The following is a 493,041-nucleotide window of genomic DNA, read 5'->3' as shown; positions in this document are numbered from 1 at the left end:
GAAGCTCTGCCTTCAGTTCACCTCCAACTCACAAAATGTCTTCCAAACTCAAATATCAGCACAGTTTTATCCACAGGAAAGAGGTTTTAAGCATTCAAAGTAGAATGAAATTATGCGAAATCCCAAATCATAAACATTTGTATTTTTAAATTACTTTCATTTTGAAAAGTTGTGTGACAGTCTCCGTCAATCTGTCAGGCAGTTCGTTCTTTGTTCATCTGTTATCACTAGTTTATGAAAGAGACACCCATATAGACAGTCAGGTTCAGCCCTCTCGGGTGTGTTTTACATGTTTGTGTGTGTGTTCTGTTGATCATAGTTACTGAAAGCTATGCAGACCAGGAAGTGTGTGTGTGTGGGTTTTACCGATATTGAAAAGTAATCATGAGATACTGTAATCATCGTGGGTTGCAACTGGGTTTTTCACTGTTTTTTCTGTTCATTCATTTGTAGTGTGTGACAGTGTATTTGTTTGTATTGTTTGCGTTTGTTGTTGTAACAATGTTTATGCTCTTGGCCAGGTAACTCTTGAAAAGAGATTTTAATCTCAATGAGACTTTTACCTGGTTAAATAAAGGATATGTAAATATTATAACATCAGTAAGGTACGTGATTTGTGTGTGTGTGTGTGTGACTAATCAAAGTTTGTCAGTGACTGGTTAAATTATCCAGTTTTTATGGGGGCAATAAAAAGGTACAAGGATCATTTACACTGAGACACACCTGGACCCTATTTCCAGTACTTTACACAACTGCTTTTACGTCACTGTGTACGTACACACTCTCTCTCTCTCTCTCTCTCTCTCTCTCTTAATTAACTAAGGCCAACACTTAGCATAGTGTTCAGTACTAAAGACAACTTTGGGCAATGAAAATGCTTAATGGAAGGTGCACTGCTGATTTCAGGGATCTCACATCAATGCTGCCTCCTTTTTATTCTTTTATTTTTATACAACTATAACATTTTGATGTATATGTTGATATATTGTTGTTGTGTATGACAAGATGTCCAGTATAGTGTTTTGTATCGAGCTTCGTATACTTGAGTATGTATGAAATTGTTTTTGTAAAGGTTGATGAGCAATGGCCCAGCAGAAGCATGAAATGTCAAGTTTTATCTCCTCTTTATCTCACTTTCTGCTTGTAAAGTTTAAGTCCCATCTAAAGCTCATCCAGCTATGGGAACCAGTACTCTGTTGTTATATTATAACCTAAACTAAATCCACCTTTTACAGTCTCACACTTACACACATAAACGTGCTTGTTTGCCATAGCACATAACATTTATGTTACTTTTTGTAAACATGTCTTTTTTTGTGGGATGTACATTCAATATGCAGTACATCATTTTGGCTGTATGTCAAAAGGATTAACAATTGGTCCGACACAAAAACAACACAAAGCATTGATGAGTTTGTGTTGAGTGCTGACCTTGTTGGCAAGTACAGATTTAGTGTGTGACTGTAACCACTGGGTGTCAGTACAGGGCTTTGATTTTAGCCTATGTCTATGCTTGAATGATTTTTCACAGTTTTCAATAGTGTGCATAGTCCGTTTCCTTCTTTTACACACACACAAGAGTTTTTGTTTGTGTCCACACCTGATGTGTGTCTTAAGTGGTGTGTGTACATTTGCACTAGTTTTTGTATGTGTGCGTGTTTGCATCTATGAAGCCATGTGCCTGTATGTTAATGTGTGTGCGTGCATTTGTGTATGTGTGCTTGTGTGCTCAAAAGAATATCTCTGTCAGGTTGTGGACTCTCATTAAGATGCTCTGCCAGTGCATAATAAGCTGGCCATATGGTCAACATGGCGGTGGTATCTTCCCCCACCTTCAGGTGGTTGAGTCCCACAATAATAACACACAGCAACCAGAGAGCAAGGCAGGAGAGAGAGCAGATTTTATGGGTTCAATTTGGAGAAGCAAGATAATTTGCAAGCGAAAACATTCCCAAAAAGATCTGTTATTGCTCGTAAAAGGAGGTGGGCATGGCTAACAGACCACAAGAAGTTGAGTCAAGAGTTTGGCGTCCGTCGTTCCTCAGTAGCAGTGATCCCAGCTCGACAGTCCTGCTCCATGATCTGTGAAATGTTGTTCACATCACAATGGTAATGTCACAGAGGGCATTGTTACTGCTATTCACAGCTGATGCCTCTCAGATCTACAGAAAGGTCAGTCGCAAGCTACCCATTCCTGGCTCTGATTTGGACACGCTGACACGTTCAATGCCAAACTATAATTAGTAGCCATATGGACTGTGTGTTGAGAATAGCTTCCTGCTGTAGAGAGAGAGGCTGACTCTCACTATTTATTGGCTGTTCAGAGTCTGTAAAATGGCGAGGGAGGGGGAGGGTCATGAATGAAATGTTGAAATGAAACTAAATTCCCTATATTGGCCCTGGAAAACCTGGTGGGAACCACCATCATCTTCGTTCCCTTAAAGATATAATAATATAATAATTTGATTAATTTTGAATTTTAATTTTAACTGTGAATCAAGTGGTTTCCTGCAATGTGACAGGGTTTCTGCTCCTGCCCATTCTGCAGCTGTATGAAGCTATAAGCCACTTTCAGCTCATTGTTTCTGGTGTGTTTGGTGGAAACCCCCTTACATAAGACTGTGGGCAGCTCACACTAGTATTGTACAATACCTGTCCAGAGTGAAATGGTGGAGAGCTGTTGTAAATGAGGTGCTGGTGAAAAAGTTACACGTCCAACAGGCCTGGGGGACCTAGGTATTTCTCTCAGCAGTCAGTAGACCAAACAAGGCTAAAATGCTACTTAATTTAAGACTTGTAGTACATTTGAAAGGTAGCCAGACAGAGGACCCCAGTGGGATGTCCGTGTTGCTCTGTTTGTGTTTGATGTGAAAATAATATCAGGAAATAATTTGGTACGTTATCCATAAGAACTTGATAAATGGACATACCAGGGCTCATTGCTGCGGGTTTGTTTTGGACTACTTTCTTCCCTCTAGGAGTCGAAAATTATGGCTTTGAAACTACCATTGATGTGTACTCGAGAAAAACATTTAGCTTCCAACTGTTTCAGCAAATACATTCAGAAGCCAAAGAAGATTGTAATGCCACTGAGCAGGATGAATGTGAAGGGAATGTTGCTGATCAGTACATAAAGGAGAAATATATAAATAAATAAATAAATAAATAGAAAGAGTTTTTGAACATTATGCACAGCAAGAGCGCTATACAGCCCTGAGGGCAGTGATCTGCTCTGATTGTGCTGAAAGAATATATTTAGGTCAGAATCAATTGAGGTAAGGCCCCCTCCCACACACTCTCACACACATCGATTGGCCACCCCTTTGACTAACTTAAAAGGAAGTCACGTAGAACTACTCTTATAAACTGTACTACTGATTGCAAGGTCATATTTTGTGTTCATCTACATGTGGTTTAAAGAAAAATGGTTGAAACCGCTAAAATCCAGTTTCTTCTGAACTTTAAGTTGATGTACATAGGTGTCACATTTAACTACCACCTCCCCCTAAAACAATATGCAGTTTGGTGTCGGAAGTCTGCTGAAACAATTGCAGAGCAACTATATATAGACATATTGCTATATGACACAAAGAAGTTGTTCTCAGCAGAAACTGAAAAAAGAAAGAGTGCTATTAGGGTAAATGTTCAGACACAAAAAAAATCATCGAAGTGTTTTAGAACTGCATTCTGCAAATGTGGCTGTATGTTGTCTGAAACAAAATGAGGATCAGGACAGTCTGCTCTTAAAAAAAGACATGCCTTTCATGTGGCATGGCATTAAAATGACACTTGTTTGACTCAAATGCATAAAAATACCAAATATAGGAGAGACATTGGTTGACAGATTGATCAAGTACAATTTCCACAATCCTAACAATTGAATAGCAATGAAAAGGTGCTGTGAAATCTTGATTACAGAATGCTATTTTCTGTGCAAGTTAGTTGATATAGGTTGTGCAATTAGATTACAGTAAATGAAGAAAGATTTTTATACAAAGCACAAGGAGCACCTCTCAACCTGGTCCACAAGAGGAGTCTGGTGGGAGAAATCTCTGGTGTGCACATGATTTTATCACAAAAGACGTCCTGTTACATAGTGGTAGGAAGTAGTAGGAAGTTCCAAGTAGGATTCATGCATGTTACATGAAACCCTATACAATATAATGCAATATATTTTACAAAAAGCTCTGCCATAAGGCTGTAGTTTGCGATTGTTTTGCATGAGATTGATTTGTTTTAAAAGGCTATTCTAACATTTGGTTTATCCTTGTGTGTAACTTGTTGGGAAAACTATAAGATACAATTTTAAATATAATGCAACCCAATAAAACACCACTACAAATTATTTTAGCAATCAATCAACACCTCTCTGAAACAATCTCAGCAAAAACAGGATATGATAAAGTTGATAAATGTAGAATTTATTGCAGGTCTGCTATAAGTCAGCAGTACATTGCACAGGGATTTCTATTCCTGGTATATATTTTCTATGTGCTTTTAAATTGCCAGTATGCTGAAAAAGCCAGCGCTGTGGCTTTCTAATTCACCTTGACCAAAGCCCAAAATACACATGATTGAATTTCTCCTCTCAATGGCACACCAGACAGTGTTTTCCCCCCCTTCTATGATATGATTTCACAGTCAGGAGAGAAGAGGGGAGTCTAATTCTCTGAGAGACCATAAATTAGCTGTTAATCACAAAATAGGCTCTTAACCAGAACAGGAAACCGACCTTTATTCCCACAGTGGCTGATTGCTCACAAATACTAGACTCTATTAATATTCTACCAGTCAGACTGAATTCAGTATGACTGACTGATTAACATCTGACTGTTTAGTAGAGATAAACAGAGACAGGTTTTACAGACTGTCTTAAATTGCTCATGTATAATAATTTAAACAAATCCATAAAGATTTTAAACATGTATTAAATCCACCTGTATCTCGGGGAAACATCGGTTGACCATACTGTGTTACTGATAAATCTTAATTGGATTTATGGGATTGTTCCCGTCCTTGTTGACAATGCCAATTGGTCTCACTTCCTCACTTCACACTAAATTATACAGGTGACAAGGTCAGGTGGTACAATGGGTCATTCAGTATTTGCAGGTTTGGTGGTTCAATCTCCGACTCCGGACTACATGTCGGTGTGTCCTTGAGCAAGACACTGTACCCAGTCTGCTCCGAATGAGCAGGTCAATGGTATTACCGTCTTTGTAAGGGAGAAACGCACTTGTTAGGTGGTGATTGGCACAAAAGTCAGACACAGACTTCAGCTTTAATGTGCAACTTGTCATTATTGACGTCAGACTTTCCTCGGACATTGCTCAGACGGAGTAAATCAATGAAGATCTAAGTCACCTTCGGCAACACAGACGCTTGTTTTCACAGGCCATAAATGTATGACAGCAATTTAACAGAGCGATGCTAAGCTGTGTTAGCTGCAGCATGGCTACAGGAATCCTTCTGCAGGGTTTGTAACATGCACTGTACCCTTTTCTCTTTATCCCGTATTATTGTGTAGAAAACATGATGATAAAACTATTAAAGACACCAACTGACTACATGGAAATGTGTAGGGTTCCTGAAAAGAGGACACATCAGTATTTTTATCAGCCTTGAGTCAATGCCTTAGTTATGCTTTTTTTGTATTGTTAGACGTGTTAGCTGGGCTTATTAACCTAATTCAAACTGTGCCTTAATGTACGTAAATATGTATGTTCAACGCAGTTTCTTTCTGTAAATTGACAGGATAGTATTTTACCTGCAAAACATATAATGTTGCTACCACACAACTTTTTTTCCACTGATACTGATGATATTAGTGGTTAAACCAACAGTATTGTAAGTATACAAGACATATTTGAACAAGTTCAAGGCCTTTTTTTCCACTAAAAATGTAACAATAAAATTAATGGTTTAGATTAAGGGCAGACTTGCTGCAGGTAAATTGCAGCATTGCCTTCATATAATACATGTAGTTCTGGACAGTGGACATTTTTTCTTGCTGTTCAAACAAAGGGGAAATGCAGGAGAGCTTGGACATAAAGACAGTGATAAAGACAGAATTTTATTTATCTCACCTTTATTGAAGAGTGCGGCAGGACACTTAATTTCAGAGGGAAAGATAAAGCAAACATTTCACATTAAATGAAAGACCTTCTCAGAAGGAAAAGAAGGTTGGAGATATATTGAAATAAGAATAAATTGATAGACAGAAAGACTAAATTGACTGTAAACCGGCTCATTGCTACATTGCTATACCATTAGAAACAGCCTTTTATAACAATGGCCCTGCAAATGCCATATGTGTGTGTGTGTGTGTGTGTGTGTGTGTGTGTGTGTGCGTGCACGCGCAGTCGGTGGACTCTACTGATCAAGTCATGAACAGGCTCTGAGCACGGCCCTGGTCTTTTTCTGTCTACACTGACTGTCATTTGCAATTCTATCAAATCCCAAAGTGACATATTTCACTTTCTGTTCACCTCAGGACAGAATCGCATTAAAATATTGTTGGTGTCCTGCAGAGAGAGATGCTGGAGGTGGGGGTGTGCTCAGAGGGTGTGTGTGTGTGTGTGTGTGTGTGTGTGTGTATATATATATGTGTGTTCCAGCTGTAAGGAAGTACAACAAGCCAGATGGCATCACCTTCTTTGTTCTGCTTTGTTTTCTTGTTCACTCACCTCTCTGTGTCTGTTTGTCTTTCCTTCTCTCTTCTTGTCTTTGAGTTTGGCATCAGGTATTTGTTTCCAGCATACATTGAAATTCATTTTTTCTTTTTTGAAGAATTTTGTTGAATGACATCATAGGACTTGTGATACACACAAATAGGATATTCATGTTGCACATCCTGATCGAGTCAATCTTTTGCTTGGTATTTACCGTATTGCCTTTTCTGTTTATCTCCTTCTCTCCTTTGTGACACAAATAAACACAACAAGGGTTTCAGAAAATTAATTTTCATTTCAACAAATTCAGGAGGTGGGCACATTTTGTTCAAAGAATAAAAAAAAGATTTCATTACTTTGATGTCAAGTCAGTCACAGCTGGAGTCAGAACATTTATTTTGCCAGTGAAGAATTTAATTCCATCGAATAATAAAACACTTTCATCAATTATGTCCGTGTCAGATTAATAGGAAAAAGTGTGCACTGTTGTGGAAAAATTACAGTTATTTCACCTTGGTGGTGAATTTTCACATCACTGCCACAAAACTTCAACTCATGAAAAATTATCACCATCACAAATGTATTGTGAGACTACAGCACTACTTGTTATAGAGGTCAGTAGATCTTGATTTAAGTGACATTATGTAGAATGATTAGCAGAAAAAATAAATGTCACGTGTTTTTATTGAACTGTAAGTGAGTTGGCTCAGCCCTGATGTATTGTATAGATACTCTCACCCACAGTCTGACTGTTGCCCACTAGCTCACATATTCTGTCTTTCTCTGTCACTCCACAAACTTTCCAAATTGTCTTTGAGGTGATAGAAAAACACCAAGTACACTGATTTACATGTCCTTCTTCATCTCTTTTTAATTTTCATAAGCAAACAGTCAAACTCTGACTTTTGTCGCTGCACCAGTTACTTGCTGCAGTTGTGTAAAAAAACCTTGTAAGTAATGACTCTAGGTTGTAATTTCCTTGACGCCCTTCAGTACCTCTTTTGGACTTAAGTTTTGGATTTAACTTTTGTTGATGCAGCTGCTCATATGAGAAACGGTAAACAAAGATGTCTTATTCTTTAAGAACAAGAAATACATTTTATTCTTTGCATTAGTTATTTTCAGCTTTGCTCATGATTTTATTTTTGACTGAATGACAATGTGGTGTAAATCGTCAGATCAAAGCCGTAATTCTAACCTATAAAGTCAGCTACAGTAGTATTATTTGAGCTAAGTGCAGACTACAACACAAAATCTCAAAATGGCTGTAAAATTATGTTTTTGTGTAGAATATGGCTTGGCTGTATTTATTAAAAATTCAGTTGAAATACATTTTATTCATTTGAATGAATGCAATAAATCACTGACTCTTTACTTGATGAATTATTGATGGAAGCAATATCCATCCATCCATTTTCTATTACCCACTTGTACTGTGCAGGGTCAAAGAGGGCAGAAACCAACCCAAAAATGCAAAGTGGCAGGGGACAGTTCACTAGTCTTGTAACATATATGTTCAGACGATAACCACATTCACACAATGTAGAGTGTACAGTTCATTCACAGTAACCTGCATGTTTTTAGACTCAGGAAAGAAACTAGAGCACCTGCAGGAAACCCACACAGACACACAGAGAACATGGAAACAAGAAAGGTCCCAGGACCCTCTTGTTGTGAGGTGACAGTGATAACCATTGAGCCACTGTGCTGCCCGACAGCAATATTGGATTAAAAAAAAAAAAAAGTTTTCTCTGTTTTTTTTTTTTTTATTCCACTTGGACTTTCTTTGTTTTAGAAAACCCCAAACTTACTCAGCAGAGAATTAACAAAAGAAGGATTGAAGAAATGGATGGTTGGATCACAGAGCAATGGTGTGCGCATAGTAAATCACGACGGGGGTGGACAGAAGCAGAGAGGAATGAAAAACAGAGTGAGGAAAGGACAGAGATAGACAGACAGATGAGAAGGAGGGAAGGATAATGAGGCAAAGGGAGAGAGAGGAGTTGTGCCAGCAAACACGGGAAATCAAATGGGGAAAATTAAAAAGGAAGCAGGAATTGAAAGGATGAAGGGAGAGAAGGAGGAATTAAGGGCAGGTGATAAGAAATGGACAAGAGGACTAATTGAAAGCAAGTGAGGGAGAAAACTATGGTCTTGGGTTAGTGGAAAAGGTGTTTGAGAGACAAAGAGAGACTGTGTGAGAGGGAGATAGGGTAGCAAAACAAATTAAGAGTGGAGGGCAAAAAGGAATGGGAGGCTGAAAGAGTGACAGAATGAAAGAGTGAAATCAGATGGAAAGGCCTCTCTTGTTCATCCAGGCTGAAAGTTGAATCACAGTTTACAAGCTTCTGGCTTCAGACAACCATGTTTTTGTATGTGAGTGTGTGTTTTTTTCATTAGGCAGTGATACAGGAACAGAGGCATCGTATCACATGTTTATATTGCTCTATCTTGTACTTCCCCTGAGTGCACCCGAATCCGCACATTTCCTGACCTAAATTTCAAGTATATGTTTATATATATTCTTGAAAAACCTGGCTGTTTGCACAGAATATTTGAAAAGAAATCAAGTCAATACAAAATGTCCTTAATGTACTGTAGAACACACCATCCACATGTACGTAGGGGAGGTTTCTGTTGCAGTTTTAATTATTCGAGGACCTCTTTGTATCACATAATTCATATCTGACCACTTGCAGTCACCTGATATGGCGCTTGCATTTGCAAATGTTCTCATCTGTCATAATGATTCTCACAGAAAAGCACAATGAGGTGTCAGGGGATGATATATAGGCTAGGGCACAGGTCCACTATACGAAGGCTGGCGCCCCTGCCAGACACAGCAACCACACAATAGGGGTTTGGAGTTGATGCTGAGCCAGGAGACCATGCACTGTGCAAAGGCCCAGATGTTCACTCCTAAGTACTGTTTCTTGAGCACAGCAAAACATCTGTAAGGTGAGATGTATGACGACAGGTTTCAGAGTTACGATCCAATTTATTCAGGCGATGAGAGCTCATAAAGAAAAAAGACGGAAGCAATGGGAACCGGATTTAGATCTATTAGTATTATTCAAGTTTGTTTATTCAGTTGACCTATAAGCTTAGCATACACACACTCACTGGATTTTACAACTTGGGACCTGCAACTTTATCAGTACAACAAATTCATAATGATGGCGTCTCACCGGCCTCTCTCTCTTCCACAGTTGGCGGCTGATATTATTTTTCTTTGCTGCACAAATGAGGGAGCAGGCAACAACAAAATCGGCAAGCTGCAATTCCATGTCAAAGACCGAAAAATATAGAAAATACTGTATATTTAAAACACTATTTTTTGTAAAAATCTGTCCCTGTTTATGTTGAAGTCCTGCATAACCAAAATCAAAGTGAAGAGTCTTGTTAGTGAGTGATGTGTGTTCCACTATGTGGGCAAAAAGAAAGATGAACAAATGAAAGATGTTATTCAATGAGACCAATAGTGTACCTCACCGCTAACAGCGAGCAGTCGCTCTACAACAGACTTCAACCTCATCTTTCTTTCATTCTTGCTCTCTCCAAGATAAAAGTCAATATGAAGATGAATGATGCGATGAAGACACGGTGAACGATGAAGATGACTGGATGATGATAAAGATGACAGAAGGATGAAACATTGCTTGAGGGAAAGTTCGGTCAAGGTCTTTTGGGATATTTTTGGGAAGCAATGGCACAGGTGCAAAGTGCAGTCTACTGCAGAGATCACACCGGGCACGGTGTCTCTGTCTGGTGTTTCTGAGGCCAGAGGCATGTGGTTCACCTGTGATGCAGTTAGAAACGAAGTTGGATTTCGAGGAATAACATTGTCAGTAGGTGTGTGACTGTAGGGACTGGCAGTAATCCATCTCCTCTCACCTCTTTTAAAAGCAGTACACCCCCAGCTACTAAAGAGGAAGAGTGCCTTTTTTTAGTAGAAACGTTTCCTGAAGAATTTATGATCAAACTGAACAGGCAAGTGTAATATACATAAATCATACATAAAAGGGGTTTATGTGCTTTTTGTGAGGTGATAGTGGGTGCTTTTCCTGCAACTAGAAGCCTGTTCCATAGAAACAGCAGAGACCACAGCTGTGCTTTGGGGGTTGTGATTTTGCCTGTAGCACAATCTCAAGTCCTGGTCATCCTTGGACCAAAATTACATCATGCACCTTTCTTTCAGGCACGCACACACTGCTGTGCCTCTCCTCCTTCTTTGACAATGTAAATTCTAGCAAGACAAAGAAAAGTTTGTGTGCCTCCACCATTCCTTATGCTGACCATGTAATTAAAAATCCAGCTGGGAACTTTTGTTGCATGTCTTCTCCCTCTTATTTTCTGTCACCTCGTTGCTATCCGCTATCAAAAATAATGGTTAAAAAAACTGTTTTTGAAATCCACTTTCATTTGTTTTTTGTCAAATATATTTTTGGCATTTTTCCTGTAAAATGCTGCTGTGTTTTGCCCCTGCATACTTTTTTTTTTTTTCTTTCAAATGCTGCTATGAGGCTATGTAATGATCTGATTTAGATCAGTGGTAAAAAGTCTCAGTCCCCAGCTTACACACACTCACACACACTGAGCCCTGTAGTCGACAACCCTGACATCTTCATCCTGGCTGTTCCTCTGAATCATCAAGCTAGCCTTCATTTTTATAGCATGCCCCATTACACTAGTCTGTGTGTGTCAGTGTGTTTGGTGTGTGTGTGTGTGTGAGAGAGAAAATAGAGCAGATGATTTCGTGAAATGTCTAACATTATATATTTCATATTCTGTATATTTGCTTGTGTACATGTGAGAGGACAGAAAAAGGATGAGTGTGTGTGTGACAGTTTTATCTTTTAAATAAATATCAGAGTCATTCCCTCTCATGCTGCAGCTCTGTGACTTCATGATTGGAGGCAACAAAATGTTCAGGATTGTGTAGACTTGTGCGTGAAATTGTTACGCCATGATATTTTCTCCAACTTTCTTGTCTTTTTAACTGGTGAAGTTATGAGTGATTGTAGCCTCGACCTTCTAGTCACCTGAACAAGCCTGAAAAAGAGAGTTAAGCCAGATATGTTCCCTCAACTTGTGGATGTACCTCTAAACAAGGCGGTTGAACCTTACCAAAACCAGTGCTGCTCATGTCATATGTAATCTTATATTGCAATATCAACATAAATTGCGAAATAGAACAAAATGAACACAAACTTTATGGCTGGAATTATGCATTTGCTGGGAAAAACATTTATTAGCCTTGAGTAACACGTTATCTTCACTTCACCGTTGCTGACAGGCCTACATATTCCTAAATAAAGTGTTAATACTGGGCTGAACTGCAAATGTTTGCCCAAGGTTATCTGAAGGAATTCTCCTGACAGTTACTTTCATTATCGATTACTCTGCCCGTGATTTTCTCAATTAATTGTTTGGTCTAAAAAATATCATGTCAAATGTCTTGTCCAAGTCAGTTTACAATCATAAAACAGAGAAAAGCAGCAAATCCTCACATTGGAGAGACTGGAACCAGAGAACGTTATAAATTACTTAAACAATGAATTGATCATCAAAATAATTGCCAGTTAATTTTCTGTCGATCAACTAATCGATCAATAGATTAATTGTTGCAGCTGTAGATGGTTGACAAATGTATATAGTCTCACTGTATACATCGTTATATTGCCCAACCCGAGAAAAGAGCACTTTTCCACCTCTTCACTTGTTGTCTCCCTCTCTCTGACTCTCTCTCTGTTTCTCTGGGATAAACATAAAGTAATTGAGCTGCGGTCTGCTAACTGTTTTTCACAGTGTAATTCAATCTGTGTGCTGTCCAATTACAATAATGTGTAATTTAATTTCAGTTACAATAAGACATGATCTGATTACACTCTGGGCGTATAAACATATTATTACAGTAATGCAACACCTGGAAAGCCTCTGTGTGTGTGTGTGTGTGTGTGTGTGTGTGTGTTTGTGTGTGTGAGAGAGAGAGAACGAGACAGGCAGAGGACAACAGGCTCAGAAACAGAGAGATGAGAGAGAGAGGTGTGTACAGAAAGGCATGCAGACAGTGAGAGAGAGAGCGAGAGAGTTTTTGTACTTGTGGAAGAGAACTTGATTAATTTCATTGGACCTGACCCCCCCAAACAAATCCAATATAACTGTCTGCTAGCTACTTATACAGCAATACAGCAATCCCAAAGGTGTGTGTGTTTGCGTGTGTGCGCCGGTATGCTTGTCTTTGTTTGTGTGTGTGGGTGTGGGTGTGTGTGTTTTTTTGTCTGCCTGACAGTGTGTGTCTATTCAGTTAGTAGCCAATAGGTCAAAGCTTGGGTCAAGGTGACTTAGTGAATCAAAACAAGCTAATTAGTTGCTAACCTAATTAGCTTGTCTAACAACGTAGGTAAAAATAAAAAAAGAGACAACATTCACCCCTCCCTCTGCCTCCCTCCTTCCATTCCTTAATGGAATATGTGTCTCCTCTCTCTCCTTTCTCCTCCTTATCATAATCAGTCTCTTTTGGGCATAGACTTCGAGTTTAACCTCCTCAAAGTCAATTTACCTTTCTACCTCTCTCTCCTCTCTGTTTTCTCTCTCTATTCCTGTCCTCAACTTACCCCCCATTTTTCTCTGTCTCACTTTTTCTTTCCTGTCTCTTTGTCTCCCCTGCAACTTCCACTGCCCTCTGTCTCACTCAGCGGGGGAGCTGCTCTCCTCCCGGGGGCCCCGAGTGGAGGTGATGCGATGCTAAATCTCTGCTGCGTTCCCCCTGTAGTCCTGCTTGTGGGGAATTTTATTAATAAAACAAAATACTGCGAGTACATCAAACAAATGCAGTAGTCGTTTAGTAGTAGTAAACTGTTGCTTTTTCACCCTTGAAACATTTCACAATTCTGTAGTAGCTTGTTCTCAAAACTCCATCTGCTGATGAAAATTGCACGGTACGATTGAAAGCTCCAGGGCTGCTACTTAATGGACCTCGAGGTGAGATAGTTTTGTCAATTTCTCTTTCCAAGGTCAAGTCAAGTTTTAAACTCAACTCTAAATAACTTGTGCAAACCTTGTGCAACCTTGACTTACATACTGATTAGTGCATAAATTAGTTTTATTTAGCGCTACAACGATTAGTCGATTGATTGGTTAGTTGATCGACAAATAAAAATGCCAAACAACGGCAAACGCCAGTTTTATGTTCTCTCCATAGTTATGTCATTAACAGACCTAAGTGCTGGTGTGGACGGAAAGTCACAATGCTGATTCTTTCAGACTATTGGTGGTAGAGTTTCTTACCTAACTTCAGTGTAGTTTAGTCAATCAACTAATAGATCAATCGGCAACATATTTGGTAATCGAAATTGAAATGGAAGTAATTGAATGAAAAGAAAAGAAAAGATCTGGTTCCAGCTTCTTAATTGTAAATATTTGCTGTTTTTTTAGACTTAAACTGACCTTTGTTTTTTTCAACAAAACAAATTGTTTTTATACGTCTGAAATTGCAGTCATCTGTTTCAACAGTAACACTTGGTAGTTATTAAATCTAACTCTGGCATTTAAAAATTTGACTTTTCATTCATCTTTGCACCTTGAATGTAAAACACTAACCAACTGGATATACAGTGCATCCGGAAAGTATTCACGGCGCTTCACTTTTTCCACATTTTGTTATGTTACACCCTTATTCCAAAATGGATTAAATTAATTTTTTTCCTCAAAATTCTACACACAACACCCCATAATGACAATGTGAAAAAAGTTTTTTTGAAATTTTTGCAAATTTATTGAAAATAAAAAACTAAGAAATCACATGTACATAAGTATTCACAGCCTTTGCCATGAAGCTCAAAATTGAGCTCAGGTGCATCCTGTTTCCACTGATCATCCTTGAGATGTTTCTGCAGCTTAATTGGAGTCCACCTGTGGTAAATTCAGTTGATTGGACATGATTTGGAAAGGCACACACCTGTCTATATAAGGTCCCACAGTTGACAGTGCATGTCAGAGCACAAACCAAGCATGAAGTCAAAGGAATTGTCTGTAGACCTCCGAGACAGGATTGTCTCGAGGCACAAATCTGGGGAAGGTTACAGAAAAATTTCTGCTGCTTTGAAGGTCCCAATGAGCACAGTGGCCTCCATCATCCGTAAGTGGAAGAAGTTCGGAACCACCAGGACTCTTCCTAGAGCTGGCCGGCCATCTAAACTGAGTAATCGGGGGAGAAGGGCCTTAGTCAGGGAGGTGACCAAGAACCCGATGGTCACTCTGTCAGAGCTCCAGAGTTCCTCTGTGGAGAGAGGAGAACCTTCCAGAAGGACAACCATCTCTGCAGCAATCCACCAATCAGGCCTGTATGGTAGAGTGGCCAGACGGAAGCCACTCCTTAGTAAAAGGCACATAGCAGCCCGCCTGGAGTTTGCCAAAAGGCACCTGAAGGACTCTCAGACCATGAGAAACAAAATTCTCTGGTCTGATGAGACAAAGATTGAACTCTTTGGTGTGAATGCCAGGCGTCACGTTTGGAGGAAACCAGGCACCGCTCATCACCAGGCCAATACCATCCCTACAGTGAAGCATGGTGGTGGCAGCATCATGCTGTGGGGATGTTTTTCAGCGGCAGGAACTGGGAGACTAGTCAGGATAGAGGGAAAGATGAATGCAGCAAAGTACAGAGACATCCTGGATGAAAACCTGCTCCAGAGCGCTCTTGACCTCAGACTGGGGCGACGGTTTATCTTTCAGCAGGACAACGACCCTAAGCACACAGCCAAGATATCAAAGGAGTGGCTTCAGGACAACTCTGTGAATGTCCTTGAGTGGCCCAGCCAGAGCCCAGACTTGAATCCGATTGAACATCTCTGGAGAGATCTGAAAATGGCTGTGCACCGACGCTTCCCATCCAACCTGATGGAGCTTGAGAGGTGCTGCAAAGAGGAATGGGTGAAACTGCCCAAAGATAGGTGTGCCAAGCTTGTGGCATCATATTCAAAAAGACTTGAGGCTGTAATTGCTGCCAAAGGTGCATCAACAAAGTATTGAGCAAAGGCTGTGAATACTTATGTACATGTGATTTCTCAGGTTTTTTATTTTTAATAAATTTGCAAAAACCTCAAATAAACTTTTTTCACGTTGTCATTATGGGGTGTTGTGTGTAGAATTTTGAGGAAAAAAATGAATTTAATCCATTTTGGTATAAGGCTGCAACATAACAAAATGTGGAAAAAGTGAAGCGCTGTGAATACTTTCCGGATGCACTGTATTGTTTATCCTTTTCAGTATACAAACAACAACTTTAAATGGAATAATGAGGGTCATATTTTATAGTACAACATACTTTGATAAAGGTAACTTACATAAATATGAGTTGTACAAACCTCCCCATCATAATACATACATAAAACAACTTTCACCATCTCTCAACACATATGCCTTAACCAGTGGGAGGGAGAGAGAGGGAGGGAGAGGTGGAAGGGGAGAAAGTGAGGGAGGCAGAGTGTTTGCAAAGACTAATTTACAACATTTGATTTCGGTGTTTGAGCTTCATCTAAGTCATGGAGCTGCAGCATCCAATCAAGACTCAGTCAACATTTAAAGGGTGGCTTTTTATTATCTTAGATTATATGTATTATTTTACTTATTTATTTTTTAAATATAAAGGGGATATAGAGGAAGAGGGGAGGGTGAAAGACAAATATGCAGAAAAAAGTAGTGAGACAGACTGTGGAACAAAGAGGGAGAGAGTGAGACAGCGCTGAAATGAATTCCAGTCAGACGTAGCGACTTGAGAATGGTTCACTGTGTTTTCCACTTAGCATTAAAAGATATTGGAGATCCTGTAAATATCTGTGCTGTGCTACTTTTCATTGACTTTGTTAACAACTGGACTTTTTTTGTAATTTTGGAGAGGCACAGATAAAGGTATAGAAAGTAGCCGCCTGAAATAGCCAATATGGCTGACTGCACAGGAATCTACATCCGGGTCAACTTTGATGGCCGGCTCACACTGCTTGACCCAATACACGTTGTTTCGAGTGCAAGTTAGCATGACCCATAGAGTCACGATGGCCACATCCATGGGAAATTCGCCAGGTTGAAATAAACTGGAATTTTCTTTTAATTGCAGGTCTGTAACAGAATATGAATTCCCAAGTCCCAGCCACTTCCCTGACCAACACACCTGTACTTCCCATCTTGTTACACCTATGACAGCATATCACTGCTAAAATCATGAGCGCAAATTAGATCCATGCATGCAACCCAAACAGCCATGTACACATTACTTTTGTGAGAGCTTTCACAGCTCTCAGACGCAGAATATCTCTATAGCCCTTACATGCAAAAACATGTCTATTGCCATTTTAACAAGACTTTTTTAAATGTTTGAAATGTATGTACTTGTATGTTTTGAAATACTTTCCAGGAAATAGGGATTGCTATTGATTACCTCAACAAAACATACATGAAAAGAAGATTCAGTGAGAATTTCACTTTTTGTTTTTCAGCTGTGTTTGGGCCTGTAGAGGCTTCATCGTGCCTTCAAGTGAATGTCAACTCACTGCATGTCAGCTTGCTCGCTTCACATGCTTCCAACTTACTGTCAACTGTAACCCCACCACCATCACACACACAAACACACACTCCCACACCTCTCCTGATAATTTCTTTCCATTCAGCTCAATTCTAACCTCTAAAAAGGTCAATATACTATTACAAACCTTCTCACAAATTATTTGGTACACTGCTCTTTTCCATATTATGAAAACATACCTTTTATCTCCCCACTGAAAGCCACTTTGTATGACCTTCTGCATCATTACACTAGTGACTTCTTGCCCATTGACTATCCGTTTCATATGAGAGTGTAAATTGCTTTCTAATAAATAGAAAAAGATCAGATAGAAACATGATTGCGGTGGGCTCCAAAGGAGGTTAAGGAGGTTAGTTAGCCGTGTCTCATATTGATCACTATGATGGTGTATCGACCCATGTTAGATTATACTTTTTAATCTGTTAAAGACTGTTTTCAGCCCCTTTGTAACCCAGGTCTCCCATTTTAGCTAGAGGTGGCAGGAATAATGAGCATCAGAGATAATCATCGCTTTGTAAAAACAATCAAGCTGAATACATTGTGTTTAAGAGCCAGCATGACACTGCTAGAACAATGAAAAACCTGCAAAGCAATTTGAATTATTTTTTATTGAATCATACTTGTGTTGAATTAAGTTGATTTGGAGACACAGTGGCATTTATTGCAAATTAGATTATCCTAATGCAGCGAGGCTCAGTGCAGTGTCTAATAGGAAACATCAAATTGTTGGATCAGACAGTGTTCTTAATGCAGGTTTTGTCATTTGAAAAGGTTTTATGTGTCAGCGCGATGAGTATTTTTCTAAGTTTTCATATATTGCACATATTGCTGAAACAGTTAGTTGATTAACTGATAAGCTGATCAACTGAAAATGTATATAATAATAATAAAATAATTAAGTAATTTATCAAGCAAGAATGTCAAGCCTTTAATAGTCCAAGCTTCACAAATGAGGGAATTTGGTGCTTTTCTCTTTTTTTTATTTAATCATAAAATAAACATAATTTGGACAGTTCAGACAAAACACGCTATTTGAAGACATCATCTTGATATTGAAAAATTATTACTTGCAGGCGTAATTGCAAAAATCAGTTAAGTGATACAAGTGATACATGAGCAAACTAACGAATAAACAAAGGTGAGAACAGTTCAATATCATGTGCGGAGGTCGCCATGATTACTTTCCATCATCCCACTTGACAATTGTGCATTCACATGGAATAAGATAACATGGAAAACACTGCTAAACTGGTTAATAGCTGTTGTGCTTTAACTGCACAAACAGATTCTAGCATTTGTTTTTATCGACTGCCGACGGTGGTATAGGAAGAATGTGAAGCAATACTTTCCAAGGGAGTATGTGAAGTTAACTAACCAAACACACAGTTTAATAAATAATAAAATGATAAAATCATATTTTTTACAAACTTGTACACAGACAACTGTACTTTGAAATCCCTGTGATGGTTTAAAACAGGACCAGGTGAATCTGTGCCTTTTAAAGCTCTGTTACTTTCCTGTGGAGCTATATGTGTCGGGATACTCCTCAGTGTTCTGTTTATCGTACAGATCATTGACAGTCCCAATGGCCTTTACTTTTAGAAGGCATTTATTTGTTTATCTTTCAGAATTGCAGCTTTAACCATTCATGACTGCTAAGTGTTGGTTTGTTTGGTCCCTCATTGATGGTGATAAGGTGACATGACCATCTAAACACAGACAACATACAATATAGTGTATATACTATAGTGTTCTTTACGTTGTGTAGGAGGAGTATGAAGAGATGTACTGTATGCCAGTAAATACAAGGATTAAATGCAGTTAATGACGCAAACACAGTCACCCTTGTTGTTGCACTGTGTCACAGTATTTGGCTGATGTTAGTGTGGCTCAGATTAATAGCGTGTGGGCATATCCAGACTCTTAATTACTCCAGCAACCCTTGATAGTGATATTATCTAGGTTGAAAGTGTCACCATGGACAAACCAGAATTTAATTTTGTTTTGCGTTTTAGTGTCTCATCAACTTGTCTTTCAAAGGGTCAGCAGCACATTACCATAACTCTCTTTCCATCAGTGTCTTTTTCTTTGTTATTCTCGTTTCTTGTCACTTCGCTCCTTTTTTCTCTCTGTGTCACTCTGTCAGTTGCACACACATGCATTCTCACGCACTTCCACAAATGCACACACACTCTTGGCTGCATTTCCTTATCTTCAAAAAACAAAGCCTGGGCATGCAGAGTTGTTGTTAATTTTTGAAGAATGACTCTAAGCAACTGATGTGTCTTCACTGTTAACATTTCATTCCACATTCAGATGTTGTGTCACTTTTATATGAAGTTCATTTATGGATTCTGTGTTCATTAAAGGAGGCCTATCCCTATCGCTCAGAGTCTGTGACAGTCTCTTCCTCCTAAACATTAGATTCTCGTTTGAAGGTTTTGTTTATGACATCCACAGAAAAAGAAGGAGAGGAGTAGCTTGCATGAGCCACCGCAAAATTTAAACAGGATCAACAGAAAATACATGGAAAAAGACATTACTGTACACTACCCATGCTGACTAATGGGTGATCTAAAGGATTTGCAGAGGATAAACATCACAGCAGTGACAGCGTATCACCAGAAATTATGCCAAAAGAGAAAAACACTAAGGGATTACCACGCTGAGGTAAATAAATTCCACTTCTATCATCAGGAATAAACTCACTCGTAATGTATACACAAGTCAGGCAGACATGCTGCAGGACAGGTAGACAGATGATCAAAGAGACAGTCAGACAGGCATACAGATATACCCTGTTCAATACAACTTGACAATGTGTGCAACCTCTGTAGAGGGTCAATAGCTTTTCATGGATTGGAACTTCATTTAATGAGATGTGTGTGTCTGTGTGTGTGTCTCTCTGTATGTGTGTGTGTGTGTCTCTCTCTGTATGTATGTGTGTTGGGGTTGGGGGTGGGTGGGTATTAGAGGCCGTGAGAACACAGAGGGGTCAAAGGGGAGGCACCCAGGGAGAAAACAGACAGAAAAGGAGGGGTAGAGGGAGAGACAGAGAGAGACCTCAACAGATACAAGTTGAGGCGATGAAGAGAGAGAATAAGAGAGGGACAGAAAAGACACGAAAGAGGAATATCGAAAGAGGGTGGAGAAGAAGAGAGAGGAAGAAGGAAACCAAGACAACAAGAGATTGACAGAGATCAATAGAGAGAAGTGGGCAGTGTAGGGGAAGAGTAAGAGAGGCTGAAGAGATGAAAGGCTGTCTGCTGATTTGTTCCCTAACTGGAGAATTGAAATTGATCTCAGAGACAAGTATGTGTGTGTGTATGCGTGCGTGTGTGTGTGTCTCAATGGCTGTCATGTCAGGAAGTGTGTATGCAAGCATACAGATGCACGATTGTGCATACCTGTATGAACTTTGTGTGGTGTGTCTGTGTTCATGCAGGCATATTAGAGACAGGGAGAGACGGGTCATCAGGCTGATGGACTGAAACAGGCAGAGACAGAACAGCACACACATCTGAACTATTTAATAAGGGTCAAATATTTTCAAATGGCTATTGCTGCTGGGTCACATACTATTTGATTGAGTTTCATATACTTAAACTGCAAGGTCAAACATTTTAAACCCTGGCTGAAGTTAATTTCCTCTAAAGTAGCTTCAAAGGGAAGAAAAAGAACTTGATCTGTGTCGCTATCTGCATGTTGAAATCTAACCCTTTCTTTGAGCTGTTGAGGAGACACAGTTTTGTGAAATCTATGTGTGTTGATTGTGCGTGTGAGAGTGTCTGATTATGAGTCATAATCTTTCATCACCTGCAGGGTTTAAAGTATTCTAATACAATGATGGTACACATACCTCCAGTATAAAAGAAATCAGTAGGTAAGGCATTGAAAACATAGTGGAGGTAAATTGCTTTCCACAACACAGAGCACCTGGTGTTTGTAAAGCTAGATTATTTTTGGAGGCAGATGTTTATTTCACAAAGCGGATGTTTGTTTGAGTAATTATACTATAGCTCTACTCTGAAACACCTGTGTTCACTTCTTCTCCTGAATCTTGTTGTATATTTTTAAAAAACATGTAGTGAGAAACACTTCTTGTCATCTGTCAATAATCCATGAAGCAGATGGGGCAATATTTTCTCTGCTGTTATGTAGGGAAACAAAATTATTTTGTGATTTTGCATGAAAACATGAGAAAACTGTTTAGTGTTCACGACAGCCATTGCAGCCAAGAAACCATTGCAGTACAGTGGCTCATATCCGTGGGGGGTGTAGTATGGGTGCTGAGAGTGTTGCAGCCCCCCCCCCCCACCCCAAGGGGCTGAAGTGCGCTATATTTGGGTTGTTACAAGATTTATTTCATGTTTTACAGATCGTTTCCTATATTTTGTCGCCCATAGTGTTTTGTCTGTATTGTGTGTATTATTACAGTTTTTAGCTGTTGTAAAAGTTCAGAAAATTGCTTATGCTCAGCTGTGCCTCTTTGCCAGAGACGACACACATTACACAGGACAAGACACTTAATTACACAGGACATAAACCAGCATATGACAATACATAAAATTACCCTGTCCCTACCGTTAAGCTGTGTGTATTTCTTTTAATTAAAAAAACAAACTGGAATTGGACTGCGGTCTGTAGAACTACTCTATGCTACGTGCCCACCAATCTAATGGCTCTCTCACCTTATAAGCATGCAAGTCTACTTGATGTACGTGAAGAGCAGGATATTAATCTCCCCTGACAGCGTGCTACGACTGATGACTTGTAAGTTATCATTTCCCTAGGGATGCCAGGATCCTTTCAGACCTGTACAAAAGAGGTGTTGATCGCAAGTGGTATCGCCAGTATTCTGTGCATGCAGTTTAATCACAGTATTATTTGTTTCTCTTATCATAGGGAACACAGGGACAATTTTAATCTGTCCAGTCCTTCCTTGTCTGCTCCCTGTCTTCAGGCACAGAACTCAACAATAAACACAGAATCAATTGTGGCAAACAGCGGACATGAATATAGTTTCTCTAATTAATATGTTAGACAGAGTCTACCTACCAAAATGATATAAACTGTGCAGAGGTAAAACAAGCTCCTCACACTCCCTACAGTTAAACAATGCAACACAATGTGTACCCCACAACTTATCCTTTCAACACCATGTCATATCTTGTTTTATTCAAATCCAACAAACCTTAAAGGGCTGGAATCACAAAGTCTTCTATCTGTCTGTTTCTGAAATGTATTTTTAATGCAGATGTTTTAAGTCAGCTGGGCATCTTTGTAGGGCATGTAAACAATTATTTTCTTTGCATATGTTAGAGAGCAGAGTTGGTTTGCTGTGATATTTTCTACTTTACTTTAGTTATTATTTAAGATATTTATTAAAAAAGTAAATAAGGGTGGTGCAGTGAGTAGGGTTTGGTATCAAGAACCGGTTCCAAGTTGGAACCGATTCCAAATTTCGATGCTGCATTTCAGTTCCTAACTTTTACATATTTTAGTCACGCTCCCGAGTGAACGGCATTCACAGCAATATCCATTGACTTTAGCCTTCTGAAAAATATTGAAATCGGAACCAAGATTCGATAAGAATCAGATTCGATAAGCAGAATCGGAATCGGAATCGATGAAATTGAAACGATACCCAACCCTAATAGTGAGTCTAAGTATAAAATACAGATTCAACATTGGCTCCACCACTTTTTGTCCTGACTGAAATGTCTCAACAACTGTTTGATGGACCGCCATGAAATTGTGCACATTTTGACATTCATGATGCCCACATGAGTATCCCAATAACTTTGATGATCCCCTGATCATTCCTCTAGCGTCACTAGCCAGTGAAGTTTTTCACTTTTCCTTTGAAATATCTCATCTGCTGGATGGATTAGCATAACAGGCATTTGTGGTGCCCAGATGATGTATTTGAAAGACTTTGACGATCCCCTAACACTGTCAGAGTGTAATCTCTAGCCCTGTCTCCTAATTAAATTACATTCATACAACCAATTTGCAGTAGTAAATACATTTTGTAGGATACGTAACGCCCTCAGATTACGTTTCTTTTTTTTATGCATAACAGTCAAATGTGTAAATACCTGCAATCTGTTCACTGCTGACCTAAAATGTTCACACTGAGAGTATCTGTAAAACATTTACCGTCAACCTTTTCAGTTGGTTTTCAATATTGTGGCAACTAAAGCATGATTCAAATGTATGTGGTTATATTTCGGCAACTCAAAGCACAACAGAAGATGGTGGCTTTGGTTAAATATTGAAAAAGTCATTGGATTCCACCTTGTACAACCCTGTGTTGACTTGTTCATTATTTAACCAGGACCACAGTCTTTCCCCTACCTTAACTTAAGTCTTTTAGAAGCCTAACTCTAACAAACTGTGAAACACTGCAAACAATGCAAACTGCGGCCACAGACCTCCTGCATGCTACTTCTCTGCAGTAAAGCAACGTCTCTCCTCCTAAAACGTTGCCAATGAGTGTAACCTGGGCAGCAGTTACGTTTCCTCAAAAATGGATTTGACAAAACTAATACCACTATATAAACAGTTTTTTAGGGGAGAGGGTTGTTGTTTTTGTACCCAAGACTTGAACGATGAATGTGTCTTTGTCTTTCTTTCACAATACCACATAGTCATCTCCCTTGCTAAAACATAGTTTTTTTTAGAACTTTTAACTTCTTTTAACTTTTCCTTTCCCTTTCTGTCTCACTTACACCTTTTTCTATCTCTGTCTCTCTCTATCTGAATGAAGACGAGTGGGAGAAAGTAATTCTCATTCAGCACAGCAATTCACAGTGCAATCATAGGGAATATGCAATTAACGGGAAAGCCTTCAGTCAATAGCAAGTTGTGTGTACTCATGCATCTCGTCAACCCACTCCTCTTCCCTTGCTCGCTCCTCCACCTCCAACTCCTTCCCTCCATTCCTCCAGCGTCCTCTTCTCTTTTGTTGAGTACCTTCTCTACTCTCTACTCCACGTTTAAGCCTAGATCTTCATGGAAAGCGCTTGATGCTCCCTCTCCTTCCCTCCTCGTCTTGCAAATCATTTCTCATTGAACCACCATCTCATCATCCCTTGCCATCATCACAACCAACCCCCCACTCCCCTGCATCCCTTTCCTCTTTACAGTACCTCTCTCCCTCACACCAGCCCTCACGCTCACACAGCTTTCATCATTATCATCACCACCTCCTCCCAATCTGTTTACTCTCTCCTCCCCCCTATTCCCTTTCCACCTCACTCCCTCCCTCAGTAACTCAGTGGCATCCTAATTCGCAAGTTCTTCTCTCCTGTTTTTCTACACCTATTTTCCATTTTCACCACAGTGTTGGTGTAAATGGCTCAGCACCAGAAAATGTGCCAATGTCCCCACAAACAACTCTCTGTCTGCTTCATGGTGTATATAAAGTCAGTCTCCCATTCATTATCAATAGATCCAGTGTGCCGCTTACTAACATCATCGAGAGAGCGTTGGATCTTTGGTTTCGAGCTTTGGGAGGAACTTGTTACGGTGGCCGACAAGGGCAAACGGCCCAATACCTTTCCATTAGGAGAAACTTCAGAAACGATGCAAATTCAAAAACACATACGAAAACCCAAAACAAAGACAACAATGGAAACGTGCTCCAAATGAAAAAAACGTGCTGCAGAAAGCCAAAACAAATACATTAACAGAAAACGTGCTGCATTACAGAAACAATGCAAAGTCAAACACACAAACCCCCAGAAACAAATGCAACAGAAAAACGCTGCAAAATCAAGCTGTTCCACTCAGCACTTTCATTTGCTGCACGTTCCGTATTTGTTTTAGGTTTTCGTATGTGCTTTTGAATTTGCATCCTTTCTGAAGCAGCAGCATGTTTCTACTAATGGAAAAGTTTTGGGCCGTTGTAGCTTGTTTGCCCTTGTCAGCCACCGTAGCTTGTACATCTTCACAAATTAAAAGTTTGTTCCTCTCCTCCTCTCCCTTTTAATATGCTCAGTTCTACACCTCCTTGTTTCCCACTCCTCCTTCTCTGACCTATTTCATAATCACCGCCTCATCTGAGCCATTATACTTCACCTTTTCCATCCTCTTCTCTGTCCTTTCCACCATACTGTAATCTCTCAAAGCTAACTTCATCATTATTTTTCTTTTCCTTTCACTTATTTCTTTTTCTTGTAACTCATTATGCCTTATGAATGTCATATCAATCAGATTGTAATTACAAGCAGCCAAGTCGGAAAAAACATTCACGTCAGCCTCCTAGTTATAATTCCAAGTCTTAGATATTGGGACTTTCCTGTTGTGCAAGTTGTCCACTCATAATGCAAGTATGTGATTTTACATTGATTGACATTACAATTTTTATCTCTTTAGCTGGTCAAAATACATTCAAATATCATGCCAAGCCATCATTTTCAGTCAATTAAAGCGAAGACATTAAATATTACAGCCCTTCAAACCAATAAACCCTGATAGTGACTAAACCTGGAGGGCAACAATAATTCAACAGGGAGAGCCAAATATGCACAAGGAGTTCAAACCTGGTAAAGTAATTCCTTCCTTCAGCTAATAAAGGAGTTTATGTTCATCAGCAGGTGTCTCCAAGGTTGACAAGTCACTATGGGCTCATTGCTGGAGAGAAGAAGGGGAAATAAAAGAGACGCAGGGCTGAAGTTTTAATCAGGAAGCCAGATGTTTTTGTTGAGAACTTTCTGGAATCACCAAGGACTTCTTTTCTATTCTCCTCATCTTCTTCACGTCTTCTACACTGCTTTTATCCTCTCTCTTGTCCTTTCTTTCCTCTTTGATTTCTTCCTCAATCCCTCTGCCACCTTTTCTTCTTCCTCTACTCTCACTTCCCTTGTCTCGCTCGTCTCTGTCCTGCCCTACCTCAGCTTCCCTTAGTTTCTTCTCACGTCGTAGTGTAACATCGTAGTTCATCTTTGTCTAAATTTCTGTCTGTCTTTTTATTTTCCTGACCCGTTCTGTCTGTGTTTTTGTCTCGTTGCCTCCCTGTCTTCTACATTCTCTCCCCTCTTCTGTCATTTTCTCTAAAAGGCGTCATGTTTGACTTTGAACTCTCTTAGGAGAACAGGTGTGTTCTCTATTAGCTCACAATGAGACAAACACACACACATATAGACTTGCACACACACACACACACTCACACGCCACAAAACACACAATTCACCTCCAGACAGAGGGCCTTGTGTTTGTATGGGAAGACACTGGTGGACAACTTGGGTATGGTCCAGCACAGCAAAGTAGTTCAACATTCTGTTCTCATATGAATGAGACGTCTTAAAACTTTTCTTGTCAAGTTGAATAAATATAGTGGCTCACCTTGAGACCTGTGCTCATTAAAATGTGCTGCTTTTCTTGACCTGTGAGGACTCAAGTTGAGTCAATTAAGGCTGTCCTCCTTTGACCCTGGCTCAGTACGATATACTGTAGTCTGCTACTTCTCTTGGGGATTCAAACACAATGAGAAATGTTTTTTGAACCTGGTACTCAGGCAACATACTGTAATAGTGCTTTTGTCATTTAGGTACCCATTGTGAACAGGTCTCACAGCACAGCCTGCAGCTGAACCATATACAATATAATTGGGTGTAGATGATACTGGTTTAACCGTAACGGCACGACATGTAAAGATGTTACCTTGGACTGTGGGAGATCATGGTAGGTAGAGCGTATCGATTATTCGATCGGAAGTAAATTAGTTGCCAACTATATTTATAATGGATAAATCGTGGGTCATTTTTTGAGCAAAAATGTAAAATGTTTGCTGTTCCAGCTTCTTAAATGTAAGGATTTGCTGCTTTTCTTTGTCGTTTATGTTAGTAAATGAAGAGTCTTTGGATTTTGGACTGTTGGTTGCACAAAAGAAGCAATTTGAAGGCGTCACTTTGGACTGGACAAATTGTGATAAGCATTTTTCACAATTTTTTGACATTTCATACATTAAACAATCGAACAATAATCGGCAGATTAATCAATTGGTCTGTAAGTCTAAATTAACTTCATTTTAACTAACAATTTGTATTTAATTTTATAGTGAGGATGATGTGAAGTGGTGATACATCATGTTTAACTGCGATACTGAATTTGAAATGAAACTGTGCTTTTTTTCAACGGGGAAAACATCTGAATTGTTAAAACATCATGCTTTGCAGATGTTATTGTTATTCTGGTATAATGCGGAGGACACTTTACACACGAAAGCAAAACATTTAGGAATCCGCAATCATTGACTCATCCTCAGTTACTTCGAGAATCTTCCAGTTGCTCTAAACAGATGTTGGGCATTGATGATTGTGGCTCCTGCTGAGACTATTGAACACCCATTTGAGCAGAGCGCTTTTTTACTAAATATATATATATATATTTTAACTTCTAGCCCATTGTGGTCTAAGCTGGAAAAACATGCTAAACTTTAAAGCTGTTGGAGACACACAACAGGACTTACTTTCCACTGAAGAAGAGAGGAGAGGAAAACAGAGGTCTCCAGTGGAAATCCAGTCTCAGTGCCTCAAGGAACTTTGAAGGAAATGATTGTTGGAAAAAACATTGCTTGTGTCTTTGACTGATTATTGCTAACCTCTTAAATTACAGGCTGTAACAAACCACTCATGTTACGATTACTAGACTGGGCAGTCTCCCTGTTGTTGCTTCATAGTGTTAGCAACTATTGATCACAAGACAGTTGTGGGTGACATGTCCTCTGTGTGTGTGCACTTTACTTAGCAATTACCACATATAGTAGTAATTTAGTCACCTGTCATTTGAATGCTATAACTTGTCTTTTACTGTAGTTTGCTTACATTCCTGTGCAATTATCAGTCTTTTAAATAATTGAGGGTGTGGGCCTGTAATATTTTAGTACTAATAATAATATAATGCCTATTTATATTTACTTCTGTCAAGGATTGAAGAAAGGTGCTACTTTTAAGATTTAATGTATGTCTTGATTTACGTAATCCTCAGGTGCAAGAATGTTTTCTGTTTAAACGGATGAATACACATTGCAAACGGGCACACCTCATATGAAAAAGTTGCAAACACCATTATCAAAGCAACCAATCTTGTTTTTTTTTCTCATAAGAATCATTAAAGACAAATACGGTTTAGGCCTGGATGTACTTCAGTTTTTGCATAATGAGGTCAAACACAAAACAAAACAAACAAATGTATCTGCAGTGGTAGGTAATATTTTCTTTAAAACTGTCGTCTTTTTTCCATTAATGTCAGTGCAGCCACTGGTTTGCAATTAACCCCCCCCCCCCCCCCCCCCCCACCACCACTCTCTCTGCTGTAAAATTAGTAATTTCTTGCAATAGAGGGCGAATGAGAGCTCGTCCTTCTCTTCTGTTTTGTCTCTTCACAATAAAGTACAAAGTACAAGACCCTGGATGATTTCATTAGTTCTTAGTTCATATATATATGTAGAGGAACTGTTTATGGTTTCCTTGGTTACTGACTTTATATAATTTAGCCCTACCTCTACAGCAGTACAGGTCTTAAGTTAGGTCTCCAACTTGTGCTTGTTCCAGCTGATATTAGAGCTCAACTGTTCTTGGATGCACCTCATGCCTAACCGCATTAATGTTGTAATCATATAATTACAGCAAACACAATCCTTTGGGTATTATAGCTTTTAGTCAATGAAACTGCTCCTTTACACTTCTTCTTCAGAGTAGTACATACATGAGAGTCCAGCCCCAAGCTACAGAACAAACGCTTCTGAACAACTGCATGATCTGTGTTTGCTGTGCTTGTAATTTCTGCCCTGGATGAGAACGGGTACAAGTCGCTATTGCTGAGCTGCTCCTGGCCCAGTAAAACCTCAGAGGTCACTGTTGTTAGCGCCACAGATGATCCACTCTGCCAAATCTTGCTCAGTTTAGCTTCAAGCTCATATGGGAGAATTTCTCAACAAAAATCAGAAGACTGCCACATTCAGATTTACTCACGCAGACTCCACAGAGAAATAATGGTGAGTTATATTTTACTGTGATTCATTGTGTACTGATTCATGATGAGCAGTGTACGTAAACTTCATCTTATACTATTACACTCCTACTCTCTGTCCTTCTTTTCCCCCCTTCTCTCTTTAAAGTCGTCACTCTCCTGCAGTCTATCTGTGACCAGTAGATGGCAGCCTGACTACACCGAGCTACAGAAGCTGTCCATGGTGTTGAATGGATGCTATCTCTTTTAGTATGTAGCTGGCTTACAGACTGTGTTTGGATGACTAATGTTTTTAGAATCTATCAGTCTATCAATCTATCCATCTATCCATCTCTCTCTCTGTCTACCTACACTATGTGTCCCTCCATGCATTTATGTGTCTGTCTCCCTATCTGCCCGTTTGTTGAAGAGCAGTAGCAGATGTGTGTTGTGTCAAACGACCCTCTTGTCTAGGTTGAAAACGACAGTCTTTTTAGGAGCGTATGCTGTTATGAAGACTCCCACCAGTAGATGTAAAAAATGTTTTTATAAATATATATAAAATGACTAAACTAGCCCAATGCACAGAGAGCTACCAGCTTGATGGATGACTCACAGTAATGCTGTGAAATGGCTCAACCCACACACACACACACACACACACACACACACACACACACACACACACACACACACACACAGCCACTCACTGAAACACACACTCATGCACTAACACATGCAGCACAACACCTGAGCACACACATACTGTATAAACCCATGTGGCATACACACACACACACACAGGCTATGATATTAAAGTTGAGATGGTTAACTATCTGTACAAGGAGGAAGGAGGTTGCCAAGTGGATCAAAATCAGTGTGGATTAACATGGTGGGAGATTAGCAACAAATCTATTATGAAAACTATTTAAAGCAAAAACAAGCTGCTGTAGCCTATAAATCCTGTAACATGTGGTCGAGGGACCCAAGGGGCCTGTTTAGGGGTCTGAAGTGAAATGAGGATTAGCTCATTCAGTATTTTTTCACGCTTTAGCAGCATGAGTGTGTTCTGATTATTCCAAAAATGCACCAAATGCAGATCTATCTTTTACAGTTTTAGTAGATTCATTTATGGGTTAACAGATTGACTTGTATCCACTTGAACCAAGCGATCTGGACTGAGAATTGCCTCAAGAGCAATTCAATTCAATAAATCTTTATTGTCCCTGGAGGACAATTCTGGGGCAGCATGAACAACAACAACAACACGCTATCCAAAGTAAATGAGTAAGATGCAGTACCACTATAGACCAGTAGATGCTACCTTTGGGGGAAAAAAAACGTGGTGCCATTAAAAAACTCCATTACAGCAGCGATAAAATATAAAATCTTGTTCTGTACAGGATATTTCTTCTGTGTTGTTCTGTGATGTTGATTTGAAAAAAGTAGTTTTACATTAAAAATATATTAAGACTAAAGAAAAGGTACATTAGCAGGGGGTTTGGTTGAGTGGCTCCAGTAACTGCCAAGATGGCAACAAGTGTTAAATCCTCATCTAAACACTGAAAAACCTCTCAATAAACTACGGATGGAGTCACAACGTCAGTCCTTTGGGCACCCACTCACTAGTGTTTCTTTTCATTGTGTGAAAGTGTTGGGTGACACCTACTGTGAAATACTGTAATGGGCCAGATTTGGAGTGACACGTATAATTTGCATTTGCCTCTAAATGTTGCTGCTGTTGGTCCTCTCGGTGGCTCAGTGGGCTAAGTCTCCACGTCGTGTTTGTAGCGTTGTAATCTTGTTAGCGTGATCCTCTGCACATGCCACCCGGGACCGGGGATCAATAACTGGCTCGTGGCTCCGTTTGGGGTGCATACTGAGAGAATCAGAGTGGTGTTTATATGGCCCTGAGATTGATTGGCAAGAGAGATGGAGTGTGATGATTTTTTTTTTGTGTGTGTGTAACATCATGTGACCTTCTCAAATCACATAGTCTGGAAGTGTGTACGTGTGTGTGTTTGGCAGACTTGGACCAACAGAATCGCCTCCCTTACTCCCCCATGCAGCTCTTTCCCTCCACTTTCTTCTTTTTTCTTTCAAGTCTTTTTTGTTTTCCCTTTTAGTTGTACCTCACCTTCTCACTTTTGTTGGTCCTTCTCTCTCTCCTCTTCCTCTCTGTAGCCATCACTCCCTCTCTCTATGTCTGTCCCTCGTCTACTCCTTCTTTTCTTTCTTCAACCTTTTACTTTTTCATTTCATTTTCCCTCCCACTTCTTGTTTTCTCCCTTTATCCCCATGTCTCCACTTCCCCTCTATCTCTTATGACTCTTATCCCTTCCTTCCTTTCTTTCCTCCTCTCTTCTTTCCCACCTGCTTCTCTCTGTCTTTCCTGACATTGATCTTTTCTTCTCTCTTGCTCATTTCATCCTTTTTCACCCCCCTCTCCTCCCTGGAATCCATCTTTGCTCCTCATCTGTCATTCCATCACTCTTTTCACCCTCTCTTCCTCTCCTTTTTTCTCTTTCTCCCTGAATCGACCCTCCTTCCCTTCAGCCCTGTGTTCCTTCTCTTCTCTCCCTCTCTCCCTCCCTCCCTCGCTGTCTTTCTTGAAATACTCTTTCCTCCTTCTTTACTCTCATCCCTCTGTCCTTCCTCTCTCCTTCAGCCGTCCCCCTTTCCTTTCATCCTTCTTTTACCCTTTCTTCCCATTTTTTCTTTCTTGATATCTCTCCCCCTTCTGTCCATCCCATTCCTCCTTCCCTAACTTAGTCTTTACTTAATCCCTCCTTTATCTCGTCTCCACTTTCTTTCTCCTGAAATCATTCTCTCTTTCCTCTCCCCGCTCTTTTCTCCTGCCTCCTTTTCCTCTTTCCATCGCTGAGTCTTTTCCGACTCCCTCCTGCCACCCTTCCTCCCTTAAAATCATTCCCTCTTTCCTTCTCTTCTCTCTTCTTTCACCCTTCTTTCTACATTTAATGAAATCTCTTTCTTCCTGGTTCTTTCCTTTCATCCATCACTTCTTGCTCTGCCTCTCCCTCTGTCTTTCCCTAAGTCTTTCTTTTCTCATCTCCTCTTGTTGCCTTCCTCCCTTCCCCTCTCTTAAACCTGTCTGTCTTTCTTCCCTCCTCTCTTTCCTTCCTTCCTTTCTCTTTCCCTCTCATTCCTTCCCTGTCTTTCCTCTCTCGCCCTCTCCTGAAATCCCCCTTTTCTCATCTTCTCCCTCCCTCCCTCTTCAGTCACTCTTTCCTTCCTTCTCCCTCTCCTCCTCCACTATCTTCCACTTTTCCTCCCTCTCTCTTACTTCCCCGACTAACCTCTCTCTCTCTTTGCGTCTGCCTCCCTCTCCCATGCTCTCCCTCTCTCTCTCCCTCTCTCTCTCTCTCTCCCCCTCTCTCTCAGTCGTCGCTCGCTCGCCGTGCTGTGCGGACCTACCGACCGTCTCTCTCCTCTCCTTCACTGAATCTCTTCATCTCTCTGTCTCTCTGTCTCTCTCTCCTCCGGTCCTCCGGTCTCTGCTATGACAGCTCACACCAGCAGCGTGTTGCCCGATCTCAGACCGTCAACCCGTCACCGGTTATCCTGTCCAAACGTTAACATGGACATGTGTGTGTGGGATATTCGTGATTGATCTTTGGGTGTGTTTATTTTTTTTGTTTTTTGTATAAAAACGAAAGAAAAAGGAGGAGGGGGGGCGGCCGTCCTCTTTTACCCCCCTCCGCTTCCTCCAGCCAAGCAGAGCGGCAAGGTGGGGAGAAGGCTTTAAAATTAAGCCAGCTTGGATTTATTTAACAGCAAAATGACGGATTTGGGAGCGCCGGAGATGCTGCTGATGAGGAGGAGGCTGAATGTGAAGAACACGGGCAGGCTGAGACGCGACCTCCCGCTTCTCCTCCTGCTGGGGCTTCTCTTCGGGGATTTCTCCTCGTCCAAGGGTGAGTTTTGGAGGTTTTCGATCTTGTCTTGAATGTTTGCGTGCGTGCCCGCGCGCTTGCATGCGTAGGCTGTGTATCTGTGTGTGCGCGCGCGCGTGTCGGAGGGGATTAGAATATTCGCATGTTGGTGTGTGAGCGCGCACGCCAGAGTGAGAGGAAAAGAAAGGTGGTCAATTGCGGACAGCGTTGGTGTATGTTTCAAGTGTCTGTGTGTGAGAGTTACGTGCATGTGCGTGTCTGCGCGCGCTTGCCGCTCTCAGGATAGCGTGCGTGTGTCCTTTTGTGCGTGCGTGTTTGAGATAGCGAGAGGGAGAGAGTGTGAAAGACCTAGCCTATATACAGGCACAGTGTGTTATTGTGTGTGTGTGTGTGTGTGTGTGTGAGAAAAAGAGAGTGCAGTGCCCAACTTGGACACAGTATTGCATCTGGGGAACAGTGTAGGCATGCTCATTGTTTGGGCCTCCAAGCTGTGCAGATATTGTCATCAAAATAAAATAAAAGTTCAGAATGAATCACAGATCACTTCAACCAGATTCCACACAGTTTCTCTGAGTAGGCTGTAGACAGCAATGGGGGGGGGGGGGGGGTTCACATCTGACACAGAAAATCATTTGTCTAAAATCTTGTTTGGTATAAGGCAAATCTTGGCTAACTAACTCAACCTGTGTTAATGTCTACAAAAGAGACTCAGACGGAGAGAGATGGGGTGAAATTTCATCTGGAGGGCAAATCCCATGCTCATAGTATAACATGATTTTGTGGAGTCACACACAACCAGAGGAGCAGTTGTCTCAGTGGCTGTGGAGAGTCAGATGGTATGACAGGGGGTTGATGCTGTGTGTCAGCAGCCCAGCAGGTCTGTGTTGGTGGGGACTTTGTGACCAAGGAGGTTCCTCGTGTTATAGATGGATAGATGGATAGAGAGGAAAGTGTTAATATTCTCCTCGTTTGGTGGGAGCGTTACTGTTACTCTGTTTATCAATAGCTTCTCTGTGTGCTCTTCTCCTCCCTCTCTCTCTCAATGCTCATCCCTCTGTGTTTCTCTCTCAATCTCTCCCTCTCACATGCACACATCTGTCAGATTCTGCCATGAAGAAGAAAATGGTTTGTAGCAGTGTTAAAACTCCTGATAATTGTATGTGTGTAACAGTGTTTTGTTCTTGTGTAATGCCCATGCTTTTCCCCTTACCACTGATCTATCTCTGGGCGTTTATAGTGTGTGCGTGTGTGTGTTTGGTGGTGTTATCTTTATCTGTCTTCCCCTGCCATACATGCAGGCTGTCAACCTGGAAATAAAGGGATTTGAGTGAAAGTGCGAGTGTGGGAGAATTGTGTATGTTGATGAATATGATGATGCGTGCGTTTAAGCTGTTTATGATTAAAGCAACTGCTTCTTATCACCTGCGATTTATCTTCCACTCAATCTGTTGTGCATGTGTTTGTGTGTGTGTTTCCTATGATGTTTATCAGCTTTAAAATATTTTTTTAGACTGATTTTTTTCCCCCCACAATGAGTTTGCAGTGAGCAGTATGTACGACGCAGATTCTAAATTAAATTATTCTTCTCAAAATAAACCAAGAAAATGTAGAGCCCTGAACATGGCCACAAATTAAGCTTTTTCATGTCACGTTATTACAGCGTGATGTGCGGCAAACCAGCAGCTATTTTAGTTATTGGAGAGTTAAACACATGAAAGACAGAGTAAGAGAAAATTAAAGGGCAGGAAGACATCTGGAAAGGCAGACTGAGGATGGCAATAATTTATTTCGTCAAACGTCAAACCCCAGATGGTCGCCAGGCTTTTAAATGTGATGTCGCACTTTAAATTCCAACAAACAACTAATTATTGATTGCCTGGAAATGCCACTTAAAAATGTCATAAGAAGTCAGGTATCTTCAGACATGAACTGAATTGCAAATAAACAACCCAGAGGGAAGAATCAGAATCAGAATCAGAATCAGAAATACTGTATTGATCCCCGGGGGGAAATTGTACAGTACCGGTGCTCCCATTCAAGATTAGAAAGTAGTATACATTTAGAGCTAAAGTATGTACAAAATATAAAAGTAAGAAATAGAAAATGAAAAATAAAAATAAAAATATATATACAATAACAATGTATATGTATGTGTGTGTATATATATATATATATATATGTATGTATTGCACTGTTGTGTATGACATATATGTATTGCACTGGCACATTTAAAGAATAAATAATGAGGTAGTATATGAACAGGTGAAGTAGGTCCAGGTTTCCAGTCTCTTTCTTCTGAGTGAGTTCTGAGAGCTTGGACAGCATCCTCCTCTCTGACACCACCGTCAGAGAGTCCAGCTCCACCCCCACAACGTCACTGGCCTTGCTGATCAGTTTGTTGAGTCTGTTGGAGTCCGCCACCCTCAGCCTGTTGCCCCAGCATGCAACAGCATAGAGTATAGCACTGGCCACCACAGACTCATAAAACATCCTCAGCATAGTCCGGCAGATGTTGAAGGACCGCAGCCGCCTCAGAAAATAGAGACGGCTCGGAAGACGGAGAAAAAACAGAATTTTTATGACGCTGGTGACTATTTTTCATTATTTAACAATAATTTAGCAAACTGCTAAAATCTCAATCCATTCCTCAATGAGCTCCTGTGTTAGGATTTTTCTGCTCTTGTTTTGACAAAGATATTAAGAAATCCTGTTGATAATGACCACATGTATTATTTCAATAATTATCACTAGCACATGATAATAATGGATTGAGCAACATTAGTCGCTTGATAAAAATAATACATTAAAATGATTATAATTATTATAACATTACAATTATCATTATTATGCTTAATGGATGCCCATGTAACAATAGAAAGTCAGATTTTTGTGGCCTGTTCTGCTCTTGTATTTACAATCTTTACATACATTTAACTGCCAAATTGTGCTTCTTTATCAAAGGCTGAGACAGAGAGAAAAAATACATTCAGCCCATTCATCAACAGGTTGTTTCTGCCAAGAAACGTCCAAATGTCCAACTGTGGTGATAATTCCCATAAAACCCAGCTAGTGCTTAAAATTGATATATTGTTAACTGCACTCAACAGGGGACTGTACAAAAGACATTTTTGGCACACACACACACACACACGCGCACACACACACACACACACACGATTGAGAATAACATGTCTGAGAACTTCATTTTAGACTCCCACTGGGACTATGAAGCACTTGTTTAATCACTCTCACACACACACTCGCTTATTCTCTTAGAGAAATAAACACACACATAAAGGACATTGCAGTGACTTATTGTCATCCCCTTTTCAAAGTGAGGACTGATTAAATGTCTCTGTTTCTGAAGCTTTTTAATGTTTTTATCCTTATGAGGACATTAAGACCCGAACGCACGCACACTTACACACATACTCATGTACACACACTCACACACACACACACACACTCACACACACACACGTACAGGCACACGGTGACAATTAGCTGACATTGAATCAATGCCAAACAACAAGATATTGGAACTAGCTGTCTGTCCCCCTGCCTGGCATACTAATATCACACACATGGGAAATGGACACACACACACACACACACACACACACACACACACTCTCTCTCTCTCTCTCTGTTCCTGTGGATGAGAAGATAGCTAATTAAAACAGAGCTATCACCCCAATTCAAATTCACTGTAGGTACATGCAACTGAGGGATTTGGACATATAGAAGTGTGAAACGTGCCAGTGAAACATAATAGAATGTGAAACTTATTGAGACTTATTCTTGACCTTGGGGACACAGACTGTATAGTATACTGTTTGAGGTAGATATTCCAAAAGCAAGGACCACTTGACTATTGCAACAACATTCGTCCATATCCCATTACCTTCTTCAGTGAATGAAACGTGTTATGATCTCCTCCCCATATACGGTCAGCTGTTATCACGTGACGAGGTCTTGTACTTAGGTCGCATGCTGACACGTACAGGAAGCAAGTTCTATTCACTGAAGAAGGCTTTGGGATATGGTGTAAAGCTGGATGAATAGCTTAGCATGTTGACCTTGTGTTTATGATATTAAAACATATATTTTAGCAGAATTTAGTAGAATTTAGTCCCCCTATTAAGCATTTTTCTTATATATAGTATAATATAATATATAATAAAACCCAGTTGTAATCATATAACATATGTCTTTATGGGAGAAATGACAATTTGTTAAAAAATACTGTACAGTAATAAACACTTAAAAATATCCTTATATCTGCTTACAACTACATTATAGTGTGTTATAAACCATTTATTAAACCTTTGTATACTGCTTAGAAATATAGAGGTGACTTAAAATACAGTGTTACTGAATGAATTGAACTGTACCTTAACTGGGATTCAATATAGGTGAAGTTTTCCATTTTGAACGAAACCTCAGAAAATTGAAGGATATATTTTGAAAATCAATAGTTGACATGCTCTGATTGGTATTGATATTTTAACTCACAGGATGCTCTGATGTGTGTGCATGTGCATAGTTGTGGGTGTCTCTGTGCTTGCGTCTTTGTAGGTTACTTAAAATTATGTGTGTTAATGTGTGTCTATGTGCACATCTGTGTGGGATTCCCTGTGTGTGTGTGTGTGTGTGTGTGTGTGTGTTTTAATCATTTTCTGCTTCCTGTGTATGAGAAGCATGGGAGCACTTCTAACTTTCACCTCTACGTGGGAGAGACAGACTAGAAGGCACACACACACACACACACACACACACACACACACAGACACACGCACAGGAAGAGTGAAATTTTGTTCATTGTTTTCAGGTGCTTGTATAATAATTGAATCCCCTCAGTCACACCAAAGACCACACACAGTTCATAGAATCCAAGCTTGGAAAAAAAAAGCAAGGGAGACTGTCTATGTATGTGCGTGTGTGTGTGTCTGTCTGCGTGCACCTGCACCTGAAAGAGCGAGACTTCTCATTGAGTACTGATGATTTTCAGGTACTTGAGGGTCCTTCTAGTTGTCCAGTGAGACCAGAGCATACACACACACTTCAATACAGTTAACTACCGCAGAGTACACAGTTCAATGGAGAGCAAAGAGGTAGTGTGTGAATGTGTGTAGAGCTACAGAGAGATCTAATGAATACTGGAAGCAATGAACCATTGGTTTTACGTATCCTAGTTCTGAAATATATATTAATGTACGTGCAGAACATATGAAGTGAGACGGTGCTTCAGTTAGTGTCACAGAGTAGAGTTAACTATCGGAGAACACACAAAGTACATGTTAAGTATACATGGGTCATTATGCTTGTGATGCTGGAAAGAAGGCTTTTTTAGCCGTCCATGCTGGCTTGAAAATGAGCGAGTAATCTATCTTTATGGTGTTCAAATGACAGAACTTTTAAAAAGAGCCATGGCCTACATACAGTAGACTAATGCAGGCGGAGAGAGAGAGAAGAGAGAGAGAGGCAGAGATCAGAGCAAGTGTGTTAAAGAGACGTTTGGACAGAGAGGACAGAGAGGCACTGCTAGACAAAGTGTAAGAGAAAATGAAAATGTATTCCCCAGCAGACGCTATTAATCAGGAATGACTTTTCCATCTTGTGCTGCTCGGCTAGTAATGTCTGGCATTAAGTAATGACATCATAACCCTGTCCGCCCTGAATTTATACCTCAGATATGGAGGGAAATCCAGCGAGCTGACCTAAAGGCACGGGCAAACGGGGCTCTAAAATCTGTTGATATTAATGACTGGACTCGAATATTTCATGCCGGCAGTAAATACTGCATCACACACACAGCAGAATCTTACATCTATCTGTCATTTAAAATCAGAGAGGACAGCATGAAAAAAGGAAATAAAAGAGCATGTGTATATCATATGAAATAGCATGACAGAGCTTGAAATTATGAACATCATAAAAGTGCTGTTGCATTGCTGGTCCAATTGTGTTTTGGGTAGCATTAGTATGCATGAGTAAATGCCATGTCTAGTTTATTTGTCAGGCTCTTTTTCTGAACCATCACGTTAATGTTTTTTCTGAAATGTTTAAACCAAACTAATAAGAGTCCACTACATTCATCGTTTTAACTGTTAGCGTTGTCTGCGTACATCCAGCATCTAAATAAAGATCTGCTGTATGCTATTAAAACTCCAAATATATTCCTGATGAGCGATGTGCAGTAACAGGCTATAAAGAACTGTAATTTATATGTTGGGTTAAAACTTTGCATTTGGCTGGTATAGAACTTTCGATGCAGCCACTTTGGCACAGCAGTTTGTTGCTGTTTTTCTGTACCTTGTGGTGCAGACGCCTCGCTGTGGTGGGAGCTGAGGGTTATTTCATAACACAGGATTACTCAGCCAGCCAGCTCTAAAAATAAGCATGAAATGAACCTCTCAACTGGAGTTCATAATGAAAGATCAGTCGGTGTGGCTACAAGACATCCATGAAAACCAATATCCAAATTTAATTTGACAAATTATTCAGAACATCAACAGCTATGGTATATTTTTTTTTAACCAATTCCAATGAAGGACATCATTTCCACCATTTTCCCTTCGTTTGGATTATCGCAGTGGGTTGAAAAAGCGGTGCTGCACATTGGCCGTACCATGTTTGCATAAAATTGAGGTGCAGTCTATTTTATTCAAATTTCAGGTGCCAAACATCACCTGCTATACCTATCAGAACTTCCCAAATCTTGAGAACAAACTAAACCTCTATTACCTCTGTACAAACATTGATTGGCAAAGCGTGACTCTCTTGGAACTCAATTTCCAAAGGACTACATTGACTGTTGCCATCACCTATATACATTTGTGCCTCCATTTAAATCTCGATCTGTAGCATTTGTTAGGCCTTATTAAGACAGACTATGCCACTGCATAAAATCATTTTTCTTGCTAAATGTGAGCCAAAATGTGAAGGCTTGTCAGAAATAGACACTGCACAGTGTTTTATACTTCTTTTGAGAAAGGGTTTTACAATTGAGGTGGAAATAATGAATCACCTAACTGATTCAAATTGTTTTGTCTAATGAAGTTAGATTAATTTGTAGTTTGTTTACTTTTTTAATTAATTACTAAACTAAGCAATTGCATGACGTTCAAATGTACTTTAGTATGTACATTAGCAAGCGATTCTGTCACCACGTACATAGTGACGTCATTCTGCGCTGATTTTTTTTAACTGTTAAGTTCAGTAAAAAAAACGATGCTTATAAAATCACTGTTTAAGAGGTTAATAGCTCAACAGGCACCTATTCAACTTTGTTTCTGGACTGCCCTACTTTTTTTGGGGTTTCTTTTTTTTTGTTTTCGCTGGGGCCCTCTGCAGTTGTTGGCTTTGCTGCGTCAGCACATTGGTCTCATTGAAATGAATGAGGATGCTACTTTTTTTATTTGATGTAGTGCCATTGTCGGTCTAAATGTAAAACTGTGCCTTACTACGGTGTATCCCTGGGCTCGCAAGCTAAAATAACACAGATAAAAGTAATATGGTAATTACTGATCCAGGTACTGAAAATCACTTTTTGATGAGAGTGCAGGGTCAGCTGGTAGGAGCTGGTAGGGTGTCAGTGTTTTGCTCGAGGGTACTTTAGCAGGGTGTAGATTTAAAAAAAAAAAAATCTTGAATAAAGATCCTGTATGCAGCTGAATGATAGCGTCCATCTGTTGTACCACCCTGCAGCTTTAAACCTTAGTAGTAAACCTGAGTCTGTTAATGTAGCACTTTTGCTATTTTATTATTTCTGCTTTGCCTCTCTGTTAGCATGACATTTTCTATAAGCTGTAGGCTAATGGCTGGCTAGCGGGCTAGCATTAAGCAGGCTAATGTGTCTGTTAATGTTACATTAGTGTTATTTCAGTTTTTCTCTCACTTAGTTCCATGGTTTAAGGGCATAGTGTGTGTGTGTGTGTGTGTGTGTGTGTGTGTGTGACACTGTTACAGCACACCTACGCTGTGTGTAGGTGCGTGTGTGTATCCTGTACTGTATGAGTGTGTGTGTATGTGCACTCTACATATGGAGCCAATGAGTTACATTTCCATTTCAAAGCGACGAGTCAGCAGCAGCAGAAGCTACTTTCATCCATTAATGTGATTTTAGGGAGAGAGCGAGACAGTGAGACACACAGAAAGAAATACATAGAGGCACAGTAATAATTACTCTCCTGGCTGGCAAAGGGTTCAGATTGTTTATTAGTGTCTCTGTCTCTATGTTCCTCTCTCACTGACAACCACCTCCCATCTCCCTCTGTCTTTCCCTGTGTTTTTAGTCAAATTATGTGCACGCCACTTATCAGCTGAACAGTCCAGTGTTTTAATGCAGCTGTCACTCACATTAACGGGTTCACTGCTCTGCAAAGTGCGAGGGTTGTTGTACCACTGTATCTGTAAAAAGTTGAAAAGTCTGCAGAGGATGAATCATTTTAAAGAATAAACAGTCTGCGAGTGTAAGTGTTTGTCTCGGCCTTCAAGAGAAAAATGCTTAGGGTTAGGTGTGTGTGTGTGTGTGTGTGTGTGTTAGGAGTGGAGTAGTGAGGGGATTATTTTGTGCTTGAGTGCCCTTTTGTGTGTAAATGTCCATGCGTAAGCTAAAAGAGTGTGTGCCACTGTATCCACGCATCATGTGTGTGTACACAGCTTTTCTGAGTGCAACCATGCGAAAGCTGTACAAGCTTTGTGTCATATTAATGTAGGGCTGCAAGTTGGAAGTGAATGTGTTAGTTTTGAATTTGTTTATGTATGTGTATTAGTGTTTGCTTGTTTACACAAGTCTGCATGAGTGGGTGTATTTGCTTGTATGAGTGTGTCCATGTGAAGGAATTTAAACTGTGTATTTCCATAAAGTCTTGAAGTTTGTATGTCCAAATGAGCAAAGGCATAGCACTGTGTGCAAACATATAAAACATGTGGCTGTCAGTGGGGGGGTGTTTATTGTTGGAGCACTGTGTGTGTGTGTTTCTGCACTTGCATGCATGGCATTTGTAAGATTTTTATGCGTGTCCACATTAACAGCCGGCGTGTTTGTGTGTAAGTTTGTGTTTATGCATTTTGAACTGAGCGTGTGTGTGTGTGTGTGTGTGTGTGTGTGTGTGTGTGTATGTGTATGTCTGACTATAAATGCATTAGCCACAGGCTATCGTTGCTCCAGTAGCATCGTTCTTATTCTATCTATTTTTAATGATCGGTAATGGTCGCTAGCAGTGTTGAACCTACATCGTAAGGACACAGCAAATAAATGGTCCCGTGGTGCGCAAAGCGAGGAAGACAGAGGAGACAGAGGAGACAGAGCAGACAGAGGAATCGAGGCTGGAAAAGAGATTGAGAAAGAGGGAGAGAGGAGAAACCGGGAGGGTGTTAATAGATGTTAGCTTGTGGAAACCAACATCATAGGAGCGCTGCTGATAAGGTCCTGTGGTACACTGTGCCACTGCAGCACAGCCCTACAGGGAAGACGGTGGGAGAAGAAGAGGGAGGGAGGAGGTGAGAAACTGGCCAGCAGGCTGGCTGGCTGACTGACTGACTGTCACTTTGATTTACTGACTAAATGATGGACTGGTTGTTAAGTTGATTGACTGACTTGCTGGCTGATTGGTTATGTTACAGGCTGGCTAAGTGACTGACTGAGGCAATTGCTGATTTGTTGAAGGTTTTTTACAAGGTGGCTTCGTAATGGCAGAGCAAGAGAGGAAAGGAGGAGAGGAGAGAGAGCAGATGGAGAGATGGATGAAAGGCAAGACCTCTTAACTGTGTTTAAACTCTACAAAAAGGTTTGGAATTAGTTTCCAGGGTCCAAAGGCCAAGAAACGTACTAAGCACATAATGGCTGTTAAATTGTTTCTTGTTAAATTTAGGTTTTATTTGTTTCCATTAAAGACCACAATGTGCTTTATTACCAATGCTTCCTTGTGCCATCCTTGGGGGGAATAGCAGGATTTTATCCACCGAAATCCAGAGAAATCAAATCAAAGTAAATCAAATCAAATTGAATTGTATTAAACTAAATTAAATAACATGGGGCAATGGAAACATTTGTAACAATTCATCAGATCTAGTAAGAAAAAAAGAGTTTAATATGTTACGTAAGGGTTTTCATGCCATGCTGACATCTCAAAGTGTAAACTGAGCAATATCGCCCTGTCAGCTTGAGAGGAGAGGCAGAGAGATGGATGGAGAGGCTGAGAAAAATTGTGAGGAGTGGGAAAGGAGGAGTGAGTGAGGGAAGCAGGGAGGGGGTTAAGGGGGAGGAGGAGGAAGAGAAGGAAAGAAGGGGAGGGAGGGAAGGCCTTAAGCAGTGTGATAAGGAAATAATAAAGGAAAGGTTGTAAAAGGCTCCAAGACTCCAGCCATAGCAATATCAGCTACACACACACACACACACACACACACACACACACACACACACGTTCTCCGTCTTTTTTTTCTCAGTCACACATAAACACACACACAGCTGTATGAAAATTGATGTTGCAGTGTCCTTTACAGGCCATTAAATCTGAACAACGGCAATTGCTTACTTCTGTCTGACAAATGATGGCTAAATAACACAGCTTTTCTGTCTGTCTTCTCGTCTGTCTGCCCACCTGTCTTAAGTCCTGCTCTGAGCTGTAAGTCCTGCTCTGAGATGTAAGCATGTGTGACTTTGTTTTTCAGTCTAGTTATGTTTTTTTTTTAACAATGTTCTCGACTCAAATTTGCTCTAATTCTGCCACATTTTGCCGGTGAAGACGGTATCGGGTCCCTTTAGCACTTCTTCAGCACATTAGACAATAAGCTGCTTCTATGAGGAGTTTCAAGTAGTGCTTCTTGAATGTCAAAAAGCAAGCTCTCACCCCATTTTCTTTCCTACGCTCTCCACTCAACCCTTTTTTCATCTCCTCTTCATCCCTCTGCCCTTTTTTCTCTCGCCTCATGTCTTTTTCCCTTTTTTCATCCCTGACTCTGATTCTTCTCTCTACATTTTGTTATGCATCATTCCCCTGCTCCTTCTCTTCCTACTTCCCTCTCTCCTCTCTCCCCCCATTTTAACGTCTCCTCCTTTTCTCCATCTGTTCCTCTGTCCTCCCTCTCTTCCTTCTCGTTTCTCCATCTTTCGCTCCCTCTGTCCCCTTCTGTCCTTCCCCTCTCATCAGCGTCCTCCACCTCACTCCTTCTCATTCTCCTCCCCACTTTCGTTCAGCGTCTCTTTCTCCTTCTCTCTCTCTGCCCTTTCGAGTCCTTTGATTAGGTTGTTGGCATTTTCATTGAGATGTCTATATGACCACTGAAATAACTCTCCTGTCAGAGTCTCATCTGCCCTCTATCTACTTCTTCTCCTCTGTCTCTTCATTCTCCACCTCTACTCCCTTCCTCCTCCTCCTCTCTTCACCAGCCTTTTATTTTCTCCCTCCATTTTATCCTCTTCCTGTGCTGCTTCTCTGCCAATATTCCTCTCAGTTTCTCCTCTCTCAGTATCTCTGACTGTCTCCTCCTCCTTCCTTTTCACAATTCTGCACCTCAGCTTTGCTATCTTTGCACCCTCTCTCTTGTTTTTGTCTGCTGTTTCACTCTTTATGCCTTTCTACTCTCATTTTCCCCTCTCTATTTCCTCGGCCGCTTCCGTAGATCGTTTGTCTAAATGTCAGATGGCCACATCAGCCACTGTTGGTATTATAAACAGCTTTCTGGTCGGTACCACAGAAAGAGAGAAAGAGTGAGGTGGGGTGAGTGTGTGGTGGTGGAGGTGGGGGGGTCTGGGCTGACGCTGCAGTTTTCTTGTGTTTCTGGCAGTGAAGAGAAAGAAGATGATGTCTGAAAATAGAGAGAACATGTTTAAAAATGATATGGGGTGTGGGGTGGGTGTGAGAGGAGGGAGAGAGTGAGTCGGCTTATAGAGAAGAAAGACGAGATAAGATGAGTGGAGGGAGCGGCGAGGGAGAGAGGCGAGAAGAAAAAAAACGGGAGGAGAACGAGAGAAATAAAGAGAAAGGGAGAGGGAGAGCCTGCGTGTCTACATGCCTCTAATCTGTTGATGGTTGAGGGGAAGCAGACAATAAGCCATTATCTCAAAAGACTTAGCTTTTGCTGCAGCAGTATGGCACTGCACACTGCTAGTGCCAAAGCAGCTTACAGCACAGTTATGTACCCAGGATGCACTGACACCCATAAAGGAACAGGATGGCATATCAAGGCAGACTTTAAATAAGGAAGATGATAAGATATCAATACACGCAGCTTAATGATAATAATAGCAATTAAATCTGATCTGAAGATCCAACATATGATGGCTCAAAGCCAAGCATAGCTTTCACCTCTAATGAAGAAGAGAAGGTTGGTTTCTGCTGTAAACACGTCGCTTTTGACTGTTTTTCATTCATCAGGAATTTATTTTATATATATTTTCCTCCGTGACAGCAAAACATGTTCCATGAGCTGTCAAACACTCTCACTGGTACAACTGGGATAAGTAAAGACTTTCAGTGCTGACTAACTCTAAAAACTTCGAAGTAACTTGAAGTAACTCACTAGCCTAGCAACATTAAGGCTACTAACAACCTGTGAACAACCCATAAAGCAACAGTCTCTGTAGGAGCCATCGGTATTCTCTCCATTCAAAAATAGATTTGATTTTGTAAACACGTAATTGTCTAGTCCTCAAATAAAATACCCCTGGCGCCTTTTCAAAAAAAAATTGTCTTTATATATTTTGACCAATATGTTGTTGCAAATTAAATTTCCTATCAATATAATGAGGAAACTTTGTTAATTAATGTATCTTCAAATGCTATGTATTTATGCAGATAAATTCTTTATGAACATTTTGCACAACATAACATATTTCCTTTTTGTCCCTATCTGCTTTTATCAACTAAAGCATGTTTTATGGTTATTTAGGCACTCACTTGAAGCACGAGCACAGGATGTGTTTACTTTATTAACATTTAACTGAAACCATACTCTTTCTCCTAACTTTAACCAGACTGCTTTTGTTGCCTAAGCATAACCACTTGATGCAAAGCCCGGCCTCTGATATCAATGATATCTTTGTACATCCACCATGCACCCAGACCACCTTCCCATGACTCACATGCAGTACAAAAACATAGCACTTCCTACACTCCTTAAACATTGCCACTGATTATAATCTAGCCAGCAACTGCATTTCCCTTTAAGTGCATTTGGCAAAACAAATTAATATAATATATAGAGGCCAGGTTGAACAATTACAATGTGTAAATTTGCAGGAAAAGTAAGAACTCTTTCTCAACAGAATGAGCAGGTGAACTACAGCAGAGAGGTCTGATTCTGTGAATATACTTTTAGTTAGATGAGTTTTTGGTTTTATTTATTTATTGCTTAAAATTCTGTTGAAAGATCTGGTGGTAGAGAGGAGTATTGTACGGAGCAAGGCTGGCAGAAGTGCCAGGGATGTGACGTACACAAAATTTGACTGGGCACAAACAAGCTCAGACTGGAAATAGATGCTGTATATGGTTCCTGTGTGCCAGTCAAGAAGAAGAGTTACGATAAAAAATGTAATCTAGATGGAAAACTAATGATGTTTTCCATTTCTCTTGCACATTAGGCTTTAATGTACTTAGTGTTGTGCATCAAGAGCTGTAAAGCTTACAGTTTTCCCTGTATTCTAATGAATATTTGATTATGAACCTGATGCACCTCCGTATGCAGTAAGACTGAATGATTAAAAAGTTAATGTACTTCCTTTGGTGGTTATGTTTGTGTTGTTTTTTGATAAAATGGCGCTGTGTGGAGACAAATACCTCTTTAGATTTTTGTAGAGCCCTTTAAGATTTTTTAGTAACATCTCAAAAATCTGGCATTAGTTTGATTCTTTTCATTTATGACATTTGACCTGGTGGATTCAGGTAGTATAATAGATCTTACCTTCATATCCACACTGCTCCTTCCCATTTTTCACTTTCCTGCACAAATGAGTGAGGAAGACTGAGGAAATGCCATCGTGCAAGTGCTGTTGCCAGGCTCTCAGTCACATTGAGTTACATCAGTTGCCTACACAGTTGAGTTTTGACCCTTAAGTCCTTCACGTATTCACTAGAAGTTGCTGTTTAAAAAGCAATACAATCATTTCCAGTTTGTTGCCATTTTCTTGTGTAAGTGGGATTGCAAAGTGGCAAGCATGTAGGATGCAAAATGGTGTTTGGAGGAGGAACGGAACATTTTAAGCTTCATAACGTTGTCATTAAATTGCACAGGTGTTCTTGATATTGTGTCCACCCTCTGCAGGATGCACTACACAGTCTGCAGTGATCTAAAGGGATAAGTATCTCATGAATATACATGCAAAATCCACATTTACTGTCTAATAATCTCTTTCAGGCTGTCTTCCTGGCACTAGAAACAGGAGGGAGGCCAGATTTGACACCAATGCTGTTAAAAAGCTGACGTCACTGCACTGACTAAGACAGAGAACAGAGAGAGGTGTCACATAGCAAGCCTTCTCCTCTCCTCTCCTCTCCTCTCCTCCTCTTTTCTTCTCTCCCCTCCTCTCCTAACTCTGATTTTAGCAGGCATTTTGTTGCATCCAGTAGCCTGCTGGTGTGGAGCTGTTTAGGGGGCATGAAGAGCTTTCTAAATGATGGCTAAATTTAACTAAATTACTTCCTCCACTCAGATCTGATATAATGTTCTCCCCCTGCTCCTCTCCTCTCTCTGGATCTTTCTCTCACTGCCTCATCCTTTTTAGCTGTTGTCCTTTTTCCTCCTCCTTCCTCTCGCTCTCTCTCTCTGTCCTGAAGTGTGATTTCTATTTCTCAATCTCCCTCCCTCTCCTGCCTATTTACCCTTTTCATTTCATTATGTCTCCTGCTCCCAACACTCCCCTCTCATCCTCTCACTTCTTTTCAGCTAATCGTTTTGTTTTGTCTACTTTCTACTTGCCTGAAACGGTCAGACTGTTCTCTGTCTGAATCTTTTCTCCGCCTGAAGACTTAATAAGGTGGCTTTGGAGGAATTTTCTTTTAACATATTAGATAAGTCAGCTGGCAGTTGTCTGTCTGTCTGTCTGTTTGATCGATCCACTTTGTCCTTGTTTCTGTCTGTTATAATGTGCCTTTGACTGGAAGCGGCGGCTAATTAGAGGATAGATCTTTTACCTGAGAATTATGGACAGAAATTTGGAAAAAGATAATTGCTTCTAGATCAGCAGTCAATAGTGACTCAGCCAGCCAACCAGCCTGCCTTTGTGGTACTCCATTCATTCATTCATTCAACAACCTCTCTGCAGTATCGCCTCCTGTAATTACCTAATTTATATGTATAAAGTATGTCACTCATTACATTACCATGTATATTATGTTACCATATAATTATGTCATAATGTAATGTAATATAATGTTATGTCGAAGCTGTAATTTATATTTCCTAATCTGTGGTATCCGATTACCATATTTATAAGTTTGTGATATATATATATATATATATATATATATATATATATATATATATATATATATATATATATTGATACTGTTACACATATTATAATGGCTCAAGGTAATACAATTACAGATCAAACCTCTAATTTAGTTAAATGTATTATTATTTTATGGACCCTGTGAGCCACAGAAATAAAGTATAAATTATTCTGTTCAACACAGCTTCAGCATTATAATATGATATAATATTAAAGCTCTCCTCTGAGCCAATGTGTTGCCCATCCAAACCTCGGTGGAATACCTCACACACATTAAAAATACATGTTTATTACTGAAGCTTATCAAGTGGGAGCCCACCAGGAGCTGCTGGCTAACAACATAACACCACTGCCCACTGCATCAGCCTCGCTCAACAACTTTATATTGTGTTGATGCTGCACCATATAGCCTGTCATACTGCCATTATGTAGCAGCCGTGGCAGTGTTCAGCTTCGCTGTTTGCAACATTGATGTAAACATATTCTTAAACAAAGGAAACTGTAATCATGTCCACCATGTTTACATTTTGTCATGTAATGAATAATAATAATAACCTTTGCCAGGGGACAATTAGCTTAGCTTAGCACTCAACACTGGCTGTCTCTAAAGTTCAAAGATTTGCCTACCATCACCTCTAAAGCTCACTAATTAACATGTTGTATCTTGTTTGTATAACCCATACATAAACAGAAATGTATTAATGACAGGGAGTTACGTTCTGCAGTTATTACTTGTCATACCTGGCCTATGCCTGGCATATAGTGACTTCCTGGAGTCACCGCTGGTTGCCTGGCGACCTTACAGTGATGACAAAACACCTTTAGTGCTCCTTTGAAACTTACCACCTGTGTCTGTGAAACTGAAGACAAACTGATACCACTTTGCAATAACTGCCATCATTTGTGCTAAGACAGGGTTCTCTTTAATCAGACCTATTTTCATGTTGAACATCACCAAACCAGCAAGTATTTTTAAAATTTTAAATTCTCTCTACATATTGAATTGCCACCATTCTTCAGATACCAAGGAAAATTCAGGTACATTTTGTGCTCGGGAAAAAGTGTTTCTGGTCCTGATGTTGAAAACTTACAGATATCTCACTGTCAACTCTGTTCTGCTTTTCCATATTTGAAAAAGATGAGCGAAAGTAATAATTCTAGGAAATAAATGGAAACTGCAAAGATACTGTATATCTTACTTGCGTACAACGCAGATTGATTTGTGCATTAGTTACATACAGTAAGCCCTACTGCTCACAAGGGAATCAATCTGCAAACCCCGGCTCAGCAGGCTGTTTTCTATTTTCGCAGTCTGCTCTGTCAACCTGACTGATATGTTAATCAGAGTATTATTTATGGTTGAATGTGGAAATCATTGATTAATGCATCATATCTAGAATGTCATGCAAAATGTGTCATCTGCAGTCTTGATTTAATGAAACACTGCATAAAAAGTTATGTTGCACCGTATTGGATACTATTAGTAATCACTGTTTACGATGACTGTGATTAGTCATCCTGCTTGCCAATTAAGAATTATACATTTTTAATTTGTTAATTACATGGTACAGTAAAATATTGTCTTCATGGTACAATCCTGTAATTTCCTTCAAGGAAGGTGAGTCAGAGGAAAAATCATTGTAATAATAATTTGTTTTATGAATAATATCTGGAACACTCTTAAGATTGAATTCCTCCTGCGAAGGTGAGAACATTTATTTGTTATCCTCTTCAAGAAGCAGCTGTAACTTCTTTTCCGACAATCAAAACATTAATTTGCCTGTGTGAGCTAATTTATCCTTGCCATGGGCCTCCAATGTATTTGAAAAAAAGTGCGTTTGTTGCATGCCATTTCTTCTCTTCTCTCACCTCTAATGTTCCCAATTATAAGCCTAAACTTATCAACTTATGAAATAAAAAAATGACCCAAAATTAGTAGCACCATATAAAACCAAGTATTACTAGAGATTGTATGGCCTTTTCTCAGTACAATTATTACATAGAATTTGGCATTTTATATATGTGGTGATAAATTTAACCATAAAATAAAAGATGAATACAGTTGTTAACACACTCTCCTTCTTAAATGTCACATCTCAGAAGTCCATCTCTGTGTTTCCTCTTCAAATTCGCATCCTTACTGTCCATACTTAATATGCACTTAATTTGAACTAAACCTCAATTTATTCATTTTTTCATTGTAATTTTTGTATACATTTCCATGTGGAGACCCACCAAATCGAGGCAATATAATAATGATAACAGTAACAACAATCAGCATCATTTTACATGAAAACAACACTGCTCTTGTGTTTTTGCTGAGTCTATAAATCAACAACACCATGTGTTGAAACCTGTCATGTCTGGGTCAAGGTAAAACACCGCCACTGGAAGACATGACAGTTCTCTCCACATAGCACACATGTCTGCCAGTGCCACCCTGTCAATAGTTTATGATGCATGTAAAGCAAGGCATAGCAGCGGTGACAGAGTCTGCTTACTGCAAGGCCCGCAGAACAAAACTGTTGACTCTGGTCTTGTCGTTCACATCTTTTTTTCCTTTTCTTTCTTCCACTTCACCAAGATATTGCAACATGACAGGAGTCAAAGACCTCTGGCTAGCTGCACTATTACTCAGAATACAACTATCAAAGTTCATATCCAGTTTTCTCTCTTCCTCTCTTTCCTTTCTCTTTAATCTCATCTGAGCAGCAATGATATAATTGAGACTGACCTCTGTTACTAAGACGCACGCGCCACTAGATATGATATCACCGGGAACATAGCTGTGAGCTGTAAAAACACTGTATCCATAACAACAATGACATAATCAAGAAATGACCACTGGTGCATGAATGAAAACAATTACATACCCACCAGATTCATACAGTGTTTGGTACCTGGACCGCCATCGATCTTGATCGCATCTGCTAAGCATATTGGGAAGTGAGAGCTGGTGAATATTTCAACATATCAGTTTCCTTTGTGATATTTCCTCAGTGATGACGGATAGTTGATTTCCTGTTTTGGTTTTGTTGCAGGTTGTAACAATAAGCCTTTGCCTTTCTAATACACAGTAGTGTCCAGGTAGAGAAGATTGATTGTGCATGCAGACTCAATCGTCTGCCTTACATTTATATAGTTATGCACAAAGAGGAGCAAACCAGTCAAGTGCCTTGCTCAACAGCATTTCAGATGCACTGTAGTTAGTTCATGTAAGGTTTTTGTAAAGTTACCTAAACATTTTTAGTCTATCTCTGTGAGTACTGGCAATGTTTTGCTGTCAAGACTCACCGATACTGGAAGAATATAGAGGAATACAGAACAAGAAGCATATACACAATTTAACACTCTCACTTTCACTTTCTACAAAAAATGACCTGAAGGAGTGATTGACACTCCGTGTGCACTTACCATCCACCTGTCAATCCTAGAACTGTTATATCCAGTCAATACCAGCCAATCAGCACTAAAGCTATAGTGGTAACTCTTTGCTGATGTGAGCCTTTTCATGTTTAGTGCCTTTGGCTTACAGGAAAGCTTCACCATTATCCAACCTGGGCCTTATGGACATGTTGCTCAACATCAGCTATGTGCATAGGACAAACCTTCTGATAGCTTTAGTTTTGATAAACTAAGAGGGTCAGTATGCTGGTAACTTACCATGCCGTACAACATGTCTCCAAACTTGTCTAAGTGCAAAAGTGTTTATACCTGTTCCAAGTGGCCACACCTTGAAGGCAGAGCAGAAAGCCTGCCATCATAGTCTCCTCTTGGCTGAATCATACTACCTCTCTTTTACATGTTTTTGTAGTATCGGTGCAATGAATTGTAAAAGAGATGGGGATAAGGACAGATACTTTTGGACAGTCTCTCCTCTGAGGCATTCATGGTGTTGCACTCGGTTGTATACCCACAAGTGACAGAAGACAACTCACTAACACCTGGCCAATCGCTATTTAAAGTGATGAGTCGGGTTGTCAGATTCTCTGTTTTGGAAAGTTGAAAATATTTGTATATATTTTCCAATGCTGCCCCCTAATTTCAATGGCAGAAATGGGGTTTCAGATGCTGTTAGACGAACATTGCGTTTAAAGGCCTTAACCATTGTGCTGCAGCTCCTCCCTGGGCTTAAACAGTCACAGTGAAGTGAAACTTTTCATTTTCTCCTCTTCTCATAAGGTGGAACTACAGGGCTTAAGTTCAACAGGAGTCTATTGTATCCATAGTACTGAGGACAGAACAATTGTGACCTCTGTCTCTCTTTGCACTGCATGACCAAGAACTCACCTTTAATTCAGTTTAAACAGTTTCACCTGCTGTGGCGTGACGGCACTTCTAAGGACCTTGCTCTTAAAGGAAGCACATAGCAGTTGCCATCCAGGATACTATATGTGGACGTGTTGTGATAGTTATGCAGCTGACATGTTCTGTCATGGTTATCTTGCCAGCCTACGTCTCCTGGGCCCACGCATGACAGCATCAGTAATGGTTTCACAAATGTACTGCTCCATATCTCTAGAGTTAAGGGTACATCTCCTGGTTTGTAATTGATAGTATTACCATAGTAATACCAGATACCTTGGCTGTTAAACAGTGGGCATTCAATAGGGAGATACTATCCGTCTTGTGTTGTCCCCAAGTGACAAGGTCATATATTTTCATCTTCTCTTCTCTTCCACAGCCAACTTGTCATGCCTGTCAGTGATTTACTGACTCTACACACATTCGCTCAGTGACATTAATTCTGAAAAGAGACGAGCAACAAATCAAGCTACTTTTCTGGTGTATCTAAGACGATCTCATTGAATGTGCGCTGACTTGATTAATATGCATACTAACATATGATGGCCTCAAAGCAACTCTTTGAGAAACCAAGTAAAGCTTTGAAAAGTAAAACATCAACATTGCCTCTCCTCTCTGTTTGTAAATGAAATGTAACCGTGGCAGTATGCATTTCATTCATATTTTAAACCTGGGAGGCAGAGCTCTGCCACTTTGGACGATGATGATAATTCACATTTAAGTTAGTTAAAATTTTGGCTTCTAATATACTGGAGTAAATTGATTATGGGGATAATTCAATCTGACAGATTGCATTATTGTGCTTGATTGAGTGGATTACTTTACTGATTACAATTTCAAACAGGAAAATGGATTACATTTTACCTACTCCTTTTTTTTCTCTACAAGAGGACATTTATCCCATCATGAAAGGTGACCGTGACAGTGCCCAAGATGTCTTTACGCAACATGGCCACTGCAGCACCATGATAAAAAGCTCACTTGGATGTAAAGTGATGCTTATACAGTTGGCAAGAGTGCGATGTTGCTAGCCTACTTCTGGTGAATCCTCACATCATAAGATTAGTGATCTGATTTCATGCTTTTCTCCTCTTCTCACCTCTCTCTCCTCTCCTCTCCTCTCCCGGCCTTTCCTTTTTCTCTAGTGAATGCTAAATTATGTATTGTGGTATTGCTTGTTCAGGCAGAGCTGAGCGCTTGGGCAGACGATAGGACTAATACAGTTATGACATAGATTTACATTCATTGCTCTATAGTGACAGCTGAAGGGATATCTTCTGTTTGTTGTGTGCATGTGCATTGTTCTTCGCTGCCTGATTCTGTTACAACTTTCTGACAGCTATCACAAATATATAGTCAGTTAAAGAGAGGATGCTCAGTTGTGCCAGGGGCTCTGACCTGGAAGAGCGTAGCATTTGACATGTACAGTATGTGGAGTGTCTCGCCTCATGACTGTACCAATGACTGTTGTAATCACAGTGGTGTTTTGATGCCCTGCTCCATAATTCACCTAGTCACTTACGTTCTATATATACAGATTGATGCAAGATTTTGATTTGTACTGAACACTGAAATCCTTTTTGCAGCCGTCATAATGCATCATAACTCAAAATAGAGATCAGTCAATGTTGGCAAACATTACAATTAAACAAACATTTTACATCTTGATCTTACATAACCACCACATTTAGCTGCCATGTTTAGCTTTGTAACAGGTACCATTTTGGGAATGAACATCTCTTTAATTCGAACCAAGCAGTGTAGTGATAGTGTAATAAGATGCTACTACCAGAGTTCTTTGGTAGTTTTATTCTTTTTGTGTAGCATGGCCTTTGAGAGGCCTCTCAGAGCCACTGGAGAAAAATGTGTGGCATAGTTGTCTTTGGTCTAATGCACAGTTGAGCAATAGAAATAGAGACATGCATGCATTGTTGAGTTGTAAACCTCACCATGACTAACACAACTCCTGAAGAGGTGGTGTTTCTTTTTGCTATGAACCTAAGCTCACATCATCATACCTCTGACTCACTTAAACAGGTCTGGAATAGTTCAGCTTAATGCTGCAGGAACAAAGGATGTTGGCACAGTTAGCAAACAGTTTGGAGAAGACATTAAAAACAATGTATGATATAGTATAACAACAAATGACTTACACATTTTGTTACACATGAAGATTTGTTTTGGAATCCTGAAAACAAACCAGTCACCACTTTACTCGGACCATTTTCTTATCATAACTTGTATGTCTTCTATTTATCTGCCAATAGATTTTCAAAGTGGTAGAATGTAATTTTTTGTTGATTGACTGTGTTTGGAATAGAAAGGAAACACATTTAGAAAATCAGAAATAACTCTTCATTACAGGCGTGGTTGGGTTGCATAAAGAAATACACAAGCAGCCGTCTTGCTTGAAGATCCTGTATGCATAAGGCATTGTACAAATGCAGAGCCAGTCCTTTTGTGAATGTGCAGCTTCAATCACAAATCATTTGCATTTTGCCAGCAGCTCAGGGGGTCATGAGTGTCAAGTTAAACTCATCCATCCAGGGCTTTTATGAGTAGGACATTAGGCAGGCCAGAAAATAGTCTGTGAAACAACACACTCAGTCTCCACTCTGACTACCAGCTCTTTCCCTGCTGTGGAAGATTGAGGCACCCGAGAGGAGACTGAACAGATATAAAAACTAATTTGTTCCTGTACCCAGTACGATTTTTAATGCCAGGAAGTAATACTCTGCGGTGCTGGCCGTATGCAGTTAGTCGCCACTGTACTCTTTAAATGCAAAAGCTTCTACAGACGTACTGTACACTTGGCTGCAGTTGTGTGGTGTCCTGATTCAGCAACTGTGTTGTCTGTTGTTTTCGAGTCCTTTGTTCTGATGATTTTCGCTACATCAGTGTGTTTTTCTCCCTTAAAAATATCTGAAATGTATTTTATTATACCTGGGTTTGCTTGTATCTTTCACTGTCGCATCACCATGTGATGAGCTACTAATTGTTAGCTATTAAGCCACAAACATGGAGCAGGACCGAGGATCAACAAGACTATTAAAGAGGAGTGGAGGTCTGTTTTGAGATTGTACTTGTGTGTGCATGGTGGGCGGGGATGTGTAAAAAAGACAGAGGAGAAACAAATTTAGCAGTCTTTCAGTGTTGTGGTGACTTGGTCAGAATCATAACAACCCTCAAACCAATGACCCCCAAAAAACAAACATATAACACAAATAGCAAGACACAAACAGACAACCCGAGAAAGAAAAGAGAACTCAAGAGACTGAGAGTATATTAGTAACTTTGTCAGAAACAGCACTAACAGCAGAATCAAGAACCTAGGAAACAACATGGAATAATAAAGCATGAAAAACTAAAATAAAAAAACAACTCAACCTCTGCTTTCATTCACTGAGGACATTTCCCTTCGACCCAGCACCAGCAGGCAGCGGCTGAATAGACATACTAGAAATATTACACTGAAATCAGACAGTTCTTAAACAAACTCATGAACATACTGTTTGGGCAGAAATACTCATCCCTATAGTTTGGGAGAGATTACTGAAATAGGCTACATTATACATGGCTGCTATATCTGCATGTGGCAAGGGAAAACCTGTGAGACCAATCCTATGTTCAACATTGTGCTACTGCTTTCTGTTAGCTTGAATGTGTCTGTAGGGTTGTATAGACATCAATGGATCACAAACACAAGGCTTTGTTGTGTTCGTGTGTCTACATTACGTGTGTGTTTGTCCACTTCTGCAGGTAATCGCTCATTTTCCCTAATGTCTTTTTTTCAACATGGGGGAAATGGTGGCCATTTAACCAGCACTTTACTACGTGTCTCAACCCATTAACTAGCAGCTTAGATATAACACAGCGCACCTCAATTACTAGGTGCCTCAACTCATTACCTGGTAACATAACATATTAGACAGCTTATATGCATCTGAATTTATTAACCTGTCTCTTACTATATAGAAGATCATTTGGTATCTGCCTGTCTTGTTAGGAGTTTGCTTCAAGAGGTAGCATTTAGCTAATGAAGGAAGAAAAAGTCTGATTTAGAAGACGAGAGGGATTCATTCTTTCTTTAACTTACTGTCTTTAGGCTAATTACTGATTGATGTACTATAAATACAATTGCTTGTAATGAAAGTATAGCAACACAATCTGTCTGTGTGACTCACCACATATGTCACTATTTAGCTATTGTATACAATATCGTGATGATTCTGTTATAAATGATCAGATTTGTTCAAACCAAACAGAAGCATTGTAGTAACCTTCGCTCATACAAGTAAGTTTAATATTGGGTATCTCTATTTACATAGCAATGGAAGATTAACATCAGTATGATTAAAAATTTACCTGGCTCTTAATAACTTGTCACAACTGGGCAAGACAAAAAATGAACCCACACGCATGACTCAAACAAACAAAGTACAAATTAAGAGTATTTATTTATAACAAAATATAATGCTTGACAAGGCAAGAGATATCTACAAAGTAACAAATCAAAATCACTCCTAAGGGACGGAGGAAAAACACTAACATGAAAATGCAAGGAAACAAAGGAGCTCAACTAACAAAGTTAACAGAAAATCACTCCTGAAAAGTGGAGGAACAAAACTGGGAAAACCAAGACAGCAAAGTGAACAAAATAACAAGAACACTGAAACAACTCACACAGGGACTAACAGGCAATCTTGACATGGAATCACAGCTGGTTATCATGACACTGAGGACAAGATGAACTGGCACAAGACAAAGGGAGACGCAGACTATTTAAACATGAGGTGAGTGAACACAGGTGGAAACAGTCAGGGCGGGGCTGACAATCACAAAGACGGGAAACACGAGGGCAGGAAGTAAAGTGATCTGAAACGAGAGGGAACACAGTTACTACAAAATAAAACAGGAAATGACAAGACAACATGACTAAACGAGACAAAAACGGTAACTTAACGTAAATGACTTTGACACACCTTATTTTTCACAAACTATTAAGTTGATCAGCGTAAATTATTATTATGATAAGAATGATGGTTTAACTGGAAGAATGCGGCTCCTGAAATTGACATGAAACAATCAGCTAGAAAGAAGACGTTTCACTCTTTTGGATTTTTGCAACACAAAAACACTCAGTCTACCCGCAGTTGTACAGTGGGGTTACAAAGTGGAGGTTCTTCCCTCACAAAGGATCTTTGGCTGAGGGCAGACACCGGCTGCAGAGAGCCAGACAACAGACAAGTTTCATTTTGGCCTGCCATCAAGTTATTCACGCAATTAACGCTAATTAGTAACAGCTGTTGTGATCTGCTGCCGGCGACGTTTGTCATTTTAACCGGCGAAAATGACGGTCAGTGCCGTCACAATGACAAACTGCTACCTGAATGTACTGTAACCTGCTACTTCACCTGTCTACTTCACACTCAGAGGCTGGACCTTTCAGGATAACGCAATACAATTCAACACAGCAACACAAGACCCAAAGCTATAGCCTCCAAAATGGCATGATAATGTTTAATCTTCCTTATACGGAACATTATCATCTTCATAAAGGTTAAGCCTGGTGTTGTATTAGACTGCATCAGTTTTATTTTACCAAATAAACAGGCAAATGATTGTATTATATATTATATATCTGGCCAAAATGATTAAATAAGCGATTTAAAGACAAATTGCAGCTGCTTTTAATATACAAATAATGACAATGCTCTCTAATGCAACCACTTATACAGGTACAGCACTGCCCCAATGCAGTTATTACGAACATTCACAGAGCTGACCAAGAAAACACAGTTTAGTCAACAGAACAGCCGCGTGATCCTGTCGTCAAACAAGTAAACTATATAATAAGCATTTATTAACATAAGATATGCTAATTGCAAAGTCTTGACACTGTAATGTGTGTGCTTAATCTTTAACAATAACCAGTCCAGTGATATGATTTAATGATAAGTAAATTTAAAAGACAGTGACACGTTTGCATCCTGACACACACATACACACACACACACACACACACACACACACACACAGTGTTGCCTTAAACAAATGAGAACGAGAGAGAAAGAGAAAATGGGGGTTGGAGGAAGTCAAAGGCAATGAGGGGGGTTAGGCAAAGAGAGAGAGATGGAGAGGAAGAGTGAGTGTGAAGAGCAAACGGAGAGGGTTGAATAAAGCTTCCGGGCCCCAGAAGGCCGAGCTCTCAGACATTTTAATCAATAACCGCAGCTCTATCAAAGGACGGCTGATAGGCCAGAGACAGAGGGATTGTTCTGCACTCACTGCCTCACCCCTAAGGAGTGACTCAACACTCTGGGACAGGGTGAGGAGGAAGAGGGTGGCAGAGACAGATGGATGAGGAGAATGACAAGGAATAAGGGAAGGAGAGATAGCGAGGCAGAGGGAGGTAGAAAAGAACAGACAATAGAGACAGAGGGAGGCAGAAGAGGGTGAAGCAAAGTTTTGTTTGATAGATTTTCTGCTTGTGTTGGTGATTTTCTGCCATTATGTCACAGACATTGTGCGTGTGTGTGCGCGCGTGCACAATATCCAAATCTCTTTATGTGACTTGACAGACTGCTGCAGCTCAAATATAAAGACTCTTTTCTGTGAAACTATATATTTATTTCTGTGTGTGTATGTGTGTGTGTGTGTGTGTGTGTGTGTGTAGGAGAGAGAGAGAGTGGATGCTGTTGTAGCTCAGTGTAGTGTCTGATACATAGAAGGAGAGAGTGGAAGAAGAGAGTATTTGGGCTAATATAGTAATGTTGAAATAAAACTTCTAAGAAATGATTCATAACGTTACACTTTTCTAAATAAATGTATTCTGAAAATTTAACTAATGTTCCTCTATAAGTTGGCTGGATCCCTTGGTTATACACTCTGAGCTAGTGTTGAAAAATGAATGTGGAAATGAGCTGAAAACAAAGAATTAAAAGTGTGAAGTGTGGACCTGGACTTTCTGTGGCCATTAGTCTTGTTTTTAGCCATTAATCTCAATATTTGTCACGGTTATTGTTTTCCCTTGATAGTGTGCATCCACTGTTTATCAGATATCAGCTGAAATGTTTGTAAAAGAGCTGCCAACACTTTTATATTTTACCCATAATTTGTTATACGTATATAAATATTTGGACTGTAGAAGTGCATAATATGTGTTTTTTTCCTTTTTTAGTGAGTTGAGTTAACTAAAAGATGCTATTGTCTTTTACTTTGAAAATGTTTTGTATTATAAGTTTTCAACATGTTTGGCTGAATGATATGTATATAGATTTTGTGATCAAAAGTTTTTCATCAACAAAAAGAAAACATAAGGGAAACAGACGATACAAACAACCCTAAAGAGATCTGTTAGTGTGAGGAGGTATCCAGGGGTATAGGTGAACAAAATAAAACAGTACATCCTTGACAACAGTGTACTTGTAATATTGATATATATTGTAATATTCAAAACTTTCTAGAAATGTAGTTGAGAAGTTGTTTATGTACAGGTGATAACATTAACCAGACAAATTTATCTTGACAAATCAAGGACATTCATCGCAAAATAAATTGCAAAAATCTTTTAAAGGACAGGCTCATTGTGTCAGGGTTGTCTTATAACAGTAGTCACATGCCCATAAGTACATTGAAACTGTTTTTATTCACTATAATTCCTCCTGTGAAGAAATTCCTTCCTAAAGTGATTTCAGTGTAAGTAATGGGGACAAAATCCAGGGTCAATATGAGGCTTAAGTAGTCTGAGTTAGACAAACCGAATGTGGTATCATATAGTACCAAACAACTACTCTCCCGCTGCCGTGGCTCAGCAAGGAAACACTGTCTTTGTGACCACAAAGAGTAAATTTCCTTTAAAAAATTTAACTGAACTAGATTTTCTCTTGACTTTGTCCCCCATTACTTACATTGAAATTGCTTTAGGAAGGTATTTCTTTGCAGCAAACATGGACAGGAGGAAAAAGTACAGCGACCAGTAACCCTTTCAATGTACATTTAGACATGTGAGTATAGTTTTTTTTTTTTATATATAAACGGTATTGAAAAATTTGTTCTTCTCATGGTTTGTATTGTCATATCACCCTGTGCTATCCGACTAGTTGTGTATCGTGAAACTCCCTGATGATGCCTGAAAGTGGAGGCCGAAATCCAGCTGGGAAGAATGTGTTGCGGAGGAGGGAAGGAAGAGGATTAACATCATTGATGCTTTAGAGATGTGACTCATGACCTTAACTACCTTTCCTCTCCTATTCCTCCCGTGTTTGTTACCTGTCACTCTTCTTTGCAAAAACACTGGCTGAAAAGAAATGATGTAACCTCGGCAGCAGAGAATTCAGCTAAAACCGGAGTCACAGTTTGGTTTCTGGAGGGAGACATGCATGCTCTGTAACTCTCCAAGGATTCTGATGTTGGCGTGTTGTTCAAGAACCATGTGCGAAACATTGTGTAACACTCTGAGCACTTAAAATGCTTTCTACTTAAACTCTGCAACCCACTATGGGTGTTTCTCAGAATCTGTGAGACTGAAACCATCTCTGTGAGTAACAATCAAGTAGTTAAAATACACACAGCTCCTCGGGAGGTGCATGTGGATATGTGTGTGTTCACATGTGTATGAGAAGTGATTAATTGCACAATTCTGCATCCTGCTGTTACAGTGTCAGCAAACACTGCTGTGTGTGTGTACACACGCTTGCGCTTTTACAGTTGGTGTTTGTGCGTTTCATTTCAGATGTGTGTCTGTGCTTGTGTATGTAAATTCATGACTTACATTGTCGTGGTTCTTTGATCCATCGATACTAGAGAAATCCCTGCTCCACTCATATTACCAGTAATGAATGCACAAATATCTCATTTATCAGCGGTGTCATATCTGCTTTTTTATTATTAGAGCTGTAATGTGCAATTAACACATACCAAACCCTGCATGCCAGCTATAAATTCAAAAGGATGTTCTGAAAAGTCTTGGTAGAGCTGCATTTGAATTTGAAATGATTGTGATTGCATTTAAATACCCCTCATTTGAATTTTGTAACCCTTTTAAAAAGAATCCAATCAGGGAGTGATTGTAAATGCCAAACCTCAAGCCTTTTCTGACTTAAATAATACACCTTGGCAAATATTTGACCATCAAACTCCCATTTGCTTATATTCTTGACACCATTGAGTTACAAATAAAAGCTTTGTAGAGCTTACTGAAATAAAATATGTGAAAGCCGACTCAAAATACAGGTCTGCTTCATTCCTGTCATATCCTATCACGAGTAGATGCCGCTCAGTTTAGCACTTCCCTCCGCTACCACCATGCAATTGTCAAGGTGTTTGTTCCACATGTCAGAATCTCACTGAAAGCTAATTATTTCCTCCATGCTCCATTACCAGCGAGCTCCACATCAGGAGATGCACACATTCATCAGAGTGTTTGAAATTCAAGCATCTTTTCAAACATTTTGGCTGGTTCTCGCACCACCATGGGGCCAATCAGCGCTGCATTTGTACAGTGGCCCTGAGAGCTGACCTTGTACCACCGGCAGGGGCTATTATAAAGAGACCTCTGTAGTCACCCGTGTGTTTAATTTAGTGCCAGCAATCTTGTTTTTTTACTGCATAGTGTCAGTGTTTTCAAAAGTTAGATAACTCATTTTGTAACCAAACTAAACATACAAAGCTGCTGGTGAAAAGAGTGACTATGGCTTGATTTAATTAGGTTTTAATGAAGACTTTAATATTTTGGTCTGACAGTGATTTCCTTAACATTTGAGTTAAACCTCAAGGCATATTTTAGCTCACTAAACGGCATAACACTCAAAATTCAAAGCAACAGCTCATAATTTAAAAGGTAGAAGTCCTCAGTGGATTTTAACAGTACACTGTAGCTCTGCAGGGCCTTTCTGGATATTTCCAATCACAGGTAAACATGGCCTCCTATCCAATAGCACTACAAAGTTAGCTTGTATTATGCCAAGAACTGACAGTATAAACCACCTCATCATTAAAAAATGGCAAATATGGCAAGCATGAGAACGGACAAGTACAATTAAATAAAATTCACATTTCCACATTCAGGTTTGCTTTTTATCTCACTAGTGTATGTTTTTGAAAGTGCCTTACAGCCTCAAAGGGCTGGTAGCGTTTCTATCCTCTCAGTCGTGTTTCTTTTAACTTTGACCTTGCAATACGATGCAATCAGTTCAATTCATGAGGCTTAATTTGTCAAGAAAACTCATCCTATGCAAATGCAAAAATGACAAGTCAAATCCATGTAAAATAGATTTTTGCATATGTGAGTGTGTGTTGTCCAGCGCTTAGTTTCCTCATCCGGCGTGTGAGGATAGATGGTGTTGTATGTTGTACAGACTGTAAAGCCCTGTGGGACAATTTCTTAGGCTATATAAATCATCTTGACTTGACCACACTGCCAACACTTTTAACACGGACTACTTCTTCACTACAAGACAGTCCTGCTGAACACTGTTGACAGTGAGGCCTGTGGATTATCCAAAATAACCAGCACATTGTTCTTTGGACACACTGTTGCTGAGTTTGTCATTTTTCAATATTTTGAGCACCATAAACAAAATTCCATTCACCTCTGCTGTATTGGGGTGGCGACAGCAGATATATCAAATCCTCTGCAAATAAAACCAAAACTATTTACATGGCTAGATGTCACTGAGGGGTAAGCGGGAAATATTTTTTTTGTGATTTGGGTAAACTGATCCATTCACTTCTGGCTTTTCTTTTACCGGAGTGAAATTCACGTAAACGTGTGTTCTTGTGTCAGTCTTCCAAATGCCAGTGCATATATTCACCTGTAAATGTTATCAAAATTAAAGAAAGTGTGTTATTATAGATTTGAAGACAAACCCGCCAGTTTCTCAACTAAAAAGGCCAAACAGTCCTGAAACACCCTTGATTACTGACAGCAAGAATTATGATACAAATTGTAAATATTGATTTGAAGATACTGCAAGACTCTTTTATGTTGGCCTTGCTCTTTTAAACCTGCCCTTCGTTAGCTTTACCTTTCAAATGGCTTCTATGCTGTAGCATAGTCGGGCAATGTGGTGGGAGTGTTGATAGATAAAGAGAGAGAATACTCTCATGGCAAGGGAGAGAGGGAAAGAGAGAGAAAAAAGGCATTAGAAAGAGAGGATGGTATAAGAGACACAGAAAGAGAGGGGGAGTGGTGAAGAGCAGGGAAGGCAGATAAAAACAGAGACTTATAGATGCACAAACTGACAGCCTCTTGACATGAAAGAAGAGGAGAGAGAATAAAAGAGAATATTAAAGGAACTATAAGCATGCACTTATATCTACACACACATACAGTGCAGTCAGCGTGTGTGTGTGTGTGTGTGTGTAGTGCCTGCTCTGTGCGAGAGTGTGTGCCTGTGTTTATTAGATGTGATTCTCAAGCTGGAATAAAAAGGGGGGAAAAGCGTGAGAAAAAATGCGCAAGAGCCTCCAAGATCAAGGAGCGAAATCTGGCACAGTGTCATGTGTGTTTTAAATAGAGAGGCAGAGAGATGGGGGGAGACACGGAGGGAGGAAGAGAGAAAGATGGACAGATTGCAGGATAGACAGAGACAGGGAGGGAAAAGAATAGGGAGAAGAAGAGGGGAAAAGGTAAGTGGAGGTGAAAGAGAGACTTTTCTTGTTGTGCTCTTGATTTTTTTTATACACTCATTTCGTGTGAAGCCTTGATAACATCTGCTCACGTGCACATGCGCACGCACACACACACACACACGCACTGCAGAGTAGCTGCATGTATTAGAGGAGAGTATGTATTGCTGTAATATGTGACAGGAGGCCCGGCTTTTCAGCTCTCTAACAAATAGCCCTAGGCAATACACACAAAAGCACAAGGTTACACTGAATTCACATGCATATAAATGCAAACATGTTCACAGGTAGAGCTGAACGGAATAGTTACAGATACTGTGCAGTCTGTATGTTGCTTTTCAAAGGACAACTTTGATTTCCTCAGAAATAAGCTCCTTCATGAACTTGTGGGGTGTTCAGAGTGAAAATGGGTAGAAGATTCAAATCTGTGGGAGAACATCGAACTGTAGAGCAGAGTGGAGACGGAGAGGGATAGATGGAGAGATGAGCAGACAAGTAGATACTATTCTTAGCCTGCTGCTGTTAACTGTCTTGGCATCCTCACACGATCTCATGCACACACTGAGGGAAGAACATACTGTGCACCCGTCATCCATATAGACCTGCAAAAGAAAGCGATATGTGTGTGTGTGTGTGTGTGTGTGTGTGTGTGTGTTAGAGATGTGGGGGCTTCTAAAGTGGAAGACCAGAGAGACTAAGAACGGAGGAAAGAATGAGAATAAAGGATGCGACACGAGAATAAAGGAAAAGATAGAGGACAAGAGGAGCGGAGAGAAAAGGAGAGATAACCGATGTTCTTGTCCTTGTATTAGCTCTAATTCCCCCTAATGTACCTGGTATTAAAGGGAGAGTTCACCCATTTTCTCTGACCTTGACTATAGCACTCTGAGAAGCTATAGAGATACAGAGCTGGCAGAGATTGTCTGGCTCCGTGCCAGCAGTTCATCTCCACGTCATTCCAAGAAAAAAAAAAGAAACACTCCTCGTTTTATTGCTTCATATTTTACCTTTTCTGTCATCCTTACATCCATTCTTCTGTTGCTCTCTCTCCTCCCCTCCAACACAGAGATACAGTATATCACATTAATGGTGTTGAAAAAAAAATACATGTGATGCATCAGATGCATTTCAAACAGTGCTTAATTGCCACACATAAGGAGAAACTTTAACTTTAATGGAACCTTAGAGGACATTAGTTTGGCTGTTGAAAGAGTAGAAGTACAATACAGCAAAGAATAACAGAACCAAACCCTAAAAATAGAGTAAAAGCCAACTGGGGCTCTCCAAACATTATGCAGCTGACAGTTCCAACACATGCTGAGGGGAATCTGTGAATGCACAGTAAAGGAAAGACTGTTACTTACATGTGGAGGGTACAGTAAACATTGACTGATTCTGCACACATATTTAATGCAGCCTGATTTCAAATTGTTCCAGGGATATTGACAGTTTGTCATATTTCTGAATATTTAATTGATTTTAATTCAATGAGATGAACAATTGTTGTAGTGTTATTGAGGGTTATGTGCCGGTCTGTCTCTTGGCTGGGCGCGGTGACTTTCTGTGTTTTTGCTAAGCTGAGCTAACCGTCTCCTGGCTACATATTTAACAGACAGGCATGAGAGTGATATTGATCTTCTCATCTAGCTCCTGCAAAGAGATGAATAAGCCTTTTCCCACAATGTGGAACTATCCCTTTTGTATTAATAGGAAATATTCTTAAATGATTTAGTAAAAATGTATTTAGCACACTTTGTTAGTGTAACTAAATCTGAGCAAAGCAGTGGAATAAAAATATAAAATATTTCAGTGTCTCCCAAGCCTACTGGTTACCAACCAACAGAGGAGAATACAGACATACTCTACACACATACACACACACACACACACACACACACACACACACACACACACACAGACACACACAGATGTATGTACTTATAAGATTATTGACTTAAACAGGTTAAATTGACACACTAAAGATGGCGATACTTTGTGGCTGCCTGTGTCTGCACACTTTCTCTCTGTTCTCTAAATTCCTCCCCTCTTCCTCCTTCACACCTTCTCTCACGATCTGCCAGTTTTCACTCTGTTTCTATCTCTAACCTCAGCTCCAGTCATTAGAATAATGACTGTAAGTTGTGTCATTCATAAGCAGAACCAGTTCAACATGGAAATGTGATTTGCATCTTGTACCTTGAACCTGTATGTGTGTGTGTGTGTGTGTGTGTGTGTGTGTGTATGCATATACATGATTAAGCAGTGCTTGTGGAAAACAGAATTTGTGTGTGCATCTGTGTGTGGGTGTTTAGTGTGACCAAATCAGAAACAATTTTTCCAAATTAAAGCATGAAACTAATCATCAGTACCATTGTTTTTACCGGCTGCAGTTGTCTGAATCTGACTCACGACCTCTTGCATGTCATGCACGCACACACAAACACACACACACACACACACACACACACACACACACACACACATACGCACACCCCACTATAACCCCGTTGAGGAGAACAGTATGTGTATAACAAGTCTTGTTTCATCCTTTACACAAAAATGTCATTGACATGTAAACAACATTTTTAGACACTAAATAATATCCTGTTCAATTGCAACTTAACTTAAAAAACAATGTGTTATCTCTTTAAAATGTATTGAAAGAGATTTCTTTTGAAATGTAACACAACACAACACTAACTTAGCAACTGTATTGAGCAAGTTGTTTAGATTTTCAATTTTCTCATTTCCCATCATCATGATAGATCAGCAATAACATTTTTTACACAATGTTTATGAGTTTATCTGCATTTGCCTAAACAGTCTCCATCTACGTTGCAAACAAAAAAAAAGAAAGAACAGTGTATATATGACGATCGTAATGCAAGGCATGTAATGACCATGTTAGAGTGCCAGCTTGTTTAGATATGAAGGACCAAAAAAATGTGTTTGTCACAGTGAAGCATTTGGAGTACGCATCAATAGCAAGACATTTCAAGGTTGTCATTGTTTTTGTTGGCAAACGTAATCGCTGCCTGGATTATGTTTGGAGGAAATGTTAAAAGCCCCACATTTATGTACTTCGCAGGACTGGTGTAGGAAGTGGTCGGTGCCCATTGTGTCACACTGTAATTAGTTAATGGGTCTCTGTATGGAACCCAAGCTACAGTATGGGACACACTTGTACTATGACTATCTAAACATGATAGGTCATCCCTGCTTCTTCATGTGTATCACAGATGGTGTTTCATCATGGACATTATTGAAGAACAATTCATATGGCATCTGTTTTTTACAACAACGTCAGCTCCAAATGGATGTGTGCTGCACTAACTGTGTTTTTAACTGATATTTGCTTGTTGCAACCCAATTTTGTTCATTGCAACCCAACCTTATGTGTGTGTGTATGTACAGTGCATCCGGAAAGTATTCACGGCGCTTCACTTTTTCCACATTTTGTTATGTTACACCCTTATTCCAAAATGGATTAAATTAATTTTTTTCCTCAAAATTCTACACACAACACCCCATAATGACAATGTGAAAAAAGTTTTTTTGAAATTTATTAAAAATAAAAAACTAAGAAATCACATGTACATAAGTATTCACAGCCTTTGCCATGAAGCTCAAAATTGAGCTCAGGTGCATCCTGTTTCCACTGATCATCCTTGAGATGTTTCTGCAGCTTAATTGGAGTCCACCTGTGGTAAATTCAGTTGATTGGACATGATTTGGAAAGGCACACACCTGTCTATATAAGGTCCCACAGTTGACAGTGCATGTCAGAGCACAAACCAAGCATGAAGTCAAAGGAATTGTCTGTAGACCTCCGAGACAGGATTGTCTCGAGGCACAAATCTGGGGAAGGTTACAGAAAAATTTCTGCTGCTTTGAAGGTCCCAATGAGCACAGTGGCCTCCATCATCCGTAAGTGGAAGAAGTTCGGAACCACCAGGACTCTTCCTAGAGCTGGCCGGCCATCTAAACTGAGTAATCGGGGGAGAAGGGCCTTAGTCAGGGAGGTGACCAAGAACCCGATGGTCACTCTGTCAGAGCTCCAGAGTTCCTCTGTGGAGAGAGGAGAACCTTCCAGAAGGACAACCGTCTCTGCAGCAATCCACCAATCAGGCCTGTATGGTAGAGTGGCCAGACGGAAGCCACTCCTTAGTAAAAGGCACATAGCAGCCCGCCTGGAGTTTGCCAAAAGGCACCTGAAGGACTCTCAGACCATGAGAAACAAAATTCTCTGGTCTGATGAGACAAAGATTGAACTCTTTGGTGTGAATGCCAGGCGTCACGTTTGGAGGAAACCAGGCACCGCTCATCACCAGGCCAATACCATCCCTACAGTGAAGCATGGTGGTGGCAGCATCATGCTGTGGGGATGTTTTTCAGCGGCAGGAACTGGGAGACTAGTCAGGATAGAGGGAAAGATGAATGCAGCAAAGTACAGAGACATCCTGGATGAAAACCTGCTCCAGAGCGCTCTTGACCTCAGACTGGGGCGACGGTTTATCTTTCAGCAGGACAACGACCCTAAGCACACAGCCAAGATATCAAAGGAGTGGCTTCAGGACAACTCTGTGAATGTCCTTGAGTGGCCCAGCCAGAGCCCAGACTTGAATCCGATTGAACATCTCTGGAGAGATCTGAAAATGGCTGTGCACCGACGCTTCCCATCCAACCTGATGGAGCTTGAGAGGTGCTGCAAAGAGGAATGGGTGAAACTGCCCAAAGATAGGTGTGCCAAGCTTGTGGCATCATATTCAAAAAGACTTGAGGCTGTAATTGCTGCCAAAGGTGCATCAACAAAGTATTGAGCAAAGGCTGTGAATACTTATGTACATGTGATTTCTCAGGTTTTTTATTTTTAATAAATTTGCAAAAATCTCAAAAACTTTTTTCACGTTGTCATTATGGGGTGTTGTGTGTAGAATTTTGAGGAAAAAAATGAATTTAATCCATTTTGGTATAAGGCTGCAACATAACAAAATGTGGAAAAAGTGAAGCGCTGTGAATACTTTCCGGATGCACTGTATGTGCATGAGTGTTCATCACAGTCAGTCCTGCCAGCTGCTATCTGCCATCCTGAATGAATTTGATGGAGCACACAATACATACAATACACACACACATGCGCACTCACTAATCACCTAATCACTCACATTGCATCGTCCAAGTACTTAGTTTTGTCTCAATGAGTGAAAACCGCTTAAACTTAGCGTTCATTGTATCCTGGAGAACTGGAGCGGTAGAGGATGAGGAGGCAGAGGGACAGTGAAAGGAGAAGATTTGATGAGACAAGGTGTTCAGCTTTGCAATATGGTCAAGGCCTCCAACATTCAAGACGTAATAAATGAAAATCTTGTGAGCATTCAAATATTAAAGCAAAAGGAGCAAATCGTAGATCCACAAGGCCCCTCCTGGCACTTGAAGGGCAAAGCCAGCTGCTCATTGCAACTAGAAATCTTCCTTTATGTCCCTCACTGCGAGAGTTATCAGTTCTTAACGTTTTACAGTCTGCCTCGGCGCAGAGATCCAAACAGGTAAATAATCCATCCATCAACTTTCTATGCTTGCTGTTCAGCGTCAAGATGGCATGGTGTCAATCCCAACATGCACGCGGACACACTAGACTACATACTATGTACATTGACGCTCACATTAACAGCGACAGGAAATAAGTGCCAAAAATAGACCACATGTACAATGTAACATAATAGAATACAACAAAACCACTAACTAGATTCTCTGATTTTACTGTAGACTTTAATCATGTGGAACAAGATGAATATCTGGAAAGTATTTGCATTAAAAAAATGACTTTTTTGTAATGCAAAACAAAGCTGATGAAGAGCAGTGGAAATGCATTCTGCATGTCATTCTTTTGTTTGTCTTCTCCTCTTTATGCAAATCTAAAGCATCAATGAAATGTTTCACTTTTTTATTATCATTCTAGCTTTTGCGAAACAAAACAAGTATGTACAGTATGGCACGCAGTATGACATGTGTCTGTGCACACACACGATTACGCACACACACACACACACACACACACACACACACACACACACACACACACAGAGTAACACTTCCTACATCTCTGCCCAGTATGTGGTCTATTTATTTATAGTACACAGAGCATATTGTAAAGGTTATGTTAGTTTATGTTAAATGATATGGTAATTCATTACAGTGTGGACCACCTAGTGTGTGTGGGACCATGTATAACATTATGAAAATCAGGTACATTCCTTGATACAAGTGTGACCAATTTAAGACACAGCCAGTCACATAAAAAAGGTGGCTGTCCTACTTAAGCGCTCACATGCTGAACATCTCCTTTGATTAAATACTATCATTCTGAATTTTAAAAGTGATGAAATGTATAAATGTAGTTTGTGAGATACGGCTTTGTCAGTAAACAAGAGGCAATGTTTTCTCTTCTCACAGAAGATACAATGATGTGCTCTAAAACTGTCACCTGTAATGAATCTAAGCGCATTGTGATAAACAGCGTCGAGGGGCCTGAGAGTATGGGGCTGCTGCATCCATGTAAATCACATCAGAGCAGTCGAACACTAATAAAGAATGTTTTCTATACAGTCGGCAGCTCACTGTTATAAGTAAGACGTTATTTATTTCTGTAAAAGTACACTAATTTAAACCTCAGCTTCCTGTTGATTTCCACTTTCATCATCTGACAGATTCCAATGTACTGGTAATATTTTTAGCACAGATATTAAAATTAAGATTATTTATTTTGGTGTTATAGAGAGAGAGTGTGTAAATATACATGTACAGTATGTTTGTAAGTAAGAAAACGTGTTGTTATATACCATATTAATCTCTGTGCCTGAAAACAATCTGCCTGTCTTCTTTTAACCATGACCACAAACTTTTCCTAACCTTAACCAAGTTTTAGTTGCCTAAACTTTAGTGTTAGAAGTGATAGATCAGAAAACTCTCATGTGACTCATTGTTGTAAAGGTCATTTGGGAAGGCAATGACAAATGGCCCATTTTGTTGGTTATAGGTACGAGTATATGTTGCTCTGTACGTGTGTGGTTATGATGATGGCTTGTTCAGTATCAGTAAGGGAACACATGAAAAGTCTTGAAAGATATCTACATTCACATGAAGCGCTGCTTCTCTCCTCTGCTGTCTGTCGGAATTTGACACACACACAGTTTTTACACACATCTAAACATTACCGCTAATCTGAGCGTCTCGAGCACTCCTAGTTTCCCAGCACTGTTACTGTATGGGACATGAGCTACTAAACTCACTTGCTGCTGTTCTGCTGCTAGCTACCAAGGAGGGTGTTGATGAAATGTGTGAATTCACATCTTACATGAGCAGGAATACAGATCAGACTTATATGGCCTGTTTTCTTCTGCAGCGAAACTGTTGAGAACAACCTGAGGAGTGGAGTGGAGGGAAAGAATGAAAGCGATAGTGGTGAGGAGAGACGAACTGGAGGAGGGGCAACAAGATAAGGAGTTGAGCGGTAGAGCGAGCAGAGAAGTGGCTTGTCAAACTCAGAGGAGAAAAAAAGAGAGTGAAGAGGAGAAGACAAAGGAGAGGGAGGAGTGGAAAACAGGAAGAGGCTGGAAGGGGTAAGAAGAACAGACGTCAAGTGTGAGGGCAGAGTGGGAGAGTGAAGCAGATGAGTGTAGGACCGGAGCGAGGAGGATGAAAGGTTTTGAGACAAGAGGAGAGAAAGAAGGCAGGCAACAAGATTGATGGACATACCGTGCAGAATGAAAGAATGAGATGGATGTATGCAGCAGGGTCAAAAAAGAAGGAAGGAGAGATGGACGGGAAAAGTAAGGTGAGAGAGCAGAGTCGGGAGAGGAGGATGGAGCAAAGAGCACAGGGAAGGAATAGAGAAGGAGATAGATGGCAGTGATGGAGAGAATAAAAGAGACAAAGTTGCAGCAGAGGAGGGTGAAGGAGAGCTGAACAGAGGGCTGCAGTGAAACATGAATTCAGCAAAACTCAATTTACCCTCCTTTTGTGTTTGCAGCAAAACATTGTATCTTCCTGGTTATAACTAGTACCCTATTTACTTTACAGATTGAGATTTTACACCCAAAATAAACAAAACAATGACTTGCTAACTCAGTATACAAGTAATTAGACCAACTGGTCCACCTATAATATTAACATACACGTTTTAGCTCATTAACTACAATTATGTGTATTTTGCATTACACTACTCCATTTTCCTAAACACGCCATAACTTTTTTAATTGATTTCTAAACTTTCTTGCAGCCACTGGTTTCATTTAATCTCAGGATGCAATTAAAACCAACTTGCAAAGACTTGAAAGTTGTTTAATATACACAATCCATCATGGTGAACAGCTCTTTTTGTTTATTTAGTAAAAAAAAAATGTTGTTGAAGTTACATTTTTATATTATGGTAATAGAGTTGCAAGCAGGAACTGTTTTAAAACTCTCCTTTAAAGTGCATTCAGCAACGCTTCAGTGGCCAGTTAGTTGTCTGCCACAAAGCGTCGAGAAGACAACAGTAAACAAGCATTGATGTTGTGAAAAGGATAATGTGAATTTTTTTTTGCTTTGAAATTGTTGCTGCTCAGCAACTGACTGCAATTTCAGAGGTCAGAGTGTCCTTAAATGCACCAGCAGGGAGAGTTAAAGAACAGTCCCTGCTCCAGCTGCATCACTATAAAACCAGAACATTACACTGACAGAAAAACAAAGCTACTGTATTGTTCAATGTGATGGATTGCCTATCTCAAGCAAGTTTGAAGTCTCTGTAAATTGATTTTCAAACCACACTGAGATTAAATGAAAGCAGAAAACTGTCTGAAAACCACTCTAAAACACATGTTACATTTTTGGAAAACAGTCGGCAGCAAAAAGTAAACACAGTAAGGTTCAACATGCAAAACCACGATCTTTCAAGATACAGTTACTGCTTAGTGTTTCGTCAGTTCTTTCTTCAGTACAATGTTAATAATTGAGTGCATTTTACAGTTTACACAATGATATTACTTTTGAAGTGAAGGATTTCAATAACTGGTGCATCAATGATTGATCTGCCCCAATGATTCACAGCAATCAAAATGAAGTAAATTTAAATCTCATTTCATCCCTGTGACTGATATATTAATATATATACATCGTTAATACTGATGCATCAATATGTAAGCAGCAATTTAGTGTCAGACATCTGAAATGTGACAAGGGGCCCAACTAGACACTGGACCTACAAGGTTAGAAACTACTGGTTTGATCGTTAATAATATATTGTATTTTATAAGCTTAGCATATATTTAGTTACAAGTAGTAACTGTAACTATCAAATGAAACTAGTAGAGTAAATAGTACTACTAATATTTCTCTTCGAAATGTATAATGTAGCATAAAATGGAAATATTCAAGTACTAGAAACTCAAAATTCTACTGAAGTACAGTACTTGAGTTAATGTACTAAGTTACTTTCCACTGTATATAAGATATATGAAAATGGTAACAAATAATGCCTTCCCAAAAAAACGAAATTCTTTTTATCTGAGGTTTAAATTGGTGTCTTTTTTTGGAGGCCATAGAGTTCCACTTTGTTAAACGGTGCTACATCCCTGTTGCACCGCAGACTGTTCGGATAGTTTGTCCAGACAGAGGATGGGTTGGTTGTGTGAATGTGTGTCTGATCTTGCCGAGTGAGAGTGTGTGTGCATGTGTGTGTGTGTGAGAGAGAGGATGGATGGAGGGAGTGGTGCAGATAATAGGCGACTCTATCTGGAGGTGAGAGACGTAGAGGTGGAGAGGGAAGTGAAAGAGGATAGATGGATGGACTGGAGCAGCGGGATGAGTGTAGATAATGGCTAGACATAATATCCGGCAGAGAGAGGAGGGAAGAGGGACGAAGAGGGAAGAAGAGCGGGGAGACAACAGGTAAAGTGAGGCAAAGTGAACATGGAGGGAGGGAGGGAGGGATAGAAAGGATGGAAGGACATGGGTAGAGGAATGAGTGCAGATAATGGGCTCAGATCTAATGTCTGGAAGGAGGAGAGACAGACAGGGAGGTACGGGTGGGTATGCGTGCAGGAGTGAAGCAATGAGTATAGATAATGGGCTCCATCTAATGTCTGGAGGGAGGAGAGGTTTCAGAGATAAGAAAGAGGGATGGAGAGATGAATGGACAGGAGTAGAGGGACAGCACTATCTCCATACCTGTGTGCTTGAACACATTGATAGTGGATGTGTTTTTGTTAAGTGATCTGTGGATAGTCTGTCTTTTGTGTGTCTTGTAGTGACCCATTGAATGTGAATTCTGTAAGACGTTGTGAGCCGAATGTCTCTCCATCAGTGTCATGGAGACAGCACATGTCCTGTCCGTGACAAATAAACTGATTCCTGTGAGTGTACTGTATGTAGTGCAGGTAATGGGCTTGATCTAATGTCTGCAGAGGAGGAGAGGAGAGGAGACAGAAAGAGATGGATGTGTTGATAGAGAGGACTGGAGGGATGAGTTTAAAATATGGTTAGATGTGACGTCTGGAGACAGAGAGGAGGAGAGTGCTGGAGAGAGACAGGAGTGAGCATAAATGATGAGATGGGTCTAATGTGTGGAGGAGTGGCGAGAGGACACCGGGGGAGGAAAAGGTGGAGAATGGATGGATGGTGGGACAGGGTACAAGGATGAATGTGGTGGAAGGGGGAGAGTGAGAGGGAGAAGGAGAGATGGATAGATGGACAGTGGAGAGATGAGTCTAGATAATGGCTAAACCTAATGTCTGGAGGGCAGACATCCATCTGACTGACCGAATTATAGTCCAGCTCACTTTCTACAGACTAATTACTGGAACACAGGATTCGCTCTCTGTCTTTCCCCCTCTGTGGCTTTGTCTTTCCCTCTATTTCTGTACTCAGGGTGATTTTGAGGGCTTATGAGAGGGGAGGATGCCCATGCTGAAAGCACACATCTCTGCTCAGCTCATAGATCAGCTCACCTGCCCTCCTTTCCCCTTGTTAGCACAGATCCTCACATACCCTCCCTCCTGTAACAGATGGTTTTCTAAAGAAAATTCAGTTTGTTACCTGCCCACCACCGCGCTCATTTGCCTTATTTTTCTCTTCCCTGCTCCCTTGTCAACTATCTCTTTTCAGGCCTAATCTAAAGAGGAGAAACAGCAATCTACATGTCTACTTCTCTGCTTGTTAGTGCCATTGTTAACACTTGCACCTGTTGTTTAAGTATATATTTCGGGGAGTGAATAAGTGGGGAAACAACAAACTACACGCTTGTGCAGTATTTATCATGGCCCTGTTGCATGCACTTTAAGTAAACTTTGATCAGATTTGGCAGACGTGATAATGATGGAGGTTGTGGGACAAAAAGTGTGTAGAAAACAACAAACCTGCAAACCATTTCTCCTGTTAGCTCTTGTGTTTAATAAAAGTAAGTACTGAAATAAAGGAAATGCCAGCATAAAGTGCTTTTATAGGGTGTAGTGCCACCAGAGCACCTTCATTGAGCCTTGGCATAAATTCTAGTGCCTAGATTTTATGGGGGGCCATGCATACAGCACGACTCTTTTGTAAGAAGTTCCATTATTCAGTGTTTTGATGGTGGCAAAATCATGTCTTTGGCACCGCCGAATCTCCCGTTGTGTTCCGTTAGATTGAGATTTAGTCTCTGGGATTCGGTTTACATCCTTTAAAGGCTTATCAAACCAATTTCCTTTCGTTCCCTGTGGATGCAGCTATTATCCTCCTGGAAGATTGAACACATTCACTCACTTTGACAACATTTAATGTGCCGTCAAAGACGTCCACTGTAGCTCAACCATGCCAGGAAGACGCGTCCCACATGAGAGAGTTGCTGCGGTAAACACTTGTCTGCTTGTTGCGAATGATGACACATCTGACCATATGATTTTCTTTGCACAGTAGACCACCTGCACTATTTTGCATCACTTGCGTAAGTACATTTTAGGCATAATACGGTGATTGTGGACTTTAACCTGAACATTTCCTTCTGTGAAATACTTCATGGAGCTGCCTGTGAATGCTTTGGATTGTCACTTGCAGTTAGCTGATCCAGACGTGTGTGATTGTTTTAGCCTCTCAAATAATACAAATATACAGATTAAACAGAATATGCATCCGTCCATGCGATCCCTAAATTGACTTTATGTTTGTGCAAGCATCCCAGAGGTTGATATCTCCTTCCTGCACCATTAGAGCCAGCATTTAAACTGTACTCTTACTTTGCAAACATCACAGCACCTGACTCCAGTAATCATGCTAGTGACAGAATTGTAAATGATGAACGACACAGTGGTTTCAAACTTGTTTTTGCTGTACCTTTGCATCAGCAAACTTAAAATTATCGGTCTTGATGTTTGTTGCCCCACATCAAACTAGTTCATGTTGGAAGTTTCAGAATTTATTCTTCTGTTGTCGTGTTTTAAGGTCATACTTAAAACTCTGTATTGAACTGGAACAAAAGGTCACAGTCACTAATAATCATCAGAGACGAAACCACTTTATTAACTCACAGATCAATTTCAGCTAATCATTTTACCAATCAATCATACTCCTTTGGGATTTCCAACTGTCTCTGTGTCTGGGTATTTGTGTTTGTCTCCTGCTGGTTTTAAATTATCCATTGTATAACAAGACAAATGATTACATTTGGACTCTAGGACACTGTGTCCTACGGCCAGCCAGCACCTGTGTGTGTGCTGTTTATAGGATGCTTTAGAATGGATGTTATAATGTTAAAAGAAAATGGCAAAAGGGCAGAACAGTGGGTGTGTGTCAGCGTGGATCTGTGCACACTATGTGTTTGCTTGTGTTTATGTGCATACGTGTTCCAGATATTTCTATACGGACAGAATACACACAGAATAACGCATATTATTTGTGTTTGCATCAGAGATTAATGCTTTTGTCAGGAATCAATATGCTTCAGGTGTCTTGTGTTGGCCCGAACTGACATCAGGATTAAGGGTTCAGTAAGACTTTAAGCCATTACTTAAATACAACATACAATACACTACAAACATGTCTGTGTGTTTGAGTGTGTGTATGTGTGTGTTTTTGTGTACATAGATCAGAGATCTTCCTCATAAGGTTTGGGTCGCTGTTTTGCTTCCAGTTCAGCGTCATGTTGCTACAATTAAGGTCTACCACACCCTTGCTGTGTGTGTGTGTGTGTGTGTGTGTGTGTGTGTGTGTGAGAGAGAGAGATAATTAAGTCTAGCTCCATGTTTCTACCTGTGGCTGTGTGTGTGTGTGGTAATTAAATCTCTCTCTCAGTATATCTGAAGGAATGGAGATATGAGGCTTAGTGACAGATTGATTTACTGTGACATAATGGCACTCATATTAATTGTGTGTGTGTGTGTGTGTGTGTGTGTGTGTGAGTGAAGAGAGACCTTGTGTTGGAAACTGGATCGTAACTTACTGTATCTTCATACTCATCAGTATGTAGTGCATACTGTACGCTTGATGATGATTTATCATAGTTGGGGCTCACTCATTTTGTTTTTTAATTTAAAAAGTTATCTGCGTTTATTTCAAAGGTTAAAATTGGACTATAAAAGTACCCTTTGGAGCCCAAACAGTCTGCAGTTTTCTGTTTACTTTTTATTACTTTGGGGGATTCTGGTGCATCAGCATAGTATTTTATGCATTTGGTAAGATTACCCCTTTTTGTGTCCTGAGCGGAGGTGGACAAATGCTGTTGCTCGCCTGCTGTCTGACTGTCTGTGGTTCATTTCTGTTGGGCAGATGCTGGATAAGTGCTCAGACTTTTGCTCTCACCTCTAAAGTCTTCTGTCTGTAAATAGTCCGCCATGATGTGCAGACAGGGTCAGTCAGAGGGGGGCGTGGGCTAGTCTGCTCACTTTACGGCAGTTTTCGTGGACGACGTCCCTTCATTCAGGGATGTGGAAAATAGTTTGAAGCTTTCCCATAAACCTTTGACATAAATTCACGGCCTGTTATGTTTTTTTGGCCTGTTTTAGGTTTTTGAAGGCCAGCCTTCTGCCTGTATTATTATTTTTTTTTTCAGGTCTTTTCTAATAATATTAAAACATACCCTTTTTGAATACTATTTTATTGGGAAAAGCAACTAATGTGTTGTATGCTGACACATGCATACTGATGGAGCAAAATAACTGCACTATATGAATGATCTATATAATTCTAATGTGTGTACGTTATTGGAAAAAAAATAGACAACTTGTGTTTATTTTTCTGTGTTGTCAAAACCCATCTTCAGTACGAAACACTGTGTAGGCCAAAAATGTTAGGCACGGTAGACCTTACATATTGACTTGTTCAAAATACGTACATTTTTTAAAAGAAGCAGATCGGTTTAAACAGATTTTCCCAGATTTGTCAAAAACAAAATTATTTAAAATGTCCTCAATAGAATTTGGTGTCTCCCACCTCCAAAAGTTGTTGTGTTTTCTGCTCCAAGACGACAGTGTTCATGCCGTTTACAGTAAACAAGGTCTACTTGTGGTGAACACAGCTCAGGATTTGCTTCCACTTAGTGCTCAAATTAAATCTAAACCAGCAGCCAGCACAGCATGTACATGCAGCTTTTATGGGGCAGCTTTGTTTTGTCTGGTTTTATAAGACAAATAACCAACTACTGCCTTGTGTTTATAGAAGCAGATCATTTTCAGTACACTTTCAAATAAAAAGGAACATTTAATGTCAAAGCCTCACTTTTTAATTTATAGCTGCATTTTTTGTGGAAAAGTTGCTTTATGAATTTTTGTTACGTTAATCTAAGTTATTATGTTTATGTATTGTTTCAGAGCCTTCTCCCTGATTCTACGAATAAAATTCTATTGAGGACATTTTAAATAATTTTGTTTTTGACAAATCTGGGAAAATCTGTTTAAACCGATCTGCTTCTTTTAAAAAATGTACGTATTTTGAACAAGCCAATATGTAAGGTCTACCGTGCCTAACATTTGTGGCCTACACAGTGTTTCGTAGTGGAGACGGGTTTGGACACAAGTTGTCTACTTTATATAGTGCGGTTATTTTGCTGCATCAGTATGCATGTATCAGCATACAACACATTAGTTGCTTTTCCCAATAAAATAGTATTCAAAAAGTATATGTTTTAATATTATTAGAAAAGACCTGAAAAAATAATAATAATACATATTGTCTGTAAACCTGCACTTGCATTTGTGGTCTTTTGAAATTAAACTAACACTAAAGAGACACTAAACTGAGTCTGTGTGTCAGTGAGAGTTAGAGAGGAAATATGGAGCAAAAACAAAGAAAACTTTATCTCAACCCTGTCAGATTGTAATCTGTATTGGCTGCACTAGCAGAGCTTGGCAGCCTTAGCATTGCAGTAAAGGCCAACTCTTTCAGGTTAGCTATCCCCTTTATTATTGTAGCCCTGAGCAATGGACACACAAATGCACGCACACACACAAGTAAATCCTGCAACCTTGTACCTACCTAACTAAAGGTACACTCTCACCCACCGCCACACACACACATACAGGTGAGTTATCATTGCTTTGCCCTCAAGAGCACTATCAGTCAAAATGTAATTCAGTCACAACTTGATATACTAGTGTGTGCGTGTTTGTTTGTGTGTGTATACTGTACGTATCAGTGTATGTGTGTGTGTGTATTGCATTTGTGTGTGTATGTGTGTATGTGTGTATGCGTGTGTGGGTGGGTGTGTGATATAATGGCAGGCCAAAGGGGGCAGAGAGAAATAGAGGGAGTTGAAACTCAAAGGTATTCTTTAGCTTTTATTATCACGATATTGCCAAGGGCACAGAGAGCGCGAGAGAGAGAGAGAGAGAGAGCGCGCGAGAGAGAGAGAGAGAGAGACAGAGAGAGAGAGAGAGAGAGAGAGAGAGAGAGAGACAGAGAGAGAGAGAGAGAGGCAAAGATAGATGGAAAGAAGAGACAGATAACCGGTGAACAACAGAGAAAGAACAGGGAGACAGTAATCTCTTTTTTTCCTTTGGGCTTGAGAAGTACTGCTCTTTGGCCAACACTTCAGTGTGTGTGTGTGTGTGTGTGTGTGTGTGTGTGTGTGTGTGTGTGTGTGTGTGTGCATATAGAGCTTAATATGCTTGTGTTTTTCTTGTGTACATTTTGTGTACACTGGAAGTAACCTCTTCAACTGAAACAGCTTTCTGTGCATTGGTGATTTTTATTATTTTGAACTAGCAGTGGAAAAATGTCTCAAAAAAATCAAATCTAGAAATCTGATGGATTGCTTTATGGCACAAAAGGAATATAACCTTGGTGAGAGAGGGCACCATTGTTCCAGCAGACATGGACCTAGAGATTTCAGTCTTGCTTGCAGTGACAGATTGTGGAGCAATGGAAATGCTGATGGCTCCATCAGCCAAGCCCTACTCTGATGCCCAAATACAGATTGAGTGATGGAGGACCACAGCCAGTATTGCATGTGGCATGATGATGACCACATCATCCACCAAAATGTCAAGGCCTGCTGCAGATTTTCTGATGCAGACGGGGGTCTGGATGAATTCCTCTTTGTGAAGGTTTTGCCTCTCCTTCACTGTCAGTCCATGCTGTTTACCAAATTGTAATAAGCCTGATGGAACTGAAATAAAACTTTGTCATGGCAAATTTAACAAGGCACTTTTTGACCGAGGATGCCAAAGATATTGTTCCTTTGCTCAAGGTCATTTTTTGTGACATAATTTGACTGTGTTGAGGCTATCTGAAAGAAACCCCAAACATGGACTCATCATGTGACCTCTGTAGGCACTGTGCTCTGCACTCTTGAATCCAGCAGCAATTGCTCCCTCTTGAGTCGCTATGTTCATTTTAGGTGGTTACAGCAGTAAATGTAGTGATAAAGACATAAACGAGAAAACAGGGTTTCTAAGATACTTGTGTGTTGTGTTGTATGTTGGGTGAAGGGGCCTTCAATTTGGCGTACACAGTGAATACAATACTGAAGATTGGTTTTGGTTTTATGAATCTGAAAAATAAGATTCACAAATACTGATATTGTCAGTACCTATATGGTTTGTTACTTGTCAGGCAAGACAGTAAACTGCTTCCAAAAACCTGTTGTCACTAGTGTGGCTGACTCATAAGATCAGTTAGCGGAGTGGAGATCCTCTGAGGACACTTAGCCTCCAGAAGCTGCAATCAAGGATGCACCAGCAGGACATTTCTCCCCACAACATACCATCATAGCCTGAATAGCTTTGTCCTGATTCTCGTGGCTGTTGTGGCAGCATTGCCCTAAAAAAATGGCTTCAGTGTTGATTGCGAAACTTTCCTGGGTTGGCAGAGATCCTTTTGGGGACTTTTTTCGCCGTCAGTTGCAAACTTCCTTGCAGCATGCTCCAGCACTGATACACTTTGAATTTGGATCTCTTCCTCTCAACTTGGTTAGGGGTTAATTTAACACAGGCCTCGTACAAACCACAGCACTTCTGACAGGTCAGCGCAGTGCCTTGTGCAGCGTGGGGCATCTGCGGATCAAAAGGTAGGTCACATTGTCTCTGTGACTGCCGCTGCTCTGGACATCTGCTCCATAACAGAGCTGAAGGAGACCATCTGTCTGCAGCTGAAAATGCAGAACAACACAGAAGAATCAACAGAGCTTCCAAGTACTGCTTAACATCTGAGAAGTTCAGTCAGAGACGCATTAAGGAATTGACCATATGCAGCATATAGTGATAAAATTATATTTGTTGGAAAAGGATCAGCTCTTTGGGGGCAGCAACAAGGATTCTTCAGGGAAAACTAATCTCCTCAATAAACATACATGAACAGTAAATCTTACCATATCAAAAATATTGCCTATAAAGCAAAGGTCGTGACAGTGGAGGGAGCTGCGGCAGCAAACCTATCTGGCACAAGCGCATCAGCAGAGTAATAGTGAGAGATGCCAGGCATGAATATGATTGGAGGTTACTCGTAACCACAAAGCTGGTGAACGAACCAGTGATTGTCAAGCATGAATTAAGCGGCTAATGACAATCAGCCGGTGTGCTCTCAAGTTGTTAAGTCCATTTTAGGTTGAACAAAAATAAATTAATGCATTCTGAACCCTGACACCCACATATTATAGTAATCATCCAGTAGTTATATCCTCACTGTACTGATTTACACCAATATCTCACTCAGTTACTGTACAAGTGCACCAGGACTATTCAGCTGTCTGCATCCTCTGATTTGGTTACAAAATTAAAGCTTAGAGATGGAGCTGCATCAGGTTCTGTCATGACTCTTTTAAGTTGGCAAAGTTATGGTTTATGCATATTAGAGCACACACCCGATTTTATTATATGCAAGTACTGATAAGCTTCACAACTTCCAAATTGTTCATACTTGAGTTTCAATGCCTCTTCCAAAAGAATCAATAATTCTTTTGCATGTTTTTCACATTATCATCCTTTGATATAAGAGGGGAGAGGATTGATCACTCAAAGGTGTTTCAAATTGTGTTCCCGCACTGTTTTATTCGTGTTATTCTGCCTTCTAGGGATGCTAGTAGTGTAAGCTTGCGATAAGAATGGATGGCAGCCAAACACGTCCGTCACATAATGAATGTATCACAAGGGTTAGGAAAATTGATGATAGCTTCTCAGCCTGTTGACAAGTGTGAGAGCCTACAGATTGCAACGGACCAACAAAAACACAAACTAGATCTCACAAATTACCACATAGTCAATCTTAAAAACACATGGAAGGGAATAGACACAGACAGAGTGTCTGTTCCCTGCTGGTGTGATTTTCCCAATTAGGCTCATCTGTCGTGGTGGATCCGTGGTTAATAACTAAGTTATCTACACTGCTCATTAAGACTTCTCCGAGCATTGTGTGCCATCAACATCAAACACAGTCTGTCTCGTAGCTTTTTTTTTCAAAATCTTCTGGATATGGAAGAGGGTGTGTCTCCTGTCTCTGTGTTTAACAGACTAGTAATTAACTAGTGGTCTCTTATCTCCTCGTGTTGACAGAGTTGTCAAAAAAAGCTATGAGTCATATAGACTGTGAGGGAAAGTTGGAGGGAGACGCAGGCAGATACGGTTACATGCAGGGACATGAGAAGAAACTCTGTGTGTTCTTATTAATACTTTAAAGGGGCCTCTGTTAGTCTCTTGTCACTTCATGTTGACAGAGACATGAAAATGTGTCTGAACACATGAGTCATACAGTGAAGTAATGGAGGAAGAGGGAGGGAGAGATTAGTGGTTGCTAAGAGATTGAATTTATACATTATTTACTGCATTGTTATGTGTTGTCCGTGCTTGTTTAGCGCTGCTCTTGCCTCCTTATTACTTCAGATTTCATTGTAATTTCATTGCTTTTTTACCAATGCAACGCTAATTTCAAAAGTGTAATTTTCATGTGACGAGAACGACAGGAAAGAAGAGAGAAAACACGGAGAGAAAGACAGAAAAAGGCAAAGAGTGGATGAGGAGAGACAGAGGGCAGACGTGAGTGACGGCAGGAAGAATGGAAACACAGAGATGAGTGGGATTTCAGATGAGAGAGAGACTGGAAAGGAAGAAAGAAAGAGAGAGAGAGAGAGAGAGAGAGAGAGAGAGAGAGGGGGAGAAATTGAATGGTATATCAGATGAGTGGGCCATTAGTCACTGCCTTCTTGCTTCCTGCTGTGACTGTGTTTCCATGGTGATAATTAGCATATCAGACATTAACCCCGCCTCCACAGCCCTCATTGCCTTGTTAACCAATTAACTTCTGAGTCAGTGAGGACTAAACCAGAGAGAACAGAAACTGAATATGAAAGTCAATCAACAGTAACTGAATCGGGTCCAAAACCTACCTTTGCTTCACCACATGAAGACTTAAGTTTTAAATGAAACAATTTACAAACAACAAACAATTTTAAAAATGTCACACTGAAATGCTACCTTGAAATGATGAAGTATTACTGAAGTTGTGACTTATCTGAAGGTCTTAACTTTCTAACAAATTATGTAATATACTTTCTCTAACCTGAATAGAAACAATTTCAGCGTGGATGATGGATGAGCATTGAGCACAGATCTGATGAAATTAGCATCAATGTACACATTAAAGATAAGGAAACATTCTCACCACAAAGTCCATTTAGTAGATGTTCTGCAGCTTTCAATCATATGGCATAATCTTCGTCTGCACATGGAGATAATACAGTAAAGTCTTAAAAACAATATGTTTGTAATAGCAAAGAATAATATGAGGTACAAAATCTATAACACTCAAACGACTCAAAACCCTTAAATGTCTGTGAAGAAACTGTCTTTTTATTCTGCTATGAAATTAGGAAAATCACTTGCACCCCTTTTTATTTTAATCCCTTGATATTTTTAACACTACCATTTCGTCAGCTTTCTCAAGATATTGGACGCTCTGTGACCTGAATAACTTCACTCCTGTGGCCTTGTGCTTTAATACAGGATTACACACTTAAAAGATACAAAGAGAAACCCTCAAGATACAGCAGTTGAGTAAGAACTGGAGGGGTGCTAGTTCAATCTCCAGCCCTAACAAGTCTCTGGTCTCTGTGTGATAGAACCAGTTGGCGGTGCCCTTGAACAAGGCACTGAATCACAAACTAGTCTGGTGACACTGCACTCACTGCCAACCCTCTGCTCCATCCTTCTGAAGAAAAGTTTGTGAGAGGACGATGTATTCTGCAATGAAAGGTGGCTGCTCACAAAACAATTCTAAAGTGCCCTTGAACAAGGCACTGAATTCCAAATTCCTCCAGGGGTGTTGCATCGCTGCCAACCGCGAAGAAATGCCTGTGTGCATATATATAGGAGGTGTATGCAGAATAAGGCATTCAAAGTACTTAACCATAAAGAGGAGAGCCCTGATTCAGAGGTTTACCTGAAACACTGCAGAAATCAAAACAGACATTTTAATGGACTCTTTTAAAAGATGTCCGAATTCCATTTAAGCATTTATGGTGATTCTGTGTTTAAACAAAAAGAAATGTGATGGATTTAAAGAGAAGAGTAAAATAAAATCGAAGATAAGAATAAGCTAAAATAGAATAAAACAAGATAAAACTGGAGAATAAAAATTACAGTGCAGTTACAGTTCAGTGCAAGATGGTAAGTTGTTCCAAGTTTAACTTAATAAAAGGCAGTGGTAACAAAAAAGTCTTAAGCCTTGATTTAAAAGAACTGAGAGTTGGAGCAGTTTTCTGGGAGTTTGTTCCAGATAGATATGTGGTGCATAAAAATGCTTCTCCTCCGTGTTTAGTTTTGACAGGGAGCAGTAAGCAGACTTCATAACGGAGCAGCAGATCAGAAGTGTTTTTTGGCCCTCAACCATTCAGTGCTTTATAAACCACCAGTCGTATTTTAAAATCAATTCCTTGACAAACAGGAAGCCAGTGCAAAGATCTGAGAACTGAACCGATCTGATCCACTTTCCTAGTCTTGAGTGAAGACTCCAGCAACAGCGTTCTGAGTCAGCTGCAGCTGTTTGATTGAATCTTTAGAGAGACAGCAAGTTTTTCTAAAGACATAAGTCCTAAAATTTTTGATATATCCTTAAGGTGATAGGTTGTAGGCTGATTTTCTAATTGTCCTAATGTGGCTATTGAAATTTAGGTCTGAGTCCATAACTACACAACTACGCCAAGGTTTCTGGCTTGGTTTGTGGTCTTTAACGTTCATGACTGAAGCTGGGCACTGACTGACACCAAAAAACAATAACTTCAGTTTAATCTTTGTTTAATTCCAATCACTGATTTGTTCATTGCACCTACTCAGTGCGTATGCTCAGATGTGTAATTACCAATCGACACAAAATAGTCCCCATCATTTAAATAGGATTTAAACCAGTTTAGCGCTGTGCCAAAAAATCCCACCCAGTTTTCCAGTCTGTCTAGTAATATGCTGAATGCAGCACTGAGATCCAATAATACCAAGACTGAAATGTTGCTACTGTCTGTCTTCAAGTGGATGTCATTCAAGACCTTAACAAGAGCCATCTCTCCTCTGGTGTGGTCGAAATCCTGACTGGAAAACAATTGTTTAAGACCAAGAAGGTGTTCAGTTGGTTAAAAACAGCATTTTCAATGATTTTACTTAAGAATGGGAGGTTTGATATGGGCCTATAATTGTTCATTAGTGAGTTATCTAGTTATCTTTTTAAGAGTGGCTTGATAACTGCAGTTTTCCGCGCCTGTGGGAAATAGCCTAAGAGTAGAGAAGTGTTGGCTATTTGTAGAAGATCTGATGCCGTGCAGTTAAAAACATTTTTGAAAAAGCCTGTAGGGAGAATATCAATGCAGCAGGAGGAGGATTTCAGATGTTGCGCAGTTTTTTTTCAAGGTTTCATAGTCGATGGGATCAAATTGTGTCATGCTAATTAAATTGGATTTCAGGTGGACGCAATACAGACCCTATACCCTGATATGAAGGAACTGACAGCTTGTCTAATTTTCTAAATTTCAGTTCAAAGTCAGTGAAGAAGGAGGCAAATTCATTGCATGACATAGTGGATAGAAGTTCAGGGGCTTCTGACTGGAGGGTTTGTCAACCTGTCAACAGTAGCATATAAGGTCAAAGAAGGACTCCTTGGCATTTCTCCATGGTGCTTTTTTCTTACCAGAGACTACCTTTACCTTAGTGGGGGCAGTAGCATCTATGACATTTGTAATTTTAGAAAAGAAAGAGAAAGACTGAATGATATACTGTTTTGTGATACCTCTGATCAAACATTTGTGTGCACAGAGATAGTCATCTCAAAGAAAACACAGGGATGGTCAGAAAGAGCAACATCAATCTTCAAAAGGAGCACATTTTCATCTGCTTGCATTGGAAAGAATTATTGAACAAAATGGCAACTCCACCTCCTTTCTTATGCACTCTGGCTTTGCTCATAAAACTAAAGTTGGGATGGGTTGACTCAACAAGAACTATTGTAGTTATCTTGGTTTCAGAAAAAGAAAATCTAAATAATTGAGATTGTGCTTGATAATTAAATCATTCATTAAATACGATTTGCCTTCCAAAGAACTGTCTTATGTCTCCTTGTTGTTTTGATTCCTCTTATCTCTTGTCCTTGGCAGAGGGGGCAGATGGGTGATGCAGGAAGTAAAATAGGTTGGTGGTGAACAGTTCCACCTCTGACTTGTTAAGGGAAAGTCCATCTGCCTTGCAAATGATGTCTGCAGTCTCAGGAAAAAGTTCTCAAGAAAGTGCACTGAGCAGCCAGTTGACAGCCAGGTGCTCAGAGCCAACAATCTGCTGAATCTTTCAACTCCTCTTCTGACTGGTGGTAGAGGGCTCCAGAGAAACACTGCTGTATTCAAGGAGCTGAGTATATTTTGGTCTTTCTTAATGCTCGTGCCTTTTACATTTTTTTTACTGCAAAATCACCCACAATCAGAGTTTAAGGCCCAGGCATTAGCTTTCCCTGTAGCCTTTTGCTTTGAGAATTACTCTCAGGTCTTACCCTCCTGTGTGAGGATGAGAGGTTATCCAGGTCATCTGAAGGAGATCCAGGGTCCTGCAGCAGCAGTAAAAATCTGTTTTAGATCTGTATGCTTGTTTGTTAGGGGGGTTTGTTGCTTGTTCTCACTTTCACTGCTGTGTCCTACTACACGCACGGGTTGGTGAGGCATTCTAACTGGTTGGTAGTGCAGGCCAGCAAGTAGCATTGCAAATCTCAGGGCGCTGGGCTCTGGCTATCACTCATCCTCCCGTTTTCCAGGGAAATTATTTATTCTTAGGCTTTGCCCCAAGAGCGTTCCAGAGAGGACTACGACATGCAGAATCACTGCCTGACAGACAGCCCCCCTGTTTCTTAGTAGTCTTATTGGTGCTCATTAGCTATGTGTTATCCACTGTTTTTAGTGGTGTGGTGTCATTCCTACAGAGTTCATTCACTTCTAACCAGTGGATTTTGGTTTCTGGAAGTCGTCCGTGCAGAAGGGGCATCTGTCTGCTAACTAGCTTCAGCTAAGTCTCCAGTCACTGTGATTCAGTGAAAAGGCTTGTGAAAAAGTGTTGAAAAATATGGTTATAGCCTGCTGTGTCTTTCATAAATTAAAATCTCAGTGATGTATACGTATCCAGGAGCCACTATTCATAATTTCTAGTTGAAAAAACAAGCATATCAGCAAAAGGCAGTAAGCAGAGCAGAGAGCAAGCAGCAAAGTGAACTGTAAGAAAGCAGGAAGCATTATGTGCAAGCACAAACTTGTGTGTCTAAAGCTGCACTAAACAATATTTTTATCATAACAATGGTTTAAATGAGTGTGAGTAATGTGAGAGTGGTCACTCGTTGAGACAAGCCCATAGAAAGTTAACAGCCAACTCACCCTCAGCTGTACGGTGTATTTTGGTGTCTTTCAGCTCATTGCAAATTAACTGTATTGTGTCAGTCCCACCGCTCTCATCAACCTCATTTCTAGCTGTATAGCATGAAAAGCGTTGATAAAGAAACTGTATACTACCTGCCCAGCGCCAAGCGGCAGACAGACAAAGTTAGCAACTAGCTGCTGAACAAAGTGGACTATTTAAGCAAAAGAGCCAGATATTTCCTTTAGTAGAGCTAAAATGAGAGTAAATATTGGACTTCATCAGGTCACCAGAATCATGGCTCTGATTGAATGCTAATGTTGCTCTGTGACTGCTGGGTGTGTAAACAGCTTGTTTGCTAACAAGCTAACTATAACAATTGAATAAGGTGATAATATGTCAACATTGTTTCATTAAATCCTACTCTAACTTTCCAATGGTGCTGCAGCGTAATTAAGGGAAAAGTGGGATGTAAGTTTTGAGGAGTCTCCATCATCAATCCTCTCCGCCAGGTTGACGAACTGAAGTTAATTTTATCCGTCTCTCTGTCCATCTGTCCGTCCCTCTTTCTGTCTATCATAAAAAAATATTTTCCAGCCAGCTATAACAAATGTGTGCGACTTGTGTTGGTATCTGGTATCAGTTTCAGCCTCACATAGAATCAGATTACATGTGTGAATTGCTGAAATTGTGAATGATGTACTTATGTATAAGTTTAGATGCTGTGTTTGAAAGCCTCATCTTACAGTATCAAACTTCACACACACACACACACACACACACACACACACATACATTCATACACATACATACACACACATTCATACACATACATACACATACATTAATGACAAGACACAAAGATCAGAGAGCAGGATTCCAACTGTAGGTCAGTTACCATAGCAACAGCACAGAACGCACCGGAGACCTGTCACCATAGGAACCAATAGCCGGAGAGGGAGAGAGAGAGATACAGAGAGACAGAGACAGAAGGAGAAGGAGAGATGTAAACAGAAGACAGAGAGATACTGTAGGGAGATGGAAACAGAAAAAAGTGAGCAAGAGAGAAAAAGCGAGATGTAATCAAAGTCACGAAGACAGAGAGAGGAGGAGGAGGAGGAGGAGGAGGGAGATGCGACAGCTCAGAGAGGTATGACTGTATCCACGGTACCCCCATACAACATGTGCAAAGCAACATGTTGGCAACATATGCTGTGGTCACATCAAGTATGTGTCGTGTACAGCTCACACGTCAGCACAATAAACAACATGCCAGGCTGAAAATGATAAACTTTGTTCGCCATTACAAGAACTGCGCAACTGTTGTGTTGGTGGTTGTGTTCTTCAGTGAGATTATGCAAAAATATGTTTCACCCTTTCTCAAGGGCAGCACAATGGGAGCATTACTCACAGAACATTCCTGCTTGGTCAGTGTTTTCAAAACAGGGACATTTGACTCTCAACATTGAGGCTAGCTTCCCGAGTAAAGCTACAGTAAAAAATAATTCAGGGACTCCAGCTGTTCCTGTTGGTTTATATAGAAGGATCAACTCAGAGTTTTCACTTGTCAGTATCGTTAAAAGACACGCTGCAGGCTGTGTCCAGCTTTGCTTGTCACTTGTGTACTACCCATGGTACAATATTTATGGCTATTAGTCCATGAATTAAAAAAAATTAAAAACTTCTTAAACAACTTTAATGCATGAGTGAAACTAACTTTTTAATGGATGAAAGAAAAGAAAGGAGCAGTGCTTCTGTGCAGCTTTCAGTAGGATGCTTACTGGCAGCTGTTCATAGTCATTTGCAGCCTTTTTAAAAATTCATAGTGTATTGTAGCCTGTTGCCTGATGTTCATAATGTATAGTTGGATACTCAAGCCTACTTAGCATTAAGCTGGGCCTCCAAATTCTGCCAGCTGCATCCACTCGTACGAACAACATCCTAATGTGGTTTGCATGAGCATTTTTGTCTGAGCTCTGAGAGGAAGTTATAGTAACTTAACAGAAGTGTTCTCCAACACAGTACTGATCATGAAACTATGGTCATACCTCGTCCTCTACTGCTACTGTGTGGCACTCTGGATAAAATAGTGCACCTCATACTATGTTTAATATCTCAATGTAGCCTTTTGTCCACTTTTATGATATGTATTATAGATATTGTATTAGCCATAGTGGTGGTATTTAAATGGTGGTAAAGGAATAAAGAGACAGCAAGACATAGAGAGAGACTGAGAAAAAGTCAGAGGCACACAGAAGTGAGACAGAGAGAAACAATTGATAGGGAAGAGAGCAAAAAGCAGACAACAAGATGGAACAAAATAAGAGTAGGCAGCAGAAAGACTGAGAAAGGGCAAGCGGAGACAAAGGGAGACAAAGAAAAGATTGGTGTGTATGTGTGTGTCTGTGTGTCACAGTCTAGAGATTTGTGCTAGCTTAGTTCGTATTCCAATCACACACACGGCCTAATGAGCTAATGGGCCTGACAACCAGACAGACACACACAGAGTGAGGGACAGGCAGAGAGAGGCGGGTGGATAGATGGAAAGTCACTATGCAGTCAGTCAGTCAGCCAGTTACCCATTCATCCATTCAGACGGTCAGTCAGCTAGTCAACCTATTAGCCCCTCGTTCCACGCTGAGGTTTGTGTGACTGCTGCAGATAAGAGACGCACAATATTCCTGTGGCATTTTGTGAAAACCCACTCTTCTCCTCTCTTGACCCCCCTCATCTCGTCTTGTCTTTCAGTCCTTCCTCTCTCTCTCTTTTCTCCACACACAAGCAGGTACGCACATCAGCTGAAAATGTCTCTGGGAATGTTATGAATCACAAAGAAACAGAAACTCTGATTAAGCTCTTCCCTGGATTTAAAGCCCTTGCATGCTGTAGCACCCCCTGTGGTGTCAAGATCACAATTATAGGGTATTTGATAAGTCATTTTACAGATTTGTCAAATAAATGACTAGTCGACAGTGTCCTGTGACTAGCTGAGTAAGACCTACAGCAATCAGTGACAGCTTCATGATTAGCACCTCCTGTGGTGCCAAGTTCTGGCTCTCCTGGCAATTATGTATATGTGTTACAGATAGCTGAATCACTAAAATAATTATGAATTTGGCCTCGGATGGGAAATATTGAAATAAAGTCACTAAAAAGCAAAAAGAAAAGATAAAGTTAGCTTCTCTCTGTTAATGCAGCCAATTGCTGATTGCTTTGGCCTCAAACAAAATGGTATCATTATTGTTATCATTATCATTATTCTCTAATTATCCTTCCAATTATAATCAAAGCTTTTCCCACATGGCTACTCCTTTCTCTTTTACTTTCTTTTTCACTCTCACTTCTTCCTTCCCGCTGTGCTTCGGTCTTTTTGCTGCTGGAGTCGGTTTGTGTTTGGAATACGTTGTCGTGAATTTTTCAGGCCGCTCTCTTTGCTCCATTAAATAATTTTCCAGGTTTTAGCCATCTCCAGAGGACATCAGTATTACTAGAGCAGGTCAGCAAATTTGATTGTGCCTGTGCACACTGGTAATGTCAGTCACTCCTTGAAATGCTAAAATGATTTGCTGTGGCCCCTGTGGTAACCACAGTAACACATTAAACGTCACCCAGAGTGCAGAAAGAACATGTAAAACCCATTTCTAGTGGCTCCATGTCTTTTCTAAAGCCTCACCACTGGTTACATGGTTCTTATAATCTTCATGTGACGTTCACAAGTTGGCAAATGCATGAACCATCAGATGCCTACCTGGACACAATTAAAATTATCCACAGATTTAGCTTGGAAATCAGTAGGTGTTTTAAACATCAGTCATACATCCACTTCTGATGTTCACACTGCTGAGGTCCTGAGTTAGTAATTATTAATCTTCAGACCTCCCCTGGTAATAATGTCGCCTACAGAGGGCTCTAAGATTTATGCATCTATTCAGACACTAACCATTTATCCTGTTTGGAACTTGAAGCACGATGAGGCTTTGAAAAACATGACAATTGTCAGACCTCTCCAAACAGATGAATGCTGCTAATTAGCATTCAGTCTGCTGTGCAGATGCCTTTGTAATTGTGACTTGACAGGTCGAGTTCTCTTGGTCATACTTAATTTAGGTAAACAGTTTTTAAAAAATGTTTTCAAAAGAATTCAAGGAATTCATCTGTGTTTGTTTTGATCATGAAAATTAGATTTTGAATAAATCAATAATACAAAAACCGGGGTCAAAGAGAATAATATGATTTTTATAATACCTTTTCTTCATTTTCTATAACCACAAGCACCTTCTGAGCTGTTGTCACAAGAGGAAACTAAGCTGCGGTGATTATTGTCTTCTTGTTGCAGAAGTCACAACAAAGTTCGGATGTGTAGGGACATAAAATCCTGGTGAAGCTTTTTTTAAACCGATTCACGAGATTCCCTAGATTTTTGAAAATGCTGAGCTTTACAAGTAGCCCAGTCTCACTTTTTTGAACATCTGCTTTCTGTCACCTAACAGCTATTTTAACTATTCAGAGGTGATTTGTAGTCTTCCATGTGATGTTTCCATTATTTTGATTATTTCATGTGTACTGTTGGCGTATTCCTGTGTGTGCATGTGTGTGCTTGCGCTCATGGATTGACAGGCCAACTGCTGTGAAATTTTCTGGGCATCTGGACCAGTGTTCATTATTGCTGATGGTTCTGTTTAGGAAGCTGCAACACAGACAGAGATAGAGACAGAGAGAGTCAGAAGATGACAACAGCAGCATCAATCACTTTGTCAACGAGCATCCACTTCAGTACTGGAGGACAGATGTTTGGCTGTGTGTGTGTGTGTGTGTGTGTGTGTGTGTGTGTGTGTGTATGGCTGCATTTAGCTGTTAGACATCTGTGTGATCAACTACTCCTCTGTCGTACACATGGAGTAAATTTTAAAAGTTTTGTTCTTGCAATAGAACTTTATCAGACACTTGCTGATGTATTAAACTCCCGGCGGAGCGGTTGTAGTGACTGTAGCAGCGTTTTAGTTTGAACTCTGAAACCTTCAGTAGTTGCTGCACCACCATGCCTAGAAAACAGTAAGTTATTGCAGCTCGATGGACTGTATGGTATAATGTCAGTGGGTGATATGTACAGTGGTTAAATTGGGCCGACGCTGTCCGGGGCTCAGCCGGGGCTCTATGTCATCCGGGGACGCTTAACTTCGCACGTCTTCAACAATCTACATAATTTTACACTTTTCTCAGTCTTAATAATTCAACAACGACAAAACCCCGTTTCCTTCATAGCTGTAGAGAGCATAGGCCTAAATGAGGTGAACTTGCGAACATCTGAACCTCTGTCCTGAGTGTTTTGTCAGAGTGATATCAGCTGATTGGTTTATGGGCTCTCTCTCCTGCCTGTTGACGCATGGAGAACTTTTCCCCTCTTCCTCACAGCAGTGGGCTTTATTTTGTTCCCAGCCTTCATCCCCTCACGGAGAATGTCAGATATTCTACTGTGCAGTGCCACCGGGGCGCATATGGAGTTCTATGCGCTATTATGCACAGCTCAGTGGCTGCATGGAGCCCTTATTGTTTCATCTCGTGAAGTTGGTGTGTGTTTGTGGTACCGGACGGACCAAGGGGGGTTTATGTAGACTATTTCCTGCTTCGCCCCTCCCCACCCCCACGTAAGAAATCCCAATTTAACCCCTGGATATGTACTTTCACAACTAATGATGGAGGGCTAACGTTTGAAACAGAAGGCTGTTTTATTCATTTTTGTGACAAACATCAGTGTAGGTAGGGGGCCTTCACAAATCACAGTCCACATTTTTCTCTGTTGGATATGTCTCTCTGGATTCTCAAACCCCCTGAGGTTCCTCAGTGTCTGTCTTACAGTTTGTGTTTGTGGTTTCTAAGGCTGAGCTAGCAGCAACCCGAATGCCTGCAAAAGAACATTCTCGAAAAAACATTAAAGAGTCTGACTTCTGAAAGGGGTACACGAGGACAGTGGTGCATCCATATATGTGTAGTGTGTTTACTTATTAGTAACAGCTGAAACTAAATTCATTTCCAAATGGAATCAGAGACTGTCTCCATGTACGTAGAACTGGGTATCGTTTGACATTCATTGTGCCGATGTGATACATGAGTTTTGGTAAGGAAACCAAAACAATACTATCTTGATACCTTACTTTGAGAAATACAAACATTTTTTTCTTACAAACCCTTTTTTGTCCATTTAACAAAAGAAGCCAAAAGTTATCAAATATTAGGCTAAGTGTTTTCTAAACCCAAGAAATATAAGGAGTTTTTACCCAAATAAAATCTTAAACAAGCAAAATCATGATTTCAATCAGAAACTATCAGATCAAAGAATAAGCGAACGATTACAAGTCTGACCCGTTGGTAACATTTCACAACATTTCAGTCAGTACCAAAAAAGGACTGAGGTTATTTTGAACACAGGAGAAAACATTCAAATATGATATAATGATACAAACATTCAAAAATCACTGTTGGCTCATCTATATTTCTAGCTTAAACAAATTAAGAAAATCTTGAGTGCTGTGAGTGTTTTTAAAAAGGATTTAGATAGTATGTATGATGTTTTAAGTTAGACTCTGTCCTACTTTTGCGGGGGTCTTCTTTTGTTCTGTTTTCCATCTTAAAGCCCACTCAAACGTTTGTGAGGAAAAAGCTTTTTGAATATGCAAACAAACACACACTCTCATACCCCCCATTGCCTCCTATTTTCTTCTGCTCTTTTTTTCTTCTTCTCTTGTCTGATTTTTCATTTTAACTCTCTTTCTTTTCACACTGAAAAAAAGTTTATAAGTCTCTTTAAGATGTTTGGAAAGCAAAGTGCGGTTTATGTAACATTTCAACATCAAAATCAGACATGCTTTTGAAGAGGTAACGATTTAAATGTAAACAACCAAAACACATTTCCGTTGCAAATCCAGCATACACGGGATGTTTTTGCAAACCTCAAGAAAAGCCTGCATGGCATTTTATACGCTTTGACCTGGTATTACCGGCAGGGAACACAAACGCGATTGTTGGGAAAAAAAGCACAGTAAATACATGAAGCAAGGTTTCATTTACGTTTCCTCTGTTACTTCCTCTGTCTTTCTCCTCCCCCACAATGTATTTATCCTCCTCTGCCTCTCTTTCTTCCTTTCCCTTTTTTTTTCTCGCTTTCTGTAAGTTACACTACAGCAAATGATTCAGTCATTTGGAAAGCGTGTATGGTGTTTTACAGTGAATATTGGCTCAGTCATTTAGTGAGTCTAGTCAATGCTCCGAGCATATGGAAGATATTGATAAATAACATACTATTTTCCAACCCCTCCTACACCCAGCGCTTTGCTATGCTCTCTGAAACAATGACTGGAAAATCTATACGCATGCGCAGACATATACATACACACACACACACACACACACACACACACACACACACACACTGGCACATCTACAGACATTTCTCAAGGTCCCTTTGTGTGTTTTCTTATCTTCAATGGCTCCATGAAATTATACAAATCAAATCGAAAACCAGCACATACACCCGCACACACACGCACATGCACACACAAATACAGACGCTCACAGGCGTTTCACTAAATCTCTTTCTATCTAAATACGAACTTTCCTCCTCTTCGCTATCTCTCTCACACACCTCTCCCTCTTCATCTTTTTTACTTGCTGTATGTCTCTCTCTCTCTTACGCTCTCTCTCTTTGTCACACACACACACACACACACACACGCACAGTCTCACTCTCTACAGTGTATTGACAAGGCCCACTAGCTAATCCAGTGAGTGGGGAGTGTTGCTGGAGACAGAATTAGGTGGATAACACTGGATCGCCCCCACACGCACTCCGCATTCCCTCCACATCTCCCACCAGCTTGCATGTCTGTGTTTCTGTGTGTCCTCCTCGTGTGTTGTTATGTGTGTGCACATGTAACATATACATATTTGTGTGTGTGTGTGTGAGAGAGAGAGAGATTAGATTCCCCACAGTGCACTGTACTCCTACTGTAGATTAACTGTTCATAATGTGGCTCCTCACTCCAAATGTACAGAACTTAAAAAGTCCCGTCTTGTACAGAAAACCACAGGAGGCTCCCCTGTGACTCCCAACTGTAGACTTATCCAGATTAAGTATTCCTAAAGCCATTTCTTTTTGGTTTGACAGTTTGACTTTTCTGCATCTACACCTCCATACACCTTTTCTCACTATGATAAATTCCTATATACTTAAAGTGCCAGGCAAAGAGAGTCTCGAATTTGTATTTCTGATCATAGGAGTTCAAGGGCAATCAACTTCCAATATTGCTGTAGCTGCCCCGGGGATCCACTATCGCAACTTCCACTCTGACTAAAATAACTAGAAGAAACGATAATCCCCAAGGCTAGTGGAGTAATATAACCTGGATCAACATCTCTTTTGTGTCAAACAGTTTTAGGAACAATTATTAAACAATGCTTGAAAATTAGATTTTTAAAGTTTGACTGTATGTCCCCAGAGGAGGCTTTTGGACTCTGACCGTTTCTAAACTCTTATGAAACTATGTGCACCAGCAAATTGAAATATACATTCAAACCCATCCATCATCTGTGTTGCAGTACATCTCTTAAATTCAATCACTGAAACTCACTTTGTGGGACTTGACAGCACATTGATAGCTGGGCTTTGTTTTAAGTGACTGAGAGTGTAAAAGCAAGTGGCTGACATGGGTGTGTGTTTATTGTCAGGCTATAAATAAATGTTATAATTTCTGCAGCCATCACTACTCAAAATACATTTTTCACTTGAGTGTTTAAAGGCTTTATTATAGCCAGAGGGTGGCTTACATGTGCAGCTCACATAAGAGCGAAGTAGAGGTGAATTCAGTGTGTCAGTAACTAGAAGGCAAGAGAGACAGAGAGAGAAAACAAGCAGAGAAGAATAATCAGAGAGGGTGAGAGAAGGGTAAGTTTTACGGTTATTTCTACGGTATTTTACAGTCATGTCTCATGGGATTATATTAGTTTTCAGCAAAGTTGCACAAACTCTGTTTAAACTAAGTATGATGAAAAGCTGGAATGTAGGGTGCACATTAACTACACACAGTATATTTTTATTGTGCTATGTGTGTGTGTATCTGCCAGGTGAGAGTGAATACAGGAGTGAGTGTATGATTGAGTGCATGGTGAGTAGAACATCTTCAAAGGCCAGGTTCAGTTACTTCAATGAAAACACTTATATATTTGGGTCACAAGCAGGACTTATGGTCATGACGCTCATTACAGAAACATATACACCCCATAATAAGGACAGACCATCTGGACAACACAGTATTAAGCTGCTGTACTGAATTGCCCTTTGGACTGATGCCCTGTTCTCTCTCTCTCTCTCGTTCCCTCGCTCTCTACTTCTCATATGTCTTGCCAGGTTTGTTGTCTGAGCATGTTTTGCCCTAAAATCAGTCACTTCTGTGGGGATTAGAAAGTTGGAGTGAACTGAATGCATTCAGCTGCTTGTTTACTGTAAGATTTTTACTGTTTACTTTTACAATGTTATCCTGTTAGCATACTGCTAAAAATCATGCCAACTTTCCTTTCAGTGTCCTTGTGGCTTAACCTTTTTCAGAGCGCTATCAATCACTCGGCCTGGTCGACAGTGATGAAACAGAGGCCCCTGTCATATGGCTAGACACTGATGATAAACATCTTACGTGTCAGTTATATTTGTCCCAGAGCGAAGCTTATCGTGCCTTGAGTCACCTAAAAATACACCGAAAAAAGTTTGAGTTAAGTTGATAGAGAGCCGCAGTCCTGACGTCACCTCCAGTCTAGCCTCTGTTCTACAAGCTTCTGTGACTCAATACAATCTCTCATTGAGCATTTCTTTCATCTGTCTTTCTGGGAAAAAAAAATGAAATGTGTTCCTGGGATTTACTCTCCATACTCTGAAACAGACTGGCATACAGAACTTGCTGCAAATCTTTGTGATTTTAAAGATTTGTTAGCATGCAAAAAACCTACAGCTCCCACAGAAAGGTACCAGCACAACAGCACAGGTACCTGCATCATCTTTGATTTTGTCCATATCTGTGGTATCCACCTCTCTTAATTTTTAGCAGACACTAAAGTAATAATAATGTTACAACTGTTTTAGTGGAATTAATAGAAACCATTTCTCTCAGCGTGAGGTGAATCATACTGGAAACAAAGTGCCTCGTGTCATGTGTAATCACTTCGCTTGCATCAAGGTTTATTGTAGTCTCACCAGACTAGAAATCATTTGTCAGGTCATACTAACAACAAAAGTCCACTGGTTAACATGGGATTCTAATAGCTTTCAGGTTTCTTTTTTTTGTACTTGCTGCTTTGCAAATAATACAAGAAGAAACAACTTGCTACTCCCTTCACTTCCACTCTGTCACTTCACACTAGCAACAAAAGTTCCAGGAGTCAATTTGGGATTTTAATGGGTCATACTTTTGACAGCCTGCATAGTAAATGTGCTCTTCGAGGCCAGTGAGAACAGTTGAGGCCATCTATGATTTAACGTGTCCTCAGCACCCACCACCGCAGGCAGATGTAGCGCACACCCTCACACCTCCCATAGCTGTGAGCTTAAACTGAAACAAACTCCTATCTCGCATACCCATACAGCTTCAACAGTCTTTGTGGTGCTGAAACAATTCTGTCCAATGTGTATAATTTAATAGGCCTGGTGGTCCAAACTGCATTCAGCTCTAAATGAATCATCGGCTGACAGCATCAAAAACAAGCCAGCGCTGTCAACAAGCTGTCAAACTAAATAAAACAAACACTGATGCAGACACTCCTTCTTTCTCTCTCTCTCTTTCTCTCTTTCCTTTATGTTGTTATTGGTAGTGACTCCTGCTCTGCATTGCTGCCTGTTTCGAATCCCTGGAAAACACACACACACACACAAATGATGACTATGATCACTGGCATGTAAATGTTTTCTTTTATGTTTCGTCTCTGAAATACCAACTAAACAACATTTATTTCCAATAAGGTGAACAAGCAGGATGGTGGGCTAATGATCTATTTATTATCACAAACGCAGGATATGTGGAGGTTGAGATAATGTGGATTCTCTCATGTAGAGATCAATTTGTAAGGTTTTACCATGCTTATGACCGGATGGAGGTTTTGCTAATTGGCTGCCCTCCTGTCAGACTGACTGACTGGTTCACTGGCTGATTGTCTCCCAGGGTCGGTAGACTAACTGACCAGATAACTGGCTGACAGACTTAGTGATGGTTGACTGATTGGCCCGGCTGGTTGATGGAATAGCTTGCTGGATGACTGACTGACTGACAGGCTGAGTGGCCGAGCATAATGAAGGCTCTCAACTCGAAGCCAATAGAGCAGCAATGGTAGGATCCGGGGTTGAGATTATCAATACACACAGACGCACTCTGATGCGTTTTTTAAAGTTAGGCTAGAGAGCTGTAAGCCTCCATGAGGTGAGAAGAAGAGGTAAAATAAGTTTGGATCTTTTTCCTAACAAATATGTGGATATTTGGCTGTACTGTTTTTATGCCCTGCAGTGCAGTAGATTAAAAAGTGTAGTTTGGCACCAAAATGGGGATTAACGTGTTTGTTAAACTTGGAGAATAGGCCATCAAAAGACTTTTGCACTATTATTCTTAATAAATGAATAATTACTTATAAGTATTTTAAAATGTTTTGTCCCTTACCAGTATAGCAAGGATGTGCTGTTACATGCTGTTGTTTGATAATTAATGAATTTCTTTGATGTGTCATTAATATCAGATGATTAGACCTGCTGTCATGTACATTATATAAAACTTTATTTAAATATTTTGTGTGTTAATTAACTATTCAATTGTGTCAAAGCGTCAATATTTTTAGGCGGCACATGAAACAGTAGAAGCAGATAACAGTGCTTAGTGAATGGTGAAACCCAGGAGAAAGACTTTTTTTGGTCTTTGGGATAATCACGTCAAAACAGCATGTTTACCTGAGTACAGCGCCCACAACAATAAGTACACCACCATAAATTACCTGAACCGGTAAAACAGTTACAGGCTGTTCTGAAATCCTGACTAAGCAAACAAAACACAGCCTGAGGCTACTTTTCACTTCCTATTTACTGAGTCCAAAGACATGTTAAGATGTACTCAGCTGACCCTGTGAAGAAGCTCGCGTAGATACTCTTCGTTTTGATGTTTTCTAAAACCAACTCTGTGACACATTCCTCTGCAATATAAACTTTAGTATGACAGGATAACAGTGATTATTTAATGAAATAACACTTTATGCTCCAGCTTTCTAGCTTATGTATTGAATTGTAATTATTTGGTCATGAGGAACTTAAAAAAAAAAAGTCTATTGATTCCTTTAAGTCAGACAACAGAAAGAAGCCAAACTGGAGTCTTATTAGGAGAGAAGTTGTTTCTGAAGCAACATCTATTGGAGATCCAAATAAACAGTAAACAACAAGGAAGCACTGAGAAACTGAAATTTCGGCGTTAACCACAGAGGTCCACAGTGTTAGTATAACTCATGGCCCACAGTACAGCAGTATTACAATTATAAGTCCATTGCAATATGATTGGATGAGATATGCTTTCTTTCATTTGACCACAGTTAAAAAAAAAAAAGAATTAATTTCCCTAAGGAAAATTAAATATTGGAATCAATTATACATAGAAGTTAAATCCCCTGAATCAATTACGAGATAAAATTCAAGGCTTCTAAAACTTTAAAAGGACCATTTCTTTCCATTTTCATGGAGGCGGGAGTGCAGAGAGAATTTAAATGTCAAGATGTAGGATTTTTTCATTAAGCCAGATGAAATGTTGTACCATGAAATGTTGAAATGTTGCTTATAATTAGCAACCATTAAGGTATGACTGACTGACATTGTTTGACCTATTTTTCAACTTCTCAGTCGGACTGGTTTCCCTTTATTTTGCATATATCGGATGTATATCGCTGTTGTTGTCGTTTTAATCACCACATGTCTATTTTTTCTAGGGCATTAAAAATTAATTATCAGTACAGGATTGAGAGGATTTTTTGTTGGTCACTCTCACAATAAGCTTTAAATTCAGGTTTAGTATTTCAAGTTCTTTTGGGTGCTAAGGTCATGGGAATAATCTGAATTAAGTAGCCCCGTCAGAGCAGAGTCTTCCTAAGCATCCTCAGTCCTTTCACTCATTAATGAGAATTCAATCAGTTTATTACTCGTCTATGATCAGTTTTTCATTTCTTTAAGTACCAATCTTTCTTCGATGGATGTAGTCCACCTCTCTCCTTTTACCCCCCTGCCTTGGCTCTTCTCTCCCCCTCGCTCTCACTATACAATGGCTTTATATCCCTATAACTATAATCATTTATATGGATGTATAGTCTTCTTTGTAATTCAGTTCATCTCACTCTGCTTCTCCTGCTGTGTTTATCTCACCTTACACATAAAACAATATATATCATCTCAGGCTTGTTTCATTCACAAACAGTACGTAAACACGAACTTGCTCTCCCTGGCAAGAACACACATGTTCATGTATGTCACTGCATATTCACACACTAACACAACAGGTTATATGTGGTTATGTTGATGCATCATCAACAAGCACACACATCCACTCAAATGAAACACCAGTCTGATTTACTGAAAACTTACAGACAGGACAGGGAGACCTGGTGTGTGACTGGCTGGTTCCTCTACCCAGATTGAACAAGGGTCACCAGTGTGCCCGGGGGCACGGCTTTGATATGCAACTGCGACAATTGTTAGCTTCAATGCTTAAGCTAACTGCTCCTAAAACCACAATGTTTCATGTTCTATTTCTGCTTTCTATTGATAGATAAGCAGCATGACACATTTGAAGTTGTTGGATGGTATTTATTTATTTATTTATTTATTTATTTTTTACTATTGATGGATCAATGCTTGCAGGTTTCAGCTGCCAACAGTCTTTGAGTTAAGCTAAGCAAAATTGGTGAAATATTGGTCTGGGTAAGATGATAAAGAAAGTGAGTTTCACTTGCATATCACTTTGCTAACAATGTTTGCAGTCACCTATAGCTTATAAATTATTATTATTATTATTATTATTATCATGCTCCAATAAATTAAAGTCATGCTCAAGGTCAAATCTAATCTCTCCCTTCGCTGTTTGTTTCTGTTTCTAGGAGAGCATACAGGTTGTGTTTAAATTCACATTACTGTGATCTTTTGACTTTAAAGAGAAAATCCATGGATTCTGTAATTATACATCATCCGATTACGGTCATAGTGTATAAACCTGACAGCACAGTATGTGATTAGTTTAGTTGAAGACCCACAACTAGTAACACTGCAAAAGCTGACAAGAGCTTTACATTAGAAGACAACAGTTTAAGCATTGCTTTGCATGCTGTTTGGTTTATATTTGTGTTTGGTTTAGGTTTTGGTTTGGTTTGGCTCTACTGCTGTTTTAGCGATCAGATAAAGTCATTCTCCCTGGAAAACTCATCTCAGGGAAATAACATCCACCCATGCCAGCAGAGAGTTTCTGTGTGTGTATTTAAATGAAAGCGGGAAAGAGAGAGATTCATGCATAATGCTGAGGGTGGCGATGGTGACAGGATGTCATGCTCTTCAGGAGTCAGACCCCTCTGAGACCAAAATCACAGGACGGCTGAAGCAGGCTGCCTTGAGTTTACTTGACTCTGTTTTTTTTGAAGTTGTCATTGTTTGAGCATGGATGTGGCTGTTTCACAGTTTCAGTTTCACAGTTTCAGTTTAAAACATAATGTCAAAGCCAGTGTGTGTGTGCCTCAATGCCTTGAACCTTGTATCAGCTCTTAAGTATATTCTGTTTAATCTCAATAGGAACCCATTCATGGTAATATGATTACTGTGCCTATAATAGGCTAATTACAACAGCCTGTCATGTAGAACGATTTATGCTGAGTAGGCGTGATGCATTTGACCTGTGTGTGTGTGTGTGTGTGTGTGTCTTCTCTCCCTCCCTCCCTCCTCTCATATACTGTATTTATTTATTTATTTGCTTATTTATTTTCCTTTATCACTGCCTCACCCCATCACTCTCTCTGTCTTCTCCCTGCTCGCCTTTTTCTTGTCTTTCTAACAGATTGTTAATCGGTGATTACTGCAGCAACAAAAGGTTAGGTGAGAGTGTTGATGGGATTCTGTTGTCATGGGAAGTGCTGAAGGCAAAAGGCGGCATCCGCTGAGTTTAATGATCCTGTGCGCGTGTGTGTATGTTTGAAATCCCCCGCTAAATCATGCATGAATATGACGTAGTTTGTTAAAGCTGTGGACTTTTGCACACACACACACACACACACACACACACACACACACACACACACACACACACACACACACACACACGTACGCACACAGACTGTAGAAGATGGATGTTCTAGGTTCTTTGTAATGCCTCTCTGTCTCAATCTATCTTCCTGAAAATGACAACGTGCCACGATCATACAGGATATATAGCTACACGCACACACACACACACGCACACAAATACACACACACACACACATACACACGAAGACACAGATACAGATTAGACACACGGAGACACAAAGAGCCAGGGATGGAAAGTGACAAACTAAGATGTGAACAATGAGCTACAAATGTGCACAAATAAAACTCCCAATGCAATTTTTCTGAATATCAAATCTTTTGGGCTACCTGTTTTTCCTTTTTGAGGAAGCCTGTAGAGGAAACATATCATGTCATCATAAACTTGTCCCGTGCACCAGTGTGTGTAGGTGTGTGTGTTTGCCTGTTTCTGTAGGAGTGTGTGTGTGTCAGCCTGTACTGCCTGTATCTATGCAGTATGATGAGTGAAACAATGATGTCTGTCTCTGCCTGATTACTAATAATCACATTGTTTCTGGCATTTGTGTGTTTTTTTTTTCACACATTGCATAATAATAACTCTGCAGGTTGGTAAAATGGGCACATAGAAACTGTTGCTATAGAAACACCAGAATAAAAGCACCCTCCCTGGTAACGACACAAGTTTTCATTTCTTCCTGTGAGATGGGAAAGGGGGTTTCACTCTCTGTGTTCTCCCTCTTTTCCCCTTTTTCTCCCCTCTCCCTTTGAAACGAGACAACAGTTACTCCCTCTTCTCTCTCCATGTTCCACTTTCATTCCATTTCTCACTCCCTCTCCTCCTCCTTTCAAGCTCCTCTTCTACTTCCTTAGAGGGCCCTATTTCTGTGAGTCAAATTCACTGCACTAGTGCACTTGGCCGTGACTGACAGATTTTTGGTAATTTCATAACCAGAGGCTATAGCGTTCTGGCGGTGCACCTGCAGCGCTACTGTAAAAGAGGTTGGATTAGGAGGAATAAATTATCATTATCAATCATGAACAATCAGATCAGCTCCTCTCATCCCATTTAACAGCAGTGTGCTCCCACCGCACACTGACATTTTGTAATGGAGAAAAGATCCCAGAACTCTCCCATGAGGAAACTGATGCGCTTTATCAGGAGGTGCAGAGTCTCGAAGCACAAATACACACAATTTCAAATATTCAACAAGTGTGTATCTGTTTGGGCGCCAGTTCAGCAAGATTTCTCCAAGGGTGAGGAGTGTGAGCTGCTTTGAAATACGCACTATCCTTCAAATAACAGGCTGGAGTGCACATACCTGTTCTGCTGCCTTCAGATAACTTCAGAATTTCATCAGCTGAAAAGGAAATCCCTCCATGTATAATACAAGCCGTTGTAGATGACAAATAATGGTAAGAATCACCCCTCTTTGTGAATTGTTATGGTAATCACATGTCTGATGTGCTTGTCGTCTGTGTTTGCTGTTGACAACTCACTCAAATACTCAAAAACAATACATTTTCTGAAATAAGCTGTGGTCTGAGCAGGCAGAGGCATAATTTCAATTATTGATACCAGACAACACTGACCCACCTAATTTGTGTTGACATCCTCCTCTGGTGTGCCCTCTCCTCTCACCTCTAATGTTGGTCTGGTAATGTCTATGCAAGCTACAACATTATTGAACTCTCGCAGGCAGGAAATTATCCACTTGCAGCAAGCAAATTCACCACAGTACCAGTGCAAGATTGCCGTTAGTAATCTGCTCCGCCTTGACATTATGTCTGCGAATATCTTATACATTTGGCTATGATAAGGAATTTTCCACAGTTTTGAAACTTGAAAGTAGCATATGTTCATTACTGCAAGCAAGTACACCATTTAAAGCACCTGAAAATGCAGTTTCAAATCTCAAGTATTTCTCTACGACATTAAATATTCAAACAAAATATGCAACAATCAAAATTAGGGAAAAAAACATTAGGTATTATTCATCAAGAGTCAAAAACACAAGCTAATCTGCTTCATCAGAACTGTGTGGGTGTTTAAAATGTCCCCAAGGCTGCTTTGATATAAAACGCTGTATTCATGTCGGAGCCCATTGCAAGAAGCTTTCATAAAAGTTATTGTTTTGAATATCTCAGAGTACAGCTGGAACATTTTTTATCTCCTAGAACCATAAAACTAATAGACACTTACCTGAGTGATCCATGTACAGTATGACATATAACTTAAACAACACAATTCTGTTTTTTAGGATTATTCTGCATATTTCTAATATCTCCTCTTACTTGACTTTATATTCACCGGCTCTGATACCTACTTACTGATATTCATGATAGTTCACAGTATGGTCGGATACTGATCGGTACTGTATAGATCACCCAACTCTTAATTATTTGGACCAAAAAAGAAGTCCCATGGGTCCCATAACAGTAATATACTTTGCTTTAACTTTGTAATGCAGCATGTTTAAAGGGTGTTCATATGAAACAAAACCTTATGTTAGGACGAAAAACTTTTATTCTGCTTCCCTCTTTCCTTTCCTTTTTCTTTTCTCTGTCAGCTTTTCTTGGGTGCATCAGCTCTTTCTCTCCTTGTCATCCTTCATTTTGTCTGTTTCTGTTGTTACATCTACAGTATTTTACCAATCTTAACTCTCCCTGTCCCTCCTGCTGACCTCCTGCCCCCCCCACCTATGTTTCTCTCATGTGTCTCAATGACAAGATGCTTGGTACCTTCATTCCTCTCTGTCGATTGTTTTTCCACTTTCTTCTATCTGTCTGTCTGTCTGTATGTATGTGTGTGTGTGTGTGTGTGTGTTTGTGTGTGTGTGTGTGTGTGTGTGTGTGTGTGTGTGTGTCTCTCTCTCTCTCTCTCTCTCTCTCTCACACACATAACCTGCTAGCTCATGTGAAACATCAATGTCCCTACAGATGAATAACAAAGCATACTGCAGCATATAGAGTATTAGGGCCCCAAGGGCAAATATATGGATGCAAAGAGCTGCATCTCTCCCTCTCTTGCACTCTTTACCTCTCTCTCTGCTCATTGTGTGTATTCATTTCTTCCTCTCTCCTTATTTCATTTTAAATATCTTTCTTTTGATTTTTTTTTTGCTGCCTTTTGAGCCTTTATGCGTCAGCTTTATACAAACAGTATATACACATCTATATACACAAACACACTTGTAAGTTTTCCAGTGTTGTTTCTCCAGAGAGCCGTGCTGCGTGTCCATCACTGTGGTGGCCAGTTGGCCAGCTAATACACCTTGTTGGAATCACAACCATTGGACAGCAGCTGCCTTATGTGTTTGTGTGTGTGTGTGTGTGCGTGCGTGTGTGTGTGTGTGGTGCCTGCATGCATTCTAACTGTGCGCTGTGACACACATACAGTGATTACACAAATCGCCCAGCAGAGCATCTCTGTCTGTCTCTCTCCATCTCCCTCACCTCTTGTCTCTCCCTCTCTCATATACACAGGAGACACAAAAATCCACAGGGACCAATAAACTCAAGAGACAGGCACACAGAAAAAACAGGAAGGAAGACCCATACAGAGCCCTGACAAAGTGAATTTACAGGGATATACTTTCTCTTCCTTCTAACTCCTCCTTACCCCCAGTGAGAGTCTGGTTAGAACTGTAAAATACTGAGCGGTTGCAGGTGTAACTAATTAGGTAAATAGTAGAATTGACAGAACCCAATTAATTTCACCGGAGAAAGGAAGCTGAATTATTCACAACTGAATTACTTCAACCCGTTTCTGGCCATCAGTTTAAAACTACATGCTGCGGTTTAGGATGGTAACAGCCCAGGCTTAAAGGCATAATTTCTACCAAATGATTTCTTTCATAAAACATCCAGTGTATAACTCATCAATTTAAAGCAAAATGTTCTCGTCCTGAAGGCTTCTATCAGCAATGGCCCAAATTTAATTGTTCATGTTGTAAGAGCCCAGCCCAATTTTGTATGAATTATAGAGGTTTTTGCTCTCCATATCAGCTGGACACCGACAAGACTTATAACGCATCTTCATACAGTGACATCTTATGATGCAGTTACAGTATAGTTACAATGTGTTCATAATACACATGCAGTGATCTTGAGCATGTTTTCAGTAAACTAATGAAAAGCGAATAAACATAGGAAACATATGTCACATTTGTACCAATACAACAAACATGAGGCTTTTAAGAGGTTAGTCAATCTGTCACATAATTATGCAAATAAGCAAATAACCTGAATAAAGTTTTTCTTAATTTTATTTGCATGTCTAATTTCTCCAGGGGAAAGGTTGACACAGCGTTTCATGTTTGTCGAGTCCCTTGTCAACTGGACCATGACTCAGTGGCAATAGATGTGTTCATTTCTCTCTGAATCAGAATCTCAGACTGCAGACCACCTACCTGCAATCCTTTTGTTTGCGTCAAAATTCAGGGAATTTCGAGTCATTCCTCGATAGCTCTTCGATGAAAAGAGATGTTAAAGAAAAGATCAAATAAAAGGTATAAAAACATAACTGTGGCCAATAAGCCTGATTAAATTAACTTTTTCTAAAGTAATGATTAATGTTGAATAAATGTGTGAACACTCACATTAAATCCAATTGAATATCCCAAGTTAACAAAAGAAATAATGAGTGAAAGAAAGAAGAAAAAAATGTGGACGGGAGAACGGAAAAACGAAAGGCTGCTACCAGATCTTAATTTGAATTGAAAGAAAGAATTTTATGGTTTAGATGAGGTTTAAAATATCTTCCAGCTACAGGAGGTTAACAAGCAGACAGAGCTCATGTTACCGCAATCTCACCATGACGTGCGAAACTCATCACTGTCATAAACAAATTCATAAGTAATAATGATGCATACCTAAATATATAAAATGTAAATCACACACTGAAAAATGCATGATTTCAAGAAAGAAATACCATAAGTGGCAGCAGGGAGAGATTCTAATACTGATGTTTAACCACTAATGTTTTACAATCTACATTTTGTCAACATAATTGTATATACTATGATTTTCTGTTGTCAATCTATTCTGTACACACCGTGTCTCTGTTGCTCTTCCTGAGGTTTCTTCCATTTATACCCTGTTAAATGGGTTTTCTAATAGAAGCGATCATAAAATTATAAGAGACACACCTCAACTAGTGAGTCTTTGATTCCTTGTGACGATATAATTTGGGTTTCCATTTCTTCCTCTGCAGGTGTGTGTGTTGTTAGACACACCTGCACATAAATATTCAAGAACACACGCTGGCACAAACAAAACCTCATGCAGCAATGCTTAACGTGTAAAAGGAAAACATCTGTGTCATTCTTGAGTAAATATAGGTTATGTTTTTCTCATTTTGCACATTTTATGATTTCTTAGTATATACATGGTTTGGACCCAGTTTTAAAGTCCCTGCTGTTTCTGATAACTCCTGATATTCTAAATAAGAAAACAAGGATGTGACATTTAAGTTTCAGGTTCACATTCCTTCTTTATTATCCTCTATAGGGGAAAAGAGTTTAGTGAAAATAACATAAAAATAGCACAAGGTATAACCAACAAGAACATCACAACAACACAAGTCTATTCCAGTGTTTTTTTTTTGCTCATTCAGTTTGTGATGCGACATGTATCTGGAGACTTATACTTCTCCCTCTTGGTGCCAGATCATTAACAGTAAGCAAAGCATAACAGAATGCGTGTTGATATGAAACTTGCTCACAATAAAAACACAAAACAAACAAAAACAAAAACTTTGACGAAACCGATTAAAGTGTCTTTAAAGAATAAAGCTTTTAACTGGGATGGATTATAGAGTAAAAAAAGCGCAGCAGCTTCTAACTATCATATGAATTAGGCTACAGGACTGCTTTCATTTGTTTTTTTGTTTGCAGTAAAAACAGTGTTATTGTCAGATGAAACAGGCAATTGATTTCTGCTGTCAGGGGAAGATATCTCTATTGAGGAGGGAAGATAATTAGAGAAGGTGAGAGGGAGAGAAAGTCAGAAAAAAGTAAATGGAAGAAAATTATTCAGAGAAGAATGTGTGACTCTCAGGTGCTGTGAAAGTGTGTTTTTGTGTTTTGTCAGCAATGAAAGAGTGACCCAGTCCTGACCGCTAGCTACAGTTTATATTACAACATCTCAGCATAATAGTACAGTTTACCACATACAGGTACACACCAAATACACCCAAGGCCATGCACACACACTCACAAACATATATACAGAGGATTGCTTACCATTGCTTGCTCTCAGCACCCATTTTGCTTTGCTGCGCTCTAACACACATTCAGCACATTGCTGAGTTCATGGATTTGATATTCCTACCTAGCTTTGGCCGCAGAAGATCCTAATATGTGTTTCTGCTGGAATAAGTATGTGTGTGTATATGTGAGCCGACCCTTTGCGCTCCGTATCACATTCACAGGTCGACTTTTGCAAGAATGCAAAGGAATTCATAGGCTTTTTTCCCCCTTTTTTAGCTTATCCCAAGGGTAAGTTAAATATTGAGCACACTGCCTTTTTCAGCAATAACACTGCAAGCTAGTGGGGCATCAGTGATTTTCATTGTCACATCTTTTCTAGTTAGATGGCTCTGTGTATATCTGTGTTTCCCCTTCATTGACTCACTACACAGAGAACTCAGGCCTGGTGAGTTTGACAGTTAAACTGCAGTAAACTCCAACTCTGAAGGGAATACACAGGACTTTGCTCTGGTGAAAAGCCACACCTGTGTTGATATAAGTGACCTCTTAGGATAGTAATGCTTCAAACAGCTGTAATCAGTATTTTTATAATAACAAACGATCTCACCGTGATCGCAGCCCACAGACAATTACAGACTGACTCTGCAGTTCCCCTCAACTCTATGAAGCTTTATAGCATCTTTCAGCTCATTGTATTGGTTTTGAGGCCAGCAACTTAACTGTTTTTGACTCACTCTCATTGTGTTGCTTTCGGCTGCAACAGGCAGCTGTTTTTAGCGGAAACCTTTTAAAAACCCACTTTATGCTACCTGCTCAGCACCAAACAGCAAACAGACAAAGATAGCAGCTAGCTTGTGAACAAAGTGGAGCATTTATCAGCTAAAGAGACAGATATTTCCCTCAGGAGTTGGTGGGGACCAAAAACAGAGCTAATGGAGAGTGAATGTTAGGCTTACCTGACTCCAAATGAATGCTAATGTTGCTTCATATCTGTTTATGTAAATAGGCAACTGTTTGCCATATGCCAGTGTTGTCAGTGTCTTTGCAGCCCCAAAGTGGCCAAAACATCAAGGATTACAGTTTTAAAGACCCCATTCAGTGGTGACCTGCGAAACAGTGTATCTTCAGTGGTGACCATACGCTGTGATAGTTATGATACAAGTTGAGGTACAAAAACAAGAAATCATAGATATGGACTGCTTTATATCTAAATTGACAGGTCTGTGGTAAAATCACATGGCACATATATGATAAACAATTTAACAAGAGGCACTAAAGATCTTCTAAGAGAAAGATGAGGGGGTTAAAGCTAATATGAGACCTTAAGAGGAAGTTGTAATTCTTAGTACTGTATGTTAGTCATCACGGTCTAGTATCACTGTTTCTGTCCTTCCTGAACTTCTAAATTCACAACAGCTATTATTGATTGTGAACTTTATCACAACAATTTAGGCCTCTCAGATTTAGGCAAGCTCAAGTATTTCCAAGACGGGCTGTACTTTAAATATACCTGTATTGTGTGTTGTATTGTCTTTTATCCAAAATAGGTGCACTAAGGACTCGACATTCAATCTTGTTCATCATTGTTTTACTACACGTCAAACTCTGTTTTTACTGCTGGTCTCAGTGTAGAAAACTAATCACCACACTTCTCACTCACCTTCCTGTCTTAAAGATGGCAGCCATGTCATGTCATTTAAAACATTTGACCCCAAAATGTCCAATCTGTAAAATTCTTGTATGTCTCGACTGTGGCGACACATTTGATAATGAGCTGTCGTTGTGGCTGTGTCATGCACATTTGCTATCACTTCATAAAACTGCCCCCAGTGCTTTGGCATCACCCGACTGACAACAGCTCCCAAACCCCCAAACAAACAAGCACGGGCTGCTCTGCTGAGACTGTTGAAGCAAATACAAATTAAAATTTTTTAGAAATGACAAAATTTCAGCCTGTGCCTATGTGCGAACACATCTGCAGAGACAGTGATATTGGCATTGAAAAATACATCAATCATGATTTGTAAAACATTTTGAAAGATTTATTATGTGTAGCTTTGCAGGGAGAAGCAAGGGCAGAGGTTTCAAAGTTCAAATTATTGTTTTTCACAAGTTTGTAGTTAGTTTTGAGTATTTGGTTTCTGCTCTTTGTTTTGATTTGAGTCCCTTGAATCATCTCCATTCATTCTATTCAGAGCTTAAAACGATGGAGTTGTAGGTTGAAGGATGATTGATTGCTGATGCATAGTGGTGGCTTCCCTCAGAAAGTAAATTGGTTTGTTTTTCAAAGCGAGAATGATGAAAAATGACGCTAATGTTTTACAATATGCACAAAGATTCATGCACATGAAAATACAAATACAAGTACACATGCAATCACATGCAATTCTCTCCTGTGCACCTCCCTGCCTCCCTCATTTCATACACAGTCTCTTTCTATCTTTTATCTAGTCTCTCTCTCTCACACCTCCACACACACACACACACACACACACACACACACCATCCATCCTACCTATCGCTACTATCTTCAGACAGCAAACCCTATTCCTTGCTGACAATGTTTGGGATTTACTTTGGACGTGGCCTTGATTCTCCCTGTGTGTCTCTCTGTGTTTGTCCATTTGTGTGTGTGTGTGTGTGTGTGTCACATGGGCATGATACATGTCTCTGCTTCATCCCATGGTTGTTATGGTGACAACCGGGGACTGGGCGTGTCCTGTCCCTTACCTCACCATATGTTCAGCTCATCACCTTCACTATATGTTTAATTTACTGTTCTTACTCATTTTGATGCATATCTAAGTGACAAATATATTAATCTTGTATTTGCCAAATAAGCTATTTGATCAACTTATTGAAGTGCAATGAGAATTTTCTGTTCAGTGTTTATTGGTTTGCAAGTTTGCACTTTAATGATTTTCACACTGTTTACTAGGCAACACAGGCAAACTTTCTCAGCCCAAAAGAAGTAAACACACAGAGGTGAAATTGCGGGCAATTTCTTAATTTAAGGAGGATTTCCCTTCAAAATCAGCAATAGAAACTCTTGAAACAAGTTGCATTGACCAAAGTGCTTTTTCCACTCTTTCAGTAACAATTCAGAACATCATGATGGATGTAAAAAGTTCAAACTGGTGATTAAGTATTTGGAGTAATTGCTTTCACAGGAGATCACAAAGTCTTTTTAAAAACAGTTTTCAGCATAGGTAACTGCATAGATGGACTTTCATATTATTTTCCAGAGACCTGCTTTTATCCCCATTGAGCTCCATCTAAATGATCTAAACGCCTGATTCTAACTGCAGCCCCATTTACTTAAACTGTTTGACAGTGGGCTGACAGAGAGTGCTAGAAATGGCGATAGAGAGAAAGACAGGCAGAGAGAGGTTGTGGTATTTGTTCTTTGTGTGATAAATATAGGAGGTGAGTGGGTGGAATAAAAACAACCTAACACTCTAGCAGGATAAGAGATGAAACACAGAGAGATAGATATAATGACACCAGGAGAGAGAGAGAGAGAGAGAGAGAATATGACATAGCGATAATAATAGCCATAAAGTGAGGAAGCGATGTAATGACACTTAGGGAGAGATGCGATGATACTAATACAGAGATAATTGTGGCGAAAGAGGGATGGCGCGAGAGGGATGGCGGGATGAGAGAGCAGGACAGGAGGGTAGAGGTAGGGAAGGGAGGTGATGACGTGGAGGGAAAGAGATGAAGCCGCAGGGAGGAAGAGATGCATGGAGAGAGGTACAGCAATGGAGATAATAGCGGTGTTATAAAGAGAGAGAAAGGATGGACAGGAGGTGGGAGAGAGGAAGAGATAGAGGGGGACGATTAAGAGAGATGGAAGGTTGCAGAGAGACAAACATAATGTGGGAGAGACACAATGATTCTGACAATGAAGTAATGAAAAAGAGGGAGGGGGTGGTACATGAGAAGAGGTGGGGAAGAGGCAAAGAGGAAAAGAAAACAAGGATACCAGAAAAACAGACAACAGATTTCTCTCCTCTTTCCTCTCTCCTCTCCTCTCCTCTCTTTCATAGCCAGTATTGAATCACTGCAGTCAATAGTTCTACACAGCGTAACTTAGAAAGATGCATTTGATTTGTGGCCCAGCACGGCGTGGAAAGAGGAGGCCAGCATTTGATTTATGAGCTAGGGACCTTGTGGTCAGGTTGTACTAGAGCGCTCCACCTCTCTGCTGCTTCTCAGCACATAACATTTAACAATCTGTCTGACTGTTATGTAGATCTGTGCGCTGACCCAATCCATTACTGAACAATGCAGACTTTGTTTGGGTTGTTGGGCAAAAGTGATTGAGAAATAATATTTTTTTCTGCGTTAGAAATATATCTAACATCGCTCTACTGTCTGAGTGGAGATGGCAGAGAATAAAGTGGCTAACGTGGCATGCAGCTCTTGCGAATGCCTGTTAGATATGGAAAATTCATCAAGTAGTCATTCATATTTTAACCTGGGACATATATCTCAACAGTATCAGTCTTCAGCCCTGCTGACTTGCATGTTTTAAAGTGAGAGTACTGTAAATTACAGGGTAAAGGCCTCAAAGCCTGTGGGATATAAATCAAACAAAACATACCTGTAGGATTTAGACCTGTGTTTTAATGAAGACTGTCGCAGTGTGTGCATGTGTGTGTGTGTGTTAGCATCCGTGTTCGTGTCTGCATCTGAGTGCACAGCACACATGTGCATATGGCAGCATGTTTTATATCTGCATGTGTCGGGAACTGCTATTTCACATACAAACAGTCGGCACATTTCACCCCATCAAGCGAAGAAACATAAAACAGCTAATATAAGTAAATATATTTGTTAGATCTTCAAACACATGAGAAGTTAGAAGATGGACATACTGGGGCAGGAGGAAGGAAACAATGAATAATTACTCCTGCTGTGTTCTTGTGAAGATCTGCAATATCTCTAATGTGTCTCATGTTACCACACGAGACAGACAAGCACACAATTACACAGATTTATATGTGTCTACATAACGCTTTCCCATGAAATTAATTGTCAAGTTCTGATAAAACAAAAGACAGAACCTGTATTGAGCCAGGCAGGTGAAAACAGTGCTTTGTGTTTCAAGGGCCATTATTTTGCCATGATGGAGGTCACCACTCATCAGCTGACTGGTGGCCTCCATCAACAGGTGTTGGATGTCTGCGCCTGCAAAATAGTTTCCAGAAGACATTTCTATTACAGGAACCAAAAGTTAAACTAATGGATTGATTGCCAACACTTTTTGCAATGACATTCATGTTCCCCAGAGGATGAAGCCTACTGACTTTGGGGATCCTATGACTTTTCCTCTTGCACCACCATGAGGTTGACATTTATGGTGTTGAGTAAAATGTCTCGACAACTATTGGACGGATTGCTATAAAATGTGACACAGGATGAATTGTGTTTGTGCCATCAACAAAATATTGATTTGTTCAATACTTTGGTTCATACCATCAACCTCAGCTGTACGTTGTGTTTATTACTAATTAGCAAATGTTAGCATGCTAATACACTAAATTTAGAGCATGACAAACATTATACCTGCTAAACATCAGCATTTTAGCATTTTCGTTTCATTTAGCCCACACACCACTGTGCCAAAGAACAGCCTCACAGAGCGGCTAGTGTAGCTCTAGACTCTTTATCTATTCTGTCATCTCTTACAATGAGTAAGTGTTTGTAGTCTGGACAGCTGTTGGAAGGACTGACCATATGGTTGTCAGTTACTGGACAGCCTCTCTAGCAGAAAAGCTACACTAAACTAACTAAATCTAAGCATGAAGAAGCAGTGGGGGAAGAATCAATGCAACATCAACAAAGAGGCAAAGCAAAGTACTTTTTACTGAAATGCCCCAAGTATGGTGCTACAATATGGCATCCATGCTTGATGCAAGTATTCGCTGAATTCTACTTATCCCATCTGCTCAAAGCGGGGGGGGGGGGGGGGGGGGGGGGTCTGGCAGTGGAAGAAACCAAGGACAGAAAGAGGGACGACTGGAGAGAGAATGAGAGACGGACACAAAGACGGCTGAGGGGGAGAGGTGAATTGGGTTGGAAAGACGGTGAAGAACAATCTGAAATTAATCTGGACAGTCCAGATGGTTTTAAGTTGTGTGTGTGTGTGTTTGAGAACATGTATGTGTGCGTCTCTGCTGCTGCCAGCTTGTCCATTTGGACCTGTGTACAGGTATTTACGTGTGTTTGTGTGTTTTGTGTTACTTCAGACAAACAAGAACATCTGGTATGTGCACAATGCAGAAGTTCTGATCTCAGTTTGATGGGAAAAGACAAAAACACACAGAAACAGACGCACACATATTTTGTTAGCATTTGGTTGACTAGATTGTGACCTAGTAGATAGTTGTCTCTGGAGTGAACAACACGTTTCTGTATGTGTGTGTGAAGGAGAGTGTGTTTTCAGTGATATAAGGTTAATATATGAATAGCCATTGCTATCTAACCACACACACACACACACACACACACACACACACACACACACACACAATGTGCTACGTGCCCTGTATATCGGAGTAGCTTTAGGAGTAAACTGTATAGTGCTGTGAGTGTTTCTCGAGGAGAGAGTAGCAGAAGATGAAAGATGGAGGCGAGAGGGGAGAAGTGCAGGGAGAGTTTGTAAATGAGGAAAGATGACGGGAGGAGTGGAGGAGTGGAGGGTTGAGAAACAGTGTGTCATAGTGGAGGATCCTTAGTCTTTGATTGTTTCTTATTCTTTTGCTTGGTGTTTCGGATTTTACATGTGGAGCTCTACTGTTATGCCTTTGGTGCAGCTGAACAAACTGTGGAAACTAAAAGTTTTATACTGTTTTCCCCCCCAAAATCCTTCTGTTTGTCCTTTCAATTTTTGTCAATTAAAAGTACTTTAGTTAGCTCTTAAAGGATTCCTTCAAAGCTTTGTTTTGCTTCAGCTAGAGTTGGCCTTCTTCACTCAGTTTATTTTACCTGTTATAAGTTTTGGTCTGCTTTTGTATAGTTCTGCCGGATTTGTTGCACATTCACTTAGCTTTTGGCAGCTTTAAGAGCTGCTTTATTATTCATTTACTGTCTTTTTTTCTCTCACTGACCTTTACACGTAAAAGCTGTTCATGAATTCTTCAAAACTTAGCCAGCTATATAGAGTCTGTTCTTCTGTGTATATGTGTGTGCAACTGCGAATGTCTCCTGTGATATATGTTCATACATGGATATGCGAGTATTCCACAGTGACTGACCCTCAGTGGGAATGTCGCACTGCTCAAATAGCACAGATAAAGATGGTGGAAGAGTACAAGCACTCACACTCTGTCACACCTCATACTAATTGACCATTTTCTGAGTGGTTTTAGTTGCATAATGATCATCATACTTTAGCAGGTATCTGCAAAATTTGAAGGAATACTTAATGGTAACATTGTTTGTGATACACTGAAGACTTTCATTTGTATGTCGTGATGTGCAGCATTTCCAGAAATAAGGCTAACCCTAACATTCTGACAGATATGTTTATGAAACACATGGTTTTTCAACAATGTGTTTCGCTAACTAAAAAATAGAGCAGGTTAGTGGTTTTGATGCGTGTATTTGTGCAGGTCCATGTAGTTAATGTAAAAGATATAAGCTCTGTGTTCTCTGTTCGGTTGTAAGAGGTCTCTGCATGATTTAATGTTTGAGAGTGGGATTTTCATGAGTGGGCAATGTGATCACATGGCACATGCTGTTAAAACAACACCATACAGTACCCTGTGCATGGTTGAGTGTACAGCTGTACTGTATGTGTCATGGGAGGTTATTTTTGGTCCGAGATCAGTAGATCGCAGAACGAGCATCGTCAGGATTAAAGGTTTAGAGCCATAAAATCTAAATATACACAGTATGTTTTCATATTCAGGCTATTTGCATGAAAGCTTTCCACAGCATATGCAATGGTGTCATGGGAGGCTGTGAGGCATGTGTTGCATTATGTTGGAGTTGCATGTGAGGACAGGGACTTGTTTCTCTAGTAACACTTGGCTTGACAAATAGCACATATTTAAGGTGTGCTCAGTCTTTTATTATCAAGTACACATTCCATTCCATTATTTCAAAAGGTTTTGGAGAACAGAAATTTAAAAATGTATGTATTAACTTTAATCACAGTGGTATGAATCTACATTCACTCTATTATATATATTATTTTCTTGTCCTGAGCTATGTATAGAACTTGACAAACGTTTCAAGGCTACAGGCTTAAAATGACAAAGTCTGTAGTTTTTGAAATCTGAAGTGTGCCAGAAAGGAATAAGGCATGTGTAAATTATATAATTGAATGTAGGATGCAAGTTTGAGATCCTGATATTCTAACATGATTTTGTCCCATCTTTCTCTTCCAGCTGAATCTTGTGGTGGTGTAGTCCAAGGCCTGAATGGTACCATAGAGTCGCCTGGTTTCCCCCACGGCTATCCCAACTATGCCAACTGTACATGGCTGATAATAACAGGGGAGAGGAACCGAATCCAGCTAACCTTCGTCACGCTGGCACTGGAGGAAGACTTTGATATTGTATCAGTTTATGATGGACAACCGTCGCCTGGCAACTTAAAACTGAGGTTAGAAATGATCCTTACGTTTACAGTCTGTAAACCTCTTTCCTGCTCCTCTGTTGCTGTATCTTCTTCAAACCTCAATGACTCTCACAGTTTGAAAGTAGCCTACCCTCTTCCTCAGCTCTGCTCCTCTACCTCCTCTGAACAAAATCTTCACATTTGGACAACAGCATATTTCTTTGAGTACTTATTTCTCCCTGATGGGAAATGACACAGTGACTATGAAGTCAAAGAACAGTGAGTGTCAGCTTTAATTTTCTGTCATATCGGATAAATAGTTTAACAAAGGACACCCACTTTTATGCATGGTCCACTCTTCTTCATGGTGACAAGAGTAGTTGGACAAAATAAATTGAGATTTAACAAAGCAGACACTTTGACATTGCAGTGGCTGGGAAGGCTGTTTCATTGTCTTCTAAAAACATGATCAGTAACACAGTCCACTAGAATAGGATTAGAAGTTTTGTCAAAATTTAGAAAGTTCTGGTGAAAAGGCACCACTTTTGTACAGTATATATTACATTTCTACATTTGAAAGCATTGGCATTGCTACTTACAAAGGTATCCTTTACATTTTCCCTACATGTATACATTGGCAAAGAGACAAAGATATACTGTATAAAAAGAACTCTCTCATGCATGCTAGTATCTAAGGAGCCAGGCTACCAATAACCATTTTTACAATGCAATATGTTTATAGTGTGTATTTGTGGAGAGTGTGTGTTTTATCAGAGGTCAGTCAAAGTCCCCTTAAAATTAGGGCACAACACTTATACAATATTACAGTATCTTGTAGGACTTGGACTTCTGTATGGCAAATGTAACAATACTATACTACCATGGGAGGAGGGGTTGAGTAATGATCAGTTACTACTACATTTTAGTAAATTTTAAAACACTAGCTGTGTCTCTACAGAAATCTATTTTAAATAAGGGATCCTAAGATCAGCACTGGCGTCGATCTGGGCATATTTTAATGGATCGTCTCGGCTAAAAGCCGACCAAGATCCGATCCTGTCTTTGCTGAACTCTTCTGTGTTTTGTAATCTCAGGCTGCTATTGTTGCAGCGCACTGCTCTCCTTAATAACAGCTGGGCTCTCCACTACGAGCATTTTGCTCCATATGAGAGTGACAATTAGAGTCTGTGAATGTGAAAAAGGATTTGGTGTTCTAACACCCAGGTTGGCCAAATATACAGATTTGCCAAGCTCTAACGGTAACAAATCTCTCTGCTCATTAGCACAAACATTCAGCTAGCAGCTTTTCACTTCTAGTCGGTGCTGAGCGCTGCTTTCGGATGACGTTGCTACAGATCATATCAGCTGTTGCTAGTAAACGTTAATTCCACGAGTAAGTTGATGGCGCACCAAAATTAAACTTGGTTGTTGTCGGGTATGTGTGCTCTCTGCAAGTCAGTGTCGGTACTTAGCCAAAGATTGTTCATGAGGAAAAAGTAGCGTCAGTGTTTTGTTTTTGTAGTCCCAACACAGTGAGACATGTTCTCCACAGTCAGCGGCTTCACATCAATATCAGGAGTCGCATTCTCGCAGTTAAACTTTTATTCATATCATATCAATAATTTAAGCCTATCAACTTTATAGTTTCTAATCAGGACCATCAGTATTTGGATCAAGAATAAGGTGTGCCGCATTTAGGAGGTTACACATGTTATTTCAATCTGTCAGATATATATTTGATCAACATTTAGGTAAATATAAATAGCGGACTGGACTCAAGGCCAAAAAAAAACTAGATCAGAACATCCCCTTTTCTAATTTTTAGTCATCTTAACCACTCTCCTTTTCTTGTACCTTGTTTTTATTTGGTTTTTGATTGAGTCTTAATCAAAGACTGTAGCCGTTTCTGTGAATAGAATCTGTGCAGTCACTGCTCTGTTTTATGCTGTGACTTATTGTTGGCTTATTAAATGACGTAAATAAAGTCTTCAGATAGGACAGCAGGCTTGCACGAAAGTGATGTTGCGTGATGTTGTTTATTCATTCTTTAATTGTAGCCATGCAAAGTGTCAACTGGATTCCTCATATTAGCCTGTTTACATCAGAACTATGGCTTTAACCACTACTGGAGTATGAACGATGTTGGAGGATGTATTATTTTAAGTATCTTCAACAGAAATTAAGTAAATGTCTTTGCTACATGGCCTTGAGCTTATCAAGTTCAACACTGTATTTTAGGCTATGGGCTTTTGATAAACAATGTGGGCCATGAACCAGCATGCCAGGAACATGGACAGTAACACTGGGAGGAAATGTAGGCCTCCAAAAGGCCTACAGCAAATAAACTTTAAAAGACTAGAGAACACTTGGCTGCAAATGGTAAAGACTTAACTGCTTCGTAAAACATTAAGGTGCCGATGGAGCAATGGCAGAACAGAACTTATTTTCTATGTTACATGTGGTATAAGCTTTTCATTTCAAATTGAGTTGTCTTTCTCAGGTAGTGTTAAGGCTGTTAAATTGTTGGTCCCTAGAAAATCGAAGAGTAAATGTAAAGTAAATGACAGAAGAACAAAGAGGAAAAACAGAAAGGAAAGCACATATAGGCCTATACATAGGATACAGATTTATATGGGTGGGAGGAAAAAAAAATCTTTTACAATTCAGGATTCACAAATTCTAAAAATGGATTCTTGCACATTAATAATGATGCAGTCAGCATAGCTGCTAACTATGATGCTACGGAGGCAAGGATTTAGGTGATTGAACACTTTCCTTTTTTTGACTGACTTTATAATTTCCTCGAAAAGGAGCATGACATTACTTATACAGTATACAGCTTTTACCATTGTTTTCAGATTCATACTACAGTATGCTGCACATTAAAAGGAGTAACTTTTACACTCCAGTGCAACTGGGATTTAAGATAAACTTGCATCTGAAACTCAAAAACAAATAAAGCAGAGACTACAGAAGCATTTAGTTTTTATATCTGTAAATGTTAAGCTGCCCCCTGAAATACTATAAACATTGCAAAAATAGGACAAATAGTAACATTTCATTTACAGTACAAAGTACAAATGAAACTTGTAGTAGGTTTAAGGAACTGACCATTTATTTGGAATCATGAATCAATCAATTACCAAAGAGTCTGTGAGTAATAACCCGTAATAACAAATCAAAGATATAGGGTTGCAACTATTGATTGTTTTCTGCTCACAGTTTCCAAAGCCCAGTGACATCTTCAAAAGTCTTGTCCAAATATATATTCGTTTTACAATTGTTGTAGACCATGGAAACCACAAAACATTTACATTTGAGAGGCTGGAACCAGAGACAGTTAGTTATTTGTCATTTCAACATACCAACAAGGAACTCATGAGCACACAGGGCAAACGGAGCAACAGTGGCCTGAGTGTAACATCCACATTCATCCGACATGGAGAAAAAAACCTTGCAGTCATTTTGAATGTGCCCTTTAACAGCAATATCTAGTGGGCAATTTAAATCTTTTTTTCCCCATTGATCAACAAAAACGTGCAGGAAAACATAACTCATTGATGAATTGGCAGCATCATTATTTGGTGAGTTGTAGGACTCTATTATTATCTAATATTGTTGCAGAAAAGGCAGATAGAACAGCATCTATAGAGCTGGCAAACTGTAGGGGGCTTATTCATAGTGCTCTGCTTGTGTGTAGGAGGGATGAGCTGGGGATGCACCAAGTTTGAGGTTAGTGGAAACATTATATAGTTGTATTATGTGTCAATGTTGTCAGTGTTTGAGTACTTTTTTATTTTACTGCCTGAGGAGAATAGTGTAGCCTGCAGACTATACTGTGTGGTGGGTTTGTGTGGAGGCTTACAGCAAGTACGACTTCTTTTTGTGCACAAAGTTTCACCCTTGGGTTTCTGTCTCTGGTTGTTTACTTCATTGCAAAGCCAATGCTGCAGTAAACACAATTATTTATAGAGATATTTATGTCAAATAATGAGCTAAATTATTATAGAGGAAAGAAGTCCAGTTCTCAAGACTGAAGCACTCAATTGAAGTGTACTCTGTGTTGATAAATGGGCCATGTGCTTTTCAGTAGTTGTAAGAACATCACTTCATTATAAAAGTCATTGTTATGTGAGTGTTTCAGTCGGTTATTTGTAACAGAGTAAAGTTGATTGTGGCACATGAGCTGCCTTTGTGCTCTTGATATTTAAAGATTAGTTTAAAGTCTGAACACAGCAAATAAATCCCAAAACTCAACTCTGAATTACCACCATAATCTGTTCAGCAGGATGCTTCTCATATGACAGATGCTGGTTGTATTAACCCATATTCAATGTAGGTGTAATTATAACAGCTGATTGGGAGAGCTGCAACACTTCTGTTTGTGGCCGTGCAGACATTATACTACCTGTTAAAGAACCTATAGAACTAAGAGAGGTTTGGCTTTAGTTATTCTTGTTCTCACTGAGCTGTGGTGTGATGATATCATAAGATAGGCTGGCTCAAGAGACTACTTCAATTTCCAAAATGTCTTTTAAAAAGTCAAGACCTAATATGTCTGTGAAATGAGCTTGAACAGTGATTAAGCATACTGAAGAAATTCAAAAGAAAGTGATGAAATACAGTGGGGTCCAAAAGTCTGACACCACGAGTCCAGATACTTCCATTTTGCATTTGTTTCGAATGTAATACTATTTTTTTCATTACAAATGATAATATCAGCTTAACAATTAGAGTGTTGAATCTTTGAAAATGTACAGGAATTTCAGAAAATCTTAGTATTTGGTATGTCCCCCTTTTGCTTTAATGGCCGCGTGCACTCCAGCTGGCGTGGACTCCACAGGTTTGTGCAAAACCTGATGACCCATGTTATCCCAGCAGGATTTGGGGTCATTATCCTGCTGCAGTATGAATCCCTCTCCACAAAGATGCAAACCAGAGGGTATAGCATGTCTCTGAAGAATGGAGTGGTGCTTCTCCTCGGTCAGGGTGTAGTCAATTCAGTGCAGGTGTCCAACTCCAGAGAAGGCAAAACACCCCCAGACTTGAATATTCCCATCACCATGTTTCACTGTTGGTTTGATACCCAGCGGTATCATTCTCTCTCCTGTTCGTCTCCTTACATACACCCTTCTGCTACTGCCATGAATCTCAAACTTGTATTCATCAGTAAATAGGACTTTTCATCCACAGTAAAATGCTGGTATTCCTTAGCCCACCCCAAGCGTTTGGCCTTGTTTCCCCTTCTGAGAAGTGGTTTAGAAACTGCTACTCGTCCTCTGAGACCACTACAAGACAGCCTTCTTTTGACAGGACTTTTGCTGATTCTGAGTCTTGCATTCTTTATTTAGCTAATTCTGTAACTGTGATGAAGTTGTTTTTTTTATCTATCAGGGAGCTAAGCTTCATGTATTGATCTTTGGATGGTGTGGTCACTTTTGGTCTGCCTGATCGTGCTTTGGATACAACTGATCCTGTTTCTGCAAAGTGTTTTAGAGTTCTGTGCACTGCCCCCTTAGAAACCTTTAGTCTAGCCATGATTTGACACTGAGAAAGCCCCTCTTTGCTCAGAATAACAATTTGACTCCTGACACTTTCACTCAGTTTGGATGCCATGTTTCCCACTATCACAATGCTACTTAGTAAGCAATGATCTGCTGGAAATTTGAGGCCATATTTATAACAGGTGAACACTGACTGCAAGCTGAGTTACTTGAACGAACCTCCGGTGAGTAGATCAAATCTACCTGAGTGTCATCTGAACGCATGCTTGGATGGAAGGGATACAACTCAAAGAAATCTGACCTTTTGTACGAAGGAGTTAAGATGGTCAATGTCACAAATTTGCTTAAAATTGATTGCTGACCAAAAAATTGTGCAGAATCAAAATATTTCTTCTTCATTTTACATATCATAACTTCTTGTGTTTTTAAATGTTTTTGAATCCAGGTTTATGTGACAATATTTGAGATTTTCAATGTGGTCTCAGACTTTTGGACCCCACTGTACATGAAATTTGAAAAAAAATCCCAAATAAATTAAAAACCACAACTGATGGTTTTAAGACTTCTTTTTAACTTCTCATTTTTTAAAATCCTCTTTGTGTTTGCTTTTTCTCTTTACTTCTCTTCTACCATTTTTCAAAATTCATCCTTATCCAGCTTGCTGCCTCTGCTGTGGTCACTTTAAAATCAGACATGCAGTTAAGTTGAACTCATGTCTTCACAAAATACACAATGATTCCCTTACAAATAGGCTTGGCTTCAAACCAGGATTTATTCTTCATTAGCTTATCACCGTCTTGTGTTTGCCCAGTGCATTTGCATGTATATGCTCAGAAATTCAAAATGAGTCAACCCGATTGCATGGGCCTTCTTCCAGCCTCTGCTTGTGAAGTGCTGCAACTCGGACCCCCTCCAGACTGTATGTGTTCGAAGCTGTTGGCCCGGAGCATGTTTCTGCTGGGTTAGTGGAACCATGAGAGTGTGTTGTCTGCAGGCCCAACACAAGGTGAAGTGACAGCTGCACTCTCCAGAACTACAGCTGTGGCATAACAACAGGGAAGTGAAGTGTACCAGCAACTCACCTGTGCCTGGCCCCTCTGGGCCATTCTCAGATCACCTGCTGCTTATTGTTCCTACCATGTCGAAGAAGGACAGTGTGCTCTTATATTTCCTCCTGCCAAATCAGTGCCATTGTTTGATACTTTTTTGTGGTTTTATTTTTTACTAACACATGCAGCATCACCTAATGGCATGTAAAAGCAAATACACTGAGTATCTCGCCCTGTGTTCATGTGAGAGGTCTGTTTGAAATGTTGGATGCAGAGTGAGGTGATGCAGAACTCATAATTTCTTTGTTGGGATGGGGGAAATGCTGCTTATTATAGGACTACCAATTAATTAATTGATTTAAAAAAAGGTTGATGCAGATAACTGCAGTGGCAAGAGGTGGCAGCTGCAACCCTTTCTGTCACTGGTGTTAATTAGCCCTGGAGTTATTTAGCGCCCACATTACGGACATCCAAACATACCAGATGTATTTCAACCGTTCTGCCTGCTGCAAGCCCTCAAATGTAAAAGATCAGTAGAGGAGTAGTGCATTAGATGTGTCTAGAGCTTCTGGCCTTAAGTGCAGTGAGCTCTCACAGTGAACCCATTCCCAATGTCATTTAGATCGAGTGACTAAGCTGGGAGGTGCGGGCTCATTCTCTTAGCTCAACTCCTCTGTTGATGTTAGCACTTCTCTGAATGGTGTGGACATTACTGAGGTCAGGCAGCATAGTGCTGAAATGAGACCACTGGCCAGCCTTCTTGTGTGCCCTCAGGGTCTCCCTGGTGTGTGTCACTGCAGGCAAAGCTTCAGCTCAGCTTGTAAGGCTCCAACTCCAGCTGAGTGTCAGTAGCTATTGAATCACACCCACCATCCCCTCGCTTGCTTGTTAGAGTGTAACTTATGTTTTTACATAAATGTAAGAGCTGATTGCATTATGCCGCCTGTTCTCTGTCTGAGCTCCACGAGGGCAGTGGTCAGCTGGTTGACCTTAAACCCTCTCCTCCCCTCAGCTTCTGGCTGAATGGTGAAAGACTTGCTGATATGAACCCATCAGGCTGCCCACATGTGCAGTGGGATGAAGCCAAGAGGAGCTGACTGCCTTCTCTTTGTTCACAAAGAGGAGCACAGAAGAGGCAGGATATATCTTTTAGACCTTGTGTGTGGGGAATGCTGCAATCTCATATATAGAAGAAGGGCTGACCCGACATCTGTGGCCTCTTCTTACCAGCCCCAGCTGTGCGTCAGCATCAGTAACTTTACTCCATCCCACTCACTCTAATGACTGATGTCAACAGTGTGAAAACATTTATTTCTGAAACTGAAAAGCTTCTCTCATACAGTAACCACTGCCTGCTCTCTGCCTGTGTCTTATACTGTATGAGAGTGGCTTTCCAGACAGTTTTCTCAAAGTCCCCATTGCCTTAAAGTCAGAGTTTCGACAAATTTCCCAACCAGCCACCATCAGCCCAACAACCAGTGATTGCCAATATATTCACGCAGGTATGTGTGTGCAGTGTGCACAGGGGGCAGGGAAGTCCCCGCTTATTCTGTTTGAATAAATTTGCCTTCACCTTATCCTCTGTCGTTAATGTGAAAATGTAAGTTTACTGAAACATTACAGCCCATAGGCTACTCTTCTTCAATTAAACAAAATAAATCACCTTAAGATCTTTGCTAAGCAACAAGATGTAAAGACAACAACAAAAGAAGTCAGATGAAGGACACCTTTGCTTGCGGCCTCCAAATGAACAAACACGTGGAGAAAACATATCTATGCTATTAAATGATCAGGGTGCACAACTGCACATACAGTTTTTGGTCTAGTTCTTAAATATGATTTAGGAATTGATGTTGCTTTTCAGCACCAATTCCTCTGACAGCAACCACTAGGACTAAGACGGCGTAATTGTCTATAGTAACAGCCCTGTTTTGTGAAAGACTTGTCGGAAATCAGTGCAACAAGAGCGTGCATTATATGGCTCTGTGTGGTCCTATTCACGCATGTTTTGAATTGCACTTTACAGGTGAATTATTTACTAAGTTGAATTCTTGAGGAGGACTCAGCCAATATACAACTGATGTATCCGTCCAATCATCCTTCTCTAATTGAGGTACGGTGTTTTGAACAAACCTGGCCTGTTTTGAACACAGTGCACATATAGATGGACAGTGGAGAGAGGGAAATGCTGAAGGAATAGTTTGAAAAGTTTCTGTGTATCTTTTGATACTTTTTTGTTTTGTGAATCCCATTGGAATCTATTGCAGCTGCCTGAATTCAAGCTGACCACCAACGCTGTTTCATCAGTAAGAAAAGTTAAACAAGCCTACAGGCTGTTAGTGAGTGATACTACACTACAAGATAGACGTATCACTTTAAGGTTCTTCTGTGTGTGTCACTTTTAAGATAGTCAAGATGTCTTGCTTGTGTAAAGTGTCCTGGAATCACATTCTGATCAGTGTCCTTTCTTACACAATCTTAAGGGTAGAAGATTTGATTCTGCTATTCGTGATTTTCAGGGTCTTAAAGCATCCATTTTGTAAATCCTCTTCCAGTTAAGACTTTCTGAGCATTTGTCACATCCAGGTGCCACTGGGCAAGATGTGATCAGGTGTTCAGGGATGTGGTGAGCGAAAGGAGTGTTGGCACAAAACTCTTGTAAGTTGAGAAGTTTTATTGTTTGGTGTCACAGTGTTTTCTGAATGTGTTTTCTTGCTGGGATTTTGGTTGATACTCTGGTGGGAGTCGTCTGCAGCGGTTGATCTTGTTCAATGTGTGAAAAATTCTGCTCCTTCATTTTGCTCTCTTTCTAGAGTCCCCAGATTAGTCGGGTGGAGGTAAGCTACAAAGATATAGCTGTAGAGAGCAATTCTGCTAATGCTGCTGGTCATTAGGTGGGCATGTTAGGAGACAGGCAGTTGAATATGGAAATGGAATATGGAAAACACTATCAGCACTGTTACTGTGAGTGGCATACAGTTATAAAAGTTTGTTCATTATTTTGAAAACCCTCTTGATTCTGGCCCCACGCGGACCAGTCTTCCTACTATTACAAATAAAGAACAGATGTTCTATTTTAAGGTGCCACTGGACTTTGTCAGACTTGAAGTTAGTTTCTCAGAACCAGACAGAGAGCCATTATGGAGTCCGGTCAGAGGGTACAGCGAGGGAAACCATTGACATTCTTACTGTCATGTAGCCTGTGGGTCTTGTGTCAGCAGCTCACCGTGTGTCCACTGCGGCTGCTGCATACGAGGCGTTTGCAGAAGTGGTTTGTCAGGCTGCACTTGGATTGGCAATTTCACAAGTTAAGTCATATCTTTTTGATCCCTATAGGGACAATTTTTTTACTCTGTATGTGATCCACGCTCCAGCAAATTAATGAGTTCCTCAGAAGATCACAAACTTCATGCCATCATATTTATTTAGAACAGGGTATAAACATTTCTGGCCTCCGCAGGCCTTTATCAGTGCAGATACTATACACACCAAAAGCCCACTTCTGTGCATTTCATCCATCCTAACTAGGAGCATGGGATATCCATTCTTCCCAAGTCCACTTCTGGACTATCTTCTGTTGGAAGGACACTGCTTTTATGTCTTAGCTTATCTTTATGAACATCTGCCAATATGCTCATAGCAACGTGCTACACATTGAAAAGTTTATCTGAAGCTAATATGAGGCTTCAGCCACCTGAGTTAGACGAATCAAGTGGATATCTCAAAGTTACATTTTTCTTTTTGTTACTATCCTTCCACTGCAGCTCGACGAGAAAACACTGTCCAGGGAAACGCAGAGAGGGAATTTTCTGAAGACATGCTCCTGTGTGTTTACTGTGTGCAAACAGGTGTGAGTGTGTTAGGTGCATCTCTGAAAATGAAGCGGTGTCTTCACTCAAAAGTATGCTACACACACTTGTGTATGTGTGTATGCATGTGTGCAACCATGCACCTGCATTAGATGACACAGTTAATTATGGAGTACCGCCATTATGGCACTAAGTGTCACTCTATTTAATCAAGGCAATTAAGAAAAAGTTATATAGCTATTAAAACATACACATGGATGCACCCTTACACACGGTGAATCTGCTAATATCTGCAACACCCACACGCACACACACTTGTCTTAATACCACAGCTGATTGTCAAGAGGCATGGCATTCGAGGGAGATGTCTGAGTGTTGCATTGTCTCCGCTGTGGCTCAGCAAAGCAACATTGTTTGGGGAAACACAAAAAGAAAACATCATCCTAAAAAGACTAACTTTGGAAGATCCCCAACTTGAGTAACTCAGACTGCTGAAGGAAACACATGAAACAAGCACTCTCTTACACTAATGTTAGGCTAGGTACGGGTCACTGTACAGCCAATGTGGAAATGACGAATGATTACAGGGACCAATAACTCTCTCAATACCATATGGGCATGTGGCTAAGATAGCCAGGAACCTATCCTTTCATACTTCACTACTTCTACTATCCTCTTCTAAAACTCTGCTATTAGAAAAACCCAACCTGCACTGAAGTGGTACTCATCATGTCTAGAGTTTTCATCGCTTCATTGTGTTTGTTTTTGCAGTTGATCTTTGCTCCTTACAGCTTATTCCAAGAAACGCTGTTTACTTTCTAGTATTATATTGCTACACTTGGTCTTAAGGGAACCTGCGATTACAGAATTCACAAATATGATGGGATTATTGGATTATAGGATTTATAGATATAGATAGACAATTTCTGCACTTCACCCTCATGGTAATCTGAGTAAGAGCACAGGATATAGTTGTAGACATTTGAGTTTTAGTTAAGGAATTACTAATTATTGTGTCTACGATCTGTCTTGGGTATGAATATATGTTTTGCCAAAGAAAGTTAAGTATTATATACTAACTAACATATTTGACACTTCTTTTATATGGTAGAAGTGTTGTTTCCACTGTGGTACTCCACTCCAAATGCACTGAAATGGCATTTAGACCATGAGATGAGACCAAAATTCTACTAAAATGCATACTAATGTAATTATTTTTGGAGGGTTACCAGCTACAGAACACGTCTGTCCTCATCTGCAGCCTCTGCTTCTACCTGTGCCAGCTGTAATATTTGTCATAATTCAGTTGGATGGAGTATGAAAGGTTTTCGTCAATGTGACCAACAATTGCTATTTTAATGGTGTAGTAGCAAACATTAGCCAACACTTCTCACTCATCAAAGCACCTGCCACAAGACCTCCTCAAACCACACCCAAATGCACTGATTCCTGGATCCATCTTTATCGTTGTTGTACATGACCTCTTATGAGATGTAGGTGACCCAATAAATATGTTATCATTTTCTCACACATTTCATTTGGATAGCTTAAATTTGATCAGTCAACCAAAAAAAGTGATAATGGTAATAATAATAATAGCTAATAAATAAGTGATCACAGAAAAAGTACATCCAACATGAAGGCATCCAACAGCACTGTGGGAAGTTAGAGGACTTTATTGGATGTATGAGAAGGCGGTAGAACATAGAGCTGCATTGTGTCTTTGCATAATCATGACAGAGGGAGGACGAGGGGACAGAGAAAGGTTATCGGTGAGTTGTTGGGTCTTTGTTGTAGAGAGATGCAGACAGAGCAAAATCAAGAGAGCAACACGGAGAGAAAATGGAGATAAAAAGAGAGAGAGAATGGAGAGGCAAAAGGGTAAGGTTCATGCTGTAGTGTGTGTGTGTGTGTGTGTGTGTGATAGAGAGAAAGAGGTCAGCTGCCTTCTTTATTCAGCGCACTTGAACAATGCATAGACACACCAATACACACACACACACACACACACACACACACACACACACACACACACACACACACACACTACTACGACCAGTTTTCAGCAATTTATGCTTCGTTGGTCACTAACTTGAACTTCCTGGTTCATTTATTCTGCTGTCAAACCTTTCCTTCTTGTTACTCTCCTCTCTGCACTTCACCTTCTTCTCTTCTCTTCTCAGCTCAGTCTCGCTTGCTCATTTTTTGGATTTGTGAAGCTGGTAATGTTGTATGTATTTATTAATGTCAAGCTGGTGTAAGAATGAATGACTAATGTTTTGATTAACAAACAGGATACGATACTTTATCAAGATAGATGTAGCTGAGTTTGTCCAATGACTGTCTTAATTCTTAATTTAATTCATTGTAAAGGTTCCTGGCTGTTGCTAGAGATACAGCTGCTAGTTGAGATTTATTTATATATCTTTATCTAAAGTTTACAGTAGTGCAGTAAAAAACATAAAGAAGTGTCCAAATAACAATGAAGCCCAGTGGAGTTTGGATACCGACCTCAGTTGAAACAAATGAGAAATATCTGATGGATTACACTTTGAAAGTAACCTTTACAACCCTTGTCACAAAACACATTTCCAGGCAAGATATTGTGATCACACACTTACACCCACACAAACTTAGACTACCCCCAGTAACCGCAGAGTGAAAAAAACACACTTTTCTGAGAAAAATAGGCCAACACTAGATAACCAGGCAATGGAACTAATCCAGGAGTACCGCTAGGGAAGGAAGGAGAGAGAGAGAGAGTGGAGAGAGAAGGTAGGGCTGCTTGGGGACGAAGAGGAGAGAGAGACAGAAACATACAGAGAAAGAGACATAGGACCAGAGAAGCACTCACAGTCACACACACACACACACACACACACACACACACAGCATGCTAAAGCTAGTAGAACTAAGTCCCTCTGCGGTTGGTAGTTCTGTCCGTCTGTCTGTGTCTTATTGTATTCTTGATAATTCTCTAAGCTGCTTCGACTTGTCACCAGCACATCAGAAAGTTGAGTGCAGTTTTAACATTACGATAAGAGTTGAACAGAGACGGAAACTAAAAGAATATACATGATTTCTGCCAAATAAGCATTTGGATTTTTTTTTCTTCCCCTCATCGTGTTGTTAATGCATTTTTTCCAACTGAGCGCTGAAACAAAGTTACAACTCCAGTTGTATTTGTCCATGTAGGCTTAAAGGAACACTCAGCTGAAGACTTCTTTTTTTTGATAATACAAGTGATACAAACACTCCCCCTCCTGTAGGTGTGAAAGGTGGCTTTAAAAAGTCTGTAGCTTGCTCCTCTTTGGAGGATGCCAGCTGCAATCAGCATGGAGTCACAGAAGCTTCCCAAAGTACTCTTGTAGCATAATCCACTTCTCTACTGTTTGTCTGAATGCTCTGTGTGATCCAGACATTCACATGTTTGCCAAAATCTGTCTAAATATGGCTGAATATGCAGCTTCCATTTTTCACTAAGGCGGTGAGCTGTTTGTGTTTGTCACAAGCCTTGAAGTTTTTTATAGCGCCACAACTAACCATTATTGTTATTAGTTAATAAACGGTCCATTATTTTTATGATCAATTAATCAATTATACAGTCCATGAATAAGTCAGTCAGATGACAGTTGAAAATGCTCATCACAACTCAGGGCACAAGGTGACGTCTTCAAATTGCTGATTTTGTTTGAAATCCAACTATGTAAAATTTATGAGAAATAGAGAAAAGCAGCAAACGCCGAAGTTGGATCCTTTAATTGTATGGCATTTTAAATGACCTAAATGATTATTTGATTATCAAAATTGTTGTTGATTGATTGTCGTTGATAGACTTTTCGATTCATTGATTGTTTCAATACTTCTTACTTCACTGTGACTGGCATTCTTATTACATATTTGCAGCCCGATCAAGGTCTTTATATGATTCACAAACTCTGGTTTATATCCCAGATTCCAAGGTAGCTGGGAGTATTTTGTCAGCAGAAAGATTTATGTGTATTGTTGTCAAGAATAAAAGTGACCAGGAGGGAGTTACAGTCGCTGGAGCAGCCTGTGGACTGATGCTGAGTCCAGCTGTTGGACTGGACTTGTAGGACTGATGAGAACATTTAGATCCGCAGGCCTCCTGCCTCACCAAACACCTGTTACTGCTGAGACACAGCGGGGGTGAAGGGATACAGAAGGAGAGATGAAGCAATAGAAAGAGAAAGTTACCGGTGGTATAAGATAGAAACAGAGATGGAGTACAGCAGAGTGACAACATATGAGGAAGAGAGAGACACATACACACAAACACAATTCTTCTTCGGTAATATTGCTGCCAACCTGATTTCCAGTCATGGTTATTCAGACATCTGCAGTAAAAGTTGAATTCACCATGAATCCAGATTGGGTCGTGTCACAGCACAAGTTTCACTGCAGTGAATTATCTGACTCACTAGTTTAGTTTGTTTACACAGTGATAGAACATTGAAGCAAGGTGCTGAAAAAAACAGGGTTAAAAGATACAATGACAACAAGAAAAGAAGAAAGTAAAGAATAAAAAGGAATAAGACTCCAGGGGTTCCTGAAACAGATCTCACCCTAAACAAAAGGCACAAAACAAGAAAAACATCAACAAAAATCAACATGATAAAACATTCAAAACACAGCACTACTGGATAAGGCAATGTAAAAGACATACGCACTCATGAATAGTTCACCGTGACCATTGGCCACCCTCAGTGATGCCATTTACTTTCTTTTAGAAAAATACAATGTAGCCTTCCATGTGTAGTCTTCTTCTATCCATATGATATTCTGCTGCTATTTATTGATACTATGCACAGGAGGTGGCAAACTTCCAGACAAACAAGAATGAACACCAACAATAAGCCTCCCCTCCTCTTGCCATTCATAGCTATTAAAGTGTATGGTACAGCTGTAAAATGCAATACTTTGTATATATATGTGCCATTAAATCCTCAGACAACTTACTTCCTCTGTGCTACAGTGTTATTAACGTTAAGGAAAATTAGCACAAAACTAGAAATTCAAAAATAGAGAAAGAGTTCAGAAAGAAACTAAAATCTAAATCAGTCAGTTCCAGCAAGTATACACATCTGTCTTGCCTAAAACTTTGACTTTGACCAGATGGGAGCACACCAGACTGTCCAACCTGTAGTACATTCATGAAGCTCATTGTTTTTGTTTTTTTCCTGATTTCCACAGAAAGATACTCAGACTTTTAGTATGTGTTAATACCAGGTTGAGAAGCAATGTTCCACTTGTCTTAAAGTCAGTTGCACGTGTAAACACACTCAAAATCATGGCTGTTGTTGCACCTGTAACCACACCCAACACCTGTACATCAGTGCAGCAGGGCAAGAAGTTAAACCACTGGAGGTCAGCAAAAACAAGATTTTCAGCTTCTGTTAAGTTGCTCTTAAACCTGGATGTTATGTCTCCACGCACCCAAAAGTTGTTGCAGTGTTTTCTGCTGCAAGAAGACACTGAAATAAGGTAAACAAGATCCTGCAATGAAGAGTAGTTGTTGTTGCTGACCACCCAGAGTAAAGCATTTGATCTCACAGAGAGAAATGAACATAACATAAACAAAAACACATCAGGCTTCGTGGAGAAATATTAGTGGGCCCTGGAGTTTCAGGTAGGTTCTTTGTTATTTGTTTGTCTGTTACTGTTTAATATTTAATGAATTTAGCTGCTGTTGATAGTTACAGGTGTAGCTTGCTGGCACATGCCTTTGACAGCAACAATGCCTCAGTGTGACTGGGATCAGAGCTGCAGGGGACATTTGTGTTTGTGCTGTAATTATTTTCTTTCTTTCTTTCTTTGCTTTTACCAAGGTTTTTGAATTATTGACCCCCCCCCCCCCCCCATTTCCAATCAAAATGAAAAGTTTAATAATTTCTTAAAAATGAAACCAAAAATAATGTGCCTTATTCCTTCATTACAATCATAAACTGCTCTTCAGTTTGTCAGATGTAACTTTTTTGAGAGAACTACTTTTAATGGGCAGTCATCATCACATTCATCACAGCTGTTGTTAAACTGTTGTATAGATCTTCACACACTGACCTTGCATTTATGTTTTTTTTCATGATCAGTGCTTTGTGCAAGACATTGAGAAATAAAAATATAATTTCCAACAAATGACAATTAAAAGTAGAACTGTACATGTAAGTAGAAAATAAACAATAATGTTAAATAGAAATGTACATTATGATCCAAAACAAAATCATCACAATCATCGTCGTCATCCTAATTATAATACTCATGTGCTATTGTTTTGTAGCAGGCCGCAGTCTGATTTACGTGTACTGAAGTGAACCAACAAGATGGCTTTCCTACAGGGATAAATAAACATTACACATAAGTATTTCCATTAGGAGACGGTGCTAAAACATCACCTCAGATACGTGTAAATTGTGACACAAGGCAACAGTCAGATCTGTAGTAACAGCCATTTCTAACTTTCTTATTTAGCTCTGTCCCTTAGGCATAGCAGTTGATTTATATTTTGCATCTCAAAACATCATACATCATAAGATGTAGTATGCACAGGCATTTAGACACGAGGCCCCTGGCACTCCTTTGCACACTGGTTGACTGACTGACTAACCGGCTGGCTGAATGGCTGGCTGTCATTTGTTGAACATCTGAGCTGGCATTTATCCAGAAAATCTACTGTTGTTTTTGCTCCCTTTGGGTGTTTGCTGAGCAGTAATATGGGATCTAGACTTCCTGAAAACACAGATAAAAAAAAATTGTTTGTTTCAGATACATCAAGGTGGAAAGGCTGGCTGGTAAAAGCCAGAGTTTGAAATGCCTCCAAAAGAATCTTTTTTTTTTTCCTACAGATACATCAAAGTACAGAGAGGAAAGCGCTTTGATATGTGAGGCAAAAACCAAATGATGCTCTCCACTTTTCTAGCTTTCCGTTTTATTCATACATCAGGAAATAACAGATCTTTTCACGCTTCACACTTAAAAAACTTTTAGCTAATGGCCGACCACAAGTACCACTTCATCTAAAAATGAAGAACTATTTTTTTTGCTCCCTTCAAATATGAAAATGCAGGCTAAGGAAACTTCTTTTCACCAAGGTCAAAAGTGTTTTTTAGTCTTTTATTCATTAAAAACTTTACAGCAGGGTGTTTGTGATTTTCTTCCCGCTGTGTCTCAAATGAGCATGTATGATAAGATGGAACAGTGTTTGTTTCCTTCAATCCATCTCTCCAAGACTCTCCTGTTAACCTGTCCTCTGACTTTCTGTATCTTATCCTGCCTCCCCACTCTGTCTATGCCGGAGAAAAGAATATTTATTTTTAGTTTTACTCATGCAGTATTTCAACCACTTGGTGATGCCTCCTCATCTCTTTTTTAACTTTATCTCTCTTTCATTTGTTCAGTTTCTGTCTCCATAATTTTTTCTCTCTTTCTGATTCTTTACTATCAGATCTTTTCCTGATTGGAAACTTTTTCTTGTTGCATTTCATACGGTAGTATGAGCGCACACACATAAACATGCTGACAAACATCTGCTGTCACACAGTGCAGTCAGGCTATTGGGATGGAAGAGAGAGGTTTTCAAACTGAGAGGGATAACTCAGAAAATAACAAAAACAACTGGGAAGGTTCAGCAACTGAAGATAATGAAGAGCATAAAGTCCCATGAACCCATGGTGGAAGAAAAAAGTGAGAGATTTTTTGCCATCTCTATGTTTTAAAACCTTCCCACAAATGGTCTCAAACAAACTTTTCAACAAACCCACAGAAGACACATTACAGTGAGTACAGAGTAGTGAGGTAAACTGGATTCAGTATAATATTTGTTATTCTGAGAAAAGAGACATTATTCAGTAATGTGTTTTTTAGCAAAGAGTAGTGTATGAGATTAGCTCTGTTACTCGGAGTCGGCTTTTTTGCTGCCCTGCTGAGATTTGGATGCGAGGATATGTACATTTAGTGGAGAGTCTGATCCGGGACATGTTCGCTTGGCACAGGAGCTGGAAGTGGTTTGGCTCTGCCAAAAGATGAGTAATATTGTTTCCAGTAACTTCAAAGTTGTCTTATTTACATGTTCTGTCAGTATAGCCATACATCGTTTGTTTAGAGTTGGGAGGGTGTGTGAAAATGAAAGTGGCTTCACTGTGAGTATGAGTCTGTGTGGCTATCTGTTGATGGTCAGTGAATAGGTCCAATGTGCCGACTGGCTGCTGGTTAAACCATCTCTTGTTTTCTATTTGTGCTCATGTTAAATCTGGAAGACGTGACGTGTGGTGGATTTGATACTTAAGGCACTTTGAACAGTGAGTCAGTTAGTCAGTATGCACAGCAGCTAAATGGAATTCAGCCATCATTGATTTTATTATTTACATTTCCAGTTTTCTCACTGTGTCTTCCATGAAATCGGCCTCTGTGATTATTTTTTGTTGAGTAATATCTAATGAAAATTGATGGCATTTCTAAAGTCATTTGCATAGCACTGGTAACAGGTGTGTAACTCTAACGTCAGGTACAAATGTTGGGCTCACTGAAGCAGAGGTAACTGTGCAGCGCAATGTTGTCTAATCTCAGAATAGGCTACCTATGTAATATTATTAGTAACTTCAACATTTGCTTTTTATCATGTTGCTCCTCAGGGCTTTTAATTCAAAGTAGCTCAGAGGAGGTCTTTTTTCACATGATGCTCACATCTTTAACTGCCTCGACACAGTGTACAAACAAGCAGAAGTGTTTGTGAACAAACAAAGTTTGATTTTCTGCTGCTTTCTGACTTTCAAGTTTTGTTTTCAATAAAGGTTTAATTCTTAGATATCAACATATTTATGAATGTTTGCAGACCGTGGAATACAGTATGGTGGGAGTATTTGAATGTCACATTTGCTTATGTGGGCTGCCAGTATTGTGGATAATTGGAACATTCAATTCTGTGGTTGCTACTGGTGTGTGTGTAACGTTATGTGTCCACACATGCGTGTCTGAGTAGGTGTTTAAGTAGGTGTTTTTCTCTGTTAATTTGTGTGGTTTTCAGTCATTACTATCCTGATTGTATGTGTGCAAAATTTAACCAGGCACATCCATATAGAGCACATAGATAACTGCACATGTATATAAAATACTGTAGCTCATCCATCTGTTTACCACACAGCCACAAAAACAGAAGTACCCGGCAAATACCAATCTAGCTGTTAGGATTTGGCCTGCAGTTGTGAAAAGCCTCAGTCTCGGAGAACGTGTATTTACCTTGAGACAGACTTTATCTTGACTTCCATGAATTGAGCTAACTAATCTCACTAGTGGACATACCTTCAAACTGCTCACAGAGACATGAAAAGGCATCTATGAGTTTCTCTCTCTTTGGGTAAGTAGACAAAATAGTACAGTTCCCCCAAAACTAGAACTGAGTCTCATATCAGCCAATGAGTCAGCATGCTTTGCATATTTTTAGCCCTGTGGCCAATTGCAGCACAGCACCTGACCTGACTTTGAATTTAAAATGAGGGCCACATGGTTGCTATAGCAACTGAAGATGAGTTGTGATGGGTGATTGACAGCTGACAGATTAGCGTCAGAATTATTTATCACACAAAGACACACTTAGAATCACAGTTTCCCCTCATGCTTTTCGTCTTTTTCTAATTCAGAAGATTCAAAAGAATCTCTCTGTTTTCTCTCTCTGCCTCTTTTACTCTCTGTTAGCACACAATTCATATCATGAAACTGACTTTGGAGTTTATAGAGCGAATGTTTATGTTTCAATCCGATTTAAATTTCAAAGAAATTTGGGCCAGTCTCCTTGGAAAAGGGAGGGGGAGGGGACATGGGGAAAATAGCAGGAGCATGAAAATAAAAAGAGATGACAGAAGAGAAGAGATGAAATGGTGAGAAGAGAGAGTAACATTGTGGTGTGTTTAACACTGACTAACACTGTGTTTAAAAAAGGAAAGATGTCACATGCATGCACACACACACACACACACACACACACACACACACACACACACACACACACACACACACACACAATCAAAAACTATAAATAAAATGTCTTATGGGAATACTGATTTCTAGTTTATGAATATGGAAAAGCTGTTTATAATGTTGTGTATACCCCCACCTGTTCCTGCATGACACTACTGCAGGTGTGTGTGTGTGTGTGAGCACAGACTGAAATGGAGAGGGCAGTGGAGGGATGACAATTGACAGACGGCTGATGGAAGGAAGGTAAAATGAGGACAGAAAATACAAGAAGAGGTTGGGACAAGCTCACTGTGTTGAAAGAAAAAAACTCCAAAACTTTTTCAGGGCCGTGAAAAAGTGTTTTGAGTGCATAACAAATCTTTCAGTGTTTCTCCCTCTTTTAGTCTCTGTCTCACACTATAATACCGTGACTTGTTAACTACTGAGTTAGCCAGCCTTCCAATGTCTATTTTACTAAACAATATCCTTTTACTAAAATGTGCCTTAACCTCTACAAGTTAACTGACATGATTGATCTTCTTTTGCAGCATATCTTAACTTATCATAACTAAATATGTACATACAGTCTATGTAAACTAGTTGGGTTTAGGTGTGGATTAGGATCTAGATTAAGATCAGGGTGAAGTAAGAGTCAAAATGTAGAAAACTAAACATTTTTAATTTGCATTTATACGGGCAAAACTTGTGTTGGTATCCTTGACATCCAGTCGTACAAATGTCATCAGCAACTCCTGGGCGCATTTCTGCTGTTTGTGTACCTTGATTTTTATATGCATATTTTTTCCCTTATGCCAACAGAGTTTCCTAATATGGATGACTTCTCCTCCCTAGGGTTTGCCTTTGATGTGTAATTAACTAGTTTATTAATTCACTAGATAGACTTAAAAGAATGGCAGCTTCCTGAACAAGAGGAATATTTTGTTTCTCTGGATGCCAGATGAACCAGGAGGCGCTTCAAGCTGCAAGGCGAGAGTCACGTGATTGATAGAGACAGCCTAAGGCGTCAGTAGCAGCGTTACTTTTTGCTAGCTTGTCTACATGTATAAGAAGGTAATCAGAAGAGAAGAACGGTATTTGAAACATGATTTTTTGTTTTGATAAAGTTAGTTTGAAACCTGTGATTTTAATGTAATCAGTGCAAAAATTCTCAAATGTAAAAAACGATGATTATGAGAGATGACAATGAATATAGACATGCTGCAAGCTAACCTCCCTCCACAATGTGACCCTTCATGAATATTCATGCAACTTAACCTCTAGGTGTTCACGTTTTGAAAACCACACTTAATGATCCCTTCAATATAAGTGACTAAGTACCGTTTCTGGATTACAAGTGTGTTATCACAGAAATGTCTGGGCCCGACAAACAACTCTCACCAGCTCTGTTTAGATTTTCTGTCTGGAGAAATATCAGATGATGAAGAGGAAACGGCTCAATGTCACTGTAGTAAAAACACAACAAACATTTTCAATAGTTCCTACTGAATTCTTAGTGAAATGTGCAGCAGTAAATGTCGCACCCTCGCCTTGCAAGTTGGATAGCGGTCCGTCGAGAGTCTCTCCATGAACCAAATATCCACAAGGACAGCGATTGAAATGATAAACCAAGCTAATTTAAAGCTTCAAAGCTAATTTCTTGTGGCATCATATTAAATCATATTAAAGGATAGTTCAGGGTCAGACTTTGAAGTAAAGCCGGATTTATGTAGGTTTTGATTTATTGTTCAGCATTTCACCTGTTGATAGCACCACAAAAACGCTAAACGGTTGTATCATACATGATCGGGCCATATCGTGCTTCAGTTGTATTCCACACAGTAACTGTGTTTACATTGTTTCATTCACTGTGTGATACGAGCGATGGTGGGAAGGTCCGCCTCGTTTCATTACTGGTATGGGTGTTTATAGAAAGCACGTGTTGCAGTGGGAAAGGAGAATATATCTCTCAACTATCTGTACCAGCATCAGGAACTTGTAGGAGAAAACACAAGCAGAAAATCTCACGTCTTAATTCAACTTTAGGTTCAGTGTTGAGACTTGTGGTTAGAGTTAAAGTTAGAGTTCAGGATGAGGAAATGCAATGCAGTGCAGTCAGTGTGTGTGTGTGTGTGTGTGTGTGTGTGTGTGTGTGTGTGTGTGTGTGTGTGTGTGTGTGTGTTAGAGTCCGGTCACATCTGCTGGATAAGAATTGTTCAATGCATAGACACAAACTATCACTTACCTCCTCTTACTCAACTCAAGAAATGTGTGTGTGAATATTTCATTTCCTGTCCATTGTTTTGGCCAATTAATTTGTCACTTTCTCAGCCCCACCGTTTCTCTATCTCTTTATCTCTCTGCCCCAACCTGTCCCAGTACTCATGTATACAGAAAAAAACGGATGTACCGAATGTCAGAGAAGACTGAGAGGGAAAATGGCAGGGTAGTGTGGATGACAGGAGCGAGAGAGATGATTGAGAGAGAGCAAAGACGAGGAGGAGAGGGCAGGAGAGCCGATACAAGGGGCGAGACAAACTAAGGAGGAACGAGTGAAGTTGAATGAAGGAGAAGCAAGTGCTGATGATTTGAGATGCAAGAGGTGCAGAGAAAACTCTAGAAGACAATTTGATCCAATGAATCCCAACAGTTTTTATGATGAAATATGTTAAAATCTGAACAGAATCAGTTGACTTCTGCTGCTAAAAATTCAGATTCACACAAAATGTAAAGAAGAGAAAAAAGGGTGACAGAAAAAGTGATAGATAGATAGATAGATAGATAGATAGATAGATAGTGGTTTAATTGCGTGTGATTCTGTGCCAGGGCTTTTTCCTTGGTTCTGCTATCTATCAGTGTTACATGTTGGACCCTCTGTGCGTAGGATCTGACTGTCTGAGTCATTTTTAAGGTCTGAATGCCTGAATCACAGTAACACTGACTAATGTTGAATCGTTGTTATACTCCAGCAGAGTTAATTTCACATTGCAGCCATTGTCACAGCCTGAGAAACACAGTCATTTTCTTTTGTGTTCAGCCTTTTGTCATTTTTAGCACTGGTTTACTTTGAATACTTTAAAAGGGCAATAAGTAAGTCTTTTACAGCCCAATAACATAAAAATGACTATTGTTTACTTTGCCAGGTGTTGAGATTGCTGCCTTTCCTAACTCTTTTCAGCCCTGCTCCTTCTTTGTTTTAGCACAAAAACTCCTGGCAGAGTTTCAAGACACCATCTGTGCCCCCAGCCACTTCCACCCATTACTCACATTAACTCTTACCTTGTATTAACTTGTGTTGTCGTAGTTAATGATCCTATCCAGACTCCACAGCGTAAGGTATACAGTATAAAAATACTCTACTTGGAGTAATAATTTCCATATGTTTTTTCCACAAACAGAAATGCACAATCTCTAAATATGCAAATGTTATTCTTTCCAAAAGTTTAACCACTAGACACGAGATGTCACAAGATGAAAGCCCACTATTTTCAAGAGTTTTCCAGTTTCCATGTCACACTTTCATACTGAACCATGATTGGCTCCCAAACTAGTTGGGAATGTCACAAAATCCTGCTCATATGTAACCTCACATTTAAGGTGAGCACACCAACTCAGCAGATGGATGTGAAAATCGCCTTCTCGTGTCAAACTCTGTGAAGGTCAAACATCCAAGTGAAGTAACGAAAAGCAAAACACACATTTTTGATTGGAGGGGGGCCTTTAAGTAGCCTGTGTCTGCTGCTTAACACTACTGCAAAGTCAAAGGATGCTAGAGAAAACAAAATAATACAATACACAGTGTTGACTTTATATCCTAAAATGGTAATGATGTTAGGACTCCAATAATGGGGAAGTAAAGCCCCACAAGACACAGGAATCTTGTCAGTCCAGCTTCTCTCTCTTGTTTGGAAAGCATAGTGACGGATTACGGCTACAACAGAAGGCTGGCAATCAATCAAACGAGGATGAGTAAGGGTGTGAAGGAGGGTGAATTCTCTCATGTCAGTCATGGTTTATACACCAGTTCAGCAAGAAACTGCATGTTTTATTACACTGTTAATTTAACTTTTTTTTTTTTTTTTTATCGCTACTGTCGTTATTTACATGCAGCCTTCAAATTCTGGTCTGCAGCACAATAAACAAAACCACAGCCAACTGCACACGCAGGGAGGATATGCAAGGATGTATGACTGGCAATTAAATCAATAATGGTAGTCTGCAGGATTGTATGCAGACATATTAACTGAGATTTCTTCTGCAATTGCTATAAATGGCTGCATAGCCCCCCCACCAATGAGCATAGAAGCAACAATTACATAACGGTGTAAACAGTGCTCTAATTAAGGATTAAGAGCTCTGTTCTGAATGCTGAGTTATCATTGGAGCCAAATTTCTGAACCTTTGTTAGGCTATTATCAGTTGTGGCTATTTTTTGTCTCTTTGTTACTAATAACTAATTAAATGATTTCTGTTTAATTTCCTGAAGCTGTAGATGAGATGTTGAGACAAGGTCAGGCATAGAGACAGAGAAACTGTGGCAAGTGTACCATAGATACAGTAGAAAGAAATAGAAGAAATCACAGTCACTTGAGCTGTCACACCACTGTGGAAAAGACCAGGGAAAGACTAGGATGAGGTGTATTATTGTTGTTGTTGTTATTATGTAACAGAAATAGTCAACTGGATAGGGAGCCTGATAGAAAACGACAGACCTCTGTCATAGAATAGAAAAAAACATAACAGAGACTTGGTCTCATACCTAAAGGTCCTTTTGAATATATCTGTTTTAGTTACAGTTACAGGATAAGGCTGTCAATATTATAATTCCATAAACAACCATACCCTGTCTGTGGCACTCAGTCACAAGCCCATTTGTTCCTTCAAAAAATGCGTAAAAACATTTTTCATTTTAAAAAGCATAAAATAGCAAGCATATTTGGTGCGATATTGAGTATTTATGGCAGCAGGATGACATATGTTTAAATCAAAACAATCTACAGTGCCCATGTTCATCACAATGAATGAACCAGTGCAGTGGTGTTGCTCACTGATTTGTTTTTAATAGTTTTTGGACAACAATTGAGGTCTATGGTGCAGAGGGCTTCGCTACAGAGGCCTGTTCGTAGGATCAGTTCATTGTCGGTTTGGGCCTTTTCATGGGATTTGTTAACAATAGAAAAAATATCAGAATCAGAATCAGAAACTGCTTATTGCCAAGTAACATACATTACAAGGAATTTGCCGTGGTCTGAAGGTGCTATTGTTTTGACAACAAATATGTAGAAAATAAAAGGTAAAATAAGAATAAGAATAAAAATAAAAATAAGATAGGATAAATAACCAACAGTGCAGTGACCAGAATACAGTAAAGTGCCCAGTAGGGGGTAACGTGATGTACGTTAATATACGTATAATAATATAATATAAACGTATAACTTGTGTTTGTGTTCGGGGGGGGGGGGGGGTCAGTGTAAGAATATCACCGGACTTATCCTGGAAAGTACAAGTTGACACTTCTACTGTTGCTATGTGATAAGAAGTGCACTCCTTGAGCACTGAAAAATGTACATCTGTGTGTGTGTGTGTGTGTGTGTGAGGGAGTGTATCTGAGTGTCAATGCATGTATGTGTATGTAAAGTAAGTATATGCGTGAAGGTGCCCTCTCCTCAGGCCTCTGGGTGTATGTGACAGTAGAAGCTTTTAATGTTCACACCTTGTCAGAAATCTTTCAGTTACAGCACCGACACACACACACAGGCATGCAGAGGACACATGTCATGGGCCTCTAAACGAAACCTGACAGAGAGAGGAGGGGGGAGTATGAGATGGGGTTGTGTGTAGAAGAGGAAATGGGGGGGGTCTCCTAATTCTCACTTCCTCGCTCTAATCCCCCCCCCCCCCCCCCTCACTGTCTCTCAGAAGCATAGAGAATCAGTTTTAATGGTTTGTCAAATAATGCTTTTCTCCCACACAGTGGATTGGTGATGTGGTGTTTGTGTTAGCTGTGTGTGTGTGTGTGTGTGTGTTTTAAAGGGAAGCTTGCCCTACTTTAGCCCAGTGGTTTTCTCTGTTGATATTGCCCATAGCACCGGATTATACGCTTTTCAAAGTGGTCAAACACACACACACACACACACACACACACACTCAGAAAACAATGCAAGCACACACAGAACACTGGGGAGAACAAATGTATGTACATAGGTAGTGTACAAGTACACACTCATACAGACATAGACCATATAAATACATGCAGACACACACAAACATGTATGTCCACTTAGTGAGTCATGGTTTACTTTATATCACATATATGTAATGTCTTATCTATCTAGTGTCTTCTCACTGTGTTGGGTTATTGTGTGTGTGTGTGTGTACATATATGTGTACGTGTGTGTCTCGGTTAGTGTGACGAGGTAACACGGCTTCTTACCAGATTTTATAACCTGTACATTATGTGTCACAGTATTTCTGGATTAACAATTCCTTATGTCAATACCTGTGTTTACACGCTCAGTGAGCCATGTTCTCAGTCCGTCTGTCTGTTTGGCTTGGCTAGTTTTGTGTGATTGTGTGTGTGTGTGCTTGTGACTTCATATATTTGCATATGCATATTTATGTGTATGTTTTATCTTTTTGGCTCTCAAGGCTAGTTATGACCAACGTCTGCGTGAGACTAAGAATGTGAAATTGATGTAGTAATGTGTGTGTAGAGTCAAGTTTGAAGTACCTTGCAGTCTGTGTGTGTGTGTGTGTGTGTGTGTGTGTGTGTAATAGGTATAGCAATATATCGCAAGTACAACAGCTATATGTGTGTTTTATCGCATTTGTGTGTGTGTGTGTATAACAGTAATGGTTGTCCACTTGTAAGCACTTTGATGGATGGTTACTTAGTAGTAGTGTAACTGTTGTGTACTTCAAAATGAGAGAGGGGTAGAAGGAAAGAGACACTGAATCAGACAAAGGGGAGAGAAGAGAGAATAAAAAATGAAAGGTCAGTTTATTGATGCTTTCGTCCAGCTGTCCTGTATTTGCCTGAATGTGGTCAAAAAATGCCCAAATGTTGAAGAATCCTGTGTTTCACTTTAGTTAATCAAATCATGTACGAGGGCCGTTCATTTTTAGATCTACGAAAAAAATGCAAGGGGGTCTGTGGGTGTCGGGACGTGCTGCTACAGGCACCAGTGAGACAATGCAATGAAATACAAAAGGAGATGTGAAAAAAGGGGATTGAGTAACAGATTCATGTGTTTGAAGGCTTATCAGACACTAAAACACTGCACAGCGGTTTATAGTACTATGAGAAAGGACAGGTTATCACAGCAAGAGTCATTTCATCCGCCGTCTTAATGATGGTGAGATAAAATTACACTGTTCACGTTACAAAGTAAATTTAACATTTTAATTTGTCTTAGTTAAATTTTTTGTTTTGCAGTCCCTCCCCAGCTTTCACTGCCACAGTATAAACTAAGAAGTGATGTATTTGGCAGTTTCTGGCAATTTTTTCTGTGAACCATCATGCGAGATACATCTCTATAATCCTGATTATTTAATCACAATCTTTCTATATTTGTTTGTTGTTGTTTTTTTATGGATAAATAGATTTGCCAAGAGCCCCTGTGTTTGGCACATATCCACAACTCACATTCACAACTTTTAGCTTTTTTTGTTTTTGTTCCAAGTGTCCCACATTACTGATGGAAAAGAGCCAATGTCAGGCTTTGGGCCAGTTTCCATTTTAGTTTTCCACCACTGCCATGTGCAGCAACTTAAATCCCAAGGTCTCCAGGACACACTAATACAATACTGTATGTTTTGAGCAAATATTTTAACTCGAACTTTTTTTTATACATGCGCCATTTTGGTATTTTTGTTTCTTGCCTTTTCTCTTTATGGGCCATCATATGAAATGGTTATGTGAAGGATACACAAATATCAACACATGCTGGTGAATTCAAATCTTTACTTTCCATGGTGAACCTCTCAAAGTTGTCAAGTTGTTTTTCTTAATTATAATTTTTAGGTGGTTTTACTTTTACCATTACATAAACGTTTGTGTGCTGTGATGTAGAAATCAGACACTGTTGACTGACAGATGCATGTTATGTAATCTCGTTGTTTGCAACACTACAGAATATGAGGTTCAGGAGGTGGTAAGTGTGTGATGTGCATTACACCTGTATAGACTTGAAAACAAAAACGAGTTTGTTTGTGTGTTTTAGTGACAGAGACAGAGAGTACTTTAGTCTGAAGGACCCAGAGCCTTGGCTAACAGCCAGCAGACTGGATACCAACAAACCCTTGGCAGAACTGGCTTTTATAAAATGCAGTTAAACCTCTGTTGCCACATTTGAACTTTGTATGCCTCTAGCTCATGATTAGTTGAAATTCCACAGATTTTAATGGTTTTTGAGTGTTTGACGTGGACCTAAGCACCTAGATGAAGGACAAAAACCAGCTTTCAGCCCAAGTGAAATGTTTTTGTGTGTATTGACTGAACAAAATGTCTTTGAAAACAGCAATGCTTCAAATAAGACAAATCCTCACTAGAACCAGAGCTACTTTGTTTATGGTCCAGTGACTAAATGTGCTCCTGTATCTTACCATCTAGGAGCAAATCAGTGCTTTTATCACTTGGGACCACCTTTCACAACCTCATTGTTTCAACCTGAGATCCCCATTCAATAAAACATCATCTTGTGAGGGCCCACTTGAAGTACCAGTGACCCATGTTAGGGCCAGATTCACAGTTAGAAAAACACTGGTCTAAGACCCACTGAGATGTGGCTCGATGCCAGCTGCCTACTCACAATATCCTGCCGCCATGCTCTTGTTCCTTACCACAGCTCAGACAAATTGGTCCCTCTGGGATTTTGTGGAGCTTTTTTGTACCTATTGTGACCTAAAATTATGTTGACTTTTCTCAAAAATTGCAAAGCAATTTGCATTTTATGCAGGCTATTTTTACAATATAATCGTAATAATTTGTGCAAATTGCAAGTCATGGGGAAAAAAAGATACTGAGGCGGCATTTATTTCATTAAACGGGAATGTGATTTATACTCAAACTATAACTATGTGTCATTGAGAAAGAGACATAGATAATAATTTCATGTTACAATTAGCATACTGAAAATCACAGAAGGCTATTGGAAATATGAAGGAGTTTGTCTGTTGAATTTTTTGACAAGAAAGTTCAAAGCAAAGGAAATACTGCTCCCGTCTTGATAAATATACCTTCAACTCAATGTCAGCACAACAAACACCAAATAAAATGCTAATTTAAGAACCTTTTTCAAGATCTTCAAGCATATAGTTTGATGTAAAATATAAACATATACTTTTTACCTTGGCTTTGTGTTCTTCCAAATACCATTTAAAGCTTATGATAAATGGAAGTGTAATAATGCAGGTTAAATGAAATACAAAGGGCCTTAATTTCCTTTTATGTGTTGCGCTGAATAAAACTCACATAAAAAAACTCATTATCCTTCATTTTTCTTCTTAAAAACTTTGCTTAGGAATTGGTGATTGTTGTAAAAGAAGATTTAAGTGAACATACTGTAGATTGTTTATGTATTATTTTTTTTAGGTAAACAAGAATAAAAAGACTTTCTGTGTTTATTTTTGGCGGAAAAGTTGCACAAATGTCGGGATTGATTATTGTAATTGCCTCTGTGTCACACTTGTATACACAAACTAACGCGCACAGGCCTCCATAGACAATCTCGCTCTGGGAGACAGACAGCTTGACAGACACTGTTGGGGTGGGTGGGGTTCCTGGTTTAAATGTAAGGGGATTGCGCAGCAGGGTGTCGCTTGAGGACACCAGAGAGTCAGCTGGGTTCTTACCCTTTTATCTCATAAATCAAATGCCACCCACTGCCAAAGTGCCCTTGAGCAAGGCACTCAACTCCTCACAACACTGTAGCAGTGCTGCCATGTAGATCTGTGTGATCCTGTGTGTACCTTTCACTTCCTGTGTTTTTCCGTTTGTGTGTTTGTGCATGTGTGAATGAGTTGTATGTATCTCAGTGGGTAACGTACACTCCCAGAGGCAAAACAACTGTAATTCCTCTTCAGAATATGATCCGTTTGTCTGTCTGTCTCTCCGTTTGTGTGCATGAAATGTGCTCAAACCTCTGAAAACAAGTCTCTCCGAAAATCTCCATCTTCTCCTCTCCTCCTCTCCTCTTCTCTCGTAAACTATTCTCTCCTTTCCTTGTCTCTCATCTCTAAAAAAAAGAAACAGCATTAAACATCTCAATAATACTGTTAAAGACAGTCTTTAAAAGTGTTGTTAAAACGTTAGCTTAAGGCTACAGTAGCTAGCCTTGGGAAGACTGTGAAATTGTTCCATAGCCAGGGGTCTACAATTAAGCCAGACAACTAATTATCCATAAATACAACTTAATATCTTCTTAAAGTGCTGCACATAATGAGTGGTTGGAAAATAAAGACATTTATCAGAATCAGAATCAGAATCACAAATACTTTATTGATCCCCGGGGGGAAATTGTACAGTACTGGTGCTCCCATTCACGAGTAAAAAGTAGCATAATTTAGAGCTAAAAGTATGTACAAAATATAAAAATAAGAAATAGAAAATAAAAAATATACACATTTACAGTATTTAAGTGAACAATGAAGTAAAAAATATATACAATAACAATGTATATGTATGTGTATATATATATATATACATATATATATATATATGTATATATATGTATGTATGTATGTATGTATGTATGTATTGCACTGAAGTGTATGACTATATATATATATACTATACTTAAACATTTAAGAATAAATAGTGAGGTAGTATATGAACAGGTGAAGTAGATACAGATTTCCAGTCTCTTCCTGAGTGTCGACACTCAGAGGGAGGAGTTAAACAGTTTGAAGGCCGCAGGCAGGAATGATTTCCTGTGTCGCTCTGTTGTACATTTGGGAGGAATGAGTCTCCCACTGAAGGTGCTCGTGTCCGACCAGTATGTCATGGAGATGATGTGAAACATTGTCCAAGATGCCCCGCAGGTTAGACAGCATCCTCCTCTCTGACACCACCGTCAGAGAGTCCAGCTCCACCCCCACAACGTCACTGGCCTTGCGGATCAGTTTGTTTTGTCTGTTGGAGTCCGCCACCCTCAGCCTGCTGCCCCAGCATGCAACAGCATAGAGGATAACACTGGCCACCACAGACTCATAAAACATCCTCAGCATAGTCCGGCAGATGTTGAAGGACCTCAGCCGCCTCAGAAAATAGAGATGGCTCTGGCCCTTCTTGTAGAGGGCATTCGTGTTCTTTACCCAGTCCAGTTTATTGTCAATGTGAATTCCCAGGTACTTGTAATCCTCTACAGTGTCCACACTGACCCCCTGGATGGAAACAGGGGTCATCGGCGTCTTGGTCCTCCTCAGATCAACAGTCAGTTCCTTTGTCTTTGTCACGTTGAGCTGCAGGTGGTTCTGCTCGCACCATGCGACAAAGTTGTCCACAGCAGCCCTGTACTCCTCCTCATCACCCTTGCTGATACATCCAACTATTGCTGAGTTTTCAGAAAACTTCTGAAGATGGCAGGTCTCAGTGCAGTAGCTGAAGTCCGTGGTGTAGACGGTGAAGAGGAAAGGAGAGAGGACAGTCCCCTGCGGGGCCCCGGTGTTGCTGACCACTCTGTCTGACACACAGTGTTGTAAGCACACATACTGTGGTCTGCCAGTCAGGTAGTTGACAATCCAGGACACGAGGGGGGCATCCACCTGCATCTCCGCCAGCTTCTCACCCAGTAGAGCCGGACGGATGGTGTTGAACGCACTGGAGAAGTCAAAAAACATGACTCTCACAGTGCTCGCCGGCTTATCCAGGTGGGCGTAGACGCGGTTGAGCAGGTAGATGATGGCATCCTCCACTCCAAGTCGGGGCTGGTAGGCGAACTGAAGGGGGTCCAAGTGTGGCTTGACCAAGGGCCGGAGCTGCTCCAGGACGAGTCTCTCCAGGGTCTTCATGATGTGGGAGGTCAGTGCCATGGGTCTGTAGTCCTTGGAGCCACTGGGAAGCGGCGTCTTCGGCACAGGAACGAGGCAGGACGTCTTCCACAGCACGGGGACCCTCTGAAGGCTCATGTTGAAGACATGGTGAAGTACTCCACATAGCTGGGGGGCACAGGCTTTAAGCACCCTGGGGCTGACACCATCAGGGCCTGCAGCCTTGCTGGAGTGGAGTCTAATCAGCTGTCTCCTAACATGGTCAGCAGTGAAGAACACTGTAGAGATGACCGGTGGGGGAGGGGTGGTGTCATCAGGTTGAAGAGTACCGTCAGCCTGGGGACTGGGGAACGAGGTGTGAGGAAAGCTTTCACAGGGGGGTGGGGGGCTGTGAGGAGGGGGAGGGGGGAGTGGAATAGGTGAAGGTTGGAGGCAGACAGCAGAAGAGTCACGGGGGGGGGGGGGGGGTTGAGCAGGGCCCACAGAGTCTGTTGAAAAACAGATTCAGTTCGTTGGCCCGGTCCACACTGCCTTCAGCTCCTCTGTTGTTGGTCGGCCTGTAACCCGTGATGGTCTTCATTCCACTCCAGACCTCTCTGGTGTTGTTCTGCTGGAGTTTCCACTCCAGCTTCCTCCTGTACTTCTCCTTGGCCTCCCTGATCTTCACCTTCAGTTCCCCCTGGATCGTTCTCACCTCGTCTCTGTTGCCAGCTCTGAAGGCCCTCTTCTTTACTACATTATTTTGTTTTCATGTTGTCGTTTTTGGGTTTAAACTTCATATCTCCAAAACGCCAACTTCCTTGTGTTTAGTTTGGGCCCATGCATTTTTTGAAAAACCATCCAATGGGGTTTACAGTTGGAGTTACAAGGATTTCAAATGACTATAGTAATATGTATTAAGTGTTAACACAGAGAGAAACTAAAAAAGGAAAAATGCCCATCTTGCCTAAGGCCATTCTCTTTTTTTTTTTTTACTTCAGCAGCACAGAGAGAAAAGAACCTCTGGGTGTCTTGTGTCTCTATCTGGCTTCACAAATTTCCAAAAATTCATAGCTCTGTTGCCAGAGATTTATACCACACTGTTTACCCCAACATGCTGTCTACGGTTTGTACAAGAAGCACTGCCAACTGAGCCCATAATTTAAAACAAATCTCCTACTTTACTTAACAACATTGTCCGTGTCCTCATCCTGTTTTCTGCCATTTCTCTTTTGCTGTTTTTATGTTAGCGGAAATCTTCCCCACTGAAGAATTAGGTTGGTTATTGTTTTTCGATATGTACACTTCTTTTCAAGATTTCTTCCATCATCTGCTCACTGTCTTTTTCTTTCTCCCTTTGTCTCTCTCAGTCTCACAACAAGCGCTTGTTGTCTATCCATTTACTCCATGTCACTGATAGACTAGTGTTCCACCAGACACACTGAAAAAATGGATTACACTCCCAGAATGACAGGTTGAAACAAATAGTCTCAGCCAGGGGCATACATCTACTGTACAAGTGTGAGGTGTATTTAGTGTTGGCAAGAAGAAGCCTAATGCTCTACAAGATGGAAAATAGTAATATTTGTTTTATGAGTTTACATTGGTCTTGTCTCTGGTTGGTGAGACAGATTGTTTTTCTAGATGTCAGAGCCAGTAGATATATGAGGAACCAAATATATAAATGGCTGCTATCTCTCAAACAAGTCAGCTTTTCTGAGAAGAACAAAGCATTTCTTATTTTTCGGTGGACGGCCATTTTGTTTTACATTTGCTGAATAGACTCTCTATGGCTTTCATAGCTTCAATGGTCATGGATGTTATGTACAATTTTTGTTCAAGTTTTGCAATGCATGCCTTGTCAAGAAGGTCTTTTAGCGGGCAGAGTAATCAAATGTAATGATTTTTAGTACAGTAATGGATACCTACCTAGAAAACCCAGGTCATTTTCACCATAGGTTTGACTCATTTTCTGTTTAAAGAAAGGAATTTTCAGTTATATTTTTTTCAGTTACAACTTACGTGGAAGGTGGACAGTTCACAACAACAACAAAAAAATAACATCAACATACCAGAAAAGAATATAATTTTTAGGTTTTGGGAGCTATTAGTTATGATGAGTCATTGGAAAGTTATACTTTGGCATGACAGTGGAAATCTGGTCTATTTTTTCCATTTCATTCAGCCCTCATATTCTACACCTCTTCCCATCACAGCCATCTATTGCTCCAGCTTCACCAGAGCATTTGGAGGTGAAGTGCCTCGGTCAAACACATTAAAATGGTCGTTGAATAAGTCTCTACTTGTCCCCTGCTGGCCGGTGGATTTCAACCGACAACTACCTGTTCACAAGCATTCATTCTACCTTTGAGGTGTTAAAATCCTCAGGCTGCCAACATCACTCTTAATTTGGCCTTGTTTAGGTGTGATTGATATAGTTTGTCACAGCCATCGCTAGAAAACGGTGCATGAGGCACGCAGAAAAAGTGTTTTGAAATGTACTCAGTCAGTACTGGTCAATATCAACATACACCCTTAAAAAGAAGAGACAAGAAGAGGGATCAGCATTTAAACATCAATAGTTCTATACCACATTATTTTAGAGAGGGTAGTATACTTACCATAAACAATGGAGACCACCAACATGAAGACCAGCAGCCTCTTAAGGCTCTTTAATGCTGCATTTTTCATGTATGTTAGCTGGTTTGATTTAGGCCACATGGGATTCTTTATGGCACAAACAAACCTGATATAGAGGACTGTAAGAAAAAAGGTTTCTGCACCTGAAATTAATCAGGTATATCAGTAGCAGCAGCTACTGATATTCATGCTATATTCATATAGCATTTCAAAAGCCCCAGCTCCACCCCAGCATCCATCTGTAGGCTTTGAGTCTACCTAGAGGGGAAATTAGTAGCGTTGTTCACCACTCAGAGCCTAGACGACCAACTTCAATGTTGTACATATTCTACATTCACATATCATCTATTCCACATGGGTTGATTGACTGAAATACAGTGAGCTGGAGAGAGCTGTCTGAACCAACTCTAAAAGCTGAGTTATTTAAATTTTCTGCTTGGTGGACCACTTGTAAGCCAAATTTACCAGAAGACTGCAAGGATATGCTAAAGGTCATCAGACTTTGATCTAGATGTGTAGACATGTATAGAAACAGTCAGATAAGAATGTCTTAGAATTATTAGATGGGGAGTTTGATATAAAGCAAATAATCGGTATATTTAACAATAAATTCGACAAATGATAACTTACAACAATCCCTTTGTAACAAGACAGTAAACTGGATAACTGGGCTCTTTTTTGATGGCACATTTGCATCAACACAGTACAACGTTTATAAGTGCACCTGCTATTTTTGTTATCATAATAAATGCGCATTGGCACTGTGTTTTCAGCCCGTCACTTCACTGATAGTAGAGTGGTGTTGAGATTGAAACAGACCTTGTTTTTAGATGTCTATTCTTAGCAAAATAACACATTTTCCACCAAAATACTAACAAATATTTTTTAAATGACTGATTTGGAAAGCTCTCATCAGTTTTCTTCCTCTTTTTCCATCTTTGTTCCGTCACGGGTTCTTTCTTTCAAGTGTACCAGCTTTAAATCACTGGCTGATTTTAATACGTGGTTTAAAATATGGTTGTGGTGGGACTGAAGGGAGAATATTACAGCTAAAGGAGCTTACAGTATGCATCACTGCATTATCATACAATATCATGCCGTCGACTACACGTCACTGAGCCTTTTCACAAAGGCAACTCATTAAATTAGAGGAGAATTATATTCTTGTAACAACTTCAAACGCACTAGTAAATGTTACATGTTTGGTACAATACCTTTCTACCTGTCTTCATCAGCTTTTCCTCCTCACATTGTGCCTTTTGTATTTTACAGTTTTCCTGAATACACTCAGTATTGATCACTGTGTAGACAAGTCAGGGCTTGTCGGTGGTCATGTTTGGACCTCAGCTGCATATGGATCTGTTGAGCTTGATGACACACAACAGTTAGAGGATCATTTATTCCAAGAAGAGAATGCCAATTTTGAGGTATTCCCATATCTGGCTGTCACTTTATTCATGGAATCTTACATACACTTTTAAGGAGATTTGCTGGGTCTCACTTATCATTTGGTACAAATCTGAAATGCTGCCAAAACACTAATGCCAAGCTTTTTTCCCTGTCTAATCTGTGGAAGAATGTGATTGTGATGAAAATAACACTGATGCTATTTTCCAATACCATGGTATGTCCTGTACTGCCATCCAATCCAAACAGTAATCCCAGCATTATAATAGTCTGTCAACATCAGACATGCCAACAGTCTGATAGACTGGCAGGCAGAGCGAGAGATAGACTGTTAAACAGGCAGATACAGATGGGCAGTCAGACAGATGGACCAAGCAACAGAAAGGCACACAGGCCGGTCGGTTGACTGTAAAGACCGGATGGCTGGAATCACTGAGTGGCTGTCTGATTACATAACCTGGTTGACTGGTTGGCCAGTTGACCGACTGGAAAAAAACGGTCACATAGTCTTAACCCAGATCACTTATGTTTGTATAAATGTCAAACAGCCGTAGGATCAGTGTGCTGGCCTGATTGGGAGGGAGAGCAAGATGGAAAGAGAGAAGAGAGAGAGGGAGGAGCGACAAACAGAGAGAGAGAGAGACGCAAAGAGAGAGAAACAGAGCTAGACAGGGATATAGAATCATGTCGGTCCATCACTACAGTGACAGCTAGACGATTACTGCTCATTACCTGACTGACTGACTGAATGACAATCTTGTGTGTGTGTGTGTGTGTGTGTGTGTGTGTGTGTGTGCATATCTGAATTAATTCTCATCTGTCTCCTGGTCAATTCTCCATTTGAGACACAAATCACAGCACCATTTTATTCCCAGAGACAGACAGAGAAATGGGATGATAACGCTTGTGTGTATGCTACATGTTTAGCTTAAGGTGTGCATTTGGCACTTCTTATGATGATTTATAATCTTTAATATGTGTATGTATGGAATATTGTAATGTGACATGTTTTTCCAAATCAATACATATACATACATATATAATACTTTTTGGAGCTGAATATTCATCTAGGTCAGAACCAGAACTTGTTAAAATCCCTTCACAAACAGTTCCTCTGCAGTTTTCAGTAGCAGCCATGGCAGCTCCTTAATGCAGCCAGTACCTCTTCGGTCAACGGCAGTCGCATGTGCCAGCCAACCTCTCTCTAAATCTCTGACCAGTTTCAAAAATGAACCTTGGCCCAAAGCAAAAATGCCCTTTAAAGTTCATATGCCCATGAAATTGAAAATGAAGGAGCAGAGCATGCTCCCAATAATTAGTTATACCCATTTCACTTTGTTTACATTTTATTTGTTGAGTGGTGAAATATTCATGTGAGAATGCAACTGCTGTCCCCTGTGGGCCACCAAGGTGATTTATTATATCCTGTGAACAGGCAATTCTCTTTCTGGTTGAGAAAAATGAAAAGTGCGCTGAAAATGCAGCATGCAGCCTGAAATTGTGGCCAATGTCATACTACCAATGGAATAAATGACATGCAATCCACAGAATCATAAGATATATATATATATATATATATATATATATATATATATATATGATAACATATGACAAAAAGCTCACAAATTAATGAGATAGGGAGGATGAGGTTTTAGGCAAATGTGAAATAAGCTGTCATGTAACAGAAATAGAAAACCACCTAATAGCAGCAGAACATACATTTCCTCTTATCCTTCCCACAGATAGCTCACAGTAACTTAGCGAGCATTACCTGTATTGGTAGTCAAGATCAGTCAAGAACTCTTTATTTTCTGACCATCCTCATATAACCAATATAACCTGTATAACCAATGGGGCATTAGGAATAAACAGAGGATTTGTGGTGCTATGACATCCATGAACACAATATATTTAGTTATGTAGTTGCCAGTTTATTAGGTGCACCTAGTCCTGCAGTAAGTCCTACTAACATAAATTATAATAGTTATAACGCTCAGTTTTTGTTGAAACTGTTTTAGAGAGGTGTTGATTGTACACAAGTACAAGCAGTTGTAATCACAACAGCTTGACTAATCACCTACTAAAATACTTAGAATAACAGAATAATGAATGATAATAATCAGGTTTCAGGGGATACTTCTTTAGTTTACTCATAGAAATTGCAAAACTATTAGCATGCCTCACCCTCTACTGGTATAACCAACGTGCAACATTTAATTAGCCTAGCCACGGGGCCCTGAAAGCTGAGACTCAAAAAACATCTAAAAACCCAAATAACCCAAAAGTTTGATTACTGGCTCAGTGCAGACAATTGAACAAAGAAATAGAGGTGCCAGACACTACTGTGGCTAAGTAGAGTAAAAATCTAATTTACACGTTTAAGAAGCAAAACCTTTCTCCTCCTTCCCACTTCTCTTTTCTCCTCTTGTCTCGTCTCACCACACACCTCACGCCCGTCTCCGTTCTGTCCTTCCTCCGTATCCTCTGTCTCGTCTCTTCCCTCCATCTCTATTTCTGTTTGTCGATATTTGTGAGCTCCGTTCTCGTCTGTCCTTTGTGTCCTTGCTTTGAGGCCAGAGAATTAAAATTATTCATTTTTCATCGTTCTCTGTTTTCACTGTCCTCTGCATTGCTCGCTAGTTAAATGGCCTCCTCTTTTACTGTCTTTTTTGTCCTTCCACCTTTCTCTTTCTCCAAACCTTTTTTCATGTCTGCCTCTTTTCCACTTTCTCTCTCCTTTTTTGTCACCCCAGCCCCCCTCTCTGTTGACCTGACCTTTCAAGTGATGAAAAATGAATTGCATAAAATTACTGCTAATAATACAGAAACCAGACTCATTGTAGCATTTGAATCGTGTTTTAATGTCTGTCTTTCTTTTCCCTTTATTTGTCCCTCTACTCATTCCCTTTGTTTTTGTCTCTCCTCCCCTTTCATTGTTGCATATGATTGTGGGTAGTGAACCAAGGAAAATTGATTCTGTCCAAATTTGTCCTCCAATCCATGTTCTGATTTGGATATATCAAGAGCTCCTTAACTCTGCACTTCAGTTTGCTCACTTTCATGGACACTCAAAAGTAAAATTGTGTCACTAATTGCTTAATTTCCTGGTTTGCTTGAACAGTGGTAAGATTAAATGTAAATATGAAATTATACTTTGCATAAATCAAAACAATAACTGAAAAAAAAGTAATTTAAGAATGCAAAAAATACATAAAAGTTAGAACAGCTAAATGAAGCACTTACATTTAAACATTACTATTATATTAAATGTTTTTATGTGTTCATTCGTACTTCTGCTGCTTGTCCAGGTCCGGTTCACGGTGACAGCAGGAAGAGCAAGGTAGCCCAGCCTCAGCCATGTTCTGCAGCGCTTCCTGGGGGATACCCAGGTGTTCCCAGGCCAGATTGAATATATGCTCCCTCCAGTGTGTTTTTGGTCTGCCCCAAGGCCTTCTCCCAGTCAGACATGTCCAGAATCCCTGTACAGGGAGGCATCCACAGGCATTCCAATCAGATTCTCATCACCTTAACTGGCTCTTTTCAATACAAAGAAGCCGTAGTTCTACTCATATCTGAGATCCTCATCCTATCCCTGAGAGTGAGCTCAGAGCTTCAGGGTGAGGAACATGATAACTTTAACTTCAAGATCTCAAGATACTTTTGGGGCACCAACTTGCTCCCAACCCAGAGGGGGCAATCCACCATATCAAGGAGACCACCATGGCCTCAGACTTGGCCGTGCTAATCCTTATAGTCCTAACCATTCACCCTCAGCTGCAGACCAGCCCAGTGTGTACTGGAGGTCACGGTTTGATAAAGCCAACAGAGCTACATCATCTGTAAAAGATTATCAAAACTGACACTTTCCACTTTTTGGCTGTGCCTACAAATGCAGCCCATGAAAATCCCAAACAAGCACAGAAAACACACATTACAACATTGTTGTTGTTGTTTACTGTTAAAAGTTATATTAAATTTTCCCTAAGCATGTTTAGCTTTTGATATATGATATTGAGCTTTTGTGGAACTAAAGATGATTATTGTACAAACGTTAGCTGTAAGCAGGCTGGCAACAGATGCACCAACCATGTGTATAAGAGTGTGTCTGTCTCCAGTAAGGATTGGGATGTACTTCGACCTGTAAATTTAGAGCTATACTGTGCAGACCCCCAGATACTTGAAGTGCATCATCTGGGGCAGCAACAGGCGTGGAGGTGTTTTATCCTCATCTTAACCATTTATCCTTCGCTGCAAACCAACCCAGTGTGTTCTGAAGGTCATGGTTTGATACAACAAACAGAACTGCATCATCTGTAAATGGCACACATGCACTCCTGAGGTTACCAAGACCTAAAGATGCTGTCCATGAAAATCAAAAAACAGAGCAGGAAACAGGGCACAGCCTTAGTGGAGCTCAACACCTGAAGTGTGTTGTTCCGTCGACTCGTTGTTCATAGTGAGTCTTTGTGGAGCTAACTTAAGCTGTATCTCTGTCTGTTCTATCAAACATGCAGCAAGTTCAGTTATATAGCTCAACTTGGATTAACCAACTTCCATGCCAGAACTTCCAGTTACAACAGTATGAATGTCAGATAATAGTTTCTCCATCGTATAAATGTTTCTTCATTATATAAAGGTTTTTCATCAACGTTATTTAGGCAAGTCAATACACTATTCATCTCTGTCAATTGCAGCTCTTTCAGTTTTGTGTCATTTGTTCCTCCAGAATCCTCCCATTCTCCTCCTCAAATCGTTTAACCATCACCTCCCAATTAAGTCTCAAAGGGTTGTTTCAGCACAACCTCTAGTGTAATGAAGAGCTCACCTCGCTGCATCAGCGACAAACCACACCTGACTTTTCCTGTCACGTAACGACTGTTGTCGTGTAAATTTTTTAAATTACAATATGTTTTTCTGTCAGTGTCTGGGCTCATTACATGGTTGGTTATTGTGAATAGTAGATCTTGTATCAAATTCATATAATTTATTTTTAGAGAGTGGGAAAATCACTCCCTTCACTCTCCTTTTCTTCAATGACGAAGACAGCAGGACACCTGAAAGTAACACGGAGTCGGGAAAACACAAAAGAGAAGATCTTGGAGGGTCCTGATCTCAAGCCAGCAGGGATCTTTATGGCTTCAGGGCTGGGGGTCTTAACCACAACATCAACTGTATCAACACTGAACACAATTGTTTTTTACTGTCACATACATATTTATTTTTCTGTATTTCAGGTTTTCAGATTTGATGTTGCCTTATTGTTTGCTTTCAGAAGTCAACAGTAAACTGTCTTGCTGTGTTTCAGAGATGTATTTTTTTAAACATTTCTTTCTGTTTTTCAGGTTGTCAGGATTCATGCTGCCCTCCCCTATTGTCAGCAGTGGATCTATATTGGCCTTGTGGTTTACCACAGACTTTGCCGTCAGTGCACAGGGCTTCAAAGCTGTATACGAAGGTAAGACAATGTGTGAATGTGCATAGTGATGTTTGAATGCTGGTCATGATACACAGAAAGTTTCTGAGACAATTTGATGACAAATTTCACCTGCAAAACGACTGAACCTTGTTGGAACATTTTGTTTGAGTAACAGTGAGCTTCAAGGAACAAGTAGCACAGTACGCAACACAAAATGAAAGTAATGCTGGACATTGCTGATTGATTATTACTGACCAGCACATAAAGTATTCACAACAAGCACTGTATTTAGAAAGTGAGAGAGCTAATGTCTTGGTCATCCCTTCATCGGTTGGGACTGCTGTAGCGTGTACACTATAAATGTACACATATTCTATAGTCATGTATTTATGTGTCCTGTGGTCTCATTTCTACATTGAGAGGTCCATCTTCATGTCAGCGCTTGTTATGCTGACTTCCTACCTGCGTGATGTTTTGCTTTGTGTCTTACGTGCGTTATGAACGTGGTATACAAGACTTTTCCATGTCTGCGTGCCTGTTGGGATGCAACTCAAATGCTTAGTCTGACCTTTTGAAGATGTGCACACACACATATACACAAACACACAAACACACACAGAGTTCCATTACGCTTGCATAACAGTTCATCTATGAATCATGAACTCTAAATATCAAAGTCAAACTCAAGAGACCAGATATACACACTTACTCCCCTGTGTCTGTGTGTGTTTCACCTGTATCCTACTCTGTCAGTGTATGCTGTATGTTGTGTGTGTGTGTGTATCCCTGGATGTGTATCATTTGCGTGTTTGTGTATGTTGAAAGCAAAAAGTACCGGGAAGTACTTTGTCTTTATTTTTTCTTTTCATTGTTCCTTCTCATATCTGTGGGGAACCTTAAGTGTGTTTGTTGCCTCGGGAGTGATTGTGATTGTGTGATGGTGTGTGTGTGTGTGTGTATAACTGACTGGTCTTTTTGCTAATGTCTTTTTTTCTGTTTGTTTTCTTTGTTTTGCATTGATGTCCTAGACTTCAAAATATGATTCATGTCTTTGTGTGTGTGTGCAATTACAATGTGTGTGTATTTGTGGGTGTGAATGCTTGTGTGTATGTTTAAATAAAATGGCATTCATGTATCAAAACAAGGCATGACATTTATTAAATGTTTTGTTTTTTTGTGTATATGACATCAGTTATCAGTCATGTGATCAGTCCTGGTGTGTGCGAGTTCCGGCTAACTGGTTAGTTGTTTGCTTTATCTTTATGCCTGTGACCATTACTGGAGTTTATTGAAAGATAAGAGATCAAAAAAAGGAACATTCTGAGGCAAAGTTAATTGAGTTACATTGTTCAAAGGATTGCATCAAATGAGAAACAAACAATGATCACAAACCATATCCTTTGGCACATGTAATGCAATTTACCGAGTCGTTATGCATTTTAAAGGTAATTGCATGTGTGATATAACACATTTAGAGATTAGGTATTAATCGGTTGCGCATCTCAAATTGCCAGACGATTTCAGAGAGATTTTAGGGAGCGCTACAGACACTGCCACTTTCACTACATTGTAAAGATAACACTCATTCCTGTCAACTCAACTCAAGACCACTAATACCAACCTCGGCATGACTTTTTAACTTGTGAAACAAAAACACGTCTCAGCTGTCTTCTCGACTTGTTAAATCCAAAGCCTGACTGAATGTGACTTTAAGCAATGTGAGAAGCACCTCTGTGACTGTAATCAGTTAGGTTGAATCCAAAGCAGATCCACCATTCAACTCTAATTTGAAATGCTTGTTATAATCTGCAGAGTTAGACAGGCAAAAGTTTGTTTTCATCCCACCAAGAAAAATAGTGGGACCACCTACGACGTGAGGATCCTGAGTTGAATATTTGATGTGGATATCGGCAGTGTCCATGCTCAGTAAAGGCAAAGTTTTACTGTGCATATGACCCTTTCTGTTCTTTTATTTTCCCTTTAACCTCTATCTCTGTTATGCTATATAAAGCAGGAGACCTTGCACGTATCCCATATAATACTGTTAAGATCTGATCACACAAATACTTGGGTACTGATAGGTTACAGGGTCAGGAACTTGAATTCATAACCATTGGAGATCCGAAGTCCCACCTCATAGTACATTTTCATCCTCTTGCGGCCCAATGCCCTCGCAGACTTGACCAGATGACGGTGAACACATTGCTGTATATGACTGAAGTCCACGAGGGCTCAGTCCACAGGTCCTGGAAGTGGACATTTTGACTCAGTCATACATTGTTGTAGTCTAGTAATCACTAAACTGACACCTCAGTATCTGTAAACTTTGAAGTTGCCTTCAAAGAAATCTGTTGTTCATAGTTTTGTTCTCCATGCACATTTCTGAGCTTTTAGTGTATTTTTATTGATGATGATTTTTCCTCGAAGGCACATTCTCTGATTTTGTTATAGCGTTTAAAACCGCTATCCCGTATCCCACAACCTCTTAGCTTACTGTTGATGTTTTGCTTCAATGATTGTGTCTTGCATTTTGGTCCTTGTCCCTGTTGTCCCTTTGGCTTCATGCTGCAGTCAAATTTCCCTATGGAACGAGCTGATTTAGCCAAATAACAGCACTGAAGGAAATTTTATTATTCCGAAGAATTCGACAATCCCAGCATCTTCTTTCCCTCTTCTACTACCTTCTGTGTTTCTCTCCCACACCTTTTTTCTCTTCCTCCTTGTCATCCTTTCCCCACTCGTTCTCTGCTTCTGTTCATTTAAACTAATTTACACTAACAAAGAATCTATTCGGCCCTGTCTTTTTATTGTCCTTAACAACCTGTCTCCCCTGTCTGTCTGTCTGTCAGTCCCTCCCTGTTACATATCCAGTTTTGTTAATCTTTTTATTAAAGGAAACCCGAATTGAACTAAAAGTCTGAAGACATAGCTAACTGATAAGACCCCAGTCGCCTGAGAGAGGGATGGATGGAGAGAGAGAAAGAGAGAGGGAGGGTGGGTCAAATGAAGCTATAAGTGGTGGAAAGCAAGGCCTTGCTGATAAAAAAAGCAAGTTTGCAAACCAGCTCTGCGAGACAAGATAATCATCAATTAATTTCCCCTGAAGCAAAAAGAGAGAGAGAGAGACAGACAGACAGAGAGAAAGAGAAGGGGGGGATCCTAAAGAGAGAGAGGTGAGGAGAGAGATGGCTAGGAAGAAGAGTTTGTTGTCTTCACATTATTCAAGAGGACAATCATCCTACATATCATCATCAAATTAATTTTGAAGTGCTTCGGTCATCTTTTATTAACAGTGATGGTGTTTTGATGGTATTTTGTATTCAGATGCAACGGGGTCCTGGATGGAGGATTTTCTTGTCACATGTAATTCTCCCATCTCCCTCACCATCGTCCCCGTCTGTTTCCCCCCCGCAAAAAAAAAAAAAAAACAGAAACTCAGAATAATTTAAAATATTTATATTTGTTGCCTCTGTTTTCAGGAATCAGTCAGTGAGCATGAACTCTTACAGCTGCTTCATCAGAAGACTCACCTGCAGCCACAGTTATGGATTTGTTGGAAACAATATGGGTTAAGCCCCAGGTAGTGTGTCCACTAGGACCCTCTCTCCACAATCAGATGCCTTGGTGCACATTCCTGCTGGACCTGGGAACTTAACATGTGTTAGCAGTCATGGTGCCAAATGCTAAAAGTTATAAATATTTAAACTTTTAGCAAAAGATTGCCTCGCCTCAAATGAGTTTGCAATTGTCGCTTAGCAACAAGAAGCACTACCAGCACTTCCCCTGAGCATTCGTTAAGTGCTGCTACCTGTTAAAAGAAACCCAGTGGATGCAGGGCCTTACTTTCTTGTTCACATTAGTGACTGTCCTGCCAGGAAACAAAGGGAAATTGTATGAAGCAGATATGCGTCATGCTCTCCTTGCTGGTTCCTCTTCAACAAAAAAATGGGTCAAACTTCTTTCAGATGTGTTAGGTGTGAATCAATTAACATGGCAAGTTGGGAAACGTTACATGGTATGAAATATATATGTTTACTGGGTTCAAGGGTTCAAACCTAAGGACAAATCTCTTTTAGTTCAAAATGGTTATGGATGTATAATGTAGTATAAATACATAATTATGATGAATATTAAATGTGTTCCAAACACATGGTACATCTTGTAATAACAAATGTATTTTTAATGGTTAAATTCTATTTAAGGCCAGTATACAAATGGCCTTGAAACTAATTATTGTAGGGAGAAAAGAGGTTTTAACAATTCTCATTTAACATCTTGACTAAGAATACAAGAGAACTGCTCTAGGCCTATTAATTATAAACTGTTGATAATCACGTACAATATGCACTAAAACCGTTGAACTGTGTGCATGAGAGAGAGAGAGAGAGAGAGAGATCGATCATTGACTCCCAGCTCCACCTTTAACTTTAAGACAAAGTAGAAACATCATCTTCAAAGTCTCAACAGCCCCCCCCACTCTCTCCATACACACACACACGCCCACGTACACACACACACTTTGAGAGAAAGAGGCCGAGTGTACGTTTTTCGGTCCCTAGGCTAGCTGCAGAGTTTCCTCTCCTGTTGAGGGACTTCTGTGAAAAAACCCGACTTGGAAACCCTTTAAAGGGACTTTGCACATTAAACACAAGCGCGCGCACACACACACACACACACACACACACACACACACACACACATACACAGGCTCGTACACAAACAAGCACAAACATATGCACACACGCATAGAAGGCTCTTGGAGATTACGTAGGGCTCACTCTGGAAAAGCAATAGAGGGAGAATAAAGAAGAGGGGAGAAAGAGAGGGGCAGGCCTGTGTGTGTGTGTGTGTGTGTGTGTGTGTGTGTGTGTGTGTGTGTGTGTGTGTGTGTAAATGTTCCAGAGCATGTGTTACAGGTCACGGGTATTTTTGTTTTTTCTCATTTTTTGTTGTTATGGCAATGCTCAGCGTGTCACCATGTATAGGTTATTATGGGGTACATGTAATGTGTGAGAGCCCGTGCCTGAATGTGTGTATATCTGTAAAATTGCAGGAAGTTCATCCCCTTTGGTGTTGGCATTTCCACCGTCTCTCCTTCTCTCTCTCTCTCTCTCTCTCTCTCTCTCTCTCTCTCTCTCTCTCTCTCTCTCTCCCTCTCTCTCTCTTTCTGTCTCTCTCTCCCTCTCTCTCTCCCTCTCTCTGCTGTGTAGACTGGTGTAGAATCCATTAGGAACACTTCTAGGAGCTTCCAAATCTTGCTGACTTGATGCGAGGCTTTGCACAGACTGTGGCAAGAGCCCTATAGCCACCAACCATTGGACGAGATGCAAAAAGATCGCAGCCTCCTGCTCGGGGATTTTGGGTCCTTAGACATGATGTTACACATAAGAAAGATTTATTCATCTACAGTTTTTTCCGATGCCTCTAGCCAGATAGTTTTCTTAGTGGTCCTTTTATTTCACAGAGTTTCGCCTTACTAAATCTCAGAGGGCTGCAAATGGCCGTTGCAGAAAATTGCACTACTGTAGAATGGAGTTGTGACATAATATGCATATGAACTATGTGATGTTGGCAGACAGACAAAAAAAGTATTTGGAGGAGTGATTTTCAAATATAAGTTTTCAGGATTTGTTGATAATAAAGTCATGATGAACAAGAAATGTTATAATTGCGTTTATTCCTTATTTATTACTAACTAATTCACTCAATAAATAAATAATTTAGTTTTGTTCATTAGTTTGTTATCTGGTTGGTTGGTTAAATTTACATATTTTCTCAGCGCCCAAGACTCTTCCTGTAAATTCACATCAGAAGCAAGGCGTGGTGTGTAAGCGTCCATCTGTTCAATCAACACAGATTCTGGTCTTCAGTCGTCCGTCACCGTCCTCAGAAGCAGCTGTCCTGTCAGCAGCGGCTCCTGAAGAGCTGAAAGGGCAGCTACTGGACAAACTGTCTTCAAGTAGAAGTTGTGAGGAGTATACAGCTTAATCAGTCATAACAGATACCATTAATATAAGTTCAAAACGTATTGAAAGCAGGAGATTTTTGTAATTGAATGGACTTCCTGTGGATATTTCCCTTCACTAAATGTGCCAGCAAAAATACAATAGTCTCAATAGCATAAAAACCCACAGGGGGTCCCCCGTTGCGTGTTTGTTAGGAATCTGTGTGGATTATTACATTTGAAATTGATGGGTATCTGTTCATTGAGATGGATGAGTGACAACCGTCAAAAATACTTTCTGTGTGGATTGCCCTGTTATGATTAAATTGTCTTAAATCACAACCTGAATTTGTTTCTAACTGCGTGCTCCATCTGGCGTTGCACGTTGCAGTTCTAAATCCAATTTTCACCACATGCTGTATTTTCCCTGTTTGAATGACAGTCGACCATCCTGTTAAGTAACATCCAGTTGGCCAGCTTGCTAAATAAAGAACGATCAACGCAAAGCTTCAGTAGGTTCAGGTGTCAAGGTTCAGAGATCATCAACCAATGTGCTCGAGCTGTTTTTTGTGTATCCATATAGAGAAATGTATTTTTAACACCTAAAACATGCTTTCACCATCTGCTCACAAGCACCAGTGGCTAAAAGCAGCGTAGACGTGCATAAGAAATGTTTTCCACTCATTGTTTCCTGAACTTGTTATCACACATCACACTTCGTTATACTTTTGAATCCATGTGGATAATTTTAATCAACAGTAATGATCAGCTACATTTCTGTCAGCATACGTTTCTTCTGAACTCACTGTTGTACACCGCCTGTGTTGTATGTTTAGCATTTATAGATTCACAATAATAACTGCTTTCATTAGGTCGGAGAATTATTGAGCTTGTAGATTTGGCAGCAGCAACATGGACTCCATTTATCTGAGTGAAAGTTAGAGGGTAAACAAGTCTCAGTCATTCCAAAGAAAAATAAATTCATTTGGATTTCCTTTTGATTAGCTTGTTGAGGAAATGGGTTGCGTGTTTACTGATGAAATGGGTTATATATACATGTAAAATATTAGCTGTTTGAAGTGGAAATGGTTGAGATGACTTACATTAATGGGCTTGGTGTAAACATAATATGATGTTTATTAAAATTCCTTTGATGTATATAATAGGATGTATTAAAGTGGAGCACACTTGCACACATACATGTAAATGAAAACAAGTGCAAACACACACATATATAGACAAGATTTATATACCTTACAATCTCATTTCAGGTTTTTATTGTATGCGGGTTAGGTTTGTAAAAATATAAACATATAATATCCCTTCATATCTTAAGTGGAAATGATGCTGCAACCAACTGAGACAAATGATACGTAAAACATAGAAAATGTCATTTCCTACCTTTCTGAGGAGGAGTTTGTTGTTTTTTATTTTTGCAGCGGGATATCAATGATTATGATTATGACTGACATTTACTGCATTTCTCTGTTACCAGTGCATAGCCTATTTTAGCTCGCTATCGACCTGTTATCCCCTGCTCCTATCAGTATCTGTGTGACCCTCATTGAGAATAATAGGTTGCCGAGTTTAGTCAAAGCCAATGGATTCAGCAGGGAAGCTTCTTAGAGCAAACACAGCAAATCATTAAAGGAAGGAAGTGGATTTGTCAACATGGATAGTCAGGTGCTGCTACATATTTGTGTATTTGTGTGTGTGTGTGTGTGTGTGTGTGTGTACTGAAGAGATAAAGACGGCAAAAGAGTGAGAGCGAGAGACGTTTAGAGAGGAAAGGGAGAAGCAGTCCGTTACACCATTAACCCATATTGACTGGAACGCCATAGGAAGCTCTTCACTGTGGGAGTGTGTCATATAACGCTGTTGTTACTGACGCCAGCAGTAGTCAGCTACATCGATCGAAGCAGCAATGTCAACTATCCTGCTGTGTGTGTGCCCGTGGTGGGGTAACAGAGGAGTGTTCAAGGGTGATACCACCGTCATCAAAGCATGTTGCCGGAGCCAAGACACACACAGACACAATCACTTTCTGAAACACACACATACATACTTGTAGTGAGAGTGGGGTGAGTGTGTAATCAACTTCCCACCATGTAGTAAAGTCAATATGACATCTAAGTGGTTTGAACTTTGAGCACCCTTTATGTGCTATTCTGAGTCTCTTTGGGGCTATCTGGACGTGCACAAGTGTGGACAGAAGGTGGAATATATGCTCACAATCACACCTGTTCTGCACATCCACAGTGTTGTTTTGTTGGCTAACGTGCAGCTCTTCTTGAGCAGCTGAAGATATCGGACCATATTCAGAGTTGAGTCAGGCGTGCATAATGACCAGTTTCTGCCAAAACTGTGTACATCAGCATTCACACCTTCAATTTATCTGTGGACTCAGATAGCTATTCAGACTTGGAACCTATGTGGTTTTTCTCTGCACAAAATCCACTCCAAGAAAAGACTGTATTAAGTTCAGCACCACTGTCCAACAATTGTCAAAGCTGCATTTTTTCTCCCTGAAATGCATGTCTGTAGACAACATAACATATGTTCACATGCGAAAACACTGTCTGTTTTTACATGTGATGTGTTGCAGGAAAGCTTTCCTTTCAATTGTGTTTTTTGAATGTATTCATTTTAATTAACATTATTAATGGTGCAGAAGAAAATGACACTCACTACATTTGCGACATCACAACGGGCATTTTCACTAAGCAAGTGGAAATTGGCCGTATATACAACCCAGATGACTATATCACCATATTCAAGTTATTTGTTGCACATTTTAGTAATTTATTATTGCATTAAAGCAGGCAGTGTTTACATGCAGGAGACTCGCTCTCCCTCTCCCACACAGTCACAGATTCCCCAAACTAATTAACCGTCGTTGTCCTAACTGAGTGAACTTCCAGACAAAGTTAACAGCAGGTCGATCATATGGAGGTGGTTCAGTTTCTGGAGGGCAGATACTATGAAACTACTCTTCTCTGCAAAATATACCACAAAATGATTGCTACTGAATGCAACAGTACCACAAATCCACCCCCTCATCTAAGACAGTGCCCAGTGCAGAATGAAGAATGCATAAAACTATATAAAAGATAATAATGTAGAAGTGTCACAAGATGACAGCAGCTGTATTTGAAGTTTATGGGATTAAAGTCTGTCATTGCTACGACGGATTTCCGTTTATCGGAGGCTGTGGATGAGCGTAGATCTGAAGGGAAAAAAATTTAAACTTAGACATGTAATGTCCTGTGATGTAGGATACCACACGATCAAATGAAGCACATCATTGTTGATGATTTTACCACGTTGGTTTTGCATGCCGCGGATTTAGCGCCTTTTTTAGCCACTCATATGCTGGAAGCAGCTGCAAGTGAAGTCATCACTGTCTCCGAAGCCTGTGTGTGTGTGTGTGTGTGTGTGTGTGAGAGAGAGAGAGAGAGAGAGAGAGAGAGAGAGAGAGAGAGAGACAGAGAGAATGGTTGTGCGTCTGACAGTAGTAAACTCACGGTGTCCTGGACACCAATATTTTAATGCATCACAAAAGATGATTCACTGTCAGGTCAACAACGATTTGTATATGTAGGCAAAACTTAATATCGAGTCTTTTATTATTTATTATTTTATTACTACAATAATGTTGTAGTTGAAATGATGAAATGGTTCATGCTCAAAAACGACTAGTCTCTCTGAATGAATTTTGGAGAAAATGGAAAAATATCAAGATATATTTAGTATATCGCAGCCTAAAAATAGTGAAATATAAATATTGTGTTATCTATAAGCCATATCGCCCAGCCCTACCTACAACCCTCTAACTCATATCTGTTGTGTGTTCATTGAAAATGTAGTCATCCAGTGATGTTCCTTTTCATCCATTGTCCAACCACAGAATAGGTTTGCAAGAAACACTTTTTACACCTCTGATGGATGTCCCCTTGCAATTATTAGTCCATTTATTTTTGACAAGAAGGCCTTGATCTCTACCTTTACTGTAATTTCCTTTTCCTTGTTGGCGGAGTGGGAGTGCATGTAACTGCTTCATAATTTAACTTTTAAATTATCACTTCTTCTGCAAAGGAAATTAAATTCATTAAATCAACCACTTAAAAATACAAAAAACACAAAATCTTGAAAATAAAGAAATATATATTTTCCCAAAGTTGGTGTTATTTGAGTTCCCAAAGAATGGTGTTATTTGATTTATTTTTGGCTTTGGTAAAGATGACCAAAAGCTTATACTGTAGAGTATTAAGAAGGTTATTAACCGCTATTATCATCTACATTTTAAGAGTTTATTATGTTTGCCTTATGTGACATTTAGAGGACTGCAATGACAGTAAAACTATAGAAGTACTAAAAGATTATCTTTTTAGTTATGTGGCATTGTTACAGCTGTGTGTACGAGGCAATATGTTGACGATCCAAATGCAGACACTGACGCAGAACAGGTCGAAGAAAAAGGACTTTTACTCTTCTATTCTATGACTACCTCAAATAACAGGCTTACAGGCAGGCACAAGAAGGCACTCCAAACAACAGCAAACAAATCCAGAACAGGTGGATGTGGGAGTCAGGTAACCAGGATTGGTGGGAAAGTCCGAGGGCATCTGGTAGACAGGTGGAAAAAGGCAGGTCTGGGAAGTTCCTCAGAAATGCATGACGGGCCTCGAGGAAGTGAGAAGTGGCTGGAGGTGGGGACATGGGGCAGACTGAGCGCAAAATAAAGACAACTGAGGCTGTCATGATGCTTCATAACATAAAAGGATTCTGTAAATGTTTTTCAGAAAAAAACTTTGATGGAAATGTTCAGGCAATACCTCTCACCTTATAAAGTCCAGAGATATCAGATGATCATGTGGTATTGTCCAGATGTAAGCATTCAGGTGGTCATCTATCCTGGGCAAATATAATATAATGATAGAAGCCCAGCTTAAATTCCATATTTATTCTCCTACATAGCCATGATATCTTGTTAACCACGGGGGGCTGCATGGAATTTGATGTTATATAAGTGGATATTATTAACCCGGTACACTATTTGCCAGTCCACCATCATATTTACATGAAATTTCGGAATCAGGTATCATGGAACTTTTCCTAACCTTTCATGGGTAGTTATAATGTACCAGACAAGGGTGACGTCGTGGTCAGTTTGATACTTTTGAATTTACAATTTGATAAGTGACAACCAAATGCACCATTGGTTTTGGTCTCTGGGAGGCTGGACACTCTTGTCTATGGTGGTGGAACTGCTTCATTCTGGCTCTCAGGTCCTCTAAGGAACTCATCGTCATGGGCTGAGATCCAGTCGTTGAATTAGGACACACTTATTAGACACAGCGTATTTCATTTAGTGGCTTGCTATTCAGGTTTGAGGCAGGTTCAGTGATTCACCACGGCAAGCTTCTTCAACCATCGGTCTGTTGCTACCACTGGTGCCACTCATGAATTGAGTCCTCATCCTGGGGTGCGTCCCACTCAGTCGGATGGCATGCCGTTCATTACACACTTAAGTTGATGGTTCATGAAGGAGATTATGTGAGGCTACAGATACTGTAGTGGTATTGGATTCCCTGCTGAATATTCTACCAGAAACAGTGTTTTCAAAGTCACACACATACAGTTAGGCCCAGAAATATTTGGACAGTGACACAAGTTTTGTTATTTTAGCTGTTTGTGTAAACATATTCAGGATACAATTATATAATCAATATGGGCTTAAAGTGCAGACTCTCAGCTGTAATTTGAGAGTATTCACATCCAAATTGGAGGAAGGGTTTGGGAATTACAGCTCTTTAATATGTAGCCGCCTCTTTTTCAAGGGACCAAAAGTAATTGGACAATTGACTCAGAAGGCTGCATGGGCTCGTCCCTCGTTAACCTGTCATCAATTAAGCAGTTAAAAGGTCTGGAGTTGATTCCAGGTGTGGCATTTGCATTTGGAAGCTGTTGCTGTGAACCCACGACATGAGGTCAAAGGAGCTCTCAATGGAAGTGAAACAGACCATCCTTAGGCTGTTAGGAGTGGCCAAATCAACAGTTTGGTACATTCTGAGAAAAAAAGAGCGCACTGGTGAGTTTGAGAACTCAAAAAGGCCTGGATGTCCACAGAAGACAACGGTGGTGGATGATCGCAGGATCCTTTCCATGGTGAAGAAAAACCCCTTCACAACATCCACCCAAGTGAAGAACACTCTCTAGGAAGTAGTGTATCAGTATCAGTAAGTCTACCATAAAGAGAAGACTTAATGAGAGTAAATACAGAGGGTTCACCACAAGGTGCAAACCATTAATCAGCCTCAAAAATAGAAAGGCCAGGTTAGACTTTGCCAAAAAATATCTGAAGAAGCCAGCCCAGTTCTGGAACAGCATTCTTTGGACAGATGAGACTAAGATCAACCTGTACCAGAATGATGGGAAGAAGAAAGTATGGAGAAGAATTGGAACAGCTCATGATCCAAAGCACACCACATCTTCTGTAAAACATGGTGGAGGCAGTGTGATGGCATGGGCATGCATGGCTTCCAATGGCACTGGGTCACTAGTGTTTATTGATGATGTGACAGAAGACAGAAGCAGCCGGATGAATTCTGAAGTGTATAGGGATATACTTTCTGCTCAGATTCAGCCAAATGCAGCAAAGTTGATTGGACGGTGCTTCACAGTACAGATGGACAATGACCCAAAACATACTGCGAAAGCAACCCAGGAGTTTTTTATTGCAAAGAAGTGGAATATTCTGCAATGGCCGAGTCAATCACCAGATCTCAACCCGATCGAGCATGCATTTCACTTGCTCAAGACAAAACTTAAGGCAGAAAGACCACAAACAAGCAACGATTGAAGACAGCTGCAGTAAAGGCCTGGCAAAGCATCACAAAGGAGGAAACCCAGCGTTTGGTGATGTCCATGGGTTCCAGACTTCAGGCAGTCATTGCCTGCAAAGGATTCTCAACAAAGTATTAAAAATGGACATTTTACTTATGGTGATGTTAATTTGTCCAATTACTTTTGAGCCCCTGAAATGAGGAGACTTTGTATAAAAATGGTTACAATTCCTAAATGTTTCATAGGATATTTTTGTTCAACCCCTTGAATTAAACCTGAAAGTCTGCACTTCAATTGCATCTTAGTTGTTTCATTTCAAATCCAATGTGGTGGCTTGCAGAGTCCAAATCATGAATATTGTGTCACTGTCCAAATATTTCTGGGCCTAACTGTTTATGTGCTGTACCAGCTAGACATAGAAAATGTGAATCACACACGTAAATCAAGAGTAAACTTTCTCATTGACCATCATAGACGTCTGTCACACCACGCATTGTGCATTTGTGTATCACATTGCTGACCTCAGAGGTTAATGCTACATTCAGTGAACTTCAGAAATGTAAACATTTGGACATTTATGAAGTATGGATTTTTTTCTGACAATGTGACTTGGGACCCCCCAAGTTTACATTTTCTCATGGGGGTCCCTTATCTCTTATGTCCTACAGTTACAATTCAAAGCAGTTCAATTGCACTGTAATAACCTAATGGGAATTGAGGGGCAGAGATAAAAGATTTCTGTAGCATTTTCATATCTGTGTCCCCATTTTATTCTCTGTTTCTCTCTCCGATGATAAGCAGAGCTTAAAAAATCTGTGTGACAATCTTTGAGACAGAAAGTGCTCGCTTTACTGTCACTTAAGCTATGCTCTCTCTAACTCTCAGTCATGCTTTCAGTTTCTTCCTGGCTTTCACTGTCTGAGTTTCTAACTCTGGTTCTGTCTCACACCTTAAATCTTTAACACATCAGTGCCATCCAAGGGAAAGAGGCAGATTATTAGAATCAAATTCCGGTTGTGGCTTGTTACATGGTTCCAGTGAATATCTATATACATTTTTTATAACTTTTACATCCCTGTCTTGACGAATTGACTCTTTTCCTGTCTTGTGTTTATCAAAGTCTAGTCAAGACCTAATAGGGGGATCACTAGAGATGATCTTTTCACTCCAGTAAGTATGATACTGACACTTAGGTATAATATAATATGTAATAGCATTTTTATGTGCATTAAAAAGGAGAAGTCTTTGTATCATTTTCTAAAAATCAGTTAAGGACTTAAAAAAAGGTATAATCACAAGCTTAATCAGACTTCCAACTCCCAGACATCAGACTGCTACGATCACAAAATATTTTTCTTTTGTTTTTCGACATACTGTATATATAAAAAAAACATTATAACCTTAATGAAGGGAGAATGTCTTTGTATTATGCTGCATTAGTTTTAGCTAGGTGTGCCTAATAATAAACCTAATAAACTTGTGAGTATATTACAATAGAGAGTATGATTATACATCACATCACCATTGTTCCAATCTTTAAGGAAGGCCTTGCCTTGTTTGGGGAGTACAGTTCCTCACAGAGGTTAGAGAACACACAAACACAGCATTTCACTAAGAGGCTGTGTTGTCCTCAAGAAGAAAAGAAGACATTTTTTATTTGTGTGAAGTTTATTCACAGTTGCCTCAATACCAGCTTTTGTAAAAAAAAAAAAAAAAATGAAAAAAAAATGGTGATACTGGTGAAACTGCGGTGGTCATTTTCAGCCTGTGATAACTACTCTTGTAATAATTACAAAGTCATGCCGGCCTTACAGGAAACTGCAAAAGTATGAACACTAAAATGAAATTCCAAATTGCACATTCACCTGAATGCAGAATGAAATTCTGAGTGGTGTTCAGAGAGGTTTCTGGATCCTGCATTTCAAAGTCTACATATTTTATTAAAATTAAATGCAGCTCTCACCTGAAGCTGAACTGGACATCTGTCCAAACTTTTTTTGCTTTTTGTTGGACTCTGAGGTTAAGAGTTTTTGTGCTTTTTGCTCTCTCTATATATGTAGTTATATGGCAGTTTTCCTCCATACCCCATATGAATACAATTGTACTTCTACAGTAGTAACCATCTTCCATACATCCTGCAGATATTGTAACAAAATCAAAGAATAAAACTCGATTTCCTCATGCCAGACATATAATTGCCCAAGAATGTTAGTTCTGTTGGTTTGTTAAAAACGTTTTTGCGTTGTACAATAACTATAAATTAAATGACTACAGTTTTTTTCTCCACAACATCACTAGTGGTCATTAGAGGTAACTTTATTGCCATTACATCAAACGTGTTTGTGAGCTGAACACAAACACACACAGGCACAGTCAGTGTGTCCGTTCCTAGCTAGCTTACAGCTAATGTCTGTACAGTTGGTACGTTGGCCTTTTTGGGGTGAATAGCGATCACATTTGCGCCAATGACGCAATGCAAAAATTCAGGTTCAATCATCAATAATGTCTGCTTTATCTGTGATATCTTGTGTGTGTTTTCTTCTAATATTTTTGTCCCATTTACCATTGGTCACATTTGTAGTTTCATGTGATGTGCATGTGTGGCCTGCATCATAGAATAACAACCAGAGACCAACGCTTAGTCACTGACATAAACAGTAGGAAAACTGAAAACATTTTTAAAGAGGAATGAGGATAGGAGAAGAGGTAAATACCTGGAAGAGGGAAGCAGAAGTGAGAAACAAAGAAGGTGCATCAAGAAGCAAGAGAAGAGAGGGGACGAGAGGGTAGAGAGAAGAGAGGAGTGAGAAAGAGCAGGAGAGTAGACTGGAGAGGAAAGAAGAGCAGACAATCCCTAGAATACCAAGCACTTCTCTGGCCGAGAGAGAAAGAAGAGAGGAGGGGTTGCAGTGAAAGATGGAGAGCATCCACAGAATACCAAAGAGAGAATAAATGCTAGGAGGCTTTTCAAGTCGTTTTCACATTTATTCCAAAGTCTTTTCTAGTAGTTAAAAATAGACACCTATACTTGAATTAGTTAGTGGGACTTCTAGTAGCTTTTCTTTGATTCGTAGTTTTGATGACATTACTACAAAGTACTTAAAAAAATGCATATTTGCTTTACAAACAATTTATCCGTAGATGGAAGTATTCAGAAATGTTACAGTTGTGGAACAGCAGAAGAAGAGAGTGAGGAAGAAGAAGAAGACAATGACGAAGAGGCGATGAGAAGATGAATGAGAATGGAAAATAAGAAATGAAAAGGGAGATGATAGTAAAGGAGAGGAAAGGAAGAAGAAAAAGAGAGAGAACTGACTCTAAGAATCATGCTCGCTTGGCTGAACTCGTACCTTTTCCCATGATGCATTCTGTTTGAGATGTGCCTAAAAATAGAACACACATAGACGCACACACACACACACACACACACACACACACACACACACACACACACACACACACACACACATTCAGAGACACATACCTCTCCCTGGGGTGAACTCTCTGTCATGCACACTGAGACGTATACACTGTAGACAAGCTGCAGACACACATGCAGACTCAAGACATAATGTTGTTTCACCTTAACTACCCGCCACAAGTTGTTAACGTTTTTATAGAGAGAGAAAGAGCAAGGAGCAGGAAAAAGGAGGAGTGGAAGCAAAGAAAGGTAAAGAAAGAGACAGACAGGGGCCATACTGACACAAAATAATGAGATATGCAGTGTAATGATTGCTAACATACCAGCAAGGCTGCACCCATGAACACAGACGAGTAGGCGTGGACTACATGAACTATACAAGTGCATCATTTCATGTAATTGCCTGGCTGGTCTCTAGCAATGCATGCATAGTACTTCACATATCGTTGCAGTGGGATTAAAATCTTGTAACTTGAGTTTTAGTGATTACATTCTCCTCCATAAGTTGAGACAAAGTTTTAAGCCCTCAGGTGTATAAACCCCTCAAAAAAACTTTTGCAATTTATTAAAACTGCACTGTCATCCAGTTTAAAACAAGGATGTTTTTCTTTGACATTTGAGAGATACATGGGTTTCACTTGACAGCAGTGATATCTTACCATGATTATGTTTACTCCAAAGAAGAGCATAATTGCGCAGCTTAATCACTGCATGGCATTTACACGGGTCCAGCTTTACTTTCACTTTTTGTCTTAATCACAGTACAATCACAGTGGTTTGTGCATGTAATTTTTTAATCAAGGCTGTCACTGACACTTGTTAACACCTTCTTGTTTTCACAGGTGTTTTTTAATAGTTTGGTCACAGCAAATCCACATCTCCTCCAAACCATGTACTTCACATTGTAGACATAGAATATTTAATGGTGCTGTAGTGAACATCTTGGTTGCTTGCTAGGCTTATCGTACGCTATATTATTGGGGAAAAATGCCTTGAAATGGACACCATCATGACATAGCTCTTGAACAACCTGGCAAAATCCTCTGTGCTCTTTTGTTTCTGTTTTTTTCCCCACCGTATTATCCACTTTGTTATTTCAGGTTAGCTGGCCTGTACTGCTGTAGCTGCAAGGCAACCTTGTGCCCTTTGAGCTCCTGCTGTGTCTGTTAGTAGTGTAAAAAGTACAAATACAAAAGAAGAAAGTATCGCATGTGATCACAGCCAAACAGACACCAATCAGGACACTTATGTTCTGTAATCACAGCTCAAAGACTAATCATAATCATGATCAAATTGTCCATGTGTTATCTGCACTTGTCTGTGTGGCTCGTGTGGCTGTGTCAGGGACGAGTGTATTTCTTTGTCATTCCTGCAGTAAACAGATGTCACATATAGTTTGGGTTGTAGCAGGAGGTTTTACTTTATAGAGCCATGAAATTGGCTTGATTGTACTCATCATCTGATTTATAATAGTCACGTGATTGTGCATGAGAGGTAATGAGAGTGAGAAGAACAATATAGAGGAAAAAAAGACCACTTCTGTCTGCCTGCAGCCTTTTAACTCTTTCTTTTACCTTTCTCATATCTTTCAAAAGCAGCTTGTGATCCTTCTCTATCTCTTTCTCCATCCCACTCTCTCCTTCAATCTCCTCCATCTTTTTATTTTTTTCACATGGGGCTCTTATGGTGTGAAGATAACTGGCTTGCTTTATTACCAGTCTGTCTTCATGCTGTCAGTCCATGGGCTATTTACTTTCAAATCATGACTCAGCTCATGAAGTGCATGTACAGTACAAAGGTAGGAGGGAAGGGAAATTGGTGAGTAGGTAGGTATAGAGTAAGAACAGATGTGGCACATGTCCTGTTCTGTCAAGCCAGAATGGGTTTGATTTAATTGTGAAGTATTTTGTGTGCTCATTTTCTGGTTTCACTAATTACAGAATATTTACATTTTAACGTGATCTCGTCTTGGTGTCACTGTTAGACAGTGTGAGTGGTTCAGGGCCAAAACACCAGAGACATGTGAAAAGAAGAACCCAAGCCAACCTGGAATATATATATATTGTCGTTAAAGCACACAGCTAGTAAGATATATACAACACACACACACTCCTTAGACTTCAAATCCTTTTCTACTACTTTGATGTGTTGCACAAGCATAATGCAATCACTCCCTTCCTCTCCTCTCCTCTCCCAGAATACAATTCTGTGTCTATAACTTAGTGGGGATAGGAGTGTGTACAGGTGGAAAATACATCAATATTTTCCTTTGTTTGAATTGGATGTCAAAGACAAGTTTTGTCAGTTGTCCCACCACACGTGCAGTTTAATTGGCCATGATAGTTTCTATACTGTCACACACACACACACACACACACACACACACACACTCACACATCAAAACAACACTAAGTTGACAGCCATGCTAGGGGCTCTGTGAGACTGTACTTAGGCACAGCGATGCTTTGAGCTAAATGCTAATGCTAACGTGCTCACATGGTGATGTTTAGTTTAGTGTGTTAACGTGTTAACATTTGATCACTCTAGATGGAAGGTTAAGGGATCAACGAAGTGGTTAGAATTTATCCTGAGCTGAACATGAATATATGTACAACATTTCATGGCAATCCACTTGATTGTTGTTTAGGTATTTTAGTTTGGACCTAAGTGATGAACCGATCAGCATTGCCATCCCTAGAGTCACGCTGCTGCCATGGCTAAAACATATGCATAAAATACATTGTGGGAAAAAGTGAGTAGCCTCAGGCAGCTGTTACTGCCCCGCACTACCAAAAATACAAACTGTTATAAGACATGTTGGCTTTTGAAGTGAGACAATGTATGTTTGAAATTAGTTGAGTTAAATAAAAGATGGATCATTTTTGCATTTCTGAGAAGTTGCCCTAACCCTGTCAGTGCAGGTAGTCCTCATGTGGAAGATAACTGAAGCTCTGCTGTCAAATCTCTATCATCTAAGTGTGCTGTTGTCAACATCCTCACCATTACACTTGATTTTTTGTACCGCTGGGAGGTTGCCCTTTCAATGTCAGCAAGTTCTGCTGTTTAACAGTTAAATCTATTTTATCTCTGTCACTGCCAGTGGGGTGTTCTCTACAATGCAGCTGATGTTAAGGACAGATGATTTTTTGAGAAGTTGCCTTGACCTTGTCAATGTAATTTTAAAACCTGGCATTCCTGTTACATTATGACAACCTGACATATTGTAACAGAAGTTGGCTTTGATATTCTGACAGTGGCTCTGATGGTGGCATTTAATGAATCTAGGATGTTCCATATTAAACTTTTCTTTCACTGATGTGTCATTTTCACCACCTCGTTGAGTTCAACACTCATTTTGTGCTATTTTTCATTGTAACAGGTGTTATGGACCTCAGAGAAAGACATGGGGATGGGTTTCACTGGTAGAGGATTACATCAATCAATCAATCAATCAATCAAGTCACATGTAATCATATAAGGTACAATCACAGTGAAATGTAATTCCACCAGTTCCTTCAATTTGTGCATTAAAAGAGTTTGAATAGAAAGGAATAGGAATAAATATAAAATCACCCCTTTATGTTTCGAGACATACATATTTATTCACAGTAGAACTAGCTCTTTGAAATTATCTTCTCGGCTGTATCAAGAACAAAACAATCGGACGTGTTAGTGGTGCTGAATCATTACATTTAAAAAAGTTGTAATATTTACATAAGCTTTTCTGTTAAATTACCAAATAAATCCTGGATCATGGCATTAACACAGATTATAGACAGTATGCTTCTCTTCTCAGAAAAAGGAGAAAAAAAAGAGCAAAACAATGCTTCCCCAGCCATCATCCCCTTGTTACATTTGAACAATCCCTTTTAGAGCAGCTTTGGACACCCAGCCAACCAGTCAGCCAGGAGTCACATCCAGCTCTACTGTGTCCTGTCATTTACCAATCAGAGCTGGAGCCATAACACAGATGGATTTGGCAAACACAGCAAGCTCCAGACAGGGTTGGACATTGAGCAATTTCTGGCTCAAGAACCTATATAAGTAGCATTAGCATTTCCAGTGCCAAATAACTGTTCACGTACTTATAAAACCATAAGCATTATCATCATTTAACCTTTTGAAACTCAAAATTCTCCTGAATAGTTTAAGGTTAGACCTTTTTCAAGACAACAACCTGCAACAACTTACACATGCCAAGAAATAGTCCTGCACATAACACCCAGTAAAACCACAACTCGTTTTTGCATTTCCGTCTTTATGGGCAGAGCCAGGCTAGCTGTTTCCCTGTTTCCAGTCTTTATGCTATGCTAAGCTAAGTTCAGCTGGCTTTAGCATCATATTTATGATATAGACATGAGAGTGTTATTAATCTTCTCATCTACTCTCTGCAAGAAAGCAAATAATTTCCCAAAATGTTTATCACAGTTTTTGTGATTTACTGTTTAGTTCGGGTTTTTGGGGGGTGTTTCACCAGGGGCAATGACTAAAGGTTTAGTTAGCATGTGACATAAACAAGATTAAAAGTGTTAATCAGTTACATGTTTAAAGTTGACATTCCCTCCCACTGCTGTGTGCGCTGCGGTGAGGCGTAGTGTTTCTCCCGTTACAGAGCGGCAGCTCTCCTGCCAGCAAGTTTATCTGATTACTGTAATAGAATTCACTACGGTGAAATTTGAACTCTGTGCTGCGTCTTCTCCTTGGCCAGAACGCTCAAAGAAGGCACTCGGGGTGAGACGCTCTGAATAAATGAACAGGATCTCTGATGGCACTCACTGTCAGAGTGTACTCAGTGTTTGAAAACACATTTTAGAAGTTAAAACTGGAACGCTGCAGGCCGGAAATAGTTCCAGACCTCTCTATCATCCTTCTGTTTAGTAGAAAGCTGAATGTGACTGTTTGATTTAAGACTCGATAATGTATTATTGTCCAGTCACATCAAGAGTTGGTGTTTGATCAGTAGTCTTAATTGTCTGTAAAGTTGGTGAATTAGAGTGTTTGACAAGATGAAAATGGCTGTTTAGTGCCGGGTACAGACGGTACAGGCCAGTTGGCACAGCTGTTTCAGTTTAAAGTCTAAGAAAAGCTCCTCTGGAAGGATGAGGCCACCCTGAAGAAAAAAACTCTCTCTCTCTCTCTCTCTCTCTCTCTCTCTCTCTCTCTCTCTCTCTCTCTCTCTCTCTCTCTCTTTCTCTCTATATCTATACTCTCTCTCTCTCTCTCTCTATGTCTCCCTAATGCATCTGTCCTTCCTCACGCCTTAAGGGTCATTCCCAGTCAGACACATTAACAAGGCTGACTGCATGGACGCCTTGCTCATTGATAAACACACACACACACACACACACACACACACACACAAGGTAGCATTAGGCAAAGACACGCATAAGTATTTCTCCTTCACTCTCTTTCCTGGTATCTCTCTCGCTCTGTCTCCTTCATTTCAATCCAAAGCTGTTTCATAAAGCAGACAGTCCAGAAGACGGTACTGACAGCACCAATGAGATCCATCAAAACCACCTAAAGGTGACACACGGCTCCACGAGGACGTGGATGATTTCTTTTGACCTACTCGTTCTTGTTCACATTTACGACGTGTCTACGCAGAAAGCGTTTCAGCCTTGTTTTTCAGTTGTATGTCTCACAAGCGTCTGACAGAACAGAAGCGCTTCTATTTTAATCAATCCCAGTGCGTCTACACAGGTCGTGTAACGGCTCTCATTTTTCTCGGGCGCAAACGCACCTAAACCATATTTCTACGCTTCAAGTCTATTTTCGGCCATGTTACGCACATAGCTTCACTGATTGTATCTACAGTATTATAACAGTATATAAAGTAGTGAAACATCTACAGCACTGAAATACAACATACCGATTAATGCACCAGTAATGATAATAATCCAAAAAATATCATATATAATTGTAAAACACAGACCAGGGACCATGTTTCTGCTGAATGAGTACTTTTACTTTAACCAATGAAAAAATTAAGAAATGTTAACGGTGACTATATTTGATCCATATATTAAGATCTATTAAGAAGTAAATACTGTATGTAAGTACAAACCGCTTTTTCCAAACAGTACCTGATGTACCTTTTTCATGGACGTGTGCCTGCGGCCAAACAAAGGCCAAGCTGGTCTGCGAACATCCTTTTAAAGCGTAAAATTATATTTACGCCTCCTCTTAGTCTGTCTCTTTCTGCCATGTTTTCTGACATTCAGCTGTGGTTCATCCGACCATGGACTCACTATGAAACTAGTTGTGAGACAAGAACCCAGTGTAGAGTCTGTTAGTGTGTGTGTGTGTGTGTGTGTGTGTGGTCACCAGTTGTGTCGCTTCCCGTCTGAGCTACAGGTCACTTCCTGCCTACCCAAATGTCGCTTTCTCTCACCACCAATGACTCACGCATACAAACACATACACACACAGACGCACACACACACCCGGACACACACATTCACTTGTCTTGCCCTGGGCTGCAATGAGCATATCAGCAGTCAAATTCCCTCCACAACTGGAGTGCAACAAAATCACTGACCACAACAGACAAACAAACACAACCACATACATATACACGCGCACACACACACACACACACACACACACACACACACACACACACACACACACACAAACAATTCACTAACACTCTCCCGCTGGTTAGGTTGTAGAGTTGTGGCCTGTGTTGACAGCTTTCACTGTGAGAACTGAAATCAGTCAAGGATTATTCTGCCCCCTGTGTGTGTGTGTGTGTGTGCGTGCGTGCGTGCGTGCGTGTGTGTGTCTGTATCTGGGCCTGTGGTAACCAAACCAGCAGATTGCCAGCAGTCGCTTGGTTGTTTTCTGCCTGCTCATGCAACAAATCCAATTCCAGGCAGTCAGCAAACCAGAGATGTCTATCTAAAAGAGTTCTGCCACCGGAGCCACTGAGGCCAAAATACAATTTTAGCCAGTAAGCAAAGCTTTAGCTATTATTGCTTTACAACTGAGTTTAAACTTGAAGAAGTAAAATAAATTCAAACCCCTCTGAGTGGCAGCTTCAAGAGGTGAAATCAGGGCCAGAGAAGTGAGTTTGGTTAGATGTTTGGTTCTCAAACTTTTAGGCACATAGCCCGCAGAATGAAGCTATGGCCCTGCAACACAGGAGTGTGTGTGCCCTAAGTGGAAATCTTTTTCGGGGTATTTTGTTGAGAAAAGAAATGAGAAGAATCTGATATTAGAAGATCCCAACTCTTTAGGTTGACAACTGCTTGTGTATTTCTTAGAGGTGTTGGCTATATTTATCATTGTTTCTTTCATAACCAACATCCTGACATATATACACAGTCAAACGTGATTTCAGTCACCGTAATGAAAAGTCTCTGCATATAGTATGAGTTTGTAGTCTTTTTTTTTCTTCCCCTTAGCTCTTCATGTGTACATTTTTACATAAAAGTAGCTATGAAGCATGCATATGTGTGAGTGCGTGTAGTGTGAGTGGTTAAATGTCCAGACAGACCAGCCAGCAGAGGCCAAGTAGAGCTCTGCTCTTCGCTGCTTTCCACTCCACTGCCATTGTTGGCTCTTGTCTGTACACTTGATTTTAACAGTGCTTCACTTGTTCAACTGCATTTCTCTTCAGTGTATGAGAGAGACTGGTTGGGAGAGAGACAGGGAGAGAGAAAGATGGAAAAGAAATTAGACTGTGAGAGTAAGGGTAGAGTTGTAAAATGAGCTTGCAAAAAATGTTGAAATATTACCTCCAATGTGACAAATGCCCAGTAAGAAAAAGGAACAAATCCAATGTGCCATTGTCTCCCACACAAATGAGTACCAGGCAACCTGCTATGACATAAATGGCTGGTAGCAATATTAATGACTCTGTGGTAGCGTCAGCGTAGCGGAGCAGTGCTGAGGATTTATCCAGTCTTGAATCTGGAAGGTTGAAGAGGTCAGCTATCAAGTGCTCCACTGCAAACGTCGGCTCTATTTTAACCGAGACTCAACGCGCCCGCCACTTCAATTATTTAACTACATGACTGTGAAAAGCAGGGCAGGTGGAGCGCGAGACCGAGGGACGGAGAATAGGACAGAGACAAAAGTAAAGAGTTTGGATGCAGTTAATTATGACCATCGTCTCACTGATGCTGCTAATGAAGGTATCAGTGTAGAAACCTTTGCTTCACAATATGGCAACTACCTGGCGAGTGAAAAATAATTTCACTGTTCATCAAGTCACGATATCCCTTCAGAGGAAGTGCTGAATCCATGATGACTAAATGTTATTATATATGCATGGAGAGTGTTAATATTAATGGCCACATTGCTGTCAGCTTTTTAATATTCAGAGAGAGAAAGACAGAGTGGAGGGCGAGAGAGGTCAAGTACTGTGTATAACAAAGATCAGTGCAAAGTGAAGCTGCACTCTACATAACACTTCATGCTAAACGTGTTATATGCAGTATTTTCCATTGATTAATCATTAGAACACTGATTTTGGGACAATTATACACACTTCTTTGTTAATAAACACAACCACCTGCTGGCCTGCACAAACCTTGACCTCGATGGAAAACATCATGAGGTCAAGAAAAGATGTGAATGAGAATTCATAAGAACAACCGGGTGCTAAGAGAATCTGACTGCACTCACACTAGGCTACGTGATTATGTAGGATGTTATGGACGTGGGTCTGCCGTGGCCGCTTTAAATGTTGCTGCTGAAAGGAATTGTGGGACGGCATTATCTCCTTTCCTTTGGTAAGGGATGATCTAGTGTACCCAATGCTAAAGAAGGCAAGGAAGGAAGCACTGAAGCACCTTTCCTTAGCATTTAGAGCATTCGACCAGCTCTTATCATGGCTGCCACTTGGATATTTCTGGGTCATTTCACTCAGTTAGGAACCTTCCTAAGCTAAAAAGACTATTCGACCGCAACCAGGGGCTTGTTTTTGGAAATTATTTGATTTACTGTTTACACAAAGCCATGAATTTAACTGTGTTAATGTAAACAGTGTCCACTCCACTGTGTACAAAGTGTAATATTAAAGTCCAAAATTAAGGCCAATAGCCAACCTTGATCTTTGCACTCCAAGTTTTCAATTATTTAACTGCATAAGAAAGAATCACCAGGTTTCTTCTGCCGCTGCTCACATCCTGCAGAGCTGGTTGTATTTTTACATCAGCTGAAGCTCAGAAAAGCAGGGGGAAAGGACCAGTATTAATTTGATAAATAGCATTACTGCATAACTTAACTTCAAAAGCCACTCAAAAGTTGCTCATGACTCACTGCCATTTACATGCATGTATTCCTGTCTGAGTAGAATTAGCTCAGGTATGTTACATAATTATAGTAATTGTGGTCCCAGTTACGTTTCTTTTTTCTAAAATTACTACTTTCTACTCTCCGATTTTCACTCTCTGAACTCTCCCAGCTGTTTAACCCCCCCATCCCCCTGCTCTCTCTTTCTCTATGCCATCCACTCATGTCTGATGTGTCAGTCAGTCAGGGTCTTAGCAAATCAAAGTGTGTGTGCCTTTGAGAACGTGCATGTGTGTGTGTTTGATGTGAATGTGTGTGTCTGTGTGTGTGCTCTATCTAGTGCAGCCAGCCTAGTGTTAATCTGACGTGCTTGGTTGACGTTCTTCAGTTGAAACTTTGCATGACTCCATGACAATCTCTGCTTAAGCTGAAAGACAGGGCAAACCTTTGTGTGTGTGTGTGTGTGTGTGTGTGTGTGTGTGTGTGAGAGAGCGAGAAAGAGAGCGAGAGAGAGAGAGAGAGAGAGAGAGAGAGTGTAAAAGAGACAGAAAGACAGACAGACAGAAGGAGAGGGTGAAAGGCAGAAGGCAAGAAAGTGAGAGAGAGAGGGCAACAAGAATATTAAGTATGTGTTCACAAAAAAGAGGGAGAGACAGTAAGCCTTTGAATTTGTATTGGAGTTTCTGTATGACGGTTTAAACTAGGCCATTGTGGGATCAAATCTGTGTGTGTGGTTGTGTGTGTCTGTGTGTATTGCAGTGCAGGTGTGCTTTTCTTAGAAAAAAAAAAATCTTTCTCTTGTCTTTATGTTACATTGTCCACTTAAGAGAAAAAAAAATTCTAAAATGAAATGCAAACGCCTAATTGTGTGTTCACAACAAACATACATGACATACAAAGTCAATGCAACGATGCAAATTCACACCGAGCGACATGAATGAGGCAGATTATGTGATGCAAATACGCAGAATGTGCGTATTGAATGAATTATTAATTACTGAATTGATTAAATTGTGTCGCAAAAGCCTATCAGTGTTGAAATTCTCCTGACGCCCTGACATTGAAGGAGTGATTTACATTTCACTTAACAAACTGTGTCTTACTTATTTGTGAAATGTCTTTACATTATTTTACATTAACCCTGAGCTGAAACTAACCCTAATCCTACCCCTAATGACTGTTTTGGTTGTTGGTGATGGGGTTTCAACCTTAACAAAAATGGGCTCTGTAATCAAAGCAGTCTTGCTTACCTGTCAATAGCATGCATATGTGTAAGTATTTGACGTGGGGTTTCACATTTGAAGACTGACTACCCCAGTTCTCACCCAAAAATCAAAATATCTCAGAGGAACATGATGCAACGAAATAAAAGCAGTCAAAACGAATCATTAGGAGGCTGCAAAGAATGTGGGATTGTGTGCTTGGCAGCAAAGCGTATCTTTACACCTGTAACGAGGGCTGAGTTTTCAGGATCGGCACGTCGGCACGGTAATTATGGGGCCTCATCGCACTCCTGCCGTGAGCGAGTCAGCATGCCTCCGTTTAATTGCCCTCCAATGCTCCTGACCTCAAGCGGGACGTCCCAGTTGTTATCAAACATGCTTGATAATTATCTTTGGTGGTCTTCTGGTATGAGCAGTCAAATGAGCAGAACTGTCACTCTGGTCAGCATCAGGACAGAAACTACATTGGGCAAGGCCAGCAGAACACTTTATGAACAAAGGACAAATTAGTCGTCCTGTCTTCCATTTTGTTACATTATATATGTTTTGTTGTGTATTTTGGTTGTTGTCCACCCTTGAACCTTAATGTGGAGAAAGCGTTATCCATTATTTTTGGTTCTGGAGGCAGCTTTTGTCTGACAGAAAGGTGCTGTCGCTCTTATTAAGAACAGAGCAACGGGATTTCTCCAAATCCTCCATCATACACAAAACCACAAAAACACTGTCACGGCTCAGTGCTTCCCTCTGTTTCAACTAAGCTTGATCAAATCGAGCCCAGTGCATGACACACATGTACACACACACACACGAACACGAACACGCAGGCATGTGGTGCTGGAACGGTTAGCGGCTTTATACATTTTTCATGAATACAGAAGGTGTTCTTTCACTCCGTTGTGTTGCATGTGTGACTGTGTGTGTGTGTGTGTGTGTGTGTGCATGTGTGTGTGTTTGTGTGTCTCGCTCTGGGCTTGATCAAATCAGAAATTGAAAAACATCGGTGGATGTTTTTTGCTGGTGGCTTTCACCAGAGTGTGTATGTGTCATACATGAGTCCGCCGGTCACACTAGCTGGGGAAATTCAAATTAAACATCTTTATTGTGTTGTACCTTTCACAGGAGCTGGACAAGATAAGATAAGATGAAACTTTAATAAAGTGTGTGAAGAAATTAGGTCATCACAGCCACAAAAGCAGGGAGACCGACACATGCGAGTGCACCCACACTAGCAATAAAACTGTACAAAATTAAACCTTGAAAAAGATAGAAAATAATATATATGAGTAGCTGTCAATTCAAGAACGTGTTACGTGGATTGTGCTGGTTGGAAATGTGATGGGGAATATGGATTACTGAATACTGAGGTATGGATAAAGTTGATACTGTGTTTCAATTTTAAAAAGTAAGTGCACCCAGGCAAATAATCCGGCTTGTGCTGCCAACTAGTGGTGACAACATGCTCTCTTCCCACACTGTGCAGCTGTGATGTCATTATGCACTTCAGAACAGTGGTCACAATAGACCACACCCGACCACTCCATACAAGATCTTGTGTGCAGTTACTCTTTAAGGGGTGCTACAGTGATTTAGTGTAACACTACCAAAATCGAATCAGTATGAGCTGGGATATCCTGACTATTTGTCGGTCGTATGGCAAGCTCCACAAACACTGGATCCTGCATTTCCCATAATGATGGGTAAAAGTACATGTCTTTCTTTCAAACTCCACACCCACGTTTGTTACGCAGGCTTCCTGTTGAAAATCTGAAGTCACTAAACCCAGTCTAACAACGCTGGTGACACCATCGTCAGAGTTATTTTATCAGATTTTAGAAAGCTTAGTAGTACGTCTCATAGCGAGGAAACTGAACTTCACATGTAAAGTCGGTAGCCCCTTCAGATACACTTGTGAAATGCAGTCATCATTAAAATTTGCAATACATCTTTATGCATATACGTACCAGGGTTGCACATACTAAAGGCAATATTTTGTTTTAACAATAATCTTAACATTGTGGCTAAGAGGCAGAACTCATGAATTCCATGTCATTCAGTGACTGAGGCCGCTGTTTTTGAGGATTCAAATGGTCATTTTTGAATTTCCAAAATTTCGACAGATGCCACAAGCACCACTTACCCATCAGGTCCTGGATTCACATTTAATGCCTGATCCTGTATTCTTCTCCCTCATCTTTCTGGTGTCTCTAGCCCTAAGCCTTTCAAATAAAGCATTTACCAAGAAAAATAATCTGGAAAACAAGATGGCATGTCATGCTCTCTTGCTGTATTTTGCTGTCTTGCTTCTTTTCTTTCAAACAAAGCATGAAATGTTCCAGCAGTGAAAAGCACTTTAGTCATTTTAAAGTGGACACCAGCCATGTTTCAGAAAGATTTGTAATAATGGTTTTGTGACTGCTTGCATGTGCATCCATTTTAATGTTTATGTGTCACAGATTGCAATAGAAGAGTCATGTCCTATGTGTGACTACAGTGTATGTGTCTGTTCATTTGTAATGGGTTAGATATTTGTGTGTCCACATCAACCAGTTAAAGAGTAGAGCTTTATGCTAGTTCACGCAGGGTTAAATAGACTTGCTGAGGCCCGGAGGCTCAGCTCATTGGGAATTGAACTGGCAACCTTCAGGGTCACACAGACTGAATCTCTTCCTGGCCGTTCTAAACGATCTAGATAACGAGCCCGTTGAGAGTCGATGAGTGTGTAGATTAGCATAAATTAACATAAATTAGGAAGGCAATTAATATTCTGTTCAATCTGTTCAGAAGTCATCTGACTATCTAGAGGGAAAGACGGAGAGAAAGAAAAACAGGAAGATACAGGAGAGAGGCACAAGAAAGAAATGAGGCCATACCTAATAATGTTCTGTCAAAATATGTGATGAAAGGATTTGATTGGTCGTTTTTGTCATCAAATGCAAGTGAATAAATACTTGAGTAGGAACAAATATTACGATATTAATTCAGCTGAAGATGTGACTATTGATCTGATACTTAAAAGACGACAGAGTGGTGATGACAGTGATGATAGATCTTCAAAGGGTGTTTCTCAGATATTTCACCAAACCACTATTTTGAGTGTATCATGCTCTATATGCTTGGTTAATACAATACATAATGAGCTCATATCCTTTGTTTGAATTTAAATACCTCTTTCACACTGAACGACATGGAAGGTGAAGCATGAAAGCTCTTTTTTGACCTTAGAGATTGTAGTCTGACAAAACAATCACAACTCAAGGTTCCCTCACTAGCTTCTTCCGGAGCTTTAAAGCATATTATACAGTCTCTATCAGCAGTTGAACAAGAACAGGGACACAGATGAAAAATTGTGAGACACCATTAAGATTTAGCATTTCCTCAAAGTGCTGCGGATGACATCATAACAGCTACTGAGCTGTCAAGCTCCCGAAAAAGCTAGCAAGTGGACCTTGAGGTGGGTTTGTTTTGTCAAACTAGGTGGAAGGTGTGTCCTTCCATCACTATCATTTATTGGTGCTTTGGGCTACACATATTTTTTATCTGCATCATTTCAATTAACCTCATTGCTTCAGTGTCCTTTGGTGGTTATCAGTCACTGGATTTATTTCACACTTCTTACTGAAAATCTCAGTAAATGTTAAACAAGGTTGTACAAAACGGCTTCTGCTTTGAAGATATGTATTGATAATGGTCTGACTTTATTGAAATGTGTCTTTATGTTAATGTGTCTGTGTAATCCTATCTTTGTGGGGTGTTTGATTGTGTACAACACACACACTTTTCACTGCAACATCAACATTTCCCCAAGGGGAATAACGCTTATTAATCAATACAACATGCTACTGAACACCAACAAGAAGCCACAAGATGGCTATACAGTTTCATCCAAATGAGTTTACACACACACACACACACACACACACACACACACACACACACACACACACAGTAATTGAAACAACACACATGCAGCATGCTACAGTAGGAAGACAGTGCAACATCATTTAAAGGACCACTAGAGAACATTCATCATAACCAAAGTCTCAGTTTACCCTGTCCTGTTAAAATTAAGCTTTAAGTAATGAGGGGGTAATTTCTGCTTTATTGGACAAAGCCCTGTTAAGAGAAAGGAAAAAATAAATAAATAGGACGGCATAGCAAGGATAGGAAGGTTGTTACTTATTTTTCATTTCTTATGTGCCAGACTGTGGGGCTGTATAGGAAAAGAGGATGGATGAGAGAGAAAGACAGAGAGAGAGAGAGGAGTAATGAGACAACACTCAGAGGGATACTGACTTGCAGCATGGATATCCAAAGACTCATAAAATCCAGGCATTTCTTGTGCACTGTATTGTGAGAAAATAGAGAACACACACACAGGGTTCTTACCTATTCATGCCTCCATGCTTCCCTCACTTGCATCTATTCCTCGCTCCTCAGCTCTTCCCACTACAAACCCAAGGGAGAGATGCCAGGGATGGGATGCATGAACAGAGGAATCAACACATAACACATTTGCCCGTTGGGACATCCTTGCCCAGCCAAGCATCATATGAAAACAATGTAATTTACCTATGCTGCTCAGCTGTATCAGCTGACACAGAGCTTTTAACAGATTGTACTGTTTCGTTATGTCACCTTAGAGCTCGATTTTGCTCAGATAATGTGATGTTCTACTCTTCTGAATGCTGTTTATCTCTGTGCAACACTTTTCTTGTCACTGTTGCAAAGGTTCATGTGTTTCTGCACACAAGACATGAGACACATACTTTCTCTCACTTCTTCTCCCGTTATTCCTATTCATTTTCTTTTACCGAATATGAAATGAAGCACATTATTCCTTAAAATGTCACCTTTTGAAGTGCAGTGTCCCATAGGCCATGCACATGCACACCAAACCTATGGTTTATATAAAGTGATTTTTATTTACTGTACATTTTGAGCAGGTGCTTAAATCTGCTTCTGGGCAGCACATGAAGATTATAAATAGGCAATTGAGCAGTCCAGTCCACACCTCTGAGATATCCCAGCTTTTTTATGTTGAGTTTCCTCTGCATGAGGTTTTCCAGTGTCTCTAGCTCTACCCTGTAAGACAAGCACCAAAAAAGTCCAGTAAATAAAGAGAAATGCAAAACAAAAATTTGATAGCGTAAAATGTATGGTGGTCAGTTGTTATCAATAGTCAATCTTGTTGATAATCACAATATCATTTCTTCTTGCATAGAAACATTTGATAGTCACAGAGCAGACTACTAAAGCCTTTATATAATGCTTTTGGTGTCATTAGTCCTTCCCACCAGTACAATGATTCATAGTATTACTACTACTACTAGAAAAGTACCTGAACCACTTGATATGAATTATTTTGTTTAATTACCCTCTGTGTCATTAAATTCAATACACTATAAAAATAAGCAGTCTTGAACCTGCATCACAGCGAATGCATATGATCGTGCAGCCTGCAGACTGATCAACACAGAGCCTGCAGCCCCTGTACACCACCTCAGGGGAATCACATCTTTTTAAAGAAACCCACATTTCTCCTACACTACAACTTCAAATTGCCTCATTCGCACTATTACATTTTCAAAGTGGTTTATTCAATGGATTTAATTTCCTTTTGCATTCCAAATGATAATTAAATGTGAAATTCATTATAGATTGTGTGCAACCACAACTATTTTCACAGAAACACTGTCTTCAAAAAGGTGTATTGCACAATTTGCACTTGACTGCATTTTGCAACCTTTAAGAAAGCACACATATATACATGCTGGCCTAAAGGTATCTTAAGTATAGGTAGGTAAGTATCTTAGCAAAGAACACGGCAAGGCACTAAAACAAGCAAAAATATTTTAAGAAAAATTGAATCCTGAAAAAGAAAGAAGTATTCTGGTGTATAAAAAGAAGAAATCAGATGCATGTGTAAGGCTTTACCTCTGAACTTTAGTTACTAAGAGACCATTTAAAAGCCAAGCTTTTGAAACAGGAATTGAAAGCAGAAAAGATCCTAAGTCTATTTAAAAGGTGAGGACTAGAGAAAAAAAATATCAAAAGAGAGAGGAAACAAAATCACAAAGCATGGTTAGTGAGGACAGAAAATGTGATGCACAGGGGCCATGGAAATATTATGGAAATTATACTGGGATATGATTCCAAAGGATGAATCTGGAAACACTTAATGATGAAGATAAAAAAGAGAAGATGAAATGGTAGATGAGAGTATCAGGTCGGATGTATGGGGTCCATGGAGACGACACTCAGAGTATTGTTATTTAGGTAAGAATTGGATGTGAAGTGATGTGAATGCAAAAATGCTAAGTGCTAGCTAATACATAGAGACAATTTACAAAGGGAAGATGGGAAACACCAAAGAATAGGTAGATAAAATAAAGCTTTCAAAGGTTAATGTGGTTTCAAAAAGGAAAGGGGGATAGGAGACAATGACACAGGAAGAGTGGGTCTTGAGGGAGGGCAAGAAAGGGGGGGGGGGGGGGGGGGGGGTTGTTGAAAATAGAGGAGAGAACAAGAGAAGGGACAAAAGAAAGAACGAAAGTAGTTGCCTTCAGTGCTGCCCCCCCCCCCCCCCCTTACCTTTTTTTTCCATTTCATTTTTCAGCAATCAGTGAATGATGTGTATTTGCCTCTGTCTAAGTGAAAGGCTGTGTATTTGTGTGTGTTTGTAGGTGTGCGTGTGTGTCTTATCTGTGTGGGTGTACGTGTGCAGCTATCTGTGTGCATGTTAGATGAAAGTGTGGTGTGCTGTTTACGCTAGCCGGAGTCATGCCGTGAACAATAAGAATCCTTGATCATACATCAAAGACTTCACTTTGACACACACACACACGTATGCTGCCTCTGAAGAAGAGGTGAGAAAGTTTAAACATCCTTTCACAGTGTTGTGTACTTCAGCATAGGTGGCACCTCAGCCAATCATAAATACAACGTATATGCCGTCTAGAGACATTAATTCAATTCATGGCGGCACACGAACCTAACAGTCAATCACACATGCAGTGATTTACCTGCAAACACCAACACAAAATCTCAAGGAACATTAGTTTTATTTTCACTGTAGATTTTAAGGACTTTATTTACTGTGAAATCCTGCAGTTTTAAACATACACTGCACGCTTGCATTCGCCAATCTGCTCTGATTATCTTTTCATACAAAAGGAGGCTCGAGGGATGATAAAGGCAAAACAAAGTTGCCCAGAGAAGAAGAAATAACTTCCTTTGAATTATCTACAGACCTAGGTTTAGGGAAGTTACTAGAAAAAGTAGTCCATCACTGAGTTTTTAATGCTTCCCTAAAATTGTTTATTTTACTCTTTAATCAGCGACGAAAGTAATCACATTTCTTTCTTATCACTTCACTTTAAAGTTACATTATTTATTTTTTGGCCACTAGGAGGCAGCATAAGAGGCTGTAAACACAACACTGACATTTCACCTCATTAAGTTTTATGGCGCAAGTGTTTTCCAGTTGCCAGTTTACACATCCAGCAGACACAGAACAGCATCAGCATTCATTTAGAGCTACCTGCTTAATGTCCAACATTCACTCTCCTTCTAGGTCTGTTTTGGTCTCCACCAATTCCTCAGGGAAATATCTGGCTCCATTGAGTTTTTAGAGCTTTTCCGCTGAAAAGAGCTGCTGCTGGAAACAAAGTTGATGAGTTGTGGGTCAGAAAACCAAAACAATGGACTAAACGGCTTTGTAGAGCTGAGGAACTGCAGTTGGGTGATAATTCTATGCGAGTCCATCATTACAAACGACCACTTTCACTTTCACATTACATTACATTTCCTCCATTTCCCCTGTGCATCCTGACCACGGCTCTTCTTTTCTCCCTGTGTTACTGCTGCCCGGCTGGCCCAAAAGTGATCTCAGTTTGTTTATCAGTGGTTGATGCATTCTCACTTTTCTCCATTCTCACCTTTTGCCACTAGTCTGATATAAGTTATTTTTCTGATCAAGTGCTTTAACACATCGTTTTTGGAGTTACTATTTAGGCTGATATTCTTTTCATTATGTGATACAAATGAAAAACATATAGAGTACCACCACTTTTCAAAGCTCTGCCATTTTGTATGTTGTTTATGTTCTTTGTTCCCACAAACAGTGCAGAGGCTGTTGCATGCACATGCGAGGAAGAATTACTGGAAACTAAGGAAAAATAATTTTCATTCACAGATAGTGACAAAAGTTTTAAACTTTTCACCAGGCTACCAACTACACTTTCATAACTGACAACTGAAGTGTGTGTTACATCACTGTGTGTTACATTAATGCAATACCTTGTGACCCTGTAACACCATTCACACCTTGCATTTTGTCCATCAAAATTTTTTATCGAACAACCAAGATCTATCCTGTAGAAATACGACACAGAAATATTCTCTGCAACAGAGCATGAAATACCCTCGACAGTCACTGAATGTGCACAGCCTTGAACCTCCAATGGCTGAAGGTTAAAACGAAGGTTAAATTCACAGAATTACTGTTACATAATCGGATATAGTTTTGTTTAACAGCATTAGATTCAAAAGCCACCTGCCAAAGGGTAGAAAGAGTTTTATTGTAGCTGATAAGTCATGTAATCATAAGTATTGCTTCAGTCTTGTTTCTGTACTTCTACTGTGGCAACTTCCCTGCTATGAATTACACTGCCTGGTGAAATCTTCTGGCTGCTGTGACCTGGTGACAAATGAATTAGTTACATTCCCTTGACAGAAATGAGACACATTTCAGTCACTCTAACAAGGTCTGGCCACTGTCGACATTGCCCACTGAGTTACTGACCCTTGGCTATGAAATTTAATTAACAGAAAATGGGATGTGGATTTTTCGACCTGTGCACTGTGTTTGGTGGCAATGTCACAGGGCTGCTCTGGCAGTGCTGAAGTGCTTCTGGACTAACTCAACAACAGACAGATATGATTAAAAACAGCACTGTCAGTGCCACCAGGCTTTGGATTCACCTCAACTACTTACCTTAGGTACACAATGAATTGTATGTGATTTGCAATCCAGTGAGCCATTGTTGCACCCAGGCTGCTGGTTAGTCTGGCTGAAATATAACCAGCAGTGGGAAAACAAAGCTACAAATCAAATGAAATACACATTCCCTGGCTCAGACTACGTTTTATTGGAGTAACCTTCAAAAAGGCCACAAAAACAGCTATGGATCACAGGAGAAGTGAAAATGTGCCTCTTGAGGAGAACCAGTGAAAAAGATTAGTGTTAAACATGTAGGTGAATGGAAATGGTTCAGGTTTTTCATTTCATACAGGAAAGTCCTTAAACAAGACTGCAGGATTACTGGCCTTAAATGTTCACAGGCAGACTCATTCAATCAAATCACATATATAGTGGTGGTGTTCTTACTATAAACTATCAGGTATAAACTGACATTGGAACCACAAAAACACCCTCCTGACCTTCAAATTGCAGTTATGCCCAGAGACTCACGATGACGCACACTAACATGCCCAATTTGTGAAACTGAGCTCCTTCTGTATCCAGGGAGTAAAGAGACAAACCAGAAACTTGTCACTGATGACTGGCTCATATGACAAGGGCTGGAGTGTGTGTGTGTGTGTGTGTGTGTGTGTGTGTGTGTGTTGTCTAATCCTGGTGATTCACTTGTCAACAGCACATGCCAACAGAAGATGCTTGGGGGTAAAAAATCTCCTTTCCACCTACATATTTGGGTCCGGTGGCCACCAAACATCAGAAAGTATGAAAACTGGCAAATTTTGAGTAATGCAAATGTTGTGTTGCTTTTACACACACACACACACATACACATACACACACACACACACACACACACATCCAGTTTTTTGACTAAATGTATTTACTGCTACATTCTGCCTCAGTTTGTTTTAAAACAACATAGATTCCAATCAAACCTGTCATTGCAGTGGAAACAGAATAGAAAACAATAAATATTCAGTACAGCCAAGTACACAGTTTGTAGCAAAGAATTGTAATGCAGTTCAAAAAGGCTCCTCTCAATCTGCATGCACCACAGTATGTGAGGAGCGCGATGAAACAGCCAAAACAAAAATCTTCGCCCTCAACGAGAAGTGAATTTTCAGGTAGCCCATTTTAAACCCCCCCAAAAAACTGAGCCAGCAGGTCCACCATCGTAATGGTTCATGTAGTTTTGGTGGCGCCAAAGCCCTTAAACCTGAAGCTTGAGACATGATGAATTCATGTCTCACTTGACAGCCAGCAGTCTTTTCAGGATCGTCGTACATTTGCCAACAAATACGTTAGGGATAACCCACATAAAGCTTTTTTTTTTTTTTTTTTTTAATAACCCACTGTAATGGAGGCTAATTATCCACTGATGTGAAGCAGAGGGAGGTTTTCCTCTGTGGAGTCTTTTCATAGCTGCTTGGGTCAAAATAGATTATCTCACACTTGAGTACCAGCAATCAAATTTTTTGTGTATAATTTGGAACAATACACTTAAAAGTAAAGTTTTTGTCAGCACTAGGAATACATTTTACCTTTTGAGAAGAGCTATACAAAAAAGTTAAACAAAGACTCTTCCTGGTATGAGTACTGATTTCAAACTAATGTGGCTGGTATGTCAAAGCCATGAGATCCCTGAAAATAATGTAACAATATGTATTCTGATTGTAAGTTAGGACAGATTGCTCTTCTCTTGGGTGACTGATGGGTTCACTGATGACTGAATGACTCCACATTTTGCCAGTTAGTGGCTGTCCAAGTTTTGATTCAGTGCTTATGGGAAGCTTACAAAGGTGCTTTCTGAAAATGAATCCGATTTTTAAATAGGAGGCAAAGTTCAATACTTATGTCAAAACATTCACATTCAAAACAATCAGAACCTACGGCAACTAATTTACAATATTGACTAACTGCATTAATTTGCTTCCACTCCAGACACATACCTGCTCACATTCACACAATAGAAAAATTATTATAAGTTGTGATGTTATAGTGGCACTTAATGGCACCTTAGGGTGTAGAAAGTGTAGTTACATTTGAGGTGCTTACATAGAAATAGACACAAAAACACAGTTTAAGAATAATTTTAGTAAAATCAAGGATTCAGTGCAGTTAATAGAAATTCTATTGGAGTGCACAATTTATTAACCTGTACAAAGAATTACAAAGATTTTCCTCCTCTGCAACTTTTTGTAGTGTTCTTCTTAAACATATTGCACATTAGTCTGATTTTACGGGTCTCCTTTACAAAGAAGAGCCAATGAAAATAAAACAATCAACAACAGTTGACAGTCAATATTTAATAAATTCTAGCTATTCCTTTACTCCAAACTCTCTCTGAATTTATTATTTTCTATTACTTTTTTCCTTTTTATAGCCAGTGGAAAGTTTATTGCAAAACAACTACTGTATATTCTGCAGAGACATGGTTATTGTTATAAGATCGTAGCAAAAGGACATTAGCAGGCTAGCGTTCCCAGTAATACCTACCTTTGTATGTCAGTTTTTTTTCCTGCCACTGTTATTATCAGTATTATTATTAGGATGGGAGGAACTCCTCTCATCAGTGTTCTCTCTTCTCATTTTCTGTCTCTGTCATGATTTTGTCAGAAATGTAATCTGCAGAAGAAGATAAAGGACAGGCTGTTCTTGTGTGGGCTACAGGCACAGTTGATTTTTATGTATTCAGTTTGGTTGTTTTTTATTCACATGTGGGTGCATGTGTATTGTTTGGATGAGCGTGAACGCTGGTGGTTTTCTGAGATGCTTGTAATTATTCTCCCCCTGTTCTTTTTTTTTTTACGTGACATGTTTCACACGAGAACATCAAAAGTTTCTCCCCATTGCACTCACCTCTCACATTCCCTCAACGTACCACCACCCTGCACTACCACTCTTCCTTCCTTAAAGGTTTCTTCCATTGCTCTTTCATTTTCTATTTCACATTGTGTTACTGTCGTTCTCATTCTCAGCTTCTTGCTTTCATTTTTTAAAATATTTTTATGCACTGTTTTCTTGGTGTGTATATAATAGTGTCACTTTCTTGGTGTGTATTATAGCAGCATAACTTTCCCTCTGTCATTTTCTGCTTCATGTTCATGCAGTTCTTCTATCTGTCCTTTTCTTCCCTTCCTGCAGCCGTCCTTCACCCTCTGCTGAAAGATGGATGGACGGAACAAAGTGGTTAATGAATCAATGAATGACTTTATGTGTGTGTGTGTGTGTGTGTGTGTGTGTGTGTGTGTGTGTGAGACAGAGAGCGAGAGATTGAAAGATTGAAACTGTGTGTGTGTATTCTGTATATGTGTGTCTGTCTCTTTGCATGTATGTCTATGTGTTGGGGTGTTATAGAGTGAATGATTGTGTCTGTCATTTAGCCCAGTATGGCTTGTCACACTGTCAAACTTATTCCATTTAACAACTGTGTGTGTGTGTATGTGTGTGTCTGCGCACACGCACAGGTATGCATGTGCAAAACAGGATATGAGTTTCTCCAAGCGTAGAAATGGTTTTCTCTGGACTGAACACTATTTAAATGGAAACACTGTAAAATGTTAGAAAAAGCTGTAAAATACTGTAAAACCAAGGTGCATTCAACGTCGAGTAGTTGCACGGTTCAGGCTCACGCCATCAATCTGAGATGATCTGCTGCAAGAGACACACATCTATGCACACACACACACACACACACACACACACACACACACACACGCACACGTGTGTGTATGGACATACAATTGCACAAATACTCTAATGTGATGTTTTCTCGTTTTAAACTATTTGCACATGCAGTGTGCGCACACACACACACACACACACACACACACACACACACACACACACACACTGCTGATATACTGATACACACTGATCTTTTGTTTTATGATGTGAAATGTGCACACACCGCCATGCCTGTGTAGAGATGATTAATCGTTGCTGCTCTGTTGGATAATGAACTATAATATATATTACCATTTAACTATGTCTTATATCTGTGTGTGTGTGTGTGTGTGTGTGTGTGTGTGTGTGTGTGCACGCGCGCATGTTTGTGTGTGTGTGTTCTTTTACTAAAAGGCCCTGAAGCCATTTTCAGGTATAAAAAAGTAATTCATTGAAATGTTGATAGTAAGTCCCTTGTTGAAAGCATAGGTGTTGAACTTTGTGTGATTGGCACACCTTTGAGATGTTTGCAGTATTTCTATTTTCACTCTTGCACCAAAATCGTAAAGGATACTAGTTTTTTCAAGTCTATCATACAACAGTACTCACATGCCCATGTGAAAGTTATTGGTTGCTTTCATAACTTGTTTTTTTCTTGAGCATGCGTCATTGCATATTGTACAGAGCAGTTCAATGAAATAATGACGTATCTGCATTTATCTGCTTGGTTGATGGTCGTTTGGTCAATCAGTCAGTTTACGACACTGTAGTGTGGTTGGGTGTAAGGAGGAGCAGTGTGGTCTCTGAAGGCTGCTCCATGTTTCCTGCACCGCTTAGGTTAGCGCGCCCCATCACACACCCGTTCATGCATTGACAGCGATGCATATCTAGTTCGTATGCAGTTGTTGTTAGTAGTTGGTGATTGGTTCTCAGTGTGTGCTATGAAGTTCTGGCACCTTCCAAAACCAAAAATATATTTCATTTTTATAGTTATGACACACCTATGGAGTGCAATTACTATAGCATCTCCACGCTGTTGTTGGTTTTTAATGGAGAGCCACCCATTGACTTTATTGCTATATTTCTACTGTAATCATACAGTGCTGCCAGTGTTCTTATCTGTGGATTTGCATACACTGTAATTAACTATATGATCCATGACCATTGTACCTATTAAGTATATTCTCTGTTAAGGCTTTTATCTCCCACTACAAGGCCTGTGGAACATGCATTAATGAATCTGATACACTAAAAGCTACATTTAAGTCTACAAGTCTTCGATGCTGCTATCTTCAACTATTTCAATTAATAAAACTGATCACCAGGAGAAAGACAATTTGTTTTTCATGAACAATAATTGCTTTGTATTCAAAATTGTGAGGCTAAAAGAAGATCTTTAGAGCCATATGTTGTTTTTAGAGCACTGTGACAACTCTTATCATGAAAACAGAAGTGTGCACACTTGTTGCTGTGGATGATGCACATGCATCTAGAGAGATGAAGTGCACAGTGTCTGTTCACAAGACAGTTGTCATGACGAAGTGAAATGTGAGTAAAATGATCTTGAATGTTTTCAATATTGAATAGAAGACTCACAGCTTTTTAGTTCATCTTTCTGCCATCTTTCTGTTGTTTTTGTGTTTCATTGCAGCAACCAGAGTCCATTTGAAAATCTGAGACACAGGGTCGTTCTTTATTGGCCATGAAACATCAGTGTGTTTCACTGCCAATGTGTTATACTGTAGGTAGTCATATGTATTTAAAACACACACACACACACAAAGACTGTGAGACCATCTCAGACACACATATGCACATGCACAAAGCTTTACAGAGAACTACACACTTTTCACCAGAGTCACCCATTTATCTTATAAATATGTTGAAGATATGTACATTAGTGTGTGTGTGTGTGTGTGTGTGTGTGTGTGTGTGTATATATGTGTGTGTGTGTGTGTGTCTGTGTGTGTTTGCATGTGTGTTCAGCTATACCACAGAAAGCCCTAAAGGGGCTGTTTATTTCCCCAAACACATGTATTGATCCAGAATACATGAAACGCCCACAAACCCACACTGATACCAACACACACACACACACACACACACACTCACACACACACAATGGTGTACACAGGTCTACATGAAATTTCTATCTCTTACTTTATCTCTCTCCCACACACAATTGAAACACACAAATTGAGCTGAGATGAGAGTGTTAGAGTTGAAATATGGGGAGGTTTAACAGGGCTTACATTGTTTTTATGGTTAACACCCACAGAGGAACACACATACACACACAGACAGGTGGGCAGAAGGAACAGGAAAGCTGGGGATAAGCTATGTGATCTCACACACATACACACACATACACACGGTTACAGTCAAGCAGCTGGTCTGCCAGTGACATCAAAGTAACTTCCTAGCATTTGTGGAGCAGAATAGAACAAAGCCAAAGTCAAAGATCAAGTTTGGCCTTTTTTGCTAGCCAGAAAACAATATATTTAATTTTATATCTCATGTCTTAGATAGTGTTCTGCTTGTCACTGGGAGTGTTGCCCATCTATATCATCAGAAAAACGACTGTATTACCTCTCAAAGAAGTGTTGGACAGGAACCATAGCTAATGTCGGGCCAGGTTGTGTCATTGGCCCCTGGTTTGTCATTTTATGTGAGACAAAAATGCGAGTTTCTGTTTCCCTGCCAAGTCATTTGGTTTGAAAGCAAAATATTATGGTTCATTTTGGAAGCAGGTCCTCACAGGGGTCCCAGAGGGTCCACAGCAACATCGGCAATAGTTCCATTTCACTCTAATTTAACAGTTAAACCCAAAGGCTGATTCTTACCACTGGTTGTTCAAATTTAAACTTTAATTTCCTTCAAACTTGTAAATGTAACATGGTCTCAGATTTTCATAACATGTCCTAAATATTTAGGATTTAAAAAAAGATGCACTTTGAGAGTAAGTTTCTGCAGTGTGAGCCAATCAAAACACACTTCACTTAACAGCAGAGTAACTCTACATGTAATATGTTGATGTCAGTCAGGTACACATCTATATCTGTTTGAATAGATTATTTGAGCCCTTAAGTATTAAGTCTTTCATTCAGATTGTTTATGTGAACATGATGACATCTTGATTTTTTTTGCTGCATTAACTCTTGAGCACAAAAATCAGTCCCTGATTGAAGCATGAAAACATGCAGGTCTCTGTATTCTCCAGGCCGGGTTAAAGACTGAAACTGCAAAATTGAAAGTAATATGATAAAATATGAAACAAGAACTTTGTGCACTAGATTATTTATAATGTTTGCTTTTCTTTGTTTATGTTGTTTTTGCTACTCAACGTTTACCTGCTGTTTTATGTTTTGCTTACTGAAAGAGTCAAACTGCAGTGCTGGTGTCCTTCAGGTATTTGTTCCTCCTAGATAGTTAATGAGCCACATTTAGTCTCCGATACAAAGTGCGGCTCATTAACTTTCAGGGAACAAAAACCTGCAAGACATCTGCCCTTGACAAACAGGGCTTGACACCTCTTAACCAGATTATTGGGCTTTACACCAGTATTTACATCATATTTTCTCATCTAAGGAGCAGTTTCAATCAGAGGCTAGGTCATCAGTCAAGATTATCTGGTCGTGTGGGCTTACAGATTTAGCTTTTATCACAGCTGCCCTAATATTAACATGATTGTTATTTATTAACTAATATCTGGAGGTTTACTTCTAGATTTTTTTAAACTCTCGAAACAACAGGCTTCTAAAGTAATTATTATTATTATTAGAGCTAATCATGTAGGTTTGCTGGTATTATGGAGGGATACAAACCTTGCAAACAGTGCTGAGCTACTGTGAGCAGCCATTATCAGAGCCCATGCCGATTGTGACATGTTTATCACATCTTGGAGGTTTGGCCCAACTGTAAAAAAAAAAAAAAAAGCTTCTGCACCTCCGAATCTAACCACTTAAACTGTATGTGAGGCCGTTTGTCTTTTTGTTTGCAGAAATAAACCAAACTGCTCTGTTGCATAGCCCCTGTGGAATATGTTTTTTTATGCAGCTAACCCCTAACCTCAATGGCATTGTAAACACTTTCTGAAGAGGTTCACGAGGCCTACCGCTGCTTTCACATTTATTGTGTAGCACAGGCAGGAAGTGTTGAGTTAGTATCAGCGGCAGCTTTCAACCGAGCGGAACAGAAAACAATGGGGCTCCCGCTGTGACAGTGTTGCTTGAGTGACAGAACAACTGTTGGAAAATAGTGATAAATAAGGCAATATTATACACAGGAGATAGCACTGGAGCTGAAAATTCAGGGACAGCATGTGAATGAATGTAGCAGAAACACTGGTTTGGGTCCTAAACAAGTTATTTGGTGTGGGGGATCAGACATTTATCCCAAGTGCACAGATGCCAGATGTCCAAAGACAGCAACGTTTTGGAGTGGTGAGGTAGAGTCAGCAAAATGTGGCTGTCCACTTCCATTGTCAGTTTGATTGATGTCACACTGGATCATGGGAGTCACTATGAATTTGGAGGTCCTGACTCCAGGGTTTATCAAGAAGAAGGTAGTGTTATCTCATTTATGTCACTCCATTTATGCTTTATTGCCTTGTGTAAGTGCATCTACGGCTGACAGACAAAAGTTACTTTTCATTTGAGTGACATGTCATTGACAGTATTTATAGCATCATACAACATTTCTTTTGGGAATTAATTTTGGTGGTGTACTGAGCAAACTTTCTAGTAACTGCCTCCTCTGTGGTGAACTTAATAGCCTTTGTTGTCAGTGAGTGGCCATTTCACACATTTAATTTCACATGAGTGCAAGTCTGTCCATTCATTTGTGATGGAACAAGGGTAATTTCTTTTTTTCTTCTGCTATCCTCACTTCCAAATGAGCAGGCAAATGTAGGTGAAGGCATGTCACGCATCTTAAGTGGGAAGATTTAACATTGATAAACCCCAAATAAGAGAACACTGACATCCATCTGAAAAACAAAGTTGGCTGTGTTTAGTATTGGATTACACCTTGCAAAAATGTACACACAGCGGAAGGGAAGATAATAATAACAAACATAGTTAAACCTATGATTAGTATCACCATTCTTCATTTTTTATTGGGGCAATTTCTGAAGAATCAATGATGCAGATGTTACACCCTTACAAACTCAAATTACCTGAACAAAGTCTCTGTTTTCCCCTGACATTTTACTGGTGAAGTTCTGTGATAATGACAGAAAGCAAGGAAGGCACAAGGAATAATGACCCAGCATTTTTAACCATTATCCCAATTTATCTGTTCCTCCATTACAACACACTTCATCTGGCAGACAGTAGAAATAATAGACTTCTCCAAAACAGAGTTCTCTTTATGTAAACTACCGTGTACTGAGAGAAAGCTATCCTCTTTTATAGTACATATTCTGTATGATAACTGAAAGTGTGGAAAAGATGCAGCCATTCAAAGATACATAATGTCTAATTTATACATCTACACTGCCTATTGCTGATGATGCAATGTCGTACACTTGGCAATAAAGCATTAGATTGCGTGTTTGTGTAGGTGTGTGTGTATGTGTATGTGTTTGTGTCAGTCTGATGATATATGGGAATAGTTGTGACATCGAGTTTACCCACAATTCTGTGCTGCCCAGGGGACCATGAACTGTCACCTACCAAGGAAATTGACTGTTTTGCACACATGCACGGGCACACACACACACACACACACCTACACACACATAAATGTTAGAGTATGTACACAAAGACAGAGACGGAAGCAAATATGCATCTGCTCACATGTACATACCAGAAGACATCGAGACAGACTTGTCCTTAAATATATACAAAGATAAATACACAACTCATACACACATGAACACACAGGAAGACAAATGGATTCACTCATACATGCCGCATGAAGAAAGTCACACACACACACACACACACACACACACACAAGCCCATCCATCCATTTTGTATAGTGAGTTGACAGATGTAAATGTGCCCAGAGGACAGCAGGACTAAATGAAGATGCATTAGACCTGTGTGTGTGTGTGTGTGTGTGTGTGTGTGTGTGTGTGTGAGAGAGAGAGAGAGAGAGAGAGAACAAGCAACAGAGACAGCAATGATTAATGTCCATTTAAACATTTGAGCAATAAACACTTGTCTTCTGATTGCATTCTCTTCTATTCCTTCCTATTTTTAGCATTCATAAATATTTGTTATTTACAGCATGTCAGATATTAGTGTTGTAAACCTTCTCCTGATCTGCTTAATTCTGTTTTCTGTCATGTCTGATCTGTGACCTACTAACTCAATTAAAAACTAAAACTTTTAAATTAAAACTAAAGATTTGCACATATGCGCATGTGAGTATTGATTAGGCAAGTGATGTTATTTCCAAATATTTTTGTCCACTCTAACACACCACAGCCTCAGGGCAGGCCACTCTTACTATGGAAAGTCACGGCCATGTCAGGGTTGTCATAGCAATGATGACAGGAAGGAAAAAGATAGAACAGGATGTGTTGGCAGTGCTCTTTGGAGAGGAAGGAAGAGAAGGAGGAGGGGGAGAGATGAGGGAGAGTGGGAATGGATGTGGTTTTAGAGGTTTTGAGGTTTTCTGGCTGAATGAGATGCTATTTTATCTGCCGTCCCTTTCTCCTCAGGACTGTCTGTCATAGTAAGATGTGGGTACCTTCAGCGGTTATTGTGGAGGGCTCGTGGAGCCCGAAGCAAAGTTTATTGAATAGTAAAAAAAAAAGTGAGCAGAAAGAAAGAATTGACTGACATTTTGTTTGCTGACTTTGTATTTTCTTTTTATTCAAGTCATCTCTGTGATGCACTTAGTACTAATTCATTTCAGTAATGCGTTTCTCAGAGAGAAGCACAATTAAACTGCTGCTTCAGTTGCTTTCATATGAACTAGATAGTTCAGGCCTCATGTACAGTCAGGAGTTCAAATATGAAGCCATTTTTTGGCCGTATGAACTTTATTTATTAAAATGAAAGTTTAATTTGAAATTTTACTCAGAAAGTGAACATTTCACAACTTTGTAAGTATAATATAGGGTTGGGCGGATATGACGGTATATACTGCCCAGTGATAGAAACGTGTCCACCGGAAGAGATTTTACCGTTTCCACCGCAGGAGCTATATATCCGGGGCAGGTTATGTAGCAAATCAGGGCTGGATTCAAATCCAAATCAAATCCAGCTGCCTTGCAAGGTAACATGATTTGGGCAGCAGGACTGCAATTACATATATATCACATATAAAATTACATATACCGTGATAGAAGATCTTGGCCATATCGCCCACCCCTAGTAGAATATATAGTTATTTTACCTTGACTACAAATATTAACAAGTTAACAATTAATTAAGTATGCAAGCCTTTTGCAACTAAACAATAAAGCTGTGGGGTGCCACACTATGAGCCTGTTATGAATAGTTTGGTCATTAAGTATAAACATGTTGTTAATGTGATTCAAAGAAAAAAGAAAACCAAAACAGTAAAACCATTAGTAAACATAAACTAAAAGTAAAGCCATTAGCCATTACTGATGTTGCAGTGCTTTAAAAACAGTGCTATATTTAAATTATGTTTTGGATCTTCAGAATACAGACTGTGTCTCTGATTAAAGTCTTGGGACTCCTGATTATCATATTGGAAGCTAGTTGCACTTATTTACAAATCTAGGCTGAACTGTCCCAGATCAAAAAATGTACGTATGTGAATAGTACTTCAGTGCAGATGTTCCTTTTAAGAGCAAATAACTGTGGATGTGTTCTGTGTTGTGTTATACAGAAGTTGACTGATGTTTCCTCTATTAGTCCCCTGCAGCACTCTGTGGCCTCAGGCTAGGTCACTGTGTCCATAGCAACCACTGCCAGGAGTAGATTTCCCAAAAGTGTCATTGTGTTGTTATTGTTGCACATGCCATTGAAAGAACTTAGCAAATATACTACTTCTCAAAACTTTTTGGAGAGACATAATCAGCTGCTATCCTCAGGTTGGGTTAGTTGCAGCAACAGCTCTGAGGCTTTAGTAAGAAACGTGTAGCAGTTCCTGCTTAGCTGTTAATATCCTTCCAATCGACCATAGTACTCACAACTGGTTCAACTAAAAATGATTAAAAAGAAAATCTGTGTGTAACAACGGCGAGATTTTAAAGTACTGTGATTTTCTTTTAGGTAATCTTATTAAATATGTTGATGATACAGTTTTATATTAGTAGGTGTTGTATTTATAATCTTAATAATTCCCATTAATTGCACCTCCTTAAAGAGTTACTTAATACCAAGCTGATAAGAAACCCTCCATTGCCCTCTCTGGTTAAGTCTTTTCCACCCCTAACCACAATTAGCAACTCTGATGGTTGTGGTCAGAAGTGAGCTCTATTGCACCTGTAACAACACCCAACAGTGATGTCATGGTGTACTGACACACCCTGGAGTACACTTCTACATCACTGTAGCAAGGTGAGAAGTTAAACCACCAGAAGTCAGCAAAAACAAGATTCCAGCTGCTGTTCTCTTTAGGTGTGTTCATGCTGAGTGTGCTAACAGGCTTTTTTAACAGTCATTTTTGACATGAAAAGGCACAGGTGTAAATAATAGAATTAATGAATCCCCTTTAGCTGCTTTGGTTTCAGGTTCCTAGTATTACGCATGCTTGCTCATTACCATGGCTTACTGGGACACTTGAATAGAACGAGCCATGGATAATGTTATTTGTAACACCTGTGCTTTTCCTACTTCCTACTAAGTCAAAATATCTGCTGCAAAAAGGCCATTATCTTTTGTTCATTTTTATTGTAATTAAGTTGTAAAAACAAAACAAAGGGGGTTAACAAGTCTGATATTGGGTGCATGAAGTATAGCCGAAGTTATGTACTGATACAAAGTAGTAAATAACCTACTGTAAAAATATAGTTAAATACAAATTTATTGATGCAAGCCTTTAGACTTGTATCAGCATTATCCATTATCAGTGTTACGTTTATCACAGTCAGTTCCATGGATCCACTCTCATCCTTGGGGAAGTTGTTTTAAATAATTTATTTGAAGTTTTGACCCATAAAAATACTCTTCAGTTCTATTTTTGTCTCTTAAAAAATAAAACTCAGATGTCATGTCCCTCAGCAACTTCCTTAGTTCATCCGAGGGATTCTCCTGCCCTCCTAGTCTAGCTGGGAAATGTCATCTATCCAGCATGAACCAGGAATGCCCGGAGGTCTCCTCCAAGTCAGTCTTGCACAGAACAACTCAAGGAGGCAGGCATCTCAGCTACATGTATCCACAAGTTAATTTATTTCCCTCACTATCCAAAGTGCATGGCCACAGATGAGGGTTTGAACAGAGGGGAGTTGTGTGCTGTGGTTTGTACACTACCACACTCTGATACAGAGTACATACTGGCATTCCATCTTACCCCTACCCTTTGACTTGTAAGTGGTAAGCTTGAAATGGCCCTCTGTCACATTTTTGCATTGTGCCCAGCTGAGGCACTGGGGTCACCCACCCCGCCGCCAGGCACATCTGACTATTCCTGGGCCTGGCTCCAGTGTCTCTCCTAGCAGATGAGGTTTTCTAGGATATTTTAATATCAATCATGGTGGTCCATAATGATATGTTATCAGTGGTGATATCTTACCTTAACTAAGCTGTCCTGTTTGCACGGTTGTATAACAATTGTTAATAATTGAATGTCAGTCAGTTTTTTTTTTACAGCCTAATTGCAACAACACTAAAGTGGTAATTATAGGCCCTAAATGTGCTTATTGCCAACTTCTGCCAGCTCTTGGCACCCTACCGCTAACCTACTGCTGAGAACCTTAAACTATTATTGATCTGAATTTTTATCCTGAGTCCCACATCTAAAGGCTTGCTCACTTATTTTTTTCATCTCAAGAATATCTAAAGAATAAGATCATTCCATACCTTAAGTGGCCCTCACTCTTATCTCATCTAGACTATCTTACTCTGCCCTGTACCTTTTACTGAGCCAGAAAATGCTTAGCACAGCATAGCTCTCCCAAATGCAACTGCTAGACTGAATTTTAAAACCTGGAAACATGAACATATTTCCACTATTTTTAATTTACATTGGTGGTGCTAATCTATGTCAAAACAGACTTTAGTCAACAGAGTTTGGCTTAGTTTGTGTTCAATCTTCAATCTTGCTAACCTCATCTGAGCCTGGGGATTGTGGACTAATAACAACATTCTTGCCATGTCATTCTTTTAACAATTCAAAAGACCCTGAAAAGACTGTTTTTTTGCTCCATAAGGAAAACAGACACATTAACTATTCTCAAGGCTATGACAGAGCAGGTGAACTGCCTGCCCAACCCTCAATTCACCTGAACGGAGGTGTTTATCAGAGGCCACAATAATTAAAATGGAGCACTCAAAGCTGTGTCAGTCCTGAAATTTAATAGGTAGAAACTCCCATTGTTACTGAATAGGGGGGATGCACCTATCTATATGTGTATATATATATATATATATATATATATGTAGAGAGAGAGAGAGAGAGAGAGAGAGGGAGGTGGGATTGAGGGAGGTGGCAGTGCCCTTCTCGAGAGAGGGGAGGAGGATTGAAGTGAGAGAGCAAGTTTTAAAAGCCTCAAGCACAAATCCCTAAAGCTTCAATTTAACAGGTTCTGTCTTGAAGGAATGATTCTCTTTGCTGCAAAATTGTTAGTGCCGGCAGATAAACCTCTATGCTTGGGGTCTGAAAAGGTTGAGAATCATTATTTGGTAACTAACTGCTCTCAGTATCCCAGATGAATGGCACACAGACACTAGAGCTCTGGGTTGACTATTCTGTACTGTAGCAAAATGATATAACACAGTAATGGAGGAATAAAATAAAAGTATTTTTTCAACTATAGAAGCATGTTGCAACTAAAAAGCCAGGTGTTAGTGGAGATCAAGAAAGAGCTAAAAATAGAGTGAATATCAAAACTCTTCGTGTGTCCAGTGAAAGAACTCCAAATAAATGGATGTGCAAATAGGCAATGTCTTAACCATATTAACTTTATATGTCAATTTACAGCTTGTTCTATTGCCAACAAGTGGTCAAAAAAATCCATTCATGCTGCTCTGAAAGGGCAGTTTGACTAAATCAGCATGGTTTTATATTATTCAAAATAATGGTTAAAAACAGAGCTACATACATTCTAAGTTTAAACATTTGTTTTAAGCGGCTGCTTTGTTACAGTAGGCCTGGGCTTCTACTCCACGTCTGTTGGTAAATACCTGGTGTTTCTGTGGCTGCTGGGCTTTTTAGTGTTGGCCATCACAGCATGGGGATGTTGTATATTAGCAACCAATATTTCTTGCTTCCATAGTAAAGTTGGAAAGGCTGGGGCGAGCTGGTGTTTAACAGAGTGTAGCTGCTACAGTGATTACTCTGTTTTGCAGGTGATTGATTAGAAGCGCTGCTGGAAATGTCACTTGCCCTGCTAATATATTTTCACCAAGGGAACATAGGGAAGGCGGTGTTAATACATTTTAATACGTTTACTCTGAGGGAGCAGAACAGAAATGTAACTTTTAAGGGCTAGAGTTTTTTCCAGTTAAATGTGGTTTAGGTCTCAGTTTAGACTGCATACTGCTGAGCACTATGTAGATAGAATGTTTTTGCTATTACAGTGTTTGGCATTATCCGTACACACCCGAGTTCTAATCTATTGGTGTTGTTTACTACGTAACTTGTGATTCTACAAGCCCTGGTTCATTAGGCTGTGGTTTATTCTATGGTATTCTCTGTGCTGTAGAACAAAGTGAAGTCGGTACTCTGATTGCCCTCCTTCACTGGTGATCGTTGGGAATTAATGCTGGAAACATCACTGGCTGGCACACTTAAAAGGAAAATCCAACATCCAGAATTGTCAAGCAGAATTCAGATATGTTATTCTCATTATCTTGGACAGTGCAGTCACTATTTGAGATAATAAACAGCTCTCTGTCCCAAAGCAATAAAAGCAGGAATGAAAGCTCTGATCTGTAATACAGTATCATTGGGACATAAAGTGCAGCATGCTGCTTTAAATATGAACCGAATGAACTGTAACAGTGTTTGTTTGAGCTTCGTCATATTAAGTGCTGTTGTGTATGCCAGAAAGCTTGGTGATTGCCAGAGCAAAAGTAGTACTGCTTTTTCCTGACCAAGATCAGACTGATGAGGTAAGTACTATTGGAAACATCACTGGAGGTACAATGCATACCGTGAACACATACTGGTATACCATGAGTTACTAATGTTCAGTATACTAGCATAGGTCGTATTTTATGTCACAAAGTGAAATCATACTGTTGTTTTTAGGGTAAAGTTTGCAGTAAAAATGTCACAGTACACATTTATAGCCTATTTAACTTATAGAAATTGAGTTCTTTAAAAATGAATTATATACAGGGAAAATTGTCATTGGCAGCCATGTAACCTTCATATCCCTGCTGAAAAGCTATTCTTGAGTAATTCGTCTCCATGTTAAAGCTAACTGCTTCAGCTGGCAGCCAACCTTTTTGGTAACTCTCCTTAAAGGGGCATTTCCCTGAAAATCAATGCTCATCTTACACTTATCCCAAAATGAAATAGTGAAAATCAATTTAGCGGGCTCAATTGGTTGGAGCAAAGGTGTGCTCAGAAGGTGAAATACCCATTTAATGTCTTTGATTAATGAGTTACTCCTGCTGAAAATGTTGCGTTAGCTGTTGACACATTAAAACAAGGGGAGCACAGCAGGTGGTGAGGGGCCTCCGTTCAGATTTGGCCCTCGGCCACAGTTGGCCAGGAGCCCCTAGTGTTTGGTTGGTTAGAGTTATTATGTGCTATGTGTCAGTGAAGCTGTTAATACATTTACACCATGGGAGCACTAACGGTGCTGGGGAGTCCATTTAGCTCAGGGGCTTTGGCATCTTTCCAACCGCAACAACTCTACATCAAGAATCACAGATTAAAGGAGTATGGCGATTGCTATTTGTTAATACATGTACACCATGGGAGCTGAGTAGAGGTGTTAATGGATTATGGATTGCACCCATTGAGAGATGCTTTCAATGTGAACTCAGAGTCCCAGCAGAGATGTGGATGGGGAGTGAGTTGTTTAGACTCAAAATGGTGGATGGTGGGCAGGTAAAATTATGTTTTCTGCACCGTTTCTCAGAATTTATGCTAGGGTGTTGAGTGTGAGAACTCTGCTGTAAAGGAGTTGCAACTGCAGTATGGCAAGTAGAAATTGACTTGCTGATCTGATTGAGTTTTCTGACCAAGGCTTTTGCAAGGTGCAAGAAAAAGTGACACAAATTTTAAATATATTTAGAAGATGCAGAACATTTTGAGTTAAGTTGAAATCAGTCAAAAAAAATCTTCTCATTTGAAAAAGTTAACTGGTCTGCCAAAGTTTTAATCACTCTGAAAGATGGATTTTCCCAGACAAATTTCAAATGCTAACATCTGTCCAAATCCCTGTTTGGCAATATGTGCACACGGTCTGACATTTGTTCTGGTTCCGCTTGGTTTTAACTTTACAGCCCCCTGGAAACCAAACAAGAAATTAGTAATTTTTGCCAGGTATGAGGAGCTAGATTTGACAAAACATCTGTTCCAACTTTGGCTTGTGGCAAGTTACATGCTGTGGATACAGATACAGTTCACTCCAGTTGTTTTGTTACTGTCAGGTAACTAGAGGTCATTTTCCTCTCTCATTCAGTGTGTTTTCAAGGAGTGACAGCTCACAAACTGCATCGGCTACATTAAATTTTGGCAGTCGCAATCAATACATGATGTACAAATATCATCTAATTTTTACATTTATTTTCAATTCATTACTTTATTTTAGTCTTTTAGCTTACGGATAGTTTCTGTTTTCTTTGGTATGTTTTTTAACTATGTTGTACTGTATTTTTGTACTGTTTTTGTTATAAAAAAAAACTATGCGAATGCAAGAGACCCTCTCCGTAATCGTTACTATGAATCCAGTAATTGATGATGATTCTTATTTGAATATCATATAATTTTGTTGATATGTCTATGTGGAATTGAATTATGGTGTGTCTGCCGCTTGGCTTTTATCCAGTAGCAACTGCTTTAGTGCATCCATAACAACAGATCCAAGGAGCTGTTTGCTTTGCTATTTTTAGGGGATGGCTAGCTAATATGCATCACCATATATTTATACTGTGGGAGAGAGCATTGCAGAGGTAGTGCAGAGGACCTTTCTTAGGATGTTTAGCGCCTTTTCAGCAATAGCTGTTTTAAGCCTGACCATTGATATCCCCCATAAGATAGATGGAGACATTACGTTTTCAGCGAAGATACGGAAAAATCTGAAAACCATGTCATAGAGTTAAACCATGTCTTCAAGGGCTGGCATTGTTAGATGTGGAGTGTAGGATTATCATTTAAGTAGTGTCCTGATATATAGAATTATCTTGTTGTGGTTGTGTGGCAATAATAAAGGGACAGACACTAATGGTGCATGACTCAATGAGAATACAATTGTCTATGTACAAGGTTTCTGCAAGGCACTCATAATAATTTATTAATCACTTAACAAAAGCCTTCTCTCATCCACCTCTTCCTGTCTCCCCCACTTCCTCATTCCTTCTGGCTCTGGTCTATTACTTCCGTCATCCTTCATTTGTTCTTTCCCTCATAACATAACTTGTTCTTCCCCTCCTTGACTCTTTCTCTGCCCCTTCCACTTTCCATTATTCTCTCCCTTCATCCCATTTTGCATGTTACTCAGTGTTTTAGCCTCACTCTCGTTACCTTTCTGACATATTAAAATGTTGTCCTTGCCTAGAGTTGCCATAGCAACACACTGACCTGCTGTAAGGCTGTGAAGGGCCGGAAGGGACAAACACAACAGAGGAGCATCATCAGTCACTTGCACACACACACACACACACACACACACACATACATATACACATATACATATACATGAATGCCCGTACAAACACAGAGACATACACATGGTTTAAGACACAAACAAACACCCAAACAACATCCCAATTGGGTAAAAGAAAAATTATAATTAATATAATTTTTACACAATACATAATTATAAATTCACTTTCAAGACAGGCAGTGCCTGTGTAGGATACCACCCTAGCAACACACACAAAGATACAATGTTATCTAAGAGTGTGCCCTTTTTCACTGATATGAGAATTTTGTATGTTGTACGTCAGTGTTTGGAACATTTCATTCCCACAAAATCAGCTTTAATGAGATAATGAGAAGCCCGCATTGTCCTCAGGCTGTGCTCATGAAGAGCACTAACAGTTCCTAACACACATCTGACCATGTTTTATTGTATTGTGATTGGTCCACAATTATAATGCACCATTTTTCATGAAATAACCCCAAATGACCTCAACTTGCAAATGGTTATAATAAATAAAATTAAAAACAAAGGAGTCATTCAGTATTAAGTAATCACAATCATTATGCTACAGAATACAACTGCAAGCGGCTAATTTGAACTTTCCTAGGCACGAGGTTACAGCTAAAAAAGGTTGTATGGTACTGATTAAAAACAAATCAAAGCACTGTGCACACAGCTAGTATTATTAACTGCATCTACATTGTAAATATGGTGCAGTAACCCAAAATAATACTGATCATTGATGGTAACTTAACACAGGGGTTTTGTTATTTGTAATCTGTAGTGAAAATAACTCTAAAATAAGTCTTATGGATATTATAAGGGGTCAGCAATTAGTTTCAGCCAAGAGACCAGCATTACTTACTGAAAGCCAATGCAGTTTGGAGTCAAGGCAAAAGCCTGTATGTTTGGAATTAATATGTCAAAAAATATTAATCTTTAAATGTTTGGAAATAACAGCTTGATTTATTAAGGCAGATGTTTGAAAACTTCTTGCCATAGCATGAGGGCAAGTCCTGGCCTGCGTATTAACCCCTGCTTCAACTTACAGCCCCTGCACTCTTCCTAGAGGAATCTGACATTATCTGTCTAATCAGTTCATTATGTACACAGAAGGTAGACAAAGAAGTATTATGTTACCTTTATTTGGCAGTGCCTTTCAGCAGTATGTCTTCTTTGGATTGAAATTGAAATTTTTATTTTTGTATTCCTTATTCATTTAGTAACTTTAATATACATAATGTCAGCACCAGGAGCTGTCCATATTATGACCTATTAAACAGCCCCATCAAGGCACTGTATCTGCTTACCACATGGTATATTGATTTTTAGAGATTAAATTTGTGTAATTTTCAGTGGAATTTACTTTTTGTAGCAACAGTAGATTCCTGAAACAGTTGATAAGTTGATCAAAAAGGGAACATTTGGGGGTCATTTGGTGACTCTATTGTGATTCTTTGGGTATATTTAAGGGAGTAGTTTGACATTTTAGGAAATAAACTCATTTGCTTCTTGGCAGAGAGTTAGATGAGAAGATCGATAGCACTTTCATGTGTGTAAAGTAAATATGAAGCTGCAGCCAGCAGCTCTTGGCAAGAAAGAGAATAAGCGATTTTCCCGAAATGTTGAACCATTCCTTTAATATCAAAGCACAATAACTTACATGCTTAAAATAACCATTAGGATGGTGTCATCTGATGCGCGGTAAAACTGATTACAATTTCACGTAATAATCATTGTAATATTACAAAGGTGAACAAAATGTCTTATTCCTTTTAAATACAGTTATAAAATCACCTACAGTAAACGTGTATATCAATATAAAATCCTCTACGAGATGTCAGCTGTCAGATCACTTCATACACACCGTATCTCACATCCATCCTCACATTAACACTGCAGGTAATCCACTGTTTTGCAAACCAGACTGTACTGTTTAACATTAGATGACTGAAAAGAGAACAAAATGAACAGAATGAGAATGAGATTAGCTGGATACTGACAATACTTGTGAAAACTTTATCTTTCCATAATACCCACTGATTCTTTCAGACATCAGTCTAAATGAGGGAATGCCTTTGTGCACCAAGCTGGTTCATTAAAACATGCCAGCCTGGCAGACACAGGACTGTACAGTCACATAAGTGTGACAAATGACGCATGATTCCTTGCATTCTCTTTTCTTTTCATTGCTTTTTTCCCACCTTCTGCCCATCCGTCAGTCGGCGCTTTAGTTTGGGTTTTGCATTTAGTTGTGTGTCTCACCTTGTTAAAACAAAGCAGGCAGCATGTTTGCACAGAGGACGGCATGGTCAGCTGAGTGTGAGTAACTTGCCTCTGATGCATGACTTCATACAATCCAAATAATGAGTCAATTAGAGTAAATTATACATGTTTAGGGCCCACTGCAATTAGTTCACCTCTCTCTTTTCCTGTCTTACTGGAGTTTCCGTCTCCCCCCTTTCGTGTCTCCTCCTCATCCCCTCCTCTCCCCCTCTCCCTTCCTCCATCATTCTGTCTCTAGTCTTTCTCCCTCTTCTTCCTCCTCTCTCCTGTCTGTCTGTTCATCTTCCTTCCTTATTTTCTCCAACCCCACCCCTCCCTCTTTTTCTCTGTCCTAGTTCTCAGGGTCTCTTGGTGAAGCTTTGTCTAATTACCATGCTAGCGTTTAATTGGAACAGCGTACACAAACACACGGATTGACTGACTGAAAACCCCTTTTACATGTAGACACACTGCACTGTGCATGCACACGCACACTCACACATAAAAACTAGCCACTTGGATAAACATTACATGCACACATTACACACCCAGCAAGTTAATATGCTCCAGTTATACAAATACACATAAAACACAACATACACCAGGGTTAGATACCGTGGAGTTCATCCAGGTTGCACTACAGCCACTGTGCTGATGCCCCTTCTGTAGAGCTAAGGCGTGTTGGCTACAGTCATGCATTGATTTTGGCCAAGTTATACTATGAGCTGCGTGTAGCTGATCCCAGTGTAGAGCTGTGTCATCTAAAAACTGGCAACAACAGATGCACATTGGAGGGAAAATGCTAGCCAGACATCTAAATACCACACAGTCACTTTGAAATATATTTACATTTCTCGCAGAACAAACACATCTTTGGAATTTTGTGTTGTTGATGCTGCCGTATTTGGTCAGTTTCCACTGTACTGACTGTAAAATAGGAACAATTCACATCTAGACCAGTATATAGACATATGTGTGACCAGTGACGGGTCACAAATAGACTTGATTCGTTGTAAGGGGTCACAAGCCAAAACGGTTGCTAAATCATAAAAATGTGATGCATTTTCTGTTGTTGAGCTGTTGCTGGCTGCTTGGTTCCTCTTTATTGGTTGATTGATTTTGGTTTTATTTTTTGTAGTGCTCAAATTGTTATTATTTTTTTATTTTATTTTACATATGATATAATCAAAAACATGTTTTTTCTGTTTTCTCCTCTGTGTTTCAGTCCTGCCCAGCCATACATGTGGCACCCCCGGCCTCATTCCAAATGGAGTCATTCATGGCTCGCGGTACAACATGGGGGACAAGATCCGATACAGCTGTGAGTCAGGTTTTGTATTGGAAGGACACAGTATCCTCACGTGTATTGTATCACCCGGCAGTGGAGCACAGTGGGACTTCCCATCACCATTTTGTAGAGGTAAGATGTTCTTTCTTTTGTCCTTTCTGTGGTTCTTTCTTTCTTTCGTTTTACCATTTATTGATGTTTCTGTAATATGTTTTTTTTATCAAATGACTTACAGTAATTTGGTTTAAATCTATTACTTCTATGTCAGCCATTTGGAGCTTAAAGTAGATCATAAAAGTACATAAAAGTAAATGTATGTCATATCTTAACTCATACAAACTTGTCCTAAAACAGTTAGCTACCACTCTGTTCACTCAAAAGTGAAATGAATTTCTAGAAATGCCTGTAACAATAAAAGTAAAACAAAACCTAAGAAAATAATAAACACTCCAGTTGCTGGGGTCGTGAGAACTGAAGGACTACCTCATGTTAAGACATGAGGTCGCAGGCCGGAGGAAGACAAGAAGCCCTGGTGTATTGATTACTTTTACAGCACAGCGAGGTCTGACTCAAATTACGTAACAGACCATTGTATGAACCAGATGGAGCCCAAAATCCTCAAGCAAAGCCCTTCTAATGGTTCATTAGTCCACGGACAAGAACAGATCTGTCCAGGTTTTCACAGTCAGGGCCAGTAGACGGCTGAACAGCTCAGCTCAGGGATTCAGTTTCTTGTGATAACTCACTTTAAAATGTTTGTGCTTTTCAGGGGCTTCAATTAAATGATTAGATTTTTTGCTTCCTTGTATCTAGTCAATATGCTATTTCCTTTGTTTTCACAATAATTACTATGTTTAAATTGAATGATGATAGAAATGATGATGAGGATGTGAAAATAATATTATTAATGTTATTTTAGTTGTAAAATTCCATGTGTACACGTGTATTTTGTTAATTTATTTCTCATATTAAATGAATCTATCCATCTTATCTAGTTATATGTTAATTCATGAACAGAAATGAGACATTAAGCTGTTTGAAATACTATGAAAACAAAGGAAATCCAAAATGTTTGTGTGTTTATAAAAGTGTGTTTATCAATCAGTCAATCAATACTTTATTTGAATAGCACCTTTCATACAGAATAGTGCAATTTAAAGTGTTTTACAAATGACTGACAACCTGACAATAAGACAGTACAAATATTAACAGTAACACAATTTGAGACTAATGCACATGAAAAATAAAAATAATGAAATTACATAATAAAAATAATTACACTCATAAAACAAATTAACTATTAAAAATACAAACAAACTAGAAAATAATGCTATTTGTTCCCATTCTCCGTCTTTCTACCTCTTCGTCTCTCTCCAGCGGAGGGAGCATGTGGCGGTACGTTAAGAGGCACTGCAGGTTCAATAACCAGCCCCGGATACCCTGCAGAGTATGACAACAACCTGGACTGCACATGGTCAATCCTCTCTGAACCCGGGGACACTATCGCTCTCGTCTTTAATGACTTCTTATTAGAGGACAAATATGACTTCCTGGAAATCAGCGGGACAGAAGCGCCAAGCATATGGTGAGATACATTTCATACACAGACCACATTAATGAGTTGATATGTTGGATGGCACTCAAGTCTTTGTGAAAATCAGCAGAAGTGACGCGCCACGTGATGAGTGGGACGATAATGAAAGCAGACACGCACACAATCACCACTGACATTTGAGAGGTTGCGTAGACATATCTTTTGTGTTTTAGATGCAGAGGATATCAAACGCACTCACAAACACACACAAATAAAGTGGACACCATAGCCTTGTTCTGTAAATTAGGTGGGGACACAATATACTACTTTCCAAGAATAAGTAGCCTAGAGGCTTTATTGTTCTGTTAGCTGACTTGTTCACATTCAAGAGGACAGTTGTTGTTTTCACTGCAATTTTCTCTAACTTGTATACTTTCAAGGGGGGCTGTTAATATTAAAAGAAGACTAATGATGTTGTTGGGGAGGACAGATACAAGTACTGATTGATTAGCTGCACAGGAGTCCTGTTGATTTTCCTGATTTATTCAAATCCCACAGGGAAGGTGATAAATAGTTGTTTTCACTCCCATTTTATGTGGTCGCGTTTGAAAATTGGCACTCTGTTGTACCAGAAGACACTTTGTTTTTTTAAATTGGTTTGTTCAGAATAACATCTCCATTGAAGGCTTAGATGTGTTTTAGCATGGGTGGAGGCAGCTTAATGGTTAATCATGCAGGGTTGTTGCTGGTTCAAGTTGCTAGAACTGCTGGGAAAATCTAGAGAGGGGAAAGTGAAATAAGAGTTTGGCCTCCCTCAGTGATAACAACAGAGATGCCTGTGAACCAGGTCTGCTCAGAAATCGACAGATTGAGATGAGACAGAGTTTCTGAACGGCTTCTGGGTTTCAGTGAGTGTTATATATATGTGAAGCAGCAGCGTATGGCTGAAAAAGGACATACATGTTGACAAACCGTCACTTGATAAATTGCATTACATTTAGAAAATAAAAAAGTGCAGTAATTTCCTCCCATCTATATTAGCCTTTGTTACACCACCTTTTATATCTTTTTTCTCTAAAATGGAGAATCATATGCAACATGTCTCTGTAATCCTTTGTTTAAAAAAAATGATACATTCACGTTTGCCTGTTTGTCACTGCTGAAGTGGTAAATATGATTCGTAAAAATGTATTTATGGATCACCATGCCCTGCAGAAACCATCTGTCTCCCATTTTCACATTCTCCTGACTTAAACTGATAGATGACATTGTCTTCCATGTATAGAAAATGTTAAATGACTGTGGCACAACCTGCAGAAGAAAAGAATGGATAGGTCGACAGGCAAATAAGAGGAGTGAAGGAGGCAGAGAGGATAGCACTAGATGGAAACAAAAGGAATAGAGAATAATTGCACGTTTACTCCTGTCACCAGCAGAGCGGTACACATCAACCATGTCATTCTCATGATACCGTTTGTGTGTGTGTGTGTGTGTGTGTGTGTGCGTCCGTGTCCGTGTCAGGTCTTAAGTGGCCCTCTGACTGTGAGCTGTTGATCGTTTCTCTAGGCTCTGACAGATTACACACACTCAAGTGCGCACACGCATACACACATAGCTTGTCTCTGACAGTATAACATTCAAGGACCACTGTCAACCCATCCTCTGCAATGCAGGGGGAAGACAGGGAGTGTACTGGAGAACACACCCCACATTTTGTCACATGGAAAATAGTGGCTGCAACAACTGAAGCGTTTTGACGTGACCATTCTGAATTCAAATGATTGATCCCATCATCCCCAAGCATTCCCATTATTAGGGCGGCTAAATAAAAACCCTACTACAAGGTTAGCAGTCCTGCACTCCAGAGGGAGGTGATTTATTTTGCCACAATAGCCTGTTAAATTATGCATCGCTACAAACATGGTTTTGATTACAAATAATACCAGTTGCGTCAATGTATTTCACATATATATCACAGATGCATGTATTTTTTTATGTTGGGGGTTTCACTAAAATATACTTTCAAGGTAAAATGTATTTAAGTTGGCAGAAAGACACTAATATGAATTGATATGAGCTTTCTCAAATTATATTTGTGTGATAATCTACTCTAAAATGTTGTGTAAACGTGTAAAGTTATTTTATTACTGGTATTTTATATATCATAGTAGGTTTAAAAATAAAGTGAACCAACTTTGATATCCACTATAAACATGTATGACATGACAATAACAGTAGTGTGTTATTATTATATGTGTGATAAATTGTTGTTTTCGTTTTTTCCTTTTTTTATATATGTTACAGTGGTAAAACATAGACAGCGAGTGGGAATATATAACAAAGGTCCCAAGTTGGAATCGATATATATGTGTATTTAATGAAAGTTCAGGCCAGGCCTAAAACAATACAATTATATAAAAACAAACCTAAATGGGCTTCTGCCATGCACAATCTAATGCAATCCTAAATACTTTTCTCCAGAGGTGGGATTAAGAGATGATTGGCATTTTCACTGAGGCATGTGGGCAGGTCATTGTGAAAAAGACTGACACCTGACAGGACCACTGTGACGGGTTCTTCCTGTTTATCGAGAGCTTTTTTGATTGGCTGTCCCAAAAGCAATTTCCTGTTTCATGTTCCTGTCTGCTAGCTGGCAGGTTGAATGTCAGGTTGACTAGCTCTAACATATACACACATACCCACAAATGCCGCTCCACACTCACACACGCACATATAAGTTATTGTGCCTGGACGATTTAACTTTTTTATTTAACTGGACAAAGTGAATGATTTGTTTCCAGTCATTCCTTTTCTTGAGACGGAAATGTTATTTCTGCAGACAATTACAAGTAAATGTGTATCCTGTTTTTGGACCACTAAACTGTCATAACATGTCTTACAACCTGAGTCTAATTTGAAAGATTATGTCCTGGATAATCAGTTGTTCCCAGTCTTCAGGCATCTAACCTGCTTGGCTGTAATGCCTTGAAACCTGTCAGCTGAGTGAGGTCAGACTGGAAAAAGAATGCAGCTACTGGTTAATGTGAACTATATTTCACTGGGATTATTTGTGAAACATAAAGAAGACTGCACAGAGGATGGGGTAGACAATGAAGGCAGGCAACTGTGAGACAAAATGAGTGACAGAGATGGGGTCATAAGGACAGAAAGAGAGACCCCCAGGCATTTGTGTTGCTGTTGCCTACTATAGTCCAATGGCTTCATCACACTGTATAGTTTATAGAATGTATTTTTTTAATATTTCTTTTTTAAGCAAGTGAAATGTCAACAGACCACAGAGCTGCTTCTGTGTGCAGTTGTGGAGGTCATCAGTCCCTCTCTGTGCATGTATTTGCTCATGTTTTCCATGAATCAAGATAACGATCCTGATTCGTCTGAGATGCAAGTAATTTGACCAGTAAACTAAAATCGGGAAGAAGACTCAGATTATGATCCAAAGTAAAACTGCCTGTTTCTCCAAGCAGCAGCAGTAGTGGCTGTCTGTGTGAAGGAGACACCTTTGATTTTTTCTTTGTCTATTTAATTTCTATTTATTTTTTCATAAACAAGCCTATCCACTATTGGCTAACTATGACCACTGGATTGCAGCATATCAAATGTGTACAGAGCTTTTTGTCCAAGAAACAATCAACCAGTATTTGTAATTAATGATGGACATGTTTGAAGATAACGGACATGTTGATTACTCTGGACTGATCACCTCACAAATATTCAGAATGTTTCCCCTTGTTCATGTAAATGTCATCGTCCTATTTAGAAGAGCATGGATAAGCTGTTATTCTGAGAACATAGACAGGAATACACCAATATCTGCAGACAGACTGAGGCAATTTTTCACTGTTTTTTGCAGAGTCCTCGGTCAGTTCATTATACATGTTTATTTGTGTATACTGTGATTTTGGTGACCTGAATATGAATAACACATAAACAGCTTATCCTGAATAATAGACTGTTATCTGGAATGTTGTTACATCTGTTATCTTCAAATCTGAACAGATTGTCTTTCTGATTACTCAAAATGAGCTCTGTTTATCAGTTTCATTAATGTCTAGAGCTTCCCTGCTCCTAAACTCCTCTCCTTCTTTCTCCACCCTAACCTCTACCCTTCCACCCTTTCCTCCTTCCTTAATTTTTGTACCTCTTCTTTTCCTCTTTTCTCTGCACTCCCTCTGGCTATCCCTTTTTCTTCTTCTCTCTCTTTCCCTGCCCCCTTTATGTTCTCCTCTCCTTTATCTCAGTCTTTCAAAGCACAAGACAAACTGAAATGCTTAAAGCCCAACAGTGTTAGGTCTGTCATTTTCTTTAACTCAATGAATTCTTACTGTGCTAAAGGCCATTATATCCAAGGAGCACGACCAACAGCGATTAATCATATTTTGTTCCTTATTGCTCACTACATTATTCACATTGATTTTAACCCATTTGCCAGCACTGAAAACTCAAGAATTTGCTGTAATGTATCATCACCATGATAGTCAAGGATTTTTAATAAGCAGTGGTTTGTTATGCTGATTTAAAGTGGCTGATGGAATCTCTGAATTGCACATTAAATGAATCCCTTCCCATCCTATCTTTCCCAGACTTCTAACTAAATGAAAGGCTCTAATTGCCAATTATTCCATTAATTGAGTAACAGGGTCACTACACATAATGTGATGAAACTATTACCAGAAAATCAGTTCCCTTTCCTTAATCCATAACACCTGCAAGAAGCCATGTGTCTGTTTCGGTGGAACATAAACGTATGATAATATATGATAAACTAATTTAAAGTCCCAGCATACAAGATTTAAATGTAATGCCACACTTAATGTGAAAAACGTGGTGTGATCATGAATTTGAATGCAAAGCACCTCTGCAGTTCAAAAACTGACTTACACAAATACAGTTAGTCATCCATTCACTCACTCTCCTGTTTAACCCATTTCTTCCCAAGTGGTTTGTAGTGTTTGTTTTTAGCCATGCTTGCAGCTGGTGTCGGTCAGTCAGCCCAGGCTGATATATCTCAACAATAATTGGATGCATTGCCATGAAATTTGGTACAGATATCCATAATCCACAGAGAATTAATCTCAATGACTTTGGTGATCCCCTGACTTTTCCTTTTTTGACATTGGTAATTGTCTGTTAAATGTCTTGACAATTTTGGATGGATTGCCGTGAAATTCGGTACACACATTCATGTCTCCCTCTGGAAGAATTGTAGTAATTTTTGATCACTTAACTTTCCATGTAGCACTATCATCAGGTCAAAACTTTAAATTGTTCGAAACTTTGGCATATGACCAAATATCTGTAAAGCTAATAACAATCCCATCAGCCTGAGCTGTACTTTCTGTTTAGTTTTAATTGGCAAATATTAGCATACTAATATACTAAACAAAGGTGGTGAACATGGTAAACATTACCTGCTCGACATCAGCATGCTGATGTTAATATTTAGCTCTGTGACAAAAGCCTCACAGAGCTGCTAGCATGGCTGTGGACCCTTAGTCTCTCTGTTTGAACTACTGATTCACAGCAATGACAAAGTTCATCTTGTTAATCCATCCACTTTAAACAGACTTTAAGAAAGTAAGAAGGAAAGCATTTTAATATAAACACACAAAATTACTGGTAGTCACACAGACTACAGGCTAATAAGTAAACTGTATTGTATTGGGTTGTATTCTGTTGTATTTTATTCTCCTTTATTTCCTCCTCTCTTTTCAATTACCTCTGTCTTCTCTCCTTTTCGCTACTACTTCTCTCTCTCTGACTCTGCTCTCTCTCTCTCTCTCCCTCACACACACACACACACACACACACACACAGTTTCATTTTTAATTACTTTATTGGCTGTGATAGAAACAGTAGTAGCAAAGTAATTTCCATTTAGTCATCCATTTTCCAGTTGCTTATCCAGGTCATTTTCTAGTCATTTAACCAGGACAAAATCCATTCATTCAGTGGCCACAGAGTAAGAGCAGCAGCCCAGATGTAATTTTTGTGCAAACCTCTTCCACCTTCTTCTGGGGGATCCAGAGTCTCAGTCAAGGCCAGGTGGGAGATGTAGCTCCTCTACCTTTTCCTGGCTCTCCCACAGAGCCCCCTCTCAGGAGGCTGGCAAAGGCATCCTTACCATTTGCCAGAACTGCCTCAACAGCTTCTTTCAATCAACATCAAGTTCCTGCTGCTTGCCAAACTTCTTTCATTCTTACACTCATCATGCGGGAGACCAGCCACCCGCATTGCACTCGGTTGTATGATCTCATTTTTGTGTGCTTTATTGTCACTGATGCACACATCTGGCTGTCAGTCTTATGGATTATATCTGTGGGTGAAACTCCAAGATTCCTGAACTTCTCTCCATGAAGTAGTCGCTCATCTTCATGGACCATGCAAACAATTATGGTCTCAGTCACCCAGCTGTTGATTCTTATCCTAAGCAAATCACACTTTGTAATCTGATGAACCCAGAAGGACAACAACATCTGCAAACAGCAGAAATGCCAAGCTAATGTCACTGCCGACCATCTCTCTGTTTAATACAAACAGAAGAAAAGGCAAGGCACGCCCTTATCAGAGTCCACTGCCTCGCTTGAACAAACTTGATGGCTCTGACACCCCATGCTTCTGCAGCGTCTCCTGCAGTAAACTCTGGGGAACACTCGTAGGCATTTTACAAATCCCCAAATCAACAAGGTTAGCAATTCTCCATCACTGAAATAACTTGAAGTGGATAATATTAGGGAACATTTCATGACTGTTGCCCCTCATAAATGTGACCTTGGTAGGCTTTCCCAGGAAGGTTTAGCCGTGTAATTCCTTGATCATTTGAACACACCTTCCGGCTTGCTTTACTGAAACTTGGGAATGGCTGGCCTTGTCTGCCAAAATCAAAGGGCACCACATCAGGCCTGCAGCATCTGTGGATGAACCTTGTCCATCCTCAGTGCCTTGCCCAAATGGATTCAGTGATATCTGCCAAAGAAATAGGCTCAGGCTTTTCCACCCTCTTTCTAACCTGAACCTGTTCTTTCTTCCTATTTGCTCTCCCCTCATGTCCCTCAGTTACATCTCGTTTCACTCCTCCCTTGAAGTCCCTTTTTTTCTGATCCTCTTCTGCTTTTCCTCCTCCTCTTTGCCTCTCCCCCGACTCCCCTTTTTGTAACCACCAGCCCTCTCTTAGTCTCTTTTCTCCACTTCGAAACACTTCTCTTGTTCTGTTATTACATTTACATTTTAAATTATGTTTACTGGCTACACGATTGTGTGTGTGTGTTTCTGTGTGAGTGCGTGGGTGTGTTATGAGATTAAAAGTACCGGTGTACCAGGGTTTTGCACTAAGCACTTGGAATAAACAGCTATCTGTTGTGGATAATGTGCTTTCCAACTTTTCTGACTTGTATCCAATAATTTATTTTTACAGTGCCTTTTTGTCATTTTGCAGATGCTCACATCGGGATCGCACAGCAGTGGAACAAACTTAAAAATAATATATTGCCAGCAACACAAACAGCCAAAAGAGAGGGCAAAGGCTAAAACAGCAGTGCCTGGACAGTTGAAAGTTGTGCCTTTGTGATGTTCATGTATCACCAAAAGACTAGTGGTCTAATAATAGGGAAGTGCTACAGTGAGCACAGAAATACCTCTCTTCTGCTTTTGGTGTCTTTGTCACCCTCTCTGTTTTGTGACTTGGCCTCTCTTCTCCTATTGTCTTCTCCTCTCAGGTGTGTCAAACCTCTCCTCTCCTTTTCTCTTATCTTCTCTCTCTTTTTTAGTTCTGCTACCTCTCCTTTCTGTCACCCATTCTACACCTTCCCATATGAGTTCTTTCATTTCTCTTTTTTTTTTCTCCATCTCTTTTCTCCTGTCACTGCTCTCCTTCCAGCTTAACTTCCTTTCTCATTTATCTCTATTCTTTGCAACCTGGTGTTTGTAATGTCCAACCTCATTTGCCTCCTTGCCTCCTTTTTCTTTTTAAACTTTTGACCTCTCGGCTTGTGTCACCTCTCTCCTGTTCATTTAAGTGCCGCTCTCACCTCCTGTCAACTGTTCTTCATCCATCAGCCCCTGTTTTTCTCTTCTTGGAGGTTTTTCTCTGTCCTCTTTTTTTCTTTCATTGACCTTGTAAGTTCTCCTTCTCTCACATTTCTGCTTGTGGTCCTATAATCTGCTTTACTGGTTTCTGTCCAACCTGTCCTTCATTATCTGCTTCTCCTCTCCTCTCTTTCCCCTCATGTCTGTTATTTTCACCAACTTAGCCTGTCGTCTTTCAAACTTTTGTCAGTCTCTCTTCTCATCTCTTCTCATTTGCTTCTTCTCCTTCTTTCTTCCCCTTCCTTTCAGTTCAGTCTCATGTCTCTTCCCACTCTCCTCCTCCTCTCTGACCTCTTGTCTCTCCTTCATTCCTATGTCAGGCAGTTGGCCAGTCCCCATGAATAATGGAAGAGATGCAGCATATCTCTCACTTTTTATCTGTTTCTCTCTCTACTTTTCATATTTCCCTATCTTTGTCCTTCCCAACACACAATGACCATATTTCTCTGATTTTGTTAAAGTTATTCGTACATCATCATGCGTCCTTTTAGCTCTATCCTCAACCCTAAACCTAAATCCTGATCCTAAAAAAAAGCCATTTGAAGAGGGTTTTTTCAGCAAGCTCTTTGCACATTTGTTAAAGCTGCAATAATTGATTTCTTACCACTTGGGAGAGCAGAAAGGACACACCAAATCACTAAAATGTGCTAAGAAACACACATTTATTAATTATAAGTACAGAGGCCAAACAAGAACAAATCTACCAAAGCACTATGCATAAAGACCTCCTCTGGGAACGACTTATCACTCTTAATCTTTTTGAAATGCAGAGAGGTTTGAACCCAGATGGCTCAAGTGAGAGAGCCACCATTGCTAGTCACTAGTGTCTGGCAACTTGACATACTCAAATGGGTAATAGTAATTTCAGCACCCACTGGGTCACATAGCAGGGCAGACTTATCCCCCAAACCCTTTCAGCCAATCAGGTCAACCTAAAGGGGAACTGGTTTTCCATGGCAATTGAGACACAAAGAGCTTTATTTCTGTAACAAAATAGCATTAGCATCACAAGATATGAAATACTGTTTACTGGCCAAAAATACTGCCCAAAATGCCATTCATGCATATTCTTCTCTAAATGTTTATAAATTGTCCATATGAATACAGTGTTTAAGACCTTTGCGCAGAAAGTGTCTGTTGTAACAGCAATTGAACAATTTGTGTAGCCTTGTTTTGGAAATCTTAAGGGGGAAAGAAGCCAGTATTGTCAGATACTGTCAGTGGGTAGCTGAGTTTTTCAGTTCATCCAAGTTGTTTATTTGTTTAAAATGAGCACATGAAAAACTGTAGCGAGTAGCTCCCAGATGACTTTTGTTGAGTCACTCTCTCTCCCAGAAGTATTTCTGCAAGACATTGCTGGAAAAACAAATGTATTGCTAATCATTTTGTAAAAGGGTTTAAATTTGGATTTACAAAAACTGAATTGTGCGCCTTGATGGAATTATGAGGTGCACAGATGGATCTTTAAGATTTGGTGACATTGAGGTACCAATATGTTGATCAGCTGAGCCCATTGTTGAGATTATAGACGTATTCTTTTGTGATTAATCTGAGCTGATATATAATCACAATAGATCGGTAGCCAAATTGAGTAAATTTACAACAATATCATATCATCATTGTCACATATGAGTAGTGTTTTCAGTTACATAACCACCATTTTGCAAATGTAGAGGACCTGAGGCTGCAACAGTACAATACCAGCAGTGATTTCCCAATGTAATACTGAACATTGTATAAGCATTACTGTTTTTCTTCAGGACAGAAATGTGTTGGTAAGGCCTTACCATCAGTATTAGACATCTTGTTTCTACTAAATCCAACCATATCAAATAACTAAATAAATATTTGAATAAATACATAATAGCTCTTTATATTTTCTAAGAAGTATAACAAGTATAGGAAGAACATATTATAATAGAGTTCGATTAGTTATTTCTTTAGAGAGGACCAGTTTCCCCCATTCTGAAAGCATGAATCTTTGATCATCACCACATGATGGTTAAGTGCACGTCGTCAACTTACAGTTTATTAGTAATGATAGTGGAGTGTTGTCCATCTAACAAGCATTTAAATAGTCTTACATATGTTTCCAACAAGTCAAATCTTTTTCCAGTACAGCTGCTTATAATACCCAACTTGAATTAACTGCCATTTATACATTAGATATGATTCTGGTACTGTATATTAGCTGATATTGACTCTCTCTGACTTGTCAGTTCATTTTATGTGACTTCAACATGGAAAATCAATAACTCTTTGAATTGTTGTTTCATTGACTTTCACTTCTTCGTTGAAATGTACCCAACTTTGATTCAAATTTAGACTGACTTCAGTCTGACACAAAACAGCAAAGTCCAAGATTTTATTGTTATATAACAGTAAGCTGTTTCATGAATCTTTTTTATACCAGACAGGCTGTCTAAGAACATTTTCTTTTGCCAGGCTGATTTAACAAATATAGCTGAGATCAAATCAGACACAGGAATGTAAGCAGGTCAAAAGTACACGGACATTTGAAAAAAAGCCCAATAATATAATACTTTATTGGTGCCTGTAGGGAAGTCAATCAATTTTGCGCACCTGCCCCTGGAGGCCATAAGTCAAGATCAGGTGCAGACCATTGGTTGTGTCTGAAATTGCTGCCTACCGTATTTACCACAGTTTGCAGTGCACTATATTCGTGACTTTTATGCTCCATATAGTGCCCTCAGAAAGTTCCATAATCATCCCTCTGGTCTCACATATGTCATTACCCTACCATGCATGTCTATTTAATCACAATAACTGATAAAGACCACTAGTTGACTCAGTGGGAGATGACACATTGCCCTACTGTAGTCTATTCACTGTGTATACTATAGTTAGATTGCCCTCCGGCTGACACATTGCCAGTGCTTGTGTCTCATCTGACATTCTTCGTATTCTCTTTCTCAGATTTTCTTGAGCTGTCTCTTTCACAGATACAGAACTTTGTGTCTCCGATAATAAGCACTCAATAAGGTCCTCTAACAAGCGCTCTTAATATTTTTTTTTTACCACTCCTCATATTTTGTTTCTGCCCTTTTCCTTATCTGTGTTCCTTCCTCCCTCACTGTCTCTCTCTATCTACTCAGTACACCTGCGGCATTATTAAAGGGCAGTTACAGTGGCTCTTGTTGCTCTAGGGAGGATGGTAGAACATTAGCTTCCAGGCAGTCTCTTACATCATTTCCTTTTTTTTGTCTCAGTGCACCGTTTTCCCCACATTTTAATATTTTAATTTTTTTGTAATACTGCCTTGGTTGCCGTTGGTAACGAAATGCGAGAGCAGCTAAAGCTGATGTAAGACTTACCATAGGCAACCAACTCATCGTCTCAGTGGTGATGCTTCAGAAACAGTTTTTGAAGATGTGAACTTTGCTGACTTTCTACAACTTTCTCCATTCACCTCTTCTACTTTTCTCTTCTCTTCTCTTCCTGTATTACTCTTACTTTCAGTAATTCTACTGTATTCTGAGCCCAGAATCACAAATCAATGTACATCTTATTTTCAAAATCTCAAACTATTATATCATAATTTAGACCACCTCACAATATGGCTTTCTTTTTCTTAACAATTAATCAGAACAGTTTTTTTTCATTGGTGGATATTTTCAAACAGTGAAAAGGCATTTTAGTACATTTAAACATGTGTTATACTGTACCCAGTACCACAGTGCTCTGCTTCTGGTCAGTGGTGATCATTATGGGAAAGGATAATATCACTCATTCAATTCCCACATCCGCAATTTCCAAGCCAGTGGAACAAATTGCCTTTGAGCTAAAACCTCCTTAAATTACAGCCAGCCTTTGCACCTCGAAGGACAATACAAAGTGACATCAAATCATACTTTCAGCTCTCTGGAAAGTTCTGCTTCATGTAGTGATGCTCTTTTTTATGTATAGGCCCTGAGATGAAGTCATTTAGATTCTGCAGTTATTCACACTTCTATGTTCTGTGTTGTATGATACACTGCATTTACGATTGTTTGTGACAAGTAATTTAACAACATTTTTCACAACAGTGGTTGGTCGTGCTCCAGTCTATAATGCAGCAATCCGTAATTACATGGCAGCAATTTTGAAGCACTTTCCTCCAACAACTGCGTTATTGTTTGAGATTATGTTTTTCTACCTCAAATTGAAATATGTGGAGCTCATCTTCCATGAGCAAATCAGACCCATGAGTGCAAGTTCTGTAACAGAAAGCTAAGACAAACATCGTCCATCTCTGGAAAAGTCTATCTCTTTGTCAGCATGATATTCTCCAACAATGTGGAAACGCAGAAATGTAGAAATACCCACACATTACACAACAATGATGCAATGCAACATACAGTTTATTTACTGGAGAGGTGCTCTCTGTCTCTGTGCACAAAGGTGGATACTGTGGATTTGCAATAACAACAGCTTGTGTTTTGTTACATCATACCTTGTCTTTTCCATCTGCCTTCTTCGTCTCTGCTGTATTCTCTATAGTATAGTATTAATACACCAAGGAGAAAAAAGTAAGTGCAAGTAAACTCAAATTTAGAACCGCTCACTCATTCCAGATAGTTATCAAATATCAGTAGGTCTGCCTCCATTCTTCTACTGTTTCTGCTTGGTTTATGTTGTGATTCATATGATGAAATGTCTTATTTGTTTACTTCCAGGCTGACTGGCACAACCCTGCCCTCACCAGTGATATCAAATAAGAACTGGCTTCGGATACATTTCACCTCAGATAGCAGCCATCGAAGAAAAGGATTCAGTGCTCAATACCAAGGTATATCACACTCTTTCTGTCTTATTACTTATCTGTTCAATGCCTCCCTTTTACGCAAATATTTGTATAAAGTACTAATGTGCATCAGACCTGAGGGTCTCTTTTACAGAGTCAGGTTTCTTTTAGACACACTTACAGCAACTAATCCACGCATATAAAAACAACAAACAAGATAGGACTGAGAGTACATGGTCGTTTTCTTGCATTATATACTCATATACTGTTATTGAGAATAGCAATTATAGGGGACAGAAGTCCTGAACCACCTGACTGGACTTGCTGGACCTTTCCTGTCATCTAATTGACTGGTTGTATTACTTAATTAGCATATTAAGGTGCATATTAGTTTCCACGTGGTGGCTCAGATTTAATTGGCAGCTTCCAACAGAAAACATGGTGACCTGTCTCTCTTGCTGTATGTCTCACTTCCTGTCTGTCTCCATCTCTTTTTCTATTCACTTTATGCTGTCTCTTTCTTCCTCAGTTATTGGCATCTTGCTCTTGCCAGTGGTACTTCTGTCGTTTCCTTTCTCTCTGTCTCTGCATTATGTGATGTGTGTGTGTGTGTGTGTGTGTGTGTGTGTGTGTGTGTGTGTGTGTGTGTGTGTGTATGTGTGTGTGTGTGTGTGTGTGTGTGTGTGTGAGAGAGAGAGAGGGATCTGTGCTTTTCATGCCAAGTCTGTTTCTCAGTGGAATGTAGTTTGGTTGTAGCACAGATTTTTCTGTTATCCTCTGCAATGCTGCTACTTAGGATAAAATAGATGGAATACATTTTAATGCTGCTCCACTGCCTTCTCTCTTCTTCCCCCTTTTTCTCCTCTCTTGTCTCTACTTCTCTGTGGCTTTTAATATTTTCTCCTTTTTCCCTGTTCTAATTTTCAGTTTCTGCCACTATTGCATTTGTTGTTTGTTATCGGAGGGGGAGTGTGAAGCACTTTCTGGATTGCACGTGTACTTGATGTGTACTGAATGGCAACCCTGAAAATAATAAGCACTTAAGATAAGATGTGACCTAAATTAAGTTTAAGAAAATATTATTTATAATCAAACTAATAACCACCATCTCCTCTCCTCTCCTCTCCGCAGTGAAAAAAGCAATAGAGCTGAAGTCCAGAGGAGTGAAGATGATGCCCAGTAAAGACTCCAGTCACAAAAATGCTGTCTGTAAGTAAACTACTGTCTGCTGTTTGTTGGTTGTGTGACTGTACGTCATTGAGAGAGCCCTTTTAAACCAAAGTTGAAACACATTTGGTCTCACACAAACACACACACACACACACACACACACACACACACACACACACACACCCACACATATAGTACATCCTGTATGTACACAAGGACACACAGCCTGCATCCATCTTTGATGTGGCAGGTGCAGTGATTTCATCCATTTTTCACTGGGGTTGCCCTTCCAGGAGACAAGAATTAGTACCACAATCTCCTTTTCTGTTTTTTCAGACGTTTTCTTCTTTCTTTCAAAGGGTCAGAGGTCCACATGAAACCAGTTCTATAAATAGAGGTTATTTGTGTTTGCAGACGCAAAATTGGTTATTTATAGAAGCAAATATATATTTAAAACACATCCAATATTTGCAAAGAAATGATATTTTTATGCTACAGTAACATTCAAGTTTTGACTTGTTTAAACTGTTCTTACAATTCAGTTGGTTACAAACCAACCAATGATGCAAATCATTCTTCTTCAAATCGGTCTTCTTTTTACAATTACACCTTGGCAAGTAAAACAAGCTGAAAGAGGTGAACAACACAGATTCAGGATGTCCTGTTTCTATTTCACAATGTGAATGTTTGTTAATTCTTCACAAAAAATTGAATGCATATAAAAAGCATATAAGATATATTTGTTGTTGATACTGGAAGAAGTATTGATTAAAGGGTCAATCTGGAGGCCATGTTTTGTGCTCTTTCTGTATTTTTTGATACCCTAAGCAAAATTAGTTTTGCTGCTTGGTATTAATGTCATTGTGTCAGCCCCCCTGTACAAACATCATGTTTGGATACTTAGTGTCAGACTCGTGGGCCTCTATTCTGTTTCCGTTCTAGTGGTTTCTGTGATTTTAACTTTGAAGTAAATTTCCTTTCTGTTTCACACATAGTGAAACCTCCTGTGCCAGTGTCAGGATGATAATCTGACTACAGTCCATAATAAACTAAATGCAGCATAGCGAATCACTTTCTACTGGCTGTAGATATTGCTTCCCAATGGATAAGTCCTTGTATTATCCATTTCATCTTTTATTATTTTCTAACTTTCAAAATTTCCGAAAACTAAGTGGAGTCTGGAGGTTTGGATTCTTCATGGCCAAAGCTGGAAATGCGCCCACTGCATCTTATTCATTCCCTCTGGAGGTGCAGCCAAGAATCCAGAAAGAGACAGTGTAGTCTCCATCAGGTGAAGTCATTACTGGGTAAATTTTGGAAAGCCCACCTCAGATACATATTAAGTCAGAAGAGAAATCATGCAATCCTATAGTGAACATTAATGAGGGCCAATATATGGAGTACAAGTTACAAAATGCAGTGTCCCTTTAGTTTCTGTCTTGCTACAGTATTTTTTTCTCTCCTGTCCTCTTTTCATGTGCTCAGCCCCTTACTTGACTCATGTTAATATATCACACAGAGCACATACTGTACTTGCATAATATCCTGCATGCAATTTCAATTGCACTTTTCAAATTATAAAGAGGGAAGAGTTTTGAATACAAAGCTTGACTATATGTCAAAGCTAATCATGAGATAAATTTTCATTTTGAGGCTGTGAATGTAACGTAACTTTCTGCTCATCCATGTACAGTAAACAAGAACTGAGTAGCTAGTGTCCCATTGTTGTTGGTACAGTTAAAATATCATTAGCCAACCAGCTAAATTACGTAAAGTTGAATATATTATTTTCTGAAGTGATGAATAGGATTGAGATTGTCACCCAGGAAAACTTCCCTCCCAAGAAAAACAACAGCATCATTAGTTTCAGCACATGCCCAAAAACATGTTTATGTTGTGACAAAGCCATCAGTGTTTTCTGTTGGAGGCAAAGGAGGAATGGTGTGAAATGGTTATAGAGCCACAAAGTCCATGAAGGGAGGAAGTCAGGGTGGTTGGACGGGTCAAAAAATATCTGATGTTGACACGGGAGTCAACTGTTCGCTTCCTGTTTCCTATCAGCAGTCAATATTGGTTTCTTACCATGATAAGTGTTTTAACCCAAACCATGATGTTTCCCTAACCTTAACTTCATTTTTATTTATTGTTGTTGTTTTATTTTCTTGGCATTTTTGCCTTTATTTGATAGCAGACAGTATAGAGGCGGACAGGAAATGAGAGGAGAGAGAGAGAGAGAGAGAGAGAGAGAGACATATAACAAAGGTCCTGGAATCACACCGGTGATGTTGCAGTTATGTGGATGCGTCTTAATCATTCTGCTGTCAGGACACCTCACCAAGTGGTTATTTTAACCCAAACAATGATCTTTCCCTAACCATTAGATACAACAGTGTAAAGGTAACAAACAAATCAGACCCTGATGTCCTGCTGATGAAGTGTAGCTGCAAATTATGCATTTTGTTGTTTATTTTGAAGGCCTTGTTTCATCAGGTGTGAAAAATGTGTATTTTAAAATATAGAGTAATTAAAATAATCAGACAATGCTAATTTAAAAGACTGGAGATTTGTAACTAGTGATGGTAGTTTTATAGTGGTTGATTTAAACAACCTCAGGTGTTGTTTATTAGTCCGATGTGCAGTGTGTTGCAGATTTTAGCTTACATAAAACTGAACTATGTTTTTAGTTATGGGGAGATTTGAAGAATGAAAAAACAAAAAAATACAAATCAATTCAAAAGTAGAAAAGGTGGCACACCATCAAAGCAATCAACGCCTGTGTATCATTGTTGATGCGTTTCGGCAAACACAAGATAAAATGATCTGTGTGGATTTTATCTGAAGAAAAATGTCTGAAGTTTCATGGTTATCTTAAAAACTGCACAATGAAAAATAAAAATAAAAGCAAAGCTTTGTCTGAAAAGGTCTCAAGATGATTCATAACTAATTTGCCACTAGTTTCTTTTAATGCTGGCAACTAATGTGCACAGTAGGTGTCAATGTTTCTGGTTAACTTGGGAATTTGGGCCATTAAATGAACCCTCTCAAGTGGCTGTGTTAAAGCATTTAAGTATTTACTCAGTTTCAGCTTTGTGATATCTTCACACCTGATAAACCATCTGTGATAGCTACTGTTTGTACAGGGATTAGAATACATAAGTTGTGGGGAGCGCGTACCATTAAGACTGAGGCCTGGGTTCGATTCCAGCCCAGCCACTATCCCAGGCAAAATGCCCCCTCCAAAAAAAATCTTTAAAAAGTCGCATTTTAAAGGCAAATATAGCTCCTCCTCCATTTATATTGTGCGCAGCTGAAGCTCCTCTGTGTGTATAGTGTGTAATGAGCTGATCAATGTTTTATGTGGACCCCAGGAAAAAAATGTTTTCCCCTCAGTGGCAGCTAATGGGAATCCAAATAAACTTAAACATCATATTGACCACAAGGCAGTTAAACAATTAATTTAATGACAAATGTGATAAACATCTCTACAGTCTGGGGTGGCAGACATATATCTTGGCAGCTCGGAGACGCCTCTGAAACAGCATTCAGATCACGTGACAGAGGCTTTTAATTATCACGGAAGCCCAAGTTCATACCTCATCCATTCCTTAGCATTTAGCTTCATAATAAAACCCTCATCAATAATTCTGCTGATTTACACGCTCAGCCGAGCATGTGCCGGTGCAATTAACATTAGTATTGGTGTTTTGTGTGTGTGTATATATGAAAAAGAAATCTTATGTGCTTGTGTGCTTCTTCATGTGTTGCGGCAATTAAAATTAGAACTGGTATGCTTTGTGTGTATTTGAGTGTGTGCATGCGTATGTGAGGAGTTCCCGGGGCAAATCAGTTTATTGTATTTATCAATGATGTGGAGCTTAGTGAAGAGTTCAGATTGCATGCGCACACTTTCTTTTTTACTCTTGCTTACACAAACTAAGCATGCAGACACAGATACACACATATGTGCAAACTCACTCATATACAAAGTTGCTTCCACGTGAGAGAATTGCCTGAAGTCAGTCTACTGAGTCCAAAGCTATTGCATTTGCTTGTTACGAGGAGGGCCAGCTAACAATAGCATCTTGTTGTGAAGTAACTCTCTTACCAGGGGGTCTATGGAGGTTTCTCTTTGGATCACATTTAAATGTATTAAAATAAATGACAATATAGCCTGAGAAATGTGCTGTTCTGAATGCCTCCTTAATAAATAGTAACTCTGCAAGCAGTAAATCGCAGCTGCAGAAAGTCAGTTAACCTTATAACTTGTGGTACACTTCTGCACCAGTGGGTCTAGATCTCGTTGTGGATTTTATCATTATGTGTAAGTAAAATCACAGTGATCACCAGTGGTTCTTGTGTATGAGCTTAAAGACTCTCAAAAGTAGCTATCCCACTTGTAAAATGATTGCCGCGCTGTAGAGAACGAGCTTTGTTATCTGTTATCACAATGTGGAGCCAAAGAATGATGATAATGACTGTTAAATGTGTAGTCCAGGGATCCCTTAAGCTTTTGCAGCCCTGGACCTAAATGAGAAATGTAGTCTCTCACCATGGGACCCACGCTCATTAAGAGACACTAGCATTTTTATCATGGGCCCAAAACGGGGTTTTCACATTGGGCCGAAGGCTCAGTGAGGTTACCCCAACGCAGTACAGTTAGGCTATCAGGCAGGGAACCAGGATCATTAAAACATTAAAAAAGGAAAGCCAAGGTCCACCTTTGGTCCCGAACCAGTCTTTGAACAACACTTCTTTACACTGTATTACTCCCAGTGGTAATATTATAGCTGTATGGTAGAGAATGTGCAGTCTTTATGCAATATATAATCATTACAAAGAACCAGAGACTGATGATAATGAGTTTTACCTATCTAGAGAATGGACTGCTTATGAATCATAATCTAAAAGACCGTCTGTAACAGCCTCTAGCCTATATTAAAACACAGCCTAATAGACAGACACACGAGAATAAGTTGAAATCATTTTGAGAACAGTCTGTTTATGAATAAGTCTCAGACTATTGATTAGAATCATACTATAGATAGATAGATAGATAGATAGATAGATAGATAGATATTTAAGAAATAAGCCAATTAAAAGACAGAGTAAAAGTGGTAACTAGAACAATGTAAATGGTTCAAATGAAAGCAGCCCATCTTACAGTTAGCCTCTCTCAGCGGTAACATTAGCTTACTGCTGAGGATGTGTCATAATTATAGACAGGCTGAAAGATTGTGATTAAGGAGTTTTACTCCCTAGACAATGACCTAGAACTGTAATGAATCATCACTGTGAGAGTGTGATTTATAATCAGTGTTTTCTTCAGGATTGTCAGGCAAGGTGATGCTGGGCCTCGGTCTACTCAAATGAAAGTGACGCGACCACTTGAAACTTGGAAATCCCACGATGGCACGGCACTACAGCTAAATAGTTTTGGGAAAACCTCACAGTAATGCAGTCTGTAACCATCAGAAAATATTTTTTTATGCTGTGTTTCAACACACATGACCCTGACTCAGCATCATAACACAAGTATATTCATGTGGAGAATCTTGTGGGCTCAACAAAATGATGATGGGAAGATGGCTGATTGACCTGTGAGCTTGAGAGGGTGAGGGAGACAGAGAGGCCGGAGTGGATAAGAGGCAACGATAAGAGCAGAGGAGAGCAGCGGAAGAGAGCATATCAACAAACTGCACTTCACACATTTCTCTCCTCACCCAGCAGGAGTCTGAAGAGCACCTCAAAAGCTCTCACCTGATACACATGTCAGCTGATTACACACACACGCAAACAATCATACTCTCCCACGCTCTCCCTTTCTCCTTGCACCCTCTCTCATTCACTCTTTGACCTCAGTTTCTTTTTTAATGGTTCATCTGTCATCTGTTGTAATAACTAAACCTTTGTGCTACACGGCTTTGCATTCTCAATGCAAATGTATTTTGTGTTTATGCGTCTTTACATTGCCCTCTAAGCCAGTGGTTTAGCATTTTTCTCCAATTCCCCGAGCCAGTGGTTTGTAACACTTTCTCTTGGGAACTTCAACAACAGTTTCTTGCAACAAAGAAAACAAAACTAACAGCGGGAAAGACATAAAACTTAATGGCACAGCCTCAATGTACATAATGCATACATATTCGGGATGGCTTTACTCTGTTTTTAAGACTCTGTTTTCAAATTAAATAACTTCCTGTACTGCTATGTAAAAGTGTTGCTAGTACCACCTAACCTGCTACTGTACGTGTCAACACCAAGCGTTACAGCACTATGCTGCAAGCTAATTAAACAATGGAGACAAGTGGTAATTAATCATGCTTCCAAACATTTAACGTGAGACATTTTTGTGGGAGTTTCAGTTTGTAAATTAATTTCCCCTTACCACCAGAATGCCTCAGAAGAGATTTCTAACATTATTTCACCACAATTTGAAAATACCAGTATGTGGTCTTTTGAAATCACAACAGAAATAAACTTAAAATTGTGTCTTAAAGATACTTTAAGAATTTAAATTGGATGGTTTTCCAGTTTGCAAATTAATTTTGTATCATACCCTCTTGAGTATTTATGATTGCCAGATCTAATAATTCATGATACACTCTACACAGGTGTCACGTCTAATCTGGCTGCGTTGAGGGTTAATGGTGATGGCAGCAGCCACATAATCTCGTGATGTTTGTTGGCATATTGAATACTGTTGCAATACCGGCTGGTCAGTGGACTCTTTCTTTTATTTACTTGTAATTTTCATGGAAAAAATATCACTTACCATTTATTAAGGTATCAGTTACAATAACAAACAAACACAAGGATGAATATATCAACAAATAAACAAACAAAAAGAGTTTTAAAAAAATGACAGAAATAGTAATAGTAACTTTTTCCACATTTTGTTATGTTACAGCCTTATTCCAAAATGGATTAAATTATTTTTTCCCCCTAAAAAATTCTACACACAATACCCCATAATGACAAAGTGAAAAATGTTTTTTAGACAATTTTGCAAATTTATTAAAAATAAAACACTCAAATATTGCATGTACATAAGTATTCACACCCTTTACTCAATACTTTGTTGAAGCACCTTTGGCAGCAATTACAGCCTCCAGTCTTCTTGGCCCAGTCTGAGGTCCAGAGCGCTCTGGAGCAGGTTTTCGTAAAGGATCTCTCTGTACTTTGCTGCATTCATCTTTCCCTCGATCCTGACTAGTCTCCCAGTTCCTGCCGCTGAAAAACATCCCCACAGCATGATGCTGCCACCACCATGCTTCACTGTAGGGATGGTATTGGCCAGGTGATGAGCGGTGCCTGGTTTCCCCCAGACATGACGCTTGGCATTCAGGCCAAAGAGTTCGATCTTGGTTTCATCAGACCAGAGAATTTTGTTTCTCATGGTCTGAGAGTCCTTTAGGTGCCTATTGGTAAACTCCAAGCGGGCTGTCATGTGCTTTGTACTGAGGAGTGGCTTCCGTCTGGCCACTCTACCATAAAGGCCTGATTGGTGGAGTGCTGCAGAGATGGTTGTCCTTCTGGAAGGTTCTCCCATCTCCACAGAAAAACACTGGTGGAGTCCTGGTGGTTCCAAACTTCTTCCATTTCCGAATGATGGAGACCACTGTGCTCATTGGGACCTTCAAAGCTGCAGAATTTTTTCTGTGCCCTTTCCCAGATCTGTGCCTCGATACAATCCTGTCTCGGAGGTCTACAGACAATTCCTTTGACTTCATGGCTTGGACGGGGCATGCAGCAGTAAATTGCACAGTTCATAGGGATTTTACTTACTCTTAGTTGTGATTGTATAGTGAACAGTTTAGTACAAACGGCAGGAAGAACTGAGTCATTTAGTGAGTTTAAAAATGATCTATTAAGAGCAGGCGGCTGACCGGAAGTGTACGTCTATTACAGGCGTCAGAAATGGCAAACATACAGTGCATCCGGAAAGTATTCACAGCGCTTCACTTTTTCCACATTTTGTTATGTTGCAGCCTTATACCAAAATGGATTAAATTCATTTTTTTCCTCAAAATTCTACACACAACACCCCATAATGACAACGTGAAAAAAGTTTTTTTGAGATTTTTGCAAATTTATTAAAAATAAAAAACCTGAGAAATCACATGTACATAAGTATTCACAGCCTTTGCTCAATACTTTGTTGATGCACCTTTGGCAGCAATTACAGCCTCAAGTCTTTTTGAATATGATGCCACAAGCTTGGCACACCTATCTTTGGGCAGTTTCACCCATTCCTCTTTGCAGCACCTCTCAAGCTCCATCAGGTTGGATGGGAAGCGTCGGTGCACAGCCATTTTCAGATCTCTCCAGAGATGTTCAATCGGATTCAAGTCTGGGCTCTGGCTGGGCCACTCAAGGACATTCACAGAGTTGTCCTGAAGCCACTCCTTTGATATCTTGGCTGTGTGCTTAGGGTCGTTGTCCTGCTGAAAGATAAACCGTCGCCCCAGTCTGAGGTCAAGAGCGCTCTGGAGCAGGTTTTCATCCAGGATGTCTCTGTACTTTGCTGCATTCATCTTTCCCTCTATCCTGACTAGTCTCCCAGTTCCTGCCGCTGAAAAACATCCCCACAGCATGATGCTGCCACCACCATGCTTCACTGTAGGGATGGTATTGGCCTGGTGATGAGCGGTGCCTGGTTTCCTCCAAACGTGACGCCTGGCATTCACACCAAAGAGTTCAATCTTTGTCTCATCAGACCAGAGAATTTTGTTTCTCATGGTCTGAGAGTCCTTCAGGTGCCTTTTGGCAAACTCCAGGCGGGCTGTTATGTGCCTTTTACTAAGGAGTGGCTTCCGTCTGGCCACTCTACCATACAGGCCTGATTGGTGGATTGCTGCAGAGATGGTTGTCCTTCTGGAAGGTTCTCCTCTCTCCACAGAGGAACTCTGGAGCTCTGACAGAGTGACCATCGGGTTCTTGGTCACCTCCCTGACTAAGGCCCTTCTCCCCCGATTACTCAGTTTAGATGGCCGGCCAGCTCTAGGAAGAGTCCTGGTGGTTCCGAACTTCTTCCACTTACGGATGATGGAGGCCACTGTGCTCATTGGGACCTTCAAAGCAGCAGAAATTTTTCTGTAACCTTCCCCAGATTTGTGCCTCGAGACAATCCTGTCTCGGAGGTCTACAGACAATTCCTTTGACTTCATGCTTGGTTTGTGCTCTGACATGCACTGTCAACTGTGGGACCTTATATAGACAGGTGTGTGCCTTTCCAAATCATGTCCAATCAACTGAATTTACCACAGGTGGACTCCAATTAAGCTGCAGAAACATCTCAAGGATGATCAGTGGAAACAGGATGCACCTGAGCTCAATTTTGAGCTTCATGGCAAAGGCTGTGAATACTTATGTACATGTGATTTCTTAGTTTTTTATTTTTAATAAATTTGCAAAAATTTCAAAAAAACTTTTTTCACATTGTCATTATGGGGTGTTGTGTGTAGAATTTTGAGGAAAAAAATTAATTTAATCCATTTTGGAATAAGGGTGTAACATAACAAAATGTGGAAAAAGTGAAGCGCCGTGAATACTTTCCGGATGCACTGTACATGGGCACCAACGAGAAAATTCATAACTATTCACGAATTCCTAAAAAGTTAACTTGTGGAGATGAAAGGTTTGCAGAAGACACTTTGATGATATGGAAATGACATTATGCATCATAAGCTTGTGTTTAAATGTTGAATGGTCTTTTAAGTGCAAATATGGGATTAAGTTTGAGGATTTTTGACATCAGCCCAGCTGTGATATTTGGCAGCTTTTTTTCCCTACAACAATCTCATGTTGTTTGCATGAGCTGGATTTGTTTCGGCAATATGAACCTTTGTATCTGATGCCAATGAAATGCCATTTGAACATGAGTGAGAGAAAAGGGGATGAGAGAGCGCGACATAGAAAGTGTGTTTTAGAGTGTGTTTGTGTGGTGATTTTTGGACAGAACATCAAAAACACAGCAGAGCAACAAGACAGCTTGTTCTGTTTGCATCATATCTCACACAAGCACTCACACACAGCGTCTATACACTCACAACCCCTCAGCACACACATAACACAATCACACAAACGCAGCAAATCATTCATCCATCTTTTATGCTTGGATGCACAAAACTCCGGCATCCCTTTGTAAATTGCAGCTAATGTGTGTGAGAGAGAAAACGCTGGGTGAGCTAGCTGAGAATACAAAAGTAGAGAGAAGGAGTGAGTGGGAGCAGAGGCAGATGACGATGACAGGAAGAGGGAAACAAGTGAGAAAGATAGAAGATGGGCAGAAAGAGAGATGGTGTCAGATATTGGTCTTCCTCCAGGTCATATTTTATAACCCTCCAGGATGTTCTCCCTTTTTTTTTTCTTTATGGTATTGTAGTCTATTTCAGCATTCTCCTCATTTTCATTTTATTTATTCTCACCTTACTTCCCTTTATTATTTATTTCTGCTAACCACCATTATTCATCCACAGAGTTCCATTAAGACAGAGCTGGTCTGAACTGGTTTCTGTCATGTTGTCTGGTCTCATTTACATTCACATTATGTTTTAGGCATGCAGCAGATGCTCCCAGCCAGAGCAAAGTCTGAAACCAATGCAAGATCCCAAATATGAGCTGGACCAAAAATTGTCATGTGTTTTGCTTTTGTGCTTTTTTCAGGAACAGAACAGATCACGCTGCTAGATAAAAACAGGAGGGAATGAGATGCTGAAATGTCTCTTCATTCAGTCTCTGCATGTGTTTTTAATTTCCACCACAACAGTTGTTCCGCCATTTTAATTTTCTGCAAAACCTATTTCTTTACTATTTCTCCCTAAAGGCTTTATTAAATCCTCATGTAATTTTGCACAATCCTCTGTGGATTTGCTTATGAGTATTAAACAACATTTTGAACATTTGAAATGTATGACTGATAGTATGTATGTATGCCTGAAGTATGACTGAAGTTTATTATGAAAGCAGGATAATAGGGAAGTGAGGCATAATTCTTGAAACAATTGATGCAAAAACAACCGGTTTCCACACATACTAGAAAACCTGGAAGTTTTCCTGGATAATACTGTGTATTGTTGAAAAATATGTACACCTTTCCATTTTCTTAACATAAGTAGAACTAGCAATACCATAATGTAAAAATACCCAGTTTAAAGTGAAAGTCCTGCATTCAATATTTTAATTAAAAGTAAAAGTTTAAAGCATTATTGAAAAATAATAGAATATATTCTAAAAATTAAAGTAACAAGTAACTACAGCTTTCAAAATAAAAAAAGAAAAGTAGCATTTTTCTGTGTCAACTGTAGTGGAGTTTAAGTGTAAGGCATAAAATGGAAATGCTAAAAAGAAAAGAAGGAAAATCTTGGAAATTGTACTAAGCACAGTGCATGAGTAAAGGTACTTAGTTACTTTTCACCACTGCAAATGCTCACTTTGAAGTCTTAATCCTTTTACTTTTGAATTTACTTAAGACTTCATACATTAAAAACAACTGCCTGCCATTTAGCTCAGCTTGTTCCAGGGTCCTGGTGTTGTGCATGCTGGCTCACTGTCATGGCTCACTGGGACACTTAATGGAACTGAGCCATCACTGGTGAGATTTGTTTCAGCTGTGTTTTACCTGCTATGTCAACTCAAAATGCCTGCCGTGAAAATGGGGTTATTTGAAAAGAACGCAGCCATTGTTAAAGATATCACTAATACCTCTGCTTTTCCTGCTATGACAAGTCAAAATGTCTTCTGTGTAAAAGGCCTATTCACATACAGTGCTTAACACATTTATTAGACCACCTGTCATAAAAATGAAAAAACACAAATATTTTAGAAATCTGTCAAAAACTTGTTTCAAACTAAAAATTGTATTGTTATTTATTAGGCAAATAACAAACTGGAACAACTAAATAGTCCTTATTCACATATATTAACCAAAAAATCTTAATATTTTGTATGACCTCCTTTGGCCCTGATAACAGCTTGCATTCTTGCAACCACAAAACTAATTTTTCTGTTCAGGAATGCAAGTAAATAACAATAATAATAATAATTTGGCATCTCAATCAAAAAATAATAATGTGCTTACTTTACTATTTTTTTCAGCTTTTTTGTAAAACAGTAAATTTGAGAATTCATGGATAACAACAATAATTACATTTTAGCATTAAAGATATCATTTTGATTAAAGAGCTTGGCTTGCACATACTGGTGGATTAACCATTACAGAAACATAAAATATTTTGGTAATCAGCAATAATGTTAATTTAGGGCGGTGGTCTAATAAATTTGTTAAGCACTGTATATTATGGTAGGATTCTTTAGTTTCCAAATTTTTGTCCATGTGCTGTCAAATCAAATCATCGTTACTCCGGTTTTCCCTTTTAAGGAAGGTAACAAAACACTGGTCTCCATGGACGGATAAATTACAGAAGACTGATCATGACAAGGGAGTCTATTGCTTGTTTTTGATGAAAAACGTTTTATCTTAAAATCTTTTGTATTATTATTATATCTGTCAGGTAGAAAAATAAACACTAAAGGAAAATGCCTTGTTTTCATATTTAGGCCTGTGTATTTTTCAAACATGTTCCTTAGTCAGCCAAGAATAGATCTATTTTAAAATTCAAAGGGTGAGAGCATGCCTCATTTTCATTTTCTCAATTTTCAGCAACAGTTGGGGATATTTCTCACGATTGGAGTTATCCGAGTTGTGCTTAACCACTTGACTGTCAACACATAATGACAAATACTCAGAAGCTTGTGGCCCACTATAACAAGAGTGGTTTTATGCCCGTGTCACTTTCATTATACTGTAAAAAGTGGTATGAGAACAGGTTTAATGATTTACCTGTCAGCATGATATGATGTGTGTATGCCTCCAACTATTACAAGATGTCCTTAAAGTGTGTGAAAATATCCTGATCAATTGTACATCCATAACATCAAAAAAGACAGACAGTGCTTACCGTATATCTTTTCCGTTTTTGCAGTGAGTCAAAGTGGTCTTGCTGGTGATGTTTGTCCGGATCCTGGAGTTCCAGAAAATGGCAAGAGGATGGGCTCTGCCTTCCAGTAAGTTCATTCTGTTCAAGACTCAACTGCTCCCAGTCACAGCTCGTCAAATCAAGTATATTAAAAACATCAATTGACAACAAGTGCCTTGGATATGATTTTTTCTTTTGACCAGCCATATCATTATTGTATGTGCGTGTACATGTAGACAACAGACTGTAGACATTTTGTCTCTCAAAGGTCTTTTCCTGCACTAGATTACATTTGCAAACCTGGTACAAGTCATCAAATAATTTGGATGACATGTGAGATGGGGGATGTTTGTTCAATTTATGTGCATTTTGTGCTTGGTTTATGTTGTGCTCTTTTAATTCTAAAGTTAGAACAGGTTGGTTTATGCTAGCACAATCCATGTGGTAATCAGAAGGGTGGAGTCTAGACTCTGGTGGTGGTGAAAGGATGCTGAAGATCAGGATGAGATGAGGAGTGGACTTCTGATGAGCTCAACCCGGACACTGAATGTGATGACTGGAGGGGAGTGGGGTGGAGGAGGGTCTCAATGATTCCGCACTGAAAAGACAGCTGACAGCAAGCGAGAGGAGAACAGATTTAACTTTTGGCAGCACCAATTTGATTGGCTGATGGAGATCGTGTTAAAATCTGTTTGGATAGGAAGAGAGTAAACGCCCACGATAAGCTGATTAGAGAAACAGGAAGTGAGAGAGGGATGTGATGAACGAGCAAAAAATAGTCTTCCTGATTGAACTCACTGAGCTTCATTGAGCCTTGCTGCGGGCTGAACCGAGATAACACACTGCACAGTACAACCAAGTTTACTAGGTGAGTTGCCCCCCCCCGCGCTTTGGCTTTCTAAAATATTTGTCGGTGCAACATGCAAGATTGACGATGGGTGCAGTAGGGGACTAAAACTTGGTAAGCTTAGATAGGATCTGATGACTCCTCATGTTTGAAATAAGACTCTTTCTGTTTGTCCAGATTATCCTGAGATTACACACATTGTGACTTCAGGGCCCAGGTCAGAGTTATTCTGCAGAAGCCACGGTGTGTTTTAGTTGTCCCTTATCTCTTCCTTTAACTCCCAGGCTGAGTGTGAATGCCACTCTGCCCCTGTTCCAGTCCCAGGATTGGTCCAATGAGCATGAAACTTTCTCATCAAACTTCTCCATCGTTTTTGTGGAGACTGAAGTGTTTTGTGGTTTATATATCATCATAAATAATTTATGTCTGTTGGGGTCCTGTTGTCACAGCTCTGGGTTTTTAGATGTGAAGCACCTTATGTAACTGGCTTGTAACAAACCTACTTTTAACAAAACAAACTCACATATTCACATTTGCAGAATTTTACATCCTCCAAGGGGGTGGGGGGGGCTTGTCAGACCAGCTGCACACCAGCCAACCTGCGTCACCTATAGGAAAGCAACTTATTTGCGGGCAAAATTTTAACCTGCAGATATAGACTGTTGCCATCTCTCTCTCACACACACACACACACACACACACACACACACACACACACACACAAGACAAAGAAGGTAATTGCTCCGAGAGTTTAGCTGTTTGCCACCTGCAGGTAATGAGTGTTAAAGCTGCAATTTGCTTCTTTCATAGCTGCTGTTTTCTTTTGAGAAGACTTCCACCACTATTTAGTTAATTAATGAACACAAAAGAACATTGTGCCACACACCTCAAGCAAATAAGTTTGCAACTGAAAGACTAAATGTTAGGTGCTAGATTTTACAAATTATTTTATTGTTTATATCCCTTTCTAAACATCTGTGGCTTAGTTTAAAGGCGCTGCACACTCGTGGTACATCCTCACCGGTGATTACATTTACTTTGGCTAATAAGAGTTCTTCTCAGGACTATGTGGGTTGTGCACAGACTTTATTTGATTGACATCTTACTCACTCACCTGTTTCACCTCACCTGGGACAATATATACCTCTACTTTATATGTTTAATCATTCTTAGCACTACAGGGAGTCTGGTGATCACATCATTCTAGCATAGCTTTCCCCCCCTTCAGCCTCAGCAGAGGTCTAATCAGGCAGAATAACTGAAAACACCTGTGTGAGTGTGCAGGGCCTTTGACATTAAGCTTGACCTTCTGACAAGTGGGTGTAATTGTCAGTAGAAATAGCCCCTATCCGAAACTAACTATTCTACTAAAAACAAAATATACAGTATGCAAATTATTTTAATAATACTCAAAGTTACAGACAGACTGTATTTACAGACAGAGCTCAGTCAACCTACATTGTTAACTTCCCTTGTATTTTTGTTTCTGTCTCTTAATCTCATCTTCTGTAGATTTTTTTTCTTTTTTTCATTAACAGGTTTAAACTGTAAAATATACAATGTCAAACAAACAAATCAAAAAGAAATTTCAGCAGCTATTGCTTTCTTTGCCTGTAGATTAGAGCTGCAACAATCTTCTGTCCAGAGACACACTGTTAACCGTCAGTATTCACCAGTTTACATCACTAATCACCCTTCAGGTTGTTATAAGGGTCCTTACTCATATCGGGGTCATACACAGAGAATTTGAGGGAATGTTTCGGAAATAGGATCTTGGTTAATAAACAAGGACTTGGTGGACACCGGGATCTTTAAATGATTCACTCCATGGTGTCTGTCATTTTATTTGTAGAAAGGGAGACATCATTTCATGTAATCAGGAGTGAGCCATTATGAAATAATAACCTCTCCCTACGACTCATCCACTTAACATCAGTGGCATCTAAATTGATCCTGTGATTCTCTCTGATTATGAGAGAATCAGGAAAGGTAGTCAATTTTTACTATTTTCAGGCCAAAAAACTTTTAAACGATAATCATCTTTTAATATCCAGCTCCTGGTGCTCTTCTTTACCATTAGCAAGAAAGACTGCACAGACTCTGTGGGACTATTAGTGGAGTTGCCTGAGTTAGTGAAAGGTCATTACCTCCATGTGTGTACGTGTTGGTGAGCGTTTATGTGTAAGCGTGCATGCATGTTGGCATGGATGTGTTTGGTGTGTGTTACAGGTTTGTATCTAATCATCATTAAGCATAGCAGTGCAGGAGCTGGAGCAGAGTTGTGGTGTGATGAAGTAAAACAGAAAAATAGCTGCAGAGAAAACAAAAGAGTTTTCACTGTTAGGCAGTGCAGATGAGCTGTAACTTAGTGTTTCACAGACAACCACATACACAATTGCGACGGAAAGCTTTTGGTTTTTTTCAATTTTCACGTTCATTTCAACAGAAATTAGTTGGTTCTTTTCAAGGAAATATCAATAACAACAAAGTTTTCTTTTCTGTAATTGTAAAGTAATTGTAAATGTCACAGTGAGTGACTTGATGTAAGGTATTTTCAGTGTCATTGGCATTGCTAAAGTAGCAGAAGCTGTTAAGTGAATGACCCAACTCTCCGTGACAAAGGCACTAACGGAGAGATTTGGCCAGGCTGTACGACTCTGCAGTGTTTAACAACAGGGTGGAGCCACTGAAAATCCAGAACCCTACGTAGCAAATGTTTGGCCAGGTGGTAGACTGCGGTGTGTATCAGCAGGGAGGAGACATTAAGCTTTATAGACAAGACACCATGCAGACTTCCACTTAGATTGAATGTCCCTCTCACGTGTTAGACAGCAGGGTGTTGGAGAGAATGGGACAACAAGAATGATCAGAAAAAATGAATACAGAGAGGGCAAGAGCAAAGGAAAACATACAATAATAAAAAAGGGAGGAATTACAGATCCTAATTGGATGATCTGTGGTTACGGTTGTCTTCCAGCCACAGCATCATTAATATCAAGGCCATCATTCAAACATTATTACTACAGTTATCTCCCGGAAGGGCCCAGTTCTCCTACGATATAAGCAGTGATGTAAGAGGTTTCTACAAGTATCAGTCAGATGGACGGTGACATTGTGAAGCAGTCAGAATCGACTGTGACCATGACGTTACTGTTTTTGACAAGTGTTGTTACTGTTGTGTCTCCTTAACCAGAGTTGGCTCCAGCGTCCAGTTCAGCTGTGATGACAGCTATGTACTACAAGGATCTAAAAGTATCACCTGTCAACGAGTCACTGACACACTGGCTGCCTGGAGTGACCACAGACCAATCTGCAGAAGTAAGTTTCAGCGGTCATTCCCTCAGAAACCTGTGACTTGTTAGGTGTGCATGCATCAGAGCTAGAATGGAGGTAGAGCTATTTTTATACAATGTTTTCATACTCCTGACATCACGAGGACCCGTCTTACAAAGCATCTGCTGCCTGTTATAAATGTGGATTTTTATTTTAAATATATTATACTGATTTGGCTGCATTAAGGAACTTTACACAAGGCAAGAAAGAGATACAGCATCTCTTGATCTTTTGAAATGTAATGAAATGTATTTTAGTTTTCTATGGACATCTATAAACTGCATTTATACGGTACATTTATCCTGAGAATGGTACAAAGAGCTTTACAATGTGTCACTATCATACACATTCATACAGTGATGGTGGCGGAGCTGTCGGGCAAGGTGTTGACCTGCTTATCTGGGATTCAGTGTCATGCTCAAGGACACTTTAGCAAGCTGTCACGAGAAGCCTAGAGTTAAACCATCAAACCTGAAGAGTCACTTTACCAATTATTATCAGGCCAGAGGTCCCCGGGTTAAAAAAAGTATGCCCTATCTGTCATCAGACATCCCATAGCTGTAGACCACGTAGCACTGAAACTAGATTTGCATGTTCATCATAAAGCAGGAATATGTCACCCAAATGCGACGTTATGACTCTTTAATGTGTTTTAATACAGTGCTTAACAAATTTATTAGACCACCACCCAGTGTAAGGTGTTTGCCACTGCTGCCCTAAATTAACAGTATTGCTGATTACCAAAATATTTTATGTTTCTGTAATGGTTAATCCACCAGTATGTGCAAGCCAAGCTCTTTAATCAAAATGATATATTTAATGCTAAAATATAATTGTTATCCATGAATTCTCAAATTTACTGTTTTACAAAAAAGCAGAAAGAAATAGTAAAGCACATTATTAATTTTTGATTGAGATGCCAAATTACAGTTATTTACTTGCATTCCTGAACAGATAAATAGTTTTGTGGTTGCAAGAATGCAAGCTGTTATCAGGGCCAAAGGAGGTCATACAAAATATTTTTGATTAATATATGTGAAAAAGGACTATTTAGTTGTTCCAGTTTGTTATTTGCCTAATAAATAACAATACAATTTTTAGTTTGAAACAAGTTTTTGACAGATTTCTAAAATATTTGTGTTTTCTCATTTTTATGACAGGTGGTCTAATAAATTTGTTAAGCACTGTAGTTCTCGGACATAAATGTGTAAGCTTTATTAAAATTTCGCCACAGAGACAATACGCGTTGGTAAGATAAATTCATTGTTAGTTTTTGTTTCTTCAGGGAATTTGTTGATGATAATAAATGTATAAAATAACAGCAACCTTATCCTATAGAATATTTTACTTACTGCTGAGATCCCCAGGCTCTTGTTCCAAAGCCACAGGGCCTGATGGCATAAGGCATTACACACGTGCGTTGACTTTAATTATTCTAAGTGCTTCTGATTGTTTTCACAGTTCAGTGCTGAGATTTGACATATCATTTTTTAATGCTTAAATACTTTATTCTGGCTCCAGACCTCTGAATCACTGCCCAAATCTCTGTTTTTTTTTCAACAAAGAAATTGTTCTAGTGTTGTGCTTACTGATGGCAGTTCTGCTGGTTGGAAAAACAACTCAGCCAATATGAGCTTTGTAGGCAGGATTAAGAATGGGAACGCCATCTTCTTGCGCCCGAGCCAGAAAAATGGTCACAAAAGTTGCAAGTTGAGCTACAAAAATAACAACACTTAAATCGGTATCTTTCTTTGAAGTTAACTGCTCCTGGCAACCGCTACCACAGCTTGCATGTCAACTGAAAATGACAAAAATGTACGCCTGAACAATCTAATGCAATCCCAATTCCCATTTGTAAAGTATTGAATGTGCAATTTTTGGGCAGACAAACAATATCAGACAAATCAGATATTGACTAAAATGTTTGAAACTGAAGATGGTTATGTTATTGTGCTGGTATTTGCTAATGCAGTGGCTCTAAAAGTATAGTTTCACAGCAAAGTAATAAATAATATCACTGTGATTTACATTTTGTTGTTTGTTGATGTGTTAAAATTATGATTCAATGTCTGACTGACGGGTTTAGTGACTAAATAAATAACTGTGTGAGTGGCAGAGCAATGATGCAGGGGCTCTCACTGCCCACATGTTCACTGACAGTACCCTGTTGGGTTTATTGCTCCACAATGAAAAGGCAGACAGCTAGCATACACACCCGAGTGTGCATGCACACCACACACACTTACATTGACAGCAAGTGTCCAAAGGACAATGTCACATACCTCATAGCTGCAGCCGTATTTGCCTTGAGCTGTGTGTGTGTGTGTGTGTGTGTGTGTGTGTGTGTGTGTTTGACGGACAGGCAGTCCCTGTGCTCAGACACAGACTATAGGGTCCCTGTCACATCGTATTATAGTGTACGTGTGTGTGTGGTTGTGTGTGTGTGTTCCTGTTTTGTGTCTTCATGTCTGTCTGTGACTGCAGGGACCTGACTGACTTCATGATACTGGCCACTCTTGTCAGTAAGAGACAGTAGAGATTTAGGAAGAGTGAGATGGTGAGAGAGATGGAAGGACATGTGGATACTGTTTCCACAATTAGCTCGGAAATGTTCTTTTTTACTGTTCACATTTTCATAGAGTAATTATGCCTTTTGTTTTATTTCTATAATATCTGGTGACCTTGAACAATGATTGTTAAAGAGTTTTGGTCCAGTAAATATTTCATAAATCAAAGAAGAATAACTTTCCCTCTTTAAAATTAATTAAAAGGTATTCCACATGCATTTCTTTTCTGTCTGTAATATAACAAATATTAACATATAATAGAAAATAATAGAATATAACTTTATTATCCACAAGAGCAGAAAATTAGTCCATCTGGCACAGCGTGAATATTCCAAGTAATACAATAAAATTCACAAAATTCAAGAAAAACACCTTTAGACAAAGGTTTTTTAGCAAGCCAATTGCCTGTGGGATAAATGGCTTCTTTTATACATTGTGTCGCCCTTGAATCAAATTAATCTACAGTATCTAATTTAAAAGGATTGGTGTTAGTGGCAAATAACAAAATAAAATCATCCAACTTTTCCGTTCTCTGGAGCTTTCTAGCCTCTTTTTGACCCAATCGCACAGTCGAATCGCTGCCATCGGCTCCTGTAGGCAGCTATAAAACTATACACTACCTGTCCAGCTTCAAACAGCAAATAGACTCAAACTTGCTGAGTATTGAGTATTTAGCAAAATCCAGTAACCCCCCCCAATTCATTCTGTAGGTCTATAATGATATGTAGTACTTAATAGTGATTGCCTGTGTCATTTGCAAGCATCCTTGAGTTGGAAAAGGTTTTTTTTCAGTGTCCCTAACTTATGTTATTTAAATTGGTTCAAATGAAACACAATATAAATGTCTTTAAGCTCTTCAACACGAGAAAAAGTGTATAAAAAATGATTGTTTAACTTATTAAGTTATTATTTTTCACATAAATATCTGTAATTGGAGAGAGAGGGGTAAATACAGAGGGAGAAAGAGAGAGAAGAAAAGAGAATCAATAGGCTGTTGCACACAAACAAGTAGGCAGGCAGAGGTTAAAAATTCCTTTACTGTAGCTCGGGTGTATTGTGTTATCTGGAGTGATCACTCCTGGGATTCAAACCCATGAGCCTCTCTCATTCTCTACTGAGACTTTAATGTTAATTAGAAGCTGGTCTCTGGGATGAATCGCCATGAATGTGTTCCTGTGTGTCCGTGTATATGTGTGTGTGTGTACCTGTGTGTATCACAGTGTGTTTCAGCTCTCTTTTCTAATTAACAGTCAGATCAGTCATCTGAGGTCCTCCTCTCTCCTTTTCCCTCCTGGTATTTTCTCTCTCTGTCTCTTTCTTGCCTCTTGCCCTTCCTCCACTTTCTTTTCTCTTCCTTTCTCACGTTATTAGCTTTCACCCTCTCTACTCTCTCTTTCCGTCTCTTTCTAACCTTTCTCCCTCATGTCTCTCCACATTGTCACTCAACCTGTCTGTATTTGCAAATGTCTTTACTTCATTATTTCCTCCCATCTTTCTCTAACTCCTCAGCCCCACTATTATTCTGTATTATTCTTATGTTCTTCTTTTTTGTCTCGAATACTTTTGCCCCTGTGTCATTGGCCTTCCCTCCCTCTAATGGCAATGATCGCCTCCAGCTAACTCATTATGATAGATAAAGGGCAAATATATGATCAGATAAAACTTTCTGTGCAGTGATGTTGACTGAAAATGTCAAGTAAGCCCTTTAATATTACTGTGCTCGAGAGAGGGGTTTTTAAGGGGACTTTCGACACCACACTTTTTTTTTTTGCCAAATATCCCTTTAAGGCAAAAACACTTGGGTGACTTTATGAGGTACTGAAGGCAAGAATTATTACTTTGAGTATCACGCGGGACAAAATCAATATTGATGAAATGGAGCACTAGGAAGAATATTATGAAAAATGCTGTTGATAACAGGGAGCAAAGGTACTGAAACTTTTAGGAGCAGAGGAGGAGAGTTTGTGGGTAAATGTTATAAAAAAAAAAATCCCCATCTTTATTTGGAACATACCTATTTCTAAAAATAGGACATATTGTTTTTAGCCATGCCAGCAGCATGTCAGCTGGTCAGGCTGTTGATAGTGAAAAATACTAACAACTATTAGACGGGTTGCTATTAATACTGAGCATGGACCCCCAAATATGACTGATCAAAACACCCTTGTCCAACACTTGTTCATGAAGGGATGCCTCTAAAACTAATGATCCAATTGTCATCAGTCTAAACTGTTGTCTTTAAGAATAGTACATACATAAAATGCTATTATGCTAACAAGCTATATGTTAGCATAATAATAGCATGCACATTACAACACTAGGCTTTCTGTCTTTAGTACAAACTTTTGCTCTGTTCCAGCTATAGATATCAGGTTTGTCTTGTCTTCTGTCATGTATTTGCTTGATATCATTAACAAACAAGTAAAGTGAGTGGGCAAAATAACAGAAACAGTCCCCAATAAGTAGTTTCATCAGTCTCTGCAATCAAAACAGCCTTAGGATCCCCTGGATTGTAATTCTACAAATACTGAGCAATGTGCTGTGTATTATTGGAACATTCTTCTGGAGAGAAGTTTTTTGAATGACAAATTATTAGTATTACATTTGACTCCTAGTTTGTATTTCTGATCTGTAGAAAGGTTTGTAAAGTTGAAGAATCACTCAGTGAGTTTGAATAAAAGTTGGAACTGTGGTAATCAGTCAGTAAGTAATTAGCCAGGTGGCTAAGTAGAGGTATATTGGAAATACCTGTTAAATTGATTACAGGAAATTTCAAAACAGGAAAAAATTACTAAGGGTTGCATTCAGCATTTTAAATATGTTCCCCCCAAAAATGACACTATACTATATGCAGGTCCACCAAAAAACCCACCTTCAGTGTCCACAAACCACAGTTTCTGTTTTGGTTACATTGAACCCTATGGTCTACAATAATTTGCCTTTTCCTCTAACGCTGCCACACCCTCTCTCTGTCTTTTCTCTTTTTAAGGTAAGAAGCAATTTGCAATCTGCAAGCGTAATTTTGATTACCCCATGAATCTTTTTTAAACCTCTGTGTTGCTCTGTCTCTCTCATTTTCTGTCTTCCTCTGTAGCTCGTACCTGTGGCAGCAACCTAAGGGGGCCCAGAGGGGTCATAACTTCTCCTAACTACCCTGTTCAATATGAGAACAATGCACACTGTGTGTGGGTCATCACTGCAATGGACTCTGGGAAGGTGAGCTCATTTTCATCATTTTATTCGTTAAAAAAAAAAGAAAATCATGATAATCTGACGTGGGGGAAAATAGACCCTCCTTACCTTGAATTTACTTACATTACATTGTATTGTCTAATGCAGTGATCTTAACACGCCAATTCATGACCTTTGAGACAATTATTTTAGTGTAATTATACATAGCATTGTTCTTCCAATTATGTTTTTGACCATGTCAAATTTTGACCAGTGTGTGTTCTCCACTTTGTAATTTTTCATTGGTTAATAATGGTCAATATTGACAACTTAAAGTTAAAAATATTGGCCTTAGCACTGGCCTTCAAAAGCATATACATACACATATATAGCTAAGATGTTAACATAGTGATGAGGATATTATGAGGTGAATTTGCCACTGCAAGAGAATGGACACTTTTACACACAATTATCTACTCCACATCTATTGAAGCTCTTTGCCAAGAGAGGCAAATTGTCCACAAGATGGATATTACGAATGTGTCATTTATTTTGAATTTATTTAATCCCAAGTGTGAGAGTGTATAACTGCTTGACTGTGAGGCAGGACATTGTTGGAAAATGACAATATTGCATACAGAACCTTCCTGTGGTAAATACAGATAAAAGAAACGCAGAGTGACAGGAGAGGTAAAAAAAAAAAAAAAGAGAGCATGACTTGCAGTAAAACCAGTTGTAAACCAGACTAGAAACTATGACACAAATATTATCTTATGTGGTCCAGTGTTGAATTGCAGGGCTGTTGTTTTAGGCTTCCTTTTTGTTTTCCTACTTGCTGACTGAATTCTGTTTCCATTGCTGAGTTCATGGTCACCAAACCTCCCCAATTTTGTGAGAGCAACTTTGTTGTTGAGTCATTGTTGTGTAGACATGCATAATTCATATTACTGTGGTACAACATCTCAAGTTTCTCCATCTACTTTCTTTTTTGTACTTTCGTTTCTTTTGTGGTATTATCTTTTCTTCATGTCTCATCACATATCTTGCCTTCACTCTTGCACTCTCGGTTCTACATTATTTCCCATCCCTCTCCCCCTTACCCTCTGCTTGCCTCTCATTTTTTCCTAACATCCCTGTTCTTTATTCTCTACTCACCTCTCTACCTCATCTACTGTGCTCTGCACTGCTCTCTTCCCATCTACTTGCTTCTTCTATCATCTTCTTTCCTCCTTTCACTTTGATTTGTCTAAAATGTTAAGTTTGAAGAGGGTGAGAGTAGAGAGAGGGAAGAGAAAAAAGAGAGCAAGATAGCACTGAGCTCATTGAAAACTACAGAGAAAAGGAGAGAGGCGAAGTATATAGCAGAAAAATGGGGCTGAATATTCAGCTAGCTATTTCACGATTAAAAAGCAAGTGCCAGAAAGAGAGAAAAGGAGAAAAGACTGGATGTCCAAGCAGGTACTTGACATGTGACATTGACGTTTTTCTCTAAAGATGGATGAAAATGGAGTCAAGTCATTGCTGAGCCTCTGAGGGAGTAGGATGAAAAAATAGTGTGAAATAATTGAGGAGAGAGAACAAAAATTAAAAGGGAGAGACAAAAGAAGAGAAAAATTGGCTTTTTGTTCTCATCTGTGTGTCTCTCTGACCTTGATAGAGTGAAATGGCAACAAGATGGCCAACAGCTTGTGTCATGCCATGACAGTGTTTGTCTGTGTGGATTTGTTTCATTCACCTAGCTATGAGACTCTAATGACTTTGTATTTTGAGAGAGGTTTTCACTTTTTTCAGATTTTTTTTTTTTTTCAAATCAGCATCTGGCAGTCGTGACATCAGCTTTACAGCCAATGTCATCTGTTCTTATTTTAAGTTTCTTCCAAGAAATCACAGCTATAGGTAAAATTAATTAATTGACACACACAAACTGCATTTGTAAGAGTTTTATCATGATAAATGTACTGCATATATTAGTGATTTTGCCTGGTGTCAGCTGACAGATGGAAAGTCATCGTGTGTGTGTGTTGCTTGGGGTTTAAAATAGAATTGAATACAATAGAGTATAATAGATTCACATAGCCTCAGCTTATGACAGATGGATTGTCTTTTTATCTGTTTTGTGTACTGCCTGTGTGTGTGAGTGAGTGTGTGTGTGTTTAAAATGCTTGAGGTTTGAGAGCACTTTAAGAATGTGCTATAATGACAGATTATCAGCTACTACAGCTGCTGGCATTTGCAGAATGTCACTATCTACATACACAGAGGGAGAGACGAGGACAGAGACAAACAGGATGATAAAGACAGTTATAGACTAGAGTGGAGTAGAATAGAATAGAATCTAAATGAATGACAGTGAATAAAAATAAGTCAGATCCATCCACAATACTCAAGACAACAGTGATCTGTATACAATATAAGTTTATATGTTTTGCTTTTCTAATTTCCCCTTTTAAAAAGTTTTAGACATAATATATAATTGTGCATTTCATGAGATTGATTTCATTGTAATATCTTTGTGTTGAGAATTTACTTGTGGTGGTTAGTAGGTTCAGTAATAAACTAGTCCAACAAAAGTTTATAAATAACTCAGAGAGACCTATTGTTAATTAGCTGTTGTGTTAGCTAGCTAGCTAACTTATCAATACATCACTTCCAGTGTTCAGTTCCATGTTGAGGCTAACATTACTAGCTACCCTTGTAAGTTGAAATAAGGTAACATTAAATATGACAAGACATTATTTTTTAGGGATCCAATCTTGGGGTGTAACGGTACACAAAAATCTTGGTTGAACAGGCACCTTGGTTTTAAGGTCAAGGTTTGGTACTTGTTTGGTACAGTGAGGACAACCAAGAAAATGCAGTAAATGTAAACATTCAACAGCGGTTTTGCACTTTGGACAGTTTAATCCTGCACCTCAATATTACTCCATATGAAAAGATGTTATGATGTCATTCAGGCAGTTGCAGATAGATTCAAAATTATCCTTAAAAAGTAAACATTTGAATAAAATAACAATAACAATAAAGTTAATCTGAGATGATAGCTCCATCTACTGTCTAAGAATAATCCCAGTGTCTTGGAATACTTGGAATATTCAAACTACTTCATTAGTATTTGTATCTCAATGACCTCAACTGAGTCTGATTATAGCCTGATCATCTTTTTCTTTGTTTTTTTTTATCAGCAATCGACACCTTGCTTAAACGTCCTGAACTTGTTTTCTGTTAACCTCCTTTACGAGCACATCTTCCTTAAGTAGAAGACATATGTATTCCCGCTTGAACATTGATCTTTAATCATGATTTAATTTGTGTATACAGGGAATGAGACAGATGATTAAACACACCACTTAGAATCCTAAGTGTAATTCCCCAGAAAAAAAATGTTTATATGTGCTTTTTGTGGTTGGTTAGAGAGAAAGTGCAGAGAGAATTAGGGAGAGAGCAAGATATTTAAAGAGAGCAAATAAGCATATATTAAGATGAAAAGCAGCTATCTTTCTGTAGACCTTTCTTTCCTCTCTTTACATTTCTCTGATTCAATCTCATATTTCCCTCTTTACCTCGCTCGGCTTCAGACTGACTATTATTTCAGATTAATTCTTTCATCAATAACATGTTGTACAAAATTGAGATGGAGACGAATGTTTTTATTGAAGTGTGTGTGCCTTTTTGTTCCTTCTTTGTGAGGTTTAAGTGCACATGTTTAAACAGCCAATAAGTAATTCTGGCTGGTTGCTTGTCTGTTGTCATTCTGTTAAGTTCTAAATAACAGCAGGCGATCAATATAGTTTGAAATAGTCTGACAGCCTGTCTGCAAAATGCCGTGGTTGCGCATCTTTTTTGTGTGGGTCTGTGTTATTATTTGTGTAAGTGTGTGTGAACAGGCATCTGGTTGTGTGTGATTTTATGAATATTGACTGTGTGTTTTCTGCCTGCCAACTTAATTGCTAACTGCCAGAGGTTGTGAAAAATATGTTGTAGGGTAAACTGTCAACTTTCAGGTAGTAGTGAGGAAAGAAATCAGCTGCGCAGCAGAAAAAAAAGGACTTAGCAGTGTGTGCGTATGTGTGTGTCAGTTGTTTAATTCATCAGTATCAAGCAGATAATTATTTTGTTCAAGTCTGAACCATGCCTGACTGCTCACACACATACACCCTGAAACGCTTCGTCACACATGCCCATTAGGCCTCTAATCATTGCTGTCTTTTTCCTGATGAATACATATTAGTGTGTGTGTGTGTGTGTGTGTGTGTGTGTGTGTCTGTGTCTGTGTCTGTGTGGTATTATGGTATTGGTTGTTGGGTCATTTTCATGCATGGATCATCATCATCATCATTTTAGTATTGGCAGGACGCATTCTGTGACATTCTATCAGATTCTGTTCAGATGTTTTACTTGATACAGAAATCGAGGCCAATAAAGACCAATAAAGGCCTCAGCCAGAATATGTTGAAGTCCATTCTGATTCTATAACATTGCATGGTTTTGCGACATGAATGCACAATTGTGCACAAGCTGTTACACGATGAAGACACAATGCCCAATATTCAGTGCATCGTGGCACGGTGGTTAGCACTGTCGTACGGGAGTTAGATCAGGGTATAGCGTGTTGGGGGTTCGATCCCCAGCTCCCCCGTCACGTCTAAGTGTCCTTGAGCAAGCCATCGGTGAGTGATTGGGTGAATGTGACTTAACTGTAAAGCTCTTTGGGAACCGTGAAGGGTGAAAAGTGCTATCTAAGTGACACCATTTACCATTTGTATATCTTATTGTGGTGGTAGGACTGCTGCTACAGTGAGATACTGTGTAATATCTGAATTTCACTAAGAATTATATGACATACAGGCCATAGCTCAGTCAGGACATTGATCACATAGTCTGAGCAAAATGCATCAGTAAATTGCAGAGTAAATAACCATCAGTGTCCGTGGTAATGGAAAGACATTCACCAATAGCTGCCTAATTAGCACATTATCTCAATTCAAGGCTTTTTGCTATTCTGGCTTTTGACTGTAATTTGGCAGTCTGACTGACCATTTTTCACTGTATTAGCTCTGTTGTTGGCTCTTATTTCTGCACCTTATACCTCTCTACCAAAGGAGGCTGTCCATGGTGATGCATGAATGTCCCATGGTCACACTTTTTAGATTTGTGCACTGGCCTCTTCTGATGGTGGTCCTACATGAATTCAATTTCATTTTAGAGCTGTAATGTAAAATATTCTGAAATAAAACATCTGCCAAAATCCACAATCGTCAAAAGAAATTTCTCAATCCCCCCAGTCTCGCTGTTGTCAGGTAGTTTTCTGCAGTATCATAGAACAGTTTATAATGCACAGAGCTGTCACGCAGCTGTTGCTCAAACATAGTATGCAGTTTATTTTCCTAAACTGTCCAGCCAACAGGTCAACAGCACTCAAAGGTGCTGTAACACCTAGACAAGGGAGTTATTTTACCAGACAGCAGACGTTTGCTTTCTTACCACTTAAAGCATAGGTCACCTCGGGGCAGGACTGCATCACATAAACATGGCACATCTGGGTACTTTAAGGGTACAGCCTGGCTGGCATCCTCGCCAGTCTATTTTTAAATTGACTGGTACTTTATTTGTCCCACATGGAAAATCACTTGTCAGAGCATATAAAAAAACATTGAGACACAATAATTAAGCCAAAAAACATAGACATATAAACCCACGATGCAGTAATCACCACAAACGCTGCACCCATACTGTATTGTGTAATGAAACCATTTTATTATAATGCAGATATAATGACCTTTTCAGTCATACTGTCTTTTATCTTTTATCTCTATCACCACTATTTTCCTGTTTCCACTGAGCTGAGATCAAGTGGCTGCACTGGTTGCCAGTCTTGGGTGTCACTCATTATGGTTAGATTTCTACAACATACATCACATGCTTGATATGAATTGAACAACCTCTTTTTTTTTTCTCCTTTCACTTTTGTCTGAAGCAGAAGATGTTTGCTAGGTTCTTCAGTTGCACAGAAAGGTGTTTAGATCTGAGGAGGTACGGTGGCTCAGAGCAAGACAGACCTGGGTTCAGTTAGCAGCCCCAGCCCCATATGTGGTTTTCTGTGTTGTTCTGCGTTTCCCCTTGGTGATCCTGTTTCCTCACACAGTCCAAAGACATGCAGGTCAGACAGACTCTTAATGAGTGATTGTATATCTATGGTAGCCCTGTGATTGACCAGCCATCTGTTTAGGTTACACTCTGCCCTCTGGTCAGTGCATACTGGGACAGCTTCTGGCCCCCGAGACCCTGAAAAACAATTAACATGTAAAGACTTATACCAGCAGCCTACATCCAGTGAGTCAGACTAGGCCTTTACAAAGAGAGAGCTGCAAAGTCAATTTATATTAATGAGAACCTGGCAATAGATATAACAATTAGTATAACTTCTAAAACATTTTATAACTTAGGAAATAACAGTCTACAACTACAGATAAACTACTAGCTCATACTCTCATCTAGTGGACTGCATTGGGCTGTGGCATTGGAGTAAGACCTCTACATTCAACTGCAGCAATTACTTATTGGAGCTTGTAGAGGCTCTTCACTGCTGATCTAAATGAAGGATGAGAATCTACAAGCAGTGGCTTGATATGCATCTTGCTGCTGTGTTTGTCCCTCATTGCCCAGCTGCACACTGTGTATCCATCATAAAATTCAGTGTAGCTGCAAGATGCAGCGTACTGTAAAGATGATTTGTAACGCTCTCTTGAGCTGCAATGAGCTGCAAAACTGCATCTAAAAATTCTGATTAGATTGTCAATGAAATGTTCCTAAGACATTAAGTCTAGGATTAAAAGAAGAAATGTGAGTAATATTATAAATTATTGATTACAGGTTTGTTTTCTGTAACTGATTACATTGTGAAAATAACTTTCTCAGGCATGAAGGGTATGCTGTGCGTGGTGTCCTAAAGCAGGGTTTCAGGTTATTCTATACTTGTTTTTTCGGCTGAAAGGCTTAAAGCAATCTATTGGAAAAAAAGGTCAAACTGCCATTGTGGCAGTTCACCAATGACTCAACATACTGTAGCTGCACAATCTCGACAAGGGAATTCTCGTACACTCTGCTTTCAGGACAGCTGTTCCCTCTCTCTACTACTTCTGACAAGGGGTCACCTCAGTACATAGTTTTAAACTTTTTCATGACAGTTTATTTTTGACTCAGGGTAGTAGAAATGCATTAAAGCTCCAGTGAACACAAAAATACACCTCTCTAAGCCAAAGTCCTATTGGTCCAGCAGCAGAACAGAGTTTGTCAACCCTGACCCCACCCCTGTGAAGTTTTGGTATATCACTTAAATTGTGGTATTAGGTATGGTCATAAGTATGACACTATCAATGTGGACAGAAAGTGACAAAATAACTGAAACAAGTGCTCTATCAAGAGGAAGTAAGACAACATGATTTTGCCTCTCTTCGGTCAGTCTAGCATCCTCAGTCTGAGACTGTCCATGTTTGTCATCATCAGTGGTGGGCAGTTTACTTTAGTGTTTAAATTGCGTTTCCTCTCATGTCAGCTGGGGGTGCCAACTTGTAAAAGATGTGTAATCAGGCTTCACAATATTTGATTTTCCATTTTGATTTCACTTCTATTATGCTCAGAAGATCTGGTGAATGAATTGCATTCCCCTTGCACACACACATACTTACTTTACACCATCACGGCCAGCTTCCGATTCAAGTGAGTCAATTTGTAAATGCTGTGCTATTTTGTTGGAAAATAATGTACAAACACGACATTCTGTCATGTCTTCAAAAGTACTAGGAAAATGCCTCAAATTTAGTAAAGATACATTTTGTTTTGCAATAATTGCCAGATTTACAGTGGGTCAGTTGAGAGGTCAGTCAAATCCAGAGTGAAAATATTGACTGTTTGGTGTTCTGTTAGAAACCGCTGTGTGATGTGAGGAAAATAGCTGTTTGTTGTAGTGTTGTTGGGTGTAATAGTAATAAGGAGATTGGCTTTACTGCCACCAAGATTGAAATGAAACCCATACCCATGTGTACTGCTCTTGGCAGGGGTCACCTCAGCTTATTCTCTAGTTAAAATGGCTGACTGAACGTAATTCATTAGACGTGCACAGAGTGTTGACATTTTAACAGGGCCCAAATCCAATTTTATTTTTTTAGGGGAACATAGGGCTGCACAACAGCATAGTACATATGGTAGGGAGGATGCCCAAGTGTTAATTATCCATAGAGAGAAACATCTGACCATTTATTTAAACTTGATTGATTTTGCGATAGAACGATAGATAGATAGATAGATAGAATATAGATTTATATTTATATTCCTGTGATAATTTCTTCCTGCTGTTGCTGCTCAGCAGTGACTCAGCACTGCTGCAGCCTCAGCTCAACGAGGGAATTCAGGAACTAGTCCACCCAATTATGGCTGTGTGTTCTCTTGCACTATGACGTAAGGTCACAACAGTGAGGGCAAGATCAGCAGGCATAATATAGTTTTTCAGATTCAAGTTTCTGGACTAATAGAGGGGGCATCTCGGGGTTGGCATGCAACCCATTATTGTTCTGCTGTAGATGAACTGAATTGATATAGTGTGCACTGCGTGATGTTTATAAGGCTCTCCTGACTGACGCTGACCAACAAAAGTATATCTTAGATTGTTTGACTTAAGTGGCAAACACATATCCACTATGAATTTAAGATCAGAGTAGGATAGAGTTTACTATGTGTTTGTCCCCGGCTATGATCGTGGCCTGAGGAGACCCTAAAATTGACAGCACTACACCTTTAATGGGTGACTGACTGAAGGATTTTCTTTGTATGTTTGGATTGCACAGTGTTCTTAACAATGTTTCAATGGCCTATTGAGCTGCTCTTACCTGCTCTGCTGCTTGCTAATGACCTCAAAGTGATAACGCTTCACTTATCCCTTCAAAGAGCATCCACCCTTAAGCAAAAACACTGTTCGGTCCAATTTTGAACACGAAGAACACTCTCCTGAAAAAACTCAATAATGTGATGAAATGAAAAGAAAATATACAGAACTGTAGTCATCAAACTGAAGGCAACTTTTATGTTTACTGTCAACACAGTTTCAGTTCCTAGATTACACTACCTGTCCTTTTTTTCTTTCTGCTGCTTTTTGCGTCCTTCCTTCCTTCCTTCCTTCCTTCCTTCCTTCCTTTGTTTCTTTGTTTCTTTCTTTGCTTTGAAAATAAAGAAGGTAATCTAATATACTTTGGGGTTGGAGGCTGCTCTTAATGTCTTTCTAAATGGGTCTATTTGGATCTATTGAACAGCACTGAGCTTCTTGCTAATGACCTTAGTGTGATAACGCTTCAGTTCCTTCCTTTAAGTCCGCTTCTTCTCTGCAATCTGCCTTGACTGCCTAGACAACACACATACACATATAAATAAAGACAGAAAGCCAAACTGCGCTCACACATTCATTGAAACAGGCATGCCTAAACATGATTCTGCTTCACTTGCTCAGACAGATATACCTGAGAACCCTCCCACACACACACACACTCAAAAACACGCATGGATGCACAGAAAACTATAGTCTGTTTCTGATTCTGTTCTGCTTCACTCCCTTTCTTTATAACCACAAGCTGCTGCTTCTTAACAACCACTTTAACTTCTCCGACACAAACGCACATACAGGCTGAAACAACACCTCCTCTTTGCTGTTTTTGGTTTGATTGTTATGTTTCGCGTGTGTAGATTGAAATTTTTGCTTTTGTTTTGTGTTAGCCGTGGTATTAACTAGCCTATAAACAGACAGATTAGCAGTGCACCTTTAACCCTGTGGATGATTGTTTGGTCGCTCGCTCAGCAATCCCAGGTACAACACAAGACAAGAAGATGTGTAAGAAGAAGTTGCAAATCTGTGTTTTTCGCAGCAGTTATGTGGCTGTTAGTCACTGTCACCCTATGAAAGAGCAGTGATAATTAATGCTTTAAGCAAATAAGTTTTAAATAAAATAATTTGGTTATATACAAAAAAAAAACAAGACAGAGAAGAAATATGAAAATATATAATATAAAATATATATTTCTCCCTTTTGAGTACTGATCCTTTCAGGAAAAGAAAGCACATGATATGCAATTTACAAACAAGATGTGTGTGCTGTAGCAGAAAGAAACATACAATTTAATTTCAGCTTGACTTTAAATACCTACATGCCTGTGAACGTGTATTTCTTTGTGCATATGTGGCAACCAATTGGCACTGTCTGTTAAACTAGTATGTATCCCCCATAATACCTGGGTAGCTGATGTGATCAACACTGCTATTGATGGATAAGATATTGTGTCCTTAAAAGTTATTAAGAAACATCTGAAGATCTTAACAGTGCCGATGATCTACAAAAGAACCCATGTGTTCTTGTGAATCTTCAGATAGAAAGCATGATACAAAAACACATCAACAAATAATAAGTATAATGGTTTATTAATGCTCCCTGTGATTTGTTGTTAGCCAGGAGTTAATACTTCACAGTGTTTTTCTGCATCTCTTTCCCATTATTTGTAGCGATTTTGGAAAGACTAAACATTGCCAGAGGCTGCAACATTCAGTGTATAATAAGATAGTAAAATGCTTTCTTCAAGTATGAGTCGCATATTTATTGAGCTGCATCTTGAATGTAAGTTGCTGATGTCAAAAATAAACATGTTTTTTTCTTTTAAATATTAGCCTGTTTGCATATCAGTTTGCACTGTTATAGAAATTGTGTTTGTGTGCATATATGTATTCAAACATGTATTAATTATTTCTTCTTTGCTATTCCTGTGATGGCAGTTAATCCCTCAGATGGTTCCATATCCTTTTACATTATTTGGACATTTGCTAACTAATTTTATTGTGACAAAGCATGACCAAAGGCTATGCATAGCTGATTCTGGCTTGTTGAAATGGTTTTTACACCCTCATCACCTGCGATAAGTTTATTCCTCACTGTAGTGTTGCCAGATGATGGATTCTCATCCACAGTATCTCATGTTCGTGGTTCATCTTGGTCCTCTGATACACGAGAAACTCACTGATTGAGAGCAGCTCTTTTCTCTTTGAGATTTTCTGAACACAGCAGAAGTCAGCCATCTCCCATTCTGGCAGGGATATGATATACAGCTAATAAATAATGGACAAGCAGCAAATAATAGAATACCAGTGTTACAGCATTTCAGAGCACACTATAGATTGATGATCCAGCGTTGTATGCATGCACCTACAGCCACAAACGTGCCCGCGAGTAAGACATTTAACACTCAATTTCTCAGTGTTCAACAGCAGAAGGGTGTGTTTGCAGGGTGCAGGGTGCGTAGCTCCCAGAAGGAATTTGTGTAACTCTGAATGTAAAGGAGGATGCTGCCAAATGAAATGGTGCCTTCAGTATTAGAGTTTTGTTCTTTCTCTGTGCTCCCTTTCATTAAAGATGGATTGTGTTGAAATACAAATATGTCACTGTCAAATTAATAGTTATACCTTTGGCATAGCAGCTTCAATTAAATAAGATGATGGTCACGGCCAGGAACACTGTCTCTCTCTCTCTCTCTCTCTCTCTCTCTCTCTCTCTCTCTCTCTCTCTCTCTCTCTCTCTCTCTCTCTCTGTCTCTCTCTCTCATGCTGGTTTTATCATCAGTACTCACATGTTTTAGAATATGCCTCCTGCTACCTCCTCCTCCATGTTGGAGGACATGGCTTCATCCTTCTTCATCACCTTTTTCCGCTCTTTCAACTAATCATTTTCTTTCATTGAATAAACAGGATCACTTGTGTGATTCCCCTCATTGTATGATTCATTTCACATTATGGCATATCAGGAGTCCCCCCAGAATTCCTGGGTTTGATGGTTCTATTAGTTTCATCAGTTTTCAATATGTTTTGTATGTTGTTTTCTAAGACAGCTTGTGAATGCATGTTTAACAACCTATTCAAGTACTGTAGAATATAGTGCTACAGAGAGTATGTTAGGGAAATACCATTGTTCCACTCATGAAGGTAAGCCATGCATTGTGAAGACATTTAAAACTTGAGGACTGTTTGGACTGTAATAATAGAAGCCTTCATCCTATTTTCTGCTCTAAAATGAGTTTCCTCTCTGCTGTAATTAAATATGACTTCATGGCATGAAGTCAGACTTAATTACGGGAGGTCATGAGGTTGGCAGAGGCTGCCAATCTTTTCAAAAATTATCTTTTTTGTTTACAAATTGCTACTTTATAATGGGTGTTATTCATTTATTGTTATTATCATGCAACCCCTAACATCATATAGCACTTTCATTGCTCAAGAGGCAGTTGTTTGTGAAACAGAACTCCCATTTCAATACTAGGTTTTTTGGATTTCCCCAGCGATATAATCATTCGTTTGTATTGCTGGAGATTGTATGAGACCTTCCCTGCAGGTTTTGTTAATAAAACTCTCAGTGGTTTTCTGTGTTTTTTGCCAGTATTCTTACCTTTCCATATGTCTGTGTTTATAACTATTTAAATGTTTGCTTTTGTTTTGTTTTTGTAGGTGATAAAGCTCTCATTTGAAGAGTTTGACCTGGAAAGAGGATACGACACACTAACTGTGGGAGATGGAGGGAAGATCGGAGACACTCGGAGGGTACTCTATGTGTAAGCACCACTTGTGGTATATGTTTTGGCCTATAATGTATTAATATTGAACACTATGGAACAAGATAATGGTGGTAATCAGAGGAACAATTGGAGACAGGCTGTTGTGCAGGTACACATTATATATACTGGATTGCGTTATGAACTTGTGATTTTTTGATGGAATTGTTGAAGTTCTCACAAACAATGCTGGACACCAATCATAGATTAGTATGAGATATTGGGTTTGTAAGTAATTAAAGTATCGTTTGAGTCAAAAGTAAACAGTGATAAACCATTAATGCTTATTAATAGTTTGTGTTAATGTATAGATATTTGTGTGCATGTGTGTTTGTGTAGACTTACAGGCTCCAGTGTCCCTGACCTCATTGTTAGCCTGTCCAATCAGATGTGGCTACACCTGCAGTCAGACGATACAATCGGCTCAGCGGGGTTCAAGGCAGTCTATGAAGGTATGGCCTTTCAATGGATACACCAACTTTAAATATAACTTTTCAGCTACGCTTTTCTTTCTCTCCTTCTCTGTAACACACACACCCACACAGACACAGACACACACACACACGCACACACAAAAAAGATATACACGCTCACATAATGGAGTGTGAAAGTCATGGCGTTGCTGACGTGGTGATTCAGTAGTAAACACAACTGTTGTTGTCTGTCCTTGTGTATACATGTGAGTGTGTGTGCGACTGTGCAATAAAAGGAGGTAATAAATGAATTATGAGTCAATCAGCTGATCGTTTTGCTTGGTTATTTTTAATATTAAGCCAAAGCTGACACTGATAAAAATGGTGACAGTCACAGTGAGTGAAGGTGAGAGGGAGGGATGTAGATGTTCCTCTAAATACTTATTATTTAGAACAATCCATTTATTATATTTATTTATTTGATTACATACTGCATCTAACCATGCCAATGCAGCTCTTTAAATTGAATTGAACAAAATGGAACTCAACTAAATTGAATTCACTCGAGACAGACAGTGAGACAGGTCGAGAGAGAGAGAGGTAATTTGATAAACATAGAGACAGAGGAAGGAGGGACAACAAGAAATTGACAGAGTGGGACAGAAGGAGACAAAATGACAAATTGAGTGAGAAGAAATAAAGTGTCTTAGAGAGACTGAGGGAGTGTGAGAGAGGAAGAGAGCGTTAGAGGGATGAAGGTTGTGCTCTTCGCTCAGCTTAGCCATGTTTGATTCAATGATATTGCTGCTAGTGTTGTCCAGGGTCAGTTATTGTTCAAGGGAATCAGCACAGTGAAGCTACAGAAACTCGTGTGCATGTGTGTAACTATAACTGTGAGCAGGTGATGTTTAATATCATGTTAAAACATTTCCTTGGCTCAACTGGAGGCTTAGATGGTGCTGACCTTGATTTTGTCTCTTTAACATTTGCTCTAACAGCAGTAAGGGAATATATCCTCTTTATGACACTTTAAAACACTAGGAGGCCCACCATAGTTATCTGATATTGTAAATTCCAAGGCAACAACACATATGACAATATAAAACTAAGAACGGAAGAAAAAACAAACAAACAGTACTTAATGACCTCTAGATGATCTTGTAGTTTCAGTTTTCCCCAGGATAACTGAACAACCGCCTGTGGTGTGCTTTGTGTGCGTCCTTGCATGTATATATGTGATGCTGTCACATTGTATAATGTCACCATGTTATACACTTTGATCAGTGTTACCCCCTGAGAGCTCTTAGGTTCTCGGCCCTGCAGGGAAACCCAACACGGGTGTGTGTGTGTAGCTGTCTTGTTTTTGAATGCCGTTGTGTTACACTTGCTAATCGCTGCAGCTCTGTGTTTTTGTTCGTGTGCGTGTTTGAGAGAGAAAGAGAGTGAGTTAAGATCATAGACACGCACAGCCTATTATGATAATTGAAGCTTTCACTGAAATGCTGCTGCTAGGTTTTCAGGCTGATGGCAATGTAAATAGTGTATTTATTTTTTAACTCATCAAAGGACTGAAAATTAGCATTGAATGTCTTTAAGATTCTTCTGTAGAATCAATTATCAGTGTGATTGTTACTTAATGAAAAGCTACTGCAGATCTGCAAACAACACGCATACATTAATATTGTGAAAATAATAGTTTAATAGTTGTTTGCAGTACGGTGCTGTTTGACACAAGCAGTTGGATAACCAAACAAAAAAAGAGTCTTAACACTTCCTGCATGCAGCTGCTGAGGTTTTCAGACTGTAAAGTTTTCACTGTGATTGATTACCTACATCAAGCAGTTTCTGTTCTCTGCAAGTTGATTTTTGTACCGCACTGGCATGAACTGAAACCAAATGTGGCTTTAATGTATTGAAATACATCTAAACCTTTGTGCTATGCCTGGGAAAATGGTTGGCAGGAATGCAAAGTTTATAGGATTTGTAGTTAATGGGCTAAAACACACAAAACTACCAGAAAGGTCCCTAAAGTGTCCATCAGTGTATTTCTTTTATAATATCTGAATACATTACATGTTTTTTTGTTTTATTTTCTATTCTCAATTATGCCGCTCGCTTTCTATAATATGTGACTGTTGGCAAGGAAAAGAAAAAGAAGCATAAAATGTTGTGTTGAGTTGTAAATCTACATTTTGCACTTCAGTAAAACTCCTTTAACTTAGAAAGAAAATAAAGGAAAAAATGACAAAAGAAGAAAGAGAAAGAACAAACTAAAAAAAAGACAGAATGAGTGAGAGAGGCAGTTACAACCATAATGACAGACTTACCAGGGGCTCACGATCGCTGATATCCATCCTGACACTCGTCAACTGTGTGACAGCTAGCTGTGGGCCATACACACACACACACGCACGCACGCACGCACGCACGCACGCACGCACGCACGCACGCACGCACACACACACACACACACACATGCCTGCCACTTCTTTGAGTGTTCTTGTGGGTGTACTTACGTCCCAACTGATAGTAAAAGTGTAGAACACGTGCACGCGCGCACGCACACAAACACACACACATTGCTCACCTTGAGATGTATTTGCCCAAAGCGAATCCAGGAGCATGGTGGAGCATGTGTTACAAGATGACAGACGTCTGGTAGAATGTCAAATTTTAAAGGAGGGGAGCGAGGGAAGTGGATAAAAACACACTGCCATTAAGGGAAGAAGGCATAAAAAAGAGTGACAAAATGAATGGAATATGATTGCAGGCCAGTTTGGGAGTACTGCTAATGTGACACCCATGCCAATAAAGCACAGTGTATTGAATCAGATTGAGAGAGCGGTAGCGATAAGGAGAAATATAGAGCATAGCGGGAGAAAAGGACAGGGACAATTTGAAAGGACAGACAAAAACAAAATGATAAAGGAACCAGGAGGGAAACAACGTGTGTTCAAAAATGTGTGTATGGGAAGCAGTCGTATTATTATACAGTGTCACAAACATCAGTGTTGCTTTCTTTGATTTTTACCTCCTGCTGGTTACTTGACAAGGGGTACGCATAGATCAGTGTGTGTGTGTTTGCATCTATCTGTGTGACTCCACTTACTGTTTTGCCTTTCACAATTAAAGCTGAATTACACTGCAATTACTCTGATGACAATTAGCTGTGAGAAGGGAAACAATAAAATGAATTTCTTAAAGGTTGTATTTAATTTCTTAACACAGCGATGTAATGTGAATAATAGACGCTAGACATGTTCACATTCTTTTGCTGCTCCACACAGCCATATTAACGTTGCTGCTAGACCTCCTTTTAAGACTTGACAGTGCCATGTGACGTATGTCAACCTGTTGACAGCCCAATCAGGACGGCTGCCAGCTCTCCACCCAAGAAAGTAGTGTGAATTATACGTATGGCTCTTCTCCTCTCCTATTGGGTCGCCCTTGGAGTGGACAGTCGAGTGAGACTGAAGCCTTTCTCTTCAGACAGCATGAGGAGGGTCTGTTTGCAGGCTGCAGACTCATTCAAAGACACGCAGTCAAAGACACACCCACATTAATCTCAACCTAAACCATAACTGTTTCTTCATAGGGTATGTTTTTGAGCAGGCATGTTTTGTAGAGTCCACAATTTGTAGATAGATCTTCTCGGGCCCCTTTGAATGGGCTACCTGTGAGTAGCGCTAATGTACAGCGCATCAACATGAGCTGGGTGAAAATCAGTTGCCAAGTGCTTTTATTGAACATTTTCCCTTATGGTCCAAAGAAGTGGCTTTTGAGAAAGTCTGAAAAGGGTTACAAAAAGTCATAGTTTAGTGTATGATATAAGTGTGAGAATGGGCATAGCTATGATTACTACAAACACCACATGCAGAATGTTCAGATTTTACTCACTGACTATCTAAAAATCAATGTATGCAGATTATTGCCATTTAACCCCATCTCACAAGCAAAAACAGACAACCCCTTATCTGAATGTCACATGTTGACATTAATTATCAGCGTAATAACATGGCTGTTTGTGTCGCGTGTTACAGAGATCGAACGAGGGGGCTGTGGTGATCCCGGGGTGCCGGCATTTGGGCGCCGTAGCGGTGATCGCTTTCAGCACGGTGATGTGTTGACCTTCTTTTGCCAGTCGGCCTTTGAACTGGTGGGAGAGAGGACTATCACATGCCAGCACAATAACCAGTGGTCTGGCAATAAACCTAGTTGTGTCTGTAAGTATGCGTCTTTTTTTTATTTCTGTGTTGATTGTTTTTCTGTTTGTTTCTTTAATTAAATTTTCTATTGTCCTTTTTTTCATATCTTTCTGTCTTTGCCTCTCTGCTTGCATTCTTGTCCAATTACTTATCAACTTAACATCTTTCCTTCTTACCTTTATTCCTTGTCCCTTTCTGTTTGTAGTCTCATGTTTCTTCAACTTCACGGCTCCATCAGGGACTATATTGTCCCCGAACTACCCAGAGGAGTACGGGAACAACCTGAACTGTGTGTGGTTGATCATCTCTGAACCGGGGAGCCGCATTCATCTCCTATTCTCTGACTTTGACCTGGAGCCACAGTTTGACTGGTTGGTGGTCAAAGACGAAGGTAGTTATATCTTAATATTTCACCATGTTTATGAAAACGTAGTTTCTAAATTAAGACCTCAGCATATGGATATGCAAAATCTGTTTTGCTTAAATATGGATGGGCATGTGTATACAACTGAAATGGTAAAATAATTTCGGGGGCCACTCTGTATCATACTTGTCATCTTAGTCAATATCCAGGAGGTAAAGAGAATTTCAGATTGGATTTGGTTGATGAATGGCTGGCTGGCAAACTGGATGGGTGGATGCATAGTTGTAAAGTTTTTTTTTTATTGTTTTGTAGTGTTTTTTTCCACTACACAGAGAACACAGGGCAATTCTGTTCCCCATTGTAATAAATGTTATTGATTTAAACAAGTAAAGCCCTGGTTTGACTGGCTGGTCATTAAAGATGAAGTTGTATTTAATTGACTGGCTATAAACCTGTCCCTCTGCAGGTTTCTTTTTTCTATTTTTTTGTGGCAGCGTTTTTAAAATTGCAGGGCAGTTAGTGCCGTAGCACTTTGCAAACTGAAATTAAAGTTGTTGCTTCAAAGTCTTACAGTTTGTTCCACTTCAGATCAACCATGAACAGAATGAACAGATGTTGGTTTGAAAATAGCTTGTAAAGAATTAGTATTCACTAATATGGCACACATTAAAGGGTCACTAATTGGTCTTTAGAAGGTAAACTACTGTATGAAAGTCTAATTTAATACTCTGCTTCTCAGATGAGAAAATTTGTTTAAAAGTAACACAACTCTGCAACTTTAATGTAAATCATTAGTGAAAAAAATATTTGGGGAGTTATTTGAAGAGGCAGTGATAACCACTTAGATTACCGGATCGCTCCTCAAGTGTTGCTTATTTATCACTGATAATAAACGTCAATGATTGATTGCCATTGTCTAATATTCTGTACTTATGTCACACATGTAAAACATTCGGATCCTTATTATCCGCAATTTTACAGTTTTGCAGCCAATGTGGTGACCCACTGTCTGCTATTATGCCTTAAATTCATGCATAAAAAACAAACAAAAAAATACAAATGAAAGCTTTAGTCCTGGAAGAAAATAAATCTGCAAATCTACAATAAGATAAAAGTCTCTCAGAGAAACCCAAGGGCCTTTCCGTTCACCAAGGAGCTTATGTGACCTTGACACTCATGACATTATCTTCTTTTTTTATCCCTTTTATAATAGAACATACAAACAAAAGGCAAGCAAAAGTGAGGAGAGCAACCACAGTTATAACCCATAAATCTCCTGAGCTGGGAAACACTAGCATGAAATCCAGCCTAAAAAATCTAATAAAGCTTCAAGGTACGCTTTCGAACAGTATGTAAATGGTTTACATAATCAGACAGCCATTGTTGTCATCTAATATAAGAGAACATAGTGATAGACTGTTACAAAAGCCTTCTCTCTAAATCTCCCCTCTTAGATAAGACAACGTAGGACCTTGTCACTCTTTCAGCTATTGTCGCGTTGATTCTCTTCCCACTCCTGGTCTCTTGCCTATCAACGCAATAATGAATAAGTGAAAGAGCTTTTGGGTTGCTGAAGAACAAAGAGACTGGCACTTTGCAACTCAGTCGCTGTGTAGCTTAATTGAGTCTAAGTGCATGGGATCTAAAACTCCAAGTGAAGGAGAAAATAAAAAGAAAACTTTCTGTGGGAGAGTTGGTGAATAATCCCCATTTCAGATACAGCGCCTTTTATTACTGAAGTGTTCTCGTTGGTCCTTTTCTGTCCCGTACAGGGTTATCAACACACTGCTTTTCATTGCACCTTTTGTAGCTGGATTCAGAAGAGGATTTTGAATATTACTTTCAATAGAGTGTGTGTTCTTAACAGTGTAATCTAAAACACACTGCAGTGGATCACACTGATTAGGCTCTGTTGTGGATTTTTTTTATGCTCAGGAATGATGTATAACTGTTTCTGGTATATCTGATCTGATATTGCAAATGCCTTTAAAATAGCTAATAAACAACTAATACAGTCTGATTACCTCAAAAACATTAATGGCTCAATATAATATCACACTTCATGCCTCTGCAGAAAAACTAGGCTTCACTTTGGGATTGCATACGTTGCCCCACATGAGAAAATGAATGCAACAGCAACTCTATATACACATTTGAAAAAAAGCATGATTGTAGATACTAGAGGGTTAATTTTAGCATCACTAAGACCACAGAGTTGCTTTCTCAAATGTAATAAATGAATGGACCAGAGCACAAAGACACCACATCAAACTCTTTGCTATGTGGGTAGATGGCCTTGTGGGTGAACGCAGGAAATGCTGGGTGGCAAAAGGCCATAATGAATAATCACCAGCGCTGCTTCTCCTACCAATGCAAAACTGCAGGTGTTTTCTGATGAATCACAGTTCCTGCTGCAACACCAATCTGCTAGACTCCTGGTGGGCCATCAACAACAACAAGCATTGTGTTAGTTCTGGCAGTGAACTGAAGTCGTGCATGCCAATAGCTTATCAGCACCAGTTGACATTTATAATCACCAATCACACTCAAAATACATTTCCAATCACATTCAATCAAAACAATAAGGTGGTCTTTTATAATCTCACAATGTCTCTCACTTACTCTTGATCATTATGCCGCCGCCGCTGGTGGTTAATCTGTTTATTTCTACCTGCTACAAACTGCTGTTACTGGCTGTGGCGATTTATTTCTGCAACAACCACCTCAGCCTCCTCCTGTTCAAGTGTCTCACTACCATATTTGGGGATGGTATTTCTTTCCTTGTGCATTATGTATATTCCATATCTCACCGATATGGGCCTGCTGGGTTCTGTTCTGTGCAGCCCTGTAGAGTTTTATTGCGCTCCCCTCTGAATCTGCTGCTGCCGGTTGGATGATTAGGGGGCACCCTCAAGAGCAGAGTGTATTCCGTCAAACAAAAGTATATAACCATTTGTTGCAGTAAATGGTTCTATGCTGTGACACAAATGTCTCAGACAGAAATGAGGTGATGCATGGCTACAGCTGTACAGGCCAGTGGGGGAGGTGTAATGGTTTTGGGTCCGTTCAGTTGGTATACAGTGGGTCTTTTAATGCCCATAGAGCGATGCCTTAATGCCAGAGCACACCTTAACATAGCAGCCAGGCTCAGACATTCATCGCAATCATGTACCCCCAAGGGGTTGATGGGTACTTTGAGCAAGATAATGCTTCCTGCCATGGTGACAGAATTGTCCAGCAATGTGCAAGACACATTCAGGTGAAATAACGTTAATGATCTGGACACCACAATCCCCTGTTATCAGTCTCTTTGGGATTCACTCACATGCAGCATCTGTAGAAAAGAGCATCTACCCATCAACCTATGGCAATTGTGTGACGCACTGATGTCTGTGTGGTGTGCTTCAACACAGAGAACCCTGCAGGTCCCATGCTGAGTCAATGCCATGACATATGGAAGCTTTTATCAGGGCTAAAGGTGGTCCAATGTGGTACTGAACAGCGATCTGTACTTTCCGGTCACTGAATGTAAATTTGTTTTCAGTTGAAAGAGTCGTGATTCAATGTTTCATCCGGCGTTAATGAGCTGGTTCATGAAACAAGCCTGTATTTATGTACAGCTACACTTATAAGGAAGAAGTCAAACTGGGCCCCACCAGGATCAGCTACAACATTTTAATACAACATACAGTGTCAATAGTTTGTCTCTTTTCTTCACCTGGAATACTTTTCATATTTGGGCACATTTTGCTGCTAATACTTGTTTATGTTTCTTGAATATTTTGAATTCAGAACTTGTAATGGATTATTTCTCCATTGTCGTACTGACAGTATTAGAGAACTGAATGAAGTGAATTGAATGGGTTCTTTTCACTCCATTAAATTCTTTAATCCTAAATGACTGACAGACAGCAGGCGGTGGGCTAATAGTGTTAGCCATTGTGCTACCAACAACCCTTTTCTCTGGTGACTCCAAGAGAAGTGGAGTATTTGATGCAGTAGAAAATGTACATTGGTTGCATTTAACTGCAAAATAACATCAAAACAACATATGAGGACATCTCTTGAGGTCTCTTTGGGTGTTTATTTTTTTTTTTTGGTTTACAGAGTCCTCCGCTTTCCAAGTGTGTCCTTGGTCTAATGTTATACAAGCACCATAGATAAGCACCATTAAAATGTGTCTAAAAGGTTGTTTCAACTCTGTTCTATTTTAGGCCTGTCTGAGCCAACAACATTTGGGACGTTTTCGGGAAAAGATGTTCCATCACAGATCGCCTCGAATGGACACATCATCAGACTGGAATTTCAGTCTGATCATTCTAATACTGGAAAAGGTTTCAATATCAGCTACACCAGTATGTGCCACCTACCTACCTATCTCTTTCTCTGTCTGTCCGTCTGTCTGTCTATCTATGTGACTATATGTATGCCTCTCTGTCAATTAAATGCACTGACATGTAAAACTCATAAAACTTGAGCATTGGCCCTGATTAAGTCAAAATATAATATTTGCAAAAGATAACTTTTTCGTCAATTTTCATCACAGGGCATTAGAAGTGATGTTGTTGCAGGTTTTACACGTTAGTCCTGCAAAATGGTTTGTTTTTGACTTTAGGTCTCTAGGCTTTTAACATCTTTGAATAGACCTGTTAGTGTAGAATCACATGCGCTAAAAATGCATTCTAAAATGGTTTAAAAAACATTTATTTGTGACGTGGCATTAATTTGTGTGCCAGTTTTGTTGTGTATTGGTGTATTTTCCTTATTCCTGCAGTTATCCAGTCAACCGTCAGCATGACATCGCGTTTGAAATATTTCCAGAGCAGCTACAATGTAGTTTTGATAGCAGAAAATTGTTCAACAATTTAAAACTGACAGCAGTAAACATGAGCAGCAGATTTTTGAGGTCAGCTCCTTAGAATGGAAGAGAAATGGCTTGTTGCAAGACACAGCAGTTTGTACTTGTCTATGATCATACAGAGAAATTAACAGGCAGTTGTCTATAATCCAATACAGCTGCAACATACAGTATACATACAGTTACCTTTTCTTGGCCAGAGAAGCAGGTACCATCTCACCCTTGCTGTGTTACCACTATTTTTTCACTATTTCACTACCACTATTTGTCCACCTGTGCCTGTAACCCACCATTCAAAGCAGTACGTGAATGTCCCTTCCTTGCCTTGAGGCATTTTGACAAATGAAGGAGGTAGTGAGGTAGAAGTACACAAGATCCACTTTGTTAAAAAAAAATATGTGATGAACTGATCATCAAAAATGGATATCTAGCACAACAAGAGTATTCAGGGGTGAGTTTTTTGTTTGAATGCTACGTGAGAGCCCCGTTGTACATTCAGTCAGATTCAGAGTATAGCTGTTTAGCTGTATGTACAATAAATATAAAAACTACTTTTTTTGAATTTATATGTGCCTAGTGAAGCTTATTAGGCTACTAAATTTCCAAATATAAGGGTTTGCTTTGAAGGTTTCAGGCTATGGCTTTAAGTATCTGCATAGATACTATCTCTGTATATAATACCCATTCAAAGCCATTCAAACACACACATTAAATACAGAAATACAGTAATTGGCTCAGGTGAAAATGTCTTTTCCTCACACACTAACCAGAACTCAATAATACTTACATGACTAATACAACACCCATGCAGACTGCTAACGTTCCCTTAGTCTGTTGTGAGTTGTGCTTGACTGATCATCTGTCCTACTCGTGCTTTACCTTGTTAAGTCTGTCCCTTTGTCAGCTTTGAACCTGACTACTGCAGCCTGTATATTCATCTGCTCTAAGCTGAACTAGTTCTGCATCACTGATTCTGATTAATTCTCTGTGATTTCTATGCGGTTTTGCACCATTTCACACACTGCCTCCCAAATGACCTTGCCTGTGACTCTTCCTTGAGAGGTGACTTTTGACAAATGAAAATACTAAATGATTTTTTTCCCTCTTCAGCACCACAGCGTATTCAATAAAAAGTCCTATCTATATTACTAATGCAAACATTTTTTTTTCACCCTAATCCTAACACAAATGAAAGGTTTAATGCACCATTGGAAGCAAAAATATGCCTTCTGTCCTTTTTCACTTACAAACATTTCTAAAGGTAATGCACAAATATAGAAATCCTCTTTACATTCCCCATTCCCTGGATGTATCATGCAATGTTTTTATTGTCAACAGCCTTAAAAACACAATGTACTGTAGATAAATACCCATATTCTTAAAGAAAGACAAATGTTTAACTACATTCATATAGTTTTTGATGGTGAAACACTTTTAGAATGTAATTTGAATGTCTGATCACATAAATTCTACATTGGGACTGAAGAAAGATCAGGCATCTTTGTGCTGTTCCAGTAATTGGGTCTATTAACATTTTAATGCATATATGAATATCAATGGGTGTTGTTTTGGGTATATCAGTATTTATTTATATGAATAAGGTTAGAAACTTGGGAGCCAAAGACTAATTTTCTTTCGCACCTCTATGAAATTTAACCAGTACAGCTCCAAATGTCACGTTCATGATGGACTGTGATAGCCTCAGCCCTGCCTCAGCACAGTGCGTTGCTGACCTGGTCTGAGCATGTAACAATTGGTGCAAAATGACTCATTTGGTCCATAGGGAGAAACCAAGATACAAGAGAAAAAAAACGCACTTCACCCACTTAAAAAGTCACGCTGCCAGTACAAAACTACACCTGGTACACTGCTCTCACTTGAAGATAGAGCCCTTTAAACACAACATTTTCAACATATTGTTGTCGAAGTTAGACGTCATGTCTTTATTTCTCTTTCTCTCTTTCCTGACCCTATTGTCCCATAGTTTTTTCCTTATTTTTTCGAATCCATCATGTTGATCCCCATCTTTCACTCTGGCTCTCACAGCAGACTCTCTTTTCCCTCTTCTGAGTTTACAGATATCATTTTATTTTTATTTTGTATATTGGCATTTTGTGTGTTTTCTCAAATATATACACACACACACGTCTCTCTTCTTTTCATACCTCCCAATGTTTTCCACCACTTCTCATTATATCAAGTGTGTGAATGTGTGCATGGTTATTTTTTATGAATGCCTTTGGCCTTTGTCTGCAGTATCTGTGTGCTCTACATGTATATTTGAACACATGCACGTTATGCAATTGCGTTTGTATCTGTCTGCCGGTATATATAATACATGTACGTATTCGCTGTGTTTGTGTACCTGCCCTTTCCTCTCTTGCTCTCATTTTTTCTCGATCCTTCTCTTTCTCTCTCTGCTCTCATTTCCTCTCCATCAGTAGCTAATCAACATGAGACATGTCCAATCACTGGGTATATGCTCTGGGTGGGATCAGGTTAATCTCTAGAATGGGGATAATATAAGCTAAACATGACAGGGTTGAATCCACGTGAAGATAATTCCATTCCCATATTTCCATATCAGTGGAGATGTCACATTCACTGACAGTGATGCAGCAATGGTTTTCAAACTTCTTTTTTTCTCTGATGGAACCAATTTTTCAAATTTCAGGTATTGAAATAAATTGAAAAACCAGGGAAAATTGTTCAAATTGGGAAATGTTTTCTGTTCATTCAGTTCCAAAGTAATTTGCCTTTGTTTCATGCAGTTTATTTGGTTCTGTGTCTATTGGCTCCTATTTTGACTTTACTCTCATTGTTGTCTCTCTGTAGCATTTGGTCAGAATGAGTGTCATGACCCGGGAGTTCCTGTCAATGGTCAAAGGTATGGTGACCAGTTTCAGCTGGGCAGCTCTGTGGCTTTTCGCTGTGATCAAGGATTCATTAGGACACAGGTACATATCTGTCTAAATTTTCTATAATAGAGTATTATTCATACAAGTTGAATACAGATATGTTTTAGGAGTTTTAGCATTATTAGCATGCATGTCTGTATTAGTACTAGTAGTAGCAGGAGTAGGTGTACAGCATTATTTACATATAGCTTTAATTTAATTTGCTTGTATGTAGTTATTCTAATTTCTTATTTATTTTGCTCTGTATTAATCTCATCTTATCTTAAAATAAGTAACATACCATGTCATTTTCCCCTTGTTTTATGCTTGTTTATATTCCTTTGTCTTTCTAAAATTCAGTAAAATGTCAATCACAAAAAAAATAAGTAACATTACTAATATCGTACGTTGATGTCATATTCCCAGGGGTCCGATCAGGTCACTTGCATCATCCAGGATGGAAATGTTGTTTGGTCTGCAGCTGTACCTCGCTGTGAAGGTAAACACATGTACAAATCGTTTACTGAATGTATGAGGAATGGGAAATGTTCCCTCGCCAGAATATAAGGTGACAAAGCACTACTAAACTATTTGGCTCTCTCCATGTGGCTTAAGTGTGCTTATACACCTTAGAAACTGTATAAACTCCCTCTTCTAATTGCTTTAGCCTCCAGCCTCCCCGCACTTATTCAGCCTGTTTGCAAGCGCGTGTCTCTCTCAACAATAATCTTAAATGAGATTGGCACAAGTTCTGCTGAAACTCATTCAGGGAGACGTATTCATTATATGCAAACTCTTATATACAGAGATGTAACCATAGAAGGCAGATAAAGTAATGTGGGGAGGTAATAATAAAAGGACAGCGAATGTGCCGTTATTTCAACACTTTTTGAAGGCGAATGACAACCACTGGCCTGTGAGTAGGTTTTTGCATCCCCTCCATCTTGATTGCGTTGTCTAAATTACATTATCAGATGTTGCCTGTTGTTAATAAATGAGATGGAGGAGACAATGAAATTGAATAGCGTTGTTGCCTTATTAAATATGGAGTATGGGAAAATATTATCCCTCCAGTTGGACAGGGAAGGATAATTATGTTTTATTTCGAGAATGACTTCTCTTGTGCATCCCGTGTGTGAGTTCCACTGCTTCAGTATGCACATAATGGGTAAAAGAAAAGTGAGAGAAAGAAAAGTGATTTTCTTCAGCTCTGAGAGTTATGAGAGCAACCAAAAGGGCAAAGGTATCAGCTACTTAAGAACAGAAGAAATAGTTAAGAGTGTGAAAGATAAGCCATTGCAAATTACATATTAAAGAAAGAGCAACGGATAATACACAGATCATGAACTCTCATGTCTAAAGTTTTTTCAAGTCTGTTACTCTACATGCTAACTTAATTCAAGTGCTTGACAGCCTAAAAAAGAGAAGAAACTCAGCTAATACAAAGTTATAGAGCATTTTATATTCTTTGATATGGAATCTGAGCTCAACTAAAGCTAATTCATTGATTTTAATGTGCCATAATTGAGATTTTGGGACTCTAAGCGTTAGCTATAAATTAGTGTCAAGATTTGCCAGCTTTGCTGCCTGCAGCCTTCTGAGTTGCAGGGAAATGAGGAGCCTTTTTTTAGCATCATTTGACACATAAATATACTTCATTTCCCCTATAAATGATCATGCTATAATTATTTTAGCCATTTTCAAACATGAGCAACTCAAAATTGTTTACTGTAGCACAAGATTGGCACGGCATATTTTCAGAAGGTAAATGTTTATGTATGAAATTACGAAAGGATTAGAGAGCTGAAATAAATTGAGCAGATGATGGTGAATCTGCTAACTGTAATATGTAATATGAGCATTGTGCACATGCCATAACACAGCTACAAGAAAACGTGATTAATTCCTGTGTGTGTGTGTCTGTCTTTATTTCCCTGTAGCTCCATGTGGAGGCCATCTCACAGCTCCTACTGGTGTTCTGCTGTCTCCTGGTTGGCCCTCCTTTTATAAAGACTCTCTGAACTGCCAGTGGGTGATTGAAGCACAGCCAGACCATGCTGTGAAAATACACTTCGACAGGTAAGTGATTCAGTTGTGGAGGTATAGGGTTAGGTCTGTTTAAGTTTGCTCATCAGTTAACTCACAAAGTTAGTCAGATTGTTATGAGTTGGATAACATACTCATGAATAGTAATTTTTTCCCACTTCTGGTTTGTCAGCTAGTACATTATTTAGTTAGTCAGTCTCTTAGTTGGTCAGTCTTTCAGAAGCATTATAAGTCAGATATAAATGAAGTTGGTGAGTTACTGCTGCAGTAAATAATTAATGTTCGCTTTGTGCACATTTTTTTTTCTGGAAACAAGCCACGAGCAGATGCAGCGTAGCCTGAAATTGCTATCGCTGAAATTTGTCTTTTTGGGAAGCGATGTAAAGGCCAAGTTATCTTCATCACCTGTGAAGCATTTCATTTCTGTAGGATTCATCATTTGCATCGCATGCAAATGTCTGGTTCAGAGGGTAGTTAATTGGTCAGGTAGCTGGTTAGATATTCAGATGTGATTGTACTGTGGTTGTCAGTGGTTCCCAGCTCTACCCACCAGGTAGTTCTTTGCAGTTATGTTATGTCTGTTATATAGGTGCTCAGATATTTAAATAGGCAGGTAGAATGTGAGTTACTCTGTTATTTCAATTAGCATAACATAGTGCTAGACAGGTTATCAGTCTGTTATTGTTCATGTGCCTACAATGGGTGCCTTTGATCAAATACACATTGCTGCTGAGTCCTCCTCCAGCGCAAATACCCTGTTTATTATTTAACATAATTTGCTGCTGATTACAACAAACATTTGCTCTTAGTTACATTACATTAGCTGGTATTTGAGGTAGCCTGCACACAGATTATGTATGCCAGTAGATTAAAATGCTATTTTTGTGTATGTCAGGTTATTGTGCATGTTTTTTTTTTTTCCCTGTGTCTCTGTCTAGGTTCCAGACTGAGGTCAACTATGACACACTGGAAATCAGGGATGGCCCCTCAGCCTCCTCTCCCCTGATCGGTGAATACCACGGCACCCAAGCACCTCATTTCCTGATTTCCACGTCCAACGTCCTGTTCCTGTTGTTCACTACAGACAACAGCCGCTCTGCAGCGGGCTTCAGCATCAGATATGAAAGTAAGGCTGATTGACTGACTGATGGAAATGTTTGGTAGACACATGCTGAATAGGTCACAGGCTCACACACATATACACTCCCCCTCTTGACACTGTGTTATTTGTGCATGTGTGATGTGATTCTCAGGTGTGAAAATGGAGTCAGACTCTTGTCTCGATCCTGGTATCCCAGTCAATGGTCGTCGCTATGGCAGCAGCTTTTCCATTGGCTCCCGTGTCTCATTTACATGTGACCCAGGATACACACTGAGTGATCAGGAGCCCATTGTTTGCGAGCAGAATCATCAGTGGAGTCACGCTCTTCCCAGTTGTGATGGTGAGAATCTTTCTTCCTTGCGTTTTTTTCCTCTTGATGGAGACCTATAGTGGGCTGAAACCTTTTGTATCCTGTTCCAAAAACGGATTTAAGATCAAGAATCGTGTGATAATGTGAGGAACCCATTCGCTTGCTGGAATAATGTCACATGTAGTTTCCTAAACACAGTAAACAGTGAACATTTGGTCATCAAGGAAAAGTTAAAGTCAGTAACACTGCAACCCACCCAAGAAAACAAAAAAAACAAAAAAAAATTGAAATTTCCTATATAAACTGGCACAGCAGGTCAGTGTGGTAAAAAGAGCTGAAAAGTGGTTTGTAATCCTGTGCTTAGCAAATGAAGTAATCTTTATCTGAATTTAACCTTGGACAAAAAAACAAGGGGTCTGATTGATTATGTAAGCTCTAGAGAAGATGTTTTGAATTTTTCCAACTAAACACTGCAGCAAGAAAGAGTAGCCTTTGAGATTCTTATTAAATTATTTTATTTATATGACTGTGTTATTAGTGAAATTAATCTAGCACTGCATCATCCATTGGAAAACAGTGGAACATAGATAAAAACTGCAGTTTGTTAGACCACGACTGCATTCGTTTAACACTTTTCGTCAGATCAATCCATCCCTCCATTATTTATAGCTGCTTATCCATGCAGGGCCCCAGGTATGTGGAGTCTATGCAAGCTGTCTCTAGGACGGTTCGCTCTGGACAGCTCTCCAGTCTTAGTAGTCTTAATAGTCACAGGGCTACCACATATAGACAGACGACCATTCACACTGATACCTACGGGCAAATTAGAAACACCAGTTAACCTGGAAAATAGAAAATTGGATCAAACTGTGAAGAAACTACTGAATATAAATGCTACAGTATTAGCAAATTGATCATTTTTTAATAACACTTGAAAATTATTTAAAGTAAAATACCTCCTGACTTGTTTTAAGCTGAGTTGCTGATGGTGACTAAGATATTAAAAGGCCAGATAGCTGTCACTTTGAACTCTGAGTCACCCGTGACACTGAACCCAAACACAAAGTCAAGACACAAGGCTGATGCAGTTAGAAGCCACTTCATATGGTAGCCAGGCAGGCTTACATTTGGCAATAAGCAGGCAGAATCTGTCAAAGAGTGACCAGCACTGCAGCAGCGTCATGCTCATGAACAACTGTGCCTCGGCTTCACCACAGTTGCATTGTCCACTGGAAATGATTGTTTCGCAGTTGTGTGTGAAATATGTTTGGGGATAGTGAAGTGTCATGCAGTAGTTAGTTTGTTTATTTACTTAATATCACAATACAGACACATCAAATAACTTAACATGATCAAATAAAACACAAGGTCCAAGCAATATTCCATATACAATACAATTCAGCATATGAATAAAATTACTAACATGATCTTATCATTTCCAGGTAAGCGATATGTCTGCACCAAGGCACACTTTCTGCTTGAGGGTTTTATAGTTCACTTCATTTTCCCACTAACTGGTTTGGGATGGCCCTGAACATGATGCCCCCCCCTCTTCATGAACATAAAAACAGAAGTGGAGTGAATAGGACAAAGTGGCTGGAAGAAGGTTAAGCCAGAGAGGCAGAGGAAGAGGAGGGGAAAGAGGGAGTTGGTGCAGGGGTTCCCATCAGTAAATTCTTTCATCAACAATATATAAATGCTATTCCCATTCTTCTGCGTTTTCCCATTTCACTAGGTGTAACTGGCAGCCATAGTGTTAATTGCAGTCCACACTCCAGAGTACACACAACCACAATGGCCCAAGTTGGACATCCAGCCTCAGTGAAATTATGCAGGTCAACAGGTGCCACTAAAACAGATGCTCACTGGCCACTCACAGGCCTTCTCATTCAGTGTTTTACACCACAGCTATCATGCTATCATGGGAGATGAATACACGATGTCTGATTCGATATGCCGATTGAAAATAATCCAATTTGAAAGCCAAAGTCAGGATGTCTCAACTTGGGAGTGAGTTCATACCGAGGCAATCTATCTTGCAGTACCAGCCATATAACATAAGCAGTTTTAAACGGCCACTGTGACATTTTCAATTTTCAGCCAAGCATGCCATCTCACCAGACAGCTGTTACTTTACAAGACACATGATTTCAGAATGGCACTTTTATAAAACGGTGTGCAAGCCTTGAGTAGAGCATAATATGTCATACTTTGCTTTCAGAGAAGGTCATAGGACTAGAACAATGTGTCAAATATGTTTTAGCATGACTGGCTTATTGATTAATCAGATAATTATTGTCTTTACCTGCTCTTTGCATGTTTTGGAGCTGTGGGAGGAAGCCAGACCAAACGCACAGAGAAAAACTTGTTAAGTCCACTCAAAAAGGTTTTGGACATCTCATATCAATTTATAGCAGAAAGAAAATCATGTTTAAAAACTCCCACAGCCATACTCATACACACACATTCAAAACAATAATCTTATTTACAGTATAGTCTCAGAGGCACAGTTAACATTTTAACAGGAAAAGCCTAACCTTTTTCTACCACCATTCGCACCGCATTACACAGCCACCAAAATTCATTATTTTGACAATATTTGTCGAAAAGAAAAAAAAAAGATGTAGTCATGTAGTCACCTCGCAGGCGTACAGAGACCGTTCCCTTTCAGTAATGCCACAGTGCCGGACCCAAACCGCTCATCTTATTCCTGCAGGTCAGCTTTTCTTTCAGCATGCAGTCTCATGCCTCTGCTCTCAACATTGAAGGCCACCACACTTTTGATTTGCCACTCAAATTTTTTGTGAGACTCTTTCTGTCTGTATTCTTTTCTTTTTCTCACATCTTTATACAACTCACACTTTCTCACTCACGCACACATACATTAACAATCTGTCTCTATCTTCTCACACGCAGTGAGTATGCGCTCGCATTCACAATGGATACAGTATGTGCACACAGACACGCACGCATGCCTCCCTCAACAAGGGTCATTTAGTCAGACAGTGTCCTAGTTTTAGCTGAATCCTGATGGGAGTGTGAAAAAACTGGTGCTGGTTAGCACAACACACAAAAGACAGCTAGTCAGAGAGAGAGGGGGAGAGCGGCTCTCATCACAGCTACTCAACTCTGGCTCTGTTGAAATATGATATGGAATGAGATGGAAGGAAAGACACTGATAGACAGAGAGATATGGGGTGGAGAGGCGGAGACACAGCTACAAACACTCACTGGAATAGCAGAACGAAGAAATGAGAGAAGCTTCGACGTCTGTCTTCATGAAGTCAAAATAATGAATTGTAATTTTAAGAACCTTTCACCAAATGAATCATCACACTGTTTATTTTAGGAGCTTAAAGGGACTTTTGTGCACCGGAATATATATAAACTGTCAACAGTCAGACAGGAGGGACATTAACAGTGAAGAAAAAAAATGTTATTGTCTCTGATTCAGTTTATAGTCCGGGATGTGTTTGTTTCATAGGTGAGAAAAAAACATTCTTTTTTTATTTGCATGCCAGTCAAGCACCTTGAAGCACTTTAATTGAATTACATTTAACTGAATTGAGCTGAATAGAACTGAAAGGGATGGAGGCACAGTGAGAGAGAAACAAAGAGTCAGTGTATTATCTTAGTTCAACAGTCTCTAATGCACCACAAGTCCTCTTTTACTCCCCATTACATTCCTATAGTATTTTCCATTCTGCTCTATCCCAAATGAGTTTGTCCTGTTCCATATCAGTGGTCTGACTCTGTGTGGAGGCTAGGTAACACACACACACACACACACACACACACCAATCTCTCACTCTTTTTCAACAAACCACTCTCTGTCTGTCACATTCTCTTTGCTCTGCGTTTCTTTTTGTTTCTACATTAAGTGCATTTCTGTCCTTTGCCCTTTGTTTATCTCTGTAGATGTATGTAGAAGCTGCATCTTTTATCTTCTAGTGCTTTAAAAGTTTTGGTGCACATAGTGGAGCATTTAAAAGCTAAAGAGCCAAAGAGCTATTAGACTATTTTTTTTTTTACATAGAGCACAACATGCTCAGCTCACAAAATTCTGGCAATTTGCAGGTCTGCAGATTTAAAAAAAGCCAACTGTGGTTTAATTCCAGTCCGTTTACTTAGAGTGGACAATTAGAGCAAAGAGATATGTCACCATGTGGTGACCTCTTAACAGTACTTAAGCTTTGTCTTCATAGTCTATCTTTATCTTTGTAGTAATTTTTTCAGAATTTCTTTGGCTTTCTTTTGCTCAGATTGTACAATAGTGAAACAGAAATGTCTTCTTCCTTCTCTGTCTGCCACTTTCTCTCTGTAGCCCTTTGTGGAGGCTATGTCTATGGTAAGACGGGAACAATTCTGTCTCCTGGCTTTCCTGACTTCTACCCCAATTCTCTAAACTGCACCTGGACTATAGAGGTGTCTCATGGGAAAGGTAAGATTTTACATTTACACTCTATATGTTGCCTGATATGTGTGTTTGTGTTTCTGGTTTGGCTTCTGTGTTCATCTGCTGCCATGTATGTATCTGTGACTAACTCTGTCACGTACTGTGTATCTATCCATTCATCCATCCATCCATCCATCCATTGGTTCTTCCATCCATCCATTCGTCCATGGATTTCCAGGAGTCCATCTGGTTTTCCACACTTTCCATCTGGAGGAGAACCACGACTACCTTTCCATCACTGAGGACAGCAATTTCCAGGTTCCAGTATCTCGACTCACTGGCTCAGTGCTGCCCCCTAGTGTCAAAGCAGGACTCTTTGGGAACTTCAGCGCTCAGCTACGCTTCATATCGGACTTTTCCATGAGTTATGAAGGCTTTAATATTACTTTCTCAGGTAAGAACACTAGCACAGACACTTATTTTTGTTAACGTGGATGTCAGTAACCAGTAAATGTAAACCTCAAAGTTTTAAATGTAATTTATTTCTTTCTGTTCACCTTATATATATATATATACAACATTCACACATTCCTGAACATTTCGCACCACTTGAGTCTTTTTATAATGGCGACTCAACAAGGTTATTTCTCTCTCCCTGATGTATAGAATATGACTTAGAGCCATGCGAGGATCCCGGCGTACCGGCGTTCAGCAGGAGGATGGGATTCAGATTTCGAGTTGGCGACTCGCTGGCCTTCTCTTGTTTCCATGGCTACCGACTTGAGGGAGACGGCAAGATCACTTGTCTTGGAGGAGGCAGGCGAGTTTGGAGCAACACACTACCGCGATGTATTGGTAAGACAGTCAAGTAGACCGGCAGACCGACTCACTGACTAGTATCTCAGTGAAGATGTAAAATGACTGACACTGCATACACCATTATATATAGCAATATTGTAACAAGCCTTTCAAAAGTATTTCTGCCTTCAACATTTAATGCTTTGGAGTAGTTTATCCTCTGTGAAAATAACTTGTAAAGTAGAACTTTTAAATTTACTTCTTCACCATATGAATTAGCGCCGAGGAAAAGTATCAGCATTTTCCTGCTTGTAATTCACCAGTATTTTATTGCTTGCACAATGGTAATTTACTATTATTTGACTGGTTGACAGTTGGTTTTATTTGCCAGGATTCGGCTGTTAGCAGGTTGTAATTTGCTGGTATTTGATGAGTATCAGTGTTTCCTTGGATGCTGCTGGTAATTTATGAGAATCTGACTGGTGACTGCTGGTAATTTTCAAGCCCCAAAAAGAGCAGACTGAAAATGCTATAATAGCATTATCTGTCAAGAGATCAGGCCTGACTAAGAGGAAACTGAGCAGCAGCAGCTGGCATCGTTCACTGGGTTCGTTTCTCTCGCTCTCTCTCTTTCTTTCCAAACGCCCCTCTCTTTAGCTCTCTGTCTCTCTCTTTCTAACTTTCTAACTGTTTCTCCTCCTCTCCCTCTGTATTTAGACAGTCCTTGGGTAGATAATTAGGGCATTAGCTGCAATATGAAAAGTGTTAATACTGTGTCTTTTGTTACTCCCCTTTTCCCTTTTCTAATTTCTCTCTGCATATTTTCAAAAGGCCCTTGTCTGTCTTGGTTCATCTGCTATCTTCTATTCTTCCTCTTTCAGGTCTCTCCTTCTCCCCCTTCACTATCCTCTATTCTCTCACTCCCACTCCATAGTGCTTCTTCTTCACTTTCAAAAGATGAAGAATTGCTGGTAGCATCCTTGAATTTATGCTCCTTATCTCCTACCATAATCTGCTAATCAAAACATTGTTTTGAATTTCAGATTTGTTCAGATTCGATAAACACTGCGTCTTTTATTTTTTCCGTGTTCTTGTTCCATATTGTTCCACACGGGCTTATCTCTTGTCTATCTCATTACATTTCCTTCTCCCTTCCAAGTAGTGGTGGTCCTCCTCAGGGGGAGTTAAAAGCCTGCTCGTCCCCCCGCTTTTCTCCTCCTCATTTACATATGACAAAACCCTATTTGCACAAAGTACCACTTATTTGAATTCCTAAACTTTGATAGGTACTGCACCTGCTAGATAATTCTGTATAATTTCTATGAAACACTTTTCTTAAAAACTAATCCAGACCAGCTTTTATGCAATGTTTTTTCATTTTGCCCTCTTTTTAATCTTCTGCGGTTTATGTTTAATTACTTTGCTTTTCCTGTTTTGCTGTTCCTCATCGTTTTTTTGTGGTTATATTGGATATGCACTTTTCTCTAATCTCTCTTTTTCATGTAGAAGTCCTTTTCCCCGCTTTTTTTACACAACAAGCCAACCCAGAGGTGTTGACTGCTCAAATATAATTAGGTAGAAATGCTGTGATTTTGATCCATGCTGTCCCTGTCCCCTTGACTCTCTTGCTGTAGCGGAGTGTGGAGCCTCCTCACTAGGACCAGAGGGCGTTCTCCTCTCTCCTAACTTCCCCTCCAACTACGATAACAACCACGAGTGCATCTACCGCATCACTACCGAAAAGGGCAAAGGAATCAGGCTGAAAGCTGAGAGCTTCTCATTGCAAGATGGAGACTATCTCAAGGTATGGGCACAAACACATGCAAACATGACAAGTCTTTTCCAATCAGGTGGTACAAAACCTATACATGCTTGATTTACTTACAGATTCAGAGAGACACACACACACATACAAGAATATAGTCACAACCAAAAACTGTCTATTTACACAGTTTATTTAAATTTTAATATAAAGTAATTGTAAAGATTTAGAGGAAGAGCCAAGTGAAAACAGACAGTGTACATCTCCACCTAGCTATTGACTTGGTATTTGTAAAGCAGGCAATAATATATGGCAGCATTTGTCAGCTTTTACTGAAATATGTGGGATTTTTTTATTCAGAGGTATCATTTTTATGTTGCATTGCGGAGCCCAAACTTTCTCAATGCAGTCCTCAAAGCCCTCCCGTTCTACAAGCTTTTGTTCCAGCCATACACACCTGGTCCAATTAAGGTGCCAGGGAATGTGAGGCCCTTGATTATATGAGGTGTGCAAGAAAAAGGCTGGAGAAAAAAAGGTGAACCACAGGAGGGGCTTTGAATCCTTACTTTAGCCGGTGTGTAGTTAAATTGTATTAGCAAGGTTTGCCCAAGCTGTTAGATGTGTTAAACATTGTTGTAAGAAGCAGTAACATCCCTGCAGGGGTTTATTACCCATGTTCTCTATTAGTGCTGATGGTGCTCCTGCCGCAGTGGCCATCCACGGCTGAATGAATACATCGGAAACGGAGGCACAAAACGATCAATTCAGCTTCTGTTAACCCTCTAACAAACCCACTACAGCTACACTGTATTGTTGTATTTGAAGATTAACCTTGGTTGTAATATGTGATAAGACGAAGCAAAACGAATATCTGTAGAAAATAATACCTCTTTGCCAGCTAGTATCGCATGACTGCAGCATGTGTACAATGTCAACTGGGCAAGAATTGTTGCACTGGGAGGCGATACAAGCTTGATCTGCAATATGTTTTTATGGTTCTTCTCAGTCTCCTGATTTAAGGATTGTCACAGGGTATATATAAGGAAATCATTGAAATGTTTACATATCATAAACTTGGATGTGCATATTTGTGTACATCTGAACCACAAAGAGAATTACAGATGTTCCCAGGGCTCCTCCTCAGATCTATGTGCCCACTTCAGTGTCAGTTAGGAGCAGCCATGTGAGCTGTTTTACAGTCTTGTAAGTGTGAGCTGTCCTACAGACATCGCTTAAGACTTCCTCTATTCACAATGTCTCTTAGCGGTATTAGGCCTGAGGGCATGGTTAAGCCAGTATGTGGTTAGAGTGTATTATCAGTATTAGGCCTAGAGCATTGGCTGAGCCTGTCTGTGGTTAGATTGTATTAGCAGGGTTCTCCCGACTTTTAGAGAGGAATAACATCATTGTAAAAGGTGGAAATGTCCCCAGTGGGATAGGTATTAGAAAAAGAAAAAGAAATCCCCTTAAAGGAAAGGAAAGTGACACCAAGTGGGTTAACAGACATAAATATGCTTAAATATTGCTTGTATATTCCATCACAGCCTGAATTCTCAATGCTTTACACCACAGCCCCCCTCCCATTAGACCAGTGTGTCTGTAATTCAACTAAAGGATTCAGCCATCAAGAAGAAAGCAGACGAAGGCATTTGCTCTTTTTCAAATTATGATTGTGTTCTTCACGAGGCATTTGACATAGTATTTACTGTAATAAATTGATTCCTTATCAGAAAATAACAGGAACAGAGGAACAGAATACAGAGAATGACTAGAGATCACAAAAGTTAATGAGGATGCACTGGATGCTAACATAGCAATCAAAAAGTAATGGGAGGCCCCAAGACTGATTGCAAGAATAACGCATCACGTTCAACATAGGGCATATAACAATATTAGATTTTTGGCTTCAATTTTGGGGATCCGAAATTACTGATAAGAAATTAGTTTTTAAATTAAATGAAAAGTAAGTGTTTGTTTGCAGTCGCTCCCCCTCCCATTACAACACCAACTGTTGCAATATACTGATGTATGGTGATGTACGCACAGTACAAATACATTGATGGTAACACGTTAGTTTGACATGATAATTGATATTTCTTGGACAAGCATCACGTTTTTCAAATTGCCTCATGGAGTTACCACAGTGTGACAAAAAATTCATGCTTTTACAAAAGAAAACTTTGAAGTTATCCATTCTAACCATTTTTTAATTTTAATTTGCTGCATTTCCATTGTGCAGTCAACATCTTATGACCTTTGCTCTAGCAACACCCTCTGACCAGAAAATAAGCAGGCCTGTCACGCAATCTGAACACTAATGTTCACCAGAGTATAAATACTTTTGAGTTAGATAATGTGTCCTTTGCTAAAGTCTCAGGCCACACTTTTACATCTTTGCCACACCAATGGTAAGGACCTATAGCTAAACTGTCTGTCTATTTTCATAAATCCAACATTTTTTCTTTCTTATATGTAATGGGCACAACAGCTAAATGAGGCTGCTAGCATGGCTATTGACCTTTAGTCATTTTAGGCACTTACACATTTTCCACTGATTATCCATCATTTTAGAAATATAGGGTACAGTCAAAAATTTGTCACGTAAAAGGTGGTAATTATGCAACAGAAAGCAGGTGCTTGTGTGATGAAATGATCTGTATTATAGTCATCTTGTGTGACGGTATAGAAATGAACATTTATAACGGCAATGACTAGTTATGTACCACGTTTTTTAATTATAACTTTTGCAAAGAATTAGCAGAAAGCACAGTGCAAACCCAAGTGCCACTTAGGCTAGCAATTAGCATGCCTCTCCCCAGGCTAACCGTAATGAAGCTAATGCCTGTTACTGCAGCTAAACACAAACCATTTGTTTGACATTTCCAGCAAGCTTTAGGCTCAAATCCCCTGTAACATATGAACCAGCTCATTATAATTCCCTTTACTATTGGCTAAGTTTTCATCCTGGCACTGTTAAAGAAATTCACCTAAAAATACCCTCTAATACAGTGCTTGACCAAATTTACTCGGATGTACTCCAACCCTGAAGGAAAAAGAGAGGGTGAGAAAGAAACAAAGTGGGGGTGTGTGCAGGAATTGTTCTATGAAAATAGAGGTGGTAGGAAAGCAAGCAAGAAAGAGAGAGAGTCAGACAGACAGAGAGAAAAGGGGTGGCAGATGGTGACATGTTGATTTATGAGCCGCAGGGCTTTTCATTAACCATACTGAGTTTTACTGAAACGGAGAGAGGAGGAGAGAAAGATAGAGAGAAACCGAAAGCAAGAGAGAGAGATGAAAAATTGGGGAATACTGACAGATACAACAGGAGGGACGCGGGGAGAGAAAATGAAGTTTAGGGGAGTAATGCTACAGATACTGTGATACCACACTTCTTTTTTAAGCTTCTCGATCTTCATATTTATGCTTTCAATCACAGCCACACACTCCAACATACTGTAGCTCCTAATTTGGTTTCACGTAGAGGTGTCTCCTCTGACTGGCAATACTCGTAGAGATAGAACAGTACATCGCCTTAGCCCTTTTTCTTTGGCATTCCTGCCACCTGCAGACCTGTCACCACCAATCTGTGGAAATGTCCCTGGCAGCCAAATTTAAGCATGAGCAGTTCACATTTATATCCCAGCTGTGAGATGGTATTATGAGGTACTTCAGAGTCCTAATTCTCCCCTTCAGACTGCAGTCAAAAGTAGGCCGCACTCCCCAAACTACTACTTCTCTACTGTTCACATTAAACCTGCATTCAGAGCTTTTTGACCACTAGAAGGCAGAAAGTAGACTCCAAAAAGTGGCTCAGCATCAATTACTTACCACCTGTAAACTTGAAAAGTTGCTCTTAAAACAATCATCCCTATACATTTCTCTAACCTCTTTTGCTGTATAATCCCCTATTCTGCTCACCATCTGTGTGCTCAGTATGGTGCAAACTCCAAAGGAAACTCCATTTGTTGCTAGCACAGTTTGTTAGTTTAAATCTGTTAGCTGTGCTAGTGACAAGACTGTGCATTGAGCCATGTTTTGGAGGAAACAAAAGAACAAAGTGAGCACACATTTGGTAAGTAACTGCAGTAGTGATTTGTGCTGCAGTAGTGATTTGTGCACATCAGCCCTTCAATTGGACACTGTTACACTTTAATGAAGTATGATGTTAAACTCTGCTCAACTTTCTTGTGTTACCAAGTAGCAAAGATTTTTCTGGCAGCCATTACTCCACCCCTCCATATCTACTTGTCTCACTGTGCTCATATGAAATAAATGACTTCCAGCTGTTTTGTCTCTTGTTTGTGCTGCCAGCGCAAGCGTACAGTTACAGGTTGATGATCATAGTGCAAATGATGAGAAGCTAAATTGTTAAGAGACAAAAAAGAGAGTTTGAGTCTGTCAAGAAGGCAAAAATGTTAACATCTTAATCAATTTCATAATTATTACAAATGGAAAGAAGTAAAAGCTGATCAACAAAGGGAATACAAGCTACATCCTGCAATATTAATCCAGTCCAATTGTGTTTTTATGTTGTAAATCTAACCTATCCTGTCTTTCTACTTTTCACTCCCCTGCTACTTTCACCTCTTCTAATATGCATGACAGCATCTCAACCCAAGTCACAAACACACAGACATTTACTTGCTGTTTTTAACTCACGCATACTGAGACTTCTTGCTTATAGTTGTGATTTCTAGGAAACACACTGTATTACTCGATAATGGTTCCCTCTGTTAAAATGAATCCACTTTAGCACCATCATTTTTGAAAATATAAACAAAATTTGGATCAATTATCACAGCTGGAGACATGCTCAACTGTGAATAAGCTACTTTTTATTTTTCATTGAGGGCTGCAATATCCCCTCTGCCAATGCACAAGTTAAAGTGATACTTGAATCTACTGCTTCCCACAGGTGCGAGACAAAGATTAAACTGCAAAATTCAAATAGGTAACAGTCTCACTCCACCACTTGTAATTAACAACATTATAAGTTAGGTAACAAATTTATTTACCCTCCATGCAACGTTTTTTTTTTACTCTTTGTATTGTTGCTTAAAAAGTCTTGGTAGTTTAACATAATAAAAAGGAGACTTCTTCAGTTCTGTGGATTGTTGTAGAGCCCCTTAGCAACTCACTTGTGACCTCAGCAACTTTCATGTGATATTTTAGGCTCTGTCTTTGTGGTGCTCCACATGGTCCACGCTGATGTAAAGCTAAGCAAAGTGGCTTTTTCCTGAAGCACACTGATGTTTTTTGCCTCCGTTTCGTTGTTTGGTATTTTGGTGACTCACTGTGTGTTGCAGAGGAGAGGCACAGGCAATACAGCAGTGCTCTGCAATTTTGGTTTCAAAACCGACCACATTCTGTGCTGTCCTTTTTTTCCTGACCATGTCAGCAGTGCACTGTGCACCCATGTTCTGTGATATTCTCATTACTTAATTTGGTAGACGTGCACCCACATAGACCTCTACAAAACCACACAAACCCTTTTAGCTCATGTATTTATTCATGTTCTACGGCCCTATCCCTGTGCTTTGATTGACAGGCGTATGATGGAGAGAATACTTCATCCCGTCTCCTTGGCAACTTTACACACGATGGCATGATGGGTCATGTCATCAATAGTACGTCCAATCGCTTGTGGCTGGAGTTCAACAGCAACGCCTCTGGAACCAATCAGGGCTTCCGCCTCACATACACAAGTGAGTTGTTTTTAACTTAAGATCAACTGATTAGAAACTGGACAGCAATACCGATTGTTTTTCTTCTATATTTACTGTTACAGCCATGGTTTCTTCAAGTATGGCCCAAGAAAGAAAGCACCCCTCTCTTTAGCTCTCTCACACACACACACACACACACAGTCTTTGTCATGCACACAAACACACACAAACAGTAATTTGCTAAATTTTGAGTAGCTCATCATGACGGTCCTTGTAAGGAGATGTTTCTAATTGAAAATTAGAGTGGTAGTGATTGTGTTAGATTGCCCTCATGAATATATCCTGCATCTGTCCTGTGCCTCAGTCAAGTGATTCTTGAGTGCTACCAGCAGAACAAAATAGGTGTCATGTACTACAAAACTCTTGAGACTAGACTTTCTCCGTCAGCAAATTACCAAGCTATTTCTTTCACTTCTGACAGCTGAAAAGGAGATCAACAATGAGTTTTCCAAGCAATTTCTGTTGAAGGTGGAGTCCAAAGTGCAACAGTAGTTTACAAAGCATACAGAAAAAAGGAAATGAGCATATGAATGCTTGTCACACATACATGCACCCTTTTTCTCTGTCTCTCACGCACATGCACACATCTTAAAGGCTTTAAAGAGAGTCTGTTAAGACGGCAAGACCAGCTGCTGTGTAAGTCAAAGAGGCTATTAGAGGAGCATTTATCTGCAAGTCATTAAAAGAAGGTGAGAAAGTGACACATCTGGAGTGGAGGAGCTGCTGGACTTAAGGTAGATGGCATATGGATACTAGATGGATGCTCTGTATGTCAGTTAAACCATTACACAGCCGTTAGTCTGCAAGTCATTAAACTGGAGAAGGTGACACCTTCTGCAAAGTTCTGCTACAATGGATGAGCTGATGGATAGATAAGAGAGATTGATAGAAGGTTTAAACAGAGAGAGAGAAGCATCTGATCAAGAGAGGCAGTGATGGCTTCTTAAGTAGGGTCAGGGACTGAGTAAAACAGCTATAATACTAAACAGTGTTAGAGGCTATATTAATAGAGTAATAAGAATTCAAACACCTGTTCAAGACATTACCGAGAAAGGTTGACAGAAGTGAGATGCATCTGTTTTACTGAAATAGATGCAGGAGGATAGACAGTTGTAGACACACCTCAGAAAACTGTGGAGACAGCTCACTTAAAAAGTTGCTGGCTGTGTAAAATATGTTATTACAAGGCTTTATGGAAGAGTAAACTGTGATTTCACAATGAGTGCATTCTGAGTTTGAGTCCTGCTTTTTCCAGAAATAACAGATAAACGGGCATTGTTTTACATATAATTGCATCACTCAACAGTCGAGAGGATTGGTGGAGATTGCTGTTGTCTAATCAAGTAATTTAGCGACACCCTCTGCCAAAAAGACATTACACAGTCTTTACTGACAAAAGCTCAGTTTATCATGGAAGATTTTTGGTTATAGTCCATGGGTGTTACTGTACACTCAGTATATGTGGTTGCAGTGTGGTTTGTAAATGACAGTAAGCTTGTTGTAAAGTTATTTTGAATCTATAGTTTGATCAGATGATGTTTTCAGTTTGTTGTCATGTCATAAGTGGGCTAATATACCATTTACAGAGCCAGACGTTATAGAAAAAACAGTTTATGATAGTGACAATTCAATGTTCATTGCCCATTACATAGCAACTTGGATGTCTCTGATCTGAGGGAGGATATTCTGCTCATAAGAGGCCGACCTTAGGGAAAGAAAATATGTTGGTGACATTTTTTATCCATCTGTCTTAGAGGCAGGAAACTTTCTTGTTCTTTGTTATCTTCAAAACACACAGACACCCCCTTGCAGTGTGCTCATTCGAAAGTACCATTTATTTGTGTTTGTGTGGGATGTGAAATTATCATTTGATGTTTTTTTTCCACAGCTTCATATAGGAACCACATTTTCAATCCATAAATGTAATCATTATATCTTACAGGAGAGGGAGAAGCCCATACATTTTTAAAATATTAGAAACAAGTGTATGAGTAGAAATATCCAGTAGCTTTCACTGCAGCTGTCACATAGGATTTCAGCATTAACAGTGAGTGTTCAAACTTGAAATTTCTGCAGGAAGCAGTGGGATTCAGGAGAAGAATAGTATGACCTTATGTCCTCTTGTTCAAAACTACTCTGAATCACCGTGTTCATTTATGCAATGTTATCTCACTGCATGGACAGTAAGACCTAATCTGTATATGGGCGTACCTGTGTGTGTGTGTTTCTCTCTATGTGTGTCTGTGTGTCTCTTTCTAGGTTTTGACCTAGTGCGCTGCGAGGAACCAGGTGTCCCTAGTTATGGCTATAAGATCCAGGACGACGGTCATTATGCCAACACTTTTGTCCTGTACTCGTGCAACCCTGGATACAGTCTCCATGGCAGCAGTACACTGACCTGTCTTAGCGGGGACAGACGTGTCTGGGACAAACCACTTCCTTCCTGTATCGGTTAGTATGCCAACACATGTGTCGGATCTATGTATATTAATAATTCAGAATTACAAGATCTGATTTATTAACCCGCGGGTGATTTTTTTCTGATACAATTGAATGAGAAAAAATAGCAGTGCGAAGCTACTCATGTCTGTTTCTAAGCTCCAGCAAGAGCATGATGATTCAAAAGAGAGAGAGAGAGAGAGAGAGAGAGAGAGAGAGAGAGAGAGAGAGCAAGTGACTGAGTCAATACAGGTGAATCCTTTGAAAAGAGGGCATGGGGTCTGATTCAACACTCTGTGGGAAATATTCATAGTGGCACTAATACACCTATGTGCGTAAAAACAGCCCTTGCTGATCCATCAAGCTGCGCACACAAGACTATATGCGCTTGGACAGCAGGATGTCACCAGGTATGAGATTTTAGTGCACCAGGCTTCAGTGTATTTTAAGGACGGCATGGTTAAGTTGCAAAAATAGGGGATGACTGTCGGAATTGAACTTTGATAAATTTATAATGTAAGCCAGACTACTTTCTTGTACCCTGAAGGTGCGCACAGTATTTTATGCCAAGGACTTTGACAGAAGCCTTAGCTTATTGTTCTATTCTCAGCATGCACAATAAATAGAATATTCTATCAGGAGAGACTTTTTTTCAGATGCCACATAGTGATGTGATGTAAAAACAATATTGATTCATCTGAAATTGTTGAGTGAGAATATCTTTTCTTTTTTATAGAACTTTATTTTTCACTTTTTTGATTTAACAACATGTACAAGAGACATGACAATCACACATATGGCACACAAATCTATCACAATAAAACAAACAACAGTATCATCTCTAGCAGTAATAATAATGGTTAGTTGGAGTAATTAATTGTAACAATAATAACACTAAGAATGAATAATAACAATAATAATAATAGGTAAAAATAACAATAAAAAGAGCAAGGAATTAATTTGATTAAAATAAAAGAGAAGGAAATACAAATCAGTAAATCAGTAAATAAAATACAAAAGGGTGGTGGTCTCCAGAATGTCGATAAAAAAGTTAAGAGGCCAATAGCAGAATGGGAATGATCCCAGCAGCACTGAGAGAGGAGAAGTGGGAAATAAATGGTTTCCAAACCAGCAGAAATTTCTCTTGCTTGCCATCTCTCAAATCTTTACAAGATGAATGCAGCTCATTAAGTCACTTACCCAGTTAATATGAGTGGGTGGATGGCTCCCCCTCCTCATCCTTAAACCTGTGGTCTAAGTCAACCTCCCAATCTTGTCTAGATGGCAGATGAGGGAGAGAGTCTTCCAATTAAGTTATAAATTGCAGACACAGCTTCCTTGTTGTTGACATTAGTGTCGAGGTGCGTTTGAGGAGGGACTGTGAAGAAATTTCCCTGATAAAATGTCGAATCTAAAAAGATGGGTTTTAGAGAGTTTAAACATTCAAGATAACTGGGTGGAGGAAGCAAAAGTCCTTTCCGTGTACAGGTCTTTAAATGTTCTAATTCCCTTTTTAAACCAGAGCTTAAAGACATTATCATTCAATGACGGAGGAAATGCTGGGTTTCTATTGCAGGGAGAGGACAATGGAAATGATTGAAGTCCTAAATGGGATCTGAACTGATTCCAAATGTGCAGAGACTGATTGACTACTGAGTGTATCTTTTCTGATACTGGACAACACAGACTGGAATAAAAGTGCACCCATAGGCACTTTGCTGTGACAACCCAAAATTGATGACTGCATCCTGTCTGGCTTTCAAAAGTTCTAATAATTAATGCATGCTTTTATGTCAATATAGCCAAAGTAGCAGCAATAATTCCACCTAGACTAATTCAACTTTTCTCATCTAAGCTAGTTTACTGTACACCCACATCAACTGTGATAGGATGACTAATTGTGATAATAATAATTCTGGGAATAAGAGTCAGATTTCAGATAATTCTGACTCAGCGAGCTACAGAGAGTGATGACAAAAGTTTATTTATTATAAATGTAAAAGTATCCATCCTCCAACCATGCATACTGCTGCACCAAAATGCTGTGACTTAATAAGGAAGATGAATGTCATGTCAACATATTGAAAAAGGGGACATAAAAGCAATTGTTAAGTTGTATCAAAATCATAACAATTTTTTGTTGAAATAACACAACATTGAGAAAAGTTGCCCCAAAGCGTAATGTAATATTCAGCCATCTATGTTGCTGTGCACTCCCACAATATCAGGTTTTATTTTTCAAACAGTGAAAATGACAAAAATAAAGGTTTCTCATTTGGCATATCTAGAATAAATTTGAATATTTCCCAGGTTTTGAGGTAGATAAGCTGCCAGAGGGCAGATTTAGCTTCAGTTGGCACTTGGCAGCTCTTAATTAGGTTGGAGAGGAGTGTGCCAAACGATTCACGTGCTTTGACGCTTTGACATGGTGATTGATTTTTTTTTTTGCTTATGGACCTGTGAAAGTTGTTTTGTGTTTTAGCTACAGCGTGTGCAGATGGCCATTCTGATTCCTTATTGTCATTCTGCAACCACCAGTGAAGCATGGACCCGACATTTGTTTGTTTGTATTGTTACTAGCTAGCTTTGAAATCCCAAAAGCAAATTTTTAAAGTCCGTAATTCCTTCTTACAGAACCATAAATATTTTGTGGCTTTGCATATTTTACAAATTAAAGCACTTTCCCTGTAAGTATGTCTACCTTGTTGGGGAGACGTGGGCACTTGGCACATGTTAATTTGGAATTCCCAACTGCAGAGCCAAACCGTGTGTCTTTCTAACCTGCCAGCACACCTGAGCTCTCTGAGGTGGGACATGGCCTGATGTGGTTGCTAATAGCAACTAAAAAGAATGTGTGTGTGTGTGCATAGGTGTGTGCTGTGAATGTATTTATATGGGTGTGAATGAGAATGAGAATGTGTTTTTGGCTGGATGTGTGTAAGTCTCAATGTTTATGTGTGTGTGTGTCCCTGTGTACCTCTGCAGTCAGTCATTAATTTGTAGCTTCTCTGTCGCTGCCTTATTTCAGGTAAGCCAGCAACCAGGAGAATACTTGCTGGCAGAGCCCGGGGCTAACTACCCCTATAGCTACCTTTTGTATCTTCCTCCTTTGTCTGTCTGTTGGTGCGTTTGTCTTTCTGCCTCTCTGACTGTCTCCTTCCCTGTCTGTCTGGCGCAGTCCCATATCTGCATGTACTAGCATGGAGATGAGGATATGGCTTTGCCTCAGGCTCTTTCTATACCATCTCTCCCTCTCTCTCTCTCTCCCACATTGAGTCAAACAGATTGGTGGTCTACCTCAGACTCTTTTTGTCGTTCTTTCGTTCTCTATTCATACAGTAAACCTGTCCATCTTCTCTATATGTGTGTGCCTGTTATTCTCTCTTTCCTTTTCTATCTCGGAAAATTGCAGTTGTCATTGGGCCAGACTTACTAAATAACTCTCTTTTTTTCTCTCCTTGTGTGCCTGTGCCTCTTCCCCTCTCTACCTGCTTTTCATGACAAAAGATAGCAGAGTAGTTGCTTCCCTCCTATGTTTTGTATCACCAGGGACTGAAAAATATTATGTGTGCATTCATATGTGTGTACATGCCTGTGTAACTGCGTGTTTTCAAGTATTTTTTCTGGCCTTGTGTGTGATTGTGTCGCTATCTGCATCTCCCATTGTGTCTGTGTGAACATGTCAATGTGTACTTGTGTGCCTTCTGCCTAGGGTAATGCAACAGCAGTAGGTTGTCATGGTATTGTAGATTGCAGAGCTGTGTTAATGGTCTCTTAATTCGCACAAACACACAATGCACACAGTGATATAAGCCTTCTCTGTACCAAACTGTTGTCTAATCATCAGGGATCTGCTGGCTCAGTGGGCTACCATGTGTGTCATGTACTACCATGATGAGTGCAAATCTGCTCCCAGCATTTCCCCCTGCTTCCTGCTATGTCCCCTGTTCCTCACCGTTGAAAACAATGTAAAAATAACACAAAAAGCCAGTTCTCTCTTGTGCATCAAACAGCATTTTTTTTCTTGAACTTTGATCACTATAGGGAGATCCTTAGGGAAAACAGCCATCAAAGTTATTCACCAACCTTGAAACTGTATGGCAGGGGCTTGGGTAATCCAAGGTTGATTTAGTGATTCAAGCCTTTCTTAACCGATTCTCATTTAGCTCAACCTTCACACCTCAGAGTAATTTACAGCCAAGTAGAGGAGCCGCCTCTTGTAGAGATGAACTGAAATGTTAATAGAGGTAGAAAGAAAACCAAGAAATATGATACAAAGAATCAGGTGGACGCCGAGATGCTGGACCCGATGGGGATCTGAGCACAGTCAGATCCATTCAGAATATACCATAGGATAAGTAGACTCGATCCAAAATGCGGTCGACCCAAACAACACGGGCAGCAGCATCATGCTCTGTCAATTAACAAGCCGCCATGGTTGGAAAAAAAACAGCAATATAATAATAACAAACCTGAGAACAAATGTAAAGTCATAGAAACTAATTCCAAAAGAGTGGGATAAGGATGGGGGTCATTTATAGAAATATTGAAAGTCATATTTTCTCCTTTGCCAATATTCTGTAGCCAACATGGGCGATCGTTAGACAAAACATAATACATTCGTAACTAAGCTAATAGCTGTGAATCTAATTCCAAAATTAATTTAATGGCATACCTGTTTTACATGCTGTATGCTACTGATTTCCCAAAATGTTTTCTCCGGTTGCGATCATGACGTACAGTACCATGTGATCAGAGCTGATACTGAGTACACTCTGATATTAGACATGTTTACACATAGACCCCGAGAGCTGTGGCGGTAAAATGAGACCCTACTCGACCCAATTATAGTGCAATTTTAGCCTGGTCCAACTCAGGTCACGGGTCAAGTCTCTTCTGAGAAACAAGTGAAGCTGTGAAGACCTCTAATTGAGAGAGTCACTGTAAAAAGAATGGACATGAACAAGTCATCTAAAACAAAAAGACCAAGAGCCACTAATCCACAGAATTAAAGCATCATTTGTGTAAATCAGGTTATGTTGAACAGGACTGTCAAGTCTCATATTCGCCATGACAATGCAGGTGAATTGGTGTAACTTTATAGGATTTATGTTCTTTATTTACTTGTTCACTTTATCACTTTAAGTTCATTTAATCACTCATATTCTCCAATACAGTTCAAATGTCTGTTATTGAGGGGGCTGGATTTTATGGCTGAGAGGGCTGCAAAATGCCAACAATATCTACTGCAGGGTTTGTAATTCATAGTAACCCTGCAGTAATCCTACAATATATGGGTTTGCCTGCGATCCTTGCTTTGTGAAATGTCTCTATGTTTGATTTTCCCAGTAGAATGTGTGTAGTTGTATGTGTAGCAGTGTCATGCCTGCTGGGAGGTGGTGATGGATAAGATGAAAATATATATATATATATATATATAATATAGATATATTTTAATTATTAATACTTCTAACCTAAATAAAATGAGGGGGGAAATCATTTTTTTCCCCCATGATGATGATCCCTTTGTCTCGTGTCCTTGTAGCGGAGTGTGGAGGTCACATAACTGCAGCAGTGTCTGGTCGGATTCTGTCTCCGGGATATCCTGCTCCGTATGACAACAACCTCCACTGTACCTGGACTATAGAGGCTGATACCGGCAAGACTATCAGGTAATTATGAAGCAGTTGGAAATACACTGAAGCCACTGTGAGTATGATGATGGCCTGCAGTTATCTTTTCTTTTTTGGTTGGGGGGGGGTTACATTAATGGAAACTAGCCAAAAAATGTTTTTCATAAAGAAATAAGACAGAAAATATACAAATATACTATATCTGCAGAATTGTTTTGCTCTGGCCAAGATCGGGTTAGTTTACTGGCTAACTCTACATTTAATAGGAGCAGCAATGCAGTAGTAGCATTATATAGGACGATTCCCACATAACAACAGCCATCGCTCCACATGAACTATACAGGTAAACCCTCACAAGACTGTCAGGTCAATTATATATTCACTGATTATAGATAAATGTTCATTGTCAAAGCCACTGCTGTGTATGAGAGTAAACCACATTAGTCATTATGCCACCATCGTGTTTCTCAACACATTGTGACCACTGCTGATATTGCTGTGTGTGTGTGCGTGTTAATGTGAGTTTGCGCACTAGTGGGATCTGTCTATTCTCAGCTCTGCTCCATTCAATTTTTTTTTACATTTTGTTAAGAACATTTGTTAATGTGGATCTCTGCTCTGTGTGATTTCTGTGTTTTCTCAGCCTCCACTTCATCGTCTTTGACACTGAGGTCGGCCACGATATCCTGAGAGTTTGGGATGGTCCATCTGGGCCGTCAGACGGGGGGATCCTGTTGAAAGAATGGTCCGGCCCAGCCTTACCTGAAGATATCCACTCGACTTTCAACATACTCACATTGCAGTTTGATTCTGATTATTTCATCAGCAAGCAAGGATTTTCTATACAGTTCTCCAGTAAGTAGGCTTATATCTAAATCTGAATCAAAAACATTAGACTTGGAATCCACATGGTAGAGGAAACTTTGAATGACTAAAAAAACTGAATATGCTGTGATTCTACTAAATCACTGATTTGGGTGGTCTGCCCCACTCTATCCCCCACATCCATTTGTGAAGAAAAACCAATTACTAAATTAGCTATTAAATTAGCTAATTAACAAACTCAGCACTCATCACACATATAGTTTCTTAGTTATTATATAAACCTCATTTATATTGGCTATAAGAGAATTAATCTGGAATTAATGCTGCATTTAACAGGATTTCTGAAAAACCTTTAGCCAAAGAATCAAATGAGAAATTTAATATCTCACCCCGGGACTCACTAAGTACTGAAGGAGCCCACCAGAGACCTGTGGCAAAGTTCTGGTCGTATCCCACAGTTTAGGAAGTGTGAGTAGTGAGTGCTGATTCTAGTTATTTACCAGCATTGTGAAATGTTTCTTTGAGACACAGTAGTTTTGTGAAATGAATTAATAAGAATAAAAACAATTATAATAATAGAAATATATACTATAAATCATTTTTATAAGCTAATGAACAAAGTCGTTTCAAGTCATTTTAGTGGTTTTGAACATGAACAACTATAAATCTCAAAATTGTCTTTAAATGTCAATTTTGTAAAAAGAAAAAATTCTCAAAGAGATGTCAGTGAGCACAAACTATTGCTGCTGTTTCTTCCCATTTTTTTTTTAAAAGAAAGGGCAACCTGCACAATAACTGTGCCCTTTGGATGCAGGGATGGCCTTTGCTGCTTGAGCCACTGGACCCAAAAATGTCTGTGCGCCGTCCTCTTCGAATCATTGGCCAAAGTCACTGTGATCCACTGTAGCAGCAAAATCAATCAGATGCACACTGAGTAAGAAAAGTTAGGAAGCGAGAGAACAGACAGTCAAGACCATCTTACCTTTACAACTGATTATTCACATCAGCGCATCCACAAACACACACACACACTCTTGTGCTTGTTCATCTTTACACAACCATTTATCACAGCCCATACACCTCCACTTGCTCTTTGGTTCACATACATCTGCATGCACAAGTGTGCACACACACACACACACACACACACAAACAAACTCCAACACAGATAACTGTCAGAACTTTTTTTTAAGAGATGCATATTTCCAGCCATAAATATTTACATCCAGTGCTCTCTGTTTCTCACTCTCTCTATCTCTCTCTCACACACAGTGTTTTTTAACAGTTTTTTTCTCCCCATATTTAAAACAATAAATATTTGCACTCACTAACATGCTAATCAAAGCACTGTTATTCCATTACTATGGTAATGACTCCTTATATTTACCTCAATGTTGATTTACTAAAGCAAAGGTAATGGTATTTACCACCACACTCATTTATTTAAAGTGAGGTTTGTGGATTTATTGAGTGAGTGATTTTTAGGGGTGATGTTACTACAAGCTTCTTCCTATTGTAGTTTTTCTCTCTTTTTGTCTTCTGTCTTTCCTCTCTGTCCGCTGACCTGATGGAAAAATACTGTTTTGTTCTGGAAAGATATAATAAACTTGATGTTATAATACTATGTTTGGCCGCATACCAGCTGTTGAAATATTTGTGCAAAAGATAATTTATATGATCAGTGTGGATTGTAATTCATAACGCCGGCTGCTCATGTTCCACTATTAGTTTGGCTAGGGCTCTGGCCAAGATTTGATCTTTAATTTTCACTGAATCTGAAGCTTCCTGACTAATTGTTGAGTCTACTGTATAATAAGGATTCAAGCAACGGCAATTACCGTCTTGTCCATTCTTTGGCGGATGATATAGTGTAATTGTTCCCAACCTTTTTTGGCTTGTGACCCCTTAAAAAGAAGCAACGTCTTCATGAGACCCATCGTCAACAGTTGCATAAGCAAGTAGACCAAAAAGTACACATAACTGTCAATTTCTTTAGTAATTTTTAGAGGCCTGAAGATGAAGAGCTATTATTATCCAGTAATTCACAGGAAAAAGGGCAAGGTTTAGAGGAACTGAAAAAAGTAAATGTAATTTTGAGTAGCAAATGTTTTTTTTTTCTTTCTGCCTTTTGCCGTCTTGTTAATTGTCACACAACCCCTATTGTGTGATCCCTGGAGATGTCCTGACCGCTATTGACGTTGATTAGAGATAGGAATAAATTTCTGTTTTGTACCCAACATCTTTTAAACACTGATTGATCCGACGAAAGTACTAGTGTATATTTAAACCCAGTTGCAGAAACCTCTACACATCGAGGCTGAGTGTTGTGAATCCCTACCGAGCATACTGCTTAGCCTGAAGAGGGAGCCACTAATTAAAAAGCAAAAAGACAGCACCAGGCCGATTTGACTGAACCTGGAGGGACGATCCATTTAGTTACTAAATGGTCAGGTTGAGCATGAGTTTTCATATGTATCTCCAGCTACTACCTTTAATAATAAATAGAATCATTTTGTCAGTCACTGTCAGTATGAGGACAGTAAGCCTCATTAGTACTCAACGTGTGTCTATATACTATACAGCACATGTATGTCTTTGTCTGCAGCTGCCAGTGATGATAGTACTGTTGGGTTTGTGTGCGTTTGTCTCAGTGCTTCTCTTTATATATCCATCAGTAATGTTTTATGTCAATATCTGTCTTTTTGTCTGTTTCACACTCTTCAGCCACCACAGCAACAACATGCAATGACCCAGGCATCCCTGTAAATGGTTCTCGATATGGGGACAGTAAGGAGCCTGGTGACAGTATGACGTTCCAGTGTGATCCAGGCTACCAGCTGCAAGGCCAGGACACCATCACATGTGTACGGATGGATAACAGATTCTACTGGCAGCCTGACCCTCCGACATGTATAGGTAGGTGTATGTTACCCTGTGGATGACTGACTGCCAAACTGAGATTAAATTAATGAAAATAAGAGCTAAAATATTGTGCTGTGGTCTTAAATGTCTTAATGTCTAAATATGAAAAAGGCACTAGATATTAAGATTTTTTGGTACTGTCCATCAAACACCAACACTTCCACTATTCGCTCTAATTAATACATCAAACAATGGAAGGCTGAACGCAAAACCTCTGGAGGTGACATGATCCAGAGTTGTATCTTAAGTCTGAAGTGTAGAGAGTATACAACAAGCATGACAGTTCAGATCCCTTAGGTGCCCCTGTGATGTTGGGCCACATCTGAGATACTTCTCTTGAGGCAAATCAACTGAAGCCTGCTGGAGAGGTGATCTCTAATCCCAAATGATGCTGCTGCTGGAGCATCAGATGGTTTTCCATACTGGAGGCACGCTCTTTAAGATCAAGGGGAAGTTGAACCAGTACTGAAGAAACTGGTTGGGATAAGCATTGTGCTCTGTTGCTGGAAATTCAACATGGATCACCAAAACCTGAGAAAGTCAGAACTGGGATGGTGAGGCACGAGGACAGGAGAAGGGGGGGGGGGGGGGGGGGGGCAGGGGGGGGGTGTAGCATCGCAGAATGATGCAGGTAGCTGTAATATGGTTCCTGTATCAAAACTGCAGAAAAACCAGAGCTTGTTTGCTCTTTTTCTCACCACCAGCGGGCCCACCTGCTGCTTATAGTCCAGTGAGCTTCCACATCCCACTCCACACCTCATTCACACAATTCTGCTGCAGTTTGTTTTTCATTCTCCCACTTTCAGGTGTGCTTTCCTCCTTTATTTTCCTCCTCAGCTCCTTCTGACACACTTGACTCACTCACTGAAGGCAGGATTCGACTTCTAGCCCTGAAGCCTTTTTTGAGTCATAATGTAGGAATAGCAGAGTCAGTTAAAAACAAAAAGATACAATCTGTAATGCAGCAAGAACCCTTCAGTGTCCTCACCGTACAACCTGCAAATCCCAGCATGTTAGCGCAAAACAAGCCTGTAGCACGTCCACGGATTTATAACCTTGGTAAGTAGCAGGCTGCTGCTGAACTATATTCCTTTATTGGGGTAAAAAAAATACATGAAGTTCTTTTTCCTGGTTAACATCCAGTTCATTTTTGTTTTGCACAAGAAATATGTTGTCAACTTATTCTGACTAGATGGATGAGGAAAATCAGCAGAGACTACCATAAAGGTCCTGGGCTGCTGGATTTATAATTGTGCAAGGACCAGGATGAGGTATGACATCAGACACAGCTGAAGGTGGGATGTAAACAGTGTGAGAAAATTCCTGCAAGTTGTCCAACCCCCAGCTTGCAGCAGGGGACTAGAGACATGTGCCTTGCTGTTAGATGCCACAGCCTCCCTTTATGTTGCCTTCTCCTTCTCTTTATCAGCCAGCACTATCGGGAAGTCCTCCAGCACAGTCACAGAGACTAGTAATTTGCCTTGTAACCATGCCTTTGAAACACATTATGCTTTGTTCCTGATATTGCCTCCGACTCGTTGCCAGTGATCTCACGTTTTGCACGACTGTAGATAAAATGTTGAGGCTTAAATATCCCTCCATTTTCTCTTAGCTTAGCCTGCGAGCGCTTCCCCCTCCTGCACTTTCACCTCAGGTGGTGAATCCCTGGGTGTTCAAAAGCTCCTAAGATTAAACCAACATCATACACAATAGTCTAGAGTGTAAGTGTGTGTCTGTCTGTGAGTGATTTGCAACTGTTAATGCCTTTGTTTACCTCTATTTCACTGTTGATAATCCGTTCACACCCACCTGCCGCCCCCAAGACACCTCTCTATGTTTCAAATTCTTCCTTCACATCGCCAAATTGCTGCTTGAATGCATCTATCTGTCTCTCTTGCCAATATCTCTTTCCTGTTCTCTGGCTTGTTGTGGGATAACAGGACCGCTAGGGGTGATTCTCTCTGCTAACTACCCCCAGCCTTACACTCCGTCGCTAAATCTCACAGTCTCTCTCTATCTCGCTCTTGCTCTTTCACCCTCTCCAGCTACCTGTGGAGGTAATATCAATGGTCCATCAGGGGTAATTCTCTCTCTCCTAACCAACCCCTGCCATACTCCTCATCACTAACTAACTCTCTTCCGCTCTGCCTTCCTGTGTGGGTTATATGAGTAGTCAATCAGGAGTGATTCTCTTTCCAAATTACCCCAAGCTCAATGCTGTGTAATCACCCCCCCCCCTCTCCCTCTCTCTCCCTCTTTCTCCCTCTTTCTCCCTCTCTCTCCCTCTTTCTCTGTTTGTCTGTCTCCAGCAACATGTGGGGGTAACGTCAGCGGTCCTTCGGGGGTAATCCTGTCTCCTAACTACCCCCAGCCTTACCCTGCTGGGAAAGAGTGTGATTGGAGAATCAGAGTCAACCCCGACTTTGTCATTGCTCTCATCTTCAAAAGGTAAGCCACCAAAGCTCCATGTATCCATGTGTACACAACCATTTGTATATACTTTGTATCTTTGTCACATGTATTCTCATGCTTTAAACCAGGAGTGGAGCTTATCTGTGCCTGTAGAAACACTGCTGCCTCTCAGCTGGAATTTCTGACATTTTGATTCAGTGGATTAATTTTTTTTTCCACTTTAAAATGGTCAAAATAAGTCTGCACAGTTTTTCAGCAATGATTTGATAGTTTAGAGTTTACTGTCCCTAGAGTAGGGATTTTCCTCCCGTATTTGCTGTATAAAAGGCTGCCCATGTTATTTTGGTCGAGGACTCACTTGCAACATGAGGACAACAATAAGGTGTCTAAACATAAAGCAAGTAAACTGGTAGCTTCAGTGTTAATTAAACATATACACCAGAAAACATAATGTGTCAGTGTCATAATGTTACCATAATAAAAGTAGGCTGCTGTATGCGGAAAGAAACTACAACTATCATGTCAAGATTTGAAATATGCTATTACTAACAGCTTACTTACAAACAAATCAGGGTAGAGCAATGGTCTCACTTGAGATATTCATTTTTAATTAGTGCATCCAAATACCTTAGAAAATGTCAAAAATTACAAGCTTCAAGATTTAGGTAATGGACGGGGTCCCCAAAGCGTAAGTTTATTGTAGACTTTGCATGACTCACTATGGCCCACACGGTAAAAAGGTTTGTGCTGTATAGTCCTGGTTCAGGACGAGTTTAGTCTGATGTTAATTAAAACACCGTTAAGGATCATTAATGTAACTAATAAACCCATTTCAGTGGGGAAACATCACGTTAGTCGAAAACACTCTTCAGTAAAATCCACTTCCAACATAGCTAAAGAAGCTTAATGGTTAGTTTGTGGTACGATGATCTTATCTTTAAAAGCTTCAGGAAGTTGAAATTAGAATTGTTCATCGCTGGCAGACTCAATCAGACATGTTTTGTTTTAGTTTGTTAATCAGTGTGAATTTATTTGTGATTTCCTATGCATCTTTGAAGACATACAGTAAACTGATTTGTTCAGGAACTTTTTGAACACTGTATGTCGGCAGATACACTCTTCTTGCTTTGATTTGGAGAGTGAAATTCATGTGAAAATGAAAGGGATTTCTGACCATTTCCATGTTTTGTTTTTTGGTACTAAGGCAGTGTTTATTTACATTTCAAGTCCTGATTGTGCCTCAGTGGTGAATATTTTGCAAGTCACAGCGGTTGGAGGCTCATAACTAAAGCAAAAGTGAAGATTGGAGTTTCACATGTAGCAAAGGAGATAAAAGCAAAGTGGACTTTCTCCAGATTGCCAAAGGAGAAAAAATGACCCAATTTTGGATTCATGTTTTTCAGCTGGAGAGATAATTCTCTTCTATTGTAACTATTGTGAGACAGTTTTTATTTTACTTTTAATTAAGTTGTATTGCTATTGGTTGTTTTGTGAATGTGGCGTGTCATTTCTTTGTCATTATTTATCTCATTTGAACCTAGTAATTGTGTTTTATAAAGACAGCTGAATGATCTTCTGTTGGCCCAATTACTAGTGACTCAGTCTTTTCATCAGTCTTTGAATCAAATCAGAGTACAATTCTTGTTTCTCCAATGAAGTCAAAACTCATTTTGTGGTTAATCATAAAATGGTCATTTGAGTGTCACGACCAGCTGACCCTTGTTTATATAGTAGTGCTAAGTGATATCATGCTCTATAAATGTACTGTCTACTTATTTACAGTCAGTGGAAAAGCAAATACATATGCATTCTTCTCGTAATAACAATACTGACTGTTTTGTGGCTTTAAATTTCAAAATGTATAATTCATTACTAAACAAACTAAAATTTAACTTGCATGATTGCTCATAATTTGCATTCAAGTCTTAACTCTCAACAGATCTGTTTGTGTAACTCTTCATGAGAGGTTATGATGCTGTCCCATTTCTGCTCAGTGAGATCTTTATGTACTTTTTATGACATGTAGTAGCTTTAGCATTCAGACCCAGAATGTATCACTAATGAAAAAGGTATTAGCACGGATCGTTTTAATGCTTTGTCAGTGCAAAAGGGGCTTATGTGCAGTTAAGCCCATTCTGCACCAGATATAAACACAGGGCTTAAACTTGAGCATTCTTCACACTTGTTTTGACTTTGGTAATGGTTACATAAAGTTTTTTAAGTTCAACAAGACCTCTCCAGTATTTAACATTCCTGTCAGCCAAATGTCACTAACACCTCTTTCTCTATTTGTGTGTCTTAAAGTAAACGGTTAGAAGAAGTATGGGACACATGAGAGAAGAATCCTGTAAATATGCCAGATTAATTAGGCATTTCTGGATTTCAATAACATAACATCTCAATTGAATTTCATTTTGCATTTTCTCTCACCAAAATAAATTGTGTGTATCCTAAAGGCCTAACAAACATGTGAAATGAATGCACGTCCTTGTGTACATGCTGATACACAGGATACAAACAAAACAGGGAATCACTCAGTACTATGAGTACTGCTACACCTTAACATACACACTACATCTCCTCTTTCTCTCTTCCTCTCGATCTTTCTTTGCTCTGAATAGACACACAAATACACACACACTCACAGTTAAGTCCCATGACTTCAAGTCAAACACTGAGCAGGATGGTTTAACCAGACAGGTGGGAGACAGCTAATGTATACATACACACTCTGAAAGCGATCTAGGTGTATATATATGTATCTATGTGTGTGTGTGTGTGTGTGTGTGTGTGTGTGTGTGTGTGCATGTACGTACACATAAAAATTTGTCTCTGTGTGACAGGTGGGAGACAGGGCTAACACAACCACTGTCAGAGCAAACACAGAGACCTTGTGAGTGTGTGTGTGTGTGTGTGTGTGTGTGTGTGTGTGTGTGTGTGTGGTGTGTGTGTGTGTGTGTGTGTGAGTGTGGAGAAGCTGTCAAAACCAGCAAAACTTTTATAAAGAAGCATGCATTAGGAGGTACTGTAGGTTCAGGCTGTAGGTTAAAAAAAATCCAGGCACGTATTTGTGTTAAGTTTACACACAAACACATCCACATGCATACTGAGGATATAAAGATCAAAAGAGATCACGATGAGACAACAGGAATATGTTCAGATGATGCAGCATGACACACACTTATTTTTCTAAAATATCAATGAAATGACCATATATTGCTGCCTTAAATTCAAGAAGAAGAAGAAATCAACAAAAAACACAATTTTCTTTTTATTTTGAATGCAGTAAACACATCCAGAAAACATGTCAAAATGAAATTAAGAAGATTAGCAGAAGATTAAAAGAGAGATAGCAGAAAGTAATTGGCAGTCATTAAATGGAGCAGGCATTTGAATTGAACATACATCACTGGATTAATTGTTTGGAGAATTTTACACACAAACAAACAAGCAATCAATCTTACTAGATTCTCAAGTTCTCAAGTTTCTCTGTTTTGTTTTCTCTTTTACTCCAGTTTCAACATGGAACCAAGTTACGACTTCCTGCACATCTATGAGGGTGAAGACTCTAATGGGCCGTTACTAGCAAGTCTCCAAGGCAACCAGGCCCCAGAGCGAATAGAGAGCGGTAGTAACAGTCTCTTCCTGGCATTCAGATCTGATGCCTCACTGGGCATGTCTGGGTTCGCCATCGAATATAGAGGTAATTAAACCCCCAAAACTTTGCCTTAATATAATGTCCTCGTGCATTTTCCTACAAGGTCACATTTAAGGTAGTGGAATCCTTCTCAGATAGTGATCAAATGTTTTAAAACAGTCTAATCTGCAGAATAGTACTACTAGTAGCAATAGTAGTAAACGTAGTAATGATAGTAGTACAGTAACAGCAGTACAAGTAGTAGTAGTGGTAGTAATAGAGTAGCAGTATAGTCACAGGAGGAGTAGCAGAAGGGTAGCTGCCTTAGCATTAGTAGTAGTCTAGTATCTGTAGTGTTAGTATTACATACAGTAGGTGGGGACAGTATTGGTAGTAGTAAAGTAGCAGTGATAGTAATCAATTGGCAATTTCGGGCCTAATTAAGTTCAATGCCACAAAAATAAACCGGATCACCTTGACTCATTGATCATGCCAATAATTGTGATTATTATTGATAATGAATTGGAGTATCAATGCTGTATTACATTTCATATTGTGCTGGCCAGGTTTTGGCAGCTGGGAAGTCATTCTGCCCCAAACACGCTGTATCAAAAAGACGCATCTCGCTGGAGTCACAGTTTGCACGTCATTTTAGCGAGTGTTTATGAAGTGTCGTGATTAAAATGTTGATAAATAAAATGTTTCAACTTTTCAGTTGAAAGTGCATGCTGTTCCATGTCGGCCCATGAGTTGTTTACTTCCACAGATTGTGACTCATCCTGGTTTTACAGACGTTGTTTGGCTGGGGGTGATTTAACAGCCAGAGTCATTGTGGAACTGATGAGTAGTTGTTCGACTGACTAGAGACTAGATCTGCTCTGTCAAGTTTTATAAACTCTTTTTTTCTCTTGTTTCTCTCACTCCATTTATCTCTAATTAAAAAAAGATTATCTCCTTCTCTGTTGTCTGTCTCCTCACGCTACCTCGCACCTCTGTACTTTTGTCATTAATTCACTACCTTTCATCTGCCATCTCTCTAATTAAAATACAACCTTAATCATCTCCCTGTTTCACTTCCATCTTGCCCTCTACCTCTCTCTCACTCTCTCTGTCTGTCGGTTTCCCTCTGTCAAGCCCAATATCTCATTCTTATTGGGCGATCACGGTGAAGCAAACAAGCTGGCCCAATGCCAAGTCATAAAGCTCCAAGAGAGTTTTTGACCATGGTTGACTCCTCGTCTTTTACTCTTTTATTCCTGTCTTCTTCTTTCTCTTAACTCATCTTTCACCCTTATTTGTTCCCTCCTCTCCCATGGGGGGAAATATATTAGAAGTTAATAGAGCACATGTAGCCTATATTAGGGGTCAACAAATAGCAGCATGTTGACAATATTTTGGCCCCAAAAAATAGTTTTGCCCTTTATTTTCCCTCGTTTCCTTTATTGGTCTAAAAGATTAAGGTACTTTTATATAAATGCACAGCTTTAACTGTTAGTTATAACTATTTATTTAAATTCTAAATAAAAAAACTGAAAATGACATGAATGTATCATCAAATAAATCTTTTCGGTGCCTTTTTCCTGAGGCTGTGGTTTAGTGGTGCCTGGTGCTGATATATGATATAATTAACTTACCAGATGAATAAGTAATGAAAAGTTTATTTTAGTTTAGTAATATTCCAAATAATGTGAGCCTTGTCTTTGTCCAGTAACACATACTCTCTCTCCATGCTCCACAGAAAAACCAAGAGAGGCCTGTTTTGACCCTGGTAACATTATGAACGCCAGTCGGACAGGTTATGACTATAAACTGGGATCTCAGGTCTCCTACAACTGTCACCATGGCTACACAACAGTGGGCGGGGATACCATCACCTGCGTCATGGGGCATGATGGGAAGCCGGTGTGGGACAAGGCTCTGCCATCATGTAAAGGTAGGAGAGACACATCAAGAACTGTTGAACTATTAAAAAACTGCTTGCACCTACACGTAGTGGCCACTTTATTAGATATACCTGTACAATCTAATGCAATCCAATACCACTGTTCAGCCATAAAGTCTACTTTTAAGATGCCTGTAATCATTTTTTGCTAACACTGTAAGAGAGATGTTAATTCAATTATTTGAATATAATTTAATTTATATAAAGTTTTAGCACTGAGGTCATACTCAGTGATGTGTTGTACTGGACTGCATTATATGCAGATATAAATGGGAAGGGAAAAAAATAGAAACAATCAGTGTAATGCAGTTCAGTACAACACCAGCTTTCACTGAATTTGAAGTTACACATTTCTGACAATGTCAACAAAAATGTAAAAATTATAAACTTCGTAAAAGTGAAATTCAAAACAGAGCTGTTTTATTGAATTGCAATACCTAAAAAATGTGGCCATTATTGTCAAAACTGAATATTTACAGGCACTATAACATAAAGGTTAAATGCATACCATTTAAATGCAACATCTTTAGTTTGATTCCAGCCAAGGACCTTTGTTGCATGTCATATCCCTGTCAGTTCTTTATTAATGGTGAAAATGCCTCAAAAATATGTAAAAAAATGAAATAGTCACACCCGACACTTGTGGTTACCATTATTATTTAGCTAGCACTACCATTCAAAAATTATGAGGACTGACTTGTTGAAACCTAAATGGTATGATGGTATTCTGTGTGTGTCCGAGTGTGTGTGTGTGTGTGTGTGTGTATGGGCATGTGTGTGCAAGTGTGCACATCAGACACAGAGAGTCTGTCAGGGATTGGAAGGCTGAACTGTCTAATTGATTGACAGCTCAGAAAGCCAAGGAAGTGACACCTGCCAAACTGCCACTGAGAGTGTATATATATATATATATATATATGTGTGTGTGTGTGTGTGATCTCTAAAGTGACAGAGACCTGGCCTGGTGCCACATGGATAAAAAAATTCAAATAAGCCACAGAGCAAGGTGGCAGGACAAGGAAGGAATTTTAAAAAGAGCACAAAAGACACATACACACACAGGCAATACACACTTCCTTACACCTCTTAACATTTTGAAAAAGGCTCCTGTGAAAGCTCTGTTTAATAATGTCTGAGAGACAGTGAAGAGGGGAGTTGGGGGGTGGGAGAGAATAAAGATGAGATAATTGCACTCAGAGTAGCTATTTGAGAACAGCAATGAATAACAGTCAGCAAGAAAAAAAAAAGCTCATCAAGACATTTTATCTCATGTTCACATTCATCCAGTTTATTTCAAGATAATACCGCCACTTATCAACTTTAGATGTGTTACAGGTACTTAACCAACCTCAAATCTGGAAATTTCTCTGTAGCCAGTGGTAGAAAAAGTATTCAAAACATTACTTAAGTAAAAGTACTAATACTCCACTCCAAGTTAAAGTCCTGCATTCAAAACCTTACTTAAGTAAACATATGTAAGAATTAGCAGCAGCATTTACTAGTAAAGTAAAGTAAAAGTAGTCATAATGCAGTCAAATGGTCCCTGTCAGTGTTTTACTATGATAAATGATGTTTTTGGATTAATATTATTGCTGCATTACTGTATATGTTGTATTTTACTGCTGTAAATGTTTAAGGTTAATTTCAACTACTTTATATACTGTTGGGTAGTTTAATCTACAGCAATGCAGCATATTCTATAAGATCATCATGAGGACCACGCATCTCTTAAAAGTCAACTTATCAACTTTTCGTGAGCTCAGAGTCCTGTTTTCAGCTTTGTAACAATTAATTTACCAGTTAATCCAAGTTTCTTTTAAATAGTTTATTAAGCTTAAGAAGTAGGAGAATTTTCTCAACCTGTAAATGAAACACTTAATTCCTCAGTTTATCAGAAAAATTCAACATTCAACATCATCACATCTGGAGATACATGGTTTTCACCGGACAGGATGAAAACGTGTAATCTGAAAAGTAACTAAAGATGTCAGACAAATGTAGTGGAGTAAAAAGTACAATATTTGCCTCAGTGTAGTGGAGTAGTAGTCAGTTAGTTTGTTATTTGGTCGGACCATTAGCCGGCCAGTTGTTTATTCAGTGATTATGTTTCCTGCTACATTTGTTGGATGGGCTAACAGTGTTTGGTAACATTAACAAACCATCTTTGCTGTTACACAAAGAACGTGTGTTCATTAGTAAAAAGGGGAGGCTGAAATTGATTAAGTGTAATATTTAGATGCTTTTTCCCACAATCATGTGTTTATGAAGAGAAGCCAAGTATTGATATTTTAGTCACATTTGAAGGCTATTAATGGAAGACCACATAATGGTCCTCAATCAAATAAAAAAATGATCTGACACTCTGAAAGGCCTCGAACTTCATCTGGAAATTGATTCATGTCTTTTTGCTATAATTGATTCTGACATAATTTTTCCTTAAGGTGTGTTTCTTTCAGCTTGTTACCGTAGTAAAAAAGAAAAATACATTGCAGTTTTTATGCTCTAATACACAGAGTATAATTATCATCATTAAGACTTTCTTTATCATAATGTCATTCATATCACAATGCATGGAAAGAGGATCATATTGGCTACTACTGTATGCCAACAAAAGGCAGATATTGTCGAAACCAAATTTTTATGTTCACAATTATTTTAGAGGCTGTGTTGTACGTGGTGTTTTAGAAGTTCTTGATTGACCCAAATTTCAACAATATTTGCCCCGCTCTTTATTGGATGAGTTGTTTGTTTCCTCTCCAGGGGTGTTTCTAGGAGTTGACAAGGTCTGGGGCTAAGCCCAGACCATCTGGGGCTGAGGTTTTTTTAGGGTGGTCCCTGCTGTTCTGCCTGGAACACTACAGCCTAAATTTCATTTAATTTTACTGCATTGTATGACTACTGAAAACATTATATTTCATTTGAATATATAATGTTAGCTTAGCCACGTTCTCCTGCAAAAAATGCCAGATATCACAGATATGTAGTTAGGGTTGGCTTAGTCTATAAACCAGTGGTTGTCAAATCTAGGGGCAGTACAGTGACTAGTGGGACTTTTATCTATACCTTACCTTTTTGGTGTAGTGTTGTTACTGCTGCTGTGTGAGCGCGACAGCCGAGCAGAAGCAGCATTGCACGCCGTGCGCCCATGCAACTGACATTACCCAGCCTCACCCACTCCCTCAGTCTCTCTACATCCACACACAGGCAGCAGCAAGCATTGGGGGTCATTGGGAATTAAATTATTTACATTTTGTGATGATTGCAGATTTTATCCTCTGTCAGAAAGATTTGGGGCTAGTCAAAAAGCATTTCCGGCTAAAGCCCCAGAAGCCCGATGTTGACAATGCAGATGTTCCTCACAGTAAGACAGACCTGAATTTGGTTCCTGGCTCAGACCCTTTCTCTGTCCCAGATACTGGACTGACTTGCCGAGATTGCCGTCACCTACACTATAGGACAATTCACCTAATCAAAGCAGAACAATTTAACTTAATCTAGTCCTCCCCAGTAATCTTGCTCTTTTCCTCCCTCGGCTCGTATTGCACATTGAATTTTCTCACCACATAGTTAGGGAAGTTTCTCTGTCTGTCTCTCTCTCTCTATCTTTGGGCAGCTCCTGGGGCTTTTAGACCAAACTCATTAGACAGGGTGAGACCTCTTTAAATAATACATCTCCACTTACACTCCCTTGTCTCCTCTCTTCTTCCCTTTCATCCCCTCTTCACACTTTCCTCGTACTCCTCCATCTCTTTCCTTTTCTCTCTAACCTCTCTCCTTCCCTCTTGTTCTACCTTCCTCCCACCTCCTCTGTCTGTGTCTGATTTACTCTATATCTCTCTCTCTCTCTCTCTCTCTCTCTCTCTCTCTCTCTCTCTCTCTCTCTCACTCACACACACACACACACACACACGCCTCCCATCTTAAACCGCTCTTTTATTGGTTTCCATGGTAACTAAGAGCTGGTGCGAGAAAGAAGGAATTCTCCGTGACTGTTGATAGGGTTGTGTGTGTGTGTGTGTGTGTGTGTGTGTGTGTGTGTGAGTGAGGGAGAGAGACACAGAGAGGTAAGGAGACGTAGCTATTACAGAGTGCTGCCTAGAGGCAGTATTCACGCACACACGCCCTCACATACACACACACACACACACACACATGCACACCAAATACAGGATACCACTCATGTTTAGCCATGCAAACACACTTGAATGCTCAACTACTATATATGTTTGAATATCAGTTGAAAAGGAATGCCACACTAATTTCTTTTTTGAGCTGTACACATAATCACATACATTTTTGTTGGCATGTGATGTTAATACAACAAATCACATATTGTGTATAAAAAGAACTGCATTTTCTGGTCAAAATGTGCTTGTATGTGCATCTGCTTGGATTTTAAAGTTTGGCTCAGCCGAATTCTCTCGCCTCTCCCTAACCGTGACAAAATAGGCAAGACTTCCAAGTCTATTACGTACAGTATGTCAGCTGCTGCACCACGAATAAATAGCAGAACACTGGCTAATCGTAGCCCCTGTTTTTGCCTCTCACACATAGCTGCTGGTTGCTTTAGCATTAGCAAGACTGATAAGTAGTGCCAGAAAAACGTATCGTTGTACATGAGCAAGATTTATTTCCCTGCAGTGGCATTAAGCGCAACACATGGGCCCGCCGATAACTGTGCTATATGCAGAGCTTAACAAGATATTTAGGGCTGACGAACAGTAATGTTAGACACGATATACAGCAAGGCCACGGCTATGTACTGACACTCCGCCACAGACACAGACACACACACACCAGAGAGCTTCTCGTAGTAGAGCTGCCAGCCCAGCTACGACACAAGTACCCACACAGTAACTCTTGCAAAGGGCTCACCCGTGTTCCCTGACCCTCTGTGTCCGATGAGGCCGAGCCTCCTACAGTCGCTGCTCCTCTGTGTACAGACGTTGGATTCACAGAAGTTCACAGCTGGCCATGTTCTCTGTGTGTCTGTGATCTTGTACTCCTATATTGTTTTGGAACACAGTGTCTAATGTTGCAATTATGAAGTCCTAAACAAGGTTTGTTTATTTTGCTTCTTAACTGAGATTATACTTGCTGGACTGGACTGAAATAGTTTTACTCACATACTTTACAGTTCAAGCGACTGTAATTGATTAGTGACTGAAAACAGTATTTCTTTTAAGCAGCAGATTTGTGAGTATGACATGACTGTGTGGTTGTACTGGTGGAATTAGTGATGTAGAAAGGTACATTATGCTGACTTTACCATGTGAACTATTAGAGTACTAAACAATATATATCCATAACTGGGAATTAGTTGTGCATATACTGTACATGGTGCATTAATTGCTCTTACTATTTCACAAATCTGTGATAAGATGAGAAGAGATGCTAGACATTTTGTTCTATAAGCAACATTCAGGGTCTGTATTGTATATACAGTAGTAATATAGAGCAAAATCATTTTTCTGAGGTTTTAAGGAGTTTTATTTTCTCTGTGTTTCATGATGAAAATTAATTTACTCTATTATGTATATGTAGTGTTCGCTCAAGAGTTTGTGATTATTTACATTGTTGTGATGAATCTACTCTCTGAAAAGTAGAAGTCAATATAACTGTTCTCTTTATGGCTTTGAAAAAGCTCCTGGAAGAACTGCAACTCAACTTTAAAAGTTTAGGACATTCTGGAAATCTTTTTCTGTACTCTCACTACCACCCCAAAGCCCTGCTGTGTGTGTGTGTGTGTGTGTCTGTGTGTGTATTTGTTTGAGAGGAAAAGGAAAAAGAGACGCAGACAGTGAGAGGTAGGACTACAAAAGTGTTGTGTACGTGTGTGTTCTTGTGTATGTGTGTGGATGATCAAAGCGCATGGATGTGTGAGAGAAAGAGAGTGACTTGCATAGCATTTTTTTGCATTTATTTGTGTGCGTGTGTGTCAGAGGGTGTGAGTGATCAAAGCGCATGTGTGTGAAGGCTTTTGATAAGGCTGACACCTGAGCCTAGAGCAGCACCACTGGGGGATTGTGGGTAGATCAAGACAAGACCTCTAGACCTGAGGGTTTGAATGCAGCAGCACAACAAGAATCAATCCAAAAAATATCAATCGATATCAATGCGCGGGATCAGGAGCAGTGGAAAGAAAGAGGGTGATTACTCTGATGCTTTCGGAAACAAGAAGAAAGTAGGAAGGGATAGGAGTGGGGAGGAGGAGGAGGACGAGTGGGTGGGAGTACAACAACTGTCTAGCAAAGGAGTAGAAACCAAACCAAGTTTTGCTGTATTTTGTCATTCTACGCATATAAATGGGTTTTACGGAGCAAGGCTTTGCCAAAAAATATGAGCCCAGTCTTAATGTCCACACTCCCGGTCTCATAGACTTTGACATGTGTTCCTGATAAGTCCACAGGGGCTCAAGGCTGTCCCACCGTGAAATCGGAAAGTGCTTGAGGGCTCTCTGGTGGACTTTTTGAGCCCTTTATGCACAGTTTCCACAAGGCTGAAATGCTGAAGACTTTGCTTGAGGGAATTACCCTCAAGGGGGTGAATCCCCCCCCCCCAAAAAAAAAGGAGCTAGAAAAACGTTAACATGTTCATTGCATGTTTCTATTTAATCTTAGTCACATCTGAGTGGCCACAGACAGGCCCATGACCACCCAGGCATCATATTAATTCATAAAGTCCTGTCCCATTTCTCATACAGCATTTTCAACCTTTGCACCCCTCCTGCTCTCACATTTTCACTGAGGACAGAGGTGATGATAATTAAAGTCTGTTAGGGATCACAGCTGATAGCGTGGGTGGACATTGGGACTGGGCCACAGAGGTGAACACTCTGGCAACCAAAACAAGACAAGAGGAGAGGAGCCCAGAAGAGGTGAGAAAAGAAGCGATAACAACAGAGTGTGTGTGTGTGTGTGTGTGTGTTGGGGGGAGATGACATTGACAGATGTGCTTGTTGCTGCAGTTTTCTACATATACACACCACACACACACATTCACAGGCACTTACACTAATTTAATTGACCTCCGCTGGCCTAACCTGCACTATAAATGTGCACACGCCCACATACTGTTCGCACAAGGTTTGTAACTCTCTTGAGGTGCTGAAGGTGGATCAAGCTACTGTTAGGTCTGCGTCCTGTGGGTCATGCAATGGTAGTAGGGATTAATAGGCCTTTTGAAATTGCAGTGCGCGGGATACGGGAGATCCCACACTGTGCACTAGCTCAGCACCACATAAATTCATTCACTAAAGTTTTTATCCTGCTGGGTTTTTGTCAAGAGGAAGGAACTACTCTGACTAGGGGGCAACAGAACTGCCATCTCATCCATGAAAAAACGTGTGTTATAGCACTTCTGATTTTCAAGGTTTCAATTTGATATATAGTTATCAAATACTACCATTGCACATTAGCCACTGCTCCATAGTCCCACAATATGTGTTGGTTACAGGTAAATGTGTGTGTTTTTGTTCTAAGCCATCCATAAATGCTGTCAGTTTCTGAAAGGCATCACTTCATTTTTTTTTTTTAATTTAAATTAATTTAACGCAATAGATTATAAGGCGACAACTGTTTTTTTTTTAGATATGCAGCTAGATCTTTGGTTGGAAATGTATTGCACACACAAATACACGTGCACACACACGCACACAGATTAAAAGCACCATATTTTTACATTATATAACAATGCCTTGGAGCCACAGGGGTCCAAGTGATATTTGGGGACAAGATGAATTTTCTGCTAAACTAAACAACTTTTGAGCCAAATGCAGCCAGTTGGATTTTTTGAAAAATACATAAGAAAAACAGATTAGAGTAGTTATGCGCTCGCCAGCTTTTAGTGCAATGGGCACTGCTCCCAGCAGCATGAAAAAAAAATAACAAGGGGCACACGATTAAAATCTGAATGCTTCATTTCAACATGATGTCTCTGAATGATTGAAGCAACAAAGCGGATGAAACTGTTTTTTGCACTGTTGCCAGAAGTGTTGCTTGCTATATTGTTACTGTAGTTCTACAGTAGCTACAGTGTAGTCCGTAGTATTAGTACATTAATATTTTTGTATTGTGGGCTTTTTATCCTGCTCGATGGTTTGAAGTGAAACAACAGCAATGATGTTAAAGTGCTGACCTTCAGCTTTAAGGGAATTTGAGGGTGTTGACATCCGCACTGGGTGAACAGTGTTGCCCTTTTTAATCCAATTAAACATCCATTAGACATTGTAGAACAATTATCCTAACATACAGACAAGACAGCCAAGGAGCACAGAGGTATGTGCCTTTCCTGCCAGTTCAGTCACCCGACCTCAATCCTACTGATCATACTTTTCAGGAAACAATCAAAAAGTGAAGCTGGCGGCAGTACAGGCCTGGTAGAGCATCACTTCAAGTGGATTCTTATATCTGTGGGCTTTAGACTTCTGTTACTCACTTATTTATTTATTTATTTCAACCTTTATTTATTCAGGGGAGTTTCTCTGAGAGCCAGGCTCTGTTTTTCAGGAACGCTGTGATCACACTCTCACAGTTGCCCAATACAACCACAGTCTGATCTGTTGGCCACTGAGCAGATGGGGGGTTAAGGGCCTTGCTCATTGATAGAGGGAGGGAAGAGGGTTTCTCTTTCACTCCACCTAGATTTTATCCTGCCGGTCCTGGGATCAAGTGAAACAGTACAAATGGTGATTTCATTTAAGTTACTTCTAACTTGATCAATACATTTTAGTCTCCTGAAATTGAGGAACTAGATTCAGAAATTGTTGCAATCCCTATCAAGTTCATCTGATGTGAATGTAAACACTCATGAATGTCACTTCAACTTCATAGTCATTGTTTCATTTCAAATTCAATATGCTGGAGTACAAAATCACTGTCCAAATTTGCTGTATATTGTGGCTGCATCCATCCATTCATACAATTCAGGGTTGTGGGGGGTTCCCAGCATGCACTAGGTAAGAGTCAGTATATTCCCTGGACAGGTTGCCAGTCTATCACAAGGCTAACACATATAGATAGATAAACATCCACACATTCACATTCACATTCATGTCAGTGGACAATTTAGAGTTATCAGTTTTCCAATTCACCCAACTGTCGCTGTTCGGTGGTTTGCTCTAGGTCACACAGGTGACAGTATATACGACTGAGCCACCCTATGAAGTGATTCGCAAACATATCTAAGCAAGTCTAGGTCTTACCTAGAACAAGCTAAATCTAACCATCATCTGTGTGTCACCCTGTAACTTTAATCCATATTTACTGTATGTACATGAAAGCACATTGCACATTTCTACTGTGCCTTTTATTTAATTGCAGTCTGTGTGAAATTACCATCTGGTTTACAAAGGCAATAGCTTATTATGCAGTAAGTGACTAGGATGGTCTTTTAGATGCATTTTGTGAGGACCACTGAAAAGGTACAAATCAGAATGGGATTTGTCTGAGATCTGTAAGGTCACAAGATAACAAGATTCGTAAATATTTATTAAAGCTGCACCTGAGAAACATTATTTGAGCAGTCAGAAAATTACAATTGTGATTACTGATTACTTTGTTGAAGGGTTTGTTAAATTAAGTTAGTAGGAGTCATTAATCAACTGCCAAGGAAACCAAAAGGATGCATTTTAAAAAACAAACAAATGAAAAAAATGCCTGTGTAGCAGGGTGGAGCATGTGCAGTGGTATAGGTATCGTTCTGATAAGAAATCTATTTATTGAGTATCTGAAAAATAACAGTTATCTGATACTAATTATTGACAAATATTACCTAAAATGCTTTGCTTAAACCAAATTTCAACAATTAGGGACTGTTAGAGTATGTGTCTGAAGTACTCACCGTCATGGCATCAAGTCGGCAAGACTGATAAAGTGCTATCAGGCAGGATTTCAGACATCAATCGTGACGGATATGACCAACGCTGTGTCTTATTACAAGAAAATGCTCAGTATAAGTTGCATATTAATGGATTATTAGGATTAATTAGTAGATATTAAAAGGGAATTAATTAGTATTGGATTAGTATTTCTTTTCTTGATGCCCACAAAAACGAAAAAAACGAAATTCCAAAAGGAAAATGGAATGACCAGGTGAAAGGTGCTGCAGATGTCAGTACAGCTCTCTCTTTGCTGAAGCCATGAGTGCACGTTTCAGTGCCCAGCAAGTCGCAGATCTGATTTTTTCAGATGTCCAGGAGGGACAAGAGAACAATGATTTAGAAGGGGAGGAGGTATCTGAAGAAGAAGATGGGGAAGAATACAACCCAGAACATGATCCCTCGTGTTGTAATAAGAACGAGTGGTGTCCGCTGATTAAATTCAGTCTTTCTGCACCGTGAAGAGGGAAAAACCAGATATTCACAAAGTTTGTGATTAATAACAGGTTCTTTCTTTATGCAAAATAGATTTGGGGTTAAAATTTCAATTAAGCTGCTTTATTTTAGAGGTTTAGCGAAGGCAGGTCAGTTTTTTTACCCTTAGGACAAGGGGAGTACACAGAATGTTAAGACTACTCAAAGGAATGATGTGTTTACTCTTTGTCTACAGAGGTTGCACCTGCTCTTTAAAGGTGAATCATTTGCCCACTCATCATTATTAAGTGCAGGAGATCCACGCTTATATCACCCTGCCATTTGCTCAAACCTTCCCTAAATGCATATGCATAAAGAAGAGAGGGGCACTTCACTGATTTCACAAAAGATGCACCTTAGTAAACAGGCAGAGTGCCCTTCCAGACTGGTGAGTCTGTTTGATAGATAACATGCATGTCTTTAGGCACAGAATGTGTCTGAAGGCAAATTGCAAAAGACTTTGTGAATCTGGCCGCCTCTCTCTCTTTGGAAAATATATGCTGTACAAAACACGTGCGCAGTACCTAAAACGTGACTTATAAATGGCTTAAATATGCTGAAGGTGTAAAATATGTGAATTTTATTTCAGAACTTTTGAATGAAAAAAAAAAAATGAAATTCCCTTTCTCTGTCTTTCTATAGCTCCATGCGGAGGACAATATGGTGGTTCTGAGGGAGTTGTTTTATCTCCAAACTATCCTCTAAACTACACAACAAGACAGACTTGCTCCTACTACATCACTGTGTCCCCACAGTTTGGTAAGTTGATAAGCGATCTCACAATACACGCTACAATGGATGTTGTAATTGAAACACAACACAAAACTTTGTTTATTGCTCTGATATTTTCTTTTGTCTTCTTCAGTGGTGTTTGGTCAGTTCGCTGTTTTCCAGACAGCGATGAATGACTCAGTGGAGCTGTTTGATGGAGCCAATGAGAATGCTCGATTGCTCAGCTCCCTAGCTGGGTCACATTCAGGTGAGTCCTATTGGCTGATTCTAGTGTCAAACACAGCTGAAGGAATCCTATCGGGTCAGACTGCCATAAAAGAAACTGTTGTTTGATTGTTTATTTCACTTATTGTGACTCAGCATTACATTATATTTTTTGAAAAGCTACCATTTAGTTCTAATGTTTTAAAGTTTTTCCCCTGTTTTCCTTTATTTTGTGCTCCTGAGCACATCTTTGAAAGAGAAAAATAATGAAATTGTCTGTAAGAAAGCAGCTCTTGGGGGCTGTAGAACATAGCACCAGTGGTCGTTATCACAATTTATTTGACAGTGATGTATTTGGTGAAAATCCATTATGGGTTATCTTTACAAGAAGAAATCAGCAGCGCAAAGCGTCTCACTGGGGCTATACAATATACAGTAGCACTGATACGCCTTAACACAATCCTCTCTGGGTTCCCTTATCCTCCAACTTTGAGTCATCCCAGCTTGGCAACATTTTGAGTCACTACGCAGGAACACACTCAGCATGGGTGGAGATTGAAAGATGAGGTGCAATCGATGTAGTATGAAGTATAAAGTAAAGTAAGAAATATTGATTAACATAGTTGGCAAAATGTGCTCTCATTGCCTCAGAGTTTCATGTTCTTCTGTAGTGTGTAATGGCCAGGGGGCATGCTGCAGGGGAATCCCACTGGAATTGACATTTAGTTTCTTTCTATAGAAATCAGGGCTTTTAAAATATTTTCTCTGTAATGTTTATTCAGTTGCATGCCTGTAGAATCATGAGTGGGAAAAATGAAGCGATTTAATAAAGCAGAAGACTGAAACTGCCAATAAAATTCTCTTTCCAATATCAGAGTACAGTTTGATGATAACAAGAGAACACAAACATATCTAGATATATATGATAGCTCCCTGGAGCATTTCTTCCTATATTTACACCAAGCTTTACATACTTTCATTGAGTGGATCAGTGAGCTTATTTCAACATAATATTAACTAGGAGGATGTGACAGTTTTTGTTTGGCTAAATGTAGCTGCACATTATGCAATTTTTTTCTTCCCAACTACTATCCATCTAAGTTAGTTCAAAGGAAAGAGGCCAGTTTATATAATGTCGAATGGGTGGCTTATTCCTTAAAGTTAATTTGGGTTTGAAATTCCCCTTTTGGCTAAAACTGGCAGCAAAGAATGAAACACACCAGGCTTTACAAAATAATGTTAGCCGCATCATTACCCTATCCCACATGCACGCATACACACACACACACACACACACACACACACACACACACACAGACACACACACACACACACACACACAGGCAAACAGCTTTGTAGCACATTGTTCCAGCTAACTGACTGATTATCCTGACACACAAACATATTAACACACATACACGCATACCAAACGTACACACACACCCCGATGCAGCTAATGATGGTTCTAAATGTCAGCCACACCAGGCCGTGTTTTTCTCATTTATCACTGTTACTTCGTTTGCTTGTGTATGTGTGTGCATATAAATCTTGTGTGTGTGTTTGTTCTTGCACTCTTATTATTGTGAGGACCACATTTTGCCACAAGGCGAAAAATGAAGGAGAAGCCCTGCTAAGTGGTTGTGGGTGACAGACAGGCTGTGTATGTTTGTGTGTGTGTGTGTGTGTGTGTGTGTGTGTGTGTGCGTGCATGTGTTCATATGAAAATGTATGTTTGAAAGAAAGAAGTGCTGTGTGTTTTCAGGAGAGAAAGTTTAGCTGTTTTTAGCATTCATTTTGAAATCATTATTTGTGTGTGTGTGTGTGTGTGTGTGTAATTGTTTGTCCCAGGAGAGACATTGCCATTGGCAACTTCCAATCAAATCATGCTGCGGTTCAATGCTAAGAGTGGCCAGTCAGCTAGAGGCTTTCACTTTGTCTACCAAGGTAACTCTGTTTGTCTCTCTATCTCTCATATACATGCACTTACAAGCAATAAGTTGCATTCAATTCAAGTTCAACATCCACGTCTAAGTCTCTCCACTGATACCTATATTTCTGTTTTTTCTCTCTCCTCCTTTTTCTCATGTTATTTAATCACCGCCATCATTGCAGCTGTACCTCGCACCAGTGACAGTCAGTGCAGTTCAGTGCCAGAGCCTCGGTACGGTAGGCGGATCGGTTCAGAGTTCTCGGCTGGCTCTGTGGTTCGGTTCGAGTGCAGTCCGGGGTATCTTCTGAAAGGGTCCAGTGCTATGCGGTGCCAGGCTGTGCCAGGTGCCCTCGCACAGTGGAATGCAACAACACCAACCTGTATCGGTAAGGCTAACCAACCCTGAAATGTATAGAGAACTTAACCAGCCAACATATGTAGCTCCAAATAAGTCGTTTCTGTGAATCATCACAGTTGGGATTTTGACATTCATTCTAACAAACTAAATGTATGCCTGCGTGAAGTCTCTCTCTGCTGAGAGGAAGCCTTTTGCAAACAGCTTCAACTGTCACCTCAGTTTATACCATAAATAATGTTTGTTATCATATTTTCTCTCGCCGGTTCCCTGTAGTGTTAATTTGAACACCATATTGTCCCTGGGTATGCAGAGCCATATTCCAGCAACCTGTCCTATCTGTTAGCTATTTAGTTAATAAACTTTGCCAAGAAATACATATTTTACGTCTTCATAGTTCCCTGCAGTGGCAATTTGACTGAGCGTCGCGGTACAATACTATCTCCTGGATATCCTGAACCCTACCCAAACAGTCTCAACTGTCTGTGGAGGATCCATGTCAGTGAGGGGGCTGGGATACAGGTACAGATGTGTATACACTTATGCATACATGTTTAACTAAGTATAAACACTAAATATGGAAGATGCACACAAACTTTGTTTTAATTGTTTGCTATTTAGATCCAAGTGATGACGTTTGCTACTGAGCACAACTGGGACTCTCTGGAGATCTACGATGGAGGAGACATGACAGCTCCTAAATTAGGGTCATTTTCTGGTATGACAATATGCTGACACACACTCTTGAACACACAAACTTGTGCACAGACACCCATACACACAAACACTACAGAAATCTATGATGGATGAGATATGACAGCTCCTAAACTATAGATACACACACACATATATAGATTGACAGATACATACGCACCCACAAACACACACACACACACACACTCGCACACACACAAGATCTATGATGAATTAGATATGACAGGTCCTAAACTATAGATGCACACACGTACAGCATACACTGGGGATCTATGATGGATGACTTGTAATACCAAAAAATATGATATATATCATAAATAAATAATAAATGTTTTTTAAGACTTGAATTCTTCCGATTTCCTCGCAGTCAGTGAGAGGAAGAGAAGAAGGGAGGAAGAGAGGGAGGTGAAGAGTTTCACTGTGAGGTTGAGTGACGGATGGAAGAAAAAGAGGGAGAGAAAGAGGGAGAGAAAGAATACAGGGAGGAATAAAGAATGATCTAACCTTTTACTATTTCCCAGCGGAGTTTCCCCTGTGACCTGCCCCAAGCACATACCTGTCACACACCTATCACACATAAAACATGCCGCCCATAGGGCAACACACACACACACACACACACTCACACAAATGACTGTGCACTTCTGAAGAAGGCACACCGGGGAGCTGCCCACTATAACCACAGTGATCTGACGTTGGCCACTGAGCAGCTTCACTGGGGCAGATGAGGGTTGCTTCACATAAGGACACTAAAATGCTAGCTGTCCATGGAGGGCGAGGGGTCGTTCGCCTTCTCTGCACATCATTTCCCAGCTGGTCTTGGGATTTAAACAAGATTTATGGTCAAAATCTTGCTTGCTGAAAAGGCATCATCTTGTATATTTAACATGGTTCCTCCCTGTATGCCCTGCGCTGTGTCACATAAACGTTGATGCTATTTTTTATATAAATTAATTTGCATTTTTATCATCTGTAAAACCTGTAAAATACTTTTGTTGTAACCTGTTTGTGTATGCCAGAAAGTGTGAATAGACAAGAAAAACTCATCAACTGGTTCTGTCGTATGTCATTTCTTACAGGAACCACTGCTCCCGCCCTCCTCAACTCAACGTCAAATCAGCTCCTTCTACACTTTCAGAGTGACATCAGTGTGGTGGCAGCAGGTTTTCACCTAGAATACAAGAGTGAGTGAATGCTTTTATCATAGATAGATAGATAGATAGATAGATAGATAGATGCTGAGCTAAAACAAGAAAGGAGAGAATATTTTGTGCCTTCTCAACACAAACCCACAGACACACACATACACTTGAGCACACACACATCGTTGCATCCAAAACTTCAACATCAAATAACAAGAGTCAGTGACCTGAACTGGTACTGCCTGAAAGCATACACACATACTGAGACCTACATTGGCGCACACACACAAAACACACACCTAAAGGGACATAAACACAAACACCTAGTTCCAGACACACACATACACAAGCGCTTTTGCTTGTATCATACATGCACATAAGTCCAAAAAGTCTCATACACACAAATATGTACACAGACAAAGGTATAGACATGGATATTAACATCATGCATTTACACACATACACACCTGTCAGGGCATGGTTGTGCTTTTCAGTCCTTTGTAGTTGTTTTAGCTTAGAATCACTTCTAGATCAATGCACATGTCCCCTTTTTTGAGTTTGTGTGAGAGTATTAATGTGTGTGTGTGTGTGTGTGTGTGTGTGTGTGTGTGTGTGTGTGTGTGTGTGTGTGTAGGTGATTGCACACATTTGTGGCTCAATGGTCTGTATTTTTGTTGGCTCTATGGGTCGACGTGCCATCACTAGGAATGAAAACCTGGAAAAATGGTCACTTTTGGAGACTGATTTTCATTATGTCTATTACATTATTTTTCACTGTGGTTCCTCTCACCTTTCTAGTGTGGCTTTTATTACCGGATGTGCCAGATCCATACGTGACACTGGGGCCCTTCCTGTATCATAAATAATCCTCAGATAAAACTGGCCACGCTTCAATTTTCATGTTTTAGCAACACATGAGAACAGTGCAGGTGGTAGTCCTTTGGGGCTTTTTTGTCTTTTCTTCTCGATCATGTCTCCTAGTTTCCATGGCGAGAGGATTTTGGGTGTGCTGTGCTGGCAGGGAGGTTCGGATTAGAGGTCTTTACGCGTCCTGTCAGTTCTTTGTAACCAAGAACAAACTTGAGACCAGAGTTAGGCTGGGTCGAAATCAGTCTAGTCAGGTCATGTAGGTCTTGGGCCTGTGTGCCACAATGTGCAATACCTGAGTGGATCCTGAGTACTTGGTATCACCTCTGATTACACGGGGAATCATAGTCATAACAGGACAACAATGTATGAGTATGCATATACAGTATGGATAGGTTTACACGTGTCAGTTTGGGACAAGGTCCAAAATTCTGTATTTATGAAGACTTCTATTTAGGACAGCCCAGACTGTGCTTAGATTGCTTACATTTTACCAACATCTGATTGCCAGTTTGAATTCAAAATGTAAGATGTCAGTTTATCTGATGACAATTAATGGGTCACATGAAAAAAACAAGCATAACCCCAGTCTTTTGTTTATATGTGTGCACATGTCATTTCATAGTGTTAGTCAGCAAGCAGGCTATTTGCTGTTATCACAGAAACTAACGCCAGGCCACACATCCTACCTCTACCTGTGTGTGACGGCTACATTGCTGAAATGCAGCAGCTTGCGCGCCATCCCTATCTTTCTACATTGAGTTTGCCTTTGATAATGGCCATCAATAATAGAATGTTTGATTTCATTATAAATTTAATTTATATGTAGTTTAGACAGAAAAAGGTGCTCAATTGTAAGTGATTTTTATTATTTCATGTCTGTGATATATTATATATATATATACATATATAGACACTGAAACTGTAGTGAAAGGTATAATGTTGCTGGTAACAGATCATTTTCACTGTCTATTTTTGCTGAGAACCGCGTGCATCACGTGGAAAAAATAGGTGACTGCCGCGCCTGAGCCTTGCTGCTCATGTGGGCTGTGTGGCTGCTCTAACCTGTTAACATGGGCGCCAAAGTAAAAAGCAACAGGTTCCAAGATGCACACGCACTGCTCCGGTTGGCTGTGTGGCCCGGGCGTAAGTCCAAGTACAGCTTGCTGAGCATTGAAGTTTTTCCAAGATCACCTTAAATAAATATATCATACATAACACCACCATAAGAGCTCTTGCAGGGCTCAGATTGCAGTTATCTCAAAATGAGTGCCAATACTTTAATCTGTAGCAGAATTTGTTCCAAGTTTCCAAGAGGTTCTTTACAGGATATCTTGCTACAAAGTAGGCTTTTAACTTGTTTCATTAAACAAGTTTTGCCAAGATCAGACAACTTACCTGTTCAATAGGCGATAAGATGTTCATTCTGATCGTCCTTGCAAAAACAACTATTACCTTACTTACATTACATTTAGACTCTTGCTAATGATTTTCATTTGGTCTTTAAATTCATAATGAATAATTGCCAACTCAGAAACCTGTAATAGTGGTATTTCAGGAGCTGTTTCTGACACAATATGTGTTGTGCACTGGTTTTATGTTTTCCACTATGTTTCCTGTAGAAACAAGAAAAACAAGACCCACCGTTTAGTTGTTGAGCGGCTAAAAGTTCTTCTTGTCAGCTATAACATGGTAGCTTGTATAAGATGACAAAATCATCTGCTGGGGACACAGGAATGATTGTGGTGATGATGTTCTCGTAATTTTAAGCTGACTAATGGGACTTGATTCTAAAGGGCAGAGTGAGACGTCTCTCTCCCTCATCTGTCCTCAAGTAAACAGAAACAGAAGTATAGTAAATCCAGTCACTTAGACTTAAATGCTGACACTGTCTAGTTGTAGTCTAGTGGCCCTAGCGGGGTGGTTTGTGGTACTGTCAGCATTTTACAAGGCATCACTGCTCTGTCATAACCAGGGAAAAGAGGGAGCCATTTGCTAGCACACATACACACACACACACACACACACACAAACACACACACACACACAGGGAGAGAGAGATGGTCAGCCAAATGGAATAGTTTCATTGATCAGTTGTCCTGACAGTCTGCTGATGCTCTGCCTAATAATACACTGTGTGTGCATGTATGTGTGTCCCCAAGTTACAGACTCATGCAGCTATTTCACTTATGCTCCATCTAAAAAAAAAAAAGTCCCCCTCATCCCTCTCCGCAAGCACACACTCATGTAACAGTCAGTCATGCACACACACTCACAAATGTCATACACTGGGGCTGGGCCACCTGGATATGTGTGCGTGTGTGTGTGTGAGCTCAGTGGGATCACATCGTTTTGCTGGTAGGAAGGTAGATAATGAACAAGACCAGAAGCAAACACACACACACACACACACACACACACACACACAAACATTCACTCTTCTCTCTCCCCTTCTTTTACTCTCTATCCCTCTTCTACCCCTGTGTTGCCATGGTAACCGCTCTAGGGCAGTCTCCTGCGGAAGTTTCCAAATGAAACACACGCACACACACACACACATGAACACACAGATACACCCCTACTGATGCTATTTGGTACATTAAACTGCCACATTAGAACTTCGTCAAATGAATGTAAACATTGTGTTTTTGTCCTATGTGCTGAAAAACTGAAATGAACTTTGAGACACTATTATCCAGTGGAATGCGCACAGAATTTAGGTAAACTGCTGTGTTTTGTTATGATCGCGTCTTTCATATGGAGTGTTCATTTCAAGAGAAAGGTCACATACAAGTGAAGGAAGAAGACGGGAATAGCAATGGTAAAGTTTTACTTGATAAGTACTGAAGAAGACAATGTTGAGAACAGAGCAGGGTAGTTGTAGGTAGTAGGTTGTTTTGCTGTCATTGTAGTGAAAATAAAATGATTTTAGTTGGCCATGATAAGTTTCATAATAAAGGTCAAGACAGCAGTGTGTATATTTTCTGTCCATGTCTGGCTCAAGTAATGTTTGCATAGAAAAGCTAGTGATAAAATAAATAATAGTAATTACATAGTTAATCGTGTTTATGCTCTTTCTTTTCGTTTGTCTTTGTAGCTGTTGGTCTTACTACCTGTCCAGAGCCAATGATCCCAGCCAATGGCATTAAAACCGGGGACAGATATATGGTCAATGAGGTGGTAGCATTCACCTGTGAACCTGGGTACACATTACAGGTAATAAACACAGACACACAAACTGACCAATAAACAAATGTATTCATATATACATATATATTTTTAGATACTGATTGTGCATCGTTAACTACTGGTTTTCCCATATTGTGACTGGTTCAACAGATAATTACAGTTTTAAATGTTGTAAATTAGAAATACACTAAATATTGTGAGGCAAAACTTAGACACAAACTACAGTCTGTAACAAGGAAGCATGCAGTAAAATTTCATTTCCACATTGGCTGCATTTTAACTTGAGTTAAATATACACTAAAATTGTTCTTAGATTAAGTAAAAACCTAATTCCCAATCTTAGAAATGCTAAGATTGCACATTTCTTCTACTTTTATTTCTGTACTATTTTAATTTGAAAAGAAAAAGAAACACACTTGATTAAAATGTACCAGAATTCCTTACAGGATCTGTTTCTTGAACCTAACTCAATATTATCACTTTCAGGGCCACTCTCACATTTCCTGCATGCCTGGGACTGTGCGTCGTTGGAACTACCCACCTCCTCTTTGCATAGGTAACACACACACACACACACACACACACACACACACACACACACATCTGATCTGCTGGCTAAAGTGTGTTCGAAATGATCGATCCAATGGGGGAAAAAGATGTTCACATTGAACCTTTAGTGACAGAAGCATTCTAGTAGATGAGAGACATGAGCGTTTCTCTGTCTAAATACAAGGTTTTAGGTTACAGGTTTAAGGTCACGTGTTGCTAACAGTTTTTCGGAAAGCTGTTTGATGAGTTTTTATGGCGCATTTTCCCTTTAGAGGGTAATAAAGCGATCTGTTTACATAAGTCATTGATTACAGTGTTGTGTTGCTCTTAACGATAACTATATTGGTATATTTGATGTTATCACCTTGAAATCAGATTTGTGGAAGTAAGCAACTTCTTGACTGGCATAGGGTCAGCAATCTATAGGATCAATACACCTGCTGGGACAAACAGAATTTTTTACCCTGTGCTGAGAGCCAAGGCTTCCTAACTTCTGTAATAGTGTTAAGGAACCTTGATTACATTGATGTTTGTGTTTAGGCCTGAATAAGTCAGTCCTTGGTGAAAACTTGTTGCTGGTCTGTGAAGCCAATTCCAGTTAAACTCTACCTTGACATGTCAGGATGAGCTAAACTTAGCCCTGCCACAGCCGCTTTCCGTCTGTGTCAAATCCAGCATTTCCTATTTCAGTCAGAAACCCTTGGATCAACCAAGTCATGTCCAAATCTGTCAACAGAGGGGCGCAACATTAAGGTGTCATGTACAATTTAAAATACATATCTGTCACCATTGGTTCTATTGGATTGAAAGAAAGTCAGCACACATGGTCCAAGCCCCTATGAAGTCTAGTTTTTAATTTTCAAACATGATATCCAGTCTCCTAACAATTGGTTTCATGTACTTCGGTTAACACCAAATAAGTTAATAAGTTAACTGACACTACCTTTATAGATTAATCACGCTAATGCACCATACTTACTACATCGTATTCCTGTGAGAAGTGAGTGAATATTTGACAAATAACAAAAAAGTCAAACAATGTATTTCTTTTAAATTAACAGTGGCCAATCACATCAAGCCCATAACCCTAAATATTATTCCCGCTTTATTTTCAATATAATGTAATATTTGAAAACATTTTCAGTAACACATACACTCAGTGGCCACTTTATTAGGCACACCTGTACAATCTATTGCAGTCCAATACAGCTGTTCTGCCATAAAGTCTATTTTTATGATGCATATAAAGTTCTTTTGACGCTGTTATAGAGGTGTTAATTCATTTATATGTTTTAGCATTGAGGTTGTGGTTACTGGTGGTGTTGGACCGGGCGGCATTATTAGTCAGAGTTGTGATTTTGCCCCCCTCATGTATGAAAATTGGGAGGACAAAAAATAACACCTCCTAATATAATGGAGGCCAGTACAACACCACCTTTAACTATGACTTCAGTATCTAACACATCATTTAATTTACACATTTCTGACAACATCACCAAAAACATACACAGTTGTACCTAATAAAGCGATCACTGAGTGTAAATATTGACACTACAAATCCCCCTTTCCCCTGTAAGGATGCTCACACCTCTTTTGTTGCTTCTTGCGGCTATATTTTCTAACATTTCTGTCTTTTTTTTGCTGCTATGTGACCTTCATTCTGTTGAAGCGAGAGGGTAAAGTGATGATCTCTACTGTAAATTGCTCATGTGTTGCCTGTTTTAACAATGTGTTTGCTCTGCCCGTGTTGTCAGCTCGTTGCGGCGGGGTGTTGTCTGAGATGAGTGGTGTCATCCTCAGTCCAGGTTTCCCTGGCAACTACCCCGGCAACCTGGACTGCACCTGGCAAATCACCCTGCCAACTGGATATGGTAAGTATTATGGGATGGAAGAGCACTCCTAAAAAGAGCGTGTCACTTTCAGTACATCTGTTGGTGTAGCTGGGAAACCGTCGTCTTTAGCACAAAATCTGCAGCAGCAACACATGGTTTATTGACAGCTTCACCACATGTTTAATTGGAGGCTAACACATGGTGTGTGCTGTTTAATGACTACAGTAACTGATGGTTTGAATAGGACCCGGTTTTATCTTTTGCATGGCATTCATGTGCCTGTGTGTAATTATAGCTAATTCTTAGTTGATATGATATGATTATTATTTTTCGTGAATGATAATAGTATATTCAAATGACAACAAAACAAAGATTCAAGACACCTTAATTGTCTTTGTCTCAGATAACAAAACTGCAGTTGTATTTTTGTTGCAAGTTGTCAAAATATAAAAATAACTAAATAAAGATATGGAAATAAAAATAGATATCAAAGTGTGGAAAAATGTGAACTTATTGCATTTGGCCTACAACATGCCTCTGTTTTGTACGCACACTCAGGTCCATAACATTTAGGCCACCATTAATGGCATGAAAACAAAGATCACATATACTATATATAATCTAATTTTCATTTATTATTATTATGTTCTGTATGTAGTCTATTATATTCTGTGTTTGTATTGTAGGGGCCCATATTCAGTTCCAAAACTTCTCTTCTGAAGACAACCATGACTTCCTAGAGGTCAGGGCTGGACCACAGCACAGCTCTTCTCTTATTGGACAGTTTACTGGCTCACAGATCCCGCCCTCTTTGCTAAGCACTACCCACCTGACGATCATCCACTTCTACAGTGACCACTCAGAGAACAGGCCGGGGTTCAAACTGACCTATCAGGGTGAGTTTACATGTGATTTTCTTTTAGGGCAGTGACCGCAGACACAAAAGGCCCTCAAGCCACGCTAAGATGTGTATTCAAATAGAGTCTACACTGTTTAGTTTCTACAAAATTGGTGTAGGGAACAGAAGATGGTTGCTTGAATGATTTAGAAAAAATAAATGGTCACCTCAAATGTTCTGAATAGATTAACATCCAAACCTAGTTGCCAAATTACAAAGCTTTCCCAACTCCAAGAAAATTAAGGGTAGGATGAAAAACATATTGCTATGAGGTTTTGAGCTTTGATCCATGGATGAGTCATGCTAAAGACTTAAAAAACCTTATGGCTTTCCTCTCATCATTAAAAGAGATGGATTGTTAGTAAGCCCCTGTGAGAGACTGGCATCTTGTCCAGCAGGCTTTACTTGTAGCCCTAAGTGCTTCACTTCAAAGACACAAGAGATGCACTAAGGCTTACCAACTTACACATAAGCTAACCCACATTCACATGCACATAATCATTTTTTGCTCCCAACTTGCAATGGCCAAGTCTCCTAACACTGCAGTCCCTGTCACTGCCAGCTCCCACTGTTGGTGTGTGGAAGTTGTGGACATGTTTCCTCACATGGAGTTGCACCAGATGCTTTTTTTCACCTGACAGCAAAGATCTTTGTCGCACAGAGGTGATACTACCCACAATTGTGTTAAAAGAACACAATTGGTAGTGCTGCAACCTGGGTGCATGCTTTTACCCCTGCACCACTCAATGACACAAGCTCAGGTTCTGTATTCAAGGTCGAGGAGGTTTACGGTTCAAGAGGCTGAATAGTGTTGGGTGCTGGGTACCAAAAAAATCAGTGAGTATGGTGAAAACTTACACAATATATAAGTGCACTGATTTCCGTTTTAGTGTTTGGCACTCTGGCATTGCACCTTCTTCGTTGTAGTTTCACAGCTGCAAGTACTCCCACTACCACTTGGACAACTTTTGGCCTACATTTACCACCTTCTCTCTTGTTCCTCTTTCAGCCCCTGGTGTTTATACACTGCTCAAAAAAATTAAAGGAACACTTTTTAATCAGAGTATAGCATCAAGTTAATTAAACTTCTGGGATATTGATCTGGTCAGTTAAGTAGCAGAAGGGGTTGTTAATCAGTTTCAGCTGCTTTGATGTTAATGGAATTAACAACAGGTGCACTAGAGGGGCAACAATGAGACGACCCCCAAAACAGGAATGGTTTTCCAGGTGGAGGCCACTGACATTTTTTCCCTCCTCATCTTTTCTGACTGTTTTTCACTAGTTTTGCATTTGGCTAGGGTCAGTGTCACTACTGGTGGCATGAGGCGATACCTGGACCCTACAGAGGTTGCACAGGCAGTCCAACTCCTCCAGGATGGCACATCAATACGTGCCATTGCCAGAAGGTTTGCTGTGTCTCCCAACACAGTCTCAAGAGCATGGAGGAGATTCCAGGAGACAGGCAGTTACTCTAGGAGAGCTGGACAGGGCCGTAGAAGGTCCTTAACCCATCAGCAGGACCGGTATCTGCTCCTTTGTGCAAGGAGGAACAGGATGAGCACTGCCAGAGCCCTACAAAATGACCTCCAGCAGGCCACTGGTGTGAATGTCTCTGACCAAACAATCAGAAACAGACTTCATGAGGGTGGCCTGAGGGCCCGACGTCCTCTAGTGGGCCCTGTGCTCACTGCCCGGCACCGTGGAGCTCGATTGGCATTTGCCATAGAACACCAGAATTGGCAGGTCCGCCACTGGTGCCCTGTGCTTTTCACAGATGAGAGCAGGTTCACCCTGAGCACATGTGACAGACGTGAAAGGGTCTGGAGAAGCCGTGGAGAACATTATGCTGCCTGTAACATCGTTGCATGACCGGTTTGGTGGTGGCGCAGTGATGGTCTGGGGAGGCATATCCATGGAGGGACGCACAGACCTCTACAGGCTAGACAACGGCACCCTGACTGCCATTAGGTATCGAGATGAAATCCTTGGACCCATTGTCAGACCCTACGCTGGTGCAGTGGGTCCTGGGTTCCTCCTGGTGCACGACAATGCCCGGCCTCATGTGGCGAGAGTATGCAGGCAGTTCCTGGAGGATGAAGGAATTGACACCATTGACTGGCCCCCACACTCCCCTGACCTGAATCCAATAGAACACCTCTGGGACATTATGTTTCGGTCCATCCGATGCCGCCAGGTTGCACCTCAGACTATCCAGGAGCTCAGTGATGCCCTGGTCCAGATCCCAGGACACCATCCGTCGTCTCATTAGGAGCATGCCCCGACGTTGTCAGGCATGCTTACAAGCACGTGGGGGCAATACACAGTACTGAGTACCATTTTGAGTTGCTGCAATGGAATTTCAGCAAAATGGACTAGCCTGCCGCATCATTTTTTCACTTTGATTTTCGGGGTGTCTTTGAATTCAGCCCTCTGTAGGTTGATAATTTTCATCAAACAATGTGGCATCCTTTCGTTCCTAACACATTACACAGCCCATATCAGTATAGATATCCAGCATGATTTTTTTTCCCATTGAGATCTGATGTGTTTTCAAAGTGTTCCTTTAATTTTTTTGAGCAGTGTATATCCTCTCACATTCCTTTTCCCTTGATGCTTCTTTCACTTGGGACCTCTACATCTGTCATCACTTGTTTTTCTATCATTCCCACAATGTCCAGTTAGTTCTGTCAATATTTGTTTACCTGTCGGGAACTAAAAGTCCCACAGGATCTTAGTTCTGACATTCTCAAGCATCCTTTGTGGCATCTCCCATCTGGACTTGGGACTGTCTAGCCCATACTCAACGGCAACACAAGTGTTCCTGTACATATCCTGCGGCTTGATTGTGCTGCATGCAGTTTGCTCCTACATCTTCTTACGCTACTACCAGTGTAGACTGTCTCTGAGGCCTCGGGTGCTGTCTAGTGCCGCAGTTTGTATTGACCTGGTGCTGAGGGCTCGTTCTTGAGGTGCTGTCCTTCTCACTAGCCTTTTCTTGCAACTGGTATTCCAAAGTCAGCCACCTCTGCTCTCTGTCAATGGCACATCTAGTGGAACGGCTTGACTTGCCATTGGCACTCATTCAGAGTGAGATGTGCCCTAAATAGACCTACGATACCGCCATTTCCTCAAGCAAGTGCTAGCATGCCATGCATACATGTGTCAGATTGTTAGACTGTGTAGGAGGAGATTAGATGTCTTGATGTTGCTGCACTTACTACTGACAGCCTCCGTGGGTCACAGATTTTAATGCCCCTTCAAGTCCATTCGCTGTAGGCAGAAGAAATGGTTTAAATACAATGAATTGCAGTTGTCATTTTGTAGTCACATTGTGGGACTTGGCAGGCATAAAAGGCTACACAGTAGAATACAGGAACAAATATACAACCACATTGTATTTATTAATCTGAGTAGAACTGTATTCCTGCCTATCTAGTTTGACAAAGAGCAGCTTATTTTATTTTCCTGATGCCTAAAAATCAGGTAGGTTTAAAATTAAACTATTTCCACACTTCCACATTTCTCATCATCTCTCTATTTAGCCTATCAACTTCAGAACTGCCAGGACCCCTTTCCTTTCCCCAACGGCGACATCATCAACAGTGACTACAGTGCTGGCCAATCGGTAACTTTTCAGTGCTACCCTGGTTATGTTTTGATCGGACACCCAGTACTAACGTGCCTGCACGGGACCAACCGGAAGTGGAACCACCCATTTCCACGCTGTGAGGGTAAGAACAACCAAAGACTTTTTGATATGATTGTATTTAAGATTATAAAAGGACGTACCATGATCAAAATCAAGATGTAAAATATGCATTTCTCATAATAGCCTGTTTATGTTGTGTTGTTACACATGTGGTGTTATCATTTTTAGCCCAGAACATCCCCATCCCTCATGTACCAATCGTAATTCAAAATCTAGACATTTGGTTAATGTTGTTATCCTAATTGAATTTCAGTAAATTTAACGTCATCTTTCATCGGTATCACAAGCCAGCAGTGTAAGCAGTTAAGTAGACAGTAAACATTTGTGTGTCACTTGGATCATTTACTCTATATATCAGTAGCACAATCATTGCTCTTATTACTACGCTACTACTACAGCTACTTCTACTTCTACTACCCCAAATTTATGATGATAATTATATTCCTCACTGTCTCCAGCTCAGCATTCATTCTTGTCTTCTGATCCTTGCAGGTCTAGCACGTTAGAAGAAAGTGACAAATTTGCAAATAGATAATGTTATAACTCTGCTTTTTACAGCTCCTTGCGGCTATAATGTCACGGCTGAAAACGGGACCATCTATTCACCTCAGTACCCAAATGAATACCCCAACTCCCAAGACTGTAGCTGGCTCATCACTGTTCCCCACGGACATGGAGTTTATATCAACTTCACCTTATTGCAGACAGAGCCTGTCACTGATTACATCGCTGTCTGGTAAGTCTGGGTACACTCGCACTTGAACGTACATGCGCACACACACACACACGCACACACACACAAATGCATAAGCTTCTTTTCAATGTTGCCCTTTATCCTGGGACTGATTGCATCACTGCCAGGTTAGTCTTTAATGTACCTGCCTCCTCTCTGCACACTAATAAGATGTTGAGGTTGGATCAACTTTGACTATTTTTTGTTCATCTCTTTCTGTCCCTCTCACACACATTCACATTCTCTCACAGAGACCTTTTGGGCAATACTTTATTGATGGTAACCTTATCCCTGATATTGATTGCATTTTTATTCATTACACATTTTACTTTATACAAACACAGTCTTGCCTCTACAAAGGTATATATCTATATGTGTCAATTGTTTGTGACTTTATCATACAGGGAGATGCACACAAACCCATATGGATCTGTATAGGACATGGTTGATACACAGGGATCACAGCTCCATAGACTGCTGATACATACGCGCATATATACACTGTGCTATGCATACACTCACTCTGCTGCAGTAATAATGGGATTCAGTGTGGAGGTAAGATTGTAATACAGCGAGTGTGAGAGTAATGCATTTACAATGGGACCACTGACCAATTCAATCTAACTCAGTACCATGGCCATACGCAGACCAGGAGAGGGCTTGGGAACCCTGGCAGTAATGATGAGATTCAGTGGGGAGTGGGAAATGTAATGAAAGGAGTGGTAGAGCTGGGTTCACAAATCCAACGGGACTCGGCTGGACCTGACAAGCTTGGGTCAGTCCAAGAGAAATTTCTCACTTAGTAGTTTCAGTTTGCATCATTTTCTGTCAAAAATAATATTTAACAGTGAATCTATTAGGAGGAAAATGAAGATCAAGTAGGATTTGGGCCCTGTCATCATTTGGTGTAGGTTTGGTTCAGGAGAGAAACATTTTGTGTGTGGGTGACGTCAGGCTTCAATTTTCAGGCTCAAGAGTCAAGCTCTAGTGCCTGAGTAGTTGAAATGCAGGCACTGGGAAAGTAATACATTCACAGTTGGTGACTACTCGCTTTCAATGTCGCCAGCTACCAGAGCCATGGATATAGCTATGGAGAGGCACAGCATGGAGTTATTTTGCAGTTGCAAATTGATTTTGGCGATTTGTGTGTTTTTGGCACATTTCATGGTGAGCAAAAATTAAAAAATCACATTCATAGATTGTAGAGAACCAAAAGACATCTGTAACGTGACATTAGTGCATACATGATGGACTGTTGCACTGCTCAAACATATGAATATATTTGGAAGTGACTGGGGGCTGACACTGAAGAGCGGAGTGCTTTTCTAAGACCCAGTGGGATACCATCTACCTTCCAGAGCCTTCCTTAGACAGTTTTAGAGTGGGCGATCTAAAGGTCTACTGCTGCTGCATTACAGCTATGTAAATAGAAGAGTACTGAAACCCCATCAGTACTCTGGTTCTGAATAATCAGTATTTATATTAGAACAATATAAATACTATAGTAATGATATAATTATAGTATTTATTTATATTGTCAGTATACAGTCTTTATATCGCCCTGATTATTAGATTTATCTAATGTGTCTAAAAGTTCATTACTAAATATTAATTATTTAAATGTTATAGATTTTACTTGCAAACTATCTCCAATATGATATTTCTTTAGTTTTACTCCTGACAGCTGTACTGTAGATGTTGATGTCAGCACAGGGGGAACATCCATAATTGCCTTCCAGTTGTTGTCAGTCAGATCAAAGGTCGTTGCATCAGTGACTGGCCACCTGTCTGTTTGACAGAGATGTGCTCACAACTCATCTGTGTTTCAACAGATCTTATATTCTATCTTATATCCTTGTTTTTTTGTTGACTATGTGGGTCTTTTTCACTTGCCCCGACAGAAACAAATGTGCTTTTCATGTGGAAGATTGGAACGATATGAGAGGTAAAATGGGTTTAGAGTGAATTAATGGCCCACATCCTGTTTAAATTATGAACACAGGCATTCTGAAACTTTTTTTGATGATGGAGTTTATATTTGGAATACTTTTAATTAATAATAATAATTTTTGTGCATTACCATGAGCGGAACAAATAAAAATGAAATGAAATGAAATTATGTGCATCAGCGGTGAACTGTTAATAAAACATGATAACTGACATTATCTCATTGTACTCGTGAGAGCTTAAGATTGGGGCCACTGTTTTTGTCATGATTTGGCCATTTGACTGTTTGGATTTCTGTAATTCTGCTGGGTTAATAAGAAATTGATTGGGAGCATAATTTCGATTAAATATGGAACTTTTAATGGTTAACTTCAAGAGTTTGATCCCAAAATGAGTCATACTAGATTTGAATAAGCGGATCAAAGCAAGCCTCTTATTGAAGGAAATTCAATTTACAGTAGAAAGCTATAGGCCAAAATGTTATTTTTCACATAGTTACTGTACATATAAAAGGTGTTTTGTGTGTACTATAAATACTGAGTGATAAACATAAGACGACATACAGAGTAATGCGTTCATAGAGCATTGCTTTAGTTCAGGATAAGCGTTAAAATTCGTGCAATGCCATCAGAGGAGCCTACACTTTTACTTTTCTGATCCTTCATTCTTCCGGTGCTGCCAATGGTAATGCTGATTTCCTCCTCCTGTTCTGGTTTCTCATTAATCAAACTTGCGAGGGATGTCTTTTGCCTTGTACATTACTATGTCCTGTATATTCCATATCTCAGTGATCTGTGTCTGCTGGTTTCTGCCCTGTATACCCCTGGGGTTTGTGTGACGGCGGCTGCATCCAGATGTCAGGGACTGAAGCCAAACTGTCTCTGTGGTCTGCCACCAGTTGTGTTTGGCTTATTGCCTAATATCACTGAAGCATTTCTAACAGTGGGCTGTGGATCTAACACCAGAGCAACACAGTAGTTTATGATGCTGTATACTCACTCGACAAAATCAAAGTATTTTGTAAAATGTTTAACAATGTTGAAAATATTTTGGGTCCTCTTGGTGCTTTGATATAATATTTAATCTATCCTAGTGCTGGATCTCTGAGAAAAAAAAAATCAGTGAAATGTATAGAATAATTCATTGTTTATTTCATTCCGCGAGAAAATGCTGTCTTACAAGCTCAGAAAATCACAGCAACATCAACTGTAATGCAGCCTTTCAGAACAGGAAGAGATAACATTTAAGATGCATCAAAATATTTCCACCAAGTCCCAGAAATATCTATTCTCATGTCACAGCATTGTTGTTCTATCAACGTACTGTCTCTTCTAAATCAGTTTTTCAACATGAAGACATCAGTTTATTTTCAAAGAGGTTTTTGTGGTGGATCCACTGTTCTCCCCATCGTAGGTCTCTGAGAGTGTTGTGGCAAAAAGCGCACTGCTTTTACTGTAAAGGGAAGAACAAAATAAGCGACTTGTTTGGTGATGAATCATGTCAGCCCCTATCACTGTTAATATATTCCTCCCAATCCCACCCAACTGCACCGTGCTTATGTCAACCACCTGTAGTAGACAGATAGAGTAGATAAATAGACAGTGCTAAATCTTAATGAATCAAAGTTATTTTTAATCCTTATTTCAAGAGGTAAGACTTACTTAAAATGTGCGGGAGAATATCTCATTCACTCTTCCTGACTATGTTGTTTCAGCAGGTGTTAAGATTCACACCAGCAGCTTTTTTTGTTCACAAGCTAGCATCTTATCGCTCAAAGATACGGTCTTCATTAAATTGCTTTCACGGGAGCATATTCTGACTTCCTTGAAGGAAGGGTCACTAACACACTCCTAAGTTTTCTCTGTGCTGTTGTAGAAATGCACTGCACTTTTCAGAAATAAGTTTAAATTATAAATACAGCCCCCCAATACATGTTTTAATGAATTAAATTGTGTATGTTTTTGGGCTGAGAAAATATTGCTATTGGGTTTGTGTATTTTTCAGTAAGTAAAAATAGAGCCCCAAATTCTAAGTTTTGATTTAAATGACCCGAACAGCACATTTTGATTCTCCAAATGAGCTCCAACACCTACAGAAGACCTTGAATTATTGAGCAGCCAAGAGATCCCAGGCACTCTTCATGAATTAAAATTTTAAAACCCTTGTTTAATCCAATGGCATGTTCATTAAAAACCTAAAACTGGGCATTTAGGAACTTTAGAAAATGTACCTTTCAACAACATTCAATATTTAATGAGTGAAGTTAAGCCTTTAATCCATGGGCTTTGTTCAATGAACTTGTTTGAAATGGGTAAAAAAAAAACAAAGGTAAGAAAAAAACTAAAATATTTCTGCTATCCTTTCAATGAACAAGCATGTGGACTTACTAGATATGTGTTTTATTTTATTAAAAAAGGCTGCTTTTTGGTTTCTCTTCCTCCCTGTAATTAAATCCAGTCAGTGAAAGCAAATCCACAGCTTGCATTTCATAAGAAGTTCACACTGATCCCAACCGCTGACCTCCTTTTAGAGCCACATGTACCGACACATTGTTGATGTTTGACACCAGTCAGCAGTTTGTGTGTTTACTATGATTTTAATAATCACATCACGCCTGAATGGATCCATTTAAGTTTTTCGTCATTATTATTGATTTCCATTATAAGGAATCTTTAGAGGCAGTTTTGGAGAGAATTTTAGATTTGTAATAAAATACATTTTAGCGTTATTTTCTCTTCTGTTCTACACAGAATAGAAGAGAAAATAAAAAACAGTTTGAACCTGGTCAGATACAGTGCAAGATCATTATATATAGTTACCCTCAGGTTACCTATAGTTGAGTAAGAAGGTAAATCAATATCATGTCATGCGTGTATTACCATGAACTCTCTATAATGTTACATGTGTCATATGTGTGTTTCATGTAATTCCTATTGACTGTAAATTGTAATGTTGCAGGTTTATTAATAAGCGTAATTGTACTTTGCAATGTAACTTGATAATTATTCCTTTAACATAACATGTTGACTCTATTATGTACTGGTTGCTGATTATCTACTCACCCCAAGTGCAACATGAAATCATTATTCAGAACACAAGTTGGTTATGTTAGTCAACATCTATGTTGCTATACACACCTTAATCTTTTTAAATTAAAGTTGACTCTCGGACTGTTTGTTTGAAATCTTGCCTATTATACTATCTAGTATTTAATACTTAAAATGAAATAAATCTCTAGTTTATGTGCAGTGAAATAGGGGGATGAAGTAAAGACTTTTATTATGCGACTCTTGGTTTCTCTCTTTCCATCCCTCTGCTGCAGTAGTTTAGATGAATCCTGCTTCGAGTTTAAGCATCCCCAGTTGTCTTTGTTGTCTCCCTCTCTCTTTATTTAGGGACGGCCCAGATACGTCTAGTCCTCAGCTGGGAGTCTTCAGTGGCAACACTGCATTAGAGTCGGCCTACAGTACCAGCCTGAAGGTCCTGATCCGCTTTCACTCCGACTTTTCAACTGGAGGGTTCTTCATTCTCAACTTCCATGGTACAGATACACATTCTCACACACACATCTGCCTGTAGTATAGGTACCCCCATATGTACAGTACGTGTACAGCATATACCATAAATGCAGTTAGGCACATATGAGCACACAGGTATAGAGACAGATATACCATGGTTTTCAGCGTTTGTTGCTTTAATGTTTCTATATGCCATCTGTGTTTGTGAATACCAAACTAGTTTCTTCAATGAAAAACACATATTTATTTAGGAAATGATATAGTCTTAGTATGAGTGTATGTAGTGCTTTGTAGGACCCACTCCTAGTGTCAGTTCAATAACCAGAGGATAGCTATAAGAGGCCTTTCAGAGGCCTTTTTGCAGTAAAGTAAGTACTGAGAGATGCTAGAGCATGGCCACTTTCCTCTTTCACTCTTTTCCACTGCTTTCTCCATTACTCCACTACTATGCACAATTATTAAGAGTAAACAAGTTCATATCACTGAATAGGTCCATCTCATGGTCTTTCAGTGATGTGTTTCAACTCAGGTAATCACTGGTAGTGTGTGCACTCTGAGGTGTCGCTTTTGTTACTGGGGTAACATACATAGGGTGACATAGGGTGCTCTACACCTTGTTGCTCAGGGTGTGCATTGTTTTCTCTAACCTCTAGCAACTGTTTTTGAGGGACACATACAAACTATCTGCACCTCCTTCTTTAATGTAATGTTTAGGATACTATTTAAATGCTATCTCATTCTTCAGTTTCCACCTCGTAAGGTCAAAATGTGTTTTTGTTTATGGAACCGGTGAGTCATTGTTTGAAAAGAGGGCAGATCATCTACACTTAAAAACACCTGTTTCCCATTGTTTCACTTAGCTACTGTTATAATTCATGATACTCCTGTTATTGTTTTGTTATTCAAGTGTTGGAAAAACATTTCTTGGAGTGTGAATTCACTTCTAAAGTTCTTCTGAAGTTCCTGCAGAGCTTGACACTGTTGTTTGTGAATTGAAGTGTACATGTAGTGTTCCTTTGGACAGACACAGCACCATATCACCATATTTATACTGAAATTATGATTATTATTTTATTCTCTATTTTTTGACTTCTTGTCTTCTACATTTTCAGCTATCAGACTACTATGTGTGCATATGAATCATGCTGCCCAGAGACCAGCCACTAGATTCATAATGTACTATTCATACTAGATGATAATAGCATGTAAATTAACAGCAAGCACAAGGTCACCATCTAGATTTAGTATGTGAAACACATGCACACTACATGCAACATTTAAACCTTTACAGTTTGTGGCAGCTGGGACATTCTGATATTGAACCTCATGTTAAAGTCATATCCCCTATAACACCATGATACAAGCATGGCTGCCCCTAAAGAACTACATAGATATTTTAAATAAAGATCACAAATCATATCCGCTGTCCCATTCTCCACATTCGTGAGGTTTGTGATCTCTTTCCAAAGAGGCAACTGCACTGCTTGTTTGCGACGGCATGAAGAACAGAGAAGAAACATCTTTGTTTTCTTGTTTCCATTTCTTTGGTTCATGCACAATCATTTAACTATCAAAAGATTATAAAAGATACTTTTCATTATAACAATCTCACATCTTATTACAAAAAGGTAAATATGTCAATGCCTTATTAATATGTTTTGTTCCTCTCTCCAGCCTACCGTCTGAAGAAATGCCCTCCTCCCCCTGTTGTGGATAATGCAGAGGTGATCTATGAAGATGAAGACTTCCAGATAGGTAATAATCCTTTGATACAACATGAAAGATTCCCTGACAGTACAATTTGGCTCATTTAGCAAAATGTTTCAATGACATTGTTTTGTACATTCTTCAAAATTAGGAAGCATTTGCAACCTTATCTAGTTTGGTACATCTTAATCAAAACAACTCATACCTGACAGGACTGACAAACTACCTGATCAGGCTCGTAGGAGGTCATTATTCTGCTGATTGTAAATTACTCCACTAATGGGCCACATGACTTCACAAATGAACAATCTAAATATAGCAGGCTAACGTTAGTCTGTCACTGTTGATTTTGTTTGGCTTTATTAGTGAAGCTGAGCCACTCGTTCTACTGTATCTGTGTCGGTGACGCACAGAAAGACACAAAAGAGATATAGATTCAGAAGAAAATTGTGTCATGCAAAATAAATGTATCTTTTAAATACCAGATAGGTTTTATTCCCAACTGTGCAAAGCAGCATCATTATGAGTGCCAGCCTTCTGAAATGCTTTGTTCAATCACTGCAGCCCACTATGTGCGGTCAATAAATAGCACTATTGCATAAACTAACAGCTTATTAAACCACAAAGTCTTGTTTTCTGTTCATATTGTGTGAATTGTGTTAAGTGAAGCTAAACACAGAAAACACAGCCTCTTTCTAACTAATGTAGTGTGTTGAAATGTAACACCAAATGTGTTTTGTGTGTACTGTACGTTCTTTTGAAAAACATCCATTTTGGGAGAAATACTCGCTTGTCAAGTTCTCCATTTTCCCTCAGCTATGTGACTTGCTCAAAGCATCTTACTCTTAGGTTTGGTGACCTTTTAGATCAACGGGAGCTGCAATTTTGAAAATAGCAGACATTTCATAAAACCCCAGCAAGATCTATTTACCCTGCCAGTGGTATGCAGAGCCTAGTCGCTTCTAGCAAAAGTATATAATAATAATTTCTCTGCAGAAAAGTTACATTTGGAAATGTCAACTTTTTATGAATTCAAAAAAGTAAGTTCACTTTTGAATGATTTGTTGATCGTTATTTTTGACCTTTTAAAGACACAATTACAATGCATTAGTTAAATTCCAGGGTCATGAAAGACTCCATATTGATATTGAAAAATTGTCATTAGATATAATGTTCCTAACAGGACACAGACAAATACAATTTTACATTCACAAAACCTGGCAGAATAGTGTATCTCAAAGACATCACTAGCTTTGTTGTCAGCCTAATAACCAATTATATATATCTATGAACAAGCTCAAGGAAAGGTTGAATGTTCTTGTTTGTTCTGTTCAACAATTTTAAACTCCATGGCCCATGCTGTGAGCTTGCACACTGTATGCCTCCTGGGCAAAGTTTGAAGCATGCATTATATCTCCCTGACAGGTGGTAGATCTCCACCTCTTTTAAGGTGGCAAACCTGTCAAACTTTGTCTCCCAAAATGGAGCTACAGAACCAACATGTTAACTGTTTGGAGTTCTCTACTTACAAAATACAAATCTTAAAGGCTGTAACTGTTTCACCTGTCCGTACCGGCTGTAATGAGATCCCCTTCTAGCACAAATCAAATGTAATAGATGGGGACAAAATCCACAGTTCAGGCAAAGACAATTTTAGGCTATATTTCCAAAATCACAGTCTTTTTAGTACAAAATATCCTGGGTACTGAGTAGTAACATAGACTCAAAAATCTGAACCTTCCCTTTAAAATGGTTTTCCCAGGGATTTTTACTTGTACTGTCATCAATACCCAACTCTGCAGAAACACTTGCTAAATGTATAATCTGTGATGACCCAATAGAGATTTTATTATTTTCCCGTGTTAGGTGACATTGTGAAGTACCGCTGTTTACCTGGATACACACTGGTCGGCAAGGCAGAGTTGATGTGTAAACTCAACTCCCATTTGCTTTTTGAAGCCCCGCCCCCAACATGCCAAGGTAAGGCAAAATGGTTTGTTGTGTTGTTGTATTAATATTTCCCCCGAATAAATCTGAATAAATGTATCCTCACAACTACGCTTATCAAATTATACTTTACGAAACTTAGACCTATAGTACAAGCATTTCTCTGATGTAAGCATTTATGTTTTCCACAGCACAACCTCTTCAAAAGCCTGAAACTGAATTTATTGTGTATTCTTGTTTTTCAATTGTTTATAGAACAGAAAGGTAATGTATGTTTATTGAGGGACTCACAAGGGACAGATAAAAAAAAGAAAGGTCAAAATCAATACAACAGAGGATGAAATATTCTGACATTTAATTCAACTCAAAATGGCTGGATCCTTTACATAATGCAACTTGAAGCCTCTTTTTGTTAGATCCTCCCTGCCTGTTAGAGACCCACGTCTTTCATACAGCTGTTTACACAGGCTGAATGGCACTCTACATGAATAGTATGCTGATATTGATGGGTAAAATTGGTGGAGGTCCCCTTTAATCCATAATTTATAAGATATATCTTTTAAAAAACAGGTCACCCTTTTACACCTTTTATCATCCATTGCTCCATAGCATTCAAAACAGTAAATCACAGACACTAATGGTTACATTATCACACAAAATTTCAGATCATAATAGATGAAGGTCATTTTATCTCATCAGGGTCTGGAGTAGATTGTTTTTACCAAAGAAATTAGAATGCAAAATGGGGGTAAATAATACTGTAATGGATCCAAGGTGGTTATTTATAGAAAACATCACCCTTCATTCATTCATTACTTCTTTTGTCTGTTTAATGATAGTACTAATATTAACTCTAGTACCACTACGACCCACAGATGAAAATATATATATTTCAAGAATCAAAATGAAATCTGTTATAGAAGAGATATATTGTTCCAACAAATGTAGCCTTAATTGCTGACATTGCATCTCGAAGAAAAGTTGTGTTTTGAGTAAATGGTGCTGTGTACAACCAGCATCATTTCCTGTGGGTTGTTCCATAGCAAACCACTAACTGAAGTACAATAGAACTTTTTCACGGCAGACATTTTGAGTTGTCATAGCAGGAAAAGCACCAGTGAAACAAATTTTGTTAACTCGGTTCCATCGAGTGACCCACTGAGCCATGACAGTGAGCCAACATGCACAATACCAGGACCTTGGAACTACCTCATCTAAATGGAATGCATTCATTTTTAATGTTATCAATTACACGTGTGCTTTTCCTGCTATGACAAGCCAAAATGTCTGCTGTGAAAAATGTCTATAAGAATAAATGCATTGAGGAAAGTCAATACAGCAAAAGAAAATCTTAAACTGTTTGAAAAACTATCAAATGTTGTGCCAGGGTGAATCAAATTCATGACAACTGAAAAAGCAGAAATGTATTCAGTATAATCTCATTGACACTGACACTTCTTGGTGTTGTGTGTTGAAGTTGAACAAGTTAGATAAAAACCTTGATTTTAAGACTGAAGAGACGTCAGGATGGAGGCACTTTATATTTTCAGTTAGCAGCAATAATATATCAACATTTGGACGTGCTAGTAGCTCTTGGTATTTCTATGAGACAACTGAATACTGATTAGAATTTCTCTTTTGAGAAAATGCGCTTTTGTCCCGCTACAGCTGAGTGTTGAAGAGATGCTCAGCCTTCGTCATGATGTGGGATGAACAGACTGTCCTTTCCATTATGAAGCCGGAAAAATTACTCTTACAAGAGGACAGACAACCAAAGTGCTCCCCCACACACCTTGGAGTTCAGCTCCTTTTGTGTGAAATCCTGTTACCTACCTGTCATCGCACAGAAAGATTGAGAGAGGCTTCCAGTGTCTTGCTTGTGCTCACAGCTAATAAATGGGCGCGTTTTAAAGGCAGAAAATATAGGCATGTGGTTTTTCAGATTCCATACATTGTTTGAGCCTCAACATGAACCCTACACATCTAGTGAAGTGGTTGGCAGTGCAAGTTGTATAAAACGTACATTTCCGTAGGTGGCCTCTTTTTGCATGTGTGTTGGAAAAAGGACGGGTAATGGAAGTGAGCATATAAACAAGAACGGAGGGATGGATGGAAAGGACGCAAATCGCGAAAGAGAGTTGCTAGAAGTCAGGAAAGTTTTCACAGGGTGCTCTGGTAGCTTACCTGGTAGAGTCCATACTATTAAGACTGAGTCTTTACCGTAATGGCCCGGGTTTGATTCCAGCCTGCACCCTTCGCTGCATGTCATCCCCTCTCTCTCTCTGCAGTTTGTCACTATCAATTAAAGCAAAAATGCCTGGTAAATTAATTTTAGTTAAAATAGTTTTCACTGTTTTGATCAATCTGACCAATCGGCTTTTGTCTATTACCCCCCCCCCCCCAGCCCAGTGCCCAGCCAATGAGGAGCGATCATCATCATCAGGAGTGATACTAAGCCCCGGGTTTCCTAGCAACTACCCCAACAGCCAGACATGCTCCTGGCTGCTACATATGGTTCCAGGTACAGCGTCTGCCGAGGGGGGTGCAGCCAGTATATGTTGGGTTATGTGAGAGAGAGCAGAATAATCGTGTGTGTGCGTGTACATTTATATTTGTGTTAAGTGTGTGTGTGTGTGTGTGTGTAATACAGGATGTGTCAAAGACTATGTGCGCATATATGTATGTGCATCTGCTCTTTGGGCATGAATATGCATAAAGGTTTGTGCGTTTCTCCCTGCATTAATGTATGTGTGTGTTGTATACCCTTTTATATATTGCATATTGCAGCTTTTTGGATGTGGTTGTAAATAATTTGTTTTGTTTCCCAGGTTACACCATCAATATCTATGTAGAGATGTTCCACAGCGAGAAACAGTTTGATGAACTGGAGATTTTTGATGGTATGCAAAGCTTTTCCTCCTATTTTTGCTACACCTACACACACACATACACACACACAGCTTTAATTCATGTTTGTTTATAAAAAGTAGCACAACAGTTAATAAGATGCACAACGCTTAATTCTCATTTGTGGTGTTGGGAATTTTCCCTGCAGGAGTTCCAAGTAGGTTGTGCAACAGTAAATTTGAAAGTGTGTAGATCAGATTGTGTATGTGTGTGTGTGTAATTTAACTTTGTCTCTTTCTTTATTTTTATTTATGTTGCATATTAAGAACTTTATATAACTTTATAAACTATATTGGGTAAATTCACCTAGTGACAACTAACAATGTTATGTTAGGATTATTTTTTGCCAGGATCAGAATATCAGTTCATGAGGCCCATTCACAGTGGCAACAGCTTGGTTTGTAAAAGTAGCAAACATCACAACAAGCCAAAAAAACATTAATTAGATCTTACCAGCTTTAGAAATATGTAATTTGTATTGGAATCGACAAGCAGGGATGAGCATTTAATATGTGTATCCTGCTCAGCTCTGTCTATTTGTGTTTATCTTGCCTGGTCCTGAAAAGTCTCTTGCTGCCTTTGATGTTGTAGACAGCAACGGCATCACAGTGGAGTAGGCGACTGTGACTGGAGTCGTTTCTGATTTGTCGTAGCTTTGTTGAAAGGAACAAAATGTCAATAAGTGTCAACATTGCAGTTAATTCAGTTTGTAAATGTTTATGGAGACTATTTAAAAAGAAAGTTTTAAAGAAATTGTACATTGATTTATGTAAAAACTATTTTTAAAAGTTAATAGATGCAAGCCGTGTCTTTCTGAACAAGACCAAACTTACTTAGGGCTGCAACCACTGCTGGGTTCAAACAACAGACATTAGCACAGGTGGAGGGTTGTGGTCTATAAACCTGAGATGGAGCTAAACAATGTGCTTCAATCAGAATACATGTACAATAAGTAATTTGGGGGTACTTAGCAATGTAATGATGCTGTCACCCTCATGTGCTGCATGTCTCAGAAACAATAAAACACATTCTGACTGCAGCATATTGTTCACCTCCGTCTCAGGTTCGGCTAATTTTCATCTGGGAGATTGTAAGATTATTGGAATTTGGGAATTTACCGATACACACACATGAAAGAAGTCACATTTGTCTAATTCTATCCCTGTCATGGCCTAACTTTCCCTCCAACAGACACACACACACACAGACCACTAAACAAAATGACATATTGTATATGCATGCGCATTCATGAGAACATAATGTTATGCAGTATGCTGTAATCACAGCAGATCTGAAGTCTCATTCATTTGTTTCTCAAGGATCCTCAGGACAGAGCCCTTTGCTTGTTGCTCTAAGTGGTAACCACTCATCTCAGCTGAACTTCACATCTAAAACAAACCAGCTCTATCTACGATGGTCCACTGACCACGCAACCAACAAGAGAGGATTCAAGATACGATACTCAGGTACATGCAATGTCTTTTATCAGCCAGTGACCATGTTATCATTAGGGGAGTGTCCTACCAACTGTCAACTGTCTACTCTGCTTTATCTCTGCTTTCACACAGCACATGAAATTTGCATCTTGCTATGTTGAAAAATCCTTAGTTAATGTTGGCTGAAGTGATTTGTCTCTACTAGCATGAATAACGAGCCCCCTTATCATGAAAATGAATTGATGCATCAAGGATCTAGGTGCCTGAGCCATGATCATTTAGAAAACACTTCTAAATGGAAATGTTCCTTTTAATGCATTAGGCTAATTAAGAACGAAAGAAAATTAGTAACTCCAATTTGTTAATTTGACAATTTGTTTCAGATTGAGTGTATTATCTCTGCAGATTCTTGCCAGCACCGTGGTGTTCTGGCCATTAGCTTTGTTCGATTCGGGTTGTGGGGTTTTTCACGTGCCCCTTAATCATGGGTTTTAACTTGCGAAGAATCTGTTGAAGATTACCACCAATCTCAGTCAGAGAAAATACAATTTACAGTGACACTGATCTTGTTTGAGCTTTAGTGAGTCGCAAGGTCAGTCCTCTGGCTCTCCATGCTGACAATAATGTGTGATATGGTTTAGCTTGTGGGTTATATCAGCACACTGGCCTGAAGTAATAGTATTGTCTTTTCCCCAAGGTGTTCTATTTTCCTGACAATGACAGCTATACAGAGAACAGAAAATTATAGTAGAGGCTTTTCACTTATTATACACTAACACTATTAATGCTCAGTTGTGCTTTATATTGAAGCACATCACACATACAGTATCTATGTTTATCAATTGCTTATAACATGGACTTCTTCTTCGAGGGGATGTTTGAGGTTTGAGGTGTAAGGTAGCAATTAAGGTTAGGGGGTTGGGAATTTATTATGTCTATTAGGGTCCTCACAAGTACACACGTGGACAAAATTGTTGGTACCCTTCCGTTAACGAAAGAAAAAACCACAATGGTCACTGGAATAACTTGAAACTGACAAAAGTAATAATAGATAAAAATTTACTGAACATTAACTAATGAAAATCAGACATTGCTTTTGAACTGTGGTTCAACAGAATAATTTTAAAAAACAAACTAATGAAACTGGCCTGGACAAAAATGATTGTACCCCTAGAAAAGATTGAAAATTATTTGACCATAGGGACATGTTAAACAAAGGTGTGTCCTGTAATTAGCATCACAGGTGTCTTCAAACTTGTAATCAGTCAGTCTGCCTATTTAAAGGGTGAAAAGTAGTCACTGTGCTGTTTGGTATCATGGTGTATACCACACTGAACATGGACCACAGAAAGCTAAAGAGAGAGTTGTCTCAGGAGATTAGAAAGAAAATTATAGACAAGCATGTTAAAGGTAAAGGCTATAAGACCATCTCCAAGCAGCTTGATGTTCCTGTGACTACAGTCGCACATATTATTCAGAAGTTTAAGGTCCACGGGACTGTAGCCAACCTCCCTGGACGTGGCCGCAAGAGGAAAATTGATGACAAATTGAAGAGACGGATAATAGGAGCTGAAACATGCAGTCTGGAGAAGGCACCCTTCAAACCTGAGACAGCTGGAGCAGTTTGCTCACGAGGAGTGGGCCAAAATACCTGTCGACAGGTGCAGAAGTCTCATTGAGAGTTACAGAAATCGCTTGATTGCAGTGATTGCCTCAAAAGGTTGTGCAACAAAATATTAAATTAAGGGTACCATCATTTTTGTCCAGGCCAGTTTCATTAGTTTGTTTTTTAAAATGATTCTGTTACACCACAATTCAAAAGCAATGTATGATTTTCATTAGTTAATTTTCAGTAAATTTTTATTTATTATTACTTTTGTCAGTTTCAAGTTATTTCAGTGACCATTGTGGGTTTTTCTTTCCTTAACGGAAGGGTACCCACAATTTTGTCCACGTGTGTATAATACAACTTCGATCACCGCTGCATTCTTCTTATCATTCTTTGCATTGTCCATGCTTGCTTTAGATGTGAAATGACCTTGGTGCCATTGTTCTTAATTGTATCCACTGACCTTTCGAAAAGAAAGTCCAGATCGCTTGTGCAAATGCTTCATGGTGATTCACTGTGAAATTCCACTCCTCTCGTTCTGTCTCTCTACTATATTTGTTTGTTTTGTGTTGTTGTTTTTCTGCTTGAATGTGTGTGGGGGGGACTTTGGTCATGCTGTAAATAAGTATGGGAGGTAGTGATTTTTAAGTAGGTATCCATAATGGTAGTACTATCAATAATATTTATCTCAGCATATTTCTACAGCAAATTTGAGAACTATGAAAGCCCATTCCCACCAATGTGATGAGAAAGAAATCCTGTAAGACATTATGAGAAACTTAATAACTTATTAATATAGTATTAAGTCAATATTTCTCATAGAGTTCTCATAATTTTGATATGTAAGTCATTATTTTGAGCAAGTTTCTCATTATGTTGTGGTAATAAATTATTTTCGAGAAAGTTTTGACTCAGAAGATCTTTTTTTTTTTTCATCAAATGGGCTTCCTTAAATGTCAAATGGAACCAAAGCCAAAACAAACAAGTCTGTCAGCATCTCAGGGAGATGTTGTTGGAAGCTATCACAGATGGGTATAAAGATTATGACAAAATAAAAGTGAACGCAATCAGTATAATTATAGAGATCCAACAATAAAGACATTTAGTACACATTTCATTAATCTAGTGTGCAGTAGTATACTGAGCGGACCATGGCATTCGGATGAAACTGCCTAAACCACCCGGTGGGCCAGCCATGTTGGTTAGCCTAGCTGAAGCAGAAGTACTGGATACCCCCAAAATAGCAATATATTGTGTATGTGTATGTGTGTGTCGGAGTGAGGCACTGCTAACTCTGTTGCTGCATTTTCAGCACATAGCACAGGACATGTGATCTCACATCACGTATCGGATTATCCTGTCTACATATTTACAATATGTTGTTTCACCGGAATTTCTCACATTTTTCCCCTCTAGGATAAATAAAGCACTGCATCCATCTCTCTATCTTAACTCAATTAAATATAGGTGTGAAGAGCCCAACATAGGTTTTTTCCCCCAAAGGTAATTTGAGATTTTTCTTTATGTAGTAATTCTAATTTCAATGTTTTCCACAGACTGGAAGGGAAATCATTTCAACCTACACAGTCCCAATAAAATTGCCAGTGCAATTCAGTATTAAACAACAACAACCTGATATAGGGGCCTGAGATAAAATCTTATCCAAAATGAGTTTATGTCCCTTTATTGAAATGATAAACATACAGTTGTAAGCATTTGAAGGAATGGGCCTTCATCCCCTGACTGAATATTTTTGCAACCACAGAATGGTCAAAGTTGTCACAATTGTGGGTAAAAAGGAACACAGGGAATAGGACCCAAATGCAGACGCCAAAGGCAGAGATAGGGCAGTTCAGTGATATTAATTAACTCAATGACATACAAAGGCTTACGGGATGGTGAGACAGGCAAGGGTCAAAACCAGAAAGCAGTCAAACACAAGCAAACAAATCCAGTAAGGAGCAGGCAGGAATCCATTAAACAGGCAAAAGGTCAAAACACAGGTAAGGCAGGCAGAAACAGGGAACCAAGACATGAAGCACACAGACACAACATATAACAAACTGGCAAGGAACAAAGCAGGTCAACTGGTATATGTAGTGAGGAGTGATAAGGTAATGAGGTTCAGGTGGGGAGATGAGTGGGGAAGCTCAGGTGACTGCAGGGCTGATGAGAAATGCGAACAGGTGTTTGGACGGGTGGGGCAGTCAGGTGATGAGAAAAGGAGGGAATGTCTGAGGACATCTGGTGGACAGCTAGAGGAAGGCAGGTCTGGGGAGTTGAAGGGAAGAACATGGCCTGGAAGCAGTGAGCATGGGCTGGAGACGGAGGCCAAGGGGAACGGAGGAGCAGACTGTGGCAAAAGTGCTGTAATAAGATATAAAATTAGTGGTGCAGATAGAATTGATTGATTTTAGAGCAGATAGAGTGAGCAAAAGAGAGGCCATATGACTCATTGGGGAGAGGGAGACATGAGATACATCGTGAAAAGAAAGGTTTATAGATGAAAATGAAAATTGCTGAGTTACTCTGTTGTCCTGACTGGAGGGGTAAAGTCATTCCACCAACATGGAGCCAAAATGGAGAAGAGCCAAGACCAGGTGGAGCAATGACCACATCGGACAGGGAAGAGAGAGCCAAGTGGCCCATTGTGGCGTGTTCTGCCGGATGTTTAGATCATTCTCCATGCTCTAGCTGTTGAGCTTTTATACTCAGTTCCACAAAGACATTGCATTACTTGGAAAAGTTTCAGGATAAGGATTATTTGCTACCAGTTTTAGTGTTCTGTTAGTGTCAGTAGCTTGGTCACAGGTTTGTGAATTGCTATATGTTGACTAAACTCACTGACACTGTTACTAGCTGTAATGCTAGAAGGGACATTGATGATATTTGATATGTCTTTTATCCAGAATGCCTTGTAATGGGAGTGTCAGTGCCATAATGTTGGCAGACCCATCTTTTTTCCACTAACAAACCCATGGAGATAACTTTCAATTGTCTCTCATGCTAATTATTTTAGTATAGTAAATTAATTACACCATACAGGTACTTAGTAGAGTTTCCTGTGAACTGAGAACACAGAACACACAACACTTTTTGCTGTCTCTCCAGCTGCCTACTGTAGCATTAATGATCCTCCAGCGAATGGGGGCGTGGTCAACCGAACGAAACTCCATCCAGGTAGCAGACTTCAGTTCTATTGTAACCGTGGTTACCGCCTCATAGGCTCAAGCAACGCCACCTGCAGGCTCCACCCCAATGGGCTTTTCCAGTGGGATGCACCCTCACCTTTTTGTCAAGGTAAATTTTTAAACACATTCTTCCACTCTGATAAACAATTAAAGTTTGAGAAGGATTCCCCTAGAGCACTTCTCTCTTTGTGATGCGGCAGCTATCTCATGTGGAATCCCCCAGTCGCCAGGCAACGGCAGCTTCAATGCTAACCAGTACACTGTTGGTAGCCAGATCACCTACCATTGTAACCATGGTTACCATCTTGACCCTGGTGTTTCAATGACAACAGTGTGTTTGGAGGATGGCAGCTGGAGTAATGCTGCCTCAGCCCCCAGATGTCTACGTAAGTATTTTTAAACTATGATTTGAGAACAGTCAAGAAGTGAGTTGACAAAAAAAAGTTAACTCAAGGTCCACTAACTAGCTATTTCCAGAGCGCATCTCGCAGTCTTCCCCAGTGGACGGAGTGGAGTTTGCTCAGTTTTCATGGTTGTCATGTGGTCTCAGTAAATAGCTAATGGTTAAGGACACAAATGAAGCTTGAAAATCATTCAGAAAACAATGTGAATGTTCTATATTGTTCTAATTTGATTACATTTTATTTTCCAGCAATCCATTGCCCCAGCATTGAGGGCACCTTGACAGATCACATGGCCTACCGCCTGCTCTCTGGTAGGTCAGGAGAGTTTGGTTCTATGGTGATGCTGGAATGCTCAACGGGGTACTATTTGGGTGTGGGGCATCGGACTCTTCGCTGCCTTGCCAACGGGACCTGGGAGGGGTCAGATGACCCAGCTTCATGCAAGAGTAAGTATTGATACAAACATGAACACCATCATGACTATCCTGTGCAAAAGAAATCTCAACTGCTACTGTCAGATTTATTTTGCTCAAAATCATCTGACCCCTTCCCCTGTTTGCAAGTTGATAAAACTCCACTTTGATATCATGTTTTGTGTGCTTGTTCACCTCCCTCGGCACTCGGGGTGACATATAACTTTATTTATGAGTCTACACAGACTCATATCTAGGAGCCATATCTAGGATTTTATTATAAGAGGTTCCTTTTTTCATATTCACGTACAGGAAATGCTTCACACTCCTTTGTACTTTACACTGCAAAAATCATTTTTAACTTCTTATATGATGTTCGTTACCAAAATCAATGACTTTCATGGATAGGGAAGATAAACCATATAAACGGGATAAAAAAAAAGAAGCCTCATACACTCACACAGAACATATGTAAGCAAAACACTATTACAGTTGCTGCCACAACCTGTCATGAATGAGTTATGAAAAACAGGGTACCCACCCCGGTACAAGCAAAGCAGCTACAAATGTCAGAGAACGTTATTTCTCTGATAGATTTGCTTCCTGTGTGCCAAGAAAGCATGGGCTTTGCAGCTAGTTTGAGTTGAAGCAGGGCTGTGTATAATACTGGCTGCTACAGGTCTAGTAGGTTTGATAGCAGAAAAGGGACAGCTTGAGAGAGAGATACCACTTCTTTTAAACAAGATAACGATCTTAACCACTGCATATTGTCTTGGGACTGTGATAAGTATTTTAAACTGAATGCAGCCTGTGCTTCCTAAATGTGGGATTTGTGGGCAATACTGGAAGACTGCTTTTTAAAATAGAGTGTTACTGTGCAATGTGCCTTTGCTGCTTATCTCATAAAGGGAAGTTGTAAGAGATCATTGTAACCTTCATAGGCTACAGAATTTCTTAGCGTTGCATAATATATGACATGCCAATGAAAAAGTGAAATACGTATACTATAAGTTTAAAAATGATTAAAAATTGAAATCTCATATCATTATACTAGTGGTTTTTAAACTTTTTTTTGCTACATTTTCAATGTATTTCTTCATTTTTTCATCCAGTATTTGAGTTGACCTACCTAACACTGCAGCAGCTCTGAGGGATTTGCCAATGTAACAGAAGTGTCTATTCGTCAACTTGGCCAGTGGTTTGAAAACAGTGTCTCAAAGGATATTAAGGAAAAAAGATCTTAAATCTTCTGACCTAAATCTAATTCAGCCAGGTATTGTATTGGAAAAACTACATTTATAATGTTTAAATTCAGGATGGCAGTCTATGAAGTCTTGGCAACATAACCCACTTCATATCTAGATTTTTGAAAGCATAGAAAATACAAAAGTACCAGATGGACCATTATGTTATGTAATATCTAATTGTCAGTGTCTCTCTGTATCAACATGATCTTATCATATTTATTTTAGTCATCTCCTGTGGTGAGCTTCCTTCTCCACCCTTTGGGACCAAACTGGGGACGTTGACCACATTTGGAGCAACTGCAATCTTTATGTGTAACCACGGTTACACACTGGTGGGGTCACATGTCAGAGAGTGTGGTGCTAACGGGCTTTGGAGTGGTGCAGAGACCAGATGTCTAGGTAAGGCTGATCAAATGTGAAAAGATGTGCGTTGTGTTGTGGTTTGTCCTGCCCCACTTTGGGATAAAAAAATAATAAATCTGATCAATAATCGTAAACCTAATTAAGTAAATTCAACAGGTTGAATGGTGTGAACCATTGAAACCAGAAGAGAGGCTTGGTCTCATCTTGCACTACAGACCTCTTGTATCTTTTCTTTTGTACATTTCTAAGTGCCTGGTATCAACAGTCAGACTGGCTCTATTTTCAGTCGTATATGATATAGTAATGCCAGTTTAAAGGCCAGTATGTACAAAATATAAAAAGGCATAAAATGTGATTAAACATATTTCTATTAGTCTGCCGTATGCAGTGGTATCACTATATTGTGCACAACTGGTGTAGATAGGGCTGTGTGTAGGACTTGTGTCATGAACCAGTTGAAATGGAAATGTAATACTTACGCACTTAAGCTTTATTAATACATGGGGTTACTACAGGTGTCTAGGTAAGGTGCAGCAATGAGTGAGATAAACTGTGCACATGCCTCAGTAACTCAAATGATCTGCTATGGAGACATTTTATTACTTAATACATTAAGCACTGACCAGAGATGATTAATCCTGATTTTACATGCACACTCTACTCCAGTGATTCAGCCTTGGAGTTACATGCCTGAGTAAGAAGCCTCTTTCAGGATGCACATTTTATGTGATGGCGTGTCCGCCTTCATATTATTATTCTGACATTATGATGCCAAGAGTGGAAAAATATATACCTAAACTTTAATGTAAGAAAAGTTAACATTTTAAGTCACTAAATCACAATTTAAACACTGCTACAAATGTGAGTTTTATGTGGTTAAATGCCATTTAGCGGTACTGCATTCAACACAGACCGTACATGTACTGGGTTTGGATTGGGATTAAAAAATTGTACATCAGACTGTTGTTTATTACAGGTGGCAAGTGACCAGCCTTGATGTGTGTGAAGTCCTTCCCCATGAGGTGTTGCATTTTTAAGTGTTACATTGTTCCCCTTTTAAGTCTATTTTTAAAATATTGTGCTTATAAAACCCCCAAAATGCTGTTTAGCTCATCAGCTTTTGTATCCAAAATCTGATTTTATGGAATTGTATTCATAATTTATTGAATGAATGTGTCTCTTTAAAGTAAGCAAAACATCTGTCCCTCACAATTTTGGAAAAGCCATAATTTGTATTTGTGTTGATGGCGCAATAAATCACAATTTGCTTCAGAAAAACCCTCAGACATGTTTACTACTGTAAACAGTTTTGGTATTCATGATATCTTTTATGTCTGGTTTGTCCAAGTGATTTTCTGAAATTAGACTTCTTGGATAATGAATCTGATTACATGGTATTTGGAACAGCAGTAGAAAGGAAGAAAGAACGTAATATCTTTACGTAGCTTTACCTCAACAGTAATCTCCAATGAGTTTTGCAAAATAATCAATGTCCTCGATGCCTTTTTTTTTTTTTACAGCATTAATCATCATTCAAGAAAGTGTATTAAATCATTTGAAAAATGCCACACATAAAAAATAAATTACTAGACCTCAATTATTGACTTCATGAGGCACAGAAACATGAAGCGAGGGATTGACTGTGATTGGACTCTTAATAGTTGAAATGGTATTGAATACAATTCAATGATTCTCCACACCTAAGCTCTCAAGATGTGTCCTGCAATTTATGTGCTCAAGTTTTAAGAAATCATGAAAGGATGTGGTACTTCAAGGCCACTTAGAGAGCTCACAGAAATCGTTTAAATGTGCTGATTTTAACAGACCTTAAGTGCATCTGTGATTGCTGAATGGTTAGGACAGCAGTCACGGAGCTGCAATGACTTTGAACATTGATTTGCAGATGCGTTGATGACGTCACTCCCCCAACATTCATAAGTTGACAGTCTAACTGTTGGGACAATGAGCTAGAGGTTTTTAATGTCGGAACTACGGGAACATTGATCCAGCACTGATGACGTCAAAGCCCAAGATAGGGTTTGTTTAAGTTGTTTTTCACTATTCTGCATTAATCTCTATCATTTTGTCTCTTCTAGCTGGTCATTGTGACTCTCCAGATCCTATAGTCAATGGCCACATTAGTGGAGATGGCTCCAGTTACCGTGACACAGTGGTGTACCAGTGCATGTTAGGATATCGGCTAATGGGCACATCAGTCAGAATCTGTCAGCAAGACCATCGGTGGTCTGGAACAACACCCGTCTGCGTCCGTAAGTCTGCACTGTATGATGATTTATTGCTCTTTCATTAATGTGAAAAGCTCAAAAGATTTTTTGTATTTAAAGTAAATCCATTACACTCAAGAGTCTTAAAAGAAGTAACGCATTTTAGGCTTTTCGGGGGTTTAAATTGTTCCTTCAATGACTACTTTTTCTGCAGCATCTATATGTTCCTCCAAAAAGTTGAAAATATCAAGTGGAAAATACCCCAATGCTGCACATAATACTTTTTTCCACGCCTCAAATTTCTCATCATACTTCTCTCTACTCCCTCAGCTATCACTTGTGGTCACCCTGGCAACCCAGCCAACGGGCGGACCAATGGCAGCGAGTTCAACCTCAATGATGTCGTCAACTTCACCTGTAACAGAGGTTACATCCTCAGTGGAAATGCTCGTGCTCAGTGCCGACTCAACGGACAGTGGAGCAGCCCCCTGCCTGTCTGCAAAGGTCACAAACACAAATATTAACACAGAGTTACAGACTTAAACCCATGTATGTCCCTGTATATGCTTTAGTTGAATGAGCTCTTCAGATTAGAGTCCATAGGAGCAAGATGAGATGGCGATGGTTTTTCTTATGGTTCACCTCTGGTAAATGTTAAGAATAAGAAAAAGTAGTTATGCACACATGCTTTGTCATTGTGGTGGATGACTGTTTCCAGTGCCTTCGCCTTTGTTTTCACTTTCAAATCATTTGATTGAGATAACATAGTTTTACTGATGTTGCCTGCTCCTCAGACCCTAGCAGTTGGAAAGTAAAATGTCAGCTTAAAAGGGAATGATGGCCACAATGACCAAAATTAGACCCAATCTGTACAAAAAATAAACCCAACATGCATTTTAGATGGTCAGCATGTATTCAGTATTTATTGGCCCGATTTGCTTCTAGCTACAGTATGTCAACTGGAACAGTTTTGGCAGAATCTGCTGCCAGCAGACTGTAAAATTGAGAATTGAATAATTGTGGCGTAAAGACACACTTACCATTGAACTGTATTCATCCACAATCAGTATGGTGTGTGTGTGTGTGTGTGTGTGTGTGTGTGTGTGTCTCTAGATAGGTTAACAAATTCATATGTGCACACACGCACACACACAGCTGGGTACATGTCCAGAGACATGTTCCTCTCCTCTGCTAACCATGCATGTTCGTTACACTACAAGCCTCCCAAGACCTCCAGTAGTGTAACAGTTATGATACACTACAATACGCGCACGCACACACACACACACACGCACACACACACACACACACGCACACACACACACACACACACACACACACACACACACACACACACACACACACACACACACACAGGGATTCTGCACAGTCATGAGAGCAGATCAATACAACATAGTTGCTCACATGGGTTTTCCATCGGAAGGATTCATCCTCGCTCCGTCTCCCTCACTTTTTTTCTTCTCTCTCTCTCTCTTTCTCTCTCTCTCTCTCTCTCTCTCTCTCCCAGCAGCAGCTGTCAATTATGAGACTGAAACTTTCTTTGTTCCCATAGGGTGCCAGACATACACACCATGTCCCCCATGGACTTGAATTTAAGTGAATGTCAGTCTCCCCTGTGACATGTGGAGAAAAAAAACTCCACTCTTATTAGACTGGCATCCACCCAGAGAGCAGGGCAGAGTAGAAGGGACCAGAGGAGAGAGTAGAGAACAAAGAAGTGCTCCAGAACACAGAGCATGGTATGAACAAAAGAGCAGTTTAGAGAAGAACAGAACAGAGCAACAAGGACAATCTGAATTTATAACACTGTGTTCAGGGTTTAGTACCCTACAAGTACTCAACCCCGTCCTGTGTTCTGGTGGTTGTTCTGTAAAGCTTCAGCTCCATCATGTTGAGAGTCAGGCGGTTTTGATTAGGCTTTGTTTTTGACTCATGCAAGCTGACTTCACAGTTCACAATATCTGTGTACAAAATCCCTCCCTATTTACTGTCCACCCCAATTTTATTTGGGAGCATCCATGGCTTTTCCATTTCTTTCTGCTAACAGTCCCACAATGCAACATTTCACAGATGCAAAAAAATACATTCATGCAACAGTCCACTTGTCAAGGGTGACACAAAATGATAAGAATCAATGAAGGACTGAGTGATTTCAGACACAACTAATTAGTTATTTAATCTGTTATGGTCATCTGAATGATACTATTCCAAATTAGATATAGAGTGTTTGACTTCTCTTCTCTTCTCTTCTCTCTGTAGCATTAGCAGTAGTATTTGAATACTAGTTGTCTTACTACAATCCATATCCATCTATAACCATGTGTACCATTTGGACCTAAACAACCTGCTCTCTTCTGCAGTGGTGAACTGTTCGGACCCGGGCCACGTGGAGAATGGTGTCCGCCAGTCTGGCCTACGTTACCCAGAGGTCTTCAGCTACGGTGTAACTGTGGCAATTCATTGTAAACGAGGCTTCTACCTCCTGGGCTCTGCGCTCCTCACATGCCAGCATGATGGACGATGGGACCGACCGATCCCTCACTGCCTAGGTATGGATGAACAAATGCAGGTAGTTGGAGAATGATTTGAAGTGAGAAAAAACAATATCAACACAAGCTTAGGAGACACATGAGACGGAAGCAGAGACCAAAGGAGCAATAGATCGACATTCATAGGCCTATAATGAAGGTGTTTGTCCTATTGTGAACAAGTAACAACTTTTTGGAATTCAACAAAAAATATGTCTACAAAAGTTTGTAGTAGTCATAGGCAGGTGGATTTCTATTTATTTTTCTTTGTATTCGTCAGGAACAGTGATTTGTGGAGTGAAACGGCTTGAAGAGCCACTGGGAGGAAGATGAGGGGCGAATGAGAAACTGAGAGAATAAGAGAGGGTTCAAAGGAGAAAATGGGAGGGAAGAAATCATAAAAGGAGGCAGAGAGTATGAAAGAATCAGGCTTAAAGTTTGTGGGTGTGTATGTACAGTATGTGTGTGTACAGAAACAGAAAAAGGTGAGCATGTGTCTCTTAGGGCAATAGGCGTTCTTGTCAGAGAGCTACCTTGGCTGATAGAAACATAGAGATTAAACTAGAGAGCGACAGAGAGAAGGAGGCTCATTCAGAGATGGAGAGAGAAACACAGAGAGGCGAACAGGACCGCAGAACGAGGACACAGCAACAGAGAGGTGGAGACAAGGAATCAGACAGAGAGGGAGAGAGAGGGCCAGACACGAGTGAGACGCTGGTGTCTGTGCATTGAGCATTACATTCGAGAAACAAGGTTTTATCGGAAAATTGGGGGGAGAGGGGTGAGGACTGAGGGGCAAGGACAGGATGGAGTAATACAATTTAGGGGTAAGGGGAGATATCGGAGGACCAGTCATTTGGCAGAAATAGAAAATCGTGAGCAGTTTCATATCTGTGTCCTCCAGAAACCTGTGTCGATTCTTCCAAAATTGAATCTCTTCTCTGATGTCCGCTGCTTTGACACTGTGGAACAATTTCTACTAGTTTTCTGCACAGAGGAGGGGGAGAGAGTTTGTGTTTTTGTATCTTAAGGGAATTTAATTTGAGATTATTGGTTCTCTCTCTCTCAGGCAATTCAGTTAAACTCAATAACAATAAACCTTACTGGCATGACTGTATCCTGCCATGCAGTGTAAAAAAGCAGTGTGAGTTCTGTTTAATCATGTGTGTATGTAAATTATATTGTAAAATTACAACATGTATAAAAAGCATGCACCTAATGCTTCAGGCCCATACCACATAACTGCAACATCCTCAGTTTGATTCCAGCTCAGGAGCTTTGCCGCATGTTATACCCTGATCTATCACTCCCCACATTTACTGTCTCTACTCTCTACATGAAATAAATGATTTAAAAAAGCATAAGCAAAGAAAACCTACTCTGTAATTTTCAAGTTCATAACAGATTTGTAAAATAAATGTTAGGTAAATTATTGTTTTAAAGACATAACAAGTTTCTTAAACTCAAATAAACAAAGATAAGATACAAAATAACTTTTTTGTTAAGTTTTTTCCCCACACGTAATGAATATTTATCCTCTGTGTATTTTGAACAGTAAATTACAAAATCTTTGATGTAGTTCACAGACTCTTTCTTTCATTCTCTGTTTCCTGTGTGTGTACTTTGTCACAAACTCACACACAAAAAGAACAGACACTTGCGTTAACCCCCCCCTTGCCGTAACCCTCTCCCTCTAGCTGTCTTCTGCAGTGACCCAGCTGCACCACCTAATGCAGTAGTATCTGGAATCTATAGTTGGATACAATCCCACACACACAAACACACACTAACGCCCTCTCTCTCTCTTTCATTCAATCTCTCACTGCCTCTGCAGCTATTTCCTGTGGTGACCCCGGTGTACCCCCTAATGCAGTAGTATCTGGAACCCACAGTTGGACGTACAGTTCGGTGCTGCAGTACTCCTGTCTGCCTGGAGGGATGCTGGTGGGCAATGCTACTCGCCACTGTCAGGAGGATGGCACGTGGAGTGGAGCGCCACCATACTGCACTGGTAAAGACACACTGGTCGACTTTCAGCTGGTAGAATAGCAGAGCGTCGTATTGAGTCAGTTACATTGTCATACAGGCTGTTCAAAATGGAGAGATATGTTGGCTGCCTGGTTAACAGAGTGTTTATAAAGCTAAAGCAATAATCCAGCAATCACACCCACTGAAATCAACAACATCTACACTGACACTGCCAACAGGGAAGTGTATATCATGAAATTACAAGAAATGCTATAAAAACCAGCCATAAAAACAATTGCCAGAGTGAGCTTAACGGATGATGCTATACATAGATGTTATACACACATAAGTATAAATAAAAACTACTAAAGAACAACAGGAACAAAATCTGAAAATGAAAATGAAACCTGTTAACCTGTTAGAGATAAAATTGTATCATCTTACCTGCACGGTGCAACGAGAGTGAACCATGTCACGCAGGTAAGTCAGTATGAAGATGTCTTCCGTGTGTTGACATTACTGCATAATGTCACCTGTAGCCTACACTGTACTATATGACAATAACGGGTACTAACTAGAGCTGACACGTAAATATGATTGACAGTCGGGGTCCCTGTGCGTTTCTGTATTCAGATAATGACAGTGGTAGACTGTCAGTTAGGCCACTGCATACTATAGCTGAAGGTTATTCTTCACGACGGTATACAATTTGTAGTGTAGAGACCTTAATCTGGCCACATGAGAATGTGTTACAGGACTTTGCAGGTTTCTACAATTAAACATAGATAACATAACAAACCAGAAGAAACAAAAGCCACTTAACCCATTTACTTAGTACAAACTATAGCGAGCTGTTTGTATCTTTGATTATAATTGCCTATCTTCTAGCTTACTGAAAACAAGCCACTCTATGACCATACTGGCCTTCCATCGCATCTTCTTTGCTCCACAAAAACATTGCTTTCTGTCCCACCTACATAAGACATAGAAAGAAAGTGTTTGGATATTTGTCAACATCTTTTTAAACAGCGTAATGCAAAAGTCAAGTAATTGGCTTGCTACTACTATAGCTGGTGCTGTTATGAAATAAGTCACCATTTGACGATCATGCAAGCGATCTGGAGAAAGTAGTGTGTCATTGTTATTATCAAAGCATTAATTTACAAATACATAGAAATGAACATAATGTGTTACTAGTATAAACTGAGCGCCTACTGTATAACGTGTAGGACCAGGAAGTCCTGGTTTACTCAGGTTGTAAGTGCTGTTCTACGGTAGGCTTACACAGATCCCAAAACACTACAACTGATCATTCCCAAACCCAGCATCAACTGTCTCAACAGCTGAAATGCAATAAGCTTACTCTGCTGGCCTCAAAACAGAATGCTCAGCAGGGCAGAATCCATCCTGCAGCTGAAGACCTCATTGAGATGCAAGACGCTGCATTTGGAGCTGTACCCTGTTAAACTCACAAATCCCTACCGATGGAATTTAAGCTGCTAAAATTGTGACACGCTCAGTGCTTTTAATGCTAGAACAATTTGGTATAGCCTAAATGCAAAGTACAGTTCTTCTTCAAAGTTTGTGTGTCTGGGTGTGTGTGTGTGTGTGTGTGTGTGTGTGTGTGTGTGTGTGTGTGTGTGTGTGTGTGTGTGTGTGTCACTGTATATGAAAGACGGAGTAGGCAAAATTATTGTTAAGAGATGACTAACATCACAAATGCTTTTTAGTTGATGTTGTTGGCCTGTTGCATGAATGCACACATATACTTTTACCAAGAGACAGCCTCCTAACCCAGTGTTTTACCATTTAGTTACATAAAATCACTAAAACCTATTAGGAGACTAATCAATTGTTACAGCTGTTGTTTCACATTAACTGTATCAAGTGTATTTAGATTTTCTGTGCATGTGAGTACATGTGTTTCTATGTTTGGGTCTCATCAGTTCAGGACAGTGTGGGCGTCCTTTGTTGCTTCACTGGTGTGCATGCGTCTGGCTGTTGGTGTGTGTTTGGTACATTGACTTTATGTCTCATTTCTCGCTATAGGTGTAAGTCCAGGAATCTGCGGAGACCCAGGGATCCCTCCCCATGGTGCTCGCCTGGGAGGGGAAGAATTTAAAACAAAGAGCCTGCTGCGTTTCAGCTGTGAGGCGGGATACAGTCTGGTTGGCTCAGCAGAGAGGACCTGCCTTCACAATAGCACCTGGAGCGGCACGCAGCCTGTGTGTCAAGGTGCGCAAGCGTGGCAATGACTTAATGTGACTAATGTCGCTATGTAAAAATTTGACTCTATTGAGAGATGGAACAAAAGTCATGAGACACCTGTACCACAAGTCACACTTCCAACGGCAAACTAATCGCCTTTATTTTTCATAGAGATATCCTAGCATCATCATAGCACTTGGTTATGTATTATTGAATATCAAAGCATTGAATTTATCCTGGAGTCAAAATAGATATTAATGGGGCTGGCACATATTCTATTTATATGCTCCCTTTATTGACCCTGTTTTATAGTGAAATACTGCTGCTGGCTTTATACAAAGGACTTTAATTTGTGCTTGCAGAGCATGTCCGTTTACAAAACATCATACATTTTGATAACAAGTTATCCCTGTCTCAAATGGGGTTACCTTTGGGTCCCAACTCAGATTCTATAAAACATTTGCTGTAAAAATAAACATTTCTGTAAATTGAAGCTGTGCAGATTTTGTATAAACCCACAGTGCATTTGTTGCATATGGACTTAATTATTCAGCATTTTATGTGAATATAAATCAGCTCAGCCTCCAAAGTTGAACAGCTTAATCTCTTCTTTGGAAAATACAGTAGCATCAGGCTACTTGGCATGCTAGTGACAGTAAGCAACTAATCCATTTCCAAACAGCTTAAAGCACATTACATACATTGTACACTGTACATTGTACATTATATATATTGTGTAAGTGAAGCCTACACATTGCTTATACATGCATGAATTGAGATGGGGGAATGAAGAAGAAGTAAGTATATATGTATAGTTAAATGTAGTATATGTATCCATTTAAATTAAATATTTAATAAATATTTATAGTACATTTTGCCTTTAGTGGTGATCTAATATGTTGACTAAATTCTCAATAGTCATTCAACAGAAAAAAACTCCAAATTCACGTATTGTAAGAGGTTTATGGGAGTAGCAGTTTGTAGAAAAAATATGGAGATTCAAGTTTTTGTGTGTGTGCATGTTTATATCTGTGTGGCCCAGATACAAGGGATTGAAGTGTGTCACTCCTAACTGACTGAGCTGGATCTTCCACAGTGCTGTGGTAATAAAGTGCGTCCTATACAACAGCAGTTTTCAAAGACACTCTTTAAACCCATGGGGGTTTAGGGGAAATTACAGTGGGTCCCCATAGTGCTGTAGAGAGAGTCCTTAGTTGTGAATAGGGAAAGTAACACAGGCAAGCAGCTACGTTAGGTAGGCTGAATAAAACACTGCTGACATTAACTCCATTGTTCTCTGACGCAGATTTTAGATTCATTTAGATAGATGGGCTGTTCAAGCAGTAATTTGAGTGGATAGGGGGAGGAAGAGTGAGTCATACGGTTTCAGTGTACTCTTCTATGTTGTTGTGTGGCTGTGACCCTAAACACCACCAGTATACTAAATATAGAATGCTGAAAAGCCCCTGAGAGGCCACACTGTCTTAAATGAGAAAAATCTGCAGTAGATATATTTATATGAATAAATATATTTTGCTGCTAAATCGCAATGTTTCATACCAAAATGCTGTATATTTTGTTCAACTTTTTGCTGATTTATATAAAAAGTAATGCCAATCTTAAGAACATTACTACATAGAAAGTTTTCATTTTTTTAAATCTCTCAAAATGTTAATAGAAACTCCTAATGTGATTTTCCTTCATGCCAGCAATCAGTATTTTCAGATTGTATCTCATTTTGGAAAACAAGCTCTTAAACAGTAACAACCCTCTCCCAAAGTTATGACAATTAAGTACTGAATTTTACTTCTTCTACCTCTCTAATTTTGGTTTGCCTACATGTACTGAATCACTAACATCAAAATCTAGCCCTCTACCGATATACACACAAACACACACACACATACCTTAGAGGTGTATGTGTTTGTGTGTGTGCACCAATGTCTGTATATGTGTAACACTAATTATTTATGTCTGTCTACAGTTGTTTTTCATTAAGCTAATAGTGTTTAAAAGCTGATTCAGAAAGGACGAGACATCTATCACTGAGACACAAACACAAAGAAATCCATACACACAAATCCGTACAGAAACACACACATACACAGACTGTTGCGCACAGCATGTGTACTGATAACACTCACAGCCACAAACAGTAAACTGCCGTAGACACACACACAGTTTTGCATGAGGTGCTCCACCTACACACTCTATCACACACACACACTCTTGGACAGAGCTCTTAAGGGCTCTAACTAATGAATCCCATCAATAGGTGTTTGATTGTTAAAGGCTGTCAGCTGTCATGATCTTATTAGTGAAATGTGCTGTGGTTGGTTGCTAATTCCTGTCTGTCCTGTTAATGTGCAGTGCCAGCAAACTAAAGATCGATGGACTAGTTTAGACCAGAGACGTGGTTCTTCCCCATCTGCATTCTTGTGTCCTCCCAGACAGTTTTGTCTTACAATCTACCAGACCAGCAGTGGTTCAAAAACAAAGACAGCAAAAGATGGATAAAGAACCTAGCCCTTTGACTTGCTGGGGAAAAAAACTGCTTCTTGTCCCATAAGAACAAAAGGGAAGCCCTAAGATTCACTGCGAGAACAATGCGTTGTGTAGGCTTTAGTGTAGAGCCTGTTGGAGCAGCTGTGAAGATGAACATCAGTGTGTCGTATCGTGTCAATCATGCAGCCAATCTCAAATTATAAATATGTATTCTCTGCGCTCTCATCGCTGAGACTTTGTTCTCCCCAAGATAAATCGAGAAGGACATTATCCACAAGTACTGACTGATAATTAGCTTTGCAACCCAGCTGCATGACCAATGCTTCTTCTCGTATTTGTTTCTTCCACAACTGTTGGACGTCTTACGATGATGAGCTTATTTAAAACACTGCCCACACATTTGCAGACAGCATGTCTTGGTTTTTAACAAGAGGCGGAACCAGGCAACAACCGTCCTTGGAGCAGTTTCAGGCTCACGGCTTTGCTCAGTGGCACTTTGGCAGTTATGGACGCTGTTGATGTATTACTAGCCTCCTGCCAGCTTCTACCACACAACCGCAATACTGTACATCTGCCATTCAATGGAATCAATCCAACAACCATTAGTTATTAATCAGCCTCACTACCTCAAAGACATATTTGGAGTTATTTCCAGCTGACCCCAATGATACTCTCATTATTGCAGTCCACAGCAGATCAGCCTTGAGTGACAGCAAGACAGTAATGCTCACACTGATATTATCACTGTGATTAATCACTGCTGTTTAATATTTCCTCAATTCTCAGCTGTATCCTGTGGTAACCCTGGCACCCCAGCACACGGCAGAATTGTCTTCAGTGATGGCATCACCTTCGGCAGCTCTGTGGCTTATGCATGCTGGGATGGTTTCAAAACATCAGGCCTGACCACCAGACACTGCACAACAAATGGGACATGGACAGGACAACCTCCAGACTGCACTGGTGAGACAGGTTTACTATCGTTGCTTCTACTCTTACTATTACAGTTTATTATTGTTGGTAGCAGTAGGGGGTGAATGAAAAATTAGCAAAGGTAGCTTCATAAGCTGTAGAAGTACTACTGCAATAATATCAGTGTCGGTGCGTGCATAGTCGTGTTTTTCTTTTAGTAAAGGATCCAAGAGGAGGAGGAAAAAAACTGCTTCTTGTCCCATAAGAACAAAAGGGAAGCCCTAAGATTCACTGCGAGAACAATGCGTTGTGTAGGCTTTAGTGTAGAGCCTGTTGGAGCAGCTGTGAAGATGAACATCAGTGTGTCGTATCGTGTCAATCATGCAGCCAATCTCAAATTATAAATATGTATTCTCTGCGCTCTCATCGCTGAGACTTTGTTCTCCCCAAGATAAATCGAGAAGGACATTATCCACAAGTACTGACTGATAATTAGCTTTGCAACCCAGCTGCATGACCAATGCTTCTTCTCGTATTTGTTTCTTCCACAACTGTTGGATGTCTTACGATGATGAGCTTATTTAAAACACTCATTCACAGTAGGGGGTGAATGAAAAATTAGCAAAGGTAGCTTCATAAGCTGTAGAAGTACTATTGCAATAATATCAGTGTCGGTGCGTGCATAGTCGTGTTTTTCTTTTAGTAAAGGATCCAAGAGGAGTATAAATTGTGCATGAACTGGGCAACCTGCTGCTGTGCAGGTACAGAACTGTACAAGGGTAAGTTTGTTGTGTCTGAGATTTTTAACAGAGCCTGTCAGAGGTTTGGGAAACAGGAGCAAAAGAAGGTGGGAGGTAGATGAAATGAAGCGGAGATGTACTTCAGGAAAGTTAAGGAAGACAGTCTGTGAGAAAGTTGAGTAGGCGGATGAGGTTAAGGGGCAGGCAGACAGAAGTACAAACAACATTTTTTCAGACTATGTCAGAAAACACAGTAAGTTATAGTAAAAATATTGGATCAGATGAGATTGATGTGTCCAAAATGTTGCTGCCCTGGTACCCTGCTACACTACTGCACCATCTGACAGATAAACACTCTACATGCTGTATTCATTCTGCATTCATTCGTCCTGTAAAAATTCTCTCCCCTCCTATAGTGATCAGTTGCGGAGACCCTGGGCCAGTACCCAATGGGATCTACCTAGGAAGTGAGTTTACCTTCAACCACACGGTGACCTACCACTGTAACCCTGGTCACCTGATGGAACCACCTGGATCTGGACGCAGCATTCTGCGCTGCACTAAAGATGGAACCTGGAACCAAACCAAACCCAGCTGTAAAGGTAAAAAGAACTAACACCCTGAATAAATGCTTCCAAATTAATACTGGACAAGAGCCGCAACTTTTGAGTTTATCTAGAGATCCACAGGCTCGGTGCAGTATTTCAGGAAACACTCACTGCAAATGGATTTGATGGTTTCCAGTCCAACCGATACTTCTCCTCTTCTTCTTTTATGGCTGGCACCAGTTTTGATATTTCCTGAGTTTTAAAAGTCAGATTTTTTTTTAAATAACTACAACAAAACAAGATGGAGATACTGAAAAGAAAAATAAATAAATAAATACACATGAAAAAGACAGAACAAATAAACAAAAAAATAAAAAAGCAAGCAATTTGTCATAGTCAGTTTCAACATTTAAGATTCTCATTAATTTGGTTATTAAAGAGTTTGACCAAAATATTTACTTAAAAATAAACTTGTCAAAATCAAAACCCTAACAGCAAACAGCAAAATCATACATATGTTTTAAGATGAATTAAATTAATTTCAATAACAGCCATTAACAAAACTACATAAACAAAATAGAAGTCAAAACATGTTAAAATTCAGCCTATCAAACTAACTATAGTGTACTATAAAAATTGAAGTAAGTAGTAGAGTGGGCAAACCTGTATTATGTACATTAAATTAGCCCCTTCCCATTGTGATCTTTTGAATAATAATAATAATGAATAATCAATCTTTATGCAAACTTGTATCCTTAATACAGTGATCCTTTTTTTTGTCAAAGAGATGCAAGCTACAGGAAAGCTTTTTCAAAGTATTATTGATTTCAAGATACTGAACCTGAAATAGCAAGTATATGTAAAGTACTCTGCAATTGAACACCATTTAAACATGGGCTGGAAGAAGAAAATGTAGAGAGTCTCAATGTCACAGAAACCTTCTAATAACAACGTACTTAACAATGAAGAATAACAGGGGTAGTTATTGTTATAGAGCCATGCAATTGCAGCAAAAAAAGCCCCACAAAAACAAGTGACAATTTAAATAAGAACAATAGTATTTCAATGCGAGCTGGCATACTAAAATAACAGATTGTGACTTTAACAGTACACTAGAAAGAGGCCAAGGGAAGATTAACATTGCTCCTCACAAGTGTTAAATGATGGTTTATTTCCTGAAACAGATCTTTTTTTCAGAAGCACAAAGGGGGAAATAAAAAAGAATGCATTAAAATAAAATGAGTCACAGTTTTACAACAGGCCATATTTAGAGTTTAGACTGTGATACTCAACAACAGTAAAAGGGAATGTTTCCTGAGATCCTCCCTGCCGCTTCTTCCCACAAACAGAAAATCTCCTGCTGGCTCATGCAGTTGCAGAGGCTTTGAACTGAGATGAAAAAACTGAGAAAGCCGGCAGAGAGGCTACTGAGAGGGAACCATAGAGAGATGCAGAGAGAGGGAAAACAGAGAAGTAAAAGATACTGTAGGTGATAGAGAATGAGACCGGGGCAGGAAATTGAAAAGAGAAAAATTAGAAGGAAAGAGGAAGAATGGGAAAGAGAAGGAGAGATACAGGCAGGGAAAATGCTGCAAGTCCTCTTTCTCTGTCTGTTTCTCTTCCTCCTCTGTCTTTCTTCTTTTCTTCCTGTTTAGGTTCCACTTCAACTGTTCACGTATTTTTGTTCAGCTCCCCTGTTTTCATCCCGTCTGTTTTCTCCCACTTCAAACAATCCACAACTCTTCATTTGATCCTGTTTTGGAACAACAGCTTCTTCACACACAGAAACATTTTGAATGAAGGAGTTGTAAGTCATGAAAGTGTAGCTTGACAGGCAAAGTGAATCAAGTGAGGAAGAATGAGAAATTGAGCAAGCGAGGCAATGAGGAGGAGGCATAAGGAAAGGAGGGACAGAAAGAAAGAAAGAAAGAAAGAAAGAAAGAAGGAAGGACTAAAGGGAGGAGAGAGGATGAGGAAGAGTATAAGGGATGAAGACATGTAGTGGAAGATTAGATAACAGATAGAGGAGACACAAAAAAGACACAAATACAGGGTAATGCAGAGATTAAGAAAGAAAGAAAATGGGAGGTGGAAAAAGAGAAAGTCAAGTGGGTGAATGAAAAAGGAAAAAGAGAGAATGTGAAGAGCCATCAGTGGGGCGACAGAGAAGCAAGTGAGAAAGAGGAAGCGAGTGATGTGAGAAACAAAGAGAGGCAAATCAATACCTGCCCCCAACCTGTAAACACACTCTGAGAAAAGGGATTAAGCCCATAAAATGTGTTGGCTGGGTGAATTGCGCCAAGAGAGATATGCCTAAAGACGAAGGGAGGGAGGGAGGGAGAAGCAGTAATGGTGTGAGAAGGAGACCAAGAGAGCAATGGAAGAAGATAAAAGAGGACTGGATCTGGGACAGAAGGACGAAGAACGGTGCAGGGAGAAAGAGAAGAAGGGCTGGAGGGAGAGGCTGGAAAAAAAAGTAGGAAGACAGAATGGAGGCTGGGGACTGAAGTGTAGGAAAGAACAACGTGTGTCGACGTGAGATGAAAGAAGAAAGGGTGGGGAACGGGAAAGGAGTCAATGGATGCAGTGACTGAAGGAAGAGCAGAGGTGCACAAGCAAGCAGGGATGAGTGCTACTCCTCCAGACTCATGTGAAGCCAACCCCGCCTATTCACAAGGAGGGAGAGGCACAAAGAGAAAATAAAAGACTTAAGAAACTTTCAATTACAGACACAAGGGTTCCTTGGGCATCAGAGACCTGCAGAAATATTGTGCTGGAATATTAACTGCTGAAGTAAATAAGAGTGTTTATTTTATTTTTTTAAAATAGCTGGAGTTTGATCCCTAACAACAAAGTTTTTTTGAAAACCCTCATTCAATTATTAATTTGAATCCCCATTAGCTGTTGTCCAGCCACGAGCTATTGTTCCCGGAGTCACACAATGATGAACGGCATGCTTTAAGAAACTGGATTGTCTTGTGTGCAGGTGTGTAGATTTTCTTTAATGGGACTAACAACAAGCAGAACACATTGTAGAGTGAAGAAAAACAACATGGAGAAAAATGAAGCACAAGTCTGCGAGGATGACTTTGGGGAGATGCAAGTCTTCTTCAGGACACTGGTGACATACAAAGCCAGAATTAGTCAACTGATTAGTTTGCTGCAAGCACCAGCAGTTGCCTGGAAACCGCAATGTTACAAACAAAAGATTTTTTTTTGTAGTTTTGTGCATCTAAAAGACTGGTCATAATGCAACAGAAAAACAGAAAAGAGACTGAGAAAAAACTAAAAAAAAATAAGATTAAACTAAAGAGGGAGAGGGAAGGAGAGAAACAAAACGCAGAAAAAGGAATAGTCAAACATAGAGAGACGAAAGATGTCCATATAGTGTGTTTAGTATTATTGTTGAAGCAATACTTGTTATATTACTGCATTTTGTAAACTGATCTGTTTTCCTGTATGTTCTTATTGCTGCGTCTACTGTATATCCAGCATGTATGTGTTGTTTGTGTGTCTGTGTCTGTCTGCCTCCCTCCCTGTGTATGCTTGTGTGCACTGTATATCATCATAGCAGAGTGAATGGAGCGTGAAACCATCTGTCTCCTGGTTAGATGAGAATTACACTGACTTTATTAGATGTTTGAAACCATGCAGATGGTTATCATTATCTTAGGGAGTTGGGCACACGCACGCACACACACAGATGTTTATCGGGGTGTTATGAAGTTATATGCGCAGACGTCTATGCTCATGCGACACATGTGCATGTATGAACACACACACAGGTGCGTGCGATCGTTCATGCACACTGTGGGTTTCTTAAAATCTTGTGAAGCTGGTGTAACATCATCAGGCATAAACAACATGTCATATGATCACAGACTCCATTCTCCGCATGTAGCAGATGCCTTTTTAACGCAAATTAATCGATTTGATCCGCCGGACCATGTGATATCAACATTGGTTACGTACACTAGCGGTTATGAAATCAAGTTTCAAAGTAGCTGTAGGTTTGTGTGAATCATTAGAGTTATATAAATAGCTATCCCACATAGACTCTCAAGTATAAATATGTATTTCTTTCTAAAATCCGCAATGTAGGACAGCATTTCAAAAGGAGGAGGTTGAAAAGTTGTCTTGTGGATAATATTGCCAGCATTTCATTTAGCTGAAAAAAAAAAAACAATATCCCAGTTAAGTCCCAATCACCAGAGTGGAAGCAGGAATGCCATCACAGACAATACAAAACCCAAAATGTCCTTTCGAAAAGTCTCAGCCCATAAGGCGACCATGGTTTGTCCTTTGGCTGAGCAACTTAAATGTGGTGACCTAGGTCATCCGCTGCTTTAAGACAGTAAATGTCCATATGGTGACCACGGCTGTCTGCTGCTTTGGCTGTTCTTTGTTTTTACTTGATGTCACACCTCCCATCTGCAGCCATCTTTTCAAATACCTCATAATAAGCACTTTTTTACTATATATATCAAAGATTAGAGAGGGGGGAGCATGGGGGAGGCTCATTGGTCAGCACGATGTGGTGTTTTCCTGCATTTTGCATGGTGCATGCCAGGTAGACACCAGCCCCGACATGACTGAATACAAAAGTATCTCGCTTTGGCAAATGTTATTATGTACTTTTTTTATTTTTATAAATGTCTAATTCAGACTTTTCTTTATTGTTTCAATTGCTGGTTGATATCTTCCATGTCCACCAGGGACAAGTCTTAACTGCTGCTTTGTCTTTGTGACTTTGACAGTCTGAGAGCTCATCATGTTATTTGTTGCTGATTTATTTGTCTGTACTAAAGACAAAATTGCACATGTTAATAAAAGATCAAATGATGTATAAATATCCCATTCTAACAATATTAGGCATTACTGGCATACAGTTTGTTAAACTATCTATTTTGAATACAAATACAATACAATGTAAGTGTGTGATACACATCATTATATTTTTTAATGTGGATTATTGCCAATTATTGGCAAAATGTATAACTTCTATTAATGTGCATGAGATTTATTGGAATGTTTTGTGCGTAAGATTTACCATTCAACTATATCACTCTGTTCAGAGAGTGATTTAGTGATTTACAGTTAATACATATATTTTTTCAGGATGTTTCAAGGCTTGTTCCATACCTAAGAAAAGCTTAATAATAATTCTTGTTTACTTCATGGATGTATAAAGAGAAGAAGTTGAACATGCGCGAGAGACCATATAGTGTTTGCTGTGTATTTTATTAGACTGTGAACTGTTTTGCTGGATAACGCGCTCTGACATGTGTGATGTGTGATTGATGTGGGACTGTTTGCTATCAATGAAGTGTTTATTTTTTTTATTGTGAAGCGAGCATAGCTTGGAGTTAAGCTAGGTTAGCTAAACTGCCCCCATTGTTGGAAGGACGTCAGTCCCATTAATTGCCTGTACGGTCGAGAGGAGCTTCAGCGGCCGTCACAGGTGTTTTGCCCAGCGCTGAAGAGTGGGTGATCTTTTACATCTATGTGTGTGTGTGTGTTTCAGTGATCCAGTGTGGACCTCCTCCTCAAGTACATCATGGGAAGGTGGAAGGAACCGACCATTCATGGGGGTCGAGTGTTAGCTACAGTTGTTTCCATGGTTACCAGTTGTCCACACCTGCTGTGTTAACCTGCGAGGGGAATGGGACGTGGACAGGAGACATACCACAGTGTCTGCGTAAGTTAGCTGGCCTTCGCTACCTATAAAGTACTACTCAGTAACTTTAACTGATCCACATCACTGTTTCCCTTTCAGTAACGTTACCAGTTCAAACAAAGCAGAAGTCTTAACTGTATCTGTCTTCTAATTGAAGCTGTCCTGTGTGGCGATCCTGGCTCTCCTGGTGGAGGATTCAGAGAGGGCAACATCTTTTCCTACCGGTCAGTGGTTAGACAGAGTAATAACTGACTTACACAGACACTGTTTTTCATATGTTCATTTCTGATAGGTGTGTAATAACAGCACAACAGACATTTTGTCAAACAGGATTGTCGCATTGGTAAACTAGAATTGATGCATAAAGATACTGTTGATTATAAGGCAAGACTTGCAGCTTGACCATTAAATGTGTTTTAATGTAAAGGATGTGGTCTGTCTTTACTGTGAAACCAACTCGGAAAGTGTTGTTTGTTCCGTTGAGGTTACCAAATGTTGACTCAGTAAAGTGTATCTAAAAATAGATTACATTTTTTGCCCCCATGTCTGGATGTCAGCTTTGGTTTGTGAGCTTAATTAAGAAAAAGATGTAGGTTGAAGGTGAAGCGGTTAGATAAACAGCTGCAGAAGCATCTTATATATATCACACCTTAACCTGTCCTACGGACCACACCTAAAATGATCATGTGTTGTTTCCTATGCAGGTCAGAGGTCAGGTTCTACTGCCATGCCCCCTACTTGCTGGTAGGCTCTGCCTCCAGAGTCTGTCAAGCTGATGGGATTTGGAGCGGCCAACAACCAGCCTGTATAGGTAATTAAAAGACCCTTTGAACACCAAACCACAAGAACACCAAATAGCTTTTACCCTCAAACACTCTGCGAGTGTGTGTGTCAGTTTTTAAAATGTAAAGAGTAGATGATGAGTACCATGATGATGATTAGCTTTACCACTTGATGCATGAACTTATAATATAGTGATTATAGCAAAGTAATTACTACAGTTTTTGTCTGCTGCAACCCTTTTAGCAGACTCTCCTCACAATGTTGTATGTCTAGAGAACAGGAGGTTCCCAGCCTTACTGTTTAGTAGTATGTCCACTTTGAATCCATAAATCCATACAATACCTTAAAATTGGTCAACTCCACTCTCCACATCAAAAAAGTGGGTTCATCATGTTCATTGTCCCAGCGGCTGTGAGAGGAAATGGCTGTTTGTTAATTTTTTTTTTACTCAACTCACAAAACTCACAACCATGTTATTCACTACATGCTAAAGTTGCAGTCGAGGAAAGTTAGTTTTTTTTATAACAGAAGAACATTTTGTGCTCCCTTTCGAAGGAAATAGTGAATAACATAGTCTTAAACGCTCCTAACATCCTTCTGCATCACACACAGAAAAGCCTGCATGCATATGATACGACATTACCCGAACTGACGTATTACACATAACAATCTCTCAATAATTGTGAGGAGCAGACATTTTGTTTACTGCAATGAAAAACATTTCATCAACAAGTTACGAATAAAATTGTGTGAAATTGGATTATTAGTAAACAAGGTTGTGGAGGTTACTCTTGAACACATTTTAGCATTAGTATTCCTGCGCAGATAGAGCTGAAGATATTATCTAATCAACACAGTGTGTAGTTTTGATGTCAGCACTTAGTTTCTATCAAGACTTTATCTTGGAAAGCAGCTCTTCATGTTTTGAAGTGAAATATAGGTTCTTGTTGTAACTATTCTGAAAGCATGAAGCTTATTTTGGAACAAGTTGTCAATCATAAGGAAAAATCTGAATTATTGTGTAAGAGCTGAAGTGTAGCAGCCGTCACAGATTATCGTCTACTATAAATAACTGTATTATATGTCATACTATACGTAACTATAATATCTATTCATGGTTGTACCCAACTTTTTCTCCTATACATTATTTTAAGTACCAGAAGCTCAAGCTGAGGTGGAAAGTAATAAAGAACATTTACTCAAGTACTCCACTATATTGCATTTTTGCAGTACTCATACTTTACTTTAAAGACATACTGTGTATTAATTTTGTTGAATGTAATACATTGTGTTGCTGCTGAGATGCCGAATACTTTTGTCGTGACTGAGTAGTAGTAGTAGCTGCTCTATGCTTATCTTAGTGGAATAAGTAAAAAGAAATCCAGCAAATGATTCAGTGCACTGTGGCTGAAAGTCTGTGCTGAGAACATTGGTAAGCTTACAATATGTATGAAATATCAGAATGCCTCTTTGACTTGGAGAATGATTATAAAAATGTGAAAGCATATAATGCTCAATGTTTCTGTGTGTGTATGTGTGTAGACCCAGCCTTCAACAGCTGTCGTGACCCAGGAACTCCCGCCTACGGGATCCCGGTCGTGGCCCAGGGCTTTCAGGTCAGAAATATATCAGTTGACTGTATACTTGGTAAAAGTACTGTATAATACGTCAAATTAAACTTGTCAGAAAACATATCTTTAGAGATTCTGACATACATTTCATGAATTTTAGATAAAAAATGATTTAAATTAAATTGAGTTTTGTTGGTAAGTAGGTTAGGTTTCATTGCTTAAAATCTAAACTTGAGTATATGAGACTTTTAAGTAGACCATGTCATAAAATAACATTATTCTACCACTTTTATGTGATCCAATGATGCACCGAATACAAAAGGAGTTGCAAGAACGCAAGCAGGATGATTAAATGCATGAATATGAATCTCCGTCTGAGACACAATGGGCCTAACGTTTGCAGAGTTCCTCAGTTGGGAAAACAAGAGCGAATCAAACACTTTACATGCAGGTCAAAAGTAAAGGCCTGGTCAAAAGTGGCACCAGGACTTCACGGATGACAAAGAGATGCAATATTTTCTTTTGTCTTAGGGACCAGGCTGTCTCGAGCACACGTAAGAGCCTGTTGATGGAATATATTGGCCATACGATCCCTAATGGAATTTAGGCAAACAAGCAAATCCTTCAATTTGTGGAGGTATAATTGGATATTATCCACATATCCTATTTCCCCTGACGTCTGTACAAAGGGAGGAAGGGGTTACCACCCACATTATACAGGACTAACAATATTACATCTGCTAAAAGAGACAAAATGATGGTTTGGTGTTGCTTTATGTTTTGTTAGATTTAAAGAGTTAGCAGTGAGTTAAGGGGTCAATAAACTTTTTTTTTTTGACGGTCAGATTTTTTTCAAATGAAATGACAACAACCCCATGCTGCTGAATGAGGGATAACAGCCAATAAAGATGGAGCTTTGTTGTGCTTTTACATCATGTAGGTTGGCAGTAAGATTTCCTTCAAGTGCCGCAAGAACTACCACATCCTTGGTTCCACCACAAGAACGTGCCTAGAAAATCTAACCTGGAGTGGAACTCAACCTGAGTGCATATGTAAGGAATAACTAATATTATTTGTCCTTATCATAGCGTGTGTTAATTCAGTTAATCTTTTCTGTTTTTACTTTTTGATGTTTATGTTGCATTTTACTCAATACTTGTTTTAGTTTTATGGAGAGAAATGCAATGTGAGTGTTAACTCTGTATTTATTTTTCTCTTCCCCTTCACTCAGCCCATTCATGCAGACAGCCAGAGACCCCCAGTAATGTAGATGTTCGGGCCATGGACCTGCCTACCCTGGGATATACGCTGATCTACACTTGTCAAGACGGGTTCTATCTGGCTGGTGGATCAGAGCACAGAACCTGCAAAAGTGATGGGAGATGGTCGGGCAAACCCCCACTCTGTAAAGGTATTCAGATCCTATCTTGAAAATGTGCTTGTATAAAATGGGCTGATGTTGAGCCTAAAATCTAAACTGAATGTCATAATCCTATATGGCTTCAGATACACACAGATTCTCATCCTGTTATTATTGCTATGCTCTCGTACATCAGCCTCAGGCGTACCATGAATGCTTGGCTGATGTTTTTTTTTTAAATCACATGCTCATGGCCAGGTATAGTCTCAAAGACAACAAGCGGATGGCTGTGAATACTGTGAGGTATGACAAACAAATCAATCAGGTTTATAACCAGACAGGAAACAGACTTTGAGTTGTTCTCTGCTTTGCATTTTGGTTTCTTTGTGTATGTGGAACCCCAGAACTTACAAATGTCAATGTAATGAACAATTAGATTATTACATTGATAAATACTTTTAATATTTTCTCAGTCCTGTCAGACATTAAATCCGCCATCTATTCCCAACCCTATCTATATCAAATATACTGTCAGTGAATTTAACCAATCAAGTGAGCTAAACTAAACTTAATGCTATTTTATGTTTCAGTTGGAGTGAAGGTTAATCCCAAAGGCAGAGGAGAGTCAGATGTCCAGAAGAACAAGATACGAGGTATGCAGAATAAACACCTACACATGTACATTGTAGTACTTCAACCACATATGTACTGTATATATACTTAGTGCACTTGCAAGTTTCCTTGGCAGCTTGTTTTTGTTGTTTGTTACTGTTTGTCCTACAAACAGGATTGTCACAAACTATTTGGTCGGAGGTTGTAGTGTGTGTTAACTATAAGGGCCTTCTGTTTGGACAAGCAGTCTTGTTTGTGATTTATTTACTTCGAAGGCTCAGACGAGGTAAATAAATCAGTGACAACATTCAGGTGCAATACCATGTAATACCTTGTAAGTTTGAAGTAAGATTTTTTAATCAATATATGCATTTAGAGGGAGCCAGTGAAAAGAGACTAACACCAGAGAGAAAGACCAAAGTTGTGCAAATGTTTTTGTAAGAATACTGAAGCTGCTGAGTTTTGAATAAGTCATATTTCAAAGTGTTGGATTCAGACAGACAGAGACTAACCCACTGCAGCTGTCAATTATGAAGGGACCAGAAGTAAAATGTTTAGTCTGTTTCTTAGCAAACCCTTTTCCCCTTTTCTCACCATCATTTCTTTTAACTTGTGGCTGAGAAAAGTTGCAAAGGTTTGGTGACAAGAATGCTGAAGAAACTGAGAAGATCGCATGGTGTCACGCTTGGAGACAGTGGTCTGTTGTTAGCAGTAGCATTAGCATCTGCAATCTTTTGATTAAAACAATGTCAAACAAGATTGCATTTACAGATTACATTTCTTCTTGTTTTTGTTTCTGTGTCTCCATTACAGTTCCAGTGGACGTGTTCTCTCCGAACTCTGAGTGGAGTGGTTTTTACGAGTATCTGGGGAAGAGACAGGCCACCACATTTACAGTTACTGGGTTCAATGCTACCAGTGGCAGAGTTAACGTCACATTACTGGAGACCAGCGGAGTGTCAATCAGACTGTCAGGTAAAAAAAGAAAACACTTACGATATTAAGAGTCACTCTAATTAATTTTACTCTGAAAACACAAAAGACATATTAATATGTTATTTTTATATTTTTATCTATATGTTTTTTATTCAGAGCTTGAAAGCAGGATAAATAAAACTGATCCAATAAACCAATTTCTCGAATCAGTTTTATTTTCTTAGATTCAGTTTGCATCAACAAAGCCAGTCAGAAGTCATAAAATGTGCAAGAAATAGAAAATACTTTCCCCCAATGACCCTGAAGAAGATAAGAGAATGGGTGGAAATTTTAATTTTTACTTTATTTTTTTATTTAGGCACTAAAATGATAGCTAAATGAAAATAAAGTGGACCTGTCTTTATAATTCACAGTCTGCAACACTGAAAAATAGCTTTCTGCAAGAGCTGTAGAGCACACAGAGAATCTGGTCATTAATACGTTAAATAATATAACATGTTGGGGCACTAGTGGGAATTATGAACCGTCTGGGCCCCTGTACACCAATGCATCTGCAGAATCACCTCAGCAGTCTGAAGGGCCTAATTATTGCCTGAGCAACATAACCTCCCACAGCAGTGCTCCAGTGCACATGATGCATTTTTTTGTTTTAGTTGTGTTTAAGCAACTGGGGGAAATTCTCCCACTGACACTCAAGTGTGTTTTGACATTTTACAATGACATTTCACAATCAATAGTTCAGCTTGAACCTGGGGTCATGAAAGATTTTCTGCAGGTGAGAGACAAGGGCTCTCAACGTATGAAATGATTTCATTTTGAATCTGTGATGTTTCTTTTACATGGACTTGTCATATCAAATAGCAACAGTTTCTCTGTTGGCACTCTAGTTAACCAAGTAGAGACATGTAGCTGAAGGGTAAATGTCACTTTTTCCCCAGTAATGTGTCAGGTGCTTGGCGAAGTATGATAATTCCAAATGTCAAAGTATCTCCTTTTCTCTGTTTGTCAGTCAACCTGTCTGTTTGTTTGCCTACCACCCTGTCTGTCTGTCTGTCTGTCTGCTTGTCACCCTCCCATGGTACCTTTGCCTCAGCATCTTTCTCTTTTTCCTGCCTAGTGCCAACTCAAATTAAGTTAAATTGCTGTTATTCAAATGACACAAGGTTCAGGCACTAATCCCATTCTTTGTACCTCCAAAACAATTTCTCTCTCCCTCTCTCTCTCTCTCTCTCTATATATATATATATATATATATATATATTCATCCAGGTACCTATAAGTCAGAGGAGAACCAGCTGCTGTTGAAGGTCTACCAGGTGAAGGGTCCGGCAGAGCATTTCCTCAGCAAGTTTAAAAACGACAACTGGGCTATGGATGGATATGTAAGACAAACTTCCTCTTATTTTTCGGTCTCATGCATTTCTCAAAGACATCTCTTTATTAATAATCAAAATATTACAATATTAATGTGAATATTTTTGGACAATGGAATTTTAATAACAGGATGAATGAATCACTAGAGTTGATGAATGATGATATTTAATTATTACCCTACTCTACCCGGTAACAACAACAATAAGTACCGTCCCCACCACATTACTCACCCCGCAGCTACTACGCTGGACGCCGTCTTGCAAGAGAGAGGTGTATTGAATTTTAAAACAAATGCTCAGTCACATTATGCACAACAGATTATGAAATACAATGAACTCTAATTAACATATTTTCAAATAGAGGAATGCTGTGGTTTACCAAGAAGCTTGGATTTCCAAAACAAATGTGTAAGAATTAAGTTATTCCATAAAATGATCACCATTATGTGAAGTTGCTAAAAGTCATCAGAATCCAGAAATCCCAATACATATCCATGCATGTGTTACTACAGTTACAATAAAGTTTCTTCCAGTTTGAAAAGGAGGACCTTTTCCTTTTATTAGTCTATCCACAATTTTTACTGTCTTTTAAACTTTTATAGGCTAAATACTATAGTGCAGTAGAAAATGAAGTATAAGAATATTTGCAAACTACTATTTGCAAAGATGGCCATAATAAAGACTGGCGGTTTATCTCCTACATGTCACATCTAGTTGCCATCTGTCATCTGTGGTGATCTCTTCGGCCCAGTGGACACAGCAGGACAGCTTTCCCAACAACCCTGTCTAATATTATTTTTCATAGACTGTAGAAAAACAGAAATGTAGCATCTGTGACTTTACCCTCTGAACTGAATGCTCATCTCAAAGGAATAGTTAGACTTTTTTTTTCGCTTTCCTGCCAAGAGATAGATGAAAACATCAATACAACTCTTATTCCTGTACTATGAATGTGAATGTGAAGCTACAGCCAGGAGATGATTAGCTTAGCTTAGCATAAAGGCTAGAAACAGAGGGAAACAGCTAGCTTGGCCAAAGATTTTTTTTTTTTTAAATCTTCCTACCAGAACTTCTAAAGCTCACTAATTAAGATGTTTAAAAAGTGTAAAAACAACAGTTTATGGTTTTTCAGAGTTACATGCTGGAACTATTTCTGCACATCACACTCTATTTACTAATGTACACTTTTTTCTCCTCTGCCATTTTATTTGATTGTCTGATTTCTGAAATTCATTCACTATATATTGCCCCAAAGATATTCCAACAACATATTGCACTTTATAGATTGGAAAATTACTGTTGTGCAACACTACACCTATTAGTGATGACCATTAATGATGATGATTAATAAGTTACTGAAGTCTAACTTTATTGCTCACTTTAGAGTAAACTATATACTGTATATAGGCAGTAGTAAACAAGGGAGTGATTTCAGACACCGAGAGGTTGCAAGGCATCCCGCAGAGACTCTCGGACGTTACTGTCCGGGCCAATGAATAGTTCTAGCATGTAACTCCCCATAAAACCACAAAACTTGTTGCACATTTGCTCTGTGTATTCATAATTTCTCTTTGATGTGCATAAATTGTATTTTCTTTCTTTACACTGTGAATGTAATCAATAAGCTACATTAAAGTTGATATGAATATTGAATGCTATGGGTGTCTAGAAAGAAAGACAGAGAGCAAAAAATGAAGATAGACAGTGAGCTTTGTGGGGTTCCATGTTCCATGTAGACTTTTTAACTTAGTTTGATGTGATATTTGAAGCTGGGACTTCTGAAGATCATGTCTACAACTGGGGAATGGATTAAAAATGTGATCCCGTTTGAGGAGAGAGGGTGGGATGGAGGAACCGAGTGGGGAGATTGTAAGGAGATGTAGTAGCAGGCAGGGATGGAGAAAAAAAGGATGTAAGGAAGGAATGAGACAAATAGACAGCCAATTTATCATGCTGCGAATGACAGAAAGAGTGAGGGAGGAGAAGAGTCAGGCTAAAAATGGCCAAGTTGTGATTCCTGAAAAACAATCTTTTTACAGTTAGAAGATGAAATTTCGATTGTCGATTTGTGGGTATAACATTGCTGCTTCAATCTCAAAACAAGAGATGGTGGTGAGGGGAGGAGAAGGAGGTGGGGACAGGAGAGAGGCTGGAGGACAGGATGAAACCTGGCGCTCAAATGTATACGGCATAATGTAAAATCCTCAGAAAAAAAATTGTTTATTGAGTTTAGAGACTTTCTTCTACTGTAATCCTCAAGAATGACGACATTAAGCTGACTAATGTTAGCTTGATGATGTCATCCATCTGCAGTCGGTTATACAGGAAGTTAATTACATATTCGCCTGTCTGTTCTTGATATATTTTCACCCTATAAATAGACTTGTCGTAAGCCACTTTTTGACACTTCAAATTCTGTTTAATAGTGAAATAAGAGACACTTCCTACTTTGGTCCATCCACCATACTACCTCTGCATCAAACTTGCCCTTTGTATGTCCATCACATAATCCTTTAATGCTGAAAAAATGTATACAGTATCTCCCACTGTCTGTGCAAAGAGCTCATATTAAACTGCATGTTTTGTTTTTCAGGTGACTGCAGAATCAGACCAGAAGACTTTTGTCTACCAGGGGCATATTCACAGTAAAGACTTTGGCAAGTTCCATCTGACGCGGCAAGGTGGGTCTGTCTGTCACATCAGCACCAATAACAACCACAACAAACAGTACAGCCTTGATCTTCCTGGAACACAATGTCATACTGAAAGTGGGACATTGTGGAAAGACTAGAATATGCAGTCAGACTGAAGCAATATTATTGAAATATTTTGGTTAGTTTAGTGTAAAACAAATTTAATTTGAGAAGCAAAACTATACAAGTATACAGACTAATAATGCAAGAAGCATCTATTACACATGCACGTGTTATGTGTTCATGCATGTGTGGGTTTATCCGTGTCTGTATCCCCAGGCCCTGTAACCATAGCAATGGACCCATCCAACCCCTACACAAACAGCAGCTCTGTGGCAGCAGCCATCTTAGTTCCCTTCTTTGCCCTCATCCTGTCTGGATTTGCCTTCTACCTCTACAAACACAGGTAAGCTATATCCTCAACGTAAATCCGTCAAAGAAAAACACACAAGCAGCAGAGTAGAATACAAAACAGGTGTTTGTCTTCTGGCTTCGCCTGCTATCTCTGTTCAAAATGTTAGGTTTGATGCCCTCCGTCAAAAGTAATAGTACACAGTATAGTAAAGTAAAAGTGAAATTATAACACACACGTATGAACAGCATCTCAATCAGTTGGTCTTTAACAGGTTCACCAGATGAATAAATATAAGAAAAAATCCACCTTGAATTATTTCCTCGTGCAGATATAACTTTCATTGAATGTTTAATTTTCTTTTTTCAGTGCACCATTGTTCCCTAATTTGCTTTGTCTAATTCAGTCATTTATTTCATACATTTCGTTAAAACACCCACTAACTTATTTTTGGTTGCATTGCATTGTGGTCTCGTAAGGCTCCTGTCAATCAAAGTCTTATGTTGGTGCAAAATGGTTGGACCTCTCATTCTGAGGGGCTGCCACGAAAACTTCAGCCTGTGTTTATCAAGTATCTCAAAGTTACTCAGTCCTAACAAATTGTCAGTGACACGTTTTGTCTTACTCTTTTTTTTGGCCTACTTTTGTCCTAATCTTTGGAGGAAAAGCATTTGATCAACTTTATTAACCTTGGAAAGCCATCCTAAGGAGAAATGCAGAGCTCTTCTAGCTGATTAGGTGTTTACAGCAGGTAGCAGCTGAACTGAAAAAAAAAAGATAAGGTTTTAAATGCTTTCACGTTTATTTTTTCAGGGGTGTAATACCTAAATGTATAAACAATGAAATGCATCTACAACAGTGGGGCTTTACAAATGTGATGGCATCTATTTCACCTAAAAGCATCAATTAAAAGAAAACTTTTATTTTATACTGAGAGTAAGTGTCCAAAACTTGTTAAATAACTCCTAAGCCCCACTCCGAAGGAAAGGCCAAACTTACAGCACAGATCCTTGGAGTGATTCTGAGATGCTTGATAAACATAAGCACTGATGCACAGTTTATTATCTAGATTTTTATTTAGGTTTTTGGTTATCCTCAAGGAGAAGAAAAATAAACCACAACAAAATGAGTCCATAAATGCAACATATATGTAGAAATAGCTGCTTGTTGTTGTCTAAAAGATGTTTTAGGGTGGATTTTTTTCTTGAATGTAAGCATTTGTTACACTGAGGACATTTGTTATGTAAAAAATTAAAACAATATTGTAGTCTTACAGGACAGTGTAACCCTTTTTTACCGTTTCCCTCCACAAAACAAATCATACCCTCTGCATTTGTAGACACAGGGCTTTAATTTAATGAAGTTGCAAATGTCCAGGTACAGAGTAACAAGTCAAATATACATCAGCCTATCTATTATTATGCAGCACTCCAGATGTGCTTTCTAGGGCAGATATTGTCACTTTTCAAGTTTAATTCTCTGAAATCCCTGTGACCTTGCTATCTATGAATAATAATGTGCTTTTTACAGAACAGTGATATCTGTAACTTTATCTTCAGTTACCTCCCATTCAGCTACTTGTCCCCCCAATAAAGATCACATTTACATGACAAACAATTTCAAAGGGAAGGCCTTTATACATAAATATTCTTTAATGACATTGAAAAGTGTATACTGTTGTGAATTTTGTTGGTTTTGACATGATACCAAATAGGTGCAGACAGACATTTCATTTATTTGCGACCTTCAAAATTGTCCACCAGTATTTGTGCCTTCGACAAACACCATCACAGTGTACTATGTACTAAAGTGACTGATGACATTTTTTTTTCCTCGTCATAAATAAACATATATTTTCCAAACTGAGTCGAGGAAATGGCTGTTTGATACACACTGTATCTTAAAGCACTATTGAAATATATTGAGTGGACCAGATAAGAGTTTTTTGGAAGAACAGATTAACATTTTAAGACATAATTTTAGCTCTAAAACTCCAAGTGCACCATGAAGGTTAAATCTGATTGACCTTAGATATTAATTATTGTTACTAGAAAGTAAAAATACTTACAATGTCTAAAGATGCAAGATATTTCAGAATTTTATTGAGGGTAAAATGTCATCACTAACATTTCCTGCTTAAGACTTGTGTGTGAGATTCTACATCTGAAGGTTGTTCAGATTTCTGCACTTCATCACTTATTGTCGTCTTACTCATCTAACAATAGTCATTATTAAATGTTAATCTGTTGGCTTGTAATTTATGCTAACTGAACATTTATGGCAAGTGAAAGTCTAGTGTCCTGACCTATTGATGTTATTGAGGAAACTGTATGTACTAACTGGTTAGTATAGTAAATCCTGTGAATGCTAAGATGGTGACTGCTGTGTACAGGGCCATGCAGACTTACACAGATATTTACAGTACACTCAGCGCTGTGTACCTATAGCTGAGTAGGCTAGTACATTACTAATAGTATCATTACATTACTTTACACTTTGTTACACAACCTGCTTGAGTTGTTGTGTGCAATGCTAGTTGATGTATATTAAAGCTGATGGTTGTATGCAGGACATTGTCTGCTGACACAGATGACAATGAGAGACCAAAAGACACCTGGGGGCCTGGCGGCAGGTAAGACTGGCACCTGTCCTTCACCTGGTTTCAAACAGCAACCAGATCTCCGCCCGCCGCCACATCCTCTGTCAAACTTGTCATCCCTTGTTTTTAGTTTTTAGATTTTTCTTCATGCTGTTTAGTAAGGCTGCACAATTGACCAAAAATGGAAATGTAATTTTCTGAACTGAATTGTGTACTTTGTCTTGTATTACTGGAAATGAAAATAAAACCTGTAAACCAAAATGAATATCAATTCAGAGGGAAATGGAACAAGGAGACTCCTCATATCATTCATATAAAAGTAAATGGGGTGACATTTATACTCAGGAAAAAATTAACATATAATTTTAAGTTTTTGAAAGCAGTGCAGCCCTACTTTGCCAAAACAGCATCATTTAAAGCTAGATGGAGGGCATTTTATTTTGTCTTTGATCTCATTGTCATTGCTCTGTCAGCATGATGTCATCAAAAACAAATACAGTATTTGACCTACTATAAACTGTTCTAATTGAAACTAATAATATGAATACTTTTGTATGCTGTTGCTTTTTTTCCCCTGTAACTTTCATTATTTCCGTCCTGACTTGACAGTAGGTGTATGGTAAAGTTAACTTTGCTAACATGATGCTATAGGCCAACATTATGGCAAACCAGCAGAAATAGAAAGGATTTCCTCACACAACAATGTTGTAGCTTAAATGAGAAACTAAAAGCAAGGTGTGAGTGTGTACACTGCAGTTTCTTCCTGCTTTGGCCCATATGCCTGTACAGTATCTATAATACTGTCAGAGCAATTATGTGCGCTTTTGTTTTATTCTACCAATAAAATTAAACTATTGCACCTACAGCCACAACCAGAAACTAGTGCTGCGATTTGAACTGCTGCCACGCAGGGAGGTCTGCGGTGTGTGTTGGTGTGTGTGCAGTTTTGTAAAGTAATGGGTTGAGCATGTAGGGTAGGCTTAGTGGCTCCCCAGGGTTGGATTTCTACCAGTGCGCACGCACGCACACACACACACACACACACACACACACACTCTTAATGAGGTCAGAGTCAAACAGCGTTTCAGCTGCAGCACTCCTCCCTGCTAATAGTTCCACAGGGTTTGGGAGTAAGTGATTATATCTAACTGGATTATAGGACCTGATTATCCAAAAATGTAATCTGCGACAAACAGACAAATTAGGAGGGGGTAGTCATATTTCACCGCAACCCCTGCAGTAAGTTTCTTAAAATCCTCATTCAGCCAGATTGAGTAATAATATATTCTTTTGAACTAAAACCATTGGGTACCATTTTCAGAATGATGGCAGGTTGCATGCATGTGGACACACCCGCATGAGAGCAGCAGATGGGCACTGGGCAGCTGAACCACTGAAGCAGGCAGTTGTTATGGTTTATGTTCTCACTCCTGCCATAATTTTCCCTGCAATTTGTAGATTTTTACCAGAAACCTGCTCTTACTGAGTTTGCGCCTTTAATCTCAAAAGTAAAGCTGCCAACCAACATGTCTTAACAAGACAGCCGAAAGGACAGAGGAGGGTATTTTAAGTTTTTGATATGTTGTAGAACTAAATGAGACAAATATAGATGTAGTAAATATTTAGTTAATTGTTGATCTATACCCCTACATATGGACAGTTTTCTCCTATGCATGAGTAGTAATAGGACATTCTGCTGTTCAGTTAATAAGGAAATCATACATCCTTCATTTTACTGAACACCTGTGCTTTTTAAAACAGTGATGTTGAAAAGGACATGCAATGCAAATTACAACATTATGTATGTAGTCTGTCTTATTTTGAAAAGTTTAAACTTACACAAATTAAGAAGTCAAACTTGTCACATAAACTTAAAGAAGTGCAGTCAGCTGAACAGCTGTGGGCAAAAAAAGCTCCACAACAAACTCATAGACACATACGAGATCCATGAGACAGAGCAACATGAGCATCCCATGTGTCTGTGAGACTCAACCATACAGTCAACCGTTGAACTAAAAGCTGCACAGAGCTACAGACGTCTTACTGGGCTCAGCATTACCAGTGACCAATGACCCACACTGAGTCATTTAGAAATATCACTCAATTCAGGTTATGCTACAGTTTGTGCCAATGCAAGATAAAAGTCACTAACCTTGTCATTGTTGTGTCCTTGGTGACAGCAAATACATATTGTATATTAAAACAACGACATCAACAAATTTGAGCAACTTAATCTCGTTGTTCTAAAATGTCCATGAGTTTGTGGTTTACTTGTCATTTGGAGTTTCAGAGGCCTGCACCCTTTTGGTTATGCTACAATTTTGCAAAGATATCTACCAAATATCTGCCATGAACACCATTGTTTACTTCTCATTTTGTTTTTCAGGACGCGTCCCAAGGTCCAGTTCAATGGCTATGTCGGCCATGAGAGCTCCAATGGCCAGGCATCATTTGAAAACCCAATGTACGACACCAACATGAAGCCTACTGAGGCTAAGGCAGTTCGATTCGATACCACACTGAATACAGTCTGCACTGTGGTATAGTCCAACAAACCTGCCACTACCTATACAGTGGTTCAGTCCAGCCTCCCTGTTGCAGTCTGCGGTGTGGTTTCAGAGAAGGAAGAACAAACTTATGATTTGGACTCGTCACCATGGGCAGTCTGTGTTGTAGCATGCTGGTCCTCTGTCAGCATAATCTGCACAGTGATGCAGCTCTGCTCCACCTCCTACCTAAACAATGGTATCATCCACCTCTCCCTATAGAAAGAGCGAAATAAGTTGGAACCAATAAAAAAGGGAGTAGACAGTGACGCCATCTGATAACATGAAATCTGTTGTTCGGGAGATCAATGCTGGGACCAGAAACCTTCTTAAGCACGGTTGCTATTCAGACATCAAGGAAAACCACAGAAAGATGGTACAACTAATATAACTTCCTCCAAGAGTGACAACCGTATTGAACCGTGCTCGTCCAGTTGACAAAATTTGACCCAACCCTCCCAATGGAAAGAGCCAGAGTCATATGGCCTTCAAATACCCTCCCTGCAACCTGAATAGTGGTTTACCCAACCTAACCCCATGCCCTATGCCAAATTTGCACAGTGGTATAGGCTTACTAACTCCCCTGCTGCAGGCCAGACATGGGTTTGACCGATACGAGGTTCTACCCTCAGGGGAAGCACATAGACTATTCCACCTCTATATATCACTATAACCCCCTCCAGACATCGAATAGTAGAATTGGATGGTTCATATATGTCAACACTTAAAACCATCATTGGTGCTGGACCAAAAACCTCCCTCTGGACTTCCATCACGCTGGACTTGACAGGACTGGACTCTCTGACGCAATGACAGCTTACAGAGTCTGTTTTGTTGGAATTCGGATAGTGAGATCAGTCGTCCAGATCAATGTTACAGACTGCTGTAAAGTTGACATCCAAATGCAGTCGATGCAGTGACAAGTTCAACCAGACCAATTCCTTTAAAGAAAACTACCATCCAGTACTAGATACTAGTATTAAATTAGTACTAGGAGTGGTGGACTAGTGCTAGAAAAGCCAGGGTCAAATAACAGTTGCAGATAAGCTTAAAATGTTTGTTTTAGCCTACTTTGAGAACTGAATGGATTAGGTTTAATACAGCAGGACAATCACAGAGTGAGGTAAGTTGAGGTGTCATGTTCCTGTGATTGTCTTTACCTTCGGCCACATACTGTATTGCCTTTCATGACAATGTCTACCTACAGTATTTGGCAACTAATTAGACTAAAACAAGCATTTGCAAGTGCTATTTTTCCCCAGGTTTAGTACCTGTAAATTAGTTCCAGATGATTTTTTGGACATTTTCAAATATTCTATAGAGGCACTTCACACTTAAAATCAGTCCTATACACAATATTCCACACTAGCACTAGGCAGACTGTGCTGAACCAGAAAACCAGACATTTGAGTTGCTGTGCTGGTGTACACAATGGACTGGTTTCCAGAGGCCTGTCTAACACAATCAAAGAGTCAGACAACTGATTCTTGTTCTTGGACTAGCCAGGATTCTGTGCTTGGTGGCTGAACAAGTGGAAGCCTGGAGGCAATAAGCTGTCAAGATCGTTGACTGCTGCAATCAGCTGTGGCCAAATCCAGGAAATGATTTGTCTTCTCGTTACTCTGGTCGGGATTATCAGTCAAGTGATGACTGATTTCTTTTCTACAGTAGACTCTCCAGCCACAGAATCAGAAATAGATGAACACATGCAGACCGGTTGACTGACAGAAGTTAGACAGATGGACACAGACAAGTGGGCAGATAGACACCTCTGTCAGTCGTGCTGGAAAAGAGAGACAAGGACAGGTTACTATGGAAACAGAGGCAAATAGTTGTCTCTAATTGTCTCTTCTGGCATTTTTCTTCAGTGAAGATATTGATGAACAGACTCAATGTTCATAATCCCAGTGGCCCCATGGGACTTCCCAAACCACTGCTGCTGGGGACCCCAAAATATAAACTTTATATAAACTCTTAAACCGCACAAATTTTGCACTAGTGTGTTTTTCTGACTGGGTTATGAAAAAATGAATAATTTTTGGGTCTGAAATGGGTTTGAAAAATGAGTCATTCAAAAAAAAAGAGAATTTTATTCAAAAACTTCTATCTTTAAAAAGACGGCAAAATGACTAAATACAGGGTTACAGAGTGTTTGTATATACACATTTATATTTCACACTCCCTGTTAGCAGAAGGTGTGACCACATGCTATACCGTTGTTTATTTTTGTTGCCATGACAACATGCTAGCCAACCAGAAAGTTGGGATCAGTTAACCTGTGGACCGAACAGCTCCGAGCTTCTAGTGTCACGTAATGACACAACTTTTATTTTTATTTTTTTGCCATTTTTAGAACAGTGGCTGTTTCTGAAAGCGCATACTGATTACTGTTGCAGTATGGTCCCACTGAAACACTGGCACCGCTCTGCTAGTTTTATTTACTGGCATTAAACTCCATCATTCTAAGATACTGTACAGTTCTCTTAAGGTACAAAGAGGAAATAGTATCTCAATATAGGCTCATTTTTTCAGTTGCTCACGTGTTGTAGCAGACAGTGTACACTTTCAGAAACAACATGTGACTGTTTCTCTAACTCTCTTTAAAAAGATGTGTTTCCCCAACTACTCATGTTATCATGCATCATCTTTCAACACATTTTACATATCTGATGCACATGATGTTATTCCAACACACCTTTTTAAAGAGCCCACAGCATGCGTGTGATCTGTTTGAGAATTGGTCATTTGAGGCAGAGGACAAACAGATACAGTATGAAGACAACATGCACAATTATTGTTGTCGCCCCCTCGGAGCCCCGACCCCCCCATTGTTTGAGAAATACCTCGTGTGCAGAGAGTAAGTTACATCCTGCTTATCAATGCTGGAACCTCACTGCAACAAATACACAAGCTTAGCTAGTGAGACCTTGCATTCATTGCATTCAGCTTATTTCCTGGTATTTTAAGTCATAATATCGCACCCAATATCACCCATGTGTCTGAAGGATCCCAGAAAATTCACTAGTTTCAAATCACTTGCCAAGCTTGTTATTTCTCGCAGTGTTCTCTCAAATTATTTTTATTTTTCGAAAGATGCTGCACTTGGTTTAGATCACAGATGTAACTGCTTTCAGTGTGTGTCTTTCAGTGTCTTCAGGCCTGTTTCTTGGTTGTTTCACACTCCATGTGCACCATTCTGGCGTTAGGTTTACACTTCAGGCATTTGCTTTAACCTGCATGATTTTTATTGTCCAAATGAATTTTCCATTACGTTCCCCATGTTTTCAAATATTCTCAATATCAATCCATCATATTGTCATACCTAAAAACAATAAATCACAAATCCATTAATTTACACATGTGGTGAGTGGAATGAGAACATGATGATTTTGTCCATGAAACACATGTTATATTACAGTGTTATATTCCAGGCCAAGACTCAATTCACTAAAATCAGAGTGGATTTTCCGGAGAACTAAAAAAACCCAAAAACATTTGGCATGAGAAGGTTGTCACATCCACCTATTTTGAAACCAGTGAGAATGAATTAACAAGCCAATTGCAGTTTCTATTTACATTTTCATTTAATTGAAAATGAATCTACTCCAGACCTGAATGTTGCAAATGAAATGTCCTGAAACAATGGCGATTATGTTTGGGAGCATGACTACGGGATATTGTCGGTATAATATCCATTGTTAGCCTGTCATTCACAACCTCAGTGGCAGGGTCATGGTCAGACAGCCAGAAACCAGTGTGAGGCACAGAAAAGAAAGTTATGCAGATGTGTGTACTAGCTATAATACTGGCATTGATTAAAGAGTGCAACAAGACGGAAGACTCACATTCAAAATCTCTTCACAGAAATAAAGAAGACATCTGTAAACAACAGTAGAGCGTCTGCTCAAGAAGTAGTGAGCCTCCTCTCTTTTTATTGCTGAAGTGCATCCAGTGCCTCTCTTTTAATTGATTTAATTAATTCAGTTGAGATTTCCTATGTAGTCAAGAGAGCATAATTGAGCCTGAAAATTAGAGGCTGCAAGGTTTCCACAAGCGTAATAAAAGGTCTAATTTTTAACAATTAATGACACATCTGATCTCCTAGTGTGCCCAAACAAGAAAGTGTAGACTCCACGTTGTCCCTGTTTATTCAGAATGGTACAACAGAGGTTAGATTTCAGATCTTGTGTACCCACAGAATGTCTGGGAAATGCAAAGTGACTGTGCCATAATACAGTCCCAAGCTTACAGCAGAAATCTTAAATTATTACAGTGTTTTTGTAATATTTCTTCTCCTTGACTCTAATACCTGGACTCTGATACATTTAGACTAAAGGTATGCTGAGTCATGGTGGAGGTGCAGATGCAGTTAGAGTGAACCCAGCCCTGGATTGTTGAAGTGCTAGTTTACAGCTAAACAGAAATTAAATATTTCAAATTTGTGTTCAATATATTAAAATATCTGTTTCAACAAAAAAAGTCTTCAACAGGATTACAAAAATAGATCTCCATTGTGCAATGAGATGCTCTTGTTTGTATATAGCTCTTCTGTTTCTGTTGGAAAATGTAGGAAAGACAATGAGAAGGCTGCACATACTGTAAGGTTGATACAGTGTGATACACTCTGGCCTCTGCTAGTACCCTCTCTCAGTCAACTTTTAAAAATGAGTTGCATGTTATCCGTCTGAACATGACACATCCCTTCTCTGAGATGCCTTGAAATGTTTTACAATTTGTGCTAAAGTTTCTTCATTTGTCCTTCATTCGGCACTGTCAGCAGACTGTTAGAAGAGCGACAGCTGGCTACAAGTTGAAAAAAAATAAAACTACCCACTAAATTTTGAAATGCCAAGGTTGTTTGTTCTTCCTCAGCTAAGACTTTTCACAGTTTGGGAAGAAGTTTCCACAGTTGTCCCTTACCTTTTCTAAAGTGATATTGTCAGCAGTCCTCATTGAAACAAAGGGGCCGAGGCTGCTGCAAGCTCCAAAAAAATATTAGGTAAAATTTTAATTGTCACATGGCAGAGATGAACTTCTTTTCCACAAAGTATTGATTACAGAATAGAGTCAATGCAAATATAAGATGTAGCTAAATTACATCAAGATGGGGTCTGAGAGTCATTTAAACATTGGTGCAAATACACCCGGGGAGGACTGCAGAGTGATGTCGCTGAACGTTTCCTGTTGGAACACTGGAGGAACGTCCAGTAGCAGTCCTGTTTTGAAAAGAACTGCGTCACACGTGTTCATATGTGGTTCTGCAGCCATATGGACCTGTAGATGGATTTTTATCTGTGCTGGAATTTTATTGCCAGATGGAAATCTGACATTTCTGTGTGTGTGTGTGTGTGTGTCTGCCATTGACACACACTACATATGTCTGGGCTGCTTTCAGTTTCAGTTTGTAATGTAAATGAATTAAAATATCAAATATTGCAGTTCATTTGACCTTGACAGGCCTTTGTTTCACCTTCTTCTCAATAGTTTGGATAGGACAAAATTCTCATGCCATACATACAGCACCAGAGCTTTGAAGAAAATCTACAACCTGGAGTGTCTAAATTGAATGTGAGTTGACTGCAGCTCTGCTTCACTGATCAGTGCAATGGATGAATAATTATCATTTCGGCACATGGCAGCTTGTAGATTGGGACACCACACATATTAGTGCTATGTTCACACATTACAGTGACAGGATGCATTTTCCACAACACATATTGACATGCAGTAAGTAAGTTTGTTGCTTATAATTGTGTCTTGTTCAATTTTTGTTGTCCTTCCTTACCAGGAAGTTGCCATCGTCATTAATGTTATCGTTTAAAGCATCATAATCACCTTCATTATCATCTCTGTCGCCTCTCACCATCATCATGTGCTGCTGAACTTGAAGTAGGTGCAAAAGAAAAAAAAAAATTTTGTACAGAAATCTATTTTTTATGGAGAATTTGTAAAAAACAAATTATTAAACATGCTGTACTTTTTATGATTAATGATGTAGGTACAACGAAATCTTGTTCATTAAATTCAATGTTTTTACTGTTACACACCATGTAAAAAATCTACGGTTCAAACTGAGTATCAAATATCAAAATGTCATATGATCTCTTTTGTCCATTATGGCTGCTTTTACACAGGAACAGAAAACCTTGTGGGACCCAGAGTTAATTTTCTTCGTGCTGCAGAGACGCTTATCTCTGGGTCACACCTGTAAAAAAAAGTATTCTGTTCACAATCTAAAACACTTCAGTCTTAAAAAATGTGTCAGTTCCAACTCCTCTACAGCGAGTCTGTGTGTCAGCAAAATATGATATATATCATTTTAATTGATTTTAGATACACACACACTCTTCAAATTGAACAAAAAATGAATGCCAGATGTTCAGTGTCATAATGTCATGAACAGTATTCATGGATGGGTTGAAAATGACACTTCCTGTAAAAGACAGTGTTCTTGTGTAACAGCAGCCCTGTGTGGCTGATCCTAATGTCTACAGTTTATCTGGGAGAGGGACGACTTCCACAGGCACAAAAGATTTTGGATGACTTGACCCCTTTTACGGCCCAAAATCTGACCTCATGCCTGTTTAAACAAGGAGGAATCTGGTTCTCCTTGTTTAGACATGATGCGGTTTAGAGTGGAAAATGAAATTGTGGTAAATTTAGGCTTTAGCAGCATCATTAGCAAAACAGTTTTGGAGGCTCCTATCTTGACTGGTAAAACAAAGCTGGTACTCTTAAGTTTTGAATTAAAGGGACGGAAAATGACATTTTTCTGTCCCCTCATGAGATCATGAGAGAGAAACAACATGGAGTGTTATAAAGGGTTAAACAACAGATACTATATGTGAACGCAGCCTCACAACCTGCTGTTAAAGAGACTCACAGTTTATCTATCAGCTATTTTGAAAACATTATTTGAGAATAAAGTTTTTGATACAATAATTTCTCCTTTGTACCAATGTGTTTTTTTTGTAAACCAGTATACTGATTTATGAACTATAGTCTTTAGCATGATTTTGTTTGGTTGAATATGTTGAGTTACAAACACAGCGTCAGCATGAAGCCTTAGTCCTGGGTTTAAATCCGACTTGCCCGGCTGAAGCCTCCCTGCGTGCATGTTATCTTGGGTGCTCCAGTTTTCCTGCTTGTCAGGTGAGTTTATGTCATTGTTTGTTTAGGTTTATTAAACCTCTGACAGACCTCCGACTTGTCCGCAATGTACCCTGCCTCTTAATAAATGCATGTTGGGATAGGCTACTGCCTGGATGGATAAAAGGCATTGAAACACAGGTACAAACATGAACCTCTGTTGGTAGTCACTATGGAGAACAATTATTTTTAATTTACAGTCAAAGCCCTGTGCAGGTTGGTCCTTTCAATCAGGAGCATCTTAATCCTAACATTAATAAGGGATAATCCATGGCAAAGTGTGTGTTTGCCTCTGGATTGTGTGTAAAGTATAGAATAATCTACACTGAGTCATTCAGTTACTGAAAGCAAACAATGTGAAGGTCAATTACTGCCTATTAACCCTAGGGATTGGAGTGGATTAGCTCACTTATTGCACTGCATCAAGAATTGGTTACTAATACTTTATGATCGTACGCTCTCTAAATAGAAACTTGTCTTTGTGACCCTTAGAGTGTGTTGGTAGCCTATTCTCCATAGACTTGGTATTTGCATCCCTACATGAGCACCATGGTCAGAAGTCTTTAATCAGGGTAATTGTTTTTGTGGAATGTTTGAAAGTTTGTTTCTGGACTTGCTGCTTTACCAGCATGTTACTATGGTTACACATTTTGGTCAGAAACTTTGGGACCAGCAAATCATATCACTGAGAAATTGAATATACTGTGTGTAATACACAAGTACAGAGATTCCATCAATGACTCATGAAGCTGGAGAGAGCTGGAGCAGTGAAGGGAAAAGGCAGCACAACCAGTCAGCCGCAGCATGTGACTGGCTGGGAACACTGGGGCAGAATGATGACTCATAACAGCTGAAACTTTATTTATACAGCACCTTACAAAACAAGGTTACAAGCTGCTTTACAGGAGAATTGGGGATTAAACATTTCAAGACTTTAACAAGATAGTGGGAGATAAGGTGCACGGAGCAAGAATTAAACCAGGAGGACAAGTAAGTAAGTAAATAATTAAAATAATTAAAAGGACAATGAAATAAAATAAATGAAAACAGAGAAGACAAACTAGAGCAGTAAAATAAAAGCTGACATTGATAGGAGGCCAGAATAGAGTCGATGTGATCTTGTCTCTTTGAATTCAGTCCCCTCTTCAACCCCACTGACCTGCCAGTGAGTCCATCATTATAAACTCATGTTGTCTGCACAAATTTGGCACAAAGCCGCATAAGTTTATTTTGAATTCCTGTGGCGATCTATGTTAATATGAATATGCTGAGGAGAAAAAGGTAGCATCTCGGCTACAAAGTATGACTTGAAAAGGGATTATGGTAAAAATTAGTAGGTAGCCATTATTTAAGGAATGAATACATAACAATATTACAAAACTATATGTAAAAAAAAAAATGTCGTGTTTGTGCAGGGGAGTAGGGGGCAATACACCGGACCCTCTCATGACGACATTTTGCCCTCTCAGGTGATAACTAACGTGGCAGAAACAGGAAGTGGATACCACACTGTCTGGCAAAACTTTTTTACGACTCAACGTCTACACCAGCAGTTGGGCAACGACATCCTACAACACACGAGGAAACCTTGGAGTGAAACAAGTGTGAAACACTGTGAAGACTTCAATGTCAGCGCCGGTAAAGCTAACTTGTCCGCAGCTAACGTTTATGTTTTCCAGGTGAGCTGCAACTTAACCGCTGAGTTATTTTGTCCGTCCAAGATCAAATGCGCTCTTGTGAGACTGCATGGTTCATTATCACGTTAAGGACGGAGGCTGGTTGGAATAGCGCCAAAGCAAACGCTGAATATTATTCATTTCATAGTTTTAGCGTCGCCCGGCCGTTCAAAAACGCTCTGACTCGTGGTGCCTTCACAGCCGCATGTGAAAATCAGTTCTCCACACTTAAGCTGGCAACATTTTAACGGAATAACGACGAAGGGAGGCCCGTTTAGTGCGGCTGGCAAAGGAAGAAGGCTTGAGACGGTTCAGCGGTGACAACCCCTTTTTTTTTTACGGTGAGTAAAACTTTGATGTATTAATTTATTACCTCTGGCATTGTTGTGCTTCTGGTGATGTAGGTGTAGATGGGTTTGCACGTCGCACCAAACTGCATCCGCCTTCTTTCATCTGCTCTGTGAACTGTCGCTGTCCGTGGTGCTGCATTGTGGATGGAGCATGTTGCATACTGGGTTCATTGCAAGCTACTGTATTTGTCTTTTGCTTTCTGTGGTCTGTTGGTGCTTGACACTGTTGTAAAATCTATTCAGTATTATTCTGGTTTCCTCTATGAACTTGGTGCTCAGGCTTCTGACCTGCCCGTCACACACAATCCAACAAAGCTTTGTTCATTTATAGTGAGCAGTCGACCTTTAAACCGAAAATTAAAAATGGGTCAGATAGGACAGCTGCTGATAATAATTATCCCCAAATAATGTGTCTAATATTAATTTTCTTCATCCTCTTGATAAAGTTTACGTATTTGTTTGCAGGTGCAAAACATTACAAGGACAGGTGGAGCTTTTACAGTTGAATCATGCAGTTTTGAGTTAAGTTAACTTTATTGCCATTGCGAAAAGTTGTTAGGAACTCACTGTCTTTTCACTTCAATTAATGTGCAGTATTGCGCTTTAAAGTCATCATAATTGTAGTTCTTGTCCCTACTGATTAACATACCAAGCGATTCACTTTACTAAATACAGGCATAGAAGCTAAGTTAAGGAGTACTAATGATTAAATGTGATATAGTTCATCTGCAGGGTTATTCATAGGAAAAATCCATATAATCATAATAATAATAATGTTGTGTAGGTTGTACAACATAAATAAAATCACCGAAAGGCATTTTTAAAAATGTGTTTTTAAAAGTGATTTCCACCAGCATGTCATTCCAAAGTCTTGGAGCCCTGACTGCAGAGGCTCTATCACCTTTGTGAATTAATCTGGACATTGGAACAACAAGGAGTCCTAGAGCTGCGGAGTGATTCAGGAAAATTCTCAGAGCAACTCTGAGCAAGGAAGGGACAGAAACTTTCACCTTAGTGAGGAGGTGTGGTTGACCCTGTTGCGAGGTATGACACATTCTTTTAAAAGGTGAGATTGGTTGAAAAACCAAAAATTAAGAAATAAAAGCGCAAGTGAGCTCAGTGAATCGTGTGGGATTGATAGGTCTAATGTATGTAAATAAATCAGCGAATATGCAAACAGCAATGGAAGCACTGTTGCATTTGTCCAGTTACCAAATATCTTAGTGTTGTGATCACTTTCATTGGTGTTGTAGCATTATTGCATTGGGTGGGAGATGTGAGTGCATCTCTAATGAGATCGACCACAAACATTATCCCTGCACGATCTAATCTGTTGCGTTTCATTAACTTGCTGTCATTCAGTGTTTGGAGAATATTTCTCCTACCTTTTTGTCTTTCAGCCATTATCTCCTCTGCTTAAGAAACTCTTAAGCCTCTTAAAAATCCACCTCCCTACTCTTCTCTTAAGGGCTAAGATGCTTTGTGAATAACGTTTGTCTTTATCATGATCTAGTCTTAAATGTGGGGAGGGGAAAATTGTAGAAAACGTCATAATTCTCAGAATTTCCTTGGAATTTCGTCACTAGGAGCAACTCTATGTAATAGGATGCTTTATGAATACGGGCCCAGATAAATAACTTGAGGCGAGGCCTCTCAGGGCTTTATGAGTAGTCAATTCTAAAAGCAACTGGTTGTCATTGTGAAGAAGCCAGGGTTGGTGAAATGTGCTCATGTTTCCTCGTCAAAATCCTGGCAGCGGAGTTGTTGGAAACTTGAGACACGATTCACTCTTGCATTTAGAGACTCATGACAACAACAGCACGTTTCACTTTTCCCTCATGCTGCAGATATTTGCCTCATTTGAGGCAGGAAGCGCAGTGGTATGCAGAAGGCCTTTAGTTACAGTAAGCACCCTTCACTGTCTCAACCTTAAAGGAACTATGCAGAGATGCAGTGCAGACATCCCTCAGAAAACCCACCAGTTTTACAGTTACAGGTTAGTCAGCTGTTTTCAGAAAGTTACCTGCAAGGAGATCAACATCCATCAACATAACGCAGTGGAGCTAATTATTACCATGAAACAGGGCTTTTATCCCCCAGCCAAAACACAAAGTGGCGACATTTAGACAATTACTTTCTGATACCACCACCTCAAGCTAAGATATACTGTGGGAATTCAAAGTCCATCCCTGATGATAGTCTGCTGTAGGCTTAAAGGAAATAATACTGCAGGATGAGAAGTTTGAGATATATCATCCACTAATTAAGAAACAACTGTTTTGATTGATTCATTAATAAAAAGCTGCTATAATTTGAAATGTGATAGCTTTGGTGGCACCTTCAATACATTCTAGAAGTTTTTTTAAATCACCGTCACAAAGACATTCATTCATTCCTGCACCCTTTCAGAGAGACAAACTGTATCTTAAATAAAATACCGTGTCACCATCATTATAAATTTGGGAAAATGTCAACAGCAACAGTTGATACCTTACTTGGTGTCGTGGGTTGAATACTGTCTGTGCTTCTGTGTAGCTTAATTGAGCTTTAAGGTAACTTAGTAAGGTATTCTTCCGTTTTTTATTCGTCTTGCATTTATTTTCCAATACTATTTTAGTGGTCTCTCTCCCAAAGCCTCTCTCTGTGGACATTGGGAGACAGATGGTCTTCATTGATGCTTTATTAAACTGATCTGATAACTCAAAATAGTTTTCTGTCTGTTGAAATAGAGTGAAAGAGAGAGGGAGACAGTTTGTAACATGCTCACATTTCCACATCCATGATTTCCGCACATCTCTCTCACGCACACACACACACACACACACACACACACACACCCACATGGCTACGCAAACTGATGGACTGTGTATATTTATTGCGTTTCACGGGATCTTTTAATACTTTCACCATCGCTAACCCCTTCCCATTTCAGACATTGATATTTTTAATTTTTCTGTTTTGTGTCTTAACTAATAATGCACATACTATTAGTCTTATTTAAGCCACCAACAAGTAAAGACAAAGAAGTAAAAATGTTTTAAAAAGGGAAGGAACAGGCAAAGTAATAACTCTCACACTGTCATGGTGACCTGGCAGATGGCACAAAAGCTATTTCTCTTTTTTTGTCTCTGCTGTCATTGTCTCCTCTCCGATATCTCTTGTTTACTCCTATTCCCAATCTTCAGATCAGCTCTCTCTAACCTCCTCTCCTTTTTGCTTTTTTCTGATGTTCTTTAGTAATCATTCAATCAGTACTTGTGGTCATCTTCAATCGCCATTAGTCTTTTCAGCCGTCAGTCCCATCTTCTAGTCCAGGGGTATTCAACTAAAATTCAAAGAGGTCCAGTTAGAGAAAATGTCCTCAAGCAAAGGTCCGGAACATCATAATGTCTAACTTGCGTTGTGATTTAGTGTGATATATATATTGAAGTAGCCTAGTAGTTGTATCAACGTCTGCATGTAATCAACAACTGACTGTCAAATCAAATAAAGAAAGTACAATTCAAAAACATTTTGACAGTATTTATTGTCACTTAACATTGAACTATACAGATATATAATACTGTAGATATGTATAATGCTCTTCTCTCATTAAGTAAAAAAAGGGCTGCATTTAAAAATAAAATCGAGAAAATAAATAAAATAGCTTTTGAAAAATTATCTTAACTTATAATCTTATCTTAAAATAAAGTGCTTAATTTTGGAAAAACAAAATAGTGTAGCAGCAGCTTGAGTTTCCCTTTTTCTTTGTTAACTGTTTCACATCTTGTCTTAACAGTCTCTCTCCCTGTATCATTAACTCATCTTATCATCGGTCACTCGCCTCTCACCTCTCTCGTCTGTCTGTATTCAGAGTCGCAATGTTTATCGCCTGGAATGCACAGATTTGATTGGCTGAGTAGCATCACGTGGGCTGGCGTAACTCATATGCAATTGGTCTGTGAGTGTCCTGATCCACTAAACCAGCGCTGTAAAGACTAGAACATCTGTGCCAGTTAAAATAGAAGGGCCCCGTCAAATCCCATAATAATTGATTGATTATAGGTCCGGGTCTGTATAGGACGGCATCTGGGTCCGGACTCGGACCGTGGTCCGCCTGTTAGAGACCCATGTTCTAGTTGTATAGTTTGGTATGATATTTGTGTCAGTACCTCTATGCTCCATAATGGCATTTTCAGGTATTAACATTGGCAAGTCTAAAGTATTTCTGATTACCACACCAATTGATTCATTTTACTAAATACTGTACAGACATTGTAAAGCCTCAGTTAAGAAGCACTCAATAAAAGTGAATTTATATGTCCCCATCAAAGAGATCTGGTATCTTTTTAAATATGTGAAAACAGGAAGTCATGTTGCTAAAAGCCTTGATTTGTTATCAGTAACGCGTTGATGCTATCGTACCACATTTTTGCAATTAGGATGTTCTCAGATACTGATGTCTTAATTTAGTCTGTTATCTACCTGATATCCAGTGCCAGTGCAAGATAGTATGCATTTATTTTCACAATGCTGCCCCACACTTGAACACTGTTATCAGTGACGGAGCAAGTGAGAAGGCAAACATGGATGCTCACATCTTATACTCTAAGGGTTAGTAGCCAACCACTGGAAGATCATACTACTACTTGTAATGGTCAAACACCAGTCCTACAGCTGTGGACACCTGTAATTCTTGTGTGTTTCGTGCTGTTTAACTGTACGCAGTGCTTTTTTCCCCTCAGTTTTCAAACTGCCAATCTCCTTTAATTATTCTGGACTGTGCTCAGTTATCATCACAATACAGACTATACAATCTTGGTCACCAGATAGGACAGTTTGTTTGGCAGTGTGTGGATATGACGAGTCAGGAAGAGTGATTAGTTTTGTGGGAGTGGGGCCAATATGTGTCAACAGTTATCATTTCCAACATCACTGCGTCCACATAGCAGCTAATAATCTTTACTCTTCATTTTTAGAGTGGACAGCAGTAGAAAAATAAAGAAAGTATGTGTGTGACTCAGACATTTTAGAAATACGCTAAAACCGTATACTGTGGTATGATTTATCAATATCATTAAATATAAATATATATATATATGCAGTATATATCAAACCAGTGCCCAGAGTTGTCTCAAAAGCTTAAAAAGGGGCAACAGATGGATGTGCTAGTCTTTATACATTTATCTTTGTACATGTCCAATAGGCTGCTTTGGTTGTCCTCTACACACTCACCATGGGATAAAACATGTCGTCCATGAAGCTCATATTCCCTCATGTCAATATGATCAGGCTATTATTAGGCTGATATCGAGTAGTCTGGGGAGGCTTTAAGTGACTGTGAAAAACTGTAAACAAGAGTGAGCCGGTCTGTAACTCATTATCAGGAAAGGAGCTCCAGCATCTGTCTCTTGATATCATCACAGATTAGATCCCTCGCTGCTCTGGGTTTAATCTTTGGCAGACAGTTGTTGATTTAACAGGAGAACTTTATCACCACGTGGTTTGCTGTCACAGAATTTCATTATTATTGGTTTCAATGGAGAGTTTTAGTATCACATCTAAATGCTGTTTCAGGGGCCTTTTCACACTGCCAAAAAACATATCGTGGGGAAACACTGAAATGCTATTATGTACTTATTGTATTGGCCAATTGCCTAAAATGGGAAATGGCAATGGATTTTGGCATCATTGCAGGGATTTGGGCAAGATTATCATTTTGGCATCGTCCTCGGTTGGCAGCATGAGTGAATCATTTTCCCTCTCTCACTCTTTCTTTGTGTATATGCGTGTTTGTGTGTCTGCGACAGGGAATGAAAATTCAGGATTCCTGTCGGGCAAATGCCTCCTGAGTCTCCTCTCATCTTCCACTCTCCTGCTCTACTCTGTCTCACTGCTCAGTCTTTCTCTGCCTGTCTTTGCTTCTCTCTGCTCTCGTTTTCTCTCTCTGGTTGTCTGAACGAGGGCGTTGTATGATGGTGGATATTCAACATGGCAGCAAGTTAGGGGAACACTTTTGAACCGCGCACACAAACACACTCGGCTTTGTCCCAGGGATGAAATACCTAACCAGTTGTACCACACAGTCGGAAGCTAAGATGATGTGAATACTGTATGTGTGTGTTTGTCTTCTCTGAGGACAGTGATGCTAAAACAAAGGCAAAGTGAAACAAGGGTAAGAGTCTTTATTATAAGAGACATTATTATTATATATTATTATTATCTCCCTCTCTGGTCACATCCACCAGGAAGGAACTTTTAAACATCAGATTATCCACTGTTCAACCTTTTTCAACTGATTTTCATAGAACCGGAAAGTTTTACAGTTATTAGTCACAGTAGCATCAGCTCTCTATGGGATTTGCTGGAGACGCAGTCGTTGTACACAAGCCAGAGTGCCTGTTAAACTGAGACAGCGGCGATTTGCGCTCCCATGAACACATCTGGCATATGTCCACTCTCTGGCCAACAAGATGGACAAACTGCTGCTCCTCAACAGAATAAACACAGACTTTAACAGATCTGATGCCCCATCCCAGGTAGCACACTCCATCTCTGTGTAACAGAGGTATCAGGGAAACGAGGGGAGGTGAAATCTGTTTTTACATAAACGAAAGGGGTTGTACAGTTTTAAGGAAATCATGGATTCCTCACTGAGACTTTTCTCATAAACTGTAAAACCTTTTTATCCACCATGAGAGATTTCCTCCAACACTGTGTCTGGTGTGTACTTGTTCAGGTTTCTGGGATCCACAATCTCCCAGGATCTAAAGTGGGCATCCAACATTGAGTCCATCATCAAGAAGGCCCAGCAGAGGATGTACTTCCTATGCCAGCTCAGGAAGTTCAACCTGCCTAAGGAGCTGCTGATCCAATTTTACACAGCTATTATTCAGTCCGTTCTCTGCACATCCATCACTGTCTGGTTTAGATTGGTCACCAAACAGGATAGGCACAGACTACAACGGACAGTCAGGACTGCAGAGAGTCACTGGTGCCAACCTACCCTCCATTCAGGACTTATACATCTCCAGTGACAGGAAATGGACAGGACTGCAGGTCCATCACACCCAGGACACAACCTGTTCCAACTTCTCCCCTCTGGAAGGCGCTACAGGGCACTGTACACCAAAAGACACAAGAACAGTTTCTACCCACAGGCCATCACTCTGATGAACAGTTAACACCAGTTACATAGTGTCAGGAACAATCCCTGTGCAATAACTAGTTTACCTTGTCGTGCTTGTAGTCCTTGTTTTTAGCTGTATGTATGTCTATCAATGTGTATGTACATTGAGAGCAATGAAAAACTGTAAAAATGGAGTCAAATTCCTTATATGTGTACACATACCTGGCCAATAAAGCTGAGTCTGATTGTGAGTCTATTCTCTTTGAGCTAAATGCTAACATCAGCATGCTAACATGCTCAAGATGACAACGCTAACATGGTGATGATTAGCAGGTATAACGTTTACCATGCTCACCATCTCAGTTTAACCTGATAGCATGGTAACATTTGCTAGCACTAAACACAAAGTATAGTTGAGGCTGATGGTAATGTCATTAGTTTGAAAGGTATTTGGCCTTAAACTAAAGTACTGGATAAATTAAAATGTTGACCTGATTGTGGCGTTAACTGAAAAGTTAAGGGATTACTAAAGTTATTAATTCGTGTTTACCAGATTTGATGGCAATCCATCCAACACAATGTTGTTGAGAAAATTCACTCAAGACCTCATGGTGGCACTAGAGGAAGTCATTAGGAGTCATCCTCTGGGAACAATGAATATCTGTACAAAATTCAGTATTTCACCCAATCATTGCTGAGATATTTCGAGATCAACATTGCTATCCATAGAGCCATGTCACTACCATGATTAATAATAGTAGAGGAGAAAAGGGTAAAGGCATGCTAATAGGCAGAGAAGAAAGGGTAAATAGGTCCGTACAAAGACAAAGGAAGAAAAGTCATCTGGGTCAACTGTGCCACAAACACCCACACAAACACCTCCGCCAGGTGGGCAGGGCGTTAGTGTTTGGCAGGTCTAATAAGTAACTTTGGATTGGAGCTTTCTGTGTAAAATCAATTCCACCACCTTTCACAGATGTTGGTGTGTTGTGTGTGTACGTGTATACATATATGTGTGTGTGTGTGTGTGTGTGTGTGTGTGTGTGTGTGTGTGTGTACACATGCACCATGTGGGTGTCAGGTGTTATACCTAGGAATCTGTAGAGGTTGTAATGACCTACCCATTCACGCACACAGGTGTCAGATCATGGGTTTTGTGATAGTGTGACAGTCCACCTTAATAGAATCTGAAGAGACGGAGACATACAGAGATTTATAAGTGTATGTCCTTTCCCCTTGCCGCCCCAGCAGCTCCATTCTGTGGTGCTTTATCAAACACCTCTATCCCTGGAATTACATTTTGACCAAAGAATAGCCTTTTTATAAAATCTTATCTCCTCTTATAGTCTGTTCCTTTTTTTCCCCATTCTTTGATTTTAGCTCCTCTTAAGGAATGATAAAGTCTGCATCTAACACCTATTAGTACAATGGTGGAAGCCTTTGCCTGAGCGCCCAGTCTGCCCTTATTTGCTTCCCTTATTACTTGTGGAATGTGAGAGCCAAGTATCTAAAGTAACATTAATCTTTGTGAAACTTGATTGCCAAATGAGAATCTGTTCACTAAAAGCAGGGACACAAATGACCATTTTTGAGACAGTTTTAAATGATTTGGGCGTGACAACTGAGTGGACTAAGTTGAACCGAATCTCTTCCAATCTGGGTCAGAGGTCAATCATACATTGTGTGGTGTTGAAGGATTCTGATCGTTTGCCTTCTGATCCAGTTGATATTATCACTGGAATTAGGAACTGCTGATATTACGTGTGCAAACATGTCTGTCCGTCATCCAGTGAGTTTAATAGAGGCCAGTTAGCTTAACTGCCTGCTATGTTTGGTATTGTAATTTAGTGGACAGTTAGACTAAAGACATGAGCGAATGGATTGGCACACAGTTAACTTTAGGAAACTGAACTGCCCCTTTTCTATTTGTTGAATTAAGAATCCATTCTTGAATCGAGGTTTTAGTGCAGAGAAGCTCACTTGGTGATTTTTTTTTTTAACCTTTAAATTTTTCTGGGAAGTCTCACTTCTCTTTTGCAGGAATGCCCTGACCACACATTCACACCTGGAAGCTTCCCCGTACAACCACAGTCTGACCTGTTGGCTGCTGAGCAGCTCCACAGGAGCAGTTGGGGTTAAGGGGCTTTCACAATGGCGGTATTGTGAGAAGGGCACAATATGGGAGCGGCAAATGCTGCTTCTTTTTTTTTTACACTGTCCATGGCCAGATTTATCCCGCCAGTCTGGGGATTTAACCGCTGACCTTATGGTCACAAGCCATCTTGTCTGACCTTCTCTAACCACCGCTTCCTCTCTCTCTCTACAGTTTGCAGTCCATGCTGGCTTCATCTCTTCATCCACCATCTCATCCAAATTTATAATTTTTCTTCCTTTCACTTTTCTGCGCAGATGGCAGTCTAAATTATCAAGGCAAACCCTTTTCGATGAATGTCTGCCTCTTTTTGTACAAGAATTTGTGTCCTCACGCTATTTCAGAAGTTAACAAGTGACGCAACTATAATCATAGCCTACCTATCGTATAGCCATTGTGTTGTTTCTGTATTTATTCAGTCAGTGTGTGCTCCTTTCTGGCTGCCAAGACTAATAAATCTGTGTATGGTGGTGATAACAGTTGTTATGTGTGGACTGTCTAGTCTTTGTAGGTTTCAGTAATCTTAAAGCAGCCCTGGAGCTGGTAGAGATTCTGTGTCATGGTCAGGGGCACAAACCCCGTGCATCCTGTTGAAAGCTGGTGTCTTTCATCAGTACACCTTGAGACCATTGCTAACATGGCTTTGGAGTGGCTGGTCAACTGTATATTGAACAGAGATGTTTTGAAATTGAGTGGCACAGTGGTTAGTTCCACTACCTTTCAGCTCCAGCAAGGTGTAATCTTTGCATGATCACCCCATATTTGTATGGGCCTCCTCCTCTTCCTCTCTATGCTCCAAACACAAGCTGCTCAGACAGGTGTGAGATAGAAGGCTTTGAGTTGCCATTAGTGGTTGTGTAGCTACTGTGTTCATCCTGTCATGGACTGGTAGCCCTTGATGGTGTTAGCATGCATTTTGTCCAGTGTATGCAGGGATAGACACCTGACCCCACTGAAATGCAAGAAAATGTAGAAAATGAATAAATGGATTTACTGAGGCCGTAGCTACTTTAATCTATCCTGTATCTGGTGAGATTTGAAGGCATATTGTTAATTTTCCTTTCTGCACATTTTTACAGCAGTCAATACGTTTTTGCCCCTTATGGTTGTGACTCTTGAGCCTGACAGCAGCAGGTAGCTAGCAAGGGAGGGATTATCATCTGATATAGTTCACTGAGTTGAATTCAGCTTTGCAAGAGGTGTCCTGGAGTCAAGCTGAAAATAGTGGACAGTAAAAATGATATTCAAAGCTGAAGGGTTTCATTTCAACCTTGGGGGGACACAGAATTATTGTTCCATGTGAAACACAGTAAGATACTGTCTCAATGATGTACATCTTTGTAGGGAAAAATATTGATCAGAATATGAAGTTTATGAATCTGTCGTGGTCAGAATGCAATTAAAGCATTTATTTAGATATTAATTTCAGTTTGGACCCGCTTGTTTCCGTGTATCCCATACAACAAATTATAGAAACCTTTCATATAGTACATCTGTCCTACAGCAGTATAGTGGCATGATCTAAGTCCCTGCATTTGCACCACAGTGGCAGACAAAATTAATCTTATTATGAAACTATTCTGATTTTTCTTTTTAATAAAGAACCTATGATATTTACCCCCTAATCTACATTTGTTATGCTTTGATCTAAATTGATAATTCAACAGCCACAATTAAACAAAACATGGGAAGACATTTGTGCTAGCAAATGGTTTTTCAGGGTGATACATGGGAAACTGATCATGCTTTTACCAAACTGTCATGTAAAAACAAATTAATTGAAAATAAAAATTTGTCAGGTACCCAATGAAATTCTAGTAAGGGATTCAAAGTTGAATGTGATTCATGCTTTATTGAACTCAAGTATAAAAGTAGAGTTCAGATTATGCACTTTAGTTGTATTTCACTCTTCCAGCAGTGTCAAGATTAGACTAACACTAACTTAGTCAACCACAGTCCATGTGGAACTTTCTCAGCTCCACAGTCTGTGATGAGGCTTTAACCTTGATTTATAGTTGTGTGTTAAGGGCTATGCCGTAGCAATAATGTGCACCCTCTCAAAAATGTAACTGCTCATTTGTAACTACAACAGAGATACCATGTGGGGATCGCAAGAACTGTGATTGGTCAGCTTGGGCGACTTTTGTTCCATGTTCTGATGCTGGTGGAGATCATTGAAAGTGAAGACAAATTAAAGGCTCATTAGTTTTTTTCACTAACCCACATCCAGCAAAGACCTCTGGTAGTGACTGATGTGCAGCCAACCAGCTTTACATTCCTAATCTTATATTTCCATAAAATGTGCATAATTTCTATAAATGATAAGAAGAATAAACAAAAAAATCCATTACACCTTAGGGCAGCTGAGAAAGTATGTGTACTGGCATTTTGGCACAGCAGCAGTGTGTGGTACAAGTTACATGCAACACCATATTCCACCAACTCTTTTATCAAAAATATATATAACATATTTTAGCTGCAACAGGATGGAGCAACAGTAACACCCATTTCCTACCTGCTCCACTGGAGTATGCAGTGTAGCAGAGCAGACACTGAGTCTCATGGCTGCATGAGCAGCTACCAAAGTCCCCCTTTAAGCTGAACAAATATTATCAATTCAGTATGCCAATACAGCAAGGAAAATATGCTGACAGACAAGAGGAGGAGGAGGAGAGAGAGATAAATATGGCTACTGTACCCCTTCACCCTTCCCTAAACATTCATCTGCACACACACAAATCAATATATATCAATCTTAATGTTGTGTTAATGTTCATATTACTGTTATTGTGTACTGTCCAAATATTTGGACAAATTGTATTTTGATGCTTTGGAAACATTGCTTTTGAAATGTTCATGCCAATAAAGCCTTTTGAATTGAATTGATTAAAAAGGTGAAAGAAGAATAGGAAGAGGGTGCAACACAGACGGGGATGAAGCATGTTTGGCTCTTGGTGCTCTGGTAATTAAAGCAGCTGTCACGGTCACCTGACGTCTACACACACATGTGCACACACATACAGCCCAGGACACACACACACCTCAACACATCACACACATTAAGAAACACACCATCTCTGTACTAACTGTGGCTACCTCCACAGCATTATGTAAACGCTCCACTTGCTGGCTCAGGCCTTTGATTGGGAACTAGGACATAAGAAACACAGACGAAAATGTTTGAATTCCTCTCTACTGTATTGGATGGTGGGTGGGTGTAAAATCACACCTGTAATGTATATGTTTCGGTCATTTCATTTTCTTAGAAAGATCTTTCAACAAAGCAAACATATGGTTGAATTAACACCTCTCTGAAAGTGTCAATCAAAACTGAACATTATTATTTTTGGAAGAGCAGAATTCATGGCTGAGCTGTTGTATTGGATTGCATTCGATTTTATAGATGTACCTAATAATAAAGTGGCCACAGAGTGTATTGTTATAATGCCCACGTCTACAGATCAAACTCCTGCGTATGACAAAAACACATTTTTTTTTCGATACAGCATGCAGGGAATAATTAAGTTGGTCAGAAATGTGTGAAACAATATGTGATACGTTTATGTCATCAGGATATGTTGTGCTGAAAATTGACAAAAGATAGTATAATTTAATTATTGCGCAGACCTTCACTGTACTCTAAATTGCAACCACTGCAGTCCCTTTAAATATATGGATTTTGCATTTAAACCTGAGCGCTAATCCTGCTTCCAAGTATCTATACACAACTGAAAAGTGTGTGTGTGTGTGTGTGTGCGTGTGGTGTGTGTGCGTGTGTGTGTGTGTGTGTGTGTGTGTGTGTGTGTGTGTGTGTGTGTGTGCGTGCACAGTGCAACATTTTGAGCCCCCCTCTCCAGCTTGAAAAGATCAGTGCTCTTTTTTTTTTCCTCTGGACTGGAGCACACAAATTGAGCACATACACATTCAATACACGTTCATGAACATATTTCTTTTATTCAGGACCACTGAGTATGTAGCTTAGTCCTGAGGTTGAAATTTCCGAACATAGTCAAGGACTTGCTATGTACAATTTTATTGCAGGTTGTTGATGTCTTCCGCTCTGTGTGTGTATATGAAAGCAAAGAGAGTAACAGGTACGGGTGACTGAGGCTGACCCTCATATTACTAGAGAGAGCAAGAAAGCGTTTGTGAGGAGCTTTGGTCTTCTTGACAATGATTGGCCATGACAGGGGAAGTGTACAGGCCTGCTGCCAGGAGCAACAGCATCCTGATACCACACACACACACACACACACACACACACACACATACACATACACATACACATACACACTCACACATATAGACGACACACAACACAGGTCCATTATATCTTCACTACACATTTGACAACATTTCTTGGCCTTTTGTGCTGTACCTGTACATTTTGTTGAGTGTTATTCCAGTCATTCACACTCTCTCTCTTGTCCGTCTCTACATTCCTTCCTTCTTCCTCAGCTTCTTTTATTCCCTGTGTGTCTCTTAAAATAAAATGCCATTGTTCATTTTTTTGTCTCCAAATCCAAAATAATAATATGTATCTATGTGATTTTGGTAAAAAAACAAAACAAAACCATTTCATTGTAATGTTCCCTGGTGCCACAGTATCGTATGCAGACGGGTGACAAAAAAGAAAAAAGCCTGAATAAATGAGTGGAGAAATATAAAAGATGCAAATGATTCCATAAAGGGCAGAAGGGGTCACTGAATGGTTTGATGAGTATGAAAATGATGTGAATCATGTGCTTTGGCCTTCACAGTCGTCAGATCTCAACCCAATTAAACAGCGATGGGAGATTTTGGACCACCACCATCAAAACACCAAATGAGAGATGTTTTTGTGAACTTTATGGCACTACTGGATTGTTGTTTGATCTTTTTTTTGCATTGAAATGAAGTGTGGTAATTTTTCAAGCATTTTATTCACTGGATAAGACAAAAGCAGACATTCCTCTCTGGTTATTTAATCCATAAATGGTTTGTTAACTGATTTTTCAAAAAACCTCCTATAACTTTTGTCCATATTTCCCACTCCTATTCTGAAAAATCTGCAATTCTTCAGTTAACATGAACTTCAAACACTGTCAGTGTCATCAAAGAGAAACAACATGGATCACCAGGGCAATAACAGATTAAATCTGAAATGGGTATGTTATCTGCTTCGCAAGAGTTCAGGAGGTGAGAGTTCTTTTACTCTATAAAGTCTCTGCAGGGATTATTAAAGTTTCAGGTTCAAAACATGTACTGCTACCTTCTGACCTGGTTCTGCAAAGTTGAACTGAAATCTATGCAGCAACAGGTTAAAAAGTTCAAAGTAAATAATCTTATGTAATATTGTGAGGAGGACATAATCAGATCAGAGAGAAAGAGGAGACAACCTTAAGGCTTGTATCTCTAATGTTATAACGTTTAAGTCATTTCTTGCTTTCATTGGATGGATTCAGAGAGGTGTGAGATTAAAGAGAGGAAGTACGAAATAGACAGAGTGACATTGACCATGAAGCAGCCTGACATGAAGTCCACCTGAAGCTGCAGCGCCACCATGAATTACAGCACACATACTATACCTGCATGTGGCAGAAATGGCACAAACTTAAGTAGACATGTAATGCATGCAGTGACAGCAGGTGTGTCGTAAATTTGACTCTCTCTCATTAGGCTGCCACTGGGGAATTTGATCCCCAGGACCTTGTGGGCAAGAGTCCTCCCCTCTAATTGTAAGGTCACAACCACAACCACTGTACTCTCATGTGCATGCATGCATATTAAAACACACTTTCACACAGCAGTAATAGCTCACTGCTGGACTTAAACGACTCACTTCACATTACCAAAGGCTGGATTTGACCTGTGGGACCTTTGACCTCACATTCTGTCCTGAACCCATACAGCACAATTGATTTAGCTTACTGTATGTTTATATAGCTGCAGATCATCCAACAAAGAATAATAATGTGATGTAGTTTAAATAAGAAGTAGTACAAGCAATTAGATTTGTTATATTGTTAATTACTACGACAACTACTATTACTAATACTTCAGCCTTGGGCGTAACGTCCGTGAGGGACTGGGGGGGCATGTCATGTTTTAGAAATCCTGTTTCTAGTTTCTAGTCCTATTCTTCAAAGTATAGCATACATCCCTAATTGAATACGGCACCATGTGATGTTCAGCAGGGTTATAGGTTAAACATGCAGAGACTAAGACAGCTTATTCTGATATGTATTCATCATTTTACCTTTTCTGGCAGAATGATTAACCTAAGCCTGATGGCCATCTTAATTGTAATGTGTTGCTTTTAAGTAGCTGGGAATATGATAAAAGCATGTAGAAATGCATTTTTGTTCTTTTTACAGCAACAACTGCTTCTGCTACAAAAACTACACCTACTACTCTGGAGAACGCTGTCTTTTCCCTAACCATAACCACTTACTTTTAGTTACATAAAATTAACAAAAGGTTTGTTTTGGTTGGTGGACATTCGAAATTATTGTGGAGATGAACTACAGATTGTTTTGTTTCCCTGTTTGTTGTCACATAAACCCATCAATGCTGCACAGTACACCACTGAACATTGGTACTCAGATGTGTGGATGTCTTTTGCTCAAGAGGCATTCAAAGAAAACTTATTTTATTGCTGGTGTAATTTCAGAAGACGACAAAGAGTAAAGGACAGGGGAAGAGGTTAAAATAAATCATTCTCCTTATTATTTCATGAAGAAAAGAAAGATGTTTCTAACTACCTGAGACAAGACTCTTCAAGGTGGAAGATCTTTTACTTACTATAAGTAAAAGAACAAAGCTAAACCACACTAAAAAAGTACTCCATTACAAGTAAAAGCCCTGCATTCATAATTTTACTTTAAGTAAAAGTACAAAAGTATTACATGTTAACATGCACTTGGAGTATCAAAAGTACCTTAGGCGACAGAAATGTTTAACTATATATACTGTCGGGTAATTTAATCTATGTATTAAGTACAATGCATAGTTTTTTATAACCTGGTCATGTATTTTGGATGTAAAATCTTAATCTTCAAAGTAACTAGTAACTATAGCTGTCAGATAAATGTAGTGGAGTAAAACATGATATTTTCCTCTGGAGTGTAGTGGAGTAGAAGTATAAAGTAACTTAAAGTACAAAAAATATTCTAATACTACGAAAAAAGTACATCAGAACTGTAGTTGAGAGCAGTAATTGAGTATATAGTTAGTTACATTGTACCACTAACGGCTGTAGAAACATTTTGGAGTGTCTGAAAATGATATGTGGCGTTAAAATCAAGAAATGAATGAATGCTCATGGCTCTCGGCTGTGCTGCCTGCAGCTGATGGCTTGATGGCTCCTGAGGCGGGGTGAAAAGTTGAATTTGAAGTGGCTGATTACGATGTAGCTTCTTCCTCTGAATCTGCCCCTTAGCCTGAGGAGGTGCAGACACCTGTTCGCTGTGCCTCCGCAGTTCAACGCAAAAAGTCAAGAAGATCATCTGATGCATGGAGCAGACAGGTGAGGCAAACCTGGTGTGCTGCCTTCACATAATAATCTCAGCGAGACAGCTGGCCCCAACACATCAAGAAAAAAAATGAAAATTGCCAGCAGACTCGACAGCTTCCTTTGTCTGTGTGACTTCAACATGTTGACACGCATCAGGGACTGCACTGTTTCCAAGAAGCTCAAAATTCATATACATGCAGTTTGGGTGGAAATAAGGCACATTATTGTGAGAATGTGCACAAAAGTGCATTCTGCAACACAGAAACAGAAACATATTATTCACATTTTAATGATACACTTTGCTAAACTGTCGCTTCATCTACCTTCCTATCGTTGTCTCTTCTTCCAGCTGCAAGCCTCTCTTCTTTCGTCTCATCTGTTCCCTCATCTAAATAAAGTCAGTGAAGCGACTATATGGGCTCCTGCTTGTTGGCACCTCGCCAGTAACACCACTTTTAGGTCTGAGTTGTGTTTTGCATGCGTACGTTTGTATGTGACGGAGAAAAAGAGCGAGAGAGAAATGAAAGAGTGAGTGTGTGCAAAAGAGAAAGAGAGGGCGGGAGACTTGCAAAGTGTTAGTGTGAGTATGTCTGGCTGTCTGGGTGGGTGTGCCTGTGAAGCTGCAAAATCATTTAAATTGAGAAAAGGAATGCAGGAATGCTCGGTAGTGATTCTGATCGGAGCCAAATTTCTCTGTCAGAAAAGTCCCCAACCAGCCGCCTTGCAATTTCACAGTGATTGGAGAAGGAGTGCAAAAAAAAAGAGTGAGGGAGGAGAGACTGAAAGAGAGAAGAAAGGGGGGCAGAAATGAATAGAGAGTAGAGAGATGCGAATTAGAGGCAGATAGCCAGTCTGTCTCTCCTCCTCTGAGAGTATCTTAATACTGAGTTCATTTTTGTTAGTAATCCAGCTGTGGGGGGGAGAAGAACAGTGCTGTCAGAGGAGATTCTTCCATCTTTACAAAAAAATGTCAGCTTTCCAGGAATAAGCAGCTGAAGTTAAAATCACATATCATTCTCATTGTCTCCCATTCTCACAGACTCCATTCAAACTACCCTGGAAACATTTTTTCAACAGTTTCACAAATAACTATTCATTTTCTCTGCCCACTCTCTCTCTCTCTCTCTCTCTCTCTTTCCATTGAGGGCAGGGTGACACAGGCTCAGACAGATGATGAGTCACATTCATAAATGTGAGCAATTTAGAGACTTCAATCAAACTGACTTTCATGTCTGTAATGGGAGGGAAAAGTGAGAAACCTGTAGGAAACCATGTGAACGTGGAGAGCAAAGATGAGAGCTTGCATGTTCTTTTGGGGTTTTTAATAAAACAATGAGCCGCTATACCATGATTTATTGAACAGTGTTGACACAAACAATGTCTCTGGATTTAATGTGTGTGAGGTATCCCAGCAGAGTGGCATTCGGGCTACAGAGTGGAATGGCAAGTAGGTGCGCTGTCCTTGGACGAGAGATCCAGGGTTTAAGTCCCCATGTTGTCAAGCATCCGCCTGCTGAAGCCTCCAACAGCCAGGCACTGAGTCACTACGAGCTCCAGGGAAGGTGCTGTGCAGCTGAGCTACCTGACTTCCCTGCAGAGCGAGAAGCATGTTTCCCTGCAAAGCAGCTCCTAATATCACTGGAAATATACCAGATGTGAACATTAAGCTTCCTTGTTAAGATGAGTAATTTTCCTCTTGATGTAAATGCAGCCTTTATTTTTACAGAATGCGTTTTGAGCATGTGATGGGGATAGAACCCACCAAGACGTTTCCGACAAATAACATGCCTGAGGAAAAGCTGTCCAAAGACTGGATTAATGATCACAGCATGGATGAAACCAACCTGCTCTCATCACATGAAACTGTTTTAATAGATGGCTATCCAAGGAATAGTACAGCAATGGAGCCGTAGTACACATAAAGGCAACTCAACCTCTTTATTTTGATGTTTGATTTATGTTGTTCTGTTCCTGTCCACTGCTGTATTTGTGATCAGTGTGACTTTATATTGTCTGTATTACTTAATTTGTATTGCACAGCACAAACGTTGAGGATTACTGGGCTGGTGTAGTCTAGATCTGCCACCAAATCTGAGGGGAAATCCCAACCAGAGGTTCGACAGGACCGATGGTCAGCCAGGATTTTCTGGTAGTGTGAGTGGTTTACAAATTCAGTTGTTACCTCTCTGATCAATGAGCAGACATGTCCCAGGTGTCTTGGTTATGTCAAATTTGATATTTATGATCCAGAAGTTTTTTTTTATTGGTGTGAGAGCTCCTGTGAGATTGGAGGTGCCGACGTGGTTGATGAGTCAGACACAAGCAAAGTTAGAACAAAGTGTGTGATACCCCACTGTTGTCTGATTGTAGTGTGAGGATGTTATGAGCACGAAAACCAACAATGTGTATCTGATGCAATGCACTTTCAAAATCAGTTTCGATTTTACTCACTTTTTGCTTCCCTCCCTCTTCACCTCTCCTGCTTGTTTCCCTCTTTCCTCCCTCCCTCTCTCCTTTTGTCTCCCACACCTCTCCCTCTCCCTTACTGCTTCCTCTCTGTACTCTTTCTCAACTTTTCCGCATTACATTCATCTTCCTTCCCTCTCTCCTGTAGCTGTCCTTCCGCTCCCAGTAATAAAGAAACGATCATCTGTGCTGAAACAGCAAGACAAGCCCGCAGAATGACATGCTGCTTGTTTCTCCTCTCTCACCCCGTCTGTTTATTAGTTCCTCTCGCCTCTCTTCCCTTGTTCCTCATGTCTCTCCCCTCTCTCATACCCCTCTGTGCACCTCTCTCCGCCTCTCTCTTTTAGGCAAAAATCAGCAGTAATCAATATCATCAGAATAATTGTCAGCATTTACCCCCACAATGCAAATTGCAAATTAAAAACTATGTGTGTGCATGTATATGTGTGCGTAATAGCAGTATTTTAAAATGTGGCTGTGTGCACACCCACAAAATGTCTTTGCTCCTAGTTTATCTCATTGTTTGAACAGCGCTGCTTTAATTAGGACAGGCCTGTCTATCCGTGTGTGTGTGTGTGAGCGTGAGCAAGTGTGTGCATGTGCCTAAAAGTGAGTATCAGTGTCTTAGTGTGTGTGCATGCTACCATAGTGCCCCCATGTGGAGGACTGTAGAATAGCATATATTCTATAGTCTTGTTTCTCAACACACACGCACGCGCACACACACACACACACACTCACACACTCCAATGACACGGTGTTATATTTGGAAACACAATTTCATGCTATCAGTGCTGGCTAGCTATTCCATTTAGATAGCAGCCGTCTATATGTGCGTGTACGCGTGTATATGTCTGTCTGTCTGTCTGTGTGTGTGTGTGTGTGTATGCGCTTGTGCTCGTGTGCCTGTATGTATGCATCTGTTTGTGTGTCTGTTGAGTGCACAGGCTGCCTTGTGTGTTTCACAGAGATGAGTCCTTTTTTCCCAAGTTTATTGAAATTAAAAGTTGGTTGTCATGGTAACATTTGGATTCTGAGTAATTATGTTGATTAAAAATGTGAAAATTAATTAAAAAGTCAGGAAAATGATCTCACAGCAGATGATCAGCGAAACATCAAAATGATTCAGATCTCTGTCTCTCTCTCGCCGGCTCTCTCTAATGCACACAAGTTTCCTTCCTGTCTTTCTCTGTCGCACTTCGGAAGTCCTTTACTGCCACGCAACACTGAATTATCTACATTCATCTCTCACAAACTCACAGTCCGTTTCTTCCTCCCTTTCACACTTAAACACACAATTTAAGACGTGATGAGATTTTGTACTTGAGTCCAAAAAAAAAAACCCAACACAGCAGCAGTAGCAAAATAACTTCTCCCACACAAACAGCACCCCCCCCTTACAATATCTCTCTCCCCCTTTTCATCCAATCACTCCACTCATTCTCAGCTTGTTAACAAGCATGACAAGACTTGTCTCATGCCGCCAGAGCAGACACATCAGCAGCAGAAGTAACGCAAAACAATAGCAACCTCACAGTCTCACTTTCTCTCCTTTCAGCTCTCTCCATTACTCCAGTTCTCTCACACTCACAATCCGTCTCTTGCTCTCGCTCTCTTTCTCTCTGACAGAATGAATAAACAGGCTCAGCAAAGTGTAATCTCTTTCTTTTATTAGCAACAGCAAACACAGAAACAATGAATTTACCCTCCTCCCCTCCCTCTCTCTTTCTCTCCGTCTGCTCTTCTCCTCTCATCAGCTTTAATGAACCACAAATCTCATCAGCCATCTTTTCATCAGCGCTGCCGCCACAACTTCCTGCACTTTAAACCTGACTGGCTACTCAAAGCATGTCTGTTTCTGCTGTTGGCCCGGTGACCAGGAGGACTGTACATAATTGATGTTTAGCTGTAGATGTAGGTAGAATGCATATAGATTTTCCAAAAACATTTTTTTTGCCCTGACAGTCGGAGTCAATATTAGGCAGAATTCGGTTATGACAGTTTTCAGTGGCAGCAGTGTTAGTGTGACAGTCCGGCTCCACGGCTCTGGTTTACTAAGTGGTGATTCACTGCCAGCTGATCTTCAGCATGTTCAATATCTCGCCATGGTGATGTTAAGGAGGACAGTGTTATGTATTTGCAGCCATCGGTTGATAGAGGTGGGAGCATAATGATGGCTTTGTACAGCCTGACCTATTTCTCTCTGTACCTGTGTTGACATGTTCTTTGTGAAAGTTAGCATTATATTTTTAAGGAAGATAAAAACTGCATAGCGTGAACATTCATCTTGTCGGATGTAGCGGTGACTTGGAGCTGTGATACTTGGCCTATGTTGTTTTTGTGCATCAACATCCTTCAGAAACCATTACAGGGGAGAGATTTTCTGAAACATGTAAATGAAATCAGTCATGTATAAAACACGTCTCATGACCGCAAGACCGAGCCAAACCATTGATCATATGCAGAGCTGCCCCTCCCTATAGGCAGAGTGGGCCCACCTCTCTCCACAGGGCCACGGCTTGGCTTGGCCCCGTCTTCAAAGGACGGTGGTGGTGGTGAGGGTGTGTGAGGGGTTGGGGGGGATTAAGAGATTCTGCCAAGGGCCTCATAAAGCACAATATGTTGCACACCATCAAAAATGCAGGCATCGATGTAAAATAAGATGTGTCTTTTCAGCAGGATACTAATGAGGGCACATCTAAGCCATTGTTCCTAAAGTATCAAGTTTTTATGTTATGTTTTATGTTGTTCTAACATGTTTTGAGACAGTGAGTATAGCTCTGAGGGGCTTATACCTTTATTTACGCCTGATATACATTAGATTTTTTGGAACATTTGTACACAGGGCTGTCTGTGAAAACTACGCGTTTAATTGTGCTGCTTCACTTACATCCCAACGTCAATTTAAAACACATTTCATTCTCTTTCCACCAATGGTTTTAATCAAATTTCAGCTTTATTCAAGTTTCAATTCAGTTCATTTCAATTAAATTAAACTCTTTCTAATTTAGTCATATTCAGATATGAACTAGTTTTATATTTTATTTTATTCATTTCAGGTTTTTTTGTTTTCATACAGTGATATCACAGTAATACATTTTTTTTTCATTTGTTGCTTACTATTACAGTCATTATTATTTTAGCTATCAGAGTTTTCTCAACTCTCTAATTTAAGTGTGTTAGCTCCATTTCATTGAGTGCTCTCAGATAGAGAATACCAATAAAACCTTGTGTGGTCTACATGTGCACCAGTCTGAATATTTTTCTTCCTCATTTATGACTGTCATGCTGTCTACTTCCTCCTAGTGGGAGTGGGACTCTTCACGCCTCTTCCTGCTGCTGCCTTAGGGGCGGGGCTAGGAGAGGAGGGGGCGGGGCTGGGAGCAGGCTGGGTCTTGGGCTGAGGGATCTCAATGGGGAGTTTGGGAGGGATGATTGTTTTAGGGGTCAGAGTTGGTTTCGCCTCAGGCATTTTCTCTCCATGACGGTACACACTGACCTGGAGAAACAGATTGAGACATAATGTTAATTTACATTTACTCTACTGTATGAACGTACAATAAAATGCAGAGAAGAGTTTCAAAAGGGCTACGCCATTCATGCAAACATTGTGCAGCATTTAAACACATCATTTTGAGCTTTAAGTAAAGAATATCTAGGTTAGGATTTAGATTAAAATTGTAAAATCAGGGTCGGACAAACGTCACAAGGTCAAATGTCAGCTCTGTAACAGCTCTGAGTGTGTGATGACAAAAATATCTCACAATGAAAAGACAAGATTTGTACCACAGATGGTCAGAAACATTTCACAGCTCTGAGTAAATCCAGTAATTTGTGGTACACAGCAGTGACACTCACCACTATATCCACAGACTCCCCTCCGTATTTGTTCTGGACAATCATGGTATATCTGCCAGAATCCTCCATGGAAACACCTTTGATCGTCAGACTGGCAAACTTGCCCTGGTCCAGGGAGACCACATACTGAAATATGGAATCAAAGGTTAGCACACTGAGTTTAGCGTGATTTAAAACGCCTGTCACTTAAAGTTTTATTTAAAAATGGATTTATCTTTTACTCACAGCAGCAGCATGAGCTTTGATTACCACCTCCCTTTAGCAAAACCTGAGCACTGCTAGATAGGGCTTGATGGACACGAGGACTAATGATCCATTCCAGTCTATTATCTATTCTATTCTGCTGAGCCCTGTCAGCTCAACCAAAATTTGACAATAAAAACATATTCCATCTGTACTTCTTGAGACCACAAACCCAAAACTATTGATATCAAAGCCTTCTGAGTTGAAGTACACTTGTGTCCATGTTCTTCGTGTACCTGAGACAAGATAGAGTACTCTGACCTGATGTGAGTGCAGCTGGCGAGAATACAGTATTTTAATTTCCCTCTCTCATACCTGCCCACTCATTTGCAAGGTCTGGACGTTAGTACATTTTTATGGAGTGGCACTTGTAGCAGGCTAATTACATTCCTATTAAGAGAAACACTTGCCTTTAATTTTGAGAAATTAAAAGCTCTACAGGCCTAAAAATCAAATAGACCTAAAAAAAGTTGCCATATTTGCAATTGATGACCCTTTTCCCATTAACATGTTATATGGTCCTGGATAATTGCATTCATTTATTAGACCAATGTAGGTTAATCTGTGGGATGCTAGTTTCTCTTTTGTTTCACTGATGACAGGTGGCTGCTGTATAAAAATCCCAAATATTAGGATGTTATAGTTGTTTTTCTGGTAACAATGGGATTCAGAGCACCAAAAAAATCTCATACAACAACAAAATCTACAAAATCATTCGATTCTGGCATTCACCACTTAGTCCAACTCACCTCTATTTAAGCCTGTATCATTTTACAGTAATACCTTTTCCTACTCTGAGTTTCACTGCTGTATTCTCTGATCGGTGTGTGTTTCTGTATGTTCTGTCTCCAGCAGCCCCTGTGGTAGCTAGGTAGGGGAGACGCACTCCTGAGGTTTGGAAAACACATCACCAAGGACGTCAGTTCTCGTTTTTGACAGATTATTAGCAGGTGAGGGAATGAATAAAGAAGAGGGCAAACTTCAACACATATTCCACCTGGACCGGGCTTTCTCAAACTTAAATCTTCAAAGCCGTTAGGAGCCGCAGGATGCTGATGCTGTTGAAAGAGCCTCCACTGACTGGGGATAGACTGTAGACTTAAAGTGGTTGGCAAGTAGGTCAATGAGTTATGAGAGGTTGATTTGTTCCATTACTGATCCAGGAGTGTGCCGATAATACTGACCTTGCCCTAAAGTAGGTACATCCCTCCAATGAGGGATTGTAAGCGGTGCTGAAGTCTCCAACTAAAGCTGGTAGAGGCCCTTTGTTTCCCTTCATCCTGATCACCTCAGTGGTACATATGGAGGCTGTATAGTGACTTCCAGCAGTCAGTTTTCAACAAGGAACTAAAGTGTATCATTTGGGATCTTGTCTGTCTCATCAGTTTCAGTTTTGTGTACTCATTAAAACGTAATTGAAACATACACTACTTAGAAAGTACTTTGTTTATTACCACCTCGATATTTCCTTCAGAATTTCCATAACTTCATATTATACTTCGCATGTAATTTTAAAGGTAAAAGTTCTTGCTCTGTCAAGAACACTTAGCTTGTAATTAAAACTGTTATTGTAGTCATGGTTGTATATTACATTTTGACGGTACATATTCTGCTCTTTAGGATACTACCTATATGAATCCAAAGAGTGTGCAAAATATTAAACAGTCAAAGCCACCGGGAGTAACACAACAGAATCCAGTAGACATGTACTGAGTGCAGAAACTCCATATTATCACAAGACAAGTTAATAGAAACATCCTGTTGCAATTGTGTCTGATTAATAAGGTAATTAATCACGACGAAGGAAGGGGAGCCCTGGGTTTGGGAAGGGAGTAAACAGCTTCAAGGAGCCAGGTAGAAGCCAAAGTAAAGCCCAAGGCCCTGTGTGAACTGCTTTATCTGTTAGTGTGGCCAAAGCAATTTACCTGATCGCCTGGTTCCACCTCTGCTCCGTTCTTCAACCATGAGACCTGAGCCTTGGGGTCTCCACACACTGTACATGTTAAACTCAGCGTCTATGGGAGGAACAAACATGACTTCTTAGACGAACATGTACAAAGAGAGAGAGACTAAAATCACACATACACTTACATACATACATAGACACTTACCTTCTTTTCCATAATGGTGACCACATCAGGCAGTCCTCCCACCACCTTACCACGGTCTGAAACAAGCCATTGTTTATATTACCAATCATTCCTATTGCTTATTATATTGATGATGAAATGTGGGTCCTAACACTATCTCCAAGACAACCAGTAGCTTTATGCTTTTTTGAGACAATGTCTGAACAATGAATTTGTAGTGAAGTTGATTTGTTTCTTTTCACCTGCCCAGGGACTACACATGGAAATTAACTAGTAGCTCAATCTGGTACAAAGCATCTTGCTCCCTGATGTAGATAAATCTATAAGCTAAAGATCATTTTTAAACAGGAGTAACTATAGAAAGTAACTAAGAAACAAGTAGAATGGAAGGATGAACTCACTCTTCTCAGCGTAGGCCTCAGCCCTGAAACACACAAAGAAAAGTTAGTTAGTCTCTCATACAGCAAACCAGCAGTACACTATACAGTACTATACAGTACTATACAGTACTGAGTGCAACACGATAACGTAAAATGTGCCTCTCAGTATTCATTTGTCTATCAAAATGAAAAAATTAACAAACAATAATCCTGAGAGTTTCAAATGTAACCCTGTATTGTAAATTTAGTCCAGCCAAGTTTGGTTATGGCCTGTTTCCACTACCTGGCTCTGTTCACTGACCACACATATAACATTTGTTTGTGGGTTAGTGGCAGTGGTCAGATGGTTTGCCACAAGGCATTCTAGGTTTAGAGCCAAACCACATTATACTGTAGTTTACACAGGGACTTTACAGAATCTTTTCTATGGGAAAAATGATATTGCTTTGTAATAACTGGGTGAGGGCTGTCGGAGCAGCATGGGAGGACCAGAGGTCAGCCACAGGACCAGATGGCTGGGGGAACTCTGCTCTCCTCCTGGCATGTTGATGCTCAATCAAAAGGGCAACAGGGTGTCACTTGTTTCAATGTGTTTGTAAAATCTTGTTAAAAGTCTCTCTTTGAATGTTAATTAAAAAGGGATTTGGACAGTTTCCACCCTGCATGCAGTGTTTAGTGTTTCGAGTTTCAATTGATTTCTCTGAATGGATTTGCAAAATTCAGTGTGTGGGGTTTCGCTTTGGCCCAATTAGCCACAAAACCCAAAAGGATCTCTATGCTACCTGACTGCTTCTATTTTTAACATTTTGTTTTATTTCAAATTATAATATACCTTATAATAGACTTTTTCTAACATCAAGGCTTGGGCTTTTGGGATTCACTATAGTTTTTGAAGTTTTGATATGTTCAACTTGTTGATGGAGAGCAACCTTTACTGAAGCTGCTCTGACCGTTAATAAATAGAAATACATTCACTTAAAGGTTTACAGTGTTAACAAATACATCAAATGCAAACACGCAGGCTATCTTCTACAGAAAAGTACATCAAAAACAAATCGAATAACTGGGTGGCAGCGTTTCAACAGAACATTTCAATAGTAGCAGTTCAGTGTGCAAACACATGAGTAATTGGCGTTTACATTAGGCCCTGACCTCTGGTGCACGCATACAACAGGCTCAGACAGACTGCTACAACACTCAACAGAAGTAGTAGTTGCAGTGTTTGCAAACAGAATAGTAAAACAGCAGCATAACAGCCGCATCAAAAGAGTCTTATTGGAAAGGGTGTGTTGCATCTACATGTCATCTCACAGTCAAGTTGTGTGTGTAGTAGCTCAACTCAAGTTGTCTGGCTGAACTGGTCTGCAGGCTTTATTCCATTTATTGTCTCTAACAGGATCTAGTGAGCAAACAGTTTTAAATATGTGTTAAAATATAAATCAATTCCATTTCTTGGAGATGTCATTTTTAATATAGTCAAAATATCAAATGTATTTACGGTAATCGTTGCCCTTTACATATATTTAAACAAGGATAAAAAATATTGTTTTCTGTATATGAACAGAAAGTCTCCTGGGTAATCATTACGCATTACTTTGAGCTACCAGGTATCAAACCGGCAGTGATGAAGCAGAGGAAGTGCAAATGTGAAGGAAATAGTGATTCATCATCAGCAGAGTTAGTCCAACTAAAATATACACGTAAAGGCACAAGTAAAGATACATATTTATCTTACTTGAGTTTCTGGAACTCAGCGTAGGCCTTCTCATATGCTGTAAAAGACAAAAACAGAATTTCACTGTCACCTATCACAACACTAATTGTCTCCTTGCCTTAGTTTATAGTGATACTCTACTAGAAATCCACTTTTTTGAGTATAAAAACACTCAACCCGGCTTTAAAGGTGGCTGTGAAACTGTGTCTGTTGCTTGCCCCTTCATGACCAACCGCAGCAGTACTTGGCTTTAATAATAAATGTCGGTTGAACTAACATAATTTTGGTTAAAATATAAATAAATTTCTCCTGGCATAGCTACAGAACTCAATGAGGGGAATACTGCAACATGGAAGCAGCGCACTTATCCAGTATTTGTCAAAAAATGTTTCTACCATACTGAGCATAATGGAAGGGCAGAGGAGAAGTCGATTGTGCTTAATACTTTTTCTGCATGAAAACCTGTCCCTGTTGGAATCAATTGAAACCAGCATGAATTCAAGCTGACCACAGCTGCAGGTTTAAATGCAGCAAACTGCAAACTTTTAACAGCCAGTTTTCAAGCCTACTGGGAACGAGTGTTTGTTATTCAAAATGTTGGAGTATCACTTAAAAGTCTTAAACTGCAGATTGAAGCCAAGAACGGCATAAAAAACAAGTGGCTGTGTTGTCCCCCATTTTACTGTATTGTATCAATAAAAAGAGTGCGTGACACTGAGAGACAGAGAGACGGTACTGACCATCACCACTGAGGTCCAATGTGCGTTTATGTGAGTTTTCAGGGTCGCTGATTATGATGGAGTACATTCCTTTATCCTTCTCCACTGGCTCATTCACCTGCGAATAAAGCAATCAGTTAATTAATTATTCATGCGACCAACAAAACCCATCAACTAATCAGTTCTGACACAAAGTAAAAGAAAGATACACTAATTAAGTTTAATGAATTTTAAAATGTGTGTTTATATCCATTAGCCACCCCTTCTAAAGGTGAGATTATCTATTTAGTTCATATCAGAGTTGCCCTGGTATCACCTCTACAAAGGCACTCTGAGGACTTTTAAGTAGCACCGATGGGCAACAGTGCCTGAGGGGCTTTACTGTCACAAAATGACTCATGTATGATCCACCTAAGAGGCATATACTGTTCAGCATTGTACAGGAGATGATAATACCTCCATTGTTGCCATAGAGGGGGTTCCTCCAATCACAACCTTGTCACTGTGGGAGAGTTTAGTCTCACTGAGGAGAAGAGAGGATAGGAGAGGTTATTGTGTGTGTGTGTGTGTGTGTGTGTGTGAAGCCTGCTTCAGAGGTAATGGAAAATCATGTTTACATGCCTGCCTAATGTTACGCATAGGGATACCAATTTCTGTCTCTTGCTCTCTGTCGCTCTCTCACACACACTCACAGAAAACACGGGGAGAGGTTAAAAATCTAATCTCCATAATTTTTGTTCTTTGAATAATTGAATAACAGAAAAGCCTCGACTACCCCGCCATCTTTCTCGCTTTCTATTTCTCTTCACTCTTTTTCTTTGTGTCTTTTTTTTCCATCTTTCTTTCTGTCCACTCTCTCACTCTATTTCCCCTCCCTTCACATTTTATAATCTTTTGGGTACGACAGAGTGCTTTTAAGTGCAGAAAAACCTTGCTTCTTCATAGAAAATGATAGGGGTGTGATTTCTGTCACAAAACAGGGCAATTTTACTGCAATAACCAGGATAATGAAAACACTTGCCAACAGCCATCGCAAGTTTTATTACGCGGGTTATTGTTTTTGCCACTCCCGGCAGTTTAACTTGAGATAAAAAGCAAAATAATATGTTTGTGGTCAGCATGTTTATAGGCTGACTTAAAAGAATACTTATATTCCTCCTTAAACCTCTGCTACGACTACAAATACTGGAGTTCTCGTTCTCGTCATTATTTTCTTCTTCTTCTTCTCCTTAGTAGTAGTAGTTGCTGTTGTTGTTGTTGTTGTTGTTGTAGTGGTGTTGGTGTAGTGGTGTTGTTATTAGTATTATAAATATTATTTCTTACCCATGATACCAGGTGATGTTCATCTCTGAGGTGTAATACTTCATGTGACACTGCAGCTGAATGCCTGTTGCTGTGCAGTTAATCACCAGCTCGGCTGCACTGGCTCCTAGAGGAGGCGATGGAGGTGATAGAGTTTGTGGAGGGCACATTTGAAATCAGAATCAGATACATATTTTCCATCTGCTGCTTGATAACCTGGCCTCTATCTCTACTGGGAGAGCAGGGTGCACATTTTCCCCCTCAGAATTAATCAAATTCAATCAAACTCATCTGCAGCCATTCATGGTGTCCATTTTAAGACTTTCCTTTTCATGTTACCTCCAGCTAGGAGAGCAGAATTGTACTAATGAAGTGAAGAGTGCAGACTGTTTGTATGCAACATTCAATATAACCCTTCAAACAGCAGAAGCTTTAAAAGAATTATATACAGTGGGGTCCAAAAGTCTGAGACCGCTAGTCAAGATGCTTCTATTTTGCATTTGTTTCGAATGTAATACTATTTCATTACAAATGATAATATCAGCTTAACAATTTGAGTGAAAAGTTGAATCTTTGAAAAATGTACAGGAATTTCAAAAAATCTTAGTATTTGGTATGTCCCCCTTTTGCTTCAATGACAGCATGCACTCCAGCTGGCGTGGACTCCACAGGTTTGTACAAAACCTGATGACCCATGTTATCCCAGCAGGATTTGACAATGTTCCAAAGGGCTTCTTGTGATGTCACAGCATGCTTGGCTTTCTGAGTCTTCAAGTGCCTCCATAAATGTTCAATGGGGTTGAGGTCAGGTGACTGTGGAGGAAATTCCATGACAGTCACGACTCCTTGGTCTTCTTTGGGGTCTTTGGGGTCATTATCCTGCTGCAGTATGAATCCCTCTCCACAAAGATGCAAACCAGAGGGTATAGCATGTCTCTGAAGAATGGAGTGGTGCTTCTCCTCGGTCAGGGTGTAGTCAATTCAGTGCAGGTGTCTCTCCAGAGAAGGCAAAACACCTCTAGACTTGAATATTCCCATCACCATGTTTCACTGTTGGTTTGATACCCAGCGGTATCATTCTCTCTCCTGTTCGTCTCCTTACATACACCCTTCTGCTACTGCCATGAATCTCAAACTTGTATTCATCAGTAAATAGGACTTTTCATCCACAGTAAAATGCTGGTATTCCTTAGCCCACCCCAAGCGTTTGGCCTTGTTTCCCCTTCTGAGAAGTGGTTTAGAAACTGCTACTCGTCCTCTGAGACCACTACAAGACAGCCTTCTTTTGACAGGACTTTTGCTGATTCTGAGTCTTGCATTCTTTATTTAGCTAATTCTGTAACCGTGATGAAGTTGTTTTTTTTATCTATCAGGGAGCTAAGCTTCATGTATTGATCTTTGGATGGTGTGGTCACTTTTGGTCTGCCTGATCGTGCTTTGGATACAACTGATCCTGTTTCTGCAAAGTGTTTTAGAGTTCTGTGCACTGCCCCCTTAGAAACCTTTAGTCTAGCCATGATTTGACGCTGAGAAAGCCCCTCTTTGCTCAGAATAACAATTTGACTCCTGACACTTTCACTCAGTTCGGATGCCATGTTTCCCACTATCACAATGCTACTTAGTAAGCAATGATCTGCTGGAAATTTGAGGCCATATTTATAACAGGTGAACACTGGCTGCAAGCTGAGTTACTTGAACGAGCCTCTGGTGAGTAGATCAAATCTACTAGTGTCATCTGAACGCATGCTTGGATGGAAGGGATACAACTCAAAGAAATCTGACCTTTTGTACGAAGGAGTTAAGATGGTCAATGTCACAAATTTGCTTAAAATTGATTGGTGACTTAAAAATTGTGCAGAATCAAAATATTTCTTCCTCATTTTACATATCATAACTTCTTGTGTTTTTAAATGTTTCCAAATCCTCAAAGTTTGTGATTACTGTATATATACTGTATATATACTACACTATGTCTGTGTGGGACTTTGCTCACTGCATATTACAAGTGTACAAGTGTGTCATCCACCTGGTCGCATCACCATGGTTTCCCATTATCACAGTAATGAACCCTCTTCTCCTCTGCAACCACTGCTGTAACAGTTGCTGCCGAGCTGTCAAGTGACTGTCTCTTAAAATAGGAGTAAGATGCTCCTCCACACTGTCACTGTGACAGAGCAGTGGAATTTTAAAGTGATTTCACCACATGATGGCACGATGGCCAAATGCTTCCAGCATGACAACTTCTGCCACATGCTGATAAGTGTGTGTGTGTGTGTGTGTGTGTGTGTGTGTGTGTGTGTGGCAGTGGGATTTTAAAACAGAAATGTATCAGCCTGGTGATGGATCTAAATCTCTTATCACTGTGGTGTGATTCTGCCATGTTAAATTTAGATCATTTGCACTTGATCCCTTCAGTGGGTAGAGGAGGATGATGGTGATGTTTAGTACTGTTTTCAATATGGGCATCTGCTAGTGAGATAATTGATGTCTGTGTATTCACCTCTGTGCGTGTGTGTGTGTGTGTGTGTGTGTGTGAGGCAGATACTCACCAGCCAGTTGGCTGATCTTGTTGATGGCATCGTCAAAGACTAGAAGAGAGGCAGAGAAACATGGGGTCAGGGAAAGAGCCAGGAGGATGGAGAGTCACGATGCTGCCCTCTGGTGGCTAAATTTAAAGCTCAGTAAGGAAATGTTTAAATTAAACATGTGCATTTCTTTGCATGCTGTAGTCTGGATATTTGCTACTCCCCAGTGACAGAGTTATAGTGTTTTTGAGAGAAGCTCCATACCCTGTGACTCAGTATCCCTGTTGCCATTTTTTAAAACAATTAACTGAGTACTTCTGTTCTTTGGTGGTGTCCCAACTTGGATAAAATTGCAATAAGGTTCAAAGAGCTGTGTCTGTCAGCTAGTCTCTCCCTTAAGGTTTGATTAAATACTTACTAACCTCTAATACAGAGGGGATAAAAGATAATCTGAAAAAGACAGTAATGCTCAGTTCTGCCATCAAAATGCATACAAGACTGAACGACTACAGAGTAACAGCTTGTATTTCACACAACCTTTTACAGGAAAATTAAAATGGATTTTGTCAGGGATAAATACAGACAGCAGGTGAGCAAGATGTCACATGGAAAGGACTATTTTTATACAGTAGTCGAAGAAAAACAAGGTTGGGGCTAGAGGGTTTGTTAAAAATGCATTACTTCACTACGTACTGAAATAGTATATACATTTGAATAATATTTTTTTCCCTGTCTCCCACTTTTTTTTAATGAGGATCAAGCTCTTTTTCAGTTTATACTTTTCATTGGCCATTATACTGTAGGTTATTATTTATTCTTGCTCAGTTAGACAGCCAGCCAGCCGACCAGTCAGTGAATCACTCCTCTAATTAATCAGTAAGATATATTAAGAAAGAAAGATATGTTTACCTTTTCCGGAGATGTCAATTTGGCTCATATCTTTTCCTCTGTCATCACTGATGGTGGCCTTATAAACTCCTGCTGTCTTCAGTGAAAACTGGAGAGGAAGCAAAATGGGAAACACATAAAATAGTGTAGGGGACATAGGGAGCACGCATTTGCTGAATTCTAAATCTGAACACATTGTGAGGTCTGTTATTTTTGTATAGACAGTGTCCTTGTTTTTGGATCCTCAGAGAAACACTAAATTGTCTGGCTCGGCAGCATTTTTATAACTAACCAAATCACTGAACAAGATATTGCATCTATGCCTTAACTTAGTATAGCCATTATACTACACTACATGTATAACCGTGCATAGAAATAATACTATTTTACATGGTTTTATAGCATTGAGAACATTAACAATACCAAAGTGCAATTACCAGTTTAATTGGCAGTTTACAGACTCCTGATCCCAGGTCAGGCTTTACATCAGGGATGATCTCTGTGTCTTCTTTATACCAGTGGAACACTGATTCCTTCTTCAAGTTAGCAACCTGCAATGAAAAACACAATATATGTAACTATATATAGTTATCATTAACAAGGAAGAGAGTTTTTTGCTTCTTTTATAGCTTATTTATGGCAGATCATCAAATTCCATGGCACCAATTCAGTCTCCTAGCACAAAAACTGCACTACCCCCATTAATCTGCCTCTAAAAGTCACTTATCAGTCCTGAGTCTATATGTGTTGCATCTCATCTTTTTCATGGTAGCCAGGGCTATTTAACACTTGAAGCGTAACAGGTCCATTAGAGATGTTCTGTGGGTAAAACCACTAATATAAATACACTTTAGTTCCACCGTACAGAAACCTGCAATGCCATCAGTCCTGCATACCTCCGATTTTATAACTCATTACAAGATGCAAATCATCAAGTCAGTGATGTGTGTAAAGTTCAGTTTATGTGGTGCTTCATTAAGACCAACTTTCCTTCTTTTCTCATGGATAAAAAGATCCACTCTTTCCCTAGTCATTTTTAAAGAATACATTGCACCCTAAGTAATCGCTGACACCAACTACAAATAGAGTGTATTTCTGCAAAATGGTTGATGCTAGAAAAGACGTTTATGCCTGCTGTGTAAAGTCAATTATAACATTCACCCACTTAATTTACTGCTTATGTTTGTTGTGTTTCTACATTATTCATAATGCACTTATTTGGGCTAAACTGACAGCTTCAGATTGTCTTGAGGGTATGAACGATTCTTTGATTTTACAATTGTTTTAATTATATACTTCCTGCTAACAAAGCCAAGACAAAATCCTGGCCGTGTAATTCTGGTAATTCTCTATCTGGCACTTATCATTACACAGCATCGCCGCATCCTGCACTCAGCCTCCATAGAATGGCTAATCAGCTATCCACAAGTCAACCTCCCATTTGTTTAGAGTGTAAATATTCAATAATTATTGAGTTTGTCTGTGTTTACCTTGCAGACCAAAGTGACAGAGCAGTCGTCTCCGACTTGAAGTGTCAGGAACTCACTGAAGTGGGGACCTGTGGTGGATAAAGACGAGAGAGAAAGGCCCAGGGAAGGGATGTGAGCTTAAAACAAATGACTTGTGGACCTTGATTGTATGAGCTCTTTTAACTGCCTTGTGCATTAATTAAGTATGGTTTTAAAATTCTTCATGCAAAATACCCCTGTGGAATCTTCACGTGCCCCCAAAGTAGCTGCATTTCTAAATTTGGGACCTATTTTGTTGTGTAGCCGAGCCATTTGAAATGGGTCCATTTTGAGTAATGCAGGTCTGTTTCTTTCCTGTACACTCGCTGATTAGATTAGTTGTCTCCCAGGCAACATAGTGGTGTGCTGGTTTAAGTAGAGTAAAGCTCATACAAGCTTAAAAGTGGATGATGTTTTGTGTTTCTTACCCTCCTTGACTCTGATGTACTCTCTCCTCTGGTAGTCGGCCTCAGCCAGCGCTGCCTTGAAAGCTGAGTGCACATACAGATACACATAAACAGGGAATAATTAAAAGATCAAAGTGTTGCCAGTAGTTGCTATAGATTCTTTCTGTGGATTAGCTAGCCAGTGGCCCCCTGTATGAGAGTGGAATCATAATATATGAATAAAAACAACATAATTGCTTCAAACCCACCTTTACATGTATCAACTGAAAACATAATGTAGTCTTTTATGCTAGAGATGCAGTAAGTCGACTGACAAACACACATACACAAGCACATATATCTCATTGTTCATTCTGGCTGGTGCTTGCCAGCATATCCACAGATTAGTAAGGAGGAAACACGTAGCATACTACATTGGCTGCTGCAATGGAAGTACAATTGTCATTCTTGCCTCAATTACTGTTGCGGTTTAATGCCACGTAATACCTGAAACAAAATGTGAGAGTGGAAAAACATCTTATTGTCTACTGATCGCTTTTCTTTAGGTGGTGGACTGTACTCAGTTCTAGTTCTTCTGTTAGTTCTTCTGACCTGGCCTCTCTTACCATCTCCAATCAGAACCAGTGAGCTCTGTGCTTTGCCTCCTCCATCTGTGATCTGGCAGGTAAATGTCCCCTCATTCTCCTCGGTGAAATGGTCCATGATGAACTCGATGATACCTGTGGAGACGTCATGACCCATCTTGTTGGGCTGCAGAAAAATAGAGCTGGTTGTTATAAAAAGGTCACAACGCACTGCAAGATAGACTGAATATGGATACTTTTCTACTGTGATTATGGCTTTAATGTTGCAGCTGGCTGAATGAGTCAGTGTACATCGAGGGCGGACAGATTCTTTCAGCTTGAAGCCAGAAAGTCATTTTTTTATTTCTCCCTGTCCACGCCTTAAACTACAGTGTATCTTACATCAGCTCCAGACAGCTCCTTGTCATTGGCAAAGAATTTATAGGTGACATGGGAGGAAATCTCTTCAGCCTGCAGCCAGAACCTCATTCTGCCTCTCTCCAAAATCTTATAGGCCAACTCTGATTTCAGCGGGATGACTAGAGGAGAGAAGAGGAGAGTAGGAAGGAAGATTATGGCTTCAAAAACATTATTGCACTTATTTACTAATAACTTAACCAAACGGTTGTTACTTTATCAGTGAGAGGAGAGGTGACACGAAGAGAGAGGAGAGGAGGCAAAAGAACAGGAGAGGTGAACAGTGGTTAGGCAGGTGATGCAAAAGCAGGTAAGACTTTTTTTGGATCAAATAAAAAGAGAAATGCACTCCTAAGAGAAGAAAGAAATCTGAAAGGTTCAAAGCAAGTCAGAACAAAGCAAAATGAAAGCGTGAAAAGGGAGAAACGGAGAAATAAGAGAGTGGCTAAGACAGATTAAAGACGCAGCAGAGGAAAAAGTGTAAGAGAAGAGAGATTAAAAGGGACAAAGAGAGAGATTATGAGAGATTGAGGGAGTCAGCCAGAGGTACCTACTTGGGTGTCTGATATCATAGCTGAGTGCTAGCATCTTTGTCAACTCTGAAACGTAAAGAGACAACTTATTTATTTCATGCAGCCATGGGCGCAAACAAGTATTTAAAATACACGTCACACTTTGTACACAGATATCATTTTATCATGCACTTTGATGGGGTGCTTCAAGTACCAAGTTTGGAGCGGGAGAAGTTGATACTGTAATTGTGTTTAATAGGAAGAGGCAGATAAACGCACAAACACTTTAAGACTGAAGCAAATACAGCCATAGGGAAGATCCGTTCTGAAACTCCTCTAACAAACTGCATTAAGAGTTAGTATATTCAATTATCAGAGTACCTGTGATGTAAGTGAAATAAATGAGTTTATAAATTATTGTAAGGCTGAAAAAACTGTAGGCCAAATGGGAAGCAATCAGTGTAAGGCACACTGAATAACATATTATAGCCTAGTAGCGTAGTGGTGCAATAGCTGGAAAAACATTGTGAAACTTTCTGACGGAAAGCCCTTTGCTATGAAGACGTGGTTGTAAAACACTGACATTGCCCCAAGCTTGTAAGCAGCGTGTTCTGCTAGTATTCATCAGATGTGTAATGAAATTGTTTGTTGCCTACATGCCCGTGTGATCGTTTCCAAGCACGGCCTCATTGCTTTCATCTTTATTTCATCCTACACAGCGCCTCAGTTCTTCCATACATGGTTTCCTTTTGAATTTTGCTTTTGATACTTACAGCTGTTCAAAATTCCCATGATCAAGGCATGGAAGATATTTGCATGCACTACAGATGGAGGAAACGTAAAATGTAAATGCTGACGAGATGATGAAGATAATTTGTATGGTATTTCTGTACATTTAGAAAGCCAAGAGTTGGCTGGGTGGTTCAGCACCAGAGCCACACTTACACACCTTCAGCAGAGATTGTGTAGCTGGATGACACTCCCTCTGTGTTGGTGACAGAAACAGAGTACGTCCCAAAGTCCTCTTTATCTGCGTTCTTAAATATCAGCTTAGAACTACGATGCAGGGCAGGAGAGAGACGCAGACACACAGATAAAGACAGAAGAGATGGTGCACAATTAAGATTTTAAAATGCATTTTTTTACAACTGTTTGCATGTGTACATACAAATATGCGTGTGGTCTTACTGGCTGCCTTCAGTCTTAATCACTACTCCTTTAGAGAAATCGGTTATTTCTTTATAATCTTTCTTCCAGATGAACTGAGAGCTCTCGGTTATTTGGCAGGACTCGAATGACAGAACAATGTCACCTGACTTCTCATCCACACCACAGGAGACCTCCTGGGCACCTTGAGTACACAGAAACAAACACATAAAGTTATTCTAATTTGTAACACACATTTACATTTCAGTCTCCACAGAAGGAATTGTCCATAGTTTTTATATTTCAATGGGTTTTTAATTATATTTTTCCGCTCCACTAACAGTTAACCACTTTCATCTTGCCTCCAGCACTTTGAAAAAGAGTGCATCATTCCAACTTAGCAAAACCATGTGTTGACTATGTTGTGAAACTTCTTTTTCAGAAATTGAGAATAGTGAAGATAACACAAGGATAATCTCCTTCTGTCTGTGAATAGACGTTACCTGGCAAAGCCTTAGCGGTCACTGGATCAGAGGACATTGAGGCCATTCCCACTCCTGCAGCATTGACCCCACGCACTCGGAACACATAGCTACTGCCCTCCTCCAGACCTGTTACCTAGGAAACAAACAGACAAGAAAACAGCCTAGTATTGGTGAAGGGAGGAGGAGAGCTATGATTTGTTTGTCTACATCTGCATTGATCATCAGTTTGGGCAAATCTGACAGCAACTGTGACATTTGTAGCAGTATGTTCTTCCATCAGAAGCATCACCATCAGAAACTGTTGCAGACAGTCCAGTTTCTGAGGCAAGTTATTTGGCATGTGAGATAATGACAGCAGTAGTAGATCCAGCAGCTACTGCAGCAAAATGTATGTACCCAGACTCATTCTTATTATTTTTGGCAATAAATTAATTAACCTAATTTATATTCACTCATAATTAATCTGTACTGTTTTACAACCCATATTCTTTGCATTACACGGTAATCAAATACATATAATGTTGATTTGTTGACTGACTTGTCAGTGTCACATGTGAGATAAGTCACCTAATTGCTGCTACCTTTCATTCTCAAACCTCCCAAACCTCATCTCCCTCCATAGCTTTTTTTGTACTGTTCTTAACTTACTTTATCCACTAGGTGTCAGTGTCACACAGTTTAATGTAAGGGTATCACTGCATTGTACAATAGAGTCAATGTAACTCTATATGCTAGTACAGAAGGCTGAAATGTAATGTATGGAAGTTTGAAAACAATATCACAGCAAACAGGAGCCAATGGAAAGCTTTGCAGAAACAAACAAACGTATAGAGTAGCACAGTGCTGAACATATTATTAACATAAGCAGCATACAATGTAGCATCAGGAGTAATGGTTGTAACTTCAGCAGTGCTGACACTAAACACCAGCATCCAGTTTCTCCACAATATTTTACACAGTGACGTTATATAAAAGCTAAATAAAGTTGCTGTAATTTCCTTTGTGCCATCCCAGATGCTTTTTTACACTTTTTGACAAATGTCTGATGAAGAAAAACAAAAAACTAGAATTAAAAAAGTTATGGCATAACTAACGATCATTCTGATTCAATCTGTCAATTACTTTCTCAACTAATCGTTAAGTCTATAAACTGTTGTGACGCATTCAAAATGCTTGTTTTTCAAAACCTAAAAATATTAAGTTGACTGTCATAGACTCGTTTTTGGTATTTTTGTTCAGAAAAATAAATTATCAAAATAGTTTAATTGATTATCAGTGAATAAATGACTGGACTATTTGTTTACGCTCTACATAACTTTTATGTCAAATTACATTGTCATCAGATAATATTATATGGAGGTTTTTCAGATAAATAATAATACTGATAATCCACAAATAAAAGAAACCTTAAGAACCCTAAACCATATTAAAGATGCTCTCACCTTGAGGAAGCGATGACTGATAGCTTTCTCATTGGCTGTGGTCCAGTCAGAAGTGCCCTTCTTAGCGTACTCAATATGATAGCCTGTGATTGGTCCAGAACCAGCATAGACAGGCTTTTGCCACTCAATCGTCAATGACTTATCTCTCACTTCACAGAAAGTCAGGTCATAGGCAGGGCCTAAAGGTCACACAGGGGAAGAGACACAAACCCACATTTACATTTGTATGTGTTTCAATGACAACATTCACTCCCTTCCGCCTAATTCTCATGGCTATTTGTTAGACAGGAGCATGATTGCCATAAACTTGTATAGGCTTGATGTACTTTTGGGCAAGTTTCAAAGTTTGTCAGTGATGGTGACCAAGTCAGTCAGCAGGTGACGTTTACTGACCAGGCTCCGGCATAGTCCAGGCCTCACAGGTAAAGTCGGCTGAATGTGCGGACGCTGGTCCGAGGCCAGCCAGGTTGGCTGCATACACCTGGAACTGATAGACTGCTCCCTCTGTCAAGCTTTCCACCTGTCAATTAAATGTTACCATGGTTACTAACATGCCAATCATCATTATTTTAAACAAACCACTTTACAAACTCACACAAGCCGACTGTGCACAAAATAAGCAGCATGAAATACTGGATAGTGAAATTGGTGCTTGGTGACCCAGATACTTTTCTTAGAATGTGGAAAACCAAACCAAACCATTGTTAAAACAAAGTAGATATGGGACTGAAGCTTTGTTGTGGTATCAGACAACAACCAACTGAAGTACTTGAATCCAATTCATGCTAAACTTGTGGCTCCCTCCCTTGTTTTGATGTTTTAAGGTAAGACAACAGGTAAGGTTAACAGCAGACATTGTTGTACCTTATAAACTCTTTCTGTGAATGGTGGGATATTAACCTCCCTCCACATGGTTGTTCCACTGCGTCTTTTGTCCACATAATACTCCTTGATCTTTGCTCCTCCAGAGTGAAGAGGCTTCTTCCAGTTCAGAACCATTGAGTGGCTGTCACAGTTCAGCAAAGTAATGTCATATGGAGCAGAGGGGGTGGCTGCAAAGGCAGTACTGAGTGTTAATACTTATAATTGCAATGATAGATCATCACAGTCCAGCAGCGATCTTACAAAGCAGATAATCATCATTATCACCATCATCATCATCAATAATAATGACCAAACATTTGCCAATACTGACTCAGTGCAGCCTTAACAGTCAGAGGTGCGGACTCCTGGGATTCATCACTAAGACCCAGCTCATTGATAGCCTGGACACGGAACACATAGGTTTCTCCTTTGGTCAGACCGCTAACCACAAACCTACAGAAACAGAATCACCATGAGTATTGCTTTGGTACGCTATAACAACAATCAAAGAAAGACACGTTTCTGAGCAATACAGTATTTGGTTTTTAACATACTTGCTGTTCTTGCGAGGTTTGTGATTGGCCGAGGTCCAGTCCTTGGACCCCTTCACACACTGGTCGATGTAGTAGCCAATCAGGTTGTTGGGTTCCTTTGGAGGAGCCCACTGGATGAGGACAGAGGTGTCTGTTTCCCTGGTAGCAATCACCTGACCGGGAGCAGATGGCACACCTGAAGACAATAAAAAAATAGCATGTGTAAAAATGTACAAAAATGACAATAGATAATCATAAACACAATGGCATCTTATGTGTGGATTTATTCCGTGGTTGTAGAAAACCTACTGATGTGTAACAATACAAAGAAATGGACAGACAGACCTTTGAGTTCCTGAGTCTTGATAAGTCCAGTCGGCTCTGATGGCTCACTGTTTCCATAGATATTGGCAGACACAACTCTGAACTTATATTCTTTGCCCTCTGCCAGGTCAAAGACGGCATAACGGGGAGAACGAATAGGGACCTGAGTGTTAACACGTTGCCACGCACCACTGTCTGCCATACTCTGTGGGGAGAGAGAGACTGCTGCTACTATACATCCACACACATCATGATATGCTGGATTCATTGCACATCTTTAGTAATTGTTTAGATTAATCTTGTCAGTTCACAATAGTCTGATCTAGTGCAGATGATCAGAAAACTGCACAAGGAAAACTGCTGTTATATATATGTTATATATATACACTATATTGCCAAAAGTATTCACTCACCCATCCAAATAATTGAAATCAGGTGTTCCAATCACTTCCATGGCCACAGGTGTATAAAATCATGCACCAAGGCATGCAGACTGTTTCTACAAACATTTGTGAAAGAATGGGTCGCTCTCAGGAGCTCAGTGAATTCCAGCGTGGTACTGTGATAGGATGCCACCTGTGCAACAAGTCCAGTCATGAAATTTCCTCACTCCTAAATATTCCACAGTCAACTGTCAGTGGTATTATAACAAAGTGGAAGCGATTGGGAACGACAGCAACTCAGCCACGAAGTGGTAGGCCACGTAAAATGACAGAGTGGGGTCAGCGGATGCTGAGGCGCATAGTGCGCAGAGGTCGCCAACTTTCTGCAGAGTCAATCGCTACAGACCTCCAAACTTCATGTGGCCTTCAGATTAGCTCAAGAACAGTGCGTAGAGAGCTTCATGGAATGGGTTTCCATGGCCGAGCAGCTGCATCCAAGCCATACATCACCAAGTGCAATGCAAAGCGTTGGATGCAGTGGTGTAAAGCACGCCGCCACTGGACTCTAGAGCAGTGGAGACGCGTTCTCTGGAGTGACGAATCACGCTTCACCATCTGGCGATCTGATGGACGAGTCTGGGTTTGGCGGTTGCCAGGAGAACGGTACTTGTCTGACTGCATTGTGCCAAGTGTAAAGTTTGGTGGAGGGGGGATTATGGTGTGGGTTTTTTTTTCAGGAGCTGGGCTTGGCCCCTTAGTTCCAGTGAAAGGAACTCTGAATGCTTCAGCATACAGCAAGGCATAAAGCAAGGTCCATAAAGACATGGATGAGAGAGTTTGGTGTGGATGAACTTGACTGGCCTGCACAGAGTCCTGACCTCAACCCGTTAGAACACCTTTGGGATGAATTAGAGCGGAGACTGAGAGCCAGGCCTTCTCGTCCAACATCAGTGTGTGACCTCACAAATGTGCTTCTGGAAGAATGGTCAAAAATTCCCATAAACACACTCCTAAACCTTGTGGAAAGCCTTCCCAGAAGAGTTGAAGCTGTTATAGCTGCAAAGGGTGGACCGACGTCATATTAAACCCTATGGATTAAGAATGGGATGTCACTTAAGTTCATATGCGAGTCAAGGCAGGTGAGCCAATACTTTTGGCAATATAGTGCATATACAGCAATGAAGAATGTATGGTCACAAGTGTATTTTGCCTGATATCAGCCAATTAGCTTTATCAAAAATTAGAATTTCTTTGACACCAAAATTGAGGTGTTTAACACAAATGTTAAGAGTTTTAGAAATTAAATGAATATTGTTGGACCAAATATTCTTTTGTCCAACCACAGACTTCCAAGGAGAGAGAGGAGTACCACCAATTGCGCACACATCCCTGATCGATCCAAACTACATTGCAGCTTTACTGGAGTTGGGAGGGGCTTTCAAACACATTCTTTCACCACTGGTAAGGTGTACATCTGAGAAGTACGTACAGTGTAGTACTCAAAGCAGCATTGGTGACATTGTTACCTTTTCTATGTAGTACCACATGGGAGCCTTGCTGTAATATGCGGGGGCTTTCCAGCTCAGAACAACATACGTCCTGTCTGTTTCTGAGGCATAAATTCCTGATGGAGCACCTGGGGGCTTTCCTTCAGCTGCACAGAAACACACACAGAGATGATTAAGTACATGAACTGTGAGACACCCACTGCTTTCCTCTTACTCTGAACAGTAATATACTAGAAAGATATAGATATTATATACAATAATACATATAGATATGCATTCATTTTAGTAACCACCTCACCTTCCACTTCATCGTAGTAAGACACAACATCAAGTTTTCCTCCAAGTTTTTTGGCTACAGAAAGACAAAAACAACATTACCACCAATCTGATTTATGTTCATGTTGAACATGTTCAAATTGTTCGTTTGGTAAAAATGTTCGAGATTCGGATAAACGTTGTTCTGTGCCCGTCATTTTTAAAACTGCACTGATCAAGGAAGGGCACATCATCCAAACATAAACCAAGCTTTGTACAGTGGCCCTTAAAAGAGTCCAATAAAGCAGTTTAGTCAGTGAAGCAAAATTACAAGCAATAAATTCTGCAGTATGCCATGTAAAGTTAACTGTGTTTCTTGTTTTTTTTCTGGCAAAGAGAAACAGTACTAAATTGTTGTTTTGACTAATATGTTAAAATATTCATAAACTGGCTATATGGTGAACTGATTTTGTGTCCAGTCAGTAAAAGAAAGTACCAAAACAGACATTATTGATATGATGAAGGAAGAAATCATTACTTCCATCCAAACATACCAAAACAGCAGTGACATTTGGCATGTCAGTGACTATGGGACACGTTTCTTCCAGTCTTGAAATGATGTAATATAAAAGGCAGGGGTGACATTTCTTTATTCTAATCCAGTTAAACCCACCATGGAGCCTCTCGAACTCAGTGGGGTCCAGTGCAGCGATAGGATCAGACATGCGGGATGCTTTGCTAATTCCGTGCGAGTTGACTGCTCTGACTCTGAAGTAGTAGGAGTGTCCTTCAAACAGTCCAGACACTGGGTATTTACAAATCTTTATGGGGTGATCATTGCATTGGGTCCAGTTTTCAGTTCCAACCTCACATCTGCAAAATCAAGATAAAAAGAAACAAGAAAAGAAGAGTTTGGGAAAGTTCCAGAAAGCACAATGGAAAACGGCTTTGTTACGTCCTCTACACAACAATGCCTCAAACAGAGATCATAACCTATATGACATTCTACCATCATCCTGTCCTATTATAGGTTAGGTCATATTTTTACAAGGTCCTAGCACAAAAGATGTGGCAACTCTGATTACAATTACAATACTTAATCTATCTGACAGCACAAGAATAATGGAGGAAATATGAGGATGCCAGTGCATTAGAATACAGTGGATTGGACATTGTGAGAGTCACAGTTGAGTGAAAGTAGTCTAGTAATAGGTGCATCAACAAACGTTATACAGAGATCTTCTTTGTCCATCATGGTGTCTTCCAAAAATATGAAAGGTAGTTGTGTTAAAAAGTTGCTGTCAAAGACTCCTATAACTTACTGAGCCATGTGTGTTTAAGGTTGTATTGGTTAAAAATGTGAGGTGCAGAAAGGGCCCATAAGAGTAGAGCTGACAATGAATGTAGAAGTACAGAAGAATAGTTCAGTGTAGAGAGAAAGGACGAATTCCCTGTAACTAAAGACTACAACCCCTTCATTTGTACAGATAATCAAGCAAACTATGTGATGACTTACAGTAGTGAGTCTTTATGTTGGTCAGTTTAATTATTTATGGTGTTTAAGTCAGTAACTCCTACTTGTCCACAAAGTATCCCAGGATTGGTCCCTCAGTGGTGGTATTTGGGGGCTTCCATGACACAATGACATAGTCTCTATTGGCATCGTGGATCTTGATGTCCATAGGAGCACCAGGTGAACCAGGTACAGGGGGAGGACCATCTACACAGGAAGTGACACAGTGACATTTTAATAATCATGTTATATGTAAGGAATAATAAGTATAGCAACACAGTTCTGTAAAATTGCAGTTTTTGAATCATTGGTCGCCTTGATGTTGTCATCCAGAACACCTCACCTGCGACGGAGACAAATGCGCTGTGTTCTGCGGTGCCTCCTTTAGTGACCATGCGTAGTGTGTAGAGGCCTTCATCATCTTTGAAGAGGTTAGGAAGAGTCAAGGTGGTGACTCCTCTGCCAGTTTCAATCTTCACCCATTTAGAATCAAACAGACGCGTGTCTGGAAATGAGACGGGATCTGAGTTCAGTGTCACTTCCTGCATAATTCTTATAAACCTCGATTCTAAATGGCTGTACAGCATCATTTTTCTATAAATTATACATGAGGTTTGACTGCATATAGTGGTGTTGAACATAAAAGATTAACCTATTACAGTTTGCTTTTATACCACATGGCACCTTTTATGTAATGTCTACACATACACACACAGCAAATTAAACTACTTATGAATTGGGGGTATTTCGCTAGTCTATTTAACTACTTTCACTATAATTAATTAGCAATAAAAATAGTGTCCGTAACATATTACCATTTTTCCACTGTGCTGTGCCTCTGGCTGCATGTCGACTAGATTGGGTGTGGTAGCTGCCGTGGCAGGCGATATATATTACTAGCAATTATAGTGTAATTACTTTGTCATAAAATGCTGCTTTATAACAATTACCATCTCTATACCACTGTGCCTCGGGCTGCAGGTTGGCCAGGTTGGGGTTCAGGGTCATGGTAGCAGTCAGAGTGGCAGACTCTCCCTCAGTAGCAAACACTGGCCCAAACTTCTCCACAAAAGTGATGTTGATTTTAGTGTAATTGATTTTGGGAAGCATGGCAGCTGAGAGATTGGGAAAAGGAAGAAACAGAGAATGAGAGAGGGAATAGTGCCAGTGGTGCTTCACACACTGCTTTGAAAAGAGATATTTTATTGCCTAGTAATGGTATTGATCTTGTAATTTCTGGAGGTAATTATGATGCTTACCTGTGTAAGGCAGCCATGCATATGGGCAAGACTCATCCTCCTGCTTGAACCCTAAGTTATGACAAAACAAACATACCAAAAGCTATTAGCAGCAGCCAGTTGTAATAATGAAGGCTAAGAAATTGGTGAACAAGCAAACAGATGGCAGTAATGGAACACTGACAGCCTAAAGTGTGCAGTTATAGATCAAGACCAAGTGCCTCAGCTAAATGTAATGACAAATGGGACCTCCAATAACTGGATGTAAGGCATTCCAGTAATTTTTAAGACCCCAACTTTAAATGTTTCAAGACTTGTATAGAACCCACAGAAGGCAGAACTTAACAAATCTGGCTTGAATACATTCAGACCTGCCAACTAGCATGTTCTGGTGTGACTGTATGAGAAGAATCACACTACAAAATGAAATACAAGACAATCGGACAGAAGGACTTACTCTTGATAATGAGGGAGGCCTGACTAGAGGCTTGTCCATGGATGTTACCAGCCACAGCAGTGTACTGAGCGGTATCATCAGTTGAGCACCTATAAATATAAAATAAAACACAAGTTAAATATACCAGGATTCTCATAGATCCTTGTTGTATTTTGATCAAAAGATTAGTTAAAATGGCCGACAGATGTGTAAATGAAACCATGGATAAGAGTTTTATCCTAACAAGATTCTTTGTCATTCTTCATCCTGGGTGTTTATTTGAGTCTTTAGTAATGTTTATAGTCATCTGAAGAAACATGGAAAATGCCTACAGACCAGATTTACTTTATATCCACAAGGATCCGCTCCAACAGGAGTAATTGTAAATTGCTGAAGTAATGGCAGTGGGGATTTGCTTTTACAAGGTGTATGAAACTAATGCACCAAATGAGCAATAATTTCCCACATGAATGCATTATGTTGCCAGGGACCATCAGCTGCTGAGCAGGCGCGGCAGAGCTTGAGCTGAGCCCCATTCACACATATAGTAGAACCTACAATATTGCTGGGTTCAGTCATCTGGGGAAGGCATTGGTGTCAACTCACAGCGCTCCCGCATGCATGATCCTACTTGACAAACGCATTCTGGATCAATTAAGTTATGTTTTACAAGACTTGGCATTAGATATATTTCTTGGAGGCAGTGACACAAAGCTGAAACACAATCTTGTCTTGTTAGTGAATAAATAACAGCTCTTTTCAGTCAGGACATTTTCACAAAAATGCTTGCCATGGTGAAGTTGCAGGATGTCATGCATCACCTTCCGTGTCTTCCGTGATTGGCATGCTTCCTCTAAATCATATTTATATGAGATGTTGCTGCTTTTGTTCCCTCTAGAACCATATGGCCACAGATATTTGACAATCTAAGCAAGCCCCAAGCAAGCAAATTTACAGAAGCTTCTGATCTAGACAATCAAGTTCTCCTCTCAGATGATGCCAACATAGAAAATCGCATTTACTGGTGAAAGGGCATATTGGAGAGATGTAGAGAGAAAGACAAAGAGGCACAAGAGGGCTGCCACAGAGGTCAAAGCCATGTTTTGGTCTCACCGTCTTACTTGTTTATCCTTCGGTCTTTTCATCTTTATATATCTTTCTCTCTCTCACCGACTTTTCCAAAACCTCATATTACACCAGTATCATCTAACATGGGAATTTCAACCCGTGCAGACTGTGTAGGCTGGTGTAGTCTTAAGGAGACATTATTGACGAAAATGACTACTGCGGGTTGCAGCAGGGAGCTGAGGGAGAGCAGCAAATGTATTCTTATTTTGGATCATAATAGCATTCAATAAATCCTTCATATGCAAGGATCTAGGACTTAGAGGGGGTTTTTTGGTGTGCGGGGGGGCTTTTCCTCTCCCTGTCATGTGCCTGGCTTAAAATTATGACAAGCTGCTGGTAATTTGTAATTCAAAAGAGCTTTATCCTTTAAGGTCTCCCATCCTATTTTTAAAACTTGGATACTATCCATATTTTATTTTCACTTAAAACACACAGCTTTCAGTGTAAATGGTCTATGTGAGTTTCAGACCACTCAGGAGGGTGATGCGAGAATTGAAGAGTTCAAGGAGTAATGGCTGTTGGATGATCTGTGTGTAAGTAGCAGACGGAAGAAGTTAAAGGTGACTGGATCCAAGGAGAGAGTGATGACTTAAAGAATCCTGGAGTATCACGTAACACTGAGGTCAGCACTCGAACAGCTGAGCTTCCTAAGACTGGAGGGAGATCACCCCTCCCCCCTCCATATCTGTAACCACAGTCAGTACGACGTTTGAATGTGTGTGGTGCTCCTGATGGGACTGACAAGATAGATGTTCTCATGGTTCAAGACATAGTCTTGTAGTCTTGGGGGATGATTTTTGACTTACTGTACCTTGGGATCTCCAGAGAATGGATTCCACCTTTGGCTTCAACCAGGTACTTTCCAGAGGACACGCTCAGGATCACATCATCTTTATACCTGAAATAGAGGAAGATTACAGCTCACCAGTATCAAGACATGTGGAACCATAAAAGACAACATTTTTAGCAGCAAATTTCTTCACATCACTAATAAGCTCACATCACTATCATATCTAAAAGAAGAAAAGAAAGAGAGATGATAAGCCATCCTATCTTCATGAAATAGTGTACGGTTGAGTAAGTGTAAAAAAAGTCTTGTGATTAATTGATTGAGTCGGTTTTAGCATTAGATGTTGCTACCATGTTAAAAGAAAAACAAGTTTTTAGTTCTTATTCACCATTTTACAATGGGCAGGGGGAAGCCCTCAACAGTGCAGAAGAGTTTGACTGAAGTGTTTTCAAACACAGTGTGGGATCTGAGTCTGGCCAGGAACTTTGGTCCCCTGATCATAGGCTCCTCATGCACATATTTGTCCAACATCTTCTTCCTTACCTAGACAGGGAAACAGGAATACCAATAAATATTACACAAATAAATAACTTACTAACTCAGTGCCTTATTACCCTATTACTATTGTATACCATATTATCAGGAATTAATACACTCCACACATACACATTTCTAAAAGTCTGGATAAGGAACGTTCAAAAACAAATCAAGTTTTATTGTCACGTACACAACCATACACAATACAAGGTATAGAGAATTTCTTAGGTTCCTAGCTCCACAACGAATCTAACAAATAGATTCTTACCATTTCCTGGATGTGAGCGTGTGTTTTGTGCTCATATCTTTCCTCCATCGCCTCAGAGCTAAGGACAAACAGTAAGTCAGTTTCGCTAACAAATTCAGGAAAACAGTGTTTCCTTTCACACACACAAGCGAGAATTGAGTAAATTCCTAAAGATATGTGATTATGTGATGTTGAACATGTACCATGTAGCATTTGTTAAAAATATTCAAAATGTGACATTAACCTTATTTAGTTGTGCATCTCTGCCCAAATAACACTACTTAACACATACATGTGTCAAAAATGCCTCATGTTGTTGGGATGTATGGTGCTTGTTGACTGTCAGCCTCCAAAGTAGCTTTAGTTTTGTGCTGTGTTTGTTTAGTCTCTCAGACATATGTAACAGGCTGTATGCAGTCTGTAGTCAGTGCTTGTGACCTGATTCAACATTGTTTCCTGCCATTTTGATAACTTTTAAATGAAAGACTTAAAAAATGAAGGTTTTCCATTAGGCAAAGCCTCCATCTCTGCAGGCCAGCTCACTTTTCTGAGCAGTGCATGGAGATTTGAAATTACCAGTAAAGTCAATCAGTGCTGATCCACCAATCAATGTACTTGCTGGAACATTGTACCCCAACCGAGCATTCACTGAGATTTAAGAAGTGGTGCAGCAACAAGTTTAGAGGTCGCACCTGCAGTTACTGTATTGAGATTTGTTATTTTTCACACAGGCTTTAAAAACTTAAAGGAGTGAAGCCCCATTATTTAAACCCTGCCATGACACCAATATATAATATATATAATAAGACAAAAGGGTGTGAAACCTGTTCACGCAAAGAAAAGAATTCAGGACACTTTCCAAGACCTCTCCATAGTAGGGACTGGAAAAGAAAGAATGCCTGACTGAGCCTGGTCTTACACAGCAGGATATCAACACACACTCACCTATGACCCCTATGTTAAGGCAAAGAGAGACAAACTTTAAACAATTTTAAATTGAAAAGTGGCCACATGTGGTTGACACCAGAAAGCCTTGAGCACCACAAAGAGAAGCTTTTTGAAGGAACATCTGTGTTCAAGACAGAGGGCATTAATGTGTATGAGATGACTGTAATTTGTGTGTTAGAGAGTTAACCAGTTTCTTGTGCTGCAGAGTCATTAGCTTTATGGGTGGTTATTATTGTTTGTCTGCGCACCATTGGGCATGAAAAACTTTCAGCATCTCTACAAATAAATATTTAAATATTTAGTTGAAAGAACCTCCAGGACAACAACAACTGTTGTCCATTTGGAGAGCCATCTTTATCATGAACCATTGTGACTGACACATCTGTTTGAAATATAGGAGACGAAGAAGAAATGTGAGGACAATGATTAATCACAACACCCTCCCTGTTTTTTTACGCAATCTTTTTGCACATAGTCAGATTCCATATTCAGCTGACCATGCCACTGAAGGTTCGACCCATGAGAGGCTGCCCCAGAGCTGGCAACAGGCCTGTTGCCTGAGAGCTGGAGATTGTCAGCAGGAGAGACACAGCCAGCAGTGGGAAGCTGTGAATCTGTGTCTTTCATCACTGTTGTCCATAAAGCCCTCAGGCCTGAAGTCATTCCACCACTGCCACCGGAAAACCGAGGGACGTGCCCCGCGGTCCAGAAAGTCAGGGGGGATCCTGACAGCTGGCAGCAACAGATGAAGCAGTTGGTGCGTGGACCACTGTGATGAAACTGAGGCAGGAAGGGGCCATGTTGCTTGTTAAGAGAGGAAGATGAGGCCATCCTTGACCAAAAATAATGTCTTAGTTTTTGTGTTGCAAGTGGATGCCAGGTTGGGGTATGATGACGACAATTTACGCTGTCTTATTGGCGAAACAAGTAACATGCAAATTTCAGTGTGCTGTTCTGCAGAGGACAGTGGGTAAACCTATGTGACGAACAGACTCCATATGCTTTGTCACCTAAACAACAAAGATCATATTTGAAGCAGAATAAAAAATATCCTCTCCAAATGTGTCTGGAATATTTGACCAGTCAGAGAAATTATCTTCTTGAGCTCACTATAGTTAACTTATATTTAATCAGCATTTCACTCCGTCATTGCTCGTGGCACATTACACACACAAGCTTCATACTTACTTGAGTTTGAAGTTAAAGAGAGGGAAGTCAGTAAGGAAAAGAAGCTCTATACGAGCAGAATCACTACCACTACATCAGTAAAAAGAATGAAACACTGGTCATTGAACACATTGTTAAACTTATTATGTAGTCCTCAGTTAACAAAGGCGTTAACTTGTGCTCTTGTTAGCTGCTTATTAGCAAAAATAAAAAAGATGCAAGAAAAAGTGAGCAGCAGTAAGAATAAGACTTTTTAAAGTGGTTAAGTATAGACATGAAACACAGCAGACAGAATACCGGTGGCTAATCACACACACAAACACATATAAACACTCTACGTAGTTAACAATCACAGCAGTGCTAAACAGCTGCACAGTGTTACAGAAAAGCTGTTAGCATCAGCCACTTACAGTGAACACTCAGTTGTCTGTTTATTTACTTATTTATTTTTTTGGACTTGATCCCAATTCAATCAAAACTTAATATTTGCTTTCTTTCTACTACAGCTTCCCAGAGAGGCCTTTGTTAAAATGAGCAATGCTAACCCAATTTAGGCAAGTCATACTAGCCACTCTGCATCAGAGCTTTCCTATGGTGTTTTATATTGTATTTGTGGAAAAGCATCAGGCTTTCTGCTTGAAAGTTAGGACAGCCTTTCTTAAACATGAGTAAAATTCAAATGCAAATCCAGAGCAGTGTTTCTCAGCCTGCTCACTGATGTGTGTCTCAATATGGGACCTTCATTAAATCTGTGCAGTTCACTCACTCTCACTTCTGTGCATTGCAAACAGGCTCCAGTGTTTTAACAGAGCACAGTGGGCTGTTTTTGACTGCTGGTGAAATCAGAAAGCAGTAAGTTACCATGTTCTGATTTGACTGAATATAGCCAATAGCGATCAATTGAAAAACTTCTTTGTTCATTGGATTTTGAAGATGAGCTTGGGACATCTCTTGTGAAAAGTTTAGCTTCGGGTTAGTTTGGCCTTGGTGTTAGCTTAATGTTAACCAGTTTAGCCTTCCTATTTTAACCTAGTCTGTTTCTTTTGGCTATATTTAGCCTCTATGGCTGATTTTACAGGTTTAGACAAAGCTTACTGCTGTTATGATACTACTGTTAGCTTAATGTTTTAGTTATAATTATAGCTCTAGCATTAGAGTGTAATATGTACCTGCTGTATTCTTTAACCACATATTGGCTCTGTTTGTGGTGGTATTCATGGTTGTAATTCCCGCGTTTGATCCACACTGACATGGTGACACTGTATGGTGATACTGACCTGTTGGACCAGCAACACACACACACACACACACACACACTGACATGGTAACAAAGTACAGTAGAGTCAAACCAGAAACACAGTGACACCAACATATACAAACACTAGGGCCACCAACCACAAAGGATTGTGACTTCAGGAATTAGATGCAGTCTAATGAAGACAAATGGAAAAAAGGAAAGAGTTGGTTAATTATTCCAAGGAGCGTTTGGAGCTTTAATAACAAAGTCCTGTCCTTTTTCTCTATTAAATAACAACAACATGTAGAAAGAATACAATGTGGACAATGTATTTGTGTTTACTACCTCACCCCCTGCAAAAAGAAAAGCCCTCCAGGAATTTGGACACATGGAGCGGCCAACACTGTCACACACCCAAACACACACCTACGTACGCACGCGTGCGCACACACACACACACACACACACAAACATACAAACATAGCAGTCTTACTGTCAGCTTCAGGAATGACAAGGTGACACTATATTGATTTAAAGACACCAGCAATAAAGACACACAATGTACACATATATAAACAAAAGGCATGGATGTAGATTATTGTTGGACAGCAACTGATGGTACAGCTGCACCAAAGATTGTCCATAAAGTTGACAGCAACAAATTTAGCACGAGCAGTTATATATTTATTAAACAGTGGTGGATTGTGAATACCATTATTTTCCACTTTACAGACAAGTGAATGAAACAACACTGAATTTAACCTGAAAGGATAGTTACTTATTGTGAGCTCTGTGAAATTACAGATCTTATCATAACACTTTTCAATTATTCACGTGCCATAACCTGCACTAGCAACAAAACTGAGACATAACATGGCATGAATCCAACACTGATGATATTACCACTGGTGCAAAGAAAAGAGAAGTGAGAGACACACTGCCACACATGTAACACTCACAGTTAAGTTTCCTCAAATGTGTCCCCAAAAACATTGGGCTAGCTCACTGCCTGTTTGGCAGCAGTCTAATGAAAACCTTTCTTTCGAGATCCTCACCAATCAACCATTTGTGAAAGCTGTAATTTGTACCAAATACATTCAAGGAGGGTCATCAGTGTTGTATTTCAATCTCAAATAAGGTAAATTGGTCTGTGTTCATAGTTTAATGTAGAGATTTTATTCAATGAAAACTTGAATTAAAGTGTTTTTACTTGCAGGTAATGATGGCATTCACTTTCCAAATTATTTGTACTAATTTTCTTGTTGCAGTAGCAGTGTGTCTGACAAGTTTTACAGTACACGCACCAAAGCAAGAGCATAACTTTGTCTTACATCATGCACACATAGTGGCGTTGGAACATAATTGCCTTACATCACCTAAGTCCTCCGACACCAGAAATAAGGTCAGATGAAACACAAACCGACGCTCACTGCCCAACCTAACCCTGACAGCTACTGAGACGTGCTCCACTGGCAAAGACGTTCCTGTCACCATAACTATCACTTTGAATGTCCCAAAACTGCCAGTCATGCAGTCAGATAGATGACACCATAATGCCCTAATCCCTGACCTCTTACCTCTGGCCCCTAAAGTCAGTAATGGCAGTTCAATTCCTGGTTGAATCATGTGGTTGTGTTGTATAAAGGCCCCCAAATTGACTAAATGTGACATAGGAACACATTGTGCTTTCAGAGAATATAAGCATTAAACTCAGCTGCCCTCAGCCAACTGGTCACTGCAGGCAGGTCATATTCTAGTCCCATCAGTCCTACACCCCAGTGGCTGTCCTCTGGCTCCGTCAGTCCAGCCAATACTGTAACAGCACAAATGCCTGCCAAATGACACCTGAGCCTCTCCGTCTGTAACAGTAAACCTCTGAAATTCTCAACCGTATCTGTAAAATCCTCTGAAATTCAGCAGCTTGTTCATAAACACTTGCTTTTTGGACACAAACACTAGTTGTGTGCCAAGTAGTGGCAGTGGTAATACAATGGAATAATAATGGCGCATTTGTATTCCAAGTTTCTATTTAAAAGATCAAATAAAGTCAACACATTATGAGTCCCAGAACTACACACCAGCAATTTGTCCACTGAAGTAACACTCCCAAGTGTCCCTACCAAATTTGACTCTCCAATGGGAGTCCATTTTAAACACTTAGTCTTAGTGTGATTAACACACAGAGACCTGTCTCAAACAAACAAGACAATTATGGCCGTTACCCTCAAAACTGTGATTAACTAATTTATTCCAATTGAATTGCTGCACATCCTTCATAATTCACATATCCTATCAGCTCATATTATAATATCATATTATCAGCTCTGGTTAGGGGCCATGGTCATGCCCTAATCTGCTCTCTGCTCCTCCATCACACTGATCCCATCTGCTACACATTTAGGTTTGAAACAAAAGCAGATTCAAAAGCTGCGGATACTGAGGCGATAGCACCAGAAAGAGAATAAAATTGTAGTTTTTCTTACCCCTTGAGATTTCCTTTGCAGCGACTTCGGTTGTCAGCCTGAATCCACAGGGAGTCAGCCTAAACCAAGTACCAGGCCAACAAAACCACCACCCGTCTCCAACCGACCCCCACCTGCCTCTCCCTGAGGCCTTATAAGGAGAGAGAGCTGCCTATATATAACCGGTATCCTTCAAGACTCAGGGCCACTAGAACTAGTCAACTATTTGATTAACAGAGTTTGCCCATTACAGTTTTTAGTGGAAGCCATGGTAGCCCAATTGCTGGTTTCTGGCATGTCGGCTCAACAACTGATGCTAAACAACTGGTTATTCAAGTGTACCAGCTGATCTAGACAATGCAGAGAATCTGACCATGGTGTTGTTATGTGGCACTGCCCCCACACATTTACAAACAGCATTTTTAGCTCTACAAAATAGGCAGCAATATGGTGAACCACGACACAACCAGGCTGGTCATTTTAATGTCTTCCATACCACAATGGCATAGTTGTTGAATATAAAACATATTTTAGACAGCATGTCAGAGCTTATAGAGCATGCAACTTCAAACTCTGACACCTCATTTTAAATTCAATTTTGCAGTGGCAACATAATACATCTACAGCACACGGCTGTTTCACATATACATTTAAATCATTCTAGCTGCACTTTAGACAGTGCTAAAGTCCCTCTCTTTCTCCATATGCACTCAGAAACATCTTCAGACACTGTGTCGCATGCTGAACTTTGGCCAGGGCCTATTTATAAAACTAGCTACAGTTACAGCTTGACTATTCCTGACACAGTGGAGAAGCTGTGAAACACATTTCACATCTGAGGCGAAATCATATGATGGGACAACATTGAATTACATTAGGTAAAGGAAGGAGAGAGAGAGTGGCAGGGTGGGGGCTTGGGGAGAAGTGTGTGATGTGTCACATGTGTGACGTAGACAGAGGAGTGTGAAAGAAAGCAAAAAGACAAGATGGTTTCTTTAAAGCTGAAATCTGTAACTGTCTTCTGTCTGTAACATGTGGCTCATCATACACTAAGTCTGGAAATATGAGAATAGGGATCAGCACTTGAAAAGGGAGGTGAAGCGTATTTTAACAACAAAGAGAGACACTGTTTTGCAAAGTATTAGGGTAACATTCAAGTCATGGTATTTTTTTTCTGTCACATTCAACATCAAGATCAGGAGTACCTTTTGCAGAATAGAAATAGAAGATCCAACAAGGAAGCAGCGACTGATCTTAACCAAGTACAGGCTCAGTGACCACAAACAATTGAAAAAGGAAGACAAAAAATCATGGCAACCAAAAGAAAACAGAATCCGTGGTCACTGTTTGACAGGTGAGGCTGAGACAGAGATGCACTTCCTCCTACAATGCTTTTAATGACATTTCAAAATTTAAAATACTCCTTGGAGAAGGAGGCAGGGCATATCTTGCTGCCCAATATGTATCAACATGCCACAACCTGAGGGACAATGACCATAGACACACATAGCACATGCATGCATTCACACGGACAGAGAGAGAGAGAGAGAGAGAGAGAGAGAGAGAGAGAGAGAGAGAGAGAGAGAGAGAGATTGAGAGATGGTTACTGAGTAAATTACTCCTTCCTACGATCCATAACATTACTGTGAACTGGGGATTTATTTCAATATGGCTACTGTACCCCTTCATCCTTCCCTAAGCATAAACCATTCATCAGCACACACACACACACACACACACACACGCACACACACACACACACAAATACATACATAGGATATACCCTATATATATAATACATACATATCAATCTTAATGTTGTCTTCATTCTTGGACAAATTGTATTTTGATGCTTTGGCTACTCTGTTTTTGAAATGTTCATGCCAGAGGCTGACCTCTAAAAAACTCAGACTTTCAAGGTCCCATCCCCATTACCTACCCAATAATGTCTGTTTTTCACGAGTGAGATTAAATTCAAAATAATGTTATATATGCATGAAATGCAATGAAAATACAGACTCATGAGACATATGACTTGTTTATTAATGGGTTATTATGCCTTAATAAATCTTGAATGTCTTACATTCAGTGTAGCCTACTTCTGTGCACTATTGTAATCTTTGTTTTCTCTTTTTGTCCTTGCATGTGTGCTTGTGTGTGTCTGACTGACGTCTGTCTGTGGTTGAAATGAGCCCTCTCTTGGTCATGTGGTAGTACACTCTGTAACCAAAGCCCCGTGATAATTTTGGTACATTATGTTACTGGCTGACAGTAAGACGTTGGTAAGCCAGGGCTCCAGGGTAATGAGGTGGTGGTACATTTTCAGCAAGTCGAGGAAGCATTTAAAAAAAATGTCATCTTTGAAAATTGAAAATATATGTACAGTTTTGTTGTATGATCAATCTCTGCTTCTTCTAAGAGGATAAGATGAAATTTTGACTATTCCAGACAGCACCTTTTGACATTGCAGTCCCTGGAGACATAACAAGATGAATTATTCTCCTGGCAAGCTTAATTTTACACATTGGCTTATAATGAGTCATTATTTAAAAAGAACCCCTGGGCACTTCATACATTTAATAAGTCAGGCCTGTCTGATTAACTTTAAATTAAGAATTGTTAGTGCAGAGCACTTTACAAAATGGAAAGTCTGACTGAATATTTTTCTTCAATTGAAGAAACATGAGGAGGGCATACAATATCTTTAGTTGACTATTTCTCTGTTTAGACTATTTAGAATACACCAATTTATGCAAAAACAAAACTGTGCTATAAGCTGTACTCATCATCAAGTACACATAAGCATTATTTTGATCTCAGACAGACCGGGATCTGAGAAATTTTGACCGAAAATTATATCAACCCTTTTCATTAACTGCAGAGTGTGTTTTGAGGTAAACCTCTGAATAGGTCACATGATTTCTGTTGAGCCTTGAGGCAAAGAGGATGGCAGTTTGCCAAAACCTGCAGCAGCTGCGAAGACATTGATGCACAGAGTAACAATGGTACAGTAAATCCCACAGTATGTTGTGAGCATAGTCCAACTGTTCATGTCCCAGGACAAGGTATTCTAAAACACAGAGCAAATACATTCAAAACTATGAATAATTGATTTTGTGTTGTGTTAACACTCCTGTTAATATAACTGACTACAGATTCATAGTCATTTTTGGTGAGCACATTGTAAAACTTTATCAGTTATCAGACATTATCTGCTGATACACTCTATGGACACAGCTTCCAAATTTCACAAATGCAGTTGCTTAAACACTGATGCTGTTCATAGACTGTTTCATCAGATATATTATCTACAACATCATTAAAATGCTGTTTATCAGAATGCAGTTTTGTTAGAGAACTGACATTTCTGGCAAATCTGAGTTAGTTACAAAAACATTTCTGCCTATGACTATGTGTGGTGTTATTTAATTATTTGTCTTCAATTTAGCTCAATATACTCTCCAGAGGTCATGACGTTGTAATCATTTTTCAATAATAATAATTCCATCTGTAACACGAAACGCGACAAGAGCTGTCCTAAAATTATCATTAAAACTTACTAAGATTTTAATGTACACTGTAGCGCAAGCGGTCTTGAAAGGCACATCCGCGAACCTGATTTCAAAACATCGCTAAAAGGCATTAGGACAAGGAACAACCGGTGGAGTCCGTACAATAAATCAAGCCATCCACCCTACCACGTGATGACGCATGACGTTTACGGCGCTCACGATTGGCCGAGCAGACAGGCTGGTAGTGAAGCGCATGCAGGACGTAAACTACATTGGACATAAACAACAAACTGTCCCGTAGTGCTGTGTCCTGTGTAATGCTGTAACCTAGTTAAGTTATCTTAATGGTATACTGTGCGTGTTCGGGTAACCACCACAAATAGTTGTTGCAACATATCCGGTACAAGGTGAGACCAATTTAAACTTTACATTTGTTTAAACCAACGGCTGTTCTGTTAAAACGAATGTCAGTTAATAGGGTTTTCTCTGACTGAAGATTCGGCAACGTTAGCTTATCTAGCTCATTTTCAACGCCCAACTGCCGATATTATAAAGAGTTTTTAGCTCGGCTTAGCTAACGTTTTCACAAATGTATGTATGTAACTACTGCAGTTTTGGATTAAGTTAGTTAACCACTGAAAAACGAGTTAATTTATGGTGCCTAACCTCTGACTTTAAAGTTGCCCGTCGCCATCTGTTTGTTAACTTGGTTAGCTAACCTTACAGTTCAGTGTTTATGCACTTGATCGACCAGGACAGGTCAGACTATTGCTCAAAACGTCGTTCAAAACTGTAGCTGTAGTTATTTCATTCTGAGTGTGTTAACGTGTTATTTTCGACAGTATATTTTCCTGCTGCCGCTGCACTTTGAATGCTCCTAGGAAATCTTTGACATTGTTGCTGACTGTTGCTTGCAGCAGTGCATGTTTTGCAATATTTGATTGGTGTTGTATTGCCACAAACTGCAATACTGCAGACCATTTCATCATGAGAGTGGGGACTTCCGCCTGAGTTATAACTGCACATTTTCGCACAGTTTGAGAGATATTCATGCTGTGATAATCAATATCGTCAGTGTCAGAATCAGATCACTTCTTATATCATTAGATCAATTTTCGCCTCTATGATTGATGGGATTTAGGGTAGCCTACTGTTTGCTAAACTGGCCCAGATAAAATGTGTGCAGGCTCAAGGTTTTAAATGCTTTTGATGTTATTGTTTGTGTATATGAGGGCTTGCTGGGTTAAAGCTTTTTGTTGATTGCTTAATTAAGTTTTCATATGGGGTCTAAATTACCACTCACTTCCCCTTGTTAAAGCCACTTCCTGTTTTTCTACTTGTCAGTCACTGTGTGCATGTGCCTGTGTGCATGTGCCTGGTATTCTTTCTTAGTGAACCGATCCTACATCCTAATACATGGTTTCATCAAAATCCATTATTATAGATATGTAATTGATGATAATGCATGAATTATCCACAAACACAAATGTTTCACCAATTCTGCAATACTCTGGATGTTGTTTTAATATTGTTATAATGTAGGTGTGGCAGGAACCAGGGATTATTCTGAGGTTCAATACTGAATTATAGATAAAAGCAGCTGTTAATTGACAACTCTATTATCTTATTTAAGGTTAGACATGAGGCTCTGCTCTCCTCTTCTGCTCTGCCTGGCAGCAGCCCTGTCCTCTGCCTATGTGATTTCACCTCCGTAAGTACAGCAAAATAATATACTGTGTAGATCAATATAAAGGTAGATGGTCTAATGAACTCTGCTATTTTCTGTTTCTCCATTTGTATGTATATTAAATTAATATATAGCTCTCAATAGATAACGTGTCATTGTCATTCTGTACGAATAATAATTTAACTGATGTGTTTGTATTTCAGACACATGTGGACCAAACTGATCCTGACCCACCACTGGCCAAGCACCTTCTGTAGTGTGAGTATCTTTCTGCCTTTTTTCATTCATTTTTTCTTTAACCTGTTGACCTCTTTAAAGATACATTAGGGCTCTTCACAGAACACAATTTGACATATCACTGTAGGAAAGTAGGAAATTACAAGTGTAATTAATAAAATGAATGATTGACATTTAGCTGATTGAATAGCACAGAGCCATCGTGAATCTTAACACCCGTGCTCTTCCTACTATGTCAAAATATCTGCTGCGAAAAAGGACAATGTGTAATTCATTGGACCACTTCCAGATTTGACTTTATTTGCAAATTCTTCTGTTATTCTTTCATTTGTAGGATAAAAAGAGGGACACTTTCCTAACTCTAAATTATTAATCCCTTTTACTCCAATCATGTGTTACTCACTTAAGTCCCTGAATCACAAGTTTAATTTTCAAGCGAATCAATGTTTCTAGATGTCTATGAGAAACATCTACACTGTCAGCAGCCTGTGGTTGATTAGTCAGCTTTCAGTTGCTACAGTCACAGTCATGTGAAGAGCCTCATTGTTCACTAAACTTTAGTGTGTTTCTATATGTAGCATTCTTAGTCCAGCATTAAACTCATCTGTGGGCCTAGCCAAAGTGTTATGTCTGTGTCTGGTTTGATCCATCCCTGCACCATCAAAGATGGACATAATCCAGCACCAAAGCAGGTTCGCCATGGATTCAAATGGGTTCTGTATTACATTTCAGCAAAGGAATGTAATCGCTTATTGTTTCCAGGGTAATTTGTATAGTTTCAGATTTAAGGCTTAGCCTAGCATATGTTGTGACTTGTGAATTGAGGGTACTGTGGATAGATAATATTTATCAAATAATTATGATATATTGTTTAATAACATGGTATCCCATCTTAAGATAATGTTGACCTCTTGTATTGCCCCAGAATATTACCTACATATTGTATCACTGAGTCAGCATTTCATTCTTAAATATCATGTGATGTCTATGTCTGCGTCAGGAGACTGGCTGCGTGTCAACATCTGGTTTGATTAGGCCACAGTCTGTTCAACATATGCAATTTTAACCAGACATTGCTGTAGTTCCCCTTTGCACTCAACAATGTGACATTCCTCAGTGGGAAAAGGTATTATTTTATTTTAGGTGGTTGAAATATATCTCCCATATATATATGCTGCTACTTTTTTTTAAGACATCTCTGTGGGCTCCCGTAACTGAATATTTTATTATAATTAATATTTTATACACTAAACAATTAAACAGTTCATCCAAGAATAATAAAAATGTATCAATGATAAAAAAAATAATCATTAGTTGCAACCCTGTAGCTACTCTCCAAAACAGCTATGTGAAATGTGTTCATTTCAACCTTTCTGTAAATTAATGCGCCTTCATTGAGGTATTGACATATTTTTATATTTCAGCTCAATGAGACACTGCTAGCTGAGCATTAGTGAATATTAATTACTGATAACAGAATTAAGTGTTAGGTAATGTGTCCAGATGGAATAACAATACAATTTCTTTTTTCATAAATTACAGCTGGAACACCCAGCATGTCATCCCAACATTAGCTACTGGACACTACATGGACTCTGGTATGTGTGTGTGTGTGTGTGTGTGTGTGTGTGTATACGTACGTGTGTGTGTGCGCGCGTGTGCTTTTTTTCTATATCAGTGTGACATGTGTTACTTAACAACTACCTGTTAGGCTGTTTTGAGTAAATGTGCTATTATTACATGTTTGTCACTAACCGTATTTAGGAAAGTGACTATATGAAGCACATCTAGCTGCTAGCTGTGTATTACTCGGGAAAGAAATGCAACGCATGGCAAAACAGCTCTTTGAATCATTGTTGCTTAGTTGTAATACATGTTTTTGAGATATCTAATATTGTGAGACATTCTGTTTTCCAGGCCAGATAAAGGGATTGACTGCAATTCATCGTGGCATTTCAATTCTTCTGCGATAGAGGTACAACACTGTTCAACCTGAGTGTGTCTTTATAACTGGATGTACAATTCGTAAAAGTAATTTATGTTCTTTCTGTAGATTTGATCTCATTTTAATTTATCGAGAAGGAACATAAACAGACACTGGTTTATACCAAAGACATTTGGCAGGACAAAGAAGAAACACAATACTTAATTCTTTTCAGAATAGCCAGATGAAAAGCTCTTAAAATCTAAAGCAAACAAAACCGAGACAGACTAAAAATTGACATTACTCAACATAGAAAGGTAAATGAATGGTTTTCTCCTCCTTTTCTCCAGCTGTATACTGATAGATAAAACAAATCTGTTTTTGGGTTTGTGTTTTCAGGACCTGCTTCCAGACATGAAGAAGAGTTGGCCTGATTTGCTTAACCCCTCGTCAGCTGGATTCTGGTATTGCATCAATCAATCAATCAAATTTCCAATATTTCTTTTTTAGTTTGGTATGTTCCCGTTTCATATGCTATAGTATAGTTCTACTACCACATCAGCATTATCTTACATGACTGCTGCATTGTTTGTTTGGCTGATTATTTGTCAATGCATGCTCAAGTAGATTTGGATATGCAAGTAATATACCATGCCTTTTACAGTTTGAAATTTGTATCATCTTAAAGACATATTACCTCATTTTCAGACCAACAATATATATATTTTTTACATCTTATTGTGGGTGCTCTGATTTTACTTCACAGTCATAAGGCCTCTGAATGGCTACAAGCATTTACTTCAAGCAATATACAGCCATGTTCTGTCTTCTTGATACTCTACTGCACAATGTTATATGCTATATGTAATTTCTCTATAAAGCTAGTAATACGCTATTAGATGTAGTATCATGCATTTAACAGTTGCCTTTGATAGATTACAGTTGTTGAAAGCACTCTTTGCTCAGATATTTATTGTTAACTAACTCTAACAACAGGATCATATTTAGATTTTGCCAAATTCTAGTAATAAGAATTAAGCACAGCAATATAATTGTGATTGATCTGACAAGGTTTAGTCAAGGGGCAAGATGTTTCCCTGCACATTAAGATATTGTGTGTCAGCTACCCATGGTGACCTCCCTATTGTTTGACCAGTGAAGATGCTCCTTGACCTTGAAATCAGTCATCATTGGCCAGATTGAGATGATAATTATCATGTAGAGTGTTCCTGGAGTCAGTCAGTTTGTACATGATAATAGTCAAACCCAACGCTACTTGTTTGTCTGTTTCTACAGGAAGTATGAGTGGCATAAACATGGTACATGTGCAGCCAAAGCAGCTTCTCTGAATAGTCAACATAAATACTTCAGCAAGGCACTGGAACTGTACCATAAAGTGGATTTGGACAGGTACAGCACATGAACACATTCACACCCCTACACATACTTCTTTCCTCAGAAACTTTGTCCCATTTTCTTAGTTCTTAGGATTGTCTTGATGTTCCTGATTCCTGTGCATGTTCACAGTCCACAGTCTATTTCACAGAAACTGACTACTGTTATGTCATTTTAAGTCACTTTGGATAAAAGCATCAACACCTCAAAGCCTCAAATAGAAAACTGTGTTTCTGTTATTGTAGCATCCTGAAGAAGTTTGACATCACCCCTTCCGAAAAATACTACACAGTACGTCTATGTTTATCACATGATATTATGGTATATTCAAATCTCAAATTATAGTGTATATAATGAATAATGTGTGGTATAAAAGTGCCTCATAATAATAATATGAGAACTCTTGCTCTTCTCTCTGCTCCTAATGTGTCTGTGTGTAGTTTTCACAAATTGAAGGAGTCATAGAGAACTTCTATGGCGTCACACCTAAGATCCAATGTGTCCATCCATCGAAGGTATAAACACTCAAACAATGAAATCATAATTTGCTGTTTGTAGTTATGTTCCTACTTTTCAGGAATGTTAGGGTGCATTGTTTTGTGTCGGGTATAGCTGTGTTTAAGCTATGTTTCAAATGTTAGATTGTTTGATTGTATATTCTTCTGTTTGACAGAATGCTGATGCCCAGATTTTGGGGCAGATTGAGATCTGTTTCAACCCTGACTTCACCCTCCTGGATTGTGAGAAACAGTTTACCATGGGAACATTTTCTAAGGGAGACTGGGACAATCTCATGGCTGTTGACAAGGCATCTGGGTTCAGTGTGTGTGACCATGATATGCCAGTTTACTACCCACCTCTGCCATAAAACACATACGTGCGCAAACTGAAATGCATCAACACACTACAACTCTGCTTTTGCACACATAAAGACAAATACACACATATTCTTTGCTTACCAGTCACCTGTACTGTAATTTGGCATGCATGCACACACTGACTATCATTTACTTTCTCTCAGGCTTCACAGTGAACATCATAGCTTTAATGATAATGTATGTCAGAAATAGCCTCACGTAATCAGTGCAGTCTGAAGATGTTTTTTGAGGTGCATGAAAAGTGTAGCTGACAGGTACTTGAAAAAAATCACCTCAAGTGCATTGTTCTTTTTATATCTTATAAAAACCAGGACACACACACACACACACACACACACACACACACTCCACTACTACATAGTGCTTTTAGGGAATTATGTTCCTTCCTGACCCTTACTAGTAGATTAATGTGTTTATTCCACAGCTCAACAGAGGGCATTATGGTGAGTTCAGGTCAGGCAGGTGGGCAGACAGTTTATGTGCTGTATTTTGTTGTCATATTGGCAGGTGACTCTTACTAACAATCAGTGGTATTGATTGTGTAGACGTCAAACCTTTGTGCATATCTTGTGCCTCCGCTGGTCATATTTTAGACCACATTTGTGAGTTTACATGCCATCTTTTTTTTTTTTTTTCAGGGGTGATTGGATTTTTAGTTATACAATAAACACCTTTTCAACTTTATGATCATTAAATTAATCCAATACATCAAAATAGCTGGTGTTTATGATTAAATCACTACGCAAATAATACTGGGTAATATGCACATGATTTAGGGCTTTTGTTCAGTGTTGTGCTGTAGGCCTGGTTAGGTTTGTGTTTATGTTGCTGAAAGAGGACTGTTTGTCACATGTGTGAGCTCAAAACTAATAGTGTATACATTCTGTATAGACTAGAAAGTAAAGATAGTGTATGGTGTATAGAGTAAATGCTTCAGTTTCTTCTACGTTGTTATTTTTTTAGTAGATATGAAAAACTCCAGACCCACTCCAAGTTCATTATGCTCCATTTTTGCCACACACGCTCTACACCTTTACAGATAAAATGTTTGATTCTCAAGGATGTAGCAATTGTTTTGATTTGATTTATACAATGGTTTGTTTCTATTGGTGCTGTTTGGCATTTTTGTGCATAGATAATTGAGGTCAGTGTAAGCTGAAAGGTAAATGATAATTGTAATTGTTGCTACAGCGGACAAACGCTGTGGTGTGAAATGACAAATGATCGTTTGTAATGTCATTTTTTAATGTCAATAAAACATTCAATAAGTAGTCATTTTTTATGTCAATATGTAGTCAATCTGCCCTCTAGTCATCTGTGAGTTATTATGTAACATGCAATATTGATTAAAATGTATCTATTTGCATTTTTAACTTATGTAAATGAAAGTGAATTAAACCTATAAATAGAGTTTGGTGCATGAATATAGAAGGCCTGTCTGAGCAGTGGGGTCAGGATGGTCAGATGGAGCATCCTCTGTCTGTATGTCTCTGTCTAAGCAAGTAATATAATATAGTAATAATGCTATATTTCAGCCTTTCTGTCTTTCTATCTGTCCATATCTACTCCCTGTGTATGAATATTAATGTGGTGATCTCCTTACAGAGCCTTAATCCCACCGGGACAAAGACACCAGTCCATAATCCTGAGTCTCCTCCCACAACACAGCGCTGCAGATTGACTAAACACATCTGATTACATTTTCAATAGTGCTAAAATGGCCCGAAACTATGTGCCAGCTATGTTCTGAACGTGGTTCAAATCCTGTCAAAACATAAAAACAGCACTATGAGCTTTTAGTGACGGTCCAAGTTTGGGGATCACAGTTTGAGTGTTTGAGGTGAATTACCCTGGCTGAACAATATGAAACCTTATTTTAGAAAACAAGAAATCTCAGGACAGTTGACCCAGGGAGAGCAGCAGTCCTGATTTACCCCCCACTTCCATCTAATAAAGCCCCCCCTTCCCTTGGTCTCCATTTCCATCTCTCTCTCCCCCTCTCTGTGTAGTTATGTAACACTGCAGTTCTGCAAAGCTGCTGATGTGACATATCCAAGCACCTACACACACACTCACACACACCCATGCCCAGTGATCAACCAGATCCCACTACTCTCTGTGATTGCTGCCCCTGCCTCTGTCATCATTATTGATTGTAACATTGATTGCTCTCCTCAAATTGAATTCTGATGTAATGTGTCTGAATCTGACAGTTTCAGTGTTTTCCACAGACCTCCACTGTTTTGTTGCTGACATTCTACTTCATTTTGTCATTTTTTCATTTTTTTTTTATGCTGTCTGTATCTGTGAGAGTTACTGGGTGTCATGCACGGGCTAAAGAGAAGGGACAGAGGACGAGGAAGACAGAGAGAGGTAGCTGGGTTACACCATGTGACCTCGCCAGCTGTTGCTGTGTGCTGGTGGGAGACACGGGGAGGGAGGTGAGGGGCAGGGGGGAGAGAGGGAGGGAGGTGTTGGCCGGCTCACAATGTGACTGGTGACAATCCCTTGTTCTGCAGAGAGAGAGGGAAGCAGCAGGGGATGAACACACATGCACAGGCAGAGACGTGAGGAGGGAGCTCACACACACCTCTCCTGATTCAGCGGAACGGATTTGCTCGTCACCTCTCCCTGCAGCCTCACGCAGCGAGCCTGCTGCAAAACAAGACAATCCCCAAACCCAGTCATCCCGCCTGTCCGTCTGTGCAGATTAACGGCTCTGTTACAACTCTGACTGCGTGCTTACTGGCGTCCACTGCAGCTGAGAGGACGGAGGGGGAACACGACAGGCTTGAAACCCACCAGAGGGACGAGCGGCGAATGTGAATGATGGGGAAACTAAAAAGAAACGACTGCATTGAGGATGGGCCAATGGATGAACTGCGGGACAAATAGATAACCATAATTTAAAAAAAAAAAAGCTCTCTGTTTCTGCGTCTCTACCTTAGGACCTCCTGCAGGGAGATGTTCATCATTATGGGATAGATGCACAGGTCTGCCCATTGCCATGGATACCAGCACGCGAAAATTCACAGTGCGGAGATGGTTCTCTATCTACCTGAAGAACAAGGCAGCGAGGAATAAGAACAACTCTGGCTTCTGTCAACTAGAGGTTAGTCCAGATATTCAGACACCCGCCCAGGAGCAGTACAAACTTCTATCAACTAGAGATCGGTGCTGGATGGGGGGTTGCATCACAGTTGCACCATGTGTGTGTTTATGTGAATATTAAGGCCAAAAGCCCAAGACAAAAACAGCAGCCGTCTCATACCAACAGTAGAGGAGGATGTGTGTGAGGAGTCTGTGTGCACATGGGAATGGGTGTGGGAGGAATGTGTGTTATTTGGTTAGTTGTGGAGCGGTTCAGGAGTCGTTGCAGCATCGTTACAGCTGTTGCTGCTGCCGGCCTGTCAAGGATCCAGAAAACAGAGGGGCAGAGAGACATTGTGTTTTGACGAAGAGAGAGAGAGAGGGAGAGACAGGCCACATGGTAATGCAGGGAGACAGACAGAAACGCTAACAGGCAAACAAGCAGCCAGGCAGGCAGGTTGATAGATAAATGGATACAGACAGATTGATTCAGTGGACGGCCACAGCAGTGGAGGTCTATTTATAGCCCAAACAAACCAGCAGGGAAGAGAGAGGCGGACTGCTGTTTGCAGCACGTCTACCTGTATTTTTGAGATATAAATAGAGAATAAACTCCCCCTCCCCTCCTCTGGTCTTCTTGGTGTGATTGCTGATGAATCAACTTGACAGGCTATCTACCTGTTTGTTAGTGTGTCTGGCTGACAAATGTCTGTCTACTTGTGTTTGTTTACCTGTTAGGCTGACCGTCCACATCTGTATCGTGATGCTTTGTGTGAGGAGGCTCTCTTTTCACTTCCCTCCCCCTTTATGGGAAGGTCAGAGTTCAGGGTCAGCTATAGATCAGCATCCCAGAAGCTGGTAGCGAGGCCTTGAACCTGTTTCCTCCTTCACTCCCGCGGCCATGTTCAAAGAATAAAACAGCAATGGATCACATATGGCAAACTGCTACTGCACGATTACTATTATTACCTTTAAACCCCAAATGTTGTCTTACACTCAAAGTGTAAACCCTAACTCACGTACTCAGTGCTTACAATACAGCCATGGCATTTCAACACCTTGATCAAATGCTGTGCATGATACCTAATTTACATCATGTGATCACTATAATTTGATAGAGTTCCACATACTAGAATTTGAGCCTTAAATTAGAAGAAAAGCTTTTCTACATTTGTACAACCTCATGATGTAAAAATTGAGTCAAAGCAAGTGTAAAACATTGTGGTAGAAAATCCTGTGACATCCCTGACGGTGATGTGTGGATTTGCACTGTTGCTATGCTGTCATGTCAGCAGTTTATTTCACTCTGCTTGGGCCAATGCTTCGTTTAGGATCTTGACTGAAATCTGTATTTTTTTAGTAATTATCTCATTAGGTCATTTAATTTATTTGCTATATGAATCTCTTTAGATTTCATGAAATTCATAGAATCAAGTATCATTTTCTTGATACAAGTGCATCAATCTGACTCTTAACTTCTACAGAGTTCCTGATACAAGGGAAACTGCTCTGAAACAATTATCTCTCCCGCTGGCAGATGTTGTAATAAAAAATAAATCTCGAAGGCTGAATTTGAGACCTAATAACTTGCCTTGCTGCATGCTTTTGATTGGGCTAAACTGTAACAGAAAAACACACGTGCCGTGTTATTCACAGACTCGATAACACTCTCACTGCAGAGATAGCATCAAGGAACTTGCTGTCTTAGCAGAAACAGATCCAAGTGACAGTTTGATTATTTTTAGCTTTATATGGCCTTAAAGTCTTAGAAATTACTCTAATTCCAGATAGAGGGATATAGATCTCATGCCATTATAGAAACATTGTATATTGTATTGATTTAATCCCAATAAGGCCTCAAAATGTCCTGACAGTGGCAGGCAACTTTGTCAATTCTACAAAACAAAATACACTACAAAGTCAATTTAGAGAATAAGCTTGTAAAGTACCTAGTAATTCACTCATGTCCTGTTTATTTCTACCATTTGTCCCCCATGTCAAGCTGCACATGTTAATGTCTCAGGGACATTGGAAGGGGAAGCTCTGAAAAGAAAATATAATTTACAACCTTTACCTTTCTGGATTTACTAACTCCTGTCAGCATTTCATACTTGATTGAAAGTGGAGTGTGAAGCTCTTAACTTCTAAATGACACTGACAACTTTACAGAATTACAGTATATTGTCACACTGAACAATCTCTGTCGTGCCTCAGGTTGGCAGCTGATCATCTGCTTCACTGAGCAGACTGAATAGGCTGAAAAAGGCAGCTTACTCTATGCATCACTGCCGGTGACCTCGGCCCATACCTTCCCAGCAATAACATAATCGTTTATTAAAAGTGATTTATTTCATTTGTTTCATTGTTTAGTTTTTTATCATCATGGATGTTACATGAACAACATTTCACAACTGCTGAGATGTTGTCTCATCTTGTTCATGTCTCACCTTTGAGAGACAGATGACTCCTCAGTATTCCCTGCCTCTGTCTTTTGTCTGTCCACTAATAGTGACGTCTGTCTCTCTTTCCTCAGGAGGACAGTATACTTAAGGAGATTGACATCAGCCACCATGTTAAGGAGGGTTGTGAGAAAGCAGACCCCTCTCAGTTCCAGCTGCTGAAAGTGCTGGGACAGGGCTCCTATGGAAAGGTACAGGATACACATCTGAGACCTACTGGACTTCACACATGCATATGGCCAAAAGTATGTGCACACTCATGTGTGATTGGTGAACATCGTATTCAGAAACCACGGGCATTAATATGCTGCTATAATAGCTTCCACTCCTCTGGGAAATCTTTCCAGGAGAGTTTGAAACCAGACTGCAGGGATTTGCTCCCATTCAGACGCAAGAGCATTAAGGTCGGACACTGATGTTGGGCGATAAGGCCTGGTTCCCAGTCAGCATTGTAATTCCTCCCAAACGTGTCGGATGGGGTTGAGGTCAGGGGTCTCTTTGGGACTGTCAAGTTCTTCAAAACCAAACTGGAAAAATCCTTTCTTTCTGGGCCTTGCTTTGCCATGCAGTTCGTGCGTGTATTGTCAGTGTGTTACAAGTCATCATTTGCTAATGATAAGCCATCCATTTTCAATTATTTCTAGATTAGCAGTAGGCCAACTCATGCCACACATCACTAAGGTTATTTAAATGAGTGAAGGCCTGCTGAATTGTCCGTGTTGCTGTAGATTAGAGGTCGGCATGCAGCAAATGAGAGACCACAGCAGATGTTGGCTGGTGGATGCTTTTTCCAAAGCCACAGGCGGGCACGTGAGGTCAGGTTGTCAATTCACAGTGTGGCCTGGTTTATGCATGTTTGCATAGCTTGCTATACACATACTTAATTAGTATTTGGCATACACGTGTAAATCATAGGCGCCATCTGACTCACAGTGAAACTTCATTTATGTGAATCTTTTAATGAAAAGTGATGGTAACTGGCACTTCCCTCAGCCTGCTAGCCTACAAACTGCAGGGTGAGGTGGGTGCAAAAAGCAACGACAGCAGGTTGGTGTGGCCTCAAACACAGGTGTGTGTGGCTCTGTAATGTCTTAAAGTGTATTAACTGAAACAGTTTCTTCTATTAATAATAATCACCTGAATGATGTGCATATTAATATACTAATATACCTACTTGTGTTCTCATATTTAACTATTACTCCCACAGTGGGTTTTTGACAGCTAGTATTTTAAATAATTACAAGCTGTAACAAAATAGCTCAATAGCTCAGAAAACGTGATGATGACAGTGATGATGATGATTCCAGGTGTTTCTGGTGAGAAAGATCAGAGGGGTGGACAGAGGACAGCTGTACGCCATGAAGGTCCTGAAGAAAGCCACACTGAAAGGTAAAAAATGAATAGCTGAAATGTGAAATGCAGTAAGTTAAACTACTAATACGTTTACATACCTCCCAGTTGTCTTAATGGCGTCATTAATGAATTGATATATTTCAGTCATTTTTAGAGATGCATAACTGGCCCATGCCACCATTTCTGAACCACCTGAGAAGTGATTCTTGAAATTAAGAAAAAAGAGCAAACTTGGTAGCTTTGCCTTGTATATTATGCTGGGAGGCAAAGTTTAAAGATAGAAAATAGTACAAAACCAAAAGCAGTGTCCTTAAAGGAGGTTTTTCTTGTGATGTTTATGCTTTTCATGTCAGGTTCAAGTGGTACTTACTTAGTAAATACCGTGCTTTAACCTATTTATGTGTCAGTTGCATCCAAAAATTGAATAAATTACTGAATCTTGACTGAGACTGAGAACAACTTTGTTCTTGATTGGGCTCTGAATGGTTATGAACAGGAAACATTAGAGATACATGATTGTCAGAGTTCTCAGAGTGCCCTACATTCTGGAGGATTTGGGGTAAAAGAGGTTAGTTTGTACTTTTGATGCAGTGTTTTTTGAGTCAAATGGGATTATTGTAAACGTGGATGTACTGTAAAAGCAGGTTGAGATGTCATGTGCTGATTTAGTGTCTTTGTACAAGCCTTAATCCTCTTAACCTGCACCCCTGGAATTTAAATAGTTATGGTCTCATCCTGTCAACGAGACAGATGCTGCACTAACACTGTTATTGTAGTTTCCACTGCACTATAGACCAGCAGTAACATGGGATGGGTCTAATTCAATTTACATTTTTCAATTAAGTAAATGCATCCTACATAAAACCTACTCATGGTATTTGCGGCTTGTCGTGATTTATCTGCACGCAGATAGAAATAACTGAATATTATGTTATTAAACACATTCTTGTTGCCCCACTTTCTCCTCCCAAGTTCGCGATCGTGTGCGGTCTAAAATGGAAAGAGACATTCTGGCCGAAGTGAACCATCCGTTTATAGTTAAACTGCACTATGGTGAGTCTGGCTGTCTGATGGTCGTCATTCAGGGTTTGATTTGAATATCTGTCTCTCTGAAATCACAGTGTATTCCCATATATAACAAACCAGATCTTCTTTTTTGACAAAATCAGAAAAAGATATTAAGATAACTATTGGATGCCCAACTTGTCTATGCATACTAGTTGGAGTTACGTCTTTTAGGGGAGTCCTTTTGAAGAAATGGAACTTTTAGTGGCTGAATGTTGAAAAAAAAATGTTTGGTCCTTTTTAAAGTAAAGACTTGTTTGGATTGGATACATCAAAATGAGGAAAAAAGAAAAAGTCCACACACTGAATGTGTTAAATTTGGTGATGATGCTGATTTTGTCCCACACCTGTACCCTGCTGAGGCTGGATGTGCACAATAAACACCTTTTCTACTTTAACTACGTCCTCAAAATAACACAAAGTACAATACAGCCCAAATACAGCAATATAGCCTCAATGTGTTGTATAACTTGTGTGTGTGTGTGTGTGTGTGTGTGTGTGTGTGTGTGTGTGTGTGTGTGTGTGCGTGTGTGTGTGCGTAGCCTTCCAGACAGAGGGAAAGCTCTATCTGATCCTAGACTTCCTCCGAGGAGGAGACCTTTTCACTCGTCTGTCAAAGGAGGTAGGTTTGCTCCTGATAGGCTCCCTGGCTCTTTCTCCATCTCCAGTATAAAAAAAATTACAAGCCTTTACTTTTCAAGGTTTATTACGGGCTGTATAACACTGATGTAGACTCACCAGGAGTGACTACACCTGCCATCATTGTCCTTGTGAACGCTGTGTTGATGTGACCCCTCGCCTCCGTTAGTTTTATGCTGACGCTTCATCAGTAAACAAAGACCTGTGTGTTGGTTGTGAGCTGTTTTGCTGGATACAGTTTTTAAATGAGAAGTGTAGTTTAATTTTGTTTTTCCATTAAGACCCAAAAGTCTAAATCAATCAATGTTTTTTTTGCTGCAGCTATGAAGCTATTTTTGTTTGTTGCATTGCAGCTTTCCCAACTCCTGGAAACCACAGAGTCTTCTTCTAGAGTGAAGAAAGAACAAACAAATCAACTGACCAACTTATTGAAAGAAATAAAGAAAGAGTAGTTTTCTACTGTTATAAGAAGCATGAAAGAAAGTGCATCTTAGTGTCACCAACAGACCCACAATCACACATCTAAGAACATCCACAGGACATTGTGGGTTTTTTATACGATGGTTGTGATGGCACTTATTTCTGAAGAGTTAATTTATCAAATGTAATACTTTGACATGGACATGTTGTGAGATGTCCCTTAACGATTACTGAGGATTAGACGCCAACATGAGCCATCCTGCTGCTTTTTAAACATTTTTAATATTTTAATGTTTTTTTTTCGTTTTTTGATCTTTTTTTTTACCAGCTCATGTTTGCGCCTTGTTTTTGTTGTTGTTGTTATGTATTACTTAGTACATCCACATGTCTTTATTTCTTGTAGGTAATGTTTACAGAAGAGGATGTGAAGTTCTACCTTGCAGAGTTGGCCCTGGCCTTGGACCATCTACACAGTCTGGGGATCATCTACAGGGACCTCAAGCCTGAAAAGTACTGTCTCATAAAGGCTCCCTTTTGTATCCATGTATTTCACGAAGTTATCTTTAAAGCAGATTGTAATGTTCATTTTTCCCAACAGTATTCTTCTGGATGAAGAAGGACACATTAAGATAACCGGTCAGTGCATCCAACTGCAAACAATCTTCTGTCTTCTTCTCTTTTACTTAGTGTCACTCTTTCTGCTCACCTTGTCCCCCCCCCCTCTCTGTCTCTCTGTCTCTCTGTGTGTTTCAGACTTTGGATTGAGTAAGGAGGCCATCGACCATGATAAAAGAGCATATTCCTTCTGTGGAACAATAGAGTACATGGCTCCAGAGGTTGTAAACAGGAGAGGGCATACACAAAGTGCCGACTGGTGGTCATTTGGGGTACTTATGGTAAGAATTGTTTAATCTTAAAACAATCTTTTGCTTTGACAGCTCATTTTCACTGTTAACATGCACTTGTGATCTTTACTCTGAGTGCAGTTTTTTTCTGCTGCCTAACACGTTTTGTCTGATCATGCTGTCAAAAACAGTGCACATCAATTTACTGTATCTTATGAGCCAAAGACTCGGCTCTTGGATAACGAGCCAGTGTACTGGTTTCTTAATTTGGCTTTCTTCTGGAAGTAAAGCTGCTTAATTAACGTATCTGGCAGATACCCAACACTTTCAGTAATCGTGCATCTGTTGGATTCTGCTTGTTTTGTTAGCCCGGTGGCTTATTTTACTAATACTGAAAATGAGGTTAACATTCACTGACAGCTGGCAGCTACATCAGGGCACCAGGGAAAGATGTCACCCCTATCTGCCCTTGGCTAGTATTAGGAATATACAAATATTAAAACAAACAAACAAATGGCTAAACAGAATACTCCCCCTGGACTATACAGATTTTGTAAAACTTAAGACAGTAGTGGAGGGAGCCTTTTTTTATAAATAAAAAATACATTTGTTGAAAAATCCATAACTGGAAAGCAGGAGCATGTCAGTGGCAGTGGCAGATTTGTTGCCACTCATAAAAGCTTTATGTGCTCCATTAATCTTCAACAGGACCAGTTACCTCTTTTTCTGTCTTGTGATTTTATTTCTATTTCCTGTTATTTCGATATGTATTTCTTTCTATATAATATCACTATGCAATCTATAACTAATGATGTTGTTTATTATATACATATTCATGTCAGTATTTATAAAATGTGTCCACTAGCAACATTTATATTCCAGAAACAGGCTGATGGTGTGCTCCAGCTTATACAATAGTCCACAGCTTTAACATTTGTTAAAGTTTGTAATGTCAGCATTATCAGTTCAAACTTGCATTGAGCATAAAGGTTCAGAACGATCCTCCTCTGCATTTCCTTCCATTGGTCAGCTGCCACGCGCTCTGACAATTGTTACCATCTGTTTTCCAGTTTGAGATGTTGACAGGATCATTGCCTTTCCAAGGAAAAGATCGGAAGGAAACAATGGCACTTATTCTCAAGTAAGACCAATTGAAACTGTTATCATTTATTGTTGTTATTCGTAAAGCCTTTAAGTTATGACTCCTAATGGTCTGGGTGGAGTGCTGTTATGTGTTACCTGTAGATAAATGTTTAACAATGTTAATATTGTTTTCTTGTGTTACTGATGTTGTATTAGGGAGTGTCTTGTTCTTAGTTGCTATATACAAGTGATGTGACAGTGGCCAGTATGTACAGGATGTTATAGCATTTTGGTCAATCTTATATCCCTATAGCTTCTGGTCTACTTTCGCTTTCTCTGTGTGACTGCATTTCTTTGCTCATAGTTCTCTAAACAGCAATACCTTTTTCCAGTTGTGGTTCATCATCATCATCATCATCATCATCATCATCATCATCAATCTCAGAATATCCCACTCTACCTGAATAAACAGAATAATAAAGTTGTTACTATGAAAACTATGAAAACAGTTGATCCAATACTAAAAACGATTGTTAATATATTGCAGCATTATCAAACATCTGCGTGTGCGTAAGCCTATTTTTTGTCTTGTCTGTGCAGGGCCAAGCTGGGAATGCCACAGTTCCTCAGTCCTGAAGTGCAGAGTTTATTAAGAGCACTCTTCAAGAGGAACCCTGCTAATCGACTCGGTAATGTATATATAAATCTTAGATGGCAAATATGTTTTCAGAATAATGGTAGTACATTTACAGTTTTGTGCTGCTTTGGATTGCCAATTATTGAGGTCAGTTCTTACCTGGAGGGATGCAAAATGTAAGGGACAATAAGGCTGCAGATGATAACAACAATCTAAAATGAAATCAGTCATTTTTAACACTTTCCAAAACAGTTGAGTCAGTTAACATGAGACACTTTACTTGTGGAGCTAATCCTATTAAACCTCATCCTGATGTGGTAAAATAATAAAAAATGTCACTGTAACAAAAGCAAAATTTAAGCTACAGCATGATTTTCAGGATCCACAGACTTCTAATAAGCGATACCATTTATGTCATAAATGTCCAAAATCTGACTGTATTCACACTCCTTGTATCATTGATTTACTTTTTAATTAATAAATGTGCTTGCCATGCTGTCTGTTTTCCTAATAGATGTGCAACAACAATGACATCATTCTCTCAATTTGTCTCAATGACTGACAGGTGCTGGACCAGATGGAGTGGAAGAAATCAAAAGACATCGCTTCTTTGCATCGATAGACTGGAACGTAAGAACAATTTATGAAGAATATTCTGTAGTCTGCATATTTTTTAAACTTTCCAATGCTGTTGTTTTTTCAGGGAAGGTCACTATTTACAAGGGTACTATTAACTTCTATTTTATTATACACTTACACATTATACACATGCTGTATACAGTATGCTGAAAAAGTGTTCAGACAGACTCAGCTGGAAGTGAAACAAAGTAGGCCAGTATCGTGTGTCACAGTTGTGGAAAGTAAATACCAGTGGCGTGTGGTCCATTAAGGGCGTTGGGGCGCCGCCCCTCCTGCAATTCCAATTGTGAAATACATATTTTAATGAAAAATCGTTAATGTTATTGTTGTGTTGTGTGTGTGTGTGTGTGTGTGTGTGTGTGTATATACATTTAACTAAAACAAAAAGGCGCTGCCTACAGTCTTGGTGTGTGTGCCGAAGGGCGCACTTATCTCCGCCCGACGGCGGTATGTGTGTCATATGTTCGGCTTTCCCTGGTGGCCCCTGATTGGTTGACACGGCACCAAAAAATAACTGGATGAAGAAAAAAATGTTGCCAAATTGGGCAACATTGAGGTGGCTGTAGGATGGTTTCATGTCGGTACAAATTAGCTTGGGTGGGATGACAAAACTTTAGCCTGATGTGTCATGGTGCAGATGTTTTTCTTATTTTTTCCAATACTGATATTATTTTCTGGCTAATAATTACGTTTTTGAACCAACCTGGCAACACTGCCCAAGTAGCAAGAAGAAGTACTGAAACGGAGCGGAGGAGACAGACAGACCGACAGACAGACAGACAGACAGAACACGTCACGTAGTTTGGTTTCCCTGTGGCGTCATGCTCGCGCGAGCGTAAACAAAACTTTAGCTAGCCTGCTTGCTTTTCGTGGTTGTAAATTGTGTGTGTGTGTGTGTGTGTGTGTGTGTGTGTGTGTGTGTGTGTGTGTCAAACTCCGACACAGACTCTCAGGTAGAGACTCTCAGCATAGTGTTTTTTTACGTGACAGTATGGCGGATAGCATGCCAAGATTTAGCCCCACCTAGTGGAAAAGTCACGCCACTGGTCCTACTACCATCAACTACACTTGGTTGCTCATAGAAACTGTATATTCATTTTATGTTTACAGTTGCTTCATGTAAGGTGGTTAGCAAGACATTTCTCATACAGTTTTTCTTTTCATTTCACGTGACAAACGTACTGTTTTCCTGGAAGTTGTACTTCTGAGATGCGCTATTCAGATTAGTGGGTTAAATCTAAAATAATTTATTCTGAGAGCAACACGTCTGAATCACATTGTGGTGACTGTAGTTGTTGTTGTATCCTGCCATCGAAGCCCTGCAGCTGTTCATCCACTTCCTCAAGTGTTGCCCACAATCATGAATCATTAAACATCCTTAGCATGAGACAAAATCCCTAACTTCCCTCTCTGCCTGTCTTGCCCAACTTTATTGTGATTAATCCTCTTATCTATAATAGCCTTTCTCACAGAAAGTTTGCTCATGCGCAAATGTTCCGGCTGCAGACATTACCTGCACTATCATAATCTAACCTTGACATCCACTCCTTGGACGTGCGGCGCTTAAAAAGGATCATTCTTTTTTAACTGTAAGCACTCTTACTGAATCATGCTCTGAAACTCAATTTGTTTCTGGCGAACTTGAAAGCTGTTCTTGCAGCCCCTGGGGTTACATGCTGCATTACAGCATACTCTAACAGGAGCAGTTGAAAGCAACTCAACAATGTTACACACCAGCAAGACTGTTCACTGTTACTTTGCCTTGAGTTACAGAGAGAGGTTCTGTTCTCTAGAAGATCTGTTTTGATAGCCAGAAATCTCAGCAAAGTATGCACAGATTTATCGTTTTATTGACTGAACAACAAAATCTCTCATGGTCGCACTGTTGCACTCGTTCCTTTTTATCAGAGATGTTTGGAAGGCTTGTGACGCTTGTTTATCCGCTGTTGTGAGTAGTGATGCTCTCATTCCTAACAAAATCCACTATTATCTTCTTTGCATGTCCACTAATCTCTGCCCTCACCACGGGCTCTCACTGTTACTCCTCACTACATTACTACCTACTCGCCCCTGCCAAACACCACATTTTCCCATTTACAGATGGTGTTGCTGGCTTGATGTGACAAGCTATCAATAAGAGGCTTACGTTCTCCTCCACACTATGCTAATTAAATCACTGTGCTGCGTCAGGCAGAATGGTTCCTCTGTTGTCCATCAGAGTCTTGTTTTTGACTATTTCTCTGTGATCCTACAATCTTTCATTAATGTCTTGATCTGAAAAGCTGCAGCCTCACCTTCTCAGGGGCCGTGCATCACAAAGAATGTCAAATGCAAATTAACTAGCAAGTAAGAGTGTGTGTTACTGGTTACACTCTCACCATGAATATGTTCTCCAGTGCTGGTGGCCTCTGTTACAATAATTTAATGTGAAACCCTGCCACGGTGCACAGCAGGCAATGACTGATGTTACACTGGTGACACCTGCAGGTCATACTCAGTAATACACTTCAGTAAATAGAAATACAGTATGTGCATACTCTGTATACTATTATATAATGGGCATATACGAGTTTTACTTAACATATCATATAGGTGTCCCTTTTCATCACTGTCTATAAAATGAGGATTATTTACTTTATTCTCTTCTCTTCTAATTGATCTTTTCTTTACTCATTAAAATTCAAGACAGGTAGTCAGTACATGTTTACATTAAAACTTGCATCACTGTATGATTAGTTTGGTGTGAGACAAAAGTGGACATGAACATTTCATTTAACTTTTGTGGAACCCAACCCATACTTCATTGTTCACACTGGATCCAGAAACAATGAAACAATAAATGAACAATAAAAATGTAATGGAAATAAAGCAGTTTTGACTTTTCACTGTGTTATTTTCTGTAGAAGTTGTACAAGAAGGAAATGAGGCCTCCATTCAAACCGACAGTTGGGAGACCTGAAGACACTTTCCATTTTGACCCTGAGTTCACCTCCAGAACACCCACTGGTAAGTAAAACATACGAAAACACACACATACATGTGATATGTTAACACAGGTGTGCTTAGATAGAGATAGAGTCCATTCATTGATGAAATGTATGAAGGGGTTATTTGCCATTTATTTACCATTTAGTGGTTGTCATAGCTGATGATACATGTTAGTATCTGTGTGTCTTTGCCTATCCAGATTCTCCCGGCATCCCTCCCAGCGCAAACACACACCAGTTGTTTCGTGGTTTCAGCTTTGTTGCAACGAATCAAATTCAGGAGCCTAGTGTTGCTACGGTAGCACCTTCTCGTCAGGAGGTGACCAGCATCAACCCCATAGCACAGGTATATACCGTATGTCACATCACATTCTCATTGGATAACAAATTAACTGTTTAGATAAATCACTGAATTGATCACTGTTTTATGAGTTAACTGACAGATAAACAGACTGCATAATTAATAAATTAGCTATTTAATAAAGCAGTTATTCTTGATTTATGCCATATCTATAATATATAATAGAAGAATGCGTGTGTCTGTCTGATTGTTGTTCCCTGCAGCATCTCCGTGGTGATGTGGCCTTCAGTGATGTTTATGAGCTTAAGGAGGAAGTCGGACAGATGGCGACTTCCGTCTGCAGAAGATGTCTGCACAGAGTTACTGCTGTGGAGTATTCAGTGAAGGTAGCGGGCACCAAACCTTTACGAGAACATATTTAGATACACAGAAACATTCTAATATTAACATTATAATATATACAAAGTGTTTCTGAACACATAAAACACGCTTTGTGCATCCTGGCCATGTCCATTTAGAGAGTTAGACTTTCACAACATATCCTGCGTGTTTCTGTGTTTGTGTGTCAGATTATTGAGAAAGCGAGGAAAGATCCATCAGAAGAGATTGAGATTCTGTTAAGATACGGACAGCATCCAAATATTATTACCCTGAAGGATGTAAGTGTAACACGCCCACCCCTCACACATGGTGCCACACCATAAATGTTTTTCTTTTCAAAAATCATGTAATGATTGCAAGCAAAAGCGTCTTCAGCATCAGTTTTTAATAAGCCACGTGTGTGTGTGCTTTTACCATTAGGTGTTTGACGACGGCCAGTGTGCGTTCCTGGTTCAGGACTTACTGAGAGGAGACGAGCTGCTGGACAGAGTTCTGATGGTGCCAAATTTTACAGAGAGAGATGCGTCAGACATCATCTGCACACTGACCAAAACTGTGGAGTATTTGCACTCGCAGGGGGTAAGAGGCAGGGACGGAAGGCAACAGAAACATTTGTTGAAGACTTCTTGACATCATTATACATGAATGTTTACACTTACTTGCAAAATACTGCATGTCTGTGTTTGGTTTTGAAGATTCAGTAGCAGTTTGAGCAACCATTGAATGTTTTTGTATAACCAGATGTGTAACTTTTACAACTTTTGTGTGTGTGTGTGTGTGTGTCTTCCTCTTTTTCAGGTTGTGCATCGAGACCTGAAGCCTAGTAACATTCGCTATTCTGATGACAGTGGACTCCCAGAATGCATCAGGATATGTGATTTTGGTTGTGCCAAACAGCTCAGGGCTGAGAATGGCTTATTGATGACCCCCTGTTACACAGCTACGTTCATGGCTCCTGAGGTACAGCATATCAATAATCATAATAAGAACTCTCTTAATATCTCACCGACACTTACACAAATTATGAAACGGCTATCAAAAATACATTTTAAAATAATGACTCACAGAAACTAATCCCGCCATGCACTCTATTGAAATGACTACTGTGTGTGTGTGTTTGTGTGTGTGCAGGTTTTGAGGAAGCAGGGTTATGATGCAGCCTGTGACATCTGGAGCCTGGGGATCCTGCTCTACACCATGATAGCAGGGTCAGTTTAAAACCACCAACATTGACAGACTGTTGCAGTACAGTTCAGCTTTCTGGCGTACATGTGTAAACTGGATCTATTGTTGCTGTTTTCTGCAAACGCTCCCCCCGCTGCTATAAACAGGATGTGTTCTAAATGAACTCCCCCAGTGAAATAACAGTGAACATAAAAGAGACAATGTATTTTACCCATGTCAAATTAAAGGTTATTGCTTTTTATCTCCTCCACCGTGGGTTTTATTGTCTCTAGGTTTTATAATGTCAGCGGTTTTAATTTATCAAGCAGTTTTTCACACCAGTTATAGGTCTTAGAGGGCTCTCTACGGTCTGACTCATTCTCTGTTATTGTAATTCACCCAACCTTTGAATTGCTCTCTGTAATTTTTTACTTTTATCGGCCAGTTTCAGCCCGTTTGCCAGCAGTTCTGAGGACACAGCAGAGGAAATTCTGGCTCAAATCGGCAGTGGAAAATTCATTATCACAGGAGGGAACTGGGACCTGGTATCAGACCCTGCCAAGGTTAAATTAAAATATTTTTTGGGGTAGATAAATAGACCTCAAATAGTTGTGTGACATCATGGTACCGGTACTGTCTAAATATACTTATATCACCTGTGTATGTCTGCATATGTTTAACAGGACATTGTGATCAAGATGCTCCATGTGGACCCTCACCAGCGCCTGACTGCCCCCCAGGTACTATTAGTCCATAATATAACTTGATAGTTTTTAATGTAGTATCGTGTACACTCTGTTGACTGGAAACATTATTAAATATATCACAGATACATACTTTTATTCATTAAGACAATAAACAGTAGTGGAAATCACACACAGTGTAAATTGCACCATTTTTCTTATCATATTATATATGTACATATGTTCTCTTAACCTTTGAATTGAAGTCAGGAGTGTATACTGTATGTTAGCGTGCTGTATTGTTTATGTCTCACTGTTACGAGCAGTTTTTGAAAAATACATCAGCAAATAATTTTCGCTGTGATGCCGTTTAGGTTCTTCGCCACCCCTGGATTGTAGACAAAGACCAGCTGTCTGACAAAGCTCTCACCAGACAGGATGCACTTACTGTCAAGGTCAGACCCGTGTGCATTTGTGTATACAGTAAATATATATCATCAAGCTATCAGACCAAATGCTTGTTATTCTCAGACGTTTCTCAGTGTTTCTGTGTGTGTATGTTTCATTCTAATTTTAAGAGAACAAACCTGTAAGTGGTGAATACACAGTTTACAAAAACAAATGGCGTTTTAGCTTTATTTTGTGTGTAATAGATATGAGTGACTCTTAAAGAAACTGTTGTTAGGATGTATATGGATACGTAAACTGAGTTAATGTCAGTATCAGTAAAATGTACTACACTGCAAAAAAATTGTAGTGTGTCTGTCCATCAGGTGGCGCTGTCTGCCACTTTAGTTGTTGAACAGATATGGCCACTATTAATATGATATAATACAGTCCCCTTTTATTCCACCAGGGGGCGCTGTCTGCCACCTACTCTGCTCTGAGGCGCTGTGCTCCTGCTCCAGTCCTGGAACCAGTTCAGTCCTCCAGTCTGGCTCAGCGGCGAGGAATGAAGAAACTGGGGAGTCCTAAAGTTAATTCAGACCCTAAAGAAAAGGAGTAGCTCCAACAATCTGAATGAAACTCAAAAGAAATTAAACAGAGACCCACATAATTAAAGACGAAAAAGCACAAACCTTGCTGCAGAGTGCTTGTAGGCCTATAAACTGAATGTATCCCAAAGGGACAAAACTCAATTAACTATAACAATAAAGCAGTCCACTAGCACTGATATCAGGATTAGCTTCAGTTCACTCAATTCAAAAAGTAAATTTTA

General features: G+C 39.6%; 3 protein-coding genes and 1 pseudogene across 4 annotated transcripts; 3 read left to right on the top strand and 1 right to left on the bottom strand.

Annotated features, from left to right (window-relative positions):
• The first annotated feature begins 118,725 nt into the window (after nucleotides 1–118,725).
• Nucleotides 118,726–400,278, top strand: csmd1a (CUB and Sushi multiple domains 1a). Its single transcript, XM_070906253.1, has 74 exons — nucleotides 118,726–118,970; nucleotides 160,610–160,722; nucleotides 218,405–218,599; nucleotides 219,845–220,052; nucleotides 232,781–232,893; nucleotides 233,980–234,057; nucleotides 246,999–247,080; nucleotides 251,033–251,157; nucleotides 256,834–256,955; nucleotides 269,437–269,540; nucleotides 269,880–269,992; nucleotides 273,994–274,176; nucleotides 274,364–274,549; nucleotides 278,737–278,877; nucleotides 282,216–282,337; nucleotides 282,704–282,776; nucleotides 284,218–284,356; nucleotides 285,262–285,449; nucleotides 285,577–285,765; nucleotides 290,060–290,176; nucleotides 290,370–290,585; nucleotides 290,798–290,986; nucleotides 292,564–292,733; nucleotides 298,240–298,396; nucleotides 300,677–300,868; nucleotides 306,402–306,528; nucleotides 307,133–307,344; nucleotides 310,039–310,230; nucleotides 312,546–312,684; nucleotides 316,164–316,351; nucleotides 318,024–318,218; nucleotides 329,221–329,337; nucleotides 329,444–329,557; nucleotides 331,363–331,458; nucleotides 331,627–331,830; nucleotides 332,197–332,321; nucleotides 332,421–332,517; nucleotides 333,593–333,697; nucleotides 337,620–337,738; nucleotides 338,198–338,267; nucleotides 340,015–340,131; nucleotides 340,779–340,988; nucleotides 344,533–344,721; nucleotides 345,258–345,435; nucleotides 350,775–350,920; nucleotides 352,572–352,652; nucleotides 354,471–354,584; nucleotides 356,956–357,072; nucleotides 357,380–357,451; nucleotides 358,778–358,924; nucleotides 363,615–363,803; nucleotides 363,895–364,080; nucleotides 364,347–364,544; nucleotides 365,984–366,157; nucleotides 368,218–368,391; nucleotides 368,677–368,850; nucleotides 370,728–370,916; nucleotides 372,730–372,906; nucleotides 374,913–375,098; nucleotides 378,363–378,539; nucleotides 379,645–379,830; nucleotides 385,301–385,474; nucleotides 385,611–385,677; nucleotides 386,158–386,264; nucleotides 387,779–387,852; nucleotides 388,748–388,859; nucleotides 389,039–389,218; nucleotides 389,758–389,820; nucleotides 390,593–390,754; nucleotides 391,985–392,097; nucleotides 394,682–394,769; nucleotides 395,061–395,187; nucleotides 397,703–397,765; nucleotides 400,119–400,278. The coding sequence occupies exons 1-74, from the start codon at nucleotides 118,726–118,728 to the stop codon at nucleotides 400,276–400,278; spliced, it is 10,731 nt and encodes a 3,576-aa protein (XP_070762354.1).
• Nucleotides 400,279–431,508: 31,230 nt separating this feature from the next.
• On the bottom strand, nucleotides 431,509–461,996 carry myom2b (myomesin 2b). The gene is made up of 38 exons (XM_070905464.1): nucleotides 461,914–461,996; nucleotides 458,651–458,708; nucleotides 458,234–458,388; nucleotides 457,867–457,953; nucleotides 455,949–456,037; nucleotides 455,513–455,563; nucleotides 455,204–455,368; nucleotides 454,597–454,758; nucleotides 454,319–454,460; nucleotides 453,414–453,613; nucleotides 452,784–452,837; nucleotides 452,504–452,631; nucleotides 450,616–450,799; nucleotides 450,292–450,466; nucleotides 450,069–450,190; nucleotides 449,738–449,925; nucleotides 449,267–449,393; nucleotides 448,874–449,052; nucleotides 447,450–447,564; nucleotides 446,989–447,151; nucleotides 446,750–446,856; nucleotides 445,843–445,887; nucleotides 445,274–445,410; nucleotides 444,914–445,058; nucleotides 444,330–444,392; nucleotides 443,884–443,951; nucleotides 442,831–442,944; nucleotides 442,415–442,502; nucleotides 441,530–441,568; nucleotides 439,002–439,107; nucleotides 438,135–438,201; nucleotides 437,700–437,796; nucleotides 436,981–437,017; nucleotides 435,267–435,289; nucleotides 434,887–434,942; nucleotides 434,701–434,790; nucleotides 432,533–432,658; nucleotides 431,509–432,173 (listed from the first exon to the last, which is right to left on the bottom strand). Exons 1-38 carry the CDS (start codon nucleotides 461,994–461,996, stop codon nucleotides 431,967–431,969), a joined length of 4,242 nt encoding a protein of 1,413 aa, XP_070761565.1. The 3' UTR covers nucleotides 431,509–431,966.
• A 6,254-nt stretch (nucleotides 461,997–468,250) lies between these two features.
• rnaset2 (ribonuclease T2) lies at nucleotides 468,251–475,347 on the top strand. Of its 2 annotated transcripts, none has more exons than XM_070903810.1 (10): nucleotides 468,251–468,362; nucleotides 469,589–469,666; nucleotides 469,846–469,900; nucleotides 471,422–471,477; nucleotides 471,797–471,854; nucleotides 472,203–472,267; nucleotides 473,100–473,213; nucleotides 473,444–473,489; nucleotides 473,639–473,713; nucleotides 473,872–475,347. In XM_070903810.1, the coding sequence occupies exons 2-10, from the start codon at nucleotides 469,596–469,598 to the stop codon at nucleotides 474,064–474,066; spliced, it is 735 nt and encodes a 244-aa protein (XP_070759911.1). In that variant the 5' UTR covers nucleotides 468,251–468,362; nucleotides 469,589–469,595; the 3' UTR covers nucleotides 474,067–475,347. The 2 variants fall into 2 exon arrangements, with proteins under 2 accessions (XP_070759911.1, XP_070759918.1); XM_070903817.1 differs by having other exon boundaries at nucleotides 468,258–468,362; nucleotides 469,594–469,666.
• A 1,592-nt stretch (nucleotides 475,348–476,939) lies between these two features.
• On the top strand, nucleotides 476,940–492,828 carry LOC139283715 (ribosomal protein S6 kinase alpha-2-like; annotated as a pseudogene).
• The last annotated feature ends 213 nt before the right edge of the window (nucleotides 492,829–493,041 follow it).

Source organism: Enoplosus armatus, chromosome 1, assembly GCF_043641665.1.
Source record: "Enoplosus armatus isolate fEnoArm2 chromosome 1, fEnoArm2.hap1, whole genome shotgun sequence".
Lineage (NCBI taxonomy): Eukaryota > Metazoa > Chordata > Actinopteri > Centrarchiformes > Enoplosidae > Enoplosus > Enoplosus armatus.
This window is presented reverse-complemented; position numbering and strand designations above follow the sequence as displayed.

Bases quoted from the DNA above. Each gene is read 5' to 3' on its own strand.
- csmd1a (XM_070906253.1), top strand. From the start codon at position 118,726: ATGATTTTGTCCCATCTTTCTCTTCCAGCTGAATCTTGTGGTGGTGTA. The intron at 316,352-318,023 runs GTAATTAAACCC...CATGCTCCACAG, and splicing joins GTTCGCCATCGAATATAGAG to AAAAACCAAGAGAGGCCTGT. The intron at 389,821-390,592 runs GTATGCAGAATA...TCTCCATTACAG, and splicing joins CCAGAAGAACAAGATACGAG to TTCCAGTGGACGTGTTCTCT.
- myom2b (XM_070905464.1), bottom strand. From the start codon at position 461,996: ATGTCAGTGTGGATCAAACGCGGGAATTACAACCATGAATACCACCAC. The intron at 442,503-442,830 runs GTAATTGCACTT...CTTCCTCTCCAG, and splicing joins GTAAACTGCCAATTAAACTG to TTTTCACTGAAGACAGCAGG. The intron at 438,202-439,001 runs GTAAGAAATAAT...TCTTCTCCTCAG, and splicing joins AACATCACCTGGTATCATGG to TGAGACTAAACTCTCCCACA.
- rnaset2 (XM_070903810.1), top strand. From the start codon at position 469,596: ATGAGGCTCTGCTCTCCTCTTCTGCTCTGCCTGGCAGCAGCCCTGTCC. The intron at 469,901-471,421 runs GTGAGTATCTTT...CATAAATTACAG, and splicing joins GGCCAAGCACCTTCTGTAGT to CTGGAACACCCAGCATGTCA. The intron at 473,214-473,443 runs GTACAGCACATG...CTGTTATTGTAG, and splicing joins CATAAAGTGGATTTGGACAG to CATCCTGAAGAAGTTTGACA.